Below are 576,716 nucleotides of genomic sequence, written 5' to 3'. Positions count from 1 at the left end.
AAGGATCGATGGACTATTGATGACAGTGACTGAAGTGTTTGGATAAATACTGAGATACTACAATATTTTTTTTTTTTTTTAAAGGTCTGAAGAAATCCAGGGCCCACTATTTTATAGTGTAGCCTAACATGTAATTTCTGAAAGATCAAAGGGAAAAGAATGCATGTGCTCTAAACTAGAGAATGGAACACAGGGATCAGCAACCTTTGGCACGCAGCCCGCCAGGGTAAGCCCCCTGACAGGCACATCCCTCGGCCCATGCCGCTTCCCGCAGCCCCCATTGGCCTGGAGCGGCGAACTGCGGCCAGTGGGAGCCGCGATCGGCCGAACCTGTGGACGCGGCAGGTAAACAAACCGGCCCGGCCCGCCAGGGTGCTTACCCTGGTGGGCCACGTGCCAAAGGTTGCCGATCCCTGGTGTAACATCAGCAGAGGTATTGAAGTTTCTCTAGGAAGAAAAAATGGTAGATTTATTATCTAAGTAACTTTTAAACAAGATGATTATGGAAATGTTCATTTGCTATGCAATTGTATGGGACTTAGCTTCCAGTTGGTATTACATGCAGCATTTTGAATACAAAAGTTCTGTGATTTAACTTTGTATAATGTTTTCCAGAAAGTCCTGAACAGACAAACACTGTTCTATGATTTACCAGAGAAACTAAGTACATGGGTAAATATAAGAGTAGGTGTATATAATTTACTCCATTGTCCATCAACATTAGGAAAAAAATCTCTAAGTCAGACATGTATCTGAAAGAATACCAATTACACCTCTACCTCGATATAACGCTGTCCTCGGGAGCCAAAAAATCTTACCGCATTATAGGTGAAACCGCGTTATATCGAACTTGCTTTGATCCACCAGAGTGCGCAGCTCTCTCCTCCCCACCCCCCGGAGCACTGCTTTACCGCATTATATCCGAATTCATGTTATATTGGGTCGCGTTATATCGAGGTAGAGGTGTACATTCCATTTTGCGCAGCTGTTCTCTTTGCTTGGTTACGTTAGTGTTGAATCCTAGTCTTTCAATAACACATGATTTGGAAATTGACAGGAATGAGAGCTGGGGAGACTTTCTGTATGACAAAGCACCAGGGCTAAGAATTAAAATAAATAAAAAAATTTTAAAAAATAGATTTGATGCTGGGTTTGAGAAAATTGCACTGGTTTTAATTTAAGCTGTTTTTAAACCAACTTAAGCAAAATGTTGTGTGGACACTTATTTTGGTTTAGCTTAAACAGATTATTAAACTTAAGTTAAACCAAAATATAAGGAGTGTCTATGAAGCCTTTTGTACTAGTTTAACTGAATTGGCTTTTAAAAAAAGATTGACACCTTTAAACAGGTGCAGCTTTCTCCTGCAGACAAGACCTACGTTGAACTCCTATGAGCAAGCCCTGATTTTTGGAAGCATTCAGTTCCAATTAAGTTCCGTGGGAGATGCTAGGAGCTCAGCACCACTGAAAAATAAGGCTACCAATTTAGGCACCTACATAGAATTTTATTTTAGGCACCCTATTTTGGCTCAAGTGTACAGATTTACCGTCTCTGGTATGTTACTTTCCCCTGAAAGTTTGTACTTTAGCTAGGGGATGGGGTTGTTATACATCTTGCACAGATTTCAACACATGGTTCCTCCAGTCCTTCCCCACAAAAGGTTTACCATGACAGGTCAATGTATTTAAGGTATTTTTAATAGGTGAGCTTTTCTATATGGTTCTGCCATCTTAACCTGAAATGTGGATGTTGTAGCTGTAGACTGAAGTACTGTGCAAAAGCATTCAACCAATTGTCTGTCACTGTGGATCAACCATCCAAATAGATTCAAAAAGCGTGTATCATTTTATAGCATGCAAAATTACAACTACATGGTTATTTTTAAGAGGAAATTTTTTTTTTTGAAAGTAATGAGACCATTTGGTTTCCCTACATCCCTTAAAAAAAAAAAAAAAAAAAAGAAGTCAAAAGTCAACCTTCCTCCAGCTAAGAAATCTGTCCTGCCTCCTTTAGAATTCAAGTAGAACATTTATTCCGTTAACATGGAAGTATTTAGGTTTTAGTTTTGTTTAACGTGTTGCACACGCTGCCGCTGTGCCAGATTCTTTGCCTTGTTCCATTACATTTAAGTGGCCTTTCTCTTTTAGAGTAGTTTGTCTGAAGTCTTCTCTGACTTTTTCCAACAGATCTGGCTTGAAGATAACATCTAGTGCAGTCATTGCCAAAGCTTTTGCTGCACGTAGAGTGTAGAACTGTGCTTCTTGAGACCCTGTGGTAAAACCAAAACACCACTTCAGGTTAAAAATCTAGCCACCGAAAATCTGTACAACAGCAAAGCATTCAAATAAATTAATATGACTGGAAATAGAACAACCTTAAAAAAGTCAAAGTCTCAGTGACATCTAACTAAAACCAATATTACTTGTTTTACAGAAAGTCCTACTTGTAGAACTTAAAATGCCTGGAAATGAACAACTGAGGGATCCCATCTATTTCCCAGTGCAATATAATCCTGTCAGTATGTGGATTTTTTTCTAAACCTGTAACAGGAAGCTAGGCAGAAGGGACTGGAGAGGGTTTATGATAAGCTCTACAATAAAGCAGAGAGAACATAGCTTTAAAAATAAATGCCCAAACACTTCATTAAAGGAGGTAAGGCTGCCCAGTGGTGCCTCCCACCCTTCTAGAATGTGGGGTGGCGAACCTTAAACCTGAAAAGCAGAAAATAAAAATTTACAGTACATGCCACCACTGCAATGCAGCTTTAACTCTGCTGTGCTCAAGTGACATCCCAACACACACACACACACACACACACACACTCACTCACTCTATCCAGAATGGGTTGGAACCAGAACACATGACAACTGTAGGACATTTTGGCTAAGGCAAAACTCAGTTTTCGCTTGGGTGACTAACGTTACCACTCCTTCACCCTTGCCCAGAGGACTGCTTCTGACACACTGCCTTCACTAAGCCCCAGGGTCACATATGCCAGACCCCCCATGTTGACAATCCCCATGACAAAACCACTGTTGGTCTCCGCTACTAGCGCAGCCTAGAGAACTCAGCACTAAATGAGGCATAGTTGATCCCTCAAGGTACACATGCACTATTCTGCATATCACAGTGACAGCTGTGCCAATCTGCTCCAGCTAATCCCTCCACCATTCAGTTCAGCTACATCTAACAGTAAACGCAGTAAACTGCTCTGCCTCCACATTCCCAGCCCCGCGCATCTAGCCGCATACACCACCAGTTCCACCCTCCTCTCTGCCACTCCATTTTTATAACATGCTTGAAGGGGCCATGCTGGAATGCATACGGATAAATGATGCAATTTAATCTTAACTCTGCATGAAGTGTTTTGGCATTTTATTTCCTTGTTTCCTGCCTATCTTGGCCTCTGGACCTTTTTGTCACTTGCAGGGTGGTTTGTACAGTCATTGGTGGTAGAGAGGCTGTGGAAGAGCCCTTCACGTATATGATTGTTTGTGGTGATTCCTCTTCAGAGCTGGAATATAGGTGCCCAGGGAAGAGAAGGTTGACCTGGAGTGTGTTTTTTTTTTTTTTTTTTTTTTTTTTTTAAATAAGTGTAAAGACATCTGTTTTCTCACTGAAGAGATTGGTTTTAAAGGACAAGTCCTCTATGCTGTTCTGAACCTCCCTGGGGAACCCCAAAAAGTGGAGCCATGACTCCCACTGAATTACTATTGCAGTCATCATAGATTTTGATGTGGTATCAGCTGCATCCACTGCAGAATGCGAGGTTTCAGACACACGTCTACCTTCCTCAACAAAGAGCTGGGGAATTGAGCCCTGTCCTGGGGAGTTTCATCTTTGAAATCTAGTAACTGAATAGTTCATAAAATCATATTTCACTTACAGGGTCTAGTGGTTAGAAATTCTGAATAGGAGGCAGGTGGATGTCAATACCTTCCTCCCCAGAAGGTTAAGATGTTTAGCTCCCTTATTGGAAGGAGCAGCCCTGGGGTGTTGCTGCCTTAATCTTTCCATAGTTGCTTGTACTACTAGAGAGTCTGGGGTCAGGGTGAGTTAACAAGATTTCTGCTCCTTTTGCAGATACAAAGTAGCGCTTCTTAACCATTTTAGGAATAGAGGTACACGTTGCGGGTGCATGCCATACCACTCCAACTGGTTCCATATGGCATTTGCTGGGAGTGCTAGCCAACTGGGTCTGGTGGGCTGCAGAATGCTCAAGAGCTTGGCTGAATATCTTGAACTTCCTTAATAGAATTTGAAGCTCTGCTGCCACCCTTTACAATAGTCCTTGTTATTGCCTATGGTCACGGGGGCAGGGGGGGGGGGGGGAAGAGGGGCTGAAGATGGGGCAATTGCCTCATCCATTGAGGAAGATAATATACTTGGGGGTACCGCACGGTGGATCTAATTCATAATCTTCCTCTTCCACGTATCCTGTGGAGCTGGCTGCTGTCATCCAAGAGGAAAGGGATGGTGTGAGTCTCTGGTAGAGCATATGGATCTGGGGGTATTGTGCATAAGGGTTCCAGGGTTCCCAATAGGGCCAATCTGAAGGGTCAAAGGTTGATTGGGGAGGACCCTAGGGCATTACCCACGTTCTCTTGGAAGCCCTGTCTGTGCTAACCTCCCTAAGTTGAGGAGTTGACTGTTCGTCTTAGGCATCGGATTCAGCCAATGAGAAGGCTAGATCTAGCCCCAATGGTGGTACTGCCAGTATCAGTGGGAGTAAATTCCAGCTTGTGGATGAAATAGGGGAATGACTTCTTCAGGCGCATCCTCTTCTGGGATAAATATGTAATTCAGAAGGACCAGGCTTGAAAGTAGAAGAGATTGGAGGACCAGGAAGACTAAGATATCCTTTGTGGTAGAATATGTCACAGTTCTTCCTGGAGTACAAGGAGACCCGGTTGTCGTTCCGCCAGATCCAGTGCCATTACAGATTCTGTGTGTCCTTTTGGGACTGCCTGGGTACTGCTGTGGAGAGAGGGTCCTGTCTGGAGCTCTTCATTGGTATTGGCAGTTGATGGTCCTTTGACTTATTAGAGATTGCAGTCAGCACTGGCTTTGCTCTGGTGTGCTTTCCCTTCATAGTCGAAAGGCCTAGGCCGACTAAAGTTCTTGGGACCTGCAAACAAAGACTCACCCTACTTGGAAGAAGTAAACAAAACAAAAAATCCCTTCTCCTGGACATTGGATTAGAGGGGGACATGTTTTTATACCCGTGAGAAGCCCGAAACAATGGGTCTTTAACTGAGCCAGCCTTTACTTGAGAGCTCATGTTCAGAGGGGCACTGCTTGAGGTCTCCAGATGATGCAGAGAAGGCAGTCTCCCTGGCCTGGATCTGACTGGGGTCTCATGGTTTTTTCCCCATGAGGTACTTCCTCCGTCAGAACTCTACTCTCCCCTCAGGGTGGGACCGAGCAACAGATACTGCACTTGGCAGAGATATGAGCCTCTCCAAGGCAGTAAAGGGAGCATTGGTGGTCATCACTGAATGGGACATAGCAGTGGAAGGAGACAGAAAAGAGGAGAACTAGGGCAAAGGTGCGGACCAACAGAGGCTGTTTGCAAGATTTTCCTGGTCTCGGGGGTATGTATGCATGCCCATGTGTGGAATACACATAGGGACCAGCACTCCAGGAAGTCTAAGTTATGGTTTGACAAATGACTGGAATGCCTAAGCGGCAATGCTACTAACATTTAGTGTGTCAAAAACCAGAGCTTCCAGCCTGGTTTCAAAAACCCAGACAGCAACAGAAAGATTAAGACATTTTAAGCTAGGGCAAAAATTCCTTAACATACAAAGCATCATGCGTTAACCCTCTCAAAAATACTGAAAGACATCTCAGGGAACCCAAACAAAAAGGAGAGTTTCTAGACTAAGCCATATCAGAGATAAACTTCAATTTAAAGAGTTTTCAAAAAAGTTAACCTGGGGTATGTTTTCAGACCACCATAACTTAAAAATTCCTTTCCTGATTTTCAACTAAATTAAGATGCAACATGCATAATTTCAGAAAGACCAGATTTCTTTCTGAATAACTGTGGGGCACAAACTTGAAGAAGGAAGTCAGGCTTCTAACAGGAAGCTAGCTTCAACCTTAAATATGGGACACCTACCACCACTCAGTTTTCAATTTGAAAAATATGACAAGTATTCTCCAGCCAATTTTAGTTTCTATGGCTGTTTCAGCCTTTAAAAGTTACCATTTTGATTGAGGAACAACTGTATAGCTCTTTGATCCCTTTTTTTTTTTTTTTTTTTTTTTTAAAAGAGCATACAGTCAATTCTTGAAATATTTATTGAATAAATACCATTGCTATCTACGTACTTATTATGTGATCACTGTAATACCTGAGCACCTAAAACTTTACAGGCTTACCATAGCAGGATTCAAAACCAGTGCCCAAACTTGACAAGCACTTAATCTTCTGCATCTCCAGCTCTGCCAAGTGTTTGTATTTTGGTGGATTACTGTTGGTTAATTTACAGTAAATACTAATGGATCAAAACCAATGTTTTATATACATCCTCTTAACGGTTACTTATATCGGAGTACATTAGTCTCAAACAATTGCAAGAACATTTCTAGCAAGCTAATTAATAGCTGTTCAATTTCCATCCTATAATGCAACTTTTAAAGGCAACCTTTTATAGGAGAGAAAGTAAAATAGGATGACATTCTTCAAAACTGTATGAGGCACACTTTAGGACTAGTACTTTATTGAATGTGGCTTTAACCATAAAGTGTTAGTGGACATTCTTCTGTATTTAAAGTTTCAAAGAACACCTATAAATTAGAGCCCTATTCACTTCAAAAGCAATTACCTGAAGCTGCAGTGTATGGCTCAGTATGGTTCAATGCATCTGAGCCAATGTAAAAATAGGGATGAATCCCAGGAATCACATACGTAACATTCCCAAAGTCAGTGGAACCTAGGAAGAGACAAAGAAGCTTGCTCAATGAACAAATATTATAATGTACAGCTTTTAAGACAAATAAAAAAATCTGGGAGACACACCTGAACTGTAGTAAAACAGTACAGTATCACTATCTAGAACATCATATCTGGTCATGTTACTAACATGAGTCAATACTTACTTGATTTTGCACTTCTATTTAACAGCAGTGCACATGGAACAAGTTCACTCAAATACAGTGCCTCCTTACCACTCAGATCAGTAAGTGCAGAGTTTTATAGGGATCCGTTCCTCCTTGGGGTTAGTGGCAGGATTTGAGATGACTGGAGATACGCGAGCCTTCTATAACCACTGTGCCCAAGGATCTGTGCCCACAATCAGGTACTTGCGGAGATCCACTAGTTCCTGTTTTCTAGAAGGCTTCCAAAGCTCAGCAGCACCAGGCTGGTGCCATCCCTCAAGTGCGAATATACAAAAGCAACATTCTTGAAGAACTTGATACCACAGTAAGCAGCAATTTCTGTGGCTTCTATCTATTCTCATTTGTGGGAGTCTAAGCAAACTGTACAACTCAAAGTAGGGCTGAGGAATTCTAGCGAAACAAGGATTGCAGAAGAGCCCTTGGAAAGTAAGGTCACTTCTAGATGCCAAATCAAGAGATTAATGTTTTATAAAGATGCCACACAGCAGTCCTGTAGATGTTTACAATGGGAACATTAGACACATGCCATCAGTGAGGGTCTCACCCCGGTCAAGGGAGTTCTAACATCTTGAGGTAAGCATAGTATCTCAATGCACAGCATGAGCCATTTAGACAGGTGCTGAATGGAAACAGGATTCCCTTCATACTGATCATTCAAGAGTTACAAAGTGTTTCCTACTTGCTGAATGACATGTTCTATCCATATATGGAATCTAGTTTTCCCACTGGTGAGAATGAGGTTTTGGGAAGAATTTGTGAAAGAGGAATTCCTATTAGAACTCACTGCTCACCTCTTCTCACAACTGTGACTGGAATTAGAAAATTTATCTTTGAGGACAGATTAAATAAAGGGTTCTCTCAGACTCAAAAAATACCTCTATCAAGAACCAACAGATCCATGTCAAGACAAGGTCTTTGACTGGAAGGAAGATATTACTAGTTCCTTCAGTCAATCCACCACTAAGTCTTAAAGACTACAACTTTCCTTTGGAAGGCGATAGAGAGATTGCCAATAAAGAGACTTGAGAATCTTCATCTCATACAGTGAGAACAGAAAGTATAAGACTTTAAGTGGAGCAAGTAGTCCACAATAGACAAAATGGAAGCAGAACAGAAACATTGTTATCTCTTGCCCAAACAATGAACCTTTCCCACTTTAGTAGTGTGGTCTGAATAAACCCCCGTTTTGACATAGCACATATCAGATGTATTTAAGGTCCAATGGCTCAGATTGTCAGACCATCTTCTTAGTCAACAGTTCAGAGACCTGGGGAGACAAAATGGAGGCTCCAGGAGTTCTATATGCTCGCATTGCCAAGCTCAAATCAGATTAAGAGAATTTTAACCTGTCTTGTTTTATTTTTCTGATCATTAGAAGAATACATGGAATTGTCAGAGACATCCTAGTACTTTTTGCCCCAGCACATCAGAAGTGATCCATTACAGATTTCCTATGCATACCTCCTTTGGAGCAGAACTATAGGCATCTTTCTTGCTGTTGCTGGCAAAGAGGTAAAAAGGTAACCCATCTTCTGAAGATCATTTCACTACTAACTTAGAAAGAAATTATTTGTGATGAGCCTAAGGTAGCCAGATGTTGAGACACCATTATCAACTCAAACCATGCTATCAGATAACTTTTTCAAAAACTGGGTAATGTTAGATTTTTCCCTTCTTTTCACCATCCTGTGTTCCTCTATAGAGGAATACTATTTCTATCAGAAGTCTTTCGATCGCTGTGCATCCAAGCAACAGGACTCTGCCACCAGCTAATCAGATTGCTGTCACACAAGTTGCTTGACCTTTCTAGTTGCTGCCTAGGTAGTCAAATTTGATTCAGGAAACATTAACATTGGCTTGTGGCAGTCTCCATTGTGGAGATGCAGCCTTTGTGGCCACAGTTCTGTGCCTACTTCAACAGAGAAGGTCCAACTACTAAAGGGGCAGAAGTGTGCCTTGAAGCGAATACTGAAACTTTGGTCAGATCACTGAGCATATAATAGAACCCAGTAATTATCATCTACCTATCTCACAAACATGAATGGAGGAGGGAAAATCCAAAGATTTCAAGAAGCTTCAGTATGGAGTCCTAGCTTTTAACAGTGATGTTTTCGAGAACTGCTGGCTCCCTCGCAACCTGCCTCAGTGTCTTATGTGGAGGCTCTGCTTCATTCTGACAAGTCAAAGTATGCTATCATCTCAATTGTTGGGGCCTCATGCACACGAAGCTGTTGGTCTTGAAGGAATAAAAAAGATCTTGTAGTGAAGCTACACCACAGGGTGTAAGGGGAATCAGGTCATGGCATTGAAAGCCATAATGGCACCAAGTCAAAGCCAGATCAGGTTCACACTTAGGGCTTTCTCCTTCACTCGAGGCTAGTTCTGTGCCAGATAAGCAGAGTATTGAAGTGCGCAATTTGAGGGATTAGAGTAATTCTTCAAAACCTGCTTAACTTCCTAGGGCAACACCTGCAAGCAGATTTGCACATTTGACTTCTCTGCTGCACAGACATTGCAGAAGCAACTGACGTGTCTTCCTTCTCTGTCAATTGTGAAAACAGATATCCTAAAAGAATATATTGAATCCACATTCAACCTTTAAGCCATTAAGCCTCTTACCTTAAAAGAAGCAGAGACCTTATAAATAGTGACAGAAACACTCAATACACAAAACAAAGGCCAGGCCATAGAGAAACTTGAGTTTCAAGGTCTCCAGAGGACAGTTCCTAAGTCAGAGTTCCTGGGTTTCTCCCATTTCCCACCATGACAATGAAAGAACACCACAAAAAGTTGTGAAGACCCACCAATCTGAATGAAGGCCAGGAGGAAGACAGTAAAAGATATCCAATGCCATTAATGCTGGATGGGATGAAGAAAAGCTAGAGCAAGAGTAGCTAGAGAGGGGCAGCTTTTGCAGGGGACCATGGTCAAAGCTGGAAGGTTCTGAAGGCAATTGTTAAAGATCAGGAGGGGTGAGTGAACACCACTAGTAGGGAATTCATGCTCTTTCTCTTGGTCCATAAAGGCAATGGTAGCAAGAATTTAACAGCTTTGGGCATTTCACCTGTTTTGTGATGGAAGGCCAAGACTCTGCAGTGAGAATCTCCCCAGCATTTCCTTACTAAATTCTACACACTTTGGGTGTCAGTGATAGAAATGTTTTTGGGGGATTTTGTGGTCTAATTTAGGATTTTTGGAAAAAAGCAATACTTTGCTTTTCATCTTTAGAACTTGGTGTTTCACCTATACAAACAAATTTGCAGTAATCAACATGAAAGTATGGGTTAATATAGTCCTTTTGAAGAGTGTGATTTACTCATTTGCCTTCCTTACTGATCAGTTATCTTCACTTAATTTCCCCTCATGCCCCCATTTCCACTTGAAATATATGCAGTTAATAAGAAATCCTGATCAAGTTCTGACATTTTAAGTCCGCTAATAGTCAAAGCAATCTTTGAGAGATCTCACCTCAAAAATGAGATAAAAACAAGTTCCACGGTTACCTGATGGACCATTCAAAAAAGACTCATCTGCAAGGAATTCCATTCCAAGCTCTTTTCCATTCTCTATGTAAGTTTTCTGCAGGCTCTTGTTCTGAAGCACATTGTAGTAGTCATGCCTTCCACCTTTGATTTCCACCTCACCAAGAAAAGAGAATGGTTACATTTCCATACCAATACAAAGCTAAGTTGAACCAAATATGTCATGTTTTTAAACAAATCAACACTTCATTTACATTTTATAGCCTATGGATATTGAGAGCAAAGTTTAAGAGCGTAATTTTCTTTTCAAAAGGAGTGAGCCTTTGACTGTCAGCATTTAGTCAATTACTGCTTGGACCAAAAACAAAGTTGGGGGAGTTCTGACAGTTTCACACTAGGAAGCCAAGTTCCAGAAGCAAGAATCCTGGTGGAAAGCATCTTTAGAAAAAGGACAGTTACCTGTTCCGTAACTGGTGTTCTTCGAGATGTATTGCTCAGGTGTATTCCACTATAGGTGTGTGTGCTTGCCACGTGCACCGGTGCCGGAAGTTTTTCCCTTAGCAGTACCCGTAGTGGGGGAGTCCGGCTGCGACCCCTGGAGTGGCGCCTGTATATCACGCCATAAAGGGGGCTGCGTGCTCCCCCCACCCTCAGTTCCATCTTGCCAGACAACTCCGACAGAGGGGAAGGAGGGCAGGATATGGAATACACCTGAGCAACACATCTCGAAGAATGCCAGTTACGGAACAGGTAACGGTCCTTTCTTCTTCGAGTGATTGCTCATGTGTATTCCACTATAGGTGACTCCAAGCTATACCTGACGGAGGTGGGTAGGAGTTTTAAGGGTTACCGGGGCGGAGAACCTCCCTACCAAACCCTGCGTCATCCCGCGTTTGGGAGACGATCGCATAGTGCGAGGAGAAGGTGTGGACAGAGGACCACGTAGCAGCCCTACATATGTCCTGAATAGGGACATGAGCCACATAGGCCGCTGATGAGGCCTGAACTCTCTTCGAATGAGCCTTCACTATAGGAGGCGGGGGAACCCCTGCCAGGTCGTAACAGGTGAGAATGCACGAGGTGATCCAGCGGGAGATCCGCTGGGTGGAGACTGGTCGCCCCCTCAAGCTCTCGGCCTATGCAATGAACCGCATGAGGGCGGGTGGGGGGGGGACTTCCTAAATGGCCTGGTTCTGTCTAGGTAAAAGGCCAGCGCTCTGCGGACATCTAACATGTGCAAGCAGCGTTCCTCATTGAAGGAATGGGGCTTAGGACAGAGGACCGGGAGGAAAATATCCTGATCCATGTGAAAAGCCGAGACTACCTTCGGCAAAAAGGCGGGGTGAGGGCGCAGCTGAACCTTGTCCTTATGGAAGACGGTATACGGTGGTGCAGAGGTCAGGGCCCTGAGCTCCGAGACCCGGCAGGCTGAGGTGATAGCCACTAAGAACGCCACTTTCCACGATAAGTGGGACCACGAACATGTGGCTAAAGGCTCGAAAGGAGGCCCTGTGAGGCGGGAGAGCACTAGGTTCAGGTCCCAGAGCGGGACCGGGGGTCTGGCATAAGGGAATGCCTGATCTAACCCCTTTTAGAAACAGGGACGTCATGTGATGTGAAAACACCGAGTGGCCCTGCACCAGGGGGGTGGAAAGCTGAAATGGCCGCCAGGTGCACCCTGATCGAGGAGGGCGCCAGCCCTTGGATCCTAAGGGACAGGAGGTAATCGAGGACGAGCTGGATAGATGCAGAAGAGGGAGAGGAGCCCCTATCCCTCGCCCACATGGAGAACCGATACCATTTGGCCAGGTAGGTTCGACATGTGGAGGGTTTCCTACTCTCCAGCAGGACCTGTCTCACATCCTCAGAACATCTCCCTTCCTCCTCATTCAACCACGGAGCAGCCACGCTGTCAAGTGGAGCACGGCCAGGTTGGGGTGGAGGAGACGACCTTCCTCCTGGGAGAGGAGGTCCGGGCGGAGCAGCAGCCTGCGAGGGGGGGGGGCCGCTAAGAGTTGCAGTAGGGTCCCGTACCAATGTTGACGGGCCCAGTCCGGGGCTATGAGGATAATCCGCGCCCCGTGTGACTTCACCTTCTGTAGGACCCTGCCTATCAGGGGGAAAGGCGGGAAGGCGTAGAACAGGGGCCCCGACCACTGGAGCAGGAACGCGTCCGATATCGCACCCTCGCCCTGGAGCAGAATCGTGGACACAGGCGATTCTGGGCAGTGGCGAACAGGTCTACCTGGGGAGTGCCCCACTCTAGGAAGAGGCACCTGGCCACTTCCCTGTGCAGGGACCACTCATGCTATTGGGAGAAAACCCTGCTCAGGTGATCCATGAGCGTGTTGCTCTTGCCGGGCAGGTAAAAGGCCCTCAGGAGGATGTCGTGGGCTATACAGAACTCCCACAGGAGCTGGGCTTCCTGGCACAAGGCCACGGAACGTGTTCCCCCTTGCCTGTTGACATAATACATCGTGGTCGTATTGTCCGTGAGGACTCTGACCACCTTCCCCCCATGTGCTGGCGGAAGGCCACGCACGCCAGGCGCACGGCCCTGAGCTCCCTGACATTTATGTGCAGGGCCAGATCCTCGGGTGACCACATGCCCTGGGTCCTGAAGCCCCGCACGTGGGCTCCCCATCCCAGGTCCGAGGCATCCGACACCAGATCTAGTGAGGGAGGGGGCTCTCGGAAGGGAATACCCTGAAGCATGTTGCTTGGGAGGGACCACCATTGCAGGTCTGCCACCACCGTGGGTGGCAATGTGACGACCTTATCCAGGCCGTCCCTGGCCTGGGAGTACCGGGAGGCCAGCCAGAGCTGAAGGGGCCTCATCCTGAGCCTGGCATGTCGTACCACATGGGTGCATGCTGCCATATGGCCTAGGATTTGAAGGCACACCCGTGCCGTAGTTACCGGGAAGGCCGTGACCGAGGCGATGAGAGCCGTGGCCACCCGTGAGTCTAACAGCGCCCCTATGAAGTGTATGCGCTGAACCAGGAGTAACGTGGATTTCTCCTCGTTTACCACTAGGCCTAGAGCTGCGCAGGTGTTTAGCAGGAAGTTCATTTGCTCCTGCACGTGAGACCGAGTCTTGCCCTTGAGCAGCCAGTCGTCGAGGTAGGGGAAGATCTGCAGCCCTTTCCTCCTGAGGTGGGCCGCCACCACCGCCATGCACTTTGTAAAGACCCTGGGGGCCGTAGAAAGGCCAAAGGGAAGGACCGTAAACTGGTAGTGGTCCTGACCCACTAGGAAATGGAGGAAGTGCCTGTGACCCTCGAAAATATGGATGTGAAAATACGCATCCTGGAGGTCCAGAGCCGTGAACCAATTCCCCGGGTCTAGGGATAGAATAATAGAGGCCAGAGATACCATGCGGAATTTGCAACGAACCAGGAACTGGTTGAGATTCCGCAGATCGAGGATGGGCCTGAGCCCGCCTTTCGCCTTCGGGATCAGGAAATACCTGGAGTAAAATCCCTTGCCCTGGAATTCCCGAGGTACCCTCTCCATAGCTCCCAGGGAGAGGAGGCGCGCTACCTCCCGGCCTAGAAGGGGGGCATGCTCCGGGTCCCCGGCTGGCTCCCGGAACGGAGGATGGTGGGGAGGGGGCGAAACGAACTGCAACCTGTACCCCTGGGAGACGGTGCTGAGGACCCATCGGTCCAACGTTATACGGGACCATTGTAGTTGGAAGGCAGATAAATGGTTGGCAAAACTCAACTTTATTAACTGGGGGGTTTCCCTGGCAACAGGCCCGGTGACCCCCCGCAACGAGTCAAAAACGCCTCTTCCCTGGCCTCTTGCCCTTCGAGGGGCCAGGACGTGGGGCCGAACGGGACTGGTGCTGGGATCTACGCCTCTGCTCCCTCTGCCTCTTGGGCGGAGGCTCGTATCTCCCCCAAGCCGGGGGAGCTGAGGTTTGAGGCCTGGGCTTGTCCTTGACGGGCGGGACATACAGGCCTAGCGTCTGCAGGGTGGTGCGGGAATCCTTCATCCCATGCAGATGCGTGTCCGTCTGGTCCGCGAACAGTGCCTTCCCGTCGAACGGCAGGTCCTGCATGATGGACTGGGACTCCACGGACAGCCCCGACAGCGAGAGCCATGACGCCCTTCGCATGGAGATGACCGAAGCCATCGAACGGGCCGCTGTGTCCGCTGCATCGGAAGCCGCCTGGAGGGCTGCTTTGGCCGCCGCCACACCCTCGTCAATCAAGGCCCGGAACTCCCTCTTGTCCTTGTCCTGAAGGAGGGGTTCAAACTTTGGGAGGGACCCCCACAGATTAAAATCATATCGGCTCAGCAGCGCCTGGTGGTTAGCTACTCTGAGCTGGAAACTTGCCGAGGAATAAACCTTTTTTCCAAAGGTGTCAAGTCTCCTAGCATCCTTATCCTTGGGGGTGGGCACGGGCTGGCCATGCCTCTCACAGTGGTAAACGGACTCTACTACCAGAGAGTTCGGGGCCGGGTGGGTGTAGAAGTATTCGTGCCCCTTTGTGGGCACAAAATACTTCCTCTCGGCCTTCTTCGAAATAGGCCCCAGGGAGGCCGGGGTCTGCCAAAGGCCAGTGGAAATATTGGCCACCCCTTGGTGCAGAGGAAGGGCCACACGGCCCGGTGCCGAAGAGGTCAGGACATTGAATAAAGTGTCCGAGGGCTCCTCCATCTCCTCTGCCTGGAGCTGGAGGTTCGATGCCACTCTTCTAAGCAGCTCCTGATGAGCCTTAAAGTCCTCCTGAGAGATGGGAGGCAGCGCAGCAATGGACTCGTCCGGTGCCGAGGAGGCAGCTGGCACCGTGCCTTCAGTGTCCGGCGGCACCGTCGGGCCGAACTCCGGACCCGGGCCCGGTGGTTCGGTGTCCGCGGCCTGGTCACGGTGCTGAGGCAGAGACGCCGAGTGGACCCGAGAGGCCCCGGCGTGGGGTCTCGCCGGTGCGGGTGCCTGGGGCCACGGTGCCCACTGGCACCATTGTCCTTGCCAGGGTGCCCCCTGCCACTGAGACGCGTGGGGCCCAGCAGAGCCGCTTGCTCCTGCGCTGCGGCCCGGAGAGGGGCGGCTGGGCGCTGACGCTGAGGTCATTGACAAGCGCACGGTGCCATACGATCAGCTGGAACGGTCCCGGCCATGACGTCTCCGGCCCCAAGATTTCGACCTCGACGATGAGGACAGGTAAATCTCCGAGGTGCTGTCTCTCGACTCCCATCGGCGACCGGGGCTACGACGCCGCGGTGCTGGGGACGCCCGGGATGCACTCCGAGCACGGCGTCTATCGCGGCGGGTGCTGGAGTAAGAGTGCCGGTGCCATCGGCGTCGAGACCTGCTCCTCTCACTCTGGCTAGAAGAGGATCGGCATCGCCTCTTGTCCTGGCGCATGCGGTCCCTGCAACCGGAGGAGTCAGACCCACTCCCAGAAGACCCGGCCCGCGGGGTGGAAGTTTGTCGCGGGCTTCGGGCAGGACCTTCAACCCGGGAAGGCACCTCCGTCTCCGATGCCTCCGGGGAGGGCTGATGTGCGCCCAAGGGCGGCTTCCCTCGGGACCGGGGGCCCGACTGAGGTGGCGCTCCCGGCACCGGTAGGGCGAGGATGTCACGCGTGGCCTGGGCTGCCTCTGGTGTTGAAGGCATCCTCACTTCAGGAGAGGCTCGCGCAGACGGAATCGGACTACTCCGCTCAGCCTGAGTCGGAGGTCAAGGTCCCGTCAGGGATCGTGGGCTGCCCAACTCGGGTCTGGCCTCACCCCTCTCCTTATCTCAGCGCCGCTGAGTCTTCCCTTGCTTCTTAGCCGGGGAGCGGTGCCGACTGGTAGATGGTGCCTCACTGCGCACCGAAGACTCGGTGCCGTGCGCTGGGTCGGGTCAACGCGTCGGTGCCGGGGCCAGTGCCGACTCCATAAGAAGGGATCGGAGTCGGATCTCACATTCTCGCTTCGTCCGAGGCTTAAACGACCTACAGATCTTGCAACGCTCACTGAGGTGAGCCTCGCCCAGACAGCGAAGACACTGGGAATGTGGATCGCTTCTGGGTATAGGATTGCGACAAGAGTCGCACGACTTGAAGCCTGGGCCAAGGGGCATGCCCCGAGCCAGGCTAAGCACTAGAGAAACTGTTCACTCACGAAAGGGATACCACTAAGGCTATAAGCGCTGCAGCTAAGGCTGGAGCAGAAGTTCCGACTACCTTCACTGGCGGCAAGAAGGAACTGAGGGTGGGGGGAGCACGCAGCCCCCTTTATGGCGCAATATACAGGCACCACTCCAGGGGTCACAGCAGGGCTCCCCCACTACGGGTACTGCTAAGGGAAAAACTTCCGGCACTGGTGTACGTGGCGAGCATGCACACCTATAGTGGAATACACATGAGCAATCACTCGAAGAACAGAAGTTATCAAGGCCTGGTCTATGCTACAACATTAGCTCAACATAAGTCACCTCACGTTGACCTATTTCTGTATGTGTCTATGCTCAAATTGGTCTTCGGCCAAAATAAGTACCCCATTACAGTAACAGTAAAACCACCACACTCCCCATCCCAAAAACTGATGACTTATGGTCAACCTACTGAGGTTGATGCAGCACGAGTATAGACACTGACTGATCTGCGTCGACCCTGACACAATGCCCCATTCCCTGCATCAGTGACCATTGTGATCATAATGGTGAATTCCATTGCCCAAGGGTCACAGAGATCAGAAACCACACACTCCCTCAAAAATACCCCCGTTATTTTTGAAATGCCTTTTCCTGATTGGCCAGCATGGTGAGCACACCTAGCAGTTCTCCTTTGTTGGGCAGCTGCACACAACTGATCATGATGGCTCCATGCAATAGACGTGCTCTTGCCTGAAGCAGACAAAAGATATTGGATCTCCTGGGTCTGTGGAAAGAGAAGAGACTGTGCAAGCACAGCTACAAAACAGATGTACAAAGGTGGACATCTAAGAAAAGACTGCATAGGGGATGCAAGCAAAGGGGTATGACAGGGATCAGCATCAGGAAGCGAAGGAACTGCGCCAGGCAAACTACAGGATCAGGGCGGACAACAATTGATCTGGTGCTGAGCTGCATGCCATGTCTGACAGATACCACAAGCACTCTGCAGACCACCATGGATACCTTGGAGAAGACCAAGACAGTGTCACCAGTCAAAGTATAGACGAGCCAGATGAAGGGGAAGGGACCTTAGATAACATGGGCATGCATTTTTCCTTACATTTAAATTTAAAGATGGCACCCAGCCCAACCCCAAATTAACAAGACACAGGTACTGACTTTTTATTCTTTTACTAGTACAAGAAGAGACAGCAATACAACAAACAGAGGTATAGCTGGTATCTGCTTTTCATTCCTTTGTATGCAGAGAGGCCATACAGAGCAGTTTGATTTGTACATAAGGACTGTCCCTTGTATCTTCCTGAGAGATCCGGATTGAATTTTCATGAACACACTCCACAATCCTCACCCAAAGATTTCTAGGAATGGTAGCCTTATTTCTTCCCCTGCAGAACACTTTCCCATGCCACTCCACAATGAGTTTGGCTGCTACCATTGCAGTAAACAGGCTAGTGGCATATAGGCCCAGGCAGCTTCAGGACACCAATAGCAGCTGTGCTCCTTTGCTACACGCAGGAGAGAGAGATCCACTAAAACCACCACTGCCTGTGGAAATATTCAGTGCCATTGCTCTCTACTCATACCCATGCAATAGGGACTAAAACGTTATTGTTCCTGAGGATTCCTTCCCCCCTCCCAGCAGGCTAGGCTTACCATGGCTGGGGTTGGAGAATGGGGCTGTGGAGAGTTGCTCCAAAGCTTAAGTGTCAATAAGCATGTCTTATTAAAAGTTTTTATGGGAAAAAAGGAAGAGAGTTTTAAAATTTATCTTTCTGTTGTTAGGGTATATCCAATGATATGTCGTTTTTTATCAGCAGCTGCTGCGGCCTCGAAGTATGCCCCTTCCACACCCACAAAACACCCGATTCTGATGACGAAGAGAAAGAAAAGGACGTTCAGTGAGATCCTGCAAGCCAGTGCTGCACCAGAGTGCGAACAAAGGACCTGGATGGCCAACATGGCAGATGGCACAGAGAAGGAAAGAGTGGACAAGAGAAAAGCCCAGGACAAGGAGAGGGAAAAATTAACCAGGACATAATGGGTTTTTTCAGTCAGCAAACTCAGCTGCTACAGACCCTGGTGGACAGACAGGTCAAAAAATCCCAGGCTCTCTGCCCTTTGCAGACCTTGGAGAACTCCATGGTAGCAGTTCCCTACATCTTTCAGCATATCACAGGGCATCACAGGCTGCAGCCTTACCCCTACCACTCCATCCTGTGGGACAGCAAGGAAAACGCTGGCTTCACATAGACCAACTGTGGTTCTCACAGGTCAGTGTATATGTAGCCACAACAGATTACATTTATGCATTGAAATAGACAAATATTTGCTGTTTTTCCAATTTTAAAATTCTGTTCCGTTAATTTATCTTAAAAATTTGTATTGCATTGCCTGTTTCTGCACAGAGTGGCAAAAACAGTGCAGAAAAACAAACTTCTATTTTTTTGAAAAATAAAATTATCATTATTAGTTCACAAACATCTCCGAATGCATAGCAATAATCTAAGAACCCAGTGCTTATAAATGTACAGCACCACAGAACTTATAGGTTCAGGAAATCAACCAGCCATATTAATAAAGGTAGCGCAAGCACTACATAATTCCTAACAGCACCCAAAGCTTCAGGCCCAGGCACAGAACTCTACTGTAGTTGACCATTAAATTCTCTTTCAAAGCCTCCCTCAGCCACATAGCTCCACACTGAGCTCTTGTAATGGCCCTTGTGTCTGGCTGTTCAAACTCAGCCACCTTAGCCCTCCACTCTGACAGCAGCTTTTTCCCCTTTGCCTCACAGATGTCATTCAGGCCACAACAATATTTTTCTCCCTCAAATCCAACCTAGTGAGTAACGACCACCAACGTACCGTCAATGTACCAAAAGCACATTCAACTGGTTTCTGCACCTGCTGAGCCAGTAGTTGAATCTTTCCTTGGTGCTGTCAAAGTGGCCAGCGTACAGCTTCCTGAGCTCAGAGAGCAAAGGGTAGGCTGGATCCCCCAGAATCACTGTTGGCATTTCAGTATCACCAATTGTAATCAACCAGTCAGGAAAGAACGTTCCTGTGTTCTTAAATATGCATGTCATGCACTTTCCCTGACTAACCCCCACTGATATCAATTAAACATCCACAGTGATCCAACAACGCTTATATAAATGTAGCAAAGTAGCCCTTCCTGTTGATGCACTCTGTGGCAATGATGTCTGGTGCCAAAATAGGGATATGTATGCCATCTATCACCTCACTGCAGTTTGGGAACCCCACTGCAGAAAATCCATCCACTATGTCCTGCACATTGCCAAATATCAAGTCCTCCATAGCAGAAGATGACTAATGGCCTTACGCACTTGTATGACAATAGCCATGTGGGCATAGTTAAAGTTAGCTTACGTTTAGTTAAGAAAATAGTTTTATGGTTTGTGGCTGGTATAGAAAAGGCCCCAATCAGCAAGTAAAAGGTCATGAGAATAAGTAATATTGCTTACAGTGTGGGAAAGATGTATGGTCCAAAAAGTAAGTGAAAAGCTGCAGTAATAAGACAAAGGAAAACTGTCTTAAAAGAAACAAGCATAAATCTTCCCACTGTTCTACTGCTAAACAAGGAGGACTGGGGAAGGAGATAAGAAAGGAAGGCCTTGGAGAAAGGAAAGTAGCAAGGATGAACTGATTCAAATTGGGTTTTTGATAAAGCTGAAATTAAATGAAGTGTCTGAAGAGAGATAAATTTGAACGTTCTTGGTCAGACCCTTCCTGACCATTCTGGGGCACACCAGAATGTGATGTCATCCCTCCTCCGGCCTATTTGTAAGTATATTGCTCATATGCTTATAAATATTTTGCTACTGTATTAGGTGTAGTGACTGCTTATTTTTAGGCAGTTACACATTTAAAGCAATTGTATAAATACCATTTGGCCTTTGGATTTAATAAAGGAATTATAGTTAAATTTGTGTCTGGTGGTTTCAGACACTAAAATTAATAATTTCAAATATAAATAATTCCAACAAACCCCGAGCATTTATTTTCCAGCTCCAAAATGATTTTCCCCTAAATAGCAGCAATCTAGCATAGTAAGTTCCAGAATGCTATTGCCACTTGCTTCTCCACTGTCGATGAAGATCTCATTCTGCTATGTCTGTGAGGGAGAGGAGTTATTTAAGTTAAGCGCTAATGTGGACACAAGAACAAAGGGATATAAACTGGCTATCACCAAGTTTAGCCATGAAATTAGACAAAAGTTTCTAACCATGAGAGGAGTCAAGTTCTGGGACAGCTTTCCAAAGGGGAAAGGGGAGCAAAATACCTAACTGGCTTCAAGACTGAGTTTGGTAAATTTATGGAGAGGATGGTATAATGAGACTGCCTGCAATGGCATATAGCCAATCTGCAACTGCTGGCAGCAAATATTTCCAATGGCTGGTGATGGGACACTAGATGGGGAAGGCTCTGAGTTACTGCGGAGAATTCTTTCCCAGATGTCTGGCTGGTAGGTCTTGTCTACATGCTCAGAGTGTAACTCAGAGGTTCTCAACCAAGGTACATGTACCCCTGGGGGTACGCAGAGATCTTCCAAGGAGTACTCCACTCATCTAGATCAGTGTTTCTCTACCTGGGGGTTGCGTCTCCCAGGGGGATCATGTGACAGGTTTAGGGGGAATTGCACGTGCAGGGCCGGCATTAGAGGGTGAAAAGCAAGGCAACAGCCTGGGGCCCCAAGCCACAGGGGACCCCGCAAAGCTAAGTTACATGCTTCAGCCCTGGGCAGGGGGCCTCGGGCTTCAGACAAGACTCAAGTGAAAAACATGCTCAAGTATCACACTGAAACCTAAGTACAATATAGTAGAACCTCAGAGTTATGAACACCAGAGTTATGAACTGACCTGTCAACCATACACCTCATTTGGAGCCAGAAGTACGCAATCAGGCAGCAGCAGAGATTAAAAAAATAAAAATAAAAAAGCAAATACAGTACAGTACTGTATTAAATGTAAACTACTAAAAAAATATAAAGGGAAAGTTTAAAAAAAGATTTGACATGGTAAGGAAACTTTCTGTGCTTGTTTCATTTAAATTAAGATGGTTAAAAGCAGCATTTTTCTTCTGCATAGTAAAGTTTCAAAGCTGTATTAAGTCAATGTTCAGTTGGAAACTTTTGAAAGAACAACCATAACGTTTTGTTGAGTTACAAACATTTCCGAGTTATGAACAACCTCCATTCCTGAGATGTTCGTAACTCTGAGGTTCTACTGTATTTATATTCCAATCAATTTATTTTATAATTATATGGCAAAAATAAGAAAGTTAGCAATTTTTCAGTAATAGTGTGCTGTGAAACTTTAGTATTTTTATGCCTGACTTTGTAAGCATGTAGTTTTTAAGTGAGGTGAAACTTGGGGTACACAAGAGAAATCAGACTCCTGAAAGGGGTACAGCAGTATGGAAAGGCTGAGAACCACTGCACTAAGCGACCTGCAATTCTGTTCCTGCTAGAATGCCTGAAATAGAACAGATAATCCAAACCACTTCCCCATCAGTTTAGACTATGATTTTCAAAAATGAATTTGCAAGCAAGATCAACATCAGGTATCTGCTGCATTGAGCCATGTGTAAAATTGTGGTTTCTGTTTGCAAGAGGTGATGCTGCTGAAAAAAGCAGAGGGGCTTGATTGCAACATTTCATTCCATACATTTCAGCTTGAGCGAAAGGCACGGCATGCGAGCGGATTTTCAGTGGCACACTGCCCAGGTCCTGGCCACCGGTCCGGGTGGCTCTGCATTTTAATTTAATTTTAAATGAAGCTTCTTAAGCATTTTAAAAACCTTATTTACTTTACATACAACAATTGTTTAGTTATATATTATAGACTTATAGAAAGAGACCTCCTAAAAATGTTAAAATGTATTACTGGCACGCAAAACCTTAAATTAGAGTGAATAAATGAAGACTCGGCACACCACTTCTGAAAAGTTGCTGACCCCTGGGCTAGCCTCTGTGGTCTGACACATCAGTAGTATACGGCTTGATAGCTCCCATCACCATGCAATTTTGACAGGTCTGTATGCCCAATTAGGGTTTATGTCCCGCCTTCCCACCCCGTTTCCAGTGGTGCCAAAGTTTGGCGCCGTCGGCCATTTGGAAATTTTTTGTGTGGTGTATGTGTTTGACTAGGGGAAGTGTTGTGTGTGTTTGTGCTTGGGTACATGGAGAGAAAAAGGTTGAAAGGAGAGAGAGAGAGTGTGTAAAGATGAAAAAAGAAAGTTTGAGTAAGGTTTAGAGGAAAGAAAGGTTCTTTGGGGTGGTTGAGTTAGGAGAGAGGTTGGTAAAGACAGGTTATTCAAGAATAGAAAGATAGAACAAAGAAAAAAAGGAAATATTTGTTTTTAAAGGGTTAGTTTAAGAAAAGATTAAAATAATATTGAAAACTAGGTTTAAAAAGGGCATTTACTAAGGCAAAGCCTGTTTGGTAACCACACGGTTAAAAAAGTGAATAAAAAAGCCTTTAAACTATTTAATACCAGGCTAGGTTAAGAAAAGAGCCTTTAAAAACATTAAAAATTGTGTGTGTGTGTGTGTGTGTGTGTGTGAATAGGGGGTGTGTTGTGTGTGTTTGTGCTTGGTTACATTGAGAGAAAAAGGTTGAAAGGAGTGAGAGAGTTTAAAGATGAAAAAAGAAAGTTTGAGTAAGGTTTAGAGAAAAAAGGAAATTTGACAGAAGAGAGGTAAGTTATTCAAGAAAAGAGGCTGGTAAAGGCAGGTTATGAAATAATAGAAAGATAGAACTTAAAGAAAAAAGGAAATTTGTTTTTAAAGGGTTAGTTTAAGAAAAGAGTTAAATAATATTGAAAACTAGGTTTAAAAAGGGAAAGACAAAACCTGATTGGTAAGCCCATGGTAAAAAAGTGAATAAAAAAGCATTTAAACTATACAATACCAGTGTAGGTTAAGAAAAAAAGAGAGGTTAAAAGAAAGAACAGGACAAAAAAAAGATAGACAGCACATGGTGGAATCAGAATGAGAGAGAAAGAGAAGCAGGCAGAGTCTGTTTAGTAAGCACAGGGTAAAAAAGTGAATAAAAAAGCATTCAGTATCAGGGTAGGTTAAGAAAAAAAGAGGTTAAAAGAAAGAACAGGGCAAGAAAAGGGAAAAGAGAGCCCCCTTGGCAAAGGGCAAAGATAGACAGCACATGGTTGAGTCAGAGAGAGAGAAAATGAAAGAGAGAGAGAATTCTCACCTTTTAAGTCTTTCTGTCCCTGATTCAGACCCTCTCAGACTTGTTATCACCGCCTTTGGATCGGCCCAATCAGAGGTTGTTTTACAGCAGCATCATAGAATTTATTTTTCTGAACCAATCCTAGAGTTCCAAGATTTTAAACAATAGCCAACTTCCTCCTTTTCCCCCTCCCCTCTTCTCTCCCCCTTTCTTTTAACTGTTTTATTCTTATCTATAGAAACAGACCCCCAGCATTTTTCCCGCCATGCAGTCCTTTTACAGAGGAGTTTTTATAAAAGTTAAAACCATAAGCTTTTAGTAACAAATAATTTTTAAAAGTTTTCCCCTAGGTTTTAAACTAACAGGGGTTAGGTTTTTTTTTTTTTTAGTAAAAACAACGTGAAGCTGCAGCAAAGCACCTGTTAGCAAAGCAGCCTCTGAGAGTCAGTGGATCAGAGATAAGAAGGCTGCTTCTTTCCCAAACTTTTTAACAAACAAGTAAAAGTTACATTAAGTTTTGCAAAGGTATAATGACTTGAAAAGTCAAACCTAAGACACATCCCTTTTGTATGTGTTGTAATAAAAAAAAGGAGCAGGCAGAAGCACCCCAGGTTTAAAACCCCAGGTTTTTAGTAACAGACAGTTTATATACCCCTTATTTTGTAAACCGGTGGATCAGAGAGAACAAGTTTGTTTCTTTTCCCACTTTTTAACAAATAGAGGTGAAAGTTTTGTAAAGGAATAAACATTTGAAAAGACAAGTTTGTCTAAAGACACATTTTTTAAATTTAGGACCCTTGGCATAAGTGTTTTAATAAAAAAAAAAAAGAGCATGCAGAAACAACCCCAGGTTATAAAAGTAATGTATAGTGACAAAAAAGTTTTAGACTAACGTGGGTTATTTTTTAGTAAGCACAATTTGAAACAACAGGCTTTTTTAGCAAAGCCATTGTTAGCAAAAACAGCGTCTGTGAATTAGTGGATCAGAGATAAGAAGGCTGCTTCTTCTCCAAACTTTTTAACAAACACAAGTTAAAGTTACATTAAGTTTTGCAAAGGAATAAAGCTCTGCTTTATAATGACTTGAAAAGACAAACCTAAGACACATCCCTTTTGTATGTTGTTGTAATAAAAAAATTATGCAGAAGCACCCTAGGTTTAAAACCACAGTTTTTAGTGACAGACAGTTTATATTCCCCTTATTTTGTAAACCACTGGATTAGAGAGAAGAAGATTGCTTCTTCCCCTACTTTTTAACAAATAGGAGTGAAAGTTATATTAAGGCTTTTAAGGGAATAAACACTTGAAAAGACATGCCTAAATGAAGACACAGTCCTTTATTTACAGGAGTGTTTCAATAAAAAAGAGCAGGTAGAAGCACCCCAGGTTTAAAACCCCAGGGTTTTAGTAACAGACAGTTTATATACCCCTTATTTTGTAAACCGGTGGATCAGAGAGAAGAAGTTTGTTTCTTCCCCAACTTTTTAACAAATAGAGGTAAAAGGCTTGTAAAGGAATAAGCACTTGAAAAGACAAGTCTATCTAAAGACTTTTTTTATTTAGCCCCCTTGACATAATGTTTTAATAAAAGAGCATGCAGAAACAACCCCGGGTTATAAAAGTAATGTATAGTGACAAAAAAGTGTTAGACTAACGAGGGTTATTTTTTAGTAAGCACAATTTGAAACAACAGGCTTTTTTTCGCAAAGCCATTGTTAGCAAAAACAGCGTCTGTGAGCCAGTGGATCAGAGATAAGAAGGCTGCTTCTTCCCCCAACTTTTTAATACATGCAAGTAAGTTACATTAAGTTTTGCAAAGGTATAATTACTTGAAAAGACAAACCTATATGAAGACACATCCCTTTATTTACAGGTGTGTTGTAATAAAATAGAGCAGGCAGAAACACCCCAGGTTTAAAACCCCAGGTTCTTAGTAACAGCCATCCCCCACTTTTTAACAAAGAGAGGTGAAAGTCTTGTAAAGGTATAAACACTTGAAAAGACAAGCCTATCTGAAGACACATTCCTTTGGTATAGGTGTTTCAATTACATGCAAGTCTGCAGAAACAGTTTAGGGTTTAAAAACACAGAAAACCTGTTTATAAAAGTAAGGTATAGTAATAAAAAAAAGTTTTTTCCTAGGTTTTAGACTAACGGGTTATTTCTTAGTAAAAACTGTGAAACTACAGCAAAGCCCTGCTGCTCTTATCTAAACAACCCGGACCCTGTAACAAAAGCTGAACACATAATATAAACCATTTTAAAATGCATTTTTTAAAGTAATGTCTAAAACCCCCTCTTTTTAACTTATTAAATAAACACATGAAATAACAAACCTACCTGAAGACACATTCTTTTATTTATAGGGGTGTTTCAATAAAAAAAAAAAAAAAGCCTGCAGAAGCAACCCAGACCTAAACCCACAAAACCCTAAGAAAAAGTTTCCCCCCCAAGGTTTTTAGTGAGAACCACTTGAAACAGCCTTTTGAAGGTAGTGGATGAGAAAAGAAGAAAACCCCTTTGAAAAACAGGCTACCTGAAGACACTTTTTTTTTTTTTAATGTAACCCCATTGGCATAAGTGTTTTATTAAAATGTAAAAGAGCAGGCAGAAGCACCCCAGGTTTAAAACCCCAGGTTTTTAGTAACAGACAGTTTATATACCCCTTATTTTGTTAACCATTGGATTAGAGAGAAGTTTGTTTCTTTTCCCACTTTTTAACAAAGAGAGGTGAAAGGCTTGGAAAGGAATAAACACTTGAAAAGACAAGCCTACCTGAAGACCCATACCTTCATTTAGCCCCTTAGGCATAGGTGTTTCAATAACATGTAAGTCTGCAGAAACAACCCAGGCTTAAAAACACAGAAAGACTGTTTATAAAAGTTTTTCCCTAGGTTTAGGCTAGCACTGGTCATTTTTTTTTAGTAAAGACAGCAGGCTTTTGCAGCAAAGCAGCTGTCAGCAAAAACAGCCTCTGTAAACCAGTAGATCAGAGGTAAGAAGGCTGCTTCTTTGCCTGCTTTTTAACAAATACAAGTGAAAGTTATATTAAGTTTTGTAAAGGAATAAACACTTTAAAAGTTAAGCCTATATGAAGACCGAGCCATTTATTTAACATTTTTACATGAGTGTTTCAATTTAAAAAAAAGACAGCATGCAGAAAACACGTCAGAGTGAAAACCACAGAACCATAGTAACAGCTAGTTTATATCCCCCTTATTTTGTGATCCAGTGGATTAGAGAGAAGTTTATTTTCTTCCCCATATATTTGAAGCATTATGTTTTTTTTTAAAGTTTAGTATGAAAAAGCAGTATTGCCTGAGCTGTAACAAAACAAGGCCCCCTCTTAGGGATATTTTGTAGAAGTTTAGTGAACTAAGAAGGCTTAAGATACTAGCCTGTTCTTTTAAAAATAGTGTTTTTAAAGTACCAAAACAACAACATCATCATCTTCTTTGCTCAGCAAATTACAAAATCTTCCTAAGAAAAAACACTAACAGTTAGAGCGTGTTTTGGGAACAAAACAGACCGTGTTTTAAAATAAAATGTCAGTTGAAAATAACTGTGTAAAACTCCCCTCAATTGCCCGTTTTCATATTCTTACCCAGTTGTTGCTCCCTCTGTCGACAGATCATGTCCATATTTGGGGTACCTTTGTTGACAGTGAGAGCAATAGATTGTGGGTATGTATCTATCCCACAGTGCCTGGCGACAACATCTGTCGCTAGGTGTTGTGGGAATGCAGAAACGGAGCGTGGCACATCCTGGGATGTGCAAAATGTACCGTCATGCACCACTTTGTGTCCCACCCCTCCAAAGATCTCTGGCTTCCTTTCATGCCATTTTTCCAACTGTCATTCTTTTGTAGTGCGCGCCAGGATCTACAGTGAAAGAGGATGGATCCTGCACTCCTCTCTTATGCGCTGTTAGCTGGCGTGAGGACATCACGCATGGCAGCACAGTTACTCTCAGAGTTACTCGCAAAGTTAGCAGAGGATGAATTGCAGGCGCCCGAGTGTGATATGGACAGCAGCAACGTATCAGTGCTTTGTGCATTCACAGAGCAGCTACATATGGTAGACCGTCGCTTTTGGGCTAGGGAAACAAGCACTGATTGGTGGGATCGCATTGTCATGCAGGTGTGGGATGACGACCAGTGGGTACAGAACTTCAGGATGCGTAAAGCAACCTTCATGAAGTTATGTGCTGAGCTGGCCTCCGACCTGCAGTGCCAGAACACCAGATTGAGAGCTGCCCTTCCAGTAGAGAAATGTGTTGCAATCGCTGGGTGGAAGCTGGCGAATCCAGACTGCGACTGGTCAGTCACAAATCCATTTGGAGTAGGAAAGTCCACTGGTGGGGCTGTATTACTCCAAGTGTGCAGGGTAATAAATCGCATCCTGCTGCGGAGGACTGAAACTCTGGGAAATGTGCATGAAATAGTGGATGGCTTTGCAGAGATGGGTTTCCCTAACTGTGGCGGGGCAATTGATGGCACAAACATTCCAATTTTAGTGCCAGACCACCTTGCCTCTGAATACATCAATAGGAAGGGATACTTCTCCATGGTGTTACAGGTGCTTGTGGATCACCAGGGGTGTTTCACAGATATCAGTGCAGACTAGTCTGGAAAGGTGCATGATGCACGCATCTTCAGGAGCAGTGGCCTGTACAGAAAGCCTTTCTTTCCAGACCACAAGTTCACAGTGGGGGATGTGGAAATGCCCATAGTAATCCTGGGAGACCTGTCTTACTCCTTACAGACCTGGCTGATGAAACCTTACACAGGGCACTTGGACAGCAGCAAGAAGCATTTTAACAGGCTGAGCAGGTGCCACATGGTAGTCGAATGTGCCTTTGGCCATTTGAAAGCTCGCTGGAGGTGTTTAAATGGCAGGTTAGACCTTACCGAGGATAATATTCCCGTGGTCATAGCCGAATGCTACACTTTTCATAATCTGTGTGAATCTAAGGGTGAAATGTTTGCTCAGGTGTGGAGCACTGAGGCAGAGCGCTTGGCTGCAGTTTGAACAGCCAGATGCTAGGGCTGTCAGAGGAGCCCAGAGGGCTGCTATTAACATCAGAGAGGCTTTGAGGAACCACTTTGACAATGAGGGGCAGTAACACGTCTGCTTTGGAGTTGCTTCCCTGTTGGATCCATGTACAATTTTGGGGCCCAAGATACGTGCAACACAATGCTTTAGAAGCCTGTTTCCGAGAGTGAATTGATTGTTATACGCTCTTGTAGAACACAAAATAAAAACGCTGTACCATTACAAAAACTTAGCCTTTATTTATTGTTAAAGGGTAAAACCTCACAACTGTGTGTAGCTCCAGCTGTGCAAGCTGTGAGAAGGGATGGAGTGATGGGGAAACTCAGGAGTGCTGTGGAGTGAAAAGGAATGTGTGGGCATAGAGGGGGGTGGGCTTGGCAAAGAATTGTGCATCTGCTGCAGTGGCGCTCAAACTCGGATCTGCTCAGTCTGCAGCTGTATCAGAGACCTGAGCATCTCTGTCTGATCCTCCATAACTTTTATCATCCGCTCTGTCGCTTGCCTAGCAAAAGCAGCATTCTCTTTTCTGTTCTGCCTTTTGGCTTCTCAGCACTCTTTCCGTTCCCTGGTCCGTCTCTCATCGCGCTGTATAACCTCGAATGTGTCTTCTTTGCTGCTCCTAGGTTTTTTTCTTATCTGCTGCAGCCAGTCTGTGGGGGTGCATGGTGTGTTCTTCAAGGTCTGTGCTGAACAGAAGAGGGATTGTTACATTCCAGCAAATGATTGAAACATTTTAGTAGAAAGGGTATTTTGCTAGTAGAAATCACTTTCTCTCTGAGACTCTAGGCAGGCACACAGCTCCGCGAGCACCTCAATCATGGTGAGTTTCGGGAGTGGGGGAAGGCAGTTGTGCATACGGACAAAAAGATCACGGCTTGCAGGGCACCTTAGCAGGGATCTCTTTCTAAAATTATCCCACAATTTTTCACAGGCGGCCAACCTGCTGGCTGACATCTCACTGCTGAGGGTGACCAGGGAAACCAGGGCTCAGCTTCTGAATGCTTGCGGCTTTCACCCCGGTCTATACGCAGCTCAGCTATGTGCCGCTTTGGTCCCAGCTCCAGTGATTGCTAAATGGCATGGTACAGTTTCCTACAATGGGGGAACTAACAAGGCTGCAATCCCTTGGAATCTGTGGCAGAGGATTAACAAGTACCTCTTGGAAACTTTCCAGAGCCTCTCTCTGGAGGATTCCCTGCAGGTCTCGATGTCCATCGACACCCTGCTTGGCCATGCAGATTAGCTACACAAGGCAATGTTCAGCTCACAGAAAATACTACCTGCCTCCCACTTTTCGATTCCCTACATAAACGACAGCAACTTACCCACTCATCTGCTTTCTGCTCCCCGTTGAACACTTCTGGAGTGGAGAAAAGTTCCTGGCTGCCTGCCCCACCGGGCAACCCTGCTGGGAGGACTGCATCCTCTTCTAGCTCAACTTTTTCATCCACAATTTCAGCCTCCGGGTTACCCCCCATTTCTGCTGCCTGCGAAGTATCCATGGGGCAATCGGCAATGGAGGTAGGGTCACCACCGAGGATAGCATTCAGCTCCTTATAGAAGTGGCAGGTCTTAGGTGCACCACTGGAGTGATGGTTTGCCTCCCGCGCCTTATAGTACGCCTGCCTCAGCTCCGTTACCTTCACTCTGCACTGCTCCATGTCCCGTGCGAAAAGGCTGTGATCAAGCCCCAAGAAATTTGCCCATATGTGTCCCGATTCCTACGGGTCACTTGCAGCTGCGACTAAACAGACCCCATTCTCCCATATACTGATCAAATCCAACAATTCAGCGGTGGTCCAAGCGGGAGCGCGTTTGGTGCGATAGCCAGCCATGCTCACTTGGGAAGCCACCTGGGAAGCTCCTCCGGGAAGCCAACAAACAGAAAATGAGATTTAAAAATCCTGGGGCTTGCAAGGGGGAGGGGCAGGATGGCTGCAGGGCAGTGGAGTTCAAACCGCTGACCAGAGCGGCAGCATGGGAATTGTGGGATACTTTCTGGAGGCCAATAAAATCAAAAAAACAAAAAACAAAAAAAACCTGTGGTGTCTACACTGGCTGTTTGTTGACAATAAAGGGAGTGGAAAAGACAAAAGTCTCTCGCAGGACTGGAAGTTTTTTGTTGCCAAATCTAGGTGTTTTTTCCAAAAAAAGTGACCTTGCACTGCTGTTTTGGGGGACAAAACTTACCAGTGTAGACAAGCCCTTAGAGAATAGCTTTGAGAGGTATGAACTGCCCTTAAGTGTTGCTTTCACTCTGAAACCAGATGGCCATTCAAACGTTAATGTTCTTTTTCTGATAAAGACATCTCATCTCACAATTCCAAACTGCATCCCACACTCTGGGTGTCGAAAGCTTCAGTTGTTCCCAACCCTGCTGCTAAAGCCACCAGTGTCTACCTTTCCTATGGACTGGGAGACTTTTTCAAATCTCTTGTCTCTGCTGTGTTCTTCCCATGTGTCTTCTCCACTTTCCTGGTGTCAATGATTTATTCTCAGCTCTAACTTTGCACAGACTCAGTTTACCCCATTACCTCATCTGCGTACCTTTCTATTCTAACCGTCTCATTAAAACATTCTTGTGCATAAATCAACTAACCCAATACCCTTTTAAGCTCAGGAAACACAGGGTCAACAGCTCTAAACTAAACATTGAACAGTCTTTATAAAAACACATTAACTAAACTCATTTAGCTCCAGTTCAGCAAATCATCCCGATTCAGCAAGCACCTAGGAATGGACTTACTTTAAGTCTATGCTTAAGTCCCATTACTTCACTGCTTTGCTGGACTGGCACCTTTGGGCTTGATCTAGCTCCCCTAACAATCCAGGAAAAGATTCCTAGCAACTTCAGTGGAAGCTGGCTCAGGAGCTTAAACCCTGACCTGCAACCCTCTCTCTTGAGAGCAGTCTGATGGCCTCTAGTAGGAGCGCTCTCCTGCCACAGCTGCCAGGAAAGCAGTGAAGAATGCGGTGATGATTTCACTCATAACTCAGTCTGAAAAAGTCAGATTGTATTCAGGTTCTTCTGCCACACCCAATACCAAGCACATACTTTATAGGCAAGAAGCCGGGCAAATAGACAGCATTTGTCAGGTACCCCTGCTTTACACTGACCTAAAAACCAACTGTTCTGCTCTGCTTTGTAAGTTAAGACATGATTTGGAAGTTAATAGTTTGCAGCTGTTGACCATCTGTGTTTCCTGAGCTTTCGAACTGGAAGCATCTGTACATATCAGAACAGCAGGGAGGGCGTTACCAAAATGGAAACGGTCTTTGGCTAGCAAAATTGCCCAGGCTGTCTAATGTCCCTTGAATGGTTCTCAACCTGTGATCCGTGAACCCCTGGGGGTCCACAGACTATGTCTAAGATTTCCAAAGGGGTCTGCACCTCTATTCAAAACTTTTTTAGCAAATGAAAAAGATTGAGATAGAACCACTGGTCTAACTGATCACCATACTTAGAGTCTGGAAGGAATTTTCTCCCGGGTCAGATTGGCAGAGACCCCGGGGGGGGGGGGGGGGGGGAAGGTTCACCTTCCTCTGCAGCATGGGTCATTTGCAGGATTAAGCTAGTGTAAATGGGGGATTCTCTGTAACTTGAAGTCTTTAAATGATGATTTGAGGACTTCAGTAGCTCAGACAGAAGTCAGGAGTCTATTACATGGGTGGCTGGGTGAGGCTCTGTGGCCTGCAATGTGCAGGAGGTCAGGCTATGATCATGATGGTCCTTCTGACCTTAAAGTCTATGGGTCTGAGTTTGAAGGCTAGGGTGAGCTCACTACACAGAAGCAGGAATGTTGCCTTTCACATCTGAACATTCTGCAGCCACTGTCCATAGTCTCAAACCTGCATTACAATACAATCCCATCCCACCACTCACTGCTGGTTTCTTGGGCCCAACAATGGTGCTCCATTGTCTGCAGCAGCTTCCTGATCACCACCACCACCAAATTGTTTTTCACTTTGTCCCTGAGCAAACGGTTCTCAAATAAATCATCTCCTGTTGTTGCAGTACTTCCAGTGGGTCTGCAAATACAGAAGAATCATGTATCCTTTATCTGCAATGTTCGTAAGAGCAGCACAGATCTCTGTGGGGCTCCATGATTCTGTCAGAGATGGCAGACACTGAAAAGTGCCGAGCATATTTGTGGCAAGGTTTTTTTTGTTTTTTAAAGGCGCAAAAATTATGGGAAATGGATGGCATTATGAGATGGAGAAAGTTGCATGTTGGGAACTTGACCCCTAACTCCCAGAGATCTCTGTGCAACTAATTTCTACCCCACAACACAGAAAATTTCCCAAAAGGCATTCATAGATTCAAGGACTGGAAGGGACCTCGAGAGGTCATCGAGTCCAGTCCCCTGCCCGCATGGCAGGACCAAATACTGTCTAGACCATCCCTGATAGACATTTATCTAACCTACTCTTAAATATCTCCAGAGATGGAGATTCCACAACCTCCCTAGGCAATTTATTCCATTATGAACGGTGGCATATTGGGATATCTATCTTCACTTTGCATCAATACAAGCAAGCCTGTGAGTACACACAGCATGGACACAAGCAGCCAAGTATGTACGTGCTCAAGCGCTATACTAAGCTTTAGCAACTGTACACCGATGTAATTTGTGTTGATCAAAGTTTGTAGTGTAGACATGGCCCAAATAGGCTGGTTTCCTCTTTGTAATATTGCCTCAACAGATCCCCCATTGTAAGTACAGTAGAACTTCAGAGTTACAAACACCAGAGTTACAAACTGACAAGTCAACCACAAGCCTTATCTGGAACCAGAAATACACAATCACACAATCAGGCAGCAGCAGAGACAAAATAATAAATAATAATAATAATAATACAGTGCTGTGTTAAATGTAAACTACTAAAAAATTGAAGGGAAAGCAGCATTTTTCTTCTGCATAGTAAAGTTTCAAAGCTTTATTAAGTCAATGCTCAGTCGTAACTTTTGAAAGAACCATAATGTTTTGTTCAGTTATGAACATTTCAGAGTTACGAACAACCTCCATTCCTGAGGTGTTTGTAACTCTGAGGTTCTATTGTAACTAGCAAGCTGGGCTGCAAGTCATTAGATAGATCACTAAAGACTCAATCTGATTTCTCCCATGCCTAATTCTGTCCAGATTATAACAGCCCTTTTTAACATCCACGGTAGGCAATCTAGCTTCACCTAGAACCCATGTGGTTTGGAAAAGACAGGTAAGAGAGCCAAAGAGATGACTTTGGTCAGAAGTTTAGAATGAGGCCTTACCGATTTACTTTCATTATAAACGAGCCTTATTGAAATTCTTCTCTAACTGGAGCAAAGGCCGGTAGGGAAAGCAATTTCCACTAAGAGGCAAAAGAACACCTGATAACTCAAAAGGGCCTTCCATGAACTTTAACTTGGTCCTCACTAACTCACTCACCATGTATTGAGGCTACAAATTAGTTAGCCCCTTTACAACAGTTTTACTAACAGATGAACACACACATTTCTGTCACAGCAATATGGCAGACAGCCATTAGCTACACTTTAACTACAGTCTCAGAAGTTAGAGATAAATTGCAAGATGACCTGACTTGGTCAAGACCAATACAATTTTTTTTTTTTTTTATCCTGAGCGTACTATTGGGAACACTTTTGCTTATGGCATAAGACTGGGGAAAGCTTCAGTTGAAAAATCTAGGATATTTAGAACTGTAGCAACTAAACGTTCCTCCTCACCAACAAAATCTTTTTCAGCACATAGTGGAGTAGCAGATTAGTACTTAGAGATCTAAATTTTAGGTTGCTTTAAAAAGGTAAGTGCCATACAAATCATGTAAACGAAGACTTAGAGGCTCCTATTTTAGCCTAACTTCAAAATGATAAAAATAAATGAATCAGCTCTAGAATTCTTACTTTGCATTCTGTGGCCACAGCTGCAGCTTTGAAGGAATTTTCAGCTTTCTCTGTCAGAACGGTGAGGTCCTTCAGTGAAGGGGCACGCAAGTAAAACTCTAGCTCAGTGTAAGAAGGGATGATATTAGGTTTCACGCCACCATTTTTTATTATACCTACAGAAGAGAAGAGCCCAATTATTAAATGTTGCAAAGGATCAAGCAAAATTACGTACTCTGCCTTATGAAGCTCCTCATTTATAGCTGAAGGCAAAACAAAAAGTATTAGAGATAAGGCATCAGCTGAGCACTAAGTCCTGAGAATGCACCATTTAAAACTTTGTATTTGGACGCAATTACTTCCCCTCACAGTCAGCTCAATAGAAAGGAGTATCACGTGTACAAGGTGGGTGAGGTAAAATCTTTTATTGGACCAACTTCTATTGAAGAGAGAGAAGCTTTCACAACATATCATGTATACAGACTTTTTAAGGTCGGTATCACTGCATTCTTTTGGAGACACAACTCAATTATTCACCTTGAGTTCATACACACACACACAGAAAGGCAAAAGTAGTATTTACAGTTCTCCCCTGCTATTCACTGCAAACATTCTAAACTGTGAAACAATCTTGCCAACGCTGGGACAACAAGAGAAATTAAACGAATGAATATGTGACAGAAGTTCACAGATCATATGTAAGCACTTAGTTTAAATATAGCCAAGTAATTCTCCAGAGTTTAAGTTACACAAGCATACGTCTTGATTTTCACATTCCTCATGGTTACAGCCAGCCATTCTGGTAGTGTTAAGTTAATCTTTTTGTAACATAGGGTAAGGACACTATTTTTAAAGACCTCCTTGGATTCAAAAACTCAAGGGGTTTTTGAAAGTTTATTTTACCATTTGTGCCATGTGTTCCTATTTTGCTTTGCTAGTTTGGACAATGAAGAAAAGATCAGTTGGCTTCTGGTCAACCTCAGGTTCTCCTGTTTTAGCACACCGACATGAAGTTTGAATCCTTCATTGCAAAGTAATTGGCATTTGCTGCAACAAAGGGAAAAAAGCAAGCTCGCTAGTATCCTCACTGACTCTTGCCATTCTTTGGAAACATTTCCATTGATCTTACATTTTGTAAAATCTTACTTTCTTACAAAACCTAATTTTGGAGCCAAGTTTGAACAGAAAATGTTCCTTCAAACAAATGGATACCATTCCATCATGTCCAGATATGGGTACAGAAAAAGCCAGCTACTGAATAAAGTTATTTCTTGTTATGTGTTCTACACACCTTACTCAGCAACAAATTAGATTTCTTCTCTCCACAATAGTTATCTTTTGTTATCGTAACTTCAGTGGGAAGAGACATGTTGCTAGTGTTCCCATACCATACTTGCCAATTAATATAATTGGCATGATTAAGACTCTAACCAAAGCCAAGAAATCACCTATGTTAGTACGCTTGAATTCAAGGGCTGTTCAAAATATTGTGAGCACTACAATAATATAATATATGGAGATATACCTATCTCATAGAACTGGAAGGGACCCTGAAAGGTCATCAAGTCCAGCCCCCTGCCTTCACTAGCAGGACCATGTACTGATTTTGCCCCAGATCCCTAAGTGGCCCTGTCAAGGATTGAACTCACAACCCTGGATTTAGCAGGCCAATGCTCAAACCACTGAGTTATCCCTCCCCCCTGCACCTGGCAGGGTAGGGATATCAAGAGGCAAACGTGGAACAAGATCCTCTAGTCTCAATACACTGCAATACGGATTCAGAATGTGAAAGTCCTGAAAGATATGGCAATCATATGCTACATAAAGTAAGGCAGAAGAGGAGAACACGGCACCCAATGTTGGCAGAGGCTTGGAGATAAGAATAATGGATGGATGCCAGAAAAAGTTACTTTGGACAAACAAGGAACTGGCAAGTGGGCAATCAAGCAGATTTGTGCAATGCACACACTATAATATGTACTTTTCCAAAGAAAGAAAGTTAAGGAGAAAAGTGTTTAAAGATGTGCTGTAACAAAACTAGATAGAGTTAAAGAACAGAATACTGATTTTCCTAGTACTTCTGGCAAGCTAGCAACATTTTATTTGGGGAAGAAAAATAAGCCTGCCTGGAATCCTGGCCTTACTCTCCCTCTACCTCTCCCCCCCACCCCCGCAAAAAATTAAACTTTCAAAGTATTGCTGAAGGGAGGTCTCAAGATATACTTCAGTTTGACATTAATCAGAGTCCTAAAATATATTTTAATACTAGAGGATAGGTTAGGACATTCATTTTACAAGCTCAGGTTCCTTGGAAGGTTATTAGCTGTTGCCTCAACTCAGTGACAAGATCCTTGAATCTCTGTCAAGGGAAGCTTTTATTGCTTATGTTACATCTTGTTCCAGCTGGTCAAGCTTCTCTAAAAATGTTGTTTCCAGTTTACAAAGCAGTTGTATGGCTATAGTTATACCAATACAGCGTCTTCACCATTAGTGTCTTGATTCTTAGACAAGTTTGGCAGTTATGAAATGCTACATTCAGTTTATGTAAATATTAAATCTGCATTAATATACATAAGTGTCTCATTTGTGTAAATATGGAGGAAGAATGCTTATGACTTGAGGCCATACTGCCCTCCTATTGGTCTGCATTCAACAGTTTATACTAAATGTTGATGGTACCATAGAAGTTCCCTTAGAAAGGTATTTGGATGAAAAATGTAATTATTTCAAATTACTTTTCCAGTTAAATGTAACAATGCAATATTTAGGATTTTTTTTCAGAGTCAGTATCCGAACAGCCAGAAGTCTTACTTGGTGGACGTAAGATTGAATGAAGCTCTCTCACCATGAACTCTCCAGGTTGGTTTCATTTGCTGTCTTAAAACTGATATATTGTTGTATGCAAGAACAGCAGCGTCTAATGCATTTACTCCTTCCCAAGGATAAGCAGCAGCATGAGAAGCTTTTCCATAGTATTTCACAGTCACACTAGGAAATAAAAGCCATGACTTATTTGTTTTTGTCCACTTTTAAAAACTAAAATCAAAGTCCCTTTGGATTCACCCAACAATTATTAAAATTTTATATCAATGTTTTTGAAGCATAAGATTAAGCTGTGATTTACCAGGTCCTAAACTGTTGGGAAGCTAAACCACCTTTAACCACCAAAGCATAGATCCTGAAAGAGATTTAGAAATTAAGATTGTCCTTTCCCTCCCCAAACTCTGCCAACACTCCAAAGGTGAAAACAAAATAGACAATGCACTATATACATTTACAATGGTTAAGAACAGATTCTTTGCAGTAAAAATAGCAATATCCTGCTACATAAATTATTGCCATCCACTTCTTGCCAGCAAGAGTCCTACTATGCACCTAACCATTTAATAGAAGCCATGGTATGGGCTAGCATAAAGCCTCTTTTACCTCCGCCTCAGAAATTGGTAGTGTCTCTAGGGCAGAGGTAAGATGAGCCAGAGAAGAAAATAGATTTGAAGCAGGATGAAAACAACATGAAAAAAACGGTTAAAAGGAAGTCTATTGCGATTTGTCTGCTTCCCCTCTTCTATATGAGATTTATAAGAATATGCAGTTAGAGGACGATGATAGATGTTGGAAATTCAGATAATTAGATAGAAATTTTCTACACACAGTTAAGGCAGATTTCAACAGGATTAACATGTCTACACTGCAATCGAAGGGGTGATTGTACCTTTAATCTAGCTAGCATAGCTAAAAATAGCAGGGAAGCCCTTGCAGCTGCATCATCACTATTTTTAGCCATTCTAGCTGGATTTAAGCTAGCACAGGTATGCCTACTTGAGCTGCAATCACACCAACTGCAGTGCAGACATAGCCAAAGAGGTCCAGTGCTAGTTGCCAACACAGACAGCAATTAGATGCATTGTACAAATAGCATAAATTTACTTTGAAGTTCCTTATTGACAGTATCAAATCTATACCTTTAAGTTCTTGCCTATCTGCAATCAGTATCAACATTTTTCCCTTAACAAGAACTCATCATGTTTTGAAAAACTCCTTAAGACTATTTAAGCTTTAAATTAAATGCATCCCCAGACCAAAAAAACCCCAAAAAAACACCCCTCTGTAAATTAAGAAAAAACCATGACAGTTAGACATTCAGAGTTAAGGGTGAAGATAAAGAAAACACTTGTCCATGGGATAGAATTTGTAAAGCGATTGAACTGTTAGCAGCTTATTTTCCCTTTTATATCTGTTTTCAATAAAATCTTAATGTCTGAAGTCTCTTAAATTTGGAGAAGATATTACTTGCAGATGAAACACTGAATACACGCACCATTAAACATGTGCACCAGATTATTGGTTTTATAATTTGCACCACATGCACAGGTATGACAGTATGATGCTTTGCTAGTACCCCTTTGTTGTTTATGTGTGCTTCCTATCATTCCATTATCTGGGCCCAAGAGGTTTATAATAACAAGATAAGTTCACTGTTTAATGACACTTTTTATTTGGTGGCACACAGCATGCTGAAGATCATTTTATCTTTACAGCATGCGCTGAATGTATAGTCACAAAGGTGATTAAAATCAATATAACCACTGTACACTTCAGAGTAAGGTTAGTGATTCTAATGATCACTAACAAAATATGTTTTATTGATGAGTACAGCACCAGTTTCTGGTTTGGCAATATAGAAGGTCATAGATAAGGCATTCAAATTACTTAACTTTGTCCTTTAGTGATCAGATTATCACTACCCAGCAAAATTCATTTGGGTGCATCAACTTCAGCCTTTCATACTTGCAAATGTTTAGGATTATTATAAATTTAATCTTAACTTTAATTTCTAACGGATTTGTTTTAATACAATGTTCAAGGAAGCAAATCTGAAACTTGGAGCAAGAATCTATGGAACCTGGTACAGAATGGAAGCCTGTTGAAGTAATGGACAGAAAGATTACTTGAAGTCAGTTACAAGATAAGCACCTGGCCCAGGTGCTTATGACCTAAACCTCTCACCCAAGGGCACGGAGTCTGGAGAGCTTCCTGGCCTCTTACTTCATGCCACATTTATGTGGCTAGGAAGTTCCTAGAGTTCTCATTATCCAGTAATCCCCCATTGCCATGGAACTTTATTGCCTTAGAAAAGTGGCTCAGGTACCAGGAAAAGGATAGACAGTTTTTCCTAGAGATATTGTTGGCACCAACTTGAGAATAATTGAAGGAATGTACAGGGAATAGAGCTACAAGATTGGAAGTGGAGGGAAAGGGGCAGAGAAGATATCAGGAGTGGGTTAAGAATTCTGGCTGCCAGCCAATAGCTGGTATTAGGCAAGAGAAAACAGTTCATGGGGTAGTTTGAGAAGGGGGTTGCATATCCACAAAAAGGAAGAGAAGTTTGATTTGGGTTTTTTGTATTTTTAAACTAAAAAGCTGATGTCCTCACCAGTCATGCATGTTCCAAATCCGCTGGCGCCAGACCACCCCATTCTGAGGTTCCGAGTTAGCAAAAAAAAAAAAAAACCAACCCCCAAACACCTTCTTGAGTATTTTTTTCCTCCAACTCAGAAATGGAGTATGAACTAAATCTCACCAAGGTTTTTGGATGTACTTCATTTGAAGTTTCCAGGACAACCCATTTGAAATAAGACATGGCAAAGACACAAAACAGTCTTTAAGGTGATCATCACATACTTTTTTCTTCCATCTTAGAAAACAGCTTGTATAAATTAATTCAAGGGTAAGCAAAAAAATTATAACTCGTGGCCAGAAGACATTAGCCGAAATGTAAGTTAGCTCTGAAGCTCCTTGGGGCTAGTGATGGCAGAAAGGAAGCCTCAAATATGGAGGTGAATGCACCTATAGTGTCTTAAAATAAAACATGCACTGCTACAAGCCCCAAAATACATCTCTTCTTCCTCCCTCCCTCCTGACTCCAATACCTCAAAATATACCCTAGCCTTTAGAAATGCAGAAGCCTAGCACAAAAGTTATTCAGTTCAAATGACTGGGTAAACAGAACTTTTTGCAAGGCTGCAAAACTGTGCAACCTGAACTTCAAAAAGAAGCCAATCCATACCATAAGCATTCTGGGGGAAAAGAGGTAATTTAGTTCAACAACCTATCAGCTTCCTAAAGAACCTTTTAACAAAAACATTTATTCCATTATTCAAACTTATTGACAGCCTTTCATCCAAGGCAAACATTAAGCCTCAACAATCCTATCACCATTTTCCAAATACATGAACTGAAGTGAATGAGCATGCGACTTTTGCAATGGATAGCTGGGAATAGAGCCCAGATCTCGACTGTCTATCCTATGCACTAAACACTAGTACAAAGGTCCCAAAACTGGTCCACAGGAGGACTTAGGGCTAGTCTACACTCGCAATGCTAAAGCGCTGCCGCAGCACTGGGAGAGAGCTCTCCCAGCGCTCTAAAAAAACAAAAAAAACCAAACAAACAAAAAACACAACTCACCTCAACAAGGGGCATAGCTCCCAGCGCTGGGGCACTGTTTACACTGGCGCTTTACTGCGCTGCAACTTGCTGTGCTCAGGGGGGTGTTTTTTCACACCCCTGAGCGAGAAAGTTCAGCACTGTTAATTGCCAGTGTAGACAAGCCCTTAGTGATGGTACACAGGGAGCAGGCCATGTTTCACCATGCTTGCTCTCCTCCTGGTTTCTACTCAGTGGAAAAGTAGAAGGGGAGAGGAAGTTAAGAGCAAAAAGTAGTATGTGCAGTTATCACTTATCACTCTAAAGGCAACAATATAGACTTTCCCAACATTACTTTTCCATGCAGATTCTGTTGTTGCCACAGGAACGTCATACAACCTTTCTCAGAAGAGGAGATTTTTCACAAGAATCTGACAAAGTGATCCTCGCTGTGACAGTTTGAGAACCCCGCAGCACTAGACAGCTCACTTCAGAACAGAGAAGCAGATCTTTTGTTCAACAATACAAAACTAAGAATGTGGTGATTAAGGAGGAGAGTGGACAGGAATCGGAAGTCTATTAAATGGAAGTCTGTCAAAAGAAACCATAATATTTATAAGTTATACATTTACATTAATGAAGTTTTAGGTATAGGAAGCAGTTAACATTTGCAGAAACATACTGCTCACTACAATCTAGGATCAACTAAGCCTTAAATGTTTGTAGAGGAAATAAGAAGTTTGAGAAAATACAGACTGCAAAATCTTGGGCACAGGCTACTCTATTTTACTCCAGGGGAGGGGTCCTTGAGCTCAGAAGGACAGGTTGCAATCAGTCCCAGAGACACAGATGAAGGAGCAAAAAACTCAGAGGCCAAAGACTAGTTAAATCATCTGCTTGAGAAAGGAAACCATGTCTTTTCAGAGACACTAACCCAGAGGCAGGCACTGCCAAGTTATTGTGAACTTGAAATCACACATTTTCATTACTTTGTTATGAAACCTAGAAAGCTATGCACTCATATATGACGTAAGTAAATTTACTTGTGAAAAGGACAGATTATTTCTGGGGAATTATATAACTGTCATAACCTCTGAACTTTTATTAAACAAATCTTCAAGATTAATTTGAAGCATCAGTGGGACAAACTGGTTGGCTACCAACAGGGTAAATGGAGAAAACAAAAATTTACAGCTTGCTCTTGAATCCTTGGATATTATCTGTATATAAAAAGCCATGATACATGGGTTCTTCAAGAAAAAGCATTTCACGCTCTTGAGATTAGTGACAAGGTTGTTTTATACCAACTAGCTTTCATTCTGCTTTACAACAGAAAGCAAAGTCATCTCCAAGTCAAGAGTTTGAACGTTTTCCCCGTTCCAATTAAGGCTGACAGTGCTTTAGTTTGAACACTATTGTATCTATCATTGTGGATGGAAATAATCCTACTTTAAGTAAATTTAAAAAGTAAATATTTTCCAATTAATTTTAGAAGGCTTTAAGATGCATGCAAATGTTTGTTTTGGGACATTTTAACAGAATCAGTCCAAGGGAGAATAAAGAATTTCAGGGAATTGAAAAATATACAGCTTGCACAAAAAGACTGCATCGTTGAGCAATAAAATACAGCAAATGTCTGAGAAAGACAACTCAGGAGTAGAATTTTGTGGCACCAACATGGACAAATATTTTCCCAGAAACATAATATGCTATATAACAATGCATTATTTCTAATCAGCTAAATTGCAGAAAGACAGGATTTGTGTTGGCTTCCTTAACATAAGCATGACATATCTAAGTTTTATCAATGAAATGAAATGCCACTTGCTACCCTGACTAGATATTAACTCTAAAATTCTTGCAACAATAAACATAACAGATGCAGGCCTGAACATTACATTTTAGGAGAATACAAGAACTGGGTTTGAGTGCTCAGTACCGAGTACATCAACTTGCTCATGAACTGACTACATATTACATATGAGGAATACCAGTGATTACCAGACTCCAAGTTTAACTACTTTAAAGGCAGGTCTCCCTTCGCTGAAAAGATTCTGATGTACAGAAAGCAAAAAAAAGTGTCTTTCAAACATCTTACTTACTCATGCTCAGCCACATCAGGTAAATAAGCGGCATCACTTTGTGCTGGATGGGCCATAAAAACAACATCCAGATCATCAAAAGCACCAGCTGCTATGAGATCTATTTTGCCGCCTCCACCTTCTTCTGCAGGAGTTCCCAGCACCGTGATCTAGAAGAGAAGGTTATAGGGGTGAGCAAAATTGTCAACAACCTGATTTTGTTGTGCACAGTAGTGTTGTACATGTTGGTCCCAGGATGTTACAGAGACATGGTGGATGAGGCAATATCTTTTATTAGACCAACTTCTGTTGGTGAGAGAGAAAAAATTTCATGTTTACACAGACCAGTGGAGGGGGCCTCTGTCATCCCTACCCTGTAACCTAGGGTGCTTTGCAATGCCCTGCTGCTGTAGCCTCCAACCCTGACTGCTCACAAACAGCCACACCTTGCAGTATAACAAAGGCTGGTGAGTACCAGGGTGTCACTGGCAGGCTGCAGTTACATAAACACACTTTAAGAATGTCTCCCTCGCCCAAAGAAGCCGGTCCAAACCTGTCTGGCAGAAAAATAAACCCCGCAGGGATGGGCCAGGGAATGTGCTTAGATTAAATACTGAGTAGACATGCTGGAGCCCGTGGCTTCTTGGTGCCTTTGATGGCCAGGGAGAGAGCTCAGCCTGGGAAATGAGAAGTTGTATTGGGCAGCAACGGGATGGCAACCAAATCGGGCCAGCTCCCCCCATTCCCGGGCACGTTCCGCCTCGAGCGGCGGATCGCCCCCCTCCCTCGCCGGGTCTCACCTTCACCGCGGCGGGGAGCGGCTGGGGCAGACTCTCCAGGGCGTCCTTCACGCCCAGGGCCGCGGCCGCCCCCACCTCGGCGATGAGGTTATGGCCGCAGGCGTGTCCGATCCCGGGCAGCGCATCGTACTCGCACAGAAAGCCCAAGTGCAGCGGCCGCGGGGCCGGGGCGGCGGGGCCCCACTCGGCCCGGAAAGCCGTGTCCAGCTTGTAGTGCGGCTGCACGGCCCAGGCGGCCCCCGGCAGCTCGGCGCAGGAGAAGAAGCGGGTCATGGCGCCGTGCGCCTGGTGCTCTTCGTAGGCCAGCTCGGGGCGGCTCCAGATCTCCCGGCTCAGGGCGCTCAGCCGCCCGGCGCTCAGCTCGATGCACTCAGCCGCCCGCTGCTTCAGCTTCTCCAGCGCTGCCGGGGACACGGCGGCGGCCCCGTTCTGCGCCGGCTCCTGCGGCCCCATGGAGCCGCCGCAAGAGGTGGGCGGCTCGGAAACGGCTGGAGTCCGCCTTGCCCTGAGCATTGTAGCGACGCAAACAAACCCTGCTCCCGTTCGGCGCTGCCTCACCAATATCCCCCTTTCGCCTGAGGACCAGCGCGCGGAGCTTGCCGAGAAATGTACCGCGCTGGGCGGGGTCTGTAGTAGTGCACGATCCAATAACACATCGAGGAGAGGCAGAGGGCGGGGCTTCCCCACAGCTTTCTATCTCTGACCCCAATACCCAAGGCTGTGCTGTGGGGTACTGAGTTGGGGGGTGGGAGGGGAAGCTCTGGCACCTAAGGGTGGGTGATGGATTTCTCTCCCTGATGCAATGGCCTGTTAAGATGGTCAGTGGGTATTGCTGAAGGGGGGGGAATAGCTCAGTGGTTTGAGCATTGGCCTGCTAAACCCAGGTTGTGAGTTCAATCCTTGAGGGCGGCAGTGCTGTAACAAGGGCGAGGTGAGTAAGGCACTTGCCTGGGGTGCCTAAAGCTGAGCCCCAGAGCCTCCCTGCCCGAAGGAAAGCTGCTGCTGCCTTGGCAACAGGACACCAGCAGGCAGCCGGCTGAGGCAGCTGCTGCTGCACGTTGGGAGGAGGCATACACGTGCTTCGCAGCCCTCCCCTCCCCTGGAGGAGATGCCCAGGGGGCTTCTGGTGGGAGACAGACAGGATCATCTGAAGCCAGTGAACCTCACTCACCTGAGCAGCTGCTGGGGCTTCGGTGAGTGTACTGTGTTTGACCCTGTGATCCACCCCAGCCACCATTCCTGCAAACTGGGCAAGGGGCAGCCTCATCCCCCACCCCCAGTGAGGCTATGGCAAGGGGCAGCAGGGAAGGAAGGAAGCCACATGTAATGGCAGTCCCCAGCATCCGGCCCCCAAACTCCAGCCCAGAGCCTGCACCCCAGACCTCCTCCCCCCACCCAAACTCCCTTGCAGAGCCTTAGGCAGGTGTGCCTCCAGAGTTTGGGAGAGGGCTCTGAGCGTTCTGGGCACCACCAAAATTTCTACAAACCTGCCGCCCCTGATACTTGGACGGGGGGTGAGGAGGCGGTGAGCGGCAAGTCAGTGCATGGAGGGGGGCATCCATTTTCAGTATTTTAATTTTTGGTATTACATTGATTGACTGCTGTGTGCATTAATATAGTGACCCCCTGGGTCTTTGAATGAGGCTTTATACTGGGGGGAGGGGGATGATGAGGAGGCGAGTCGGTGGCTGGAGGTGGGCAAATCTCCCAGGTTCAAAATCTGGGACTGTGTCTGTTGGTCCTTTTTGCTGCTTTTCTCTGGGCTGGGGGTTGTCCCAATGCTGCAAAGAGGGTGTTCCCAAAGGAAGGTGCTTGCTTCTAACCAGTGGTGAACTGGAGCCAGTTCCCACTGGTTCGCAGGAACCGGTTGTTAAATTTAGAAGCCCTTTTAGAACCGGTTGTTCTGGGACAACCGGTTCTAAAAGGGCTTTTAAATTTAACAAAAGCTCTGGCAGCTGTCCACCCCGTCCCTGTCCCCAGCTCACTTCCCCCTCCTCCCCTGAACGCTCCGCCCCCTTCTCCTCCCTCTCCCCTGCTTCCCGCGAATCAGATGTTCGCGGGAAGCCTGAAACAAGCAGCAGGCAAGTAAGCTGGGGCGGGGGGGTGCGAGGAGGGCTCCAGGGAGGCGTGGCGCGGCCCAGTCCGGCTCCGGCCGAGCGGCTCCCTCCGGCCCCCTGGCCCCGGCCGAGCGCCCCAGCCCGGTCCCGGCCCTGGCCCCGCGGCACCGGTCCCGGCCGAGCAACTCCGGCCCAGCCCGGCCTGGCTCGGGATCCGCAGCACTGGTCCCGGTCCCGGCGGAGCAGCTCCAGGAAGCGTGGTAAGGGGGCAGGGAGCAGGGAGGGGGTGTTGGAAGAGGGCAGGGGAGTTCGGCGGTGTGGGGGGGTGGATAGGGGGCGGTGCGGTCAGAAGGCAGGGAACAGGGGGATTGAATGGGGGCAAGGGTCCCGGGGGGGCAGTCAGGAAGGAGCAGGGGTTGGATGGGGCGGTGGGGGGCAGTCAGGGACAGAGAGAAGGGGTGGTTGGATGGGGCAGGGGTCCTGGGAGGCCATCAGGAATGAGAGGAGGGGTTGGATGGGGCGGCAGGGGGCGGTCAGGGGACAGGGAAAGGGGATGAATGGGGCAGGGGTCCTGGGGGGGGCCTCAAGGAACATGGGGGGGTTGGATGGGGCAGGAGTCCCGGGGGGGGCACAACCCCCTCGTGGGGTGAGGAGGAGGGAACCTGTTGTTAATATTTTGGCAGCTCATCACTGCTTCTAACCCCTGAGGCCTCAGGTGACCAATCGTCAGACCCGCCCTTTATATTCCCCGGGAATTTTAAAAATCTTCTTCCTGTTTGCTCAGCCAGGCGTGGAGTGCTCTCAGCACATCTTCCCAGGTGACCATGCCTCCACGCGCCAAGCGAGCCCCAGTATGGAGCAATGGCAAGTTGCAGGACCTCATCAGTGTTTGGGGGGAGGAAGCTGTCCAGTCCCAGCTGCACTCCAGCTGTAGGAATTACAATACCTTTGGAAAGCTATCAAGGGCCTTGATGGAAAGGGGCCATGACCGGGACGCTCTGCAGTGCAGGATTAAAGTGAAGGAGCTGCAGAATGCCTACCGCAAAGCCCGCGAGGCAAACGGCCGTTCGGGTGCTCCCCCCGCAACCTGCCAATTCTACAAAGAGCTGGACGCGATACTTGGGGGTGACCCCATCTCCACTCCGAGCACCACCATGGACACTTCAGAGCGGGGGGAGGAGGAGGAGGAGGAAAGCGGGAGTGAGGGTGCTGGGGTGGGGGAAAACACCCCGGAATCCCTGGAGGAATGCAGCCAGGAGCTCTTCTCGAGCCAGGAGGAAGGTGGCCACTTGCAGCGGCCGGTACTTGGTGAAGGACAAACAGAAGAGCAGGTTCCCAGTAAGCGGCTTTTTTTTGGGGAAGAAATTTTTTCAGGAGAGGAGGGTTAGGGCTGCATGCATGCCTAGATGCGGAATAGCGCATTGATGTGGTCAATCACATCACGGTAATTGGCCTCGATAATCTCTTCGAAAGTCTCATCCAGAACGTGGGTAATGCGCTTGTGCATTTTTCTTGGGAGAGCCACCGTGGTCCTTGTCCCAGTCAGGCTAAAGTGTCCACGCCACAGTGCCGCGAGGGGTGGGGGGACCATTGCTGCACACAGGCAAGCTGCATATGGGCCAGGGCGGAAGCCGCATTGCAGTAGAAGACCCTCCCTTGCTTCCCAGGTCACCCTCAGCAGCGAGATATCTTCCAGGATGAACTCCTGTGGAAAATGTTGGGACAGTGTTCAGTGTAGGTGCCCCCTGCAGCTGTTGGCTCTCCCCAAAGCACAGAAACCCAGAGGACAGTACAGCCCTGAAACAATCAGTCCCCCTTACTCACCATTTTGGGGCTCCCGTGGGTTATGTGTGCTCTCTTTGGGATGGGAAAATTATGCTATTGTGTAGACTGTGTGTGCCCTCCTTAAGTGTGGGGGAATCATTACTCTGTCTGGTATAAACAATGCTGCCTCTGTTAAGTGTTGCATTTTGGCTTTACAGATGCAACCTTGAGATCTCAGCCGTCCGTGTTATCACCGGCTGAGAGACTGCAAAAACTCCGGAAGAGACCCCGAAAAAGCAAAGAAGAGATGCTGCAAGAAGTGATGCATCAATCTCTTAAAGAGAATCAAAAAGCGCAGGAGTGGAGGGAGAGCGAAAGCAGGATCCGCAAGGAAAGCTCAGCGCACCGGAAGCAAAGCACGGATAGGCTGATAAGCATCATGGAGTGCCAAGCGGACTCTATCCAGGCGCTCGTAGCCATGCAGGCGGAGCACTACCGCGTCCGCTCCCCCCTGCAGCCCTTGTCCCAAAACTCTTTGCCTTGTGCCCCCATGTCACCTCCAACCCACTTTCCCCAACATCCGGGTTCTTACCGCCACCAGCTGCCTCCAACACCTGTATCTTCACCAACCAGCCCTGAGAACTACGACCCTTACCCTCTGCACTCAACCCCCATCACCAGGCAGTCTAGCCATCCTGAGGTGCAGCCCTCATTGCACAGCACTCCAGACAGGACATACGCAAATCTGTGATTGTACCATTCCCCACTCCACCCCCTTGCCCTTTCTGATTCCCAAACAGTTGTTTCTTTTCAATAAATGGATTTTTTGGCTTTGAAAACATTCTTTATTATTGCATAAAGTAAAAGAAACAGGCACTGCAAATCAGCTTAGCAAACACAGATTCCTACTAACATTGTAACCACTGCACTTCACTCCCGTGCAGGGCACCAGACATGATTGCTGGTTTTCTGCCTCAAATTGCTCCCTCAAGGCATCCCTAATCCTTGCAGCCCCGTGCTGGACCCCTCTAATAGCCCTGCTCTCTGGCTGTGCAAATTCAGCCTTCAGGTGTTGAACCTCGGAGGTCCATGCCTGACTGAATCTTTCACCCTTCCCTTCACAAATATTATGGAGGGTACAGCACGTGGATATAACTGCGGGGATGCTGTTTTCGGCCAAGTCCAGCTTCCCATACAGAGATCGCCAGCAGCCCTTTAAACAGCCAAAAGCACACTCCACAGTCATTCGGCACCGGCTCAGCCTGTAGTTGAACCGTTCCTTGCTGCTGTCAAGGCTCCCTGTGTAGGGTTTCATGAACCACGGCATTAACGGGTAAGTAGGGTCTCCAAGGATCACAATGGGCATTTCGACTTCCACTACTGTGATCTTCCGCTCTGGGAAAAAAGTCCCAGCCTGCAGCTTCCTGAACAAGCCAGTGTTCCGAAAGATGCGTGCATCATGCACCTTTCCAGGCCAGCCTGCGTTAATGTCAATGAAACGCCCACGGTGATCCACAAGCGCCTGGAGAACCATAGAGAAATACCCCTTCCGATTAACGTACTCGGATGCTAGGTGGGGTGGTGCCAGAATAGGAATATGCATCCCATCTATCGCCCTTCCACAGTTAGGGATACCCGTTTGTGCAAAGCCATCCACAATGTCCTGCACGTTACCCGGAGTCACAGTTCTTCTGAGCAGGATGCGATTAATGGCCCTGCAAACCTGCATCAACACGATTCCAACGGTCGACTTTCCCACTCCAAACTGGTTCGCGACCGATCGGTAGCTGTCTGGAGTTGCCAGCTTCCAGATTGCAATAAATACCCGCTTCTCCACCGGCAGGGCAGTTTTCAATCTCACGTCCTTGCGCTGCAGGGTGGGGGCGAGCTCCTCACACAGTCCCATGAAAGTGGCTTTTCTCATCCGAAAGTTCTGCAGCCACTGCTCGTCATCCCAGACTTGCATGACGATGTGATCCCACCACTCAGTGCTTGGTTCCCGACCCCAAAAGCGGCGTTCCACAGTGCTGAGCCTGTCCGTGAATGCCACAAGCAATTTCGTGTCGTACACATTACGCGACTGGACATCATCGTCGGACTCCTTACTGTCACTTTGGATCTTAAGGAACAGCTTGACTGCCAAACGTGACGTGCTGGCGAGACTCGTCAGCATACTCCTCAGCAGTTCGGGCTCCATTTCCCACAGACCGAAACGGAACACAGATCGCACTGCACAGAAACCGTTGAAAGATGACATTGAAAGATGGCGCTAAATGTGGACGGAAACACGGGGATTGCTGGGATGCGAAGCGATGCATCACGGGGCGTTGGGACAGGACCCAGAATGTCCCGCACCCCCTACCCCCTTCCCACAACCCACTGCGCCAGAATGGGAAGAGGTGCTCTGTGGGATAGCTGCCTATAATGCACCGCTCCCAATGCCGCTGCAAGTGCCGCAAATGTGGCCACGACAGTGCGCTGTCAGTGTGGACAGACTGCAGTGCTTTCCCTACTCAGCTGTACGAAGGCAGGTTTAACTCACAGCGCTGTACATCTGCAAGTGTAGCCATACCCTTATTGTCCTTGGTCTAGCTCCCAGCCTCTCTCCAAGGGTTGCAGCTGTCTGGAGGTGCCTGCCTTCCACGCCTTCCTCATTCACACCTCATTCATTCAACAGGGCAATTGATTACAAAGTAGGGGGGAAGATCTTATTCTACTTCTAGCAAAAAGACATTTTTCCTTTACCTTAATTATACTACCTTATACAAAAATGCATAATGCAGAGATTTATCTGCAACTGCATTGATTGACTGCTGTGTGCAGTAATATAGTGACCCCTGGGTCTTTGAATGAGGCTTTATACTTGGGGAGGGGGCGAGCCGGGGGTGAGCAGGTGGGCAAGTGGGCAAAGAGGCGAGCAGTGAGCCAGCAGGGGTTCTAGGGGCAGGCATGGGGGTTTCTGGCAGGGGAGGGAGAAGGTGAAAGGAGGCGAGTGGTGGGTGGGGGACTGACTAGGAGGGACACAGCAGGCCAGCGGGGGGCTAGGGGGTGAAGAGGGGTGTGATGATGGGGCTGAGCGGGGAGGGGGCGGGTCCTATTTTACTGCTGTGATCTGGTCACCCTATGCGTGCCGTTTCTCCCCCCCCCCAACCTTCCTTTTCGGCCCACAGCTGTTTCGGCGGGGCGGCGCTGGGGAAGGAGGGTTTGTTTCCGTGGGGCGGGCGGCGCTTGGGGGGGGAGCTGTGTTTCGGGGGTCTGGGCGGCGCTGGGGGGGGGCGCAATTTTATATTTTTGCCTCGGGCGCAAAAATAGCTAGTTACAGCTCTGCTTGAGGGGGCCACTTAGGGATCTGGGGCAAAATCAGTACTTGGTCCTGCTAGTGAAGGCAGGGGGCTGGACTCAATGACCTTGCAGGGTCCATTCTAGTTCTATGAGATAGGTATATCTCCATATATACTGAGTGTGGGGAGGCTCTGTGACCTGGGTTCCAAGGCGGTCAGACTGGATGGTCACAATGGTCCAGGCTGTCCATTTGTCCAGTTTTAAACCCCACCATTCTGCTAGTCCAACCTTTGTCCCCTGGCTGGTACAGAGATAAAACCGGACATGGTTTTGTCTGGTATGACAGGGACCTGACTGTACCACTCCACCCCCACCAGCGTGACCTCGCACACACCACATATATAACAACCTTTTATATATTTGGAGACTGTTATCATATCCCCCTCTCAGTCTTATCTTCTTTATGCTAAGTTCCCAATTCTTTCGATCTTTCCTTATATATCATGTTTTCTAAACCTCTTATTCCTGTTGCCTTCCTCTGAACTCTCCAGTTTATTCACTTCTTTCTCAATGTTTGGTGCCCCAAACTACACATAGTGCTCTAGCTGAGACCTTATCAGTGCTAAATGGAGCTGAACAATTACCTCCTGTATCTCACATATGACACTTTGATTAATATAACCCAGAATGGCATTTGCCTTTTTCACAACAGCATCACACTGTTGACTCATATTCAATTTGTGATCCATTATAACCCCCTGATCCTTTTCTGCAGTACTGCTGTCTAGCCAGTTATTCCCCATTTTGTATTTATACACTTGATTTTTCCTTCCTAACTGAAGTACTTGTCTTTATTGAATTTCATCTTATTGATTTCAGGCCAATTCTCCAATATATCAAGATCATTTTGAATTCTAATCTGTTCCTCCAAAGTGCTTGCAACCCCTCCCAGCTTGGTGTCACCTACAAATTTGGTAAGCATACTCTCAACAACATGGATGGTGGAGTAAATAAAAATATTGAATGGTACCAAATCTAGGACAGATCCCTGCGGGACCCCACTTGGTATGTCCTCCCAGTCTGACAGTGAATCATTGATAACTACTCTTTGAGTATAGTTGTGCACCTCCTTATAGTAATTTCATCTAGACCACATTTCCCTAGTTTGCTTATGTGACCATCATGTGGGACTGTGACAGAAGCCTTACTAAAATCCAGATATATCACACCTACTGCTTCCCCTCATCCAGTAGGCCCGTTATGTTATGAGGTATAGAGAATTGATAAGAAATATTAAAAACTTCAGGAAAAAGTTCATGAGTGGCAGAGCTAAGGACAATAGAGTTTGAAAAGTATATTAGGAACAAAAGAAATCCTACCAATTGTATAGGGGGTATAGACGTAACACTGAATGGAGATGGTGAAATTGTTAATAATGATGCAGAAAGTGTTCAGTAAATGTTTCTGTTCAGTATTTGGAAAGAAGCAGGATGATATAATCATATCACAAGGATGATTAAATACTTTCCACCTGATCAACAGGCCCAGGCAACTTGCATTGAAGAGACCTAAAACAGTTGGCTAAGCAAATCTCTGGCCCACTAATGTTAATTTTTAATACATTTTGGAGTACTTGGGAAATTCCAGAAGACTATAAGAGTACTAATATTGTGCCCACATTCAAAAAGTGAAAGCTGGATGACCATGCTGGTTAGCCTTACCTCAATCTTGGGCAAAATAATGGAAAGCTGATACAGGATTCAATTGTTAAAGAGCAAGAATATAATTTATGCCAGTCAAAATGGGTTTTATAGAAATAGGTCTTGTCAGATAAATCGGATTTCATTCTTTGATGAAATTACAAGTTTAGTTCATGAAGGTTTGAGCTGTGGTGCAGTCTCCTTTGGTTGAGGATACACAGCTCCACTTAGACAATTTGGTCTTTAGTTTAAGAGTATTCTTGGATTCCTTGCTGACAGGGCCAGCTCTGGCTTTTTTGCCGCCCTAGGCAAAAAAGCCACCGGCCACCCTCCCCCCTGCCCATTGCGGCAGGGGAGGGCGCCGAGCCCGGCCGCGGGCCCGCAGTCCCCGACAGCCAGAGCGCTGGGGGGAGGGCGGAGAGCCCGGCCGGGGCTCTCCGCTCTCCCCGGCGGCCAGAGTGCTGGGAGCAGGGCGGAGAGCCCCCGGCGGCCAGAGCGCCGGGAGCAGGGCGGAGAGCCCGGCCGGCGCTCTCCGCTCTCCCCGGCGGCCAGAGCGCCGGGAGCAGGGCGGAGAGCTCCCGGCGGCGAGCCCGGCCGGGGCTCTCCGCTTTCCCCGGCAGCCAGAGCACCGGGGGGAGGGTGGCGAGCCCCCTGCGGCCAGAGCGCCGGGAGCAGGGCGGAGAGCTCCCGGCGGCCAGAGCGCCGGGGGGGAGGGTGGCGAGCCCGGCCGGGGCTCTCCGCTTTCCCCGGCGGCCAGAGCACCGGGGGAGGGTGGCGAGCCCCCGGCGGCCAGAGCGCCGGGGGGAGGGCGGCAAGCCCGGCCGGGGCCCTGCTCTCCCCGACCAGCCGGAGCGCCGGGGGGAGGGCGGCGCGCCCAGCCGGGGCCCCGCTCTCCCCGGCGGCCAGAGCGCCACGGGGAGGGCGGCGAGCCCAGTCGCGGCCCCGCTCTCGGGCCGGAGCGCCCCGCCGCGCCGCCCCCCTCCAGGTGCCGCCCCAAGCACACGCTTGGTGGGCTGGTGCCTGGAGCCGGCCCTGCTTGCTGACATTAAGCTCACACATTTGGGCTACGATACTCCATCCCCTTCTGGTGGATGATGACCTGGCCTCAGTTATTCATCCCTTCATTACTTCTTGTCTGGACTATAGCAATGTGATATACCCGGGCATGAAGCCACCAGCATATAGGAAACTCCAACTATTACAGAATGCTGCAGCACATCCCCTCAGAAACATAGGCTACCATGAACACATAACACCGGTCCTCTACTCTCTACACTAGCTTCCCAGAGAATTTCAAATCAAGTTCAAGGTCTTGGTCATTATCTTCAAGGCGCTCCATGGTCTGGGCCCAGGATATCTAGAGACTGCCTAAAGCGCCGCAGTGCAGACCATGGTCAACTACATTCATCTAGCACAATGGAACTCTCTACAATAAGAGAGTCTTGTAAAGCTTGTCTGTGTGGGAGACAGAACTTTCTGAAGGGCCAGACTGAGACTGTGGAATTAATTTCCTCAGGAACTGAGGACCATACCAAACCTAGCAAACTTCCGCTCCAAGTGAGAGGTGCATTTCTTTTGACCTGCCTTCTCTAACCTAAACACATAGCAACATGTATATTTAAATAAATAATACAAAACAAACCTAAAACCCCGCCAAAAACACACACACTACACTGCACATACTTCTGTCCCTTGACAGAGAGTGAGAGAACAACCAATGCATCACAGATGTGTAGTCACATTGCTTATTGCTAGGGCCCTACAAAATTCACCGCCATGAAAAACGCATCATGGACCATGAAATCTGGTCTCCCCCCTGTGAAATCTGGTCTTTTGTGTACTTTTACCCTATACTATATAGATTTTATAGGGGAAATCTCAGTTTCTCAAATTTGGGGTCCTGATTCAAAAGGGAGTTTCGGGGGGGGTCACTAGTTTATTTTAGGGGGGTCACGGTATTGCAACCCTCACTTATGTGCTGCCTTCAGAGCTGGGCAGCCGGAGTTCAGCGGCTGTTGGCTGGGCGCCCAGCTCTGAAGGCAGTGTCCCCCCCAGCAGCAGCAGCACAGAAGTAAAGTAGCAATAGCATAACATGCCACCTTTACTTCTGCATTGCTGCCTTCAGAGCTGGGCAGCTGGAGATGGCGGCTGCTGACTGAGGGCCCAGCTCTGCAGGCAGTAGCACAGAAGTAAGGGTAGCAATACCATATCATGCCACCTTTACTTCTGCGCTGCTGCTGGCGGCAGCTCTGCCTTCCGAGCAAGGCTCCCAGGCACAGCCACCATTCTCCAGCAGCTCAGCTCTGAAGGCAGCGCTGCCGCCAGCAGCAGTGCAGAAGTAAGGGTAGCAGTACTGCAAACCCGCCTTGTAATAACCTTGCAACCCTCCCCACACATAGACACACAACTGCTTTTTGGGTCAAGACCCCTACAATTACAACACCGTGAAATTTCAGATTTAAATAGCTGAAATCATGAAATTTACAATTTTTTTAATCCTATGACCGTGAAATTGACCAAAATGGACCGTGAATTTGGTAGGACCCTACTAATTGCACTGCTAGAAGGTGCTCAGATACTACAGTGTGAGCACAGTATAAGAGCCTATATAGAACAGAAATAGATGTAATATATTTTGATTTTTGTAAGGTATTTGACTTAGTACCGCACAACACTCTGATTAAAAAGTTAGCACTATACATTATCAATAAAGCACACATTAAATTAATTAAGAACTGGCTAATAGCCAGCTTCTAAGAGGAGGGGGAGCAAACATAAAAAAGGCGCCCCCCCCTTGGCTCCTCCTCTGGCCATGCCCCCCTTGGCTCCTCCTCCGGCCGCACCGTCCCTCCCCCCCCATGGCTCCTCCAGCCCTGCCGTGCCACCCCCGTGGTCCGCCCCCCCTCGCTCCTCCGGCCACAGCTGCTGGCCGCATGCTGCGCCCCCCGCTCCTCCGGCCGCGCCCCCCGCCCGCTCCTCCGACCGTGCCCGCCGCCAGCCTGATCCCCCCTTGCTCCTCCGGCCGCAGCTGCTGGCCGCGCTGCGGGCCGCATGCCGCGCCCCCCCGCCCGCGTCCCCCCCGCTCCTCCGCCACTTTTGGAAAGGCGGGGGAAGCGGTTGCTTTCCCTGCACCCCTCTAGCTACGCTACTGGCTGGAGGCAGTGCGAGTCGGGCACAGATGCGCTCAGATTTCAGGGTAATGAGGGACTTCAACATCTCTGTCTGCCCTCTAGGAGCTTTATCATTGCTCATGCCCCTGGGTCTTTTCCTGGCTATCCAGCCTGAGTCTTTCATTGATTGTCTCCCTCCATGCTCTTGCTTCACTAAGTGCTGCATCTGTTGACAGCAGCACTTTGCAAAACATATCCTCCTTACTCTTCCTGGGTTGGCACCTTATCTGACGGAGGCGCTCCACCGGTGTGGAGGAGTGATTCCTCAAGGGCAAATCTGCATAAGCCAAAGAAACAATGAACAGTGATAGTATTAAGTATCAGACGGGTAGCCGTGTTAGTCTGGATCTGTAAAAAGCAACAAAGAGTCCTGTGGCACCTTTAAGACTAACAGATGTATTGGAGCATAAGCTTTCGTGGGTGACGAAGTGGGTATTCACCCACGAAAGCTTATGCTCCAATACATCTGTTAGGCTTAAAGGTGCCACAGGACTCAGTGATAGTATTGTGAGTGCACTCACAGCCAAGGATTAGAAAAGTTACACACACCTCTTTCTCACTGTCCCTTGGCTAGCACACAGGTCAGGACATCTCTCGGGATCAGAATACACCTCTTTCTCACTGTCCCTTGGCTAGCACACATCTCTCGGGATCAGAACAACTAAGGCCCAACAGCATTCCATTAGATGCCAGGATCCCAGGAGATGGTGGGAATGGCAGCCATGATAAAGCTTGTTGCACTGGTTGTTGGCAGACAGCTGCTTCTTCTGCTTGATTTTCCCTGTAAAGGCTTTTCTTTTAAGATCACAAAAGGGAGTTATGGGCAGAATAGCCCATCCCCTCATTATTTTGTTCACAAATTAGGCCTAATTTCTGACATACTAATTTTGGTCCATTGAGTTCCAATTCCACACTTGTTTACCATGCATAATATTAACACAGTCTTTGAATTACATCACTAGGCCTTTACATTTGGACTAATTCAGTCTGTCTCCCTTTTGCACCTTTTTTATAGGTTATTGTGACATTTTATAAACTTTCACTCACTTCTCACAATTGACCTCAAAATTAGGGTAAATTTGTAGGCCCAATTATCAAAACAGTACTAAAGGGCTCTTTAATCTAGCGGAGAAAGAAATAACAAGAACCAGTAGCTGGAAATTGAAGTCAGACAAATTCAAATGAGAAATTAGGCAGAATTTTTTTTAACAGTGAGTGTGACTACCCATTGGAACAAACTACCAAGGAAAATGATGGCTTCTCCATCTCCTAATAGAGGGGAGGGATAGCATTGGCCTGCTAAACCCAGGGTTGTGAGTTCAATCCTTGAGGGGGCCATTTAAGGATCTGGGGCAAAATAATCTGTGAGGGATAATCTGTGAAGGCAGGGGACTGGACTTGATGACCTCTCAAGGTCCCTTCCAGTTCTACATTTCTATGATTCTAATGTCTTCAGATCAAGACTGGATACCATTCTGGAAGATGTGCTTTAGTTAACCCACACATTATTACCTAGCTTAATACTGGGGTAACTGGATGAAATCCTATGGCCTGTGATATACTGGAGGTCAGACTACATGAACGATGGTCCCTTATTGCCTGAAAATCTATAAATCTATTAAATCATTTTACCGGCCCTTCTGCATGCCCACTTTTATCAAAATGTCCTCCTCCATGTGGATATTTGGTGTAGCCGTTAGTTGTGTTAGGATTATACTTCCTTATGGAGAGTCAGACAGCACGAAATTATGCAAGAATTTATGAAGAAACTTCCCTTGTGTGCAAAATAGGGCCTAACAATAGAAGTAACAATTGTTCAATTAATTAAAATAGTTTTGTTACAATAAATAGCAACTTCTTTATTTATTTTACAATTTCAGAGTCAAAGTGCAATGGATTATATCAATCGAGTAAATGTCATTTCATCAATGGTGAACCGTGCATCTTACTTATTACACTTGCTGTTAAGTCAGATCACAGAAAAATTCAAACATTGGGCCCACTACTATTTCCATCACCGATATCTGGGTACAATGGGAAGAACCATTTATTGAAGATTGAAAAGAAAGACTTTGCATTTTGGTTCTCATACCAAATTATTGAACTGTGTTTTTTTTAAATACTAATCACTGACTATTCAGAGAATGAGATACCCCTACACAGAAAAACCCTTTATCTGCCCTGTGTAACTCTTTGCCATGTAACTCAGATGTAGCATTAATATGTAAAATAATGTTTCAAATATTGATTACTTCAACAGAGATCATCAAAATTATTTGCATAAAATTGACTTTATTAAAGCAAAGGTGTCATTACAGGTACAAAGTTGTTGGAATAACAGCACTTGCAACCATTTTCTATGTTTCCACAAACTTGGTCAAACTGAGAACTGGCATTTCTGTGTTAGAATTTTAGAATTAAAAAGGAAAAGTCAAAGACAGATGCCAGGCCAAAGGTTAGAGACGTAGATGCAGCCATGAATCAAGCCAAAGGTCAGAGATAGAGTCAGGAGTCAAGCCAGGCAGGGCCGGCTCCAGGCACCAGCATTCCAAGCAGGTGCTTGGGGCGGCAATCTGCAAGGGGCGGCAGTCCATGTGTTTTTGCCGCCCCGAGCAGCGCGCTGAATTGCCGCCACGGACGGCGAGGGCAGTCCGTGTGCCGTTAGGGCGGCACACGTGTTTCTACGGCGGCAATTCAGCGGCAGCTTCTATGTTCAGCTGCCCGCGACGGCAATTCGGCAGCTTCTGTCTTCCGGCTGAACATAAAAGCTGCCGACGAATTGCTGCCGCTGCCGCACACGGACTGTGTCCCCCCCTCCCCCCCCCCCATCCGCGGCGGCAATTCGGCACACTGCTTGGGGCGGCAAAAACACACACATGGACTGCCGCCCTGACAGTAGAGCCGGCCCTGAAGCCAGGGATCAGAGTCAGCATTGGGGGTAAAGAGTAGGAGCAGGGACCTGAAGTGAAGTAGAGTTGCCCATCCTCCAGGATTGTCCTGGAGTCTCCAGGAATTAAAGATTAATCTTTAATTAAAGATTATGTCATGTGATGAAACCTCCAGGAATACGTCCACCAAAATTGGCAACCTAACCTGGAGTGAGGCATGAACCAGGAACAGACAGATGTCTGGGATAAGGAGGACAGGAACCAGGAACAGACTGGGAGGCAGGAACTGTAATGAGAGATTTTGCTTTTAGCTTTTTTGAAAACCCTGCAGCACCTTGATAGAGACTGTTAGAGAAAAACTGAAAAAAGGGGTTTAAATATCATAAAAATTTCACCTCTCCCCATTGATATAATTAAGGTGGTGATAGTATCAGGACACTTTAATTTGCATAAAACAGTAATTAGTTCTAAATTTAAAGCTTTAAACAAGTAGAAATTAATGATAGTTTAAAATTAGAAAATCCAAAATGGTGGAGACGGGGATGATGTAGTTTAAATTTAGAGAGTGGAAAATTCCATCCTGGAAAGGAGGAGCTCTGCTTTGCTAAAAATAACCTCAGAGGGAGGGGCCTTTCTAAAGATAACATTGTGGGGGAGGAGCTCTGTATCTAAAAAAGGATGACGTTAGGGGAGGAGCTAGAAACTGATTGGCTGAGATGAGCTGACCTTCAGAGAGCAACCAGAAGGTGAGGGGTTTTTGGCCAAGAAGCAGCTACCTGCAGAGACAACAGCAGCAGAACTTTCCAGAAGGCAGCAGCTTCTGATGCTGCTACAAAGCAGCTACCTGTAGGAACAGCAGCAACTGAACCTTCTAGAAGGCAGAGCAGCTACAATATTAGCCACTAGAAGGCAGCTGTCTGTAACGACAACGGCCACTATACACCCCTCTGCAGTTCCTGAGACAGGCAGCCACTGTGACCTGCCAAAGACAGCAGCAACCATCATCTCCAGGTGCTGACACCATCCTTTCTGATACTGACAGAGCAGAAGGACCCTCAGATGAGTCAGAGGGATTCTGGGTGTGAGTGTAAGTCGGATTTTCCTATATTTTGTAAAGGAGTGCCTGGGTGTGTTTGTCAATAAAGCTGAATGCCCTTTTCTGAGTGAAATCTATCCCACCCCATTCTGTGACTGGTTGGCCCCCACTTGCAGAATAGCAATACTAAATTACAATATCCTTTAACTCCCATTCCATGTTTGCCCCAACTAAGCCACCCCGAACCTGCTGTGGGGAAGGTGAAAAAACTCCCACTTCACCTAAGCCAATCTGGCAGTGAGGGAAAAATTCCTTCCCAGCCCCCCGAGAAAGGAGCGACTAGAAGTGCCCACAGTGGATCCTGACCACACCTGATATTTCACTACTTCCATGGGTGACAGAGGGGTGCTGCTCCACCTGGTCCAGGTAAAGAGGGCTTCTCCTGCTTGGCATGTACTTACATAACCTCCTCTTTTTTCAGTCACCTGACAGGAAGGGTATCTCCACACTGACATGCTCTGTGGCTGCTGCAAAATCATTCCATGTCTCTCTATCCTTTAAAGCAATAAACACGGACATGTCCGGGGAAACCCGGACGGATGGTAACCCTACTATCACAGGAGAGATGAGCTCCTTGAAGCACCGACACCTCTCCGGCACTGATCCAACATAAGACGGCCTGATAACGCTTTGTTCCAGCCCAGTCAACGGCTTCCTGAGGCATTCATGGACAACATAAGTACCAGTGCATCTGAGAGTGTTGCGCTAGACAGCTTCCCAGTAGGAGGCATCAGAGGATGACAGTGTGGAGAGGTTAATATCTGGGAACTCTACTGGCAGGAAGTGCTTGATGAGAGAGGCCAGTACATGTCGGGGGGAGGGGGGTGAATAAAGCCTCAGTGTTACACGGAAAAATAAATAAATAAATAAACACCTTCCTCCAGCAAGCCAGACAACATGTGCACAAAGAGTGGGATCCACCTGTACAGAAGATCTTGAAGAATTACAGTTATTGTAACTGTTCTTTAAATGTGCTGGATACATAATAAATATATATTTTAACCCATCCTGCTCTCAAGCAAAAATTTAGCTAAACTGATATTCAGGTTGAGATTGCATATTGGTAATATAAAGGGTTTTAACCCTCCCTCCTCACAACCCCTTCCTCAAGTGTTGTAAACTCTGGAAATATTGAGTTAAAATTAAATTTAAAAGAAAGAATTAAGGCACCCAAGAAACCTTAATTCTTTGCCAGCAGTGATGATCTGAAGGGGTATAAAACAGAGGCTACCCTATCTGTACATAATGTGTTGTTTCATCTCAGTGACCACAAATACTAGAACACTAAGGGTATGCCTACACGTACAGCACTGCAGTGGCACAGAGATGTACTGATGCAACTGTTTCGCTGCAGCGCATCTGGTGAAGATGCTCTATGCCAACGGCAGAGAGCTTTCCCGTCAGCATACTAAATCACCTCTGTGAACAGCAGAAGCTATGTCGGCAGGAGAATCTGTCCCAACGACATAGTGCTGTGCACATAAGCACTTATGTTGGTGTAACTCGGGGTAGGCAACCTATGGCATGCGTGCCGAAGGCAGCACGCGAGCTGATTTTCAGTGGCACTCACACTGCCCGGGTCCTGGCCACCGGTCCGGGGGGGCTCTGCATTTTAATTTAATTTTAAATGAAGCTTTTTAAACATTTTAAAAACCTTATTTACTTTACATACAACAATAGTTTAGTTATATGTTAGACTTATAGAAAGAAACCTTCTAAAAACGTTAAAATGTATTACTGGCACGCAAAACCTTAAATTAGAGTGAATAAATGAAGACTCGGCACACCACTTCTGAAAGGTTGCCGACCCCTGGTGTAACTTATGTTGCTCAAGACAGTGGCTTATTTACACCACTGAGTGACATAAGTTAAGTAGACATAGCCTTAGTCAGGCCTGTGCACAGCCATACTGTGCCCAAATAACATAATCCTTGCTTACTCCCTGCTGCTGCTGCACCCGGTCCAGGCAAAAGAGGGCTCCGGCTTCTGCCCCGTGTGTACTTTATAACCTGTGGCCGGCCCTCTCTTCTAGTCACCTGGGGGGATGGGTCCGCATCCCCACGCTCTGCTCGAAAACTGCTGCAAAATCACTCCCTTGTCTCTCTACCCCTTAAAGCAGCGGTACACACCTTCCTCCGCCAAGCCAGACAACATCTCCTCCTGCTTACTGTGCCTTGTGGTCATTGTGTTGGAAAGGCTAAAATTGAGGAATGACTTAACTGTTTGATCATCCAAACATCTTGATAAGAATAAAAAATGTTTGTTCATTGGCTAAGTGGGAAAGACTGGTGAAGGGAAAACCCTATCAATTAAATGAGGGATAAGTAAATTATCAGACAAACTGGAGCTCAGGCTGAAACTACTTATTAGCAATCTTAATTTAAAAAAAAAAAATCTTAAAATTATTTTCAAAAATCAAACAGTAGAAAGCCAGAAGGAAATTTAGTTAAACTTGAAAGAAACTCAGGGACGGGCATTCACAGTCAGGCACCCTAACACAATTAACTCTTCTCCTGTAATGAAGCCAGGATTCAATCTTTCCTTCTTTGTTCCTTTCAGATCTAGAATCTGATTTGGAAAATACTTATTTGTACAAATAAGGTGTGCAGACGCAGGACCTCCAATTTTAAGGACTTCTCTATATAAGAAAAATTGCACTGGGTTAACTAAATTGATCTAATTAATTTGGTGTAACACTTGCATAAATGACTTAACTTGAGTTAGCAAATTAATGACTGAAACTAAACCTGTTTATGTGGTTTAAACTGGTTAAGTATGTCTTAGGCCTTGTTTACACTGGCAAGTTTCTGCACAGTAAAGCAGCTTTCTGCGCTGGAACTCCCGAGGTGTACACACGCCAAGCCACTTAGTGCGCAGAAACTGCACATTTGTAGCACTCTAAAAAAACCATCCCGACAAGAGGCGTACAGCTTTCTGTGCCGGGGCTACAGTGCTGCGGTGCCAGTGTAAACACCGTGGCGATTACAGCACTGCGACTGGCCTCTGGGAGGTATCCCACAATGCCTGTTCTCACCTCTCTGGTCATCGGTTTGAACTCTACTGCCCTGTCCTCAGGTGACCAACCGTCATCCCCACCCCGTACAGTCCTTTGCAATTTGGAAAGTCCCCTTCATGTTTTTCCTGTTTGTTCAGTGATGCGTGCAGGGCCGTCCCTAGTCATTTGGGTGCCCTACGCAGTGCCCTCCCCCCCCGTGGGTCTGGGAGGCAGGAGCTGTGGGGGGGCCACTTTTGGGGGCCCCACAGGCCCAGAGTGGCCTGGGGATTAGCAGGGGGCCGGGAGCAGCCCGCTCCGCTTCCCTTGCTCCAGCCCCAGCCGTCGCTCAGGGGAGGAGGCTTGGGGGAAGCCTGTGCAAAGCTAGCTACAATGTCACGCACGTTGCCCAGAGTCATGGTATTTTGAAGCGGGATGCAATTAATGGCCCTGCACACTTCCATCAACACGACTCCAATGATAGACTTTCCCACTCCGAACTGGTTAGTGACCGATTGGTAGCAATCTGGAGTAGCCAGCTTCCACAGTGCCATCTCCACGCACTTCTCCAGCAACAGGGCAGCTCTCATTCTCATGTCCTTGGGGCGAGCTCATCACACAGTCCCATGAATGTGGCTTTCCTCACCCGAAAGTTCTGCAGCCACTGCTCATCATCCCAGACATGCATCATGATGTGATCCCACCACACAGTGCTTGTTTCCCGAGCCCAAAAGCGGCGTTCCACTGTGGTCAGCACCTCCGTGAATGCCACAAGCAATCTCATGTTGTAGCTACTACATGTGGTGAGATCAATGTTGCATTCCTCTTGCCTTTATAGTTTAAGGAATAACTCCACTGCCACTCATGTGCTGGTCAGAGTGAGCAGCATACTGATCAACAGTACAGGATCCATTCCTGCAGCCTGAAGAGGCAGAGCACACAGTACACAAACCGTTGAAAGATGGCACCAAATGCGGATGGAAGTACAGGGATTGCTGGGCTGCGAAGCAATGCATCACGGGTCATTGGGACAGGACCCAGGATGCCCCACGACCCCCTCTGCCTTCCCACAAGTCTTAGCGGCAGAAGAGAAAGAGGTGCTCTGTAGGATAGCCGCCCAGAGTGCACCGCTCTGAATACTGCTGCAAGTGCCGCAGTGTGAACACGCTATTGTGCAGACAGCTGTCAGTGTGGACACACAATAGCGGTTTCCCTTCAGTGCTCTCTGAGTGGCGCTATAACTGCCAGCGCTGTAACTCTGACATTGTAGACAAGCCCTCCAGCACTGCAATCTTCATGGCGCCAAGTGGTAGCAGGATTGTGGGAGCAGCGAAAATGGGGGCAATGCTTCTCCCAAGTCCAGTCCGCAGAGGGAGAAGCAGGCGTTTAGTAATGGGCGGTGGGGAGCGAGTTTCAGGCATTGCTGGGAATCATAACAGATCAGCCAGGATATGGAGGAGGATGGGGGGAGGAGCCCCTGCCCTGCCAGCCCATGGCTGCAGTAATAGGGAATTGGTGGGTTTGGCTTCGGCAGACACCTCTGTAAACCCTAGCAGGTGGGTGAGAGCAAGGGGAGAGGAGACTCCCCTTTCTCAGCCAGGCATAGCAGGTGTGCTACAGCAGAGAAGGGAGGGATTTTCAAACCCCGCACAGGGTGGACAGAGTGGGGCTGGAGAGGACATGGGGAGCCAAGGGATGGGATCCTCGCCACATAGGCAAAGGGCAGGACCCAGGAGGTCTGGGGTTGGTAGATCCCAGGGTGGTTTGTCTGCTTATCAACTGGATTCCCCTCGGCTGAGGGGCAATGTAGATCATGGGGGAAGCAAACACCCATGGTGGTGAACTGGCTGTGTTTGCGTGCAGGGCGGCCATCAGAGACTTGTTTCCAGTGGTCCGGGCAGTTGCTTCTGAAATTGTTTCCACAGCACAGCAGGGCTTGCAAGGTATAATGGGTCACCCAGAACTGGGACAGTCTATTTAACGGTTTGCAGGAGAGGATAGCAGCACAGCTGGCGGGGGTGACTTTGGTCAGCACAAGTTGGAGGTTGCAAAGATAGAGTGCAAATATGAGCCCCCTTCACCCACTGCAGCAATGGGTGTCTGTAGGGGGGACCTCAGTGGGGTTCAGGGACCTGACCCACATTACTGCTCGGGACTTAAATGGGGGAGGAGAGGAGGGAACCTAGTAGGGTAACAAATAAGCAATGGGGAGGATTGGGTGTCCTAGAAGCTGTATCAGTGATCTCTGGGGTGTACACACCTTCTGTGAGTGCTAATGGTATTACACAGCTGTTACAAGCTAACCTTCAGGTATTGCAGCAGCTGGGAGCAACCATAGGTTGGGGGGTTAGGAAAGGGTAGTAGCAGAAGCCCAGCATGGGCTGCAGTTTGAGAGATAGGTGATAGTCAGATGCGGCAGACACCTCACCAGGGGATGGGAGCCCTTAAAGGAGGGGAGATTTCTGGGCATCTTTCAACTCACCCATTGCCAGGGACTGCAAATTCATGGGATAGAATTGCTGCCTTGGGGACAGCTGGGGGGCAACAAGGCACTGAGGGTGCCCCAACAGGCAGTCTAGAGTATGGTTGTGCTAGGGTGGCTGACCCAATGGGAGTTCAACTTTTCAGTAGTACTAGGGATACAATTTTGAGAGGTTAATATGTGGACATATCAACCATTGTTGCACAGAGAGGTGCTGACAGACAATAAGCTGGGGGTATAGCAAGGAGGGCAATGAAATGCCTGAGCATCAAAGGGTGGCTGGAACATGGAAAAACTGGGAGGCTGCCTTCCTGATCTATGCAGGAGTTATTGCAGAGGCCTACCCAGACAGAAGCACAGGATTGTTTAAATATATGGATATAATCAGTTGGGCGTATAATACATTTGGGGACATGGCTTGGTTTAACTATGATAAATAGTTTAGACCAGAGGTTCTCAAACTGTGGTCCACGGACCACGCATGGTCCGCGGATAGTTCCCTCTAAGGTGCGTGCCTGGGCAGCCGCACACAAGAGAATGAAGGGCCACCCACCTAATTAGTGGATCCACACAGGCATGGCTCCACTAATTAGGTGCCTGCACCCTGGAGAAGACACACATGTAACATGAGGTGGTGGCCTTGGGAGGAATAGGGGGTAGATGGGAGGGGATAGTGGGGTGAGAAGAAGGGGGGAATTTGGGACATGCAAGGCTGCGGCAGCCAGAGAAAGAGGCGACTTTCCCCAGCTCCAGGGCTGTGGCTGCCGGAGAGAGAGGACCCTCCTTCCCAGCCTCAGGTCTGTGGCTGCCATGGAGGGGGAGAGAGGGCACATCCATCACATTAGAAAGAAAACTACTGATATTAAAATATGAGTTGTGTGCTTTTATTTGTAAAACAAAAAAAGTTAATCATTATAAAGGTTTTTTTTTTTAAAAATAGCGCTTTTATCCAAAGCACTTTATTATAGTTAGCTAATGGTACAAACAATATTTGGAAAGATCATTAAGTGGCCACTGAGATCCTCAGCAATTTTCAAGTGGTCCGCAAAAAAAAAAAAAAAAAAAGTTTGAGAACCACTGGTGTCATAACTATAAAGGGAAGGGTAACAGACCTCCTGTGTACAATACTATAAAATCCCCCCTGGCCAGAGACTCCAAAATCCTTTTACCTGTAAAGGGTTAAGAAGCTCAGGTAACCTGGCTGACACCTGACCCAAAGGACCAATAAGGGGACAAGATACTTTCAAATCTTGGTGGGGGAAGGCTTTTGTTTGTGCTCTTTGTTTTGGTGGGAGTTCGCTCTTGGGACTGAGAGGGACCAGACATCAATCCATGCTCTCCAAATCTTTCTGAACAAGTCTCTCATATTTCAAACTTGTAAGTAAACAGCCAAGCAAGGCGTGTTAGTTTTATCTTTGTTTTCTCAACTTGTAAATGTACCTTTTACTAGGGTGTTTACCTCTGTTTGCTGTAACTTTGAACGTAAGGCTAGAGGGGATTCCTCTGGGCTCTTTAAGTTTGATTACCCTGTAAAGTTATTTTCCATCCTGATTTTACAGAGATGATTTTTACCTTTTTCTTTAATTAAAAGCCTTCTTTTTAAGAACCTGATTGATTTTTCAATGTTTTTAGATCCAAAGGGGTTGGATCTTGATCCACCAGGAGTTGGTGGGAGAAAGGAGGGGGAATGGTTAATTTCTCCTTGTTTTAAGATCCAAGGGGTTTGGATCTGTATTCACCAGGGAATTGGTGAAGAGTCTCTCAAGGCTACCCAGGGAAGGGAATTAGCACATTGGGAGTGGTGGCAGCGGACCAGATCTAAGCTGGTAGTTAAGCTTAGAAGTTTTCATGCAGGCCCCCACATCTGTACCCTAAAGTTCAGAGTGGGGAAGGAGCCTTGACAACTGGTTTAGACTAAGGACGTGTGGCGGGGTGATGACTCACCTGCATGGCACCTCCTGATGGCCATCTCAGAAATTACCTCTTTCTAGCCTGGAGTACCCTCTGCAGGCCAGTGTCTCACCTGCCGCTGGCACCATGTCCCTCCCAGACCCCGGTGCCCTTTTCCCAGGGGTTCTGCCCACTGCAGTACCCCCTCACTCTGGGTCTCCCCTCCCAAGGGAACCCCCAACCCTCTAAACCCCCCTTGCCTCAGTGGCTACTGCCAGTCATCATCTACCCCCCCCCCCACTCCCTGGGGCTGACTACAGTCTGTAAACCACTCATCAGCAAGGGGGTTAGGACCTGCTGCCTTTGCCTATCTCTGGGCGACCCCTCTGCAGCCCCAGTACCTTTTTTGGCCTTTTTGCAAGGCCTACAGCCTCAGGTCTTACTAGGCTGGAGCTCCCCAGCTCCCTCCGCCCTTCCCCAGCAGTGCTCCACCTCAGGTACCCTTCTCAGCTCCCAGGCAGCCAGGTCCTTCTCTCTCAAGAAGCAAGAGAGAGAATGTGGGTGTTAGCTTTTGGCCCACAGCCCTCTTATAAGGGCCAGCTGGGCCCTGATTAAGCTGGCCACAGCTGTGGCTGCTTTCCCCATCAGCCTACCTTTTCCCAGCTGCAACCCTCTCCAGGGCTGCTTTAACCCCTTCAGCAACACAAACTGGGATCTGGTGGGACATACCGCATCATATGCTGTAGTTGGAGTGGATGATGCCTTAAGGGCCTGGAGGCCACACGGACAGTGGCCTGTTCCTTCCACAGCAGGCCCGACAGAGGTCTGAGGCATGTATTGACATTTGCTGGGCATTCAATGAAAGGGGTTGTTTTCGAAGCATCTGCAAATTTAGGCATGTTTGTGAAATGTGCTTTGGACCCCATGCAGCCCATTCTTGCCAGAGCAGTAGGGGAAGGTTGCAGTGGGAGGAGCAAGACAGGTAGTAGGCCAGGTGCTGCCCACAGGCCCATGAGGGCAGGAGCAGTGTATACTTGCCACTGACAGGGCATACTTACCACTGACAGGGCCCTGAGCTAGGACCTGGTGGAGCAGGGAGGACACGGGTCCCCAGACCCACTTGCCGCCCACACCAGGGTTGCAGCCCACTCCCCTGACAGGCAACCAGGCCACACAGTCCCACAGAAGGGGCAGTTTTATTGACTCAGGCCACTAGGCCACATGATCTCACGGAAGGGGCAGTTATACTGACTCTGGCCAGTAGGGCAGCCTTGAGAGAGGGCAACCTTACTGACTGGCCATGCAGCCCTGAGAGAGGGTGGCCCTACCGACTCTTGCCGCTAGGTCATACCACCTTGCTGAGCCAGGTGGCCACACTGATTCTGACCACTAGGTGATACACCCCGGTCGAACGGGGGAGCCACATTGTGAGAAGGGTCTGTCACTCTGGCCATTAGGCCACACAATCTTGAGAGCGGTCATATTGACTTTTAGCACTAGGCCACACTACCCCAAGACAAGGAGTGGTCATAAGGATGCGACCACAGGGAAGTAATTATCCCGCCCCACCAGGGATGGGGCACACTTGTCCTGCGACAAGCCTCTGGAGATATGAATCATGAACTCTCCTCAATGGCCTGATATTGTTCACTAACCTCTAAGGCCTTGTCTACACTACAAGTGCTTTGCCTGTGTAACTAGAACATCAGAGCTCCCTCCTGTACTGCAGCTTATGCAGATTTTTTCTGGAAGCATAGTAACACCAGCTCCCTGAGGAAATTAGCTATGCTGACAGAAAAGGCATAGCTCTCTCTATGCTGGGGGTTTTGCAAGCATAGCTATGTCTGGTTTTTTTTCTTTTTTTAAACATACCCCTGAGGGTGCAATAGTTCCAGAGGACAGAGGGGAAAAGCTAATGTTATATCTATTCAAAAAGGTGTAAATGGTGGACAAAGGCCAGATAGCTTGACATTGGTGTCATGTAACATCATGAAAAGGCTGACAAAAAATGCAATTAGTAAAGAATTAACAGATGGCAGCATAATTAATGGCAATCAACATGGGTTTATGGAAAATGACTTGTCAAACTTGATATCACTTTTGAATGAGATTAAAAGTTTTGTTGACAAAGGTAACTGACTGAGTTCTCTAAGGTGGCTGGTTTAGTACCCCATGACATTCAGATTTTAAAGTGCTTCATTGAGCTCTTAAATGGGCTGAAAAGTGGCTGATCTCACGAAGTGGCTCTAGGGACATTTTTAGTGGAGTCCCAAAGAAATCTTCTTAGCCTCAATCACAGCTGGTAAAGTTTGCAGATGACAAACTGATGGCACGACAAATAAGTCAAATATACAAAGCAATCTACATTATATAGTAAATTGGACTAACTTAAATGTGTTTTTATAACAACATTTAAAGCACTACATTTAGGAATAAATGTAAGGTGAAAATTATAGGACAGAAGGACAATTTTTGAAAGTGACAAAGTCCTAGGGCTGGGTCTACTGAATTTAATTATAGTAGAACCCCCTTTTATGAACTAATTGGGGGATGGAGTTCATAACATTCTACATCTTAACAGAATAGGTACAGCACATAAATGGAACATCACTATGCTATGCTACATCACTTTCTTCTTGTCCTTCAAACCAACTTCCAATATACTGAAGACTTCAGAATCTGAAGAGATGTAGACCTATTCATCATTCCCTTTTGTTAGTGATTCTCTCCCCCCCCAAACAAAATTGGGAAAAATGGTTCATAGAACTGGTGGTTTGTAAAATTGATAAAAATTGAAGTTCTACTATATATCAGTTCAGAACAGATTGCTAAATATAATACAAGTATACTAGTATAAAGGAACTTTTATCTTAATGCTTATTTCCATAAATGAAATAGTAGAATTTCCTTTTCTCCCCCATTTAGTTCTGAAAAGTTTAGAAGTTCAGAATCATTTTAACTAGTATTGTTATTCTGAACAAAGTCTTAGAACACAGTAACTTTGGAAGTGAATCTTGTGTTATCAGCAGTAGAAGCTGAAGTGCAGACAGCCCATATGCATGTTTAACAGTTAGCCTTAACTTACAGTGAAGAATAAAACTTCTTTACTCCATTGAGACTGCAACTTCCTTCAGTAGCTTCTTTTTCAGACCCCTACATCTCCAACTGATTTAGTATATTCAAGGCACCAGATGACAGAAATAACCAGTGGGTAAAATTTTCAGAAGTGCCTACAAACTGGGACAAATTAATTTTTCCATCCTAAAAGCACTTTCAGATATTCCATTCTCTTCCTTACCTGGCTTGAGATAGCAGTCACCTACAAACCATTCTTACACACTGTCCTCACACCAGTGCTCTTTAATTCGAGCTAATTTTAATGACTGTTCTTACTACGTAGATGGTAACAGCCTTGATTTGAGTGCTGCACTATTAATACAGTTATAATTCTCAAACTTAACTGAAGGAAGTTTTAAAACCACATCCTTCAAAACTTCAAATTAATTGCTGATGAAAGCTAAAAAACCTCTAGGTATATAATACATTCACACAAGAGACAGACATGCTTAAGGGGAGGCCAAATTATATTTATTTTATTTTTTTTAGTAACCAATTGTATTTATGGCAAAAAAAGCTCTGCTCCTCCTTTTTAGGAAGTAAGCAGTGCTCAAATTGATGGGTTAGATTCTTTACTCAAATTCAAAAATTAGCTTGGTAACAAAGGGATGAACAAGAATTCCAGATATTATTTCCAGAGCAGAGAGCAACAATTCACATCTGGATGAAAACTACATGTTTACAATGGATTGTGCCACATATTGCAAAACTTTTCAGTAGTGCATTAAGCCGTTCACAGTTGAATCTGAACCTTGAGATTAAAGAGCTGTTTTCTCCTTTCAAAATTTCATTACCTTGTGCAAATTAGTCAAGTCTTTTCAAGTGTCAAGCACACATTTAAAGCTGTCCATATTTTATATACAAAACACCTACCATTTGGGCAGTGCAAAATACATCCTTTCATAACAAAACTAAAATGTACCTCTCAAAGTATGAACAAGAATATACACATATTACATGATGTACATTATTTACACAGCCATAAAAAATATAATACAAAAGTTTGTGATTATAAGACTTGACAGTCCTTTTATACTTCATGTTGCAACAAGGCAAGTTTCAATTTCATGGATGGAGTCCTCTTTGTAACTACTCATAAATCTCGAGTTATGCTTGAACTTTTAGGAGAGTTTTTAAATGGACTGCCATCAGCTCCTTATTTTGGTCAGAATATTCAACAGTGCATCCCACCCAGTGACTGGGAGGCTTTGGAAGGACACTAGGAGATGGCGGGTCACTAAACTTTGCCCCAGCATAACTTTCTTTTTGGTTCACTTCAGTTGGAGAACCGGGTTTCTTTGATTTCACGTTTCTGAAGTTCTCAGTGTTATTAAGCGGCTTTTTCTCTTGCTTTTCAATTATCTCAGGCAACACGGAAAGTTGCCAAAAGTTACTTTCATTTTTTTTCACAGATGCGATCTTTGTGAGCGGCATGTTACATTTGCTCTTCTGCTTGTTACTCTTGGGCTGTTCACCCAGGTGTACACTGTGAACAGGCTGGCAGTGGGGAGCGGGAGCCTTCTCAGATTTGCCCATCTTGTTCTTCAAGAACTGCAGAGACAGAGACAGACATTCAAATAATGCAGGACTCTGCCGCCAAAGAGCAGCAGCCGGGTGCTGGGAAGCAGGGGAACGTCCCTCCGCTCGCCCAGCCAGGAGAAGCGATGTCCCTTTATCGCCCTACCGCTGTCTGTCACTCCCTCCCACTCCACGAGCTGGACGGGGTGAATGAGTCCCCCCGGGAGCCCAGCGCGCTTCTGGGGGGACTCGAAAGCTCCGGCCCGGACCCCGTCCAGCGCAGGAGCTGAGCGCCCCCCTCCCCATCCAGGCGGGGGCGCGGCTGTAGTGACCGTGGCAGCCGGGCGCCTCCATGGGGCGCTGCTCTCTGCACACGTCACCCCCGGGCGCGCGGCCACCAGGCTAAATCCGGCTGTTGCTGGGCGCAGCCGCCAACCGCATTGGTGGATTCCCAGAACCAATCAGCGCGAGCGGCACCTCTTCCCTGCCCCGAGAGCGAGCGAGCGTAACGGAAACTTCCCCTCCCCCCGAAACGGGGAGAATGGGAACCGCTCCCCGGGGCTCGCAGCCCGGACCCTCCCCATACCTCCTTCCTCAGGGGCTTGCTGGGCGCCGGTCTCGGAGGGGCCGATGTGGGGGGCTCCTCGGCCAGGGCGGTGGGAACAGCTGGTACTGGGAGAGTGTGAACGTCTCCCGGGCCGGGGGCTCCCAGCGGGGCCCTTCTGCCCAGGCCAGCGCGGTGTTGTTGGTACTGCTGGTAGCGGCTCGGTAGCAGCCCCGAAGGGCTGGGCCGGATCTTTCCCTTTCTCCGCCTCACTCGCTTCAGCGCCGGCCGCGCGCTACCCCCGGGTCCCGCCAGGCAGCAGCTGGGCTGGTTCTCGCAGTTGTTGTCCCCCCGCATGAGGCGTTGGAAGAGGCTGGGGGGTAGCCGCCGGGCGTCCTCGGTGCCTGCCGAGAGCCGGGCTAGGAAGGGCGGCGGCGCCGTGGTGGTGACCATGGCGGGAGTCGGGTGTTCGGAACTGCGCAGGGGGAGAGGAGAGGGCTCGGGGACGTGGCCGCACAGCGTCCGCAGGGACTTTGTAGGCTTCGATGGTGGTGAAATCCCAGATCCACTGCTAGGAGAACATGGCGGGGGAGTGAGAGGAACGGCGAGCAGCGCCCCAGTGTTGTTACTCGAGAGGGACACGCCCACTTCCGCCGCCGAACCAATCAACGCAGCCTGGCACAGCGAGTGACACGCCTCTTTCTGGCAATGACCAATCCGAAGAGACTGATGCCGTAATAGGACCGCCCTCGCCAATCCAGAAAGACAAACACTGCAGGACAAACACAACGCGGCACGCCCCCTGTCCTCAAAACAGGCCCACCCGGAAACCGATAAGCCGGACGAGTCACGTCTTTTTTTTGGTAAGCATCTGCCAATCGGATGGGACACAAACAGAATGGATCCCGCCCCTTTCCTACATTCTAGCCAATCAAGAGAGGCATAAACATTGAGGAAACGCACGCCTTCTCGTTACAGGTCCTAGCGAGCGCGGGCACGAGCGCCTGGGGGGAGGAGGACGCGGGACGGTGGCGGTTATGGCGGAGGGGTGCCGCGTTCCTGTCGCGGAAGCAGAGGGGCCCGGGCAGCAGGAGCAGCTCGGGGCCGAGCGGAGCCTGGAGGCGCTGAGCCTGGAGTGCGGAGCAACCGGCGCGGGAGCGCGGCAGCCGTGGGGTCGTAGAGCCACCATCGCCAGCGCGCTGGAGCTGGAGGGCAGCGTGCGCCGCGAGGGCCTCCTCACCCACTTCGTAGCCAGCAACCTGCAGCGGAAGATCCAGCTCAGCGCGCCCGCCGCCAGCGCCATCCCCCCCGTAGACCCCGCGGCGCTGCGGGACCTGGTGGCGCTGGCCGGGCAGGTGGCCGCGCAGGTGGATGAGCTGCTGCGCAGCGTGCACTGCGGCCTGCAGGCCCTGACCGCACTGAGCGTGGGCTGCATCCAGACCTACCGCGACGGCGTGGAGAGCCTGGGCGAGGCCGTGGACACCAGCATCCGAGCCATGTACACACTGGTGGCGCGGTGCGAGGAGCTGGACCTGGCCATGCAGCCCGTGCCGGCCTTGGCCAGGCGCATCCGTGACATGAAGGGCACGCTGGAGCGGCTAGAGGGGCTCTGCAAATAGCACCCTGGGGCGGCCGTAACCCCTTAGCCGATGGCCCACGTCGCTCAAACACCATGTGCCTAATCCAACAAGCCATCTCCAGCAGGTGCTGCTCCTTCACACACACTGCACCTCGGCATGCGGCAGCTCAGGAGCTGGTCACAGGCCCAGGATTGATACTCGGGGAAAGTTTGCCTCCCATCTAAAGCACTTTATGCTCATCTGCCTTGATCTCCGAGCTGAGGGGTGGCTTCTTCCACTGCTATTTCTGTTGAATGTTTTCTTCTGAAATACCAATGAATAGTTCCACTAAACTTAAATAAAGATATTTGGTATTTTTTCTCCTCCTGTGGTTTCCACTCTAGGTAAAGACTGAGATATTTTGAGTTCTAGTCTCCTGACAACTCTTTCCATAGGCGCTAGAGTCCATTATCCTTAATTTTTTTAGGCCATTTGCGACCATCTTGTGCATGGAAACAGTTGCAGAATGGGACTCAAAGAGCCTCTAAGACTTCTTTTGGTTGAGGGAACCATGGTAGTCGGGATATACTAATTCTTTGTTTTTGCAGAACTGTTCAGAAGCATAACAGTTTAAAATCATTTACCTTTTAAAACAAACTAGGTGGCATTCCTGTTTTAAATTAGGCCATTCTGGTTGCCCCCATGCTTTCTCCACTTCAGTTATGGGATAGTTCGAGCATCTGATATTTTACGCGCTACTAGAGTTGAAAAATAACTCTATTCTCATGTAGAAGCTAAGATTCGCAGCTGTGTTAAGATGGTATGGAAAACAGGTTTTAGTTTTAACAGTTATGACAGCCACTAAATTCAGGGAACATGGATTTAGGGAACAATCAAAGAATTGGTTTTAATTAGTATTTCATAAAATACTAGTGCTGTATTATTGGAAAATGGGATTTTTTTTTTGCCTGCTTTTGTAGTTAAGCAAATAATTGAATTTTAAATCTCTCACTGGTTCCTTGGAATGTAGTAAATCCTGAATATCAGACCACTGTAACTTTCTCTTGTACTCTTGTCATCAAGACAGTGTTGAACCAGTGCCCCAGCATACTAATAGGAGTTACGGTGCTGGTCTGCATGTGGCTATTAAAGCTTTCATTGCACTTTTCATATGAAGCAGGGCTATTCTCACCAGATTCTTCTCACCTGAACTTTACTTTCAGTAGAGAAAATAATTCTTTGCTTCTCTTCCTAACAATTGGTGTGCTTTCAATAGCACAGAATTAATGCTGGATTGCATTCCACAGATAGCAGCACTTTTTTGATAGGCAAATCAATTCCTTTATAGTTTCTTGAAACTGTTCAAGCTATTTGAATATGACAGGACAAACAGGGCTGTATGGATGTAAAAGGGTCTTTTTTTTTTTTTTTTGGTTTGTTTTTTTTCATTATGATGGATGTTACCTACAGGTGAGATTAGAAACAAGCTGCATGTTCATGAGTAGAGCCCTCTAAATCTGTAGATATCCACATAAGAAAGGCCGTACCGGGTCAGACCAAAGGTCCATCTAGCCCAGTATCCTGTCTACCGACAGTGGCCAATGCCAGGTGCCCCAGAGGGAGTGAACCTAACAGGCAATGATCAAGTGATCTCTCTCCTGCCATCCATCTCCACCCTCTGACAAACAGAGGCTAGGGACACCATTCCTTACCCGTCCTGGCTAATAGCCATTAATGGACTTAACCACCATGAATTTATCCAGTTCTCTTTTAAACTCTGTTATAGTCCTAGCCTTCACAACCTCCTCAGGTAAGGAGTTCCACAAGTTGACGGTGCGCTGCATGAAGAAGAACTTCCTTTTATTTGTTTTAAACCTGCTGCCTATTAATTTCATTTGATGATCCCTAGTTCTTGTATTATGGGAATAAGTAAATAACTTTTCCTTATCCACTTTCTCCACATCATTCATGATTTTATATACCTCTATCATATCCCCCCTTAGTCTCCTCTTTTCCAAGCTGAAGAGTCCTAGCCTCTTTAATCTCTCCTCATATGGGACCCGTTCCAAACCCTTAATCATTTTAGATGCCCTTTTCTGAACCTTTTCTAGTGCCAGTATATCTTTTTTGAGATGAGGAGACCACATCTATACGCAGTATTCGAGATGAGGGCGTACCATCGATTTATATAAGTGCAATAATATATTCTCAGTCTTATTCTCTATCCCCTTTTTAATGATTCCTAACATCCTGTTTGCTTTTTTGACCGCCTCTGCACACTGTGTGGACATTTTCAGAGAACTATCCACGATGACTCCAAGATCTTTTTCCTGACTTGTTGTAGCTAAATTAGCCCCCATCATATTGTATGTATAGTTGGGGTTATTTTTTCCAATGTGCATTACTTTACATTTATCCACATTAAATTTCATTTGCCATTTTGTTGCCCAATCACTTAGTTTTGTGAGATCTTTTTGAAGTTCTTCACAGTCTGCTTTGATCTTAACTATCTTTAGCAGTTTAGTATCATCTGCAAACTTTGCCACCTCACTGTTTACCCCTTTCTCCAGATCATTTATGAATAAATTGAATAGGATCGGTCCAAGGACTGACCCTTGGGGAACACCACTAGTTACCCCTCTCCATTCTGAGAATTTACCATTAATTCCTACCCTTTGTTCCCTGTCTTTTAACCAGTTCTCAATCCATGAAAGGACCTTCCCTTTTATCCCATGGCAGCTTAATTTACATAAGAGCCTTTGGTGAGGGACCTTGTCAAAGGCTTTCTGGAAATCTAAGTACACTATGTCCACTGGATCCCCCTTGTCCACATGTTTGTTGACCCCCTTCAAAGAATTCTAACAGATTAGTAAGACACGATTTCCCTTTACAGAAACCATGTTGACTATTGCTCAACAGTTTGTTTTTCTATGTGTCGGACAATTTTATTCTTAACTATTGTTTCGACTAATTTGCCTGGTACCGACGTTAGACTTACCGGTCTGTAATTGCTGGGATCACCCCTAGAGCCCTTTTTAAATATTGGCGTTACATTAGCTAACTTCCAGTCATTGGGTACAGAAGCTGATTTAAAGGACAGGTTACAAACCTTAGTTAACAGTTCCGCAGCTTCACATTTGAGTTCTTTCAGAACTCTTGGGTGAATGCCATCTGGTCCTGGTGACTTGTTAATATTAAGTTTATCAATTAACTCCAAAACCTCCTCTCGTGACACTTCAATCCGTGACAGTTCCTCAGATTTGTCACCTACAAAAGCCAGCTCAGGTTTGGGAATCTCCCTGACATCCTCAGCCGTGAAGACTGAAGCAAAGAATCCATTTAGTTTCTCCTCAATGACTTTATCGTCTTTAAGCGCTCCTTTTGTATCTCGATCATCAAGGGGCCCCACTGGTTGTTTAGCAGGCTTCCTGCTTCTGATGTACTTAAAAAACTTTTTGTTATTATCTTTGGTGTTTTTGGCTAGCCGTTCTTCAAACTCCTCTTTGGCTTTTCTTATTACATTCTTGCACTTAATTTGGCAGTGCTTATGCTCCCTTCTATTTACCTCACTAGGATTTGACTTCCACTTTTTAAAGGAAGTCTTTTTATTTCTCACTGCTTCTTTTTCATGGTTGTTAAGCCACGGTGGCTCTTTTTTTAGACCATTTTTGTGGATTGGATGCAGATACAAATTTTGTATCCATGCTGAGTTCTATTCCCGAGTTCTACTTCACTACCACTCAGGACACAAGATATGGCTACAAGAGCCAGTTTGTTCCTACTTAGAGAGACAGCAGTCTTGTTTGCACCTTTTCCCCCTTGAATTCTCTCACTGTTACTGTAGCACCTGTGCAGCTTCACCTTTGATAACAATGGCAGGAGCATTAGTATCAACTGGCTGTTGGTGTTTTTATCACAGTGTGGTCTAGGCCTGCCCAGACCAAGTATATACAACACGGAGGTAATATAGTGGCAATTGGTCTATGCTAGTGCTAGCATTGGTAGAGTTGTGCTGGTGCTACAACAGCAATGGGAATTTTTAAGAAAAAGCTCATTGCAGATAAAAGCAGTAAATGCATAGCACTCGTAAGCATAGGGACTGCAGTCTGAAGGCAGACAGGAGAACACTAAAGGATAACTGTTCTTTTTCTGCTGTCTTAGCAGGTCCTATCTGTGATGCTGCTTTGGGGCTGCTCTGTTTTCTGATGTGGAGAAATGAGACCCAAATGTCTTAAGTGTCTTAACATGAGCAACAAACTTTCACAATCTAACCAAACAGCAACAAGAAGTTTTATTGGCTAACATCACTTGAAAATAAACAGTGCTGAAGTCAAAGTACCCATTGACTTTGTTCCTCTTTCCTTTATGACAGCTGAGCTCTTTGCTTACTCATTTTCAGACAGGGACTTTCCTTTTAGACTCCCTCAGCTGAAAGGAGAGTAGGGGTTTTCTCTGCCTAGTTCTTGTTGGAATTTTTCATTTTCCAGTAGCTCTTTCTGTACAGAGATTGTAATGAATGATATGTATTGTTCTCTCCCCCCCACCCCTTTTTTTTAAACTGCTGCTAAATTATTTTTACTTCCTGTGTTGTCCAGTTCTTTGTGCCTGATCGACAGCAATTTGAAATCTACAAGATTCCCTCTCTTATATTATTTCAAATTCATTAGTTCATACCTACTACCAAAACCCTTGTCTAGGCCCCAATTATTGCTCAACATGATTACTACAACCTACTCTTCTTTGTGTCCCAGACACTCACTTTAGCCCTCCTTCAATCTGACCAAATTGCTGCCAAGAAGGTGGTCTCCTTTGCTCACTATTCAGGCTTATATTCAGACCCTCTTCAAGTGCCATCATTCGCTTCCTCTCACCTTCTTCCCCAACTTTAAGCTCTTTGCTTCTGCTTCCAATTCCCTGTACAGTTTAGGTCTGTCTCTCTGATCTTGTCTTTTACCTGCCTAGTCCCTTCACTCTGATTAAGCCACACAGCTATTATAATATATGCTTGGAAATCATGCCCTCTCAAAGTCCAAGCAGCATAAAGATACTTTCTTCTTGTTAGGGGTTTTCATCCCCTTCCTCCCAGAGTTCATGGTGGTGGAATGAGTTCATATGACACAATTACAGAGGATTACAATACAAACACTTAATATCACCTTATAACATGGGGTACAGATGTTATAAGTGAGATTAGTGCATGCAGTGTCTTACAAGCATTTCATAAAATCTAAATACATTCTTATAAGCTTAACAATACTAACATACAGGTGAGCCAGACTGGGTTTCCAAATATGTATTGGCTAGTGTTCAGTTGAGGCCAATGGGTCTGCCAGCATCATACCAACTACCTGACCAGGCTGGTGATGGTGACTTTGAAATGCTCAGGGAGATTAGAGAGGCAACAAAAACAGAAACCCCCAAAATAATGGGGGACTTCAACTATCCCCCTATTGATTGGGAACATGTCACCTCAGGATGGGATGCAGAAATTACATTTCTGGATACCATTAATGACTGCTTCTTGGGCAGCTAGACCTGGAACCCACTAATGGAGAGGCAATTCATGATTTAGTCTTATGGGATGCACAGCATCTGGTTCAAGATATATAGCTGAAACACTTGGTAATATTGACCATAATGTAATTAAATTTAACATCCCTGTAGGGGGGAAAAATTCCAAAGAAGCCCACCACAGTAGCATTTTACTTCCAAAAAATGAACTAAATGAAAATGAGAAGGCTGGTTAAATGGAAATTAAAAGGAACAGTCACAAGTGTGAAATGCCTGCAAGCTGCATGGAAGCTTTTGAAGAACATCACAAGAGGCTCAAACTAAATATACATCCCAAATAAACAAACAGTAATAGGGCCAAAAAATGCCACCATGGCTAGACAATAGAGTAAAAGAGGCAGTTAGTGACCAAAAGACATCTTTTAAAAAGTGGAAGTCAAAACCTACTGAGGAAAATAGAAAGGAACATAAACTCTGGCAAGTCAAGTAATAGTATAATTAGGCAGGTCAAAAAGAATTTGAAGAGCAACCAACAAAAGGCAAAAACTAAACAGCAATTTTTTTTTAAGTACATCAGAAGCAGGAAGCCTGCCAAACAAGCAGTGGGGCCGCTACATGATTGAGGTGCTAAAAGAGCACTCAAGACATGGCCATTGCGGAGAAGCTAAATTAATTCTTTACGTTGGTCTTATCACTCAAATCAGCCTCTCTATCAGATGAGTAGCAGATAACCAATGTAATATCAATTTTTTAAAAAGGTTCCAATGGTGATCTTGGCAATTACAGGCCAGTAAAGCCTAACTTCAGTACCAGGCAAATTGGTTGAAACTATAACAAAGAACAGAATTATCAGACACGTAGATGAACACAATATATTGGGGAAAAGTCAACATGGCTTTTGTAAAGGGAAATCATGCTTCACTAATCTATTAGAATTCTTTGAGAGGGTCAATAAAAATGTGGAAAGCGTGATCCCATGGACATAGTATACCTAGACTTTCAGAAAGCCTTTGATAAGGTTCCTCACCAAAGACTCTTAAGGAAAGTAATCTGTCATGGGATATGAGGGAAGGTCCTTTCATGGATTAGTAACCAGTTAAAAGATATGAAACAAAGGATAGGAATAAATGGTCAGTTTTCACAGTGGAGAGAGGTAAATAGCAGGGTCCCCCAAAGATCTGTGCTGGGACCAGTGCTGTTCAACATATTAATAAATGGTCTTGAAAAAGGGGTAAACTGCGATGTGGCAAAGTTTGAAGACAATACAAAAGTACTCAAAACAGTTAAGTCCAAAGCTAACTGCAAAGGGTTACAAAGGGATCTCACAAAACTGGTGACTGGTCAAGAAAGTGGCAGATGATGCTCAATGTTGATAAATACAAAGTAAGGCAAATAGGAAAACAGAATTCAAACTATACATACAAAATGATGGGCTCTCAATTAATTTGTTACCACTCAAGCAAGAGATCATGGAGTCATTGTGGATAGTTCTCTGAAAATATCCGCTCAGTATGCAGTGGCAGTCAAAAAAGCTAACAATGTTAGGAACCATTAGGAAAGAGATATCTAATAAGACAGAAAATATCATAATGCCACTCTATAAATCCATGGTATGCCCACCCCTTGAATACTGCATGCAGTTCTGATCACCCCATCTCTCTCTCTCTCTCTCTATAAGAATTAGAAAAGGGAAATGCATAAGGAAATGTTATTTACCCCTTCACATAACACAAGAACCAGGGATCACCCAATGAATTAATAGGCAGCAGGTTTAAAACAAACAAGGAAATATTTCACAGAATGCACAGTCAACGTGTGAAATTTGTTGCCAGGAGATGTTGTGAAGGCCAAAACTCATAGGCATAGTTTGACTGCTATATTGGGGTGGGCAAAGTGTGCGTGTGCACATACACACACATGTGCTTGCTGAAGGCAATTCCCTTGGCTCACTGGCTTTCTCCCCCACCTGGTGCTGGGGGAGACAGGCTGGCTTAATGGGGGAGCCCCAGCTGCTGCTGGCCACTACTCTGGCACCAGCTGCTGCAGTGATGTTGCTGCTCTAGTGCTGCTGCAGCCACCTGCCTGCTGGGGCTGCTGGGGCTGCTGCTGTCAAGGGGATGCCACATGCCCGGCTCCTGCTTCCCCCCACCCATTCCCTATCCCCTTCTTTTCCCTATCCCCTCCCCCTTCCTCTCCCCACTGTCCCTGGACCCATCCCATTCCCTTCTCTTCCCCCTGCCCTATACCATTGTCTCTTACTCCCACCCCCTTTCCCCCGCCACTCACTGTTGTACACAAAACAGGCAGGCACTAGGACCCAGGAAGCGGCAGCAAGCTGCCTGGGCAGTGACCCAGAGCATAGGAGAACAGCTGCTCTGTCCCGCCCTGTGTTCCATGAGCTGAAATGTGCAGGGGTAGTAGGGTGACCAGACAGCAAGTGTGAAAAATCAGGACACGGGGGGGGGGTAATAGGCTTCTATATAAGAAAAAGCCTCAAATATCGGGACTGTCCCTATAAAATTGGGACATCTGGTTACCCTATGGGGTAGGGGGAGGAGGAGGTGCAGTGTGGGAAGGACAAAGTCCCCCCCCCCCCAGGGGGAGCAGAGCAAACCCTGCAGGGTAGCTCCCCCACTTGCAGAAATTGGTGAGAGGGAGGGAAGTGTCACTTGACCACTTGTAACACCTCCCTTTGTTGGGGGGGGGGAATGCTCCCCCTGCATTCCCCCAAACTATGACCATGCTAAAACTATAAATGGGTTCAAAAAAGAACTCGATAAGTTTCTGAAAGATAGATTCATCAATGGCTATTAGCCAAGATGGGCATGGATGCAATTCCATGTCCTGGGTGTCCCTAAACTTCTGACTGCTAGAAGCTGGGACTAGATGATAGGGGATGGATCACTCAATAAACTGCCCTGTTCTGTGCACTCCCAATGAAAAACGTTTGGCACTGGCCACTGTCAGAGACAGGGGTAGATGGATCATTGCTCTGACCGAGTATGGCCATTCTTATGTTCTAAGCTGTTTAAGAAAATAATGCTACTGCAGTTCTGAGTGCTATCATAAATTAAAACCTTTTATAAGGAGACAAGAAAATTAATCTAGCTGCCTAGATTTTTTTCCTGAGGATTATGTTCTGAGGCACCACTTCTGATGCCTCATATGATAGGGGCAGGTGATGCAATATCTGTGAAATATGCTTGACTCCCCAGAAGAAAATTCAGTGCTGTTATCCTCCTGTGTGCAGTGCTATCTTTGGCTTTCTAAATGGAAAGTTGTCTCAATCATGTTGTTAGAATCATGAAAAGAGAAAAAAGGTTGGGACAAGACTGATGACATAAAACTCAGTTCTGTCCCCCTACACACATATAGCTCTAAGTGATTCCATTGGAGGCTATATGGCTGTATTTATAAATTTTAATAAATATGGAACATGAAAGTCAAAGGGCAAGCCTCCCTCACCCTGGATTCCTCTCCACAAACAGTCCTCACACACTTCTGCATTGGTTCATCATAGGGTGACCTGAGAGTGTGAAAAATCAGGACCCAATTTTTTTCAGGGTGCGGGGATAGTTGCATATATAAGACAAAGCCCCTAATATCAGGACATCTGGTCACCCTAGTTCACCACCAGGGACTTTATTTACAATGTGCTATACCACTCCTTGCCTTCCCACATAATGCTTTTTTAACTTGTCTCTAGGCACAAGGGAAGAGTGGTCACCTCCCTGAGATCCTGGGTTTCTCTAGCCCTTTCTTCCTTCCTCTTTCTGCCTCTTTTTCAAGTGTCCTCAGCTGAAGAGCTGGAACACCTTGTTAACTGGTTAATAACCTAGTACTTAATCAATTATCTCACCAATTTGGCCTGTGTGGGGACACTTACAAAGTGAACACAGTGGTGAGTCAGCTTTAGGCTACATATGGTCTGTCAGAGTAGACAAAGAGATTATGGTAATAAAAGGAACGTTTCAAAACTTAAGAATGTAGGATTTGACAACCCAGATCAGGCCGTTAGTCTACCAAATCTCATATCCTGCCTTTGGCAGGGCCAACAACTTGGTTCAGAGGAAGGTATCCCCTCCCCCAGCCCCAGTTGCATATATTCAGCATTGTTGCATGTTGCAACACAAAAGTGCAATGTTCTATATAAAAGGCTGTATGGGAAATTACCTTCAGATAGTAATTCAGCCTCTGACCCACAATAGATCTGTGTCACTGACGGCCCATCTGCTTTTTAAATAGAACCATGTCAGGGGACCTGGTTATAATCTGATTCCAGCCTATAGTGTAGATAAGATCTTGACCATATGATTGAACAGTGCTAAAACTTTGGACTATCCAAGACTTTAGAATAGCTTGGTAATAGAGTTAAGATTTAATTTACACTACAGAATAAAACTAGGTTGCAATAGGGGCCCTATAATGGTTTGAACTGTAAGACAGCCATGTCCTAAAACAGACAGGAGCATAACAAGCTGTGGATATGTTGCATAAGTGGTAACTATACAACAGACTTTGTGAATTCTGTTTAGATCAGGGGTCTCAAACTCAAATGACCATGAGGGTCACATGAGGACTAGTACATTGGCCCGAGGGCCGCATTACCGACACCTTCCGCTGCCCCCAGCCCTGCCCCCACTCCACCCCTTCCATGAGGCCCCGCCCTGCCCCGCCTCTTCCCACCCCTTCCCTGCCCCCATTCCAACCCTTTCCCCGAAATCCCCACCCCAACTCTGCCCCCAGGGGGTGCAGGAGGGGCGTGGGGTGGGGGCTCAGGGCAGGGAGTTGGGGTGTGGGGTGCAGGAGGGATGAGGGGTACAGCAAGGAGTCAAGGTGCAGGGTGCGGCAGGGGGCTCAGGGCAGGGGGTCGGGGTGCAGGGTGCGGCAGGGGCTCAGGGCAGGGGGTCGTGGTGCAAGAGGAGTGTGTGGTGCGGCAGGGGGTTCAGGGCAGGGGATCGGGGTGCAGGGTATGGCAGGGGGCTCAGGGCAGGGGTCAGGGTGCAGGAGGGGTGCAGGGTGCAGCAGGGGGATCAGGGCAGTGGGTTGGGGTGCAAGAGGAGTGTGGGATGCGGCAGGGGGTCGGGGTACAGGAGGGGTGCGGCATGGGGCTCAGGGCAGTGGGTTCGGCTGCAGGATGGGTTCGGGGGGCAGGATCTGGCCCAGCGCGTACCGGGGGCAGGGCAGGCTCCCTGCCTGTCTGCCCTGCCCCCGCAAGAGGCTGAAACATGGGGAAGGGGGGGCGGAGGGGCTGTGCGTTTCTGTTGCTTGAGGCACTGCCTCCAGCAGCTCCCATTGGCTGCGGTTCCCCGTTCCCGGCCAATGGGAGCTGCTGGGGGCGCTGCCTAAAGTAACAGCCACACACAGCCCCTCCGCCCCCCCCTACCCCACGTTCCAGCCTCTTCCCGGAGCTGCGCAGGGCAGGGCAGGCACGGAGCCTGCCCTGCTCCCGGTGCTCGTCCCGCCGCTCTGGTAAACACTGGGGGACGGTGGGGGGGCTGCGAGGGGCTTGCGGGCCGCAGAAAATCACACCATGGGCCGCATGCGGCCCACGGGCCGCGTGTTTGAGACCCCGGGTTTAGATCATGTTCAAAATTACACTAAAAGAGCCTTTTAGTTCATCCAGCATGACAGAAACTTGTGTTTTAAGAGACTTTGTAAGGAAAAAAAATCACCTGCATTATTTGTATTGTGTTGTACAGCTACAATTCAAATGGAAAAAATCATGATTAACCAGTGGGTCATAATAAAAATGTAAAATCATTTTATTAAATATTTTTAGTACCTGTCATCAAACATTATAAGGATTTCCAATCCAAACAAAAGCCAAGCTCTGCAGCATTTTGGTGAAGCATATTTTCATTGTCATATACGTATGTATATAAAAATACTATATTTGAACCTAAAATTGATCAAGATGACTGAGCAGGTCACTATGTGAAGTAAAAGCTATGGAGTATATTTCCTGTATGTATTAATATAAACCAGAAGTGAAATTGCATAATTTGCTGATGACTACTGGCATTTACGTAGTGTTTTGGAAATTCTTGATTGCAACATTCATTTATCAGCAGATGAAGATTTGCTGTTGTGAAACCAAGCATAGACTATTTTTGGCCTCACTTATTTACGACCTAAATTTTAAGATTGGGAGAAACAGACTCTCTTAGAAATAATTAAGTTAGGTTGTGCTGCCAGCTTTCATTGTCAGGAGAGACAAAACAGGAACTGGGATAAAACTCAGTTTATTTCTGTATGTGTTTGTAAGTGAAACCACATAACTTGGATATGCAAATTGGTGCCAGCAGCATAACACTTTGGAAATTCCCGAAGTAAGACACAAACGTTTCAGGGGCTGGACATACTTAGTCAGGAAATCCAGTCATACCATTATGCAATATGTATTTATTGGAATGACTAGTCACTACGCATGCCTAGATTGCATATCTTTAGTTATTAACTCTGTTCTATGTAAAGAGCACCCAGCTGAAACAAACATATGAAAAGTCTGATCATAGTCTCTCTACTCCACTTCTTTCAATTAGTGAGGATTTTTTTGTGTCGCTTACCTTTTCTTTCCTTATTTGTTCTGTTGTGGAGCACCACAACAGAACCTTTGTTCTATTCCTATCAGAGCTGCTTATATAGTGTGATATTTTTCAAAGTACTGTTCTATTGGTATTTTTGCAATGTCTCTGAGGAAAGTACATCAATAAAAGGAGATGCTTTGCAAATACATGATGTTGAAAAGCCTTTGTACCACTCATCTCAAATAGTAACTTTATTTTTAAATTAGTTCAACTTTGGCCAAAACTAGGTACTATCTCTTAAAAGCATAATGCTTGTTGTGGGATATCTGCAGGTCTGGGAACATACCAGGGAATCACTGCAGGGGTGGCTGTATTCAGGGCAGGAGAGGGCCAGGGAACCTGCAAGGGAGGCAATAAATGGATCTAAGCCTATATAGAAAAGCTAGTGAGAGTATAGCCCGGCTAGGCATGTCTCAGTTTGTAAGTCTCTCCCTTTACTCATACTGGCCTATGCCAGTTAACTGGCAGTACTGTGTGGGGAGGAGATGGCAGCCCTTTGACCAAATGCTCACTGCTACTACTATCGCCCATAAGTTTAGAAGTTACTTTCCTTATCTCTGAGGTGACTAAGGCCTGGTGTTTACTACAGAGTTAGGTCAACCTAAAACAGCTTACGTTGACCTAATTGTGTCAGTGTACACACCACAGTCTTGTCCTGCCGATGTAAGTGCCCTAATACACCGACATAATAATTCCACCTCCACTTGAGGCATAGGGCTTATGTCGGTGTAATTAGGGCGACGCAGTGTCTGTGTAGATACTGCATTACTTACATTGGCTGTTGGCTGTCTTGTCAATTTCACGGTTCCATATTGCTACCCGGAGACTCCCTGCTCAGGGAGCAGAGAAGCACGGGTGCTGCCCCCCACTCCTGGCTGGGAGCAGGGAGCCAAGAGCCCGGGGGAGAGGAGAAGGGACAGCTGGGCTCCCAATGTGGAGGTGTGCAGTGCTCAGAGCCCTGACTCTCAGCCCCCCACACTGCCCCTCTTCAGTTGATAGAAGCGCTCCTGATGAGGACGCACACCACCGACAAAAGGAGGGTAATGCGCAGTAATTACTGCTGAGGCTGTAAGTAGACCTAACATAAGTTGACTTAAGTCTGTAGTGTAGACATGCCCTAAGTGAGATTGTCCCAGTTGAAGTCACCACATCTATTTGTGGTTAAATTAAGCCAAAGTTGATTTGACATAGTATAGAAAACAAAGTGAAAACCACAAACAAAAGTTAAATAGATGATAAATATAACTAAACTAACCCCTGCAAAAGGTGCGCTATCCCTTGTTAACTGATCATTTTGAGAGACAGAATTTCTCCTTGCCTTAACAAGCTGTCACCTAGCATTTGTATCTGAGGATTTTTCTACACTACAAAATGCTCCCTATGCTAGCAATGGGTGTCAGCAACTAGTACAGCTGAACATAGCTGTAAGTGCAGATCAGGAAAAATCATGTACAGCACCATTTGAGTATTGAAACAGGTTTTAACCATGGTTTGCTGACCGTGATTTGTCCACAGGCCTTGTCTACATGGGAAAATTTTAATATAATTATATAGTATAATGCCCTGTGTGGACACTCATATTCTAACATAAGAATAGCTTTTGGCAGTTGAGTTTAAAACCCTTCCCAAGAAACATAAGCAACCCTCTCCTCCAGAAGGCCTTCCCCACCTAACCTTCTTATATTGGAATAAGAGTGTTCGCACTGTGGGTTATATCAGTTTAGCTGTATCTGTTTAAATTCACACTTTAGGTTATATGGAAAAAAAACTCTCCTAGGCAGACAGAGCATCAGCTGCACTTGCAGTTAAAATTATATGAAGCATCAGTTCAACTGCACCACCTGCCAGAAACTGATTTTTTTCTAGCGTAAGCAAGAATGGAAAGTTTGTGTGGGCCAAAAGGGATGTCTCATCTTCTCTTTCCACCCTTTGTCTGAAGATATGCTTTTTCTCCTTTGATGTGGTAATATAGTTTTTATCTAAGTCAGTGCATCATTTAAAAGACGAAATATGGTAAAACAATACTGAGCTTCCTATTTTAAGCCAGGATGCCCTTGAATATAATCAAGGTTTTAGTCATACTGTTGTATGTTAATTCTGATTAGGGATGTAAATAGCATGTAAAAAACCTAACTGTGTAACCAATTTAAATTATATCGGTTAAACAGTTAAATGTTTAACCGGGGAACTGGGGGGTGGTGCTGCAGCACCCCCATGTTTTACGTGGGATTCCACTGCTGCTCCACGCTGGGGATCCCCAATGCTGCTTCCCCCCCCCCCCGCTGGGGATCCCCGCTGCTGCTGGCGTCCTGGCTGCCAGCCCAGCCGCCAGGGTCCCGGCTACCAGCCCCACGGCCGGAATCCCAGCTGCCGACCCCACCGCTGGGACTCCACTGCCGGCCCCGTGCTGGGGATCGCCGCTACCACCCCATGCAGGGGATCCCTGTGCCCGGGGATCCCCACTGCTGCTGGTGTCCCTGGGTGCGGGGACGGAAGCAGAGTCCCGGCAGCGGGGCTGGCAGCCGGGATTCCGGCCGTGGGGCTGGCAGCCAATACCCCTGGTGTGGGGCCGGCAGCTGGGACCCTGGGCGCGGGGCTGACAGCGGAGTCCCTCTGGCGGGGCCGGCAGCCAGGACCCTGGGCACAGGGCTGGCAGCCAGAACCCTGGGTGCAGAGGTGTGTGTGGCGGCAGCTGGGACTCCAGGTGTGCGGAGTGGCAGCTGGGACCTCGGGCATGTGGGGCAGCAGCAGAACTGAAACCGAAAAGCATCAAGTTTAGCAGTTAACCGGTTAAATTTTACATCCCTAATTCTGATATTCCTTCTTTCCCTGTTCCATTGTTTATTTGAATATTAATCTGCATTTAATAAAATATTGAATGTCTCCTAAGTGTGACCTTTTGATGTTATGCATAAACACTCATTAGCATGTTTTTCTTATTCCTCTTTAAAGTAATACATATAGGACCCGATTCAGTTAACTTCAGTGGTCTTTTGACCAGACCCATAGAGTCCCTGACACAAAGTAACTATTACAAATCAACCCTTACAGATCCATATTATACAGAACAGTAAAATATTAAGTTCACTTTAGTGGATACAATTCAGAATGGGTAGAAAAGACCTCAGCCATTACAGAGATGAAGAAAGAGCCTGTTCAGGAGCCGTATCAAGGAATTTCTGCAGGTTAGAGGCAGATAAGGAATTATTCACTAACACAAACAAACCAACCAACAATGACCATGTTATTGAAGGGGAGTTAAGATTACTTAACTTAAAAGTGCCTTGTACTCTCTCAGAACATGAAACATGGCAGCCAAAACCAGAAACCTCTGAGAACCAGGAAATACTCTCAACCAATGTACAAAAATTAGAGAACCATAAAATTCAATGAAAGTAAATGCACAGTTAGGGTCAGGCCTCCTACCCCACAATCCCACAAAACCTTAACTTTCTCCCTTTTGATTGCCACTTTGAGAGGTCCTTAGGGCAGATCACAGTGCTGTATCTTCCCTAAGATACTGTCTAAGGGTAGTGGGGAGGATGAAGACCAGTGCTAGGAAAACCCTAAATAAGATTTACATGTTTAAAATACTCTGATCCCTTCTCTAAGAAATCCCTCAGGGAGATTGCAATACCTCAGTCTGCACTGAGGCTTATTATTTAGGATGATGTATGGCAACTTGCTGCTAACTCCCTGGATCAATGGTGTGCACAGAGCACGAAGGTCCTTGGGAATATATATATATAAGGGTATGCCTGGGACATGCGATTCCCAGCTTGAGCTAGCGCCTAAAAAGAGCAGTGTGTCCGTGGTGGCAAAGGCTGAGGCTGAGTACAATCCCGCCTGACCCCCTGGGAGCTGAACATTTCACAAAAGGAATTAAGACAAAGCAATAAACCAACCTAACAGCTTTCTTTGAGGGGGTAACATGCCTTGTGGATGGGGGAAGCGGTATATGTGCTATATCTTGACTTTAGTACGGCTTTTCATACTGTCTTGCATGACCGTCTCATAAACAAACTAGGGAAATACAACCAAGATGGAGCTACTATAAGGTGGGTGCATAACTGGTTGTAAAACCATTCCCAGAGAGTAGTTATTAATGGTTCACAGTCAAGCTGGAAAAGCATATCAAATTGGGTCCTGCAGAGATCAGTTCTGGGTCCGGTTCTGTTCATCATCTTCATCAGTGGTTTAGATAATGGCATAGAGAGTACACTTATAAAGTCTGTGGATGATACCAAGCACGGAGGGGTTGCAAAGTGCTTTGGAAGATAGGATTAAAATTCAAAATGATCTGGACAAACTGGAGAAATGGTCTGAAGTAAATAGGATGAAATTCAATAAGGACAAATGCAAAGTACTCCACTTAGGAAGGCACAACCAGTTGCACACATACAAAATGGGAAATGACTGCTGAGGAAGGAGTACTGTGGAAAGGGATCTGGGGGGTCATAGTGGATCACAAGCTAAATATGAGTCAACAGTTTAACATAGTTGCAAAAAAAGCAAACATCATTCTGGGATGTATTAGCAGGCAGGAGCAGATTTACCATGAAACAAACCGTGCAGTGGCATGGGGCCCCCAATGATGGGGGAGGGGGGGCCAAAATGCAGGACAAATATCTAACAACCTGCTCCCGAGTCCCAGCCTGCGGCACAGCAGGGCTCAGGCAGGCAGGCAGGCTGTCTGCATACCGTGGCTGGTGGCCCCACACCGCTTCTGGAAGCAGCCAGCTGCTGGCATGTCTCTGCATGCCTCCGGCAGCGCATGGAGACCCGCTGCCCTCCTCTCCACAAGGGGCATGCAGAGATGTGCCAGCAGCAGTGCAGCAGGGCTAAGGCAGCTCCCTGCCCGCTCTGCCTCCCTCCGCGCCACTCCCGGAAGTGGCCGGCATGTCCCTGTGGCCCCTGGGGTGATGGTGTCTCCATGCGCTGCTCCTGCCCCGGGTGCCGTCTCCACAGCTCCCATTGGCTGGGAACTGTGGCCAATGGGAGCTGCGGGGGCAGCGCCTGCAGGCAGCAGATACTGAAATAAACCATAACAATAGAATTATCTCCTGCAGACCCCCCCGCTCCCTCCCCCCCCTTGGAGCTGCTGCCGGAGGGGTGTGTGTGCCGGTCGCTTTGGGAGCCATGCTGCCCAAGGTAAGCCTTACCCCCTTACCCCCCTCCTGCACCCCAACCTCCTGCCCCAGCCCAGAGCCTGCACTCCACACCCAAACTTCCTCCCAGAGCCCACACCCTACACCCCCTGCTGCACCTCAACTCCCTACCCAATCAAGGTACTTCATTTTATTTTCATTTACTTCCCATTACTTATAATGTAGGAGGAGGAAAAAAAGAATGAAAAACAGGCGGGGTGGGGGAGATAGGAGAGAATGTTCTTTTTCTTGGCTGGGTCCTGAGGGGGGCCCCCCAAAAATGAAGCTACACACAGGGCCCCACTAACTCTAAATCTGCCACTGTTGGCAGGAGTGTTGTAAGCAAGACACAAGAAGTAATTATTCGGCTCTACTCCACGCCAGTTAGGCCTCAACTGGAGTATTGTGTCCATTTCAGGAAAGATGTGGACAAATTGGAGAAGGTCCAGAGAAGAGCAACATAAATGATTAAAGGTCTAGAAAACATGACCTATCAGGGAAGGTTGAAAAAATTGGTTTTGTTTAGTCTGGAGAAGAGAACACTGAGGGTGGACATGATATAACAGTTTTCAAGTATATAAAATATTGTTAAAAGGAGGAGGGAGAAAAATTGTTCTCGTTATCTCCTGAGGATCGGACAAGAATCAATGGTCTTAAATTGCAGCAAGGGTGGTTTAGGTTGGACATTAGGAAAAACTTTCTAACTTGCAGGGTAGTTAAGCACTGGAATAAATTGCCTAGGGACGTTGTGGAATCTCCGTCATTGGAGATTTTTAAGAGCAGGTTAGACAAACACCTGTCAGGGATAGTCTAGACAATACTTAGTCCTGTCTTGAGTGTAAGGGACTGCACTAGATGACCTCTTGAGGTCCTTTCCAGTCCTACGATTCTATGCAGACATAGTATAAGAGTGTAGAGCTGGAGTTGCATGGGGAACACGGAAAATGGCATGTGTTGTTAGAGGGAGGTAAGTTACAGTTATAGTCCCATTTGCCCATCCTGTACACTCAATGAGGCAAGGGTCCTGTGGAGGAAATAGTATATGATCCTGTAATTAAAGACTATGTCATAATTAATATGTACAGAATGACGGCAAAACTAAGCTTGCAAGGCCAGCCTTATTCTGGCATTTTCTAACTTTAAAGAGCTTAACTTTACAATGCATATTATTTTATTTTAATGTAGTTTCTTTTGTATGAATAATATAAATACATAATCAAATATATAAAAAACAGCTAACTATAAAGACATGTGGCTATCATCATCCTAACCACTTTGCTTGTTATGTTGTATTTCTTTTCCCCATTTGTAATAATTTTCTTGTTCTTTTAGATTGTAAACTCTTTGAGGGATGGACTGTCTTCCTAAATATGTGTACAGTGTTTAGCTCATTTTGGGTGATACTGAAATAAACCATAAAAATAGAATTATCTCCTCCAACTATTGATATTATGGCCCCTAAACTTTATCCTTAGAGGTTCCCATGGTATACAGATAGCCTTGGACAGATGAACTAGAAAGAAGACAGCTAGAGTGCTGGTGGTGGAAGTCTTTTACCAAGTGTAACTGACTATAGCAAAGTTTTGGATGTCTTATGTCATAGCTGTGCAAGAAGCCAAGAAAGGTTTCTTCACATCTACTACAGCATTCAGGAAGTCATGATCAATTAAACTGTTTTGGGTGTAGGCAGACAAGTTAATCCATGTTGCCTTCACTTGCTGTGGAAGTGTTTCAAGCTGTGATGTGTATAAACTACACTGCAGGCAAGATTGCTCTGATTTGGAATTAATTATTGGCCCCAGTAGAAGCAGAATTTTGTTTTGGGAAAGAAGATCCGAGAGTCTGTGCTGACTGTCAGGTAGCTTTGAAGACAATGTCCACAGGGTGTTGTTGACACTCTCCTACAGGCCCTAGAAAGAGTTGCCAGAGGTGCTCCAGTGGCCACATACCTTTCTTTTGAGAGAGCTCAACTACAAGGGCAGAATATCTCAGTCACCTCAGGCCTTGAAGGAACTCTAGTAGTGATTTCTAAATATGGACTCCTGTAAAGGACGGGTGGAATTCTAGTATGCCTCACACACAGCAAGAGAGTCAGATGCCAGTGTCTTGGGCTGGGGAGCCCATTGTGGGATTAGTGCCCTTATTTAAAAATCTAAAAGATATTGTCCATATCTTATATTTAAGAAGGTGGTGTTAAAATTAACAGCCCTACTTAGATTTGTAACTTTCAAATGAGTACCAGAAGTAAGGGTCTCAAATATTTCCCTGTCAATATTGTGGGGTCTTGTTTTTATTGGCTAGGAGAACAAAAATAGCTTTCTTGTCTATATTTTGATTGTCATTAAGCTTTGAGAAGTTTGTGACCTCAAGGCACTTGAAAATAGAACTGTTGCTGTCTGGCCATCAAGTGAACTTATTTCTTATTTCTGTTACTTATTTCTTTGATGATCGCATCTACTGCTTTTGTTCACTATCTTTGTCAGGAGGGCTAGCTATGTTATGAAGTGGGTGGGATAAAATTTTGGGGGTTCATACTATGTGAAGGATTATGGCTTGCAAGGCGATAATGGTAGGTGCCAAGAAAGGGGATATCCTAATAGTACTCAACTGTTCCAGGGATTTTGAATTAAAGTAGTTCTACCATGAACTGATTGTGGCATCTCATCTATGTTGGGTTTTATTATAGAGTTTGAGTTAACAGTGTCATCATCCATTAGAGATTTGAGTTGAAATTATCATTTTCCCAGAGCATTTTTTTTTTTTTTTTTATTAATGGAGATATCCTATCTCCTAGAACTGGAAGGGACCTTGAAAGGTCATTGAGTTGAGTCAAGTCAAGTCAAGTCCAGCCCCCTGCCTTCATTAGCAGGACCAAGTACTGATTTTGCCCCAGATCCCTAAGTGGCCCCCTCAAGGATTGAACTCACAACCCTGGGTTTAGCAGGCCAATGCTCAAACCACTGAGCTATCCCTCCCCCCTACAAAAAAAGCATAAGCTTGAACAATTAGTCAAGAGTTGAATAAAAACTCAGAGGTGAGTTGTTCATATTCCTTCCCTTACTCTCCTTTTGTATAGCTCCTTGGAGTTTACAGAATCCAGTTTGACTGGGTAATTTCTTTTGCTCCACTAAATGATCATGATTTCCTGTCTTTGAATCTCTATGCAGAAGTATATGACAATCTTGCATCAGGGAACAAGTCCAAGAGTTGTTATTGCTTTATTTTTAGACTGCTTCCTGGAGTTGTTCTAGTCCCCAGACGTAAAATTAAGTAACGTATATGTGGGGCTATGGTGCCCCCTAATGTTCTAAAGCAGTGATTCTCAAAATTTTGCACTGGTGACCTCTTTCACAGAACAAGTCTCTGAGTGCGACCCCCCCCCTTATGAATTAAAAACACTTTTAAATATATTTAACACCATTATAAATGCTGGAGGCAAAACGGGGTTTGGGGTGGAGGCTGACAGCTCGTGACCCCCCCCACATAATAACCTCCCAACCCCCAGTTTGAGAACCCCTGTCCTAAAGATTTTTCTTATTTGTTGCAGAGTAATTTGTTGGGGAGTAGCCTTAAATCGGGAGAGCACTGTAATTTTATTTTTATTTTTGGAACTTGTGCCAGGGATGCCAAGAACTTTGGATAGGCACCGCCTCTTAATTTTGCATAAACAAAAAAATAAAATAACTTCCCCTGAAAATATTTTTCTTCCAGTTGCTGGTTTGAGAAAATTATAATTTGTTTCAGATGCTAGGCTGCTTAAGTTAGTCTCCAAGTCCATTTTTTGGCACCCAAACAAGTGTCATGATTTTCAAAATACTGAGCACCCACCAGTTCTTTCTTATTTTTATGGGAGTTGATGGGTGTTCATCTTTTTTGAAAATCAGGCCATTAATTTGGTGCCTAAAGATGGATTTAGGAGCTGAAATTTATGTACCCATTTAAAAAAATCTTATTCTAAATCTTCAAAGTATATTTTAATTTCAGTGATTTTCCCTTCCAACACCATTGCAATGCAAGTGTTATTGGGGTACAATATGACTAGTCTAACAGGTTACAATATTTATTTAGATTTAAATAATATTAAAAAAATCTATACAAAGAGGTCCAGTCAACCTGACAATTACAACCTAGTTGCAGTAAAATCATATCTACATAATCTACAAAGTCAGTCCACCACAATCAAATCGTAACAAATTAAATCAGCCAGCCAGTAAATCAAAGGAAAGTATTTTCTAGTCTATACTATTTAAGTTTAAGGTTAGTTAATGGCTTTTCTTCTTAGAAAATGACTTGGGATGCACAGTGGAAGAATGCTCCTGTGTGAATATTTGTACAAATCAGAAGCCACTTAATTTATGTAATAACCTAGGTGATATCAGTCCTGTTGTAGTCTCAGATTAGTGGTTAATCTTTTTGTTTTTTCTTTTCTATATTTGTTTGCCAAATTTTTATTGAAGAGGTGGATTAATTTAGGTAGTCTGTAGTAATATACCAATTCTCTGCATTAGTGAAAAAATAGTTATTTACTAACTTTCCTTAGCCTGCATTGCTTTCAGCTCTCAAAACAGTCCCACAGGAAAGATGGAAACGTCTCTTTCAAAAACCATTCTGAGTGAGGCTCTTATTTTAATATTAGAATAGAAATAAGAATCCAGATTTCTGTATTTCATTACAGACAAACACAAAGAATGCCGGACTGAAATAAAAGAGTAACAGGCTTTCTGACCTCCTAGTTCTGATTTGTTGTCTATAAGTGGCAACAAGACTGAAGTACTTAAGCTAGCTAAGGTTAGTATTTTAAAATAAATATGTTAATAGTTATTTTATATTTTTAATTATTTTAGGTTACTGGCCAGATAGGAACTAGCTGATAAGGTTTAAATTGGTGACTAGATACCACAGTTATGGGTGAAACAGAAATGCCTAGATAATCTAGATAAGAGAAGAGAGAACATATGTAAGATGCATTTAAGGCAGTGTTCCCCAAACTTTTCACAGTTGCACTCCCCCTTACCCCTGTCTGCGCCCCTCCCCAGGAGCATGGGGGCTACCAACAGGGGTAAGGAGGCCGAGTCTGGGGCCACAGGTGGGGGTGAGTCTGGGGCTACGAATGGAGCCATGGCCAGGGGCTGAGGCTGGGGCGGGACTGGGAACGGAGACGTATTGAATTCTGGGAGGCTGGCCCACTGGGCTTCCTCACCCTCCATAGGTGGTAAAAGGTCCTGCCACTTGATATTGGGGTGGAACACGAGGGTGAGGAAGTGAAATGTGTGGAGCACGAACGTGTAGAGTCGTTCCCTAGGCATGGTTCGGAAGCGAAACGGCTGCAGTGTGTGCAGCCGGCTCGGGTTGTGGAAAAGAGGGGGTGGGGGGGGCTTGCAGGGCAGGGGCCTGATGAAAAGGTCTGGAGAGCCAGAGGTGAGGAGTGAGTGGGGGGCACCCAAGAGGTGGGTGATAAGGCTGCCCCCACCTTCTGGAGCATGAACAGGGAGGTCTGAGGGGTGGAGAGCCCCATGCGCCAACCAAGCACCCAGGGATCCACCCAATTCCCCTGCTTGTAATCCAGGAGGTCTCTCCTGGTTTCTGCCAGGACCAGCGTCCGGCACACCGAGGCGGACTCCGCCACCTGCACACTAAGATGGGGGTTGTGTAGCAGGGGCTCTGAATTTAGCCGGGAGCCGGGGCTGGAGCGGAGCTGAGGGCAGAACAGGGCTGGGTGGCGATCCCTTCTTGCCCCCCCGTGGGGGCTGGCTCAGGACTCGCCCCACCAAACGTTTCTCCATGCCCCCGTAGGTGGGTGCACCCCACAGTTTGGGGACCTCTGATTTAAGGAGATGATATTTCATAGAGGGATGAATAAATGGATTGACTTGTTACTGAGGTGATGGAGTCCATAGCATTAATGTACTGATTAAAAGCTCTTTGGGGCAGCAACTGTCTTTTCAATATATGTGCGCCCAGTGCCTAGTACAATGAGGCCCCAGTCCCAAACCAAATATTAAATAAATGTAATAATTAATTTGAGCAAAAATGGATGACTATCTGGAATTTATCAAATTCTATATAGGGATTTATAAAGTGTCAATTACTGGTATCTCTGAATCAGAAGAGGTGGGAGTAATCAGTTCCCACAGTGGGTCCTGATCCTGAACAGCGCTTAGATTTTATCATAATATAACAAATAATTTTTCTGTCTTCCCCCAGCTCAGCCATGCTTTTTTTGCATGAGAGTATTTCTGCATTCTTTAGTCATAAACTTTGTTTTTTAAATAATTTTATAATTATATGTAGCAGCATAGAGATGTCAGAGTGTCATCACAGTTCCAGGTACAAAGAGTCCATAATCTATTTGTATTACTATACTATTTTGCAGCTGTGTATATCACTTTGGGCCTAATTCTGTCACCCTTGCTCACCTTACTCTGTGAATAATCCTGATGAAATCAGAATTGTGCCCTTTGTGATTATTCTTTGCTTCTCAGACCCTTTCTAATCTTGATTACGACTTCCTGCACTCAGATTTCATTTTGTCTTTTCCAGATGGTCTCTTGGCACCACCTAGTGTCTGATTGTTGCATGTTCAGCTAAGGAACAAATGGGATCTTAGTTTCAGTATAGAACAGAGGTGGGCAAACTACAGCCCACGGGACCGTCCTGCCTTGCCCCTGAGCTCCCGGCCAGGGAGGCTAGCCCCCGGCCCTTCCCCTGCTGTCCCCCTCCCCCACAGCCTCAGCCCACTGCGCTGCCAGCGCTCTGACCCGCCGCTCCTGCCAGGCAGTGTGGCGGCGTGGCTGGCTCTGGCATGGTAAGGGGGCAGGCGGTCCTGGGGGGCAGTCAGGGGACAGGGAGCGGTTGGATTGGATGGAGGCTCTGGGGGGGCGGTCAGAGAACGGGGGGGGGGGTGTTGGATAGCCATGTGAGTCCCAGGGGGCCTGTCAGGGGGCGGGGGTGTGGATAGGGGTCAGGGCAGTCAGGGGACAGGGAGCAGGGGGGGTTGGATGGATCGTGGGTTCGGGGGGGCAGTCAGGGGACAGGGAGCAGGGGCGGTTGGATTGGTCGGTTGGATTGGTCGGGGGTTCTGGGGAGGGCAGTCAGCGGACAGGGAGCAGTGGTGGGTGGATAGGTGTGGGAGTCCCAGGGGGCCTGTCATGGGGCAGGGGTGTGGATAGGGGTCAGGGAAGTCAGGGGACAGGGAGAAGGGGGCGTTGGATAGGGGGTGGGGTCCCGGGAGGGGGCGGTCAGGGGACAAGGAGCAGGGGGGGTTGGATGGATCAGGGATTCTGAGGGGGTCAGTCAGGGGATGGGAAGTGGGAGGGGCGGATGGGGGCGGGAAAGGCTGTTTGGGGAGGCACAGCCTTCTCTACCCGGCCCTCCATATAGTTTTGCAACCCCGATGTTGCCCTCGGGCCAAAAAGTTTGCCCACCCCGGTATAGAATATAGTGCATATGTGATGAAAAGTTTCAGAAAATAAATGAAATATAAGTTACCTCCAAATGAATAGTTGGATGTGGTAATAGTGCATTAAGTTTAACCAGGATAAGTATGTTGGTGGCTAGCTAATAGTCTTAGAATATTAATAATCAGAAAATAAACTAACAAAACTGTAATCTACTAATTTTGACCACAGTTCTTATTGAAATTGCTCATTTCCTTTTCTCCGGACAAATATTGATACAGGGTGTCATCTGCAATTTGGACCTCTCTATAGTTCCTCATTTTATACGTAAATCTTGCCAATTCTTTCTTCATAACATCTAAGATGTGGCCTTTCTTATCCATTTGTACAGCTAAAATTCTCATTCAAGCTTTCATCATTTCATATATCAGCTACTACAACATTGTTCTCTTTGGCCTTGAAAAACGCAGTCTTGCCATGTGCATATCCATTCAGAATGCTGGTGTAAAGATCACTTTCTTAGTTCCTTGCTTTGACATTGTCACTCCTCTCTTTGACTGCCTCCCCAGGCACCTCCTTCTCTCTCACATCAAACATAAACTGCTTGCATTCACTGTCTTAGCTCATTGCTTTTATCTTGTTACCTCTCTCTTTGAATCCTTCCACTGGCTCCTTCTTCTCTCTCTCCTGTCAAACATAATGCTTGTATTCACTTTCAAGTACCTTCACAGTCAATCCCCAACCTATCTATCATCTCTCATTTCCTATCAAGCTGCACATGCTTGCCTCCAACTGACCAATTATGCCAGCCTCCACTGCCCACTTGTTACATTTTGAACCATCTTTGTGCTTTCTCCCATGCAGCCCCATATGGGGAGACACTCCCCATAACTATCTGCAAAGCTATCTGATCCACCTTCAAATCCCTCCTCAAAACTCTCGTTTGCCATGATTCTTAAAACAAAACAAAACCAACATCTTGACAATGATTAGGCTTTGTTGGTGTGTAGAGACTATTGCCTATGCTGACCATTACTGTCTCATTGTTCACTTGTACTCCCACTGTTGGTCTGTCTGTATCCATCTGTTGTCTCTTGTTTTATACTTAGGTTGTAAACTCTTTGGGACAGAGACTGTATTTTTGTTTTGTGTTTGTTCAGCACCTAGCACAACAGGGTTCAGGTCCATGATGAGGCTCCTAGGCGCTATGGTAATACAAATATTAAATAATGATAATTTAGACGCCAATTTGCTTTTGCTCATGTGGAGCCCCACAGACTTCAATGGGATTCTGTGTGGACACCAGGCTCCACACATGTGAATCTGATGTAAGGACTAAATCAGAGATTATGAGAGCAAGTGTGTGTCTGTATTTTTTCCAGGGTGACCAGTTACCCCTCCCCCCCAAATAAAAGTGTCCCAATTTTTTACACTTGCTATCTGGTCACCCTAGTTTTTTTTCCCTCCAGGCTAGCAGGGTTGTTCTATTATTTCCTGGTACAGTTGTAGCACATAGGAGCCCCAGGCACAGCCCAGGCTGCCTTGTGCTAGGTGCTGTACAAACACACACCAGCAAGGGAGTCCCTGCCCTGAAGACGTTACAAGCTAAGCGTGGGCAAGAGGCGAGCGCGGGCTCCTTCCTCCCCCTCCCGCAGCTGGCGGGGCTGTACCGAGGAGGCGGACGGGGTGGTGAGCGGGTTTCCCTGCCAGACCCAGGCCCCATCGCGGGACCGACCGCCGGATGAGAGAGCCGGGAGGCGCTGACGCTAAACGCTGTCGCTCGAGCAACGCCCCCCCGCGGCTCGGTCCTAGCCGAGCAGCCCCGGAAGCGGAAGTGGCGTGCCTGCCGCGGTGCATTGTGAGGAGCGGCGGTTGCTGTGGAGTTGGATCTGAATGAAGCTGCCGCGGGGAAGGGGCTGCTGGAGCCGCTGAGTGGGAAGGAGTCGCGTCCGCAGCCGCCCGGCCCGGGTGTCCGCGGGAGCTCTGTCAGGCAGCGCCGCCATGTCCTACAACAAGATCCCACCGCGCTGGCTGCGCTGCCCCAGGAGGGGGCAGCCGGTGGCAGGTGAGCGGGGCCGGGGTGCTCGGCGCGGGGCGGCCACAGCTTCCCCGCTCCTCTTCGAGCCGCCGGCGGACGGGTGTTCGGGGATGGGGCGCCGGGCCGGTCGGGGTAACGAGTCTCTGGCCCCGGTGCGGGTGGTGGTGTCAGGAGTCGTAGCCCCGACCCCATCCGCGAGCCGGGTCGGTTGCGTGCGGCGGGGACACAGAGCGGGCTCCCCGGGGCTGAGCGTGGGGCGTCGCAGGCACCACCCCTTTCCAGGGGAGCCCTTGGGACTAGGCCCTTCGGCCCCCTCCCCCCTTTCTAAGTGGCGTCTCGCTATCTTTGCACTTTTCGGTCCCGTTTTATGCCCCAGCTCTCTCATCCTCCCCCAGAACTGCGCCCTGCCCCCTAGCACAGCAGATCTCCTTCCCGCAAAGGGCTGGGGGGAAACTGGCCAACATTCACTCCCGCTTCTCTCAGAAATCCTCCTACCTGTAAAACAGTTGTCGCTGACCTGACCAATCCCCCTCCCGTTCTTTGAAAAGTAGTTCAGAAACTTTTAACAGGGCGCTGAGTGGCGAAACTGACTGGAGTCGGTTTCTCTTTGCAGCTGACTGTATGTGCAGATCTCTGAAGCAGTTTCCACTGCTGTAAATGATAGGCTGAATTGCAATGGGCTGCATCCAGCCCTGGAGCTAAGAGTTTTCTCAACCGCTCTATCCTAGTCACTTCCCTCCTTTTTTCATAAGCAACTAATTCCCTTTACCCCCTCTTCCTATCCGCTCCCCCAACTCTGTACCATAACACAAAGAAATAAGCTAAGGGACTGAATAGGGGAAAGAGAAGTAATGTTTTCCCTTCTACTTCTTACAGACATACTTCTTCCTTTTCTAGGTTCTAATTCAGCATTATACTTAAATCTGTGCCTAACTTTATATCTGTGAGTAGTAGGGGCTGCTCATGTGATTAAAATTAGCCACATATATAACTTTGCTGAGTTGGGGTCATGTTTCCTTCCTTCCCTCCATCATGTTTACTTTTGCAAGTCTCAAGCCCTCTCTTTGTTTTAGTCAATTGCCTTTTTTGAAGGTCTTCTCCAGGATTTTTTCTTTACTTATCAAGTTTATGTTCAGCTTGGGATTAAAAAAAATGGATTGTCTGTCTGCATTTCTGCACATTGTACTTCTCTATTGATTTAGCAGAAGCAGTGAGTGAAATCTTTGGATCAGATCAGATCTGGTTCTCTTACTGGGGATGTGCTATATACAGCAATGGTTCTCAACCTATTTACCTTTGTGGGCCACTATACAGCTCTCCATGTATAACGTAGGCCGCATCTGTACAATATATGTAATGCCTGTATGGCACTGAGGATATGTCACAAGGGCCACAGCTGTGTGCTGATTGGGCTGCAGGTTGAGAAGCACTGATGTCGAGATCTCTACAGGATAGGGGATTAAAAAAAAGTGTACGATAGACGCTGTGCAGTGGATTAGTAGCAGTTAATTTGAGTTCAGGACTAAAGTCTTTCCTGTTTGGGAGGTCTGTGGAGGCAGGACACCTATATAGGAAATATAGGAATTGCCATATGGGATCAGACCTATAGTCATCTAGTCCAGCATCCTGTCTCTGACAGTGGCCATTACAGATGCTTCAGAAATCTCACATTAGGCAGAGGTAAAATAATATCACCTCCCTGTTAGGTTTTCTCATAATCCTAATCTCTTCATATGAAAGTTTTCCCATGCCCCTAATTGTTTTTGTCACCCTTTTCTGAATGCCCTCTTATTCTGCAATATCCTTTTTGAGATATTTTGAGTGACCAGTACTGCAAATCATATTTTAGATAAGACTGTACCATTGATTTTATATAATGGCATAATACAGTAACAGTTGGGAGTAGAAATTGGTGATAGTCTGGTATTTCTTTGATGAGGCTTTGTGTATTTACAAAGAAAAGTCCTGTGTGTCTGAACACAGAAGGAATCAAATATCGGGAAACAGCTTCTTTCCTCACCGCACCAACAGCACTCTTTTCAGCCCGCATCCCTGGTACCTCATGCTTCAGGGTTTCATCCAGCCACCTACAGGAGGTAAGGAAGAGATTCTCTCCTCCTCCATGGGGGACCCGCTCCAATGTATTCTGAGAGTTATTTTAACTCCTTTCTCTGAAACATCCGGGATGGCCGTGGCTGGAGGTGGGACATTGGATGAGGAGGACCAGTGCTCTCAGGTGCTTGGTTGGCTAGTTCTTGCTCACATGCTTAGGGTCTAACTGATTACCATATGTGGGTTCAGGAAGGAATTTTTCCCCAGGTCAGATTGGCCTTGACTTTGGGTTTTTTTTTTTTTTTCCCCTTCCTCTGCAGTATGTGGTCACTTGTTGGGATTATCTAAGTATATCTCACCTAACCATTTCCCGGTCATTGTCGGGGCCTCAAGCACTGGTGTGCCTCGGTCCCTCCTATTCTTTGTCTGTGGCATATGATAATCTAGTGTCCTGTGTGCTGTAACACTTTGGTCTAAATTTAGTTGTTGGGTTTAGCATGCAGGTGCTGAGTGGTGATGGTCTGTAATATATATGAGGTCACACTAGATTATCTGGTGGTCCCTTCTGGCCTTAAACTCTAACTTTTAGAATGACCTCTCAGCATAACAACCATTTTAGCTCCTCTGTTGTCCTCATGACGCCCAAAATGGCAATGCCCTGTATGACCCATCCTACATAGAAAGAAAATAAACAGTTTACCAAATTAAAAACGACACAACAGGGACCTCATTTCAGAAAAATTCTGGAGGCAAGAAAATTGTGTCAGCATATAGAACATTATATGTGATTATATTATATCCTGCAAAGTCGGTAGGTGGAGAGGGAAGCGGAAGACATAATGGAGTGTATAGACCTGTGAAAAGTCGGGAGTGGAAACCAAGGTGTGTGTGGGGGCAACTACCTCCTTGCCCCATAGCAAATGATGCACCTATGATATGAGGTAAACTACATATGTGCAGTGTCTTTCTGCAAGGATGTTTTCAGATCACCAACTCATATTGATTTTTGTTTCCACTAAATCTCCTGTGGGATTTTTTGCTCCCTGATGGACCTTTTTTTCAGCCCCTGTGGAATGCTGATTGTGTCTGTGGAATTTGCTGGCTGATGCAGAACCTGCCCACTCTGTTTGAATCGCGGATTCACCTCTCTAACAACTCTTCCAGCCTTAACTTCCACAGCTACTTTCTCAGATTCCATGGAGCGGCAATGCTGAAATTCTGTCCCCCAAAACTGACAGCACTAACATCTTTGTCTAATATGAAAGGGGTTTTGAAACATGGGTAGGCCAAGCCATCACAGTCCCAAGAGCTTTTTTCACCCCTGAAAATGCCAAATCACACCTTACTGACCACTGAATTAGTCTTCCCCCCCCCCCCATTTCCTGCTTTTCAGAAACATTCAGGAAATTAATAGGGATCCATTCTTGTTTCAAATCCACAGGAACTTTAGCAGCTAAGATACCCCAGAGACCCTAGTTCTCAAGACAGCTGTTATGATGGCTTTTGCCCACGAGGCCAGGACAACTCATTCACTTGAAACCGGTTGCATACAACCATTTGTCTCACCTGGGCCAGATTTTTAAAGGGAATTTCCACAGACTGAATTTGTAAGACACCTTTCCTGGCATTGATTACACAGTTACTAGCTGTAATCCACTATTTCAGCCAACCAGACTTCTTGCTCAAATGTCAGAGGTTCAGTCTTCAAACTCAATTTTTGCCCCAGTCACTGGCTCCATCTGAGATCAATTAAGTGGTTCATATTGGCTCCTGTATTCCGTCACCTTTTTAGTATGTCTGGTCTAATAACTGTTATGTTGGAGCCCGGGCCAGTCATCCCTTTCCACATCACAGATCGTATTATGCATTCAATAGACAAACTCCCATTGTTATGTAACTGCCCAGATCTAAACAAAAACTGTGGGGCTGATTTTTGTATCTCCAAGTTCTTCCCCTTCAGCATGGTGTTCCCCTGTTTCCTGAACTTGGAGAGAAGCTTTCACTAGCCCGGGGTGGGCAAACTTTTTGGCCTGAAGGCCACATCTGGGTATGGAAATTGTATGGCGGGCCATAAATGCTCACGAAATTGAAGGCTGGGTTGCATGAGGGGGTGAGGGCTCCGTCTGGGGGTGCGGGCTCTGGGATGGGGCCAGAAATGAGGAGTTCAGGCTGTGGGAGGGGGCTGGGGCAGGGGGTTTGGATGCGGGAGGGGGTGAAGACTCTGGCTGGAGGTGCAGGCTCTGGGGTGGAGCCAGGGATGAGCGGTTTGGGGTGCAGGAGGGGACTGCAGGCTGGGGGTGGAGCAGAGGGGTTCAGAGTATGGGAGGGGGCTCCGGGCTGAGGCAGGGGGTTGGGGTGTTGGAGATGGGTACAGGCTAAGGGTGCGGGGTTTGGGGTGCAGGAGGGTGCTCCGGGCTGGGACTGAGGGGTTCGGAGGGTAGGAGGAGGATCAGGGCTGGGGCAGGGGGTTGGGGTGTGGGAGGGGGTTAGGGGTGCAGGCTCCAGGCAGTGCTTACCTCAAGCAGCTCCTGGAAGCAGCGGCATGTCCCCCCTCTGGCTCCTATGTGGAGGCACAGCCAGGCAGCTCTGTGCACTGCCCTGTCCGCAGGTGCTGCTCCTGGAAGCAGCGGCATGTCCCCCCTCTGGCCCCTTTGTGGAGGTGCAGTGCCAGCCAGGCAGCTCTGTGTGCTGCCCTGTCTGCAGGCCCAGCCCCTGCAGTTCCCACTGGCCGTGGTTCCTGGCCAATGGGAGCTGCAGAGCCGGCGCTTGGGGCGGGGGCAGCATGCGGAGCCCCCGGCTACCCTTACGAGTAGGAGCCGCGGGGGGACATGCCGCTGCTTCCAGAAGCCGTGCAGAGTCATGGCACGCACGGAGCGGGGCAAGCCCCTGACCCCGCTCCCCAGCAGGAGCTCGAGGGCCGGATTAAAAGGTCTGACAGGCTGGACGCGGCCTGCGGGCCATAGTTTGCCCACCCCTGTACTAGACACTTGGTACAATTTGTCTAAACCTGCCTTAAATTTATAACCGTCCTTTTGGTGGCCAGTTTTGTCATAGTGCCAGCATTAACTGAACTGTTTCCTTTAATTTTTGCCAGTTTCCCATTTTTGACAAATCAAGTTTATAATTTGTTCTATTTGTTCAACGCAGGTATGAACCAGATCAGAATCCCTTCTTTCATCTTAAATATAAGGCACAGAACTGTACTTAGTGTTGATGGCGATCAGCTTCCATCTGCCTCCCTAAGAGCTGCTTTCTCTTCTGGTGAAGTGCTGCAAGAAAAGATTCAAGTTCTGTGGTAAATTTCACAGCCTCTTGTGTATTTCTACACAGCAAAGAAAAACCCATGGCTGACCTGTGCCAACTGACTTGGGCTGTGGGACTGTTTCATTGCTGTGTAGACTTCTGAGCTCGCTGAATGCTGGGACACACCCATGTCGCAGGGTCCTAGAGCCTGGGCTCCAGTCTGAGCCCAGATGAATACACATCAATGAAACAGCCCTGCAGCCCGAGGCCTGCGAGCGTGAGTTGGCTGGCACAGGCCAGCCGTGGGTTTTTCTTTGCTGTGTAGACATACTCTTGAGTGTCTTTGGCTTCCTTTCACTGATCTTCAAATCCCCAGTCCAGATAAGCATCTATAAATTGGTTCATCGCCAGTTTAACTTGGTACCTGGGTACCAAGGTGGTATCTGGGTATGCCAGAAGCACAAGTCTCTGCAGATCGTCTTCCAGTTCAGACTGGGTTTCGGCTTTTCCTCTCCTTGTTCTTATTGAAGCTGGTCGGGGCACAGCTTAATGGCTAGCTCCAAACCATATTAAGGGCTTGTAACAGTTCTCAATAATGCCATCTCTTTTCTGGGTGGAGCACCATCAGAGATGGGCCAATTAGGTTGGCTGCTAGTAACCCCATTTTCTAGCCCTTGTTCTATCTAGCCATTCATTTGAGCCAAATAAGTCTCTCAGGGAGTTTTTCTCCTCAGAAGGGGGCTTTGGTATCATTTGCGTTAGGACAGCCCAACCTCTCCCCTCTGGGCCTCCATGGGGTACAAACAGCATAGAAAACTATTGGGAATGTCTGGTCTTACCCCAGTCCTCTGGCTGGCTCAATTCCTCATCAAGGCAGCTGTCTTTCACGGTTGTCTGTGACCCTTTGATTTCTTTCTGGAGCTGAATTTTCAGCTCATTAAGTCCTTGCTTCAGCTTGTTTCAGTTAGCGAGTTCCAAATTATCCAAAGCCTGTTTGGTCTCCAATATCTTCTGGAAAAACGTCTGGTCTATGGCAGTCAGATTGTTGGTCCCCTCATCAATCTGTTTTACTACTCCAGATTGGGTGGGTTGCAGCTGGGTTTCCCAGTCTGTCTGGGCACTTTGTAGTTGCTACTCCAAAAGCAATCTCATCTTAGCCTCTAAGTCAGTGGTCTCCAACCTTTTTACGCCCAAGATCACTTTTTGAATTTAAGGGCAACCCAGGATCTGCCCCGCCCCTTCCCCAAAGCTCTGCCCCACTCACTCCATCCCCCCCCTCTCTCTGGCGCTTGCTCTCCCCCACCCTCACTCACTTTCACCAGGCTAGGGCAGGGGGTTGGGGTTCGGGAGGGGGTGTGGGCTCTGGGTTGAGCCTGGGGTAGGGGGTTGAGTGTAGGAGGGGGTGAGGGGTGCAAGCTCTGGGAGGGGGCTCAGGGCTGGGGCAGGGGCTTGGGGTGCAGGAGGGGGTACGGGGTGCTGGCTCAGAGGGGAGTCAGGGCTGGGGCAGGGGGTTGGGGTGCAGGAGGGGGCGAGGGGTGCAAGCTCTGGGAGGGGGCTCAGGGCTGGGGCAGGGGGTTGGGGTGCAGGAGGGGTTACGGGGTGCTGGCTCAGAGGGGAGTCAGGGCTGGGGCAGGAGGTTGGTGCAGGAGGGGGATTTGGGGTGCTGGCTTTGGGAGAGCTCAGAGCTGGGGTTTGGGGTGCTGGCTCAGGGTTGGGGTGCGATGGGTGGCACTTACCGCGTGTTGCTTCCGGTTGGTTGCACAGCGAGGCTAAGGCAGGATCCCTGCCTGCCCACGCCACTCCCGGAAGGGGCAAATGCGCCTCTGCGGCCCCTGGGGGCAGGCAGGGGTGTGTGTGGCTCTGCACACTGCCCCTCTCTGCAGGCACCGCCCCCAAAGCTCCCATTGGCCACAGTTCACTGTTCCTGGCCAAGGGGAGCTGCAGGGCAGAGCTTTCAGGCATGAGCAGTGCGTGGAGACCCACACACTCCACTCAGGGCCGCGGGGAGGGTGGGGGGGTGGTGTTGGCTGCTTCCGGGAGCGACATTGGGCTGCAGCAGGCAGGGAGCCTGCCATAGCAGCAGCCCCGCTACACCCCCGGAGATAGCGATCGACTGGGAGAGTGCCCAGGATCGACCCATCAATTGCGATCGACGGGTTGGTGACCAGTGCTCTAAGTCATCCCTGTGCCCTTTCTGGGAAACCCTCACTTCTTATTTTAGATCTTAGAATAATAGAACTGTAGGGCTGGAAGGGACCTCGAGAAGTTATCGAGTCCAGTCCCCTGAACTCAAGGCAGGACTACGTGTAACTAGACCTTTCCTGACAAGTGTTTATCTAACCTGTTCTTAAAAAACTCAATGATGGAGATTCCACAACCTCCCTACGCACTTTGTTCCAGTGCTTAACCACCCTAACAGTAAGGAAGTTTTTCCTAAACCAGACTTGCTGCAATTTAAGCCCATTGCTTCTTGTCCCATCCTCAGAGGTTAAAGAGAACAATTTTTCTCTGTTCTCCTTGTAACAGCCTTTTATGTTCTTGAAAACTGTTATGTCCCCCCTCAGTCTTTTCTTCTCCATACTAAGCAAACCCTTCTCTCCCCCATCTTTCATCATAGGTCATGTTTTCTAGACCTTTAAAATTTTTTGTTGCTCTCCTCTGGACCCTCTCCAATCTGTCCACATCTTTCCTGAAATATGGTGCCCAGAACTGCTCACAATACTCCAGTTGAGGCCTGATCAGCATGGAGTACAGTGGAAGAATTACTTCTCCTGTCTTGCTTACAACATTTCTGCTAATACATCCTAGAATGATGTTCACGCTTTTTTTGCAACAGTGTTACACTGTTGACTCTCATTTAACTTGTGATCCACTATGACCCCCAGATTCCTTTCCGCAATTCTCCTTCCTAGGCAGTCATTTCCCATTTTGCATGTGTGCAACTGATTGTTCCTTCCTAAGTGGAGTACTTTGCGTTTGTCCTTTGAATTTCATCTTATTTACTTCAGACCATTTCTCCAGTTTGTCCAGATCATTTTAAATTTTAATCCTGTCTTTGAAAGCACTTCGAAACCCCTTCCAGCTTGATTTCCTCTGTAAACTTTATAAGTGTACTCTCTGTGCCATTACAGTAACTCCCCACTTAACGTTGTAGTTATGTTCCTGAAAAATGCATTTTTAAGTGAAACGATGTTAAACGAATCCAATTTTTTCATAAGATTTAATGTAAATGCAGGGGGTTAGGTTCCAAGGAAATTTTTTTGGGGCAGACAAAAGGCATTATATACTGTACAGTACTGTACTGTGGTGGGGAGGTGCCCCTGGCTTACCCCTGGAGCTCAGGGCTGGGGGTGCAGGGTCTGGGCGGGAGTTAGGGTGTGGGAGGGCGCTCAGGGTTGGGGTGCGGGGTCTGGGAGGGAGTTAGGGTGCGGGAGGGCGCTCAGGGTGGGGGTGCGGGGTCTGGGAGGGAGTTAGGGTGCGGGAGGGCGCTCAGGGTGGGGGTGCGGGGTCTGGGAGGGAGTTAGGGTGCGGGAGGGTGCTCAGAGTTGGGGTGTGGGGTCTGGGAGGGAGTTAGGGTGCAGGAGGGTGCTCAGGGTGGGGGTGTGGGAGGAGGCTCAGGGCTGGGGTAGGCAGGAGGTGTAGAGCACTTACCTGGGGCAGCTCCTGTTTGGTGCAGGGGGTGTGCAGGTGGCTTTGCGGCCGGCTTTGAAGGGGAAAGCACCGCTTCTCTCCGGCCTCTGGCTGCGCAGCTGCCCCTGCTCCTCCTGAGTCCCTCTGGCCCGTGCTCACAGGGCTGCATTCCGAAAGGGGCTTTAGAGCTGTAGGTCAGGGCCCCGGGGCCCCCTTAGCCCAGGGTCCTGCAGCCCCTAAAGCCCCTGCATTCCGGGTGGCCCTGCCTGCCAGGGGGGGCACCTTCCCCGCTCGCTGGCTCCCTCCCTCCCTCCCTCCCAGAAAGTCCTAAGTGCTGCCAAACAGCTGTTTGGCGGCTGGGGAAGTGCTGGAAGGGAGGGGGAGGAGGCAGAGAAGAGGAACTTGTGCAGTGCTCCCTTGTAAAGTCAGCCAAACAACATTATAAGGGAGCATTGCACAACTTTAAACGAGTATGTTCCCTAATGGAGCAGTGAAGTAACTTCGAAACAACGTTAAGCGGGAGGACGTTAAGTGAGGAGTTACTGTATCTAAATCATTGATGAAGATATTGAACAGAACCAGACTCAGGACTGATCCCTGCAGGATCCCTCTCGCTATGCTATTCCAGCTTGACTGTGGACCACTGATAACTACTCTCTGGGAATGATTTTCCAACCAGTTATGCACCCACCTTATAGTAGCTCCATCTAAGTTGTATTTCTCTAGTTTGTTTATGAGAAGTTCATGCGAGACAGTATGAAAAGCAGTACTGAAGTCAGGATATACCACATATACCGCTTCCCCCCTATCCACAAGGCATGTTACCCTCTCAAAGAAAACTGTTAGGTTGGTTTAGTGGTTTGTCTTAATTCCTTTTGTGAAATGTTCAGCTCCCAGTTTAGGACTTTTAATTCCTGCTAGTCATTTCTGAATTTTGCAAGTACTTCCATTATTTGTTACATCTTGGTTCAAGAGGTATACCAGCTCACAATCTCTGTTTGCGCGAACTGGATCCTGTTTCTTAAACCAGCGTTGCTCCTTTTTGACCCAAGTGGCAAGTCAGAGTTTGGGGATGTTTCATTTGATAAGTATTTCTTCAATGCAGTTTTGTTTATTTACAAAGAATGTACAAAGTCCTGTGTCTCTGAACACAGAAGGAATCAAACAGCAGGAAACAACTTCTTTGCTTACACCCCCAAGAACACTCTTTTCTTTAGGCTTCACCCTGACCCAAAAACCTCTCCACAGTTTTCTTCCACAGTCAGACCGGGTGCTTACAGTTGCTCCTTCTACCAGTTTGTGTGTCTGTTTCTGAGTGTCCTGCCTAAGCCTGTGCACACACCACACAAGCTATATGTTTCAAAACCCTTCCCCCACTCAGTTCAAACTTCTGGGCAGGTTCACAACTCCTTTTTGTCTTGCGGGGGGAGACTTCTGATGAACTCTTCCTGACAGTTATGTTAATTGAAGGGTGTAGTCACACCCAGTCCCAAAGAAGTTTGTGATCCAAGCAGTCACCAGTACATCTCACCATAACACTATCATGACCTTACAGGTGATTTTTTAAATTCTATTTTTAATGATTACTTCAACCAATTTACTAGGTGCTTATGTAAGATTGACTGGTCTGTAATTCCTGGAATCACCCCACAAGCCTTTTTAAATATAGGCACAATGTTTTCCACCCTCGGTCCTCTGATATAGTAGCGGTTTCAAATGAAAGATGGCATATTTTTGCTGGCGGTACAGCCACTTCATACTTGAGCTTCCTTAGAACACTTGGAATGCTTTTAAAATTATCACCTTGCTCCAGCATGTCATCTTTTGACACTTTAATCTCTTCTGGTACCTAATCTTTATTGCCAGAAAAGAGCAGCTGAATCTGTAATAATGCAAAACCTTCCATTTCAGCAATGTCTTGCTACCATCGCATGAATGACACTCTCTCAGTACTAGCATCTGCACATACCTTGAGAACTTACAGAATTCTGTCATAATTAATGTTCCCACCCTCTTCCACCCTCTGACTTCACCACCTCAGCCAAGCTTCACAATCATCATTGCTGTGTACAGTATTAAATTGTTTAAAACTTATTGTGTGTGTGTGTGTATGTCTGGTGAAAAAAATTTCCTGGAACCTAACGCCCCCCCCCATTTACATTAATTCTTATGGGGAAATTGAATTTGCTTAACATCGTTTCACTTAAAGTTGTATTTTTCAGGAACATAACTACAATATTAAGCGAGGAGTTACTGCATTTAATTTTAATGTATTTGGTACTTTTCAAAATGCTTTTTTGAATTCAATAGTTACTTAAATAGGAATAGAAATTCTTTAGTGTGAATTGGGACCCATATTTTTGAAATTTTTTTATACTTGCAAATTGAAATTTAATACTGCTATTCATAGTTACTCATAATTCAGCAAATACTACAAGTACAGAATCTTATATGAAATGTCTAAAATTTATTGAAACTTAGAAAAGAGATGATAGAGAACTCTTATGAAGGCTGTTACAAAGCTACTCTGATGTGTTGTGCGAACAATAAAAGCTCATAAATTAAAAAGCTGAGCCTCCGGGCAATAATAGCTGAGAACAGACCTCTCTTTAATAAGGTCAAGACTTGACAGTTCTTCTAAAATAAACTCTCAAAGTCCCAGAGCCACAGGTAAGCACTCTATTTTATATAGAATGTTGCTGTTCCATGATGCTGATGGGGAGATCTCTGTTACTGTGGAACAGTTATAATGAAAAGGGCTGACAGTAAATGGACGCTTCTGACACTATCTGGCTCTTTTAAGGCCGTCTTTGGAACACTTCACACTTAGAAACCATCAGAACTGATGTTTACATGGTCAGGCTTACAAACTGACATTTTAAATTCCTATTTTCTTGTTCTGGCCATGCTGAATTTAAATGTTACTTTTAGGGCTGTCGATTAATCGCATTTAATTCATACGATTAACCCAAAAAAGTAATTGTGATTAAAAAAATTAATTGCGATTAATCGCAGTTTTAATTGCACTGTTAAACAGAATATCAATTGAAAATTATTATATATTTTTTACATTTTCAAATATATTGATTTCAATTACAACACAGAATACAAAGTGTACTGTGCTCACTTTGTATTATTGTTTTTGCTTACAAATATTTGCACTGTAAAAATGATAAAAGAAATAGTATTTTTCAATTCACCTCATACGAGTACTGTAGTGCAATCTTTTTATCGTGAAAGTGCAGATATTTTTTTGGTTACATAACTGCTCTCAAAAACGAAACAGTGTAAAACTTTTGAGCATACAAGTCTACTCAGTCCTACTTCTTGTTCAGCCAATTACTAAGACAAACCAGTTTGTTTACATTAACGGGAGATAATGCTGCCTGTTTCTTAGGCTACGTCTTCACTACCCGCCTGAATCGGCGGGTAGAAATCGATCTCTCGGGGATCGAATTATCGCGTCTCGTTGGGACGCGACAATCGATCCCCGAATCGACGCCAGCGCAGGTAGGAGTAAGCGCCGTCGACGGGGGAGCCGCGGAGGTCGATTTGCCACCATCCTCACAGTGGGGTAAGTCGGCTCGGATACGTCGAATTCAGCTACGCTATTTGTGTAGCTGAATTGGCGTATCTTAAATTGGCCCCCCCTCCCCCCTCCAGTGAAGACGTAGCCTTATTTATAATGTCACCTGAAAGTGAGAACAAGCGTTCGCATGGCAGATTTGTAGCCGGCATTGCAAGGTATTTACGTGCCAGATATGCTAAACATTCATATGCCCCTTATGCTTCAGCCACCATTCCAGAGGATATGCTTCCATGCTGATGACGCTTGTTAAAAAAAAATGCAGTAATTAAATTTGTGACACAATTCTCCCCACGGAGTTCAATGTCTCCTGCCCTGTTTTACCCCCATTCTGCCATATATTTCATGTTATAGCAGTCTTGGATGATGTTCATTTTAAGAACACTTTCACTGCAGATTTGACAAAACGGAAAGAAGGTACCAATGTGTGATTTCTAGAGATAGCTACAGCACTTGACCCAAGGTGTAAGCATTTGAAGTGCCTTCCAAAATCTGAGGGACGAGGTGTGGAACATGCTTTCAGAAGTCTTAAAAGAGCAACACTTTGGTGCAGAAACCACAGAACCCGAACCACCAAAAAAGAAAATCAGCCTTCTGCTGTTGGCATTTGACTCAGATGATGAAAATGAACATGCGTCGCTCCGTACTGCTTTGGATTGTTGGAAGAACATAAGAACGGCCATACTGGGTCAAACCAAAGGTCCATCTACCCCAGTATCCTGTCTTCCGACAGTGACCCATACAAGGTGTCCCAGAGGGAATGAACAGATCAAGTGATCCATCCCCTGTCGCCCATTCCCAGCTTTTGGTAAACAGAGGCTAGGGACACCATCCCTGCCCATCCTGGCTAATAGCCACTGATGGACCTATCCTCCATGAATTTATCTAGTTCTTTTTGAACCCTGTTATAATCTTGGCCTTCACAACATCCTCTGGCAAGACGTTCCGCAGGTTGACTCTGTTGTGTGAAAAAATACTTCCTTTTATTTGTTTTAAACCTGCTGCCTATTAATTTTATTTGATGGCCCCTAGTTCTTGTGTTTATGAAAAGGAGTAAATAACACTTCCTTATTTACTTTCTCCACACCAGTCATGATTTTATAGACCTCTATCATATCCCCCTTTAGTCATCTTTTTTCCCAAGCTGGAAAGTTCCAGTATTATTAATCTTTCCTCATATGGCAGATGCTCCATACCCCTAATAATTTTTGTTGCCTTTTTCTGAACCATTTCTAATTCCAATATATCTTTTTTGAGATGGGGCGACCACATCTGCATGCAGTATTCAAGATGTGGGCACACCATGGATTTATATCGAGGCAATATGATATTTTCTGTCTTATTATCGATCCCTTTCTTAATGATTCCTAACGTTCTGCTCGCTTTTTTTGACTGCCACTGCACATTGAGTGGAAGTTTTCAGAGAACTGTTCACAATGACTCCAAGATCTCTTTCTTGAGTAGTAACAGCTAATTTAGACCCCATCATTTTATATGTATAGTTGGGATTATGTTTTCCAATGTGCATTACTTTGCATTTTTCAGCATTGAATTTCATATGCCATTTTGTTTCCCAGTCACCCGGGTTTGAGAGATTCTTTTGTAGCTCTTTGCAGTCTGCCTGGGACTTAACTATCTTGAGTAGTTTTGTATCATCTGCAAATTTTGCCACCTCACTGTTTACCCCTTTTTCCAGATCATTTATGAATATGTTGAATAGGACTGGGCCCAGTACAGGCCCCTGGGGGACACTATTTACCTCTCTCCATTCTGAAAACTGACCATTTATTCCTACCCTTTCTTTCCTATCTTTTAACCAGTTACCAATTCATGAGAGGACCTTCCCTCTTATTCCATGATTGTTGACTTTGCCTAAGAGCCTTTGGTGAGGAACTTTGTTGAAGGCTTTCCGAAAATCTAAATACACTATATCCACTGAATCCCCCATATCCACATGCTTGTTGACCCCCTCAAAGAATTCTAGTACATTGGTGCGGCATGATTTCTCTTTACAAAAACCATGTTGACTCTTCCCCAACAAATTATGTTCATCTATGTGTTTGACAATTTTGTTCTTTACTATAGTTTCAACCAGTTTGCCTGGAACTGAAGTCAGGCTTACCGGCCTGTAATTGCCAGGATCACCTCTGGAACCCCTTTTAAAAATTGGCATCACATTAGCTATCCTCCAGTCATTTGGTACAGAAGCTGATTTAAATGATGGGTTAAAGACTACAGTTAGTAGTCCTGCAATTTCACATTTGAGTTCCTTCAGAACTCTTGGGTGAATACCATCTGGTCTGGGTGACTTATTACTGTTTAGTTTGTCAATTTGTTCCAAAACCTCCTCTAATGACACCTCTATCTGGGATAGTTCCTCAGTCACCTAAAAAGAATGGCTCAGGTTTGGGAAGCTCCTTCACATCCTCAACTGTGAAAACCGATGCAAAGAATTCATTTAATTTCTCCGCAATGGCCTTATTGTCCTTGAGTGCTCCTTTAGCATCTTGATTGTCCAGTGGTCTCACTGGTTGTTTAGCAGGCTTCCTGCTTCTGATGTACTTAAATTTTTTTTTTGCTATTACTTTTTGAGTCTTTGGCTAGCTGTTCTTCAAATTTTTTTTTGGTGTTCACATGGCACTGTTGTGGCTGGTGTCGCAAGATATTATCGAGCAGAACCTGTCATCAGCATCGAAACGTCTTCTGGAATGGTGGTTGAAGCATGAAGGGACATATAAATCTTTAGTGCATCTGGCATGTAAATATCTTGCAATACCGGCTACAAAACAATGCCATGTGAACACCTGTTCTCGCTTTCAGGTGACATTGTAAACAAGAAGCGGGCTGCATATATTGCCCATAAATGGAAACAAACTTGTTTGTCTGAGCTATTGGCTGAACAAGAAATAGGACAGAGTGGACAATTTTACATTGTTTTATTTTTGAGTGCAGTTATTTTTTTGTACGCAATTCTACATTTGTAAGTTCAATTTTCATGATAGAGATTGCATTACAGTACTTGTATGAGGTGAATTGAAAAATATTATTTATTTTGTTTTTTTACAGTGCAAGTATTTGTAATAAAAATAAATATAAAGTGAGCACTGAACACTTTGTATTCTGTGTTGTAATTGATTTCAATTACATTTGAAAATGTGGAAAACATCCAAAAATATAAATAATGGTTTAAATAATTTTTTTAGTTCCTCTAATCCAGTGTTTCCCAAACAGTGGGTCCCAATCCACCAGTTGATCCCAGGAAGGTCCTAGATGGGATGCCAGATCTAGGTTGGATTAACCCATCTCTGGGCCCTAGGGAAACATACGCTTCTCCTGGCCCCATGCAGAGTAGAGACCCCAGTGGGGAAGGGGAGATTGGAGAGTGAGCCATCTCTGCACTTTCCCCACACTGCTGGCTCCTCTCCTGTAGGGCTGAGCCCGTCTTTTCACTCCAGGTATTGTGATGTAATGCACGGTGTTGCAGTGCCACTCAGGTTAGGCCAGGCCATCCCTCCATCATGACGTAGGGGCAACAGGCCAAATTTTCCTGAGCTTGTTTTTAATTAAATCTGTTAGGTTATTGCTGAGCCTCTGTGAAGCTGTTCTTCATATAGCTTTAAAATCACTTGTGAGTATGTGTATATATACATACTATAAAATTTTATTTTGTTCTATAGGGAAGTTTTTGCCTTTGAAGACAATGTTAGGACCAAGATACGATGAACAGGTTGCTGAAGAGAATCGCTTCCATCCCAGTATGCTGTCCAACTATTTAAAGAGTCTGAAGGTAAGTTAACATTTTATAAAAAAAATAATACATATGCATACTGAAGAAAATGTAATAGATGGTTTCTGTTGGACCATTGGTAGAAAAAAAAATCACAAATGCTGTAATTTCCCCCCAAGTTTTTCTCTTTCTCTACAGGATCCTAGCTTTCATAAAAAAGCATTAGTGTTAATAATAAAATTGTAGTTGCCCTCATAATCTAGCATTGCTCAAAATTCTGCAGCTAAAAAATTGCATCGAGAAGTGTGAACTAATTTTTTCTTACTATCCTCACCTCCATCTCAATGAGATGCTAATATCATTGTCAAACTGCAGCCAATTTAAATGTTAACAGTATTACAGATAATATGCATGTACATACACCTCTACCCTGATATAATGCTGTCCTCAGGAGCCAAAAAATCTTAACCACGTTATAGGTGAAACTGCGTTATATCGAACTTGTTTTGATCAGCCGGAGTGTGCATTCCATCCCCTCTTCCCCCCCCCCCCCCCCCCGGATCTCTGCTTTACCGTGTTATATCCAAATTCGTGTTTTATCAGGTTGAGTTATATCAGGGTAGAGGTGTAATTATAAAGTTGTAGTGTTTCCCTTTGTGCTGAACGCCCTTAAAAGCAAGGGTAAGAGGCATTTAGGACATAAATGATAGCCTTCTTGTGTAGTAGGTCCTGACTTCCAGGCATATCAGTTTCTGCTGTGTGTGATGCCCCCGTATGCATTATATTGTTACCCCAGCCATGGAATCCAGCTTGAGCATGGAACGAATCTACAGCTTAGATGGTAAGGGAAAGGCTGTTTTTTCTATGTAGTGTGTTTTTTGCGAAGTCTTGTTTAAAACATTTATTTCAAAAGATTTGTAGAATAGCATTCAAACTATGCAAAAAACAATACAGCTTAAAAGTAAAAATAATATGCCTTACTCCCTTCTGGCAGGGTGGCTCCATGCTCCATCAAGAGTTTGTGGTACGTGCTTTATAACCAACCCAGTGTGTATGGGTGTACCACTGAGTATGCGCTATATTAGGCTAGAGCAGTGGTTCCCAAACTTTAACAACCTGTGAACCCCTTTCACTAAAATGTCAAGTTTCGCGAACCCCCTCCTAAAAATGAATATTTCCAGGGATTTTCTCCTTTACCTGAGTATAAATTATAAAAGCAGTGACTTGGAAATATAAAATTTGTTTTTATGGCATGCTTATTACACACTATTTATTATTTATTATTATTTATAATTACAGTATTTTTATTACATTAGGAAAATGGCAACACTCTTCCAGATCTCACTTTTGTAGTTTGTATCACTTTGAATAAGCCTGTTATAAGACAAGGCTCCTATGTTTCATCAAGAAGTATCAGATGAAACAGCATGAAGGTATTTAAGAAGCCAACTCAGAGTTCCTCCTACACAAGCATTCAGGTCTTGAGCAGTCCAGGCAAACAACGCATGTTACAACAAAGCTTAAACTTGTTCTTCATAATTTTTAAAACAATACTAGCTGCCTATTTAATTTTAAAAAGAGCAAAAAATATCCACCTCCCTTTCCATTTCTTATAAGTCTTGAAGTTTAAATCTCCTCAGTGTGATAGATAGGCTTACTTTGATCTGCTTAGCTCTTGGAAGTCCAGGGGCTCTGTGCTGCTGGCCCCATGCTGCCCAGGGTCCCTAGGGACAGGTCTGTCCGCCATTAGGGAATTTTTTCCTGAGAACCCCCTGTAACATTTCGCGAACCCCAGTTTGGGAACCACTGGGCTAGAGGGTAAAAGCTGTGTTTTAAAAGAAATTTGAGTTAGCAACATTGATATTAAAAAAACCCCACTTTTTAAAATTAGGCCTTGTCTAAACACAGAAGTTGCACCAATTTAACTTGAATCCAGTTATAAACAATGTTGTTAAGCCAGCACAAAACTCTACATAGACATTTTATTTCAGTTTGAGGGATATATTTATATTAATTTAGCTTAAGAAGATTACAACCAGGTTTATGTTCATTTGTGTGTCTACGCAGCCTTTTGCACCTATTAAATTAAATAGATTTTTAAATCACACTTTTAGTTAAACTGGTGCAACTCTGTAGACATTCCCAGGGGGAGCTAGGCCTAGTAAATCTGGAATTATGGACTTGTAAAATAGGAAAAGAAACTTGCCAGTTCAACTGAACTCTCCTACAGCCCTTTTTGTGGGGGATAGATGTATTGGATTTTCTTCTCTCCATGTGTATGCCAGTTATGGTTAAACAATGGCAATTTAGGAGCAAGCTTATTTGGAGACCCAGGCAATTAAAAAACCAAAACTTTTCTCTTACTATTGCTTCCAAAGTCTGCCTGTCTGCTTGTGAACCTTATCTATGTAGATTTTTGTCTTCCTAATATAGGCTTCTCTGCCCACTCATTCTCGAAGGTTGAAATTTGCTCTTGCAATGCTTAAAAGTGACCTGCAAAGTATTTTTTAAAAAATGATCTTGATCATCATAAAGAAGTAAAAAAAAAACAACCCCAAAAAACAAACCCCTGAAAAATTATTTTGGGAGGGGAAGGTTGAAAGGAGATTTGAAGTTTGGAATTCTCTCTGCTTCTTCATCCTTGTCACTTATTTTATTTGGTCTTGTGGGTAAGGCACAGAACTGGGAATAAGGTGATTTGGGCTCTATTTCCAGCTTTGTTGCAGACTTTATGTATCACTTTGAACAAAATATATAAATCTCAATCTGTTTATTAGTCTCTAAAATTGGAATAACACCTATGTCATGGGTGCTGAGGCTTATTTAATAAATGGTCGTATTGGGGTCAGAAACAATGCTGAACTGTATTGACTACAGAAACTAGAAACTGTAATGAATAAGTAAATCTTTCTTTCAAACTACAGTATGATTACTTAATTCCATTTCAGAGGATGAGTACAGAATTCCTTGGTTTCATTGCTACACAGAGAATTTGTCAAAGGTTGTTGTGAAGTAAATTGGTTTATACCTTTCCAGTAGCAGCTCAGCATATGTATTTGTAACAACCAGTCTCCTATGTGCCAGGGGAGTAGAATATCTCTAAGTTTGCTTGTTAGATGGTTGTACACTATGTGATACAGCAGGGCCAGAGAACAGCAGGAGAGTGGTAGATGGGAGGTATATAAGCTGTATGATGATCAAGGCCTTATACCCTGTGGACTAGGAAAAGGTTACTACAGGGTAATTGGAGCACCTGGAGCCAATTAAGGCCCTGCCCAAGACCTAATAAAAACTCCCTGCTTCAGTCAGACAGGGAGAGGGAAGGAGAGCTGACCAGAGTTCAGAGGAGTATTGCTGTTAGCCAGAGGACCAGGAGAAGGGAAACCCTATCCAAGCAGAGCAGAGGGACTCCCCTGGCATAGAGGACTGAGGGAAACCTTACCCAAGGGGAGAGAGGGTAAGCAGCCCATGAAGCTGAAGGGGCTGGGATCCGGAGTAGGAGAACAGACCTGGGTCCCTTCCCCGCTACCCTCTCTCTCCCACAAGAGAGAGCTAACAACACACAAGAAGAGGGGCAACGGACTACCTGACCCACCTCACCAAGAAAAAGCGCGGGATCCACCACAGTACTGTTGGCCATTTGCCACACCTAGTAGATGTAGCCATATGGTTCCAAAGGCAACCCCATTTGCAAGTACACCTGCAATATAGGTTCCAAGATTCTTGTTTTGTAAAGGCTTGTCATGAACTGTAGAATTTTGCAGATTTTGAATGTTTTCCAAATTTTTTGTTGTTGTTGTTGTTTTTGCCCTTACAACATGTAAGAGTATAAAGGAAAATTAAGTGCACAGTAGATGCAGTCCTCACTAGTGTGCTGCACAAAATGGAAATATTTTGCTAGCTTTTTAAAGCTTTCTAATGCTCCTGGTCACAAATTTAAGAACTTAAAGTAAGAGTGTGCTGAGTCCGCCCATTTTGTGTTCAACTTGTGCCTGAATCAGTTGTCACTGAAGCTGTTGTGATTCTGTTCTATTTGTAAGAAATCAAACAGTCAGAATCAGCTAATCATACAGTTATTGGCATGAGGGCCTTTGTTTTGACTGTTTAGTTCACAAGTGATAAGCAAAGTTCTGCCTGTGTAATTAATCCAACAAACACTTTTAATTGTTCAGAGCCACAATGTTGCTTCTACTAACTAAACATCTGCCATTTGAAAGTATGTGGATATTGGCACTCTGAAACTTGCCAATATATTTAATAGGCAGAAGATTACTTGGGATCATCATATCTCAAGAACAGCAATTTAGCAATAAACACAATAATGGATGAGTATGCAGCTGGAAAATGGATTATCTAGAGACAAAGAGAATTTTCCATAGACAGTTGTTAACCAGCTTACTTTAATTTGTTGAGTATTTGTACTTTCAGCAGCTGATCAGATTACTGGAGCCTGGTTATCGCCACCTCTCCACACTTCTCTCTAATATGTATGGGAAATTTTAGCAGACCGTCATGATTCTGATTTTTAAAACCGTGAAATGCTATTAGATTACTGGAGATGTTTGGACATAGTGAGTCCAAAAATAATTAAGACAACCTCTAAATGACTAAGACTAAAAAAAACACCGTTCCATATGGGCAGATTGTTCTGTAATAGCTGACTGCGTGGTTTCTTGTCCTCTCCTCTGAAACACGTGCTACTGGTTACTGACTGGCTGGATGTTGGACTAGATGGAACAGTGGTCTGATAACGGTATGGCAACTACTGTGTTCCAGTACTACATAGTCTTTTCTCAGTGACACTTGGAATAGACGGGAACATCCACAAGAACAGTTCTTTGCTGCATTGAGAGGCTTTTGACAATATACCTGCAGAAACCACAATTTAAGGTCTTACTGGGCATGCTTAATAAATGACAGGTTTCCAAAGATAGCATCCATATAGTGGTCTGAGATGATAGAGCTAACATAATAAAAGCTTTGGGTGACTAATATGCATGAGATGTGATGTTTCTCATGCTGCAGCTCTGTGTCAATAATTTATTGTCAGAACTACCCTTTGTGGACATTCCTGGTTTACATCCCAGAATTTGCTCAAGCTAATGTTACTTTTCCATCTTTAAGTTGCATCATAGAAGGTGAGCTAGGCATGATTGTTTGAAGATGCTATGATTTGATGTCAAGTATCAGAGGGGTAGCCGTGTTAGTCTGAATCTGTAAAAAGCAACAGAGGGTCCTGTGGCACCTTTAAGACTAACAGAAGTATTGGGAGCATAAGCTTTCGTGGGTAAGAACCTCACTTCTTCAGATGCAAGTAATGGAAATCTCCAGAGGCAGGTATAAATCAGTATGGAGATAACGAGGTTAGTTCAGTCAGGGAGGGTGAGGTGCTCTGCTAGCAGTTGAGGTGTGAACACCAAGGGAGGAGAAACTGCTTCTGTAGTTGGATAGCCATTCACAGTCTTTGTTTAATCCTGATCTGATGGTGTCAAATTTGCAAATGAACTGGCCCTCAGCAGTTTCTCTTTGGAGTCTGGTCCTGAAGTTTTTTTGCTGTAAGATGGCTACCTTTACATCTGCTATTGTGTGTCCAGGGAGGTTGAAGTGTTCTCCTACAGGTTTTTGTATATTGCCATTCCTGATATCTGACTTGTGTCCATTTATCCTCTTGCGTAGTGACTGTCCAGTTTGGCCAATGTACATAGCAGAGGGGCATTGCTGGCACATGATGGCATATATAACATTGGTGGACGTGCAGGTGAATGAGCCGGTGATGTTGTAGCTGATCTGGTTAGGTCCTGTGATGGTGTTGCTGGTGTAGATATGTGGGCAGAGTTGGCATCGAGGTTTGTTGCATGGGTTGGTTCCTGAGTTAGAGTTGTTATGGTGCGGTGCGTAGTTGCTGGTGAGAATATGCTTAAGGTTGGCGGGTTGTCTGTGGGCGAGGACTGGCCTGCCTCCCAAGGTCTGTGAAAGTGAGGGATCATTGTCCAGGATGGGTTGTAGATCACTGATGATGCGTTGGAGAGGTTTAAGCTGAGGACTGTAGGTGATGGCCAGTGGAGTTCTGTTGGTTTCTTTTTTGGGCCTATCTTGTAGCAGGAGGCTTCTGGGTACACATCTGGCTCTGTTGATTTGTTTCTTTATTTCCTTATGTGGGTATCGTAGTTTTGAGAATGCTTGGTGAAGATCTTGTAGGCGTTGGTCTCTGTCCGAGGGGTTGGAGCAGATGCGATTGTACCTCAGTGCTTGGTTGTAGACGATGGATCGTGTGGTGTGTCCGGGGTGGAAGCTGGAGGCATGAAGGTAGGCATAGCGGTCGGTGGGTTTTCGGTATAGGGTGGTGTTAACGTGGCCATCACTTATTTGTACGGTGGTGTCTAGGAAGTGGACCTCCCGTGTAGATTGGTCCAGGCTGAGGTTGATGGTGGGGTGGAAGCTGTTGAAATCATGGTGGAATTCTTCCAGGGTCTCCTTCCCATGGGTCCAGATGATGAAGATGTCATCAATGTAGCGTAGGTGGAGAAGGGGCATGAGTGGACGAGAGCTGAGGAAGCGTTGTTCCAGGTCAGCCATAAAAATGTTGGCATATTGTGGGGCCATGCGGGTGCCCATAGCGGTGCCACTGGTCTGGAGGTATATATTGTCACCAAATTTGAAATAATTGTGCGTGAGGATAAAGTCACAGAGCTCAGCAATAAGTTGTGCTGTGTCATCATCAGGGATACTGTTCCTGACAGCTTGTATTCCATCTGTGTGTGGGATGTTTGTGTAGAGAGCCTCTACATCCATGGTGGCTAGGATGGTGTTTTCTGGGAGGTCACCAATGCACTGTAGTTTTCTCAGGAAATCTGTGGTGTCACGGAGATAGCTGGGAGTGCTGGTGGCGTAGGGTCTGAGTAGGGAGTCCACATATCCAGACAGTCCTTCAGTGAGAGTGCCAATGCCCGAGATGATGGGACGTCCAGGATTTCCAGGTTTGTGGATCTTGGGTAGTAGATAGAATAACCCCGGTCGGGGCTCTAAGGGTATGTTGATTTGTTCCTGTGTTAGTGTAGGGAGTGTCCTGAGTAGATGGTGCCGTTTCTTAGTGTATTCCTCAGTGGGATCTGAGGAAAGTGGCCTGTAGAATTTGGTATTGGAGAGTTGTCTGGCAGCCTCCTTCTGGTAGTCAGACCTGTTCATGATGACAACAGCACCTCCTTTATCAGCCTCTTTGATGATAATGTCAGGGTGGTTTCTGAGGCTGTGGATGGCATTGCGTTCTGCATGACTTAGGTTATGAGGCAAGCGATGTTGTTTTTCCACAATTTCTGCCTGTGCACGTCGGCGGAAGCATTCTATGTATAGGTCCAGACTGTCATTTCGACCCTCAGGCGGAGTCCATGTGGAGTTCTTCTTCCTGTGTTGTTGGTGGGAGGGTATCTGTGTATCAGTGCGGTGTTCAGTGTTATCTTGAAAGTATTCTTTGAGTCGGAGGCGGCGAAAGTAGTCTTCCAGATCACCGCAGAACTGTATCATGTTCGTGGGTGTGCTGGGGCAAAAAGAGAGTCCCCAAGATAGGACAGACTCTTCTGCTGGGTTGAGTGTGTAGCTGGATAAATTGACGATATTGCTGGGTGAGTTAGGGGTACCCCTGTTGTGGCCCCATGTGGCAGGTAGGATTTTAGACAGCTTACGGTCCTTTTTCCTTTGTAGAGAGGTGAAGTGTGTAATGTAGATCTCCTGTCTTATTTTAGTAAAGTCCATTTGTGTGGAGGGTTGGTTATTTATGAAAGTCTCCAGGTTGGAGAGCTCTTTCTTGATGTTTTTCTGTTTGCTGTATAGGATGCTGATCAGGTGGTTCCTCAGTTTCTTGGATAGTGTATGGCATAATCTCTCACTGTGGTCTGTGCAGTATGTAGATAGCAATGGATTTTTCACCTTCAGTCCATTTGGTATGATGTCCATCTGTTTGCATTTGGAAAGGAAGATGATATCTGTCTGTATTTGTGCAAGTTTCTTCATGAGGTTGATAGATTTCCATTCCATACGGCTAAATGCAGTGCCTTGCATGGTGTCAAGTATCAGAGGGGTAGCCGTGTTAGTCTGAATCTGTAAAAAGCAACAGAGGGTCCTGTGGCACCTTTAAGACTAACAGAAGTATTGGGAGCATAAGCTTTCGTGGGTAAGAACCTCACTTCTTCAGATGCAAGTAATGGAAATCTCCAGAGGCAGGTATAAATCAGTATGGAGATAACGAGGCTAGTTCAGTCAGGGAGGGTGAGGTGCTCTGCTAGCAGTTGAGGTGTGAACACCAAGGGAGGAGAAACTGCTTCTGTAGTTCAAGATCACCTCGCCCACAGACAACCCGCCAACCTTAAGCATATTCTCACCAGCAACTACGCACCGCACCATAACAACTCTAACTCAGGAACCAACCCATGCAACAAACCTCGATGCCAACTCTGCCCACATATCTACACCAGCAACACCATCACAGGACCTAACCAGATCAGCTACAACATCACCGGCTCATTCACCTGCACGTCCACCAATGTTATATATGCCATCATGTGCCAGCAATGCCCCTCTGCTATGTACATTGGCCAAACTGGACAGTCACTACGCAAGAGGATAAATGGACACAAGTCAGATATCAGGAATGGCAATATACAAAAACCTGTAGGAGAACACTTCAACCTCCCTGGACACACAATAGCAGATGTAAAGGTAGCCATCTTACAGCAAAAAAACTTCAGGACCAGACTCCAAAGAGAAACTGCTGAGGTCCAGTTCATTTGCAAATTTGACACCATCAGATCAGGATTAAACAAAGACTGTGAATGGCTATCCAACTACAGAAGCAGTTTCTCCTCCCTTGGTGTTCACACCTCAACTGCTAGCAGAGCACCTCACCCTCCCTGACTGAACTAACCTCGTTATCTCCATACTGATTTATACCTGCCTCTGGAGATTTCCATTACTTGCATCTGAAGAAGTGAGGTTCTTACCCACGAAAGCTTATGCTCCCAATACTTCTGTTAGTCTTAAAGGTGCCACAGGACCCTCTGTTGCTTTTTATGATTTGATGAAATGTCAATTACAAAATACTTAGTTGCCTGCTGGAAAATAGCTGTACTTTTAATTTTCTCCTGATTGCTGTAGCCAGGAGGGCCTTGCAAAAATCAGGGTGGATAAAAATCAATGTTTAAAAAAAAAAAAAAAAAAAAAAAAAATCAAATAAATTGGAATTTTTTTATTTAAATCGGACTTTTTTGATAAAATTATTTTTGAGGAAAAAACCTGTCTAAAGATCGTTTTAATTAAGATACATTATAGCTCAAAGATATCTCATCATGGAATAGGGATTATAAATTCTAATTCTATAGTATGAGACAATATATTCATGTAATGTTTAAGAAAAGTTTTGTAAGTGAGTTCCAATAGTTCGTGGATTAGGGACCCAATTTTATGGGATTCCAGGGGCTTCTGTATAGATTATTAAGGTTAATCTTTCTATCTACCCAATGGGACTCAGTGCTCAGTAAGAGACCATCAGAGATGCTTAGTTTTGTAGTTCTCAAACTGTGGATTTGTATCTCCAGAGATAACATGCTTGTTAACAGCAAAAGTGATTTTAAATAAATAATATATAGGGATGAGACCTCAACCCTATTTTCCTTCTGCAAATTTGTGTACATAGTCAATCCCTTACCTCTCTCTAAAAGTGTAAAGTTTCAAAAAGTTCAATGAATAGAAGATTGTTGGGGGTGGAATAGATCTGGACAAGGATAAGAAGTCTGGAGATAAAAGTGAGAAGGGAGGGACAGGCAGTAGAAACAAAAGTGAAACTGTTTGAGCAGCATATGCCAGAAGTCTCAAGGTCTTTCTGAGTGTAGCCTTCATTGATTTGAGATCTACGATACCGTTCTCTCACTAGAAGGGAAAACCTATAATGGCAGCAGGCCGTAAAACAGACCCAATTTGGAAATATTTTAATGAAGATCCTCTACCTGTGGGTAAGACAGGCATGCGTGCAAAATGCAAAGAGTGCAACAAAGAAATGCAAGGCCTGGTTGCCCGAATGAAACAACATCATGAGAAGTGTTCCTTCTCAGGAGGAAGCTGCTTTAAAGATGATGAAAGGAACATATCTGAACATGCAGGATCTTCAGGTTGGTAAACTTTTTTATTTCATACTTTTTTCTTAAGGACTGCCTGTTTTCCTTCTGGACTATTCTTGAATTCTCATGTTTGAGCAAAAAATATAGTTGTTACTCTATCGGACTATCATTTTAGATGCAGTTGTGATTAAAAAATAAATAGCTGAAATAGGCAGATCTTCCTTTTACAATTTCACCTTTAAAGTATACCGAGTGTCAGTGAATGCAATGAGTAATACTAAATGAACAGTATGGTAATAATTATTAAATAACCACATTGACTTATTTTGTTTAGGAGAATCCATCCTCAACATACAGGATTCTGAAGAGTATCCACCTTCAAGATCACCATCATTTTCTATAGTTTCAGAGTTATCTGCCAATGATAGTGTTTCAGTCACATCATGTATGTCACATAGCCACAGTATATCACCTGTAGCAAAAAGAAAAAAAAATCTCCGTCATCCAAAAACAGCCATAGATAAGTTTGTGATAAGAACCAGCAGATTACAAAAACAGGTAATTGATTAAAAAATTGCCCGGTTTGTTTATGCAACAAACTCTCCTTTCCTTATGATTGAGAAACCGCACTTCATTAACATGGTTCAGTCATTAAGACCAGGATACAGTCCACCCAACAGAGCAGATGTCACAGGGAAATTGCTGGATAAAGTGTCTGAAAGAGAAATTGAGCAGTGTGCAAAAGGTCTAGAGGGTAAAATTGTTAACCTGAGTCTTGATGGGTGGAGCAGTGTCCACAGTGATCCTGTTGTATGTGCTTGTGTGACAACAGAAGAAGGGAATGTCTTTCTTACAGAAACGATACATCAGGAAATGTGCACACAGCAGAATACTTACAAGAAGTAGCAGTAAAAGCTATAACAAACTGAACAAAAATTAAAATGTCTAATATGCAGCTTGGTCACAGACAATGCTGCAAATGTATCCAAGATGAGAAGAAATTATTTAGAAGAGATTCCCAAGTTAATAACATACGGTTGCAGTGCTCATTTGATGCACCTCCTAGCCAAAGACTTCAGTTTTCCAGAAATAAAGGCTAATGTTGAAATTGCAAAATACTTCCGTAACAACCACTTTGCAGCAGCTGCTCTGAAAAAAGTGGGAGGAACCAAGATAACTCTCCCACATGACGTGTGAGGGAACTCAGTAGTGGATTGTTTTGAGCACTATATCAAGAACTGGCCTAATCTGATGACAGTTTGTGAACAAAATCGTGAAAAAATAGATGGCACTGTCACAGCCAAAGTTCTCACCATTGCGCTTAATATGTTGAAGACATGCTGAGTACCCTGAAGCCTATTTCTGTAGCCTTGAACAAAATGCAGGGAAATAGCTGTTTTAATGCTCATTTTCTTGCAAATATTCTCAATACTTGGTACCAGTGTCAAACCTTAACTGCTGAAGAAGAGAAGTTGGCTATGACATGGACATCCAGAAATCATCCCTCCATAATGCCAACTATAATAAACTTCAGAGCTAAGGGTGAACCATTTAAGAAATATATGTTTGCTGATGATTTAAAGAAAGTCAAACCAGTGAATTGGTGGAAGTCACTTAAGCACTTGGATTCAGAGTCTGTTGAAGTGATAATCTCACTTTTAACAGCAGTAGCTTCTTCTGCTGGTGTAGAAAGAATATTTTCTTCCTTTGGACTAATTCATTCCAAATTGAGAAGTCATTTGGGACCTGAAAGAGCAGGAAAGCTTGTTTTTCTTTTCCAGATTATGAACAACAGGAAAATGAAGGTGAAGATGACTGAGTTAGCTGCAGAAGCCAATATTTTAAGTTTCTCATGTTGACCTGGATAACATAGTCAATTTTATTTTTTTTAAATATTTCATTTAACTATTTTAGTTAAAAACAATTTTAACAAAAACAAACCTGATTTTAAAAAAACTTGAATGTTTAACTAAATTCAAAAATTCATATGCTTGTTTTGTTAAACTATTATATGTTTGCTGTTGAAGAAAAAAATCCAGAATACATAATGATGATGTTTTAGTTAAATAAAACAATTTAAATGTCTGTCTGGTGATGTTCTCCTCATAATACAGCATGGCAAGAAAATCTTCCAAATATTAATGATTAACCTGTTGAATTGGAGATAGTTCACCTCCCAATGACTTCATAAATATCTGCTTCAATTACCTTTGGTAAATTAAATAACTAAACAATCATTCATTTTCTAATATAGCTGTAAAACTAATCTGAAAAGTTTTCAGACAATTTTCTCCCAAATTGTCGGAGAAAAACTGAGTTCTCACTCTTTTGTTTGGGTACAGCAAGTCAGAAGCTTTATTAACTCTCACAATTGTGCAGAGGGAGAGAGCTAAGCAGGTCTCTCTCTCTGATACCTAATTACAACAAGCATTTATACCTTTCATTACAGAAATAATGAGGGACAGCTGCATTTTGTTTATACATAGGCCATCTTGATATCTTAATTCCTTACTTGTTTTGACTCTTGCCAACATACAATATTTCCTATACCTTATCTACACAAGGTCTTCTACACCTTATCTATACAAGGTCACAATAACTTCTCACACAGTACTTTCTCACCCGCCTCACACAATCCTCGCTTCTACAAATCTCGCGTTATCAGGGCTACAGTTAGCCTGACTCTTGCTAACAAACTGTCATGCATTGCAGTTCTTTTCTGACAGTTCTTTTTCTGCTTCCACAACCCCCCCTTTTGTACTTCTAGTACAACAAACATTCTCAAACCTCTATTTGCATCAAGTCCTGGACTTCAGATTCTATATCAGATGTTTCAATTTTAGCGGTTCTGATTGGATGTAATGACAATGCATGATTAGCATGAACATGAAAGGTATTACTATTATTAAGTCTTTTACAACAACAATAACATAATCCTAAAATAACTAATAACAATACAAGCAATAACATTCCCATAGCAATACTATAATGGGGTTGTTGTACAGCCTTAGTCACAAAGCACAATACATCATACTTAGTACATAAAGTGGATACTCTATAAGCAGTCTGAAAGGCATACTTTTCAACTTGATATATGTTTTGAAGCATGTGAATTTGCCCTTGTACTTCAGAGATTTTCTGAATCTCTGGTAACAGTGAAAACAAATTCTGAAATCTATCAGGTACTAAACTAGTCCAATTAAAGGGTTTATTACCCATACCCATATTTATTTCAAAATAAATCACTTAAAAATGTATAGTGTGTACCTTCTAAAAATGAAACCTACATCTATCTCTGAGTTGTGAAGAATATGTATTAAGATTATAATGACCAGCAGGAATGCACTTTTATGTAGAAATCCATGATTAAATAGTCTTCCTGACTAGTGATTTAAATCAAATCCACCCTGGCAAAAATAGACTCAAATCTAGAGCCATTTTGGGGACAAACCTTTGGGACAGCAACCAAGACAGTACACTCTGGTGATTCTCTCTGGAGCACTGACATCTTATGGACACTCATTTCCACGACAGGCCAAAGCAGCTGAGCTACAAAAACACATTTCAGAATCTATTTCATACAATTCTATTTCAGCCCTGTCAGTCAGAGCAAGGGTATTATATGTGCATGTGTACTGCAACCGGTGCTTCAGCAGGAACTGAAACAGTTTTGCTTACTCCTGTAGTACTTGGTTTTCTAGCCCTGTTAAATTGTGAGATACTAAAATGTAAAATAGATATCTGATATTGTTTATTACCCATACCCTAATTAAATTACAATGTGATTGGAAGGGTGGTAATCTGGTTTTCAGGTGATATAGACAAGGCCCTGTGTTCTGTAGCATATCAGACCTAAATTATGACAGGCACCCTTTTGATCCACTGCTGCTTGAAGTGCATGAAGATCAAGGGGAGATTGGAGGGACCAAAGAGCTCCGATTCTCTATGCTTAAAGAGGTACACAGGAGGTGAGAGAGACTAGTCGGTCAGAAGCCCTAGACCTCTGGGGTCTTGTCCCAAGCAGACTTCTTTATGCTAGTTCTTCTGCTGTGCAAATTAGGAGCAAAGCCCCCAAGTACTTGGTAGCAATGTGGATCTAACTTCTGCAGCAATATTCCAGTGAACAAACTAAAATTTCTTGGACAAATTCAAACAAAAGAAAAAAGTGATTTTTTTTTTGAAGTGAGTGAAACATGAGGAGAAAATTATCCATAAAAAGTATTATTTGTGCTTATATATTTTGATATTAAATTCAGTTTTATGTTGGCTACAAATTTTTGTATTGAAAACTCTTAACTGCATTGTAGAAGTCGTTTGGGGGATCATGGGAAGTTTTTGAAATTTTGAAAGTGACTTTTGAGGCTTCTTGTTTCCAGGAAGAAGTGGGAACCAAGTCTGGTTTTTGTCACTTAAGTATCAGTTGAAACCGTTTTGTCCTGAGATGGGGATACGTCTCCTTGTTCCCTCTGTTTTGGGTAGAGGTACAGTGGAACCTTCCGATTTTGGCAGTTGGCTTGAATTTCTTGTTCCTCCACTGCTTCAACACTTGACAAAATCTGTTTGCCTCATTACATCCAACAATGAGAGAGAAGCTCATTGTTCTTCTTCGAGAGGTGGTCCCTATTTATATTCCAAATGTGTGTGCGCATGCGCGCCATTGCTGGAGTGGGAAGATTTTCTTAGCAGTGTCCATTGTCCCGCATGTGCATCTCTTTGTGTCTCAGTTGTGGTTATATTAGGTCATGCGGGTCGACGCCTTTTCAGTTCCCTCTTAACTGCTGCATTGTCGGAATCGGAATCCCTGTTCCTCCGTGATCATAGTTCAACTATGAGAGCATTTTAGTCTGTTTGTATATAGTAGTTCTTTGTTTTTTTCTTCTATAGTTAGCTGTAAATAGTTTTGTGTAGTATTAGTTAGTATTCGCCGCCCTGGTTGGGCTCCCCAGGGACTATGTCCTGCGTTCCGGGGTTCAAAAACTGGGCTTTGTGTCCTCGCTTGCTCTCAGTGAGTGATGAGCACCAGTGTTGTATCTACTGTCTTGGGGAGACTCATCTCGCTGCCCACTGCAAGATGTGTGTGTCCTTCCCACTGCGGACCTGGGAAGCGTGACAACTTTGCCTCTGCAAGCTCCTTATGGAGGTGGCTCTCCGGCCACATTCAGTCTAACGTGGGACTGGCAGAGCCATCTGTGCAGCACCCTTCACTGCTAGTGAGTGCTCCGCTTAGCACATCCCACGCCCCGGATACAGTGGTACTGACGGTCCAGGACAAGCCCAAGAATGAGAGCCAAAAACATTCCCTCCCTGAGCCAGACTGGGCAAGAAGTCGTGCATGGACCCTGCCCCACCACTGCCTAAGCTTCCTTGTTCCAAGGGTAAGATGAAGAAGGAGGAGGACCAGGCAGTACCACAGACCACTGTAGTGGCCGCCCACCTGGAATGCTTTCTGGGGTGCTTGCTGCAAGTGTCTCCATGCCCATCGGTTCACTTGGCACCGCAGACACCATCACGCTCCTTGGTTCTCACAGAGAAATTCGCTGGACCCCACGATGCTGTGAGTCCACAACTTGAACTGCTCTATCCCCCTTCTCCGCTGCTCGCCATGCATGAGCCACCCAATTTGGTGGATGAACTGCTCCTGCTCCAGGAGGGGCAATTCCAGGTAGTGTGTCATGGATGTCCGTACTGACGACTCCACTGCTCCTGTGGGCTTCATTGGACTCTGATGGCTTCTCTTAGCCAGAACCGACATTCTCCTCCACTTCGAGGAGACGCTTGGATTCCTATGTCCAGACATCTCACCTGCTAGCATATGACCCGGCACCTGCCATATTCCCCAAGCCCTGGCCACACTGGGATTCATATCAGTGGCTCAACCAACTTTCTCAAGCATCATTCCCTTCTGCCCTGGACCTCGCACCGGAGCCATTGGGCTCTGAGGAAGAAACAGAGGCAGAGCTGGTACTGCCAGTTCCGCCAGTCTCTATGGCCGCTTTGTCTTCTCCGGATGATGCCCTTATACCCCCTTGCCCTCTTGCCTCCTGATGACCATAAGCAGTATCAGGAGCTACTGCACAGGGCTGCCACAGACCTAGGCATACCCCTGGAGGAGGTGCGTGACCAGCACCACTAACTGCTGAACATCCTCCAACCCCAGGGATCATCATGTGCATTGCTGCCCCAGCAACACTGCTTTCCTGCAACCTGCGAGAGCAGTCTGGCACACAGCAGCTTCCTGTGCCCCTATGCCAAAACAGGCAAAATGCAGGTGTGTTGTCCCAGCTAAGGAGGCAGATTTCTTCTTTTCCTATCCACCCTCCAGTTCCATCGTGGTGCATGTGGCAGCAGAACCCGCCCGCCAACACATGCAGAAATTGACTCCTCCGGACCAGGCAGCCAAGTGCCTAGACCTTTTGGGCAGGAAGGTCTACTTTTCAGCAGCATTGCAATTTTGCATTGTGAAGTACCAGGATCTGCTGGCAAAGTATGATTTCAACAGCTATGCCAAGCTAGCAGAATTCCTGGACGATGTGCTGCAGGACAAGAGACAGCACTTCCACACCCTCATAGAGGAAGGCAGCCTGGTGGCCAAGGTAGGCCTTGAAGTAGCGGTTGATGCCACGGATATGTCATCCTGTTCCCTTGCCATGGGCATAGTCATGCAACGCAACTCTTGGCTGCAGTCCTCCGGCTTTCCGTGGGAGATACAGACCTCCGTATAGGACCTCCCCTTCGGTGAGGACAAGCTCTTCTTAGGCAAGATGGATGAGTCCCTCCACTCCCTGAAGGACTCAAGGGTGACACTCTGGTCCCTTGGGATCTACACCCCAGCATCCCATCACAAACAGCAGCAGAAACCCTTCTGTCCTTGGCAGTACGTACCCTATCCTCCCTACTATCACCAGGAGAAAGAACCCCCATGGAGGCAGCACTTTTTATAGTGCCTCCGGCCCGTGGCCCAGCTGCAGCCACCTCCTCTACCCTGACCCACTGTGATGGAATCCCCGGTGTATAACCTGGAACTGTGGGACGACTGTGCCCCTTTAACTCTTCAGCCTGGGCTGTCTCTCACAATGCTATGTCAGTGACGAGCAGAAAGCCCCCTCCCAGACACTATGGTCACTCAGCCATCAGCATGTGGAGCCCCACACCCAGCTAAAATGCATGAATGCTCCCTGAGCCACTTGTGAATCTCAGAGAGAGAGAGGCACCAGCCAATCACCCCAACCTTGCACCCCAGAAATATAGTGTCTTACACTGCTCAAGACTCCCTTGGACAGTGCAAGTTCATTAATTAGTTCGCCACTCCAACAAAAGGATAGTGGACGTGCAACAGCCCTTGGTAACCTGAGCTGAGATTGCCCAAGCACTTCAACCGAAAACACACTGTTTTAGATAACATCTAAAACAGATTTATTAATTGCAGAAAGATAGATTTTAAATGATTCTATGATTCTAAGTAGTAGGCATAGAGATCAAAATTGGTCACCTAAGAAATAAAAATAGAAACACAGTCTAAATTCTAACTTTAACAGACTAAGCAAGATTTGAATCAGTCTCTCTCCCCCTAATAGATGTTACAGGCAGCTCACAGTTCCTAATACACAGGCTGAGTTCCCGTCCAGCCTGGGACCAATCTCCCTAGTTCAAAATCTGTCTCTTCCTGATGATTTTCCAGATGCACCTTGGTTACTCTATTGAATTCCTTGATTTGCCCCCCACACGGGCCCCACTTGGACGCCTACAGGGGATCCTTCCCATCAATACCTCTTACAACAAGAAGAAGCAGACACCTTTCTAGTGAAGGGTGACATAGAGCTGGTTCCCTGATCTTTCCTGGGCAGAGAATTTTACTCCCCCTACTTTCTGATCCTGAAAAAGGGTGGAGGGCACCACCTTATCCTTGATGTCTGCCTCCGCAACACCTTCATCAGAAAATCTAAATTCTGTATGGTGACGCTATCATTTATTATTCCCTTCTTCCCCAAGGAGGCCTGGTTTGCAGCTCTCAATGTGAAAGACTCATACCTTCACATTGTCAATCACCTGGGCTATCGAAAATTTCTTCGCTTCTGTGTGGGAAGCAACCACTACCCATTCAGAGTTCTCCCCTTTGGCATCGTGATGACCCCACAGGTCTTCACAAAAGTCTTTGCAGTCATGGCCGCACAGATGCGTCATCTAAGCTACTTGGTGTAACCCTACCTGGATGACTGGCTTTTAGTTGCACTGTCACGTGACGAGCTTACTTCTACCATCCTTGCTCTCCACTCTCTCCTCATAGCTCTTGGCGTCTGTGAATCAAGGAGGAGAAATTGATGCTCATACCGATAGAGAATCACCTTCATGGGGACACGTCTTGATTCCTTGGCAGCATGAGCCTTCTTCCCTGCACATAGATTCGCAACCTTGGCAGCTCTAATTACAGACTTACACTGCAGCCCTCGCACCATAGCTCACTGTTGCCTCTGCCTCATTGGGCACATGGCCGTCTGCACCTCCGTAACACCGCATGCCTGTTTACATATGCGATGCCTCCACCTGTGGTTCCTGACGGTCTTCAGACCCCACAATGATCACCTGGATGCCAAAGTGTTCATCCCACAATCGGTTCTGGCCTCCCTCACCTGGTGGACCGACTCTTCCAAGGTGCTGATTGGCACTCACTTTGCTGTCCCGGTCACGACTGCCACCATGACCACAGATGCCTCCCTTGCCAGTTGGGGTGCTCACCTAAACCATCACAGCACCCAAGGCATTTGGATGCTGTTAGAGGTCAGAATGCACATCAATGTCCTGGAGCTGCAGGAGGTTCATTTAGCCTGCCACATGTAGCAGTCTCTACTTCGCTTGCAACATGTTCAGCTCCTCTCAGACAGTATTGTAGCAGTGACATACATCAACAAACAAGGTAGTACCAAGTTCCTGTCCCTCTGTTCCAAATCTGTCCACCTATGGAACTGGTGCATCTACCACCACATCACACTCCAAGCAGCGTACTTCCCGGAAGCACACAACTTCTTGGCCAATGCGCTCAGCAGGACCCTATACCTCAACCACAAGTGGGAGCGACATGACCCCACTCTCTACTCCGTCCTCCGTACATGGGGCACCCCTCACTGGGACCGTTTTGCCATGTACGCCAACTGCACATTTCCCCTCTACTGTTCCAGAGGCGCTATGGGCCGTGACTCCCATGGTAATACTCTTCTCCTACCCTGGAGGGGCAACCTCCACTATTCCTTCTCTCCCATTCCCCTCATTCCACAAGTCCATCGCAAGACCTGCAGAGTTCAGGCTACTGTCATACTCCTAGCCCCATTCTGGCCCTGCCAGTTTTGGTTTGCGTACCTACTCAGGCTCTCCATCCGCACACCACTCCACTTCTGCACACTCCGGGACTTCCTCATCCAGAACTGTGGCAGGGTCCACCATCCCAATCTGGGCCTTTTTCCCCTCACGGCCTGATTTTTTTTTTTTTTGATGGAATTCATGTGTAGACAAAGCATGCTCTACACCAGTTCAATGCATCCTTATCCAAAGCAGGAGGGCCTCCACACACACCTTCTACGCAGCAAAATGGAAACGTTTCATATCCTGGACTCAATGCTATCACCACCCACTGGATGCAATATCCATTCCTGTCCTCCTGAATTACTTCTTGGAACTCAATGTCAGGCCTTGCCTTCAGCTCTAAGTCCACCTGGTGGTGATTAGTGCCTTCCTCCCCCTCATGGATGGACACTTGGTGTTTACTCACCCCACCACCGTTCGCTTCATGAAAGGCCTTCTCAACAGCTTTCCGCTGGAACTGTGGGACCTCAACCTTGTCCTCCCCGTCTTCACCAGATGACCTTTGAACCTCCTGGCAACATGTTCCCCCTCATATCGCTCCATGAAGGTAACCTTCCTCTTGGCTATCACTTTGGCCAGGAGCGTCAGTGAACTGGCGGCCATGATGGCTGACCCCTCCTTACACTGTATTTCATAAGGATAAGGTTTCCTTACGACTGCCTCCCAAGTTTCTCCTGAAGGAGGTGTCAGAGTTCCACCTCAACCAATCTATTCACCTGCCGGTCTTCCATCCTAAGCCACGTGCCACCCCTGCGGACAGGACTCTTCGCTCCCTTAACGTCTGCCGCATGCTGGCATTCTACCTGCACAGAACTCACTCCTTTTGTGCCTCTACCAGACTGTTCGTTGCCATTGCTGACTGCTCCAAGTGCCAAGTCCTCTCCTCCCAACAAATCTCAAAATGGGTCTCTGGCTGTATCTGAGAATGCTATACGCTGTTCAACACCTGCCGCCCAATGTAATTACAGCACACTTGATGTGGGCACTGGCAGCCCCATCCACTTACTTAGTGGACGTCTCCTGACAGGCCATGTGCTGGGTGGTGACGTGGTGTTCAGTACATACTTTCACAGCCCATTATACCATTGCCCGAGGGGTGGCGGAGGATGCTGCAGTAGGCCATGCTGTACTACAGGCTGTGATGCCTCGTACCCATCTCCACTGACAACTTCTCGATATTCACCCACTTTTGGAATACATATAGGGACCATCACTTGAAGAGGTTACTTACCTGAAACTGGAGGTTCTTCAAGATGTGTGATCCGTATTTGTATTCCAATACCTACCCTCTGTGCTCTCTGCTGCGGACTGGTACACTCAGCAGTAAGAGGGTGAGTGAAGAGGCATTGACTTGCATGACCTAATATAATCTTGTCTGAGACATGAGGCGACTCACGACGCATGTGTGGGTCAATGGACAGTGCTATGAAAATCTTCCGACTCTGGGGCATGCGCAACCATATCTGGAATATAAATAGGGACCACACTTCTCAAAAACCTCTACTTACAGGTAAGTAACCTCCTCATTTATGTTCCTACTAAAATGATGACCATTGAGGTGGTTAATTTAATTAAAACGTGTTAGCTAACGTTCTTTTAAATAACCTTTTTTCTTAATATAGTCAAGGCCCAGAAAGGGGTGTGGGTGTCTGGGCTGGGGGTTGTCCTGCAGTTGGGTTCTTAGGTGGGAGGAGGTATGAGTGTCTGAGCTGGGGGCGCTCCTTGTGGCTGGGCTCTGGGAGAAGAGGGTGTGGGTGTCTGGCTCCCTGGCTGGGCTATGGGGAGGAGAGGGCAGAGAAACAAGAGCTGGGTTGTTGGAGGGTTTCTTTAACTCTCTACTCTTCGGGGAATTTTTGTTGTTGTCTGTATTGTTATAGACATAGTTGCTGACAGGTATTTTAAAATAAATTACCAAAATAATTGAAACTGGCATGATTACATAGTGTTATTTTGACAAAAAATATGCAGAATTTTGCAAAATTTTTAATTTTTTTGGTGCAGAATTTTCCCCAAGGGTAATACTCCAATCACAGCTGAAGATTGCTTCCAAACAATCCAGAAAAGCTAGTGCTTTTAATTTATAACTTTGCTATATCCAAAGTTAAATAATTGATGGCTTATTGGCCTTAAATGTAAATAGAAGCCTATTACCTTTTTATATAGATATTTTTATTAATCAGAACTCCTTTATGTTTCTGAATACATGATAGTGTTTTTCTAATATCACAATGACATACTATCACCATCCTCTTACAAGCGTATTATGGTTAAAAAAAATATACTGTCTTTAATGTTTAAGTGAGCTACTGGTATATACTTGAAAGTATTTTTTTTTTTTTTTTTTTTTTTTACATTTCTAACTATCGAATGAGATTAGGTCTACTAATTTTGATTTTAAAGCACATCAGTAGCTGATAAACTGATTTTTTTTGTAGTACTGGCACACCTTGAAATCTTTTTGTTTTTGTAGAGTGCAATGAATCTGAGAAAGCCATACATGATAAATGCATAATTTTCTTTGACAGTTTGGCCCAGTTGATGAACTGGAGAGTTTCAAAGCCATGAAAAAGCACCTAGATCTTCTGCTGAGGAATATTGTCAGTGCTGTTGCGAGAAAGGCTAATGTAATTCTGGGATATATTAACAAAAGTGTCATGTAAGATGCGGGAGGTAACTGTCCCGTTCTTTTCAGAAATGGTGAGGTCTTAGCTGGAGTATTGTGTCACAGTTTAATGTTGTGGACAAACTGGAGAGAGTCCAGATGAGAGCAACAAAAGTAAGAGGTTTAGAAAACATGACCCATGTGGGAAAGTTGAAACAATTGTGCATGTTTAGTCTAGAGAAGAGCAGGCTGAGAAGGGGACCTGATAAGTTTTTAAATATGGTAATGGTAAAGGTTGTTTTAAAGAGGATGGTGATCAATTGTTCTCCATGTTCACTGAAAGTAGGACAAGAAGCAATTGGTTAGTTTGCAGCAAGGGAGATTTGGGTTAGATATTAGGGGAAAAAACCTCTAAATATATACTCATTGGAACAGGTTACCTAGGGTGGTTGTGGAATCCCCATCAGTGGAGATTTTTAAAAACAGTTTACACAAGGGGTTCTCAAACTTCATTGTACCGGATCCCCGTTCCAACAAAAAAAATTATTACACGACTCCAAGAGGAGGGAATAAAGCCTGAGCCTGCCTGAGCCCTGCCGCCCCTGGTGGAGGGGCTCAAAGCCCGAGCCGCACAGCACTGGGTGGATGGGGCCAAAATCGAAGCCCAAGGCCTTCAGCCCCAGGCTGGGGGCCTGTAATCTGAGCCCTGCTGCCCAGGGCTGAAGCCCTCAGACTTCGGCTTTGGCCCCAGGCAGTGGGGCTCGGGCTTCGACCTCTTAAAATGGGGTCGTGACCCACTTTGGGGTCCCAACCCACAGTTTGAGAACTGCTGGGTTAGACAAACATCTGCCAGGGATGGTCTAAGTATACTTTAACGTGCGTGGGGTGTGTGTGTGGGGTGAACTAGAATGACTCTTGAGGTCCTTTGCAGCCCTACATTTCTATGACAATACATGAGATGGATAAACACCAAGGAGGGAGAGGAGTTATTTAAGTTAAGGGCCAGTGTTGACACAAGAACAAATGGATATAAACTGGCCATCAACAAGTTTAGGCTTGTGATTAGATGAAGGTTTCTAACCATCAGAGGAGTGGAATTCTGGAACAGCCTTCCATGGGGAGTAGCTGAGGCAGAAAATCTAATTTGTTTCAAGACTTAGCTTGATAATTTATTGAGGGAATGATATGATGAAGTCACCTACAATGTCATATGACCCATCTGTGATTGCTATTAGCAAATATCTCCAACTGCCAGAGACACTAGATGGGGAGCGTCAGACTTGTGGATCTTGCCCACATGCTCAGGGTCTAACTGATTACCATTTTTGAGGTTGGAAAGGAATTTTCCACCGGCTCAGATTAGCAGAGACCCTGTTTTTTTTTTTTTTTTTTTCCTTCTCCCTCTGCAGCATGGGGCATGGGTCGTTTTCTGGTTTGAACTAGAGTAAGTGGTGGATTCTCTGTAACTTGAAGTCTTTAAATCGAGATTTTAGGACTTAGAGGTTACGGGCCTTCTACAGGAGTGGTTGGTGAGGTTTTGTGGCCTGCAATGTGCCGGAAGACCGGCTAGATGACTATGATGGTCTCTTCTGGCCTTAAAAGTCTAGGAGTATGTCTACCGTGCAATTAAATACACTTGGCTAGCCCATGTCAGCCTACTTGGACTTGCAGGGCTCAGGCTTCAGGGCACTAAAACTGTGTTGATTTAATTACAGCTTGAGTTCATAATAGTTTAAAAATATCTGAATCCATTTAACAATTCTTTCTTTATTTAAATTCAGATTGCATACTCTTTCCTCACCAAATGTTTTTTCTTCACTTTGAGCAGGTTGGTTTGGGGTTTGGGAAGTTTGGCATTGGTGGCTAGTTGAAAAATGAAACATTGAAGCTTTGAAGGAGGAAAAATTGTGGTGGTAGTGGAACCAAATATTACATAGACCTTATGAACAAGCACAGTATTTTTTAAAAAAAAGGCATCAACTTTAGTATGCTGTCAGTTTATTTTGGCTATTAGCCAATTCATATTGGTGAGCTGTTCATATTTGGATCAATTAAATATAACATAATTACTCTGCTTTTATTCTTTTAGGTTAAAATGGGTTTATTGGTGGACTTAACGAACACCACTCGATTCTATGATAGAAATGATATAGAAAAAGAAGGGATCAAATATATAAAACTTCAGTGTAAAGGGTAAGTTGATTGTACCCAAATAAATATTTGATCTTTAAGTAAAAAATCTGTACTGAATTCATTCCCCTTTCTGTTGTTTTTATTCTAACCTTTGTTTTTCAATGTTTACCAGGCATGGTGAGTGCCCTACACCTGAGAACACGGAAGCATTTATCCGCCTATGTGAACATTTTAGTGATAAGAATCCTTCAGAGCTTATAGGTATGTCTCTTTTTTACCCTTTTTTGCTCCATTTTTGCCTCTCCACTATCTTGTCTTCCATTATCAAGCATTACTACTTTCCCTGATTCCAAGAAGGATCTAAGCAAGTGGATTTCCTCAGTGCAATGTTTGTGCCACTGTAAGGATTGCTTGATGGAGATAACCGTATAAACAAGCTTTTGTCTTTCTCAAAATCAATCTCATGTTACTTTATGCACCAGTTTAAATAGAATTGGTTGCTTTATGCAGACAAATATGGCAGCTAAACAATTGTATAATGTAGGGGTCTGTGGCTGTCCCTCCCCGTCAGTCTTGGAGGGAGGCCATGCCCCTCATTACTGTGTATCTATAAAGGTAAGGCTCAGTGGGGAATTAGCAGTCTCAGAGGTTTCTGGGCAGGGCAGGGCAGAGCAACAAGCAGTTTAACAAGGCTCTGGCCCTCTGGGCAGGGCAGAGCAACAAGTAGTTTAACAGGGCTCTGGGCAGGGCAGAGCATTAAGCTGTCTTTCGCCTGGCCTCCTGGCTCAGGCAGATAGCGGACAAACATAAGAACGGCCATACTGGGTCAGACCAATGTTCCATCTAGCCCCATATCCTGTCTTTTGACAGTGGCCAATGCCAGCTGCTTTCAGAGGGAATGAACAGAACAGGTAATCATCAAGTGATCCAGTTCCTGTCGCCCATTCCCAGGTTCTGGCAAACAGAGGCTAGGGACACTTCAGGGGATGGTTTTGCATCCCTGGTCATTCTGGCTAAATGCAGACCTCTTGGCCTAATGTGGGCAGGCTACTACCCCTTTGGAGTGTACCACTGTCTCCTGGGTTTCCTCCATCTCCCTGGGGTACACGGCCAGTAGCAGTCCCAGTAGCTCCTCCAGGTACTGGTCAGTCAGCAGTCCCAGCCCCTCCTCTGAGTCCTCGTCATGACAGAGCTCCATCTCAGGTGCAGGGCTCAGCAGCAGGCGAGAGACGTCTGCTTCCTTCTCCGGCTCTTCCACAACTGAGCTGCAGGGCCCACCTTTTAAACTTTCTGTCCCGCCCCAATGCTTCTGGCAGGGTGGGTGTGGCTTGCCTGGCTCTGCCCACCAGAGGGTGAAAAGTCGTTCCTTCCTGTCAGTCTTGGCGGGAGGCCCGGCCCCATCGCTACATATACGGGACAGACGTTTTACGGGACAGATGTTTTACCTAACTCCTTCTGATGCAAGTGAGTGTTTCTTGGGCAAGCACTGCTCGGCTTGACCACAACTTATGTGGCATTTGATAATCAAGAGAGGTTGATCTCCTTGTGGTCATGTTGGATTTATAAAGATCCTGTGCTTAGTATTCATTTTAGTATTACATTGTAAAGTTTCCAGCTTCAGCAGTTGAGTTCCTTCAGTAATATACTGGGAACTGTTAATGGAAATTTGATTGTGTTACACTTCTTTGGCATATACAGCCTCAAAATGAGTATTTTCAGAACTTTGATTTTTATCAAAAGCAAAAATATCCAAAATTAGTTCATGAAAGACTCTTAATTTTACTTTAAATGTAACAATCAGATTAGATACATGAGGCTAAGTGCATCCTTTTCTGAATACCATTATGTTTAAACATTAATATAATTTTATGCTTTCAAAGGTAAAAATATTACAAGTAAATGTTTTTATAACTGCCAGTCCTGAAAACTAAAGCTGGGATCCAAGAGTCAAGCTAGGTTATTTTTCTCATGTGTCATCCATAATAAAGATTAAATTCTCAGTGCTTGTGAAACTATTTAGTTTGCTTTCAGTAGGTTTGTATAGGTGTAACTGATAGGTATGTAGTAAACAACTGAGTTGATGCATTTGAATAAATGGTATTCAGTACTTTCTCCTGGTTGTGTTGACTGTCGTGCTAACAGGAGTAAAAGCAATAAAACGTTATTTTTTGTCACTGTTTAGCAGATATAATTCTGAATAATCATGGGGAGCAAATCTGTTGAATTATGTATAAATAGCATCATCTTAATTCATTCTTAGAGGAGAAGCACACTTCAAGGTTTTTCTATATATTTTACATAGAGACACTTACTGGTTTAAGACATGCATTTTTTTTTTTTTTTTTTTTTAAACACATAGTTCCAAAAACTGTCTGTAGGCAATCGATATAACTACATATTGGTTTAGAAACTGATATAGTTAAAGCAGTACAACTCCCTAGTGTGGATGCATCTAGACTGGTATAAAGTGCTTATATTGGCATTGTGTGTGTTAGTATAAAAATGGTATGTAGACCAGCCCTAAAGATCACAAACGGACTTATTCACTGAAGAGTTCTGTGATGAGGTGTACCTATCCTGCACCAGCCCCCAAAGGGTTAACTGTGCTTTGTAGGCTGAGGAAGCCCCGCCCCTCCAACTCTGCTGGGCATGTTCAGCTTGGAGGCAGAATATAAAAGGAAGCAGCTGCTGAAGGGGGAGGCCGCAGACTGCAGGCTCTCTCTAGGGAGCTGCTGCAGGCCCACGGCACGCAGAGCTCCAGACAGACTCCGGGCTACCTGCTGAGCCCGGAGAAGAGACCGCATCAGCAGGAGCTACGCCACTTGAGGACCCCAGAGATGCGGGGGGACTTTGGAGCATCGCTGAGGGAGAAAGGGTAGGAAGCAGCCCAGGGGACTTAAACTTTTCTCTCGTGAGTGAACCAGGGAACCAGTCAGCATGCTTCAGGAGCTCTGGGCGGGGACTTGGAGGAGCAGGGAGGGCCTAAGGCCCTCTACCCGGTGTGTCACACACCTCTAGATGGCGCCCCACTTCCCCATCGAGCCAATAGGCCACACAGCACCCCAGAAGTGGGCACCTTCACTAGCCTTTAGGCCACGCTGCCCTGAGTAGAAGGTCTGCGTTATTGACTCCAGCCATTAGGCCACGCTGCCCTGCCTGTAAAAGGCTACATTATTGACTCCGGCCAGTCGGTCACGCTGCCCTGTGGAGAAGGGTGACATTGACTCCAGTCACTAGGCAGTACTACCACATTTTATAGTAAGGGTCCTCAGCAAAGGACCTAATTGGCTGCAGTATCATCTCTGCCCTGTCTTTTTTGACCACACATGACCCGACACCCTGTGACGGGGTGTACCTACCCCGCAGCAAGTTCATTTAGCATTTTTATCAAATTTTGAATGATTGGTTTAGAATGTGTGGTTCTCAGCCTAAGGATTATTGCCCTCCCTCTCTTTAGATAAATGGGAGGGAGGGTTTCAAACTTTTCTGTTGTAATGTGGATTCATGATAGGGAAAAGGTTGAGAACCATTGGATTGGAGGCAAATTGGACTAATATTCAAAATTAACTCTTGAAATTGCGTGAACACTTATTTCTGTGAAATAGAATGTTTTTGTTTTTTCTCAGTCTTTGTGTTCAATGGGAATTTTAAATAACATTTTCTTAAATCATATATGGAATTTGTTCTCACATCATATGTTACCTATCAATTGGAATAGGTTGATGTAGCCATCCATAGCATCTCAATGCAATTAATTATTTTTCTGGGTCAGCAGTTTACATGGAATACAGATAGCATTATGAAGTGCTTGAAATAGAAAGCTCATTTTTCTAGTATTTTAACTTTAAATATCATTTGCAGTGTTGGGCCATTAACTTCTGACAGTTGGTTATAGGGAATACGGATTACACTGCACCTTTCATTTCTGCTGTGTGAACCGAGACATGAAATTGGAGTTATTTGTTAAGGCGGCGTTTGTTTTCATCTCCTTAGCTTAGTTATTCCGGTCTGAGGTATCTTCTTCCTCATAAGAGATTTAATTAGCAGTGTCCTCGATGTCTTCTGTTGTAATTTCATCTTTAGAGGGTAATAGAAAGAGGTTCCTTCTCTAAAATTCTAGACAGATGGTGTCAAAGAGAAAACAGATCACTGTTCTAGAAATGGACAGAGGAATGAATGCCTGTATACTGAGGTAGTCATGTTTGAGGAGGGAAGTTCAAATATCTTTTGTTTCTATTCACTAGTCTATTAAGAAGCAGTGCAAAATATACTGTATGAGAAGAATGAAACATCAAAGTTGTCAAATGTGTTTAGTTGGGGAGGAAGAATAGAGCTATTCTAATCACAGCAGAAAAGAAAGCGTATGAATGAGACAAATGCATAATTCTTTAATGTAAATTTTTACATGAGAAACATGAAGCAGTTTCAAATGTCAGAAAGAGGAAACCAATAAAGCTCTGGTCAGGGCAGTTCTACTCCTGTTGGATTGAGCAGTAATTGATTGGCATAGGACTCCCATCATAGTTGAATAAGTTTCACCACATGAGGGTGATAAGATTGATAATGAGGTTTAATCTGGTCTTCAGAAAAGAAGCAAAAGTTCTGTCCTGCCTATATGATCAGGTAATGTTTCATTTTTCAAATATAAAGTAGATAGAAAAATCTGCCATTTCCGAACTTAACTTCTAATAGTAATAGAAATCAGAGACAGAAAAGACCCATTAGGTCAACTCCTTCAAATGCATACTTGTTTCCAACTCTAGATTCTTGAGTTTAGTTTGGTGTACTTAAGCAATGGGCCTGCACTGCTTCCCTTGGAAGACAATTTCATGCTGCCAACATACTTTGCTGGTCATCACATGATTCAGACGTATGTTGCTGATCCTAAACTTTCCCTAACACACTCATATTTCCTTACTCAGTTCCATTCCATTCTTAGGATTACTGGTTTTTCCTTCTTCTTAGTGTTAATTTTTAAGTAAACCATGGTCAAGTTTTTAGGTGTAAAAATCAAATTTTGAGAATTCATAATATTTTATGTAAGTGTCTTGAAGCCTGAGAATCAGGTCCTTCTAAGGAAACACCAGAGTAACTGGGGAGATGGGAGGTTGTATGTACATAGAAAAGGACAGGAACAGTGATGTCTGGGAAAGCTGCATGACCTCAAATCCCAACGCCTTCCTTTCATTGCCAACATGCTTCTACTATTGCCATATGGATGAAAAAAATCATAAGATCTTTGACTTTGACTTTTTAATGCCAGTAGTCACTGCATAAGAACATAAGAAAGGCCATACCGGGTCAGACCAAAGGTCCATCTAGCCCAGTATCCTGTCTACCGACAGTGGTCAATGCCAGGTGCCCCAGAGGGAGTGAACCGAACAGGCAATGATCAAGTGATCTCTCTCCTGCCATCCATCTCCACCCTCTGACAGACAGAGGCTAGGGACACCATTCCTTACCCATCCTGGCTAATAGCCATTAATGGACTTAACCACCATGAATTTATCCAGTTCTCTTTTAAACTCTGTTATAGTCCTAGCCTTCACAACCTCCTCAGGTAAGGAGTTCCACAAGTTGACTGTGCGCAGCGTGAAGAAGAACTTCCTTTTATTTGTTTTAAACCTGCTGCCTATTAATTTCATTTGGTGTCCCCTAGTTCTTGTATTATGGGAATAAGTAAATAACTTTTCCTTATCCACTTTCTCCACATCACTCATGATTTTATATACCTCTATCATATCCCCCCTTAGTCTCCTCTTTTCCAAGCTGAAGAGTCCTAGCCTCTTTAATCTCTCCTCATATGGGACCCGTTCCAAACTCCTAATCATTTCAGTTGCCCTTTTCTGAACCTTTTCTAGTGCCAGTATATCTTTTTTGAGATGAGGAGACCACATCTTTACGCAGTATTCGAGATGAGGGCATACCATCGATTTATATAAGGGCAATAATATATTCTCAGTCTTATTTTCTATCCCCTTTTTAATGATTCCTAACATCCTGTTTGCTTTTTTGACCGCCTCTGCACACTGCGTGGACATTTTCAGAGAACTATCCACGATGACTCCAAGATCTTTTTCCTGACTTGTTGTAGCTAAATTAGCCCCCATCATATTGTATGTATAGTTGGGGTTATTTTTTCCAATGTGCATTACTTTACATTTATCCACATTAAATTTCATTTGCCATTTTGTTGCCCAATCACTTAGTTTTGTGAGATCTTTTTGAAGTTCTTCACAGTCTGCTTTGGACTTAACTATCTTGAGCAGTTTAGTATCATGCCCCCCATTGCTACAAACTGAGTGTAAGTCAAGAGAATTTAACTTTCAGCCTCAATAGATCAGGAATACGAAGTGCTAGATTGAATGGCAATCTGTGTGAAACTTCCTAGCTAAATTAGATAAAGATGGATTGGAAACTTGATTTTTTGGAACACAATGTTGCAAGTCTGGAGTAATCCTGTACCACCAAGGAAATAAAGTGTAAAGACCTTGCCTTAGTAGGCTGCTCTGGAGAGAGAAAAATGTGATTACAAGAACTGAAATCCATTGTGGTCTGAAGCAAGTTTTGAGATAAGCAAGGGTTAGTAAAACAGACAGGAAGAAAGCCTCACTTGTATCTATCTGTTAATTATTGGGACACTTCTGTTTTTCAGAGAACACATTCTTAATATCCTTAATTTCCTATGTATGAAGAAAATGTATCTTTCAATCAGGTTGAGGAAGAAGAAAGGTGTCTGACCTGGTTTGATACATGTCTGTAATGAGGGGGTCGACTCAAGTTATTCCCCTTTTTTGACCATTAGTAACAATTTTGCTTTTGGTGTGGAGGGAGGAGGTAAAGTACACACTTGAAAACTGTATATATTTTTTAATCCCATATTCTGGAATTTACCATTCACTTTGCTTGTGTTATAGAAAACAAAACAAAAACAAAAAAAACTGCTCATAATCTGATCATGTAGACCCCAAAGAAAAACTCTCCTGATACTTTAACTTCTCTGAATATGGTTGAGAAATATGGAAAATAACCGGAATAATGGGCATGGCACTAATAAATTAATGGTGTGATCCCTGTCACTTTAATAAGTAAAAAAAGACGCAAGACAAATTTTGAGCAAGATATTAAAGTCCCCTTTCTTGACAGAACTACTGTAACAGCAAGAGATGGTCTTTCCTTCCGATTTGATTTATCTAAACCACTAGATGGAGCTGGTAACATAGGAAAAAGGGAAAATTAGAAGCAATTGCTTTTTTGCTCTCCCTCCTCCCTGAGAAATATTCAATAAAATAAAGGCTGAAAAAACCAATTTATTAAATTTAAACATTGGTTTCTGTTTAAACTGAAAAGACAAGTAGTTCAAAGTGATTGTCTTTATTGAATGGATTTGTTTTTTTAGGGATTTCTTTCAAAATTAAAATTAAATAACCACTAACATGTTAATAGCCATTTTGAAATAGAATTGAGAGGATCTATGGATATAATTTTTAAGTTTTAAAGCACGGTAACTTTGACATGATTTTTATGCTTAACAGTATGAAATGACTTTAACCCCAAATTATTTCTCTAAATTCACAATCACTGCATTGATTACACTGTCTTTTATGGCTCCTACAAATGCTCATCAGAAAGCAATCAGGTACTTTCTGGTATTAATCATATTTCAACACTAATAAAAAATAGTACTGTTGAGCTTTTGTATTGTGACAAATTGAAGATTCAGAAAATTACTGATAGGAATTAGCACACAGAATTTAAATATCGTTTGGGCTTTATACATAGTCTCTAGAGGATCTGGGTTTCCTCAATTAGAATGGGGGCATCTCCTTAATGGTGGTAATTTAAATGGAATGAGCCAAAAATATCACTTGTTGGCATTGTTTGTAATAAAAACAGCTGCATGTTATTCATTTTTAAAATGATTTGTCTCCATACATTTAGTGTTATTTTGTTTTCCAGGTGTTCATTGTACACATGGGTTCAATCGAACTGGTTTTCTTATCTGTGCCTTTTTGGTTGAGAAGTTGGATTGGAGGTAATTTTGCAAATTTAATTAATTTTGGGTACAGGGAAGGGATATAATTGGTAGTGTTTTCTCCAATGTGTTTCACAATTGTCATTGCTCCATTGGTGGTCCGATTGTTCTAAGAGTTTTATCTTTAAATGAATATATTTTTTTCACTGTTGATTCTAGGAATGCTGATTTTTTTCTTCATATGTGACACAGTGCACTAAGCATGTCTGTATTTTCAATAGATGATGGTAACTGGAAAGTCTTAGTTTTGAGCAGGTGACATACATTAACATTATTCCTGTCAAACTCTCTTGACAGTTGAGTCTATTTCAATTAAGCTTTCAGCTATATTGTCAAGTCTGTAGACCAACAATTAGCCCTACCAGCTGTGTTTAAGTTTTCATGAGTATGGATATAGGTTGCTTTCTCTCTTTCCTGTGCAAAGTATTGAAATAGACTGATGTGTATTGCTTTTGATTGATAGCATTATTTTAGATCTTTTGTTCTTGGCATATTCAAAAGAATGGCATTAGATAGTCAAAGTAGCAGGAAAGTGACATGTATGCATACATCTGAAAGGAAACCCAAAACGCCGCATTTGTTACAGGATTTTTCCAACAAGAACTGTATTGGTGGTGTAACCTACCTTTTGAGAATTTTCCAGAATCAGGATGCATATTTTGAAATAAGGGTGGGAGAAACGAACCTCCTGCCCCCCCCCCCCCCCCAGTGGCGTTCCACTTTAAATATCGTTACTTCAGGAAAAATGTCTAAAAGTCTTGCTACGTTAGAAGTTGGCTTTTATTCAATGATATAATTTAAACTAGGACTGTCAAGTGATTTAAAAGATTAATCGCACGATTAAACAATAATAGAATACAATTTATTTAAATATTTTTGGATGTTTTCTACATTTTCAAATATATTGATTTCAATTACAACACAATACAAAGTGTACAGTGCTCCGTTTTTATTTATTTATTTTTGATTACAAGTATTTGCACAATAAAAACAAAAGAAATAGTATTTTTCAATTCACCTAATACAAGTAAGTACTGTAGTGCAATCTGTTTATCATGAAAGTTGAACTTACAAATGTAGAATTATTTACAAAAAAAGCCTGCATTCAAAAACAAAACAATGTAAAACTTCAGAGCCTACAAGTCCACTCAGTCCTACTTCTTGTTCAGCCAATCACTCAGGTAAACAAGTTTGTTTACATTTGCAGAAGATAATGCTGCCCGCTTCTTGTTTACTTTGTCACCTGAATGTGAGAATAGGCATTCTCATAGCACTGTTGTAGCCGGCATCACAAGATATTTACATGCCAGATGCTCTAAGCAGTGCAGCCTGTCACACGTTCATTTTCATCCTGAGTCAGATGCCACCAGCAGAAGGTTGATTTTCTTTTTTGGTGGTTCGGGTTCTGTAGTTTCTGCATCAGAGTGTTGCTCTTTTAAGACTTCTGAAAGCATGCTCTACACCTCGTCCCTCTCAGATTTCGGAAGGCACTTCAGATTCTTAAACTTTGGGTCGAGTGCTGTAGCTATCTTTAGAAATCTCACATGGGTACTTCCTTTGCGTTTTGTTAAATCTGCAGTGAACGTGTTCTTAAAATGAACAACATGTGCTGGGTCATCATCCGAGTCTGCTATAACATGAAATATATGGCAGAATGTGGGTAAAACAGAACAGGGGATGTACAATTCTCCACCAAGGAGTTAAGTCACAAATTTAATTAACACATTTTTTTTTAATGAGCGTCATCAGCATGGAAGTATATCCTCTGGAATGGTGGCCGAAGCATGAAGGTGCCTACGAATATTTAGCATATCTGGCATGTAAATACCTTGCAATGCTGGCCATAAAAGTGCTATGCAAATGCCTGTTCTCACTTTCTGGTGACATTGTAAATAAGAGGTGAGCAGCATTATCTCCCATAAATGTAAACAAACTTGTTTGTCTTAGCGATTGGCTGAACAAGAAGTAGGAATGAGTGGACTTGTAGGCTCTGAAGTTTTACATTGTTTTGTTTTTGAATGCAGGTATGTAACAAAAAAAAAAAAATCTATATTTGTAAGTTGAACTTTCATGACAAAGAGATTGCAGTACAGTACTTGTATGAAGTGAATTGAAAAATACTATTTTTTATAATTTTTACAGTGCAACTATTTGTAATAAAAATAGTATACATTTTGATTTCAATTACAACACAGAATGCTATATGAAAATGTAGAAAAACATCCAAAATATTTAATAAATTTCAATTGGTATTCTATTGTTTAACAGTACGATTTAAACTGCGATTAATCGTGATCAATTTTTTTGAGTTAATTTGCATGACTTAACTGCGATTAATCAACAGTCCTAATTTAAACACAAGATATTCTCCTATCCAGCTAGTCCTGATGCAAAGCCTGTCTCTCTAGAGTATGGTCTACACTAAAAAGTTAGGTCGACCCAGCTATGTTGTAGTCATGAGTGTCATAGTTAAGCCGACTCATGGGTGTAGACAGCACTACATTGATGGAAGAGTTCTTCCGTTGACCAAGCTACCACCTCTCAGTGACGTGGATTATGTATACTGACAGGAGAACCCCTCCAGTTGGCATAGGTAGTATCTACACTGAAGTGCCGCAGCTATGTCGCTGTAGTATTTCAAGTGTAGACAAACCCTAGGATCTTGGCAATATCTCCCTTTCCACTATTCTATTTGAAGAACCATTTCCAGCATTAGATGGACCCATGCTGCTACTTTTTGTTTGTTTGTTTATGACTGAGCATAAAGCTTATCTTGAGGCTGGGATATGGGCAAGATGGCCGCCTTTGAGGGAAGAACCAATTTTTCCTGGTATGATAGACACGCAGTGAGAGAAGATGCATTATCATGAGTCCTTTGAACACCAATGGCCCAAGGAATCTAGAAGCTCAGCTGAACCTGGGAAGTGGATATAAAGCTGAACATCTTACTAGTAGGGTGCTAGTGAGTCCTATGCCTGATAGTTTGGGTACTTTCAATTCCTCTAAATGCTTTAAAAAGTCAGCATGTAATACTTTGAACCACAGTAGGTCTTTATTTTGTTATTTCCCCTGGAAACAAATAGAGATTCTGAGTTAAGTCTATTTGAAATAGTACCTCCTATTCAGCCTTACTTAATACTTTCTTGCTTCTGCATGAAAAGCCTTAAATTGATTGATCAAGCCTTGGTGGTGTGGTGTGTGGTGCGTGGTTTTTTTTGGTTTTTTTTTTGGGCAGATGTTTAATCATGTTAATTAAACTTGTTCCTCTCGGTCAGCTTTTGTGAAACAGGACCAACGTTCTCAAATGTAGCTGATAAAATACAGCTACAAACAAAAACAGCAATATTAAAAGAATTGCCTTAAATTTACAATTACAGTAAGTGTGCGCACCATATTAAGAAAAATTGTTGGCTGCATTATCATTTCAAGTAAAGCGGCATTGCTATTCACTGATGAAACAATGAGGTTTTCCCTGTAGAAAATCCATCCATATTTACCTCTTAAGCACATGATGTAGGATAGCAGCAGATGCACTGTGAATGCTGAGATGTGTTATACAGCTAGTTTAAGGAAAGGTCATCCAGACTGACAGCCCTCGAGCTAGTCATTGGAAACCTTACGTGATGCTCTTTTTGCAACTCACTTTTCTCCAAGACAGTTTCATTTCTGGAATATGTAAACTATCTTTCCTACCAGGCTGGTCTTCTGTACCTGAAATCTGAGCTGTTATATCAGGTTTTGTTACTATCTATTCTTAATACTATGTATTTACAAGAGAATCAGCTGCTTGTAGTACATCAAGGACAAACTTTTCTAGAGCAGTGGTTCCCAAACGGGTTTGTGAACCCCAGTTTCATGAAAAGTTACAGGGGGTTCACGAAATGTTAAAGGGGGTTCTTGGGGAAAAAATTCCCTAATGGCGGACAGAGCTGTCCATAGGGACCACGGGCCCAGCAGCCCAGAGTCTTGGGGACTTCCAAGAGCTAAGCAGTTCAAAGCAAACATATCTATCACACTGAGGAGATTTAAACTTCAAGACTCGAAATAGAAAGGGAGGTGGATAGTTTCTGCTGTTTTTAAAAGTAAATAGGCTTCATAGTGTTGTTTTTAAATTATGAAGAACAAGTTGAAGTTTTGTTGCAATGTGCATTGTTTGCCTGGACTGCTCAAGACCTGAATGCTTGTGTAGGAGGAACTCTTTGAGTTGGCTTCTTAAATACCTTCATGCTGTTTCACATCTGATGCTCCTTGATGAAACATAGGAGCCAGAGGCGCCAGTACAGGGGGGTCGACGAGAGTCACATGCCGCCCCCGCGTCGGTGTGCCCCTGTGGGTCCCTCCCCCTTTCTTCCTGGCAGCCCCCGCAGGCCCCCCCTTTTCCGGCGGTGCCCTCCCCAAGCCACAGGGTGCGCGGGGGCTTTGCTCCTGCACCCCTTTTTTCTACTGGCTCCTCTGATAGGAGCCTTGTCTTATAACAGGCTTAATCAAAAGGGATACAAGCTACAAAAGTGAGATCTTGGAAGTGTGTTGCCATTTTCATAATGTAATAAAAATACTGTAATGATAAATAATAATTAATAAATCATATGTAATAAGCATGTCATAAAAATAAATTTTATATTTCCAAGATCACTGCTTTTATAATTTATGCTGAGGTAAGGGAAAAAATCCCTGGAAATATTCATTTTTAGGAGGGGGTTCACTAGACTTGACATTTTAGTGAAAGGGCTTCGCAGGTTATTAAAGTTTGGGAACCACTGTTCTAGAGGATGATTGGAATTCTTAAGCATTTGGAATGGGGGCCCATCTCTCTTCCCTTTTCCCTCCTTCTCCCAAGTTGCCTCTTGTCTCTGGGACATTAATTAAAGGATTTGTTAAGCAATTTAGAGACATTACCAAGATAATTCTAATTTGTCTTGTAAAAAGAACAAAATGAGTTTTAAGATCTTTTTCACATCCTTTTTCTCTCTAACTTAACTATCTAGGTTCTTCTCTTTTGCCCATTGTGCCAGCTTCTGGCCACCATCCAGGCTTGCTATTCCAGATAATGATTTTTCCTCTTCTCCTGAAGACAGAACTAGACTTACCAGCTCTAGGGAAGGGCTTGCTTCCACCTATTCTGAGAAACCTCTAGTTTGTTCTGTCTCCTGGCAGCTTCAAAAGACACTTTTCAGACAACCTACCTTCCCAGACTGCATAGCACAGAAAAACTTCTTAACCTCTTCCTTCTGAATCTAATTTTCTTTCTTTTATGCTTTCTCAGTGTTTTCTTTTTCTCTTTGCCTCATTAGGGTATTAATTCCTGGCCTGGTAGCGTTCTTTGCTCCACAGCCTGTAGCAGCTCCCTCTGTCCCAGACCAAGGTGTCAGAGAAGTCTGCCAAAAAGGCTTAAATGAAGTAATGCCTTCATTGTTGAACTGGTCTTACTCTATTCTATGTAGGTTCTTATTCTGCGCTCATCACTATAGTATGAGTGCTTTCCGTTAAGTAAGGTGAATAACATTGTTATGGCCTGTCTGGATTAGGAACTCCTCCTTATTTTGTGGACCTAGCCTCCAGTTCATCAAAGCAGTTAAGCATGTCTACATTTAAGCTTGTGCTTAAGCTTTTTGATTAACAGGAATGGACTGTTCAGTTGTGGCTCCAAAGAGGAACTACTAAAGGCTGGTTCTAAGGACTTGGGCGCTTCTTCCCAGAGAAATGGAAAAATCTATTTTGAGAAGTGAGACATTCTTTAACCATTTATAAACATTAATTCTGTTTGCTTATCAGTGTATTCAGCCTTTGTTCTGGACTCCTCCCCATTGACCCCCATAATTATGTGTATTTTCCCCCTCCCTTTTCTGTAACAGCTGTGAACATGTATCCTATAACTAGGAGTCCAAAAGGGAGCTGTTAGCCACTGGAAGGGGCCAAAAAGTACCTTAAGCATATCTATCCCTGAGAGTCCATGAGAAAAACTTATATAATAATGCAGGCTCTTTCACAAGGAGCAGCAGTTACCAAGATGCTCTTAACACCATGTTTCAAATGGTAATGGATTGAGTAAATCTTCAAGTGGTGTCCCTATGTGTGCTCCACTTAAGAACATGAGAATGGCCATTCTGGGTCAGACCTGTGGTCCATTTAGCCCAATGTTCTGTCTTCCGATAGTGGCTAGGGCCAGATGTTTCGGAGGGAATGAACAAAACAGGGCAATTGTTGAATGATCCATCCTCTGTCATCCAGTCCCAGCTTCTGGCAGTCAGAGCTTCTTGGCTGCAGCCCTCTGGCCTCCCCTGGGAGGTACAAAACACAGTCAAGGATCTCTCCTTCGAGGGATACAAGTTGTTCAATGGTGCCACAGATGGGTCCCTTCATTCTTTTAAAAACTCCCAGACAAGGATCTCTGGGTATCTATATACCTGTGACAAAGAAAATACATTAGATTGCAGATGGCTCAATGCTCTTGTCCAGTTCATTACTAGCCCATGAGATTGGCTGAACCTCCCAGGAGGGACCCCAGATTCACTAACAAAGGGCCATCCTCTACAGTGACTTCCCAGTCAGTGACCTCCTCAAATGACCATTTTCCCCATTGGTTGAAGGCTGCGAACGATCTCCCTGTCTCGATCCTACACTGCACCAATCCCCTCTCTACCCTTATGGGGATTGTGTCTCATTTTCTACCTTCTTGGGGAGTTCATCACCATGGACAGATGGATCCTGGATGTGACTTCTACAGGCTATCCCATCCAGTCCAGCCGTCCCACCACCACTCTCCTCCCTATCCCTCTTCAGAGGCCATTCTCATGAGGGTCTCTTGAAACAGTAGGTGCAATCTTTTGTAACCCTAATAGTGGTAAAGCCTGTTCCACTGGACTTCATTGGGAAATTTTCTTTCCTGGTACTTCCCCGGTCCTCAAGAAAAAAAATGGGTGGGGTGGGTCAGGTGGACATTGTTGCTGGACCTCAGGACTTTGAACACCTTCATCCACTCTCAACTGTTCAGAATGGTAATCCTAGCAGCAATAATTCCTTCCCTGAATCTGGATGATTGATTTGTCTTCCTCGACCTTCAGGACGCTTATTTTCATATAGCCATGTACCCCATACACAGATGTTTCCTATGTTTTGTAGCTGGCAGGGATTTGAGGAGGTCACTGACTGGGAAGTCACTACCAATATTGCATCCTACCCTTTGGCCTCTCAACTGCGCCAAGGGTCTTTACCAAAGTCTTCTTGGCCATCACAGCCCATTTCCAGCAGATGGGAATAATCATCTTTCCATACCTGGACGATTGGCTTCTGAAAGGTCGCTCATTTCTCAAGGTATAGACAGCAACCAGGAAGGCTCTATCCCTGTTCTGCTCCCTGGGCTGCTCCCTCAATTCAGAAAAGTCTACACTCACACCTGAACAACATGTAGACTTCAGTAGGGCCACTCTGGACTCTACCACTGCCAGAACATACTTGACCATAACAGGTTTGCCACAATGTCCAGATTCATTTCAACAATATAACAGAGCTTGCAAACCACAGCAAGGGCTTGCCTGCAACTCCTGGGCCACATGGATGCTGGTATGTTTGTGACACCTTTAGGAAGACTACAGTCCTGGGGTCATCAAGCCTGGACAAGAATTGCTTACACCCCCAACAAACACAGACCAAGTGGGTGTCTATACCTCAAAGGGCCCTCAATTCTGTAATCAGTGGAAAGATCCACAAAAGGCCTGTGTGGGTTTTCCATTCTCGTAGCCTCCTCCCACAAGGATCATCACCACCGACACCTCCCTGCTAGGTTGGGGTGTGCACTTTCACCACTTCACAGCTCAAGCCAAATGGACTTACAGGAGGCAATCATCCACATCAACATATTAGAGCTCAGAGTGGTTTGTTAAACTTGCTAGCACTACTTTTCCCACATCAGGGGCTACCTGTTGTACAAAAGAGAAACTATGTATTATATCAGTTGGCAAGGAGGAATAAGATCCCAGTCCTTGTATGCTGAGTCAGTAAAACTATGGAATTGGTGCATAGCACTCCACATACTGTTCTCAGTGATTTATCACCTAGGACTGCAGATCACAGTGACAGACTTCCTCAGCAGGCATTTCTGCCTCTTCCACAAGTGGGAACTGAACAATGCAGTATTCAGAAGAATGTGTCCTACCTGGGGTATTCTGGAGATAGGTTTCTTAGCGACACCATCCACTGCAAAGTGCAGACAATTTTATTTGAGGGCAGGGCACTGCTGCAACTCAATGGGAGATGCCTTAGTTATCCCGTGGCCCTGTGTATTGCTATATGCTTATACCGCTACACCATTTGGTCAAAGTCCTGATTGAAACAGGAGAAATTAGCCATCCTCATAGCACTGTTGTAGCTGAGGGAGACATGGTTCCCTGAGTTAGTTTGCGTATCTGAGCAATTGCCTCTCCGCCTCTCCCTGACTGAAAATCTCCTCACCCCAAACCCACCCCAGCCTCTTGGGGTTTCACCTGAAGGCATGGCTACTAGATGGCTTATTGGTATAGAAGAAGATTGCTCTCTGGAGGTACTGCTCGATAGTGGAAAACCTACCTACAGACGGGGAAATGTTTTCAATTTTGGTGCAGCCATCAATCTATACCTCCTCTTGAGACTTGTCTGACACACATTCTCAGTTTCCTGCTAAATTTAAAAACCATGGGATTATTGCTGAGCTCAATTAAGTTTCATCCCCCTATTGAGGGATTTTCAGTCTTCATGCACCCAACCACTGTGAGGTTTATTAAGGGACTATTCAATCTTTTTCTTCCTGTGAAAGAACCTACACAATTTCGTCCTTAATGTACTGAAGAAGCCTCCATTTGAATCTATGGGGACTTGTCCCTTCCTTAATTTGTGCCTCAGGACCTCGTTCCTTATTTCAGCCAGGAAGGTAGGGGAGCTAGGAGCACCGTGATGGCTGACCAACTGTACACAGCGTTTGATCATGACAAGATGACACAACATCCACACCTGCGCTTCCTCTGTAAAGTTTCTTCAGAGTTCCACATTAATCAGGAGATTCACCTGCTGGCGTTTTACCCCAAGCCTTGCTCTCTGAGTGAAGAAGTGAGACTACATACACTGGATGTAAGAAGAGCTCTTGTTTTTTATCTTGATAGGACTAAGCCCTTTAGGGCTTCTCCTAGGCTCTCCATCTCTGTCGCAGAACTAAGAGAAAGACATCTGATCTCCACCTGGAGGCTGTCCAGATGGGTTGCAAGATGCACCGTAATCTATTATGAAGCCTGGGGCGGGGGGGGGGGGGGGGGGGGTTCGTCCCCTTCCTATGATGATGGCTCATTCCACCAGGGCTCAATCTACCTCTGTGGTGCTACTGAAAAACATACCTATCTCAGACATCCGCAGGTCAGCCACCTGACCTTTGAGGCACATGCTTTCCCAGTACTCATGTCTGCTTCCAGAGCTGACATGGCTTTCGGTGATGCTGTTCTGTGGTCTGTAGTGAACCTGTCTCCTTGGCACTCTTCTTCATAATTGAGGTACTACTCAAAAATCTGCTGAAGGGGAGCACCTGTAGGGACGCTACTCAAATAAGGAGAAGTGATGTACCTTGTACAGTAACTGGAGTTCTTCAAGATGTGTGTCCCTATGGGTTCTCCACTACCCAGCCTCCTTCCCCTCTGCTTTCCAATCTTCTGACTAGATTTCATGGCTGAGAAGGACCTGAGCTGTGTGTGTGTGGGGGTCCATCCCCCCCTTCCCCAATATCCTTGCACCGGAGTAAAAGGATCTCTAGAATGCAGGTGCTGCTGCTGAAAATCTCCAATCAAGAGTGCATGGGCATGCACACATCCTGAAACGGAGTACCCATAGGGACACGCATCTTGAAGAACTTCAGTTACTGTACAAGATAAATAAGTATCTCAAGAGTTTCTGAATTCTTGACAATGAAGTGATTTATTTTTTGAATTTTTAGGGGAAACTGAAAGTCACACAGAACATTATTAATTTATTAGACATGTCTTGTTAACATCCAGAAATACACAACTCTCAATTTCTGTTTTCCAGTATTGAAGCAGCAGTGGCTACTTTTGCCCAAGCCAGACCACCAGGTATCTATAAAGGGGACTATTTAAAAGAACTATTCCGTCGTTACGGAGATGTAGATGATGCACCGCCACCACCTGAGCTACCTGAATGGTGCTTTGATGAAGATGATGAAGAGGAGGAGGAGGAGGAGGATGTTAAAACAGGAGGTCAAGAATCAGAACCTGGGTCTTCAAGTTCCTCTTTTGGCAAAAGGAGAAAAGAACACCTAAAACTGGTAATGTTGTCCGAAAGCTTAACATTTTACTTTATAAACTGAATTTGGTGAACTCTTATTCACTAAATGTTGCATAATGTGTGTCACAAATACCAGCTCTTGTAAGTGAGGAATGGATAGCACTGTTTAGAGCCAGGCATAACATGAGTTGGTGGAAAGTAAGATTTCTTAATTCTTTGTATAATGCTTTTGATCTTAACTTTCAACACGTCTGCTATTCCAATACTGGTTGTTTCCTGAGCAGAGATTGTCAGTCATATTAAATTGTAACAAGATTGCTTGATGAGTTTCCTGATGTGAACAAATGCTTTGTTGTGACTGGGTGGAGACCAATACATTCCTTTTAATTTGTGACTAAAGTCTTCAGAGGTGCAAGCCAAGCCTTGCTGATAGGTGTATATAACTTTTATTGATCTTTTCAACCCAGCCATGCAGTTGAAATTGAAACTTTGTTTTTGAATTAGTGTTTAATTTTCACATACATTCCGTGTAGAGGTTCTGAGAATTATTTTGGCAAACAGTAATGTGAACTGAAAAAGAAAACAACAAAAAAAGAGCAAATTAAATTTAAAAGCTGTGAGAAATTGTCTAAGTAGACTAAAGCAGTTACAGTAAGTATAGTTATATATGTTTGATCAATTACTGTGACTAGTTCAGATGTGTGAGATAGGCATACATAATTATTAATGTACTACTTATTATATCTGTAAATAACATGATATAGAAAATAACTCTCCTACTTAAAGTAGAAGAAATATGGTTTTGTTGTGCTAAAGACTAAGGGTTTCATTCTCACTGAATGAAGTGAACTTAAGCTACTGAGGTGCTGAGGAGGTTTGGGTGTTTGTAATCAATTAAATTCTCACATGAAATGTGCCACAAGTGCATTATTACTCTTCATATTACTAATAGAAGTATTATAGCTGTGCATTGGGATGCAGAGTTAGGGAGGGGAAGGAGCTAGCTTAGCTTGAAAAGAATATAGAATCTGATCCAAAGCAGCAAAGTTGCACTGTCACAAACTTAAACGTAGTCTATCAACTGGCATAGCAGAATAGCTTAAACACTAAAAATTACAGTAATAAATGTTCAAAGTGTTTTAAGAGAAATAGTCCATGATCTCGACTAGCCTTCCATTGAGAGATATAAAGATGTACAAGAGAATTTTCTCTCTTCAGGCTGCAATGGCAAGATTATTTTCTACCCTCCCTTCAAGTTATCAAAAAGGATGTGAAGACTAGGTTTCTGTCACCACAGTCAAATGGCATCCTTTCTCACTCAAATATAGGACTAATCTGATCTGTTGAACAAAGATCATGATAGAAGATACTCTGACTTTTCCTCCTTTCAGAGCTGGAAAGCTAAATTATACGAATAAGCATATTAATAACTAAAACACAATTAAGACTTAGAAAATTTCGGAGGGAAGAATCATTTGGTTAATATGCGTATTCGTATAATTCAATTTTACAGCTTGGGATGCACTCACTTTGGCATGAAGAGGAAGAGCCGGGGAATTCTATCCCATGATGCTTGGTCGATTGATTGGACTTTTCCCGTAGCTGATCAGAGAAGGATTCAATCCATTTATGGTTGACTTGTACATAGGGGGCCGAAAAAAAGTGATGGTCAGGTAAATACCTTTTCCTTATATATCAAGTATTTTTTCTTCATTTTGGGCATTATATAAAGTGCTAATGTTAAAAATAGAGTTGCAATTAATGTCTCATGCCATGATGTAAAAATTCTACAATGTACCATGTTTGAGCAGGGAATTATGCCAAAGCATAAGACATAACTGGAAAAACCCAGATGCAACTTAGAATATAATACTATGCATGGGCTCCTTTCACATCACCTATTCAGTTACAGGAAGCCTGTTTGCTGCTGCTGGTCTCTGTGATGTTATAGGAAGAAGTAGGTTTTGACTCTGTGAGTGCAGCACTTCAGCAGTTGAGCATTCACAGAAACGTGAGAGAGCATTGCAGAAGCGTCAGTGACAGACATTTGAAATCTGATTTCAGCAAGAAATACTGTTGGGTATTTTGTAGATAGTACAAAAATTATACTCCCAAACCATTTTTACAGGCTGATGAGTTTGTTACATCAAATTGATGAGTGTTAGTCAAATACAAGCCTCATAAGTGAGTTCTCAAACTACATAGGCATACTGCAGCTGATCTTAATGCTCGCATGTACAATGCAATGGGACATACTACATGGTATACCTAAAAATTAAAAAGATGGGTATAATTGGTCGGATGGCCTTTTCCTAAAATTTTGTTGCAGACACCTGCATCTATGACTATGTTTGGCAGAATAAACTGTGTCCCTCCACACTTAGAAAGTTTAGCTGAAGCATGCTCTGCTTCATGAGCAGTTCTAGAAAAGAAAATTACTTTTTTCATAGGCCACCCAGATCCTTTATTATTTGCTAAGGAATATGATCTATTGCATTTTATGTAGGGGACACATGATACAAAAGAAACATCATAGGATATGGCAGATGACACAGGATTCTTCCAAGGTGGAATGCTGAGCCCTGATTAGGGGGTGGGGCTTCTCTGACTAGGGGTCCTATCAAGGTAGCCAGCCAGCGGCACAGACAGCTGCAGTGGCACAGGCGCCAGCAAACAGAGCTGTAAACGGGGAGTTTGAGTGGGAGTTTGCAAGGAAGACTGAGAGGCAGGCAGAGGAATAGACAGTCTAGTAAAGGGAGTGTGTGGTGTTCTGGCGGTGTTTTGGTGCTCGTTGGGGGTTTGTTTTGCTGTGGGTGATGGTGTTTTAGTTTGGTTTGTGTTTCTCGGACTAACAGGATTTAGGCGGGAAGGCTATGACAGATACAGAGGCAGCAGTGGTAGTGACCCAAGCAGTGGAAGACACAATGAAGATGACTGGATGTGGAAGCTGCGGCATGTACGTGATCCTGGAGGGGGTACATGAAAAGAGTTTCGTCTGCATGAAGTGCCGCCTGATAGAGCTGATGGAAGAAAAGATCCGAGGATTGGAGATGCAGGTAGAAACTCTGGTTGAGTTTAGAAGAGGGTTTGAGCAGATGATGGAGCAAAGACACAAGGAGGCTCAACGGAAAAGCTCAGAATTGCAGATGGAAGCAGGACCAAAGAACTCTGAGGGGAGACTGCTGGGTGAGGAAAGTGGACAGTGGAAGCATGTGACTAAGAGAACCAGGCAGAGGAAAAGATGGGCTAGTGAAGGAGAAATAGAGCTCAGGAACAGGTTTGCAGAGTTGGAAAATGAAGAAGGGGCATAGCAGATGGTCACTGAAGGTGAGAGGGCAAGGAAGAAGAGAAGAGCAGCTAGTCCTATAGGAAGAGGGGAAGAGTCAATGGAGATAACACCAAATATGAACCCCAGGAGGATACGTTGGAATAGGAATCGAGAGGACTTGCAGCCAGAGGAAACAGGGGATAGACCGGAGAATCGCACCATCACCAGGAAAAGGCAGGTCTACATGATTGGGGACTCCTTACTGAGAAGAATAGACAGGCCTGTAACTAGAGCTGATCCAGAGAACAGAAGGGTGTGCTGTCTGCCGGGTGCTAAGATACGGGATGTGGACCTGAGACTGAAGAGGATCCTAACGGGAGCAGGAAAGAATCCACTGATTGTCCTTCATGTGGGAACAAATGATACGGCTAGGTTCTCGCTGGAACGTATCAAGGGAGACTATGCCAGGCTGGGGAAGACTCTTAAGGAAATCGAGGCTCAGGTGATCTTCAGTGGGATTCTGCCTGTTCCTAGAGAAGGGCAACAAAGGTGTATCAAGATTATGACGACTCAGGCAGTGGTGCTATAAGGAGGGCTCTGGGATGTATGGCCACTGGGAAGCATTCATGGACAGAGGACTGTTCTCTCAGGATGGACTTCACCTGAGTGAGGAGGGAAATAGACTTCAAGGATGGAGGCTGGCACAACTGATTGAGAGAGCTTTAAACTAGGAATTTGGGAGAGATGGTTGGGAGATGTCCTGGTAATCTCCACGCCGGATTTTAACATTGAGAGGGAAGAAAATGAAGTAAGAAAGGATACAGCTGTGGGTAGGAGAATGGACATGAGGAGGAAGGGTAGTGTAGATACCAGTCTAATAGGTGATACTGGCGGTAGAATGTCTGTGCCTAATTGGGTAAAGAGTGTGAGCGAAGCCAAAGAGCAAAAATGAAGATGTTTGTACACCAATGCGAGGAGCCTAGGTAACAAAATGGAGGAACTGGAGTTACTGGTGCAGGAAGTGAAACCAGATATTATAGGGATAACAGAAACATGGTGGAATAGTAGTCATGACTGGAGTACAGGTATTGAAGGGTCTTTGCAGTTTAGGAAAGACCGAAATAAAGGCAAAGGTGGTCGAGTAGCATTGTAGATCACTGATGAGGTAGACTGTAAAGAAATAAGAAGTGATAGAATGGATAAGACTGAGTCTATCTGGGCAAAAATCACATTGGGGAAGAAAGCTACTAGAGCCTCCCCTGGGATAGCGCTTAGGGTGTGCTATAAACCACCGGGATCTGATTTGGATATGGATAGTGACCTCTTTAATGTTTTTAATGAAGTAAATACTAATGGGAATTGTGTGATCATGGGAGACTTTAACTTCCCAGATATAGACTGGAGGACAAGTGCTAGTAATAATAATAATAGGGCTCAGATTTTCCTGGATGCAATAGCTGATGGATTCCTTCACCAAGCAGTTGCTGAACCAACAAGAGGGGATGCCATTTTAGATTTGGTTTTGGTGAGTAGTGAGGACCTCATAGAAGAAATGGTTGTAGCGGACAACCTTGGTTTGAGCGATCATGAGCTAATTCAGTTCAAACTAAATGGAAGGATAAACAAAAATAGATCTGTGACTAGGGTTTTTGATTTCAAAAGGGCTAACTTAAAATAATTAAGGAAATTAGTTAGGGAAGTGGATTGGACTGAAGAACTTGTGGATCTAAAGGCAGAGGAGGCCTGGAATTACTTCAAGTCAAAGTTGCAGAAACTATCAGAAGCCTGCATCCCAAGAAAGGGGAAAAAATTCATAGGCAGGAGTCGTAGACCAAGCTGGATGAGCAAGCATCTCAGAGAGGTGATTAAGAAAAAACAGCCTACAAGGAATGGAAGATGGGAGGGATCAACAAGAAAAGCTACCTTATTGAGGTCAGAACATGTAGGGATAAAGTGAGAAAGGCCAAAAGCCATGTAGAGTTGGACCTTTCAAAGGGAATTAAAACCAATAGTAAAAGGTTCTATAGCCATATAAATAAGAAAACAAAGAAAGAAGAAGTGGGATCACTAAACATTGAGGATGGAGTGGAGGCATCGCCCAATATCTAAACAAATACTTTGCCTCAGTCTTTAATGAGGCTAATGAGGAGCTTAGGGATGATGGTAGAATGACAAATGGTAATGAGGATATGGAGGTAGATATTACCACATCCAAGGCAGAAGCCAAACTCGAACAGCTTAATGGGACTAAATTGGGGGGCCCAGATAATCTTCATCCAAGAATATTAAAGGAACTGGCACATGAAATTGCAAATGTGAAAGAACTCAAATGTGAAGTTGCGGAACTATTAACTAAGGTTTGTAATCTGTCCTTTAAATCGGCTTCTGTACCCAATGACTGGAAGTTAGCTAATGTAACGCCAATATTTAAAAAGGGCTCTAGAGGTGATCCCGGCAATTACAGACCAGTAAGTCTAATGTCGGTACCGGGCAAATTAGTCGAAACAATAGTTAAGAATAAAATTGTCAGACACATAGAAAAACATAAACTGTTGAGCAATAGTCAACGTGGTTTCTGTAAAGGGAAATCGTGTCTTACTAATCTATTAGAGTTCTTTGACAGGGTCAACAAACATGTGGACAAGGGGGATCCAGTGGACATAGTGTACTTAGATTTCCAGAAAGCCTTTGACAAGGTCCCTCACCAAAGGCTCTTACGTAAATTAAGTTGTCAAGGGATAAAAGAGAAGGTCCTTTCATGGATTGAGAACTGGTTAAAAGACCGGGAACAAAGGGTAGGAATTAATGGTAAATTCTCAGAATGGAGAGGGGTAACTAGTGGTGTTCCCCAAGGGTCAGTCCTCGGACCAATCCTATTCAACTTATTTATAAATGATCTGGAGAAAGGGGTAAACAGTGAGGTGGCAAAGTTTGCAGATGATACTAAACTGCTCAAGATAGTTAAGACCAAAGCAGACTGTGATGAACTTCAAAAAGATCTCACAAAACTAAGTGATTGGGCAACAAAATGGCAAATGAAATTTAATGTGGATAAATGTAAAGTAATGCACATTGGAAAAAATAACCCCAACTATACACACACAATATGATGGGGGCTAATTTAGCTACAACAAGTCAGGAAAAAGATCTTGGAGTCATCGTGGATAGTTCTCTGAAGATGTCCGCGCCGTGTGCAGAGGCGGTCAAAAAAGCAAACAGGATGTTAGGGATCATTAAAAAGGGGATAGAGAATAAGACTGAGAATATATTATTGCCCTTATATAAATCGATGGTACGCCCACATCTTGAATACTGCGTACAGATGTGGTCTCCTCATCTAAAAAAAAGATATACTGGCATTAGAAAAGGTTCAGAAAAGGGCAACTAAAATGATTAGGGGTTTGGAACGGGTCCCATATGAGGAGAGATTAAAGAGGCTAGGACTCTTCAGCTTGGAAAAGAGGAGACTAAGGGGGGATATGATAGAGGTATATAAAATCATGAATGATGTGGAGAAAGTGGATAAGGAAAAGTTATTTACTTATTCCCATAATATAAGAACTAGGGGTCACCAAATGAAATTAATAGGCAGCAGGTTTAAAACAAATACAAGGAAGTTCTTCTTCACGCAGCGCACAGTCAACTTGTGGAACTCCTTACCTGAGGAGGTTGTGAAGGCTAGGACTATAACAGAGTTTAAAAGAGAACTGGATAAATTCATGGTGGTTAAGTCCATTAATGGCTATTAGCCACGATGGGTAGGGAATGGGGTCCCTAGCCTCTGTTTGTCAGAGGGTGGAGATGGATGGTAGGAGAGAGATCACTTGATCATTGCCTGTTGGTCCACTCCCTCTGGGGCACCTGGCATTGGCCACTGTCGGTAGACAGGATACTGGGCTAGATGGACCTTTGGTCTGACCCGGTACGGCCGTTTTTATGTAAGCCCATTAGCAAGAATTTTGAATGAATCTATAAACTCAGGGGTTGTACCGTATGACTGGAGAATTGCTAACATAGTTCCTATTTTTAAGAAAGGGGAAAAAAGTGATCTGGGTAACTACAGGCCTGTTAGTTTGACATCTGTAGTATGCAAGGTCTTGGAAAAAATTTTGAAGGAAAAAGTAGTTAAGAACATTGAGATCAATGGTAATTGGGACAAAATACAACATGGTTTTACAAAAGGTAGATCATGCCAAACCAACCTGATCTCCTTCTTTGAGAAGGTAACAGATCTTTTAGACAAAGGAAACACAGTGGATCTAATTTACCTCGATTTCAGTCAGGCATTTGATACGGTTCCACATGGGGAATTATTAGCTAAATTGGAAAAGATGGGGATCAGTATTAAAATTGCAAGGTGGATAAGGAACTGGTTAAAGGGGAGACTACAACGGGTCGTACTGAAAGGTGAACTGTCAGGTTGGAGGAAGGTTACTAGTGGAGTTCCTCAGGGATCGGTTTTGGGACCAATCTTATTTAATCTTTTATTACTGACCTTGGCACGAAAAGTGGGAATGTGCTAATAAAGTCTGCGGGTGACACAAAGCTGGGAGGTATTGCCAATACAGAGAAGGACCAGGATAGGATATCCTACAGGAAGATCTGGATGACCTTGTAAACTGGAGTAATAGTAATCGTATGAAATTTAATAGTGAAAAGTGCAAGGTCATGCATTTAGGGATTAAAAACAAGAATTTTTGTTATAAGATGGGGATGCATCAGTTGGAAGTAACAGAGGAGGAGAAGGACCTTGGAGTATTGTTTGATCACAGGATGACTATGAGCCGCCAATGTGATATGTCTGTGAAAAAAGCTAATGCGGTCTTGGGATGCATCAGGCAAGGCATTTCCAGTAGAGATAAGGAGGTGTTAGTACCATTATACAAGGCACTGGTGAGACCTCATTTGGAATATTGTGTGCAGTTCTGGTTTCCCATGTTTAAGAAGGATGAATTCAAACTGGAACAGGTACAGAGAAGGGCTGTAGGATGATCCGAGGAATGGAAAACCTGTCTTATGAAAGGAGACTCAAAGAGCTCGGCTTGTTTAGCCTAACCAAAAGAAGGCTGAGGGAAGGTATGATTGCTCTCTATAAATATATCAGAGGGATAAATACCAGGCAGGGAGAGGAATTATTTAAGCTCAGTACCAATGTGGACACAAGAACAAATGGATATAAACTGGCCATCAGGAAGTTTAGACATGAAATTAGACGAAGGAGTGAAGTTCTGGAACAGCCTTCCAAGGGGAGCAGTGGAGGCAAAAGACATATCTGGTTTCAAGACTAAGCTTAAGTTTATGGAAGGGATAGTATGATGGGCTAGCCTAATTTTGGCAATTAATTGATCTTTAATTATTAGCGGTAAATATGTCCAGTGGCCTGTGATGGTATGTTAGATCGAGTGGGATCTGAATTACTACAGAGAATTCTTTCCTGGGTGTCTGGCTGGTGAGTCTTGTCCACATGCTCAGGGTTTAGCTGATTGCCATATTTGGGGTTGGGAAGGAATTTTGCTACAGGGCAGATTGGCAGAGGCCCTGGGGGTTTTTCGCCTTCCTCTGCAGCGTGGGGCACAGGTCACTTGCTGGAGGATTCTCTGCACCTCAAAGTCTTTAAACCATGATTTGAGGACTTCAGTAGCTCAGACATAGGTTAGGGGTTTGATACAGGAGTGGGTGGGTGAGATTCTGTGGCCTGCATTGTGCAGGAGGTCAGACTAGACGATCATAATGGTCCCTTCTGATCTTAAAGTCTATGATTCTATGATTGGAGTTAATGGTTTCTCCAGAACAGTGGTTCTCAACCTATTTACCATTGTGGGCTGCATATGCAGCTCTCTGTGTTGTGGGCCTCATGCACACAATGTATATACTACCTGTATGGCCCTGAGGATGTCACATGGGCCACAGCTGTGTGCTGATTGGGCCACAAGTGGCCTGTGGGTTGAGAACCACTGCTCCATGATTTAAGGAAAGTTGTGTTATATGCACATCAACATGTCAAGGAAATGTCTGGGGTGTACCGGAAACTGCTAAAATCTCTCTCTCAATTTAAGTTAGTTAGCAAGGATTAATTTTTTTATTGTCTGTTAAGCTATCAAAGAGCACATTAGCTCTAAATTCCAGTAACTCAGTTTCAATAACTTTTTATTATGTCTCCTTCAGTGGGGTGTGCATGTGTGAGGGTTTTTTTTTTTTTTTTTTTTTTTTTGAATGATTCTCTCTCCTGTTTTCGTGTTGCTCTGGTGCTTTCTTCTGCTTGCTTTACTTTCCTTCCCTTTTTTGTCTTGGAACAGAGTAATGATGCACAACCTTTGCATTGTGCACAACTGTACTCTTTGATGAAGGGTCTGCTGGCTGCAGAAAACATGGGGAAAGACTAAGTATGCATGGAATCTCTGTGGAATCCCCCATACAAGATTCTAGGACTTTCTTCAAGTCTTTGTGATTATATGTAACCCGAATAAGTATATGCACAAAAAAAGTCGTGTATGCACAGATCTTCCGTGCATACACGTTTTTTGTGTGCATATACTTATTCGGGTTACATATAATCACAAAGACCTGAAGAAAGTCCTGGAATCTTGTATGGGGGATTATGAACACAATAAAAGCAATCTGACAGCACTGCTGGGAGGAGGAAATGATTCTACCATGTATTTTTGGCCACAGATCATTGCTCTTGTGGATTTACTCCAATCCCTCATTCAGCTACTGGATGTTTCCCCAGAGGCTTTTTGCTTGAAAAGTCATTATCAAACTCCTGTCCAGTTACTTCCATTCCAAGTATTTGTTTTATCAAAAATAAAGTCAACCATTCTAGCTTTGTGAAGATAGCTGTTGGGCAGAGAAATTGCTGAGACAATGGAAAGACTGTTTCATGGAACAAGATTAAGATTTGCCAGGAATGGATTGTCTGCCTATTTGGAACAATTCCTGAAAGTATAGAGCACATGACTGTCACATTTTGTTAGGAACGGTAGGGGAGAAGTGGAAACTTCTGATTAGAGCTGGGCAGGAAACACATATCTTGTGTCATGAGAATTTTTGTCATTTTGAAAAATTTCTCCATCCCAAATTGGGATTAAAAGCTGAAATTTCAAATTTTAATTAACCAAAAAGCTGAAAATTTTGGGATCAGGTCAACTGAAACTTTTAGTTTTGATTTTTCACTGTTCTTATATTTCACGATAAATTAACCTTAATTTCCAACAAAAAGTTGTTCAACTGAAAAAGAAAAATATTTGTTTAAAAATGATGAAATGGGATGTTTCAACAATTTTAAAACTTAAAAAAAAAATTAAAACAGGAAATTTATCAGTCATGTAATTTTAGACTTAACTTCAAATTTTATTTAAAAATGTAACAATAAAAGTTTCTAAAATTAATGGAAACTTTTTTAAAATTTAAACATTCCTCTATTGAGTTTGTTACACAAAGTCAGAAAGCAAACATACTGTGAAATATCTGGTTTCACTATCCAGGCTGATTGAAATGTAAACAGTAATATCATATTAGGAGAAAATTACTTTTTGGGGGTTTTTTTGGTATAAAAAAATTCTGTGTCCCTCAGACCACATGTTTGCTCAATTATAATTCTGTCAGAATATTTTTTTTAACAGCCATATTTTTTTTTAATTGAATTGTGGGTTAGGCTAAGTATATGCTGTATACAATTGCTTTTCTTCTAAATTTTTTTTTTTTTTTTTTTTTTTTTTACAATTTACATTCAATATTAGTTAAGATCAAACTCTTTAAAACAACTTGGTTTTTTAAACATGAAAAAATATCATTGCCTATTTCAAACCCTGGTTCCCTTAGGATTCCTTCATTTAATGTATAGTTAACTACTTTTACAAGCCAAAGTTCCTTTAAAAGAAGAATTAATTTATATTCTGTTCACAAAATTCATTTTTTAGGCATCTCATAAAACCTACGAGAATGAGAGAACCCCATCTCTTGAAGTTTTATAAATATAGTAAATACTGTTAAAGTACAAATCAGCGCTTAACTGATGAGGTATTGAACTTATTTTTTTAAGAATTATTGTTAAAATGTCTTTTCAAAGCTCTGTAGTTCAGAATTTACTTGATATTTTTCTTGCCTGGTTTCCATCCCTTACACTTTTAGTGCACCATAATCATATGTAATATACAGTGTCTTTGCAAGAGAGCTCATTGTTTCAGGTCAGGATGAGAAAGTCTCAAAATATTACATCAATTAACAAAAGAATCCAAACAAAACCAGCCTTCAAACAGGGCAAGTAGGCGACTAGGATGTATATTTTCAATTTCACAAAGCTGACTTTTATGTAACCTTGAATTTCATTAATGAGGTAGTTTACTTTTCTAAAAAAATAATTTACCCTTCCCAACATATGGAGAGTTGTAACCAGTATAAACTGTACAAAATTGTGATACAAATTGTAGAGTAGTAGCCTTATAGCAGATTGCTTTTTTGAGAGAAAACAATTGTACTAAACACTCTGTCACCTGCAAGTCCAAATAAATAAAATTGAGGATTTGAAAGTATCCCTTCACTGATAATTTCTGGAGAGATTTTCAAATGACACAGATGGCAGTTAAGCACCTAACTCCCATTTCTGCCTTTTGGAAATCTCACCTGTTGGGCAAAAAATGGATAGCACTGTCTTAGTAGTGGGGAAAAGGTACTATCATATTCTCTGGTTGCTTCACTACACTGCATAATCTCCCTTATTAGGAGTAAACCATGACCATCTTTCCCTATTCCAAACCATTCTCCTAGCCAGACACTGAAAATTCACAGACCCTGTATCTAGGCAGCTGCCTGCTTCCTTCACTGAGCCATTCATGTACTGATAGCACTGCAGCCCAAAACTACCTCACTCTTTTATCCAGTGCCCTTCATGTAAGTGAGTAGGCAGAGTGACAGAACAAAAGCCTATGGCGCAACAAACAACGAAGACATCTAAGTGAAACAGCCTAATTCTCTAGATCTCTTGTGTAAGAATGAGAATTGAAAATGATCCCATCCAGATATGCCAAGGTCCACAGCCAAGCCAATAACATCTTGGGTTTATCAATATTCTAGCCAAGTTCTTTGCTGCCCAATTCAATCGAGAATGTGTTGGAAACATTTGTTGACACTATGCTTGGTGTAGGTTTGGGTTATTGTATTGAAATAGGGACTGGGAGTGTTTAATCACAGAGATTTCTGGTTTTATTCTGTTGTTGAAATGCGATTTTTGTTTTATTTCCCTGAGCATCAGACTTGTTTTAAAGACTAAAATAATTTATAATGCACTCTGTAGGTTTCTTTTCAATATCCTTTTGATGATATCTTTCTTAGGCTTACTGTAATGCTCAGTACAACTTTATGTATTAGGTTTAGATTAGAAGAAAAAATATGCCTGAGTTTTTATACAAGTATGCAGGTAACAAATCAACTTTTTATAGTGTTCTCAAACTCCTATTGTGGAGAAAATTCTCCCAACCAAAGATGACTGGATCTGGCTTCTTTCAGAGTTAATTTTTATCTGAGCATTACTCAGAGGGAGTCCTTGATGAACCATAAGATACTTCTTGCACATTCTCGGGTGGAGTTTGCTCCAGCTTCCATGCTTTCAATTCCCGCCATGCAGGGAGTGAGGAACTGTTCTCTGATTGCAAACTCTGATGTTTAGAACATAAGAACGGCTGTACTGGGTCAGACCAAAGGTCCATCTAGCCCAGTATCCTGTCTACCGACGGTGGCCAATGCCAGGTGCCCCAGAGGGAGTGGACCTAACAGGCAATGATCAAGTGATCTCTCTCCTGCTTTTGGTGTAGCAATGCAATGCATTGCCACTAAATCAACAGGCCACCCCTCTTAGCTAGTGCATGCAGAATTGGGTGCTTTGTGTACTTCAAAGTATAATTGTAAACATAAGCCACTATACTATCATAATATAGTCAGCAGCTTGTTTGGTACATTTTGAATGTAAGGAGAGGTAGAAATGTATTCTGCTCTAACCACTGGAGGAACCTAAGTGTGGTTTTCATTGGTTCTAAGCATCATTAGCTCTTACTAATTTCACTTGGAAATGTGAGTGCTGTCAAGTTGGACCCTCGGCAGTCTGGCAACAACACTGTGGTCACACACAAGACTGTCCTAGTGAATAGTCAGTGTGATCTTTAATTTCTGATGAGGTGACTGAGGTTTTTTCTTCTGTGGAAACACTCTTTAAAGACAAAATAGTTTAGAGATTGCAGTTGTTGACATCAGTTTTCTGGTGCTGTAAAGTAGAGGAAAACATGGGCCCTCCTTCAAAAAATCTTAGAACTGAAGTTAAACAACAGGTCAGAGGTAACCTGCCAGATGACCTAAAGATTAAAATTCCCAGGTGAGGCAATTATTTGTTTAATTTTCTTGTAACGGAATTACTATGTACGTGGTTTAGAATTAATAGATTCATAGACTCCAAGGCCAGAAGAGACCATTGTGGTCACTTAGTCTGACTTCCTGTATAACATAAGCCATATAATTCCCCCCAAATAATTCCTAGAGCGTATCTTTTAGGGAAAAAAACCATCATCCTGATTTTAAAACGTTAGTGATTGGAGATTCCACTATGACCTTCGCTAAATTGTTGCAGTGGTTAATTACTCTCACCATTAAAAATATAGCCTTATTTCCGGTCTGAATTTGTCTAGCTTCCACTTCCATTCATTGGATCATGTTATATCTTTGTCTGCTAGGTTGAAGAGCCTAATATGAAATATTTATTCCCCATGTAGATACTTATAGACACTAATCAACTCACCCCTTAACTTTTTCTTTGTTAATCTTTGTGTATTTAGGGTTACCATATTTCAAGTTCACAAATAGAGGACACTGCCGGGGGTAGGGAGAGGGGGAGGGGAGGTGTGACATTCCCCTGGTGTTATCTGGACCGGTGATCTGCTAGGTCACTCCAATCCTCGACTCTGGGAGCCAGCCTTACCCTGCTCTGCTGTGAGAACCCCCACTCTTGGGCTGTTCACACACAGCTTCTAGCATATAAGCTGCTCCCAGCTACGTGAGTGAGCACTTTGGGCCAGCCGCTGCTTGGATTGTGCAACCGAATGATACTAGCCAATATCTCCAGTCCCAGACATAACACTAGGAACCTCCATCTTGCAGTGTCCAGTTATGCCCACTGGACGCTGCAAGCTTATATGAGTTTGTCAATTTAACAAAGAAATTGATATGTACCAGGTTTGTTATCCCAAGGGGAGTCTCTGACATGCTTCTGCTTCAGGTAAAATAAATAAACAAACAAATTTAATACCTACAAAAGATAGATTTTAAGTGATTATAAGTCAAAACACAAGAAGTCAGATTTGGTCAAATGAAACAAAAGCAAAACGCCTTCTAAGCTGATCGTAACACTTTCAGTGCCCTTACAAACTTAGATGCTTCTTACCACAGGCTGGCTGGTTGCCCTTCAGCCAGGCTCTCCCCTTTGATCAGCACTTCAGTCGCTTGGTGGTGATGTCTGTAGATAGAGGTGGAAGAGAGCGCATGGCAAACGTCTCTCCCCTTTTATCGTGGTCTTTCTTCCCTCTTGGCTTTGTCCCCCCCCCTTTCAGAGTCAGGTGAGCATTACCTCATCGTAGTCCCAAACTGACCCAGGGAAGAGGGGTGACTCATTCAAGAGTCTAAGGGCTTGGCTACACTTGCAAGTTAGAGCGCATTAAAGCATCCCTGGGCGCCCTAACTCCTGAGGTGTCCACACTAGCAAGGCACGTAGAACGCATTACTGTGCTGTGATTGGCCTCTGGAAACATCCCATAATCCCCTGAAGTCAAGTGGCCACTCTTCCCATTGTTTTGAAATCGGCTGCAGGCATGCGGATATCCCTTTTCAGAGCTGTTTCTGACAGCCGTATGCTTATCTGCTCCGGGACAAAGCAAACCATTAGTGTGGAATGCTGCTGTTATGAGTGAGTGTGTGTGTGTGTTTCTACTGCTGTCTGAACTTACAAGACAGCACACTGACACACTCTCAGCCCCCCAAAACACACGGTCTCTCCCCCCACATACACACAACACACTCCCTGTCACACTCCACCTCCCCTCCCCATTTGAAAAGCACGTTGCAGCCACTTGCACATTGGGATAGCTACCACAATGCACTGCTCTTTGTGGCGTTGCAAGAGCTGCTAATGTGGCCACGCTAGTGCGCTTTCAGCTGTAAACACACCGCAGCATTTTCCCTGCTGCGGTCTCCAAAGGCTGTTTTAACTCCCAGTGCTCTACATCTGCAAGTGTAGCCAAGCCCTAACATATCCTTTCTTGCTGCCTAAGCCAGTGTCCTTTGTTCCTGTGAGGCTGGGCTGGGTTTGTCCCATACATGCCCTGATCAGGTGTGAACTGCCCCTTTGCTCTTGGAGAGTTTGGCCTGGGCCTCTGCTCCTGGAGAGTTTTTGCTTGGGCTTATTTTAAGCCATGAGGACACATTTTCAGCCTCATAACTATATACATGAAATTACAACCTATAACATTACTATAACAACAATGCTTAGTGCATCATGAGCCTTCTGAAGACACCTGACATGACAAGCTTTGCATTGGATACCACATAATCATATTATGAGGATGAATATGGGGGTGCAGGGTGTTCCCCTGAGGTAGAGAGTCAGGGAGGGTACAGTTTTCTACTGTACACTTTTTCTACCTTGAATATCTATCATTTTATAAATAAGTGTAATGGCCTCAAAAATAAATGTAAATCAAATGTAAATAAACCTTTTTACATGCAGTCAGTCCTTTCCTACAGTGCTGCTTCCTGTTGTGCCCATGCATATTTCTCTGTAGAGTGTATCTTTCTCAGCAGTGGTTGACTGCTCATCAGGTAACCATGAAAGTCATTACAAGATCTATTCCTGAAGTTGTACTGCACAAACAGGATCCCTTTCAGTGACTCAACAGTCAATACCATGCCACCCTTACTCCTTCGCTGCTTTTAGAGCTGGGTGGCTAGCCAGCAGCTGCTGCTCTCCAGCTGCCCAGCTCTGAAGGTAGCGCCGCTGCCAGCAGCAGCCCATAAGTAAGGGTGGCAAACCGGTAAGCATGAACACTGCTCATAAGGCATGTTTGGAATTGTAGTTCTATCAGAATCAATGTTGGAAAAAGGATGAGCAAAGAAAAATCAGACATTTGTTCATATTTCAAAAATCTGAGATAAGAGGACAAAAAAAAGTGTTGTCCGGGAAAACCCAGGCATATGGTAACCCTAAGAATATTGAGCTCTTCGAGTTTGTTTTCTAATCCTTTAATCGATGTCGTGGCTCTTCTCTGCATAGGTCTGGCTGAAGCAGTGGTTCTCAGAGGGATTTGAATGGAGAATGTTAGGGTTATAATGTTTTATCTGCTGCATTTCATGTTTTTAAAATGAAAATTCAGGTCTCCAGCAGTCCTTAAATGTTCTGACTGTGATCACTGAAGCTGATGTTCCCCAGTGACTTTATTAAATACTGTTCCCTGATTTTTTTTGTGGCCATTGATTATTATTGAATTCCAATTAATACTGATTTGAAGAGTTGAGGGATTGTAGGGGTCTAGTCCCAGAATCCGGCACAACAGAATCAGGGTTATCAAGGTCAGTATCTGATTGGGAACCCTGGTGTGCCCAACGAAGACACTTGCAGTGAGGGTAAAGCCAAAGCTTTAATCACTTTTATTAACACGGTTAGTAAAGACAGAAAAGCTGCAAACCCCTTAACATTAACTTTGCAGTACTGTTATATTTTTATCTCTTGTACCCCATTCTTTGCATACGCTCACATACTCACACCCCTTCTTGGGGATCTGATGGTGAGAGGCAAAGGTCCAGCCCTTTCCCTGGAATGCCAAACAAGTCAGATGGTCCAGATCCAGATTAAGATCGACCGACCCTTCTCAAATGGCATTCTGGCTTATTATAGGGCCTAGAGGTTGTCATGAATATTCATTGAAAGGCCCAACCTGCCTTGTCCACCATAAAGTTAGAGTGCTTTTATCCTATTGTATATTAATGATTTTAGGTTATTACCATATACATCAATTTGTTGCCAAGGAAAGTTTGCGGTTAAGCATTTGCCAACATTTTATCCTAAAATATTTTAAACTAGTATCAGTTCAGTGTTTCTGCAGTTACCTGGTATCATTTTGTACAAACTCCTCCCTTAAGCACATTATTCCCAGTTGCCCAAAACTCAGGGTAACTGTTGGTCCATTTATTCTATGCCAGAGTTCACAGGCCTCAAAGCCTTAAGCTAACTGCTTAAGCTGATGCCTTACAAGATACAGGCCTGTAGTTTCCTTGTGTTTACTTCTAAGTAAAATAAAATGCAAAAAGCTAGCTCTGTGGACTACAATACATATTAATAACTTTGTTAATTTGACTTAATTAACTGCCTTTTGTTCCTGGGCACTATATCTCTTCTTCACCGAGAAGTCTGAAGGAATGCCTAACATAGTGAATGCTAATGGGAAGGGGGTAGGTTTAGCAGATAAAATAAAAAAAGAACAAGTTAAAAATCACTTACAAAAGTTAGATGCCTGCAAGTCACCAGGGCCTGATGAAATGTATCCTAGAATACTCAAGGAGCTAATAGAGGAGGTATCTGAGCCTCTAGCTATTATCTTCGGAAAATCATGGGAGATGGGAGAGATTCCAGAAGACTGGAAAAGGGCAAATATAGTGCCCATCTATAAAAAGGGAAATAAAAACAACCCAGGAAACTACAGACCAGTTAGTTTAACTTCTGTGCCAGGGAAGATAATGGAGCAAGTAATTAAGGAAATCATCTGCAAACACTTGGAAGGTGGTAAGGTGATAGGGAATAGCCAGCATGGATTTGTAAAGAACAAATCGTGTCAAACCAATCTGATAGCTTTCTTTGATAGGATAACGAGTCTTGTGGATAAGGGAGAAGCTGTGGATGTGGTATACCTAGACTTTAGTAAGGAATTTGACACGGTCTCGCATGATATTCTTATCGATAAACTAGGCAAATACAATTTAGATGGGGCTACTATAAGGTGGGTGCATAACTGGCTGGATAACCATACTCAGAGAGTTGTCATTAATGGTTTCCAATCCTGCTGGAAAGGCATAACAAGTGGGGTTCCGCAGAGGTCTGTTTTGGGACTGGCTCTGTTCAATATCTTCATTAATGACTTAGATATTGGCATAGAAAGTACGCTTATTAAGTTTGCGGATGATACCAAACTGGGAGGGATTGCAACTGCTTTGGAGGATAGGGTCATAATTCAAAATGATCTGGACAAATTGGAGAAATGGTCTGAGGTAAACAGGATGAAGTTTAACAAAGACAAATGCAAAGTGCTCCACTTAGGAAGGAACAATCAGTTTCACACATACAGAATGGGAAGAGACTGTCTAAGAAGGAGTACGGCAGAAAGGGATCTAGGGGTTATAGTGGACCACAAGCTAAATATGAGTCAACAGTGTGATGCTGTTGCAAAAAAAGCAAACGTGATTCTGGGATGTATTAACAGGTGTGTTGTGAGCAAGACACGAGAAGTCATTCTTCCGCTCTACTCTGCTCTGGTTAGGCCTCAGCTGGAGTATTGTGTCCAGTTCTGGGCACCGCATTTCAAGAAAGATGTGGAGAAATTGGAGAGGGTCCAGAGAAGAGCAAGAAGAATGATTAAAGGTCTTGAGAACATGACCTATGAAGGAAGGCTGAAAGAATTGGGTTTGTTTAGTTTGGAAAAGAGAAGACTGAGAGGGGACATGATAGCAGTTTTCAGGTATCTAAAAGGGTGTCATAAGGAGGAGGGAGAAAACTTGTTCACCTTAGCCTCTAAGGATAGAACAAGAAGCAATGGGCTTAAACTGCAGCAAGGGAGGTTTAGGTTGGACATTAGGAAAAAGTTCCTAACTGTCAGGGTGGTTAAACACTGGAATAAATTGCCTAGGGAGGTTGTGGAATCTCCATCTCTGGAGATATTTAAGAGTAGGTTAGATAAATGTCTATCAGGGATGGTCTAGACAGTATTTGGTCCTGCCATGCGGGCAGGGGACTGGCCTCGATGACCTCTCGAGGTCCCTTCCAGTCCTAGAATCTATGAATCTATGAATCTCTGCTGGAGGAGCAGTAAAGTAGATTCAATCTGTCTTCTTTTTTCTGGGCTTTCTGGTATAAAGTGGCAAAAAACCAACCAAACAAAAAACCTTGTAGCTGTGTAATAGCTTACATTTTACTTAATAAACACCTTATCTGATTTCAGTTTTTCTAGAAGAACTCTACCTTGACCACAGGCCTAACCTACCAATTTTGAGGCCAGTATGGCTATTTTGGTGTATTTTAGAAGTAGGGTCAAATAAGACCTGTAATGGAAACTGAGGCCATGTCTACACTTACCAGGGAATGATGCTGCTGTGATCGATATAGCAAGGGTTGATTTAGTGGGTCTATTAAAGACCCGCTAAATTGACCGAAGAGTGCTCTCTGGTCGACTCTGATACTCCACTGGAATGAGAGGACAGGAGAGCGTGTCCTGTTGACGCAGCGTGGTGTAGACACCACGGTAAGTCAACCTAAGCTATGTCGACTCCAGCTACGTTGCTCACGTAGCTGGAGTAGCATGACTCAGTCTACACTACCAGGGTATATTGACCTTAGTTGTGCAACCTTAAATATCAATGACTTTAAATCTTAGTGATTCTAGAAGTCTGTGTGTACATGAAAGCATCAGTTTTCTGAATTTCTTTTGTGATATATCTTAAATTCTAATAGCTTTTTGTATTTTTTTTTTTTTTAGGGTGCAATTTTCTTGGAAGGAGTGACAGTTAAACGTGTAGCCCAAGTGACAACTCAACCAAAGTTAAGAGAAATACAGCAAAAATGTCAGCAATTCTGTGGATGGGAAGGGTATGGGAAAAATCATTTAATTTTAACTTTTTTCTTTGAATAGTCCAAACATTCAATATTATATTCTTAATTTTGTGAAAAGTCAAGCAGGCAGCTATTTATTAGGATGGGCTGTTACTTTTTTTTTTTTTTGGTAACCAGAAATATTCAACAGTAAAGCTATATTGGCCTACAAAGAAAAGAAAAGAAAAGAGAATGATCAGCTGTTATAATTTAAGAAACAAGATTCTAGAATCATATTTCCAGGGTCAGATCATAAATTATGTTCATGTTAGCCATTGCTACACAAATACCAAATGCAGTAGTCTGGTCTAATCATTATTTCTAAAGTTTTGGTGAGTTTTAGTGCACATTAAACTAAATAACACTGGCTTGAACCAGGCAAAAAATTGCAAGTTTACTTATACAACTATCAATACGCATCTGTTCTGATGTGCAAAACCCTAGCTTTTCCATTTCTTGGCCTTTCTAATGCAGTCATTGCTGGTTTGAATTTGTGCCTAGCATTGATGTGAACACTGGTTTAGTACCATTTCTAGATGTAATCCAGAATTTGAATGTTAATTTCCAGAAGTGAAAGGCTCATGGAATATTCAGTACCACTTAGCCCTGGTCTACACTGGGGGGTGGGTGGGGGGGGTTTGTCGATCTAAGTTACGCAACTTCAGCTACGTGAATAACATAGCTGAAGTTGACGTACTTAGATCGACTTACCATGGTGTCTTCACTGCGCTGAGTCGACTGCTGCTACTCCCCTGTCGACTCTGCCTGCGCCTCTCGCAGCGCTGGAGTACAGGAGTCTACGGGAGAGTGCTCGGAGGTCGATTTATCGCATCCAGACTAGGGTGCCTCTTGTAAGAAAAAAAAATCTTGTTATGGAAGATGTTCCAACTGAAAAGTATCAGAGGGGTAGCCGTGTTAGTCTGGATCTGTAAACAGCAACAAAGAGTCCTGTGGCACCTTATTGACTAACAGATGTATTGGAGCATAAGCTTTCGTGGGTGAATACCCGCTTCGTCAGACGCATGTAATGGAAATTTCCAGAGGCAGGTATAAATATGCAGGCAAGAATCAGTCTAGAAATAACAAGGTTAGTTCAATCAGGGAGGATGAGGCCCTCTTCTAGCAGTTGAGGTGTGTTTACCTCATCCTCCCTGATTGAACTAACGTTGTTATTTCTAGACTGATTCTTGCCTGCATATTTATACCTGCCTCTGGAAATTTCCATTACATGCGTCTGACGAAGCGGGTATTCACCCACGAAAGCTTATGCTCCAATACATCTGAAAGTCTATAAGGTGCCACAGGACTCTTTGTTGCTGTTCCAACTGAAAGTTAACCTTGTAGAAAAGGTAGTGTTAACTGTGTCTCATGCAAGATTGATTTGAGAAATACATTACCGTGTATGGATACTCATTGTAGAATATTAATAAAAATCCTGCTTCTTTTAGGTCTGGATTCCCTGGAGCACAGCCTATTTCCATGGACAAACAAAATATTAAACTTTTAGAGCAGAAGCCGTACAAAGTAAGCTGGAAAGCAGATGGCACTCGGTAAGTTTTCATATCTAAAAAAACTACATAATTCACCCTGATACATAAAGCAAATTGTTTAGATGAGCAGTTTGTATGCTCTTTGGAGTGTGAATTTCTTCCTTATACAGTGGAGAGACATGTTTTACTTTGTTAAAGAAACAAAAAGTCAGCTCTAAAAAATTGAAGTTCTAATATAGTTTGGTATTGTACGGTATTGTACATAAGTTATGCTGAAACTTCAAGCCTCTTTCATCTGAGATGCTTTTCTATAGACTGTTCCTTTAAGTGTATTTTATTTAACGTTTTTGCTTTAATTCTTGTCCTCCCTGAGTTTTGCCTATTGGGCTGGGATACCATGATGAGGAGTGCCTTATAGTAGGGGTTGTCTACACTTAAAACACTGCAATGGTGCACCTGTAGCACTTCAGTGAAGGCGTTACCTACACCGATGGGAGGGCATCTCCCGTCGACCTAGTGCTTTCTACATCAGGGGTTAGGTTGTTTTAACTTTGTTGTTCAGGGGTGTGGATTTTTCACACCCCTCAGCAACATAGTTATACAGAACTAATTTCCTAGTGTAGACCAGGCCTAAGATAATATACAATAAGAGGCTTAAAGGAACTCAGCTTGGTAAGAAAAAAGTTATACTTTATGGTACACAGATCAATCTTTAAATTTTAATCTGTTCTTCAGTTGTTGACATTTGAAAATTTTATTTACTTTTCCTGTTGAGAATGCATCCTACTAATGATTGGAATTTCATAATTCTTCAAAGGTATTGATACTGTAGTCCTGTGTTAGAATTGTAACTCTATGACTAGTCAGCATCCTTCTTATTCAACAGTAACTTCTGCTACATGTATTGCAGTGGTGACATTCTTTTAGTAGAGGTGCAGAAATAAATTTTTCAGTCTGCATTTGTGTGCAAGACTTGTATGTGTAGAATGTATTTTTGACAGTTGATCTACCGCTGGATAAAGAAAGAGAATACCTCCTCTCCCACTTCTGCTGTTAGAAGTTGTATAGGGATATCCATTTTAATTCACTATTCTGTAGGAAGAAAGTTACAAGAGCAGTTCAATAGAAGTGGTTACAGAATCAGTAGAGAAACTAGCTAGCATCATGCATTGAAAATGCTTGCAGCTACCATTTCTAGACAACTCATCAATAATATATAGTGAGCAAAGTAAAGCTATTCTGTGTCTGGCATTACAAATCAATGCAGACCATAGAGGGCATGTCTAGACTACAGGCACCACCGCGGCACAGCTGCAGCTATACTGCTGTAGCACAGTAATATAGACATTTTCTGGATGGATGGATGGGGTATTTCCGTTGATGTAGGTAATTCACATACCCAAGCAATGGTAGCTAGGTCAATGGAAGAATTCTTCCACAGCCCATAGCTAGTTTGATCTAAATTTTAAGTGTAGAGTGGAGCAGGATAAGCTGGAGTTTAAATTTTACTTTCCCCAAGCTAATATATACATGTAGTGAACAAACCTTAAACACTAGCTATTTCCTGTATTTTGTTGGGAGTGTTCAAGAAGTGGTGGAAGGGGGTATGAAAAAGATTCTCTCTCTCTCTCTCTCTCTCTCTCCACTGTATTCCATATGAGAAGTAAAACACTACTTCCCTTAGAAGCCATATAAGAAATGTTACAAGTAAAATGTAGGAATAAAACAAATTAATCAATAAGCAGCTAAAATATCAGATCAGTGAAACTGACATGGTGACCAGTGTTGAAGCTATACAGTGGTCACACTTGAAGTTAATTCTGGTTTGAAATAGATTCCCTGTCTCTAAAATGGGGGAATGTTGCTGAAATTAATAGCTATCAAAGAAGAAGAAACTCCATAATGTACCTGTGTGTGCCCTGGGAGAAAATTTCTTCGTGACTTTAGCTGGTGATCTGTTTATACCTCGAGTAATGATTTATTGCTCCTGTAATCTTTATTATTTGGCATTTATATAGCAGTAAGTGTCTAGAGGCCAACTACACTGGGGCCCCACTGTACATTAGTTTCAGTTTGCTTTTTAAAAACCCTGGGAAATCACAAAAAAATGTAATAAAAGAACATTATGCATTATGATAGTGTTTAAATGCATAATCACATATTATTTGTTATATGCGGTGTTGTAGCCGTGTCGGTCCCAGGATATTAGAGAGAGAAAGTGGGTGAACTAATATCTTTTATTGGACCCACTTCTGCTGGTGAAAGAGACAAGCTTTTATGCTTACATAAAGCTCTTCTTCAGGTCTGTAGCATTCCTGCCTCAATCACTGCACAAGATGGACAGTGAATGAGGTAGAGGATTGTAAGGAGAGGAGAGGGCATTCTCTTCTGTTTAAGTTATTGGACTGAGTTCCAGGAGAGCGGAGTTCTCTTCCTGTCTCTTCCACAGACTTCCCATGTGATGCTGGGCAAGATGATCACAACACATTGTGACAGTGTGTGACTAGCCTAAGGCTGACTTCACTACTCTGCTTATTTTATAAGGGTCCCCACCTGGGGTAAATTGACAAGGTAATAGTTTAAATACTAAATGATTGACTAATTAGCTGGGTGATTCAGCTGAGTCATCAGCTGACACAGTTGAGAGGCAGGAAGAGACAGGGAAGATTGACAGGAAGGGCTATACAAGCCGGAGATCTCACAGAGGTGAGATTTTTCCCCACCTTGGTAGTTGGTAAAGACTCGGGGAAAGACCTTATGCTTTGGGGAACAAACATTTATAAAGCATTTGGTGTTGAACTTGCCACTGGTGTGCATGATATGCACAAATGGGACCAATTTAAGGTTGCATCAGCACCTTGATTTTCTAACAGTATCCCCTCCCCCCCATGTAATTATCTGTGTAGGAGAGAGAAAAAAGAGCAGGAGTTGGCAGTGTCAAAAATATGTACACAACTGAGGTATCTGAGTAATGAAGAGGAGTAGCAGCAAAATACTATGGGTAAGAAGAATATAAGAAATGAAAAATAAAGAAAAAATTGCTAACTCCCTTTAGTTCTAGAAGTTTTGAAAGAACGGAAAAATTCCTGGATCAGCTGTTTAAGTTCAAAGTTACAGGATACTGCGTTCACAGAGGACATACATTCGAGCTCTAACAGTGAACTGATTGCCACACAAATATAATAATGGGGCATGGTCTCTATTCCAAGGAATGTGCAGATGTTGCAAATACCAGTGAGGATACAGAATTAATACAAAAAGAGAGGTTATAAATAGGGCTGTCGATTAATCGCAGTTAACTCACGCAATGAACTAAAAAAATTAATCATGATTAATCGCACCGTTAAACAATAGAATACCAATTGAAATTTATTAAATATTTTTTGGATGTTTTTCTACATTTTCAAATATATTGATTTCTATTACAACACAGAATACAAAGTGTACAGTGCTCACTTTATAGTATTTTTTATTACAAATAGTTGCACTGTAAAAACAAAAGAAACAATATTTTTCAGTTCACCTCATACAAGTACTGTAGTGCAATCTCTTTATCGTGAAAGTGTAACTTACAAATGTTGATTTTTGTTTGTTTGTTAAATAACGGCACTCAAAGACAAAACAATGTAAAACTTTAGAGCCTACAAGTCTACTTAGTCCTACATCTTGTTCAGCCAATCGCTAAGACAAACACATTTGTTTACATTTGCGGGAGATGCTGCTGCCTGCTTCTTATTTACAGTGTCACCTGAAAGTGAGAACAGGCGTTTGCATGGCACTTTTGTAGCCAGCGTTGCAAGGCATTTACGTGCCAGATATGCTAAACATTCATATGCCTCTTCATGCTTTGGCCACTATTCCAGAGGACATGCTTCCATGCTGATGACGCTAGTTAAAAAAATAATGCGTTAAATAAATTTGTGACTGAACTCTGTGGGGGAGAATTGTATGTCTCCTGCTCTGTTTTACCTACATTCTGCCATATATTTCATGTTACAGCAGTGTCGGATGATGACCCAGCACATAGAATCATAGAACTGGAAGGGACCTCGAGAGGTTAACTAGTCCAGGCCTCTGCACTCATGACAGGAATAAGTATTATCTAGACCATCCTTGAGGGGTATTTGTCTAACCTGCTCTTAAAAATCTCCGATGATGGGATTCCACAACCTCCCTAGGCAATATATTCCAGTGCTTAACCACCCTGACAGTTATGAAGCTTTTCCTGATGTGCAAGCTAAACCTCCCTTGCTGCAATTTAAGCCCATTGCTTCTTGTCCGATCTTCAGTGGTTAAGAAGAACAATTTTTCTCCCTCCTCTTTGTAACAACCTTTTATGTACTTGTTCATTTTAAGAACACTTTCACAGCAGATTTGACAAAACGCAAAGAAGATTTCAATGTGAGATTTCTAAAGATAGCCACAGCACTCGACCCAAGGTTTAAGAATCTGAAGGCCATCCAAAATCGACGTGTGGAGCATGCTTTCAGAAGTCTTAGAAGAGCAACACTCACATGCAGAAACTACAGAACCCGAACCACCAAAAAAGAAAATCAACCTTCTGCTGGTGGCATCTGACTCAGAGGATGAAAATGAACATGCGTTGGTTCGCTCTGTTTTGGATCGTTATTGAGCAGAGCTCGTCATCAGCATGGACGCATGTCCTCTGGAATGGTGGTTGAAGCATGAAGGTACATATGAATCTTTAGCGCATCTGGAACGCAAATATCTTGCGATGCTGGCTACAACAGTGCACTGTGAACGTCTGTTCAGGTGACATTGTAAATAAGAAGTAGGCAGAATTATCTCCTGCAAATTGTAACCAAACTTGCTTGTTTGAGCAATTGGCTGAAGTAGGACTGAATGGACTTGGAGGCTCTAAAGTTTTACACTGTTTAATTTTTGAATGTATTTTTTTGGTACATAATTCTACATTTGTAAGTTCAACTTTCACAATAAAGAGATTGCGCTACAGTACTTGTTTTAGGTGAATTGAAAAATACTATTTTGTTTTTTACAGTGCAAATATTTGTAATCAAAAATAAATATAAAGTGAGCACTGTACACTTCGTATTCTGTGTCGTAATTGAAATCAATGTATTTAAAAATGTAGAAAACATCCAAAAATATTTAAATAAATGGTATTCTAGTTAATCGTGAATAATTTTTTTAATCGCTTGACAGCCCTAGTTATAAATATCAGTAGAAAAATCAGATTTGCTCTGGAAAAAAATGTGAGCTAGTACAACGAGAGTAAAGACAAAATGTTCAAATACTCACTGGGAAAGAAAGCTGAAACATTTTTAGTAAGGCAGTTAGTTCATATGGTGATGAGCATACAAAGAGCACCCAACCCCTTTTCCCCTCTCCAAAAGAAAACAATTTGGGGTGATGGTAAATGGCAAAGTACATGGGATATTATCAGGACTTCACAAATCCACAGAAAATGAAGTGCTACCGGGTACTATTCAGGATTTACAGGAGGATGGAAAAGATGTTTTAGAGGTTTCTTCTATCTCAGTGGTTCCCATTGATTATTTATATTCATGTTATGCATAATAAATAAAAATATAATGATTCGCATTCTAGTGCAGTTGCATTGTGTGATGCCCTCTACATTTGTAAAGGTCTATAGCATTGTATACATGGAATTTTCATAAGGAAGACATGCTAGAATAACAAAGTACCTTGGCATAATCCAAGATCAGATTATTTCCCAGTACTTCATATTTTTAAAATTAATAGAGCTAGGTGGAGTACAGTAGAACCTCAGAGTTATGAACACCAGAGTTACAAACTGACCAGTCAACCACAGAACTCATTTGGAATTGGATGTATACAGTTAGGTAGCAGCAGGCACCAAAAAATACAGTACAGTACTGTGTTAAATGAAAACTGCGGGAAAAAAGGGGAAGTTTGAATTTTTTTTTTTTACAAGGTAAGGAAACTGTTTCTGTGCTTGTTTCATTTAAATTAAGATTGTTAAAAGCAGCATTTTTCTTCTGCATAATAGTTTCAAAGCTGTATTAAGTCAGTGTTCAGTTTTAAATTGGAAATAACAACCATAATGTTTTGTTGAGTTATGAACATTTCTGAATTCCGAACAACCGCCATTGTGAGGTGCTCGTAACGGAAGTTCTACTGTACAATCAACGTTGGATAACTTTTTATGATCACCAGAACTAGGCATCATCTTCCCAATATCTGTGTCAATCTGAGCTTTGTAGAAGATTAAACCTCTTTCTTTTATTACAAATGCTACATCTTGCATGCTTTATTCTCTAGGATAGACTCCTATGTTGACCAGATATCTGAGACTGTGATTTGGATCTTCTTCAAGGTTTCCAATTCATTGTTTTCAATCTTGTAGAGAAAGAAAAGTCAGACACGGGCAGCCTACATATTTTTCTTAAAAAGACAAACAATGTTTTTACAATTAAAATACACAGGCAGAGATACCCATCTATTTCCTATCCATATTGTTGGGATAACTGGAAAGTTTAGCTTTACTCTGTCAGCATGTATTCCATCCAAATCAAAATAAGTTCTAGATTCTCTGCTATTCTGTTTGGTTCTCTTGTCTTCTTCAGTGTCTAAATCATTCTCATTCAGACTTCCAAAGTCAGTTTAATTTTCCATGGAATTATAAATTTGGATTTTTATTCCAACTGTTCAGTACCTTTTGGGGAAATGGCGACCATTTTCTTAAGTTTTTAGAATTTTCAAACTATCAACAGTTTTGTTCGTTTTAGTAGTTGAAGTACTACATCTTAATCTCTCATTTTTCTTCAGTATTTCTTGTTTCAAAGCAAAGTTCAAGAATCCACAGGTATTTATGAAAATGTTGTTTATTATTGCTACCCATAGGGTTCAAATCACAATATTCCTCTTTGTTGTGGGTACTACTGTGAGATAATTGATATTGACTTTTGTTACATCACAGTCAATCTCTCAGCACAGGGAGAATTTAAATACTGCACTTTATTTCAAAATACATCTTACATTTTAATTTTAATTAGAAAAAGTAAAATGTTTGTTGGCATAGTAAGAAAAGGCAGTAGATAATGTTTTCACCCCTCAGCTCATAGAGAGCCTATGTGTAAATATATGCTAATGTTCGTTAGTAAATTTACTGGAAAGTTAAAAAGAAAGTTGAATATTTGCATACACATGAGATAGGATTGCCAGGCATCTGTTTTTTGACTGGAATGCCCGGTTGAAAAGGGACCCTCGTGGTTCTGGTCAGCATTGCTGACCGGGTTGTTAAAAGTCCGGTCAGTGGTGCTAAGGCAGGCTCTTTGCCTGCCCTTGCTCCACGCGGCTCCTGGAAGTGGCCGGCATGTCCCTGCGGCCCCTAGGCGCAGAGGTGGCCAGGGAAGCTCCACATGCTGTCCCTGCCTCAATCGCTGGCTCCATTGGAACCGTGGCCAATGGGAGCTGCAGGGCGTCACCTGTGGGCGCGGGCACTGTGGAGAGCCTCCTGGGCTGTGCCTCCGCCTAGGGGCCAGACATGCCGGCCGCTTCCGGGAACAGTGTGGAGCCTGGGCAAGCAGGGAGCCTGCCTTAGCGCCGCTGATGGGGAGCCGCCTGAGGTAAGCCCTGCCTGGCTGGAGCCCACATCTTGAACCCCGTGCCCCAGATTGGAACCCTCTCCCGCACCCTAACTCCCTCACAGACCCTGCACCCTGAATTCCCTGCCCAAGGTCGGAACCCCCTCCTGCACCTCAACCCCAACCCCAGCCCTCAGTCTCCTCCCACACTTAAACACTCTCCCGGAGCCTGCACCCCTTGCACCCCAACACCCAGCCCTGAACCCCCTCCTGCACTCCAAACCCCTCAGCCCCAGCCCGAAGCCCCCTCCTGCACCCCAAACCCCTCATCCTTGGCCCCACTGCAGAGCCTACACCCCAAACCCCTTGGCCCAGCTGGAGTCGTCATCTACACACCAAACCCCTCATCCCTAGCCCCACCCTTGAGCCTGCACCCCTAGCCGGAGCCCTCACCCCCTCCCATACCCCAGCCCCTTGCCCCAGCCTGGAACCCCCCCCCACACACACCCTGAACCTCTCATTTCTGGCCCCATCCCAGAGCCCGCACCCCCAGCTGGAGCTCTCACCCCCTCCCACACCTCAACCTCTGTCCCAGGCCAGTGAAAGTGAATGAGGGTGGAGGAGAGCGAGGGAGGGGGTTGGAGTGAGTGGGAGGCGGGGCCTTGGGGAAGGGGCAGGGCAGGGGCAGGACAAGGGTGTTTGGATTTGTGAAATTAGAAAGTTGACAACCCTAATATGAGCTAAAAGGACGTACAGTTGTATAGGTGAGGTGTATACCTATAGTTTCAGTTAGAGAAGGTGCTATATGAGAACACAAATCATGCTGCTTATGAAACATTGAAGAGTTAAGGTAACATTCTTGTTGTGTATTGACATTGCTGAAACTGACCATCCAATAACTTATGTTCCTGAAAGGAAGGCAAATCCCATACATCATCCAGAAAGAGAATGAAATTAAATTTAAGTGTTCATTAAACCAACAGCAAGTGTAGTCTGGTTTTCCAAAGTCTCTTAAAATCTTCAAAAAAACTAAGTTTGTGTCCAAAGCGTCTCACTTTTTTGAAGAGAGAGAACTATTGGTCTCTGAAATCTTTTGTGTATGTCTCCATCCTCAAGGGATTCTGCCTGGACATAGTATGTAGCGTGTCTATATAGAGCAGCAGTGCACACTAAGGGGGTGTGATTTCTAGTCTGAAACAGCACTAGGGAACTTTTTCATGTGCACCAGCAGGGTCTACTCAGCTCAATTAATGAGCAACACATTAATCCGCCTTAGAAATCATACCTCCATAGTGTACATTACTCCACCATGTACGCAAGCCCTAAAGATAATAATTTTGGGAGATTAAACAGGTTAATGTGGTTTCTTAAACTTGTATTTATTGCTTGAACACCAGGGATGCATATGTTGTGTAAAAGGGATTATATATAGAAAATGTAATTCATTGTAAAAGTTGTTTTCTTTTACTTGTCAGCTGTAACGAGTCTTGTGTGTGCACTCACTGGAGAATATTGTGTACAAAACCTGAGGCCTCAGCACAGGGGTGGGCAAACTATGGCCTGCGGGACATTTTAATTTGGCCCTCGAGCTCCCGCTGGGGAGTGGGGTCTGAGGCTTGCCCTGTTTCGGCGCTCCAGCTGGGGAACAGGGTCGGAGGCCGCTCCACGCAGCTCCTGGAAGCAGCGGCATGGCCCCTCTCTGGTTCCTATGCATAGGGGCAGCCACGGGGCTGCGCTCTGCATGCTGCCCCTGCCCCAAGCGCCTTCTCCATAGCTCCCATTGCCCGGGGACCGCAGCCAATGGGAGCTGCAGGAGCCAGAGAAGGGACATGCCGCTGCTTCCGGGAGCCGCTTGAGGTAAGCACTGCCTGGAGCCTGCATCCCTGAGCCTCTCCCCATGCCCCAACCCTCTGCCCCAGCCCTGATCCCTCTCCTGCCCTCCAAACCCCTGGGTCCCAGCCTGGAGCACCTTCCTACACTCAAACTCCTCATCCAGAGCCCACACCTCCAGCCGGAGCCCTCACCCCCCCTGCTCCAGCCTGGAGCCCCCTCCCGCACCCCGAACTTCTCATTTCTGGCCCCACTCCGGCGCCTGCAGCCCCAACCAGAGTCCTCACTCCCTCCCGCACCACAATCCCAGTTTTGTGAGCATCCATGGCCCGCCATACGATTTCTATTCCCAGATGTGGTCCTCAGGCCAAAAAGTTTGCTCACCCCTGCCTTAGCAGGTATAGTTTGGCATGATTAGAACGAACAGTGGGATGTCATAAAATTAACAATTTTCATTGTGCTCTGAGGCTGACTGTTCTTTCTAATTTATTTCTACTTTTTATTTTCAGTATGAAAACCATTTCTTTACTGTATGTTTTATATTCATGTGAAAAATTAAAGCTTTAATGTATAAAATATTCCAATTTTCTTGCAAGCCATTTTAGCATTCTTTGTATGCAATTAGACAAATTTCCATGAATTATTATACATTTTTTGTTTATAACCGTAGTTTCTTTTCTCTGAAGGCTCTGAAAGTAAATATTAAGACTTCAAATGGGAGAAAAAGCTCTTTACTCTCCACTTTAGCTTGGATGTTGTCCATCACAGCTATCATCCGTACCCTTGAAGCCATCATTTTAGCTATAGAACACTTTTCAGGTTCATCTACTACTGTTTTATTCAGCTCACATTTTATTTTATATGGCTTTCTTTCTTTTTCAGGAGGAAGTCTTTTTACCTCTAAAAATACTGCAAGGACATTTTTGTGGCTTATTTCTGGCTGGTTGAGCTTATAAAAGAGATATTTAAAAAAATACTCATCCAGCTTAGTCAAACTTCTTATATTTAATCAGTGTTAAATAGTTGCATATTATTCCTTTAGCTGGGGTTCTCACAGTTGCCTCGCAAGAGGCTCAGATACTGGAGCATCTTTTTGTTGGTCTGCCTTATGTACTGATTTAAATATCAACAGTGATAGTCTGTGTGACAGTCATTAATCTCACTGAGGACCTGATTTTTTTTCAAAGATATCTGCAATTGCCATAGATTTCAGCTGGAGTTGAGTTCTCACCCTTCTGAATTTTTTTTAAAAGTGCTGCTTGTATCATGGGGTTATCTGTACAATAGCACAAGTATTTTTTATTTGATTTATGAATAGTTGTGCTTATTGTTTGACTATCAACTATCACTTTTCCCCCCTTCTCATATTAACATAGCCCCAAAAATAAAATGAGCAGTAATTGTATGCAATATTGAGGAATAATGTAACAAAAGCACTTTACCACAATTCTTTTAAATACAACTACTTTTGGTGGTTTTAATTGAAGATAGGGTGCAGTCATATAGACAAGATGTGAGTTGTGAGCAGAGAAACTGGAGCAGTTGGGGAGCTTGTCATATGTACTCAGTTAAGGTTTTGTCAATAGTTGGGTTTTGTCTCTCTTAGCAGGGAAATAGTGTGATAGAAGTCTGTGTGACCTGTTAACATGGAGGGATGTTCTCAAGATACATGTATGAGTGGCATGTGTTTATTACCTGAAGGTATTTCAAAAGTGAGAGATCTGTGATGTCTGTCATTGACACAGCATGCCTTTAGTGGGGGAGAGGGAAGCACTTGGGCTTTGTCTACTGAGAATTACAGTAGGGTCACCAAAGAGACTTTAGTGGAAGCAGGAAAATAATGAAACTAACACTGGAAACGTCTCCATGGAATGAATGGCTTCAATAGGAAGGCAGCAAGTTGTGAGCCTGTGTATGGCAGGAATGGGCATTGGTCAGTAGGAGAGGATTTGAAATCTGGGAATTAGAATTTGTCCTTTCTTTCCAGGGGCATGTTTGATGATCTGTTTTGAACACTTAAGCAAAATCCTACTTATCTATCTAATTTGTGATATATCTATTACTGTAATATCAAAGGCCCCAATTCAGCAAAGCATTTAAGAATGTGAATTGGGGGGTCTGGGTCTAAGCATCCCTAGCCATTTAAATCCTAAATAAATAAATAGTCCCACTGAAGTTGGAACTTAAGAATTTGTACCTTCCTGTGTGTAGATCTCCAGAAATGCAGATTCTCTCTAGTGACCTGCATATTGAAATACTTACTTGTCTGGAGATCTGCATTCAGTGTGGGTTCAAGCACAAAAACAAAACCCTATCCATGTTTGTGTCAGGGTGGAATAGGCCTAGAAGTCCCCTGCCACACCCATCCCAGGAAAGGGGCAGTGGAACTAAATCCTCCGAGTGGCCTAGAGAGACTGCGCCGTAGATGGCCGATCAGGGGAAGGCTACAGGGAGCAGCTGATGAGAGAGGCTGCAGCGAGCCGCCAGTCAAGCCCCAGGAGGGCCATATAAAAAGGAGCTGCAGAGCCAGAGACCGACAATTACTTGCTGGAGCCAGAGGAGTGCAGGCAGTGCTCCTGGGTGGCCAAAGGGAACTGCAGCACCACGGACAGCTCAATGCTGGCAGGAACTGTGGGAGTGAGAATGAGATCCTGGGTGGATGCTGGGCCTGAACAAAGAAGAGCCCTGAGGTAAGGGTGGAGCTTCGGTGAAGGCTGGGGCCGCGGGGAAGTGGCCTACGGGACTGAAAGTAGTTTAGCTACAGGGACATGGCGGTGCATGGCTGCTATTCTTAGGGTCCCTGGGCTGGGACCCAGAGTAGTGAGTGGGCCTGGGTCCCCCCATAGGCCACTGGGGAAACAGCCTATGATTGGACAGTGATAAACCCCCAGAAGATGAACTGAACTACTTAGTGGCCCCAGCTGGAGAGCTGGGACCAGAATAGATCAAGAGGGTGAAACCACTACCTCCAGGGAGGAAGCCTTGGGGGCACGGCCTGATGCCAGACTATTTAGAGACTGCAGACACACCCGAGCAGAAGGAGTGATTGTGAGAGATGGGTGCCATGCCGTTACAGTGTTTTTGTGCTTGAAATTATTAACATAATTTTCAGCTGCTTTAGAGAGATTTGTTTTCTAAGTATCTTATTTAACAGCATAAAGGTGTAGTACTCCTCATTCAGGATTAAGTCCGTGGCAAGTTAAAATTTCTTTAAATGGGTTAGTATTTTTATATCTAATTATTATGAGGGACATCTTCTCTCCCATATGCCCAACTCAAAAACTGACTTAAAACACAAAATAAATCAAAATATTAAGATGAGGTTAAATGAAAATTTGAGTCAAAAGAGAAACTAGTAGTTTAAAATTAGGGCTCCTTTGTCATATTTATGGTGTTTGTGATGTCACTAAGTGGCCCAGGAATCTGTTTAGATTCTTCATACATACATAAGAATAGCCATACTTGGTCAGACCAGTGGTCCATCTATTTTGTCTTCTGGCATTGGTCATGATCAGATGCTTCAAAGGGAGTGAACAGAACAGGGCAATTATCAAGTAATCCATCCCCTGTTGTCCAGTCCCAGCATCTGGCAGTCAGAGGCTTAGGGACACCCAAAACATGGGGTTGCATCTCTGACCATCTTGGCTTATAGCCATTGATGGCCCTTTCTATCATGAATTTATCTAATTTTTTTTTTTTAATCCAGTTATAGTTTTGGCCTTCGCATCATCCTCTTGCAATGAGTTCCACAGGTTGACTGTGCATTGTGTGAAGAAGTACTTCCCTTTGTTTGTTCTAAACCTGATATCTATTAATTTCATTGGGTGACCCCCTTGTTCTTGTGTTATGTGAAGGGGTAAATAACACTTTCACTTTCTCCACACCATTCATGATTTTATAGACCTCTATCATATTCTCCTCCCCACCCCGTCATCTCTTGTTCAAGCTGAAGAGTCCCAGTCTTTTTAATCTGTCCTCATACAGAAGCTGTTCCATACCCTTAATCATTTTTGTTGCCCTTCTCTGTACCTTTTCCGATTAAAATATATATTTTCTGAGAAAGGGCAACCAGAACTTCCTGCAGTATTGAAGGTTTGGGTATTCCATGGCTTTATATAGGGGCATTATGATATTTTCTGTTTTATTATCTATCCCTTTCCTAACAGTTCCTAACATTCTATTAGCTTTCTTGACTGGCACTGCACATTGAGTGGATGTTTTCAGAGAACTATCCATAATAACTCCAAGGTCTCTGTTTTGAGTGGAAATAGCTAATTTAGACCCCATCATGTTGTGTGTATATATAGTTGGGATTATGTTTTCCAATATGCATTACTTTGCAGTTATCAACATTGACTTTCATCTGCCATTTTGTTGCCCTGTCACCCAGGTTTGTGAGATCCCTTTGTAACTCTTTAGAGTCTGCTTTGGACTTAACTACCTTGAGTAATTTTGTATCAGCTGCAAACTTTGCCACCTCACTGCTTGCCCCGTTTTCTGGATGATTTATGAATAGTACTGGTACCAGTGTAGGTCCCTGGGGGGACTCTATTTACCTTTCTCCATTCTGAGAACTGACCATTGAGTCTTACTCTTTTTTTTGTTTTGTTTTGTTTCCTGTCATTTAACCAGTTACTGATCCACGAGAGTAGGATCAAACTTATGCCATGATTGCTTAGTTTGCTTAAGAGCCTTTGGTGAGGGACCTTGTCAAAGACTTTCTGAAAATCCAGAAATACTATACCTCCTGGATCACCTTTGTCCACATTGTTGCTGACCCACTCAAAAAATTCTGATAGATTGATGAGGCATGAAATCCCTTTACAAAATCTGGGTTGATTGGCATCGCATTAGTTATCCTCCAGTCAGCTGGTATACCTGCTGATCTAAGTGATAGGTTACATACCACCGTTTAGTAGTTCTACAGTTTCATATTTGAGTTCCTTGAGAACTCTTAGGTGAATACCATGTGGTCCTGGTGACTTTTATTGTTTCATTTATCAGTTTGTTCCCAAGCCATCTCTGTTGACACCTCAGTGGGACAGTTCCTCAGTTTTGTCACCTAAAAAGGGTGCAAGTGAGAAAGCTGTTAATTGTTAGTAACCATTAGGAAAGAGAGAGGTAATAAAACAGAAAATATCATAATGCCCCTATATAAACCCATGGTATGCTTACACATTGAATCCTGCATACAGTGCTGGTCAGCCCATCTCAAAAAAGATAAATTAGAATTGCAAAAGGTGCAGAGAAGGGCAATGAAGATTATTAGAGTTATGGATTAGCTTCCATATGAGGAGAGATTAAAAAGACTGGGATTTAGAAAAGAGACAACTAAGGGAAGATATAATAGAGGTCTATAAAAGTGTGAATGGTGTGGGTAAAGTGAATAAGGAAGTGTTGTTTCCCCTTCACATAACAAAAGAACCAGGAATCACTAAATGAAATTATTAGACAGCAGGTTAAAAACAAACAAAAAAAGAAGTACTTTTTCACACAACACACAGTCAACCTGTGAAACTCGTTGCTACGGGATGTTGTGAAGGCCAAAACTATAACTGGATTCAAAAAAGAACTACACCTCTACCTCAATATAACGCTGTCCTCGGGAGCCAAAAAATCTTACCGCGTTATAGGTGAAACCACGTTATATTGAACTTGCTTTGATCCACCGGAGTGCGCAGCGCCCCCCCCCCCCCCGGAGCACTGCTTTACCGCGTTATATCTGAATTCGTGTTATATTGGGTCGCGTTATATCGAGGTAGAGGTGTAGAAAAGTTCTTGAGGATATCAATGGCTATTAGCCAGGATGGTCACGGATGTGACCCCGTGCTCAATGGTGTCCCTAAAACTCCAACTGTCCGATGCGGAGCCTGGACAACAAGGGATAGATCATTTGAAATTGCGCTGATAGATTCAGTCTCTCTGAAGCATCTGCCACTGGCCACTGTCAGAGACAGGATACTGGGCTAGATGGACCATTGGTTTGACCCAGTGTGGTCATTTTTATGTTAATTATCTAAAATATTGTTAAAATACATTACTAGCTACCTCCTTAAATGGTGACTTTTTCTTCTGGAATCTGGGGATATCTTTGTATTTAGGATTAACCCATCTTCAATCATATGTGGCAAGCAACCTGTGTATCTGTGTACCTGTGCATCTGTACAAAATCCAAATATTGACATGGAAAGTTGTGATTGTTTTCACTGATTGAGTTTACTAACATACTTTATTTTCTGTTCTTACTGATTTTTACTGAATAATTCTGGGGTTTTACAAAAGTTACTATTCTTTTTTTAACTGATTTTTTTTTTCTCACCCAAATTTTGGACTACTGAAGTACATGAAAATTCTAATCTTGTTAAGAAAATCCAATACTCTGTTAGACAGATGTTTATTAATAATTAAACAAACTAATTGTAAATGTGAGGCGTCTGTTAAAGTAAGGTAATGTAGTGGAAGATACACTTGCTTGTATACTTATGCATATGTGTACGTCAGTGCTTGAGTCCTTTTAAAAAAACCAAACAGTGCTGGAACTCCCTGGAACCAGCACCCTACTCTAGAAGGAGATTAAGCTGCTTCTACTTTTAATACCCTTCTCTCTCTTTTTTGCTTTTTTACCCCCTTTTTTTTACCACCCATTTAAAATATTTTTTTGTAATAAACAATGTTGTATTCCCAGGAAGTTTTAAACACAATAGAAACCAAAAACAAAGCCTTCGGGTTTCCCAGCTTTCAAGGTGTGCTGAGATCAGGTGATGCAAATTGTGACTTTCTTCGTCTATACTTGGGGTTGGACTGGTTGCTGGCTACTGATTGCTGAATCCCAAGTATAGACAAGGTCTGGCCAGGGCTGGCGCTTCCACTAGGCGACCCTAGGCAGTCGCCTAGGGTGGCAGGATTTGGGGGGGCGGCATTTTGCCGCCCTCGGCGGAAATTCGGCAGTGGGGGGACCTTCCGCTCTGGGTCTTCGGCGGAAATTCGGCGGCGGGTCCTTCACTCGCTCCGGACCTGCTGCCGAAGTGCCCCAAAGACGCGGAGCGGAAGGACCCCCGCCGCCGAAGACCCCAGACCCCCCGAATGCTCAGAGGAGGAGCGCTGCCGCCTAGGGCAGCAAAAACCCTGGCGCCGCTCCTGGGTCTGGCAAATGACCTTAAAACATCAAACCAAGAACTTTGAAGTTCACTTAAGTAATGTTTTCCTTTTGGAAATATTTCCTTTGTAATTTTAACATGTACATTTAAAATAACTACATGTAAATCATGCAGTTTGGGGGAAAAAACATAAATATACTTTTTAAAGTTTGTTGCGTTAAATTTTTAGTGAATCTTTAAAGTTTAAAAATGTTCTAAAACTGTATAATGTGAATCCTGTATTATGTATTTATTGAAGCAGTTATTACTAAGCCTCTGGTATCCTGAAAATATTTGTATGCTAATACATTCATGAGACATAAATCTAAAAGGCAAATTGAAAATTTTCCATTACAAAAATTATGCCTTGTGGCTCTGTTAATAAAGGGTATACATTGTATGTTAGCAGTAGCTAGAAGATATACATATGGTTTTACAAATGTACCTAATTTTGAAGGGTTGGATTTTAGAAATAGCAGTTGCTGTATGAATAAGATAATTATTACAATATGTTAAGGCAGGTTCTATATTTGCTGCTGCTATCGGCTTTTGTACTGAAAAGTGTGATTAGCCCAGGTGGTTTGTGGCTTGCCTGTATCCCTTGATACGTATCTCATTAATAACGTTTGTAGCAGATGTTAGTTCTAATGAGTGGAGCTGAATGTTCAGACAGGAATAGTGTGGATAAGGTAATGAGACACCAGTCTTGGGGAAAAAAAAATCTCCTACCAAGAAGAATATTAAAAAGGTTTCAAATGTATTGAATAATTTTAAATAGTGCAAACAAAAACAAGGCTATCTACATTTTATCATGTTCGTTCACATGAACTGATCCAAAATCCAAAGTATTAAGGAGTTTGAATTACTTTATTTACATTTGTATGCGTACCTTTTTATATTTCATATCCATATAAATGCAGTTTCTATTAAAATCATATATATATAATTTAACACTATCTTTTTAGTTACTATAAGGAAACCATTTTCAAAAAAGTAGAAAGAAAGCGCTGGCTGTGATAAAAGACTATTGGATTTGAAAGAATATGAAGCCATGTTTTTCCCTGTAAAATAGATTTTTTAAATTAAATATCCTAAGTAAAAATTACAATGACTATGTAAAATACTATGGAGGATGAATGTGTCTGATTTATCTGAGCAACCATATACTGAGATCACTGGGGGGAAGAATGACTAACGATTGACTTTAAGGCATACATATCTGATCGAATGCTACAACTTTATGGAATTGTGATTGGAAAAAAGTGGGTTGTTACCTAGTTCTTTCTATAAGGACACATACTCTTACAAGAATATAAAATAAAAAAAAAACCCAGCTAACATAATTCTTACCTTGGGCTTATATGTCAAATAACTTAATAAATGGACTGGCTGGAATCCACAAGGAGATCAGCCATTGGCTTGATTCTAAAGAATTTGTTGTTTGATAATGATGGTGCTGGCTCTGACTATAAGGCTGAAAAGAAGAATTTTATTTGATTTTTTTTTAAGTTGTTGTAAAGAAGCATTATATACTATAATGCTTGAGTTTCCCTCAAGTATAAAATTAAGCTATAGATACTATAGGTCTGAGGTGATATAATGTAGCACTTTTTTGCACATGTGAATGAAGGATCACATCATGTCACTTATAGACTTGAAATTTTTGCTTTTTAACAAATTCATTCTAAATTTTTTATCTGCTCAGGCTTTTAATTTTCTAGCAACTTGTCTGTACTTGTAATTGTTATTCTCTGGGCTACACAAAAGCTTTAATAGGCTACCTTCTATTGGTTGTTTGATTACAGGAGAATGAATGGATATTACAGTATTGTAACAGATTTCTATTATGATTTTATTTGTGTATATCTGTTGGGGGCGGGGAAGTGTGGAAAGGATATGTTCCGGGGCAGGAAAGGTAATGCTTTGCTTGTATTTAAATTAAGAAATTTAACTTATTTTGCTCAGTTTCTTCAGTTTACAATCAGATAGTTAATCCTTCCACAATGAGTGCTTTTTCTGTGATCTCACCTTTTTTCTTATGAGAGAGATAATTAGAGATCTGGGCATTGTTGTTTCGTAGAATTTGTCTGTTCGGTGGCTCCACCTGCGAGAAAATGGGCATTTTTCTCCAGTGTTCTTTTGTGGCCAAATAAAGTTGGAAGATTCACTTATTATCTATCTCCATCTAACTTTGAAAGGAGGATGGCATTAAATAGCTTTAACATGATATAGAAGTCAGCTTTTCGTGATACATAATACAAATGCAGAATTTTAATAATTCCACTTGGCTTCAGCACTCTTTCAGGTGTTGGTTTGATCACAAAAATAAGCCTAATTGTATCAACTATTAGCCAAGTTATGAATATATACTGTATTTTTTCAGTCGGTAGGTGCTTTTTTCTTTGTTTCAGAAATGAACCTGTTTCCTAGAGTACAGTGTGTTGGTGGAGGTGCTCTCTTTCCTCTGATAAAACCAAGTTCTGATTACTTCATGTAATTAAAAAGTTAATGGCACTTTTGATAAGAATAGAAATATGTGCTGCAGTGCTCTGTCTTGAGGGAAGAAATTTAGACACAAGATTGTGTCTTCCATGACCTTCATCTGCAACCTGACATAAAAATTTTTGCTCCCATTTTTTTGCTCAAGAGTGAGAGAGAATACAGGCTTTCTGGCGAGTGCTCCAGCATGGGATTATCGTTGTTGGTAATCGTACTGTAAGGGTCTTTTCACTGTAGCTTCCGCTGGTTGTGCCTGAGTTTCTAGATCTGTTTGTGAATCAATGAGTAGATTCTCTAACCAGTTTTTTGCTTTCTTCAGTGAGGCAGTATGAATCATTCTAACTTCTTACACTGATATATAGTAATCTATTGTAGTACAGGATACTTTGTTACTCCTGGAAAATGTCCATGAGGAAATGTTCTCCGAACTGGAGACTTGCTTTATCGACCTTGAATACTTGGTATCCAGCTGTTGTGGTAAGTGATCCTAAGATTCCGAAATAATTGTTTCATCTAAAAAAATAAACTGTCTTGCTACTGCTGCCAGAGGTACATTTGACAGTAATTTTTGGCTACCATCTGCCAATGGCTTTCAGAATGCTTTATGAAGACAGTATAATTTTAAATGTATTGACCAAGGTAATTGCAAAATTTAATCTGAACCAGATCTGCCAATTTTTCTAAGCTACTTTCATTATCTGAGAAACCTAGACTTGATGCAAAGACAGTATTAAGTTACTGTAGATAGGACAGTCTTTTAGAAAGTCCTCTACATCATGGAGTAAAGTGATTTCTGTCCAGATACTTTCCAAATGGACTAGATTCTACATACAGGTATTCTGTTAATTGACTGAGGTTCCTGTACTTATAGATTTGATGTTAAAAGGTGTTTCTTTGGCATGATTGGAGAATGTTTGTGTTACGGAAAATTATAAAATCCTCTTGGAGCTCTATATACATTTATGCAGCACTGTTTTCTGTATTTAGCATCTTAGTCAGGCTTTGCTTGGCAGAGCAGTCTTTTATTTAGTCATTTTTTTCTCCTTAGCCTACCTTTTTAGGGATGTACTGCTAGTTAACCTCACACAAGTGTAGCTCTGCAGAGGCAATTCTGGGAAAAAAGATGCTACTTACTAGTAACTCTTACATTATAAGCTTGGGGTGTGAAAACTTACAGTTTTTTTAAATTATCAGTTTGTTCTGACACTTAAATCTGTGCTAGTACTTAATCTTTATTACCAGAAAAGAGTAGGTCTAGGGTAGGTTTCTCTGTAACAGTCTGTGTGATGAAGACTGCTATGAAGAAATGACTGCTTCTGAGCAATGTCCTTACTTTTTTAATTTCTCCATTTAATTCCACTGATTCTTTTGGAGGCTTCCTATTTCTAATATACTTAAAGAATCTCTTGTTTATTTTTACACTCTTAGCTATTGGCTCTTCTAATTCCATGAATGAGATTTGCCTGTAGGGTGCACATTGTTCACTATCTTTAGGAATATGATTGTACCATCATTTAGGGTTTGCGGCATTTTTGAGGGTTCAGACGTACATTGCATGTAGTGTTACATAGTTTACAAAAAATGATAGCGTAATCATCTGCTCTAGTTGTTTTGAGGGCCTCTCTTTATTGGAGTGCTTTATGTAATCATGGGAAATATTTGTTTCTAGATTTTTGGATAATTGTGTCTCTAACAAAGATGAATTTTGTTTGAGTAAAAAACTTTCTACTATGTTTGGATTAGGAATTTTTTGTAGTATGAAGTTGCTTGTAATCAGTTTGTTTTTGTGCCTGGAGTTTTGTATTTGATGGCTTGTAATATGTGGTGGAGTTTTGTTTAAATATGCTAGCATTACTTCTGTTTATTCCCAAATGCAAAGATTCTTTAACATTTAAAATAAGAGTATATATCTGCTTGTTTTTCTCATTAGAGAAATTCTAGTTTTTAAAAAAAAACTGGGCATATGAGTTGTAGTAGTTTTGTGTCCACTGTTACATCAGCTTTTCAAAATTCTACTCGTGGAATGATTTTTTTTTTTTTTTTTTTTTTGAATAGGCAGGACCCCTTACAGGTGACCAGCTGAAGCTGGGAAGCATGAGATTTGATCATAGTCAGTCTTAATGCAGAGCTGCAAGTGTTGTTAACATAGTGAGGGCAATGAGGAAAATTCTGTTCTCCTACCGGCCCATCAAGAAAGGAGATGAACAGGGGGAATAAATAGATTCACAGATTCCAAAGCCCAGAGGGACCATTCAGGCTCCCCCTGCCTCCCTGACTATAACATTTCCTTCTAGAAGATAGATTAAATCATATCCTTTGAAAATATGTCTTTTAATCTCATTTTAATGATTTCAAGTGATGGTGAGTCTGCCACCGGCCCTGGTAATCTATTCCCCTCACTGCTAGGAAATTTAATCTTATTTCAAGGTTGAATTTGTTTAATTTCATTTTCTGCTCATTGGATCTTGTTATGTCTCTATCACAAGATAGAAAGGCCCCACTCTATCCGATAACTTTTCCATGTGTAAGTACTTAGGAGTGATCAAGCCACTTTCAACCTGCTCTTCAGTTAACTGAATAATTTGAACTCCTTAAGACTCACATCATAAGGTTAGTTTTCCAGCCCCTGGATCATTTTTGTGGCCTTCCTTTGAACTCTCTCCAGTATGTATGGCCACAGGATGCAGGAGAAGGGGTTTCAGAGAGACCAGAATGAAAGTGAAGCAGTTGGATCAGGGATAACAGTAGGCCAGGGAGGATAACAGGTGAGCTGCAGATCTGCTGCTTTTACAAAGAGCCGAATGCCATACTTGGTGGAGACCCTACACCATCCCGCACACCACTATGGGTTCCTCTGAGGAGCCCAAGTCACAGGGCCCTACCGTGAACAGCGAGGAGGAGGAGGATTGGGGACATGGGGATCCAGTTATGCCATGAGCCATTACCTGTTTGGGGCTCCCCTGCAATCCAGTCAGTCCTGGTAGTCGAGCTCAAAGCAGGGGAAGGAACTTCAGGTAACTGTATAAATTTATTTCCCATTAGTGATGGTACCCCCAACTTAGCCGGACACAGCTATACACTTTTCATTAATTTACTCTTACTAGAAGAGGTAGCAGTACAACAAAGAGAGTTCCTGTCATCCCTGTGCAACTCGTTTCTGCCCCACAATACATTGCCAAAACTTCCCAAAAGAGTGTGCTGGACAATGGCAGGTTGCACACTGGGTTACCTAGCCATGGAGCACTTCACTGGGAATCGAAACAAGCATTCCTGGTGTCTATGCACAGCATTGGTGCAAGGAGCCAAGTACGCATGTTCACAAGCAGTATACTAACTGTGGTGGCTTTATGCTGATCTAACTTACATCAGCAAAAGTTTGTAGTGTAGACATGCCCTTAGTCACTGCTTTTCAATACCAAGTGTCCCATCCTATAGGAATAATGTGTGTTGTTTGTTTCCATATATATTACCTTGTATTTTTAGACTATGACCATTTAATCTGGTGATTCAGATTACTCTAACAGAGACCTGTTCTCTTCATTATTTACTACCTCACCACTCTTAGAATCATCTGAAAAGTTTAGTAGGAAAGATTTTATATCATCATGTATATTACTGATGATCATATTAAAAAGAAAAAAGGTCTTATCCCACAAATTTTTGAAAGATAGAAACATTTTATAGTTTTAACTATAAAGAAAGGCACATCCCTTTTTGTTCTTTTCAGAAGTTTAAAAGATAAGATACTTTTTACTATGAATAAATTCTGAATAGTTTTTGAAAGTAGTTTGTATATTTATTTCTGGGTTTGTTGTTAGTTGTCATCTTGCTGAAAAGTTGCATAATTTTTTACTCTTCATGTTAGGAACTCTTTGTAGAAAACTGTAAACTGGTTTCAAAACCGCCTTGTAATAGTTTACCTATTGTAACAAGTGACCCTACCCTGTTAATTCTATTCTGAAAAGTAGATGTAAAATTTTATGTTCTTACTCAACCAATCTGTTTCCTGTATGTATTCTATCTGCTTACAATAGTGACAAAAATCAAGTTTTTTTACTATTCCTGTAAACAAGAGAGTCAATATGGTTCTAGAAGAGAGTTGGATTCTATTCTGAGTCATTATCATTGTCAGTTAGATAACTTTCATCTGCAACCTTTACTTGTGGTGGTGCCTGAGCCAATCAGAATTTATTTCAGTTGTCAGAGTTGGCAATCGGGAGAAAAAAATCATTCAATCAGAAGTCATTGAGAGAAAATAAAAAAATGGTGTCCGCTTCAGAGTCACTTTTCAGAGTAGGACTACACTTCAAGGGTCTTGTTTTAAGTCTGATATGCAATTGCATAGTAGACTTTACAAGTAGGTTATTTGATTGCATGTGATGAGCAGACATTTGTGTGTGCACATGGCTGTTTGTATGTGCAAATAGCAGATTATATTCAGATTGACAGTATTTTTAGTCTGTTGCTGGAGTGATTAAAAGCTTGTCTTCGTCCAGAGCCATACTCAGAAATTAGCATTCTAAATCTCCACAGATTTTCCCTGAGGTAGTGTCCCCTTATGAAGGCCTCAGCATCCTCTAAAAAAGACACACCAGAGCACTTCATAAGTGTAAGTGTAAGGAGACAAAAACTGAGCTTTGCCTACTTGTCAGGGCTTTGGGGCATGTATCGCCAGCTGTCACCTCAACCTCCAGACAGTACTGGGGCAGTGCCTTTACTGAATCAGGCCCCAGATCAGGATTTCTGAACTCTGATTTGTTTTGTGGCATTGGAAAACTAACTTGATGAGCTGTGGGAAAGGGAGTCACTGACCGGGGGCTAAGTAATGGGCAAGCCTACGTGGCACCTGAGCATACTTACATCAGACTCTGTATGCTCCATAGTTTAGAATTTGACTTTTCTGCCATCTGGTGCCTGATACCAGCCCTGAACCACAGCAGCAGAGTAGGAATACGCTCGGTGCTGTAGAGGCCTCTTAGCTCCAGTGTGGACAGATAATGTAGATACTGCATCAATTTAGAAAGTTGAGGTAACTTTTAATTAAAAAAGGAACTAACAACTCTAATAAAGGAGCTGTTGTAGTCTATAAAAGAAGGAAGCAAAATAAATAAAATACATAAATTACAAAAATAAAAGAAAATAGAAAACAGGCAACAAACTTAGCAACATTTTTTTGGATGGAGAGCAAATGTTAAGGGGTTACTGAGAACAGCAGTTTACACTGGAGATTTTTAAAACAGTAATTTAAAACCAACACATCCACAGATATTTAAGTGATTCTGATGTAGCTGCCTGAACTTATTAATGTTTCCATTATCCCCCTGCCCATGTATTGTTTATTAAATTTATCTTCAATTAGATTGTAAGATCTTCAGGGCAGGAAGTCTGTTTACCTAAGTATATGGTCAATACTAGGTTATATTATATGTTTCTACTGAGCTATTGCCTAGAAGCCCTAGTCATTGGCCAGGACTCTGTTGTGCTAGGCACTGTACAAACAAATCATAAAAAGGTGGTCCATGCCCCAGAGAGCTTATAATAATCTATTGAGTGCTATTGTTTAATATAAACTCCTGGACAAAAAATTGTTAGGAGGAACTTAAGGTGGAGAGTTTGCGTCAAATGTAAGGTTTGAAAAAGGTTGCTGGAATGTTGTAATTATTCCTGGATCAAAGTTTACAAACCCTGAAAATTCGGAGTTAAGGTTACAAGTAAAAGAGAGCCAGGAAATGCAAATCTGAACTTTGCCCTCTAGTGATGCCATGCAGCAGCCATACAATTATGTTTAAGGCATTTTAGGCTATGTCTACACAGCAAAGAAAACTCCCCGGTCCAAGCCTCTTGAGCCCGAGTCAGCTGGCATGGGCCTGCTGTGTTGTTTTCTTTGCTGTGTAGACATAGATTGAAGTTCCAGATGTTAGATAAAAATTACTTTCAAAGACACTCCCCCCCCCCCCCCCCCCATAGTGTCACTATATGGTATGTTCAGTGGTATTAAACTAGGTGTACAGTTGCATTGCATTGCTAGAGCAACACAAAGCATCTGAAGTGTACTTGTGAACTAATCCTTAATTCAGTTAATTTACTGGTTTAGAGGGTTGTGTTAGTGAGACCAATGCTATGAGAAAACAGTGGTGTGGGGGAGCCCAATCCCTGAGTTCATGTCTTTTTCAGATTTTCCCCAGCATTGCCTCATTGCTTATGCTTCGTTGTGGGGCAGCACCATTTTGAGCCTTTCAAACACTATTGCCCAGGCTATCATGCAGCCTTGAAACCTTTGAAGAGAAGTGATAGTTATTCCATTTAATCTACCAACATGTATTGGTATGTGTTCAATCATTTTCATATCCTTGACACTTTACAACTAATAGAATTGTTGCATGCAAACTTGCTGTAGAGGAAAGGTAGTGATTGGTTGTTGTCTCCAACAACACAAGAGTACCTCTGTAGAATTACCTGGTTTGCTCTCTTGACCCTGTCTGTAGCCTATATATTCAGAGCAACTTGCCCTTCCTGGCTTGTGAAAGAGAGTCATAAGCAACTGGTGCTATGCCTGACTGAAACAGCCAATGCTTCATTCAGAGAGAGAATTTTCCCTTCCTCCTTCAAATATGCAATAGCCCAATCAAGACTGAAGAAACTTAACCTGGATACATTGGTTCTGGTCAACTACTGCTCAGTGTCAAACCTCCCATTCATGAGCAAGCTCATAGAGAAGTTAGTCAAAGGCCAGCTACAAGTTCATCAAGTGAAGCTAATATTCTAGATCCAGCACAATCTGGATTCAGGTCATGGAATGGGAAAGTGCTTTAGTGATATTGATGGCTGATCTCCTGTCAACGGATAGAAGGTTCTCTTCCTCCTGCAACTCTCTGCAACATTCGACACTGTTGACCATGAGGTACTACTCTTTTACCTGAGAGGTGGCAGAGGTCCAGTATAATGCCCTGGAATGGTGTGAGTCCTTCCTGGAGGGATACACCCAATGAGTAGTGATGGGAAATTGCATTTCCACCATCAGACGGCTTGCTTATGGAATCCTCCCAGGTTCAGTTCTCTCTCTTGTCCTTTTCAACATCTACATGAAACCACGTAGTGGACTGGTAAGGTGATATGGACTCAAGTGCCAACAATATGCATATAACACACAGCTCTACCTATTCTTCACAACATATGACCACCACATCAAGATGGCCCAATGCTTGGACAAGATCAGCTCATGGAAGAACAATGGATGACTGGTGCTGAACCTGACCAAGACAGAGGTGATGCTAGTGGTGAGAGGAAAGCATTTTGAAGAGTTTGCAGCCACAGTGCTTTTTCTTTTGGTTTAAGGCACACACCCACACTGATTCAGTCTATAGGAGTACTGCTGAATTCCTCGTTGATGCTAAGCTGTTACATAGCACCATTCTCCAATAATGCTTTGTCTTGTCTGGTTGGCTAGGATACTCCATCTCATCTTAGCGGACGATGACTGGGCCTCAGTTATTGGTCCTGCTTTGAGCAGGGGGTTGGACTAGATGACCTCCTGAGATCCCTTCCAACCCTGATATTCTATGATTCTATGATTCATGCCTTCATCAATTCTTGGCTGGACTATAGCAATGTGATATTCTCAGGCATGAAGCCTTCAGTGCTTAGAAAACTTCAACCAATAGAGAATACTGCACCATGTCTAAATACAGCACAGGCTATCATGAGCGCAACAAACTTGTCCTCTGCTCTGTACACTGGTTTCCCTCAGAATTTCAAACAAAGCTCAAGGTTGCAGTCCTCTTCTTCAAGGTGCTCCATGGCCTGGGCCCAAGAAATCTAAAAGACCACTTAATTCTGGGATGAAGACTGTGGTCCGTGACTTTGCTCTTCTGTCACATTATCTCTATGATAATAGTAAAGCTCATCTATGCAGGAGATGCATCTTTATTGGGGATCTTCTGTGTCCCTGGAAAGAACTTTCTCAGGAACTAAGGACCATCACAAACTTCACATTTTCTGATCAAAGTGCATGTCTTTGACCTCACCTTCTCTAACATAAATACATTGCAAAATGTGTAAATTAAAAAATACCCTGCCAAAACAAGACTCTACTGCATACACTTCTCTCTCCAGGGAAAGGACGAGACACCGAACAACACATAGCAGATGTTAACACATTACATAATGCACTACTGGAAGGAAGTCAGGTGCTATGCTGATAAATGCCGTGTAGAACATATGTAGAGTAGAATAACAATTGTTTTATTCCAATAATTTAGCTTAATTAAGCTAACTTGTTTGAATACAGCCTATGCATACGATTTCAGTGAACTTTAACAAGATGGAAAGTTTGAAGTCAGTTTTGTTCCATTGTTAAATCATTTGGGACAAAGAGACTGACACAGATGCTAAGTTTCTTAAAGGCCCTATGTTAAAATTACTTGTAACTCATTATCCACTTATAAATTCTCAACATTCATTCTGTACTCAAAAAGTGCTGTAAATTCGGGGAGAATATGCTGTATTTTTGTACAGAAATGTTTTGAATCCTTGCTGTAAGTGGAAAATAGACCTCAGTCTCAACTAGGGAGCAGTGACAGGCACCTCAGTAGTGGTAATAATAACAGTCCTCAATAACATTGGGAGACAGCAGAAATAAATAATCTTGAACATGGATAATGTATACACTAAGGATGAAATCCTGGCCCTTTTGAAGTCAATGGCAAAAGTCCCATTGACTTCAGTGAAACCAGGATTTCACCCTAAATGTCTTAGGCAAATACTGAGTTGAATTTAGGCCCTTCAGAAATGTGATCAACAAATTCAACAGCAATTTCCAAATTACTTGATTTTTAATTTGAGTTCAGAAAAGAGGTCCTGTCAGAATTAAATACTGATTAGCCAAGATAGAGGACTGAATTGGAAAAACCTAAGGCTTCAAACTCAGAATATCTTACCTAGTTTGAGTCGACCTTAGGGAAAAACGTATATTCCCAGATGCCTCAGTCAAACAAAATATCCTTCCCCAATCTTCATTTCATGTGTCTAGTTGAAGGGGAATGTGAATGCAGCCATCATAGTGCCAGAGCATAAAAGAAATTTATCAAGAGATCCAGGTTTACCTTTCCTGGGAATTCTAAAAGTATTTGATATCTAAAGAGGAGGGTGAAAATCTTCCAGTGTTTAACAGCACAGTTAGATTAGCAGCTAACTTGCCCCTCCATAGAGCAAACAAATACCCATATATAAATGTTTGATGCCTTGCTGAAATCTTCCAGAGTTTCAAGCCCTGTTAAAAATTTATTTTATTTAAAGCTCTGGTGAATGTTTTGGAGCTCTGATGTTTTGATGCCAAAGCTGTAACTTATTTTTCCTTCTCTCTAATACATTTTAGTCTTAACTCAGTTGAAAATAACATAGGTATCTTGTTAGTAGCAATGTCCAGTTTGCAATTAAAAATGTTGACTCTTGCCTCAGGACCTGGAATGGCTGAAAGCATGGTTTCCAAGGAAAGTTTAGACATAGCTTGTGTATTACAGTTGCTTAGCTTGTGTAGTGTAGCTTGTGCTTGTGCAGTTTCAGATACCTTATCTGCCAATGGAACTAATCTACATGGCCAATTATCACTTCCTTCAAATTCCTCATAAATCCTGCTTTTGCTGGGATGCTCACAAGAAATCAGTTTACTGATATTGGCTAGATTAAGTAGCAATTAGGGATACCTGACATTTATTATATTCTTTTAAAAAGTTCAGAGTCAGACTCATCCATTTGTACATACAGTTACCCTATGTAATTAACTGCAGCCTTAGTATTGCCTCTCCACTCTCCCCTAATCTCTGTACATTCACTTGTCTTGTTTCAAATTAATAGGTCCCCATCCCAGACAGCGTACTATGTGCTTGCACAGAGTCCAACACAATGGGGCCTAGATTCTAATGAAAGCTTTTGGGTACTACCACAATACATATGCTTAGTAATAATGCTGTAACAGTGAGGATTGCAGGTCAGTGGAAGACTTTCTTTTATTAAGGCTCTAGATGCTGTTGGAGTTTCTATCAATAATGTACCTAAAGAACACCATTCTTGCTCTTTCTTTGCTTTGGGAGCTATTGCAAGAATGGGGAGTGGGCCTCCTTAAATCAACAAGAAAATAATGTAGTTAGATGTTCCAAAGTGGGGTGTGTGTGTGTGGAACAGGGGAAGCTAAATATAAATTCCAAGGCTGCTAAGTTGCCAGAGTTTGAGTAATATTAACAAAGTTAACAGTTTTGAAGTTCCTCCCCGCAAGTGATGGATAGCTGCCACATCATGTTCTAGCACAAATGTTTGTCAATTTTTGTTCTTTTTCTGTCTCTCCCCATCCCCCGTCATGTTTTACTTATTGTTTTCTTTCATTCCATCTTTCCTGGTGGCTTCCTGTTCCTTTTCTCACCCGGAGGCTGCATATTGCTTGGACAAGCAGGTCCATTTATTGGTGGCTCTGTGGGGACAGACTGCTGTTGCAGCTGGCTGTGTCTCTCTTTTGTAGACAAGAAGCTACAATACAGCTGGTGGGTGTTGCCTAAGCCTGCAGCCCTTTATATATGCTGCAATTAGGTGTCACGAGAATAGAGAATGTACTTTCAGGGTGCATGAGAACACATTTGCAGTGAGTGTACAGGGTGGATCTGGCACATGCAGTTTTCCCCAGTCCCTTGCTTCTCTCTTCTAACCCATGCCCCACCTCCTGGGCTAGTGTCTTGCTCAGCTGAGACCTGTTTCCACAGCCTGTGACAGCAATGATGGTATGAAAGTCTCACAGTTATGTCTACTATTTGACCTCTTTTGCTGTTAAGTTTTTTGTAATGATATGGCAATTGAAATTCTGCCAGGCTGAAAATCTCTTTCATGCAGTTGATCCTGAAATTTGAATACCACACTGTAGTTTAAAGAAAAATGACATAGTTTGACATAAGAATGGCCATACTGGGCCAGACCAATGGTTTATCTACCATAATATCCTGTCTTCTGACAGTGGTCAGTGCCAGATGCTTCAGAGGGACTGAACAGAATAGGTCAATTATCACATGGTACATCCCCTGTTATCCAGTCCCAGCATCTGGCAGTCAGGCATAGGGGACACCCAGAACATGGGGTTTCATCCCTGACAGTCTTGGCTAATAACCATTGATGGCCCTGTTCTTCATGAATTTATCTACGGTAATTCTTTTTTGAACTCAGTTATAGTTTTGGCCTTCACAACATTCCCTGGCAGTGAATTCCACAGGCTCACTGTGTGTTGTGTGAAGAAGTACTTCCTTACTTCACCGTAAATTATCCTCCAAAACTAGGCTTGTAGTAAGATGTTTTTATTCATAAGAAACCAGGTGGGGAATTAGCAACACTGGGGAGCCTGATGAGGGGATGGAGAACGGTATGTTTTTTGCCTTTAACATGTTAATAAGATGGTATCTTGCAGACACTGTCCCAAATTTTAAAGGTATTTAGGTCTCATTTTCAAAAGGGTTTTAGGCACCTAAGAGCCAAAATCCCATTGACAGTCATTGGGATTTAGGCTCCTAAGTGCATAAATCCCTTTCGAATGCGAGATGTAGGCTCCTAAATCAGTTACGCATTGCAGTGCTGAGCGCAGCAATACCAAAATTCCTTTAAAAAGCTGGGCCCTGGTCTCTAATTTAGAGCTTTATATTCAAATGATTACAGTTAACATAATTAAATGAGTGTAGTCTAGTAAAAATGTGAGCTCCTCGAAGCATAAAAATGTTTCACTAATTTCTTGAAACTGCCCTTTCCAATTGTCAGTCTAATTAGCTATTTTATTCCATATTGTAAAACAGGAAAATGTGTGAACTGTAAAATATCTGTCATGCCTACTTATTGCCTTGTAATCCCTTCTTTTTAACTGTAGTGTATATTCCTGACCTTTGATTTCTTTAAGGCACACAATAAAGTGGTCCAACTGAAAGCAAGTCTGAAATAGCTCATCAATAATTGGAAAAAACCTCCTTGCACTATCCATAAATTTATACTGTATAAAGTCTTGAGATTATTGCGTAGAAACTTGCAGTCTATCTCAGATCAATGGCTTTAGAGTGTAAGTCTCTGTAAATTGCATTGTGATTGCCAACAGTGATACTGAACTGAGTAGGACTAGGGATTGAAAGAGCCCTACAATCTTTTAATTTACTTGGAAAGATCTGACTGTGGGGGAAAAAAAGCAAAGGTATGCTAGTTATAAATTAAAGGTTGTTAGCTATCATATAGAATAAAGACAAAGCCTTTACAAACAATTTTACCTTGTAAGTAGCCTCAATAACTTTCATATTGCTTAAGTAATAAATGCAAATGCTTAATACAAAGACTTATGCGATTAATGTGTATAGCTTTCTTCAGCCATGCTACCTTATGAGACCATCATAAAAATCGGGCGTTGTGTTAGTAATTCATTAGGTGGTACGTTTCCCTCCAAACTGGTACTGAAACAGCACAGTATTAAGAGGCACTGTCTTGGTGGTGATGTCACTGTTATTTTATATTAAAGTAATCCACTAGTCTTAATAGTAACTCATTGCTAATAACTTAACAACAGTCTTTATTAGATGCATAGTTAACATAGATCCAGAGCATCTTACCTCAGATCAATCCTTATCTAACCTAAAACCAAATGTCAGCTCCCACCCCCCAGTGAATCTATTCAGACATGCTTTTCTTTAATGTTTTTTAAACAAGTGTGTGTCAGATGTATCTTAACAGCTTTCTATACATCTTTTAACCGGTCTCCTTTGATGCAATGACTATCTAACTTTTATATTTGCTGTATTATTGAAGTTCTTGTCATTTAGAGGAATTATGTCATTTTCATTTTCTTGCTGCTCTTGTACTGTATCATTTCTTCTTTCATCTGAGTCTGGTCTTGCAAGTAACAATTGCAAATGCCTCCATTTTTGTCTATACACTTGGCCTTTATTGGTTATGACATCACAGGACTGAGGTGCTACCTTTTTAGTTAGTGGCATTCTTGAGTCCAATTTCTACATTATAGACAGTACTCGATCATTCGGTTTCAAATAAGGTAGTTAGTGATCCTTTATCATAACACTTTTGATACAAACTCGACTGATATTCTACTTATTCCTTATATCTGTCTTGAAAAACAAAGGTAATCTGTTTCTAAGCTTTCTCTTAACTGTGCAGGTGATGGTAATTGTTGTAATGGGAATGTTCTATAATTGAATAATGCCAAACATAAATCAGTATTGGTTTCGTCAGCTTTTGTTAGAGCTCTTTTACTTCTTTAACACTATTTTCAACTAGCTGTGGATAATCTGGACTTAATATAATATGTTTGAAATCATATGCTGTGACAACACTTTTTTAAACTCTTGATTGTGAAATTGAAGTCCATTATCAGTCATTTCTGTTTTGGGAAATGACCTTTCAGAAATTGATTTAATTTTATTAATTACTTCTTTGGCACATGTGTTTTCTAGTATAGATATTTCAGGAAAATGCGAAAAATAATCAAGAACCATAACTTATGCATGTTCTTTATATTCACATGGAGCTAAACCTGCTTTAGACCAAGGTCTTAAATTGTCTTGAATAAATGTCATCGGTTATTTACACTGAGCATTTCTATATTTTTGACACACTTCACATTTTTTTATATGATCCTGTGTGTTTTGGTTCATTTTTCACCAATACAGACTCTCTTGCTCAACATTTACATTTTTCTGTGCCTAAATGTCCCCCGTAAGTGTTTCAACATCAGTGGTGTTAACCCTAAAGGAATTACTACTCTACTACCTTTAAACAAAATTCCTTTAACTACTGATAAGTCTTGAATATATTATATGGCTTCAGTATCATTTTTTGATCCCTTTGTAAAAATAATCTGTGGAAATGGAACTGTGAACATCAATAAGAACTGAACCAGCTTAAGCAATTAATAAAAATGGCTACAGTATTAAAACTGTTCGATAGTAACAGATTTGCAAAATTTTCTTCAGATGCACCCAAACAAGGCCTAGGAGCTACTACTGTAGAAGTATGGTGATCTCTGGAAACCAGTTGCTTATGCATCTAGAGCTATGTCAAAAACGGAATGTCAGTATGCTCAAATAGAAAGAGGTTTTGGCATTGTTTTCTTCATGCAAAAATGTTCACATGATTATAAATGGTAGATCTGTATTGGCAGAAACAAATCATAAACCATTAGTTAATATTTCAGAAAGGATTATGATTGATATATTGCCTTGGTTACAAAGATTGTTTTTTCAATTGTATTTATATGATTTAAAATTAGAAATCAGTCAGGTAAAGTCTTAATTGTTGCTGATACTCTTTCTAGAACTTAGGTTGTATCTAGTGTAATTTGAATATGATGATGATGATGATGGGGTACATGTAGATGTACTTAAAAATTGTTTCTTATATCAGGAGTATGGGAAGAAATTGTACAAGCAACTAGACAGGTTGAGAATTTACAAAGGGTTGTTATAGCTATTGAAAAAGGATATATAAAAAAAGATACTGAAGCCATATAATTATTTATTGAAGACCTATCAGTAATTGAAGGAATTCTCGTTAAAGCTAATAGAGTAGTAATTCCTGTAGAGTTAACAGCAGAGATATTGAAACGCAAACATGAGGGACATTTAGGCATAGAAGAATGTAAATGCATAAACTACCATATTTGAAACTGAATGGTAGAGTACATATCCTGTAATGGTAGAAATTGGTCTCAGAAGGCCACTGTAACAAAAGAGGTAGCAGCTCAATGTTATGATGTCATGACTAATAATGGTCAAGTGTATAGACCAAAGTGAAGTGTATAGACAATTGTTACCTGCTAGACCAGACTCAGCTGAAAGAAGAAATAATACAGTGCAGCAACAAGAGCAGCAAGAAATTGAAAATGACATCATTCCTCTAAGTAATAAAGAACAGCTTCAATAATACAGCAAATATAGAAGTTAGATGGTCATTGCATCAAAAGGAGACCTGTTAAGACTTCTAGAAAGCTGTTTATTGACAAATACAGATGTGAATAAATGTGTGGTGTTGGGTTTTTTTAATAAAAGAAAGGAGATGTGGTATTTCTGTGGCTTGAATGAATAGAATCTTCAGGATATGGGAACTGACAGTGGGAGGAAGCTCTGTTAACCATATATCTAATAAAGACTGAAGTTACTATCAATGAATAAGTATTAAGACTAGTGGATTACTTTTATATAAAACAGCAGTCACCTTTAGGTCTTGACTACTTGTCATTAAAGATCCTGTGGCATTCTTTTCAAGAGCGCATGTGTTAGCCTTCGCTAAATTCTAATTTGAGTGATTACATTCTGCCTGTCTATTTTTTTCTGCTGTGTGAATTCAGTTATAGCATTCTTCCTCACATCCTGATCTAAATTGTTGGGTAGTGTAAACATGCATTTCTAAACAGCTACTGCATTCCTTTCAGATATATTTGTATGTAACCGATAGTGTAATAGTTCCTATATATGTAAAACTTATAAAAGGATTTGGCAGCAGGGCTGGTCTACAAACCTCAGCATCATTGAGATTACAGTTCCCACCCTTCTCTGAGTGCTTTGGGGAGAGGGCAGCTCCATCGCACTGTGCAACTAGGAGTTCCAGTCTTGGGCCCTGAATAGAGGCAGAAAATTTGGGTTTGCTCCTCCAAACCACTTCCTCTTCCTGAGTACCTTTCTTCCTGTCCCACAAGCCTGCCTTTGTCATAAGCCCCTGGAATGGGTAATGTTAGCATTGGAAGTTTCCCTCACTGGCATTAAGGTGCCAGTACATGCTTTTCCAAAGTTTTTACTACGTTTTATTGTCCTGTTCTTAACCATCACCAATTTCCAAAAGCCTCTCCCATAAATGAATGGGACTTGTCAGCATTCCAGTACCAAGTGAATATAAATGGAGCTAGGGGTATTCCTTCAAAATGCTCAGCTCCAAAAGTATCCTAAACTGTAGGCAGAATCCTGTATTTACATGTCTTCATAGTATTCTGTAACAGTGACTTGCTGTTATCTCAAGATAAATATAGCTAAAATTGAGCTCCTAATCTTCCCTTCAAAATCATCCACGCTACCTGTGTTCTTTGTTACTCTTTATAACACCACTATCCTTTGTCTCCCAGGCTCAGAAAATGAGGTTATCTGAAGGGAATGCTGTTCCTAAACTTGCATGCTATTTTTCCAGTTCTGCCTCTGAAATCCTGCCTAAAAACTTACTATTTGAGTAATGCCAAAAGAGAGGGAACCAAACTGATATAAGGCATGTATATTGGGGGAGATGGGGGAGGGAATGGGAACCATTAAGACATATACATGACTAATTTAAGCTAGTTTGCAATCTTATTAATATAACCTTGGCCTACTTTCCTCTTCCGTCTCCTTATGTTTATGACTACCATCTCTTATCGCTTAATTTAGACTTTTATGTTCTCTCTCTCTCTGCCTCTGGGCAAGATTTAAATAGTAACCTACGGTTTTCAGATTTTCAGAGGAGTATTGAAAGAATTGTTGGCATATCTGTATGTCTCCTAGAAGTTGTGAACTTTAGTGAGTTTTTTTTAAAAACAGAGTGATGTTTCCAGGTGAATATTGTTATGTCTGCAAGTAAGGTATTTCAGAATATGATTGGTGTTAATTGAAAGTTGAATAGGTATTCCTAAATAGCTCCCTGTGTAGACAAGTCCTTAATAGACAGTTGTGTAGATCTTTATCGTGACATTTGATTTAGAGGTTAACTCATCTCAGTAGTTATGACTTGTTAAGTTTGTGATTAGACCTGAAATCGGGGGTGAGATTGTGTCGCTCTCCAAGAATTACTTGGAAGCATTTGGTCTGCTTTAGACACTGGAGGTTGGTTCCATCTTCCATTCAGTTTTCACTGGTGGGAGCAGTTATTGCTCATTTGTGTTAGAAATTATATAAATCCATAACCTTATCTCTATCCATCTACTCTTTAGCACAATTATTTTTGATGTTTGGATAAATGAGGGAAATCTTCATACTGTATTTCAATTTTTTTTTTAAAAAGTGTAGGTATAGGCAGCAGAACTTTCTTCTCAAAGCTACCAGCTCATTTACTGTCTCATATAAGTTGCATTACTTTTCTTTGTACTTTTGGAAAGCCTTGATGTTGAGTAGGAACTTCATGTTTATTTTCAAAGACAGTAATTGTAAAGAGAGAATAAAAGTTAAGAGACTGGAGGAATTGAGTCTAAAAGGAAAAATTCACAGTTAAATGTGTCTAGCTCTTATCAGAAATGAGAAAATAAGTTTATAATCTGGAGGAAAGATAAGAGACTATATCAGGGTTAAGACTAGAAGAAGGGGGAAATTTAAGATGACTGTCAGTAAGATCTACTAGACACTGAAATTATTTCCAAAAGGAAATAGTTGAAGCTTGGGGCATTTTAAGACTAGACTGACTACTTAAATTTGTAATGGAACACTCCTACATTGGCAAGGATATGAATCAATTACCTTAATACAGTGGTGTCTAACTTTTTTATGCCCAAGATCACTTTTTGAATTTAAGGGCAACCAAGGATCTGCCCCGCTCCTTTCCCAAGGCCCCGCCACGGTCACTCCATCCTCCCTTTCTTCGTTGCTCGCTCTCCCCAACCCTCACCCCCTTTCACCATGTTGGGGAAGGGGGTTGGGCTTCGGGAGGGGGTGCGGGCTCTGGACTGGGGCCAAGGGGTTCGCAGTGTGAGGATGCTCTGAGCTGAGCCTGAAGCAGGAGATTGGGGTGCAGGAAGGGGTGAGGAGTGCAAGCTCTGGGAGGGTGTATGAGTGCAGGAGGGGGCTCCGGGCTGGGGCAGAGGGGATGTGGGGTGCTGGATCTGGGAGGGGGATCAGGGCTGGGGCAGTGGCTTGGGGTGCAGGAGGGGGTTCGGTGTGCAGGAGGTGGTATGGGGTGCTGGCTCTGGGAGAGGGTCAGGGCTGGGGCTTGCGGTGCACGAGGGGGTTTGGCGTGCAGGGGGATATGGGGTGCTGGCTCTGAGAGGGGGCTCATGGCTGGGGGTTGGGGTGTGGCCTCTCACCGGGCGGCACTTACCACAGGTGGCTCCTGGTTGGCGGCGCAGTGAGGCTAAGGCAGTCTCCCTGCCTGCCTGCCCTGGCCCCACGCTGGTCCCAGAAGGGGCCAATGCGCCTCTGTGGCCCCTGGGAGCAGGGATCAGGGCCACGTGGCTCTCCGCGCTGCCCCTCTCTGCAGGTACCACCCCCAAAGCCCCCATTGGCCACAGTTTACCGTTCCTGGCCAAGGAGAACTGCGGGAGCGGTGCTTGCAGGCATGAGCAGCGCGTGGAGACCCTTAACGGCAGGCCCGCTACACCACCAGAGATCGCAATGGACTGGGAGACTCCCCAGGATCGACCAGTCGATCGTGATTGACGGGTTGGTGATCAATGCCTTAATAGGTCTCTTCCATCTCTGTTTAGTATTCTGTGATACTGGATTTTATGAGCCCTAATTTTCAGTTATTAAAACAAAGTTATAAGACTTATTTTGTATCTTTGTGTTTCTTTATTGTGACTGAATATTTACATTAAAATATTTTAGGAAATATATTTGTTTTCAGTATTTTTGTTTTTAGAAAGCAACTTATTAGACAGATTGACTGATCCACCTGATTCAGTTTGTGTTCTTGGTTTTGAATTGTTGCCCATACAAGAAACTTCTAATTTGAGAAAATATAACAAAATCCAAGTTACTTTTCCTTCTTCAGATTTAGTTTTTCTTTAATCTCAAGGAAAATAGAGAAAATATGTAGAAAAATACTTGTTCTGGTCATTATCAGGTGGAAATCATTCATATACAAAATTTATAATGTTACACTATTATTATTTATATTGAGTAGCATCCAAGATGTGCTGTACAGCCATAGGAAGACACAGTACCTTGCATTAAGAAAAGACAAAAAGAGATGAATTGGGAGAAGGGATATAACATAAAAGCAGATGATGAAGCTGACAGAAGCACATCTTGTTAGATCCAGGGTGTGAGGTGTTTTTTGGGGTGGAGAAGAGATAAGGAGGGGATGAGTTTAATGGAATGAGTGGGAAAAGGAGAGGTGAGAGAATAAAGCGGAGGAGTGGTACCCCCTTATACTTAGATAAGTGCTGCAAGTTTGGAAGGGATATGGTGTATTACCTGAGTGGCTTGCTGGAAGGCAAATTTGGAAGAGACGGGTGAGACTTGGTTCGCTCTGGACTCGTGCCCGCTACGCGATGACTGAAGAAGCATATCAGCTGCCGCTGAAAATGGTGAGAGGAACGCCATGAGCTGGGAGTCCTGGTGCCACAGGTGAAGAACTTGGATCATACAATCCTCACTCTGAAAGCTAGAACCATGCTGGAGAGGACCCTGAAGGATGCCATTTGCTGCCAGTATGTGGAAAACCTGAAGCGGAAGCCGGACCAGGGCAAGGTGTTTGAGGTGACGTGTAAGTGGGATGCCAGCAACCACATCCTCCCCAGAGACAACTTCACCTGATTTGCTGACTGGAGGTTCATCCACAGGGCCTGGCTCAACTGCATACCACTGAATGGAGCCATCCGCCACGGGAATCTGGACAAACGATGTAGGAAGTGCGGCTATGCCAACAAGACACTACCCCATGTCCTGTATAGCTGCAAGCCCCATTCCAGAGCCTGGCAGCTGTGAGACAACGCCATCCAAGATTGCCTGGTCAGAGCCATACCACCACCTGTAGGGAAGGTTGCACTGAACTCCACCATCCCTGGAACCAACAGCCAACTGTGACCGGACATCGTCGTCACCAATGAGGACCGGAAGAAGATCATTAGGGTGGACATCACATTGCCCTTCGAGAACAGGACCCCGGCCTTCCACGATGCCCGAGCTGGAAAGGTGGAGAAATACACCCCGCTGGCTGACACCTTGAGAGCTAGGGGTTACCAGGTTCAGACATGTGCTGATTGGAGCCTTGGGTGCATGGGACCCCAGTAATGAGCGAGTGTTGCAAGAATGTGGAATCGGTCAACGCTATGCTCGGCTGATGTGGCAACTCATGGTGTTGGATGCCATCAGATGGTCGAGGGATATCTACATAGAACACATCACCGGACATCGACAATACCAGGAGGGATGAGCTGGAGTGCTGATGAGAAGCGCAGTAAGGAAGTAACTGATAGATGGTATTTCCTAAGTGGACAACCTACCCTAATTCTCAATTACTGAGGGACAATCTTCACTCATTGACTTATTTTGCTTTCCACAACCAAATTTCTGTACAACTTCTCATGAGTGATGTACCCGAATACTTGGATGCTAATATCTAAACTGTATTCTTAAATTTATTCACCTATATTTGGGTTATTTCTGATTATGTACAATATGTATCATATGACTTTTAAAAACAAACTCTGTATTTGTGGATAATCTAAACACTATATCCAGATGTACAGACATTCTTTCCTCAACCTATGTATTACATAATTTTTTTAACATTAGCTTTAATAAAATTTTTAATTCATACATAGGGAAGTGTTGGAGTCCCTGCTTTAAGGGCAAAACTTGGCTTTAACTATGGATCTGTGACTGACTCCTGCCTAATAATGTGTGAAGATAAAGCAGCAGAGTCATGGTTGTATGTGTAACTGTAATGTTGCTGTTTCCTGGTTGAGGAATGCTTACCATGCAAATATTAATGTTTTTTAGCATACAGTGCTTGAATGTTCTCAGTTGGTTTTGTCAAAAGGGAGAAAAACAGAATAAAGATTTTCCATGCATTACGAGATAGTCTCGAGTATGGCCTACTTCACTGCCCACGTTAAAGAAGTAGCCTTTGCATTGTTCACTTTCACCATTCTTCCTGTGGATCCCACCTTACTCTATGTATAGTTAATCAATTTTTCTGTATACAGCTAAGGTAGTCGCACACTTTGCTCTAAATCTTGCTAAAAAGGCATATGAGTTGTACTATACATGTGAAGTTTTTTTTCCAAAAGTTCCTAGTTGAGTAAAATCAAAACCAATTCTCAATGGACTTTCTTCTGAAAGAGGGCTTTTGCCATGCCAAATTGCAACTTTCTACCTCTGATTTTGTTAAATATAGTGTTGAAACAGTCATATGATTTTTAATAATGGAGAAAAATGAGTATTCACTATCCTCGTACTCAAATAGCTGAGCCATTATCCAAATGTTTAAAAAAATCACTTTCAGGTAAAGATGAAAGGTAAAAATTTCGAAATTACAAGTAACTGAAACAGGAGGTTAAGGCTGCATGAGCGCTTCTGCTTTAACTATAGTGGTTGCAGTAGTTGCCTCTATAATAAATAAATCTAAAACCTCTAAAAATACAGGTAGAAAAGATGTTAAGTGTCATTGAGTTGTCAGCATTTACAGATTTGTATTTCCACTCTGTTATTAAACACACATTTAATATTCAGAGATTAGGGGCTGGTTAGACACATTTGGCAGGAAAATTGGTAAGTGAATATTTTTTAGTTTAAAATTAAATAATATGTCTGTTTAATTACTATTGTGGAAAAGGACTGTTGCATTGATTATATAGCAGACCAGCTGTGATCTCATAGTAAATTGAAGATTAAATCTTAATTTATCTCTATCATGTATTTAGGTGGCTATATTTAGGTTAACAAGGTTATTGTGCATGCATTTTTTCATTCTATTGAAGTTCATTGAAAACAACAGAATCCATAAACAAAAGTTTTAAAAAATGGTTAAACTTGTTAGAAAGTCTTGTTGAATGAAAAGGTCTTTTGAGACTAATTATAGGCATTAAATAAGGTCTTGATAGTTGCTGTTGGAGAGGATGTTAAGACAATGAATGGTACATTGTATCCGTGATAAATGCTCAGATTTACAAGGGGAGTCAACAAAGAGAAAACGGTACTGGTTTTATTTGTTCTTATAGTCTTTACAGGGCTACAGTGAGGGCCATATGCATGTACCCAGACAATCTCTGAAAAGTCTGAGGGTACGTCTACACTTACCTCCGGGTCCGACGGCAGGCAATCGATGTTCTGGGATCGATCCCGGAAGTGCTCGCCGTCGACGCCGGTACTCCAGCTCGGCGAGAGGAGTATGCGGCATCGACGGGGGAGCCTGCCTGCAGCGTCTGGACCCGCGGTAAGTTCGGACTAAGGTACTTCGAATTCAGCTACGTTATTAACATAGCTGAATTTGCGTACCTTAGTCCGAAGTGGGGGGGTAGTGTGGACCAGGCCTAAGTGTAATAAAACTGTCAGAGGTTCAGAGTAATACAGAATATCAACTACTTCAGAGGGAATGCTGATTTGTAGACCACTTAAACTACATCTATACTATTGTCAAAGTGGACTACTCTGTCGGTTAAGTTATAAGTGAAATGAGTGGTTAAATTATAGAGAAAATGAAAACTGTAATTATTAAAAAAAAAAAAAAAAAGTCTTCAGTAACTTACCAAAGTTTGGTGAATAAAATCAGTTTTAAAGTTTTGAGAATTTTTGAAACTGTTAATATTAAGACTAAATTGAATCTTTTTTTAATGTTTATGGAAAAATGATTTAGCCACAGAGAGTATAAAGAGTGAAAATACACATTATCCAATATTAATACAATATTAATATTTAAAAAGTTCCTTTAAGAGTTCTGGTGAAAATTGGTCTGTTTTACAGACGGGGTAATTAAGGTGCAGGGAAAATGAAGTAGACTTTTACAGTGAAAGTGACTGTAAAGTTAATGTCCTGGGGTCCTTGTTTATATCTCAGTGACTCAGTACTGAATGTATTTAGCTTCCCATTACCAATCCTGTTAACTCATCTTGAGCTCATAATGGAACTGGGGTCTTTTCATAGAATCATAGGAATGTAGGATTTAAAGGGACCTCAAGAGGTCATCTAGTCCAGCCCCCCATGCTGAGGCAGGACAACCTATACCTAGATCAAACTTCATAGGTGTTTGTCCAGCGCCTTCTTAAAAGCCTCCTATGATGGGGGTTCTGCAGCCTCCCTTGGTAGGCTATTCCAGTGTTTAACTGTCCTTATAATTCAAAAGCTTTTTTCTAATATCTAACCTAAATCTCCCTTGTTGTAGATTAAGCCAATTACTTTTTGTCCTACCTTCAGTGGACATGGAGAACAATTGATCACTGTCCTCTTTATAACAGCTCTGAATATATTTGAAGATTATCAGGTCCCCTCTGTCTTCTTTTCTCAAGACTAAACATGCGTGGTTTCTCCTAACCCTTCCTCATTTTCTAAACCTTTTATTATTTGTGTTGCTCTCATCTGGACTCTTGCTAGTTAGTATACGTCTTTCTTAAAGTGTGTTGCCCAAAACTGGATGTGTTACTCCAGCTGAAACCTCACCGGTGCAGAGTAGAGCAGAACATTTACCTCCTGTGTCTTACTTACATATTCTGTTAATACACCCCAGAATTATATTAGCTTTTTTGCAACTGCATCATATGGTTGACTCAAAATCCACTATAACCCCAAGATCTTTGCACTAATACTACAGCCTACCCAGTTATTCCTCATTTTGTATTTGTGCATTTGATTTTCTTTAGTAAGCGCAGTACTTTGTATTGTCTTTAATGAATTTCATGTTGTTGATTTCAGACCAATTCTCCATTTTATTAGGCCCTTTTGAATTCTAATCCTGCCCTCCAAAGTGCTTTCCTTCTTATGTAGTACCAGTAATAATTATTTTACAGACCAAATGAGGCCTTCATTTAACTTGGGCAGTGGTCTTCAGATCATGCCCTCAGTGACATATCTGTAACTTTATTACCTTCAGTGGATTTGCACAGGTGTAAATAACTTAATTTACTTTACAATAAGTCAACTACAATGCTTATGGGCTTGCTATGAGCAGGAGAAAACAATATAGATCTAGCTATCATTCTTCTAATTTGTCAATATAGTATTTATTATTGGTATTCAGTAATATCACTCAAATTAGTCCTCCTATCTTTTAATGTTTAGGAGTTGTACCAGGATTTTTTTTTTTTAAATAAACTAAGGTGAATATGGTCCTTTCACACCTCTGGAGAAACAGGGTATAAATGTTCTTGGCCTACAATTCTGACCCATTTTTAATCTTTATTCTAATGTGTGGAAATTAATTACATATTCATCTCCTCCCCAGCAGTTAACCCCCTTAATTTTTCAGCCTTATTTTCCCTCAGAAGTCTTTTCTTTTTAAGAATCCCAAAAAGGAGTGATGGGTGGAATAGTCCATCTCCTCCTTATTTTATTCACCAATTAGGCCTAATTTCCAACATACCACTTTGGTCCATTGATTTTCAGTCCCACACCTTTCTTGTTTACCAGGATGATCTTAACACAGTCCTTGAGTTGTATCAACAGGCCTTTTTGTCTGGACTAATTCAGTCTGTCTCCCTGTTGCATCTTTTCCCATCAACCTTTGCTATAGATAGGCTTTCATTCACTTTTTACAGTTGAGCTCACAATTAGTGTAAATTTGTAGGCAGGCTTTGGAGCTGTGCTCCGGCTCTGTTCCAGCTCCAGGCAAAAAGCTGCAGCTCCACTGCTCCGGAGCTGCTCTGCGCTCCAGCTCCAGGCTCTGCTCCAAAGCCCTGTTAGTAGGCCCAATGACTACAACATAATATACACTGCACCCTTTACTCTGCCTCCTTTTCACCCTTCTGCACATCCTCCTTTACCAGATTCTCTCTCTTTCTCCCCCCGCCCCCAACAATAGTAGTTGTGGTGTTTGATGTAGTGGGTGGTTATGTTGGCAGCGTGTAATTTGGTTAAATTGTTTGCAGAAGCTTTTAAAAGGTTATGAAAGGCTAACCTCTATATGGGGGCAGAGTTAAGGTTGCAGGGTATGAATTGTGGTGTATGGTAGTTTTAGTAATGGTAAGGTGTGTGCTTTTCGGTGGAGGAATAAATGTATACTGTTAGGTGGCTTAACATTCCATGTCCTAGTTCTTGTGGGTTAGTGAGGTATAGTTTGTGTGCATGCACAGCAACCCTAACTGTTTCACAATTAATTTTTTTATATTAATTTCCTTGTTTTTAACTATTAATGGGGTTTTGTGTTGAGAACAGGATATATGAGGGGGAAGGTGTAGCAATGCAGCAACTGACTATATATCTGTCATCTGGGTACTAATCCTTCTCTTTTATAAGATAAAATCTGAAAGAAATCTGTAGCTTCTGATGGCGAAGGTTTTTATGGGAGTCTGGCTTCCATCAATTAGGCTTACATGTGCCTGGCTCCTATCATCTGAACACATTTGTATGCACTATACATAAACTTTCAATTCTAATATGAATAGTAGCTGAAATGACCCAAATCCAACATTTAACAAAACCCAACAATCAACTGCACCTGATGTATTGAGGTTACACTTTTTACCAGGTTTTGTGTAGGGTTTGAACAATGAAAAGGACTGCCAATGAAAAATTTTGTCCAAAGCCAAAATTCAGATTTACCATTATTTTTGTGTGTGCCGAGAACAAAACAAAAAGTACATACAAATTCAAAAGGTATAAAAACTAACCCTGTGTGATATTTCACGTCAGTTGACTATTTACTTTTCGAGAAAAACAGGAATTCATGCCTCTTATAGAATGCACCCCTAGCTGTAGAGTCATTTCAAGGTGTCTTCATAATACTTAATTATTAAATAATGCTTTTCATCTGTAGCTGTCAAAGTATTTTACAAAAGGAGGACAAATATCATTGTCCTTTTTGCATTCGGGGAAAAATAAGTCAGAAAGAGGTGATGTGAATGATGCAAGGTCATATAGCTTGACAGTGGAAGAGCTAGGAATAGACCCCAAGTCTTTAGTCCCAATCTAATACCCTGTCTACTAGACCAGTGGTTACCAAACTTTTTCATGCTGCAACCCCCTTTTGGCTCATCTCTGTTAACGTGATCCCCCAGGGGCAGTGCACCAATTCAGACTTCTTGTGTGTGTGGAGGGGGAAGATTGTTTTCAGCCCTGCTTCGCCCCTACCCAGTCCAACACCCAATTCTGCTTTCCCCACCTACCCAGGGTCCCCAGGAGGGAGTTGCCATCACATCTCAGAGCAGGCAGGGCACACAGACCAGGCACCACCTGCCCCAGCAGCAGTGGCAGTACAGTCTCCCCCTCCCCCTGTGCTGCTGGGTTGAGAGGGCTGGTCACTGCCACCCCTTGGATTCTCCTGCCAGTGGCAGGGACCAGCCTTTCCACAGCTGGCTTTGTGCACGTCCACTCCCCTTCTACCCAGTCTGGGATGGAACCTTGAACAAACTCCCCACTTCCCACCTGTGTGTAAATGACTCCTTTGGCCCCTGCCTCCCTCTCGCTCCCTGCTCCTTACTCCTCCCTGCTGGCTCAAGGCTTCTGGTGAGAGGTACTACTGCAGGTTCTGGCAGAAGGGCCTGGACTGTACTGGAAGGGACCTCAAGAGGTCATCTAGTCCAGTCCCCTGCATTCATGGCAGGACCAAGTAGTATCTAGACCAGTAGTTCTCAAACTTTTGTACTGGTGACCCCTTTCACATAGCAAGCCTCTGAATGCGACCATCCTTATACATTAAAAACACTTTTTATATATTTAACACCATTATAAATGCTGGATGCAAAGCGGCGTTTGGGGTGGAGGCTGACAGCTTGCGACCCCCCATGTAATAACCTCGCGACCCCCTGAGGGGTCCCGACCCCCAGTTTGAGAACCCCTGATCTAGACCATCTCTGACAAGTGTTTGTCTAATCTGCTCTTGAAAATCTCCAAAGATGGAGATTCCACAACCTCCCTAGGGAATTTATTTTAGTGTTAAACTATCCTGACAGGAAGTTTTTCCTAATGTCCAACCTAAACCACCCTTGCTGCAATTTAAGCCCATTGCTTCTTGTCCTACTTGAAAACTGTTATCATGTACCCTCTTAGTCTTCTCTTCTCCGGACTAAACCCAATTTTTTCAATCTTCCCTCACAGGTCATGTTTTCTAGACCTTAAATCATTTTTATAGTTCTTCTCTGGACTTTCTCCAATTTGTCCGCATCTTTTCTGAAATGTGGCGCCCAGAACTGGACACAATACTCCAGTTGAGGCCTAATCAGCATGGAGTAGAGCGGAAGAATTACTACTTGTGTTTTGCTTACAACACTCCTGCTAATACATCCCAGAATGATGTTTGCTTTTTTTGCAACAGTGTTACATAGTTGACTCATATGTAGCTTGTGATCCACTATGACCCCCAGATGCCTTTCCACAGTACTCCTTCCTAGGCAGTCATTTCCAATTTTGTGTATGTGCAACTGATTGGAGTACTTTGCTTTTGTCCTTATTGAATTTCATCCTATTTACTTCAGACCATTTCTCCAGTTAGTTCAAATCATTTTGAATTTTAATCCTATCCTCCAAAGCGCTTGCATCTCCTCCCAGCTTGGTATTGTCTGTAAACTTTATAAGTGTACTCTCTATGCCATTTTCTGAATCATTGACGAAGATACTGAACAGAACCGGACCCAGAACTGTTCCCTGCAGGACCCCACTGGATATGCTCTTCCAGCTTGACTGTGAACAACTGATAACTACTTTATGGGAACGATTTTCCCACCAGTTATGCACCTACCTCATAGTAGCTCCATCTAGGTTGTATTTCCCTAGTTTGTTTATGAGAAGGTCATGTGAGACCGTTTCAAAAGCCTTACTAAAGTCAACATATACCACATCTACCGCTTCCCCCACTATCCGCAAGGCTTGTTACCCTGTCAAAGAAAGTTATTCGGTTGGTTTGACATTTGTTCTTGACAAATTCATGCTGACTGTTTCTTATCACCTTATTATCTTGTAGGTATTTGCAAATTGATTGCTTAATTTTTTGCTCCATGCTCACTCCAGATCCTGTCTCCCCTATTTCGCTCCTTATCCCTTGTCCCAGCTGGCTCGACATCACGAGACACCCTTGGAGGTCATGATCCATAGTTTGGGGGAAACTGCACTAGACTGTTTCCTGCTGACCTTTCCGTTATGGGTTGTGTGTCCTGTTGTTCCTTTCAGTACTGGTCAGGGGGCCAGTCATCCAGGTGAAAGATCAGTTTTTTCCATGTGCTAAACATATTTTGACAACAGCTCCTTTAAAACTGCATACACAAAACATGAGCTTAAAAAGCCTTCGTTTTAGGTAGGCTGGAGGATGGTGGGTGCTGATTATATAATACAAAACCATATTACTGTAATTAAATATATGCAACAGGGAAGCCTTAGGTTTTATCTGCAATTATTCTTAAATTCTTAAGGCAAAAAGAAAACTAGGAACTGTGAAACCCTTAAAGTTGGAATGGCCTGAGTAACTTATAAATTCAGCAGGATTAGATATGGTTTTGGGTGTACTGACTTTCTGGCCCTGGCGGTTTCTCTGTTACTGGTGAGTTTTTGTCAACTCTGTTAAGGAGCCTGTGGGTTTCTTGTAAATTAAAGGTTTCAGAGTAGCAGCCGTGTTAGTCTGTATCCGCAAAAAGAACAGGAGTACTTGTGGCACCTTAGAGACTAACAAATTTATTAGAGCATGCTCTAATAAATTTGTTAGTCTCTAAGGTGCCACAAGTACTCCTGTTCTTTTTGTAAATTAAAGTATTTTAATTGCCCAGCTTTCCAAAGACACGAGTTCACATTCAGAATAGATGTATACACCAAATTTGGAGGTTTTAGAACAAGCTGTTGTTGAAATGATTATCCTAAAAACTTCATAAAATGGAAAAGTGGAAAACCTTTTTTTAAAACACATTTTTCATATTTCAAATATTCTTTGTCCTGTTTGTCTCAGACTTGCCTCAGATTTTCCTCAGATTGTCCTCTGGCTGTATATCACTGTATGAAAGAAGTAGTTATGGAAGAAGTTTGGGGGGAAGAGTAGGCAAGGACGCAGGAACAGAAAGCAAGTTATAATTTAATTCCTTACTGAGTTGTCATCTTGCTTCATAATTTGTTTTTAATATACATGTTCCTACTTAGTACACAATACTTGATCATTTTAGGGGGAAAGGCTCATAATTTTTGTATATGATAGTATAAGAATGGAAAACATGATAAAAATGGTTGCTCTGCTTTTATTTATTGAAACATCAAGAGAACATATGTATGAAATTGTTGAGTTCTGTCAAAAATGCTGCTTTTAAACATCGTAATTTATATGAAACAAGCACAGAAATAGTTTCCTTACCTTATCAAATCTTTTTTAAAACTTTCCCTTTATTTTTGTAGTAGTTTACATTTAACACAGTACTGTATAGTATTTGGGTATTTTTGGTCTCTGCTTCCTGATTGTGTACTTCCAGTTCCAATTGAGGTGTGTGGTTGACCGGTCAGATTGTAACTCTGGTATTTGTAACTCTGAGATTCTACTGTATAATAAAAACAGAACAAAGCATCTGGCAGTAACTGTCAGAGATCCAGTCTGTGAATTTGATAATTGTTTTCCTCTAACATTATGATAAAAATTCAAAAGGATGTAGAATAAAATAGGTGATAGTTCTTAGGGTATGTCTACACTACGAGGGTAGTTCGATTTCTCTTAAATCGAAAATGTAGAATCGATATTGCAAAGTCGAACGTGTGTGTCCACACTAAGGACAGTAATTCAACTTTGTGAGTCCACACTAACGGGGAAAGCGTCGACATTGGAAGCGGTGCACTGTGGGCAGCTATCCCACAGTTCCTGCAGTCCCCGCTGCCCATTGGAATTCTGGGTCGAGCCGCCAATGCCTTCTGGGTAAAAAAAAAAGGGTCGAGGGTGCTTTTGGGTACTTGTCGTCATCCGTCCGTCACTACCGCCCTCCCTCCCTCCCTGAAAGCGCCGGCGGGAAATCAGTTTGCGCACTTTTCCGGTCAGTGACAGCGCGGACGCCACAGCACTGCGAGCATGGATCCCGCTGCGACCATCGCTGCAGTTGTGGCCCTTGTCAACACCTCGCAGGTTATCATCCACCTTTCCCAGAGGCAGATGCAGATAAACCAGGCGAGGAGGCTACGGCACCGCGGTGAGGGCCTGAAGTCTGAGAGTAGCACAGGCCTGTCAGAAAGCACGGGACCCAGCGCCGAGGACATCACGGCAACAATGGGTCATGTGGATGTTGTGGAACGGCGATTCTGGGCACGGGAAACAAGCACGGACTGGTGGGACCGCATAGTGCTGCAGGTCTGGGATGAATCCCAGTGGCTGCGAAACTTTCGCATGCGGAAGGGGACTTTCCTTGAACTTCGTGAGTTGCTGTCCCCTGCCCTGAAGCGCAATGACACCCGGATGCGAGCAGCCCTGACTGTCCAGAAGCGAGTGGCCATAGCCCTCTGGAAGCTTGCAACGCCGGACAGCTACCGGTCTGTCGCGAACCAGTTTGGCGTGGGCAAATCTACCGTGGGGGTTGTTGTGATGCAAGTAGCCAACGCAGTCGTTAAGGTACTGCTCTCAAATGTAGTGACCCTGGGAAACGTGGAGGTCATCATAGATGGCTTCGCCGCAATAGGATTCCCAAACTGCGGTGGGGCTATAGATGGAACTCACATCCCTATCCTGGGACCGGAGCACCAGGCCAGCCAGTACATTAACAGAAAGGGCTACTTTTCAATGGTGCTGCAAGCACTGGTGGACCATCGGGGACGTTTTACAAACATCAACGTCGGATGGCCGGGCAAGGTTCATGACGCTCGCGTCTTCAGGAACTCTGGTCTGTTTAGACGGCTGCAGGAAGGTATTTACTTCCCGGACCACAAAATAACTCTTGGGGATGTGGAGATGCCTACAGTGATCCTTGGGGACCCAGCGTACCCGCTAATGCCCTGGCTCATGAAGCCCTACACTAGCGCCCTGGACACTGAAAAAGAACTGTTCAACTACCGGCTGAGCAAGTGCAGAATGGTGGTGGAGTGTGCTTTTGGCCATCTCAAGGGGAGATGGAGAAGCTTACTGACTCGCTGTGATCTCAGCGAAACCAATATCCCCATTGTTATAGCAGCTTGCTGTGTGCTCCACAATCTCTGTGAGAGCAAGGGGGAGACCTTTATGGCGGGGTGGGAGGTTGAGGCAAATAGCCTGGCATCTGATTACGCCCAGCCAGACAGCCGGGCGATTAGAAGAGCCCAGCAGGACGCGCTGTGCATCCGGGAGGCTTTGAAAGCTAGGTTCCACAGTGAGCAGGGTAACCAGTGACTTTTCAGTTTGTGTACAGAGAAGCTGAACCTGCCCCCGTTTCTTTACCCAGTTAATGTTGACTATCCTCTCCAGTTACAGACCCCCTCCACCCCCTTCCAAAAAAATAAAATCAGTTTTATTTTGTTAATGAACACTGTTGTCTTTATTACTGTTTTCGCGGGAATGTTTGAAACCTGGGACGCAGACTGTGGTGGGGAGCGGGTGTAGTGTACTGATGCAAATGATCCTTCTAAACTACAGGAATGACAGGATTCGCAGTGGCGGACTGGTTGTTTCAACGGAGCCTGCCAGCCCTCCTGAGCGGGACTGCGTGTATGTGGGGGCTATGTGACTTTATGGCAGGGGGAGGAGGGTTACAGATCCCCTGCTGCGTGGCTCTGTGATCCAGGACAAGGACCGCTGCATAAGATTTGTAACTGCCCTCCCCCGCAACAAAGTCACAGTGCAAACCCCCCCCCCCCACGCACAGAACATGAAAACCACCTCCCAGACTGACCAGGGTAACTAGTCACAGCACTGTGTATGTGCCCTGCTGCTGGACCTGCCCCCGCCTCTGTACCCTACTAAAGGTGACTGTCCTGTCCAATTACCAAGCCCCTTCCCCCCTTTCAGACAGACTCTCCCTCAAAAGAACATGACTGAAACAGTAATGAACAGAAACGTATTTTTTATTAACAACCACACATGAAACTGGGGGGTGAAACTTGGACGGGGGCTTGGGTGAGGCGGGCAGGAAAGGACTTTTCAAATTTTGGGGAATGACAGCCTTCTGGTGCTTGAGCAGTCTGCAGGGGTGGAATGAGAGTTTTCACGGACTCTGCCGCCCCTCCTTCTTTGGACTTTGGGCGAGGGGGGTATGGGACTTGGTGGCGGGGGAGTGCGGTTACTGATAGACTGCAGCGGGGCTCTGTCCTCCTGCCTCCGTTCCTGCAGAACATCAACAAGGCGCCGGAGAGTGTCCGTTTGCTCCCTGAGAAGTCCAAGCAGCGTTTGAGTCGCCTGCTGGTCTTCCTGCCGCCACCTCTTCTCACGTTCCATGTGTGTCCGGTGCATTTGGGACAAATTCTCCCTCCAATGGTTCTGCTGTGCTGCCTGGGCTCGGGAGCAGCCCATTAGTTCTGAGAACATGTCCTCTCGCGTCTTCTTCTTCCTCCGCCTAATGTGCGCTAGCCTCTGGGAGTGTGATGCCAGGCTGGGTTGGGAGACAGTCGCAGATGTGGCTGTGGGAATGAGAAAAAGGTAGTGAATTCCTCCGAAACATAAATGTAGTTGTGAACAAAGAACATAGTCTTCCTCTGTGAACAAGACCATGCACCGCACCTATCACATGCGCACTCAGGACAAGGTCGAATTTTCGGACCTCGCCTTCAGTGCCTGGGGTTTTGCACTGCCGATCTGGGAAGCGTGGCAGGACACCGTAATCTCTGTAGCAGGCAAACATGGTAAGCCGTAGACTTGTGGCTGCTTAAAACTTTAGTAGTACCACTGGCCTCCTTTCACATTGAAAGCAATGCCAGTCTCTGCTGCCAGCAATCGGCCAAGCATGAACTCTGGCCCTGTCCCACCCCCTCGCGGATGTCCCAGGGAAAGATCCCTGTATGCTGCCCCTCTCCCGCCTCCACCGCGTGGCTGTAAACCAGCGGTTACAGTTCTGTAAAGGAACTTGCAAGCAGTCCCAATACTAACAGTCCCCTACCTAATTCAAAGCAGGTCATCATGAGCGACATCGCTATCATGAGGATCTCGGACAGCGAGAAGGAAAGGATGCTTCGGGAAAGCCTGCAAAGACCAGGGCCCTATGCCGCCATGCTGTGCAAGGCAATGATCCCGGAGTACTTGCTTGTCTCCTGGCGCGGGAACGTCTCCTACTTCGGAGGACCCAGTAAGGCCGCTCTCCCCAGGAACCTGATGAACAGGCTTTCCCATTACCTGCAGGAGAGCTTCGTCGAGATGTCCGTGGAGGATTATTGCTCTATCCCCGGACATATAGACCGGATTTTCATATAGCTGCAGTGGCAGGGACTAAAGAGTGGAGTAACTTGGGCAGCAGAATCATGCACAACCGGACACTGTTAGATTTTTTTTAAATAGTTGGAACTGAATACTTAAGCGCCCAGGGTAAAGAAATCATGAAGCACACATTGTTCTTATTCTTAATATTCCAGTTTTGTTAAAAATAAATGTTTAGATGTTTAAAGCACTTACCGCTTGATCCTTCCCCTGAATCTGTGTCCGGGTTACATGCTGGGGAGGGTTGGTAGGGGATCTCTGTAACGGTGATGAAGAGCTCCTGGCTGTCGGGGAAATCAGCTTGGTAAGCGCTGTCGACTGCCTCGTCCTCCTCATCTCCTTCCTCATCTTCCCCGTCCGCTACCATGTCCGAGGAAGCGGCGGTGGACAATATCCCATCCTCAGAGTCCACGGTCAGTGGTGGGGTAGTGGTGGCGGCCGCACCTAGGATGGAATGCAGTGCCTTGTAGAAATGTGTGGGGCAGGGCTCCGGAGCGTCCGTTTGCCTCTTTGGTCTTCTGGTAGCCTTGTCTCAGCTCCTTGATTTTCACGCGGCACTGCGTTGCATCCCGGCTGTATCCTCTCTCTGCCATGGCTTTAGAGATCTTCTCATAGATCTTTGCGTTCCGTCTTTTGGAGCGCAGCTCGGAAAGCACGGACTCCTTGCCCCACACAGCAGTGAGATCCAAGACTTCCCGATCAGTCCATGCTGGGGCCCTCTTTCTATTCTGAGATTGCACGGCCATCTCTGCTGGAGAGCTCTGCATCGTTGCCAGTGCTGCTGAGCTCGCCACGATGTCCAAACAGGAAATGAGATTCAAACTGCCCAGATAGGAAAAGGAATTCAAATTTTCCCGGGGCTTTTCCCGTGTGGCTGGTCAGAGCATCCGAGCTCGGACTGCTGTCCAGAGCGTCAACAGAGTGGTGCACTGTGGGATAGCTCCCGGAGCTATTAGCGTCGATTTCCATCCACACCAAGCCTAATTCGATATGGCCATGTCGAATTTAGCGCTACTCCCCTCGTTGGGGAGGAGTACAGAAGTCGAATTTAAGAGGCCTCTATGTCGAACTAAATAGCCTCTTGGTGTGGACGGGTGCAGGGTTAATTCGATGTAACGGCGCTAAATTCGACATAAACGCCTAGTGTAGACCAGGCCTTAGACTGTTCATGTCAAAGAAGGATTTCAATAAAAAATTACTTGGGTCTGGATGATGATGATGATAGGGGTCTGTTATTTGTGTTGCAGTGTGTGCATCAGAATTTATTTTGCAGCATTGTTTTTAAGAGTGTGGATTTGAAAACTAAACATTGAATTTTCATTTGCTATAGGGTATTAATATCTACCCATTTGGCTTCTACGAGCATGGTCTCTGGATAGCACTACAGTCCCTTTTGGGGAATCAGACTTGTGTGTCGTGAATAGACAATAGTGAGTTGCAGTAAACAGTTTCCTTCCTTGCTTGTTTTAAATGTAAGACTGATATGTGTGCATCCATAGATTCTGAATGACAGATCAGTTAAAGTTGAAAAGGTAAACAAATAACAATTCAGAGCAGCCAAAATCTCTGCTACTGTTTTCAACTTATAAGATCATTTTTATAACAGATTTGACCACTGTCATGCAGAATAAACAGAGCAAGTGGTTCTTATCCTACTTGCTCTTTAAAATAGAATATGAAGAATTTTGTAACAGTTTTGATTACATAATTGCTTTTGACTAAATAGCAAAGTGAACCTGTCAAGTAATGGTTGATATGTAGAGATAGGATATTATTTTTTGTCATGTTTATGATTTGGCAACTTTTTCAAAATGTTTGTCTGATCAAAAGGTGCAAGTGTTCTGACAAGCAGAAGGCTATGGTGTGAGGTATTTCATTTTTAATGGCCCTGAATTTAATTTTTCTGAAACACACTAAAGGATTTTGAAAACTGACCTTCAGAATCTAGAAAACTTCAGTTTGTGCCTTTCTTTTTTGTTTCTATGCCCTGTATAGGAAAGGCCAGGAAAAATATTTTCATAGTTTTAAAAAGAGAAACTTTAAAAATATCAAGAACAGTAAATCTTGTCATTTGTTTTTGCTTGAGGTCTCCTTAGGACCACAGAACTTGAGAAGCTGCTAATGGAAGAGTCAGGATTAGTGAAACTTCAACAAAGATCTTTTCTGACAACTGTTTGGAAGGTGTTTGCATGACATGTGTTAATCACATGAAACAAAAAAGAATTGTAAGCAGCCCAATTAAGTTTCTTGCCCTCTCAGCTGCTTATTTTCATTTTATTGGTACTTCTGCTATCATAATTCTACCAGTTCTCCAGTTGTCCTTAGTCTTCAACAAGTTTAAAAATATTTTACCAACATTTTGTTTACCAAAGTGTGGCGGTAGTTTGAAGATCTCTAGCCAACTCTGAAACACACAGGTTGAAACCAGAATTTCATGAAAGGGAAATTTTCAGCATTGGCAGACAGGGCTGTCCCTAGGGATCCCGGGCAGCACGGGGCCAGCATCCCAGAGCCCCTGGACTTCCAAGAGCTAAGCAGATCAAAGCAAGCATATCTATCACACGGAGGAGATTTAAACTTCAAGACTTCTTATAAGAAATGGAAAGGGAAGTGGATATCTTTTGCTAATTTTAAAATTAAAGAGGCAGCTAGTATTGTTTTTAAAATTATTATGAAGAACAAGTTTAAGCTTTGTTGTAACATGCGTTGTTTGCCTGGACTGCTTGTGGATCTAAAATAAAGTTCTACACATTTTATTTTTAATGGTTAAAAGATTCAGTAAGAATGGTGATGGAGTTATCGATACCAGTTCCTTCTGACATTTAATTAACAGATTCTGATAAAAGCCTACTGCCATCAGACCCTGAAGTTACTGCAGATGATTCTTGGAAACAAAAATTTTAACTGATTTTTTTTTTTCAAAAGTTTTATACAATCTTCTTTTGGTACCACATAATCCTGAGGATGATTTAAGTGTAGTTTTTAAAATGTTAGCTCTTTTGAAGCATTAGACCATGTTTCCGAAACCCTTCATTATTTGGGAGAAAAAAAATTGACAATGGCAACATACAATCAAATTAATAATGAATATCAAACTCTGGGAAGTTTTCCATTTGGAGGATATATAAGAAATAAAAATGATAAATTGGAAAATAGAATTTGTGTAGCAAATAATATTTCATTTTTTCTTAAAAATGAAACATAATGTTAGAACTAGCTTTGTAACTAACGTGGTTAAAGACTGGCTCATATCTGCATATTTTCACTTCTGAAGAGTTGATATCTAGTTACTCAGACTGTTGAATTAGCTGAGCATTTCTAATTACTCTTATTTGTAGAATACCTCTTGGGGAGCCATCAGCTCTTTGTTGCACTGAGACCATCTTCGTTTTTTTCCCTGGAGGGTGTATGTATTCCCTCAATTTTCACCCCCACTCACCAGCATCTACTTTAGTTCCTTCATGGAAAAATAAACTGAAACCTTTCTGTATATTATTGGATACTTTATCTACAATTGTTCTGGGACAGAATTACCCTGCTTCTCTTATCAGTTCCAGTATGTAGCCTAAGCCAAAATTATTCATAAGATACGGCATCATACAAATACAGGCATCATCTGCACAGAGTACACAGCATATTTATAAAAACATTATCGCTGTCAGGACTTGTTTAAGGTTCCTATTTAGTTTCAGTCTTTCTGTTTTTCCAGTTCGTGCATGCAGCCATGTTTCCCACCAAACCCATTCAAGTCTATTAAGGAAACATTATTGCATAAACAGAACGTTAAGTCAACTTTTGTTATAGCTGATTTACAGACTAGGAAGACAAAAGATTATGAATGAAAGGTAGTTTAACAGGCCAGTGTTGTAAAATTTTTCCAGAGAAGACAAAACCAGAATTGGTCCTTTGCAATATTTTTACAATTTATAATCTTAAGTATTCAAAAATATTGCAGGAGGAATTATAACAGACAGTAGAACAAGAAGAGTGAAGTAAGACACAATATAGAAATTAATAATATGCAGTCAGGCTAATGATAAAGCATGTTGCTCTACAGTGGAGTAGAATCATAGATCATTAGGGTTGGAAGGGACCTCAGGAGATCATCTAGTCCAACCCCCTGCTCAAAGCAAGATCAATCCCCAACTAAATCCCCAAATGGCCCCCTCAAGGATTGAACTCACAACTCTGGGTTTAGCAGGCCAATGCTCAAACCACTGAGCTATCCCTATAAGCCTGTTATAAGACAGGGCTCCTATGTTTCATCAAGGAGTATCAGATGTGAAACAGCATGAAGATATTTAAGAAGCCAACTCTGAGCTCCTCCTACACAAGCATTCAGGTCTTGAACAGTCCAGGCAAACAACATGTTTGCTTACCACGGCAGGTTTGCTTATTCACTAGACCAGCGGTCGGGGTCACCAGTGTTGTCAGATGCTACCGGTGTGGTGCTCTGCTTTCTCCTATGTTGATATCACTTGGCTGCGTGCGTCTGTTCCCTCTGTGTGCTGCCCCAGCTTTGCGCAAATAGCTGACACAGCAGACCCGAAGAGAACCCCCAATAACCACAGAGTCTAGTAAGATGCAAAGTCACGTCGACTAGGTTTATTGCGACCTTGGACACAATTGCAGTTCCCCGTAGATTACTTAGTCTACCGGGCATACTACTAATAGATGCCTCTTGGCAAGGACCCGGCTCAGTGGCGGGACTTTCCACTGCCCCCGTGGCCGGACAAAGATATCCACTCAGGGATGCATTCTTATACACAGATACAAACAAGTTACACATCACTCCTGACGTATTGAGGTGCAACCCCTCTACGCAGCAAGGTACAGCCCCTCTACGTAGTAAGGTGCCGCCTCTCACCTTGTACATGTTGGTTCGATCAAAACAACTCTATCCATCACTTTACCCTTTTGCCCCTGTCATTGGGATGGGTCGGCCTGTTCCATGTTATCTGTGGAATGTTGCAGTATAGTGTATGTTCTGATATCTGGTGTCCAGTACCTGTTAGGTATGTCTCTTTTTGCAGCATCAGCCCTTTCCTTGCCAGCTTCTGTGAGCAGGGCCTGCCTCTGGCTCACAGCTTAACTTTGCTTTATGTTAACAAAGTCTTGACCATTACTTTAGTTCAGGCCTTAGGCCTCATACCAGGCCTCTGATACCAAGGTTTATATCTCAGGGCCTCCTCTTACTACACAACACATGTTACAACAAAGCTTAAACTTGTTCTTCATAATAATTTTAAAAACAATACTAGCTGCCTCTTTAATTTTAAAAATAGCAAAAAATATCCACTTCCCTTTCCATTTCTTATAAGAAGTCTTGAAGTTTAAATCTCCTCCTTGTGATAGATATGCTTGCTTTGATCTGCTTAGCTCTTGGAAGTCCAGGGGCTCTGGGCTGCTGGCCCCGTGCTGCCCGGGGTCCCTAGGGACAGCCCTGTCTGCCATTAGGGAATTTTTTTCCGAGAACCCCCTGTAACATTTCACGAACGCCCAGGGGTTCACAAACCCCAGTTTGGGAACCACTGCACTAGATGAACTGTTAGGACAACATAAACTCAAGTGCCAGCAATATGCAGATGAGACACAGCTCTACCTATTCACAACATATGACCAAACCACTACTACTAAGATGGCACAGTGCTTGGAGGAGATCAGTTCATGGATGAAGAACAGCAGCTGGCTGATGCTGAATCCAAGCAAGAGGATGCTGCTGGTGAGTAGAAGAAAGTATTTTGAAGAGTGCAATCACAGTGCAATCATCTTTTGTTGAAGGCACACATCCACAATTGGCCAATTCAGTCCATAGCTTAGAAGTGCTCCTGGATTCTTCACTGATGCTAAGCTGTCACATAGCAGCATCTGCCAGTAATGTTTTCTATTCTTTCTGGTTGGCTAGGAGATTCCATCCTGTCTTGGCAGATGATGACCTGGCTTCGGTCGTGCATGCCTCTGTCACCTGTCTGTTGGATGATAGGAATGTGATATAACTGGGCACAAAACGGTCAGTATTTTGGAAGCTCAAACTAGTACAAAACACTGCAGTGCCTCTCCTCAGCAACACAGTCTATTATGAGCACATCATGCTTGTCCTTCACTCTCCACACTGGCTTTTCTTAGAATTTCAAATAAAGTTCAAGGTCTTATCTTCAAGAGTCTCCATGGCCTTGGTTCTGGATATCTTAAAGATCCCCTAACCCTCTGGGGTGAAGACTGTGGTTGATGACTTTGTTCCTTTGGCACAATGGAATTGTACATTAAGAGTATAGCTCATCTGTGTGAGAGATGGAGTTGTATTCCAAGACTGTGAAATGAACTTTCCCAAGAACTAAAGACCATCACAAACCTCACCACTGTCCATTTTAAGTGCAATGCACATTTCTTTGACCTTGCCTTCTCTAATATGAACCTATAACAATGTGTGTTTGTGTGTGTTTTATATAATAAACAAATATGTAAAAAGCAAAACAGATATTGTGCACACACTTGTACCCCTGGAATGGGAAAACAAACGTGACAGATTTCAGTCACATTGCTTAATGCTGTACTGGAAAGTGCTCAGCTACTCTGGTGATTGCAGTATTAGAACCTATATACTAGGGATGGGCAATTGTAAGGTGGTAGAGGGCCAGAAAATCCACTAAAACCCTTTGGTGGGCTTTTGTGATAGAGAAAGAAGCTGCACTTACTGTCTGGCAAAGCTCGCCCAGCTGCTGCAAAGAGATCATGTGCCAGAGCAGCAAGTCCTGCACCAACACCACCATGCACACAGTGTCACATACACCTGCCTGCCCGCCCATGTTCAGCTCCACAATCTCTAGGAAGGCAGATGATCCCTTCCCCCCTGACACCACCCCTATCCTTGTCCTTGCAGCCAGGGACACACTACCTCTGTTCGGCAACCTCTGGGTGCTGTCTTCCAGCGCTGCCCTGGAGTGAGCCTTCTGCAACCAGGAACTGGTGCTTCCTTCCCTTACTCAAGCAGATGCAAGGGAGCAGCCTCTCTTCCTCTGGGCATTGGGAAGAGCCACCTCTCACCCCCCTTTGCCATCCTCTACTCCACAGTGGCACAGCCTCTTGCCCGTTACCTCACTCCAGATGCTAGCAGAGCTGCCTCCTCTTCTGTGGTTGGTGGTCCAAATAAAGTCATCTGGCAGGGCAGATGCAGTCCCCAGGCTGCCAGTTGCCCATCCCTGCCATATAGAATAGAATAGAAAAAGCAGGCTATCTTTATAAGGAGGACCTGACCATGAGCCAGCATGCCTCTGTCGCCATCTGTGTGTAATTGTTCTCCCAACTAACATTGCTGCCAGCAGTTTATCAAACTCTGACACTGGAAAAATAGGAAGAGATTCCCAGGATGGCATTCACAGGATATAATGGTTTAGTTCTGTATTAGTGTCATTTCTATGTTGGAGTGGCAGTAGCCACTTCATAGCTAAGCTTGAAGCAAGCATCTCGCTATATATATATGATTGGGAAAAGGCTAATGTAGTGCCCAGCTTTAAAAAAGGGAAGAAGGAGGATCTGGGGAACTACAGGCCAGTCAGCCTCATCTCAGTCCCTGGAAAAATCATGGAGCAGGTCCTCAAGGAATCAATTCTGAAGCACTTAGAGGAGAGGAAAGTGATCAGGAACAGTCAGCATGGATTCACCAAGGGCAAGTCATGCCTGACTTCTGTGACAAGATAACTGGCTCTGTGGATGAGAGGGGAAAGCAGTGGATGTGTTATTCCTTGACTTTAGCAAAGCTTTTGATATGGTCTCCCACAGTATTCTTGCCAGCAAGTTAAAGTAGTACTGGCTGGATGAATGGACTATAAGGTGGCTAGAAAGCTGGCTAGATTGTCTGGCTCAATGGGTAGTGATCAATGGCTCCATGTCTAGTTGGCAGCCGGCATCAAGCGGAGTGCCCCAAGGGTCGGTCCTGGGGCCGGTTTTGTTCAATATCTTCATTAATGATCTGGAGGATGGCGTGGACTGCACCCTCAGCAAGTTTGCAGATGACACTAAACTGGGAGGAGTGGTAGATATGCTGGAGGGTAGGGATCGTATACAGAGGGACCTAGACAAATTAGAGGATTGGGCCAAAAGAAATCTGATGAGGTTCAACAAGTACGAGTGCAGAGTCCTGCACTTAGGACAGAAGAATCCCATGCACTGCTACACACTAGGGACTGAATGGCTAGGCAGCAGTTCTGCAGAAAAGGACCTACGGGTTACAGTGGACGAGAAGCTGGATATGAGTCAACAGTGAGCCCTTGTTGCCAAGAAGCCTAACGGCATTTTGGACTGTATAAGTAGGGACATTGCCAGCAGATCGAGGGACGTGATCATTCCCCTCTATTCGACATTGGTGAGGCCTCATCTGGAGTACTGTGTCCAGTTTTGGGCCTCTCACTGCAAGGAGGATGTGGAAAAATTGGAAAGTCCAGCGGAGGGCAAAAAAAATGATTAGGAGTCTGGAACACATGACTTATGAGGAGAGGCTGAGGGAACTGGGATTATTTAGTCTGCAGAAGAGAAGACTGAGGGGGGATTTGATAGCGGTTTTCAACTACCTGAAAGGGGGTTCCAAAGAGGATGGATCTAGACTGATCTCAGTGGTAGCAGATGACAGAACAAGGAGTAATGGTCTCAAGTTGCAGTGTGGGAGGTTTAGGTTGGATATTAGGAAAAACTTTTTCACTAGGAGGGTGGTGAAGCACTGGAATGGGTTACTTAGGGAGGTGGTGGAATCTCCTTCCTTAGAGGTTTTTAAGGTCAGGCTTGGCAAAGCCCTGGCTGGGATGATTTAGTTGGGGATTGGTCCTGCTTGGAGCAAGGGGTTGGACTAGATGACCTCCTGAGGTCCCTTCCAACCCTGATATTCTATGATTCTATATAAACCTGTTGTTAGTGGGAACTGGTGGATGCTGAGTAGTTTTGAAAATCTGCCCATTCTTTAGGTATTTAAAATCATGCTGTTGGCTGATGAGATCTTTTTTCCTGTCTGACTCTAACCACTGGAAACTTTCAATTTGAATAAAAGTCTTTCTGTTTCCCTCCATTTCCTTTTCACTCTTTCCCCATACACACTTCTCCTATGGACTTACTAAGGTCGGTGGGAGGGGAGCTTTGTAGGCTTCATAATAGCTATTGGAGAAAGGCTCTGCTCTCCAGACCTTACATTGTGATGTAACTTTTGGTTTATATAAATGTACAATACTATATAATTAATGCATTTCATATTAGCAGACACTGGGTGCGGTGGCACGTGCCTGTAATCACGGCTACTTGGGAGGCTGAGGCTGGTGGATTGCTCCGGGGTTCTGGGGTGCAGTGCACTATGCCGATCGGGTGTCCGGTGCCACTGACAGCCTGGCCAGCAGGTGGCTGAAGGACTGGCTAGAATAACACTAATGACATGTTGTGATCGGCCCCCTTTCTGTGAGGGCTGATGGACCGATAGATCAAGGTGATATTAGCAGACACATCATTCATATGTAGATACCCTACTTCTTCATCACATTTCATTCTTAAAGAAAGAATTTATAGAATTCTTAAAATAGCTTGATGCTTGCTAGGACTGTATGCCTTTTAAAATAATTGCTACACATTTAATAAATATATGAAATCAACAGTATACAGCCAAGAGCATATATCATTACAGAACAAGAGTAAGGGGCAAAAGGTTAAGCTTGGGCAGGCATTGCAAGTTGGGTAGGGTGGTGATGATTAAGGATGGTTTATATGGCAATGGAGAATTGGCTAGGTCACTTAATTATTAATTTCCAGACATTCTAACCTTTTTTTTTTAAATAATACTTTTGTAAAGAAAGTGCAATATAGTTTTTGTGTACTACCTGAACTCTGCTGAAATACTCTGAACCTTAATTTATTTGTAACCGTGCTTTTTGTTTGCAAAATGATGCCAGTGACTGTTCTATGTAACAATGATCATTAACTCTTTAGCAGGATGTATTAAACTCATTTGGTGGAGATGGCTGGATTCCATTTTTAATTATGGTCAGTGGGTTGGAGTATAAATTGTGGACTAGATATACTACCCTTAATCTACAACAGAACTTACTGATGTGAATATGATGTTTGCACAAAGATTATAATAATGGCCATACAGGGTCAGACCAATGGTGCATCTAGCCCAGTATTGTGTCTTCTGACAATGGTCAGTGCCAGATGAAGAGGGAATGAACATAACAGGGCAACTTCGAGGGATCCATCCTTTTGTTATCCAGTCTCCGCTTTTGGCAAGTGAAGGTTTAGGGACACCCAGAGCATTGCATTGAGTCCCTGGCCATCTTGGCTAATAGCTATTGATTGAACTGTCTTCCATGAACTTACCTAATTTTTTTTAACCCAGTTAGACTTTTCTCCTTCACAACATCCCATGGTAATGAGTTCCACAGGTTGACTATGCGTTGTGTGAAGTACTTCCTTATGTTTGTTTTAAGTCTGCTGCCTATTAATTTCATTGCTGACATCTGGTTCTTGTGTTGTGTGAAGGGGTAAATAACACTTTTTCTCTTTACCAGTCATAATTGTATAGACCTCTATCATATCCTCCCCATAGTCATCTATTTTCTAAGCTTGAATAATCACAGTAATCTTTTTAGTCTCTCCTCATATGGAAGCTGTTCCATACCCCTAATCATTTTTGTTGCTCTTGTCCGGACCTTTTCCAATTCTAATATTTCTTTTTTGAGATGGGGCAACTGGAACTGTCTGCAGCATTCAACGTGTGGGCTTACCATAGCTTTATATAGTGGCATTATGATATTTTCTGTTTTATTATCTAGCCTTTTCTTAACCGTTTCTAACATTATACTAATATTAATTTTTATTATTATTATGCTAACGTATTATTAGCGTTCTTGACCTCCACTGCACAGTGAGCAGATGTTTTCAGAGAACTATCCAGGATGACTCCAAGATTTCTTTCTTGAGTGGTAGCAGCTAATTTAGACCCCATCATTTCATGTGTGTGGTTGGAATTATTTTTTCCAATGTGCATTACTTTGCCTTTATCAACATTGAAGTTCATCCGCCATTTTGTTTTGTTTAGTGTGATCTCTTTGTAACTGTTTGCAGTCAGCTTTGGACTTAACTTTCGTGGGTAATTTTGTATTGTCTGCAAACTTTGCTGCCTCGCTGTTCACCCTCTTTTCCAGATTGAACAGCACAAGTCCCAGTACAGATTCTTGGGGGACGCTGCTATTTACCTCTCTCCATTGTGAAAACTGGTAGTTTATTCCTACCCTTGGTTTCTTATCTATTAACCGGCTACTGATCTGTGAGAGGACTTTCCCTCTTATCCCATGACAGCTTACTTTGCTTAAGAGCCTTTTCTGAAAATCCAAGTACACTATAACCATTGGATCACCCTTGTCCACATGCTTGTTGACTCCCCCGCAAAATTCTAATAGGTTGTGAGGCATGAAATCCCTTTACAATAGTCATGTTGACACTTCCTCAATGCATAGTGTTTGTGTCGGATATTTACTATAGTTTGAACTGGTTTGCCTCATACTGAAGTTGGGCTACTGGTTGTAATTGCCAGCTTTGCTTCTAGAGCTTTTAAAAAAATAGTCATTACATTAGCTATTCTCCAGTCATCTGGAGGCTGATTTAAGTGATAGGTTGCATACCACAGTTAGTAGTTCTATAGTTTCATATCTGAATTGCTTTAGAACTTTTGAGTGAATGCCATCTGGTCCTGGTGACTTATTACTGTTTAACGTATCAATTTGTTCCAAAGCCGCCTCCTATTTACACCTCAGGGTTCCTCAGATTTGTCACCCTAAAAAGAATGGCTTGGATGTGAGGATCTCCCCCATATCATCTGCAGTGTAGATGGATGCAAAGAATTAATTTAGTTTCTCCATCGTGGCTTTGTCTTCCTTTAGTGCTCCTTTAGCACCTCAAAAAGAACAGGAGTACTTGTGGCACCTTAGAGACTAACGAATTTATTTGAGCATAAGCTTTCGTGGACTACAGCCTACTTTATCGGTTGCATCCGATGAAGTAGGCTGTAGCCCACGAAAGCTTATGCTCAAATAAATTCGTTAGACTCTAAGGTGCCACAAGTACTCCGGTTCTTCTTTGTGGATACAGACTAACACGGCTGCTACTCTGAAACCTGTCTTTAGCACCTCAGTCATCCAATGGTCCTATTCCTGCTTTTGATGTACTGGCAAAAAATGCTGTTAGTTTTTGTGTCCTTAGTTTGTTGCTCTTCAGATTCTTCCTTGGCTTGCCTTTATTATACTTTATACTTTGACTTGCCAGAGTTTATGCTCCTTTCTATTTTCTTCAGTAGGTTTTGTCTTCCATTTTTAAAATAATGCCTTTTTACTTCTAACTTCCTCTTTTACTCTGCTGTTTAGTCATGGTTGCATTTTTTGGTCCTCTTACTCTTTTTCTTAAATGGGGGTGGGTGGGTCGGAATACATTTAGTTGGAGCCTCTTTATGATAAAAGAACAGGAGTACTTGTGGCACCTTAGAGACTAACAAATTTATTTCAGCATAAGCTTTCGTGGGCTACAGCTCACTTCCTCAGATGCATAGAGTGGAACACACAGACAGAAGATATTTATACATACAGAGAACACGAAAAGGTGGAAGTACGCATACCAATTGTAAGAGGCCAATCAATTGAGATGAGCTATCAGTAGCAGCAGAAGAAAAAACTTTGAAGTGATAATCGAGATGACCCATAGAAGGTGTGAGGAGAACTTAACATGGGGGGGAAAAATTAAATTAGTGTAATGACCCAACCTTTCCCAGTCTCTGTTTAGACCTAAGTTAATTGTGTCTGATTTGCATATTAATTCGTCCCCTAACGCCCCTACTCTACTTGAGCTACATTGATGATATCTTCATCATCTGGACCCATGGAAAAGAAGCCCTCGATGAATTCCACCATGATTTTAAAAATTTCCATCCCACCATCAACCTCAGCCTAGACCAGTCCACACAAGCGGTCCATTTCTTAGGGTATGTCTACACTGCGAAATTAGGTCGAATTTATAGAAGCCGGTTTTATAGAAATTGGTTGTATACAGCCGATTGTGTGTGTCCCCACATAAAATGCTCTAAGTGCTCTAGTCGGTGGACCGCGTCCACAGTACCGAGGCTAGCGTCGACTTCCAGAGCATTGCACTATGGGTAGCTATCCCACAGTTCCCGCAGTCTCCGCCGCCCATTGGAATTCTGGGTTGAGATCCCAATGCCCGAATGATGCAAAACAGTGTCGCGGGGGGTTCTGGGTACATGTCGTCAGGCCCCTCCCCCTCCGTCACAGCAACGGCAGACAATAGATTCGCGCCTTTTTACCTGGGTTACCTGTGCAGACAACATACCATGGCAAGCATGGAGCCCGCTCAGCTCAGCTCACCGTCACCATATGTCATCTGGGTGCCGGCAGACGTGGGACTGCATTGCTACACAGCAGCAGCAGCTAACTGCCTTTTGGCGGTAGACGGTGCAGCATGACTGGTAGCCGTGGGGCTGGCAGCTATAGGGCTGCATTGCACCAGCCCCTTGCCTTTTGGTAGAAGATGGTATATTACGATTGGTATCCATCGTCATCGTACTGCAGTGGCTGTCGATCATGGGCACCTGGGCAGACATGCTCAGTCCTATTGAACTGTCTTGATGATGATGGCTACCAGTCGTAGTATGCTATTTTCTGCCAAGCGCCCAGTACTTTCTGCTAAGCACCCAGAAGAGGCCGAGGGCGATCTGGGTGCTGGCAGACGTGGGGCTGCATTGCTACACAGCAGCAGCCCCTTGCCTTTTGGTAGAAGATGGTATATTACGATTGGTATCCATCGTCATCATACTGCAGTGGCTATCAGTCATGCTGCACCGTCGGCTGCCAGCTTAAGATGTAAAAAATAGATTTGTTCTGTATTCATTAGCTTCCCCCTCCCTCCGTGAAATCAACGGCCTGCTAAACCCAGGGTTTTGAGTTCAATCTTTGGGGGGGGCCATTCTGTGTGACAGTTTGTGTTTCTCCCTGATGCACAGCCACCTTTGTTGATTTTAATTCCCTGTACCTGTATGCCATGTCGTCACTCGCCCCTCCATCCCTCCCTCCTTCCCCTGGTCCGGCAGATACTAGTTTCGCGCCTTTTTTCAGACCAGGCGCCATAGCTAGCACTGGGATCCTGGAGCCCGCTCAGATCACCGCGGCAATTATGAGCACTATGAACACCACGCGCATTGTCCTGGAGTATATGCAGAGCCAGGACTTGCCAAAGCAAAACCAGGACCAGCCGAGGAGGCGATTGCAGCGCGGCGACGAGTGTGATGAGGAAATTGACATGGACATAGACCTCTCACAAGGCACAGGCCCCAGCAATGTGGAAATCATGGTGTTACTGGGGCAGGTTCATGCCGTGGAACGCCGATTCTGGGCCTGGGAAACAAGCACAGACTGGTGGGACCGCATCGTGCTGCAGGTGTGGGACGATTCCCAGTGGCTGCGAAACTTTCACATGCGTAAGGGCACTTTCATGGAACTTTGTGACTTGCTTTCCCCTGCCCTGAAGTGCCAGAATACCAGGATGAGAGCAGCCCTCACAGTTGAGAAGCGAGTGGCGATAGCCCTGTGGAAGCTTGCAACGCCAGACAGCTACCGGTCAGTCGGGAATCAATTTGGAGTGGGCAAATCTACTGTGGGGGCTGCTGTGATCCAAGTTGCCAGGGCAATGAAAGACCTGGTGATATCAAGGGTAGTGACTCTGGGAAACGTGCAGGCCATAGTGGATGGCTTTGCTGCAATGGGATTCCCAAACTGTGGTGGGGCCATAGACGGAATCCATATCCCTATCTTGGCACCGGAGCCCCAAGCCACTGAGTACATAAACCGCAAGGGGTACTTTTCAATGCTGCTGCAAGCCCTGGTGGATCACAAGGGACGTTTCACCAACATCAACGTGGGATGGCCGGGAAAGGTACATGATGCTCGCGTCTTCAGGCACTCTGCTCTGTTTCGAAAGCTGGAGGAAGGGATTTTCTTCCCGGACCAGAAAATAACCGTTGGGGATGTTGAAATGCCTATCGTGATCCTTGGGGACCCAGCTTACCCCTTAATGCCATGGCTCATGAAGCCGTACACAGGCAGCCTGGACAGGAGTCAGGACCTGTTCAACTACAGGCTGAGCAAGTGCCGAATGGTGGTGGAATGTGCATTTGGACGTTTAAAAGCGCGCTGGCGCAGCTTACTGACTCGCTCAGACCTCAGCGAAAAGAATATCCCCATTGTTATTGCTGCTTGCTGTGCGCTCCACAATATCTGTGAGAGTAAGGGGGAGACATTTATGGCGGGGTGGGAGGTTGAGGCAAATCGCCTGGCCGCTGACTACGCGCAGCCAGACACCAGGGCGGTTAGAGGAGCACAGCAGGGCGCGGTACGCATCAGAGAAGCTTTGAAAACGAGTTTTGTGACTGGCCAGGCTACGGTGTGAAACTTCTGTTTGTTACTCCTTGATGAACCCTCCGCCCCCCCCCCACCCGGTTCACTCTACTTCCCTGTAAGCCAACCACCCCACCCTCCCCTCCCCCCTTCGAGCACCGCTTGCAGAGGCAATAAAGTCATTGTTACTTCATATTCATGCATTCTTTATTAATTCATCACACAACTAGGGGGATAATTGCCAAGGTAGCCGAGGATGGGTGTGGGAGGAGGGAAGGAAAAGGACACACTGCAGTTTAAAACTTTAACTCTTATTGAAGGCCAGCCTTCTGATGCTAGGGCAATCATCTGGGGTGGAGTGACTTGGTGGCCGGAGGCCCCCCCACCGTGTTCTTGGGCGTCTGGGTGAGGAGGCTATGGAACTTGGGGAGGAGGGCTGTTGGTTACACAGGGGCTGTAGCGGCGGTCTCTGCTCCTGCTGCCTTTCCTGCAGCTCAACCATACGCTGGAGCATATCAGTTTGATGCTCCAGCAGCCAGAGCATCGACTCTTGCCTTCTGTCTGCAAGCTGACGCCACCTATCATCTTCAGCCCGCAACTTGTTCTGTTCATCCCGCGATTCAGCCCGCCACCTCTCCTCTCGTTCATATTGTGCTTTTCTGTAGTCTGACATTGACTGCCTCCACGCATTCTGCTGTGCTCTGTCAGCATGGGAGGACATCTGGAGTTCCGTGAACATATCATCCTGCGTCCTCCATTTTCTCTTTCTAATCTTCGCTAGCCTCTGTGAAGGAGAAACATTTGCAGCTGGTGGAGGAGAAGGGAGAGGTGGTTAAAAAAGACACATTTTAGAGAACAATGGGTACACTATTTCACGTTAAATTTTGCTGTTCACATTACACAGCACATGTGCTTTCGTTACAAGGTCGCATTTTTCCTCTTATATTGAGGGCCTGCCGGTTTGGTGTGAGAGATCACTCACGCAGTGCCAGGACACAGATTTCGGCTTGCAGGCAGCCATGGTAAGACACAGTCTTTTGGCTTTTTTAACCTTCTTAACATGTGGGAATGGTTTCAAACTGTAGTGCTCTCATTTCCCATACCAAGCACTCGTTGGGTTGGCCATTTAAAATGAGTTTGCAATGTAAAAGGAGGGGCTGCGGTTTCCGGGTTAACATGCAGCACATACCCAACTAACTCCCCTCCCCCCCACACACCCAATTCTCTGGGATGATCACTTCACCCCTCCCCCCCACCGCGTGGCTAACAGCGGGGAATATTTCTGTTCAGCAGAGCAGGAACGGGCACCTCTGAATGTCCCCTTAATAAAATCGCCCCATTTCAACCAGGTGACCGTGAATGATATCACTCTCCTGAGGATAACGAAGAGCGATAAGGAATGGATGTTGTCTGCATGCCAGCAAACACCGGGACCATACGCTGCCATGCTTTGTTATGCAATGATTCCAGACTACGTGCTACTGGCCTGGCATGGTAAAGTGTCCTACCATGGTGGACGGGATAAGGCAGCCCTCCCCAGAAACCTTTTGCAAAGGCTTTGGGAGTACATCCAGGAGAGTTTTCTGGAGATGTCCCTGGAGGATTTCCACTCCATCCCCATACACGTTAACAGACTTTTCCAGTAGCTGTACTGGCCGCGATTGCCAGGGCAAATTAATCATTAATCATTAAACACGCTTGCTTTTAAACGATGTGTAATATTAAAAAAGGTACACTCACCAGAGGTCCCCTGTGCGCCCTCAGGGGATGGGAGCACGCCTTGGGTGAGTTCGGGGGTTACTGGTTCCAGGTCCAGGGTGATAAACATATCCTGGCTGTTGGGGAAACCGGTTTCTCCACTTCCTTGCTGCTGTGAGCTATCTACATTATTTCCATCCTCATCTTCCTCGTACCCTGAACCCGCTTCCCTGTTTGTTTCTCCAGTGAGGGAGTCATAGCACACGGTTGGGGTAGTGGTGGCTGCACCCCCTAGAATGGCATGCAGCTCCGCGTAGAAGCGGCATGTTTGCGGCTCTGCCCCGGACCTTCCGTTTGCTTCTCTGGCTTTGTGGTAGGCTTGCCTTAGCTCCTTAATTTTCACACGGCACTGCTGTGCGTCCCTGTTATGGCCTTTGTCCTTCATGGCCTTGGAGACCTTTTCTAATATTTTGCCATTTCGTTTACTGTTACGGCGTTCAGCTAGCACTGATTCATCTCCCCATATGGCGAGCAGATCCCGTACCTCCCGTTCTGTCCATGCTGGAGCTCTTTTGCGATCCTGGGACTCCATCATGGTTACCTGTGCTGATGAGCTCTGCGTGGTCACCTGTGCTCTCCACGCTGAGCAAACAGGAAATGAAATTCAAATGTTCGCAGGGCTTTTCCTGTCTACCTGGTCAGTGCATCTGAGTTGAGAGTGCTGTCCAGAGCGGTCACAATGAAGCACTGTGGGATAGCTCCCGGAGGCCAATAACGTCGAATTCCGTCCACACTACCCCAATTCCGACCTGCTAAGGCCGATTTTATCGCTAATCCCCCCGTCGGAGGTGGAGTAAAGAAACCGGTTTAAAGGGCCCTTTAAGTCGAAAGAAAGGGCTTCGTCGTGTGAACGTGTCCAGGCTTAATTCGATTTAACGCTGCTAAAGTCGACCTAAACTCGTAGTGTAGACCAGGCCTTAGACACTACTGTGCTAATAAGCGATGGTCACATAAACACCACCCTATACCGGAAACCCACTGACCGCTATACTTACCTACATGCCTCCAGCTTCCATCCAGGACACACCACACGATCCATTGTCTACAGCCAAGCTCTAAGATACAACCACATTTGCTCCAATCCCTCAGACAGAGATAAACACCTACAAGATCTCTATCAAGCATTCTTAAAACTACAATACCCACCTGCTGAAGTGAAAAAACAGATTGACAGAGCCAGAAGAGTACCCAGAAGCCACCTAGTACAGGACAGGCCCAACAAAGAAAATAACAGAACGCCACTAGCCGCCATCTTCAGCCCCAAACTGAAACCACTCCAGCGCATCATCAAAGATCTACAATCTATCCTGAAAGATGATCCCTCACTCTCACAGATCTTGGGAGACAGACTAGTCCTCGCTTACAGACAGCCTCCCAACCTTAAGCAAATACTCACCAGCAACCGCACACCATACAACAAAAACACTAACCCAGGAACCTATCCTTGCAACAAAGCCCGATGCCAGCTCTGTCCACATATCCATTCAAGTGACACCATCATAGGACCTAACCACATCAGCCACACCATCAGGGGCTCGTTCACCTGCACATCTACCAACGTGATATATGCTATCATGTGCCAGCAATGCCCCTCTGCCATGTACATTGGCCAAACTGGACAGTCTCTACGCAAAAGAATAAATGGACACAAATCTGACATCAGGAATCATAACATTCAAAAACCAGTGGGAGAACACTTCAACCTCTCTAATCATTCAGTGACAGACTTGAAGGTGTCAGTTTTGTAACAAAAAAACTTCAAAAACAGACTCCAAAGAGAGACTGCTGAACTCGAATTAATATGCAAATTAGACACAATTAACTTAGGTCTAACCAGAGACTGGGAATGGTTGGGTCATTACACTAATTGAATTCCCCCCCCCCCCCATGTTAAGTTCTCCTCACACCTTCTATGGGTCATCTCGATTATCACTTCAAAGTTTTTTCTTCTGCTGCTACTGATAGCTCATCTCAATTGATTGGCCTCTTACAATTGATATGCGTACTTCCACCTTTTCGTGTTCTCTGTATGTATAAATATCTTCTGTCTGTGTGTTCCACTCTATGCATCTGAAGAAGTGAGCTGTAGCCCACGAAAGCTTATGCTGAAATAAATTTGTTAGTCTCTAAGGTGCCACAAGTACTCCTGTTCTTTTTGAGGATACAGACTAACACGGCTGCTACCTTGAAACCTCTTTATGATGTTTTTAAATAGTCTCCATGCAGGGTGCAGGCATTTTTCCTCTGTGTCTGTTCCTTTCAGTTTTTGTTTAACTAGCTTCCTCATTTTTGTTTTGAAGTTAAATGCTGCTGTGGTGGGTTTCTTTGGCATCCTCTTCCCCGCCCCCCGGGATGTTAAATTTAATTACATTACGGTCCCTATTATTGTGTGGTTCAGCTGTACTCATCTCTTGGACCAGATCCTGTGCTCCATTTAGGACTAAATCAAGTATTACCTCTCCCCTTGTGGGTTCCAGAACAAGCAGCTCCAAGAAGTAGTCAACTTCTAATCTGTGTGCTTTGCTTCTATCCTCTCCCTCATTCTGTCCACTAAAATGATTTAGTAATTAAATGTTGACACTGAAACATCACCAGTGGGCTTTAGAGTTGACACTTCAATTAAATTAATTGGTAACAGGGTAGCTCACACCTCTGAGTCAATGTTTGAGGCTGTATTCAGATTCAGGCAGATATTGCGTTAGTTTACACTCGTATCACATTAAGATGGATGTGTGTGTGCGTGTGTGCTCTTTTTTCCCCTTTCAATCCTAAGGGCAAGAAACTTTTTAAAAATTAGAGTTTAGATTCTGAGCAATCTGAATGCGTCCTATGGGACACTGTGACATTACCCAGGGTACAATCTGGACTGTTGAACAGCTGTGTCCCCTCAGTTCTCCATCCTGGGGTGCCATTTACGCTGCTTCGCTATGAGAGCAATCACTCCTGGTCTGCTGCATCACACACAGCATCCAGCATGTGAATTATTCCTAGCTATACTGTATGAGTGCTATAGCCAGCCACTTTTGAATTACACTGCAGAGCAACACCGCAACAAATTCCCAGTCACAGATTTTCCCCTAGAAATGTCTGTCTTGTACTACCCAGCCCTCTCTTGGACAACACAAGCTCATATAAAGTCCATAATTTTATTAACAGAAAATGATATGCACAAATCCTGTTAACTCAAATGGAGTTTCCCAAACACTTCAATACAAGCACACTGGTTTAGATAAAAGAATAAAACAAGTTTATTAACTACAAAAAGATAGATTTTTAACTGATTACAAGTAATGAGGCATAAAAGTCAGAACTGGTTCCAAAGAAATAAAAGGTAAAACGCAACAAAGACCTAATTTAACTAAATTAATTCAGATCAAAAGTCTCTCACTACTTGCTTCTTCAGCAGTCTTACTGGCTGAATTCCTTTCAGACAGGATTCTTCCCTCAGTCCAAAGCTGTTTTTGTTCCTCAGGTGTTGTGGCTGCTGTGGGTAGTGAGGAAGGGAAGAATATCTTGGTGCATCTGTTCCCCATTCTTATACCTTTTCCTCTTTGAGAATCATCTCCAGCTGGGGTTCAGGATACAGGAAGTCTGTAAGGATGAGAATTTCCAGCTGTTTCTTTGCCAAGATGTAAATTTCTCGCCCACACCCTTTTTCCTGCCAAAGAATGGCCACTTAACTAGGTGAGGATCCATTTGATTTCATTGTGTCAGTTTGCCTTTTGTCTCTGAGGAACTGGTTTGTGGCTGCTTCCCCAAATTTGGAATATGTTTTAGTAACATCACACAGTAGAATCTTATAATTTTATATACAATATTGCAGGGATCGGCAACCTTTGGCACGTGGCACGCGGGCCGGGCCGGTTTGTTTACCTGCCGTGTCCGCAGGTTCGGCCGATCGCAGCTCCCACTGTCCGCTGTTCGCCTCTCCAGGCCAATGGGGGCTGCGGGAAGCAGCGGCCAGCACATCCCTCAGCCCGCGTTGCTTCCCGCAGCTCCCATTGGCCTGGAGCAGTGAACCGTGGCCAGTGGGAGCTGAGATCGGCAGAACCTGCGGACATGGCAGGTAAACAAATGGGCTCGGCCCGCCAGGGGGCTTACCCTGGCGGGCTGCGTGCCAAAGGTTGCCGATCCCTGCAATATTGCCACACATATTTTACCAGGACAATAAAGATCATGAGTTTTCAGATGATACCTGTGATGGGTTGGATCACAAAAACCCACTTGGGACTGCCAACTGATGTGCTTAGACTACCTCTGAGCCTGTTTCCCCTGCCAGCTTGGGACTCCAGAACCTTGCCTGGTTTGGGCCAGACCCGCTAGCCAGCTACAAACACAGACCCAGGTCTGAACAACGTCCCCTAAAAGCTGCAGGCTTAACTGAAAACAGTTTAAGAAGTGTTCCTGTCTCCAACACTCAGATGCCTAGTTCCCAATGGGGTCCAAACCCCAAATAAATCAGTTTTACCCTGTATAAAACTTATACAGGATAAACTCATAAATTGTTTGCCCTCTATAACACTGATAGAGAGAGATGCACAGCTGTTTGCCCCCCCCCCCCCCCCAGGTATTAATACATACTCTGGATTAACTAATAAGTAAAAAGTGATTTTATTAAATACAAAAAGTAGGATTTAAGTGGTTCCAAGTAATAACAGACAGAACAAAATGAATTACCAAGCAAAATAAAATAAAATGCACAAGTTTAAGCCTGATACCTTAGGAAAGTGATTACAGATAAAATCTCACCCTCAGAGATGTTCCAGTGAGCTTCTTTTACAGACTAGCCGCCTCCTAGTCTGGGTCCAGCAATCACTCACACCCCTGTGGTTACTGTCCTTTGTTCCAGTTTCTTTCAGGTATCCTTTGGCGGTGGAGTGGCTATCTTTTGAGCCAGCTGACGACAAAATGGAGGGGTCTCCTAGGATTTTATATAGACTTTCTCTTGTGAGTGGAGACCCCTCCCTCCCCCTGTGTAGAATCCCAGCTACAAGATGGAGTTTTGGAGGCACATGGGGCAAGTCACATGTTCATGCATGACTCAGAACTTTTACAGGTGGCAGCCATTGCTCACATGCTACCTTGAACATTCCCAGGTAGACTCCTTATATGGATTGGAGTCTTCCAAGGTTCCATTGTCCGTTAAGTGTCTCTTGATTGGGCACTTAACTTGCAAATTCCTTTCTTAGTAAGGTGTTTGGTCAGCTTCTTAAGGCTACTTAAAATCAAACAAGTACACAGCCAATATTGATAACTTAGAATACAAAAATGATACGTGCATACAAATAGGATGAATATCTTCATCTATAAAGATCATAACCTTTGCAGATATGTTACATGGCATATGTAGCATAAAACATATTCCAGTTATGTCATCTATACATTCATATGCATATTTCCATAGAGCATTATTGGGTGCAACGTCACAATACCTTACAAGGCATAGTTTGTACAACTTTTATCATAGGCTTGAAAAAAGGGTGGACATAAGGATACAGACTGTCACAGACATAAATACATTAAGCAGGACATATGTTTGATTTCCCCCATGCTCTGTAGTCTATCATTTTATATATCAACCAATTTAATTTAACTTTTAAAAAGTGTTGCACTAATTCTCTTATGGGAAAAATGGCAACAAATATCCTTTTTCCTTTTTGATGAAAATATATTATTATTAAGGATGACCTGAGGTTTTTTGAACACACACACACACACACACACACACACACACACACACACACACACACACACTTTATTTTCATAGAGGGGAAAAATGGCAAATTATTTCTTAGTCAGCCCATTGAACTAAGATAGCCTTATCTTTCAGCTTTCACCACTTACAAAATAGTGTGGAAATGTGTTTTTTCCCCACATGAAATAGCTCATTATTTTTCAAAACATGTTCTAACAAAGGAGGGACTACAAGCTCTGGAGTGACTGGAGTTCAAATAAAAATATTCAGTTTAAAAACTTTGTTTAAAGGTTGAATATTTGTATGCACAGAAGAATCTCTAAACAGAAGCCTAATAAGTTATTACGCTGGGAGTCTTCACAGTTACATGCTACCGTCGCCACAGAGTGGTGCTTTTATGTTGTCTTTTTACTACCTCACAGTCTTTCCAGTCTAAAATAAAATGAGTTTGAATAAATCACTTGGAAAAAATGAATTTTTCCACTAGGATTTATCTCCGCTTAGATCTTTTATTACAGTTAGCATTGTAGTGGCGTTTTGTTGCAACTAACTTTTACTGGCCAAAAAATGCATCGTATAAATCTCTGTTGAATTAATTAAAATATTCAAGTAAATAAACTTGTCTATTTGAACTATATTTAACGATGTTTTCTGTCAGGTAATTGTTTACAATTGTTTTTTCAGAATGGTTAACATTTGTACTGTATTTAAAATACTTGTTTTATACCCTTGTCTGTATGACAGCTATTGCTTAGATAGCTGACAGTTTAAGGAGTTCTTGCTTTTGAAACTGGGAAAATAATGCTAATTAGAGTATCAGAACAAAGGTATTATTGCAGAACTAAAAATTAATAGCAGTTTGGATACAAATGAGTGTGACTTGATCACATTTGTTATGTGCTAGCAGAATAAAATCCAAACCAATAATACATACACTTCGTGCTTAAAAAGGCCAGCTTCAACAAAGCTGAAAACAATTGAGCCAGATCAGCTGGGTGGAAGAACAGAAAAATGTGAATGATATAGAATTGTTTTAAGAATACTTTACTAGATGCCCAAAAATACAGTCCCACAATTTAGGGGGGGAAATCTCACTGGTTAAAAAACAGTTTGCTTTGAGGAGAAGTGAAGGCAACTTTTAAAAAATAAATTAAAAAAATAGTTAACTGAAGGAAGGAGAAGTTGATAGTAATTAATAGAAGTCAGAAGCTGGGAATTATAGAAAATAAGGGAAACAAAAGGACACACAGAGAAATCTATGGCAAGCAGAGTTAAGGACATAAGAAATGTTTAAAGCATGTTTAGAACAAAAGAAATCCTAACAATGGTACTGGGCAATTACTAGTTTGAAATGGTAGATTTGTCAATAATAATGGAGAAAAAGCAGAAGGGTTCAAAAATATTTCTGTTCTGTATTTGGTGATAAATCGAAATGATATCATGTAATATGATGATGATAATGAAACACTTCTATTCCACTAGTATCTCAGGAGGATGTTAAATGGCAGTTACTAAAGTTAGATTTTTTTTAAAACCAGAAGATCCAAATAACCTGCATCCAAAATTTCTAAAAGAGCTGACATAAGAGCTTGCTGGACCATTAATGTTGATTTGCAATAACTCTTGGAAAGTTCCAGAAGACTGGAAGAAAGCTAATTTTGTGCCAGTATTAAAAAAGGATAAATAGGATGACCCAGGTAATTCTAGGCCAGTCAGCGTGACATTGATCCTGGGCGCAAAATAAATAAATAAATAAATATATATTAATATAGAACAGTTGATACAGGACTCAATTAATAAAGAATTCAAGGAGAGTAATATAATTGTCAATTAACATGGATTAATGTAAAAAAGATCCTGTCAAACTAACTTGATTTTTTTTTTTTGACGAGACTACAAGTTTGGGTGATAAACATAATAGAGTTCATGTAATATATTTAGACTTCTGTAAGGCTTTTGACTTCATACTGGTTGACATATTGATTAAAAAAAACTAGAACAATACAAAATTAACATGGCACACATTAAATGGATTAAAAACTGCTTAACTGACAGGTCTTGAAATATAACTGTAAATGGGGAATCACCGAATGGGTGGTGTATTTCAAGTGGGGTCTTTCAGGTATCAGTTCTTGGCCTTACACTAGTTAACATTTTTGTCAGTGATCTGAAACAAAACATAAAATTATCATCAATAAAGTTTGCAGATGAGACAGAAATCAGGGGAGTAGAAAATAATGGAGAGGATAGGTCACTGAAAAAGAGCAATATGGATCACTTGGTAAGAATTGTGTTAGTAAGCAATATGCATTTCAGTGTGGCCAAATGTAAAATCATACATCTAGGAAGACAGAACGTAGGCCATACTTACATGATGGGGGATCTGGTAAATAATCAGCAAAACATGAGTTCTCCCTGCGACACTGTGGCCCAAAGGGCTAATGTGATCCTTGGATGCATAAACAGGGGACTCTTGAGTAGGATTAGGGAGGTTATATTACCTCTGTATTTGACACTGATATACCCGCTATTGGAATATGGTGTCCAATTCTGGTGTCCGTAATGCAAGAAGAATGTTGATTGTAGGATTGGAAAACATGCCTTATAGGGATAGACTCAAGGAGCGGAATCTGTTTAGCTTAACAGAGAAAAGGTTAAGAGGAGAATTGATCTCACTCTATAAGTACCTACATGGGGAACAAATATTTGATAATGGGCTCTTCAATCTAGCAGACAAAAGGTATAATAAGATCCAAATGGTTGGAAGTTGTAGCTAGACAAATTCAGACTGGATATAAGGTGTAAATTTTTAACAGGGAGGGTAATTAACCATTGGAACTAGCGAGTTCTCCCTCGCTGGCAATTTTAAAATCAAGATTGGGTATTTTTCTGAAATATGTGCTCTAATTCAAGCAGAAATTATATTGGGAAAGATTGATGGCCTGTGTTATGCTGGAGGTCAGAATATAGTGGTTCCTTTTGGCTTTAGCATCTATGACAGTTATATGGGTAGTCTTGGAAGAATTAGATTTTTATCGGTAAATGACGATAAAAGTATTTCATCTTACACTCACAAACCGATGAAAATATTTCTTATGATACTCTGCCTATCTGTAAATTTTGATTAAGAAAAATGCTGCTTGAGAACTTATTAGTTTGATTTAAGGCTATCTACTTTATATATTTTAATGTGACGTTTACATGTTGTGTTTTAAATGGTTATAAAGCTTTAACTTTTTCAATAATTAAATAATTGTCTGATCACCCATAATTGTCCACAACTCTGAAAATTTAAATCCATCAATATCAGAAAAAAGTGCTTAAAAATAAACATAGATATCATCCACGGAAGTTATAAAAAAAGAAAAAGAAAATTCTGCCAAGTCTATATATGGGGAATTTCTACAGCTTATGAACTTTCTTTTAATGGACATGGTATCTCTTAAACAGTGTTCCTACATTTTTGAGTTACTTTTTTATTTTTCATTTAAATCATTTTCCTTTTAAGTACCTTTAGTTGAAGGTTTTAGTGCAAGGGTTCTCAAACTTTTTCTTAGTGTGAACTACATCTTAATAGAAATCGTAGTAGAAGTAGACCACCTCCTCTCCTATTCATGTTCGGATGAACCAACTATCCTCCCACTTGTGATCATGTAATATCCTTGTGGCAACTACAGCAATTGCTTACATGGAAAAGTAATATTAGGAAAGTACTTAATATATTTTTAGTTGTCTTATAATGCCATTTTGCAGCCAGGAACAAGGAGAGCCAGCACCACGTGACCTGTCAACTACCTGTCGACCATGAGCAGTCCATGGACAACAGTTAGGAAACCTCTGTTTGTTAGTGAGTTTAAAACAAGGCAGCCAATTTTGCATTCACAGTTTCCTTGCTGTTCATTATAAACACTTGGCTGTAGCTGTTTTCTTTAATACATCCGTCTAGAATGGCTACAATGCATAACTAAAAAGGGCCTAGAATCACTTTTATATGAATGTGATCACAATATCTTATTAAAACACTAATCTTCATATTTGTAGTTCTATATTTGCAAGAAAGTGATTTGGTGTTTGAGTCAGGCACCAAGGTTACAGTGGTAGATTGACTATTGTCTCCTTTGGTAGGTGTACCCCAACTTCAGACCTGATGGATCTATCTTGATGTTCCAATCTTGGAGCTTGAGGGAACTAGTGGTCTTCTAGACATTGTTGTGGGATAAATGGGTTCTTCTATCTGAACACTTGGTAGAATTTTATAGTAATCTTTGTCTTCCACTATGAGTATAATGGCTCCTAAATAGTCGGTCTGCTGGATTTGTCTCCACAGGTCACCACAGTGCACAAATGATCTTTAACAGATTAAATGCTGAGGGGAGTCTTATTAGGTTAAGTCTGAACAACTGTGACTTTTTTTTTTTTTTTTTTAAGATTACATGCCATATCTGATTGGGTGGCACAAAAAAACCAAAACTTCTTCACTACTACCATATTTTCTGTGCAGTCTTCCATAACCCAACTCTTTTGAGTGATTGACAACTTGGTGAATCCTTGAGTGTTTTCACTGTGAAGAAATTTCATTTTACTTTGCAGTCAAAACAGCCAAGATTCGTACTGACCTGTCTACTCTCATGGAAATACAACAGAGTCTCAGAGGCAAACATGAAGTCGTCTCTGATTAAATTTAAGCCAGTATGGCTTATTAAGTTTCTGGGGGTTCTGTTAAATTTGTGCTAAATCTGACAGTTGGACTCTGGTACTTACTGGTTGGTGAAGGCCATTGGGTAAGTCCATTGTTGGTTGAAATTTCAGTGTTTCCCTATCAAGAGTGAAGATGGGAAAGGATACCAGTGGTTCTTAAAGAGGCTAGTATTATCATCAGTCCTGCACAACATATAATGAGGCCACAAAATGGGCGGAGGAGGAGACACATGGACTGTGGTTTTGGAGTATTCGGTACTCTGATGACATCCATCTCTACACTCAGCCATGTTGGATTTGGCTTCTGTTGACTAAGTATTAGATTACTGTAATGCCCTTTACATGGGGCTACTCCTTGAAGCCATTTGGAAAGTGAAGCTAGCACAGAATGCCATTTAGTCAGTGCTCCAGGGCCTGCATTAGCTTCCAAAAAGTTTCTAGAATTCAGTAGTGGAGTTAACCAATAAACCTGTAAATTGTTTGGAATCTGATTATCTGAGATGTTACTTCTGTGTACCATACTATTGAAGCTGCAATTAGTGGAGGTGCTCAAACTGGAGCTTTCTTGCTTTGAGAAGGAGGGAGATGCTGACTGCACACACTCTGAGAGAGATTCTCTATTTTGGAACTTGCTCCTCTAAGTTGGTCTGCTGTTGTCAGAATTTGTTTTCTTGACATGCTGCAAATCCCATCTTTATCCTCCAGTAATGGTGAGTGAGTGGGCTGAGGACTGGAGGGTCTGTTTTTTAATCCTCTTATTAGCTGGTGAATATTTGTGTATGTTGAGATGGGAAGAGCAGTCCTTTGCACTGTATATTTGCATTGTGAAATTTAATTTATGAAATGAGTGCTCACAGGATGAGGTGGGCATGCGCAGCGGCTTTCATATGTAGAAAGAAATAAAAGTTTCAGTGCTCTGTATAGTTCTTGATAGCAAATTAAAGCATTTCTTCACACAGCTCTGTGCCAGTGCAACTCAGTACAGACCTGAAACAGCCCACCCAAATCGTGGTCTCTTGAGCACAGAATGCTAGTTATGCTAAACTGTAATAGTTTCTTGTATTCAAAATATTGAAAGAAAACATTTATATAAACTGCATATGAAGCTGTGCGGTTCCCCTGCAAGACTTTGGGGCAGAATCTTTGGAAGAGACTGCTTCTGTGTTTTCTTAAACTGTCTGGGAAAAGGGTTCTTTGGGGATGCTTATTATTTGCTTTGTCCTTCTGACAGCAGAGGTCCTCTGGGGGTGGCTTGCAGCTGTTTACTTGGGCCAGTGACTTTTAGGAAAGGCTACTGGTAGATGACTTGTCCCTCAAGAAACAGGAATCTTGAATTATGAAAAATATTGAGGTTTTATGAAGGAGTGTCTAAGTTCAATAGAGTTGAAAATTTTCCAAATATGAAAGCTCATTTTGAATCTCTTTAAAACTTTTATTTTAAACGTTTATTTGATGTGGATGGTTGAAATCACAAAAGGTTTTATACTGTTAAGGTTTTTCCATATGGCTTGCTGTGAAAGTAACTGGCATATAGACTGAAGGAACAGTTGCTAAAAGAAGATTTTTACATGTCCCTCTAAGTTAAGGAAAGTTAAGGAATCTGCCATTCGTGCCATAGAATACAATATTTAGTGCTCTAGGATAGTCTATCAGAACTAATACATTAACGGTAGAGGATTTAAGCACTTACAATTGAGCTGCAAGCACAAAACTAATTTCTCAAGATAATAAGCACTCCTCCCCCTCACCCTCCCCAGGTTTAAGTACTTCAGGGCGGTGCCTGCTTTTGTTACAGTGCTTGCCATAATGGGGCCCCAATACTGACTGGGACTTTGGGTGTTACTGCAATGCAAATAATAAATACTGGAACAGAACTGTAGCTGTTGTGTATATAGCATAGTTCTTTTAAAGTCAATGGAGCTATGCCAATTTACACTGGCTGGAGATCTGGTCCAGTGTTTTTACAGCCATCTGATAAGACAACCCTTTTTTTCTGGGTTTTGTTTGAGTCACAAAGTTTCATAGTTATAGGCCTCAGATCTCTGTTGTGTTTTAATATCTATTCAACAGTCAGTCATCTTTATAGATAAAAAATTATTTATGACTTTAACCTATATAAGCTAAATGTTAGGTATTGAAATATCTCTGTAGTTATTTGAGGTTAAAAAGGCACTTTTCTAAAGTAATGATCACTGTATGATTACCTATAAAACTTCCCATTTTAATGCATTTTTATAGCTTCATTCTGTTGAGTACATTTGATTAAACTAATAAGGCAGTTACAATTAAAATATTTGTTATACATTTAGAGGAGATATTAAAGATGACATTATACTTTGAACTGTTTTCGTTGCAGATATATGATGATGATTGATGGCAAGAATGAAGTTCATATGATTGACAGAGATAACTCAGTGTTTCATGTATCTAACCTGGAGTTTCCATTTCGTAAAGATCTTCGCACACATTTAACAAATACTCTGTTGGATGGGGTAAGGTGCATAATGTTTATTACAATGCTATTTTTCTGTGTTCAGCAACTAAGCCTGATTTGCAGTTCTGGGGATAGTGAATATTAGAATTACAAGAGTAAATGTGTTCAGTATCTAATAGAGAGTGATGATCACATTTTCCATTCATCATTTCTTACCAGTCCATCCATAGAGTAGCAATGCTGACTGCTCAGCAGGGGCTGAAATCAAGATGTTGATTGGCAGCCTCTGAAAAAGAGGAGGAAGAAAGCAATAAGGAATAAAACATGACATGAATCTTTACACTTGTCTCCTTTGACGTTGGAAACATTGCAAGTGAATTGAATTATCTTCTACATCTTTTTCAGGACTCATTTGCTAACCTTTAAATGAACTCGTGTTGAAAGGATCCCTTTGTTGTTTGTTCTCCCACCTTCATTTTTTCAGCTGATTTTAATTATTGTCTCGTGGTTTATGTGCTGTTTTCACCCTCTATGTTAAAGTTTATCTATTTATCTCTGACTAAAATATTGCCAAACTATCAGGCCTATTTAAGTTTATGTAAATTTTCAGCACTACTTGAAGTTTTTAAACTGGCAGATTATCTGGAAATTGAGTTTATAAAATACCTGTAATTGTTAAGTAATTCAGCCCAGCCTTTTAAACTGAATATTGCTTTCCAGAGCCGTTAAGAGGAGAGAGGCAAGGAGAGAGCAACTCTTCTTCACCTCTCTTTTTGGGGAGAAAATGGGTGCATTGGCTAGCAGGTCCTGGGAGGGTTGGAATCTGCCCAAGGGGAGGGGAATGATAGTGACACCATTGGCTGTCACCTGGATGTTGACTATGTACGGGGAGACTTTGGCAAACCAGTAAAGTGCCTGAAACCACTATGGCTTATTGTTAAAGGGAGCCTAGTCAGCAAGCTGTAAATTGGCCATTCAGCAGTCTCAGCTTGACCAAGGCAGGGGAGGGGGGAAGAGAGTTTTGGGTGCCTCAGAAAGGGCAGCTTGACCCCGCGTCCTTCCTGATAAGAATTGTGTTGAAGTTGCTGATACATGCATTTTAGAAGAGCAGGATGTGCCCCAGGAATGTCTATTGGGGCCTCAAGGCTGCAAACTCTGGAAAAACCCACACCTGGTTAATCAATAATCAGAAGGAGCCTCTTGCTTGCCCATTGGAACTGCTTGCTTAGCAAGTTTTCTTTAAGGGACATGTCATTCTATTACTAATGTATAAATAAGGGGGAAAGTTTGAGGTAGTTGGACTCTTTTTGGACTCTCCCTCTGGATACATCTTGCGGTCCCCACCGGCAGACGGAAGATTTGGCCACCAGAAGCCTGTTGCTGTGTCACTCGAAAGCCACACTCAGCTTTGGTAATTATCCAGGGTTGAGGGTGTTTTATTAACCCATTGCGGACGTGTGTAAGTGCTTCAGACTAAGTAAAGTTTAGCTTTAAGTGAAAGCACTCTTGCGTTGTCCTGTTTGTGCCAGCCATCTATCGGTCGTATGGTCGTGTCTCCCTTGATTTATTTCCTGATACCACCTCGGACAGAGTAAAAGTTACCAAGAGCTTTGGGTTGAAAGAATCCCGGGTAACAACTAGGTAAGAGAAGCCTTCCTGATGGGTCTGCTCTTACAGCTATCAGGGTGACCAAAGGCAGGGGATCCTGCCTTTTGACCCCTGGATTTTTCTTGAAAAGAAGACCCTGCTGCTGCTGCCACTGCCGTTCCCATTTCCTCTGCCTCCCTGGAGCTTGTGCTCCCTCCTGTTATGTTCTGTACTACCCTTTGGGCTTGCCACATTTAGGAATCATTCTCTTTCCTCTCCTTAATGAGCTACTACACCTAAAGAAGGTCACAAACCAAGCTGTCATCTTGAGAGGGGGCTGTTTAAAGGAGCTCTGTGCCCTTTGAGCAGCAGTGGGAGGCAGAGAAGCTGGCAACTAACTACAGAGACAAAGCTCCTGCACCCCCTTGCAGCAGCAGAAAGCAGGGAGCACCAGGAAAACAGAAGTACACAGCTGAGGAGCTCTAGGACCAGGGGCTGTTGCAGGAGGATTGTGTACCTTTGTAAAGATGGGAACTGATGTAGCCACGGAATCTATAAATCACTGGAGGTAATTGGGACCCCTGATAGGCCATACTACTGTTCTTTTTGTCCTTCCACTCCTTTCCCCGGAAGCTTAAAAGAAGTAAAGCTCTCTCAAGGCTCACAAACTGCAACCAGTCTTTGTCCACTGGCACTCATCCATAACTCACATAGTGATTATGGTTGCCATATTGTTGAAGTCTCTGCAGCTTTTCTGTAGCCACTCGGTAAGGTTGTGTATTGTCAGCATAATTCAGACAGTTTTTCTGGTGACATGCTGAGTATCTTTCTAAGGGCTAGTCTACACTGGCAACGCTAAAGCGCTGCCGCAGCAGCGCTTTAATGTGCCTTGTGTGGTCGTGGCGCAGCTCTCTCCCAGCGCTCTAAAAAAACCACCTCAACGAGGGGCGTAGCTGGGGCACTGTTTACATTGGCACTTTACAGCGCTGCAACTTGCTGCACTCAGGGGGGTGTTTTTTCACACCCCTTAGCGAGAAAGTTGCAGCACTGTTAATTGCCAGTGTAGACAAGCCCTAAGACAAATGGCTGAGTAGGGAACCAGAAGTGGTTATATTACTCTGCATTCCTTACTTTCTCCCATTTAATGGGCTAGCCCTCCTCCTTTCTGTCCTTATCCACAGAGGTAGCAACCCTAAACTCAGAATTCCACAGTTACCTCATGCTCTCTTCAGGGATCAGGGTTTGCAGCAATGGTGGGTCTCCTGTCACTTACCCAAGTGTCAGATTTTGCCTGAGTAAGTGGCTCCAGTGCAGCTGCAGAGACTCCAGCAAAATGGTGATCACAATGACTATGTGGGCAGTGGGTGAATGGCAGTGGACAAAGATTGGCTGCAGCTTATGGGCCCTGAAAGAGCTTAATGGTACAGTGACTTTCCCAGCCAGCAGGCATGTTTTCACACAGCTATGGCAATGAGAATGCTACCAAAATGAAGATGTAGAGGGGTGAATTTGTGGATGGCTTCACTCTCCTATATATAGAACTGTTGTTATTATTACCCATGGCTGTTGTGCAGCATGAAACCCTGACACCTCAATAAATACTGGAGTGACCAGAGCTACAGACAATTGGTTATCTGCTTTCAGGACCTATGAATACCTTGTATGTGAAAGGTAGACTAAACAATGTCTAGTCTTATTAAAATATAAGTGTCTCATACAATTTAATGTGTAGTTATGGGGATGCATAGACTCTCTGAGGTTATTTGTATTACTGTATAGCCTCCTAGGTGCTAGTCATGAGCCAGGAACTCCACTGTGGTAGGCATTGTACGGACACAGAACAAAAAGCCTATACCTGCCCCAAAGAGTATAAGTATAAAACAAGAGTTGACAAATGGATAAGGGCAGATGAGCAAGTACAAGGAGACAATGAGACAGTATTGATCAGCATGTTAGGCAGTGGTCTCAGCACACCAGCAGCATAACTGTTGTCAAGTTTTTTGTAGGTATTGTAGAAAAGGAGAACTTTAAGGAGAGTTTGAAGGTGGAATATGATTAGTTTTGTGAATGTTTACAGAGAGCGCCTCCCAAGTGTGAGAGGTAGCATGGCACACTGCTTGCCAGGGCAAGAAGCCTACACGGCTTCAGCCTTTCTGGGTCTGACCTCAGAGCATTCAGCACCCCCATTCACTGTGCGCTTCCTGCAGCAAGTCCACCTGAGTGGGGCTCCTGGGGAAGCCAAAGGGCCCTACACCCCAACTCTGCAGTCAGCTGTGACTCCGCCTGTCATAACTATAAAGGGAAGGGTAACAGCTCTCCTGTGTACAGTACTATAAAATCCCTCCTGGCCAGAGACTCCAAAATCCTTTTACCTGTAAAGGGTTAAGAAGCTCAGGTAACCTGGCTGACACCTGACCCAAAGGACCAATAAGGGGACAAGATACTTTCAAATCTTGGTGGGGGGAAGGCTTTTGTTTGTGCTCTTTGTTTTGGGGGTTCGCTCTTGGGACTGAGAGGGACCAGACATCAATCCAGGTTCTCCACATCTTTCTAAACAAGTCTCTCCTATTTCAAACTTGTAAGTAAACAGCCAGGCAAGGCGTGTTAGTTTTACTTTGTTTTCTCAACTTGTAAATGTACCTTTTACTAGAGTGTTTATCTCTGTTTGCTGTACTTTGAACCTAAGGCTAGAGGGGGTCCTCTGAGCAGTTTAAGTTTGATTACCCTGTAAAGTTATTTTCCATCCTGATTTTACAGAGATGATTTTTACCTTTTTCTTTAATTAAAAGCCTTCTCTTTAAGAACCTGATTGATTTTTCCTTGTTTTAAGATCCAAGGGGGTTGGATCTGTATTCACCAGGAGTTGGTGGAAGGAAGGAGGGGGGATGGTTCATTTCTCCTTGTTTTAAGATCCAAGGGATTTGGCTCTGTATTCACCAGGGAATTGGTGAAGGTCTCTCAAGGCTACCCAGGGAAGGGAATCAGCTTTGGGATGGTGGCAGCGGACCAGATCTAAGCTGGTAGTTAAGCTTAGAAGTTTTCATGCAGGCCCCCACATTTGTACCCTAAAGTTCAGAGTGGGGAAGCAGCCTTGACACCGCCAGAGTATAAAATGGAAGGTTTATTAGTTGACAGGTACACAGAACATAACTTGTTAGCACAGAAATTAGTGACTTTCAGCCATGTTCATCTTGGGGGAACCCTGGGCCAGACGCCGTAGACTCGCTCTTCTTCAAGTCCCCCACAGCAGATTGAGCTGGAACCCATTGCCTGGCCTCCAACATGTCCATTGCTACTCCCCTGGGCTTTGTCCTGCTTCCCAGGCAAAATGTCACCTGATCACATTCCCCCTCCTGCTTCTCAGGTTATGAAGGGCATCGGCCATAGCTTACGTGCAGGCAGCTGGGCAGCCTCATCTGCCCCCAAGGGTCTCAGCAAAAGTCACACACCCTTATTCCCACCACCGAGGCATTGATACAGTAAACAGGGAAACTGAGGCACACAGTATTAACACAGGACAGTAAGACTCGCATGCAACATAACAAGGGGGAAAACCCCACTTCGTCACAAAGATGATGCCTAGTTTACAGGTCTGAGTGATAAGCAGGAGGGTGGTGATGTTCAGTGATAGAAAAAAGAGGTAGCAGAGAAGACTTGGAGGGGAAGATTAAGAGCTCTGTTTTAGCCATGCTGAGCTTGAGCTGACCGCTAGACATCCATGAGGAGATATTGGAGAGGCAGTTGCAGATTTTTGTTTGGACAGGAGGAGACAGGTTAAAGTAGAGGTAGATCTGTAAGTTATCAGCATAGAAATGGCAGTTGCATTTGTGTTTCCAGATGAGAGTAGCCAGACATAAGTTATAAAGGGAGAAGAGAAGGGGGACAAGGACACAGTCCTGTGGTGCCCCTATAAAAAGTTGGATGGGGGATGAGACATGCCAAAGGACACCCTAAAGGAGGAAGAGAATTAGTAGGAGGGAAGAGTCACAGAGGGCATGGGTAGATAAGATTTCAACAAGAAGAGCATGGTTGACAGTGTTGAAGGAAGCTGAGGATGAAGTACTGGTTCTGAACTTTGCCTGAAATGAGGTTGCTAGAGACTTTGGCGAGAGCTATTTCAGTTGAGTGTAAGGCATGGAAGCCTGATTGGAGAGGTCTAGGATGGAACTGGAGGAGAGGAACTCTACAGTGATTGTAGATAGTGCATTCAGTGAGCTTGGAGATAAAAGGGAGAATGGAGATGGGGTGGTGGTTGGAGTGGAAAGTGGGGTCCAGGGTGTTGGTTTTTTGTTTTTTAACCTGGGCAAATCTAAAGCATGCTTTTATTGTCTAGCCCCAGGGAGCTCAGGAGATCGGATGGGGTCACTGGGACAGGCAGAGGGATTTGAGGAGGGAAGGGCAAATGATAAATATCTGGATCTGTGACAGGGAGAAAGAGAGTTGAGGGAGGGGAAGGGGTCATGTTATATTCTGTCAATTTTGTTCTGGAAAAATCCACAAGGTCCTGTGCAGAGTGTGAATTGTGGACAGAAGGAAAAGGTTTTGAGGAGTGAGTCTAAGGTGGTGAAAAGGTGGCTGAAATTGTGGTCTTAAGATTCAGTTAAGTTGGAGTAGACTTGTTCAGCTAGAGAGACAGCAGAACTGAAGGAGGACAGGAGAAAAAATACGTAATGGAGGAAGTCAGCTTGACCACAAGATATCTGCCAGACACACTGCAGCGTAAGAACAGGAATAGGGGAAGCGGATGTTGAAGATGAGCCAGGACTGGCATTGGAAGGGTGGACCTTGCAATGGTATTTAGGGGTACAAAACAGTTGAATGTAGGATATGAAACATGGAGAGAGTAAAAAACCATATCAATGGAAGGGCGGCCAGGGAGGACAAGAAGTTGTCCATGCTGATGAACTGCAAGTCAGAGATGCTGAATGATAGCATGTGGGAGGGTGTTGATGGGCAATGCTGAAAGAAATCAGGTGGTGGTTGGAGAGGGGAACTTCAGTTATTGAGAGAGATGTTCTTGTTGAAAACCAAGTCCAGGGAATTTTTGGTGAATGGAAGAATTGAACCAGGTCTAATGATGAGGGTGAGGAAATTCTTAAATATATCAGATGCTGGAAGTCTGTCTGTGAATCTTCATGTGCTCATCAGGGACTAAAATGAAGGATGATCAGAACACTGCAGAGAAGCCAAGTGATTTCTTTGCATCAAGTCTAATTCAGAGGATTTTGGAGAAATACATACTTTTTTCAGTGAATAAAAGAGGAAGCATTGGAAAAAATTCATAAATTCAATGGCAATAAGACTGGATGGCATACATCCAAGAGTTCTTGAAGTAGTTTCAGAATGAGGATCCTGAGCTGCAAACATATATTTATAATCCTCATTAAAATCACATAGGCTATGTCTACACTACAGTTTGTTGGCATAACTTATGTTGCTCAGGAGAGTGAATAAATCATCCCGACTGACATAAGTTACACCAACATAAGGGCTGGTGTGGACAGCGCTAGGTCGGCAGAAGAGCTTCTCCCGTCAACATAGATCATCGGGCTCAACGGGTAGTGATCAATGGCTCCATGTCTAGTTGGCAGCCGGTTTCGAGTGGAGTGCCCCAGGGGTCGGTCCTGGGGCCGGTTTTGTTTAATGTCTTTATTAATGATCTGGAGGATGGTGTGGACTGCACTCTCAGCAAGTTTGCAGATGACACTAAACTGGGAGGCGTGGTAGATACACTAGAGGGTAGGGATCGGATACAGAGGGACCTAGACAAATTAGAGGATTGGGCCAAAAAAAACCTGATGAGGTTCAACAAGGACAAGTGCAGAGTCCTGCCCTTAGGACAGAAGAATCCCATGCACAGCTACAGACTAGGGACCGAATGGCTAGGTAGCAGTTCTGCAGAAAAGGACCTAGGGGTCACAGTGAATGAGAAGCTGGATATGAGTCAACAGTGTGCTCTTGTTGCCAAGAAGGCTAACGGCATTTTGGGCTGTATAAGTAGGGGCATTGCCAGCAGATCGAGGAACGTGATCGTTCCCCTTTATTCGACATTGGTGAGGCCTCATCTGGAGTACTGTGTCCAGTTTTGGGCCCCCCACTACAAGAAGGATGTGGAAAAATTGGAAAGAGTCCAGCGGAGGGCAACAAAAATGATTAGGGGTCTGGAGCACATGACTTATGAGGAGAGGCTGAGGGAACTGGGATTGTTTAGTCTCCAGAAGAGAAGAATGAGGGGGGATTTGATAGCTGCTTTCAACTACCTGAGGGGGGGTTCCAAAGAGGATGGAGCTCGGCTGTTCTCAGTGGTGGCAGATGACAGAACAAGGAGCAATGGTCTCAAGTTGCAGTGGGGGAGGTCTAGGTTGGATATTAGGAAACACTATTTCACTAGGAGGTGGTGAAGCACTGGAATGCGTTACCTAGGGAGGTGGTGGAATCTCCTTCCTTAGAGGTTTTTAAGGCCCTGGCTTGACAAAGCCCTGGCTGGGATGATTTAGTTGGGAATTGGTCCTGCTTTGAGCAGGGGATTGGACTAGATGACCTGCTGAGGTCCCTTCCAACCCTGATATTCTATGATTCTATGATTCTGCCGCTCATGGGGACTGGAGTAGTTAAGCCATTGGGACAGCTCTCTCCTGTCTGCTTAGAGTGGCTACAGTAGAGAGCTTACAGCAGGGCAACTGCATTGGTGCAGCTGCGCCGCTGTAAACTCTGTAGTGTAGCTGTGACCGTACTATACTAACCAGGGGACTGGAGGGTAATGTTTTAGAGACAGTAGAACCTCAGAGTTATGGACACCGTGGGAATGTAGGTTGTCCGTAACTCTGAACAAAGTGCAGTTTGGGATCCAGACCCAGCAGTTGATACTCCAGGCCAGGATTTAGCAGCAGGGGAGCAACTGAGTTTGAAAGCTTGTCCCCCTCTTTGCAGAGGGGTGTGTGTGTGTGTGTGTGTATGTCATGTCCCCCTCCTGGGAGGAGAGGGGGTTAAAAACAGCGTGGCCCCCTCCCGCCCGGGTGAGTGGGGGTAAAAACAGCACTCCTCCCCCCCCCCCCCCAGCAGTGGGTGGGGTGAAAGCTGTCCAGACCCCAGCGTTGCTCCTGCTCTGCTGTCTCTGACTGCCTTTGCCTGGCAGCTCCAATGTCTTGCTATAAGTGGCTGACCCGCGAGTGGGGGTGAAGGTAGGGGTGGGGTGAGGTGGGGGGAGGCAGCCCAGATGTGCCTACCTTTAAGATGCAATACAGGCACAGTACAGTACTTGCTTTATTTATTTTTTTTAATCTCTTCTGCTGCCTGATTGGTTACTTACAGTTTCAGATGGTGTCCGGTTGACCGGTCTGTAACTCTGGTCCTCATATCTTTGAGGTTCTACTGTATCTTTGTTAAAAGTGCCTGGGTGTAATCTGTGAATTTCTGAAGTAAGCCTTATTTCCGTATCAGATAAACTTATTGAAATGACAGTTTCAAAAAATATAAAACAATAAGATAAACATGATATGATAAAGTAAAACCAGCACGGCTTCTTTTAAAGGAAAATTGGGTCTCTCCAAATTTCTAGAATTCTTTGTGTTGAAAATTTGATGATGAACTGGTGCAAAAATATATTTGGACTTTCAAAAAGCTTTTGACAAACCCCATAATAAGTCTAAATAGTATGTTTTCAACATTAGAAAAGATCGATGGTGGTGTGCCCTTATTCTATACTAGGATAGTTTTTTTATGTATTAATATCTTGGAAAGGGGGTAAATAGTGAGCAAAATTTGTAGAGAACAAAATAACTGGAAGTTTTTTTTAGAACTCCGTATTAGAAGCAGGATTCTGTGCTAGATGGATCATTGGACTGGCCTGGTATGGCAATTCCTTCTGTGTTCCTATAATCTTATTTTCTTCAAGGACTGTTATATCAGTAACTACACCTCTACCCCGATATAATGCTGTCCTCGGGAGCCAAAAAACCTTACCGCGTTATATGTGAAACTGCGTTATATCGAACTTGCTTTGATCCGCCGGAGCGTGCAGCCCCGCCCCCCGGAGCGCTGCTTTACCGCGTTATATCTGAATTCGTGTTATATTAGATCGCGTTATATTGAGGTAGAGGTGTAATCCTTTGAACATGCAATAGAATTGGTGTTCTCTCCTGACTCAGGGCTCTCCTGACAAAATGTAAGATCAAATTGGCATGTAAGCTGCTGCTTGTACACCTGGATGATTTTGTCCAGTTGGTCCTCACATTTTGTGGGTGGTTTTACTATTATGAGGTGATGCCACTGGGTCTTCTTGCAGCCTTTGATGTGTTGAGTGGTTTCCGGGTGGAAACCTCCTCCTTTGCTACCTAAACAAATACTTGTTTATCAGCCCTTGGAGTTCTGAGCATTGACAGATTTTACTTGCCACATTCCAGATCATTATGGGGGACCCATTAATAGCAAAACTGAGAGGGACCTTATACCGTACAATTTTTTCCTTGCTGTTGAGATTGACACACGTGTCTGGGAAGCCCGGCTTCTTCAGGACAAGTGGGATGTGCTCTCAGATTGCCCAGAATCATAAACCACTGTGCTACCCCATTGCCTCAGCAAGAGGTAGCTTTGCTGGAGTGTAATCTGTGAGAGTCAGCTCCTTACCCTACCTACCTGTCTGCTTCACCAGCAAACTCAAGATCTTGCCAGTCTTAACCTTGCTTTGCAGATAACATTCAGTGTACCAGAGTTCCCCGGAGGCATATCTCTGAAGTGTCCAGGGCCTCTTACTGGACACGCACAGAAATTCCCAGGTTTTGCTGTCTCCAAAGAGACCGAATATATACCAGCCAATTGGCTCAACTGAGATGCACACCTTATTTTAATATAACATTACTGAGATGAATTTATAATAAAACAAGAATAAGTTTATGAATCAAGAACAGAGATTTAAATATTAAACACAGATAATAGAAACAGAAGATGGTTACAAATAAAACTGAATAAAACATGCTTGCTAATGTCTTAAAATTTAACGGATTATAATCCTGGTCTCAGACAATTTCTTATATACAGTCATTTTTCAGCTTCCTCAATCCACATAGTTGAGAGATCCACCTTTCATAAATTCCAAGAGCACTGGCTTCCTTTTGTTCCTTAAATGATGGTTAACAAAGGAGTCCCCTTTCTTTCCTTTTATAGCCCAGGAAACCTTTGAAAAGTATTATTTGAAAAGTAAGCCCAAAGAAAGTTCGTCTCCCCTGCTGCTTGTTTTTTGGGGTGCAGATGCCAAGTCCCTTCTTCATCCCTTAGTCAGTTTGCTCTTTCGATTAGCTTGATCACTTTATTTACCATAGATGCAAATATACCTTTATTGTCCTTTTCCTGTAATCAACCCATGTTGTTTTCTCATCCCTCTGTTAGCTTGGTTCACAGAGACAGGTAAATCCACATTCTTTTGTCTTAGGACAAGTTTGTTTGTCCTGGAGTGAAACTGATGATTATGGTAATATAGTGGTCCCTTGCTCTCTGGCTCAGAGGGAGGCCACTCTATCTCGCTGGGTCAAGCAACAAAGGACAGTTAATTAGCAGTCTATAGCTCTGAGCAGGGCAGAACAGTCAGTGGTCTCGAGCCCAAGCTCCCAGGCTAGGGCAGACGGCACTCACAGTCTGGAGTTCCGGCCCTCTGGGCGGGGAAGAGCAAGGAGCAGGCTTTCACCAAGGCCTCATGGGTAAGGCACTGAGCAAACACAGTCTGGGGCTCCATAGCCTTCTGGCTGGGGCAAACCAAAAACACAGCACAGGCCTTCTGGCCAAGGGGAAGTTGGCCACCAAGTGGGGTTGGAAACAGGGGGTAGAAGGACCCGGGCCCACCCTACTCCACTGGGTCCCAGTCCAGGGCCCTAACGGTGGCAGATGGCTCCACCACGGGGTCAGCGGGGATCCCACCGAAACAAGCTGACTGGCAGCAAAACCGGTTGAACGTCTGGTTTCCCTGGACTACTTCCTACTAGAGTCTGGGGATAGGGCTCTGTAGTCCAAAGATCTTCCGTTTCCTCAGGGTACATGGTTGGTGGCAGTCCTGGCAGCTATTTCTCCAGGGTCGGTATCCTGGGGGCGGGGCACGGCACAGTGCAGGTTCAGCTCCAGAGTTTTGCAGTGGGCTGGAGATATCTGCCTCCTTCCCTGGCTCCGGCCCAGCTGAGCTGCAGGGCCCGCCTTTTATACTTTCTGCCACACCCCTCTGCTTCTGCCACAGGGGGTGGGGCTGGTTTGACTCCGCCTACCAGGGGGATTGTAGTGGTCTCTTGCTCTCTGGCTTGGAGGGAGGCACTCTGCCTCACTACAGGCAGAATATTGTTGGACAGAATTTCAAATGATAACTCTGTGGGACTGGCTGGTATTGTCCAAGCTCATCCCTTAAGTGTGATGTGGCCCATGCATTCCTTCTGCCATTGAATTAGCAAGGACACATCTGTAGAAATTGCAGAGTTTTCCTAGGAACTTTGACAGGAAACCATTAGAAACACAGACTTTCATCATGACTAGCTAGGAGTATTTTGTCACAGGCTGTTCAGTCTTGGGTATATAAGCATACTCTGAACATTCTGGGGTAGGGGATGCCATCTAAGCTGTTTGCTGTTAGTATGTTGTGGTAATAATCTTTTCAAGGAAGTAATTTGAAAGTGCCAGTTAGAATTGGTGTATTTGGGAGGATGTGGGGAATCTCTCCTCTTTGTGCATTTCACAAGAGCTGACAGGGGCTGCAGGACGTGGGGGGAGCTGGGCTTTCAGTACAAATGTGTGGACTGGTGGGGCAAGGACTTCTATGCGTTGATATTCATTTGTGTTTGGGCTGGTGTGTTTATGGTGCCCTGTCTGGTGCTTCAGAATGAGACTAATAGTTCCCAAGTTTCTGGTAAATAGGAAAAAGGATTAAGGGAAGTCCTTTCCCAACAATAAACTAAGTTGGAAGGAACTCCCAAACAATCACTGTTTATTTCAGGTTCTGCATGTTATTTTATGACATCCTGGATTATGACTTTACATGTTTTGTAGTTTTGCAAAACTTTTTGTATTGTAATACATTTTAATAGCTCAGTTTATTGGTATAAAATTATTCATAAGACAGGATCCTTTTTCAGTTTTTTTTCATAAAGTCAAAAGCAAAATGGAATGAAATTAAAAAGGCTTGGTTGGCTGAAGTACCGTGAGATAGAATTAAAACTTTCCATATCATAAATCCTTTTTCATAATTCAAATTTCTAAATGAGTATGATCAATGAAGGGTAATGAAAGCTGCTTATGGAATTTATTGCACATTCAGATAAATTATTTTGTGTGTGTTTGAAAATGGAATTTCTATTTCATATTTAAGCATCACAATAGTTCAGTCTAGTAGGTGGTTTGTTATTTAATGCTGGTATTAGATGGATTTTTTCCCACTACTGTTCTTAACACTGGAAATATATTCAGTTGTTTTTTTAACCCTGAGATGAAAGTCTTGATTTAACAGATTGTTGCTAATTAGTGCTGAAGAGCTGTTGAAGTTAACTCTGTAATTGCAAAATTAAGTAATTCTTACTTATTGGTCTTGATGTAGACATTCCACTCAGGACAGTGGAGATGTATCATAGAATCATAGAATATCAGGGTTGGAAGGGACCTCAGAAGGTCATCTAGTCCAACCCCCTGCTCAAAGCAGGACTAATCCCCAGACAGATTTTTGCCCCAGATCCCTAAACGGCCCCCTCAAGGATTGAACTCACGATCTTGGGTTTAGCAGGACAATGCTCAAACCACTGAGCTATCCCGCCCCCTAAGAGGTGGTCCAAATGGTACTGATTTTTTAATACATGAATTTAACAACAGAGTTTGAAAGAAGAGGAGGTTCTTTGACATTCTGCTGACATAGTTGTGAACAGATATAACATGCCAGGAGGAAAGAAAAGAGAAAGGGTAGATTGACAAAATAGGGAGAGAAAGAGACATGGACTAGGAAGAACATATAAAAAATTAGTTACTAATCAAATTTTCATTCTGAATTTAAAAGAAAATGCATCCTGCTAATATAGGAGGTGGAAAGCAAACTGGAATAGTGAGTTTAGTAACTTTGTGATTAGAGAGCAATCTTAAATATGCTATTAACATTTCTAGCATTCTACTTCAATTAATGTTTGACCCTCTTTGTGTTATGTCTTGCAATACTAGATATTATTTTAAAAGTGGGTAAAAAAGAATAGAAAATTTAAAAATAAGTGCCCTTCATTTCTACCTTGCAGAAATTCTGCCAGATTTTGGAGACTATCCTAGTAGATTAGTTATCTGGTTCTTCATCAATAGTATTCTAGGCTTCAAAGAGCTGTGAGTAGTTTCGTACATTAGATCTCCAATATGAGAGAGTGCTTGTGGTTTTATTTTTTCCAAATACAGCTTATAGAGGCAGTACAGTAATTCAGTAAATCATCTTGGCCGAGAGTTTAATCATTAGTATTTGATGTGAGGTATAACACAGTTTGCCCTGGTCTGTATTGACCAGTCATTTGTGTTCAGCTTCATGCTAGCTAACGTGACGCTTCAGTCATATTCCATCATGATAACATTTTGTAATGAATGTAAGTAATTTCTTAGAATTCTTTTGCCGGGGACAGTTGCTCAAATCAACTGGGATTCTCTGTGCATTTTGATGAGTGTAAGAACACCTATAGAGCTTCACAAATATTAAACACCTACCACAATTACCCTATGAGGGAAGTATTGTCCTCATTTTAAAGATGTGGAAACTGAGGCACAGAAAGGTTAAAGTCAGTATTTTCAAATATGGGTATATGAAGTTAGGCATCTAAATAAGAGTGGCCTGATTTTCAGAGATACTAAGCATTTCTGTATTTAGATGCTAACTTTAGGAGCTCAAGTTTGAAAATTTTGAATGATGTATTTAAGGCCATGCAGAGTGTCAGTGTCAGAGCTGTGGGATTATTCCTTTAGTTCTGGCCATTGTTTGGTGCACTAGAGAAAACTGTGTCTCATGCTGCTGACCCAGCCGGGTTAGCTGCATGCATCTAACTGGTAATGAACTTATAGCAGGCCTTGAGCCATCAGCTGTAGCCTGGCTGGCACTACTCCTGGCAGCTAGAATCTTATTTGCCGTTGGGCATAACTGATGTCTGTTTTTCTTTCAGGGACAGTTGCATCCCCGATAAGTATTTGGTGCATAAATCTTCCTCATCTGAGGCTTATAAGTTGAGGGACATGTGGCTAATACTCCCGCTCAAGCAATCTGTGCATGTTATCTCAGACCTAGAAGGAGACATTCACCGCTAAGGGAACCCTGCGGTGTTAGCAAGTGCCCCGCTGAGTAGATACGTACTCTGAGGGTCCACTGAGAGGAAGGCAGGGAAAGAAAACTTGTTGCAATTGGCACCAGTCACATAGGTACTGAATACTCTGGTACTGGGGCTATTGACACAGCTTACTCTGACCAGCTTGGCACCAGCACCAACCTTGCTCCCTCAGCATAGGCAAAGTCATCAGAGCTGGTGCCCCAACACATGGCCAAAGCCAAGTGGAGACCAGACTTGACTCCAAACAGAGGCACCACCCAATAGAGGAGGGGAAGAGGCATCCAAGTCCCTTGCCAAAGGAGCGAGATTAAGTGAGCTGATACTACTGGTGACAGTACTGGCACAGACACCAATTAGAGGCCCAAGGTATACCCACAAAGAACCATCGGGATTCCTTCTGGGAACATTGATACTTGTATAATGCTGAGACTGGAGCCAAGACATCGCTCCTTGGCACCACCATTCAAGGAATATATAACTCCATATCATTGTGGCCAGACTATGTATTCTCTTCCATGTCCAGCAGGGATACCTCTCTGCTACCTTTGGAAGTGACCTCAGAGCTGATAGAAGAGGCCTTCCTCACAGGGCACCAATCCTGCGCAGGTATGAGTGACAATGGGCTGATCAGCTGCAACCTGGCCAGTACCCATACCACCCTGGCCATACTGGCACTAGTGGGGACCATTGGTCCCTCTGTACTGTAGCAGGTCTCCTCCTTGCACATTCAGAAAGAGGAGATCAGGTTCCCTTGTGGCATCACTACTTAGTACACTAACACTGGAGTCAGAGGCCAGAACAGCAGCAACTCCAATCTCCACCAAAAGAATTATTTTCACTCGATGAGGCATTTGAACCAGGTCCTGCCCTGGCAGTTGACAGTTTTAAGGCCTTCCAAGATCTGCTCAGGCACACTGTGGAAGCCCTTGGTATAGAAATTATGGTTATATAGGAGAGAGCTCATAAACTCCTTGACATCCGGACTATATCAGCTACTGCCAAGATTGCTCCCCATCAATGAGGTCATTCTTGAGCCAGCCAAATGTCTCTGGCAAACTCCAGCCATTATTCAGCCTACATCCAAACAGGTGGAGAAGCATTACCAGATGTCCCTGAAAAATTTTGAGCACTGTTACTCTGATTGAAACCTGGGATCGTTAGTAGTCAGTGTTACGGAAAAATCTAAGTCATTGAAAGGTAGAGAAAGAGAAGAACCCCATACTTGGTACTGGGAGAAAAGAAATTACATGCATTGGATGCATCTAGAACTCTGCATTATTATATTGACAGGATTAAACCATTCAGACTGTGAACACATCTATTTCTGGCTATAGCTGGATGTTCAAAATGTGAATCTATCTAATCTCAAAGTATATAAAAATGGATACCACTATGCAACTCTTCGTGTTACCAAATGGCTGATGTACCTCTCCCACCAAACATCAACTAATTCCAACAGTGATAGACTTTTTCCTTCTGCTTCAGTCCCAGTGTTAGAGATTTTCAAGACGGCAATGTGCAGTAACCCACTGATATTTTTTGTCAAACACTGTGCCTTGGACTTAGCAGCTAGGTCAGATGTCAAGTTTGGGAAGCCAGTCAATCACTGTTCAGCTGATGCAGCTGAAACTCCTCATCCCCACCATCCTGAAGAGGATCCTGCTTGCCAATAACAGTGGGATTCACACTGAGGCTATGTCTATACTACCGCGGTAAGTCGACCTACACTATGCAACTGCAGCTACGTGAATGACTGAACTGGAGTTGACGTACTTTAGGTCGAGTTACCGCGAGGTCTGCACCATGGGGGGTCGACAGGAGAAACTCTCCTGTCGACTTACCTTACTCTTCTCGTTGGGGTTAGAGTACAGGGGTCGACTGGAGAGCGATCTGCTGTTGATTTGGCGGGTCTTCAATAGACCTGCTAAATCAACCACCGGTGGATTGATCTCAGAGCGTCGATCCTGGCTGTAGTGTAGATATAGCCTGAGACATAAAGAATGGTTACTTACCCTTCAGAAGCTGTGGTTCTTTGAGATGTGGTACTCGCTGTGGACTGCACAACCCACCCTCCATCCCTCTTTTGGTGTCCTCAGCTACTGTGGGCTTCAATTATGAGGAAACTGAGTGGGAGGCATGGATGCTATGCCCTCTGACAGGAATAAAAGGAGGCACAGGGCATGTTCACAGCCCTGAGTGTTACTATAAAAAAAAAAATCTGATCGTGTATATAGTGGGTGCATGTGAAGCTATAGATTGGAATCCATACTGACTACAACATCTTGACGAGTGGCAGGTTAAGGAACCATTCTGTATTGAGAAATTAAAGCAGAAAGATTCTCTCTTGTATTTCTAGGCTCTGTCAGATGAGGGGCATTTATAGCTTCTGTGTTTTTTTGAGTTTACGAAGGCTGGCTCCGTATAGAGCATTGATTTTTTGCTCTTTTGATTCTTGACATAGGCTTGCAGTAAAAATTACACTGAAATTATGTGGGTAGATGGGAAAGATGCTTGAGGGAGGGAAGGAAGAGGAGAAAGATAGAAAAAATAGTGATTTTAAGGTCTGATTTCACACACTCTATTTGAACTAGAAATAAATGCTGCATGCTACTGGTAAAATAAGATTCTCAGATTTGCAATGAAATTTAGGATGATTTTTTTAGCCTAAATGGTTTTCAAGATATTGGACTTTACAGTGGTCACTCGTCCCTCACTCTAGCGGTGCTCTCTTGGCACTGTTCCAGGTGTTAGCTCACAGTGCTATTGCTTTTGTAACATATTACCAAGTTATGCTCTGCAACCCCGGAAGATTAGGAAAAAAAGAGATTAATGATGTGGCATAACCTCACCAGTTTACATCAAATGAGCCAACCATTGGAACTTGCTCTCAGGTTAACCTTGCGGTTTGTAAAATTAAAGTAACCATTAATGAAAAGTGGCAAAGAACACATATCCTTGAAAGCAAACTTGGATTTAAGCCACACTTTCTCTGCTTTTAATCTACATGCTTTGATACTTTATGTATATAACTTTGTGTTTTACACTGTCGTCAAACTAATTTTTATTTTTAAATTTGTATTTTTGTTTGTTATAATCTGAAAAGTTACTTGGTAAAGCTGACCTTGTGGGGCTGCATGTTTTCAGTCCCAATGACTGCCTGTTCAAATGTGATTAGTTTACAAGTAAAAGGTTTTTCTAACAGTAAATGCTGCAAACTCAACTTGAGATCTGAGTCAAGCTGTGTTCTTTTTGGCTTGCATATTTTCAAGGAAGCAGTCAGAACTTAATAAGCAATTGTATTGATGTATGTTTCAGAACTGAATCCATTTTGCTTTCTAATAGCTATATTGACTAAAGAGCTCAGAAAAGTAAAAAGTAGTAATATATTTGGGGCATTCTATACGTTGGGGGAGCATCCTCTAACCCACATATTCCTCATTTATATATAATGGTAATACTGCATATAAAGCAGGCCGTATGAGGTATCGGGAAAGGTTATGGTCTGCTGAAAGTCATTTTTCTATCTAAATCTGCATATCATTAATGCATATGAAGTTATGTGAATGTGTTGTATGGTTGTCATTAAAATATGCTGTGGGTTTGGGAGACACCCAGATACTAGCTCTCCAGAGACAATGACAAGGGAGGATGCTAAACAGATATGACCAGCCATTGTCTAACAGAGGAGTTACAATGTAATGACTCACTTGCACAAGGCCACACCAGGGGAATTGCTCAACCTTGCCTGGGGACTCAGCAATGCCCTCCAGACATGCCTAGACTTGTGTTCTCCAATCACATGGGACAAAGGGTATAAAACAGAATACAGTGGCCACATGCTTGGCCTTACTCCTGCCTCCACCTATGCTGCAAACAACAAAGACACTCAGAAGACTGAAGACTCCAACAGAGGAGACTGGCCCAGGTTTAAGGGACAAACCGGTATATTAAGGGCTGCAATATCCAGTGGGGTGAAAAAAACTGCATAATCTAGATGTTACCCAGTCTAATAGGGTTGAGAGTTTAGACTGCGTGCTTATATTATATTTTATTTTATTTTGGTAACCACTGTGACTTTTTGCCTATCACTTATAATCACTTAAAATCTATCTTTTGTACTCAATAAACTTCTTTAACTGTTTATCTTTACCAGTGAGTTTGCCTGAGGTGTGTGGTAAATCTGCTCAGGTTTGCAAAGGCTGGTGTATATCCACTTTTCATTGATGAAGTGGTGAACCAATTAATAAATTCGTCTTGAGCAGTGCAAGTCAGTATATTCCTGAGGTGCAAGGCTGGGTGCTGGGGGGATTTGGTTGGTGACTTTCCCTGTGTGATTCATGAGTGGCTCTGGGAGCATTCATGCATTCTAGCTGGGTGTGGGGCTCCACATGCTGTTGTGCTGAGTGATAACAGCACCTGGAGGGGTTTGCTGCTTGTCACTAGCAAAGGACTGTGAGAGAGAGCCCCGGCTGGAGAGTTAAGGGGGCACAGTGGTCCCATAGTCCCAGTCTGTACCCTGGGGAACCTGTCAAAATATTTTTGTCAGAAAAGTAAGTAAATTTGAAATAAATACACACAGGACAGATCTAGTAACCATAATCACAGCAATTTGGATAGTTATGCAGGCAAACATGTTAAGTTTATTTTAAAATATTAAAAATATCAAGTGTTATGCAGATTGAGAGGTTAAAGTTTAGTACTATATCATATACTGTTGTAAATCAGAAAATGGTAAACTTTATCTTCACAAGCTTATTTTTCTAGAGGTAAGTATCCTGGTACATGATCCCTGCTCTTAAGTATCCTGGTACATGATCCCTGCTCTTAGCCTGCAATATGTAGCAGTGATGAGTTGCTTTGATACCGCTAATTTTTTAAAAATTAAGGAGGCTACAGTAGTTAGACATTCTATATTTCTCTCTTTTTCAAAAGGGTCTGTGTACCCACACATTCATTTATTTTTTTTCAAAAGTCATATCTGGGAAAAGGTATTAAATAGAATAGTGGGTTTAAAGGGTGGTGGTAGACAAGTAAGGTGGCAGATGGTATGCAGGGAGGGGTAGAGAAAGTAATCTGCACGACAAGAAAATTCATGGGAAGGCTCATCCTTAGTATGTGGGAGGAAAGTCATGTATAGCATGGGAACAATTTGAGTTGAGAAGGAACTGTCAGGTGGTGTGTCAGAATGTAGCAGGGGAGGGACAGGAGGTGGGAAACATGAGATAGAGGTCACATTTACAGTAGACTGTTTCACCCGTAGAATTCATGCCAGCATCCAGCCGCTGACATTACAGTTTTGATAAAGCACGTGCACACTTGGCCTTTGCTGATGCAGTGTGTCCTTATGGCAAGAGCCTGTATGGGCAAAAGATGTACAGCACTGTGAGTCGGTATCCCTGTGCTCCCACCTCACTATTCGGCAAGCTGCCTTGTGGGACTTCCTTTTTTGGAGTACATTGCGGGGTAATAGCTCTCCTTTCATGGAATTATGGAAGTTTGAGATCATTTCCCCATAATTCCTTCCATTCCCATGGTCTTTTTGCACTTTTTTCTAAAATTCACACAGTTCCCTCCGTTACATCCCATAATCTGCTCTTCCTCACACTGGTTTTCAATCTCTTCTCCATTTTGCTGTCAAATTCATGGGTGCTGAACAGGTCAGTGGAATTCTTGTTTCTGTTTTAGAGATGGGCCTGATTTTTCTGTATTTGCAGCACCTCAATTACCACAGCAACTGGTTGTGTAGCAGTGAAAATGAAAATATTGAGGAAGAGTGGATGATGTGGACAAAGAATGGAACTGGCCAGGGGCTGCATGCATTCAATGACCAGCTGCGCACAGTAGAGTAGCATTTTTGGCCTGTGAAGTAAGCACTGAGTGGTGGGATTGGATCCTTATGCAAATCTGGAATGATCAACAAAGGCTGCAGAACTTTGGGATGCAGAAGAGGACATTGCTGAAGTTGTAAGCCAAGCTTGCAAAAGCCTCCAAAGCACGCACACCAAAAGAGAGTTATTTTTGATAGAGGAGAAATGGGTAGAGCTGGGCAAATAACAGATGTTTTGTTTTGCTGGCTATTTTGAAAAAACAAAAATATCTAATTTCTGGTTGAAGTGGAAGCAACATTTTTTGAAATCTTTTGGCTAATCAAAAAGTTGAATTTTTTTGAATTGAAACTAATTTTTTCTTTTTGTTTTGACCCAAATAAATTTGTTTAGACTTTCAGGCATTTTGACAAAAGAGAAGACTATGTAAAGAAAACGAGGAGTTGTTGGTGGTGATGGTGCCTCCCCTTATAAGCTTTAGCCCAATGATTAGGGCACTCACTTAGAGTGTGGGAGACCCAAGTTCAGTTCTCCTTTCTGCCTGATGAGAAGAAGGGATTTAAACTTGATCCTCCCACATTGCAGGAGAGTATCCTAGCCACTGGGCTATGGGATATTCTGGTATGGGACTTTGTCCTAGCCACCAAGTTGTAGAGTCATTCTTGCTATCTCTCGCTCAATTATTATCCATTATTAATGAATAACTATGGATTGCAATTACAAATGACAGTGGATAGTTATTGGGCACCAGCAGCACCACCACTTTATCCTCCTCTTGCTTTTTTGTGAATATAGTCGTACTTTCCTTTGCTTTTGTCAAAATGTCAGAAAGTCTAAATAATTTTTTTGAGGTTGAAACAAAACATTTCATTTTGACTTTTTTGGTTCAGTTGAAACTATTTGGTGAGCTCAGCATGAATTCATGAATAGTTTTGTTTGATCTGAAATTGCATTTTTTGGAGAATAAACTATTTGTCTGAAACACTTTGCCCAGCTCTAGAAATGGATGGTTATTGTGCTATAGAAGCTTGTAATCCCTTATTGTTATAAGTCAGTTGGCAATCAGTTAGGTGTTGGAAAGTTTTTCCAGTGGTGATGGTCGTCATCCAGGTGTGTAACACCATTAAGTGTGTCTTGCTGCCCAGGATTGTGACTCTTGACAATATGCAGGAAATAATAGGGATATTTGATGCAGTTGTCTTGCCAAACTGTGATAGGATGATAGATGCTGTCATAACTATGAAGGGAAGGGTAACAGCTCTCCTGTGGACAGTACTATAAAATCCCTCCTGGCCAGAGACTCCAAAATCCTTTTACCTGTAAAGGGTTAAGAAGCTCGGGTAAGCTGGCTGACACCTGACCCAAAGGACCAATAAGGGGACAAGATACTTTCAAATCTTGGGGAGGGGGAGGAAAGGCTTTTGTTTGTGCTCTTTGTTTTGGTGGTTGTTCGCTCTTGGGACTGAGAGGGACCAGACATCAATCCAGGTTCTCTACATCTTTCTAAACAAGTCTCTCCTATTTCAAACTTGTAAGTAAACAGCCAGGCCAGGCGTGTTAGTTTTCCTTTGTTTTTCTCAACTTGTAAATGTACCTTTTACTAGAGTGTTTATCTTTGTTTGCTGTACTTTGAACCTAAGACTAGAGGGGGCTCCTCTAAGCTCTTTAAGTTTGATTACCCTGTAAAGTTATTTTCCATCCTGATTTTACAGAGATGATTTTTACCTTTTTCTTTAATTAAAAGCCTTCTTTTTAAGAACCTGATTGATTTTTCCTTGTTTTAAGATCCAAGGGGTTTGGATCTGTATTCACCAGGAGTTGGTGAATGTCTCTCAAGGCTACCCAGGGAAGGGAATCAGCTTTGGGATGGTGGCAGCGGACCAGATCTAAGCTGGTAGTTAAGCTTAGAAGTTTTCATGCAGGCCCCCACATTTGTACCCTAAAGTTCAAAGTGGGGAAGCAGCCTTGACAGATGCATATCCTGATTCTGCCTCCCTCCCCTTCCCAACCTTGCTTCTGCATACATATACAGAAAGAGGTATGTTTCCATATTTATGTAACTATTGGCTGATCACTAGGGATGTTTCAGTGACATGATCGTTGGGTGGAAGTGTATGATGCTCACATCTTTAAGAATACAGGATTTTTTGAAAAGCTGCAACTATTGGCTGATCACTAGGGATGTTTCAGTGACATGATCGTTGGGTGGAAGTGTATGATGCTCACATCTTTAAGAATACAGGATTTTTTGAAAAGCTGCATGCAGGGATGTTTTTCTTGTAATAGCACATTCATATTGGTCGGGTTGCAATGGTAATTGTGATTCTCTGGGCCTCAGCCTATGCTTTGCTTCCGTGGCTCATGAAGTCATACACTGGGCACCTTGAACAGAAACAAGGAAAGATGTAATCATCAGCTAAACAGGTGCAGAATGACCATGGACTGTGCAGTTGGCAGATTAAAGGGATGCTGGAGATATTTCATGTCTAGGCCAGATCTCAGTGATCCAAATATTCTTTTTGTTATTGCTGCATGTTGTGCTTTATGAACTATATGCAAAGCCAAGGGGGAAGTGTTATCAGCAGGGTGGAGGGGGGAAGTGGAAAAACTGATTCTGAGCAGCCTGACACAAGAATAATTACCAGAGCTTGTCGAGATGCTGTACATCTGATGGAGGCCTTAGGGGCACACTTTGTCAGTGTGCGATAGTCCATGTTCTGCTTTTGTTTTATTTTGGAATTAATTACACATTTACTTATTACAAGTTTATTGATTTGTGAATAAATTGTAGTTGGCATGTCTATTAATTTTAAATGCATTGTTAACATTTTATGAATCTGGTGAGAGGGTACTGATTTGGGGAGTTCACGTGTCTTTTGAAAAATAAAGTCAATAAATCACAATTTTCATAAAATAAAACTTTATTGAGCAGTAATAAACAACATAAATACTTCTAAAAAGATTTAAAACGACTAAAAAAGTGCAAGATTCTGCTTGCCCTGGGATGAATCACAGCTCAGTATAGGTGTAGTCACAGCAGTTCTTATTTTCCAGTGGGATTCAGTGAAAGGCATACTATGGCAGGCTATGCTGATACTTTGGGGGGCTTTGGGGTGTGTGTGTACAACCTAGGAGGAAAGAATTGTCCATGAAGTGCAATGACTGCTGGGGTGCAAGTCTTTGGGTATTTTCCTTGGTAGTGCTTTGGAACATCTGAGTTTGAGGAGCTGCATGTTGTCTTGGTGTACTTCCTTATGTATCTCTCAGTCCTTCTGCCTTTCCTCATGCAAGAGCTCCCTACACGCCCTAGTTTTGTGTGCCCTGCCCTCAGAGATCTTGAGCAGATCAGAGAATGTGTCCTCCTTTGTTCTTTTATCCCCCCCTCCCCCGCCCCTTATTAAGGGCAGTCTTTCAGCAGGTATGGAGGATAACCCAGCCCAGGCTGCTGATAAACAACCAGACAGACATTGCTAGATTTAAAGAGTTAGCAGACAGGAAAAGATAAGTGTTACAACTCCCTAAAATGTTACCAGAAAGATCTTCATAAAAATATGAAGTGATCAGACTGACTGCCATTTGCTTCCGGACTGTTCAGCAGCTCCCAATGTGGTGAGTATATGGCCGTACTTTTCAAACCCTCTATCCATGAGGGGTTGGGGGTCCTGGGGAAGTGTAGGGGTAGTGTAGTAAATACTGCTAAACTTATTACAGGCAGTGATAATTCTGGCTGGTGTCTTGTGGTGCGCCAAAGGCCCAGAGAAGGTGTTATGGATTTATAGGATCTGTGCTATGCTCTGGCCTGTAGATAGTCTCCTGGGAATGCCTGTAGTCTGCCAGACCCCCAAATGGTCACACACTTCCATAAGAGGCGATGTAGCCTCAGAGACTGAGCTCCAGCACTCCGGTTTCTCACTGTGAGCTCTGCCCAGCAAGTCTGACTGAAGGAGACTCCCATTCAGAGACTTTTACTCCCTTCAAGAATCCATGCACTTCACTCAGTATTTGCAGTGATTCCAGGCAGCCTTTTCAGAACAGAGTAGGGTTTATTAGTCAACTGAAATACAGCACTGGGAAGTCCTTAACTTTTGCTTCTCTATGCTAATCTAAGACCAAGTTCAGACTAGCTACAACCAGGGTGCCACCCAGCCAAGGTGCTGTCAAATTCATTTTGGCTTAGCCACTCTCTGTCCTTTTGCCTGTGCCCCCCAGGTGAGAATTTCTGTGACTCTGTGATTTCTTATCACAGCCTCCTGCTACCTCTCAGTCCATTATCGTCCTGCTGCAAAGTCATGCTGAGTTCACATGTTCTTCTTGCCAGAGCCTCCCATTGTGAAAAGTCAGTTGTGCAGTCACTGGGGCTCCCATTGTCTTTCCAGATCCTCCATTGATGGTTTGGTTCCACCCAGTGATTATTGACCCATTCGTGTCACTGCAGACAAGTGATACAAACATTTCATTTCTCTTACACTGCCCCAGCAGTGTTATTTTAACACTTCTGCACCCTCTGGATAGCATTACAAAGCCAAATGAGTCACTGCTATGCATAGCATTGATAAAAATATTACAGAAAATTCCCACATTTGTCACTGAAAGGCAGCTCGATGTTGCCTAGGCCCATATGCTGCCAGTGTCTTCACAGAGGTGATGTCACTGGAGCTTGTTGCATAGGTGTGGGAAGGTGTCTTGCCCCACCGGGAGAAACCAGGCTGCCCTTCCCAGAAATGTACAGGCAAAAATGAAAGAATATTTGATTGAAATTGCTCCAGAGGAGAAAAGGGATGTCCGGGCCAAAATAAATCAGAAACTGCAAGTGGAGAAGGGTTGTTGTTGCTGCTTAGTTCTGGGAGCCAGTAAAAAGCCAAGCCTACCAAGCCAGCAACATACCATTTCTACCTCTTTTTATTCCTGAATCAAAACACAATGCATAATTAATTTGTTTTGGATTTGGATTCTCAGACTGGAAAATCAAAGCACATATTTAGTCTGTAGTTTTATTCATAAAAATCCTGTAGTAAGAATGCTCAGTTGTTGAATTGCTCACACGGATTCTTTTTATTTAAATGCTTAGGTATCTGTTTCAGTGTATTTCTTTTTCTGTTTGCAATGCACAGAATTATATTTGCATTATTACGTTGCTAGAATTTCTGCCTGCCTGCCTGCCTGACAAAAGCGTGCATTTGGGGATGTTTTTGGCTTGCGTGTAGTATTCTGTCATGTTTTGCACTGTGTTCTTACAATAAAGTTGATACTTCAAAAGGAATTGGTCTGTTCCCTGCCTGAGAGTTTGACCACCATTCTGAGAGAGGGGAGGAGAGAGAACAGTGTGTGTGAAGTTTTGGGGCCTGTGAAGAAAGTTAGGTGTATTAATGCCTTAAAAAAACAAACACACAAAACAAAGCAAAAACATCTGATCTCCCTTCCCCTCCCTCAGTGGTTTCTGTCTCTAGGCTCATCTGGGTCAGGTTTAGCTGGGTTGCAAAGAGCTCCTGGCTATCTGACAGGTTTGCCTTCTCTGTGTCCTTGTCCTCAATAAGCTCTCAATAAGTTCCCGGCCAATGGGAGCTAGAGAGCTAGTGCTCGGGGCGAATGCAGTGCGCAGAGCTGCCTGGCCACGCCTCCACCTAGGAGTTGAGGGAGGGGGATGTTGGCACTTCAGGGAGCCCCCCCCAAGGTGAGCGCCACCAAGAGTCCTCACCCTATCCCATGTCCGAACCTCTGCCCCCTCCCACACCCAAACTCCTGCTGCTGCGGAGGTTGAGGGGAATAGGCACAGCGGCCCAAGACCAGGGCCGCTCGGGGGGGGGGGGGGCAAGTGGGACAATTTGCCCCGGGCCCCGCAGGAGCCCCCACGAGAATGTCGGAGGCTCCCCCCCGCCTCCGCCTCCCCCCATCCCCCGGTGCCTTAGCGCGCTGCGTCCAGGCGGCCCTGGACAGCGCTGCAGCGGCAGGACCTGAGCTCCTCCCGCTCAGAGCCATGTGGGAAGGGGGCGGGGCTGCTAGCTCAGGTCCCGCCGGAGCCCGCCCCCTTACCACGCGGCTCTGAGCGGGAGGAACTCAGGTCCCGCCGCTGCAGCGCTGTCCAGGGCCGCTCCTGGACACGGCATGCTGAGGCTCCAGGAGAGGTGGGAGTAAGCAGCATGGTAAGACCCCCTGAGCCGGACACCCCCCCACACGCACAGCCCTGACCCCCATCTCCGAGCCCAGCCCCTCTGAGCCGGGCACCCCCCGACCCAGAGCCCAGCTCCCCACCCAGCCCTGGGCAACAGCAGTGCCACCCCCAGGCAGCAACAACCCATTGGCACCAACCATCACCATCACCCAGCGACAGCCCATTATGTAATTGCAAATGTATTAAAGCATTTAATGTTTTTAAATAATGTATTTCGTGTATTTTCAAATTATTAAAAATTAATTTTTGAATGTATTTCACTGGTTATTTTTTACATTTCCAAATACATGTTACTATAGTATTGCAACTTTTTTTTATGGAAGGGGCTCCCGAAATTGCTTTGCCCCAGGCCCCCTGAATCCTCTGGGCGGCCCTGCCCAAGACTGCCCCAGGAGTGGCCGGTGCGACTGGTCTAGGGACTGCCTGAGCTGCTCAGGCAGCCCCCGGGCTAGGTGCACCAGCCGTGCAGAAATCACAGAAAGTCACGGAATCCGTGACCTCCATGACAAACTCGCAGCTTTAACCATGTGTCCTCAAGAAGGGGACAACAGTAAGAGATGGACATCAAAACAATTCTAAGATGGGGAAGTGAGAAAAAAAATATAGAGGGTTGCTTAATTTAGTGTGGAGATGTATGTATTTTTGACTCTGGTCTAATTAGCTGCAAATGTTAATTTGGACTGGTAGTCATATGAAATGTGCTTCAGAGGCACAAACGGAAACATAAAGTTCTGCCTTGATTCATGTGATTTAAACACCATGTGGAATACTTCATTTAAAGGAGCCTTATTGGTTAGTGAGGGATAGTAACTAATACATAAGTAACATTTTTGAGTCCACTCTGCTGTCTGTATAGTCAGAAAAATGTTAAAGTATTGTTAAATCATCTGATCTGAGCAAACCAAGCCCCCCAAAAATAAAAAAGTTCAGTCTTTAATGGCCACTGTGCTTATACACTGTAGGTGAAATTTTTCAGATGTGCCTAAGTGATTTAGGATTACAATTTCACAATTTTCAAAATGACTTTCAATAGGATCACATACTTTAAGCTAAGTAATACATTTTGAGACCGGTGAAACACTGAAGCACAACAGTTCCAGGTCAAAACAGAGTGTTTTAACACTGATTTGCCTTGGTTTTGTTGAGAACTTTATATAGCACACTTCAAATGTGAAGAATATTTTTATAACACTTGTAAACTCCTGTAAAAATATGCTTGGTAATAGAACTTTGGACAGAGCCTTGTAGCAGTAGTGGTAAGCATTGCTGCAGTTCCATAGATGTACTGGATGTAAGCATATTGTGAGACTTTTATATTATTCTTGAATCGCAGATATTAAGGGAATGTTATCTTTTTTTTTTTCTTTTAAGGAAATGATCATTGACAAAGTAAACGGACAAGTCGTTCCTCGGTACTTGATATATGACATTATTAAATTCAATGTAAGTACCTTTTTAAAATTACTACTTTTAGTAGTTATTGACTAAAATTAAGACAAATTATGTTTGCATAGTTAAGAGCCAGAAAGCACACTTTGATACCCAAAGTGGTTGGGCAATGTGCAATCCAGCTGACAGTAGTACGGGAGAAGTGAGATTGAAAGTATCCTGAATCAGGCAAAGCACAATTGAAAGCAGCCTCAGTAATGCTACTTGCTTGGTCAATAGAGACTTGATTGGTTGCAAAGACTATATGAGAGAAGGCTGTGTTGTTTGAAAACCTCTGCAAAATACTGTTCAGAAACTGCTTCTTTCTACAGCAGATATGAACTTGGTTTGGCCATGGTGGTAATAACTTAGCATTTTTCCTCTGCAGATCTGTCTATAGATAAACAATATATTTACAGCTTAGTTGGGACCATTTAAATACTGAATAATTTTTTTTTGCAAGCTCAAGAGATGGCAAAAATATTTAGTGTACATGTTACTTTCTGATTCTCTCTTAATTTGATTGGGATAGTTAAACATGGGTTAAAGAGAAAACATCCTTTCAGGCTTACGTTAGCAATGATGAGGAAATCACATAGCTGAATTGAAAGCTCTACCAATAGTCCTGATTTGGCTGGGATCAAACAGTTCCAACTAATGTCCTGGTACTGTTTTCACTTATAAGGGTACGTCTACAAAGGGCTAAAAGACCAGTGGCTGGCCTGGGTTAATTGATTTAGGCTTGCGGGGCTCGGGCTGTGGGGCTAAAAGTTTCTGTGTAGATGTTTGGGCTCAGGCTGGAACCCAAGCTCTGGGACCCTCCACTCTTGCAAGGTCTCAGAAAACAGGCTCTGGCCCAAGCCCAAGCGTCTACACAGTGATTCTTTTCAGCTCCAGAACACAAACCTGCTTACCCGGGCCAGCTGCAGTTTTTTTTTATCCCTGTGTAGATGTAGCCTGAGAGTCTGCAGAGGCCATACTAGGGCACTACATTTGCCTCTACAGTATTGTTGGTCTGGGCTACTGCTGGTCTGGGCTACTCCGTCATCTGGGCTGACAGTAGGTGAGCTGGGTTGGTGCTGTGATAGTGGATCCTTGCCTAGGTCGGGAAACAGAGAGTGGGAAGGGGGTTAAGCAGCAGTAGTATAGCTGTTTTTGAAACACACTGCACCTTCTTGGCTGCTCAGTGACCCCTTCTTCATATTCTTCTTTTAGATTTAGGCAGCTGCTTCTCCGTTCTGTACCCTGCAGCTGCTTCTCATAAGCTCATATGTGCTGAGGGCAGACAGAGGCAGAAATCAGTCCCAGGGACCAGAAAAAGGAGCTGCTGAGTATAGGGGAGGAGGCGTAAGGAGGAAGGAGGGGAAAAATGGATAAGCCATTGTGGAGAGCAATGGGAACAACTGCAGAGTCCTAGCTGGGAAGAAACAATGTGGGTGAAGAGAGAGCAGCTTTCAAAGGGAGTTTTCCAATAAACTAGAGGTTTGAAAGACACTAAAGGGTCTTGTGTGTTGTTTTAGTATTTTTTTTTCTTTTTCTCTCATGATCTAAGAAAAATAACCTTAAAATCACTATAATGTACATAGAACTATCAATTGGCTGGTATCTGTTGGCCCTCAGACCCCCCAATTAATTGGAAGAGTTGTCCTTGACAAAATGTTTCACCTGTTGGCACTTATAATTGAGTGTGTTTTGTATTGACTGGTTTGTGTTACACCTGTGAAAGAGAAAATTAGTGCTAAGAAAAAGGCCCCAGCAAAACATATTAATGTATTTAACAATTTTTTTGTGAATTTAAATAATTATTTGAAAACAGAGTAACACTAAACTATAGTTAAATATTCCACAAAAAATACAGTAATATGGTGTTCGCTTATATTTCAGGGTATTTGGGAGAATACACTTTTATTGTAATAGTCCTGTGTATTATATTAACAGTTGTTCTGATTCTAAGTCACATAAATGGAGTGTTAATTTATCCTGGTGCTATGCAGTTCTCTCCCCAAAACTCCTCCCTCCATCCTCCCCCCCCCCCATCTTACACATACATTTGAGGTGATCTGTACATATCTGGATGACATAAAGTGGGAATAGTGGAAGAAGATTAAGATTTGTCTTGTATAGAGACGTTTTCCCATCTGTATTGAGAGAATGAATGAGTGGCAGTGTGGGGATCATTGCATTACTTATTGTATAAGCGGTCAGTCCTACTGAAACATAGGAAGGCTTTGATTGAGTTGATGTGCATGATAACTGTAAAAAAACAAACAAAAAACCCTGACAACCCTGTCTTTTAGTTTCAATTTATAGGGGTACTGAGAAGTTTTATGCCTATATTAGCTATTCTTCTTCGAGTGCTTGTTCATGTCTATTCCAATCAGGTTCTGTGCGCACATGTGTGCACGACAGCCAAAATATTTTTTCCCTAGTAGTATCCGTCAGATCGGTCCGGGCACCCCCTGGAGTGGTGCCATCATGGCGCTCAATATAAGGCCCTACCGACCTGCCACCCCCTCATTTCCTTCTTACCGCCAGTGATGGTTAGCTGGAACTTCCTCTTGCTTTTGTCGTGACAAGTGAGTGCATTTGGCAGTCTGTATATAGAGACAACACCATAGCGATATTCTGTATCAACAAACGGGGGTGCATGCTCCTGTGCCAGGAAGCCCTCATGCTGTGGGACTTTTGTGTAGCTCACTCGATAGGCCTGCAAGCATCGTACCTCCCGGGAATACAGAACGAGTTGGCGGACTGTCTCAGCAGGTCTTTTCATGGCCATGAGTGGTCCCTATGCCTGGACGTCGTGCACTCCATTTTCCAACGGTGGGGCTTTCCCCAGGTGGACCTGTTCGCCATATGACGCAACGGGAAGTGCCAGCAGTTTTGCTCCTTCCTCAATCACAGGCCGGGCTCCATCGCGGATGCCTTCTTCCTCCCATGGGGACGCCGTCTTCTCTATACGTTCCCGCCCATCCTTCTCATTCACAAAGTGCTCTTCAAGATACGGAGGAAACGGGCTTCAGTGATATTGTTAGCTCCAGCCTGGCTTCGCCAACATTGGTACACATCTCTCCTGGAAAGTCCGTGAAAGCCCCAGTCACCTTGCCACTCCTCCTGGACTTGATAACTCAGAATCACAGCCATCTCCAGCATCCGAACCTGGAGTCGTTGCACCTCATGGCCTGGAATCTCCATGCCTGAACCCCAGGGAGCTCTCCTGCTTGGACCCAGTTAGACAAGTCCTCCTTGGCAGAAGGAAACCCTCCACCAGGACTAAATACCTTGCCAAGTAGTCAATCTGGTCGGCGCAGCAACGTTTGTCCCCGACGCTTGCCTCTATGCCATTTATACTGGACTACCTTCTCCATCTCAAGTAGCAGGGATGGTCCATGTCATCACTTAGCCGCCATCTCTGCCTTCCATCCAGGTGCAGAGGGCCAGTCGGTGTTTGCCAACCCTATGGGCAGCCGTTTCCTGAAAGGTCTCAACAGGCTATAACCGCATGTCCGACAACCAGCCCCAAACTGGGACCTCAATCAGGTCCTTTCCAAATCGGTGGGTCTGCCCTTCGAACCACTGGCAACTTGTTCCCTGCTCTACCTGTCATACAAGGTGGCGTTTCTGGTTGCAATAACCTCAGCCAGGAGGGTGTCTGAGCTCCAGGCCCTAACATCAGAGCCTCCTTAAACTGTCTTCTGTAAGGACAAGGTTCAGCTCAGGCCATATCCAGCTTTCCTTCCAAAGGTTGTCTCCCAGTTCCACATCAACCAGGACATCTTCCTCCCAGTGTTCTATCCTAAGCTGCACTCGAGCGGCAGGGAGCAGAGGCTTCATTCATTGGATGTCTGCAGAGCGCCAGCCTTTTACATTGAAAGAACAAAACCGTTTAGGAAGTCCATTTAACAGTTTGAGGCCATGGCAGACAGGATGAAGAATCTTCCAGTTTCCTCCCAACAAATTTCCTCGTGGATCATGTCCTGCATCCATGAATGCTATAACCTGGCAGAGGTGCCTGCACCTGCTCACAGCGCACTCCACTAGGGCGCAGGCTTATTCAACATCATTCCTGGAGCAAGTTCTGACCCAGGAAATATGCAGAGTGGTCCGCCATACATACTTTCACCGCGCATTATGCGATTACCCAGCAGGCCAGAGACTATGCGGCCTTCGGTAGAACAGTGCTCCAGCCAGTGGACAACTCTGACCCCACCTCCTGAACTTAGGCTTGGGAGTCACCTGATTGGAATTGACATGAACAAGCACTCGAAGAAGAAAAAACAGTTACTCACCTACTCATAACGGTTGTTCTTCGAGATGTGGTGTTCATGTCCATTCCAATACCCACCCACCTACCCCTCTTTTGGAGTAGCTGGCAAGAAGGAACTGAGGGGGTGGCGGGTCGGTAGGGCTCTATATTGGGCGCCATAATGGCACCACTCCAGGGGGCACTTGGACCGACCCACCTGCTAGGTGATAAATCTTCCGGCTGCTGTGCGCGTGTGCACACACACCTGATAGGAATGGACACGAATAACACATCTTGAAGAATAACAGTTATGAAAGGTGAGTAGCCATTTTTTCCTGAAATGGCCATCATGCTTCCTATTATTCATACTAGTTCTTTTGGTTCTGAAATGTCTTTTGGAACTCTGTCAAAGTTGATCTGTGGGAGAAAATATTAAATATTTTAGACACTTCAAATGGTAACATGTTGGGCATTTTTAAGTGTTTTAGTGCAAACTATGGGGTTGATTCTGTCACACTTAAAATTATTTTCTGACTAAGGAACTCTACTATCATGGAGCTAGGCCCTACTCATTGTGAATAAGAGTGGCAGAATCAGGCCCTGTACAGTATAACCAGGGTTTGTGTTAGAACAGCAAATCTTGGAGGGGTCAGTCTCTGCTTTTAAAAGCAAGAGTGTTTTGTGGGAGAATGTTAATTTGGAATTGAATTTTAATAGTTTATAAGCAATGTTTTAGTCAATGTAACTTGCAGAATGTAATTCTTAGCATCCTCAGGGTTAAGTCGTAGTTTTCTGAAAGTTCTAAAATATTCTAAGTTTTGAAAACATTTGAAAAAGAGCAAAAATTGTTTTTGTAATATTATGACCATTGTGTTCTCTTCTCTAAAAACTTTTTCTTGTAATGCTATCGCTTATGTTCTCTGCCCTGTCTATGTTCTGTCCTTCACTTTGTCTATCTCTCACCCATTTTCTGTTGTTTTCCCCTACATTCCATGTTTATTCTCTTTCACTCTGTGTAGTGTTTGCCCTCTCTTATTTTATGCTCGTCTGTCACTCACTACTACTGTTTCTTCCTTTCCCATTCCCTCCTTTATGGTCACTTTTCCCTGTCTGGTCTCGCCTTCCTTTTTTGTTTGTTGTTTGTTCCTCTCTTCTGCCTCTATTCACACAGTTTTAACAAAGTGAAGCTTTCTAAAAGCCTGATCTCTGATGCAGTAGATAGAGGTGTTGAGGTGATGGGCTCTGATTAAACATAAAGGAACCAAATTACTGACCATGAAAATGAGTGGGTTTTTGTAAGGGGTTAAGTTGTGGGGAAAGGCAGAGGAGACTGAACTGCACTTGAGTTCCACTGTAAATGCTGTCAGTTTCTTTGGATGCACTGAGAATCAGGGAGGAATTCATTATGAAGTATTGCACTTTCAGTGTCAAGGACAAATAAGACAATGTGTTATCAGTATGAGCACAAGCAGGACTTCAGCTGAAAGAGGCTATTAGCAGTGGCCATACTGTAGAGATTAAAAAGCACAGCTGCCTTTATGCTAATTCTAGAAGTTTTAATTACAAAAATGGGCAAGCTAGAATGTTTGGCTTGGCAAGAAGTGCTCAGTATAATTTTATCACTGAGATGTGTGGTTTGGAGTAACTATAAAATCAAAAGAGACATGGTAAATCCTCTCTCTATGGAATACAGGTTAGGTGGGAGGATCTTGGTTACATATTATAGTGGAGTGCCAGGTCTACTATAGTTAAGGTTGTGTATTGCTTTTTCCTTAAAAGGTGAATATTGTAAGTGCTCTAAAATCCAAGTGCTTGCTTGGATTGTCTGAAAATTGTTGCCTCTTGGAGGTGCGGTGTAGGGTTGGTGTTCCAAATTTGGGTTAGAACAAAATACAGCTACTCAAAATCAATTGTTTACAAAATCACCTGCTTGTTACTTTTTTGTTTGTGCACATGTGGGGCTCAAACTGTTTTTCTACTCCTCAAATTGATCTCAGCTGCTTGGGATTTATTTCAGTTAGTGCACAGCCCCCACTGTCCCGTTGGGAAATCTAGATTGCAAAAGTTACTGAAGGTAAAGTTTTTAAATCCAGGTCGCCACAAGCTAAACTGATGTATTTATGTGTGTAATGTGTATGTGCAGCAAGACTAGGACTCTGTTAACGGCTCGAGATTTTCCATGTGGTCTGTTATCACAAAGTTGGGTGGTTCAAGGTGAAATGCTGGGATCATTGAATCTGAGCAACACCCATGCACTGTGAGTTTGTGCCCTAACCGGTAGCAGTTGAATGTGTCTTGCACATCTTCCTTGTTCTCTGCCTGAATTGTGTTTTGTTCTGAGATCCTGACTGAAGTTTTGTCCTGAGATCCTGGTTTAAGAGTGATATTTTAAGGTGCTATAAAATTCACATGCAGACTTTAATTTTATTTCTGAAATATTGTCAAGGCAGTTGTCATTAATTGAAGAGAGGGAAGATAGCTTGATGTAATCATGACTCACATTCTTTGTTCAGTTTCTGAACAATGGAACTGAGTGTGATCAGAGGAAAGCAAGTTGCTGCATCACTTGGTCAAGGGGTTCCTGATACGCACCCCGCTAACTTGAACTGCTCATAACATTTTTTGATTCTTATAACTTTTTTTGGTGCAGCATTGGTGTGTGTGTTGGAGCAGTCAGTTGAAGAGGTGATATGAGGCGGGGCTTGGGAAGGTGCAGAATGGCAGCTGTGGCTGTTTGCCAGCCTTTGTTCCTTAGGTCAATTGCTTTGGCACAACTTAGATGATAACCCTTATTAATGTATGTGATCATCCAAACACCATGTTTTTGAAAACCCAGTTTGATGATTAAAGATTTGATGAAGAATGGGGATTCCAAAGTAGTAATTTTTCTACAATTGCTGCATGAATAAGGGTTTGTCCTTAAAGGGACCCTTTGCTTTCTGGGAGCTCAGAAGTGCTAACAGAGCAGAACAATGTGGGGTGAAAAGTTGGGCTCCTTCTCCATTGATGACATTCTTGGAGAGGAATTAAATGGAACCACCTGTGTCCCCACCTTCCCCCAGTTCCTCCCAGTGGATCAGCCACTGCTTCACCAGGGCAAGGGAAGGGTCTCCAGGAGTCCCCTTCCTCCACTGTTCACTGATGAGAGGAAGGAACCCAGAACTCTCCACCTTCCTCATGCTGCCTCCAGCAGCAAGAGAAGGGGCTCCAGATTCACCATTCCCCTTGTTGCTGTTGCTGCTTCTAGGGAAACAAATGGGAGGTCAGAACAGTGCAGGAGAGTGTGGGGAAGAAAGGAAGGGAACAGAATTGCAGTGGAGGATGTGGGCAGGGTCTTAGGTCTGCCCCCTAAACTTCCCCACATCCATACCCCCCATTTCTGTTCCTCCTTCAAAACATGCTCCCATAATGCTGAGATTGGGATGGGGAGTTGGCATGTTCATTTTATGGCACTGACACACAATGCTAAGGTGGTGTGGGGAACTGAGAACAGGCATGCTTAGTGCATGGCATAAATATACAATGAGGAGCTGGGAATGGGCACGTTTGGTGCATGGCACAGTACATGACACTGAGCTTGTATTTGGGAACGGAGCAGGCACCCATGTGGAGAGCTGCGCTGTGGTACATAGGGATGCAAAAAAGTATTTTTATAAAAACAAGTAAATTAAATGCCCAAAACTTTAACAGAGTTAAGATTGCCCTTTAGTGTCTTGTGCCCTTTCAGAATGTTGAATTCAGCTACACTCAAAGCTCTGAAACATGATGGATAAAAATTGATTACATTTTTTTTTAATAAAAAAGGATTTTTATTTAAATTGTTTTTTAATTTAAATAAAATACAGGTTGATTTTTTAAAAATTTAAACCCATTGAAAATTAAATTTAAATTTATGACAATGGATGTTAATTTACTGTAATATATTAAATTAAATTCGAGCAGTACCTGTTTGCTGCCAAGTTTTAAAGAAAGTCATATCAATGCATTAGTGGAAGTCACTGGCTAGGCATCCAGAACCTGAATTTGTTGAAGTGCGAAACTGGCTTTTGACAGTCTTACATTCTTCTGCAGGTGTAGAGAGAATATTTTCTTCATTTTAATTTGTTTAACTCGTTTGTTAAACACAGGAAACCAGTTGGGAGTTAAAAAAGCAGGAAACCTTGTATTCCTTTTTTAATCTATGAATAAGAACTAGGTGTAAGAGGATGAAATCTTCTAGTTCTAAAAACTTGAAGAACGTATGATCAGAAACAATCACTTCAATACAATCAGTTCACTTCACTAAATACAGATAATGCTTCCTTTATTTGAAATGCAAAAAATGTTTTGATAATTTCTTACTTATCCAGCACAACCGTAACTCTGTGGTAACAAGTTTTTGAACATATAATAAGGGAACGTATAACATCGGTGACTGAGATTTGCAGGCTGAATGCAGCACACACAGTGTCTCTTGAAGTCTGTGGCTCCCTTGTCTCCAGGGTCACTGAAAACCAGAATTATTACTCTCTTTATGAACAATCAAGAAGTTTCTGCAGATCTCCTGTAGCGACTGTAACTGTTATATTGTATTTATTCTTAAAGCCATCTGTTGTTCAAAGTGCGAACCTGGGAAAAGCAAAACAAAACAAACTTTGTATCAGTTCTTAACTTCACTCAAGTGCTTAATTTGTAATGAAAGAGGTGCCAGGGCTCAAACAATTTGGTGCTGGGGCTAAAGTAATTTTTTTACTTTCATAACTGACATGGCAAGCCCAGAAGTGCTGGGGCTATGAACTGCCAAGCCTAGAGGTGCTGAGGCTCGGCACTGGCAGCTGCTGGCACAAATTAAGCATTACTTCACTCAAATTGACAATTTAACTAACTGCCATTTTGAAAGTTACAGATTGAAATGGAATGTTGTTTTGAGGTGATTTACTTAATAGTAGCAACTGTGTGCCAGCAATCAGTCAATCGGGAATGGAAGTATGAGCCATTGCTCCATGTGCAACTGATATACATAAAAAGAACAAAGTGCCAGCTGGTGACTTGAGGGAGCAATAAGGATTTTTTTTTTCAACTCATCATGGCAGCCTGTTCAGGCTGCAATCAGCTCTTCAGATGACTGTGGCCCAGGGATAGGGAAATGAGATAGGAATGAAGGGAACACAGAAGGAAAGTGGAGCTGGAGGAGTTTAAGAATAAGAGGGAAAATATATGGGCATATAGGAATGGAGGGAAAAGAACCAAGTGGGAAGCAAGCAGGGAGAACTGGAAGTCCTGGCACAGTCAAGGAACTATGATGTGATTGGAATAACAGAGACTTGGTGGGGTAACTCACATGACTGGAGTACTGTCATGGATGGATATAAACTGTTCAGGAAGGACAGGCAGGGCAGAAAAGGTGGGGGAGTTGCATTGTATGTAAAAGAGGAGTATGACTGCTCAGAGCTCCGGTATGAAACTGCAGAAAAACCTGAGTGTCTCTGGATAAAGTTTAGAAGTGTGAGCAACAAGGGTGATGTCGTGGTGGGAGTCTGCTATAGACCACCAAACCAGGGGGATGAGGTGGACGAGGCTTTCTTCCGGCAACTAGCAGAAGTTACTAGATCGCAGGCCCTGGTTCTCATGGGAGACTTTAATCACCTTGATATCTGCTGAGAGAGCAATACAGTGGTGCACAGACAATCCAGGAAGTTTTTGGAAAGTGTAGGGGACAATTTCCTGGTGCAAGTGCTGGAGGAACCAACTAGGGGCAGAGCTCTTCTAGATGTGCTGCTCACAAACTGGGAAGAATTAGTAGGGGAAGCAAAAGTGGATGGGAACCTGGGAGGCAGTGATCATGAGATGGTAGAGTTCAGGATCCTGACACAAGGAAGAAAGGAGAGCAACAGAATACGGACCCTAGACTTCAGAAAAGCAGACTGACTCCCTTAGGGAACTGATGGGCAGGATCCCTTGGGAGAATAACATGAGGGGGGAAAGAGTCCAGGAGAGCTGGCTGTATTTTAAAGAATCCTTATTGAGGTTGCAGGAACAAACCATCCCGATGTGTAGAAAGAATAGTAAATATGGCAGGCGACTAGCTTGGCTTAACAGTGAAATCCTTGCTGACCTTAAACGCAAAAAAGAAGCTTACAAGAAGTGGAAGATTGGACAAATGACCAGGGAGGAGTATAAAAATATTGCTCGGGCATGCAGGAGTGAAATCAGGAAGGCCAAATCACACTTGGAGTTGCAGCTAGGAAGAGATGTTAAGAGTAACAAGAAGGGTTTCTTCAGGTATGTTAGCAACAAGAAGAAAGTCAAGGAAAGTATGGGCTCCTTACTGAATGAGGGAAGCAACCTTGTGACAGAGGATGTGGAAAAAGCTAATGTACTGAATGCTTTTTTTGCCTCTGTCTTCACGAACAAGGTCAGCTCCCAGACTTCTGCACTGGGCAGCACAGTATGGGAAGGAGGTGACCAGCCCTCTGTGGAGAAAGAAGTGGTTCGGGACTATTTAGAAAAACTGGACGAGCACAAGTCCATGGGGCTGAATGCATTGCATCCGAGGGTGCTAAAGGAGTTGGCGGATGTGATTGCAGAGCCATTGGCCGTTATCTTTGAAAACTCATGGCGATTGGGGGAGGTCCCGGATGACTGGAAAAAGGCTAATGTAGTGCCCATCTTTAAAAAAGGGAAGAAGGAGGATCTGGGGAACTACAGGCCAGTCAGCCTCACCTCAGTCCCTGGAAAAATCATGGAGCAGGTCCTCAAGGAATCAATTCTGAAGCACTTAAAAGAGAGGAAAGTGATCAGGAACAGTCAGCATGGATTCACCAAGGGCAAGTCATGCCCGACTAACCTAATTGAATTCTATGACGAGATAACCGGCTCTGTGGATGAAGGGAAAGCAGTTGACATGTTATTCCTTGACTTTAGCAAAGCTTTTGATACGGTCTCCCACAGTATTCTTGCCAGCAAGTTAAAAAAGTATGGGCTGGATGAATGGTCTATAAGGTGGATAGAAAGCTGGCTAGATTGTCGGGCTCAACGGGTAGTGATTAATGGCTCCATGTCTAGTTGGCAGCCGGTTTCAAGCGGAGTGCCCCAAGAGTCGGTCCTGGGGCCGGTTTTGTTCAATATCTTCATTAATGATCTGGAGGATGGCGTGGACTGCACTGTCAGCAAGTTTGCAGATGACACTAAACTGGGAGGAGTGGTAGATATGCTGGAGGGTAGGGATAGGATACAGAGGGACCTTGACAAATTAGAGGATTGGGCCAAAAGAAACCTGATGAGGTTCAACAAGGATAAGTGCAGAGTCCTGCACTTAGGACGGAAGAATCCCATTCACTTTAACAGACTAGGGACCGAATGGCTAGGAAGCAGATCTGCAGAAAAGGACCTAGGGGTTGCAGTGGACGAGAAGCTGGATATGAGTCGACAGTGTGCCCTTGTTGCCAAGAAGCCTAACGGCATTTTGGGCTTTATAAGTAGGGGCATTGCCAGCAGATCGAGGGACTTGATCATTCCCCTCTATTCGACATTGATGAGGCCTCATCTGGAGTACTGTGTCCAGTTTTGGGCCCCACACTACAAGAAGGATGTGGAAAAATTGGAAAGAGCCCAGCGGAGGGCAACAAAAATGATTAGGGGTCTGGAGCACATGACTTATGAGGAGAGGCTGAGGGAACTGGGATTGTTTAGTCTGCAGAAGAGAAGACTGAGGGGGGATTTGATAGCGGCTTTCAACTACCTGAAAGGGGGTTCCAAAGAGAATGGATCTAGACTGTTCTCAATGGTAGCAGATGACAGAACAAGGAGCAATGGTCTCAAGTTGCAGTGGGGGAGGTTTAGGTTGGATATTAGGAAAAACTTTTTCACTAGGAGGGTGGTGAAGCACTGGAATGGGTTACCTAGGGAGGTGGTGGAATCTCCTTCCTTAGAGGTTTTTAAGGTCAGGCTTGACAAAGCCCTGTCTGGGATGATTTAGTTGGGAATTGGTCCTGCTTTGAGCAGGGGGTTGGACTAGATGACCTCCTGAGGTCCCTTCCAACCCTGATATTCTATGATTCTATGAAATGGAGGTAAAAGACAAAAAAGGAAAGTGGCAGATTAAAACAGAAACAAATGGGATGGGATTGTGAGGGAAGAAAAGACACTGCTTTAAAATTAGCAAAGTGTAATGTATTTATACTGTGACAAATAAGTGTACTTTATATCTGTTTCTTATTCACATTAAATTGCTATGATGACTCATGAAGAGTAAACCACCAGCAGCTTCTTTCGTTGTGTCTGCCTGTATTGGCACTAAGAAAACATAGTTTGAACATGCCTGAAACGAATATACACTGAAGCTGTACTGATAGATGCTCTCGTGGGAGGTAGTCTTTGGAAAGAAATAATAATGAAAGCTTGGCTTCATTATGTTTGAGACTACAGTCTGGAACTCCTTGGAAATATAGAGAGACTAGCTCTTTTTGGCTGCCTCCAAGGTGAATTTTATCCTGAATTCTGATCCTGACTAGCTATAGCTGTCAAGTAACTTGGTGGTGCCTCTGGAAACCAATGGGTGAACGTAAGAACATCAGAACGGCCATACTGGGTCAGACCAAAGGTCCATCTAGCCCAGTATCCTGTCTTTTGAGAGTGTCCAATGCCAGGTGCCCCAGAGGGAATGAACAGAACAGGTAATTTGTCCCTTGTCGCCCATTCCCAGCTTTTAACAAACAGAGGCTAGGGACACCATCCCTGCCCATCCTGGCTAATAGCCATTGATGGACCTATCCTCCGTAAACTTATCTAGTTCTTGAACCCTGTTATAATCTTGGCCTTCACAACATCCTCTGGCAAGGAGTTCCATAGGTTGACTGTGTGTTGTGTGAAAAAATACTTTTTATTTGTTTTAAACCTGCTGCCTATTAATTTAATTTGGTGGCCCCTAGTTCTTGTGTTATGAGAAGGAGTAAATAACACTTCCTTATCTACTTTCTCCACACCAGTCATGATGGGTGGGGCCAAAAATTGGTTTGTTTCTGGTTACCACTATTCTTGGGATGTTCAGTCTCTACAGAAGCCTGTGCTAAGACTTCCCATTGTTTTTCAAGGGGTCTTGGGGCAAAGAAAAACAGAAAATCCCTTAGGAAGACTAAAAAGATGGGGGGGGGGGGGTTGAGTCAGTTTCCCCTCAGTCTGACTTGTATCCTTATTTACTCTCTTCAATAGAATCCCCATAAATAGAAGAGGCTCCCATTGCTTTTTTCACCTCTACGAGCCCCCTCCTCCCCAAAAGCTAAAGAAGCTACAGAAGAGGCAAATAAGCCATCCTTAGCTTCAGATCCTCCAATAAATCTGCTCCGACTCCCACTATGTTCTCTGCCTCTCTTGATCCTCTCTGAAAACTCATCTCAGAGGGACAGTGGCACAGATTCATTCTGTACGTCAGGAAGAACAAGAAAGTGAGGAAGAACACCTGCAAATGGAAGAACACTTTGATACCAGCAATGATCTCTTCTTCACCAGGTGGACTGATGAAGCCCAGCATTCTGAGGGCATATCTGCACAGCAGCTAGACACCTGTGGCTGGCCTGTGCCAGCTGGTTTGCTTGCAGGGCTTGGGCTGCGGGGCTGATTCTCTTCTCCGGGACCCTCCCACCTTGCAGGGTTCTAGAGCCCACGCTCCAGCCTGAACCTGAAAGTCTACAGAGCTATTAAACAGTCCCACAGCCAGAGCCCTGCAAGCATTGGTCAGCTGTCATGGGCCAGCAGCAGATGTCTATTTGCTGTGTACATGTACCCTGAAAGACTTGAGTGCCACTGTTTGTTCCTTGGGAGTCCACATGCCAACCCCTAAAAGACAGTGGGGTGGATGAAATCTATACATCTACCCATCAGACATCACATGGGCATGAGTGCAGGTTCCTGAGAAGTCATCTCATCGTTCAGTTGGTGGAAGCACCTTTTCTAGGTGTGCAAAATATACAATTTTCTCCACATATACGTACCATGATATTGGTGACTGATGCCTCCCTGCTTGAGTATGGAGCTTACTTAGACCACCTACAGACCCAGGGCTTCTGGACTCTGAGTTACTTTCTCGTAAACATTCTAGAACTTACATTCTAGAACTTACATCCTAGACATTCTCATAAACATTCTAGAGCTGTTGATTAGCGTGCTCAGAATTTCTTCCGATGCAATGAGGACATTTAGTCCAGGTGATATAGATAGATAGATATAGATCATCCTTCACTCTGCCAAGAAACTTTGTCTCTGGAATTGGTGTGTTCATCACCAAATCACACAGTAGTTTGCATCTTTCAGGCTTGCAGAAAGTCCTAGTATACTGGCTCAGCAGGCAATTCACAAGTGATCATGAACGGACTATCGATGACTTGATCCTGCAGAGCGTATTCTACAGGTGGGGATACCTAACAGACCTATTTGCTTCAGATCTGAAAAAGAAATGCCAAACATTATGCTCAAGGAGGTCTGAACCCAGGTTCCCTGTTTAGGTGCTTTCTTCCTCTCATGAACTTTAGGAATAATGTATTTCTATCCACCAATCTCATTAATACCTGAGGATTCTAAGGAGATTCAGACAGAATTTAGCAGTAATGATCATGCTCAGCTAGCTTTAGCTTGGCTCAGGTAGTTTTGGTATTTGGACCTAATTAACCTGTTAGCTCAGCCCTCAGTAATGTTACCTGTCTTATCTGATGTGATCTCCAAGAATGAAGGTCAGATTCAATATCTGGATCTAGCCTCATTGTTTCTGACAGTGTAGATGCTGGCTGGCTTACTACCATGGAAAGAAGCTGTTCAGCTGAAGTCCAGAATATATTGATGCTTACCAGAAAGGACTCTACTAGACTGATCTCTGCAGACAAATAACAGAGATTATCTATTTGGGCAGCATGATGCCACCTGTCTCCCTTAGAAGTCCTGATTCCTGCTATTCTGGACTATAGCCTACAGGGCTATCCATCAGCTCCATAAGAGCACATTTAGCAGCAATATCAGCTCATCCTCCTCCTATCCAGGGTCACACCATATTTTCCCAGTTGCTATATTCCTCCAGGGCCTTTTCCTGCAGTCCAGGAGTTCCCTCCTCCCTGAGACACAAATATAGTCTTAGTATAGTTAATGGGACCTCCTTCTGAGCCCCTAGCAATTTGTTCTCTATACCATCTATTTATGAAAATTGGCTTTTTAGTAGTTATAACATCAACACAGAGAGTGGTGGAAATTCAGGTCTTCATGGCTGGTCCACCTTATTTGGTGTTTCATAAAAAAAATGTGACCATTAGGTAACACCTTAAATTTTGTACCAAAGATTGTTTCAGATTTTCATCTGAATCAGGCGATTCAGCTGCCGGTTTTCTTTCTAAAGCCTCATTCCAACCAACTAAGGGAAATTGCACGACCTTGATATGGTTAGGTCTCTTTCATATTACCTTGACAGAATAATTCAGTAGATTGCTCGGGCTGGTTGTATCATTGCAGACAGGTTGAAAGATCTTCACCCAAAGGGCTGTCACCCAAAGACTGTCTAAATGGCTGTCTAATTATATTAGATCAGACTCTGAGTTAACTGGAGTAGATCCACCCTTGCAGGTTAAATCCCACTCTACCATGCTTCTGGCATGTTCTGTGGCTTCGCTGAGACACATACTAATTTCAGAAATTTACAGGGCAGCTACATGGGGATCAGCCCACACTTTCATACGGCCTTAATTGAGGCTTCAGGATCTGACATCTGCTTTGGCAGAGCTGCCCTGAAATCATTATTTAAATAGGACTTCTAGCACCACCTCCTGACCATGAGGACACTGCTTGCTCATTACCAGAAGTGGAGTCTGTGTGGACAATCACTCAGAGAAGGAAGAATGTTTACTTACTCTACAGCAACTCTGGTTCTCAAGATGTTTTGTCCACATGTATTCAATGATCTGCCCTCCTTTCCCACTTCTACAGAGTCCCATACTATCTAGATTATGTGTTAGCGAAGGAACTGAGGGACGGTTGGTTTTGTGCTGCCCTTTATACCTCTTGGTGGTGATGGGGGAGGGGCAGGGTGTGACGTAAGGGCATCCAGGGCACAGGCATGGCCCCAAAGACATTGCTGGCCAAAGGTATCCAATCTTGTGTGCATGAGATGATGTACCCCAGAAGTGGAATAGATGTGGACAACATATATCAAAGAACTGCAGTTACTGGACGGTAAAAAAAACTTCTTCTTTTCCTTACTTGTGCAACAAAAAGTATAGCTGTTGTACTTTGGGATCTAATTAATACATTCTTATAAAAGAAGTTGAAAGTGAATACTACTTTACTTTTCCTTTCTCACCCTCTAGCCTTTAAAATTTTTAAATCATAGCCAAGTTTTCATGAGAGCAGATTGGAATGGTAAGAATAGAATTAGCTCTTGAAAGGAAAATGCTTGCATATGTAATGTTTAAATAGCAGAGAGAATTTTACTTGAGTGTTCTTAAATCTGTATGTAAAATAGGATATTTAAGACAAATTTCTCTTCAAGTTGCTAATATGCATAAAGATGAGGTGGTTGCTTTTCAGTAAAGTTTATCACTTGTAAACACATGCTGTGTTGGTCATAAATCCTGTCCATAGCCATCACCCTTAGCAGGAGTTCATGCTTGAAGAATTTTTGTTTTTAAATCTGCATAAAATGTTACTGTGTATTATTTTCCATTATAAACCTCATTTTAAAATGATGTTAAGTTCACAGTACAAGCTGTCTCTCATTTGTTAGTCTATTAGTTAGTCTTATCTTAGAACTGCAATGTGAAAATATTGGGGGCACAGTTCAGAAATCCAAGCACTTGTGAGCCAAAGTCCATTATGTTTACAGTTGCACTTGGATGCCAAAAAGCTTGTTCCTAGGTTTAATTCTGAAGCTGTTAGTTTTTGTAGACACACACTATCAGTTTAAAAATTATATCTTTAGAAATGGCTTTGTTGCTAGTAACACCTTAGAAAAAATAATCCTGTTTTCAAATCAAATTTAGTTTTTCTCCATTTATGTAACTTGTCTCTTGCCCAGATATTTGAGAATGGAGGCAGTTTGTGTATCCATCTGGGCAATTACCAGTCAATGGTGATAACATCTTACTGATACTGTTCTGAAAAGCTGTATTTGCCTCTCCCATTCACTGTATATGGGCCATATCTGACAGTTAAAGTTATTTCTTTTATTATAGCACCAAGAGTGCTCTAGCAGCTCAATCCCAAAGACTCTTAGCTGCTTCTGCTAGGGTCACCATAGCTGCCAGTTCCACCGCTTTACAGTGCAGAATGTTGGAAGATAGCAGCAGAGATCAGGGACTAATTATATGATCTGTTGCAGCAACCTAATCTTGAGCAAATGGCCAATTAGTGCAGTATGTGTTAGTGCCCTCCCACTTAGGATGGGGGAAAAGACAGGTTTGTGAAGTGGGCAAAACTACAGATAAGAGAGCCAGGTGGAGTTTATGGGGGAGAGAATGGAAACCCCAAAATGGGGACGAAGAAAGGGCATACAGGGATCTGGAGACGGAAGAAGTGAGAGGGACACATTAAGGGGAAGAGAACTTGGAGTCAGATGATCAGGTGGGCATTTGGGGAAGCATAAAATTAACGCTGCGGGAGAATGTGCATGAAGTTATTTCTCAGAGGCTCTCTAAGAAGAGGTAGTATCTTGGAGCCCATCTAAAAATGTTACACTTATGTATTTTGATTTATTTAGAATGCATGCACCCAATACTCTTAAGCTGTACAAGCTATATAATACATATGATTAATGTACAAAAACTAACACACTCCCAGATTCCCTCAAAACTGACGTTTTTCCTACTTCAGTAAACCTGGGAAGACTTAAAACTGTGTGACTTGATGGAAGTGAGTTTGTTGAAGACCTTTACATGAAAATGACCTAATAGTTGAGAATTTTCTTTGAATAGAAAGTAAGGAAGAAACCCCTTCAATGATGGTCAAAATTAAACTTAAAATTAAGATATTAAAATAAGGAAACAGGAGGGAAAAGGAGAAAAGCTTACTATTGTGTAGAGTTTTGATAGGACAACTAATAAACAGATTACACATCTAAATGTAAGAAAAACAGAAGTTTTAGACCTAAGCATGAGATAATGTAAGATTTTAACTGACGCTATCAACTGTCAGACTGACAAGGAAGATGAAAAGTAGAAAAAAATCAAGCTCAATATGTGTTCAATATCCTAGAGTTGAGGAAAGTGAGTGGTAGTAAGTGTCACACAGCTTTAGAGAGTTCCATAGGCCAATTTATAATTGTGCATTTGTATATATATTAATATGATCTCTAAGTTGTAAAACAAGCTTTATAAGATTTCTGTTATAAAAGAATGAATGTTGTTTAAAAAAAAAAAGAAAATGTCCGTCTAGCAGCGTGCTTATTTACCAGATACAAAAATTAATTGAGCTGGATTTAAGATTAAATCTATATAGCAGTGTAATTCAAAGGTTTAAAAAAAACCCACAGGGGCATGGTAATTATCCTTAAAGCAAGCATTATAAACCCAGAAATTTCAGAGATAAAAATACTCTTAAAAGAAATTGAAACATGTTCAAGTAATAAATACGCAGGTAAGGCATCTAAACAACCTTAACTCTTCAAACTTTCCTTATAAATACAACTTACTGAAATATTATGCATAAGGTATATTTGAAGAAATTAGTATGTAATTAAGTTAAGGTGTTAATGATTGTTCTAATTGCAGTTCAGGTAATTTATGAGAATTTTAAAATAGGTTAAATTGTGGGTGTAAATAGACAGTTTCAAGTCACTTGCATAATTATTCCTACACGCTATTGTAATACTCTTTGTACAAAGTATGCCTTGTGAGGTACTATTTGAAAACTCACAATTTGCTGGTCATTGTTCTTGTAAAATTTATGTGGCAACATTATATGTGAAGTTATAGAATACCCTTGTGTAGTGTTATTGAGACATTCCGAATTCCATAGCCCTGCCCAAACAGAAGTTGGTAAACAGGTCTGTCCTAAACAAAGGAATGTGTGCTCTGCTTAATTTGCATTTAAGCAGTAAACAGAGACATCAAGCAGGAAGGGAAACAAAGAAAGCTCAAACAGGTGAGAAAAAGTCAGCAGGGAACATCCTACCACATAGACTCTTTGTCTCCTAGTGTCCAGCTGGAAATGTCTTTCAAGAGAGGGACTGAAACTATAAAAAGGAGAGACAAACATCCCAAGGGACCCCCTTTCTCTCTCCCTTCTTATTGCATTCACTCAGAAGTGCAAGTAGGGCAGTATGGTCCGGTACGCTGTACCAGCAAGATATTTATAGCTGGTATGGCATAACGGAAAGACACAGGAGGAGCAGAATGTGGGGCTGCCAGCAGCTCCTCTGGTGCAGCTGTACCGCCCCCAGCCCTTCCACACAGGGTCTCCTCCATCTGTACAGCAGCCCTGCTGGAGGAAAGGGCTGGGGGCGGTACAGCCGCACTGGAGGAGCTGCGGTTATGGGGCTGCCCGGTGGCCCCATGTTCTGCTCCTTTCCCCACTGTGGTTCCTGGGAGAAGCCCTGTGGTGAGAAACTTTGCTTGAATCTGATCTAGTTTGTTAGGTATTCCTAAATGTCTTATCTTTGTTTCTTGTGTAACATTTCTGACTTTTATGCCTCATTACTTATACTCATTAAACTCTCTGTCTGTAGTTGTTAAACTTGTTTTACTGTTTTATCTAATCCAGTGTGTTTAAATTGAAGTGTCTGGGTAACTCCATTTGGGGTGACAAGTTGTGTGCAAAAAGAAACAGACTTGTATTGTCCAGGAGAGGGATAGGCCTGTGGTTCTCAAACTTTTGTACTGGTGACCCCTTTCACAGACTGAGCCTCTGAGTGCGACCCCCTTATAAATTAAAAACACTTAAAAAATATATTTAACATCATTATAAATGCTGGAGGCAAAGCAGGGTTTGGGATGGAGGCTGACAACTCGCGACCCCCCCATGTAATAACCTCACAACCCCCTGAGGGGTCCCGATCCCCAGTTTGAGAACCCCTGGGCTAGGCAGTACTGGACATACATTTCTGCAGGAAAATCTAAGAGGGGGTGTGTGGGTCATCTTGCAGTATAATCAAGGCTGGCGAGAGTCAGAATGTAACCCAAGTGTGGCTGGCAGGCTGCAGTTGCACACAGACACTCGGGGTCTGACTTGCATGCTGGAAGGCTATTTGTGAGCAGCCCAGGTGGGAGATACTTCAGCAAGGCATTGTAAGGCACCCAAGGTTGCGGGGCAGTGGTGACACAGCTGCTTATTAGTCTGTATGTCACAATTCTGTTACAAACATTTTTGCAACTTTTAATGTAGTCAGATAAATACAGTTGATTATCTTTCAAAATATTCATGAGCTTTCTGAAGTTATCCTGGATGTACAGATTGTTCAGGTGTAATCTTATTCTGTACTGAAGATACTTAGTTTGGGAGGAAAGTGAATTATTTTCTTATAACTCATAAGAGCAAATGTAATTACCTTTCTGATCTGTATCAAATTACAATTTTAATTGGGTCAGCAGTCAGTGCTGAAAAACAGATTTTAAATATAAAATGAGAAAAAAATCTCCTTTAAATTATGGCCTGTTTGTAAGAACTACAGGGAAACAGAGTATTCATAGAATGTAAGGGAGATTTAAGGACATCCAAAATACAGCACACATACTGTCATCCTGTTTTCCTACTTGCTGAGCTGTTTAATACTACTGCAAAATGAAGAGATTCAGATGTTACATTTTGTTAGAAAACTGAGATGTTATTGACACTGAATAACACGTGCAAACCCTGCTTTGCTTTTGTTGCACATAAAGCACAACAATATTTTAGAAACAGAGTATAGTAGATCAAGTGCAGCTACTGAAATATGTTTACTCCTGAGGGAATTCTGCACCAACATATTTAAAATTCTGCACCAAAAAATTAAAAATTATGCCACAATATTTTAAAATTTTGCAAATTTTATTTGTTAATAAATAAATGTGGCTCAAGCATGGCAGGCCACTGACTGCACTGAGGTGGGAGATCACCGTGAAGCTCCCACTTCCCCCAGTACAGGGACTGGGCAGTGAGACTGCATCTGACCCTGACATAGTGCAAGGGCTGGGCCTGCCCCAGAAACACCCCAGGGCCCTGCCCCTCTGTGCCAGGTGCACTAGCTGTGGGTGGGCAGGCTCAGCCCAGCAGGATCCAAGTGTGGAGGGGCTTAGTGTGGGGGGATCCAGATGTGGGGTGGGAGATTTCTGTGTGGGGCAGTCTGGGTGCGGGCAGCTCAGTGGGGGTTCCAGATGCAGGAGCAATGAGACACTGCAGGGGATCCAGGTGAAGGTGGTTGGGGGGACTGGGTGTGGGGAGATGGGGCTTGGCGAGGGGGTCTGGGTGCTGGGGGAGTGGGGCTTGATGGGGTGGGGGTCCAGGTGAAGCTGGTTGGGGATCAGAGGGGTGCCGGTCTGGGTGTGGGGGGGCTCGTTGGAGGGGTCACTAAGTGAGGCGGGGAAGGGCTTGTCAGGTGAGGGTTCGATGGGCCTGCTTAATGGGGGTGCCCCAGCTGCTGTCGAGGGGATGCCACGTGCCGGGTTCTTGCTTCCCCCCACGATTCTCCTATTCCCTTTTCTTCTCCATCTCACTCCCACATTCCCCTCCCCCTGCCCTATTCCATCCCCCCCCCCTTCCTTCCCCATTGTCTCTTCCCTCCCCACCCCCTCACCCCTTTTCCTCATTTCCCCCACCATGGGCACTCACTGTTGCACAGACAACAGGAAGGCTCCCAGCACACAGACGGGGAGCATGACTGGCACTAGGACCCAGGATGGGGCATTCAGCTGCAGAGTCAGCAGAGCCTAGAAGCAGCCTCCAACTGGGCAGCCCTGTGCTTGCAGAAATGGGGGGAGGGGGGTGCAGTGGCACATAACCCCCCGTGTCCCCCATGCCTCACCTCTGTTTGGAGGGAGGCAGTCCCCGTCCCCCCCCAAAACTTCACCCATTGTCGTTCCCCCTCCCCCGTGTGGCCTCCCTTTGCTTCCCTGTGTTTCTGCAGGGAAACACAGGAATTCTGCAGGGGGTGGGGGCATTTTCTATGGACATGCAGTCACGCAGAATCCTCCCAGGAGTATATGTTGAATTATTCTTCTTAAAGCATACATGGTACACTGGCATAATGAAGGAATTAATAAAACAGCCATCTTCTATTGTGCTATTATATTTATTATCCCAAAGGAAAGATGACATGAATGTTAAAAATCACTAGAAAACAACTATTTTGAGGGTTGGTAAATTTTAAAGAGAGATGATTTACCTTGCTAATTGGTTGGATTATTTATGTTAGTGATGGCTACATTTTGAAGGTTGTATGAAGACAAGATGAAAACATCTAGTTTTTAATGGCTGATGTCCTCTTTTGAGGCAATATCCACACCGCTGAAAGATGTAGCTATGTTGACCTAACTCTCAGTGTACACAGTGCTAGATTGACAGAAGAACATGGTTTTAGTAAGAGCCTAGGAGCAGCCTCCAACTGGGCAGCCCTGTGCTGATCAGAAACAATCAAATAAAAGAGTCCCATTCAATTACATCATGTAATGGCAGACAGCTAAAAGGAGACAAGTTTTTAAAGTGCTTATATACCAATGTTAGAAGTCTAAATAATAAAATGGGTGAACTAGAGTGCCTCGTATTAAATTAGGATATTAATATAATAGGCATCACAGAAACTTGGTGGAATGAGGATAATCAATGGGATACAGTAATACCAGGGTACAAAATATTTCAGAAGGAAATCTCCACCAAGGGGTGGCCAAGATCTCCAATGCCTTGTGGCAGACGCTGTTTTTCCTGCCCCCCCCCCCCCATATCTAAGAGGGCAGAGTAGAAGTAATTTTTTTGTGCCCACCAAGGGGCACAAATATCTATACACCCACCCTGCCCCCAACTCCCTAGTGGTAGAGGGGGTCAACCACAAGGAGCGTCAGGGTCAACCCGCTCCCTCCCCTAAGAATTAAGGACTCGAGGAGGCTGGACTTGTTTGGTAGAAAGCTTTATTTTTCCTCGAGCTTCCAACTGAGGGTGGCAAACCATGAAGCCCTGCTGGGCAGATATGACTTTAACTTATGGGTCTCAATGCCAAAGTTCACTGACTCCCTCCAGGAGCATGATAGGAAGGAGTATAAGACCCTGGTAGAGGAGGGCACAGCTGCTGCCAGAGCAGCCCTTCAGACAGCCTCGGATGCAGCGGATATGGCTGTAAGAACTGTGGCCTCTGCGGTGTCCATGAGGAGGGCGTCATGGCTTCTCTTGTCCAGGTTGCCAGCGAGGCACAGAGCTCCCTGCAGGGCCTCCCCTTCGATGGCAAGGCCCTGTTCGCAGAGCAAACAGACTTGAAATTACACGGTCTCAAGGACTCTCGCACAGCCTTAAAGACTCTTGGTCTATATGTCCCGGCCACGGCCAGGAGCAAGTTCAAGCCTCAGCAGGCACCCAGCCAGGCCACCCACTCCAGATATGAGCCTCCCTATAAAAAATCTAGGGACTATAAGAAATGCCCATAGCAGCAGTCTTGGCCTGCGCCCCAGCCTGCCCCTCTCAGGGCAAGCAGGAGGGTAAGCGCCAGTTTTGATGGGACACCTGGGGACAGCTTATCAGTCCGCACCAGAGATCCGCCTGACCTACCCTTCTCCAACTCCTAGGTCACATGTCAGCGTGTACGTACGTGGTACGTCACACCAGACTCAGGATGCGGCCCATTCAGCTCTGGCTAACCTCGATGTTCTCCCAGTCCAGAGACAGTCTGGACAAGGTCCTCACCATGCCCGAGGCCATTTACATTCGGACACATTACCCATCAAGTTAATGAATATTTCAGATCTTGCCCAAATACACGCTTACAGCTATTTCTTATTAACTAAACTAAAATTTATTAAAAAAGAAAAGTGAGAGAATATTGGTTAAAAGATCATTATACATACAGATATGAATAGAGTTCTGAGATCAGTTCCATAGCAGAGTCTTTTTAGAATTAGTCTATAAGTGCAGTCCCAATGTTCAAATACTCAATATCAGGGCAGTCCAGATGGGACTGGAGATCTCAGTCTTAGGACTCGAACGTCCTCTGAATGGAACTTAAGCAGATCTGAGATGATAGGATCAGGTCCCAAGAGTTTGTATAGAGATTTTTTGCATCCTCTTGGCAGTTGTCCTTGGTGAACAATAGGCTTTTGAAGTAACGTTCTATTTCCTAAACATTGTTGGTAATTAGCTGCATGGATTAACATAAGACAAGTGCCTAGCGCCCACCATTTGTAGGTGATTTACTGTATAATTCAAAGAGAAATCAAGACAGTGATATCACTATATTTACAGTTCATTTAAATGTGAATATCTTATGTTGATCTCTGAATTAACAGAATACAGCAATAGACAGGAACTGTTTGATTACATTCTACCAATATATATGTAAACACACAAAAAAACATTATCAATATGTCTCTAAAGGTTGAATCTGGGTCAATTAGTTTGCAATTTGCTTAACCCTTTCTGGCCCTGTGTCACACATGTTTATGTACATATTGGAAGTGGTGGGCCGCATGGTAACTACACTTGCAGTGCACTTTAACATTTTCTCTGGAACTTGATTATAGTCTACATTTTCACTGCCTTTATAACATTTTTAGCTTTAAAAAAAAAAAGGAAGATGTCTATTTAAATTTAAGAATTCTTTAACAGTCTCCCTTGTCCTATGAGATATTACTTGTCATTCTGGTATCTAGCTAAATAGATTAGTAATGTTTTCTTTTAATATGTTTAGCAGCATTCACTTTCTATGTAGGATCATAGGAAGTGCCATACTGCATCAGACCTGTGACCCATCTAGTCCAATATTCTGTCTTTAATAGTGACCAGCACCAGATTCTTCAGTGGAAGGTGCAAGAAAGACTGCAGTAGGCAGATCCTTCTAGTCAGGGGTGGCCAACCTGAGCCTGAGAAGGAGCCAGAATTTACCAATGTACATTTCCAAAGAGCCACAGTAATACGTCAGCAGACCCCCATCAGCACTCCCCCTCTGCTCTCAGAGTCTCCCATCCCAACCAGCCCCGCCGATCAGCGCCTCCCCCTCCATCGCTGTTTCATGGCATGCAGGAGGCTCGGGGGAGCGGGAGGGGAGCGAGGGCACAGCAGGCTCAGGGGAGGAGGCGGGAAGGGATGGAGTGGGGGCAGGGCCTGTGGTAGAGCCAGGGGTTGAGCAGTGAGGACCCACCCCGGCACATTGGAAAGTTGGCACCTGTAGCTCCAGCCCTGGAGTTGGTGCCTATACAAGGAGCCGCATATTAACTTCTGAAGAGCTGTATGTGGCTCCGGAGCCACAGGTTGGCCACGCCTGTTCTAGTACATCCAAATTCCTAATATTTAGAGAGATTGGCTTAAGCACCAAAGCATGAGGTTTTATATTCCTTCCGAATTTTTTCTCAGCATTATTTATTATAACTCTACATATATTCTAAAAAAGAAAAACATTATTAATTATGCATGCAAAAGTGGGCTAGGTACTTCAGAATAAGATAGGTCCTTGCTCTTAAGAGCTTGCAGTCATAGATGGAGGATGCTGAAAGGGATATGGTATAAAAGCAAAATGAATAAGATGAATTTTGGCATGTCTTATTAGTTCAATTACCGTATATACTCGTTCATAAGCCAAATATTTTTGGGAAAAAAGTGACTCATCAAGGAGCGGGGGTCAGCTTATAAACGGGTCTACACCAAAATTTGATGATTTAAAACTCTATGGAATCATTGAATTGAATATCTAATACATTGTTGTTTTGTTTACCTGGAGCGTCTGCAGGCATGCACTTCCCGCAGCTCCCATTGGCTGGGAACAGCGAACCGCGGCCAAAGGGAGCTGAGGAGCTCTATGCCTGCAGACGCTCCAAGTAAACAAAACATCCTGACCCACCAGCGGCTTACCCTGACAGCCGGGAGCCAAAGTTTGCCAACCCCTGAAAAATAGGGTCGGCTTATGAAAGGGTCATACAGTTTTTGCTATTTTTACCTAACCATCTTAGGAGGTCGGCTTATAAATGAATGGGCTAATGAACGAGTATATACGGTACTTTTTTTTTCTTTTCCTTTATCCGCTCCCTCTCTGTCTGCCCTTAATCCAGCCCTGTCCTCTCATAAAGTCTTCACTTTCCCCACATTCTGCCTCCTTGTTCTCCGTTCCCATATCTTGGACTGAATGTTAGAGTGCTACTTTTTTTTTTTTAATTCTCTCATGATGTATCTCGCTAATCAGAAGTTGCACTCAGCGGTCCCAAGTGTCTAGATCAGAAGTGTCTACAAATGTCAGCATAGTGTTTGCTAAGGTGAGGGCAGGGCCTCATGGCCTCTTCTGCTCCATTCCCAGAGACTCTGAACAGCTGCAGAGGCTTCTCTTGCACAGTGAGTGAATGTGTGTGTGTGTGTGCGCGCGCAGAGGGGCAACCCTTATAGTCTGGTGTAGGACTGGTGGGGGAGGGGGGGGTGAGCTTTAAAATGTTTCCCTCTTAACAAAGGACATAAATCAGAAAAAAAGAAAAGTGAGCAAAACTCAAACAGCTTTCTTTTGAAAAAGAATGTGTTGTCATTGACTTATTGTTATATTATTATTATTTATAAACCAGTAGCTGCCACAATATGCTAAGTATCATTCAAATACACAGATGATACAAATATTACCCCCAAAAGCTCAGTATGTTATAATTTGTTTTAAAAAGAATTCCTTAAGAAAAATACTTGTTACAAGTAGACACTTTTTTTTTGGTCTATCCTAATTAATTTGTGAAATATGCTGCTCCCTTGCTAAGGTGGTTCTTACAAACCAATGGTAATTGTGTAAATTAAGATCTCTTAACTGAATTTGGAAGGTAGCCATATAATAGGTAATTTATAATGTCGAGCTGTTTTGTTCCATTATTTGGTCTTGATTAATTAGTTTCTAGATGAGTAATATCAAACCCCGCAGCTGGTTGACATATTTATGTGGCCTTCATGATGTACAGGTTCTGCAGAGTTGATGCTTTTATTAAAAAATAAGTGCCTGTGACATGCTATAAATGAACTGAAGATGAACCGATGCAGCATCTTCCAGAGTCTGCAAACAGCCTGAAAGTAACTATGGTTCGGAGAGGCGGGAACTCCCCAGCTCTCATTCATCTAATTAGGGATAATAACTCCATAGCCTAATGTCAACATTAAGTATTTCATTGAGAGTTGCTGTGATGAGGGCAATGAAGAAAGAAGGAGAAACATTGAAAGGAGGATAGGGAAAGAAGGAGAAACGAACGACCAAAATGGCTGTAGTCGGAGGTGAGGATATGTCCATACCATGTGATGCAGTATGGAACAATTAATGGGCTTAGCAAATAAATAGTGATAAGGAAGGTCCAGATGCTGCCAGCCTTATATTTAGTATTTTACTTTACAAATAGTCTGATTTCAATGATAACTACATTTTAGTGCCTGTGGCTGGTTAATTTGTATGTAAAAGGCTCATTCTACCTTTGATGTTTGTGCAAACCTCTTACTGACATCAGTGGGAGGCCTGGGGTAGTTTGATGGAAAATACATTGTTTTAAGATAATTAAAAATGGAATTTTGCCCATTCCACAGAATGAGTTCAACACATCCAATTTGTAAAACACCAAATTTATATATTTGGAGTCATTTTGAATGTTAATTGCTTTTAAAATGAAAGTTATTGCTGAACTTATTTCTTGAGTATAAATATTTGTAATATGCTTCTATACAGGGGTTTTTGTTTTGAGTCCCCCAAACTGTTTCTGAAGGTGGGAGAATTCACAGCAGTATTCTGTGATATGAATGCACACTGTATAAATATTGAATAAATTCTCATGCCACATTAGTTCGAGTTCTTATCTCAAGCAACAGTATCTCATGTTCTGTAGCTTCCTGGTACCACAGATAAAGTATATAAAACATTTTAAATGCTTTAGGCTTTTTGCCATTAGCTTGTCTCTGTATTGAGTGATTCAGTGCTAAAGGTTAGAAAATGTTCATCTTAAAATGTGTTGTCAAATTCTAATGGCAGTCTTGCCATTTGTCTCATTTTTAGAAATGAAAAACCTTAATGTTCTAAGTTTTACGGCATTTTTCATTTCCATAAATATTTTACTTTCCATTCTTGTAAAAGAAAAATACAGAAATTAAGATGCATTATTCAACTGCCAAGTTGTTGAAATGTTATAGACCTTATTTAGGGGGCAAAAGACACCCTCACATTAATTAACTTTATTTAAATACATATATTCATGAAGCTATCTTAAATAAATAAAGATTTAAAATTTATATCCACAATCATAATTCCACTGTCAAGAGAAATATATACTAGTCCGTTAGTATAGAATTCAAGGTATTAGGCTGCAGGGCCGTCTGAAAATGGAGAGACATGAAGGGATTTCTCTTTGGAAATGCAGATGTCAGCTGTGTGTGCTTTGAATTGTCAGTAATAATGTTACCACAGGCTGACATTTTAGCCTATGTTTATATCATAGTCTTGTTCTAGAATCATTAAAGTTGTTAAGGCAGTTGTGGCATATGTTCTGTTATGGTTCAGTAAATCAAGGCATGTGCGGTACTTGTATGCATATTTTGTGTGGGTGTATATAGTATGTCCTGAATTATTCATATTATTTAAGGTACTGATTTTGGGAATAAAAAGGAATATGTTCTGCTGGCAGTTTATTTCCAGACCAAAAAAAAAAAAAAAAAAAAAGAGAGATTCTTAGTCCATCCCAGACCAAGCTAAATATCTACTGGATACACAGACTTAGAGTGCTTTATTGAAGTAGAGCCTGGCAGCACTGTGATAGCATTTCCATTAAAAACACTGTGCTTGTGGGATTTATAATTCAAATACCACACTTTTGCCATCTGCACATTTATCCATAAGAAAATGTCTATGGTATAGTTGGACAACGTAGGCTCAGGCATGACAAAATAAACAGCAATTTTCAGCCTTCCCACTTCCTACCTGAAGAATCCCTATTGGGCTAGTGAATTTTTTTCTCCTTTACCGTGACTGTTTGTCTACAAGTCCTGAAATCCTACATTTAATTAAATTTTTTTTTTTTTGCATCATTTTCCACCCAGAAGATTCAAAGTGGACCAGTGGGGCATACATTTTGATTTAACATATCTATAAAATTTGCTTTGTTTGGATTTAGTTTGCGCTATTTAATCTATAGGCTCAGACATGACAAAATACTCTTTCACCATCTTTAGCAGGGGACAGTCTGTGACTGGACAGCAGGGAAGGAGAGAAGTCCAAAATGCATGGCAGAAGGAGATTTTTTCCCCCCACACTCCCCTCCTTTGGTTCTCTGCTTAGCCATTGGCTGGGCAAGGGGGGTTGGGCCAGGGAGGGGCACCTGACAGCTAATTTAAGATAGCCTGGGCTTTTCAAAAGCCTTTTATTCTCCAGTTAGCTGCAAAGAAGCAGTTCCTGTTTAGCCATATCTGGAGTAAGAAAACATTGGACAACACTGGAGGAGGCATGGGACAAGAGCCAGCACTTGTTGGGCAAGTAGTAACAAAGGGTTGGAAGGATTTTAGATTCTGGGGAACTTTGATTCAGAGGGGTCACCTTCTCCACACGGGCTTAGGTCTTGGGCTGGGACTGACCCTCCCCCCTCTTCCTCCCTAGCAGCAATAGTGGCAGCTTGCTCCAGTAGTGGGGCAATGATACAGGGAGCTTCCATGTCTGAAAGTTTCTTCCCCATCTTCCCTGCTGTTCTGGTTGGTTGTGTAATTGTATCCCCATTAGGGAGGAATGGGGCACACTACTAGGTGGAACATAGCCACCCTGTAGGGACCTGTGTGGTCTCCACAGCCCCTGTAGACAGGGTGGCAGAGGGGTGGCAGAAGTCAGAGCCAGATGGCTGCAGTTAAGGGGGAGAGAGGAGGAGCTGCTGCTTCTGTGGCATGGGGAACAGGGCCTTATAGAAGGGGTGATGGGGACTGGGCGGCTGGGATAGCAAATGAGACCCAGCCAAGCTCTCATGGGAGTCCCACTTCTTAGATGGAGCAGTATATCTATTTTATACCCACAGGCTGGCAGATGGGTACACAGATCCTACTGCCTAAGCAGTCTCTGGCCACCCACAATTGCAAGAGCACCTCTTATACCAAGTCGTGGTTCAGGGTTCCAAGGTGAGGAACAGGTTCCATGCGCCAGAGAGGAAAGCTCAGCTGATGGACACAGGGTGCAAATCCCTGCTTGAGATGGAGACATTGGGAGTGAGGGTTGATGTTTGTATCTGGGGGCATTTTGTTGTGCATTGAACCCACAAGCAGGTAGCCACGTCAGAAAGTGTATCACAACCGAGCTTCAAAGCTGATGCCACTTGCCTTTGATGATATGGGCTGGGGCCAGCTCATATCCCTCCTGCATGCAGTGATGGCTGAGCTGTACTCACCTGATGTCCTGCTTATTCAGCAGGGCAAAAAATGATTTTTGGTGGCTGCACTGGATTAAATTTAAGGATTAGGATACAGAGGGATGTGGAGCTGATCTGCAGTTATGGCCTTGCGCTCAGTTGGTTTGGTTTGGTTTGAGATGTTCACAAGATGAATTTGGTGGGTGGGACTACTGAGCCAGCCCATGTTGACAAGATGTGAAAAAATGTGAGCCATGAGGTAGCCAGGATAATTATGGAGTTTGGAGTGGACTGTGATAACACAGGCATATCTGATACAATGGTCCTGAGCTATTTTAGGTATGATGGAGTGCATCTGTCAAATGCTGGGGCTGGTGTTTGGCTCCTTGACCAGGGGTTGGGTCAGGCAGGAGATGGGTACCAGGCATGGTGGGTGTGGGGTGTACCCATATTAGTTGCTGGTGTCTCCCTTATCTGGTGTCCAGAATGGGTAAAGGCTAAAAGGGCCAGCTCCCAGAGGTAAATGAGATATGGCATTTTGCAGTTGGACTTAGCACTCGTAAGCAGGGAGGAGCCTGACGTCTTCGCAGACTGATGCACTCGCTGCTTCCCACCACCTGGTGGCCTCTGTCATCACACCCCCTTTTACGTGGGGGAGGGAAGGAGAGAGGTTTCACAACAGAGCTGAGTCCATGGGGTAGATCAGGGATGGTCTACTCTGAGTTACTGTTTGGTTTCTGATTGAAGCCCTGTAACCCTCATTGGAACCAGTAAATGGCTCATGTGAGAAAGGGGTGTGTGTGGGGGGAGGAAGTATAATGTCCCTTTCTGAGGTATAATTAATAAAGTTACAGTCTCCCATTTAAATCCATCACGTGTCCTTCATTCATCTGTTTGGCTTAATGGATAGCAACTTTCAGCCTCCCCACTTCCTACCTGAAGAACTGGGTTAGTTAATGTTTTCTCCTTGATGGGGATTGGGGGTTGTATTAAAAACAAAACAGTGTTAACAAAAGTACTATGGATTACAACCATAGCACCTTGTGTTGTGATCTCTCAGTACAATTATACAGAGTTACACCATGTTAGTAAAGCTTAGATAGGAAGAGGTGTTAATTCAGCAGACTTCTTTTTTCTCTGGGGGCATGTCTCAACTTGAATTTTTACTCATGGTTTAATACACATTAATTAACCCATGCTAACACAATTGCCAATGCTAGTGTATCAGAGGGGTAGCCATTTTAGTCTGAATCTGTAAAAAGCAACAGAGGGTCCTGTGGCACCTTTAAGACTAACAGAAGTATTGGGAGCATAAGCTTTCGTGGCTAAGAACCTCACTTGCATCTGAAGAAGTGAGATTCTTACCCATGAAGGCTTATGCTCCCAATACTTCTGTTAGTCTTAAAGGTGCCACAGGACCCTCTGTTGCTTAATGCTAGTGTAGATAGACACAAATGTTTCTTGCTAGTTGTGTTTAAGACTAAAATACACTATCACAACAAACATTTGCTTCATGGAACAAAACGTGTGTAGTGTCTGCACTAGAATTTAAAACCTTTTTAATTAACACGTTAAAACACAGCTAAAGTGCCATATCATCAAGCAGCACTGAACCAATAACAATCTCCCTTCACAAATTATCAGAACTTGCAAAATCCTGAAGTCAGTTTAGGTACTCAGATATTTATAGGTATTAAAAAAAAAAAAAATCTGATACATGTCTAATGAGACATGTCAAGTGTTAAATGTCCAGAATGGATTCTAAAACACATTATATGTTTTTGGAAAACAGTTTTAAAATATCTCTCTCTCACTGTAAGAGGGAATTTAAACAATCTCCAATTTTTAGTTTTTCCTCCCAAGTTATTTATTACAGCCTATGTCTTACTATTTTTTGTTAAAAGCTGGGGTCTTCTTTTTTAAAATGGGTGTTATCATTTGGAGACTTAAGATCAGTCTGGGACAAGTCTGTCTTTTATTTCTCTCTAGTGCTTTGTATTTCATTCTTTAGCAACACTTGCTAATCATGGTCAACTGCTAATAACAAAGAAAAGCCCTCCCAACACTACTTGAATTCAATATGTCCTTGATTTAAATTCAGAATTATGCTAAATTTCTGTTCCTTTCTAAAAGTGGATGCTTTGAAAGAGTGAAACCCATCCCAATTTTTTTACTTGGGTGGTTGATGAATTATTTCCAAGCTATTTCCTATGATTTCTGAACCACAGACTCTTACATCAGTCTAGCTTTGACCTTTACCCAAGGAAACCAGTGGTAATATACCGTAACTAGCTTTGAAATAAAAATTTGAGTGTCAGAACTGTGGGAGATAATTACTTCAGAGTAGGTGTGAGAAGGGAAAGGATTCTTTAAGGCAGAGAGAATAAGGTGATTAGAAGATTTCATATGGAATCAGTTAAAAGAATTGAAATTGCTAGCTACTAATGGCTTCAAATCAATTTATGCTACTACAGTAAAACCCTTTTAAATGATTAACTGTAAAATAATTGTGTGAACACAATTTCCTGTTTTTTTCAGGATAAAAGATTTAAAATATTAGACCTAGTTTTTTGAAGTTCTTATAAGAGATGAGTGAGCGGGGAAGTGGTTTTAGGAAAAGTAGCAGAATAATGGGGTAGTGAACTTCAACTTTTCTGGGTACATATTTTGAAGTTGAAAAGACTCCTTGAGAATCAGGTCTTTTCTTCCGTAACTTGTTGCAAAGATCAAGGTGGTGATGCCCTGTACTTTCCCAAATTGTAAATAGAAAATAAATCTGTGTCTGTGTTTAGTTAACCATTAAATTTCCTCTGAGTGGACAAGGTCAGTCATGTAGATGTGTTTTCATGTATGCTCCACACAGACTGGCTTGAATGAACAATGGAGTGGTAGCTTTTTTGAGTGTCAGTACCTAAAATTAGATCCCACAGCTATGCTGTGCCTTAAATGAAGTGAACAATATGAGAGTTTTGCTCACTCTTGCTTCTAGAATTTTCCCTACCCTAACTATTCATTAATTCAACTAGGCCTTCATTTAAAATGGAAAAAATAATCAGAAAAATGAGAAGACAAATGCTCCTTTCATGTTGATGCTGTACCATCCCTCTAATATTTTTGTTGAGAAATGGTTATTAATCTTTCCCTCTTTAATAGTTTAGGTTCTTCTTCTGCTCCTATATCTGCCTTTTGATTTAGGAATTGGGTGATACTTCTGCTGATCACAAAGGCGGCCCCTTCTGATCGTCCTTTTTTAAAAAAGAATAAATGTTGCTATTCTAAGAACATAAGAATGGCCCTACTGGGTCAGACCAAAGGTCCATTTAGCCCAGTATCCTGTCTTCCGACAGTGGCCAGTGCCAGATGCTCCAGAGGGAATGAACAGAACAGGTAATCATCAAGTGATCCATCCCCTGTTGCTCATTCCCAGCTTCTGGCAAACAAAGGCTAGGGACACCATTCCTGCCCATCCTGGCTAATAGCCATTGATGGACCTATCATCCCTGAATTTATCTAGTTCTTTTTTGAACCCTGTTATGGTCTTGGCCTTCACAACATCCTCTGGTAAGGAGTTCCACAAGTTGACTGTGCATTGTGTGAGGAAATCCTTCCTTTTATTTGTTTTAAACCTGCTGTCTATTAATTTCATTTGGTGACCCCTAGTTCTTGTGTTATGAGAAGTAGTAAACAACACTTCCTTATCTACTTTCTCAACACCAGTCATGATTTTATAGACCTCAATCATATCTCCCCTTAGCCATCTCTTTTCTAAGCTGAAAAGTCTGTTTTATTAATCTCTCCTCATACAGAACCCGTTCCATATCCCGAATAATTTTTGTTGCCCTTTTCCAATTCCAGTATATCTTTTTTGAGATGGGGCGACCACATCTGCACACAGTATTCAAGATGTGGGCGTACCATAGAGTTATATAGAGACAACATGATATTTTCTGTCCTAGTTTCCTATTCTAGTTTCCTATTTTCATTTCTTATAACTTTTCAAAGCTTTCATAGTTTACGGTCACATTTTTGTGCCTTGTTCACTGCATGAAGGAAATTTTGTAGAGGTAATTTGTGAAAAAATGTGCATTATTTTTGAATGTGAAGGAGGAAGAGGCAGAGTGAGGTATGGGCTTGGCAAAATAAGTCTCAAATATTTTAGACTCTGGACATAATGCTAAAGCATGAACTATATGACTTGTATTGCTATAAAATTGACACATTTGATTGAAATTAACATTTCTAAAATTAGCATTACATTTCTACATAATCTATTCCTATTCAGTTAATGGCAGCTACAGTAAGTTGCCACTTGCTAGTACTCTAAATATAACAAACCACATTATGATCATTATTATTTTTCCAGATGTGTTTTTTTTTAATTGCCTTGCTTATCTGATATATTACACCAAATGAGTAAAGAAGGATATAAAATGAATAATTTCTTTCAGCTCTTGAAAGATCACAGTTTAACACCTGAGAATTAAACAAGAACTTTAGTACCTTTTATGACTGAGCAATAATCTATTCTACTAGTTTTTGCTGTCCTTATGTAATACTAGGTTTTTGGTTTTTTTTCCAAATTTTCTAATCTACAACTGTGTTTAACTTCATTTTCTATAACAAAAATGCCAATCTCTAATTCTTGGTACGAAAGGTATTTGTAATACACATGAAGCAAGGGTTTGAGTTAGCTTTGCAAGTTATATTGTCAGCTAGTTGTCATTAAAAATTATGAACAAAGTGGACTAAATATTAGTAAAACAGCACTATATTAAAATACTGTTATGGTTATCTTACACAATTCTATGCTTATGAAATCATCAATTTTAGATTACTTGCTCTCTTAGTTCTTGAACACACAAGTTTAGCAGGACATTTAAAAAAAAAAAAAAAAAAGCTATCATTGGATAAATAGGGCATCAGACCTCTTCAGCCCTAGAGAAATATGTGCAAGCTGGGAAATTTGACAGGAATATGTATATTTTGTTATGTTTTGATGATGATCAGTGTATCTGTATATTTGTAAATATTTTGTTTATAAATATTTTGTAAGGCAAACTTCCGTTTAATCATAATTTGATAAACATTTAGGTTTTTTATATTATTTTTTGTCTAACTTGGCAGGGACAGCCAGTTGGAGAATGTGATTTTAACATTCGACTAGCATGTATAGAAAAAGAGATTATATTTCCACGGCATGAAAAGATGAAGAATGGTCTTATTGACAAAGCACAGGAACCATTCAGTGTTCGAAACAAACCATTTTTTGACATCCACGCTGCAAGAAAGGTAAATTTATTGAATTTAGGTTTATTAATGTTGTGGTGCTAAAGACAGTAGTTTAGTTCTGAATCTGGGTTTTCCCTCTGTTAATCTAGCTATAGCAATGTCAATTGCTAAGGGAGCATTCAGCGCTCCTTGGCTGGGATTTGGGAATTAGGGTCACTCTGAATATGGCTTGTGGCTTTAATCTATCTATTCCTTCTGGAGTACCATTTTCTCCATTTACAAAACCCTTCTTTACTTTTGCACAAACTTCAGTTTTATCTAACAATGCTGAACTGTTGCTGTAGTTGTGTTGGTTCCAGGATATTAGAGAGACGAGGTGTGAGAGGTAGTATCATTTATTGGATAAACTTCGGTTGGTGAATGAGAAAAGCTTTCGAGCTACATAGAGCCCATCTTCAGGTCCTGAAGAATCAATGCTTGGGATTTGAAGGCAGGAACCTGCTACCTTTTTTTTTAAAATGTGTTCCTTGATTTTCTGTTACCTTATTTAGCTGTTTATTTACAAATGTTAGAATTCCTAATTCTCATTGTGCACTTCTTCAGTGTAGAAAGGTGATTTCCTTCTGTACAGCTATTTTAAATTCTTCCATGTTGGTTGGCATGTGACCCTTATTTCTCCTAAAGCTAGCTGCTCATTTGTACTCATCCCTACCATAGCAATTAGTCATATGTAGTCCTCTGCAAAATACTTATAGCTGAATGTAACGGTTGAGCATTGGATCACCTGCTTCCATGTGTTTTTATTATTGCCTAGAGTTTGAGGCAGGGAATGGGCTTGCTGGGGAGTAGGCAGAAATTGCAGAACCTTTTGGCTAACAGAGTGACTGATGAAAACTACAAGAAGGAGAAAATTCTTAGAACATGGTCTTCAAACAGAATGATAAATTAATAGAGAGTACTGGTCCTGGGAAAGTTTCCGTCCAGAGCAGTGGTACTCAGACTGAGGCTCCTGAGCCACAAGTGGCTCTTTTATATCTCCTGCAGTTTTTTGCAGCACATAATATTAAAACACTCTGTGATTTAATTATTAACCAATCAGGATGCTTTTACTATGTCATTAACCAATTGTAGTTGATAAAATACTAATACTTGGTAAGTTATTTTGCTGTGAGAATAATTACACACACACACACTAAATACTTTCCATGTCATACTGTTTAAATATGAATATATAGTACTATAGTAAATGAAACAAATTCACTCTACTGTGGCTCTTTTGCGTAATGTTGATTGCTACTTTGGCTCCTGAACCACTGAGGTCTGAAATCACTGATCCAGAGAGACTTTATTTCTGATTGAGCCTTGTGAATTTAGTACAGCATATGGGTGACCACTGTTGCTTTAGGTGTATTAAGTTATTTTGGACTGCCAACCAGGAAAATATTTTAAGTAACTAATTAGATAACATTGTATAGAGATTTTTGAATTCAAAATAAAATTTTCACAGGGAAAAAGTAGTTCTTGAGTGAAATATATAGTAATTGTGCTTGAGATTTAAAAAAATCTGAGGCAAAGAAAAGATTATCTGGAAGAATTACATTGTGCATAATTTATAGTTACTGGAAATGTACTGAGATCCCAGAAGATTTAACTTGATGATTTAAAAATTCACAAGGAAACTGAACTCTCTTTAAAACGTATTTTAATATATTTATTCAAATCACGAAAAAAGCTTTTCCAGAGCTCAAGGTGCTATACAATCATAAACACATTCAAAACTTCTATTGGTCAGTTGTTTTTGACCACAGTTCGAATAGGAAAAAATATTTCTAGGCGAGAAGTCATATTTTTCAGCAAACATATTTACCTGTTCTACTAATATCACCCTAAATTATTAAAATAGAACATTTTTAAAAATCAGTCTAACTTTTCAGCATATATGCACTTTTACGGTTTCCATTTGGCTTAGTTTGATTGATTAAAATAGTCTGGTCAGTTTTTCTCCAGAGAAGCAGAATTCCAAAAAATCAATGAAACAAATGTTCATCTTCAGAGAAAAGTCACATGTGTTTTCCTGTTTTCGGGATGTTTGGGGACTCATAGAATTTTGGGACCAACTTGTTGCCAAACTGGCTTGCTTTTCACTTTCCCTAGCTAAAGATGTGGCTTCCCCCTTCAAGAGCCCTCATAGCACTCCTTATTTTAGTCACCCTGCCCCCAGCTAGCATGATGAAACAGGGAGAGTCACTGCCAGGGTAAATTAAGATACCCTTTTAAAAACTAATATCTAATCGTTTCCTCAAAAGGAATGTCTTGAGTTCCTCCCCATGTATGAAAATGAGTAACATAACTTCTTCAAGTAGTGTCTCTATGGATGCTCCACTGTAGGTGCAGCAGAGCCGCCTGCGCCTGGGATTGGAGATTGGTAGCATTGCCCGTTGGGCCACACATGCGCTCCTCTTAGTCTCGCATTGTGGGCGGCATCTATATATAGTGCTGTGCAGTCCAACCGCCTTCAGTTCCTTCTCAACCACCTTTGGTCTGGGACACAATCTGGATCAGAGCCCTTCTTCCTCCTTAACCTTTAGAGATACTCTCATTAATTTTCTCCCCCTAAAAAATCCAAGTTTTAGTTACTCTTCCCTCCCTGTTACCTTATGCTTCCCCGTTTCCCACCCTCCCCGATTGGAAGCTCTCCCCCTTGGAAGTATGCTGGGATTCCCCTGGTTCAAGAGGTGCCTCTCTTGTTGGGAGGCCTTTCCTGTGAATGATGGTCACTCATGGTGCATCCACTGCCTCGGTGAGGGCCACATCGCACAGAAGTGCACCCACTGAATCAGCTTGACTACCCAGGCCCAAAAGGACCATGAACTCAGACTGAAAATTCTCCTCATGGAGAGTTCTTTACAACCAGCTTCAGACCCGGCCCTGATATCTCTCCAATGTGGTTCTCACCTCGGCTCAGTCATCAGCTGATCTCCTGCTTGCTGCAGCCATCCAAGGGGTAATCCTCTGTTTCCCACTCAGATGGGAAGAAATGGACCACTACATCGCCTGCCAAGGAACCGGCTCAGAAAAAGCCATCCCCTGCGAGGTCAGTAGCCTCAACATCCTCAGGGGTGAGACTTCGCTCCTATGACCATCCGTGTATCTCTGGCACAGGAGCTAAACAGAAGTCCAAGGACCCTAGATGGGTAGAAACACAAGTGGGGACACTGTCTCTTAGGACCGAGAAGCACAGCGCAAGATCTTCCGAAATAGAATCATAGAGTCATAGATTTTAAGGTCAGAAGGGACCATTATGATCATCTAGTCTGACCTCCTGCACAGAATCTCACCCACCCACTCCTGTAATAACCCCAACCTATGTCTGAGCTGTTGAAGTCCTCAAATCATGATTTAAAGACTTCAAGGTGCAGAGAATCCTCCAGCAAGTGACCCGTGCCCCACGCTGCAGAGGAAGGCGAAAGTCCCCCAGGGCCTCTGCCAATCTGCCCTGGAGGAAAATTCCTTCCCGACCCCAAATATGGCGATCAGCTAAACCCTGATCATGTGGGCAAGACTCACCAGCCAGACACCCAGGAAAGAATTCTCTGTAGTAACTCAGATCCCACCCCAGCTAACATCCCATCACAGGCCATTTGGCATATTTACTGCTAATAGTCAAAGATCAATTAATTGCCAAAATTAGGCTATCCCATCATACCATCCCCTCCATAAAGTTATCAATCTTAGTCTTGAAGCCAGATATGTCTTTTGCCCCCACTGCTCCCTTTGGATGCTGTTCCAGAACTTCACTCCTCTGATGGTTAGAAACCTTCGTCTAATTTCAAGTCTAAACTTCCTGATGGCCAGTTTATATCCATTTGTTCTTGTGTCCACATTGGTACTGAGCTTAAATAATTCCTCTCCCTCCCTGGTATTTATCCCTCTGATATATTTATAGAGAGCAATCATATCTCCCCTCAGCCTTCTTTTGGCTAGGCTAAACAAGCCGAGCTCTTTGAGTCTCCTTTCATAAGACAGGTTTTCCATTCCTCGGATCATCCTAGTAGCCCTTCTCTGTACCTGTTCCAGTTTGAATTCATCCTTCTTAAACATGGGAGACCAGAACTGCACACAGTATTCCAGATGAGGTCTCACCAGTGCCTTGTATAACAGTACTAATACCTCCTTATCTCTACTGGAAATACTTTGCTTGATGCATCTCAAGACCGCATTAGCTTTTTTCACAGCCATATCACATTGGCGGCTCATCGTCATCCTGTGATCAATAAATACTCCGAGGTCCTTCTCCTAATCTGTTACTTCCAACTGATGAGTCTGCAGTTTATAACAAAAATTCTTGTTATTAATCCCTAAATGCATGACCTTGCACTTTTCACTATTAAATAGTACTGAGTGCCTCATCCAAGATAACCTTGGATTCTTCGGCACCAACAACTCTCCTTCCACCAACCAAACACTCGGCACCAAGTAATCCCTTGGTGCCGATGTGAACCTTGGCACTGGGAAAGCTCTCTTCACCAAGTAAGCTATCTACCAGCCACTCAAGGGAATGCACTCTGCTCTTGGCATTGATAATTCCTTCACTTTCCAAACACTCACCATTGTCGATGATGCCCCTGCCTACTCCACAGCAATTCAGCTTTCCAAGGGACCTGGTTGTCTCTGATACGCCTGAGTCGCCACTCCTAGAGAGCACCCTATAGCTTATGACTCTGCCTGGGAGTTACAACAAAACTGCCTTTCACCACTGAGAACTGCTTCACCCTTTCCCAGCAAGGAGGAAGAGGAAGAAGAGTGCTCTGTTCCACCCACAAATCCAGAACACACACACAGATAATCGTCTGCTCATCCCCTTTACCCGGAACCAAACTGGGGCCGTGGTACGGACCCCCATGGATGCAACCCCACATACCAATTCATCCACATTGGCCTTACTGGGACCCATGGAGTAGGAATAGGGCACATTTTCCCAAACTGCCCATAAAGCAGAGCCAGAAAGACACATAATTGATATCCCCATCCGTCTCTCAACTACCTCATGTCGACCCAGTAACGATGGAGCAACAGCAGGAAGACATGGAGGAAGAGATTACACAACCACTCCACTTCTCCTCCTCTTCTCCTGATGAGGCCATTATGCCACCACCACCTGCGTCAGCAAACAATTTCAGACACTTTCAAGAACAACTGCGCAGAATCTCTCCAGATCCCTCTGGAGGAAGTCAAAGAGCAACAGCACAAGCTGCTCAGTATCCTACACACCTCCACACTGGCAAAGATAGCTCTCCCTATCAATGAGGTCCTGTTGGATCCTGCCAAGGTACTCTGGAAGACCCCAGCATTCATCCCGCCAATCTGCAAGTGAGTGGACAAAAAATACTATGTCCCTGCTAAGGACTTGGAATTTTTTCCCCCAGCCTACTCTAAACTCCTTGATCATTAATGAGGTACACAAGAAGGGACGCCAACACCACCCCAGGGCAACGCCAAACAGGGACTGGAAGCAACTAGACTTCTTCATTCGCAAAGCGTATTCTTCTGCTACACTTCAGTTCCATATTGCCAGTTACCAGGCTCTTATGGCCAAATACAATCATATTAACTATTCTAAAATACCAGGAATTCTGTCAACATCTGCCAGAGGGTAAGGAGGAGCAATTCCAGACACTTGTGTCTGAAGGACACCTTCTCGCCCGCACAGCACTACAAGCTTCCCTGGGTTCTGCAGACACGGCTGCCTGTTTCATCGCAACAGCCATGGTAATGAGACGAGCATTCTGGCTTCACCTCTCCAGATTCCCTAAAGAAGTATAGACCAGGATCTATCCTTTGAGGATTCCAAACTATTTACCGAGTGTATGGATGAGTCCCTACATTCTCTAAAGGACTCTGGAGCAACTCTCTGCTTTCTCTGCATATATATACATCAGGGCTGAAGAGATGTCAGGGGAAATACCAGTGTACCTCAAGATCCTGACCTCCACCTTTCACTCCTCACCATCAGTATGATGCACAATGAAGACTGTTGGACAACTGTTTAGCCCCGTTTTATCCATTATGGCGGCAAATCACTTCAGAGAAGTGGGTCATGGAAATAATCAAAAAAGGGTGTATTCCATTCCCTATGGATGCTCCACTACCCACCCACCTCCCCTCTGCTTCGGAGCTCAGAGATTAAGTTCTGCAGTAGAGAAGGAACTGCGGCCGGTTGGACCACACAACACTATAGATAGATGCTGCCCACGGTGTGAGATGGGGAGAAGTGCATGTGCGACCCAATGGGCACTGCTACCCGAAGATCTCTGATCCCAAGCGCAGGGGGCACTGCTGCAGCTACGTTGAAACACCTATGTGACACACATCTCAAAGTACATCATTTATTGCACATGGTGAATAACCTTCTATTATTCTCAAAGAAGAGTCTGGCAATTTATTCTTATCTTTAGTCTCATCCTCGGGAAGTAAGGTTGAGATGTCCTTTACAGACCTCTCCCTTTTTGTTTCCTCTTTAGTTATGGTTCAGAGTAGGAAGGGAAGTGAGCCACTAAGTAAGCCCCTGCCATTTCCATGGCAATAACTTCTATGAAGAGATCTTGCTTCTGCACAAAGGAGGGTTCATGTCTCCCCCTCACTCTTCTCCATAGACACCCTCCAAAATGGGAGGAATACAAAAGGATAAATCCACAGACTCTAATAACATAAGTGTTTACAGCCAGGGCCCAAAGTAGTGTAGCCATGGTAGAAATTCAACTAGAAAAGGAGTTGTCATTGAAAACAAAAAACCTCCTCTCTAAGGCTAGGTCCACACTACCTGCCTGATTCGGCGGGTAGAGATCGATCCCAGAAGCGCTCCCCCGTCGACTGCGGAACTCCTGCTCGCCGAGAGGAGGAAGCGCTGTCGACGGGGGAGCTTGCCTGCGCCGCGTGGACCCGCAGTAAGTAAACTTAGTTCGATCTAGGAAACGTCGACTTCAGCTACGCTATTCTCGTAGCTGAAGTTGCGTTTCCTAGATCGATCCCCCGCCCCAGTGTGGACCAAGCCTAAGGTAAAATCAGATTGGATCATACTGCTGCATGACTCTTTTGAAGGAGTCATTTTGGACCATAAGGGGCCACCTAAATATTCTACAAAACCCAAATGCTGAAGAATTCCTTTTCCCTCCTGAAAGTCATCACAGTGGTGGATCCCTGGCAAAAGATATACTTCTCTCAAGGTAGGTGGGGCATGAGGATGTTTGGAGAATGGCATGTCTTCCTTAAGGACCCTACCAACCAGATAATAGCACCCCAGAAGAGGTTTAGAGGCATCCTCTGCTCCCTCGAAGCTCCTACAACATGGTTGCAGCAATCCCTTGGCAGGAACAATATCGTATTTGCTGGACATTTTGTACCAGTTTAATCTAGTATCCTCTTTGTATTTCTGGAGCTGCACTTCCCAGCTAATCTTTTTTTTGTCCCTCTAATATCCAGGAACCCCACCAAGTGCTGGGTTATGCTTGAAAAAAGATCTCACATGTAGTGTCAACTCCAGAAGAAGAGGAGGAGTTTCTTAAGGCTATACTGCATCTTCTTTATTGTTAAGAAGAACTCAGATTGGATCTACATTGTTTTACACCTGGAGGCTTAACAGACCAGACCAGTGTAGTGGTTCTGAAATTGTCTTTCACCATATCAGCAATTCTTCATGAGATTTTTCTGACAGTTGTGCTCTCGGAGAACATATTTTTGTATCTCCATGCATTCATGTACTGGAATCTTCTCATGTTTGGTCACAGAAGGTATACTTGCCGGAACAAAACTAATGTTGGCCACGTAGCAGTGATAGCTGCTAAATTAAGTTTTCTAGGAACACCCCTTGTTCTGGTCTACGTGCTGATCAGGACATTCTCATTTGTTACAGCATTTGGGTAGCCGCTCTGCAAACTCACTCTGACTGTGTTCCCCAGGTACATGGATTTGTAATAAATCCGATGAAAAGCTCACTGAGACCCTCTCAGAGGATTGATCACTTGGAGATTCTGATAGATACAGATGAGATATCCAGAATTACAAAGAACAGAATACCCCCTTCACTTGTACTTCCAACTACTATGATGTCTAGAATCACACATAAAAGTAAAAACAACTAGGAGTCCGTTGGCATCTTAAAGACTAACAGATTTATTTGGGCATAAGCTTTCGTGGGTAAAAAAAGCTTTCAGATGTATGGATCTGAAGAAGTGGGTTTTTACCCACGAAAGCTTATGCCCAAATAAATCTGTTAACCTTTAATGTGCCACCCGACTCCTCATTGTTTTCGTGGGCTCAGGCTAACACGGCTACCCCTTTGATACATAAACGTAAGTCCATGATTGAGGTTATACATGCAGGAACTCTAGAGATTTATCTTCTATCACAGAAATCATGCTCAAGAACACATCCAAAATAGTACAAATGCCCTGTAAAATGCTCCATTCTCTGTATTAGTGGGACAAAAAGTTCAGGAACAGCTCTGAGAATCCCAGACTGCAGGGTCCTAATGACAGACAACAGTCTCTATGACAGTGGCACACATGTGGATCAGCACCACAGAAAAGAGGATCAAGAAGAGAGAAATTATGTGACATAAACTTGCTGGAGCTGAGGAGGGTCCAGCTGGCCCTAAAAAAAAAAATCTCAAATTCCACTTGCAAAACTATCACATACTAATAGTCAGACAGTACTATGAAATGAATATTAAAAAGGGTTTTATTTCAAATATTTTCTTTTAGCTAACAGTGCACAAGTGTAAACAAAGGCAGACAGTAAGGACTAATAAAAATATCAGTTTTGTGTTTCAAGAAGAAACTAATGTATAAAACAGTTTAAATTAGAGAAGCCAGAGGTGTCTTAGCATATATTTAAATTAAGGAGGAGTAAGAGTTAAGTGTTAATCATGGAAGTAGTTTTATATTAACATGCTGTTAGTTATTAATTCTGTAGGGGAATTTGTATGTTGTAATAGTTTTCCTTATAAAGACTTTGGTCTTATGGGGAATTTAGCAATTTATACCCATTTTTAGGAGATAATGAAAAGGCTGATGATTTGTTAGTAAATATTTAGTGATCTCTTACAGGCAGTGTAATGTACTAAAGAGAGTTTTAAATGTGGTCTCTGTTGGTAGACCAATTAAACAGCAGTATTAATCTACGCTGATGCTGAATTTTTTTATAAAATTTAAAAACATTATATGCAATGTTAAAAATGGGTAAGTTGCTTGCTTTATATATCATTGTTAACTGTTGACAGCTTATCCCTTAAGAGCTAGTTGCTGTCAGGAGCTAAAGCTCAGAATTTAGCGAAATGTGGTTTTAGTATTGTAGCTCTGTCAAAGTCAATACAGTTTAGAAATAGTTGCCAATAGATGACAATCAGAACTGATCTGTAGGGATCTGAAGCAGATATGTGGAACACCTTTTTATAGTTATCACCCGAAAAGACAGGAAGCTACACTCATGTTTGATTGCTTATTTTCTTGACTGTTTAAATAAAATCTCTCTAGTGGTCTACACTCCTCCTGTTAACTGTATGGCTATCTTTCACAATCCCTGAATATGAATATTTTTATTGTTTGGATCTAAAGCTTTTGAATTTAAATAACACTACTTTTTGTTCCCTCTGGTCCCCTTCCAAATATATATAGGTTGTATAGTTGGACTGTAAGCTTTTCTAGACAGAATATGTATTATTACCATCTGCAAAGTGTCAAGTACACCTCTACCCCGATATAACGCGACCTGATATAACACGAATTCGGATATAACGCGGTAAAGCAGCGCTCCGGGGGGGCGGGGCTGCGCGCCCCGGTGGATCAAAGCAAGTTCAATATAACGCGGTTTCACCTATAACACGGTAAGATTTTTTGGCTCCCGAGGACAGCGTTATATTGGGGTAGAGGTGTATATTGTTGATATAATGCCACTGTTACTAATAAAGCTTTGATATTCTGTTTTTGTGCCTGAGGTTTCCACTACTTTTTTTGTGTATTAAATTTTCTCCTCATCAGAATGTTTTGTGAAAAGATTAGGAGGAAAATTTATATATTAGTGGCACGAAGTACTAAATCTTAACTTGTTTTATAAACTCAGAACTGCTTCTGACATACTACTTGCTGAATATTTTCTATTCTTGCCTTTGCCACTGGATTTGGTAAAATAGTGAGTTTTGGAATGGAGAGGCTTGTATCATTTTCATGAAGCAAGGCAGTCAGCAACTATATGGGGCAGAGAGAGGCAGAACTATCTGAAGAGCATTTTTCCCTATTGTATTTACAGAATGTTTTCAAAATATTATGAATTTTGCCCACTATGTATGTATGTATGTATTATATCAAGTTGGCTTTAAAAATGTAAGGACTAAGAGAGCTATGCCCATGTAAGTTCTATTGAACATTATCATATTTTTAAAGGATTGTTTAAAAAAAAAAAGGGGAAAAAAGGGAAAGTTTTTTACCATTCTCTCAGCAGTCATCCTTTTATCATTGCACACAGCCCCATCCCATTAACTAATCAGTAATTAAAATAAATTATTTTTGCTGATGTCACAGGGCTGTAGGGAAGCTCTTCTCTTGGGGCGTCTTATTACCTCCTTGGAGTCTGGGCATGCCCTTGGAGAGGTAGTTGGTCAAGTTCTTGCCTTGTGTGATTCTAGGGGAGTGGTACTTCTGGTCTGTCCAAGGGACCAAGTAATTGTGCCCCCCCTTTCTGTCTGCTACTTGACACTTTCTTAATTTTTTTCTGATGTTTTAGATATAGACAGATACTTCAGTATAACTCTGGTTACAGCAGCAGATCAATCTAAATACAAAATTGCAATGCACTTTGGGATTAACATAGTTCCATAACAGTACTATCATCCTATCTGCTTTACCAGCGCTTTATAAAGGTCTGTTTTAAAAATGTTGTCAGATTAAAAATATTCTGAACCCAAATATCAAGTGCCATAAACATAACTACCATATGCTTGAAAGTGAAAATTACCACTTTAATTTAATTTTTTTATTTTTATTTTTTTTTTGGTCTGTGGCTGCATATAGAATGTCATTCTATTTTATTTCTTTAAGAAAATCTCTCTCCCTACATTTGGATTCAATATATCCATATTATGTGGGCTTGTAGCTATTAATTTTACACAGGTACTGTATTCCTATACACTGTCACTTAAAATGACCATTCTGTGTCAGTTTCTCAGCTGATGTGTTCATACTCTTCCTGGGGAAACCAGAAAGCCAATAGACAATCCTTAAAAAAGTTGTCAGTTGCTTTAAGTAAAGAACCCTTACATTAGTTCTTGCAGTACTATCGGTATCTCGTATAGTAAGTATAGGTAATATTGCAAATACTGAGGTACAGATATTTAGTTATCTAAGGCAATATTGGCAAGTTTTTAAGTGGAATCAGTATATACTGTTAAGCAGACACTGATTTTTAAGTGAATGTAAAGAATTATTGTTATGAGTGGTAATTACTACTTTGCTTGTCAGTCTTTGCCTCTCATTCCAATAGTTATGCCTCTATTGACACTTCTAGGTGCAGGTATAAAATTATACAATACAGTTAGATACTAAAATGGCATAGCAAACTGGAAACCTCCCAGTATCTAGAAACACTCAGCTCTGCTCTATCAATTCCAACAGGTAAAAGGTTTGCAGCATATCTTGAAGGTAATCAAACCAGTAATAAATCTTCATATTCATTGAAACATGAAACCTTATTTGTATTGCTACATTAGGGTGACCAGATATCCCGATTTTATAGGGACAGTCCCGATTTTGGGGTATTTTTCTTATATAGGCTCCTATTACCCCCCGCCCCCGTCCCGATTTTTCACACTTGCTGTCTGGTCACCCTATGCTACATATAGTTTGAATGTTTTCTCAGTGCTTGAAATGGAGTAGGCAAAATGATATGCTCGAACATTTTCTCAATCTTCTCTTGTCAACTGCAGTAGAGAGAAGTGTGGATATGATTTATCTATCAACAGACCTCTTGATGTGACAGCTGTGTGTGAGAGACATTAGGCGTCAGGAGGGAATCCAGATGCCTTCTCCTTTGACTGATGGTGTCCCAAGACGCATATTCGGGGCCCTCTAGGGAAAAATTCCCTATATTATCTGCCTCTTAATTCCAACAAGAAAGGTTATCTTAAGTGACTTGTAAGGAACCTTTCCACCAGTTTTTTTCTGACAAGTAGTATTTGGGAGTTCACTTGAGTTCCTTCTCAAGGTCCCCTTGTTCTTCCACATTAATCAATAAATTTGTCTCACCCCACTTTGTCCTTAACCTTCCTCTCCTAAGATGGTGTACTATTTAGACAGTGCCCAAGTTGTTGTTGTTACTTGGACAAAATGGACTCTTTTTAGAAAGTCTGTTCTTTTTTGTGGTATATGGCTATAAAGAGAACAGTTAAGGTTTCCAGGTCTATCACTTCCCACTGGGTTAAAACAACTATCTGGGAAGTTTATACTAATGTCCCCGTGTCTTTGCATTCCCCAGCATAGCTGGGCAGGGAGAAAAATCTTAGAACCCAGTAACTGATTGTTCTGCATAGTGAGTTCCATCTGCAAAGGGTTGAGGTTCTCAAATGAGCAGTCTCATGACTTAGACTGAATGCACTTGAGGCATGTACCTCTCTCACTTTACAAGCACATACCATATTGTGAGACATTCACTTCTTAGAAGAATGGGTAGGGCAAATTCAAACAGAAGCTGAGCTCTTCAGGAGTACTAAAAATGAGACTTCATAGTTGTCCTCTTAAAATTTACTGTTCACCTATTTAAAATTACAGATCTAATTAAAAAATACTAAGGAACTCAACAAGTTAAGAGAGTTACAATGAAAGTATCTGTTAAATTCCACTTTAGTGGTTACCTTAATACAGAACAAATGGATGCATAAGAAAGTAAGCAGTCAGCAGAGAAGTAGGTGAATGACGAAGGCAATACTTCTCATAGACTAGTGCAAAACTGTTAATATTTTCTAAATTTTCAGTTAGACTGATTAATGAACTATGAAAGAATAGAAATTTATTCTATGGTGATGTGTAGATTAGTTTGAAGTAGCCACTTCTACTTTAGCTGTGAGTCATCTGACAAGTCTGTATATTTTAGGCTAAAATAATTGTTTTAAAGCAGTGGTTCTCAAACTTTTGTACTGGTGATCCCTTTCACATAACAAGCCTCTGAGTGTGACCTCCCTAATAAATTAACAACACTTTTTTATATATTTAACACCATTATAAATGCTGGAGGCAAAGCAGGGTTTGGGGTGGAGGCTGACAGCTCGCGACCCCCCATGTAATAACCTCGCAAACCCCTGAGGGGTCCCGACCCCCAGTTTGAGAACCCCTGTTTTAAAGTAAGTACAGTAAGATATGTTTTTCCTTTGGAAGAGGTGTTTATCTAGGGATCTCCTTCAGAATTTCCTGGTTCCCTGTCATTCTGGTTTCAGACCAATGTTTGGAACTCAGACTATAGTGATGATTCTTTTGAACGCCTGACCTAGTCCAGTATCAGAAAGTGTCCACGTTAATTTTATTAGCCTTTCACTTGTTTGTGAGATCATGAGTTGATACCTTGGCCCCTCTAGTAGTTTCGCTTTTTTGCCCCTCAGAGTACTTAGAGGGGTAATGTTGGGTAATTGCTAATTTACTCCACAGGCTATAATGTGCTGTCACCCTCCTATCCCATGTTTGCGAAAGCACAAGAGGAGATACGTTATTTTGCAACATCACTACTTTTCCAGTTTCTGGACAGATAAGGATGAAAAGCACCCCATAGTTGTCCAGTTTGGAACTACACCTTACGTCTTACTTTTCCTTTAGACTAAAACGATCAGTTTAATATTGTTTTAAATGTGCTGCTAGGATATGGCTATTACCGTATTTCATATAACTAAACATTAATACTGAAAATATGCCTTCATTCTCCCAAAGCCTTACTCTGCATTCCTTTCTGAATTATAGATTCAAACGTGTACAATTTTGTTCAGATTCAAACCCATTCCCTGATTTATTTTTTTTAAATAATCAACTTCATAGGTCATTATGTATTGATTAGTTCAAGTAAATTGCAGGAACAAATATTCAGAACAAACAGGAATCTCAGTTGTAAACTAGGAAAGGAATACATGGTCTGAATTGTTTAATTAAAGTAAAGAGGAATGGTGAATATTTTCATAGGTTTGGGAAAGTACTGCATTTCTAACATTTTAAAGGCAATAATTTGTTACCTAAAACAGAAAATATATTTTTACTTTTGTTATCTAATTAATTGAATTATAAAATAGATTTTAGAGTTCATTTTGGGTTTAGGGATTTAGCATTGCAGTTAGTGTGTGTGCTTTATTCTCCCTTAATCTGAAAATTAATTGGCTGTGACATGAACATGCTTTCTTTAAATTATAACTATTAGTATAATTGTAGTACCTAAAGTTTTGTCTCAAGGAGTCACTTAATTATTTGCTTGAGACATCAGAAACATGGACTGCATATTGTAATATTGCCATGAACATTATTATTTCAGGAGGAGAGTAAAATTTTCTTGCAGAGCCGCAGTTTATTTCACAAGAGACTCTTAGATATGATGCCAGGGATAGGAAACCAAGAAAGGGACAGTTGGGTCCCTACTAACCTTGCTGAACTTAAGTTTTGTTTTGATGCAGCACATAGTATCAGTAATCAGCTTTTATGATCAAACAAAATGCTGTTATACATAATCCTTTCTATCACTGTCCACTAGGAACACAGTCAAAACTATTCTTTGTGAACAGTTTTAGTTTGGCCTTTTTACTGTTTGGCTTATTCAAACACTGTACAGAAACAAATTTTATCTGTGGGTTGTTTGTGAACAATCTATACTTTATTCTTTACTGTTCATTATTACAACTGAATGATAGGTCACTTTAGTCACTTGGTATTTTCTCTCTTCCCTCATTGGCTGTAAGTATCAGTTTTAAAGAGGAGGATGTGATTAAGTAAGTTGGCCTTTGATTCTCTTTGGGAGAGGTGGGAGCTGTTTGTGGAATGATGAGGAGGTAGGCTGGCAGGCTTTGACAGTTTTAAGTACACTTTGAACCCTTTGCTTTTGGTTCACTTGAGTTAGTCATTGCCCAAGACTTGACTGCTGGAATAGTATGGGCTAAAGCTTGCTTGTTTTTTCAAGAACAAAATTTAATTCTTATGATCATTCACTATCAAGTCACATACAAAGGATGAGAACAAGGCAAATTGACATTTGGTTTCTAATTCACTCAAATACTCAGTTAATTTTTCCCACTACTATCGTAGCTCGAAGTGGAAAACCTGAGGGATGGCATCAAATTCAATAACAGCTCTGAATTTTTAAGCCCCTTATTTTAAAATTGTTTTTCTGTTTTTTTTTTTTTTTTTTTTTGGTTTAGTATCTTATTTCGAAAACGTTCAATGACATTGAAAGGCAACAAATTTAAGACTGATAAAATGGACAAGTTTTTTTATGCAATTTATAATTAACAATGAGTTCCTTAGGTTAAAGAGATTACTCAGACCTATATTTTAGCAGAATTTTAAAACAGGATTATCCTTTTATATGGATAATAAAGACATTATTATGTTAGGTAGAGTGTGTAAATATGCAAGTAATATAAAACATTAGAAGGGATGTAAGCCCTCATGCTTCATAACATAAGCCAACCACTGCTTTGGGAAATGTCGTATGGCCTGTCACAGCCATGATGATGTCACCAAAGGTTGTAGTCTGATGAATATGCTGTCTAGCAAAAGTGGGAGATGGATTCTCTTCTTGCAGACCATGGTTCCATTGAGAATTGTTGCAGATCACTTCCAATGAAACAATGGGACTTGGAAGGTTAAACGATAACCAAAAGTCAACTGCACAACCTTTTCCAAATACCATCATACTGTATACCAGTGACTTGTCAATTCTGAGAATATTATCTGATTTTAAAATGACAGCTAGTTCTGGAGGGGTCAGAATGAGAGTGAATCTATTCTGCTACAAGATGAAATAGTTTGGTACTTTTTTGAGTATTGAGGGAAATATACAGCTCCCCCCCCCCCAAGTATATTGTTATTTCATAGCTTTTGTGTTATTTTCCTGGTTTATTTAATATTTGGACTGTTAGCTGTTTTTTCTCATTCAGAAGCTGCTTTTGTCATACTTAAGAAATACCATGTTTGTTGTATTATTTTGTTGTACACAACTTGTACACAATAGCAGTGTGGTCACTTTTTAAAATGAATTAGCTCTGGGTCATATATTGAGGTAAATAAGAAGAGTCTGAGTGAGTGGAGGGTCGAAGGCTACTTAGGAAACCAAATGGTCCATCAGCAAAACCCTGGAAAGGGATAACGGAGACACAGTAGCATTACAACAAATTCAAAATTAAATGGGGAGAAATGTGAAAAAGAGATGTCAAGAGAAGAATCTGTGTAGATTTGCCAGAGGTTTTGATTTCTATATTTAGGCAGAGACAAAATTGATGCTACCTGGATGCATTTTTTTGCCCCAAAGAGACATCCTTCCTTTTTGTTTTATTTTTGATTTTGTTTTTATTTTCCGTACCTTAAGGAGTAGCTGAATCACTTCACATATCAGTCCTGCATTTCCTGACACCAGAATTGGCTCTTCTGTCTCTGTCCTACATTACTGCTCCCTCCCACCCCACCCAGTCTGTTCTCTTTCAAGTTTTCTGTCCCGTTTGCCATCTTCTATCCTGTTTCCTCCTCTCTGTTATCTTCTTTTTTTAAACTGTCTCTCATCTACTGTCCTGCTTGTTGTCTGTCTCCTTTCTGTTTACTTCCTCCTTCACTTTGTCCCATACCCAATCCCTGAGAATTGGAAAAAATCCTAACTTTATTAGGGCACTTTGCAACTGAATAGTAAACATGGTGCCTTCCAAGAAGTAATCTTCTGCTACTGGGTACTCTTTCAATAGCCTGTCTGTTTGGAATACTTCTTCCTGTAAGGGGCAGAATAGGGGATTGGAGCACTGATTTCAAGGAGATTTATGATGACAGCTGATCTGGTGTATCAATATTAACATGCAGAGCATTACCAACAAAACAGGTAGGATCGTTTGGGGGTCTGAAGCAACACCCCTTTTACACTAGGTGAAAGTACGAGAATGCCAACCTGTTACAGCTACAGCTATGATCATATCTGGTAAACCGGTATATATTGTTTCAAATTTATGTTTAAAAGGCTTTGCCATTTGATAAATGCAAGCAAATGAGAACACTTTTCATGTAGATGCTGTAGAATAGTCTCTGTGTGTTCTCCATAAACAATAACTAGGACAGTAACACCATAATATGAATTCATACAGCCCGTCACATAGAAAACTTTCCTGTGTGCATGTATTTGTGCTGGGAGGGAGCTTATTGTAAATTCTCAGTGAACTTACAATCTGCAGATCCTCACTTTGGAAAAGGAAGTCTTGAGCTTGCATTTCTTAAAGCTTCCAGGGCCTAGAACTTTTACTTTTAATATACTTTCTCCAGCCAATTCTCGCTTAGTCACAATTAAATAAAAGACTAAATAGTTTGGCCATATTTTCATCCTGTGGTTTTCAGTTTTTGTTGTCTTCTTTTTTTTTAATTGAAGAGAAGGTAGTAGCAAGCTGAAAAACAGGAACTGAGAATAATAATATCTGACTGTGTCCTTTGTTGACATGCTCTTGGTGCTTTCTGTTGTGTTGAGTGATGTGATGTTTTAGTTTAATTTCAAAGCTACAGACCAGCTGGCAGGTCATCGGGAAATCATACTGAAATTTTTATTATACTGGATAAGAATTGTTGCTAATAGAATATTTTCCAAAGATTTAAATGTCCTTATAGTGGTACCCTATAGCTTTCCTCCCCCTGCACCCCTGAAATATTGTGTGTGGGGGGGTGGGGGGGGGGGAGAATACTATTGGGATTACTATTGGGACTACACTTCTTCTCTCCAATTAAAAAAAAAAAAAAAACCAACAAAAACTGAAAACTAAAGGATAAAAATTTGGCCAAACTATTTAGTCTTTTATTTAGTTGTGACTAAGCCAGAATTGCCTGGAGAAAGTGTGTCAAACGTGAAAGAAAGAAAAAAAGACAAACAAAAAAAGCATGCTATTAAATAAAACCCACAGGCCTGGCCAGATTCCTTAATTACATAGATGCAGTTCATCAGGCAGTCATTTACTTGCACAATTAATTGCACATCTATGTGGCCAGTGAGATGTCTGACTACCTATTTTTGTGTGTGTAGTTACAAAAAATCTGGGTCATAAAGCAGTTTGTGGGCCAGATTATGCCTGTCCAAAACATGCTCAACAGCTCGGGGCTGGGTGTGGAAGCAGGGGCGGGTGGGAGTGGGGGTACACAGAGAGCGTCAGTGATGGATCCCTGATCCTGTGGGTTGGTCTTTGCTGGCTCCAGCCTCAGAGCAAGTTATGGTTCCCAGTGGCTGCTCTAACTTACATTGTCTAAGGATCACTATTGCATAGCTGAGCTCCGCTACACTCTCTCCTCACTCCCAGCATGCCTCTTAAATGGGAGCACTAGCTCAGGAGCTAGTTCTTCCAGCTTTACACCAACAGAGTTCCCCTTGGCCAGGAAAATTCTCTAGTCAGCTACATTCAAATTTCATCCCCTTTGCATTGCTGAGGCAACACAAATGGCCAGATCATAAACAAGAATTTGGCCATACACATTTCCCAGTGTTAATGAAACAGAAATTAGGATGTTTATTTTTCATGATTATAGTTTTTTTTATGTTAAACTGAATCATGTATCATACTTCAGTATAAAGGTATGATGATTAAGAAAAAGGGAAAATATTTTCATTGCTTTTTGGCTACATTAAAGAGTAGCTCATTCTACATATTAATTGCATACAAAGTGTTTTTAATCATCCATTTCTGGGAAATTGCCTGATAGCATCAGTTGAAAGAAGCAGATTTACATATCTTTATTAACGATTATATTCAGAATCAGTGACCCCATGTTACACAGATTGATAGTGATGAAATAAAATTAATGTAGAATAATCAGATATGGAATATATAATTAAATATCTGTCTTCCTTGATAGTGAAATAAGCAATGTAACTAGTAGGAAAATAAATTCATTTAGATGAAATATGATACCTTTTCATATACACTATTTACTTAAACACTATAGCCGTCTATATTCAGTATTAGTAGATCTTATAGTCTGTTGAAACTTTTCTAAACTTACTCTTTAGCTGTTTGTTTCAGCAGGATTACTTGCACTATGGAAACAATTAATATATTTATATGTAGGAAATCAAGTGTAGGCTTGTGCCATTAATTTCTCCTCAAATTTATCTTTTTTTTTTTTTTTTTTTGCAGTATCTTAACAATGCACAATTTTTTGTTTACGCTGAAGAGCCAGTTGGCATCCCAGTATGGGTGATTGTCTTGGTATATTTGAGGTCTTTTGAAGTAGAATTAGAGGACTCAGCTGTGATGGCTAACTGGGTCACTTTACTCATTAATTCAGGGGCAACTGTTTAATATTTTCTGTTGTACCACTTTACAGTCTGCCACTTTCCAAACAGCCTCTTGGCAATAGAACTCCACAGGGAAGGCATCAGCCCTCCCCTACAGGAGTGACTTTCAAGAGACACAGATTTAGTTGGTTTATTTGGACAAATGTACAAAGAAAACAGTGATGGAGGTGGTTAAATTAAAACATCTCATTATGATAGCGATATAGCATTATAGTGTATCAGAACTGCAGCTTTTCTCTTTTGTCATTTACTGTACAATGCAGTATTATGGTAGCTGTGGTGATCCCAGTATATTAGAGAGACAAGGTGGTGAGGTAATGTCTTTTATTGGACCAGCTTCTGTTGGTGAGAGACAAGGTTTCAAGCTTATACAGAGCTCTTCTTCAGGTCTCTGTAAGCTCGAAAGCTTGTCTCTCTCGCTAACAGAAGTTCCAGTAAAGCTTATTACCTCACCCATCTTCTCTCTACTGTGCTGTACAGAAAGTTTTGTAAAATTGTGATAATTTTTTTTGCAAGTTGAACAATAACAACATTGCTTCAGTATTTCACTGTTATGGACTAGAGCAGCCAGTTTTAATTCAGTTAAGTCACAAAAATTGAGCCATTAAGCACTATTGGATAGCTAATGAATCTGGGAGATTTTTGAGCACACAACGCATAATGTTTAAATCTAAATGTTTATATTAAATTATTCGCTGCATTTATGCCCAGTGGAATATATTATTTTCATTTGACTCTAACAATATTACTGTGAAGTGTATTATTAAGATTCTGTATTGTAAAATATCCATTTTATGCCTATTTGAATTGTTATATACGGATTCGCTTGTGTTGGTGAGTCTATTTTCTGCATAGAAATTAATAAAATACAAACCATAATTATCTGATCAATTAGAGTATATTTTAAAAATCTGAAGATTTTCTCTCTTTGGATGGCTCCTTCATATCTTTGAGGAACCCCTATTTTTCCCCTTTTGACAACTTCTTTCAACACGAGCTCAACTTTCTTGAAGATGCCTGTTTTCTCTTATTTAAGAGAAGCATTTGAAAACATCTTAGGTAATTGATGTCAATTTCTCAATTGTGTATTTGAGAAGAGATTGACAGTGAGAAATGCCTAATTGCTATCTTGAATTCAGTAATGCAGATGTGCTGTCAAATTAAGTATTAACACACACTCTGTGTGTTATTCTAGGATATTGTTTTGGATATACTAGGCATGTGACTTCTTGATTTGTTCCCCCAGAACCTGCCAACTAGTGATAGCTCAGCATGACACTCATTCGAGTGTGATATTGTTTTTCTAAAATGGCCCTATACAAATAGTAGAAAAAACAAAAACAAAATGAGACTGGTTGAGATAGTATTTTCTAAGTATTACTAAATCAGTAAAAAGAATTCCAAAATCTGAAATGAAAATAATTCTTTTTAAAAACTGAAACTTTCCCACAACTTGATACTTAAAAATTGGCCTCCCTTACCTCTTCCCTGCCTCTTGCCCTCATTCCCTGAAGTATTCCATCACATTGAGTTATTTCCTTTTGGGTGGGAAGACAGTTTTTTAAGCTTTTAATATTTAAAACATATGTGTATGCTGATGACATCTGTCTTACTGACACTGGAAATGACTTCCAGAGGATTGAAGGGAATCTCAGCCAAAACATGGATACTTTGACCACTTATTTCCAGCAATGGAGACCAATTCTAAATGAAACCAACACAGTGGCAACTACTTTCCATCTAAACAATCACTTTGCCAATCAATTCATCTCAATCTGTGTCCAAGGATGTCTGTGGCCATTTCAAGCAGTTGTCACATACTTGGGAGAAAAACTTCACCATAATTTGATGTATCAGTCTCAACTGAAAAGAAAGATCTCTTCCAGTACCACCTTGATATGAAAACTATTGGGAACCTCCAGAGAAGCAGACCCTTCAGTTCTTCATACCTTTGTATTGACCCTGTGTTTACTCTAGCTAAATGCTGCTCTGCACTCTGGGAATGCAGCCACCACACTCCGCTTGTCAACATGGAACCGAATCTGGTCACTTATATAATTCAGGTGTCCACTTATTGTACACCAATCTGCAGTCTGTATGTGCTAGTGCACCTAGCTCCACCAGACCTTCTATGGATAACATTACTGTTAGGTTTGCCTGGAAAACTGTGACAAATAAAACCAACCTATTACATCTCCAGTTGACTGATGCCCCATCCTCAGGGTATGTCTACACTACGGGATTAATCCGAATTTATATAATTCGAATTTGGGAAACAGATTGTATAAATTCGATTGTATGCGGCCACACTAAGCACATTAATTCGGCGGTGTGTGTCCATGTACCGGGGCTAGCGTCGATTTCTGGAGCGTTGCACTGTGGGTAGCTATCGCATAGTTCCCGCAGTCTCCTCCGCCCATTGGAATTCTGGGTTGAGATCCCAATGCATGATGGGGCCAAAAACATTGTCGCGGGTGGTTCTGGGTATATCCTCCCCCCTCTCCAGGAAGCAACGGCAGACAACCGTTTCGCGCCTTTTTCCTGGGTGAACAGTGCAGACGCCATACCACGGTAAGCATGGAGCCCGCTCAGCTCAAGACAGCAGTCATGAACATTGTAAATACCTCGCTCCTTATCGTGCAGTTTATGCTGAACAAGAACCTGGAAAACCAGGCGGCGAGGAGCAGGCTACAGCAGCGCGGCGACGAGAGTGATGAGGATATAGACATGGAATTCTATCGAACCGCGGGACCCGGTGCTTTGGAGATCATGCTGTTAATGGGGCAGGTTATAGGCATGGAACGCCGATTCTGGGCCCGGGAAACAAGCACAGACTGGTGGGACCGCATAGTGTTGCAGGTGTGGGACGATTCCCAGTGGCTGCGGAACTTTCGCATGCATAAGGGCACTTTCATGGAACTTTGTGACTTGCTTTCCCCTGCCCTGAAGCGCCAGAATACCAGGATGAGAGCAGCCCTCACAGTTGAGAAGTGAGTGGCAATAGCCCTGTGGAAGCTTGCAACGCCAGACAGCTATCGGTCAGTCGGGAATCAATTTGGAGTGGGCAAATCTACTGTGGGGGCTGCTGTGATGCAAGTAGCCAAAGCAATCACTGAGGTGCTGCTACACAAGCTAGTGACTCTGGGAGATGTGCAGGTCATAGTGGATGGCTTTGCTGCAATGGGATTCCCTAACTGTGGTGGGGCGATAGATGGAACCCACATCCCTATCTTGGCACCGGAGCACCAGGGTACCCAGTACATAAACCGCAAGGGGTACTTTTCAATGGTGCTGCAAGCACTTGTGGATCACAAGGGACGTTTCACCAACATCAACGCGGGCTGGCCGGGAAGGGTTCATGATGCTCGCGTCTTCAGGAACACTACTCTGTTTAAAGGGCTGCAGCAAGGGACTTACTTCCCGGACCAGAAAATGACCGTTGGGGATGTTGAAATGCCAATAGTTATTCTTGGAGACCCAGCCTACCCCTTAATGCCATGGCTCATGAAGCCATACACAGGCAGCCTGGACAGGAGTCAGGAGCTGTTTAACTACAGGCTGAGCAAGTGCAGAATGGTGGTAGAATGTGCATTTGGCCGTTTAAAAGGTCGCTGGCGATCGCTACTAACTCGCTCTGACCTCAACCAAAGAAATCTCCCCATTGTTATTTCTGCTTGCTGTGTGCTCCACAATCTCTGTGAAAGTAAGGGGGAGACCTTTATGGCAGGGTGGGAGGCTGAGGCAAATCGCCTGGCTGCTGATTACGCGCAGCCAGACACCAGGGCGATTAGAAGAACACACCAGGAAGCGCTGTGCATCAGAGAAGCTTTGAAAACCAGTTTCATGACTGGCCAGGCTGCAGTGTGAAATTTCTGTTTGTTTCTCCCTTCATGAAAACCAGCCCCCTTTATTGACTCATTCATTCTCTGTAAGCAACCCACCCTCCCCCTTCCCCCAGCTTTCTTTCAAAGGAAATAAAGTCACTATCGTTTAAAAATCATGTATTCTTTATTAAGTGATTATAAACATAGGGAGAGAACCAAGAAGGTAATCTGGGTGAGGTTTGGGAGGAGGATAGGAGGGAAGTAAAAGGCCACTGAACAAATTCAATATAATGACAGCCTTTTGGTTGGGCTGTCCACTGGGGTGGAGTGGGAGGGTGCACGGAGCCTCCCCCCCCCCCCGCGTTCTTACACGTCTGGGTGAGGGGGATATGGAACATGGTGAGGGGGGAGGGAGGTTATACAGTGGCTGCAGCGGCACTCTGTCATCCTGCTGCCGTTCCTGAAGCTCCACCAGACGCCGGAGCATGTCCGTTTGCTCACGCAGCAGCCCCAGCGTTGCAGCCTGCCACCTCACATCTCGAGCGTCCCTCAAGACCTCACGTTCACTGGCATCTTTCCTAAATTTAGATACAGTGTCCTTCCACTCATTCAAATGAGCTCTTTCATTGCGGGTGGATTCCATTATTTCTGTGAACATGTCGTCTCGCGTCCTCTTTCTACGCCGCCTTATCTGAGATAGCCTTCGGGACGGAGGAGGGAGGCTTGAAAAATTTGCAGCTGCTGGAGGGAGGGTTGAAAGAAAGGAGAGAAGTTTTTAAACTGATACATTTTACAGAACAATGCTTATACTCTTTCATGGTGAAAAACACTATTCACATTACATAGCACATGTGATTTCAGTACAAGGTCGCATTTTCCATCTTAATATTGAGTGCCTGTGGCTTTGGTGTTAGAGATCACAGACGCAGGTCCGGGCAACAGAATTCAGCTTGCAGGCAGCCATGGTAAGCCATTGTCTTTCGGCTTCTGCGCCCTCCTTTCCCACATACCAAGCAAAGCCTGTTGACTGCAGCGATTTTCCTGTTAATCTTCAGCAGCAGAAAACAAACTAACCCCCCCACCATCCAATTCTCTGGGATGATCGCTTTATCCCTCCCCCCACCGCGTGGCAGGTATCAGGGAAGATCCCTGCAGAAACCAAACTAACCCCCCCCCCCATGAATTCCCTGGGATGATCAATGTACCCCTCCCCCGACCGCGTGGCTGGTAACAGGGAAGATCCCTGCTAGCCAAACGCGAAAAGCTCAGGGCCAATTCCCCCCCCCCCCCCCCCCGTGCTTGGCTAACTGCAGGGAAGGATTTCTTTTCAGCCACAGGCAAACAGCCCAGTAGGAATGGCCACCTCTGTCCCCTTAATTAAGTTCCCGTATTTCAACCAGGTTACCATGAGCGATATCACTCTCCTGAGGATTACACAGCAAGATAAAGAACGGATGTTGCTTGAATGCCAGCAAACACCGGGACCATACGCTGCCAGGCTTTGTCAGGCAATGATACCAGATTATTTGCTGCAAGCATGGCGTGGTCAAGTGTCCTACCATGGAGGACGGAATAAGGCTGCACTGCCCAGAAACCTTGTGGCAAGGCTTTTGGAGTACCTCCAGGAGAGCTTCATGGAGATGTCCCTGGAGGATTTCCGCTCCATCCCCAGACACGTTAACAGACTTTTCCAGTAGCTGTACTGGCCGCGAATGCATCCCAAGTCCTCAGGGCAAATTAATCATTAAAAAACGCTTGCTTTTAAACCATGTTTTATATTTTAAAAGGTAAACTCACCTGAGGTCCCTTCCATGGGGTCATGGTCTTGGCTACTGGCTTGGGTGGGTACTTCAGTCAGGCTGAGAAAAAGATCCTGGCTGTTGGGGAGAACGGAGTGCTGGGTGCTCTCTGCAAGCTCGTCCTCCTCCTCCTCCTCCTCCTCTTCCCCATCCGCAGAATCCTCAGGTGTAGCTGATGAGACTATCCCCGACCCGGAATCCACGGTCACAGGTGGGGTAGTGGTGGCGGCCCCCCCTAGAATTGCATGCAGCTCGGCGTAGAAGCGGCATGTCTGCGGCTCTGACCCGGAGCGACCGTTTGCCTCCTTTGTTTTTTGATAGGCTTGTCTGAGCTCCTTGACTTTCACGCGGCACTGATCTGAGTCCCTATTGTGGCCTCTCTCCATCATGCCCTTGGAGATTTTTTCAAAAGTTTTGGCATTTCATCTTTTCGAACGAAGTTCTGCTAGCACTGAATCCTCTCCCCATATAGCGATCAGATCCAGTACCTCCCGTGCGGTCCATGCTGGTGCTCTTTTTCGATTATCAGCCTGCATGGTTACCTGTGCTGATGAGCTGAGGTATCTGTGGTATCTGTGGTCACCTGTGCTCTCCACGCTGGGCAAACAGGAAATGAAATTCAAATTTTCCTGGGGCTTTTCCTGTCTACCTGGCCAGTGCATGCGAGTTCAGATTGCTGTCCAGAGCGGTCACAATGCTGCACTCTGGGACAGCTCCCGGAGGCCAATGCCATCGAATTGCGGCCACACTAACCCTAATTCGAATTGACAAAATCGATTTTGGCGCTACTCCGCTCGTCGGGGTGGAGTACAGAAATCGATTTTAAGAGCCCTTTATTTCGAAATAAATGGCTCCGCTGTGTGGACGGGTGCAGGGTTAATTCGATTTAACGCTGCTAAATCCGAATTAAAGTCATAGTGTAGACCAGGCCTCAGACTGAGAACAGCAAGCCAGTGCCATCTCGCAGGTTTGCTCATATTCAGGGGAGGATCCCCACTACTGCAGACCAAGTGTGATTTCTCTACACCCCTTTGCTAGGGCAGCTCTCTCACTCTTGGACAAGAGTGCTACTGGCCTTTTACCATGCACGGGTGATCAGTACCAACAGGGAGCTGAAAAGTGTGGTCTTACAGAGTGGAAGCATCAGTGGGAAAGAGAGTATAATACATTAAGTAAATTCAGGAGTCCATTGCTATCTGCCTTCTTGTCCACTTGATTGTAAATCCTGGACCAGGTTCGACAGGTTACTTTCTGGCTTGTCTAGAATTGTTGCAATTTTGCACCAGTTTGGTATGGTTTCCTCCTTATGCTGTGACCTGTAGGGCAGCATTGCCGACAATAACTCATGTGATGGACAATACTCCTGACAGCTGGAGGGTGATTTACAATGCCTAGTCTCCCTTGATACAGAGGCTATCCTGGACATGGAGCTCTGACAACTGCATATGAGAGAGAGATTGATTTAAAAAAAAAAGAATTATAACTGTACTTTTTTGCTTTTTAAATAATGTTATGAGCTGAGTGAAACCATGTTATGGGTTGAATTAAAACCTCACTGAGATTGATAGGTATGTATTCACTGTCACACTGCCTGGTATGGAACACATTTTAAGAGTGCTAATCTCAAATCAGACTGCCAGCATACAAGGCATATACCCCAGACTGATGGTATACTCTATCATCAGATTTCACCAAGCCAGTAACAAATATGTGCTTCCAAAATACTGCACTAGTTCTTATGGAGCCACATACAGTTCCCTTTAGGCCTTCTCGCCCCCTCATGGACCACCCAGACAAACCAGACTTCTCTGATAAATGATTATTAAAACCAAGAATCACATATATTAGGTTATTCTAGTTCTAAAGAACCAGACATACACCTCAAGTCAAAATGTATTTCAGGTCTTACTCAAAAATCATGCTGGTAGCCAATCTTTTAGTAACTAAAAACTAAAGGTTTATTAATATATTTTTTTAAAAAGGAAGAGAGTTATCAAGAGGTTAAAAGGAATCATACACATTACAATTGATTTCAGAGTTTGTAGTTCAGGATAATAGCAGTGCTGTTAAATCTGCCAGTTTGTAGTAAGTCTCTCTGGTTCATCCCAAATATTGGGATCCTCAATACATTGTTCGAAGCTCTTCTTTGTTAGAAAACATAGTCCAGAGATGTGGAGCAGGAAAGAGGCAAGGTGATGATGCCACACTTTCCGACTTATACTCCCCAGTCGATGTGCATGGAAGGTTACCGTCTCAAACATGAAGTCAGGGATCACATGTTCTACGGGCCCTGCTGAGTCACTGGGCCTCCATTGTCCATAAGCTTCCTGAGGTGTCCTTGGAAGGACTGCTGGAAGTGTGGAGTCTCCTTAATGGCCCATGAACTTGGCTGGCTGGTCTTCATGTAAATTTGTCTTGTGGTATTACCTAGGAACACATGTTCTGAGATGTAAAAACATAGCAAAGATTTATAACTTCATACACAATGATAATACACACACATAAACAGGATAACACTGTTCAACAGATCTCAACTTTTCCGATGATACATTCCAAGGCATACTTTGCATAAGAATTATCAAAATTACCACATCAGTGGTAATACTGTACAGATGGTCATCTTTCTTTCTATACAGCATCACACTAACCCTTCAATTAATATATCTGTAAGCCTAAGCTCCGACCTAAGCCAAAAGTGTGTGAACTCTCTCAGGAACTTTTGGCTGAAGTATAGTTTTGGGGCCTGGGAAGGCAAAACAGGGGGGAAAAACTGGGAAAAAGAGAGAGAGAGAGCCTAAAGGAGCAGTTGAAAACATGGTGGCTACCCTGGAAGAAACCTAGGGGGAGGTTTTTGAGTTAGGGTGCAAAGCGAAAAGACTGCTCTTGGTGCTGTGAGCAAAAGAAGCTATTTCCTGCTCTTTGATTCCTTCTGTATTCAAAGGCACAGGACTTTGTACATTCATTGTCAATTAACAAAACGACATCAAGGAAATACTGGACTATCACCAATTTCTGCTCCCAAATGGAACACCTGCAGGGCCCCAAACTTTGACTAGCTGCTCGGGTTGAAAAGGGGCAAAAATAGATACCAAAACCTATGCCATATGCATTAATTCCAGGTGTAGTGCAACTTAGGGTATGTCTACACTACGAGAGTAGTTCGATTTCACTTAAATCGAATATGTGGAATCGATATTACAAAGTCGAACGTGTGTGTCCACACTAAGGACAGTAATTCGACTTTGTGAGTCCACACTAACGGGGCAAGCGTCGACATTGGAAGCGGTGCACTGTGGGCAGCTATCCCACAGTTCCCGCAGTCCCCGCTGCCCATTGGAATTCTGGGTCGAGCCCCCAATGCCTTCTGGGGAAAAAAATGTGTCGAGGGTGCTTTTGGGTAACTGTCGTCATCCGTCCGTCACTACCGCCCTCCCTCCCTCCCTGAAAGCGCCGGCGGGAAATCAGTTTGCGCACTTTTCTGATCAGTGACAGCGCGGACGCCACAGCACTGCGAGCATGGATCCCGCTGCGACCATCGCTGCAGTTGTGGCCGTTCTCAACGCCTCGCAGCTTATCATACACCTTTCCCTGAGGCAGATGCAGAGAAATCAGGAGAGGAGGCTACGGCACCGCCGTGAGGGCCTGAAGTCGGAGAGTAGCACAGAGCTGTCAGAAACCACGAGACCCAGCGCCCAGGACATCACGGTGGCAATGGGTCTTGTGGATATTGTGGAACGGCGATTCTGGGCCCTGGAAACAAGCACGGACTGGTGGGACCGCATAGTGCTTCAGGTCTGGGATGAATCCCAGTGGCTGCGAAACTTTCGCATGCGGAAGGGGACTTTCCTCGAACTTTGTGAGTTGCTGTCCCCTGCCCTGAGGCGCAATGACACCCGGATGCGAGCAGCCCTGACTGTCCAGAAGCGAGTGGCCATAGCCCTCTGGAAGCTTGCAACGCCGGACAGCTACCGGTCAGTCGCGAACCACTTTGGTGTGGGCAAATCTACCGTGGGGGTTGTTGTCATGCAAGTAGCCAAGGCAATCGTCAAGGTACTGCTCTCAAAGGTAGTGACCCTGGGAAACGTGGAGGTCATCATAGATGGCTTCGCCACGATGGGATTCCCAAACTGCGGTGGGGCTATAGATGGGACTCACATCCCTATCCTGGGACCGGACCACCAGGCCAGCCAGTACATTAACAGAAAGGGCTACTTTTCAATGGTGCTGCAAGCACTGGTGGACCACAGGGGACGTTTTACAAACATCAACGTCGGATGGCCGGGCAAGGTTCATGACGCTCGCGTGTTCAGGAACTCTGGTCTGTTTAGACGGCTGCAGGAAGGTATTTACTTCCCGGACCACAAAATAACTCTTGGGGATGTGGAGATGCCTACAGTGATCCTCGGGGACCCTGCATACCCGCTAATGCCCTGGCTCATGAAGCCCTATACTGGCGCCCTGGACTCAGAAAAAGAACTGTTCAACTACCGTCTGAGCAAGTGCAGAATGGTGGTGGAGTGTGCTTTTGGCCGTCTCAAGGGGAGATGGAGAAGCTTACTGACTCGCTGTGATCTCAGCGAAACCAATATCCCCATTGTTATAGCAGCTTGCTGTGTGCTCCACAATCTCTGTGAGAGCAAGGGGGAGACCTTTATGGCGGGGTGGGAGGTTGAGGCAAATAGCCTGGCTGCTGATTACGCCCAGCCAGACAGCCGGGCGATTAGAAGATCCCAGCGGGACGCGCTGTGCATCCGGGAGGCTTTGAAAGCTAGGTTCCAGACTGAGCAGGGTAACCAGTGACTGTTAAGTTTGTGGACACAGAAGCTGAACCTGCCCCCGTTTCTTTACCCACTTAATGTTGACTATCCTTCCAAGTTACATACCCCCTTCACCACCTTCCCAAAAAATAAAATCTGTTCTGTTTTGTTAATGAACACTGTTGTCTTTATTACTGTTTTCGCAGGAATGTTTTAAACCGGGGACGCAGACTGTGGCGGGGGGCGGGTTAAGTGTTCTGATGCAAATGATGCTTCTAAACTCCAGGAATGACAGGCTCCGCAGTGGTGGACTGGTTGTTTCAACGGAGCCTGCCAGCACTCCTGGGCGGGACTGCGTGTATGTGTCGGCTATGTGACTTTCTGGCAGGGGGAGGAGGGTTACAGATCCCCTGCTGCGTGGCTCTGTGATCCAGGATAAGGACCGCGGCATAAGATCTGTAACTGCCCTCCCCCGCCACAAAGTCACAGATCAACCCCCGCCCCCCAGAACATGAAAACCACCTCCCAGACTGACCAGGGTAACTGGTGACTGCACTGTGTATGTGTCCTGATGCTGGACCTGCCCCCGCCTCTGTACCCTGCTAAAGGTGACTGTCCTGTCCAATTACCAAGCACCTTCCCCCCCTTCAGACAGAGTCTCCTCCAAAAGAAAATCATGGAAACAGTAATTAACAGAAACGAATATTTTATTATGAACCACACATGAAACGGGGGGAGGGGGGGTGAAACTTGGACGGGGGCTTGTGTGAGGTGTGTAGGAAAGGACTTTTAAAATTTTGGGGAATGAGAGCCTTCTAGTGCTAGAGCAGTCTGCAGGGGTTGACTGAAAGTTTTAACGGCCCTTGCCGCCTCTCCTTCTTTGGACTTTGGGTGAGGGGGGTGTGGGACTTGGTGGCGGGGGAGGGCGGTTAGAGATAGACTGCAACGGGGCTCTGTCCTCCTGCCTCCGGTCTTGCAGAACATCCACAAGGCGCCGGAGCGTGTCCGTTTGCTCCCTCATTAGTCCAAGCAGCGTTTGAGTCGCCTGCTGGTCTTCCTGACGCCACCTCTCCTCCCGTTCCATGATTGCTCAGTGCGTTTGGGACAAGTTCTCCCTCCACTGTGTCTGCTGGGCTGCCTGGGCTCTGGAGCAGTCCATTAGTTCTGAGAACATGTCCTCACGCGTCTTCTTCTTCCTCTGCCTAATCTGCGCTAGCCTCTGGGAGTGTGATGCCAGGCTGGGTTGGGAGACAGTCGCAGATGTGTCTGTGGGAATGGGAAAAAGGGAGTGAATTCCTGAGACAGATAAATGAAGTTGTGAACAAAGAACATAGTCTTTCTCTGTGAACAAGACCATGCACTGCACCTCTCACATGCGCACTCAGGACAAGGTCGAATTTTCGGCCCTCGCCTTCAGTGCCTGGGGTCTTGCAGTGGCGATCTAAGGCCTGGTCTACACTACGACTTTAATTCGGATTTAGCTGCTTTAATTCGAATTAACGCTTGACCCGTCCACACAACGAAGCCATTTAATTCGAATTAAAGAGCCCTTTAATTCGATTTCTGTACTCCTCCTCGACGAGAGGAGTAGCGTCAACATCGGTATTGTTAATCCGAATTAAGGTTAGTGTGGCCGCAATTCGATGTTATTGGCAATTCAATGTTATTGGCTACCCACAATGCAACGCTCTGGAAATCGATGCTACTACGGTAGCTTGGACGCACACCACCGAATTAATGGTGCCTAGTGTGGCCGAATACATTCGAATTTATAAAATCTGTTTCCTAAATTCGAATTATATAAATTCGGATTAATCCCGTAGTGTAGACATACCCTGAGAACCGGGTGTAGGACACCTGAACTTGTGTAGCAGGCAAACATGGTAAGCCGTAGACTTGTGGCTGCTTAAAACTTTAATAGTAGCACTGGGCTCCTTTCACATTGAAAGCAATGCCAGTCTCTGCTGGCAGCAATCAGGGAAGCATGAGCTCTGCCCCTGTCCCACCCCCTCGCGGCTGTCCCAGGGAAAGATCCCTGTATGCTGCCCCTCTCCCGCCTCCACCGCGTGGCTGTAAAGCAGTCCCAATACTAACATTCCCCTCCCTAATTCAAAGCAGGACATCATGAGCGACATCACCCTGATGAGGATCTCGGAGAGCGACAGGGAACGGATGCTTAGGGAAAGCATGCAAAAACCAGGGCCGTATGCCGCCATGCTCTGCCGTGCAATGATCCTAGAGTACTTGATAAACTCCTGGCGCGGAAACGTCTCGTACCATGGAGGACCCAATAAGATCGCTCTGCCAAGGAACCTGATGCACAGGCTTGAACATTACCTCCAGGAGAGCTACGTTGAGATCTCCCATGAGGATTTCGTGTCAATCCCCGGACATATAGACCGGATTTTGGTGTAGCTGTACTGGCAGGGACTACAGAGTGGAGCGTCTTGGGCAGCAGAATCATGAAAATCCGGACATTGTTAGATTTTTTTTTAAATAGTTGGGACTAAATAGTTAAGCGCCTAAGGCAAAGAAATCATGAAAAACCCATTGTTAATATTATAAATATTCCAGTTCTGTTAAAAATAAAAGTGTATATGTTTAAATCACTTAATGAAAAACCCATTATTAATATTATAAATATTCCAGTTCTGTTAAAAAATAAATGTTTAGATGTTTAAAGCACTTACTGCTTGATCCTTCCCCTGATTCTGTGTCCAGGGTAACGGATGGGGACGATTGGTAGGGGATCTCGGTAAGGGTGATGAAGAGCTCCTGGCTGTCGGGGAAATCAGTGGTGCAAGCGCTGTCGACTGCCTCGTCCTCCTCATCTCCTTCCTCATCTTCCCCGTCCGCTAACATTTCTGACGAGGAACCGGCCACGGACAATATCCCATCCTCAGAGTCCACGGTCAGTGGTGGGGTAGTGGTGGCGGCCGCACCTAGGATGAAATGCAGTGCCTCGTAGAAACGGGATGTGTGGGGCAGGGATCCGGAGCGTCCGTTTGCCTCTTTGGTCTTCTGGTAGCCTTGTCTCAGCTCCTTGATTTTCACGCGGCACTGCGTTGCATCCCGGCTGTATCCTCTCTCTGCCATGGCTTTAGAGATCTTCTCGTAGATCTTTGCATTCCTTCCTTTGGAGCGCAGCTCGGAAAGCACGGACTCATCGCCCCACACAGCGATGAGATCCAAGACTTCCCGATCAGTCCATGCTGGGGCCCTCTTTCTATTCTGGGATTGCACGGCCATCTCTGCTGGAGAGCTCTGCGTCGTTGCCAGTGCTGCTGAGCTCGCCACGATGTCCAAACAGGAAATGAGATTCAAACTGCCCAGACAGGAAAAAGATTTCAAATTTTCCCGGGGCTTTTCCTGTGTGGCTGGTCAGAGCATCCGAGCTCGGACTGCTGTCCAGAGCGTCAACACAGTGGTGCACTGTGGGATAGCTCCCGGAGCTATTAGCGTCGATTTCCATCCACACCTAGCCTAATTCGATATGGCCATTTCGAATTTAGCACTACTCCTCTCGTTGGGGAGGAGTACAGAAGTCGAATTTAAGAGAGCTCTATGTCGAACTAAATAGCTTCGTGGTGTGGACGGGTGCAGGGTTAATTCAATGTAACGGTGCTAAATTCGACATAAAAGCCTAGTGTAGACCAGGCCTTACTGTTTTAAAAATGGCTTTTCTTTAAATCACAGATGTCTAATCTGTGGCCATCAATGAGGTGGGAGAGAGAGACTTGAGTTAAGAAGAAAATATGTATTTGATTATGCATATTGAAAATGTTTCTTTTGCTTTGCCGAAATAGACTTAAGTGTTTGAATCAGCTCCATTGCTATGAGGAAGAGGCAGGGGTTCTCCAGGTGCTTGTTCATATACATTCCACTGATGGTGTGCTTGTACTTTGTGCCACTTGAGTTCGGATTCTTTTGGCCAGCGGTGTCAGCTGGGGGCTGTGCCTGTACCCTGAGTGTCCTCATGTCTCCAGTCAAGGGAATAAAGGGTCGGCCAACCCCAGCTACTCCTTAGTTCCTTCTCATCACCCCTGGTATTGAGTTGAAACTCTGCAATGTCTGATCCTCTTTGCTTGCTGTGTGCCTTAGTATATAAAGATATTCTTCTAGGATTTCAGAGAAGTGATGTACAGTACCTGATTTTTCAAGAGAGGCCTGGAGCCTTTTATCACTTTTTTTCCCTCCCCTACCCCTTTCTGAAAGAAAGAAAAAACTCAGTTTAAAACCACGTAAGGAATTCCAAAATTATCTCTATTGAAATTGGATTATTTTATAAACACCTTGAAGTCTTCATTTAACTTTAAGGAAAATAGATATACTTCAAGAATGTTTTGTAGAAAACTTGTTTATTCCTTAAATGTTTAAAAATGGAATAAGCCTCTTTTCAGATGTATATTTGCAAATATTTTGTATCCAAATTCCAACCATCATATAACAACTTCCTGATACTGTTATGTGAATAGTGAATAATTTATGTGCAATAATATATCAAGGTAATTTGATGATAGAATTGGCTAAGAATATAAGAAGCCATTTAAATAAAGAAGATTTATATTCATTGGAGAATTAATTAGGTATCCCACAATACTTAAGCAGTTCCTTAGCACACTCAAAAAAACAAGAGTTGCTTCTCCAAAAATATTTGAGACAATGCTTTCTTGAATGACTATTTAAATTTAAAGATTCTCTGAAAGACTTATATTGACATGCACATGCTTATGCATGGCATGCATTTGAAGAAGAATTTCAGCTTCTATTAAACCTTGATGGAACTAAGGCCATGTCTACACTTACCAGTAGAATGGCACTGCTGCGATCGATGCAGCGGGTGTCGATTTAGCGGGTCCGATGAAGACCCGCTAAATAGATGGCAGAGTGCTCTCCTGTCGACTCCGGTACTCTGGCTCCCAGAGAAGGGTAAGGTAAGTTGGCATGAGAACGTCTCCCGTCGTCACAGTGTCGTGTAGACACTGTGGTAAGCTGACCTAAGCTACGTCGACTTCATTTACGTTATTCATGTAACTGGAGTAGTGTAACTTAGGTCGACTTACCGTGGTAGTGTAGACAAGGCCTAAGAGATGTCTCAGAAAATGGATTAAATAAAGGAAAGTTAAAACTCTAAACTTTAGAGATACTCTGAGAATTTCCCATTAGAAAAACAAAGGCAGTTAGAATCTTGATAAATAGTTATTCACAAATTGCATATTAATAAGCTGAAGATGTTACCTGGAACAACCCATGAAGGTATTGAACCAATGAAAGGGTGACTGCAGCTGGAAATTTGAATCCAGGCAAGCCCGGAAAGAGGTGTGCCTTCAGTAATGTTATAGAAAGAAATATATAAATCTCTCTGAATTGAGCAACCAGCAACACTCTGCTCCCGTTTCCCAACTTCAACAGCACTCATTTCAACATCATCTCTTTCAAGCAAACAACAGAAAGAAGCAGCAACCTTCCAGTAGGGCATCACTTCTACAACATGACAACATCACAAAGGCTTCAACATGTGTTGGATAGGATGGAGTTTATAAACACTCTGCCAAAGAGATTAGATTTAAAGTTTTCTTGGGATATTGAAATACTACGTAATTCAAGGTACTAACAGCTGCTGCTGTTAAACCAGATTGTTTAGACTGTGTATTCCTGGAGAGATGACACAAGCTAAAGCTTGGTAAAGAGAAAGAAACAGTAGAATTTAATTTAGATTTAAGATTCTTAAATTCATTCATTTGCCTGAGTTCCTTGAATGGCTTCTTTTCAATAACTGAATTAAAATACATTCCTGGTTTTGTAAGACTAGGTAAGTTAAGATCACTCGCCTTTGCACATTTATAAACTGTTTACGTTATCCATGATATGGCAAACAGCATTCACCTACCCTTAAACAAAATAACTTTCCCATCTATAAATTGTTTTAGTTGTATGTAGTATACTAAAACAAAACTCACTATTGAAGAAACTGAGATATACTGTAACTGTGGTTCTTTGAGATGTGAAACAGACATGTATTCTACTTTGGGGGGGGGGGGGGTGCCCAGCATACCCGAGCCAGAGATTTTGCATAGGAGTAGCTGTAAAGGGGTGTGCTGCGTGGTAGGACTGATCTCCTTCATGGACAGATATAGGGGGCTCTGCTCAAAGACTTTTGAAATGGATATCAGGTTGTATCTATACCTGTTATGTATTTGCTGGTCCTCATCTCCCCCCCCCCCTCCCCCCCCTCCCCCTGCCAGGGGGTGAGAGCATATTCAACCAGATCGCAAGTGACATCTACCGCATTTTTGAAGAATGTCCCAGTATCTGAGGTATGCAGAGCTGCTACCTGGTCTTCAATTCATCCCTTTTGGAAGCATTATGCCCTGCTCCATGCCATTAGATCCTCTGTAGTACTTGGCTCTGTAGTACTATTGTCAGTTCTGGATTCTGTAGAAAAGGAACAGAGGGTAGTTCATCCGTGCACCCCTATACAGCCTTGGTGCCTGCCACCTCGTGTGGTCCGAATGGATTCCTGCTAGCTAGGAATCTCTAATCAAAGGCTCAAGAGGCTCATGCACACCTGAAGTGGCACACCCATAGTGACTGACATCTTGAACTGCAGTTAGTGCACAGGATGAGTAACATTTACTTTTGCAAAAAAAAGGTGATGGGTCAATGTGTTTTGAACCAGAGAATTTGTAATTGGATGACTAGTTGTATTAGACTGCTACGAATTAGCTAGCAGACCCTCCTGAAAGCGTCATAGCCCAGTCCACCGAGGGTTGTGACGCTTCCATAGCTCCTTTGAGGAATGTTCCCATAGTAGAAATATGTAGGGCAGCTACCTGCTGTTCTGTACATATCTCTACACAACATTACTCTACAGTAGACACATCACAGTCTGATGCTTTTTTGGCAGGGCTGTCTTAGAACTTATTTAATTGGATTTCCAGCACCCACCTCCATCAGTTCGTCACTCCTTGTGAATCACCACTAGTGGAATGTGTATGAACAAGAACTTAAAGGAAAAGAAACCATTGCTTACAGTAACTATGGTTCTTTGAGATGTGTTGTGCACATAGTTTCCACGACTCACCCTCTTTCCCCTCTGCTACGGAGCTTAAGAGTACCCGAATTCTGTATTAGCAAAGAAACTGAGAGGTGGTTGGGGTTGCTCCCCCTTAAGCCCTCAATTGGAGGGACACGAAGATACTCAGGGCACCAGGATGCCCCTCGCCCCCCTCTTCCAGTGCTAACTGCTGGCCAAATGAATGCAAACTCAAGCACACAGGGCACAAGCACACCATCTGTGGATTGTATATGGACAACACATTTTTAAAGAGCCACCAGTTACTGTAAGGTAAGTCAAGTAACAGTTTCTTTTCTGTGTCCCTGCTGGTGTTTATAAATGTTTTTTTTTAACCTGGGGAGAGTGGACCACGAGCAGCACCACCAAATGTTTTGAATCCCACATCATCTCCCCCCTTCTTTCTCTCTGGCCACACACTTATCTGTTGCCACTTCATTGTCATTTAAGCTTTGCTTTTACTATTATTCGTAGAACAGGCTTTCGAGGGCCTGTAGAAGTGTGTACTGTATGTAACTCCCCTCAGCACAGTACATGGAAGTGATGTCCTCATGCTAGCATGTGAGAGAAGTGCAGCTGATCATCAAAACTGACTTTACATGAAGTGCTGTCAAATGTTACAAAGTAAACAAACTGGGAAAATAAAGATGTTTCCCTTTACTCTTTTTTTATAGTAAACATTGGGTGCTACTTATATAGTTGATACAAAATCATCATGTGGAATGTGATTTTCTAGATGGCTGTCCCTTTAACTATAGGTGTGGTCACACAAGCAGTAGGTTAGGGGTCATATAATTTGTAGTTACTCTAATTGGGTGCTTTAAAATTTTTTTAAATGAGGGCAAAATACTGTCACAAGGGTTTTTCTGTGTCAGAAATGCTTCCCAAAGAAGATAAACCTATATATAGGAGCACATTTTCAGAATGGGGGTATGAAGTCATGTGCATTAATCCCATAACAGGATTTTGGCTTGTAATGTTCTGTTCATCATATCCAGTATTACAGTAAGATTCTATATTCAAACTTAAATTTTAGTGTAATAAAATCATATTTATTTTGTCTCTTTATTGGTCTACAAACTTACTATCATTAGCATACATTTTTGTTTAGGAAACCAGATACAAAATCACTACTCTAGTATGTTTAGAATTATCGGTGTAATTGTCCTGTGGAACTTTCAAAACATACTTGAGTGACCAGTTGTATCAACAATGCTTTTGTTTTGACTGTTGGCTATTCCCATGTGTAACAGATGGCACTTACTTAAAAAAACTGACAAGCTGTGGGATAGCAGAGCATTACTAATAAAACCCTATCGCATGTTAAACTTGACCTGACATTAATCATGTTTTGAATGCTACAAATGATTCATGGATATTAATTAGTCTCCTGATCATATTAGTGAGCATCAGTATCACACTGCTGCCATTATCTACTTTCATTCTTATAGGAAACAAATCTATTGCAGTAATTGGATGTTTTTAATGTCTTATGCCAAAATGATTAATTTGGCAAAGGGGTTATTTGTAGCCTTTTAGTATGATTGTTAATTTACTGGTAGATCAGGATGTAATCTGAGTAGCTTTTTGTGTGGAATATAGTTGATTTTTTTTTTTTTTTTAATTTCACCAAGACAATTCAAGATTTTACTCTCCCTCAGTCAGTTGCCTATGATTTCGCCATAATTTGTTATATTATTTCATCTGCTGCAACAGATCCCACTTCAGAAAAGGAGTAGTAAGTAATATTATTAAATAGTATTTTATAACTGGATGAGTTTATGAAGCTTGCCTTTATTCTTTTTACTGAGCACTGTTACAAATTAGAGTGCACAATGGTATATCTAGACAAATCAGTTTTTCCAACTTTTGTTTGTTACATCCAGAATCTGTGTTATCCAGAGTGGGTGGTTACATGAAGGATTATATATTTGGACTTTGCATGAAAATCTATTGTAGAATGTACAAGAACTCAGCTTTTCTTCTTCGAGAGATGTCCCTGTGGGTGCTCCACTCCAGGTTTTGGTGCGTCCCTGCGCCTTCGCTCGGAGATTTTTCGTAGCAGTACTCGTACTGGCCACGCATGCGCAGAGGCTGCCCCCCGCTGTGAGTCTAGGATAATAGTACGCATGCGTGGCCAATCTCCTCAGTTCCTTCTCTACCGTCCCCGGCCTGAGACGGAGCTCAGCAGACTCGTTAGGAAATCCCTCACTCTTGTTACAATTACCTATCCTAGTAGTTAGTTTGTTGTCAGTTCTTGTTAGTGTAGTTCATTAGTTCTTTTATCTGTTTAAAAAAAAAAAATTCTCTCAGCCGCAGCCGCTTCTACCATGCCTGGCTCCACAGGCTTTAAGCGCTGCTCTACGTGTAAGGACGCTATCCCGCTCTCTGATGGCCACTCTCAATGTATAAAGTGCTTGGGGGAAACACACATTCCCCAAAAATGTGCCCACTGTAGCAAACTCAGTTCCAGGGCACGGAAGGACAGGGAGCTTAAACTGAAACTGCTCCTCCTGCAAAAGTCTATCGGGTCAGTTTCAGACCCAGGCGCCGACTCTGGCTCTGCTGCCCGCCACAGCCCCCCTGCTTCAAAAAAACTGAAGAAATCTACAAAAAAGGGGCAGCCCTCTCCAACAAAGAAGTTGGTGAGGCACAAGAGTTCTTCAGGCAGGTCAACAGTTTCCCTGCCTGTGTTTCCTCGCCTCAGCACTTTTGAAGAGCCGGGCTCCTCAGGCACCGCACGAAAGCCGCCTCAGGCTGCGGCGGCGGCGCGAAGCTCCGGTGCCGAGGCTTCAGGCTTTCAGTTGCCTGCCTCGTTTATGGCACCGTTCGGCACCGCGACGGACGCGGTGCCGACATTTCCCGCCCTGCCTGACCCTCTGCAGGCTGATGTTGCCCCCCCGGCACCTACCACGGCACCGGCAACCGCGGCACAGGCTGACAGGGAGATCAAAGGAAAAACCCCTGCTCAGAGGAATGTTCCCTCACGGCAACCTCCTCCTCCACAGTTTTCACCTCACGCAGGAGCCTCACCTTTTCAATTCACTCAGACAGCAGATCTATTTGTATCACCTATTCTGCAGTCTCCCCTGATAAATGCCTGTTTTTCTCCAATGCCTGAGTCAGGATCAGAACAACCTTCCTCCAGTGAGGAGGAAGCTGATCCACAGGCAGTTTTTTCTCCATATCAAGACTCCCAGACCCCAATGAACAGAGGTTACAAAAAAACTACCTCAGCCTGTTCTCAGGATCCTGCCCCATGGGGAGTGAACCCCTGGATGGCACCACCTATGCCCTACCCACCACCATGGCAATGTTGGGCACCATGGGCATCGTACCCTCGAGAACACGTGCGCTACGGCACTTCGACCAGACGCAACACCGGTCTAGCACCGCCACGTGACGGACCTGCCAGTGACACAAGATACCAGGCAGCACCGTCACACTTCCAGGAGCAACTGAGTCCTGCTCCTATTCCAGCAGAGCCCGATGTAACGCCTGAGGAAGCCTTACTTCCCCTTCCTCCAACACCGTCGGATGACTATGCAAAATTCCAAGACCTCTTTAAAAGAGCTGCCGGTGACTTGAGAATTAACTTGGAGGAAGTCACTGAACAACAGCATGAGCTAACAGACATCTTGCAGCCCTCTTCTTCCTCTAGAGTGGCATTACCAATCAACGTAGCCCTTTTAGAACCCGCTAAATCCATCTGGCAGACTCCAGCCACCATCCTACCTACCTGTAAACAAGCGGACAGGAAGTACTTCATCCCTTCAAAGGGCTCTGAATTCCTTTTTACCCATCCGGCGCCAAATTCGTTGGTAGTGGATGCAGCGAACCAGAGGGCCAAACAACAGTACGCCCGCTCCACTCCAGCCAACAAGGACAGTAAACGCCTGGACCTTTTTGGCCGTAAAGTATATGCATTCTCGACGCTATAATTTCGCATAGCTAATTATACTGCAGTCCTTGCAAAATATGACCACAAAAACTATAATAAATTCATGGATTTTATTGATCATATCCCAGAGCAGAAGAAACAACAATTCACAGCTCTGGTTTCCGAGGGACAAACCATATCACGTACCGCTCTCCAAGCGGCCCTCGATGTAGCTAACACTGCAGCAAGGTCGACCGCCACAGCAGTGGTCATGCGACGGGGTTCATGGCTCTCCTCCTCTTTCTTTCCTCGAGAGGTCCAGAGCACCATTGAAGATCTTCCCTTTGGCGGGGAAAAACTTTTTGCCTCCACCACGAACGACGTGCTTCATCTGATGAAGGATGCAAGGGCAACCCTCCGGTCCCTAGGTCTCCAGCCACCTGCGACCAGAAGACGACAGTTTAGATACCAACCTTATCAACGTCCACGCTACCCCGCATTTACACAACACTCCTATAGACCACAGGAGCAACAACAGCAACAACAACGCCAAAGACCAAGATTCCAGCGTCATCGTCCTAACTCTACAGGGGCGCCGCAACCCCCCCCAGCTAATAGGCAGATTTGAAGCATTGGTCGAGGGTTTAGAAAACAGCGTTCCCACTTCAGCCGGCACACCTATCTTTGGACACCGCCTACGACCATTCTCTCATCAATGGCAGAAAATTACATCCGACAAGTGGGTCATAGAGGTAGTTACAATTGGATACGCCATCCCCTTCCTCTCCCTCCCTCCCACCCACTCACCCTCCCCGTCCCTCTTCAGGGACCCATCTCACGAGCGACTACTCTTCCAAGAAGTGCAGCATCTCCTTCAACTGGGAGCAGTAGAAACTGTGCCAGAACGACACAGAGGGAAGGGTTTTTACTCCCATTATTTCTTAACAGAGAAGAAAAATGGGGGATGGCGACCAATCCTCGACCTCAGGCGGCTCAACAAATTTGTCAAAAAGCAAAAGTTCAAGATGGTCACTCTCACCACTATAATCCCAGCGCTGGAGCAGGGCGACTGCTTTTCAGCCCTCGACCTACAGGACGCCTATTTTCATGTGACTATACACCCGTCCCACAGACGGTTCCTACGTTTTACTCTCGGCTCCACACATTTCCAATACAGGGTTCTCCCCTTCGGACTGTCCACGGCCCCCCGTGTTTTTTCCAAGATCCTAGCCGTAGTTACAGCCTACCTCAGAAAACAAGGGGTCGTAATATTTCCTTACCTAGATGATTGCCTCCTCAAAGCTTCAACGTTCGACGAAGCTCTCCGATCCATACGACTGACCATCGATTGTTTCCTATCTTTAGGCCTGCAAATAAACAAAAACAAATCCACATTATACCCCACCCAACATCTGGAGTTCATAGGGGCATATCTCGACTCCCGGACGGGGTTGGCATCTCTCCCACCAGACCGCTTCAACTCTATAAGCCGACTGGCCACAAGGATTCGCAACAGTCCCCAGGTGACTGTCCGAGACTGCCTACAAATACTAGGTCACATGGCCTCGTGCACCTCTGTCGTCCAACATGCACGCCTATACATGAGGTGCTTCCAAGCGTGGTTGGCCACAGTGTACAGACCGAATGTGCACCCTCTAAACAAGACTCTCTCCATACCTGTCCGAGTCAAAGATTCCCTACAGTGGTGGACAATTCACTCCAACCTCTGCTCTGGAGTCCCCTTTCTTCAGCAGGCTCCATCCCTCATACTGACGACCGATGCATCTCTGACAGGCTGGGGTGCACACGTCTCACCACACAGTACAGGGACTTTGGTCTTCAACCGAGATCTCTCTCCATATAAATGTCCTAGAACTTCGAGCCATTCGCAGTGCGTGCCATCATTTCCTGCCACTAATCAAGAATCAACACGTACGCATAATGACAGACAATATTGCATGCATGTTCTATGTGAACAGGCAGGGAGGAGCTCGATCCCATTCGCTGTGCACAGAGGCTATGAAACTCTGGAACTGGTGCATTGCGAACAACATCCGGGTATCAGCGGCCTATCTTCCCGGAGTGATGAATACCACAGCGGACGAACTAAGCAGACGTTTCCCTTGGGATCACGAATGGGAAATAAACGAGCACACCATTCACAACGTATTCAGCACTTGGGGCTACCCAGCAATAGACCTCTTTGCAACTGCAAAAAACAAGAAATGTCCCAATTTTTGCTCCAGAGCAGGACTGGGCAAACATTCCCTGGGAGACGCATTCATGATCCCATGGCACCAAAACTTACTCTATGCATTTCCCCCGATACCGGTTCTCAACAGGGTCCTGATAAAAATACGAACAGATCGGGCCAAGGTGATCCTAATTGCCCCGTTATGGCCCAGACAGCCATGGTTTCCGTTTCTCACCAAAATGTCGATTCGACCACCAATCCCCCTGCCCCTCATCCCGAACCTCCTATCACAACAACACGGCCAATTTCTCCACCCCAACCTGTCCATGCTTCACCTCAAAGCATGGTTCCTACATGGTTCTCCCAAAGCGAACTAGATTGCTCTGAACAAGTTCAAAGAGTGCTCCTACATAGCAGAACACAATCTACTCGCACCACCTATCTACGCAAGTGGAAACGATTCACACACGGGTGTTCAGCTAAACAACTTGGTCCCACGTCAGCATCTCTTCCGCTCATACTTGACTACCTATTGGACCTTAAGCAATCCGGCCTTTCTTTCAGCTCCATCAGGGTCCATTTAGCTGCTATTACAACTTTTCATGACAAAAATGATGATACTTCTGTATTTGCTCATCCTATCACCAAGCGCTTCCTCAAGGGACTCCAAACCCTATACCCAGACATTAAACCACCTACCACCCCGTGGGACCTTCATCTAGTACTATCTTTCCTAACTCAACAACCATTTGAACCCCTAGCCACGTGCTCCCTTTTACACCTCTCGATGAAAACAGCATTTTTAGTGGCAATTACCTCTGCCAGACGGGCAGGAGAAATAGCAGCTCTTATGGCAGACCCACCATATACGCTATTTTTCAAAGACAAGGTTACCCTCAGGTTACACCCCAATTTTCTTCCTAAGGTACACTCGTCATTCCACATTAATGAGCCGATACACTTACCGACCTTTTTCCCGAAGCCACATGCGAACTCGTTCGAAGCCTCAATGCATACACTAGATGTACGCAGGGCCTTGTCCTTCTATTTGGATAGAACCAAACCTTTTAGAAATTCTTCCAGACTTTTTGTCTCCATCGCGGAGCGCTCCAAAGGTACGCCTCTTTCTACCCAGAGACTTTCGAACTGGATTTCTCAGTGCATCCGGTTGTGCTATCAGATGAAGAAAGTTACACCTCCAGACGGCATCAGAACACACTCCACTAGATCTATGGCTGCCTCTGTAGCATTCTTACGCAAAGTTCCCCTGGCTGATATCTGTAAAGCAGCCACCTGGTCCTCTGAGCACACATTTGTTAAACACTATGCCCTTACTCAAGGCCCTCTATCTGATATACGTTTGGGCAGGGCTGTACTATCTACGGCATTCCTATCAGATCCGAAGTCCCTACCTCCTTAAGATACACGGCTTTTAAGTCACCTGGAGTGGAGCACCCACAGGGGGACATCTCTCGAAGAAGAAGAGGAGGTTACTCACCCTGTGCAGTAACTGACGTTCTTCGAGATGAGTGTCCCTGTGGGTGCTCCACTACCCACCCTCCTCCCCTCTACTTCGGAGTTGGGGTAGCCTCCGTTGTAGAGAAGGAACTGAGGAGATTGGCTACGCATGCGTAATATTATCCTAGACTCACAGCGGGGGGCAGCCTCTGCGCATGCGTGGCCAGTACGAGTACTGCTACGAAAAATCTCCGAGCGAAGGTGCAGGGACGCACCAACACCTGGAGTGGAGCACCCACAGGGACACTCATCTCGAAGAACGTCAGTTACTGCACAGGGTGAGTAACCTCCTCTTCTTCCAGTATGGCTTTTCTATTCATTTTTCAGCCAGGGAACATCAGGCTTCTTTTAGAGTACATAATAAAATATAAATCTGTTGATGGTTTGAGTATCCTAGGCAGTTAAATCACAGTAAATTGTTATGGAGTGTTTCACTGAAAATAAAACACTTATCTTGGACTATTTGTTTTTCCACAAGCTGTTTAAAACTTCTTTAGAGAATTTATTATTAGGAAGTTAAATTTTTCATTTAATTTAATTGCTACAGTTACTCTAACAGTTTTCTTCTCTTTGCCTGGCCCACATTTCAGAGCATCACTGATGACCATAAAAGCCCAGAAAGTGCAATGTGACTTAAATGACATTTCTGCTCATTATATTCATGGGAAAAATATTAAATTTAGTACAAGATGTTTGTTTTTGTGAATCTAGTCTCATTATTACTTAATAAAATAATAATTTATTTCATTGGCATTTCATGCCTGAAAGTCTCTGGGTTCCTAATAAAATGTATATTAAACAAATCTTAGTGGTAATATACCCAAATACATTGAGAAACACCAGGGTATATTACAGAGTATAAACCGAAATCTCACTGCCTACCTGTAGAGGCACTTCAGTCCAAATATACAATAAATATCACTTCCTCCTCACTCAGTGTTACACCATCACCCGTACTATGCAGCCCAAACATGTGAAATAAACCTAAACTTCTCCTCATCCTTAGAACCTAAAAGGAAACAAAAATGTCTCATCTGTCCTGGATGGACACTGCAAATATACTCTCCCCACATTGCAGCACATGGGCATTTGCTTGTTTTCCGTCTTACCTCCAGGTATGATGGAGCTCAGATATGGATCACTAATCCTTAGGTGGCATAAGTTAGAGCAGATGCTGGGCAGCTGTAACTTGCTCTGGGGCTGGAGCCAGCATAGACCAACAAGATAAGAGATCCATCATTCACTTCCACCACGCTCTGTGTAACACTCCATGGCTTCCCCTTCAACATTGTAGTGCATGAGCCTTCTCTTTTTTTGTTACTCCTTTAAGTATGTCCTACCTGTGACATTATTTAAATCTAGTATTCATTGCTTTGATACACCTTTTGCCAAAACCTTTATGTAATTGATCAAGGTGATTTTACTTAATTGTTTAGTTTTTTTCATGGGCATGCATATTTTCTCTCAATTTTTATAGTGGCTTTACTTGGAAGCCTAGGGTAAAATTTTCAAAAACACCTATGTCCCATTATGAAAAGTTTTAGTCCCAGTGACATTCAGTGAGTCTCAAGCCACATTTGAAAATGGGACATAGGGCTCTAAGTCACTTAAGCATTTTTGAAAATTTGACCCCATTCTCTCAATTTTAAAGAGACATTCCCAATAAATATCAAACTTAATAATTTAATAATTAATGGAGATATCCCATCTCCTAGAACTGGAAGGGACCTTGAAAGGTCATAGAGTCCAGCCCCCTGCCTTCACTAGCAGGACCAAGTACTGATTTTGCCCCAGATCCCTAAGTGGCCCCCTCAAGGATTGAACTCACAACCCTGGGTTTAGCAGGCCAATGCTCAAACCACTGAGCTATCCCTCCCCCCAACTTATAAATGAATCAAAGGTAAGAGATGCTTTGTCTCAACAGGAGATCAATTTGAGCATGAGTTTTCTCAGAACTTGAATTAGACATCCCTTTTCCTAGCCCCATATTTCTTTTTTAACATATTCTATGTTTGTCCCTATTGTATAAGGTTTCCTCTGTGTTTTACAGGGTTGCCAAGTGAGCTGAATCCTCAATTAGCTTTTTGGATGTCAATTCTTATTGCCTGATCTGGTGAATATGGCTAATGCTGTGGGAGTGGGACTCGGTATGCAATTAATGCCATTCTCAAGCATTGTCCTAGTACATAGTCTCAGAAGATGTTTGTCCCCCACCAGCTCCAGGCTGTCTCTTCTTCCTGTCTGCTCTTTCAGGAAATAAAGTTGGAAAGCTGGAGTTCAAAACAATGAGGGGGTGGGTGACAACAGCCCCAGGGCTTCCAATCACTTTTTATGGACCTACGTTTGTAAAAAGTTATTGTCTGAGTGAGGTGGGGAAAGACAAATTAGTCATGTGCAAATTGGCTTTGATGATAAAGTAACTGACCTAAAGTCAAAGCAGACATGAACCACACTTTTTTGAAGTGCTAAAGAGTTTGATTAATTTAAAATAAAATACAATTAATGCACCACTGGAGTTCTTGATGTAACCTAAAATTAGGGCTTCCTAAATAGCACATGGTAGGTTATTCTCAAAATATTTTTGCCCTAGCCATAACAAGGAAAAAACAGAAATCTCACAAGAAGCCTATTCTCATGAAATCTCCAGTCAGATTTCTAGACAAAAAGATTCATATAAGCATTCAAACTTTGTTTATCCAAATCAGATTCCAGGAGGTATGCCCACACAAGTAAGAAATCCACTGTACAGACCTGTAATTGGAGTATAACACGGAGTTCCTTTAGTTAAAGATCTTTCTTTGTACAGACATCAGAGGTGAAAAACCACTTTATATCTTATTGGCTAATAAAGAATATGATGAAAAATATTCATCTTAATACCAAAAATATTTTAAATTAATTCAACTGCATTCATCAGTATTATTGCATGCTGTTAAAACACAATAAATGTTAAAGGATCTATGTCTCCTGCTTTGGGTATAAAACATCATCATGGATTTTTAGGTGCAAGTACTTGGGAGTAAATCAATTTTATATTGAGGTTTGTAAAATAAGGGGAAGCTTGCAAGAAGGCATGGAGATGAAAAGGTGATGAAATGGGTATTGAGGCCATTGTCGTTGGTAGAAAGGAAGTGTGATGGAGGAAGGCAGAGGAGGCCAAGTCAGCGATATAGGCCCCGGAAGGCAAAGACAACTAGTTTAATACAACAAACAAAACACTCACACTGCAGATGTTTTGTAGGGACATGATCAAGGTCTATCTCTTTATTGGAGGGTGATGGGATGCATGGGTGGAGTGGGGGGAGAGGAAGGAAGTGCAGAGACAGAGAGGATTACTAGCTTCCTTTTAATATAAGTAGTACTAAGTGCTAGTAATCTGTGCATGTCTCATTGCAAACTATGATATGCTTGAGAAAATATGAAATTGTATTGAGAGGCATCATTTACAGATCTAAAGCTGTAAATGATGGCAGTCTTTTATTAGAGCATATACCAAACCTATTAGGCTTGTGTTAAAGACTATAAACATTATAGAAAATAAATGTTCTTAAAAGTTGGCTAAAAGTTAATTCACAAAGTAGACACTTAAAAAAAGAATATTAGTGAGGGAGCATCAAAGACTGCAAGACTGATCTTTGTTGAACAGTTAGGATCTAATGAAGATTAATTTTCCTATCTTGTAACAAAATTTAAATTTACTTAAAACAAGTTATAAAGTTTTAATGTTTCAGTGTACACTACTAGATGCAGGTGTAAATATATTCTTTTTACATAGTACTAATGTCCTTTTTGAGGCTGGGACTGTATCATCCTCTGTTTCTGTATAGCACCAAGTATACTGACATATAATAATAGTAAAAGGTGCTTGTTGTTTTAATCTATCCTGTCAAAATGTCTTCCTACATCAGAATTTTTCAAGGTGTTAGCAAAAAAGGCTTTTAAAAAAGTTTTAAAACATTTAGATAAAGGAGTTGTTTTGGTAATCTGTTACCCATGGTGAAAGAAATTCTCTGTTTAACAGAGCTAAGATAACTAAAAAGAAATATTTCTAGTGGTAAAAGTGTTTGTGTCAATATAAATAATATTATAGAGGCATTGGTCGCAGAACCATATTTCATTTTTCATTTCATTTTTTTTCATTTAAAGCGGGGATTAAACCTCTTATGAAAAATACAGTGTATCCTCTCCAAACTTACAGTACTTTCTCTTTGAGCACAGAATGAATGTTTTGAGAAAATGTACAAGTAAATCCATTAGTTAAAATCAGACCCTAGATCATTTAAGAAATGTATCAGCTGTCATTATTTCTTTGTTTCAAATTACTTTAAATAATGGAATAACACTGACTCTTCAGACTTGTAGCTAAAAATATAGCCTGGGCTATATTTGAAGAAATTAGGTTGTAATTAAGCTAATGATTAATGACTTGTATTTAATTGTTCTAATTATATAGGTTGCAGTCCTGGTCAGATCAATAACTCAGATAACTCTTGAATATTATGTTTATATGATTTTATATAAGCTATAACTCAACTAAATTTTCTTCTAAGATAATTTGCTTGCAACAATTCTATTGATTGTAATGAGTAAGTGGTCTGAGGGAGGCTAAATGTGTATCTTATTGATAGATTACTTGGCTCAGGTGTCACTGCCTTCTAAAGGTTCTTTGGTTACATGCTAGAGTGGGCATCAGTTCATGAAAGGCTCCCCTTGGCACTGCCTTGGCTCCTCTGTGTAGTGTCAGGGGAAGGCACATAAGGGTGTCCTTAAAAAGCAGATAAAATGGAACGGAGGAGCCGGAAGAGCTCAGTTCCTCATTTCAAGTAACACACTCCTCTAAACCAGTAAGACAGCTGCAACTTGGTTGCTTTGTACTGTGCTGTTAATCTGATCACCCCTAAACCCAGTTTAGCTGGCTGGGACAGTGGCTACTTTGAGCTGCTGTGGTTTACTGGCAGTGCTTAATTTGTAATGAAAGAGGTGCTGGAGCTCAAGCAATTTTTTTACTTTCATAAATGATGCATCAAGCCCAGAGGTGCTGGGGTTCTGAATTGCTAAGCCTAGAGGTGCCGGGGCTCAGCCCTGGAAAGCCCTGGTACAAATTAAGCACTGTGTACTGGCAAATAGCTATTAAAAGTTAAGATTAAAAAATGATTTAAAGTTGATGCTACATGTCTTCAGATTATTAGAAATATTGTTCAATAGCATTCTCTTCAGTTTTATTAATTAGTTTTTAAGAATGAAATTTAATATTTTTTGTAAAAGTCAAAGAAATTCCCAGCCAACGAACTGTTAAGATGAAGTTAAGGTTGAGACTTCGTATTAGTAAATAAGGGTCAAAATATTACAGGGATGTTGTAATTATCCCCCAACCAAACACTAGATCATGGGTCGGCAACCTTTCAGAAGTGGTGTGCCGAGTCTTCATTTATTCACTCTGATTTAAGGTTTCGCGTGCCAGTAATACATTTTAACATTTTTAGAAGGTCTCTTTCTGTAAGTCTATAATATATAACTAAACTAGTGTTGTATGTAAAGTAAATAAGGTTTTTAAAATGCTTAAGAAGCTTCATTTAAAATTAAATTAAAATGCAGAACCCCCCAGAGCGGTGGCCAGGATCCGGGCAGTGTGAGTGCCGCTGAAAATCAGCTCGCGTGCCGCATTCGGCACGCGTGCCATAGGTTGCCTACCCCTGCACTAGATACTCAGGAAATTCAGAGTTATGGCTATTTTTTTTTAAACCTGGGAATCTAGTCTATCTAAGGTATTTCTAGGGTGCCCATCATCATAGTATCTGATAATTTCTGAAATGTTTTAGATTGTTTTCATTAATGTGTATTGTTTTTGATTGCATACAGTTAACATTTATAATGTTCTCACAGCCTAAGGCCTCACAAACGATATGCATCTGATATAGCTAATGAAAATGTTACTTATTTGCATGAGACAAGGTGTAGGTGAGGTAATAGCTTTACCTCTAATACTTTTGAGCAAACGGTCCTTTCCTCCACAAGTTTCATTATGAAGAAAAAAATAGATGAGCAATTTGAACTTGGCTTTGGTATAATACCTAAGGGTTGGTACATGAAGAATTGATGAGAGTTTGGGTTTAAACTGAGTTAAGTTAGCCTACAGCAGTTTTGAAATTGATTGGGAAAATCACAGATGCATATTTGTCTCATATAATGAAATGCAAAATGAAATTTTCCATATGATAAACTCTTTGAGTTTAATACATAGCAATCATTGGTATTTGCTGGAAAACAATTATTTTCTGATCCTTTGCATCAGAACTTTAAGCAAAATAGCTAAGTAGTTAAGAGCGATTGCTATATAATGTAATTTAACACATTACTCATAAAATCTTGGTTATGGTGCTTCAGTTAAATTATTTTATAGAAAATCACTACTTAGTACAAATAAATTAATAAATATTTCATATCCAGCAGATTGTAGAAATCTACAGTTTCATAATATATTTTTTAAAGTGTGCAAGGAAGAGACAGGAGAGGAATTTGTCTGAGCATGGACTGGAAGTTTCAAACTCCTGTATATCTCTCTCATATGAAATTACCTCTGAAAATCCATAAGAGTTGGGTGCCTTGCCTCAGAGCTACCAAACCATTGATTAGAAATTGTGTTGATTGGAATGCTTTAGACACCAAAACATCCTCGAGGAGAATCCTGGCTGTCATTGTTGTCAAACAGATTATTTTTTTTAAATTCTAAAGAAGAAATAGGGGCCCAGGAAGCTGATCATTCACCTTCTCGCTATTCAGGAAACACTGTCCCATTGGCTGAGAGATAGTTTCATCAAAATCAGGCCATAACATTTACATTTGCAAACTGATTAAATTATATAATAAATAAAATAATAAATTGCTCCAGATAACAATATTTTTTAAGAGAAATCTTTTTTTTAAACAGAAGTCTTCTTGTCACATGACTATGCTTGGAAGGATTTATTTTTGTTGGTAAATGTCAATTTCACTGCGCACACACAAACTGATGAAAAAATATTTCCATTGATGATCATCGAAATTTACAGATAGGCAAAGTAAGACTTTTTGGCCAAGTGCAGTGATTTAACCATTTGAATTAGCGTTGTTATAAATGGACTAGTCAATGAATAGAAAAAAGAGGTATGATTTGTTGGTTTAAGGATATTTACTTTGTATATTTTTACATGTGATGATGAAAATTTGTGTTCTAACAGTTTATAAAGCTTTCACTATTTGAATCTCATTGTCTGTCATTAAATAATTGTCTGACCCACTCCCATAATTTCCTGCAACAGTGAGTGAAAATATAAATCAATAAATAGAAAAAATGCTTAAATAAACATTGATCCCTTGAGATTATAAAAAAATTAAAATCAAATTCTGCCAAGTCTGCACCTGATTCACACATTTTAAACAGTTGTTTTCAGCAAATCAAAAGCCAGGATTTGCATATTAGCTGGAACAATTATTTTCATTCATGAATTGCTTTTTAAAATAAGAATAATAGAAAATTATTAAAATAGTAAACCATGTGGAGGAAATATGTCCTCTTTTAATGTTCAGTGTAGAGCAGGAAACTACCTGAAGTGAGTCAAGGGCTTCACAGGTGGAAATTCATACCAGTAAACTACTAAGAATAGCGTACCAGCAAAACTGGGTTGTGTGCATCATTTATCTTTTTTGTACAAAGCATCATTGAAATGCATTGCATTTTATTTGTTCCCTGGCAGTCATCCCAGTTAAGCAGGTGTGCCATTTATCATGGTGCCGATTAAATAGATTATACTGTTCAAGTTCATTAGAAATGTTAACATGTTTGGTAAATTAAACAGGAAGATAGGAGGCTTATTTGAAGATAAATTTTGCGTATCTGCAATTAGAAGTCTGTACAAATAAAAACGTAATATTAAAATTTTGATAGTGAAAAAGTATTTAATATAAGTGTACTCATAATTCAAGCAGCCCTTTTTTGTTCATGCCACTGTTTTTAGAATCTTTTTAAAACATAGAAGCAGATGTTTTAGATATTTTTTCATATTCTGCAATATACAAGCACACTCAGCATAACATAAAAGCCTCATGGCAAAACCCTTGTAATCCAGCCCCACTAAGACTACTTTGCTTAATAAACCTTTATCCTCTTACCTGTTAGTTTGTTTTCTGTGGTTTGGTTAATCAGAATAAACAGTAAGATATTTTCTATCATGGTAATAATAGGCAAGAAAACCGGCCTGTTGCTTCACAATTTAGTTTCCCATATTAGACTAAAAGGTGAAATAACTCCCTAACCAGTCAGCTGCTTCCACAACTCGCAGGACAAGTGTCCATTATTTATAGGTCTCTACTGATTGACCAAATGACAGAAAAACTAACAGGTATAGTAAGAAGGGGAGAAGTTATTTCTGTGACCTTTGCAAGGGAGGGGGGGAATCCTTTTTTGCTTCTTGATGTGGTATTAATGTTCTCACAGGTCTCTCTCTCTCTGCTTGTCTTTTATATTGGGAATATTATACTTAACGATTCTGACAACTGTAAAATTTGAGAAATTATGACATCATAAGAGTAATGAGGGATTGTCATCAATTGTTAACAGATTTGTTCTTGGTTTTTGACCCCTATTTAAATTCAGTGCCTAATGAACACTTGAGAGAGAGCATATCTTTATTGAAGATTCAACATCCTTGCCCCTTCAGTTAAGGTGGAGATTTCACAATACACATTCATGAAAGCCCCATGATCTCATTCAGCAAAACCAAAGAAGTTTAGATTCGACATTTTGAAAGTTAAGCGCCAAGCAGGGATTCGGGTGGTCTTTATACTTCATATAAAGTGAGGAGTGGGCATCAAGACAAAGGAAAGTTTTAAGGATGGATTTGAAGGAGGACAATGAGGTCACATTGTGGATGTTTACAGGGACCTCCTCCCATGCATAAGGGATGGCATGATAGAAGACGTAAAGGTGCTAGTTTTAAAATTTGATATTGGGTGATGAAGTCTAGCGTCATTTGCAGAGCAGTGGCAGGAGTAGATATCTTGATAGCACATGATAGGTAGGGTGGGCATAGGCCATGAAGGGCCTTCAAAGTTGAGGACAAGTTGTTTGATGTGGTGGAGAAGGGGGAGACAGTTGACATGCAAAGAGGGGTGATATGGTTGAAGTGATGAGTTAGGAAATTATCTCTGTATCAGCATTTTGAATGGGTATAAATGGGGCAAGGTGGGATTTGTCAAGGACAGAGAGGAGGAGGTTGCAGTAATTGAGACTTGAGATGATGAAGACCTGGGTGACAGTTTTAACTATATAGATAGAGAGGAAAGTCCAGATCTTGGTATGGCCTGGATATGGTGATCTAGGAAAAGGGCTGAAAAACTAAGGGCCAGGTTATGGGCCTGACTGACGTGGGGATAGTGATGTCCATGGTGACTGAGAGAGGGAGGAAAGGTCAAGAGTTCTGTTTTGCCCATGTGGTGTTGAAGCTGATGGCTGGACATCCATGAGGAGATGTCAGAAAGACAAGCCTATTTATCTTTGCACATAAGAAAAGCTTCTCTTAAGAGAGGGCCATTCTAAGCACTCTTATCATCATGTGGGGTTAGTCAGTAGGGCTTAATGCAGGAATGTGGAGATCATTGGGTGTAGTATACTGAGAAGTGTAATTAACTATATACACAGCACTGTCAAATGAAAAAAATAAAGATATACTTGAAATCTAATCAGTTTTTAGAAAATAAGTAGTTTCCAGTACTACGTGTGCTCCTGTAGCCCCTGTCAGCAAACCACTGATGGTCCCAAGGCAGATCCTCCAACAGTTCTGTCCAGAAAGGGATTGACATTTGAACATGTGAATAGGGTGCAGTATATGTAACTGACTGAGGTACATGCAAAATGCAACTTTAGATGCCTCAAAAGTTGAGGAGAGTCTAAGTTCAAGTCTACGAGAGTTTCTTCTTGATCAAATTGGGCAGCCAAGGACCTAAGGGAGCTAATCCAATGGGATTGGTAATTTTAGAGAAGCAGTGCTTTTTCAAATTATTCAAATAAAAGAAAGCATTAAACACTTTCTTAATATGATAAAATTTGGGTTTTCTGATTTTGCTGGTTTTTTAAACTCAGTTGTAACACTTTGTTATCCTGACTTTTTTTTTTTTTTTTAATTGAATTTATACAAAGATCAGGTCCAGAGCAGACAGCAACAGGAAAAACAATCCCGATTAAAGATTTCATACATAACCTGAAAGAGTCAGCAGTGCAGAAAAATACTTTATCAAGGGTTTTTTTTTAACATGATCTCCAACATTGGTCATCTAGAGCAAAGATTAGCAATGACTCACTACATTTTACTTTGAAATGCATGAACAATTATTTTTAATTTTGAACAAATATCTAGTAAATATTCCAGATTTTTAATATGTTGGTTTTTCCCTAATTACTGGGGTTTTCATGTGATAATCAAGCTCTGAAGATTAAAAAAAAATCTCAATCATTTTAATAGCTGCTGGTCATGAGTTTCAGTTGCAAATTTCAGACACTCGAACTATACGATTATCTGAGTATGTGCTAGGACTTCAGATTCTAAATGTGGATGCTACAGTACTGAAAATTAACAACTCAATGGATCATTTTCAACTCAGCATCTAGTCCTATACTGAAAATTAAGTTTCTGATCACATCTGAGAACTATTTTAAAATGTTTTTAATAAAATTATTTCTAAAAACTGAATAAGGAAAGCAATAATGAATGATGCTTATATTTTGTTCTTTATAGAAGGAACATAAATGTTTCAATTACTATATTTGTGTTTTAAATAAAATTTGTATGTCTGGCAAAAAAAAAAAGTAAATTATCACATGTGGTTATCACATGCAGTTATCAGCCACAAGTTGAAGTAATTTTTTTTTTCAGGTGGGACACTAGCATTCTGATTATTTGTGGTGTGTTGAGCTACACTGCTGTGTAGCATTATCTACAGTTAGACACAAATCTTTGTCTGGTACCTTTCAATGCTTTTTAAATTAATTCCTTACTCTAGGCTGGATTCTGATACACTAATTCACCTTAAGTAGTAGCTTAGTTACTGAGAAGTCCCTGTCATTTAAATGAGATCATTCCAAGAGAGGCACTACTTGGCCAAAATTTCCTAAAGCTAGTTACATTTTGCTGTTTTATATATCTGTTTTTGCTGTTTTATTTGATCTTGAGGTAATTGACTGATCTGTTAATTTATTTTTCAAACATTGCCAAGGCAGCCCACAGCTTTAGATGATTGTAGAGAAGCCAATATTATAAATTATAAATTATATTAGGTACCTATGTAACTGGCATGATTTTCACAATTTCTGGTCACTCACAGCTTCCATGAAGTCATTGTTCTCAGAGACTTCATATTTAGTTACATTGAGATATGTGGTCACTTGACATAAATACTGACCCCTTTGTTTGGTTTGGTAAATATTTCTCTCAGGTAGATAAATCTTGATGTTCACCTCAACAGAAGTCAGAATCTGTGTGATATATAACAGCACATTAATTCAGATGGTGACTTTAATTAGTGCAATAGTTTTTACTGGGTTATGCATGTTAAGGATTCTGGTTTACAAAAACTTTGTATATAATCACTGGAAATTTTCTTTTATTTTCAAATGTAATGTAATCTGAAAAAAATTAGTATTTCATATGTTTAAAATAGCAACTTTATTAATTGCATTTTTGTAGAAACTTACCAAATATACTCGTTCATAAGCCAAATTTTTTTAGTAAAAAAGGGAAGCACCAGAGAAGGGGGTCGGCTTATGAATGGGTATAGAGAGGGAGAGGTGGGACGCAGCCCCTCCCCCCAACAGAGGGAGCAAGGAGAGGCAGCACAGCCAGAAGGGAAGAGGCGGGGCCAGAGTCTCTCCGCTTCTGGCCACGCTGCTCTCCCCCCAGCCTCCGAAGCAGCTGCAGCTCCGGGGCTGGCAGGCTGCAGCCGTGCTGCTTGGCCCCGCCCCCCAGAGCAGGCTGTGGCCACGCCACTGGAGCACACTGCGGCCGTGCCACCCGGCCCAGCCCGCTGGAACACGTTGCGGCCGCGCTGCCCAGCCTGCCGGAGCAGCTCCAGTCAGGTCAGAGACATCCTCCCCTGGCCCACCCCAGATAAGGTGGGAAGGGATGGGATGGGGAGAGTGTGGGGGTCCCGGGCTAGGGGTGGGGTCATGTGGGGGGTGGTCACAGGGGTTACTCCCCCGACTCCCAACTTCTCCCCCCCAAAAAAATTTCCCCAGCAGTTGCTGTCCCAGCCCGTCAGGGTAAGCAGCTGGCATGCCGGGACACTTTGTTTACTTAGGTTTACCTCCGTGCCTGCGGACGCTCGAGGTAAACAAACAATCTCGGCCCACCAGTGGCTTATCCTGATGGCCCGGGAGCCAAAGTTTGCTGACCCCTGAATTATAGAGTCGTCTTATGAACGGGTTATAAAAAAATTCCATTTTTACTTATGCATCTTGGGGCGGGGGGGGAGAGGGGGTCGGCTTATAAACGAACCGGCTTATGATCGAGTATATACGGTATCTTGTCCCATCCTTGAACAGCTGTTGTGTTACCAGTACTTTTCTGAAGTGTATAGAATCATCAGGTTTTCCAAACATCCTTTTTCAAACCCTAAAGTTTTTCTCAAACTGGTGCTGTATCTTGAGGTATCCCTGCTGCTTTTGTCTGAGTATTATTTGTAAATATGTTAATTTAATTCCACCAGATCTGTTTTTTCCTTGTATTTTTCATGTTGCCCAGATTCTGAACCCACGCTTTAAATGATATTCTATTTATTTTAAAAAGAGGTTACTGAAATACTATGGAACTTGTATCAATGTGGAATCTTGCAAATGAAACACTTTCCTCTATATTGGAAATATTATTTTTGTTTTGTTTCTGTTTTACAGCTTCTTGAAGGAAGTTTTGCCAGAGAAGTCAGTCATGAAGTGGATGGACTGATTTTTCAGCCTACAGGCGTAAGTTGCAATGGAACTTAATTTTATTATCTTAATACATTTAAAATATAGGATTGAAATCTTCCAGTTACATTCCTTCACTTGTGCTAATGACAAATTTTTCACCATCTGCTACTAATGAACATTTTTCACCATCAAGAAGTCTTTGCTTTGGTGGAATTACTGTCGATCAGTGCTTAATTTATCAGGGCTTTCCAGGGCTGATCCCCAGCATCTCTACGATTGGCAGTTCATAGCCCCGGCACCCCTGGGCTTACTGTGTCATTTAAGTATCAGAGGGGTAGCCGTGTTAGTCTGAATCTGTAAAAAGCAACAGAGGGTCCTGTGGCACCTTTAAGACTAACAGAAGTATTGGGAGGATAAGCTTTCGTGGGTAGGAACCTCACTTCTTCAGATGCAAGACTTGCATCTGAAGAAGTGAGGTTCTTACCCACGAAAGCTTATGCTCCCAATACTTCTGTTAGTCTTAAAGGTGCCACAGGACCCTCTGTTGCTTGTGTCATTTAAGAAAGTAAAAAAAAATTGCTTGAGCCCTGGCACCTCTTTCATTACAAATTAGGCACTGCCGTAGATACATTGTTATTTCTGTTTCTCCTGGTTCTTAATAAAATTGCCATTACAGAACTGAATGGAATCTGTACGCCGTGTTCTGTGTGTCTTTAGAACCATTAACAGGAATTTAGTCAGAGGAGGAGGTTGCTATGTGCCATTTCATGTGTGCAGTTTGGTACAAAGACCAAAATAATAAATAGGTAAGCAGTTCCCCCTCATTCAGTTCCTGTTTTTATGAAGCCTCTGGATTGTTGAAGCATTGGTCTGTGACCAAGCACTGGAACCACAGTGGTAATAGACCAGATTAAGTACAAATTGGTGTTCAGTGACTTTACACAGCTGCTACTATTTGTCACTTGTGCAAACTAGGCCGTAAAGTGTGAGATCTTTCTGTATCAGTAGAAAAAAGCGTGAGATCTTTCTGTATCAGTTACTTAGGAACAAAGGCTGAGTACTCAATGTAGTTGGCTTCCTCAGGGAAATTTTAAGTGTTGCTACACTGATTTAGTTGGGGATTGGTCCTGCTTTGAGCTGGGGGTTGGACTAGATGACCTCCTGAGGTCCCTTCCAACCCTGATATTCTATGATACCTTAAAATTTGGTAAAATTGTACAATGCATACCATTTTAAGTGAAAATTGACTTTTTAAATAATTTGCATAATATGATATATGTGTGACTCCTCTCTAAGAACTGAGAGTAAAGATTGGGTGCATCAAAAAGCTTCCTGAGAGAAATACAGATGGATCTGTCAGTTAACTGTCCTTAACAACAAGCAAAACATTACAAATGGCTAGTGCTCAGACTGGAAGAGATGAGGACAAGGGAAGTAATGGTATACAATGCAAGTTCATAGAAATGGTTTGCTGAAATGCTAGTGTGCTTTTTAACTATTAAAATAAATTTCTTTTGAAAGCAATTAAATAACATAATTTCCTGATGTGATCTCTTTCCATTTTGGTAAACAGTGTCTTTCCACTCACCCACAAAGCAAAGAGCTCTCTTTATCTTTCTTCCTTACTTGTAAGCATTAGTGTTGGTGATGTCAGCCCAGCTCTAGGAATAGAACTAACCTGTGTTCTTCTCTGCTGGTTCTGCAGCAGCTAAACACAAACAAGTGACTGACTTGGCCTTTTTTGTTTCTCTGTGGCAGAGTTGTAAGTTTAAAAAAAAAAACCAGAATATGAACTTCATAGCACCAACTAGAATAACATGGCACACATTAAACAGATTAAAAACTGGCTAACTGACAGGTCTGAAAACATAATTGTAAATGTGGAGTCATCATTGAACAGGTGTATTCCTAGTGGGGTCCTGCAGGAAGGAGTTCCTGCCCCTATATTATTAAAATGTAAACCAATGGGGGGAAAAAGGTTCCAAATGCTTTGTATTGAATTGAAGAATTCATGTAACTCAGGTTACATAACTTTATTTATCACAGCCTTTTCTGCCGGTAGTAGAATTGTCTAGGAGAGTATCCCTAGTCTTTCATTTTGTTGCAGGAAATAAGTACCTAAATCATTGGTACATTTTTAGAATTTGTGCTTTCTGATTTAGCATATAGGGAAGTTTGTAACTGAATAAAAGCTTCATGGGATGTATAAAATGCTCTTAATTACTTTTTATTTTAAAATATTGGTGAGACTTTCATAGCGCAATTATTGATTACATTTCAATATATATTGTTTCAGGATTTATTAAACTTAGTTTTGTTCAACTATTGTTAATCACTTATTTTTAGATTGAGCAATGTGTAATTTTCTCAGTGTATTTTGTAGCTTGAGTTGAGATAATGTAAAGGATGAACCAAAGTATTCTTTCAAAAGGAAATATTATGAATGTAGGAATATTAGATAACAAAAATAAAATAGGCTTACTTAAACTGAAAGCCCAGGAATTGTTGTTTGAGGTTGCTAATCCTCTGTTCTTGTATATTACGGATGTTTTAGAACAGTGGGAGACTTTATTGCATATCAGCAATGTTTAAAAGCAACAGAGTGCAGTGAAGACACCTTGAGAATATTAACTTGAATTTTCTTATCTTTTTATTCTTAAATTTGCACTAGCATCAACAATGTTTTCCAAATACACCTCTACCCCGATATAATGCTGTCCTCGGGAACCAAAAAAATCTTACCGCGTTATAGGTGAAACCGCGTTATATCAAACTTGCTTTGATCCGCCGGAGCGCGCAACCCCCTCCAACCCCCCCACCCCCGGTGTCTGGCTTTTAAGCCCTTCTCTCTTAGGTCAGTCCTATCCCCCACCCCATTAACATACAGGAAGAATGACCACAAGGGTCATCAAACGACAAGAGGCTAGAGCCTTGCTAGTGCCCACTCAGCTAGCAGGCCTCTGGCCCCCACTCCCACACTGTCCCCAAACACATAAACCCTAACAGATCACACTGTAAACTTTAAGTAAGCCATGGGGGGAGGTGTGGGGGGAGAGGGAGGGGGAGGAGACAAACAAGCTCGCAGCTCACTTCAAGGATTAGTGCTCACTCCTCCTTCATCAGGGGATCTCCCTTTCAAACTTGCCTGTTTTACTAGCTCCTGGAATAGTTCTGGGATTCATTCTGGGATAATTATTTTTTGTCAAAGTTGCAGTGTTCAATTTTTGTTAATTTGGGGAAGAGTTATTTCTATTTAAAGATAGTCTATTCAAAACATTTGTTCTTGTGCTCTGTGTTCTTTATTAAATACTAGGGAGGTAGTCTCATGCATGTGTAGACACTATTACTAGCTTCAGGAAACGCTGATGTTGAGAATAGAGGTGGGTGGAGAAAGGTATTGTTTTGTGAAGGAGTTTGATATTTAAAAATTTGGTTTAATTCTGATTCAGAATGGAAACCAAAACATTTGAAATTCTCTATGAAAGGGAATGGTGTCCCAGCTCTGGGGAAGCCCTCCAAGTAGGCTGTCCCAAAGCCAAACACCTTGGAAGCCCTGGAGACCCGGCCCTAGGCAGTCTGCCTGGCTGGTTTCTGGATCTTTGTTGAAATCAGTCTCTGTAAAATGGTTTAACTTCAATGACTTGGAAAATTCTGATGGAAAAAGAAATTTTGTTGGAATTTTTCTGACCAGCATTAGTGTACTGTGACAGACCCAGACCAGTGGGGTACAGGAGTCTGGTAGAGGGCAAATATACTGGTCACTGGATGAGTAGTTTTCTGTTTCCTGAGTGACCAGAGAAGGGGCTGCACTAGAGTAATCAGGAACCTGCTAGAACCAGTTAAGGCAGGCAGGCTAATTAGGACACCTGGAGCCAATTAAGAAGAAGCTGCTAGAATCAATTAAGGCAGGCTAATCAGGGCACCTGGGTTTTAAAAGGAGCTCACTTTAGTTTCTGGTGTGAGTGTGAGGAGCTGGGAGCAAGAGGCGCAAGGAGTTGAGAGTGAGAGGGTGTGCTGCTGGAGGACTGAGGAGCACAAGCGTTATCAGACACCAGGAGGAAGGTCCTGTGGTGAGAATAAGGAAGGTGTTTGGAGGAGGCCATGGGGAAGTAGCCCAGGGAGTTGTAGCTGTCATGCAGCTGTTACAGGAGGCACTATAGACAGTTGCAGTCCACAGGACCCTGGGCTGGAACCCGGAGTAGAGGGCGGGCCCGGGTTCCCCCCAAACCTCCCAATTGACCTGGACTGTGGGTTCTCCCAGAGGGGAAGGTCTCTGGGCTGTTCCCCAACCCACATGGTGAATCTTTAAGGCAAGAAAATCCGCCAATAAGCGCAGGACCCACCAAGATAGAGGAGGAACTTTGTCACAGTACCTATTATGTATATTGAGGTCTGTTTTCTTTCTGTGCTTTCTTCGCTTCTCTCTAAGTTCCCAAGTATTAACTGAAAACTCAACTTTGCTCTTTTCTCCTTCTGTTTGAAAACCAAATCACACTACACTTGGTTGATAAAAGTAATACTGTTGATGTAATCTTTTTAGACTGCTGAGAAGGATCTGGGAGTTGTGGTGGAACATAACCTCAACATGAGTCAGCAATGTGATGCTGCTGCAAAAAAAAACAAATGCAGTTTTAGGTTGCATTAACAAAGGCATAGCATGCAAATCACAGGAGGTGATAGTACCACTCTACTTGGTGCTTGTTAGGCCTCAGCTGGAGTACTGTGTCCAATTTTGGTCACCAATGTGTAGGAAGGATGTAGAGAAACTGGAGAGGATCTAGAGGCAAGCAACAAAGATGATCAAAGCTGTGGGAAGCCCTCCACTGGTTTAGACCCAACAAATCCTGCATCTTGGCAGGGAGTTAGACTAGATGACCCTTGCAGGGTCTTCTAACCCTATGATTCTATGATTTTAGACTTCTGTGAGGCACTGGACTTGGTACCACTGGACATTTTGATTAAAAAACTAGAATAACATGGCACACATTAAACAGATTAAAAACTGGCTAACTGACAGGTCTGAAAACATAATTGTAAATGTGGAGTCATCATTGAACAGGTGTATTCCTAGTGGGGTCCTGCAGGGAGGAGTACCTGCCCCTATACTATTTAATATTTTTTATCAATGACCTGAAAAAAAAAGTCATCACTGATAAAGTTTGCAGATGACACAAAAATCAGGAGTCGCAAATAATGAAGAGGGATGGGTAACAGAGTGATCTGAATCACTTGGAAAGCTGGGCGCAAGCAAACACTATGCATATTAATATAGTCAAATAGTAATATATACACTGAGGAACAAAGAAAGTTGGCCATCCTTATACAATGGGGGAGCCTATCCTGGGAATTCAGGTCTCAGTGCAATCCTGTGGCCAAAATGTGATGCTTGGATATGTGAAAAGGGAATCTTGAGCAGGAATAGAGAGGTTATTTTACCTCTGCATTGGTAGACTTGGCAGGATATGATTTTAAATCGATAGATGTTGGTAAACATCAATTTCAGCTGACACATTGAAATCGACAAACAGAATATCCCTGGGTAACAGTCAGTGCAAATGCAGCACCTGCCCCGCCCTGCCTGCTTTCCTGGGACCTTGTGCTTTCATGGGTCAGGTGTCAGAGCCCTCTGCAGTCTCCCTGTCGTGGAGTGAATGAGCAGGGTGTGGCAGCAGAGGTCAGAGGGTTCCCTGCACAGCTGCAGAGCCAGTCACCTTGGATCCCTGCAGGCTATAAGTGTAGAGAAGAATGCAGTCCTGTTGGGTCAGGATGTTGATGCTGATAAATTGGAGAGGGTTCAGAGAAGAGCCATGAGAACGATTAAAGGATTGGAAAACATACCTTATAGGAATAGAATGAAGGAGCTCAATCTATTTAGCTTAACAAAGAGAAAGTTAAGGGGTGACTTGATCCTAATTTGTAAGTACCTACATGGGGAACTAATATGTTGTAATGGATGCCTCGATCTAGCAGACAAAAGTATAGCAAGATTCAGTGACAGGAGCAGCTTACCAAGGGTTCTGGTGGATTCTCTATAAATGGCAATTTTTAAATCAAGCTAGGATGTTTTTCTAAAAGATAGGCTCTAATTCAAACAGAAATTATTTCTGGAAAGTTCTGTGACTTGTGTTATTCAGGAAGTCAGACTAGATGGTCACAGTGGTCCCATCTGGCCTTAGAATCTATGAATCTACACTTGTGATACTGATGTACAAAGCAGGAAAAAAGGGCTGGCATACCAAACCTGAATCCTGCTTGTATACATTAATTAATCCATTTGATCACACTACCCTTTAAAATATTATTCACAACAAATTCAGTGATCTTCTTAATTATAATAATTTATTTCTAGTAGTGCCTGTAGTATGCTAAGTGCTTTAAGGTCTAGAAAATATGACCTATGAGGAAAGACTGAAAAAAGAAGTAATAGGCTTAAATTGCAGCAAGGGAGATTTAGGTTAGACATTAGGAAAAACTTTCTAACTGTAAGGTAGTTAAGAACTGGAACAAATTACTTATAGAGGCAGTGGAATCTCCATCACTGGCAGTTTTTAAGAACAGTTTAGACAAACAGCTCTCACAGATGGTGTAGATAATAATTAGTTCTGCCTCAGTGCAGGGGACTGGATAACCAATCGAAGCCCCTTCCAGTCTATGATTCTACAGAGGGTCAATGAGTAAAGCCTCCCCTTTGCTCTTCCTTTCCAGACATACATACTGTACATTTTCACAAATAATGTGAGGAGAGCGATGGAGGTTCTTGACCAGTATACAATTGAAAACTTTTTGTAGGCGGTTTCATAGTGACTCTTGCCCATTTTCTCCCATACCAGTTACCCTCTAACAGCTGCACGGTGCGACACAAAATACAATTTTTTTCTCTTCTTTCTGTTTTGTTCTTTTACAATTCTTTCTCTTTCCCCCTTTGCTTTCTTTTCCCTTTTTTCCACTGCCCATCTTTGTTTGTGTTTTTTCCATTCTTTTAAATTTCCCCTTCCTTTCCTGTCATTCCTCTGTAATCCTGCCTCCCTTTCCCTTCTCCATTTTCTGTCACATTGAAGTACTGCTGATGCAGGACCAAACTGCTGGGTCAACTCCCTCTGATCAGCTTTGATCCCTCTGCATGGAATAGGTTGGCAGAGCAGGGACTGAAGATGAGTGCTGATTAAAGGGAGTGAAACTGACCAGCAAACAGCTTCTTGGACAAGGTATGTCTCCCTATGTTTGTGGCCCAGATCCTGAATGAATTTGCCCTGTAGTTTGTGGGTAAAAGCCTAATACGTTGTTTGTAGTTTCTTAACATCCATCATATAACTTCTGAATTTTTAGAATAATTTGTTCTATAGGGTGACTGCAAAATTATTTATAATTTTGTACACTCATTGTGGAACATTTGCAGTTTGCCATCCTGTGTTTTTAATTGTTTAGTCAAACTGAAATCTCAAAAATAGCTTCTTATCTTTAGATGTCAGGATCAGTTCTGTGACCTGTGCCCACTCATCAGTAAAATTACTTCTGCTATCTGCCTTGTAAATCATAAACCTCACTGGGCCTCTGTAGTCTGTCTGAGAACACCTAATCTTCATGGTAGCAAACTCTTCAAAACTGATTTACCAGCTGCCTAGCACCATTATTTTGCCCTTCTTGAGAAAGGGGTAGCAGAATTATTTTATTCTAAAAGCTCCCCAAAAGAAAGTTTGTTAGCCACAAATAGTGAAGGTTTAAAAGACATCTGATGCACTTCTTCTAGGCACTCACGAGAGGTTTGCGTCAGTATCTTTATTCTTTCAAATGCCTGTTTCACCTCTTGAGTCCTCTGATATTTTTACAGTGGCTCATGCTGATTCCAATCTGACACCTTTGCGTACTCTTAGTTTGAATGAGGCATAACCCCCCCCCCCCCCCGAAAAAACATGCCTCCTGTTCCTCTAAGATAAGCACACCATTTTAGTAAACTGGCTCCATTGTCTAAAATAAGCTCTCAAAGTGTCACTGAATCCTCTCAGCCTCATAACTTTTCTCTATATGCAGCACCAACAAGAGAAAAAATTACTTGAAAGAAAAGGAATAAACAGTTATATTTTCATTCCCAGGTAGCATTACATGTGGTTTTTATATTAAACCCATCCACCCCAATCTTGACAATCTCACTGGTAACCTTGAATACTTGATTGCCTATTAATTGTTTGCACTACTTCCGTTATAGTGACCAGATTATCACCATCCTTCATTATAAAAACTTCACCCCAAATCACTAATGGCTATTATTGCATGAACTGGCTTCAAAAGGTCATGTTTTGTGTAATTAAACAGTGCCAAGTTCACTTCAACCACTTCATACGATCTCATTGCTGGTTTCAATGTTTGGCCCAATATGTCTTTTGAAAACTGCTCTGGTAGTTGAAAAACATTTGCTAGTAACTTAAATTCTGTAAGTCTGAAACTAAGCTATCCGTCTACTCTAATGAGTGATGGGTTTTTTGTGCATTATTATTTCTTCTATTACTATAGCATTCATTGTGCCAGGTGGTGTAAAGACATAGAGTAGACAGAGTCCCTTTACTGAAAGGGAGGGAAAGGGACTATCAAATATTTAAAGTTTTATATACATTATTTTCCTATACAAATATGTTTTCTGTTTTAAGTTTTGTAATTCTCTAGTAGTCCCTGAACCTATCCATTATTATTTCCAGCTGGCTTCTTATGAACTTCACAAGCAGAAATTATTCTTGAGAGGAGGAGAGCATTGCCCCTCAAATCTGTATTGACTTGTGCTATTAAAACCTTTTTTGTTTCATTACTTATGCTGAACATCTAGCTGGTTAGTTGGGATTCCCCCACATGAAGAACATTTGTGACTAAATCCATTACCAGTCAAAATGGACGCTGCTACGCCAGCATGAATCTTTCACATTGCTGTGGGCTGTCCTTTAATGGAGAACCTGCTGTCAATTTGCTGAAATGGCACTGACCTTTACAGCAGCATTTTCTGGCCATGGATGGCTAACCGTTATTCTCAATTTCCATAGCAGGCTTCCTTGCAATTCTTCTCTCAAATTGCTAATTGTATCTCAACTATACAATCCCATCATAAACTTTATGGATATTCAAAAATTTATTTTAATAAGGCACAGCATATCTTAAGGAATTTTTCCATGACTATACAGGTCATAACTTGGATGGAACTTTAGGATTGTCTTGGCCATCTTGAGGGGTTTATTTTATCATATCTCTTTAGGTTTTGGTTTTATTTTTTAATCAAGGTACATGTTTTGGACACCAAAAGATAGGGATCAGATTCCATAGTTAAGCACTGAAATAAAAGTAGTTTAATTTTTCAGGTGTGATGAACAAGTGTAACTCCCTTTGACTTAAGTGGTAGCAGAGGATGCTCAGCATCTCAGAAAACCACATCACTTTTATTTAGGTTCTCCCTGCCTACATTTTCTTCAGGTTCATTTTCTGCTATCATTCCTGCTACAGTTATATTTTGAAGTGCAAATGTATGTGCTTATTTACCCAACTTGAACTTCTTGTTTAACCTGATTCCCTTCATCTGCCTGCATAGATATCACTGCTATTCAGTTCTTAATGAATGTGTCAGTTCTCCTAGCTATGGTCTCTTCTTCACTTATGGATGTACACTATCTAAAGTTCTTCATAATTTATAGGGGATTGAATTCCCTTTGCTTGTTTGCCACCTACTCATGGCAAATATCCAAATTTGGTCTAGAACTCTGATGTGCAGTTTAGACATCCCCTGTAATCATTGTCTGACATAGGATTGCTGATAGGCATTATTTATTTTCTACATGTATCAGCAGTAGTCATCCTAAATGTTTTCCATTTACCTTAATGGGGCAGTCTGGGTATATTTCATCTGAGATATCCTACGAAGTACACTAGTTATGCCTGTCCCCACTGTAAATGTCAACTGGGTATATTTCATCTGAGATATCCTACGAAGTACGCTAGTTATGCCTGTCCCCACTGTAAATGTCAATAACTGTAAGGAGTCATTTGTTGAATTTGTATACTAGAGGCTTTCTTTAATAAAAAAAAAAAAAAAAAAAAAAAAAAGACTTGAGTTCCATGCAGACTACTAATTTCATTTGGTTATGTAGTACCCGTGTCTTAGTGTGAAACTCCAAGGAACTTGTTGAGTAGGCTTAATGCCATCCTGATAGTTGTGCATGATTTTACATATTGGCAGCCAAAAGACGAGTGACCATGTGTGTCAGATATGGGTGCTGAAGGCATGGTTTTCAGCTGAGAACACCAAAACAGGCTTTAGCTTTAGCAAATATGCCTATGCTTAAGACAATGATCTGTGTGTAATGCAGCATTCCCCATACTGTGCTATTCTGTGTATATGTTGGAAAATATGTAGAGTAAACATACATATATTCCATTGCTGAACAAAATAAGTTTATAGCCACTTTGAATTAGTGGGATTCTTCACTGAATGACATGTCCAAACTTTTGGATCTTCATAGTGAGGTGGATCCACTCCCAGCCCTTCACATATGCATACTATTAATTAAATGATCCATGGCTCTGCCCTTATGTATCCAAGATCCTGCACAGAGCTTTCTCAGGGTGGGGGAGAGGGTGGATAAGAGGAGGAGCCCTTGGAATTGAACTGAGAAATGTACATCAGCTCTCCCCATCCCCATGTTACAATGGAATAACTAAAATAAACTGAGTGCATCCTGAATCATTAACCTCTCCTTCTCCATTCAAACTGAATGATTTGGGGAAATATCTGCAAGAGTCTGCCTTCTCCTGTTTGTATTTCAGTAGTAGGTCTAATAGATTCCTAGTACTAAATTAGTTTCTTGAGACTTCGAAGTTCGCACAAAGATCTTTCATAAAACGATTTTTTTTGCTTAGCTATTGATATAAACTAATATAGCTATTTTTCACTTAGCTGTTGATAAAAACTAACAGTTTATATCAGAATGTTAATATGTAAATTGATCTTCATTTTGCTGCTGTACTTTATGTAGCAATCCAGAATATCAGCAGTACATCATAAATAGACTTCATACTAGATGCAAATGAGTAAGAACAGGGTTGTGAAGTCTGGATGTTTTTCAGAGGATCACTCCCTCCACCAAACAATTGAGTGTGTTTAGTACTTTTTGAAGAGCTAGCAACTATTGTAAGGCAGAACATCTGATGATATGGTTCTGTATATAACTGGCTAGCTTACTTTGCATTCTTCAGTCTTCAGTGTTGAGTTCACTTGGAATGAGAGACAACCAACTGGTAAAGTATGTGAAAAAGCTGTTGATCAATACTGCAAACAGGTGACTGGTTTGGGGTTTGTTTTTTTTTTTAGTAATTTCCAAACACCATTGTGAGGATTTCTCACACAATATGTTTCAAGTTGTTCAAGGTGTTCATTGAAATAAACTCTTTGTAGAATTAGGTAGATTAGAACATTAATGATTTGTTCTTATTTCAACAAAATATAGCCACAATAATGTTATTCCCTGTTCCAGGCCAGCAGCAGGTTTCCAACATCATTCTGTAGCTTTCAGTGAGCCCTTGACACCCAAAAAATGGGAAAGCTCAATTGGTGTCTATTCCACAAACACAATTTAAGGTCTAAGACTTGAACTTGATAAGAAAGTTGCAACCTGTTTTTATGCCAACACCTTTGTCTTTCAGTGGAGCAAATATTGAGCAATTTAAAGAAACGATTAAAGCATTTGCCCTGAATATACCAGGGCTGCCTAGAGGGGGAGGCCAGTGGGGCAATTTGCCCCGGGCCCCGCAGGGGCCCCCATGAGAATGTCTGAGGCTCCCCCCAGCCTCCGCCTTCCCCCATCCCCCGGCGCCTCAGCGTGCTGCGTCCAGGAGTGGCCCTGGACAGCGCTGCAGCAGCATGGCTTGGGCGGGGCCTGAGGTCCTCCCGCTCGGAACCGCGTGGTAAGGGGGCGGGGCTGCGAGCTCCGGTGGGTCGAGCGGCAGGAGCTCCTGGACGTGGCTCGCTGAGGCTCTGGGAGAGGGAGGGGGCGGGGGGAAGCGGCATGGGAAGCCCCTCTGAGCCGGGCACCCCCCCAGCCCTGACCCCCAGCTCCGAGCCCAGCCCCTCTGAGCCAGGCACCCCCTGACCTCATCCCCCGCCGCAGCCCTGACCCCCAGCTCCGAGCCCAGCCCCTCTGAGCCGGGCTCCCCCCGACCCCATCCCCCCCCCCATCCCTGACCCCCAGCTCCGAGCCCAGCCCCTCTGAGCCCATCCCCCCCACAGCCCTGACTCCTAGCTCTGAGCACAGCCCCTCTGAGCCGGACACCCCCCGACCCCATCCCCCCACAGCCCTGACCCCTAGCTCTGAGCACAGCCCCTCTGAGCTGGGCACCCCCCGACCCCAACCCCCCACAGCCCTGACCCCCAGCTCTGAGCCCAGCCCCTCTGATCCGGGCACCCCCTGACCCAGAGCCCAGCTCCCCACCCAGCCCTGGGCAACAGTAGCACCACCCCCAGGCAGTGACAGCCCATTGGCACCAACCATCACCATCACCCAGCGACAGCCCATTATGTAATTGCAAATGTATACATACCATTAAAGCATTTAATGTTTTTAAATAATGTATTTTGTGTATTTTCAAATTATTAAAAATTAATTTTTGAATGTATTTCACTGGTTATTTTTTACATTTCCAAATACATGTTACTATAGTATTGCAACTTTTTTTTATGGAAGGGGCCCCCGAAATTGCTTTGCCCCAGGCCCCCTGAATCCTCTGGGCGGCCCTGTAATATATTCATCTAGATAATTGACTTGATGCCACAGGTGAAGCAGTCAAAGAAAGAACTAGAAGAATCAAAGTTGATGTTAATGAAAAATAGTTGTTCAAGCATAAAAACTGACCCAATTATCACTGCAAGTATTCATAAAGAGAAATGTTTTCTGCTTAGTGCTACTGATTCTGTCTGAAATGAAATTGTCCAATTTGCTAAAGATGCTGTTCAACAATGCAGAGAAAAATGACAGTGAAGTATTTATTTGCTCAAGCAATCAATAAAAAAAGGAAGAAGATGAGAAATTCTACGTGAAATCATCCCAGATTCCTGACAGATAGATGTTCAGCACAGTCTTTAAGCCATCTTGATAAGGATGTAACAGCTAACATAGTGCTAAAACTTATTGTGGAAGCACAAAAATTCCACCATACTAATGGTAGGGTTGATTGAAAAATGTGGATTGATGCCATAGTTTTCCCATGATGCTCAATGGAACTCCCAAGAAAATTTTGTATCTACATTTGTATCAAGCAACTAAAATAAAGCATGCATTTTACAGAAGGGACACTACAGAGAGCTGCTAAATTTACCAAAGCAATTAAAATAGGTGTCTGAGAGACCTGTCAGATTACAACTGCGGCTGTCTAAATGGAAACCTGACTTGATATAATTAATAACAATGAACTGGAATCACACAAGAATAAAATAAAAAAATAATTCAAAGAAGTTATGAAACCTATTAATTATTTAGTCCACACAACCAAATACGATGGTCATTGGGTGAGCCCAGAGCAGAAAAATTAGGATGAAAATATCCTGAATTTGTTCCTGTCTTCTAACATTTAAATGCTTGAAAACGGTGGAAGTAAAATCACAGAAGACGAGGGCAATGGAATTCAGAATTTTAAAAGATGTTCACTCCGGTCCCCACCCAGCATAACATCAGTTGAGTAATTTTTTTCAGCACTTTTGGATTAATTTAGCCAAAATTTAATCAAGTCTCTAGATGGTTAAAATGTATCTGTGTTCTAGGTCAGATACAAAAGGGTTGTGGGCCTAACTGGTATTATGTTGTTGGGTTTTACTAATAGAATTTGCAAACCTTTCATTTTGGAAAAACTGTCTATGTTTGATGAATAAATGTGTATGAAGTGAATCAGATAAAGTGTTTCATTTTATAAAACCTTTCATGATTTTTTCAGAAGAAAAATAACTGGCTTTTTTCTGGGGAGAATTAGAACAGCCACTCTTTAAAATGACCCATTTACTGTTCCTGTGTAATAACTCTAGAGAAAGCAGCAAGAATACTACTAATAGTTTTCATTCATATAGTACTGAATGCCAAGAAACCTGCCATTTAAGAATGTTGTTTGCCTTAAGTGGTGGATAAAAATGTACAATCCTTGATTCTGTACAAAGTCAAATTGCAGGATTTTGGTTAACTATAATTGTGCATTGTATACACTAGATCACCTACTCCTGATTGCAGTACAGGACAGTAAAACACATCTAGCCATTGTTGCACTGAAGTCAGAGGATTTAATGGCAAACAGTTGTGATATAATTTTGTTTCCATCAGTCTCTTGTTTTTCTCTAAGGTAGTTTTGCTCAATTTTGTATTGCTACAGTTAATCTGTTTGCCCTTACCTTACACTAAGCTTTGGTTTTAATGTTGCATACTTATTAAATATTAATGTTTTTATTAAATCTTTACAACAGTTAGATATATTGAATGTTACAGATAGACTGTAAAATGAGAACTGGAATTAAGCTAATATTTCATCTTGGAGCATGTTAGGAATTAGAGTGGTTAGCTGCTGTACCAGAGATGATGTTACCATGGAGAGAGCTTCTGTTTCCATGACATTTGCTTGCATATTTTGATAGGCCTTCAACTGAAGTAGGGTTTTGTCCTCTGTCAGATTTGGTGGGTGTCATTCCACTTCATCCTAAACTCTGTTTGTGTGTGTTTGGTTTCTCATTACAAAAATACATTAATTTCTCAGGATGTTATTGTTGATATGCCAAAAAATAGATGCTTTTAAACTTTTGGCATCCGGAAGGCAAGTTGTTTATTATGCATTTTTTTAATTGGATTAGATTTTCAAGCTTGGCTTTAAGTCGATAAATGTGCTTTTCTCATTTATATTTTTGTTAATTAAAAAAACCCACAACTGACTTTAACTTGTACTAAAAAGAACTACCACCAGCTCTGTCGCTAACTAGCATTATACCTGTGAAACTGCTTTCTATGACGTGGTATTTTGGGGAATGGATAGACTTTAAACCAGAATATCAGGCAAATTATTGTTAAAGAATTAGTTGATGACCAGGAGGTAAAACTACAAAATCTTAGTTTTCTTAGAACTGAAAAATGTATAATGTTGTTTCTGAGCTGTGATATATTTAGTGTCCATAAAGATAACATTTTGTTCTACTAACAATTTTTTTCCCCAATGAACAATAATTGCAACAAATATGTTGTCAGTCTACCAGCAGTGTTTGCAACTCTTCTATACTGAAAAAAAAAATTAATTGCAGTCTCAAATGTATTTATAATAGCTCTTCTTATATAGCGCATATTGTACACTACATTCTTCACCTATTATTGCTGTCCCCACTTAGCAGTAAACAGAAATAAATACTTTTCTGTCATCCCTGTGGATCTGCTCCACCCATCCCCATTAGTCTTTATTTCTTCTTTCCTAGAAATGAGGAACAGTCGCAGAATTCTCCAGTTCCTCCCCAGCTCCAAACATTCCTGTTTCTTCCTCCTGAAGAGAGGGGATGGGGAAGTAGAAGACAAAGAAATAATTTGGCAGAGCTCAGGAGCAATACAACCAGATTTTGAAGACCCCATTGCAACCTCAGGTTCTCTGCTTTCACCTCAAACTGTCCCAGACCCTACTGGTTTAATTTCACTGGGCCACAGATGCATCAGCAACTCTTTGCTACGTTTAGGTGGATGGATATTTGCTCCTCTATCTCCCTCAGACAGACCATCACATGGTGCCAGTTCCTGACACTCACCATGGTACCAGGTGAATGTGTCACAGTTACAAAGGGGTTCCTCTTGTACAGACATTTTTTCCTCATCCCACAGTATTTTTCCACCAAGGGGGAGATTTACTTCTCTCTTGCCTCTTTCAGTGCTTAAACTCATGAAAGTAGTACTGCAGTAATTCTATTGAGAATTGGTGTAAAATGGGGAAGAATGTGTTTTTTCTTCCCTTTCACTAAGCAGCTTTACAGACCAGACAGGAGAAGAGATTGTTGTACACCAAAGTGAGCTCTTTCTTATGTTTCTTTATAGGGCTCTCTTACCTCTTCTGAGGTGGATTGAGTACACCGGGTGGAGGGCGTATGCTGCCTGCCCCAGGTAGATTTAGCTTTCGGTATCCAGGTAACTCAACCTCTGTAACTAATCGAGGGACATTCCTGCTTATCCCCAGTTTTTCTTTACTACTTTGTCCCCAAAATCTTAGGTCCATCTCCAGCATAGAACTGTTACAGGATAGGCCTTTTAAATCCCTCTTCTAAGACCTCTCATTGAAGTTGAGATGGAAACACACACAAGTAGGATCCAGAAAGGCAAGGAGAGCAAGCACCATCCACAGAACTTAAGACTGTTATTTGGATAGCTTTTGCTACTTTAGCGTTAGAAGCCCCTGCTGATCAGCCACAAGACTATACTTTTGGAAAGAGCAAGTTTACATTGCATTTCCCCTATGTGGTGCCCTTATCAATACTGCTAATCAACAGTAGATGCTGATGGGCTAGGCTCAGAGACCATACGGTGCAAATACCTGGGTTCCTCAGATGAGAGAGAACAAATACTTTAATTTGACAAAGAGGATTCCTATTTGGTAGACCCAAAATCGAGGTCAGCATTAAGCTCCATGACCTTCCCTACACACCCACATAATAGCTGCATGGATATGCCTTTTGGAAGGGAAGGTGAGATTGCCATTTCTGAAGTGCACATTACCACCTATTCTTCCTAATAGAGCTATGTCAGATTTATCAACTGGTATGAAATATCTTAGGACAAAAACATAATATAACTATTAGGAAGTAGTCTTATGCAATGATTTCCTTCAATGGGGTTCACATAACCAGAAGCCAGGGGCGGGGGTACCTCTTTCATGGATCAACAGCATCTTTGTCAGCAGTGAGATTCAGTAACAATCTAATGGTTATGGTAATTGACAGTGTCTTTATTTCATCATAATATATGTCACTTGTAAATACATCAAAATATTCAAAACCTACTAGGTTTGTAAGTGTCCAGACAGGCACCTAATGGGACACATAAATGGCCAGAAGAAATCATATGAGATTTTCAAAGGGAGGTCCTAGGTATATGCAGGGCCCTCTCTCCTTCAGTGAGTCTAATTTCTAGGGGTTGTGGTTTGGCCAAAAGTGTAGGTACCCAAATTGGATTTTCACATGGGTCAAAAGGCACCTGGTCAGACTTAGGCATCTGAAAGTAAGGTGTTTTCAGGGAGCACCTAAATAGTAAGGAGCTAGTGCAAATTTGTCTTTGGCAGGTCAGTTCTAGACTGGCTGCTTTTGGAGACCATGTGAGACATTCTGCTTTTGGAAGCAAAAGGTTACAAAAACACCAGGCAGATGTACAAACTGCAAATGTGAAATGTATCTAAAAAACTGTAGTGAATAGAGGGATAAAAGAGGGGGAAATGAAACTAAAAGAAAGAAACAGGGGTACGAAGTTGCTGCTTTTACTCTGTTTATTTTTTTTTTCCTGGATAGCACTGATGCTGACAGAGCTATGGTCTCAACCCAGTACAGTTACACCACTTGATATCTAGGTGGGGCACTGGCCTGGCCCATGTGTGGTGGGGTTGTGTGCAATTATTAGGGGGAACAGCCAAATGGGGAATAATTTGGTGCCCAAACCAGAGCATGTGACAGTCTTAACTAGGTCACCATGTGTGGGAGGCCTGTCAGGAAGACTGTGCCGGTCCAGGTTCTGGGAGAGTAGCTGGGGCATTAACACCACTATAGTCCACTGGAAGGCTACACTGCCAAAGCCTCCTTCAGGAAGTAGCCGATGCTGGTCAGGGCCTTTGCTGCAGTGTTCAGTAGCTAGAACCCCAATCTGATTATTGGGGCTTGCTCAGACCTACAGGCTTGTTCTGATTTACAACAAACAGCAAGTATGTGAAGTTCCACTGGAAACTAGTCAGGTGCTTAACACCTTACCTAGGGTTGCCAACTTTCTACTTGCACAAAACTGAACACCATTACCCTGCCCCCTGCCCTGCCCCTCCTCTGAGGCTCTGTTTCTGCCCCACCCTGCCTCCGAGGCCCCGCCCCCATTCACTCCATTACCCCTCCCTCTGTCACTCGCTCTCCCCACCCTCACTCACTTGCTCATTTTCACCTGGCTGGCTCAGGGGGTTGCGGTGTGGGAGGGGGTGCGGGCTGGGGCAGGGGGTTGGACTATGGGGGGGGGACAGGGCTCGAGCTGGGAGTGTGGGCTCTGGCATGGGTTTTGGGGTGCAAGAGGGGGCTCCGGGCTGGGATCGAGGGGTTCAGAGGGCAGGAGGGGGATCAGGACTGCGGCAGGGATTTGGAGTTTGGGGTGCGGGCTCTGGGCTGGGGATGAGGGGTTTGGGATGCAGGAGGGGGCTCAGGGCTGGGACCGAAAGGTTCAGAGGGCAGAAGGGGGAGCAGGGGTGGAGCAGGGAGATGGGGCACAGGAGAGGGGCAGGGGTACAGGCTCTGGGCAGCGCTTACCTCAGGCAGCTCCCGGAAGCAGCAGCATGTCCCCCGTCCCGTCCTCCCCCCCCAGCTCCTACACGGAGGCGCGGCCAGGCAGCTCTGCACACTAACCTGTCTGCAGGCGCTGCCCCCACTGGCCACGGTTCCCAGCCAATGGGAGCTGCGGAGCTGGCGCTTGCGGCGGGGGCAGTGTGCGAAGCCCCGTGGCTGCCCCTACACATAGGAGCCGGAGGAGGGGGCATGCTGCTGCTTCCGGGAGCCACGCGGAGCTACAGCAGGCAGGGAGCCTGCCTTAGCCCTGCAGACCAAATTTTTAATGGCCCGGTCAGCAGTGCTGACCAGAGCCGCCAGGGTCCCTTTTCGACCCGGCATGCCGGTCGAAAACCGGACACCTGGTAACCATAACCTTACCCACCAGTGTAACCTTTCCTCTCCCCACGAGCCTTATATTGCTCCTTTGTAGGACACTTACTTTCTGGTGGCCAATAACAGGTTCTCTTCCTCTTTGCCCCCAATATCCTACTCAGTTTCCCCAGAATGGGGTTTTTAGTTAATTGAATTATATCTTGTAGCCGGCACTAGAGCTATGGCACTTGCAGCCATAATACATTTTCTCAAATATTTATTCATTGTAGGGGAAATTTTTTCACATTGTCATATCTTTCTAAATGCATCACATTGTTACTTACAAAGTAATCTGAGTGGAAAACATACATTGTTAACCCTCCCCCATCTAGTCCTTCTTTTCCCCCAAGAGAAAACTGTTAACCTTTTGCCTGGTAAAAACAGGTTTATTTTTTTGAAATTAAATAAATTAAGTATAGCTTTTTGCAATTTTAATCTAGATACTTGCCGGTGAATTAATGCAATTAAAACTCATTTTATAATTATACATTAAAATATGTACCTTGAAAGGATATTTTTGTTCCTTGTTTAAAACACAGCAAGCTTCTGTATTTTAAGTTTGGCTCATAAATATTTAGTTCAGGCAGGCTTATAGCCCTGTAAAATATAATAAACTAACCCTTAAGAACAATTTTGTCTAACGTACGTTTGGCAACTTGTAGAAAAGACTCTGCTGGTGATGCTGAGCATCATCTTTCATGCAAATCCATTCAGCTTTAGGGGGTTTTCAGTCTTGGAATTAAAGAGAAAAAATAGCTTGCACCTGAGACCAGCATGTTGTAATTTCTTGGTCTGTACTTGTGCACTTTCTCCTTATGTTCCAATTAGCTTAACTGTATAGTCCAATGCATATGTTTACACCCTCAATCACAGCACTCCGCTTTTTAGAGAAAGCTTTGTTTATTGTGGGGATTCAAATCTTTCTTTAGGATTTCTTTTTGCAGACAGAGACCTCCTCTGTGCACATCTACAGCCTCCACTTGTTGCAGCAGCACACACGCTGTACACTCTGGTCCCTGCAGTACCTCACTCACTGAGCCCCATCCTATTCTTAAAGAGGCAGCTCTCATTTCTCTTATATAATTTATATCAGCATGAACAAAAATATGTACAATAAGCAAATAGTCAAAAATATTACTAAATATAAATAATATAAATCTATTTCTAAAACATCTGTTTTAGGAATCTCACACTCTCCCTTGGTTAAATAAATATCCCAATATTCAACAAATACTGTATTGCATACAGTTCTTACTGCTGAAGGCATATTGTGCCAAAAAAATAAAAATTCTATGGACAGTATTTTAAAATGCAGCAAAATTTATTTGTCAAATAAATGAGGCTCCAGCATGGCATTGGGGAGCACAGGCCACTGGCTTCACAGAGGTGGGAGATCACTGTGCAGCTTCCCACCCTGGGACACAGACTCAGCAATGAAGCTGCACCCAACCCTGACACAGCTCAAGGACTGGGCCTGTCCCAGAAACACCACAGGGCCCTGCCCCTCTGTGCCAGGTGCACCAGTGTGGGCAGGCAAGCTCAGCAAGGCAGGATCCAAGTGTGGAGGGGCTTAGTGTGTGGGGATCCAGCTGTGGGTTGAGAGGGTTCTGTGTGGGTCAATCTGGGTGTGGGCGGCTCAGTGGCGGATCCGGTATGCGGGGGGGGGGGGGGAATCTGGATGCACAGGGGCTTGTTGAGGGGTTCTGGGTGCAATGGTAATGGGACTCTGCAGGGGGGTCCAGGTGAAGGTGGTTGGGGCTCGGGGCGGGAGCTCTGGGTGTGGGGGGATAGAGCTCAGCAGGGGGGTCTGGGTGTGGAGCTGAGGAGCGATGGGTACAGGAAGCACGAGGAGGGGGGGCAGTTTACAAAGCTTCCTACAGACGGGGGAGAAATCTGGGGGTGGGTCTGTAGGCCTCTGGAGATGGCAGTGCATGGCTGGAGCTTGTAATGAACTCTCTTGCTTCAGGATTCTTTTGTGTCCTTGTTACTTATGCAGAATGTTTTGTCTTGTACGAACAGGATGGTAAACCGGGTCAACTGATGAAACTAGTTCATAGACTTTAAGGTGAGAAGGAACCATCATGATCCTCTAGCCTGACCACCTGCACACTGCAGGCCACAGAATCTCACCCAACCACTCCTGTAATAGACCCATTACCTCTGGCTGAATTATTGAAGTCCTCAAATCATGATTTAAAGACTTCAAGTTACAGAGAATGCATCATTCAGTCTAGTTTAAACCTGCAAGTGACCCATGCCCCTTGCTGCAGAGGAAGGCAAAAACCTCCCAGGGTCTCTGCTGATATGACATGCGGGAGAATTACTTCCTGACCCCAAATATGGCAGTCAGTTGGAGTCTGATCATTTTGGCAAGACCCACAAGCCAGATACCTGGGGAGTAATTCTGTATGGTAACTCAGAGCCCTCCCCGTCTAGTGGCCATTGGGAATATTTACTACTAGCAGTTGCAGATCAGCTACATGCCATTGTGGGCAGTCTCATCATACCATCCCCTCCCTAAACTTATCAAGCTCAGTCTTGAAGACAGGTAGGCTTTTTGCCCCCATTGCTCCCCTTCAAAGGCTGTTTCAGAACTTCACTCCTCTGATGGTTAGAAACCTTTATCTAATTTCAAGCCTAAACTTGTTGATGGTCATTTATATTTATTTGTTTTTGTGTCAGCATTGACACCTAAATAATGCCTTTCCCTACCTGGTATTTATCCCGCTAATGTATTTATAGAGAGCAATAATATTTCCCCTCAGCCTTCTTTTGGTTAGGCTAAACAAGCCAAGCTCCTTGAGTCTCCTCTTGTAAGGCAAGTTTTCCATTCCTCTGATCACCCGCCTAGTAGCCTTTCTCTGCACTGATTCTAGTTTGAATTCATCTTTCTTAAACATGGGAGATCAGAACTGCCCGCAGTATTCCAGATGAGGTCTGACCAGTGCCTTGTATAATGGTATTAACACTTCCCTGTCTCTACTGGAAATACTTTGCCTGATGCATCCTAGGATTGCATTAGCCTTTTTCACAGCCACATCACATTGGCAGCTCATAGTTAAGGCTACGTTTTAGTCACAGGTATTTTAGTAAAAGTCATGGACAAGTCACGGGCAGTAAGCAAAAATTCACGGACCATGACCTGTCCATGACTTGTATTATATACCCCTGACTAAAACTTGGCCTGGGGTGCGACGGGTGCTGGTGGGGAGGGTGGCGGTGCGCAGCCCAAGACCCCCGCTGGTGGGGGAGAGGGTTGGCGGGGCTGGCAGGCTCCCTACCTGGCTCTGTGCAGGTCCTAGGGTGAGGGAAGGCCAGAGGGGTTCCGTGCCCTGTCCCTGCCACTAGCACCAGCTCTGCAGCTCCCATTGGCCGGGAACCGCCACACCCAAACTGCTGCTGCTCAGGCATGGTGGCCTGAGACTGCCCCAGCAGCAGCCGCTGCAGAAGTCACGGAATCCGTGACCTCTCTGACAGACATGCAACCTTACTCATAGTCGTCTACTGATCAGCCAACACACCCAGGTTTTTCTCCTCCTCTGTCGCTTCCAATTGATAGGGCCCCAATTTATAGCAAAAATTCTTGTTGTTAGTTCCTAAGTGCATGACCTTCTACTTTGCACTATTAAATTTCATCCCATTTCTGTTACTCCAGTTTTCAAGGTGATCCAGATCTTCTTGTATGATATTCCAGTTCTGCTTTGTATTGGCAATACCTCCCAACTTGGTGCCATTTGCGAATTTTATTACCGCACATCCACTTTTTGTCCCAAGGTCATTAATAAAAATGTTAAATAAACTTGGCCCCAAGACTGATCCTTGAGGAACTCCACTAGTAACCTCCCTCCATCATGACAGTTCACCTTTCAGTATGACCCATTGTAATCTCCCCTGTAAACCAGTTCCTTATCCACCTTTCAATTCTCATATAATCCCCATCTTCTTCAATTTAACTAATAATTTCCCATGTGGAACTGTACCAAATGCCTTATTGAAATCCAGGTAGATTTGATCTACTGCATTTCCTTTGTCTAAAAAAATCAGTTATCAGCTCAAAGAAAGAGATCAGATTGGTCTGGCATAATTTACTTTTTGTAAAACTGTTGTATTTTATCCCAATTACTCTTTACCTGTGTTCGTAACTACTTTTTCTTTCAAAATTTATTCCAAGACCTTGCATAGAACTGAGGTCAAACTAACAGGCCTGTAATTTCCTGGATCACTTTTCCCCCTTTCTTAAAAATAGGTACTATATTAGCAATTCTCCGGTCAGAGGGTATGACCCCCAAGATTATGCATTAATTAAAAATCCTATTGGGCTTGCAATTTCATGTGTCAGTTCCTTTAATAACGTAGGATAAAGATTATCTGGGCCCTGCGATTTGGTCACATTAAGCAATCTGAATTTGACTTCCACCTTGGATGTGGTAATTTCTACTTCCATATCCTCATTTCCATTAGCCACCCTGCCATAATGAGAATCTTGGAGGTAACTCTTACTAAAAACTGAGACAAAGTATTTGTTTAGGTGTTGGGTTATACCTAGATTATTATCGTTCCTTGTTTTCTTTTTATTTATGTGGCTATTGGATACTATTTACTATTGGTTTTAATTTCCTTTGCAAGGTCCAACTCTGCTTGGCTTTTGGCATTTTTCACTTTTCCTCTACACTTTCTGACCTCCAGCTGATAGCTTTCGTTGCTGATCCATCCCATCTTCCATTCCTTGTAAGCTTTCTGCTCTTATTAACCTGTTTTAGATGCTTGCTCATCCAGACGGGTCTGCCACCCTTCCCTATGATTTTTTCCCCCTTTCTTGGGATGCAGGTTTCAGATAGTTTCTGCAACTTTGACTTAAAGTAATTTCAAGCCTCCTCCACATTCAAATCCTTGAGTTCTTCAATCCAGTCCACTTCCCTAACTAATTCTCATAATTTTTTTAAGTTTGCCCTCTTGAAATCAAGGACCCTACTTGCAGATCTTTATTGTTTATCCTTCCATTTAGTTTAAATTGCATTAGCTCATGGTCACTCAAACTAAGGTTGTCCATTACAATCAGTTCACTACTCACCAATACCAATTCTAAAATAGCATCACCTCTTGTTCATTCAGTAACTGTTTGGTGAAGAAATCTGTCAGCTATCACATCCAAGAAAATCAATTTCCAAATCCTCCCTTTCTGAACTATTGAGTTCTCCAGAACATTCTGCGATTCCGTCATTTTTTTTCTGCAAAGACATTCCCTTTACTTGGAAGCACCTTTATTGTTGGATGGCTCTTGACTTTGCTGTTCAGAAATAATGCAGTCACAGGGCATTAGCTGGTTACAATGAATGATCCTACTCCATTTTCTGCTTTAACCTCATACATGGGGCTGGACTGTCTTCTTTTCTCTTAGTGACTATATGAACCTGATGCTCCCAAAATGCTTGAAGTTTTCCTGACCCAACCTTCTCCAACAGATTCCTCACCAATGCAGGTTGTCAGGCTGAAGCTCCGGTCCTAGCACCTTTTGTTCATAGTATTCCTTCCCTCTAGTAACTAATTTCAGAATATATTTTGTACAATCTGGTAAACTTCTTTCATCTGCCTCTTCCAGTGCTCAGCATATACCTGATAGGTGTCACTTTCTTGATCTGACCTCAAACCAAATAATAAGTCAATAGCTAGCTTTGGGTTCTCCCATTCAAAAGGAAAAAGGGTGAGAAACCTGTTGCTGCACTAACTGTGCAGCTATAGACATGCACCACTTTGTTCAGAGACTCCTTTCAGATCGATTTCTTGTCTTCATCTAGAGTCCTGAGCATGGAGAGTAAAGTTCAGTTAAAACACTCAGCTGGATTCGCTTGAGGATGGTAAGGTGCTGGTTTAGAATTTTGGATAACTTTGTATTCTTGCAGAGTTTTCTTTAAACAACTAGTTCTCAAATTCCTTTCCTTGGTCATGGTATATCTTTGGAGGAAATCCAAATTTCATTGCAAAGTCATTGAAGATTTTCTCAGCAGCACCTTTACCAAATTTATTTGTTGTAGAGTGTATGCTTTAGCTAGTTTTGTGAAATTATGCACAATCACCAGGATGTATTCAGACCCTCCTTTACTCAGGGCCAAATGAAGGTAATAAATGAAAATCATATCTAAAAGTGCTGTAGAGATGTCACTTGGCATAGGTGCTCTGCTAAGTATATTCAACTTTTTTTTCTTCACACATTTACAAACACTTGTGATATAATGTTCTATGTCCTGTTGCATCTTAGGCCAAAAAAACCTTTCTCTTGCTGGGTTTACAACTCATTCTTTTCCCAAGTGAGCCATTTCTTCATGCAACTATTTATATGCTAGTTCCTTGTATTGCCTTGGCAGCACAAATTGGGTTCTCCAGGTTGTCTTGCGCCTCAAAATACCATTTGAATCAATATGAAGCTTTGTCCACTCAAATAGAAACTGTTGATCTTCATTGGATTCCCCTTTGCTTTCCTTCAGACTCAATTGTGGTTTCTTTTCTTTAGCTCTATAATTCTTCGAATTGCAGAATCACTTGCTTGAGAGGATTTTTGCTCATCAGGATATATTTTTCCACTGGGTATTCAATATGTTGTATTCATTTCATTGTAGAATAGATAGTTTTGCCATAATTGCTGAAATCTATTCCACACGACCCTAATTTTGGGCTTTCACAGGCTGAAAAATTGCTGAAATGCTCTCAGGGTCATATTCTTCTGTACCTTCTTTCATGTATGAAAGGTTCCCTGGATAAATAGTTGGCATCAGTGTTAACTTTCCCAGGATGGTATTGTATGGTGAAGTTGAAATCCAAGAGCTCTGAAACCCATCTATGACTAGAAGCATTTAGTTTAGCCAATATCATCAAGTACATTAGTGGGTTATTATCTCTATAGACTGTACATAAAGGTGCACAGAGGAGGTAATCTCTGAACCTTGCTGTTCTAGCTCACTTCAGAGCTAAAAACTTCAATTTCCCAGAATGTAAGTCAGGGGTGTGCAAACTTTTTGGCCTGAGGACCACATTTGGGTGGGGAAATTGCATGCAGGGCCATGAATATAGGGCTGGGTCAGAGGGTTGGGGTGCGGAAGGGAGTGTGGGAGGGGGTGCAGTGTGCAGGAAGGGGCTCAGGGCAAGGGGTTGGGGTGCGGGATGTATGAGGAGGCTCAGGGCAGGGGGTTGGGGTGTAGGAAGAGGCTCAGGGCAGGGGGTTGGGGGCTCAGGACAGGGCGTTGGTGTGCAGGAAGGGTGCAGTAGGAGGCTCAGGACAGGGGGTTGGGGTGTGGGGTTCAGGAGGGGCGCGGGCTCCAGACCAGCGCAGCTTACCTTGAGCAGCTCCAGGGTGGCAGCAGCATGCAGCGGGGCTAAGGCAGGCTCCCTGCCTGCCCTGGCCCCCTGCCACTCCCAGAAGCGACTGGCACCACGTCCTTGCGGCCCCTGGGGGAGGGGATGACAGATGGCTCTGCGTGAGCTGCCCTCGCATGCAGGTGCCTCCCCCGAAGCTCTCATTGACCTGGGGACGGTGCCTGCAGGCCGCAGGACCGCAGCACCACCGGGGTGGTAATCCTGGATCCGGCCCGCGGGCCGTAGTTTGCCCACCCCTGATGTAAGTGGTGGTAGTTCTCTGCAGATGTTAGAGTTCTGGATCCATAGGAAATGACCTGGAGATTTCCTTGGTTCTGGTACAGGACAGCCCCCAGGGATTTCATTGAGGCATCAGTATGGAAGGTGAATGGTTTCTGAAAATCTGGGTAGGCCATGATTGGAGGATTGGACAGACCATGAATCAGTTGTTCTAAAACTCTTAGATGTAGTTCTGTGCTGGGCAGCTAACTGTCCTGTTCCCTTGACATTTTTTATGATTGGAATGGCGATCGTATAGTGATTTTGCCACCCTAAAAATCATTTATAGGAATTATAATTCCTCTGTAATAGCTAAGGAACCCAACCAATTTTTTTACTTACTTCACCATGAAAGGAGTCCTTTCTTTCAAAGCCTGTACAGCAGCTATGACTTTTTGGTCCATGTTATATCTCTCAGCTGACACCATCCTTCCACAATAGCCCACCGCCTTCTTGAACAGATCACATTTATTTGGTTGCAGTTTGATACCTCTCTTCTGCTGACTTTTGAGAACTTTCCTAATATTTTCTGTATGGTTCCTATATTTTTTGCTGTAGACAAGCACATCATCAAAGTAGGGTATGAATATTTCACCTCTCAGATCTTCCAGGCAGTCTTCCATGCAGCACTGGTGTGCTACAGAGGCATTATTAGTGAGTCCAAAAGGAAGGCAAACCCATTCCTGTAATCCCCGGGGTGTAATGAATGCCATTAGGTGTGCACTTCCTTCACTTATAAACTCGATGATAAGGTCTAACTTGATCAAAGGCAGAGAACTATAAGTTTCAACCTAAGTTATCTAGGATCTCTTGAATTCTGGGTATAGAATATCTGTCTTAAATTTTTGTTGTTGTTTAATTCTCTCTAGTCTATGCATAGTCATAATGTGCCATCTTTTTTTGACCCAAACTGCAGATGAGGAATATGGTGATTTAGACATCTTCATACACTTTCAGGCAAGAAGATCTTTTATGTAGCTCTTCACTTCAGTATATGAGAGGCTAATATGAGGGGGAAAGGAGTCCAGGAGAGCTGGCTGTATTTGAAAGAAACCTTATTGAGGGTGCAGGAACAAACTATCCCAATGTGCAAAAGAATAGCAAATATGGCAAGCGACCAGCGTGGCTTAACAGTGAAATCTTTGGTGATCTTAAACACAAAAAGGAAGATTACAATAAGTGGCAACTTGGACGGATGACTAGGGAGAAGTATAAAAGTATTGCTCGAGCATGCAGGAGTGTAATTAGGAAGGCCAAAGCACAATAGGAGTTGCAGCTAGCAAGGGATGTGAAGGGTAACAAGAAGGGTTTCTAGAGGTATGTTAGCAACAAGATAATGATCAGGGAAAGTGTAGGACCCTTATTGAATGGGGGAGGCAACCTAGTGATGGATGATGTGGAAAAAGCTGTAGTACTCAATGCTTTTTTTTGCTCGGTCTTCACAGACAAGGTCAGCTCCCAGACTGCTGCACTGGGCAGCACAGTATGGAGAGGTGAGCAGCCCTCACTGATGAAAGAACAAGTTAAGGACGATTTAGAAAAGCTGGACATGCACATGTCCATGGGGCCGGATTTAATGCATCTGAGGGTGCTCAGGGAGTTGGCTGATGTGATTGCAGAGCGATTGGCCATTATGTTTGAAAACTCCTAGTGATCAGGGGAGGTCCCGGATGATTGGAAAAAGGCAAACATAGTTCACATCTTTAAAAAAGGGACGAAGGAGAAACCAGGAAACTACAAACTGGTCAGCCTCACCTCAGTCCCTGGAAAAATCATGGAGCAGGTCCTCAAGAATCCATTTTGAAGCACTCGGAGTAGAGGAAGGTGATCAGGGACAGTCAACATGGATTCACCAAGGGCAAGTCATGCCTGACCAACCTGATTACCTTCTATGATGAGAAAACTGACTCTGTGGATATGGGGAAAGCGATGGATGTGATATACCTTGACTTTAGCAAAGCTTTTGATATGGTCTCCCACAGTATTCTTGCCAGCAAGTTAAAAAAGTATGGATTGGATGAATGGACTATAAGGTGGATAGAAATCTGGCTAGATTGTTGGGCTCTACGGGTAGTGATCAACGGCTCGGTCTAATTGGCAGGTGGTATCAAGCAGAGTGCCCCAGGAGGCCAGCCGTGAGACCGGGTTTGTTCAATATCTTCATTAATGATCTGGATGATGGGATGGATTGAACCCTCAGCAACTTCGTGGATGACACTAAGCTGGGGGGAGAGGTAGATATGCTGGGAGGGTAGGGATAGGGTCCAGAGTGACCTAGACAGTTTGGGGGATTGGGCCAAAAGAAATCTGATGAGGTTCAACAAGGACAAGTGCAGAGTCCTACACTTAGGATGGAAGATTCCCATGCATTGCTACTGGCTGGGGACTGACTGGCTAAGCGGCAGTTCTGCAGAAAAGGACCTGGAGATTACAGTGGATGAGAAGCTGGATACGAGTCAACTGTGTGCCCTTGTTGCCAAGAAGGCTAACGGCATATTGGGCTGCATTAGTAGGAGCATTGCCAGCAGATCGAGGGAAGTGATTATTCCCCTCTATTTGGCACCGGTGAGGCCACATCTGGAATAATGTGTCCAGTTTTGGGCCCCCTACTACAGAAAGCATGTTGACAAATTGGAAGAGAGTCAGCGGAGGGCAACGAAAATTATTAGGGGGCTGGGGCACATGACTTGCGAGGAGAGGCTGAAGGAACTGGACTTATTTAGTTTGCAGAAGAGAAGAGTGAGGGGGCATTTGATAGCAGCCTTCAACTACCTGAAGGGGGGGTTCCAAAGAGGATGGAGCTAGGCTGTTCTCAGTGGTGGCAGATGACAGAACAAGAAGCAATAATCTCAAGTTGCAGTGGAGGAGGTTTAGGTTGGATATTAGGAAAAACTATGTTACTAGGAGGGTGGTGAAGCACTGGAATGGGTTATCTAGGGAGGTGGTGGAATCTTCATCCGTACAGGTTTTTAAGGCCTGGCTTGACAAAGCCCTGGCTGGGATGATTTAGTTGGTGTTGGTCCTGCTTTGAACAGGGGGTTGGACTAGATGACCTCCTGAGGTCTCTTCCAACCCTAATCTTCTATGATTCTATGTCATGGTTTGTGGCTACCCATATTGGCATAGTGGAATATCTCTAAAACACCACCGAAATTCCTCTGCAACACAAATTCCATGTACAGCACAATACCAGTTCAGAAAGCTCCATTGCCTTTGCAGTAACCCTGCGTTGACATTTAGTGGGGTCTGAGACAAGATAATTTGTCACTTTCTCTGCAGACCATGAAGCTCACCATGCCTCCTCTACTGTAAATCCCTTAAATGATAAACTTATCCACAATGGGCAATGTGAGGGCAGATGACCATGTGGTGGATTAAACAAGTCTTTAATTATCAGTAGATGTGGCATATAACACTATTTAGTCACAAGCTTTCCTACGGTTCCTCTCTGCGAATACTGGGCGGAGCAATATTGCAGAGAACCCGTAACCATGGTAGAGGAGTAAATTTAAGTGTGCCTGAAATAATACACATGGTGGAATTAAGTTGCACGTTGATCATGATTGTGTGAGACTAGCGAAACCATACTATAGCTCAATACTCCGCCGCTGAATAACAGAGTACCAATGGTGAAGTGCATAACATTTGGGCATTGGCACCCCATGTCGTTCCGGCCAGTTGTCTGAGCAGGTTGTTACACATTTTGACCTTAGTTGCTGTCTTTGTAAGATGGGCATGATATGTGAGAGTTTTGTCCAACATGACACTTAGACAGACTGGCTGTGAATCATGCTTTATTCGCTGATCATTGAGAACTATGTTCAGCTCTCTGCCTGCTTGTGCATGAAGTGGAAGACACTCTACACAGTCTTACTTCCACTTGGTGTCAGGCACCACTGATGACAGTAATTGGCCATAGCTGCCATACCTGCATTCAGCACACTCTCAAGTATGTCAAAGGAGTGTGACCGGGTGCCGAGGCATATGTCGTCTGCATAAACAAACTTGCGAGACCGTGGTATGGCAGGTCATTCAAAATCTATGTTGAATAACATTGGAGATAATACTGATCCTTGTGGGAGGCTGTTCTTATGGTGCCTCCAAGCACTTGTTCTATCACCAATATGCACACGGAAATGGTGATTGCTCAAAAACAGAGCCATTGCACATATTAGCCATCTTGGCATAGTTCTAGACAATTTCACCATTTTTTTCCCCATTGAATACTTATATAGAGAGTACCCCTTTAAATTACAGGGAATTTTTTCCTGAAGGAAGAAAGCTAATTTTATTTGATAGGTTTTGACCATAAAATAAGCCTCTTGAGGAGATTTCCTATCTGTAGGTGATTGTAAACAAGTTCAGACTGTAGTGGAACCTTTCAGTGTCTTAAATTAACTTCTCTCTGTGTGTGCGTGCTTGTGCATTCACACAATTGCATCTAGCATTTGTCATTCATAGTCATTTTATTTTGCTGAATGTTTATCATCTTCATAACTGCAAAGCTCTAGGGCCTCATCCTGAGTAGTTCTGAGTTACCTCAATTCCCATTTACTTAAATGGGAATTTTAGGTGCTCGGTGTCTCTCAGGTTTGGACCCTTAGAGCAAAGTTTGGGAGATGGGAAATTCCTGCTTTTATCTTCACTGCTAGCAATGGCTACACTCCCTTCTGCGCGGATTAAAAAGTTAATTCTGTCATTTGCAAAGTATCTAAGGGCTAGTCTATACTGCTGCACTACATCAGCATAGCTGCACTGATGCAGCTCTACCACTGTAATGTATCTGGTGAAGACGCACTATGCCAACGGGAGAGAACTCTCCCGTCAGCATAATTACTCCACCTGAACGAGCTGCAGAAGTTGTGTCGGTGGGAGACCCTCTCCCACTGACATAGCATGATGTAGACATTACATTAAATCTATGTAAGTTACATCGCTCGGGAGGTAGCTTTTTCACACCCATAGCAATGTAACTTGCCTCAATTTAAGTGGTAGTGTAGACAAGCCCTAATTGTTTGAGGAAAAAGTGTGTGAGACTGGCGTATGTGAAGGAGGGTTAATTGCTGCACAATCAGCACAGTCATTTTGTTGTCTAATGGGCTAGTTTTTGGACAATTTAAATTTTATGTTTTGTTTATCTTTATTGCCGTTGTGGCAAACCCAGGACAAATGGCTACAAAAGCGGGGGGTAGTAATTAGTCCCAGGGGGTTAAAAGGCCTCTCCCAAACCACTGAGGAGAGAGAACCATGGGGAAATAAGGTTCAGCTGGAAAAGGGGTTACCAGGGAACTAATTAGGTTCAGCTGGCTCCAACTGCTTGAGACCTCCCTCCCCGGCGGGGGAGGGGGGAGAGTGAGAGAAGCAGGGAAGCTGCCAGTAAGCTAAGTGCAGCAAGGCTCTGAACCCATCCAGCAAGGAAGGCTGCATTCTGTCCCCAGAAGGGAAGAAAAACAAGCACAAGGGACTGACTGAGGGAAGGAATAGCCAGACCCTGTGCTACCTACGAGGATTTGCTTTGCCCAAGCCTGTGTCTCCAAGGCTAAAAAGGACTGAGCCTGCTGAGAAGAAGGTATTTTGCCACATGTGGTGTCAGGAGTGGGATGTTATAGTGAATGAGGCTCTGTGGCAAGCCATAGATTCATAGATTCTAGGACTGGAAGGGACCTCGAGAGGTCATCAAGTCCTGTCCCCTACCCTCATGGCAGGACCAAATACTGTCTAGACCATCCCTGATAGACATTTATCTAACCTACTCTTAAATATCTCTAGAGATGGAGATTCCACAACCTCCCTAGACAATTTATTCCAGTGTTTAACCACCCTGACCGTTAGGAACTTTTTCCTAATGTCCAACCTAAACCTCCCTTGCTGCAGTTTAAGCCCATTGCTTCTTGTTCTATCCTTAGAGGCTAAGATGAAAAAGTTTTCTCCCTCCTCCTTATGACACCCTTTTAGATACCTGAAAACTGCTATCATGTCTCCTCTCAGTCTTCTCTTTTCCAAACTAAACAAACCCAATTCTTTCAGCCTTCCTTCATATTTCATGTTCTCAAGACCTTTAATCATTCTTGTTGCTCTTCTCTGGACCCTCTCTAATTTCTCAACATCTTTCTTGAAATGCAGTGCCCAGAACTGGACACAGTACTCCAGTTGAGGCCTAACCAGCGCAGAGTAGAGCGGAAGAATGACTTCTCGTGTCTTGCTCCCACCACACCTGTTAATGCATCCCAGAATCACGTTTGCTTTTTTTGCAACAGCATCACACTGTTGACTCATATTTAGCTTGTGGTCCACTATAACCCCTAGATCCCTTTCTGCCGTACTCCTTCCTAGACAGTCTCTTCCCATTCTGTATGTGTGAAACTGATTTTTCCTTCCTAAGTGGAGCACTTTGCATTTGTCTTTGTTAAACTTCATCCTGTTTACCTCAGACCATTTCTCCAATTTGTCCAGATCATTTTGAATTATGACCCTGTCCAAAGCAGTTGCAATCCCTCCCAGTTTGGTATCATCTGCAAACTTAATAAGCGTACTTTCTATGCCAATATCTAAGTTGTTGATGAAGATATTGAACAGAGCCAGTCCCAAAACAGACCCCTGCAGAATCCCACTTGTTATACCTTTGCAGCAGGGTTGGGAACCATTAATAACAACTCTCTGAGTACGGTTATCCAGCCAGTTATGCACCCACCTTATAGTAGCCCTATCTAAATAGTATTTGCCTAGTTTATCGATAAGAATATCTTGTGAGACCGTATCCAATGCCTTACTAAAGTCTAGGTATACCACATCCACCGCTTCTCCCTTATCCACAAGACTCATTATCCTATCAAAGAAAGCTATCAGATTGGTCTGACACATTTGTTCTTTACAAATCCATGCTGGCTATTCCCTATCACCTTACCACATTCTAAGTGTTTGCAGGTGATTTCCTTAATTACTTGCTCCATTATCTTCCCTGGCACAGAAGTTAAACTAACTGGTCTGTAGTTTCTTGGGTTATTTTTATTTCCCTTTTTATAGATGGGCAGTATATTTGCCCTTTTCCAGTCTTCTGGAATCTCTCCCGTCTCCCATGATTTTCCAAAGATAATAGCTAGAGGCTCAGATACCTCCTCTATTAGCCCCTTGAGTATTCTAGGATGCATTTAATCAGGCCCTGGTGACTTGCAGGAATCTAACTTTTCTAAGTGATTTTTAACTTGTTCTTTTTTTATTTTATCTGCTAAACCTACCCCCTTCCCAGTAGCATTCACTATGTTAGGCATTCCTTCAGACTTCTCGGTGAAGACCGAAACAAAGAAGTCATTAAGCATCTCTGCCATTTCCAAGTTTCCTGTTACTGTTTCTCCCTCTTCACTGAGCAGTGGGCCTACCCTGTCCTTGGTCTTCCTCTTGCTTCTAATGTATTGATAAAAAGTCTTCTTGTTTCCCTTTATTCCTGTAGCTAGTTGCCCTCGTAGAGAGACACTTAGCAGCCCAAGAACTTTCTCGGACCACCGGGGAAGGAAGGCGCCAGAATCAGAGACCAGTCTCTGCGCCGAGGCCCCAGTTTGCCCTAGCACCAGGCTGGACAATGGAGGGGAGGAAGGAGGCGGAAGAGCAGCCGGCTATCTCGGAGAGACTTGAGGACAGGGGGAGAAAGACTCGGGAGATAAAGCCCAGCAGCCCAAAAATAGGGGGCTGCCCCGAGCGGGGTACCGATGTTATGCCTGTGGCGAATTGGGGCATATCGCTGCCCAATGCCTGAATCTAGGAGAGCCTATGCAATGCGAACTGGGAGATGTAGGGGGGGCCATGTGATCTAATAAGTCTAGTCGGGGTCGCGATGGTCCCTCATAGATACACTAGTCCCATTAAGATGAATAGTATAAAGACCACAGCGTTAGTAGACTCGGGAAGTGCAATCATGTTAGTCTCGGGGAAGCTGGTCGGGCAGGACCAACTATCCCGGGCCAAACGCATGGGAATATCCTGTGTGCATGGGGATGTCAACTATTATCCAACCATCCCCGTAGAAATAGAAGTTCTCGGAAACCCCACTAAGTTGATGGTGGGAGTAGTTCCGAAACTCCCCTACCCTGTCCTTATCGGACAAGACTTCCTGGGGTTTGATAGCCTACTCCCCGGGGAGGAGGTAGAAGTAAATAATGACCCTGGGACCCAGGGTGTGGCCCAGATGGTTAACCCTCCCCCGGCCTTCCATGAATTTAGTCAGAATTTGTTCTCCCCGCTGGGGAAGTCCATGAAGACTCGGAGGGAACAGGGGGGCATATAAAAGGAGGGGGACGAGGATCCTGACCCAGTATCAGAAGTCTACGCTTGTAGGGGAAAGAAGGGGCTCAACTGACAGCGGGACTGGGTCGGCGATCAACCACCCTATTGCCGGACCTGGTTCCCCAGCGGCTTTCCCCGAGGGGGAGACAGAGGTAGACCCCCCCAGAGTTTGGACAAATGGGGACCGCACTCGGGAATTTTGGTCAGGATCAGGCCAATGATCCCATATACCACAATATTCGTAAAGAAGTAGTCGAGGTAAATGGGGTCCCTGTGGAGGGGAGAGTTAAAGGCTCGGGGCCATATTATATGATTAAGAACGATCTGCTATACAGAGAAGTCAGGGTCCAAGAGCAAGTCATAGAACAACTCTTGGTCCCACGGAAGCATCAGAGGATAGTAATGGATCTGGCCCACAGCCATCTGTTTGGGGGCCATCTAGGGGTAGATAAGACCCTTGATCGGAGTCTACAGAGGCTTTTTTGGCCCGGCATTCATGCGGTGGTCCGGCGATATTGTACATCCTGTCCAGAATGCCAGAAACATGGGCCCCGACCACACTTAAGGGCCCCTCTGGTACCTCTGCCAATTATCGAGATCCCATTTGAGCGAATAGCTATGGACATAGTAGGGCCATTGGAGAAGTCAACCCGGGGCCATCAGTACATTCTGGTAGTACTACATTATGCCACCCGATACCCCGAGGCCGTACACCTACGGAATACCATGTCCAAGATCATAGTCAAAGAATTAGTCCAGATTTTTTCCAGAGTAGGAATACCTAAGGAGATCCTGACGGACCAAGGGACCCCCTTTGTGTCTAAGCTGATGAAGGACCTATGTGCAATGCTCCACATACTGACCCTTAGAACTTCGGTCTACCATCCCCAGACCGATGGCCTTGTCGAACGCTTTAATAGACATTGAGGAACCTGTTACGGAAAATGATTAGTCATGACGGGAAAGACTGGGACGCCCTGCTGCCTTACTTGCTGTTTGCCGTACGGGAGGTTCCTCAGGCTTCCACTGGATTCTCCCCCTTCGAGCTGTTATATGGTCGCCACCCCACGGGCATACTGGACCTGGCTAAAGAAGACTGGGAAGAACAGCCAAACCCTGGGAGAAACGTTGTTGAACATGTGCTGCAGATGAAAGACAGAATAGCCCAAGTCGCCCCCCTTGTGCGCGAACACATGGAGAAGGCCCAAGGGGCAAAACGGACAAACTACAATCGCCAAGCAATGACCCAGAAGTTCCAGGTGGGGGACCGGGTGATGGTGCTCATACCCACGGCCGAGAGGAAGCTCCTGGCCAGGTGGCAGGGGCCGAACGAGGTAACAGAAGCTATGGGAGAAGTCGACTATAAGGTCCGACAGCCGGAAGCTGGAGCAGATCTACCATATAAATCTGCTGAAACCTTGGCAGGGTAGAGACGCTCCGGTGGTTGCGCTAGGGGCACCATTCCCTAAAAGCAACCAGCCCGACCAGGTGGGAATATTTCCGGAGTTGATTCCGGAACAGCGATCAGAAGTGATCAGCCTGATCAAACGCAACCAGGATGTGTTCTCGGAAAAGCCAGGCAGGGCTATGGAGGTTCACCATCACATCCTCACAGAGCCTGGAGTAAAGGTGAACGTCAAGCCATACCGGATCCCGGAGGCCAAGAGAGAAGAGATTAGGACAGAGGTCAGGAAAATGCTGGCCTTAGGAGTCATTTGAAGAATCTCATAGCCAATGGTCCAGTCCCGTGGTTTTAGTGCCTAAGCCTGATGGCAGTATGAGGTTCTGCAACGACTTCCGCAAGCTCAATGAGGTGTCACAATTTGATGCGTACCATGTACCCAGAATAGATTAACTGATTGACAGATTGGGAAAAGCACGGTTTATGTCTACCCTTGACTTTACCAAGGGCTATTGGCAGATCCCCCTGGCCAAGGCCAATAAGGAGAAGACAGCCTTTGCAACTCCAGAAGGACTATATCAGTACACTGTTCTCCCCTTTGGGTTGCATGGGACCCCCGCTACTTTCCAATGGCTAATGGACAAACTGTTGCGACCCCATGGAAAGTACGCGGCAGCCTATCTCAACGACGTCATCATATATAGCCCCGACTGGGAGACGCAGGGGGAGAAGGTGGAAGCAGTCCTGGACACCCTGAGGAAGGCAGGGCTGACTGCCAATCCCTCCAAATATTTGATCGGGTTAGCTGAGGCTAAGTATCTTGGGTATATAATGGGGAGGGGCGTGCTGAAGCCCCAGCTCAACAAGTTAGAAGCTATACAGAAGTGGCCCCGACCACTCCGGAAAAAACAGGTCAGAGCATTCCTGGGACTAGTGGGGTACTATAGGCGGTTCATTCCCCACTTCGCCACCAGGGCATGCCCATTAACAGACCTAACAAAAGCTCGGGGCCCAGACATAATAAAATGGTCTGCTGCAGCCGAAGGCGCTTTTGCGGATCTGAGGATGGCCCTCTGCACAGACCCCGTACTAGTAGCCCCAGACTGGGGGAAGGAGTTTATCTTACAAACCAACGCCTCTGAAGTAGGGCTGGGAACGGCGCTGTCACAAATGGTCGGAGATGACAAACACCCCGTCCACTTCCTCAGTAGGAAGCTCCTACCTAGGGAACGGAAATACGCCGTAGTGGAGGAATGCCTGGCGGTAAAATGGGTCATAGAAAGCCTCCGCTACTATCTACTTGGACGGAGGTTTACCCTTGTCAAGGACCATGCCCCTTTGCAGTGGATGCACCAAAACAAGGACAAAAACGCGAGAGTAACAAGATGGTTCCTGTCGCTTCAACCCTTCCACTTCACAGTAAGACATAGGTCTGGAACCCAACATGGCAATGCGGATGGCCTGTCGACAGTGCACTGCTTTCGAACCCAAGTAGCCCAACCCTGTAGTGTTGAGCAGGGGGGGAATATGTGGCAAACCCAGGACAAACGGCTACAAAAGGGGGGGGGATTGTAGTAATAGTCCCAGGGGGTTAAAAGGCCTCTCCCTATCCACTGAGGGGAGATAACCACGGGGAAATAAGGTTCAGCTGGAAAAGGGGTTACCAGGGAACTAATTAGGTTCAGCTGGCTCCAACTGCTTGAGACCTTTTTAAACCCTCCACAGCGTGGAAGGGGGGGGAAAGAGTGAGAGAAGCAGGGAAGCTGCCAGTAAGCTAAGTGCAGCAAGGCTCTGAACCCTTCCAGCAAGGAAGGCTGCATTCTGTCCCCAGAAGGGAAGAAAAACAAGCACAAGGGACTGACTGAGGGAAGGAATAGCCAGACCCTGTGCTACCTACGAGGATTTGCTTTGCCCAAGCCTGTGTCTCCAAGGCTAAAAAGGACTGAGCCTGCTGAGGAGAAGAAGGTACTTTGCCACACGGTGTGTTCAATTAGTAATTTTATGTCCATCTTTCTAGAGAGAGACAAAAATTTGGGAGAGTGAAGATCAATCTCTTTGAACTCATCAATTTCAACTTTAACCTATTCCGGAATTGTAAAATCTAGTTTAAAGGAAGTTTCATCTAGGGAAATGAACAAAACATTATTGTGTGTTCACATAGATAGCTGGGTTACATCTTGTTCTGTTTTTGCACTGAGGTTCATCTCAGTTCAAATAAGAGATAAAAATGAAATAAACAGAATAAAACAACAAATCCATAGAAGACAAACGTAGGTATTTTTATGGGCTATTATTGCATTAGCTTTTCTTGTAAGATTTATATAGTACAGATGTAAAGAGGTAATGAGTTCTAGATGGTGAAGAATAACAACATTACAAAATCAATAGTAATATAGAACTATGTTAAGCAGCAACCATGGAACTCCAGTTCCTTTGGCTGAAAGTGACTAGTCATACTATCAGGGCAAGACCCATTTTCATATTGCCAGTCTTACACTGGCTATAACTATTTTGGCTTTAGTAGTTACTCCTGATTTATAGCAGTGTAATTGGAAAATCCAGTGTCTAGGTCCAGGAGCATCAGAGTCCATTCTGGGTCATTCATCTTAGGCAACAGCTTGGAGCCATTGATTTCAGCCTCTTTGCTTATGATCAAGTGGCACAGTTTTTAGGACTGTACAGTGATTGGGAGGATGAAGGGAAAGAATGCAAATCAAGGTGAACAAAAACTGATTTATCTTGACTAACGGGTGTGCCAAAAGAAAATAAACAGTGAATAAGTTAGTAGCTAATAGGTTCTGAATGCTGTAAATGTGGGTCACAGTTGTGAACTGACCATTTATCAAATATTAATGGGATTAATATTTAAATGAAGTTAGTTTTGAAGAAATGGTTGTCACATTTTCCTCTTTGCGCAGTGGAATATTAAGGAAAGCTATTAGTATGGTTATGAGATGAGATGTTTAATGAGGCCTGAGGTATAAAACTAAATTAAGGTACAGAAGTAGAAGATATTTAAGACCAAAATTACAGAAATTGAGTCCAATATAAATATTGCATTGACTTAAAAATTCACAGCAGAATTATTGGAAAAAGACAATTGAGCTCTACCTTTTAAAATATTAATAGAGTAATTTCTACATACAGGTTAACTTTCTAAACCTAATTTGCATGCAAATGTTAAAATCCCAAGTATGAAATATAATCTAACCTTATTTAAATGAGCAAATATTAGTAGTATATTTGTGCATCACTCAGTCTGATCTGACAATGTAGCTTAATATTTCAGAAACTGTTTTTGGCTATAATCATGTTTTCCTTTCTGTTTAGTAGAGAACTATGCTGTATTTCAAAATACAACTTGGGTAGTCTTGAAACAATATATCTTTTTCATCAGATGTAAAATGCTTTACGGTAACATTCGAACAATAAAATACTGCTAGTTTTATCTCTTCTTGTAGGCAAGTGTTATTGCTTACAAAATATGTCGTTTCCCCATAGCATCTCAATATAGCATTAGCTCTCTAGTGAAAAAAACCAGCAAGCCATTAAATTTGCATTACCACACCAAAGTCAATATGTCACAGTGGTAAATTCTTATTGGTTCTGTGTCTGTATTTAAAATGTTAAAAAGAAATAATCAACACAAAGCTAGTTGACAGCATGCACCTACAGGTTGAGACAATGTTGTCTCTCCCATACGATCGGACTTTCATTATACTTTTTTGTCCTTTTGTAAGATGCAATTGTGTACCTTCAATTAAGAGTCACATTTTTAACACTCTCATCATTACTGAATATTCAAAACAAGTCAATAAAAACTTTGTCAAGAAGTCCACTAAAACACCAAGGAGATGAAAAGGATAGAAACTTTGGAAATTTAGCAGCATCAAAATGTACTCGTATAAAGGCACAGGAAATTAATTTACTATCAAATACATCAACTATTCATTATCAAGTAACACAGAATTATCAAGAATTCTATCAAGAATTTTATTTTTATTTTCTTATCAAGACTTTCTTATAAAATTCTTATCAAGATCTTATCGTTATGCATATTTTGGCTTAGTTGTGAATGTAAGATGACTTTGGCATAGCCAAAAAATTAATTTTTTACATCTTTATAACCTTCAAAAGTTATTAGCTACAGGCTTGTTTCCTATGAGATAATTGTAGAACACATGGACTTTGTTAACAACTGTATGAAAGATGGATCAAATGCTTACTGAACACATCAACAGGTCTCTCAATTTCTTTATAGATTTATTGAACCAGACAGAAAGCCAGAGTCTAGTGCTGCAGCTCTAGACTGCAGCTCTTAGCTTGTTTGTGAGGTTTGAATCTGTAGTTTAGATACTGCAGCATTAAAAGCAAAATTTATTATTTTCCTTATTTTTGACACAACAGAATTTTGTCGGTTTTTAAATTGTGCCTTCGTAGTCCAGCTATTCATGATTCATTACAGAGTGATCAGTTAGATACCAGTAGTGCTGTGATTAACAGTTTGATCTAAAGCCCAGTTAAGTCTTTAACTTAATTTCGATTGGCTTTGGATGAAGCCCCTAGAGATGTATACAAAAGTGGCAGCCATTATGGGTATGCTTATGCTGCAATAAAACACTTGGGCATGCAGGGCTCAGACTGTAGGGTTATAAAATTGCAGGGTAGATGTTTGGGCTCAGGCTGGAGCCCAGGCTCTGGGACCCCACGGTCCCAGCAATTTTATAACCCTGCAGCCTGAACGCCATGAGCCCAAGTCAGCTGACTTAGGCCAGCCACCGGTGTTTTACTGCAGTGTAGAGATACCCTTTGTGTCCTGTTTATGTTCCACAGAGTGCCTAGTTTCTTCCTGTAACAACGTAGGGAACTTGCTACGGACTCTCAACTTGCTACGGACTCTCTGCCACATCCACAGTCTCTTTTGTGCAGTTCTGTTGTCTGAACTTAGGTCAAATCAGCAAAAACACAGTTCCTCAGCTCACCCTGGGCTACAGTTCCAAAGGTTCCCCTCCCCCCCACTTTAGCTCTCAGATTCTTTCTACCTCCTCTCCCAGGGGACTCTGGCCCCTTTGCTGGCTAGTTCTCAGCCTGACTCACCCAGGCTCCCCCTCACCAGGTCTCCCTCTCTCTAAACCCAGGTTCCCTCTTTTAAAGCTCAGCTGGGGTCAGCTGACCAAGTCACAGGTGCACTGGTCCTGTACCCTCTTAAAGGGCCAATGTCACTCTGTGACACTGTCCTTTTCCCCTATTTTCAGCTTTCACAATGAAAAGTTTTTTGAAAGTGCTGTTTACCAAGCTGTTTGTCTTCCAATCTGATTGTTCCCAGTAGTATTTATAAATCATATCTTAGTGGGTTTCCGTGCAGATAAAAAGAGAGACAATTGATTTCTAGGCTCAACTTATCTTAGTGTGTTTACTTTCAAAATACAGCCCCTGGAATTGGCTTTCACTGAATCTTAGTTGGTTTGGAACTAAACTTATCTTGAAACAATAAGTAAAATAAATTAACTTCTGTAGAACACTTTGGACTACGGCAACCCAGTCATTTTGTCTAAACTGCTATGTACTATAATCAGATGTTGAAGAGTGTGATATTTCCCATGACCATTGCAATTGTGGAAGCCCCAGAGGCTGCTGTAGAAATACCCCCCACTTTTAAAGTTAGCTTGGTATAAAATAGTCAGGGATGTAAATACCCCCTTCTCTTGTTCATCATTTTTTGAATAAGACAATATATATAATATATTCCAAAAGCTGTACCAAATAAGATTGAAGTAAGGAACCTACACAGGAATAGGGCACAGTAGCAGTTTGAGCATGGCACTTGTCGTTAATAAACTTAACTTCTTGGGCTCATTTTCTGGATTATTCTTCCTTTTTCTTTGTATTTACAAAAAAGCACATATGGTAAAAGCTTTAGATGGTTGTACAGAAATGCTGTAGTATGTGTAAATGAAAGGGAAATCATCCACAATATATTTGACCTGACTTCCTAATTAATAAATCAATCCCAATCACTTTTTTGCCCACTTCTGCAAATTGAGCATGCAGGCCTTCAACCTGAGTGGTCACAGATAATTTGCAACCCAGCAATGTGTGTTAGTAGTCAAATCTATTCCTTCCTATGTTCATTACCTTGCATTTGTCAACACTAAATTTCATGTCATTGTGGTTCATCTAGCTTTGTTAGGTGCCTCTGAAATTCCTTATGGTCTTCCCAGTGTGGATTAACCTAATAATTTTGTTTAATCTAGAAATTTTGTCACCTCACTCTCCTTCCCTTTTCCTGACTATTAATAAATATATTAAATAACATGGCCCTGCCTACACTGTTAACTTTTGCCATGTGAAAAATTGATAATTTACTCCTTTTCTTTGTTTTTTGTTTTTGTTTTTTTGCTAGCTTCTAATTCATGCAGATATTTAAGTCTCATCCTCTGACTATGTAGGCCAACATTTTCAAAGCTGGGTTCCTAAAACTAGGCTCCTTAATCCATATTTAAGTACCCAAATATATGTGGTCTGATGCTCGGCACGCACAAATCCTATCCAGATTAGTGGCAGGTGCAGGTAGTAAAAATGTGAATTTAGGCGCCTAACTCAAGACATCCAAGGTTGAAAATTTTGGCCTTAATAGCCTCATATGAGGACCTTTTGCGAAAGGTAGATTGGAGAAACATGACTTTTATCTAGGAAGCCTTCATGTTCATTTAGATTTCATATAGTTCTGTTTTTAACTAGCATCTAGAAAACTGGTTGAAATGATAAAATAAGATTCACTGGTCTATAATTCCACAGATCAGCCAACACTTTCTTTAAAATTGGCACATTTGCAATTCTGCAAATATTCGATAGAGGATCTGATTTTAATGAGAGTACATATTTTTCTTCAGATTTCAGCCACTTCATTCTGTAGCTCCTATTAAATCCTTGAATGCATATCATATATAATACATAATGGATATCATATATCATACATAATAACCAATGCTGATGACTTGTTGCTCTTTTTGTTCCTGCATCATCTCTTCTGACAGCTCAATCTTTAACAGTGTCTCATCTTTACTATCTGATAAGACTAGGTCTGTGGTATGTATCCTCCCAAAATCCTCAGTGGTGCTGACTAATGCAAAGGATTAATTTAGCGTCTTTGTAATGCCCTTAATTGCTCCCTTTACTGCCTAGTTGCCTAGCTGACTCTCAAATTACCTTTCAGACTTCTTGCTTCTGTTATACTTAGTCTTTTTTGTATTTGTTTTTGTCTTTGACTCTTTGTTCCCTCTTTACAAATTTCCAGTTTAGATTTTACCTGCCATATAGTTTATGCTCCTTTCTATTGGCTTCATTAGCTTAGGATTCCATTTGGTTTGAATTACTGTATATACTCGTTCATAAGCTGAATTTTTTTGGTAAAAAAGTGAAGCATCAAAGAGCAGGGGTCGGCTTATCAAGAGGTCTACACCAAAAGTTGACGATTTTAAGCTCTATTGAATTATTGAATTGAATATCTAATACATTGTCATTGTAGATCAGAGGTCGGCAGACTTTGGCTCCCGGCCTGTCAGGGTAAGCCGTGAGTGGGCCGGGACGTTTTGTTTATCTGGAGTGTCCGCAGGTACGAAGCCCCGCAGCTCCCAGTGGCCGTGATTTGCCGTTCCCAGCCAATGGGAGCTGCAGGAAGTGGCAGCCAGCACATCCCTCAGCCCGCGCCGCTTCCCGCAGCTCCCATTTGCTGGGAACGGCAAACCGCAGCCACTGGGAGCTGCTGGGCTCTGTGCCTGTGGACACTCCAGATAAACAAAACATCCCGGCCTGCCAGCGACTTACCCTGATGGGCCGGGAGCCAAAGTTTGCCAACCCTTGAAATATAGGGTCGGCTTATGAAAGGGTCATACAGTTTTTTGCCATTTTAACCTATCCATCTTGGGGGGGTCAGCTTATAAACGAACGAGCTAATGAACAAGTATATACGGTACCTATCCATTTCATCATACTATATTATTTTTTCTCCTTTGCCGCCTTTCTTTTTTCTTTCGGTGTGCATGCTCTGAGACTTTGTTTTGGAAAGCTTAAGCCCCTATACTAATTCTAAGGATTTTAATTACCTCACCTTTGACTTTAGGGTCTTCGATTAGCACAGGTGTGTGTGCGTGTGTGTGTCATAGTGTTAATCTTTTGGTTTTTATCAGATTAACTAGCTAGTAATTTTAAAATCATTATCTGATTATGATGCACTTTCTCTACAGTAGTAATTAATATCACAAATGGAAGTGCTTCCCTTACAGAAGCTGAATTTAATTATATTGTGGTTACACTTAGCTTACCCTTTCAGCCATTTTCTTTACATTTTTGAAGGACTAGTTATACAGACCAATCTGGGTTGCTTGTTAAAGTAGGCTTATTTGAACAACATGAGTTTTAATAGGAGCAAAGAATGTAGGGCACCTTTACAAGATGGGGGCTGTGTCCTCGAATGCAGTGACTCTGAAAAGGACTTGAATAGTGGTAGATGGCCAACTGCACTTGAGCTTCCAGTGTAATGCTAGCTAAGAGGGTGAATATGATCCTTGGATGCATAATCAGAGGAATATTAGTTAAGAGTAGGGAGATGGTATTTTCTCTGTATACATCATTAATGAGACCATTACAGAAATACTGTCTAGTTCTGGGGATCCATTTTTAAAAGGATGTTGACAAATAGGAAAGGGCTCAGAAAAAAGCTACAAGAATGATTTGAGGACTGGAAAATCTGCCTTACAATGAGAGACTAAAGAAGCTGAATCTGCTTACCAAAAGGAAAGTTAACAGGTGACTTGATTTTGGTCTGTAAGTTCCTAGATGGAAGATTTCTGATAGTAGAGGTGTCTTTAAACTAACAGACAAAGGCATAAACAAGATCCAGTGGCTGGAAGCTGAAGCTAGACAAATTCAGACAGGAAATAACATACACATTTTTAAGAGAGTGAGGGTAATTAACAGTTGTAACAAGTTACGTAGGGATGTGGTGGATTCTTCATCACCTGAAGTCTTTAAACAAAAAATGGATGCCTCTCTAAAAGATATACTATAGTTCAAGCAGAAGTTACAGGCTTGATGTGGAAATTACTGTGTAAGGTTCTATGGCCTGTGTAAAGCAGGAGATCGGGCAGGAGCAGGGGGGCTGGAACAATTTTTACAGTCGGGGTGCTGAGAGCCATTGAACCAAACTGTAAACCCTGTGTATAATGGAACCACTTCAAGCCACAGGATATGGCAGCACCCCCCCCCACCCCCCGAACTCCTAGTTCCAGCACCTCTGGGAAGGAGGTGAGCTCTAGATGAACATAAGGTCCCTTTTGGCCTTAAAAATCTATGAATATATGACTAAGTTAAGAATGGCCTCTTCTCTTGTATGTTCTGAACCACTGATGTCACTTCTTCACAAAGTCTGCTTATACTACTAACAATCTTTCTCATTTTAGCTCACTCAAAGTTGCCCTCATGTTTGTCACGTCAGATCTTAAAGACAGTGTATCTTTATTTCTGTGAATATTTTGATTGTTTAGGTCTTAAAAAATGATAAATGTCCAAAATCCTAAATGTAAGCGAATATGCAAGACTAAGAAAATAGGGGGTGAACAATTAATGGAAACCCTTATATTTTATTGTCTACCCAACTGAATGATGCAAACTATTAGAGGAAAGAAACATCTTTTGAATAAACTGAGCCTGGACTTAATACGGTTCCTTTGTGGAACAACACTTTTAAACATAATGATGCTCCTTCACCATGCAAAAATGTGAATGATTTTCTGAGGTGCACTGTAGAAGGGATGAAGGCAACAAGATATTTATATTGTTACATAGCCTCAAAATTGTAATAATGGCAATAAGGTGATAATGATTTAATTCTTATGCATACTATTGAGTAACATTATCAACCAGTGCTATCAATGTCTGGTTTATGCTTGTGGCATAGAGTATAAGGATGGCCACAGTCCAGGCCTACCACTCTGGTGCAAGTGATAGCAGAAATAGAGGCTCCTAAGCCATTTTGCCCTCAGTACTGATGGTGTAGGGGATATGACTAAAGGAAAGCCTGCATGCTCTGATCATAGACATTCTTTTTTCATCCTTGGGACCATTAGCATCTGGCATCAGTTAATTTAGCCCTTTAGGTGCTCTATATTTTAGTAGGAAATCAGCACTGCACACAGCTGTCTGAAGACTGGGAGAAAGCACTGTCACCATTTCAGGGTAACTACACCTAAATCCCCCTTGCTCCATGTCAGGAATGCCCAAAAAGGTCTCAGATCTTCTGACAGGGGTGGGGTTTAAGGTGACACAGTTCCCTGCCTTACACTATGATATCCTCAGCAAACCAGTCTGCCGAAAGGCCAACACCTGGGCTTTGATTTTTCTCCAAGGGCTATGAACTACATATTGCCCACAGTTACGAGTTACCACACAGCCATTTCTAGGTGACCACTTTTATTCTTAAGGTAAAAGTATTACAGAAAGAAAATATAAAAACATTTAAAGTTTCTATACACCTGCTAAAAGCTTACCAGAAGTCACCCATCAGTCTTATGGGGACCTTCGTAGGCCAAAGACTTTCCAACCCTTCTGCAAGAGCTGGGGCCTTCTGTGGACATAAAGATCCTGTCCATTTGCTGAATCAGAAAGAAGGCCCCAAATCAGTTTAAATGCAATCTTTTATGTCAAAAGCCCTTTCTTTGTCTGTTGGTCTCTGGAAAACCCAGTTTGAACTAGTATATGTAAGCCTCCCTAGGGGTTGGTATCTCTCTGCAACCTGGCCCCTGGAGTATGGGGTCACAACCTGAATAATTCAGCTTAATGACCCTCTGCTGTTTTTCGTTGCTGAAGGAGCTAAAAGCAACCCTCCCTCCCTGGAGTTGCATACAACCCCTGGCCCACAATGATACATAACCATGCTTAATCTTAATACAATATGCTCCCCACAAAGATACTTCATGCGGTTGCAATATCTGTCACCAGTACCTCTCCACACCCTCCATGAAGATCTCATTCATTTCAGGTTTACAGTATGGCCATTGAAAGCACAAGTTCCCAAAAGAGAGGTTTTAGATAGACATAATCTCAACCATGATGTGCTCCAGTGGTCATTGTCCATGATGTCAGGATCTCTGGAAACTTCTCATTGGTGTGATGCATATCTTCCAACATTTCGAGTGGCTAAAGCAGGATAGGTGCTGCCTCTGGGGGAGAGGGGGTGCTGCCCCTCCCCGAGGTGGGGGCCCTCAGGAGTGTGGGATTGGGTGCTGCTTATGGGGAAGAGAGGAGTTGCAGAGTGAGCCCACCCTGCGCTCGCCCTGCAGCGGCCTCTGCTGTGACTTCTCACCTACAGAGCTTGCTGGGCTCAGCTCCCCACTCTTGGTTTGCGACCTGGCCCTTGGTGCACGGGGTCACAACACCATTCAGATTTGTTCGGTCTCCCTGGTGTGGGGGTAGCCGGGCCAAATTAGAGTGAGTAGCACTGGGACTCCATGCTCCAAGTTGCAGGACCGCTCACTGAAATTTGGCCTGCCCGCCAAACCCCCTGCTGGGGGCGGGGGGGGGGGTGGTTAGGCCAAACCAGAATGGCGGTGGGACCCTGTGCAGCAGAAGTCAGGTCACAACACCCAAAGCGGGGAGCTGAGCCTAGCCTGCACTGCGGGACAGAAGCTGCTTTAACTGGGACAGGAGGTTTTGGAAACCAAAGCAGGACAGTGCTGCAAAACCCAGGACTGTTGTGAAGCCTGGTGGTGGATGAACCTTGGATATGATGTGCTCCTCCAAAACAGATGTGCTGGACTTCTTTCTAATGGAACTTAGCATTAGCGTCAACAGATAAGAAAATTTTCCTGAGAATTACTTAACAATTTAAATGGCTTTCGAATTGCCAATATACTTTTCTGGGAGCAAAATTCAACAGTTCTGATTTCTGTGGTTGGAGTGAATTAATAGGCTTCATATTGAAGCATTAATCTCAACCCTCAGAAAGTGTGTAGATTAATATACTTGAAAAGGTGGTGCTATGCATTTATAACTGTTTTCTGCTCAGGGTAAATTTGTCATATTCACTATATACTTACCATTTCAGGGAGTAGTTTGGTCTTAAACAAATTGGTTCAAATTTTGCTTTAAAACTGTGAATGTATTCCTAGAACAATTTATAATTTTAGGCAGAACAGCTCTGCAATGTGCTATGATGGCTCTAATGTGAGTCTTTTACATGCTTCACGTGCTAAATCCTTGATTACTTCCAACTAATATTTAAACAGTATTTTGATTCAGTACTTAGTGTTCAGATTGACACAGGCTCAGTACTGTTTGGTATGTATGTGATCATTCAATAAGGAAATGAACCCCTTCTCAAGGATTATTAATGTGTTTTTTGGCAGGCTGAGATTTCATTTTAAGCTAGATTCCTGAGAGTTTGAGTCCTTCGCATCGACATTTTCAGTATTGAGAACAGTGCAACTTGTTCTCAAGAGCAATGAGCTCCAAGGTCTCACGGCTATCTGCCCCTTTCAAAATATTTAGAGAAATGTTGGTGGATCACTTGGAACTTTTAGCAGTTCCTTAGTGTTAACAGAACTGTTGTGAAGTTATACATTTTCTTTTTTTGATAAGGACCTGTACTAGTGTGGTTGTACTGCCATTGCTTCTTGGGCATGTTCTCTTGGATCTGCTTATGCAAGTTAGTGTTGTCCGCAGCAAGCACGGTGCATGTCAGCAATAATTTTGAAATTTTTACCATTGCCACAAATGTATAACCAAGGCTGTTAAGTTCCTGCTGGTTCCTAGTAGCAAAGGCAGAAAGAATAACTCCATCTACAAGAAAAAGCCCATTGCCTCTACTAAGGTGGTGTGTGTGTGTGTGTGTGTGTGTGTGTGTGTGTGTGTGTGTGAAATTCTCCTCAACTTTTTCTTTTCATCCATTGCCTCGGAATATTTCTTCTTTCTCTTTTCTTCTACACAGCTGATTTTACATTGGGTTTGGTAATTTAGTGCAATTTTAATTTTTATTTATATTAAGAGCTTGTTTTACATCCATGATGTGATGTATCTGAGGTGGCAAGCACCGTGTAAATGCATCTTTTCTTCAAGAATACAATGCCCTACATCAGACAAGCTGACATAGTCTTTCCACTGTCTGGGAAATGTCATTTCCCAAAGGGGAGTTTGGCCTGTGTAGCCTTCACCGTCCAGGTGAGACGTGAATAGGATCATGAGCTTAAAAAGTCCTCGACCTGGAAGAGGCTTTTGTACCTGCTTAGAGCCCTCTGAAGCCTTCGGATTTCTCTGTTCAGGATTTGGCATAGAAGTCCTGATCTTTGGATCTTGACTCTAGGTTACTTTACATCTCAGTCCCATTACCTGTCTCTGTCTAAAGGGCAAAAAAAAAGGTGAGAGAGATAGATGAACATAATTTGTTGGGGAAGAGTCAACATGTTTTTTGTAAAGGGAAATTGTCACGGCTTGTGGGGGGACACAAGGCCCTGCACCCCCGGCTTCCTGCGATTCACCATGACTCTCAGCCAGCCAGTAAAGCAGAAGGTTTATTTAGACGACAGGAATACAGTCCAAGACAGGTCTTGCAGGCACAGACAACAGGATCCCCCCCCAATTAGGCTCATCTTGGGGTCCCACGGGCACCACAGCCCCCTTGGGGGGTCAGAGCCCCGTCTGCCTCCCAGCCATTCCACCAGCCAGCTCCTGCAACTCTCTCTCCCCCCAGCATCTCCTCCCCCAGCCTTTGTTCAGTTTCCCGGGCAAAGGTGTCACCTGGCCTCTAACCCCTTCCTGGGTTCTCATGTTACATGCTCAGGTATCCTCCCTCAAGGCCAGTCTCCCATCCCCCAATGCAGACCATCCTAGCCACACTCCCCTGCCTTCCCAGGCCAACACTCCCCACTCAGCATTCAAAGACCACATTAAGAACAGTCCCAGTTCATCACAGAAATCATGCCTCACCAATCTACTAGAATTCTTTGAGGGGGTCAACAAGCACGTGGACAAGGGGGATCTAGTGGATATAGTATATTTAGATTTTCAGAAAGCCTTTGACAAGGTCCCTCACCAAAGGCTCTTAAGCAAAGTAAGCAGTCATGGGAGAAGAAGGGAAGGTTCTCTCATGAATTAGTAACTGGTTAAAAGATAAGGAACAAAGGGTAGAAATAAATGGTCAGTTTTCAGAATGTAGAGCGGTAAATAGTGGTGTCCCCCAGGGGTTTGTACTGGGAGCAGTCCTATTCAACATATTCATAAATGATCTGGAAAAAGGGGTAAAGAGTGAGTTGGCAAAATTTGCAGATGATACAAAACTACTCAAGATAGTTAAGTCCCAAGCAGACTGCGAAGAGCTACAAAAGGATCTCACAAAACTGGGTGACTGGGCAACAAAATGGCAGATGAAATTCAGTGTTGATAAATGCAAAGTAATGCACATTGGAAAACATAATCCCAACTATACATATAAAATGATGGGGTCTAAATTAGCTGTTACTACTCAAGAAAGAGATCTTGGAGTCATTGTGGATAGTTCTCTGAAAACATCCAATCAGTGTGCAGCGACAGTCAAAAAAGTGAACAGAATGTTGGGAATAATTAAGAAAGGGATAGATAATAAGACAGAAAATATCATATTGCTTTTATAAAAATCCATAGTACAGTACACCCACAACTTGAATACTGCATGCAGATGTGGTCGCCCCATCTCAAAAAGATATTGGAACTGGAAAAAGTTCAAAAAAGTGCAACAAAAATGATTAGGGGTATGGAACGGCTGCCATATGAGAAGAGATTAATAAGACTGGGACTTTTTAGCTTGGAAAAGAGACGACTAAGGGGAGATATGATAGAGGTCTATAAAATCATGACTGGTGTGGAGAAAGTAAATAAGGAAATGTTATTTACTCCTCATAACACAAGAACTAGGGGCCACCAAATTAAATTAATAGGCAGCAGGTTTAAAACAAACAAAAGGAAGTATTTTTTCACACAACGCACAGTCAACCTGTGGAACTCTTTGCCAGAGGATGTTGTGAAGGCCAAGAGTATAACAGGGTTCAAAAAAGAACTAGATAAATTCATGGAGGATAGGTCCATCAATGGCTATTAGCAAGGATGGGCAGGGATGGTGTCCCTAGCCTCTGTTTGCCAGAAGATGGGAATGGGCGACAGGATGGATCACTTGATGATTACCTGGTCTGTTCATTCCCTCTGGGGCCACTGGCATTGGCCACTGTTGGAAGACAGGATACTGGGCTAGATGGACCTTTGGTCTGACCCAGTATGGCCGTTCTTATTTTCTTAATAAACCTATCATTATGTGTACTCCAGTAATCTTGCTCTGCAAATGATTTATCACTTGCAATCTACTATATTATAAGTATTGCTACACTAGTAGATCCATAGATGAAGGTTTCAGCTTTCTACATGTCTTGACAGATGATACAGTATGGTAGGATAGTTAGGGAACTTCAGTCACGTTGGAAGGACAGAGCAGTAGATGGAATGGCAGAACCTTCTGTTCATTTCGGCAAAGGAAAGGTAGCTGCTGCTCCAACAACTTTTGCTTCCTTCCTCTGCTCGCTGTTTCTCAGTAACCGTGATAAGAGCAGTCCATGACTTATGATTTCACAAACAAACTATGGAGAAGTCTGGTACAAATTGGTGTGTATCAAAGAACTCATACTTGGTCAAATACTGAATAACTAGAAATACTATTTGGCCATAGACAAATTAGAATTCAAAAACACAACAATAAATAATACAGTTGCATGTATTAAACTCAATCATGTCTTGCAGGAATATATATTTAGTAGTAAAAAATCATCCCTATTTAATGGCATTCCCTCACCAAAAAAAAAAAAATTGTTTTGTCATCATCAATACATTATGAGAATCACTGTGGAGAGTAACTCTACTTTGAATAAGACGATGTGCAGGACTTTCAGTTATTCCAATTTTCTATCAACACATTTTGATAAATTAATCTATCCTGAAAATAATTTTTAATAAATGATTAACTGATATTTTTTTAAATATGAAGTGAAGTAATGCAGTCTGTAAAGGTTAAAGACCTTACTCTGAATAATGTTTTGTCCTATTCGCTTAAGATAAGTAAATCTATGTGATATTAATATCTGCCTCTTTTTAGCACAGTAGTTGATAATGACAAAACTATAGTTTGAAAATACAGATTACTAGAGTGAGGAATGAGACAAGTAGCCTCCCTTGAAAGAATATAGGTACTTCACACTTGGGGGTCTTTCACAGATTACTCTTGTAAGGGAAAGTATGGGAGAAAAATGACTGAGAGGGAGTGACTGGTAGCTATGGAAAGAAAGAGATGTAAGATGGCAGCTGGAAGATCTAAAATGAACTGACTCTAAGAAGGAGGGGAGATTAATATTTTATGGCTTGTGACTTTTTTTGTATGTCACCAACAGTGTCCTAGGCCCTTTGCAGAAGGGTGTGCAGATAGTCAACTTGCCCTGGATAGCTCACAATAGTATACATATCATGTGGAGCAAGGAAAAGCAGTTCAATGTTACAGTGCAGTCATGTCTTATTAATTCCACTGAAATGATAGATCTAGGAGGAAGAGAGTGGAGGCTTGTTTATTTGGTTGGGAAGACCAATGCACTTAATGATGGTTATGGCTGTGTGTCTGTCACAGAGGTCATGGAAGTCACTGATTCTGTGACTTTCCGTGACATCTGCAGTGGCCGGTGCGCCTGGCTCAGGGGCTGCCTGAGCCGGGCAGCCCCATGTCCAGCAGCAGCAGCAGTTGGGGTGTGTGATGGGGCTCAGGGCTGTGTGAGGGGGTTGTGGTGCGGGGCAGTGCTTACCTGGGGTGGCTCCCCGGCTCCCACCGGCATGTCACTGCAGCTCCTAGGCAGAGGGGCCAGGAGGCTCCATGTGTTGCCCGCAGCTGCAGGCGCCGCCCCCTGCAGCTCCCATTGGCTGCGGTTGCCGGCCAATGGGAGTTGTGGAGCCAGCGCTTGTGACGGGAGCAGCATGCGGAGCCCTCCTGGCCGCCCCTCCCCCTAGGAGCTGCAGGGAAATATCGGTCAGAGCCGGGTAGGGATCCTGCCAGCCTCTCCTCTGCCCCCCCCCCCCATCTTCCCGCTCCAGCAAGGGTCCCAGGCCATGCGCCACTGCCCGCCCCTCTCCCCCCAGCACCAGCAGGGGTCCTGGGCCATGCACCACCGCCCTCTCCCACCAGTGCCAGAGGGAGTCCTGGACCAGCACCCGCGGCGCCCCCGGACCTCCCCCCCAGAGCACCTGCGGACCCCAGCCCAAGTTTTAGTTAGGGGTATATAGTAAAAGTCATGGACATGTCACGGGTCATGAATTTTTGTTTACTGCCCATGAGCTGTCCATGACTTTTACTAAAAATACTCATGACTAAAACATAGCCTTAATGATGGTTATTAGTTTTATCTCTGATGAAATAAGAGAAGATTGCTTCTTTTACATTATAAAGAAATAGAAATGCTAAATACAGACAGGAACTTCTGACTAAATGCCATGGGTCTCTTACATGTAAATCACATAGATGAGTCCTAGTTTAAGTGCAAATAGCATCATATAGTAGTAGGTAACAAGGTAGTTCTCCCCACACACTCTCACCCCCAATCCACTGCCTGGCTTTATTTTAAAATACAGTGAACTGGTGAATTCTATCATATCCCTAAATACTTAACATAGTATACTTTTCATTCTACCCTGTAAGTCAAGCAGGTACTCTATCTCTTAGGCAACTCATCTGAGCTTATTGTTCCTGGATAGAAAAGCAGCATACAAAGGTACCTGTCATGGTTTTCTTTAATCTTTACACAGCACAGTCTTCCATTGGTAGAAAAATGTTTCTAATTGGATCTATCTGAGGAAAAAAATACGGTGACTGATCATGACTTGTTCACATTGTGTTTAAAGAAAAAAACAACCCATAACCAAACACAAAAAGCAGTATAGCTAACAGAATCACTGGTCTTAAAATAGTCTGAAAAATTTGAGGGTGCAAAAAAGATGTTGAGAGAGAGAGAGAGAGAGAGAGAGTCAACATTTTAGATTCTTCTTACGTTGTTTCATCTCAGTTTGAGTTTCCATGTGAAAACACCTTTCTAGGAGAATGTTATCTTTTTATTAGCCAGAAAGACATGACAAGTATGTTAATTTATATTTTCTTTCTCAGTTCTTTGTCCTGTGCAATTGTTTGAATACATTGGGATAGTGAATCAGATGTAAATAAAATGGTGAATACTCTATTTGTTGCATATAACTATTGTATTTTGTCATACATTTTGCCAAATACTTCAGCTAAAAGAATATACTTAAATACAGCTACCCCAGAAGTAAACAGTCGATAAAGTAGAAAATGCTGAATTTTAACTTAAAAAAGCCTAATAAAGCATAATTAAACTGCTCTTTAATTTGCTTTAGAAATACAAGCCGGGTCGATGTGATGATATTTTGAAATGGAAGCCACCCAGTCTGAATTCTGTTGATTTTCGTCTAAAGATAACAAGAATTGGTGGAGAAGGGTATGTAATCTCTTCCCTTCCTTAACCTTTTTAAATATAATCTAAAATATTCACTTGAATGGTCCTTAGCAGCAAAAATTTCTCTGGTATTATTACTTGATCTTTTCTAGGTTTACCTCCCCTTTTCCCCACACACACACCCTACTTCACTTTCTGTAGCATTTGTCCATTAGAAGCATAGCCAGTTGTTTCTTTGACTTGTGGTTGGTACTGTACGAAGAAGCTGTACCGCAGATGTGTATAACTGAATTTCCCTAATTCGTTATTACTAAAGAAGGCACATTAAATTCAACAGCATCTCGTGCTTTTAAAAATTAAATTTGCTGTATGTTAAATTATTATCTATCCACAATTGCACAGAATGGTATAACAATGAAGATTTATTCAAGACCTTGCTTTAATGTAGCTCTTTGACTTATTAGTTATTCTTTAATATCCACCAAAACCCCATCAAGGAAGGTAAGTTTTCATAGCCCAAGACATTTAAATGTTCTTTAGATTACGTCACTTCTACCTATTTCTCTGTCTGGTGCATCTGCTGGTTGTAAATTGCATAAATGTATTAAACAATGGCAGTTCCCATGTGTGATTGTACTGGGGTTTAAGTCATTAAGTTACGTTTTCCATGGAAGAGGTTTTGTTTAAAATCAAGTTAATTGATTTTCAGATTGTTTAATATTTTAATATCTGGGTTTTATTCCTGCTGACTGTTTGATATACTTACTTTTAGCTTTTCTCTTCATTTCTCTAGTAACTATGAAGAAAGTAGTTTTTCAGTTAATTCATGTATTGCTCATTATTCCAGTGAACAGAATTGAATAATGGTAATAACAGCACATCTAACTCTTTAAAATACTTGCAGGTCTTATTAATATATAGAGATTGTGATAGATTGTGAGTGTGTCTCATCCTAAGGACACGGAGAATTATTTGAAAATATACAGAACTACTAACTTGTGGATATGGCACAAAGCCAAAAAATACCTGTTTGGATTTCAACAGAAAATGTGTATTTAATATCCAATAGAAAAACTGTTACTGTTTCTGCTAGGGAATATATTAGGATGTTTGTTTTTAAGTTTAGCTTTTGAGAGGCAGATGTTTCCAGTTTAAAACAAAAAACACATTATCATCTTTGCTTTCTTAAAAAAGGATATTGATTGTAATCACTTAACCGGACGATTTTCCATAATAAAAATTAAGCTATATTAGCCAAACAAGGTATTTAATTGCAGGGCGGTTTTTGTGATTTCTGCTGAAGCTTGAAAATGTTACAGTAATGAACCATGATGTCTAAACAAAAAAAGTTCTCTCATTTCATTTTAAGTGGAGTATGCATTTGATAAGATGATACTGATTTCGCACAGAAATAATAAACAAAGAAAACATGCTGATTATAATTTATTCAATTTGATAGATTTATGTTACAATTAGATTAGAAAAGGAAAATGTTATAAACAAGAACAATTTCTAGAAACTCACCTAGAATCTGTTGGAGGTAGGATACTTGACTAGATAAATCATTGGTCTGTTCTCATAGGGGAAGTCCTACTTTCGAACACTGAAAACATTTATTACATTCCAGCTACAATATTTGTTTGGTGTCCAAAATGTGGAAGTGACTTCTAAATTTGTGTGCAAATGGTTACTTGTATGCAGGCTTGACGGAATTGGAATTATATTTATTTATAATTTTGACAGATAATATCAATGTTATTTTTCATCATTTTTTTCAGTTTTTATCTATTTAAATATTCACAATTGCTGACAATAGATGCTGAGATTCAAGAAGTTAAAGCTGTAGAACCATTAAAACACAAATCGTCAACCTTGCATGTCAAAATATATAAAATAAATATCCTTAAATCAAACTCTCGTAAATTCTCAAGCATCTTTTATTTACTTTGCCTGTCTATAAATTTCAGTTATCATCGGTGGAATTATTTTTTGTCGGTTTGCATGTGTAGGGTTAAATTGATGTTTACCTACATTTACTGATAAAAATCTAATCCTTCCAAGCCTACTTTATATATCTTGGTGCCCATATTCCCTGAATAAGCATGTGTTGAATAGCCAGTTTAGGCAGCCCCTTTTTACAATTAAGCTCTAAATATCAAATGCAACAGGGGTAAATGAACAACTTAGATTACAAACTTAGATATTTTTACCGGGGTTGCTTGATTATCAGCATATAGACACTACATATTTTCAGTGTGTGCTGTACTACATCACATGTATTATTATTATATATGTAAAAAGAATCCAGGATTATCACTCTACATGTCACTCTGAGGCGTAGAATGTCCATAGAGCCAGTGTGAAGCAAGGAAAACAGCTACAAGTATGGCTCTTTTTGTTCAGAATATCATTTCAATCACTTGGATTTGTGTCCTGTTATCATTCAATTTTTAAATTCACAGCCATATTGACTTTGCAGATTACACCTGTGCAAAGAATTCTAGACTATTGTGATATCAAAGGCAACTCAACAAATCACCATCCTTCCTCTACAGCTAATTTGCATGCAGCAGTTTCATTGGTTGCGTGAAGGAGGAGTGTGAACATAAGGTGGTGTGTGCATAGAAAATGGATTGTTTGATCCAACTGTCAAACCTGTGCAACAGCACAGGCTTTCAGCTATTAGATCATCTGTGTATTATAGTGCCTAGGAACCTCATTTGTGGGCCAGGACCTCATTGTGCTTAGGTGCTGTACAGAACACAGAACAAAAAGTCAGTCCCTGCCCAAAAGAGCTTACAATCGGAGTATCGGCAAGTATAAATAAGAGAACAGACTGACAGAGAGATGAACAGGAGAGCACAAGGAAACAATGAAACAATATTGGTCAGCATGACAGGCTGTGGTCTCCCCACACCAGCAGCCTAACTGTTGTTAAAAGTTAACATTTTAATGAAGTTTTTAACATAACTAAATTCACAGGGGCCTAACAAAAGAAATTTAATGAAGTACTGAGTAAAATATTATGTATTGTAATTTTTAAAGAAATATTTATGCTGAATAGTGATCTATAAAATCATAGCCTCTGACCAGTTAATCACAAATAATGTATAAGTAATATGGTGCGATTAATTGTCAGTTGTTAATTTAATTATTCAGTTTATTGCTTGGCAAAACCTTAACAATGTACTCCCAGGAACTGTGTAAGGTAGGTCATTTATCTAGCTGGCTGAAAGAAAAGGGCTTGTTCCTCTTATAAGGTCTCCATCTGCAATTGATGGCAGAGGGGGAAGGTTTATCTGGATGGGGCAAGGAGGAACAGGAAGTGGCCAGACCAGGGGTGTGTGTGTGTGTGTGTGTGTGTGTGTGTGTGTGTGTGGAGGGGGGACACTGCCATTCCAGGTGAACGGAGGAAGGGGCTGGAGAGGGCATTATTTATACTTTGGGCAGGTCCAGAGAAGCCCTCTCACTAGGATCAGGCTGGCAATACCCATCATGGAATCAGAATAAAATTGGGTTTCTTCATGATTCACTGTAGACATTATGCTAGTCACCAATTTTTCTTGGGGGCTGAGAAGGAATTTTTCCCTCACTGCCAGATTGGCTGAAGTGTAGTGGGCTTTATCACCTTCCCCACAGTGGGTCAAAGACTCGATGGGGTGACAGGGTTATTTTATTAAATTTTAGGTTAAAATTTCGCAACTTAGTAAATAAAAAATGTGGCAGATTCCAGTGTGGGTACTCATTACAGAAGGGATACGGTTATGAGATAAAATGGACTTGAAGGGGATGTAAAGGAAAACATCCCTTAAAGGAACTGGGGAAGCAGGATTCAGGGTTCCTAATGTCTTGTACAGCAGGGAGTCAATCTCCCTCCCTCTTCAAGCGCCCTTAACCCTCGTAGGGGAAATTGGTGGGGTCCTAGCAGTTGCCTGGCTGGGAACAGATTAGAAAGGGGGAGAGCTGAAGCCAGACAGGTGGAAACAAGGAAATACTGATGACGTGCATTGTACAATTTGTTGCTGAGTATTTCCAGACATTTTTAAATGAATAAAGCTTCAGCCTAATTAAACCACATCCATTACCTCTTGTCTTTCTTCCAGCATGGCTACGCGTTGTAAAGTTGTTTGAAAGGTGTAACAGAAATATAAGGATTTTTTAGATGCTGCAGGAGTATCAAAAATAATTACGTGTAAGTTTATGCTTTAAAAAGGAGTTTCAGGACTCTGAGCACTGCTATAATAAAATGGCTATGAACAAGCACCTGTTAGATTGAGTTCTAATATAACTAGAAAATCTGTTTCATTAAACTGAATGCCTTGCTGCTAGCAATTCTAAAATTATGACATTGGGCTTCCTTTTGGTTTGTTCCCAAGCTAGGCTTTCTGAAAAAGCAGGCATTGATATAACTGTCAACCTGTTAAGGAAAGTGGTTTTTTCCCCTTAGGTCAAAAATACTATATACTGGACGGAGGCTTGACAGCTGAGCAATGCAGAAGTGATTAGAGAGCTGCCCTGAAATTCATCCGTTATTTTACAATACAATTAAGCAGTGATGTTTATGGAATCAGAATTTATGTCCCTATGTTGATCTGTCACTGACAAATGGTGAGACAAATCCACATTTATCTCAAATAAACACTTGAGAATCCTTTCTGCTCTCCATGGAGAGCTGAATAAATGGATTCTGAAACAGTAAGCAAAGGTTACTGCTCACAATTAGCAAGTCCTCCATTCTACTTTAACTTTTACTTTAAATATGGGCAAATACCTAGATCCCTACCACCTCAGGATGTGATCTTATCAGCGCTCACAACCTAAGCAGTGTTGGTGCAGGTCAAATTATAAGAATACTCAAGTTACTTTAGGAAATGGTGTTGGCATTGCTCAATTTGTGCCAGAGATTGCCAGGACTGAGTCCCGGCAGCTCGAGACTTGGCAGTTCATAGCCCCCACACCTTTGGGCTTGCCGTGTCAGTTATGAAAATTAAAAAATTGTTTGAGCCCTAGCACCAAATTGCTTGAGCCCCAGCACTTCTTTAATTACAAATTAAGCAATGCGTGTTGGTGATTCAGCCACTATCAGTCTTTTCACTGCAGCAGTACTTATCTAGTGCCCTTAGCATGGGATTACGGGACACGGTGCTGTTGGACCCATTGTTTTTTAGATGGAATATGTAACTGAGATCCTAATTACTTGTAATAATCTTGTGGTAATTTTCATACAAAAAAGGGGGGTTGTCTGTGGTGACTATCAAATTCCCATTTGTATAATTATTTTCTACCTACCTAAAATTCCTCCTGTGGTTTCCTTGTCTAAATTGTTCTGAGGTGTTAGTGTTCTCTATTAAGTAGCTGCTGTGTTCCACTCCAGACATAGCTGTATTCAGTGATGGATGGTTGGATGATTCTTTTTATCTGTTCAGTCCTTTTCCCATTGAAGTCAGTGGGAATTTTGCCATTGAATTAAAAAGGAGCAGGATCAAGCCCATAATTTGTAAAGCATCATCAGGAAAGTCTCTATAAAAGTAAAATGTTGTTACTACAGCAAGTTGCTGTAAATTACAGGCATTGCTCCATCCCAGTAAAAGGCAGATTTTATAGTTTTTTGTTTTTATGTTACACAGAGCTTGATCCTAAAGTCCCAGTCCAGTTTTAGTTGTATTTAATAAACAGCTGAATGAAAATAAGTTTTGGTGGAAGGCCTGCATCTCACAAAAACGAGACATTCAAACTGGAGATCTCCCCTATTCCATACATTTAAAAGAAGGCTAACTTCACTTGCCAGTACTTTGAAATCCTTTCAGATTTTCCTAGGTTGTAGTCTCATAACTGCAGGCCCTTCAGCCTTTGAGTGGTTTCTTGTGTTTTGCCTAAACTATATTGATCCTAATAGCAGTAAAACTTCAGGAACATGAACATACATATCTATTTCATTGCTGAGTGATCTGTTAATCAAAGCACATTAGCAGAAAGAAGATATTCACTTGCTGCTCTGCAGCATCCTTGATTTATCACAAATGGAGAAATGCTTTAAAAGTCTAAGGTAACTTATCCCAAAGAGCCAGATTTTAAGAACATTTCTGGAAAAATTAAACAAATATTGAAGCGTTTGAAGAATCCTCAGGCATCAGTTTGTCCGTGTTCACAAACTTCCAGATACATAATAGTGGCATACAAGAACTGAATCTCAAAACTCTTCAGTCATTTCTCTGTTAGCTCTCCCTTTGTGCAGTTTGCCTGGTGGCTTTCTGAACAAAGTGTGTTAAAAGCAAATGACAGACAAATGTTTGGTCTGATTGGCTCTGAATGGAAGCATCCAAACAGGTGGGACAATCAGATATGTCAAACCATTGATACCATTTCAAATCACAGAAGAGCATCAATTTTGTGTGGAACTTTGACATATAGGAAAGGTTCGAAGGAATTTTACTCATCTTCTAAGGGAGAAATAAATTATAAGGTGTAATTTTACAAAAACATTCTTAGGTATCAGGGAGTAAGGAGCAGCCTTGTGTGTGTGTTGGGAGTGCAAGAGGCAGATGACAATGTAACCATGTTGGCCACATACATTCAGAAAAATTGAAACAAAGGGTCAAATGTCAGTAATACAGGGCAGGAGACTGGGAGTTGAAGTGAAATATGTTTCAGGACACCATATACTTGCTATAATCAAATCCTGGACCTTTTTGCTACCAACAAATAATATGAAATTATTCTCTTTGAGCTATAGAGAGCTAGGCACAGACACAATAAATATAAGCAAGCCATTTTTCCCTTTGGTTGGATGTAATGTTAGATGATGTGATATACTCTTCCTTTACAGCTAGAGTAATCTGGAACATTTTGGGGGGGAAAAGCTCAAGTAATTTTAATTGCCACAGAATGGGCATGAAGACCATGATTTGTCATTTCATATAAATAGTAGTCTCCTTATTTCAGTAATGAATTGCCCTATAAATCCTACAGACTTGTCTGTGAATACTAGTGCTTCCTTGCCTTCCCAACCTGATAAATATTAACCAACCAGTGCCTGGAAAAATCATAAAACAAAAACTGTTAAACTAACACAGGGGTCGGCAACCTTTCAGAAGTGGTGTGCTGAGTCTTCATTTATTCACTCTAATTTAAGGTTTTGCGTGCCAGTAATACATTTTAACGTTTTTAGAAGGTCTCTGTCTATAAGTCTATAATATATAACTAAACTATTGTTGTATGTAAAGTAAATAAGGTTTTTAAAATGTTTAAGAAGCTTCATTTAAAATTAAATTAAAATGCAGGGCCCCCCTGGACCAGTGGCCAGGACCCGGGCAGTGTGAGTGCCACTGCAAATCAGCTTGCGTGCCGCCTTTGGCACGCATGCCATAGGTTGCCTACCCCTGAACTAACAAAATACACTGTGCAGGTTTTTTGTGGCCTCTCCTTCCTCTTTACTTTGTTTATGAACTGTCAGTTTAGGTTGTCAGGTCTTCAAAGACAGGATCTTTCCATTCCTGGTACTGTGTTCTGTTCTGCACAGGTTCTTATACCACACTTATCACTTTAGTGTCTGAGCTGTATACAAGTCATAACAATATTTAATTCCACAGGATTATAATTTGTATTATATTAGCACCCAAATATCCCAGTCAAGATCAGGGTCCCATTGTCCTGGGTGCCCTACGAACATAAAATAAAAGGTAGTCCCTGTGTTACAGTACAAACAAGGACAAGATGCAAAAAGTGGGTGTAGAACTCAGTAGGGGGGTGGGTGACAGTGATAGGAACACACATTTGCATATATTAGCTAAGTGTAAATGTCAAAGTTTTGTTTTCTAATAAATGAAAAAGAAGTGTAAATTGATCCCTAACAAGCCATTTGCTTAGACTTATTAAGGAGTTTACCATAGGCATCACAGAAGTAGCTCTTAAAAAGGGGTTTGAACGAGGCCAGGGTGTTGGCTGTGCAAACTGATTTGGAGGGTGCATTATGTGTATGAGGGACAGTATGGCAAAAGACACAAAGGTTCTTGTGATAGAAATGTGCAACTAAGGCTGCCATCATTGGCATAGTGAAGGACAAGGGTTACAACACACTCGGGTCAATGTTTATCTGGATGCCACAAGACTCTGCCTCATGGTATTGTCACTATATGGTCTGTATTGCTTGTATCTGGATACTTAGAATCACTCTCTGACACTTTAGTTCAGTTAAAAAAAATCCACTTTTAAATTTGGACAGCATTTATACTGAACATAATGTTATACCTTCCACAGTTAATATTCAGTATGCTTTTGGAATTTCTAATGTTGGGTTTTAAAAAAAAAAAAGCTCAGTCTCAGTGTTTTATGCGTGCAAGTGGCAGCCTTGGGCAATCTCCATCTGTCAGATAATTATTCTACTTTAGCTACTCATTTCTCCAGATTTTTAAAAGCTTTGCTTCACATCATCCTAAAATTATCTGTATGCTTGCAACGTGGAATTTAAATCTATTCTTACATGTTCTATAGGCCCTGCTTTCTTCAAACTATGAGGGCTGAGTTCCCTCTTGACCCACCTCTCTTAAGGTGGACTTTCCGCTTGCTGCAGTGTCAGCTACCCAAGAGCTAGTTGTTCTGTTAAGGAAAAGTTTGTGCATTTCCCCTGCTTCTCTGCAGACAAGAGGTCATGAGGAGGGATCCCAAATATCATGTCTCTAAAATTAACCCATTTCTTATTAATTACTCTATCTTGTTAGATTTATTTTGTTCTAAACCACCTTTTCTAAAAGATATTCCATAGGTTATGTAGCTTGGATTTAAGGTGAAATATTACTAAAGTATACCACATTTCAGGAAATCGGAAGTCTTTGCCTTTTATTACAGAAACAAAGAACTCAAAGTAGAGCTAGTTGAAAATTTTTCCATTGACTTGTTTTTGATGGAAAATTTGTAGTTTTGACCAAACTCATTTTTCACGAGAAGTGTCTGCTTTCTGTGGAAAATTTTGATTTGTTACCTCCATGAGAGTTGTTGTTCAGGTGCCTCACATCTCCATTCTCTTCTATGGGTTGGGTTCTCCAACCAGACTGCATCAACCACAGTGCACGATGGTCAGGGACTGCGAAAATTCACCATGGTGGCTCAGCAAGAAGGGAAACTGTGGTGTGCCTTGGGAGATGTAGTCAAACCATGAAGCCCAGGAAAATGGGAATATGAGGCACCTGACCTACAAATCCCATGATGTACTACAATGGCATTTCAAAATGGAATTTTTTTTGTTTTAAATGCACAATTTTCTGCCAAAAAAAATTTCCATGGAAAATTTCAATGAACATGTATTTTTTGGTTTTGTCAAAATTTACTCAGGTAGGAGAATACCCTACTTTCTGACAAGGTGTAAATCAAAGTATCTAAATCATTCAACTTCTATTCAGCTTAAACTGGCCATTAAAATAAAGTGTATATTAAACAGCAGAAAAACCCACCAGAGGAACCATTTCTTCCTACTGAACAGAGATGCTAGACTTCCTATGAAAAATTCCACTCAGCAGCTATTTAGTCTTCTGTACGCATTCTTAATTGTCTAACCTTTTAAATGAGGAAATGACATCTTGTAGTATTAAGCCTACATTCATTACAAACACATCAAATTTAGTAGCAGCTTCAACATGCCAAACTGAGATAGTTTTGTTTGAAAATGAACTCTTGTTAAGGGAATGGTCTGCATTTACTTCTACATTCCATTGATCTCTTTGGGGGTGCGAATGTAATAAGGAGCATTTTTTCAGTCTCTTGCCTTTGGCCTTATATATGTGTGTAACCATAAGGTGGAGTGTAAAATGCTGTGAATTTTTTTTTTTAAATCAAGTCTGGATCTGTTTGTTTTCTTTTTTATTAGGTTCATAGACAAATATCACTGTTAAATAATTTTGTGGTAGGCAGTATATATGAAGCCATCTTGAAGTCAATTAAAGCAACACAGGTCATAATAGCATAGGGTAATATGTGAAGATAAAAGTTCAAAATAAAGATAATCATTAAACAAATATCACAGATCACTGCAGAACTTATATCCTCTCAAATCACCTGGTACAAGAAAGCAGGAATATTCACATTTGGGAACTGCTGTACAGCTAAAATGGTAAGTGTCCGAAAAGAAACCTTTGTTTTGAACTTCAAGCTGTTCTAAATCTTTCAACAGACAAAGACTTAACTGCTGCTAGAAGAAGCTAAGACAGGTTTAAATGTTATCTTTGAAGTTAATGGGAAGGAGCATTGAAGGGAGGAGAAAGCAGCAAGATTTTATTTGAATAAAAACCTTCCCCATCTTTCTCACCACCATATCTCATTTTCACAATATTCACCACTGCTACATTTTAAAATATTTAAGTTCAATATTTAAATATATTGATATAAATGTTTAATATGATAGACTGTGATTCTTGTTCTTACCTCCAATTCTTTAGTTTAATTGCTTGGACCCCAGTCTTTCAAAGCCTTAGGCCTTGTCTACACTACAAAATTAAATTGACTTAAGTTATGTCAACATACAGCCGCCACTGTAATTAAACTACTGTTGCATGTCTACAGTACACTCCTTGTGTCGCCAATGTGCATCCACAGTAGCAGCACTTGCATGGACACAGAGAGCAATGCACTGTGGGTAGCTATCCCACTGTGCAACTCACCACCATCTAGTGCCAGGAGTTTTGGGAAGGGGTTGCAGTGTCTCATGAGTGCAAACGAGTTGCACGGGGTGGCTGGGAACATGGGTTCAGCATTCCATGATGCAGTTTTCTCCATTCAATGGGCATCCTATTACATTTCATGCCACTTTTCCAAAGCCTCGCTAGTTTGCGCATCCGCCATCTTTGTGAGACCCGTGGATCCTGCACTGCTCTTCAGTATTGCACTGAGCGATATGAACACAACATGCCCTTGCCTTCTGGTATGCCTTCCGCAGTTCCTTGATTGTCATGCAGCACTGCTGCATGTCCCTGTCTTAGCCCTTCTCCACCATGCCCCAAGCCATCAGGCCATAGATGTCGAAGTTCCTACAGCTGTATCAGAGCTGTACTTGCACAGCCTCCTTTCCCCACAGACTCAGGAGATCCACCACCTCTGATGTACTCCAGGCAGGAGCACTTTTGCTGCATGGAGCCTGCATGGTCAGCTGCTACGTTAGCTCTCCACGCCAAGCAAATATGAAATGGAATTTCAAAAAATTCCTGGGGTTTTAAAAGGGGAGAGGTGTGTTCCGGTGTACCTAGCTGCCAGACAGCAGAGTTTTTTTTAAAAGGTGACCAGAGCGGCCACAACGGGGCACTGTAGGACACTACCTGGAGTCCACTAAAGTCAACGTTAGCAACGCAGTGTCTATGCTGACACTGCATCACCCTAAGTACATCAGCCTAAGTGCTGTGCCTCTTGCCAAGGTAGATTTATTAGGCCAGCGTAGTGGGCGAGTTAAAGCAGTAGGAGGAACGATGTAGTGTAGTCACCTACACAATTAGGTCAGCATAACCTCCCTACATTGACCAAGGCCTGTAGTGTAGACCAGGCCTTACACATGCATTTAACTATCTACTGAGAATAGTTACAATGTCATCCTTACCCCCCAAAATCTTATAAAATGAATATTAATCAAGGAACAGAGAAGTTACATAGTATAAAACCTATTTGCTACTTTTTGTTTCTTACCTTACCTTACCTATTTGCATCTTTTACTTGCCTATTTTCTGTCTTAAGTGTTTTAACCTTTGCCGGTCTTTCTTTGTTTTTAGTGTGTTCATGTATACATCCTTCAGTGAACAAAGATGTAACATATATATGCCTCATTCACATCCTTGAGTTGAATTTGAACAGTGTCTCATCTATGTGAGAGGTGGCTTTTTAAAAGTTTTAGGGTTTCTGGCAACTATTCACAACATGAATCTGAGGTTCAACATGGATGAACATAGGACAAGGCTGGAAATGTGAGAAATCATTTGCTTTTAGCCTACCTATTGAAATTAATAGGTGGTGATTACTTCTAGAATCCACAAAACGGGGTCAAGTGAATACCATCACTGCAGTCTTTCTAATCAAAATGTACCAAGTTGATTTCAGAGACTCTGTATATTAATTGTTTGCCCACAGAATTAGCCTGTATGTACCTCGAGTGGTGTCCAACCCTCACAGCCTGGAAGCTGGATTTAGCCCATATTATCATAGCCCTCTCTATGTGGGTATTAATTAGAAGATGGTAATAGTGACCAGATCTACTTCTGTTACCAGGGAGGAGACATGTTTCACATTTAAGTTTGTTAGGGCCTCAAACAACGGATCTAGTTTGAATGAAAGTGTGCAGTTGTATGGAGTATAAAGAAAGTTCTAATTTATAAAGCTTTACAATGTTGATTTTCTCTGTTCTGCTTTCATGTTAATTTCACAAAGCTAGTTATGTTCTAATTTTTATCTGTGCATTTTAATATATTTTATACCTTCCTGCTATGCATAATTCATATAAACAAGTGAAGCAAACAGCTGTATTTACATACTGATATGATACTATCTGAACTAATATTAGACACATATTTTACAAAGCTTATCTGGATGCTTTTTAGACATTTTAAAATTTTTAGACATTTTAAAAATAGTACATTTTAATCTTGATTTTATTTGTTCTCCCCTCACCATTTTGCAATATGAGGATATTTCTCAGGCTACCTAATTAGCCGTCAGTTGTATTTTCAAATTTTGGTTCAGTCTGTTTGGTTATAGAAGACTACAAGGTGCCAATTAAAAACAGCTTGTATTTAATATAATGAGGAGACTGACACTGGTCTTGGCTGCATGCTCCAGAGGCTTGCAAAATACATAATAAAGGCACAGACTAATTTAAATAAAGAAAATGCTTGTCCCTTTTTTACTTGAAGTCCTGAGGGACATATGGGCTACTCTGAGTTATTGAAGCTGAGTTGCAGCTGATGCTTATGGTCATATTCTTTTGCACTAGTATAAGTTAGCCTTTGTAAATTATAAAAATGCCCTGAAATATCAGCTCATTTTTTCCATACCATTCTAAAAAGTTGTGGGATAACTAATACTCATCTCTCATCAATTTAGTCCTATTCAGACGAGGAATATTTTTGTGAATATGCCATAAATAACACCTTAAATTTCCAAATGTTTTTCCTATTTTAGTTTTCCTGATTACCACTTAGTTTTACAAATTCATGCATTTCCTTTTTTGTGTTAGCTAATAAATATTTTTACTTTTAAAATATTTTCTTATTACAAACTGGTGCTTTTTAAATGTACATTCAAGACAGATCCACAGAAGGGAAGACACTCATAAATATTTTGTACTCCTGATCTTTATTTTAGGAGTACAGAACATTCTTTGATGTCTTTTAAAGTTTAAAGAATATGTATACTTATAAAACCTCAGTTGACCTCCTTGCATATGCTCATGTGTCTGAAAAAAGTGTAAAACTGGGGGAGAGAGTTGATTTTGTCACAGGGGAAAATTTAGACAGACAGAGAAGACATTCACAAATATTTTGTATTCCTCATCTTTGTTTTGTTCCAAACATTTCATCATTCAATTTTCTGATAAAGCTAGACCCACAAAACATATAAGTAGAAATAAAAGTACTAAGTTATAAATATATTTAAAGATAAAATAGTTCATGACAGTCAGTCATAACTTGAGGAGTACCATTCAGTTTGCTTTGATACCACCAAATGCACTTAAATTGTTTTGGAAGAACAGAAGCCCAACTTCCCATGGCTGACTGAATTCTTAAATTCTAGAGAATCAGCATACCATATCAAGAAATAAATGAATCTGCTCTGGATTGCTTGTATTTCTGCTGTTGCAATATCATCTATATGATATGCATATAACTAAAATGTTCCAAATTGTGTTTAAACTTGTGGAGATTTACTGAAGAATCCATCTTTTTCAGTTTAACTGGCAGTATGTTTACCTTAAATCCTCAAGGACATTAGAAACAGTCCTGGATTTTGTGGTAAGAGAGAATCAGGCTCACGCCTTCGCATGATGAATTATTTGAGTTCAGTGACAGGAATCCGATTCTCCGTAGGGAAGAAAGGACGATCCTAGTTGTCATTTTCCTTGAGATATTGACCCCGTTAGATATAAACAACCTAATAAGGACAGGATTGCAATGGAAATCTACCAAATGATATTCTTCTGAAATTGTTTTAAGGAATTTGTAAAATTCTATACGTGCATTCTTATGCTACATTACTCAAGTTTTGGTTACCAATATAAGCATTGGGACTGATTCAGGGGTAGTTACAAATATAGTTGTTGTGACAAATAGGGCAACTTCTTACCATATCTATGGGAGACCATATTGTATGAATGGTTATGTCTCATTGTGGGTCAGGGATTGTATACGCTCCAAGTGGGGAAGGTTGCCACATCTTCTCCAGGAAGTGAAAACAGTAGGGGATGATTAAGGCAAATCACTCAGAGAGTGACACTTCCAGAGAGGTACCACCTCTAGAGGAAGCTTGCGTATTCTGGTTCATTCTGGATTTTCCAGAGACCAACAGACAAAGAAAGGACTTTTGGATAAATAGCTGAGCTTAAACTCACTCTAGTCCTTTGTTCTGGATCCTGATCTAAAGATTGATATGAACTTGTAACCACTGGGTAAACCCAGTTGTGGGGTCTGAAGGACTGACACCTGCCAGAGCCCTATATTGAAGTTCAGGGTGACCTCTGGTAAGCTGCTTAGCATATGTGGTTCTTTTATTGTTTTTATATGCTTTCATGGTCTCATAGACTCCAAGGCCAGAAGGAACCATTGTAATCATCTAGTCTGATCATATGTATAACACAAGACATAAGACTTCCCCAAAATAATTCCTAGAGTGTATCTTTTAGAAAAACATCCAATCTTGATTTTAAAATTGTCAGTGACAGAGACTCCACCAGAAATTTTGGTAAGTTGTTCCAATGGTTAATTACCCTTACCGTCAAAAATGTATGCCTTCTTTCCTTTCTGAATTTGTCTAGCTTCAATTTCTGGCCATTGGATCGTGTTATAGCTTTCTGTGCTAGATTGAAGAGCCCATTATTAAATATTTGTTCACCATGCAGATACTTACAGACAGTAATCAAGTCACCCTTAACCTTCTCTTAGTTAAGCTAAATAGATTGAGCTCTTTGAGTTTATCACTATAAGGCATATTTTCTAAATCATTCTTGTGGCTCTTCTCTGAACCCTCTCCAATTTAACAACATTCTTCTTGAATTGTGGGCACTGGAAATGGATGCAGCATTCCAGCTGCATGTGCACCAGTGCCAAATACAGGGTAAAATAACTTCTCTACTCCTCTTTGAGATTCCCTTGTGTACGCATCCCAGGATCGCATTTGCTCTTTTGGTCACAGCGTCACAGTGGGAGGTCATGTTCAGCTGGTTATCCACCATGACTCCCAAATCTTTTTCAGAGTTATAGCTTCCCATGATAGAGTTCTGCCATTCTGTAAATATGGCCTGCACTCTTTGGTCTTAGATGTATACATTTACACATATTAAACAACATATTGTTTGCTTGCATCCAGCTTCCCAAACGATCCAGATTGCTCTGAATCAGTGATCTGTCCTCTTCGTTATTTACCAATCCCCCATTTTTTGTGTCATTTGCAAACTTTATCAGTGATGACCTTATGTTTTCTTTCAGGTAATGAATAAAACTGTTAAATAGCATAGGGCCAAGAACTGATGCCTACAGGACCCCATTAGAAACACACCCACTTGACAATGATTCTTGGATTACAGTTACATTTTGAGACCTATCAGTTAGTCAGTTTTTAATTCATATAAAATTAGCCCGGCACACATTATATCTTCCTAGATTTTTTAATCAAAATGTCATGTGATACCAAGTCAATTGCCTGACAGAATTTTAAGTATATTATGTCAACACTATTACCTTTTATCAACCAAAATTGTAATCTCATCCAAAAAAAGATATCAAGTTAGTTTGACAGGATCTATTTTCCATAAACCCATATTGATTTGCATTAATAAGATTACTCTCCTTTAGTTCTTTATTAATTGAGTCCCTTATCAGCTGCTCCATTATCTTGCCTGGCATTGGTGTAAGGCTGACAGGCCTATAATTATCCAGGTCATCCCGTTTAGCCTTTTTAAAAATTAGCACAACATTAGCGTTCTTCCAGTCTTCTAGAACTTCCTCGGTGCTCCAGGACTTACTGAAAATCAACATTAATGGTCCAGCTTTCTCTGTAATGTTTTTACTTCAACAATAAATGTGTTTGCTTAGAAGGAGCGGGTAACTTGTAATTGCTGGCAACACCTAGCCCTCAGAGAGAAAGAAAAGCAAAGGGACTGGTTTTTTAGGTAGACTGTCTTGCTGGGGATATCATAGTGTAGATGAGGGAGCTGTGCAGTCTTAGGCCTGGTCCACACTAACCCCCCACTTCGAACTAAGGTACGCAAATTCAGCTACGTTAATAACGTAGCTGAATTCGAAGTACCTTAGTTCGAACTTACTGCGGGTCCAGACGCGGCAGGCAGGCTCCCCCGTCGATGCCGCGTACTCCTCTCGCCGAGCTGGAGTACTGGCGTCGACGGCGAGCACTTCCGGGATCAATTTATCGCGTCTAGACAAGACGCGATAAATCGATCCCAGAAGATCGATTGCTTACGGCCGGACCAGGAAGTAAGTATAGACCTGCCCTTAAAATCACTGGTCAGAAGGGAGTGAGATGTGGGTTTCTGCTCAGAAGAAGCAATGGCTGGGAGCCAGAAACCTTAAGTGGATTCCCTCGAGGGACCACAGAGTGGGAAATACAGGTGCAGTTACTCTGAAACTGTGACAATAGTATGGTGCCCTAATTTTAACATGCATTTTTAACATTGTACTTTAAATTTTATTTTGTGGTGTTGAAATGTGAAAAATACCCTACTTAATTTTGAAATGTTTATCTTTCTTTCCTCGGAGTATACCTAATGTACTAAATACCTTCACTGTAGAAACGAAGCATTCTGTTTTTTACAAGAATTTCCACTTGTGGTGATTAATTAAAAAAATTGTATAGTGCATTATTTCAGTTTTGTAAAATTGTCAGCATTTTCAGGGACTGGGGTCTTGCCAGGCAGGTGCAAGTTTTAGCTATCAATGACTTTTCTTAAAGATCAGTTACATTAAGGATTTAGGATTAAGGCTGCATATCTGTCGCGAAGGTCACAAAAGTCACAGATTCTGTGACTTTCTGCGACCTCCATGAGTTCTGCAATGGTCAGTGTGGCTGACGCCAGGGCAGGTGGCCCTGCAGTCAACTGTACCAGTCACTGCTGGAGCACCAGCCGCTAGGGCGACCCTGCAAGTCAGCCGCACTGGCCACTACTCAGTGGCCCCCAGCAGCTGGCCCTGGGGACCGCCCAAGCAGAGGTCCGGGTGCGGCTGGAGCAGCGGCCTTGGGAACAGCCGCACCAGCCTCTGCTTGGCGGCCCCTGCTTCCCCAGGGACCGCCTGAGCAGCGGCCAGTGGGGCTGGCCCCAGGGGCTCCCCAGAGCAGCGGCCCCATGGGGTCCCCTCAAAGTCACCCCAGCTAAGATTTAGTCAGGGGTATTTATATTAAAGGTCATGGACAGGTCACAGACCATGAATTTTTGCTTGTGACCTGTCCATGACTTTAACTAAAAATACCGGGGGGGTGGGGGATTCACATAACTTAGGCCTTGATTCTTCTTTAAGTAGATGCAGCTGGGTATTCCACTTAGGTGTGTGTGTTCCCAGTGCACTGGAGCCAGAGAATTTTGCCTAGCAGCACCTGTAGAGGGGTGGTGCTCACACCTTGTGGCCATAGCACCTCCCCTGACTAAATGAGGCTTTGCCGCCCTTACCCCCCCACCCTCCCACCACCACCACCCAGTTCCTTCTTACCATCCATGCTGGGAGTCAGAGCTCTGTGTGGTTCTTAACTTCACAATATCTCACTATTTTTTGACTCTTTTTCTTTCTGCATATAGTTAGTAGTACCCTTAGGGTACGTCCACACTACCCGCCGGATCGGCGGGTAGTGATCGATCTATCGGGGATCGATTTATCGTGTCTCGTCTAGACGCGATAAATTGATCCCCGAACGCGCTCCCCGTCGACTCTGGAACTCCACCAGGGCGAGAGGCGGAAGCGGAGTCGACGGGGGAGCCGCGGCCATTGATCCCGCGCCGTGAGGACAGGAGGCAAGTCGATCTAAGATGCGTCGACTTCAGCTACGCTATTCTCGTAGCTGAAGTTGCGTATCTTAGATCGATCCCCCTCCCCTAGTGTAGACCAGGCCTTAGTGTTAGTTAGATTTAGTGTTAGTTGTATTTATTTAAGTATTCCCCTGTGATTCCCTCACCGTGCTTTAAACGTTGTCTGTCATGTGGGGGAACAAGGCCCACATCAAGGAGCGATGTGTGATTTGTCAACTCCGGTTCCAGCCCTGGGGCATCCATTGAGTCTGGTACGGATGAGAGCAATGCCAGCTCTGGCTGTTTCCATGCTGGTAGCATACCAAATGGCTACGGACCTCTTCTGCCTTTCTGTCCTGACCTCTCCCTTGGTACAGGACATTGCCAGTTCTACGTTGTTTATGGCCCCATTGGCTGGACGAGCCGCTTAGGGCCTGTCAGCACCACACCCAGATGTTCCCCTTCCACAATCTGTGGAAGCAGGTCCGGTACCAGCTCAGTGCAAGGGACTCCTTGGCACTGGGAAACTCTTTGGCACTGCCAATGTTACTGTGGCAGCTCTTACCATCCTCTACTTCGGCACTGTCGACGCCACTCCCAGAACAGGCAACAATGGAGGTGTTTGGTTCCAGCAGTATGGTTTCCACCATCAATGCCAGTCCTGCCTTCATTTTTGGCAACAGATAAATCAGACCGATTACTCACCCCTCAGTACTGGCTCCACCTTTATTCATGGAAACCTGAGGATCCTCAGTGTCAAGGTCAGTGATTTCCACCTCCCGATCTCCTCGCTCAACCCACATTGGGGACCATTTATGGAGCACCATGGACACCAGGATTGGCACTTGTCTTGCAATGGAGATAGGGGGCCCTGGCCCAGGGGCTTACTGACCACCAATGCCCCATCCTTATGCCCAGTGGCCTCCTTGAAATCCATTGGGCTCTCCTTGGTCACAGAGGTCACACTTCTCAGCTCACTGGCAGATTGGTGGTGGAGACCCCAGATCAATCTGAGATTCAGGTATCAGTGAGCCTTCCCCATGCAGAGCCTATGGAGCTGCCCCTTCCAGATCCACCAGTCCAGGAGCGGGTGCAAGCCTTAGCTCAGATAACTGCCTCTTTTTCGTCCCTGGGCAATTCAACAGTGCCTGGCTCTTCCTCTCCTTCAATACCCGAGGATTTCAAGGCCTATCAGAACCTTGTGTGGTGCATGGCTGCTTCCCTGGGCATTCAGGCAGGGTTTCTGCAGGAGAACACCCACAAGTTAGTGGAGACCCTGCAGCCCTCTGCTCCTGGGAGAGTAGTCCTTCCTATTGATGATACATTCCTAGAGCCTGCAAAGTGTCATGCTGTTCTCAGATTTAAAATAAAATAAAATAAACCTGTTTACTCTTACAAGTTGGAAAACAGAATATTTTGTTTTAGAATGTAATTCCCCTTTGTTTTCACATATGGACACTCAAACCTTCTTTCATCAGCCTTTTTATTATTAAAAAATAACCCCTACATATTTCCATTTTAAAATCAGATTTTCCTGTTTCCTGTATGTTCTTAGTTCTGGAAGATGCACATCTTCATGCCTGTCTTATTCAATCACACTTGTCCTCTCCCTTCTTGTTCTCCTTCCCCACATACCATGCTTAAGGATTCTCTTTACATAGCAGTGTTGTTTTTGCCAGATGCCTTATTGGTCTTGCATCTGTACTCTATTTGCTGTATAATTTAATGATGCAATGTTTTCCACCAGTGGCTCATTGCCAGAAAAAGTGATAAGACATTTAACCAATAAAGAAATAAACCATGATGTGGTGCTATGCTTCAGAATTTTATTAAAGCTAGGATTCTCATTGTACACTGATCCAGACAGCCTGCTCAGTGCAGTACATATATCTGGAGGTTTTTGTTTTCTTAAATTTGTGATGCTACAGAACACACACGTTTTTTTTTTTTCCCAGCGGCGGCTCTAGTGCTCATGAAAGGTTAAAGGTATTCTGTGTGTATGCTTATTGTTGGATTTCCTGCGGTCTGTGGAAGCTGGCAATAGGAAGTTTGAGTTGCAGGGCCCCAGCACTCCCACAGCAGGGCTCTGCACAGCTCCCAAAGATGGCTGCTCTGGATTTCTCCCTGTGTCTTTCAGCCTTTAGAAGCTCTATCCTGGCCTCTCTCATTGTTGCTGTTGTGCATTAACAATGGGGGGAGGGATATCTCAGTGGTTTGAGCATTGGCCTGCTAAACCCAGGGTTGTGAGTTCAATCCTTGAGGTGGGCCACTTAGGGACCCAGGGCAAAATCAGTACTTGGTCCTGCTAGTGAAGGCAGGGGGTTGGACTCGATGACCTTTCAAGGTCCCTTGCAGTTCTAGGAGATAGGATATCTCCATTAATCTTAATCTAAATCTTAATCTCAGTCCTTCAAGGGGAGTGGTTTGAGGGCCCAGGGAATTACAAGAGGGGATACATGAATACTGTGTTCTCACACAGACTTGAGCATGCATTTCTTAGGCAGTTCTTGAATTGAGAAAAGATTCAAAGGTGATGTCAATATAGTTGGATGGTTTTGAGAATGAACTTTCTTAGTTATATTTAATAATTTTCTTTCTTGCTACAATAATTACACCTGTCTTATAAAACAGGCTAAAGGGAATCTATTTTTGTATAATTCAGTTTTCTTTCATTATCTCATATCTTTGCTTTGCAAATAGTGTGTAATGTAAGAGGGGTTTTTTTCTGCATTGTATTTCAGGATTTATGATCTCATATTTTTAGGAGGCACACATCACCAAAGTAGGGCACTGCACACCATGTGGCTATGGTTGTATCTTAAGTGGAGCAACCAGGGAAAGTATTTGACACAGACTTCAAATTATAGCAAAATCCCTGTATTGTTCTAAAACAATCTAGGGAGACTTTATTATATGGGTGTCCTTTAGAGCTTAACACTATTGCATAAGGTATGTCTACAGAGCAAAAGCTGTGCTTGGGCTAGCCTACCCAAGCTATTTTGAATCCATCTAGCATGAATAACAGCAGTGAAAGTGAATCATGGGCTTCAGTGCAAGCTAATGAGCCAAGTACATGTCTAGGGTCCATGCTGGGCTTATGTTACTTGCACTGTTTTCTTTCCACTGCTATTTGTTACTTGCACTGTCTGGCTTTAAGCTAGTTCAGGTAGGCTAGTCCATGCACAGCTTTTGCTGTGTAGACATACCCATTAGATGGAGGTTGTGAGCAAATGTGCCGCTGAGGCATCTGTGAGACGTGTTTGAGAAAATAATGAAGTATTATAAAAGAAGAATATAAATTTCAACTTCAAGACTTGTTCCAGAAAGCCATATAACCACAACCAGAATATCTGTATGAATTCTGGGAGGATTTTTGTATTCTATTTTACTTGAGCCATTCTCTATCTTTTAATTCTAATTATTTGTGTAAAATAGAGTGCCCTTTAAAAACACATTAACTGGAAAAATAAAAAAAATGGTTGAGCTAACAAGTCAACAGAAAATGCAGAAATTCACTGGAATAACTTATGTACCATTCATATAAATTATATGAAATATTGTCTTTATTGATGGTAAAGGAGGGAGCAAAGTCGTAAAAGGCTATAGATTCAAGACTCATTGGTATTGACACGTCCTCATCAATTGGACTTCAGCATTGGTTCTCCACTTGTAAGGTAACTCTCTTCTCGTCATGTGCCAATATATATTTATGCCTGTTTCTGTAATTTTCACTCCATGCATCTGAAGAAGTGGGTTTTTTTACCCACGAAAGCTTATGCCCAAATAAATCTGTTAGTCTTTAAAGTGCCACTCCTCATTGTTTTTGAGTTTTTGATAGGTTTTTTAGTAGCATTAGAGATTATCAATTCACATTGTTTGCTTCTTTAAAAGAATCTCTGTAATAAGAATTATTCTATTGCAGATCTTTTTAACAAAGCACTAAATTTTCCTAGGGAACATTAGAACAATAGTCTCAAATCCTTGTGATTTTCAGTACTAGCCTTATCAAGAAGTATGAAATGCTTTTAGAAACTGACATTCAAACAGACAGGGCACAAAGATGTATTTTGTAGGTTAGAGCATCAGATCTTGCAGGAGAGCCATACAGATGACCCAGATGGTGAATTAATTATCCATTAAAGTGATCTCCTACAGTATTCTCTTGCTTTAAGAAGGGGAGAATGTCTTTCATAACCATAATAGACTTTGCTCAAGCACAATACCAGTAGTAATATCTGTGACTTCTTTATTTAAGGTGACAGTGTTCTCTGTATATTCACAAATGGTAGAAATGCCACACACACTATAGTGATGGAGAAGCTTATACTTAAATTTATGCATAATAATCACTACACTAGAACTCCCATTGTCCTTAATTTGGATTTCAATAAGATAGAGTGGATAAGGGTCAAATGACATGCCATATCTGGGTATTTCAGATGAATTTCAGAGTTTAGAATGGATATGATGTCAGGACATGCAGATGTTTTCCTCCATTTAGGGCAGTGGCTCTCAACCTTTCCAGATTACTGTACCCCTTTCAGGAGTCTGATTTGTCTTGCGTACCCCCAAGTTTCACCTCACTTAGAAACCACTTGCTTATAAAATCAGACATAAAAATACAAAAGTATCTCAGTACACTAATACTGAAAAATTGCTTACTTTCTCATTTTCACCATATAATTATAAAATAAATCAGTTTGAATATAAATATGGTACTTACATGTCAGCATACAGTACATAGAGCAGTATAAAACAAATAATTGTATGACATTTTAGTTTTTATTGACTTCGTCAGTGCTTTTTATGTAGCCTTTTGTAAAACTAGGCAAATATCTAGATGAGTTGATGTGCCCCCTGAAAGACCTCTGTGTACCCCCAGGGGTACTCGTACCTTAGTTGAGAACCACTGAAACAGGGTACTTAACGGAACTGGTACAATTTCTTTTTTTTTTCTTTTATGTAACAGAAATATTTAAAAAGGGTGTTAATGATCATTTTTCCTCTTACTACTATAGTGCTTTAAAGTTCTTTCTCGTATTTCATTAATTAGTTCTGTCTTTGTAATATTCAGTTATAGATTGTACTACAGAAGATGTTTGGAGAAGTCATCTGAACAGCCTACCCTCTTGAGAGTTAAAATTAAGGCCAGTCCTGCAGTTGACTGCCTGTAGGTATAATGCCTGCTTGTCTTAGGGGGACTGTGAGGCAAACTTGCAACCAGACCAGCGCTGCTCACTAAGCTGCCATGACTCACTGCTCTAACATAGCCTGCAGTGACTCAACACTCAGGCCTGCTGCAGCAACTCAGCTGGGCTGACTCATCCCATAAGCAGGGTCTGCAGTGACTCAGCCCTCAGGCATGCTGTTGCAGCCTGTCCCTGATCAGGGTCTGCATCAAATGACCCCTGGGCACAAGTGTTTCACTGACTCCATCACAGCTGCAAGTTAATCTTTGCACCAGTGCTATTCAGCCAGGAACCCTGCTTCTGCCTTGCAGTGTTAGACTCCATATGCTTCCAGATGGTCCTTGGTCTGGTTCCTGCTCTTGCCCCTGCCTCTCCTGGGCCTTGTTCTAGCTTGCTTCAGCTTTGTCTGTGCCCTGTTCTGACCCACTCCAGCCCTGTACCTGCCTCCAGACCCTAGGACTGACTCCAACCTATTCGTTCTGGACTCTGGGACTAGGGAAACTAATTCCTTTTCCTATCCTTCCTTTTATCTCTCAAATGTCAAATATAATTAAATTTTATCTTCATCTAATCTACATCAGTTTAATTTACCTTGAGTGATTTATGCTTTAATAAAATTACAATTTACTGTCTGATAATAAATTTTCTTAGCCATAGTAACAAAAGATACCAATGAAAGTAGCTTTCAGTTTCAAAGAAAGGAGTAGCTTATTTAATTTTCAAATAGATAAGGTACTCCTCTATCTGAACAATTAAAATTTGATTTTGCTTTATTAATATAGATTAGTGCCATCTGATAGACTTGTTATTAATTCAAGTAAATAGACTTATACCCATAATGTAGATCTAGTGATAATTCTCTGTTTTTATCGAACAGTACTGCACTTTATTTCTATCACACACAGAATTCTCCTCTATAAATGCTGAGTGTAAAAATTTAAAGCAGTATTAGGAGATAAACTTCAAACACGCTAGTCAGAAAAATTGAAATCACAGCAATTGGTAAATTGACCGTATTGTTCACACACACATACATACATAGAGAGAGATTAAAGAAATTGTATGGTTCCAAAATTAAGCACTCAAAAGTTAGGAAATGAAATTCCATCATATGGAACCATATGGTACCCCATATGTTTCATTGGGGGTGTTGGAACCTTTAAATCCATAAGGAACTGGTAGCAGTAGTAGACTATATCTCTTTTCTCCTTTCCTCCCCTCCCCCAAATTTATACATATCCAGGTTTTCAGGATTGGGGCCAAAGAGTCTGAAAAGTTCAGTTTTGCAGTCAAGTTGATCACTGTTTATTGTCAGAAAGTTGCTATGTTCAGAGTGCCTGGTTTAAGTGCATGGAACTCAGCTGAAGTAATTGGAATTTACGCCCTTTTAAACCAGGGCTGAATTAGGCCTCTGATGTGTAAAATAAAGGGTGTTTGGGGTTTTGTTCTGTAATGTCTTAAATTAATTGGAGTGAACTGTATACTTAAAAAGGTTGATTATGCAAATCATTAATAGTACTGTCGAGGGGTCTTATAATTGGAAAATCAAAATATATTGAACGATCTTATTGACTAATTTTTAGCAGGGTTTTTTTTGGCAAATGTAACATCACAGTACAAAATGGCATGCAAAACAAATAGCTTGCAATACAAATGATGTCTTGAGGATACACTGCAAAAAGAAAGCTGTTTTACGGTTCATGTTGATAACTGATAACTTAATTTCAGTTATACAAATCATCTCAGAAACAGGTAAAAGTAAAAAGCAGGTCATTCTGATGCCAGTTAAATCATTAGTTAGTAGACACAGTCTGGAAATGCCTAATTTTTTAGTCTGATGCAGTCATCATAATTGCTCTTTTTTAACCTGTGCCCTACGTAATAAAAATGCATAATTCGGTTCAGTAAATTGAAAGATGTTTTCTCGCTGTAATAATAGCAATTTTCATGAACAAATAAATCTTTTTTGCCTACAGTTTATAGTGAAAAGTTAACAAGTGATGTTTTTGCAAGTTGCTTATTGCCCAAGGCCCAGGTTCTTTGACTTTTTAAAGTGTCTGACGCTAAATGGTTTTATTATAAATAAAACCCATAAAACTGGCATTGAAAGAGAGGGAGAGAGACTAGAGGTACTGATGGAAAGATTTTTGTAGAAATAGCTCAGTTCTATATTTTTTCATTCCTTTATACTGATCAAGTTTTCATTGTAAATTAGCTATATATCGTGCCATTTAAATTTTGAATGCTTTGATCTGTTTTATTTACTTTGTTTTTTGCAACTTTTACCCATACTAAAAGTGTGATCTCTTTATAGACTGATTTATATTGAAAGCAAGTCCTATTTTTGTTTTATCATTTTGTTCCTGAATATAAGATTAGAAGAGGGGATTGGATTTTGTTCCTGAATACTTTTAAATTAGCAATCTTCACCTCTTTTTAGCATGTTTGAGGGTACTACATACATTTTGGCTACAGATGATAATGATCATAGAAATATAGGGCTGAAGGGACTTCAAGAAGTCATCTAGTCTATCCCCTTGCTCTGAGGCACGATCCTGATTCTCTTATGCATTCTGGCCTCTTTACACAGCTCTGGGAATGCAAATGGACCAGAAAGCAATTGGATCTGGCTAGCTGAGAATTCCTTGGGTTTTGGGGAGTTTTGGGGTTGGGTCTTTTGAAGGTGTAACTTAATCCTGGGTTTCTGGAGGGTAGGGGATGTGGTAAGTGCACAGTGACTCCAGCAATCCCCATCTGATTTATAGCCCCTTGTGGGGTATCATTGCCAGTTAGAGAATAAGTTAAAGGAGCCCTCCATGGCTGCTGTAATGTATGTTGAAGCTGAAGCATGTCAAGCACAAGTTGAGCAGTTCTCAACACAGAAAGAATCTGGGCTAATATCTTTAGTACAGCAAATTAAAAAGGAATATTCTAAGATACTTCCTGACCCGATTTACTACTTGTTCTATGTGAAATTGATATAAAATTTCAAAATGGGGTTTTAGAACTGGAATGAAGCTGAGCTGGAAGGTTTTCTTTTTCTTTTTGTGGCTTTAAGGGTCCACATTTTGAAATTTGAATGCACTTTTGCAGATATCAGAAATGTGAGCTCTCCAAAATAAACATGCAAGTAAAGGTTTATACACTCTTTCAGCATTTGTGTGTCTAGCTTAGATGCATACTAACATATAGATGCACTTTTGTGCACAAGCATTTGTAAAAATTTAGTGCAAATCTGGCTGATTCTTCTGGGTTACAAGCAATACCTATAATATTTTTACAAGATGCTTGCTCTGAATTCTTCAACAAGACACCCTGGTTTAATGCGGAAGCATGATATGGAAGGAGAATCATTAAGTAAATGTTTGAATAACCAATGTTAATAATTATTAATTTATATGAAGTATTTCTAATATAAAATACACTATTACATTATTCCTTTAATATTTAACTGCATACAATTCTGATTGTTTTACCATGCATGTTACTCATCTTTCTGATTTCTAGTTTAATGCAAAATATCATATTGGGATGCCACAAAAATCAGGAAGAGGAGAGCAGGCAGCAGTGTGCAGGGGTGAAAGTGGTCAGACACTCATGAAATTGGGGAGAACTGCCTGATGGAGCAGTAGAGCATTTAGAGAAGCCAAAACTACAGATAACTATACTGATTTTATTACCTGATACGAGGATACAGCAAAAAGCCATTGCAACTTTCCACTGAAGATGTATAATGGATATTTGGCAGGAAGAATCCTCTTAGGTTACACAAGTGCCTTTTCTTTGTGCCAATGAAATTCCATCCAGATTTGGCTGAAATATGAAGTTACAAAGATGTATAGTGGACCTTGCTATAAGACACTGGGGAGAATGCCTCTGAGAGTACAACATACAGTTCTGGGTGTCTCATTACCAGAAGGATGTCAGCAAATGTGAAGGGCTTAATAAAAGAGCAGTATAACTGAATGAGCTGAGGGGATAAAGAGCAAACGAATAGGAACTGGAATGTAGAAATTGCCATAATCACACCCGTGATCCATCTAGTTCAGTGACATGTCTCTGCCAGTGACCAACCCCACATGTTTCAGAGAAAGCTGGAAGAAACCCTATAGTGGGCAGTGTGGATAATTTGCCCCTTATGATTTACCATCCTGCCATTCAGTCCTAAATACTGAAGAGATTGATTTAAATCTTGAAGTATAAAGTTTTGTATCCCTTCCAATATTTTTATTTAAGCACTAACTGTTAATATTTGGATATTCTTGTTATCTGTTTAAGTGTCCAATCCCTCTTTAAATAAATCCCTAACAAGCGTGGTTCTTTTAGACAGTACAACAAACAAGTGATGTCATATTGATTGTTACTATCTTAGCTAAAACCAGGTTTTGGCTGGTTTGGGATTAACCTGTTCCCCTGCCGTGGCTAAAAGAAGATATGACAATTGGGCCTGTTTCTCAAAGATAACATTGGTATGTCAGGGATCACTGCTAGTTTAACACATACAACTCTGCTGTATTGTTCGAAGTAGTGAGGACCATTCCTGATAATTAGAGGCTTCTCTTTTCTTATCAGCCACATTTTGAGCTCAGCATGTTTACAACTTATCTTTCCAGTTAGAAAAAAATGTAACTTTTATTTTCAAGGCCTTATTACATTTGCTAAGAGGACCTGCATTGTACACAAACTGTAAAGTACATATATTTTCTTAACCACATTAAACGAACTATAACCCTTCATATATCTATTGTGTGTAATTTTATGTACTTTTACCGTGTCCCTTCTTAACAAATCCCACTCTTTTCCATCTCTTTCAATGAGTGTCTTTCCAAGCCCCTAATATTTCTTGTCATCCTTCTCTGAACCCCATATAATTCCACGATATCCTTTATTTGATAGGGAGTGACCAGTACTGTACACAGTATTCCAGATAATTACATCCCATTGATTAATATAATTGTGTTATAACTTTCTGTATTGTTCTCCATCCTATTCCTTATACAACCTGACATCTTTTTGTTTTATTACTGCAGCTGCATATTGAGCAGAGACAGCTTCACTCAGCTATCCACAGTTCCTTATGTTCCTTTCCTGGGTTGATATTTAATTTATAATTTTGTAAACTGTATGAGTAACTTAGACATTTTCCCTCAAATGTGCATTACTTTGCAATTATAACAGAAAACTTCATCTGCCGTCAAGTTGCCCATTCACCTAGCTAGGGTTAAGTCTGGCTGAAGTTCCTCATGATCGTCTCTGGACATGACTAACCTTTAGAGAGACAAAGTGGGTGAAGTAATATCTTTTATTGGACCAGCTTCTGTTGGTGAGAGAGAGAAGTCTTTGAGCTTACACAGACCTCTTATTTATTGCCTGTAATAATTTATGCTCCTGTTGATTGGCCTCACTAGGGTTAGATTTCCAATTTTTAAAAATGTCTCTTTGGCTTGAATATCCACGTAGCCATATTTGTTTGCTTCTTGCCTTCCTAGTTCCTTTTTTATTCATGGCATGTAGTCCTTCTGAGATTTGGTTGCTTTTCTTATGTAACATCCATGCTACTTCTGAGGATTTTACTTTCTTTACTTTTGACTGGAGAGCCTTTTTGACCTCCTTATTTTATTGAAATCTCCCTTTCTAAAGTTTTTAATACCACTGTGTCAGTTTTTGGTATCTTACATCCTTGTAGGATGTTGAACCTACTTATATTGTGATCACTATTACTTAGTGGCTCAACGACTGTTAATTCTTATGTTAACTCCTGACTTAAAACTAAATCAAGAATAGCTTCTTGTTTCATGCATAGCCTTGCCTCTTTTGTGCTTTACAAACATTAATGTGTTGAGTCTCATGACATCTCCCATGATTTAGGTAAGTTTTATCATGAGCATTTTACAAATGGAGAAATTGTTGCGCTTGTCTTATGTCGTACAAGAAATCTCATGGAAGAACTGAGACTAGTCCCTATGTCTTCTGACTCCCAGCCCTGTGTATTAACAAGATCATCCTTACAAAGGGATGAAAATGAGCAAAGGAAAATTGATATTGATTATCAGAAAAATGTCTGAGAGATGTTAGACTGGGTAATCTCCCAAAGGCAAAGGTAGAAGGTTCATTGTTTGAATAATTTATAACTTGAATGGACAAATCACTCAACATACCATAAGGAACAGTTCTCCATTGGTAGAGGTTTGAGCACAATTACTTAATGGGTTCTTGTCCTTTTTACTCTTTATGGTTCAGTTACATGTAAATATGATGTAAATAAAAATTATGGTTTCAGTGCTTTTCTGTGCGGTAAAGGCTTTAGATATTAAAATATTTCCAACACTTGATAAGGTTCTAACATCAGTCTAAATGCAGCATGTAGCATTTTTGAAAACATCTAGGGTGGTTTTAATTTATAAGGTACAAAGATGTTCCTCTTAAAAACCTTTCTCCCCTTAGGGAGGCATCTACATAAAAATTAACAGCCAGAAACTATCTTAATCTAAACCAGTAGTAATTAGACTTTCCTAATTCTGCAATAAACCTTGATTTTATGTAACTATTTTTATTTCATTTCACCTCAAACCCAAATGGGAAAAATATCATTTTTTACAATTTCTGACTTTCCAGTTGTCATTTGTATTGTGGTTTCTTATAGTTACACATAGCAGCACAAAGTGTAGTAAACTTATTATTCAATGGAAGTGTGTCCTTTCAGGGATCAGTTACTTTCTAGATCCCTATTATCGGTAGTCACTGACAGATTGTGAGTTAGTATTGAGATTGATGTGGTTGGACGGCAGACTTTAAATATCATGCAAATGGTTCTTCTATGAAGGACAATTAAAACATAACATTGTTTTCCTGAGTTGTGTGTGTTTGAATTAAAACAATATTGTGGTTAATATAACTACAATAATGTACATTACAGGAACATTGTGAGCTTGGGGGAAGTCTGAGGGAGCTTACCCAGTGACTATTCTTTCCTATGGAATATTTTTGAATAGAGTTAGACTAGTTACTTCCACTGCTGGCTTTGTCTCAGGGCATTCTGCAAGTTCAGTAACCTCTGTATGAAAATGTTTTGCCTAAATTCTTCTTCAGTTGACATTATTTCAAAGATTCTGCCTATGTTTATTCTCACTATCTCTTTTGCATCTTGAAAACATTAATCATATCCTTCCTTAGCCTTCTTTTCTTCAGTTAATACATTCCCAATTTTTCCATCTTTACTGTATAATTTAATTCTCCTTGCCATCTTTTCTATTTATACGGTAGTCTTTTCAATGTGTTCTCAAACTGCAACATTGTCCAGCCTTGTAACTATTAAGAAAATGTACCAGTCTAGTTTACAGACTACCATGAGGATTATACAGGAATATCTTCTTATATTCACCTATCAAAAAAGTGACTCTTTTGTATGACAGCATGAGTAGAATTGTATAATACAAGAATGCAATAGTCAAAAAATATAGTTTGATAAGTACATTATAAAGTGCTACAATGATTTCCTCCATCTTATAAGTGAATCCCCCTGCTTATCCATCTGTTAGTATTCTGTTTACTATCTTAACTGCTGCATACATTGAACGGATAGTTTCTTTGTTCAACCTACTCCTAAATCCTTCTGCACTGTGCTCTACAAACTATGAGCTTTAAATATATATTATTTCCTCACCTTACATATATTTAAAATACATGAGCTTATTTGTCCACTGATACCCCTTGTGTTTTTCAGCATTTATAGTTGATCCTTTCTTAATCCTTTAAATGTTATAATATCTTGTACAGTATTGGCCTCAATGTAGGTACTATGTTAGATTTGCCTTCACTGCACAATAAGTCAACTGCAGTATATAGAGTAAAATGTTTTGATCCTAATATTAATCTTTGCAATATGCCATTTGTATTGTTTCCTTATAGTCTACCTATATTATTTCTTGAGAGTACATGGTAAGGATAGCTGGAGAAAAGTTTATTAAAATAAAAGTTAATTATAGTGTCACAGTAGTTTTGATCGAGGAGGCACTTTCAGTAAAAGTCTTTTTTCATGGTTAAGATTCTGCAACACAATACACAATTTTACTTACCAGAACACCAACTATAGGTATGTCCAGATATGTCCAATGTTTAAGAGCTTATTAGAAGCCTCCCATCAGGTATGATGGTCTTTCTGCTGGGCCATGGTGCTTTATATGGGTTGTGTTTGTATCCTTGTAAAATAATAATTACAAATATAAAATAGTTTATTTGTATGATGTAATTTAAAGGTTATAAAGTGATGTATTAAAGGTTCCTGTCTTTATCTTGAAGGATGTCATTGAAAAAACCTTCACACATTATTTGGAACTGTTCCTACTGAGTATATGAGTATATTGCTGTTGTCATCAAGTCTGTTTTTAAGTGTATCAGCATTTTCATTACAAATACCTTTTATTCAGGATTTGCTTTGTATAAAATGTAGCTTCTGGCTAAAATGTGATGTAAACTTCAGGGAACAGTTTTTAGAACTTTTTTGAAAAAAGTGTTCAACAACATAAAAATATTGCATTCTTTGTGTATTCTTACAACAACAAAAAGTAAAGTCTACGAAGATTTAGACTATAATGAATACTAATCCCTATTTTGTAGTTACTTGACATTTAAAATGTGCTTATGGTCAGAAAGTGATTCTTCTAAAATTTCATCAGTGTCTCACATATTTATTCTCAACTGGTTATATACCAGATTTTGCTCAATTTGGACTCAATACTGCAAACACTTATGGATGTGCTTAACTTTTTGCTACCATGAGTAGGGATTACTCATGGTAGTAAAATTAAGTATATGCATACGTGTTGACAGAATTAGGGCCTACTTGTTAAAAAATGATGGTGAGCTCAATGTGGTTTCTGAAAATCAATTTCTAATTTCATGATTGTCCATATATATTTCACTCTGGTGTGCATGTCACTATATGCTTACAATCAGAATCTTTTGGGAAGCAGTGTCCATTGGGGCTGCACTTATGCCCTGTATCAAGGACATAAAGGGTAGAGCAGGCCCAACTGCCCCTAACTAAGGTGTGGCTGCATAACAGAGCCCCAGCAGTGTCTGCATCTCAATGAACTTTTTTCTAACCGTTAATGTAGATGTTTCTATATAAGTAGTGTTAGTTAAGTTTAGTGTCATTGGGCTTGTCCATTGGCAATTCTTTGATAGTTGAGCTATTTTGTTTTTATTTTTGAAGGGAAGATTTTCCCCAGCACCACGGCATAGTCATGTCCAATTCTAAATCTCCAGGATTTAAGAACTGCCCTTCCTGTGAGGTGACCGACCGTCCCTCTTAATGATGGCCACACTAGATGCCTTTTCTGCCCAGGAAGGGTCATAACCCTGGGAAGTGCTCTATTTCTAAGTCCTTTTTCAAAAGGACTCAATCAGTGAAAGAGGCCTGCCTTATACTATTACCATTAGACCGCTCAATGTGGCCCATCCCCAATCCAAATGAGATGCTCCTCCGCCTCCCTTCAGACCACCTCCATTCAAGCCCGGAAGTGCCCAAGTTAACTCCCAATCTCTGACTTGTAAAAAGACTGCTACAATTGTGGACTCAGGTAAAAATGTTATATACAAAGAGAAAAAGGAGTATAGATCTGCTGGGAAGCACAGATCTCCACAGGTAGTCTCCCATCAAAAAGGCGGCTCAAATGACCTCACTATTCCCTAGTCCTATTCTATGAGGACTTTATGAGCTGAATTTTGTATCACTAGAGTTTTGAGGGAGCATGATACCACACTTGGCACCATCTTGGGAGTCAAGATGTCTTGCCTTGGATACAGAGTCCACAGTACCAATCTCTACTTCAGCACCAATCCCTCCAACACCAGTCCCTTTGGTCCAGTCCTTATGGCACCACTCACCTCAATGCTGACCACTTTGTTCCTGTTCACTGTGGCACCATTCACCCAGGTACAGCCTATTCCAGACACCAAGGTTTATGACACAGGCTTTCTCTGTACCAAAGACCTGTGTGGTACTGGGAGAGCTTCATGTGACAGAGAAGCCAGAAATATTTGCTGCTCTCCATGGTACTGAATATGCCCACTATAGAGAAGAATACCACCACTGCTGTGATACGGAGAGCCTCTCCAGTAGTGGCTGAGACTTTTGCTGTGGTGTATTCAAGCACTATGTTTAGGGTAGTCCCTCTTTGAACAAGAAATGTTCGTTGTCCTTGTCTGATTCCCAACACAGGGTTGAGGGGTTCCCTGTAAGTTCCACAAAGGCTGCCTCATTTGAGCCTTATGGGTTGGATTGCAGGCTTCCTAAGTACCCCAGTCATATAGGTGTAACAGAGATAGGCATATGTCTCAGTACCCTCCTCACTGGCCCCCAGGCTCTTTTCCATGCAACATTCACTCATAGCCTTATTGGAAGCCTTAGGTTGTCTCATGTCATCTGAGCCCCATGTCAGAACCTACTCCCTTGCACCTTCCCAGGAAGCTAGTTTGTCTCAGTGGAAATCCACCTGCCTTATCAAGCAGAAGAATTTTCTAAAGAGGAGCACTCTCAGATTTATGATCAAACCATGCCAGCTGCCTGCTGTGTCCTCATTGTCCCCAGATGGGGCAGTGGTTCTATCTACACCATCTCATCCCAACAATTACAAGAACTTTCAAGATTTGCTCAGACATAAACCTGTCTCTCTAGGAAGCCCGGTGGAGATAGTACAGGAGAGCTCTTCACAGACTTTTGAATATACTCCATACCTTCTTACCTGGTCATCTGATATTTCTCATCAATGAAGCCTTATTAGAGCCAGTATAGCTTATCTGGTAGACTCCAGCATCAGTGAAACAGACCTCTAAGAAGGCAGATAAGTACCCGGAACCATCCACCATCTTAGAGTACCTGTACACTCTTCCAGTATCTGGCTTACTGGTGGCTGCGGTGGCTAATGAAAAAAACAGGTGGTAACCAAGAATGAAACCAAAATATAAAGATCTAAAGCAGCTTAATTTATTTGGAAGAAAGCCATTTGTTGGCTAACCTGTAATTTGGGTTTGCTAATTACCAGGCTTTGTTAGCAAGATATGAGTTTATGAATTATCATAAATTTTTGGATTTTGTTGTTAAACTCCCACAGAAGTCCAAGGATGTTTCTGTATTAATGAAGGAAATGAAAAGCAGTTCAGCCTTCTTGCACCTTTTATTCCCTCAGTACAGGCATGAAGACACTTGGAGTAAATGCATATACTTAGGGGATAAGCCCAAAAGATTCCTATCTTGAGTGCTCAGAGCAGATGCACACCAAGAGTGGAATATATATATGGAGAACACATCTGGAAAAACTGCAGGTACTGTAAGGTAAATAACCATATTTTGTCCTTTTCTACTTCATATCTATTCATAAAAAAATAAAGACTCATAGACCTGAAGGGACCATCATGATCATCTAGTCTGACCTACTACACATTACAGGCCAGAGAACCTCACCCACCCACTCCTGTAGTAGGCTGATAACGACTGGATGTGTTATTGAGTCTTTAAATATTGATTTAAAAACTTCATTACAGAGAATCCACTATTTGCTCTAGTTCAAACCAACAAGGGACCCAGGCCACACAATGCAGAGGAAGGCAAAAAAAAAACCAGAATCTCTGTCAATCTGACTTGGGGGAAAATTCCTTCCAGACTCCAAATATGGTAATCAGTTAGATGCTGAGTGTGTGGGCAAGACCCACCAGCCATACTTCTGTGAAAGAATTCTCTATAGTAACTCAGAGTGCTCCCTATCTATTGTCTCCATCTCTGGGCACTGAAGATATTTGCTAATAGCAGTAACAGATGCGATTTGATAAGTCCCCAGCATCTAGCAAAAATACTTATTAGTCCCTAATAGCATGACTTTGCACTATTAAATTTCATCACATATCTATTACTCCAGTTTTCAAGGTCATCCAAATCTTCTTGTATGATAGTCTCGTCCTCTTCTGTATTGGCAGTACCTCACAACTTTGTGTCATCTGCAGATTTTATTAGCACATTTCTAATTTTTGTGCCAAGGTCATTAATGAAAATATTAAATAAGATTGGTCCCAAGACTGATCCTTGAGGAACTCAACTAGTAACCTCCCTCCAGCCTGAGAGTTCCCCTTTCAGCATGACTCGGTGTAGTCTCCCCTTTAACCAGTTTGTTACCCACCTTTCAATTCTCATATTAATCCCCATCTTCTCCAATTTTACTAATAATTTCCCATGTGGACCTGTATCAAATGCCTTCCTGAAATCCAGGTAGATCAGATCTGCTGCATTTGCTTTGTCTAGAAAATCAATGATCTTTACAAAGAAAGAGATCAGGTTGTTCTGACAGTTTTTACCTTTTGTGAAACTATTTTGTATTTTATTCCCATTACCATTTACCTCTGTCCTTAACTAGTCTCTCTTTCAAAATTTATTCTAAGACCTTCCATACAATTGAGGTCAAACTAACAGGACTGTAGTTTCCCAGATCACTCTTTTCCCTTTCTTAAATATAGATATTGTATTTGCAATTCTCCAATCATAGGGTATGACCCCCGAATTTACAGATTCATTAAAATGACAATTGTATCGATGATGTATAAAGCAAAAGAGAATACATCGTACTGTTTTGAAGTTAAATTAGGTCAGTTTGCAGGTAAACTAAACATTTTCTCAAGGGGAATAGTTGTGTGTTCTAGTAAGGTACCATTTTTCAGTCACTTTTCTAACAGCTGTGCTCTTAAGTTTTAACATTTAAATGTGAAAGTAGCTCTAAAATTCTCTATTGATTTTTAGCAGAGATTGTGCTGTGGTACTGTTACTAGGATAATTCATACAGTACCACTGATTTTAAGAGGAGATATAGTACAGGAGATAATGTAATAGTGTTCTCCAGCTGGTATCAGGTATAGATATCAGATGCTACTGAAGGTGATTTGAGGATGGGATTGCATAACCGTGAAATTAGAAAGGAAGCCGTAGAGCAAACTTTTAAAAGGGGTGTATTGGTAGTGGAGAACATGAAGGTGCACTTGTTGATAGCCGTCTGCCAAAGGATGCAATTGTGATTAGTTTTCAGAGGCAAATGTTAATCATATTACTTAGTGGGTTGATTGGTTGTGATGTTTAGGAGGGGAGCAGCCTCTGCTCTTTATGCATGTTGCAGTATATGGTATAAAAATACAGATATTCAAAGGAGTGAAAAGTGCATCATCTTAAAGGGGAGCTGAAAGAAAGGAAATGTAATACTGAGTTTTCTAATAGGCTAGGAAAGTACATGTTGGGAATAATTTAGGGCTCTCTTGTGTCCAGTTCTGAGAGAGATGTCTATGCGAAGGTAAAGAAAAGGAAGGTGAAGGAAGAAAATTCATCTATCTTCCAAATAACTAACTGTTGTGAGTTGGAGTTTAGTGTTTTTTAAGAATAAGTAGCAGCATTGGAATAAGATATTATTTGAACCAAGAAAAAAATAGTGTTAAAATACCAAATATATAGGTAAAACACACCAGGAAAGGGGTGGCAATATTACATGCCGTGATTTATTACAGAATAAATTCTGATATAGCTGTGACATTCAGTTGCCCAGTATATGAGATATTCAAAACCCTGCAAATCTAGTGAATAAGTAGAAAGTTTTCTGCATCTCCAGTTGTTGCTTGCAGGGAAAGGTATGCTCTGCAGGTAGTCACACTTTGTCTTCCTCTCTACAGAATACATATTTTTTCATTACTACCTGTTTTGAATTCCATTAGTATTCACTACATAAGTTGGCAGAGAAAGAGAGTCTTCAAAGAGGGATTAATGAGGAGGAAAGGAGATTAAATAGGAGTCATCCCATATTGTCTTTCTCCTCCTCCTCTTCCATCTTGTGGTGTCTTCTCTTCCTCTTCCTTCTACTACATGCTCATATGCTCTATGGTGTCCTCTCTTCCTCTGTCTCTTTTCTCAGTGCTATCTTCTCTTCCCAGCTCCTTGCACTGCTTTCCAATTTTACTTAAGTAAAAGATGCACAGGATGGGAATTGAAATAGTGAGAATCAGCTCAGTAGCATCTGGAACAGTAATAATTAGTGGTGGCTGAAAACCACTGCAGCCTTTTTTAATTCCCAGCTTCCTGAGTCTCAAAGCAGAAACCCACTTCTACTGAAGAGTATTTCAGTCACTATGATCAATATTGACATGCCAACAATACCTACCCTTCTGTACATATTAATAGCAGAATTCCTCTCCACCAGAGATCCAGGGTTATCACTAGCTACCATTGATGCTTTTATTTAATGTTTGTGATGCCTACATGCCACAATGATAGGCATATCAGAAATGTGTTAATCAGATAACATTAAGTTTGCAGATCAAAGTTGTATATATTTTGGCTTGCATGTGAGACAGCTTGGATAAAAATTAAGACCTATAGAAGAATTTGGGTGGTTTTTGTTTTGTTTTTTGTCAATGTAGTGATTCCTCGCTCTCCAGTGGGGAGGGAAGCCACTCTGCCTCGTTATATTGGGCAGTAACCCTCGAGCTCGGGTCGCACTGGTGGGGCCTCGCCGTAAGTAGTATATAGTTCTGGGTCCATCTAACAGAGACAAACAAGCAATAATACTCTGGTGCTCTTGTCCCCACCTTGGGAGAGGCAGAGCACTGAGTAGTCTTTAGCTCATAGCCCCTCAGCTGGGGCTGGCAGTACTTAACAGTCTGGAGCACTAGCCCTTTGGGCAGGGCCGAGAAAGGAGGGGTCCAGGTAGGAATGAGCGCCCACACAGTCTAGGGGCATACAGTGTAGAGGTTCCAGTAGGGGGGAGCTCCGAGTCTAGCATCCTAGCTTGACAGATGGTATATTCCCACAGGTCTCCTGGCCTATGGTGGGGAGTCGGCCACCCCAGGAGTGGGGTGGAAGGGGTAGGGGGACGCGGGCCTGCCCAACTCCACCGCGTCCCAGCCCAGGGCCCCAACAGCAGAGGAGTGGTTCACCACTGGGTCAGCAGGGATCCAACCACAACACGCTGACCTAGAAGCTGTCAGCCACGTAGCCAGACAGTCGTCGGCTGCCCTGGGCTACTTCCTACCTCCCCGGGGTTTGGTACCTCTATAATCCGCAGATCGTCTGGCTCCTCTGAGTACACAGCGGATGGCAGTCCCAGCAACTCCTCTTCAGGCCCAGTGTTCTCTGGGGGTAGGGTGCTGCAAGGCGCAGGTTCAGCTCCAGGTTGCTGCAGCAGAGTGGAGCCGCCTCGCTCCTGCTCAACTGAGCTGCTGAGCCCTCCCTTTATACTTCCTGTCCCGCCCTGGTAGTGATCCCTCACTCTCGAGTCCGGAGAGAGGCCACTCTGCCTCACTACAGTCATCAATAGACCTTCTCGGTAGATGAAAGCCAACCAGAAAATATTTTCACAAATAAATCTCAAAACTCTGATTGGCATAACAGATTTGTCAGGCTGAAGATGTAAATATTATTGACCTGATCATTGCAAGTAAATCAAATGATAAAACTTTGAAATTGTGTGGATTCTAAAATTGTGCTTTTTCTTCACTGGTTTGTGCACTCTCTCTCTCTGTGTGTGTGTGTGTGTGTGTGTGTGTGTGTGTATACCATGCTTGATCTTAGTAAAAAGACCAAGGAAGGACAATCTTTTGCATACTCCTATCTTTTTACTAAGATCAAGCATGGTATCATTTTAGAGTATTATATCATTTTATCTTCTGTATGGGGAGTATATTCTACCTAGATGGACTCTTCAATAGATATTTTCTCTGTTTAAATTTATCTTGTTCTATAATACACATCACAGAGCTTCTTATAAAAAAGCTACTACATTTGGGTACAGATGCTCAAGTGCCATTTTCTTAGTTATTTAAGGCCCTCTATCCCCAGTTTTAAAGATGAGTTGTTGGATACAAGAATCAGCCCCACAGTACTTTCAGGATTTTGAAAGAAGGACTGACATTTAAATCTTTCACTTTAAGCTGTGCATCCGTAAATATGCAGGTTACATTATAGACTATCAGAAATGTTAGTGTTGTAGCCTAGGTTTTTTGCTTTTTGTATCCTGCTATAATACATCTAAAGCAAACCACCACTTGAAATGATTGCTCTGTTTGGTTGTATTCATCTTTTTTCTGCTCTAACATCTTAAAAGATACTGTATTCAATTATAACTTGTATACTGCTTGCTTGCAATACATGATGTGTCTAGATGTTGCAGTGTGTACTGATATAATATTGCAGAGGAAGAAAAGCATCGTAACAAGATAACAGAATTAAAACCTGTACAGTAATTTGTTCAGGACAAATGTAGATGTTTTAACGGTCACTTTATGTTAGCACTGAAATCTATCGAAAAGAAACATACGTAGTATGAAATTAACCCTGTTTCTGATTTGGTTTCATGCAATAGAAGCAGAAAACAATAGGCTAACTTACATTTTTCCTTTCTGAAATATTAAATCATTAAGGCAAGATGTTCTCCTATAAAGTGTTTTCCTTGTAATTTGAAAAAACCCAGAGTTTTTATTTCTTTGAACTTAGGCTTTTTTTGCTTTGTGTAGTTGTGTCTCAAGTTAAAACCATGTCGGTGTTCTACTTCTGTCACTTATATATGCATGTATGTAGGTACCTAACTCATTCATCTTATATGCTTGGTGTGTGGCAGGATGTTCTGCACTTAAGAAATGAGTGAGTGTTTTTCAGATTTTTCACCTCAACATGAAAATGTTGCCTTTAGAGACATCACTGAGACTTTTTGTCTCTAAGGCCTGGTCTACACCACAAAGATAGGTCAACATAAGCTGCTTTGCTTCAACCTAGTTGTGCATGTGTCTTCACATAAAGTTGTCTCCCACCTGTAGCCCATAGGGCTAGCTGCCTTTAATTATATTCACTGCCTTGCCTTCATTATATTTTGTCTTTATTATATTCAGTAGTAATGCAAGGAACCTATATGTATTGCTAAATGTATTAATACATTATTGTAAATATAGAAGACCTCCTACCGTGTGAGTGTTGCAACCATACTCATCAGGGTTCCCAACTATATAGTAATTTTAATAATACTGGGCCTGATCTTGGGACAAGAACCTATCAACCCTCAAAATAATAACTGGGAATTGTTAAGTAATCAATATCATTAATAGATACATAATACATAATCATCCATCAGACTACACCCCATTACTCTGGCATAGTAACACCACCTCCCGGAGCAGCATTGACCCACGGTCAATGTATAGAGGTCGATGCAGTGCGAGTGTAGACGCTGCATTACTTTATATCAACACTAACAGTCCTCCAACAGCTGTCCTACAGTGCTGGACACTGACTGCTGTGGTCACAACTGTGAACTCCACTGCTCGGGGTAACTGTTACGTTCCCTTCTGGTGTTATCTGGACTGTGACTTGCTAGGTCACTCCAATCCTTGACTCTGGGAGCCAGCCTTACCTTGCTCTGCTGTGAGAACCCCCACCCCTGGGCTGTTCACGCACAGCCTCTGGCATGTAAGCTGCTCCTTGGATTGTGGAACCAAATGACACTAGCCAATATCTCTGGTCCCAGACACAATCCTAGGAACCTCCGACTTGCAGTGTCCAGTTATGCCCACTGGATGGTGCAAGCTTATATGAGTTTGTCAATTTAACAAAGAAATTGATATGTACCAGGCTTGTTATCCCAAGGGGAGTCTCTGACACGCTTCAAACGAAACGCACTGCTTCAGGTAGAATAAACAAACAAATGTATTAACTACAAAGGATAGATTTTATGTGATTATAAACCAAAGCATAACAAGTCAGATTTGGTCAAATGAAATAAAAGTAAAACACATTCTAAGCTGATATTAGCACCTTCAATGTCCTTACAAACTTAGATGCTTCTCACCACAGGCTGGCTGGTTGCTCTTCGGCCAGACTCTCCCCTTTGATCAGCGCTTCAGTCTTGGTGTGGTGTCTGTAGATGTAGGTGGGAGAGAGAGAGAGCATGGCAAATGTCTCTCCCTTTTATCATGTCCTTTCTTCCCTCTTGGCTTTGTGCCCCACCCCCTCCCTTCAGAGTCAGGTGAGCATTACCTCATTGCAGTTCCAAACTAACCAAAGGAAGGGGGGTGACTCCCTCGAGAATCTAACAGATTCTTTTGTTGCTGCCTAGGCCAGCGCCCTTTGTTCCTGTGAGGCTGGGCTGGGTTTGTCCCATACCTGCCCTGATGAGGTGTGAACTGCCTCTCTGCTCTTGGAGAGTTTTTGCCTGGGCTTGCTTTAAGCCATGACAATACATTTTCAGCCTCATAACTATATACATGAAATTATAACCTATAACATTACTATAACAACCATGCTCAGTGCATCATGAGCCTTCCGAAGACACCCAACATGACAAACTTTGCATTGGATACCACACAATCATTTTATAAAGATGAACATGGGGTGCAGGGTGTTCTACCGGGGTACAGAGCGTCACAGTCACATAGACCAGAAGTCCTCCCTCCCCCCACTTAAAACCCCCACCAATTTTTGAATGCCTTTTTCTGGTTGGCCAGCTTGGTAAGAATACCTCTATCTGCTCTCTATTGTGCACAACTGACCGGCTGACCAGACATGCTACTACCTGTAGTAGACAGTAGATATTGGATCTCCTGGACCTGTGGGGAGAAGAGGCTGTGCAGGCACAACTTCAAACCAGTGGTAGAAATGTTGACATGTACAAGCAGATTGCTCAGGGTAAGCAGTAAAAGGGATATGACAGATACCAGCAGCAGTGCCACGTGAAAGCCAAGGAACTGCAGCAGGCATACCAGAAGGCCAGGGAGATCAACAGTGAGCTGCATGCCATACTCAGCAGAGACGCCACCACCCCGCACACCACTGTGGATACCTCTGCGAAGCCTGAGTCACAGGCCCCTGTCATGAATGACAAGGAGGAGGTGCTGAAGGAGGAAACGGAGGATGAGGATGGGGACAGACATCCATGGGATCCAGCTGTGCAATAAGCCAGGACCTGTTTTTGACTCCACCCCATTCCAGCCAGTCCCACCAGTCAAGCACAGGCAAGCCCAATGAAGGGGAAAGAACCTTGGGTAAGTGTGTAAATAAATTTTTCATTACAGGGATGGCACCCCCAAATTAGCAGGACACAGCTATTTACTTCTCAGTAGTTTACTCATACTAGAAGATGTAGTGGTACAACAAAGAGAGGTAGAGTTGCTCTCTGCTTTTTCATTTCCACTCTAGGGTTAGGTAGGGGGAGGGCATGTGGAGCAGATTTTTTATGTACACAGGTATGTCCCTTGAATCCTGCTGAGAGTTCTCTATGAAAATTTCATGGAACTACACTACATTCCTTTGCCGAAGGTTTTTAGGGATGGCAGCCTTATTTCTCCATCCGTGGTAGGACACTTTCCCATGCCAGGTGGTGATAACTCTGGCAAACTAGTGGCATATGGGCCCAGGTGGCTTTGGGACGCCAGCAGCAGCAGCTGTGCTCTCTCTGCGTTTGTTATCCTCAGGAGTTGAGATATCAGCTACCACTACAACCACCACCACCTGTGGAAATTGGTGGCAGTATTCAGTGCCATTGCCCTATACTCAGCTTCATGCAACCAAGCAATTCCCTCCTAATTTCCCTCACCCCTGGTGGGTCATATTATGGCTTGAGCTGAGAGCAGCAGAAGTGTCAATCAGCTTGTCTTGTTTAACATTTAGGGGGCAAGGGAAGGGGCAAGTTCTGAATCTTAAGTTTTGCTTTCTGTTCCTATTGTACTGACAATGGTACCTTTGTGTGTTTTATCTCTAGCTGTGGCTGTTGTGGCCTTGATGGCAACCCCCTCCATACCAGCAGAACTACTGACCCAAATAAGGAGGAGGAAAAAAAGAGGACACACGAGGACATGCTCTGTAAGATCCTTTAAGCCAGTGCTGCATCAGACCTTGACCAGAAGGCCTGGAGAGTGAATGTTGCAGATTGTATGGAGAAGGTCAGAGCAGACAGAAGAAAGATGCATCAGGAAAAGGAAAGAGAAATGCACCAGGACATAATGGGGCTTCTCCAGCAGCAAACTCAGATGCTGCAAACTCTTGTGGACCTCCAGGCTCAACTCTCATTGCAGTCTGTGGCGAACTGAAGCTTAGTGCCTCCCTACACTCCCCTTATCCCTCCCCCAGCATTCCTCATTGCCTCAGGGCCGGCATAGCTACCCCTGCCACTCCACACTGGGGGAAATTATGGACATCCATAGCTTCACCTACGCTGACCTGAAAGCCACGGCTGATGTATGTTGTTGCTACAATGGACATCAATGTTCTGTCCTCTGGGTTACTTATTAAGGTTCCTAAAAAATGTTAAGGTAAAATGTATTTACTTTTAAGTTCTTCAGATGATCTTTGGATCTGTTTTTGTTAGTGAATAAAACACTTTTGTTTTGAAAGTTATTCATCTTTATTAGTTTACAACACATGATGTATAGTGCCTGCTTGCAGTGAAAGTAGTGGTCTTGTACACTCACTACCCATTAGATCAGTGCCAAATGTAGTCATCATAAATGTACAGCAACCGTCCAACATTAACAGCTGCACTGTCATTGATATATGCACAGATGTGCATCAAGCACTACTCAATTCCTAATAGGCCCCAAAACTGCTGCACAGGGTTGAACACAGTACACCTCAGCATATTATTGTGGCTTGCTGTTAAAGTACTTTCAAAGCCTCCCTAAGCCGTATAACTCCTTGTTGAGTTTGTCTGATAGCCTTTGTGTCTGGCTGTTCAAACTCAGCAGACAGCCACTCCACTTCCACTGCAACTTTCCCCCATTTGTTTCACAAATATTATGCAGGACACAACAGGAAGCTATAACAACTGGGATATGTTTCACACTGCTATCCAATCTGGTGAGTAAACAACGTCAGCACCCTTTCAATCCACCAAAAGCACATGCAGCTGTCATTCTGCACCTGTTGAGCCTGTAGTTGAATCTTTCCTTGCTGTTGTCAAGGTGAACGGTGTATGGCTTCATTATGCAGGGGAGTAAAGGGTAGGCTGGGTCCCCCATGATCACTATTGGCATTTCAACATTGCTAATGGTAATCTGCTGGTCAGAAAGAAGGTCCCTGCTTGTAGCTTTCTGAACAATCTGGTGTTCTTAAAGATACGAGTGTCATGCACCTTCCCTGACCTGCCAACATTGATGTCAGTGAAGCGTCCCGGGTGATTCACCAGCACTTGGATAACCATGGACAAGCATCTTCTGTAAGAGATGTCGGACAGCAACACGTCCCATGCAGGTTTGTGGGAAACTGAAAATAGGTGTGAATATTATGGGATGGAGAACACTGCATTATGGGAAGTTGATCCCTTACTCCCAGTACCACTGCATGAGTTGTTTCTGCCTCACCATGCATTGCCAAAACTACCCAAAACACAGTGCGCTGAACGGTGGTGGATTGTACACTGGATACCTATCGATGATGCACTGCATTGTGCATCGACACAAGCACTCCTGGTGAGTATATGCTGCACTGACGCAAGGAGAAAAGTATGCATGCGCATAAATGATATACTAACTGCAGTGGCTATATGCCAGTGTAACTTGAATTAGCAAAAACTTGTGGTGTAGACACAACCTTAGAAGGAGAATCTTGGAAACTAAAGAACCCAAGGGTGTGACCTTTTTCCAGCAAGGGAGAATTAAAAGAAACTTTCCTTTTCCTAACAAATTCTTCTAGAACCCAGGAGCGACTCTTGTAGAATATTAATGTGTATACCATATTAAATTGATTTACTAAGTTTAACTACAGAATGTTTCTGTTTCCTCATAGCTTAGATGCATGTAGTTGACAAAGGAAAGACACAAGGGAATTTTAAAAAAAAATCAAAAGGAGAAATAAGATCTTTAAGCCAATATAATGGTCATTTAGTTTACATTTAATACAATTGAACAAAATTGGAGATTAAATTTTTGGGACATGACTTAATTATTTTTTTAGTTAGCACTAAAGTTATGTTCCTTTAGCCATATTAATCCACTAAATCAAATGCTTCTAAGATATCTACAGAGGCAGTATACCATTTCCTAGACAAAAGCTTATTATTTACAAGATTAAACAAAGAGGTGATTGTTGATTTTTTTTTTTCATCTCATGGCAATTGATTCTGAATTAAGGCAGTATGAGAATATAGATAAAAAGCTGATAAGGAATGAAACACTTTTCAAGCAAAGTAGTTAATATTGACGGAGTGGTAATAACCTTGTAATTCTGTGTCATCAGTCTCAATAAATAAGGCACGCGCGTACACCATGTTTTACAGATGTTGGAACAAACTAGTATTAGTAAAATAAAATATGTAGATAGGGCTGTTAAACTGCAGTTTATTCCAACAAGCCTTTTACTACACTTGGTTGTATTGGATGTTTCTTTGGAAAGGTCAATCATGAGCTTCTGTAGACGTTCACTAATATCAATTGAAAGAATCATAAAGACTCACACCTGCAATGGTTCTGCATTTCTGGTGTGGAGAAAATAGCAGTGTAACATAGACACAACAACTTCCTATCACTTTATAAAACATATTTTTCCCTTTTCTGTAGCCTTTATTGAAACAGGTTATATGTGTATCTTATTCTGAAAAAAGAGGGGTGAAATAGTATCTTTTTGAAATTCCTTTAAAACACATTTTGCTGCTGTTGTGTAGCTCTTCCAAAACATAGTGGTATCCCTTGAACCCTTATCATGGGAAGTATTTCCCTTTTTTTGCTTACTACTAATCCTTCAGGCACCACTACTTAACTACTCTTCTGACAAGCCCCCAATGCTTTTATTTTAATTTTAGAAATGGTTAAATATTTACTAAATGTGCCTCTCTCTCCTTGGAACCATTTGACCAGCACACTAGCTTTTTCACGTTGGAGACCTACATTCCAAACTTGATTTTTCACAACTGAATATGACCCAATAGTGTGAGTGGTACAGTACTCCATTGCTTTCAGCTGTCTGCTTTTCTTTGAGGGCATCTGTACACTTGTATTTCAGGGAATTGCACCACCTGGCACTCAGAGCTCCAGAACTTCTTAGTAACATTGGCCTCTTGTGGTCCTGTGTAGCATCTGTCCTTGCTTCAGGAATCAAAATTATTTTGTTTTCAGGGGTACACAAACTTTTAGGAACCATTTTACCCTATTTTTAGCTAAACTTTTGGTGCTATGTGGTGGCTTAAAATTTTAATCAGAATCTCTTGAAATGATTTTGAGCGATGTATGGTATGTTAATTATTTGTTAAGCCATTATATGACAGCAGAGATTCTTTCAGATTTTCTGTTATTGCATTGTGATAAGTCACTTTGGTTCATTTCAGTTATATCACTTTATATAATGTTACAGTTGCATGTCTGATACTATTTTAAATCTATTAGACTTGCTGCTTTGAATGGTGAATCTGTTTGTCTTTGTTGTTTTAAAGTTGCAATTTTGTTGATTCTGTTACTCTAAAGAGCCATACTAGATGGAAATGATGTATGCCCTGCCACTCTTGCATGTGGCCAGGCACCAAAGGTATTGTGAAATGACTTTATTGGAGCACTTCTTACAGAAGGAATATAAATTACCAATTCACAAGTTATGTTGCTCTATCTTTAATGTGTGTCCTTTCTCTTTAATTTATCCTGCAAACGGTTAACTTCTATTTTATCTCATTTTCAGTAGCAGTTCTGCAGTATGACCATAAAGATGGTTACAGTGACATGTGTTTAGTTACAAACAATGTTTTAAATGATGTTTTCTTTTTTTAGATTACTTACCCAGAATGTTGGTCTTCTTTATGTTGGAAGTTTTGACAGACCTTTTGCACAAATTAAGGTACGACTTTTGGTTTACTTGAAAGTTATTAAACACTTGTATGATTATAGTCTTGATATTTCAAAATACTTTTAGAAATGTAAAGAAAGAAAGAGAAAGAAAGAAAGAAAGAAATGAAAAATAATGTAATTTCCTGGGGTTATTTCCAAAGACATTTATATATTTAGCTGTCAGAGAAGTTCAGTGTTTTCTTGCATCATGTTTTGATTACTTTTGATTCTGGGTTAATTACCAGAAACAAAATGTTCATATTTTTTTTAGGTTACTTGTCAGTGACATTTCAAAACAAAACCACCTTTTGAACTTCTTAAACTTACAAGTCATTTTTGACAGGGAGGACATTACAGTGGAAACTACAGATTATTTCCACACCATTATTACACTTTATTGTAACGGATTGTACAGTTTCTGAAAAGTCTTTTATGACTTAATGATCATATTTATCAGCTAAACTATAGTTTTACTGCTTCTAATTGCTATTTGCCAAAGAATCATTGCTGTGTCCCTTAAGAATAAAAAATTATTTCATTATTCCAAATGGAAAACTGCCTTTGATCCTGTCAGCACCAAAAGTGTCATTGCTATTCACAAGCATTCTATATTTAATGTAAGTAGTGTCAGGCAAAATGTCTAATTAAAATATGATGCAGTTTAGTTAAACATATTTATAAACCATTCTCCAGTCAAACTACCAAATGCTATGTTAAAGCAGTGTAAAATGTCTGATTGAAACATACAAAAGCAAGACAATTTAAGCAAAATATTTGGGCTTGTTCCTTAAGTCAGACAACTGAAAGACTTTTTTCAGGTTAGTAGTACATAGTAATGGTCAATGTTTAGTTCTGATTTGATTCTTAAAGCCTGATCCTGCAATCTTCGTGCAGGTAAAATTCCCATTTAAGTCAGAGACAGAATGTGTATGGTTATAGAATCATAAAATCGAGTCCAGCCCCCTGTTCTGTGGAAGGACCAAGTAAGCCTATATCATCCCTGGCAGATGTTTAATCTGTTCTTTAAAACTCCAGCGATGTTGATTCCACAACCTCCCTTGGAAGCCTATTCCAGTCTTTAACTATCCTTATAGTTAGAAAGTTTTTCCTAATATCTCACCTAAATCTCCCTTGCTACAGATTAAGCCCATTACTTTTTGTCCTGCCTTCAGTGGACATGAAGAACGATTGATCGCCATCCTCTTTATAACATCCCTTAATATATTTGAAGACTGTTATCAGGTCTCCCCTCAGTTTTCTTTTCTCAAGACTAACCATACCCAGTTTTTTTAATCTTTCCTAGTAAGTCAGATTCTCTAAACCTTTTATCATTTTTGTTGCTCTCCTGTGGACTCTCTACAGTTTGTCCAAATCTTTCCCAGAGTGTGGCACCCAGAACTGGATGCATTACTCCAGCTGAGGCCTCACCAGTGCTGAGTAGAGTGGGACAGTTACCTCCCGTGTCTTACATATGACACTCCTGTTAAGGCACCCCAGAATGATATTTGCCTTTTTTGCAACTGCATCACATTGTTGACTCATGTTCAATTTGCCGTACATTATAATCCCCAGATCCTTTTCTACCAGGTACTACCACCTACCCAGTTATTCCCCTTTTGGTAGTTTTGCATTTGATTTTTTCTTCCTAAGTGAGGTACTTTACACTTGTATGTACTGAATTTAATTTTGTTGACTTCAGACCAATCCTGTAATTTGTCAAGGTCATTATGAATTCTAATCCTGTCCTCCAAAGTGCTTGCAACTTATCCCAGGTCGGTGTCATCTGCATACGTTCCACTCCATTATCCAAATCATGAATGAAATTATTGAATAATACCAGACCTAAGATTGACCCCTGCAGGACCCCGTTAGATATGCCCTTCTCAGTTTGTCTGTGAACCATTGATAACTACTCTTTGAGTAAGGTCTTTAACCAGTTGGGCACCCACCTTCTAGTAGTCCACATATCCCTCACAGGTTGCTGGGTCTCTATGATATTTTGTTGGTTTCATAGTTTCTTTAACAAGTTAAAATGGGAAATAAAGTATGTGGAAGATTTCTTTACTGAAAAGGCCTTATCTTCTGCCATATTAAATGTAAATTATGGAAGCTTGCCATCTTTTGTATGTGTGGTCAGATGTTGGCTGCGTGTATGTTCATTCAGTGTGCTGCCCCAGCTCTGTGGAGATAGCAGACCTCAATTAACTGTCCAATAAATCCACAGACTTGGGTTTCAGCGAAGGCACCCGGCCAGGTTTATTTTCGACAAAGCACGGTAATAGCACCTGTCAGACTCTACGAGGATACTAAGCCGTATATGCTCATGACAATGGACGCAGCTCAGTCAGTGGTGGGACTTTCCACTGCTCCCTAAGCTGGCCAAAGATACTCCCTCTGAGATACCTCTTTATACCCCGATACAAACAAGTTAGTACTGCCCCTTTCACATAGTTAGTTACTGCCCCCTGACGTTTCTAGTTATCACCCATCATCTTGTACATGTTGGTTCGATTAAAACATCTATATTACGTACTGTCATCCTAACCGTATCTTTTAAAAGGGGTCAATGTGTTCCTATTATCCTTGGAAAATATTTTTTTGTACCATCCTTAATATCGGGATGTTCTGGTACCATTTAATATCGAAATGTGTTTGTGTAAGCACTCTGTAACTAGCACTTCTTTAAAATGTTTATTTCCGCAATATCAGCCCTAGTCTTGCCAAATTCTGTAAGCAGGTCCTGTCTCATACCAGGCCTCTAATACAAGGGCTTATGTCTCAAGCTCTCTTCCTACTACAGTATGTAAGCACCTTACGAGCTGGAATATGTTGGCTAAGGCTATTATCCAATGTTATCTTACTTGGTATTCATAGACTGTTATAGTGAAATATGTATGTTTGCAGCAGATGGGTACACAACCTGATGTAAAGAAATATCATTATGATGGATTAGTTAAAATCTTTCATCTATATTTATCAATTACTCATTATATCAGCATTTAAAGAAAGGAGGAGCTGTCTGCTGCTCCCAAATCAAGCTTTGTTGTCCCAAGTCACTACATTTTTAAGTTCATTATAAAATTGTTTCCAGGTCGCCAAGACAAGGGTAAATATTAGTATTTTTTTTATTTTACTTTGTTCTGCGATCACACTAAAATACAGTATTGAATTTCAAAGGATACCTCTGCATATGCTACAATGTACTGTATCTTATAAATTCATGAAGAGAGCACAAATTCTGAGAGAAAATCAAGAAACTTCAGGAAGAAATTTGAACAGTACCATGTATTCCAGGTGATTCCATCCCAATTACTGTAGTATGGAAGTACGTTAGGGGCTTGTCTCCACTTACCGGGGGATTGACGCGGGGGATCGATCCACCAGGGGTCGATTTTTGGGTCTAGTGAAGACCCACTAAATTGACCACCAGGCGCTCTCCCATTGACTCCGGTACTCCACCGGAACGAGAAGCGTAAGGTAAGTCAACAGGACAGTTTCTCCCATCGACCCAGCGTGGTGTAGACACCGCAATAAGTCGACCTAAGGTACGTCGACTCCAGCTACATTATTCATGCAGCTGGAGTTGCGTAACTTAGGTCAACTTAGCCCTGTAGTATAGACCTGCCCTAGCAGATGACCATTTATCTTTTTCGAGAAATCATGTCTGCTTTTCAAGAAATGAAAGAATTAATCTATTTAGATTTATTTACCTTTTGAGTTAACAAAAGCCTCTCCTCCACCCCCAGTTATTCTTTATCTGTAAAGATTCTTGTTTCAGTGGTGTTGTAGCTGTATTGATCCCAGGATATTGGAGAGGCTGGGTGAGGAAATATCTTTTATTGGACCTGTTTGGTTTCTAGAATCTTTAACAGCCAATGGAGAAAGTTCCCTCTTTTCTTCCAGTTTCCCCACCAACCACTAAAATGCTTCCCTGTGACATCCATGACCAGTGTCCCACTTATTCATTTTGAAGCATGACTCTCTCTGAGAAGGTGTAGATTGTGACCTGCATCCCTGCCACTTATCAAATTACACAGTTCAAGGAAGAAAAAGTATAAAAAGAAAAGTAAGGAAAAGTGTGTGTTATCTTATACCTGACAATGGTCCTCTGTAATTTGAAAAACCAATACGTGGTTTGTTACAAACATGTCTTGCCCCTTTACATGCCTTATTCCAAGAAAAGAGAAATCAGAATGTGCCCATAAAATTCTTTGCATTTTTTATTAGAGATAAAGTCCTTTAGGATCCTTTTACTTTGTTATTGATTTTCTAAGGACTGCTTCCTACATCAAGGTCTAACGAAGAACATCTTTCTCTCTTTGAGCCTTAACTTGATCCTCTGAAGATTGTGATTACCCTATTCATAGCTCTGGGATTCTTTTTTTCCTCAAGATTTTCTTTGTGGTGATGTCCTGCAGAGTGTGTGAGCTGATGATGTTACGATGCTATCTTTCTTTCATTAATACAAGTGACTCATAAGATGGTTCCCTTCTTTGGTCTGAATGACTTATCCTTTTTTATCTTAATCAAGAGATTCCCCTTCTTATCTTTAGTCTGACATCCATTTAGTGGTGCTGGAACAGTCTGTGTAGTGGGAATGCTGAGAGCTGTTGAAGCAAACTGTAAACCCTATATATGATGGAAACCACTTCAAGCCGGAGGTGCCACCCCCAGCAGCCCTAGTTCCAGCACCTATGCATCCATTGAAAGGAAGTCATGATCTATAGATATTAGATCCTTATCTTGTACATAGAATTCAATTTCTGGCTTCTGAACTTCCTGTTGGAATTCATTATATAGAAGGAACATAAAGTATACCCTCCTTGAGTCTTCTAAATCTATCAAATCTGGTATCAGGTAGATCAGAAGCATCACAGAAGGAAATGAAGGGCTCCCCTGCCTGGAACAAGGAGAAACTTTCTGCAGTTTTTCCTTCTAGTGGTTTGGTCTCCCATGAGATTTCTGAGACATTACAGGCTTCATGCTTTGCCTCTCTGAGCATAGCATTTAGATATAGGGTTCTTAAGGCTATTATCCAATGTTAATTCCTTTTAGTTTCTTTCTTTTCAGGGTTGTTGGTTGATCTGGAGAACTCAATAGAAATTTCTATGCATAAATTTGATTTCCATACCGTTAGTAGTTCGGTGCATTCCATCTTCAGCTGGAGCAAGTAATTTTAAGGGTTTGCAGTTTTTATTCCTGTGCTCATCTGTTTAGTGACTTTCTTGATCTTAAGGAAGTTATGTTGTAGAACCTAACAGCAGACAAACTGAACGAAGATAGTGCTAATATCTGTATTGTTATATTAAGCAAGCATGTGATGAATGTTTGATAGTTAGTGCAGATGGTTGGCATAGCCTGTCATTTAATTGAGGAAGGGGAATTAGTGAACTGAAAATTTGGAAATCAAATTAACAATTGTAATGAAAATTCCCATGTATTTTTCAAAGCACTGCTTTTTTTAAGGTTATATTGAGGGAATGGGCTTAATTTAAGGTTAGTACTCAATGGCATTTTAGTTCTGTTTTTAAATTATATTATTTCAGTCTAACATATAACTCTAGCATCTGTTCAAAGGGGTTATAAAACATTTTTGCTTTTAGATATATTTAGTGTGTTTGTGTGTGTGTATACATATGTCTATATTCACCTCTACCGCGATATAACGCGACCCGATATAACACGAATTCGGACATAACGTGGTAAAGCAGCGCTCCCGGGGGGGCGGGGCTGCGCACTCCAGTGGATCAAAGCAAGTTCGATATAATGCGGTTTCACCTATAACGCGGTAAGATTTTTTGGCTCCTGAGGACAGCGTTATATTGGGGTAGAGGTGTATATACTGTATAAATAGTAACAGCTTATGCTATTAACTTCTAGGAAAGTGAAAAGGCTATGAATTGAGCCTTGAGGGAATTCAGTGATTTACAGCTTTCTCTGTTAAGTATTTGTGATTTGTCCATTAAATATCTCTTAAAGTCTCACAAACTAGATGAAACTAAGAAGGCTTCTGTAACCAGATATCATGATCAACTAGATAAAATAATTTAGTAAAGTAATTTATAATTACCATTCGAGTTTTCGAGAATCCTTTTATATTATAATATTGTTAGTAATCTTAAACAATGCTATTACCATAGAAATTTTATTCCAGAAAGGAGTAATTACATTGAATACACCAGCATATGCAGTAGTAATTTTATGAACTGCCCTGAGTAATGCTTATGGAATAAGTATTCTTCATGACACATTTCCAGATATATTTTCCTTTTAAAGTAAAAGTCTCATCGTTTTAAGTTAAAATGAGTTTTGAAATACAATATATGTTTACACAAGGTATCTTATAATGTTTTAAGAAAATAAGATCACAAAACATTTTTTAGAATTGAAAGTTTTTGGAGTTCAATCCCCAGTAGGTTCTGGGATTAAAACAAATTATTCAGTACGCTATGTTCTCCATTATTAAGCAATAATGAATCTTTTGGCAGTCTTCACTATTCAGTTAATGACCAGTTTCACTTTGGGCTCTTAACACATTAAATTACCATTTGAATGAAGATTAATTACTGCTATTTTAAAACAAGATTATTTATTTTAAGAGTAGTTATTAAGAAGTTGCATAATAAATACTACTTTGATCAAAATGGAGCAGTTCATTTTCATAGAACAAGACGACAGTTATGAAGAAAAAGTATATTTTGGACAGAGAGATGTGATATTCACATTTTGTATCCACATGTTCTGTGCTCCCATCTTACTGGAAAGATGATCAAAGTTTTAAATCTACTTCTGGAAAAATTTTGCACATTTTCCAGGACCCTGGTGAGAGATAGTAGGTGTCCTACAGCAGTCTCTTGCTCAGTGATTTGTGTAGGATGAAGTTGTAGTTTGAACTACATCTCTAAGTAGCCACTGATTGTAGCTTTATTGAACTTTAAAGAGCAGCATTAGTGGATGTTGGGAGAGAAAGTAAATTAAACTGCAACTCCACCCTGGGCAAATTACTGGCCAGAATCCTATATTGCAGCCCAAACTGCCTCATTCTTCCTCAGCATGTTCAAATATATATTGAAAAAGAGAGGCAATAAAACCTAGTAGAATCCCACACAACAAAAGTCTTCTCGCAAATAGTAGTTGTCTCAAACTACCTTCTTGGATGATCTCTAAAGAGAAGAATAGAGCCATCCAGGTACAAATCCATTCACCCCTGCCATGGTCCACAGGCAAGTCATCATCACCTCGTGATCAGTGGCATAACATGTTCCTGACAGATTAAACAACATCAGCATCCACACCTGACCGTTGTCCATATTTAGGATATCAACTAATACTACAGTCTAAGTACCATATCCAGACCTGAAGTCTGATTGACTGGTTCAGCAAAATAAGATGTCTACAGATGATGCCAGAGTTGTGATGCCAGAGTTGTTTTGCCACGGCTTACTTGATCCTTTCCAAAAAAAGGAGAAAGAGACAGGGCATTAATTGGGAAGACTGTTGATGGTTTCTCAAACAAGAGCTAGAAAATGACTACGTGAGTGAAGCTAGCACATTGCCCCTACTCTGGAGCCAATAACCCTCTCTACTGATAAACATTCCAACATTCAGTAGCTCCCTGCTGACTTTAACTAGCCACAAGAGACAGGGTCCATCTGGCAGCTTGTTTGATCACAGTTCTTCAGTCACGTACAGAACTCATATGAACAAAATTGGTCAAAACCTAACGAGGAAACAGATGCTACTCCCAGGCACAATTCTACTACCATAACATGGTCCAAATCCAATTCAGTCTCTTTTTCAAAGAATGTACAATTTTGAGCTTGAGTCCCGTTGGCACCAACCAAGATGAATTGAGTTCTCCACCACATGAAACCGATTACTGGTCAGACTTTCATGGATATTGTGGTGGGGTTTTTAGTTTTTACCACAGCCATGGCATAGCAGCTCAAACTCTGCATACCGCAATCAAACCAAAGAGTTTGCAATATAACAATATGACATAGTGAATGAGCGTTGTGGGGGAGAAGGGGGGAGATAGTGAAGAAACAGGGTGAGGTAATGAACAATGACAGGTTTTCACACCATTATGGATACTTGGTTACCCAGTTTAAGCATGTGCACCTCATGGTGGTTCAGGAATGGGTTTGTTACAGGAAAAAAGAAAGATAAACATATAATATGTTTAGTCCTAAAGGCATATAATGGAGTTATTTTGTATGTTTTATAGTTAGCATAGGTAAGTTTATCAAACTTATACATCATTGCCCATCATCCTTGACTGATCTTGGTTCCATTTCTAGTTTGCTGCACACTTGTTGGCTGATTTCTGTATCCCAGATTGTTGGTGTGGTTGGAATAGTTAGTTGCCTCAACGTTTTTTGAACATGCACATCTCACTTGACAAGAAGTTCTTCATAGACCAACATTCCCATTGCATGTAGCATCTAGATGATAGCATTCCCTGAGGCAGAATAGCATCTCTCTAGTATTGTACCTTTATGGAATATTAGTTGAAACTTGGGCTTCTTTTTTTTTTTTTGTTGTTTTTAAGAGAAGGCTGTGCAGGTGCTCACTTTTTAGTCATTCTGTGCAATTACATTTTGGTGCCATGGCAATCTTTGGAGCCAAAGCCCATTTCCAGGACTGGCTTAAATAAGTCCTTGAGGCTGGAGATATACAGAGATGCAGAAGGAAGGTTAATATCAGCGCAAACTGCTGATTCTTCCTTTGAGTCACAGAGATGGTACAGGTACATGGTGGTTCTCTTTGGCTTCATGCTGAATCCTACAAAAAAGCAAGGGAGCATGGATCTTGAGGATAAGCTGAAGCTGAGACAGACTCAATGTCAAATTATTTTTCTCTGGTGGAGATCCCTTGAATACTGTAGGATGTGAGTGACAGTGGGAAATGCTGTAGTCCCACTGGCCTTGACATCTTCCTTGGGCATCTGTGGAGTGTCTGGTATCTGGCTGTTAAGAAGCTATATGAGGAGTTTTTTCTCATTCTTCTCCTTAGTCTGCTGTTTATCTTGGTTGGAAACCATCCACATTTCTCGCAGTGTTTGAAGGTTGCCTTGCCACCAAGCCTTGAATTAACCAAGAGGCTAATTAGCTGGAAGTATCTGTCAGCCTCATTGCCATCTAAGGTGGAGTTAAGGCTTGCTCCTAAAGTTTGTGGCCCCAAGAAGCTGCTGTGCAGCTTCTTTGTAAGAGAATGATACGTTTTGTAGGCGATATGTCTAACCTTTGGTGGTCCTGTACCCATCCTTTTTTTTCCCTAAGATTTGTCCTCTGTTCTCTCCACTGGTGTCCCATACAATGTTGAAAAAGGTGTCAGTATTTATCTTGAAGGCACTTAAATGGCCTGGGCCCAGGATATTTAAAAATTCAGCTGAAGTGCTAGGATAACACTGGTCTACAATTTTTGAGACGTCGTCTGCTTCAGAAATAAAATGTGCTATTTATTATGTATTTTGATGTGCTGAATTCAAATATGACAATTAAAACAACTGATTGGCTACTGTTTCTAAGATATTTAAGTATTTACATTTTATGTCTCTGTATATTGTGTAGATAGTAGAGTTTTAATCATAAATTGTAAACCTAGGTCTTTTCATGTGTTTATGGTTGCTTTACATGATAATATTTCACCTGTCCTGTTTATGTAACACTTTAAAAATCAGCAAAAGGGTTATATAAATAAAATTTATTATGAAACAAAAGGCAAAAAACTATTCTGTACATAGTTTAGTCCTATTCAGTGTCTACTTGGCACTTCTTGGCTTGTCTCTTGTATTCATTAAATGGAGCATCTCTTGTCACTGTCCAGCAATAGTCTGCAAGCATTGATGGGCTCCATTTGCCCTGATAGCGTTTCTCCATTGTTGCAATGTCCTGGTGAAATCGCTCGCCGTGCTCGTCGCTCACTGCTCCGCAGTTTGGTGGAAAAAAAATCTAGATGAGAGTGCAAAAAATGTATCTTTAGTGACATGTTGCAACCAAGGCTTTTGTATGCCTTGAGGAGGTTTTCCACCAACAACCTGTAGTTGTCTGCCTTCTTGTTTCCGAGAAAATTTATTGCCACTAACTGGAAGGCTTTCCATGCCGTCTTTTCCTTGCCACGCAGTGCATGGTCAAATGCATCATCTCGAAGAAGTTCACGAATCTGAGGACCAACAAAGACACCTTCCTTTATCTTAGCTTCACTTAACCTTGGAAATTTTCCACTGAGGTACTTGAAAGCTGCTTGTGTTTTGTTAATGGCCTTGACAAAGTTCTTCATCAGACCCAGCTTGATGTGTAAGGGTGGTAACAAAATCTTCCTTGATTCAACAAGTGGTGGATGCTGAACACTTTTCCTCCCAGGCTCCAATGACTGTCGGAGTGGCCAATATTTCTTGATGTAGTGGGAATCTCTTGCACGACTATCCCATTTTCAGAGAAAACAGCAGTACTTTGTGTATCCAGTCTGCAGACCAAGCAAGAGAGCAACAACCTTCAAATCGCCACAAAGCTGCCACTGATGTTGGTCATAGTTTATGCACCTCAAAAGTTGTTTCATGTTGTCATAGGTTTCCTTCATATGGACTGCATGACCAACTGGAATTGATGGCAAAATATTGCCATTATGCAGTAAAACAGCTTTAAGACTCGTCTTCGATGAATCAATGAACAGTCTCCACTCATCTGGATCGTGAACGATGTTGAGGGCTGCCATCACACCATCGATGTTGTTGCAGGCTACAAGATCACCTTCCATGAAGAAGAATGGGACAAGATCCTTTTGACGGTCACGGAACATGGAAACCCTAACATCACCTGCCAGGAGATTCCACTGCTGTAGTCTGGAGCCCAACAGCTCTGCCTTACTCTTGGGTAATTCCAAATCCCTGACAAGGTCATTCAGTTCACCTTGTGTTATGAGGTGTGATTCAGAGGAGGAGGATGGGAGAAAATGTGGGTCCTGTGACATTGATGATTCAGGACCAGAAGTTTCATCCTCTTCCTCTTCCTCGTCTGACTCAAGTGAGAATGATTCTGGTGCATCCGGAACCGGCAGTCCTTCTCCGTGGGGTACTGGGCGTATAGCTGATGGAATGTTTGGATAATGCACAGTCCACTTTTTCTTCTTTGACACACCTTTCCCAACTGGAGGCACCATGCAGAAGTAACAATTGCTGGTATGAGCTGTTGGCTCTCTCCAAATCATTGGCACTGCAAAAGGCATAGATTTCCTTTTCCTGTTCAACCACTGGCGAAGATTTGTTGCACAAGTGTTGCAGCCTATGTGTGGGGCCCGCCTCTTGTCCTGATCTCCAATTTTGCAGCCAAAATAAAGGCGATAGGCTTTCTTAACCATAGTGGTTATACTGCACTTTTGTGATGCAAAAGTCACTTCACCACAAACATAGCAGAAGTTATCTGCACTGTTCACACAAGTACGAGGCATCTCTGCTCACTTTGGCTAAACAGAAATGTGTCCCTTTGCAAAATCAAACACTGACAAATAAGAGAGCACGACACTGTATGATTTCTAGAGCTGATATAGGGCAATTTGTTCAGCAGAGTGATGTAAGCTTCGTTATGATTGCATCATCCATGACTTCTAGGAATAACATGATGCAATTCATATCATGTATGACGCAATACCAGCTTCAGATTGCATCATTCATTGTTTTGCCTAAAAAGCAAGTACTGTCCAAACCCAGTCATAGATTTATTCATAGATCCAGTCAAAGATGTATTTTAGTCATTCCTGGTTTAAATTGAGATCCCTTCCCTTTATAACTCACTTATCCTCCGCCATTCCCAAGTCAAGGGTCGTATATACTGACCCAATAGCATATCTTGAAAACTAGAGCCAATCAACAATTTTAAGCATCATTTTCGTTCTCCGTGACCTAGAATTAGTAAAGTTTGACTACATTTATTTCAGAAGCATTTTGGCTGTAGAGCAGTGTAATCACTGTGGTTACTGCATTCCTCAGGAACTTTCTGTGATTCTGCAGCCTGCTAGGCAAGGCTGAGAGCTTCTTAACGAAGCTTTGATCCCTAAGCCCTTTAGCACCCATCAACCCTTAACCAGGAGGCGGGGCTACTCAGGAAGACTGGGCTTTAAAAAGCCCACTCCTAAGCGACCAGAGGAGCTAGTGAACAGGAGCAGTTAATGGGAGTTTGGAGACCAGAGTGGCTGAACTGGAGGAGCTAAGGGAGACAGAGAGGTACATAGATGAGACTTTCCAGGACACAGTAGAACAGTCTCACCCCAGTCTCATGGCCTCTGTGCTGTTGAGAAGGATGAAAGTCTCAGGGAAGGCAAACATCCAACTGGAGCAGAGGGAAACGATCCCTCCTTCCAGATGATGTGGTATCTTCTCACACTGAGGATACTTCTCCGGGGGAGAGAACTCCAGTTATTAGGAAGAGACAGGTATTAGTAATGGGCAATTCGATCATTAGAAACATAGATAGCTGGGTTTGCGATGACCAGAAGAACCGTATGGTGACTTGCCTCCCTGGTGCGAAGGTTGCGGATCTCTCGAGACATCTAGATCGACTTGTGTAGTGCTGGGGAGGAGGCGGTGGTCATGGTACATGTAGGTACCAGTGACATAGGGAAGGATAGGAGAGAGGTCCTGGAGGCCAAATTTAGGCTGCTAGGTAAGAGATTGAAGTCCAGGACCTCCATGCTACCATTCTCTTCCAGTTCCATGTGCAGGGCTAGTTAGACAGGAGAACTGCAGGGTCTCAATACGTGGATGAGACCATGGTGTAGGGAGGAGGAGTTTAGCTTTATTAGGAACTGGGGGAACTTTTGGAAAAGGGGGAGCCTTTACAGGAAGGATGGGCTCCACCTAAACCAAAATGGAACCAGATTGCTGGCACCTAACATTAAAAAGGTCGTTGAGTAGTTTTTAAACAAAGGGCTGGGGGAAAGCCGACAGGTGCGGATAAGCATGTGGTTCAGACAGAGACATCATTTAGGGGAGGATCTATTAATGGAGATTCTCTATGTCCTAGTAAGGAGGAGAGGATTGAAGATGATAATATACAGGTAGGATCTGATGAGAAACAGTCAAATGAAAAAAAAGTCCCATTCAATTTCATCATGCAATGGCAGACAGCTAAAAAGTGACAAGTTTTAAAGCGCTTATATACCAATGCTAGAAGTCTAAATAATAAAATGGGTGAAATAGAGTGCCTTGTATTAAATGAGGATATTGATATAATAGGCATCACAGAAACTTAGTGAAATGAGGATAATCAATGGCGCACAGTAATACCAGAGTACAAAATTTATCGGAAGGACAGAACAGGTCATGCTGGTCGGGGAGTGGCACTATATGTGAAAGAAAGCATGCAATTAAATGAAGTAAAAATCTTAAATGAACCAAAGTGTGCCATAGAATCTCTTGGATAGTAATTCCATGCTCTAATAATAAGAATATAGCAGTAGGAATATATTACCGACCACCTGACCAGGATGGTGATAGTGACTGTGAAATGCTCAGGGAGATTAGAGAGGCTATTAAAATAAAAAACTAAAAAAAAAAGGCGGGGGGGATTTCAACTATCCCCATATTGACTGGGTACATGTCACCTCAGGACAACATGCAGAGATAAAGTTTCTTGACATCTTAAATGATTGCTTGATTTAGTTCTAAGTGGAACACAGGATCTGGTCCAAGAGCTGAATATATCCAGAGGGACTGTGTGGTAATAGTGACCATAATATAATTAAATGTAACACCCCACAATGGCCCAACTCTGTAGCATTTAATTTCAGAAAGGGGGACTACACAAAAATGAAGAAGTTAGTGAAACAGAAATTAAAAGGTACAGCGCAAAAAGTGAAATCCCTGCAAGCTGCAAGAAACTTTTGAAAGACACCATAATAGAGGCTCAACTTAAATGTATGCCCCAAATTAAAAAACATAGTAAGAGAACCAAAAAGTGCTACTGTGGCTAAACAACAAAGTAAAAGAAGCAGTGAAAGGCAAAAAGGCATCCTTTAAAAATTGGAAGTTAAATCCTACTGAGAAAAATAGAAAGGAGCATAAACTCTGGCAAATGAACTGTAAAAATATAATTAGGAAGACCAAAAAAGAATTTTAAGAACAGCTAGCCAAAGACTCAAAAAGTAATAGCAAAAACATTTTTAAGTACATCAGAAGCAGGAAGCCTGCTAAACAACCAGTGGGGCCACTGGACAATCGAGATGCTAAAGGAGAACTCAAGGACGATAAGGGTATTGCAGAGAAACTAAATGAATTCTTTGCATCGATCTTCACGGCTGACGATGAGAGGGAGATTCCCAAACTTTACCCATTCTTTTTAGGAGACAAATCTGAGGAACTGTCCCAGATTGAGGTGTCATTAGAGGAGGCTTTGGAACAAATTGATAAACTAAACAGTAATAAGTCACCAGGACCAGACAGTATTCACACAAGAGTTCTGAAGGAACTCAAATGTGAAATTGCAGAACTACTAACTGTAGTCTGTAACCTATCATTTAAATCAGCTTCTGTACCAAATGACTGGAGGATAGCTAATGTGATGCCAATTTTTAAAAAGGGCTCCAGAGGTGATCCCGGCAATTACAGGCCAGTAAGTCTGACTTCAGTACCGGGCAAACTGGTTGAAACTATAATAAAAACAGGATACTGGGCTAGATGGACCTTTGGTCTGATCCAGTATGGCCGTTCTTGTGATAGGGGTGAAGTTAGTCTGCAGAAGACAGGGCTTTCTTAAGGGTGGCACAAGGCTGCAGAATAAACTTCCACAGGAACTAAGGATCATCACAAATCTCACCTCCTTCCACTCCAAGTGCAAGATGTACTTCTTCAATCTGCCTTCTCTAATATACACCTCTACCCCGATATAAAGTGACCCGATATAACACGAATTCGGATATAACACGGTAAAGTAGCGCTCTGGGGGGTGGGGCTGCGCGCTCCGGAGGATCAGTGCATCAGCGTGTCTGGCTCCGACACACTGCTCTGAGCGGCATGTTAAGGGGGCCGGGCCGGGGCCAAGGAGTTGGATAAGGGGCAGAGGGTCTCAGGGGGCTGTCAGGGGACAGGGAGCGAGGGGGTTGGATGGTTCGGAGGTTCTGGGGGCGGGGGCGGTCAGGGGGCAGGGAACAGGGGCGTTGGATAGTGCGTGGGAGTCCTGGGGGTGATTAGGGATGGAGGTGGTCTCTGGAGGGGGCAGTCAGGGGACAAGGAGCGGGGGGCTTAGATGGGGGTGGGGTCTTGGGAGGGGTGGTTAGGTGCAGGGGGTCTCTGGAGGGGGTAGTCAGGGGACAAGGAGCGGGGGGGTTGGATGGGTCGGGAGTTCTGAGGGGTCAGTCGGGGTGGGAAGTAGGTGGGGTCGGATAGGGGGTGGGGCCAGGCATGTTTGCTGACTATTAATAACGGAAATGCTTGAGGCCAAAGGAAGTTCGATATTACTCGGTTTCACCTATAACACGGTAAGATTTTTTGGCTCCCGAGTACCGCGTTATATTGGGGTAGAGGTGTATATACATAGCCATCTTTATATATTAAAACAAAAATTAATATCAACCCCCCACCACCAACAACAAAAACTCTACTAAAACAAAACACTTCATTGCACACACAATTCTTCCCATGTGGAGACTAAGTCAGAGAACAAAACTGATATGGCAGATGTTAATCATGCCACTTACCCTGAGTGTCTTCCAGTAGTATAGTATGTCTTCAGTAGCAACGTTAAAGCGCTGCTGCTATAAAAATACCACCTCCACGAGGGGAATAGCTACCAGCGCTGGGAGCGCGGCTCCCAGTGCTGGTGCACTGTTTACACTGCCACTTTACAGCACTGAAACTTGCAGAGCTCGGGGGTGGGGGAGTCCACACTCCTGAGCGAGAACGTTTCAGTGCTGTAAAGTGCCAGTGTAGACAGATACTGTGGTGATGAGGGTGATAGATACTATGGTGATGAGGGTGGTATATAAAATAGATTAGGTTCATTTTCAGGGATACAATTATGGGACCATAAATTCCTCAGAACTAGCGCCATCTTTTAGAAGATCTGCTGGTAGAGTCTCTGGCCAGTTTACAGCTCCTTCTTCACCTGCATCAGTGTCTGGCCATTCATCTCTATTAGCTGGACTTCCACAAGTGCTTCACACCTGTTGCAAAGAAGACTTTTCTACAAAGTGATGTTGATGGAAGTGATTAGACAGATTGTCTCCTGTAGATGATCTTGTGGGAGCCTTCTCTTTGTCCCTTTCTGAGGATGACTATTTATCAGGAATTTGACCATCAGAATGACAAAACTCTTAATATTAAGTTGTCAACAGTATATAAATCTTACCACATGTTCAACATCTTGGAGCCATAAAACCAGAGGGCAGAGTGAATATTTCTCTGAATGATGGCAACCTGGACCAGCAAAAGATCTTTGGGTGATGCCAAACCTCATCCAAACACTTTCAGAAGGGACTGACGAGCTGGAAAGATTTGAAGACCCCAGATCTGCTCTGCAATCACAGCCCCTGCTAACCTGCATACCAGAGGAGAGTCACCAATTAAGTTCCAATAGCTCAACGCATCCTTGTACACACTCCCAGAATGAGCAACGGAAGCAGCCTTATACAGGGATTGTCTCATTTTGGGTCTTGTACAACATCAAGCCCATTGCCAGCATTACTTAAATGATAAGATTCTGCATGGACAGAGTTCTTCCAGTTGGACTTTCTGTGGCCCCAGGGTCTTTGCTAAGTGCCAGGCAAGTCACTTAAGATCTCAAGTCATCTCTAGCCAAACAGGTACAATTGCAATAAAGGCATAATCTCTACAAAGGATCCATTCTGTCCTCAGAAAAAGGTGTACTCTATTCCAGTCCCTGTAATTTAAGATTAAAATATGAAAACTCCACTTTTACTCTGATGCAAAAGGTTTAGTTTATTGTTTTAGGTTTGGTTAAAAACAGTGTACTGACCACACTATACAACAGCTTGGAGACACAGGTAACAGTAACTTGAAATATTCAGGGGGATCAGGCAGATCGACACTTCAAAGGCTACATATGCTAGATGGGGGAGAGGGATAGCTCAGTGGTTTAAGCATTGGCCTGCTAAACCCAGGGTTGTGAGTTCAATCCTTGAGGGGGCCATTTAGGGATAGGGATCGGGGCGAGGGGGAACTGTCAGGGACAGTACTTGGTCCTGCTAGTGAAGGCAGGGGACTGGACTCAATGACCTTTCAAGGTCCCTTCCAGTTCTATGAGATAGGTATATCTCCGTAAACTGAAGAGACTTGAGGGATGGCTGAGGTTGGATTGTAACCTTGAAACCGAATGTAAAGTAGCATGAGGGAGTAGTCACACAACCCTCAAAAGTCACTACTTTTTAAGGTGTTCTGATTGGATGTGTATGCACACCCAGATAGTATGTATTCATACTGACAGTCTAGTCAAAGTAGTACAGTTACTGGAATATAACCTGTCATACACTTCAACATGTTGTCCAAAAGACAGAAATTCACTGAACTTATAGAAATGTAATTGTAAAGCTTTTTCAGTTGCTAACTAGAAAACCCCCAACCATTGATCGGTTAAGTTGTGTGGTAATTTTTTTAAAATTAAGATTTGGACCAATCAACTTGAACAATAGCTACTTATATAACCACATGATTTGGTTTTGTAGCCCTTGTCCTTCTTTCTCTCCTTTTATTTTTGACACGCACTTTGTTGCAACTTCTCTCTAATTACGTTGTAAGGACCATCACTTCCTGTGTATTTGTACAGTGCCTGCTATACTGGGGGCCCCAATCCTGTTTGGGACCTCTAGGTTCTTCTGCAGTAAAATATTGTGTATTATTTATATTACAATGAAGTCTAAGGGTCCCAACTTACACTGGGGCCCAGTTATGCTATGCACTGTATAGATACAGAATGAGAACAAATCTGTATGAACATTTTCTAAAATCTGGAATAGCACAAGATTCCACCATTAACTGGTACATTATCACATATACCATACTTAAGATAAGTAACGATAGTAATAGAACCTCATTTATGAATTCACAATGTTCCGATATGCTTACAATAATGCCTACAAAGCAGAAAAAATTAGCATTTTTAGCGCATGTGGTGTTCATAAAATTCCACAGATTTAGGAAGACTACATCTGCAGATTGCTGTAGTCTCTGCCAGTAAGATAAAATAACTGCTTCTAGGTTATGGACTCTTTTTTTTTTTTTTTTTTTTAAATTGGCTAGCTTTTATTGTTTCGATTGCTAGTAGTTTAGAAAAAAATCCATCCAAATGTGTTCTTGCTAAACACAGGATAAATTAAGCCTTTTGGAAAGGTTAAAATAAAATCTGATTAACTGTAGAATATTTTTATTCTTATTTTAATTTTATATTTTTTCCTATTTTAACTATTTGAAGATAAAATCTTGACATATTTAAATGAATATTGTAAAATGGACAGATTGCAATTCTTCATACCTCAAAGTCTCCTGTTTTCTCAGTTTGGGAATACAGATGCATCTTAGCAATAGAAAATTAGTATGAGAATACATCATTTCTGTCAAAATAGTCATAGACTTTGAGGAACAAGTGCTTGTTGACAGAAGGACATATTTAGAGTGTAAGAATCATCACTATGCAGTACAACTTTATTTTTTTTATTATATATAAAAAAACTTCCATATATTGCATTTATTTGGAAAATGTGTAGTTGTTTTTTCCATGTTATTGAAGCTGCAATAGTATAAGATAAACAGAAGCTAATTAATTTCCTCAACAAAGTGGGTATATTGTGTGTCATTCAGTTTTCCCATCTGCATTTTTCCTTTGCTGCTGCTGTTTCAGAAGATAAGACTTTCAGCACTTTTATTCTAAGGTCCTTTATTTTTCTTTTGCATTAAATGTCTCTATTCTTTATCTTTGTAAGTAAATGCCTCTTTCATATATTGTCAAAAACATTGAAAAGATAAAATATTTTCATAAAGGTATGGAATCATTATTACCTTACAGAGATAATCATAGAATTGTTGAATTGTAGGACTGGAAAGGACATCAAGAGGTCACCTATTCCAGCTCCCTGCTCTGAGATAGGACCAAGGAAACCTAGACCATCCCTGACAAGTGTTTGTCCAACCTGTTCTTAAAAACTTCCAATAATGACATGCCACAGCCTCCCTTGGAAACCTATTCTTGACCTTAACTGCCCTTATAAAGTTTTTAATATGTCTAACCTAAATCTCCCTTGCTGCAGATTAAGCCCATCACTTCTTGTCCTACCTTCAGTGGACAGAGAGAATAATTGATCACACTCGTCTTTATAACAGTCCTTAACATATTTGAAGACTGTTATCAGGTCCTCTCTGTTTTCTTTTCTCAAGATTAAACATGCCCAGTTTTTTTAACCTTTCCTCATAGGCCATGTTTTCTAAACTTCTATCATTTTTGTTGCTCTCCTCTAGATTCTGTCCAATTTGTCCACATCTTCCCTAAGGGATGGCACCCAGAATTGGACACAGTACTCCAGCTGAGGCCTCACCAGTGCTGAGCAAAGCAGGACAATTACCTCCAATATCTTACATACGCTACTCCTTTTAATACACCCCAAAATGATATTAGCCTTTTTCACAACTACATCACATTGTTGGCTCATATTCAATTTGTGATCCACTATAACCCCCGATCCTTTTCTGCAATACTACTGCCTAGCCATTTATTCCCTACTCCGTAGTTGCACATTGATTTTTCCTTCCTAAGTGAAGTATTTTGCACTTGTATTTATTGAATTTCATCTTGTTGATTTCAGATCAGTTCTCCAACTTGTCAAGATCAGTTTGAATTCTAATCCTGTCCTCCAGAGTTCTAGCAACCTCTCTAGCTCAATATCTTTCATAGATTTTATAAGTATTTCTCCAGTCCATTATCCAAGTCATTAATGAAAATATTGTATAGTACCAAACACAGGACAGGCTCTTGAGAGACCCCGTTAGATAGGTCCCCCCAGTTTGACAGCAAACCATTGATAACTACTCTTTGAGTTCAGTCCTTCAGCCAGTTTTGCACCCACCCTATAATAATTTCATTAAGATTACATTTCCCTAGTTTACTTATGAGAATGTTGTGTGGAACTGTGTCAGAAGCCTTACAAACTCAAGATATATCATGTCTTTTCCTTCCTGCCATCCAATGAGCAAGCAACCCTGTCAAAGAAGGAGATTAGGTTGGTTTGGCCTGATTCGTTCTTGACAATCCATATTGGCTATTACTTAACACCCTAGTATCCTCCAGGTTCTTACAAATTGATTGTTTAATCATTTGTTCCAGTATCTTTCCAGGTATCAAAGGAAGGCTGACTAATCTATAATTCCATGAGACCATTTTGTTCCCTTTTTAAAGGTAATATTGTCCTCTTTCACACAATATGCAGTTATTCTCCACCAAAGAAAATACTTAGAAGAATAAAGGGTCTTTAAAAATAATTATTTATTGTTATTTTCATTCTCTCATAGGGTGTTATGATTTCCTAGTGATATGTATTGTAAAGAAAGTATCTTGTGGCTTGAGCTAAGTGTGTGTTTTCTGAGCATAGCTGGAACTGAAACAAGTTGGTGTTTTCAGGAATATCACTGAGTATGAGATGTTTGTAGATGACTCAACATTGGTTTTAGACTTAGAAGGAATGATAGCAGAGGAGGAGGAACAGATGTTTAAGTTGCAGGATGATTGGGTTAGTAGCAAAACTCAAGAGTAACAGGATGATGTAAGGAGCAGCCACCGAGTAACTATTAAGGAGATAATAATGGACGAGGAAGAAGTCTTAGCAAGGGAGTGAATTAAATAAATTAAAAATGTAGACAATGCTGTCAGTAAGGGAATATCAGAAGATAGAATTGTACAACATAGGGAAACGGGAGAAAATTATAGGAACAAAATCAGTTAGAGTATACAATAGATATTAGGAGACTTTTTCTCCCATTTTCGGAAGTGATGCTGACCCAGGGCCCTTATTTGGGAGCTCCCTGGATTAATCCATGAAGCCATTTTCCTCTCTTCTTTCAATCCCACTTTGTTGACCTACTTCTGCTGTAGTACCTGTGAGAAATGAGTCAACCTGCAATTTAGCAGTTGGGGATAGCTGATATGTGTATGTAATTTTTTAAAATTAAGATATTTCAAGCCTACGAGTTGTGCCATAGCCAATTTATGTTACAGCATGCGCTTATTTTTGTAACCATGTTGTTCTCCTTTGTCCATTTTCTCCTGTTTGTCACACTCATTGCATCTTGTTTCACACTGGTAGCTCTTTACATAATGTAGTCTTTGGGCGCTGCTGCAATACAAATAATCATACAAATAATACGTTTTTGTGGCAATAGTTACCTGCAGATCTTTCCCAGTGTTCCCTCGTCCAAAATTAATTAGTTTTCCCTATTGAATTGGCCCCTTACTAAATATTACAGTCAAACATCTCATTTCTGACATGTATTGATCACCTGTGGATTTGGCTTCCATTTCAGAAAGCTGGAATCTCAGGCAATGGTGTCTAAATTGTATTCCCTGTAGCTTTTTAAAAATGTCATTAGGTTTAAGATGACATAAACACATATACAAAGCTTGCATAAATAGTGAAGGGTTAAGCCTATGATTGTAAGAAATAACGTATTATTAATACAAAACAAAGATCAAACGAGTCATCTAACATAGTTCTTTGGCCACATAATAAACCTGAAGCAGAAAAAAAAAATCATAATGTGCATCAACAGATGAGCAAAACAACTAACATAAATACATCTACTCCTGGAGGAATTCTGTGCCAAAAAAATTAAAATTCTGCACACAATATTTTTTAATTCTGCAAAATTCTTCATATTTTATATGTGAAAATAACACAATATAATCATGCCAGTTTCAATTATTTTTGGTCATCTATTTCAAAATACCTGTCAGCAAGTATGTCTATAACAATACAGACAACAAAAAAGATTCAGGAAATGTTTTTGACAAATAGATTCTTTCCTAGGCATATTAATACAAAACTCTGAGTAATAATTCATTTAAACTACAATACAGAACTGTGTTTCCTGCACCCCTCAGAAGCAGTGCAAAAGCTTGGGAGAGTCAGGGGTAACAGAGGGGCTGAGGGAGAGAGAAGTAAATTTCTGGGAAGGAGCCTGGGTGTGAACTTGGAGGGTTGTTGGGTATGGGCTGAAAAAGTATGGAACGGGTTTTTTTGGGGGGTGGGGAGGGATTGTTAGGGATCTTTCCCTATGCAGACCCTGGCTGACCCCTAGCCTCTCATTCAGTCAGGCACAGCTGCCCCATCCCCATGTGTCCTTGCACCCCCTGTCCACATGTGTCCCTCCACCCCCACTCAGACACCCACTCCTGCCATCCCCATGTGTCTCTGTGCCCCCTCCACCATCCCCATGTGTCTCTGTGCCCCCATACAGCCACTCTCCTGTTCCTATGTAGCTCTGTACACCCTCCCCCATTACCATGTGGTCCTGCACCTCCCTCCCCCCTGTGGTCCTTCACTCCCATTCAGCCCCTGCCCCACTCTGTCCTCCCCCACTAGCCCTTATGAGCCCCTGTCTGACCCCCCAGCACTCCATGCTGCCTGTCTCCCCATAGCCTCCATCTCCTGACCGGGCCTGACATGCACTGCAAAGAAGGCAGGTTCTTTCTCTTCCCTAACTGGCTGGGAGCTGCTGTGTTCTATCACCACAGTGCCCTCTGGGCAAAGGTGCAACTGCAGAAGTTATTTTCTGCTGGGAGCTGCTGCTGTTCTTGTGCCACAGCACCCTCTGATGGGCAAATGGTGGAACTGCAGCAACATTTCAGCAGAAGCTTTTTTCTGTGCAAAAAAATTAAAAATATGCGCAGCTCATTAATTATGTGTGCACACAGTAGCGCAGAATTCCCCCAGGAATAATACATCATGTAGGAAAGGCATTCAATAAAGAATGCTAAATTAAAGGATAAAACTTATGTCATGGATGATCACAGGATTGTTGCTTATCACATAGTAAGAGTTGCTGAGAGAGGTACTGGTAATAAGAGGAAATCCCCATTCCTTTCTCTATAAACAAACACAGATATACCAGGTGTTCATATCATCCCCATTACATTGACCTTTCATGATGGCCTTGACTGAACAATCAGTTCATCATGTTTTATTACTTTCAAGCATGTTTTGTTTTTGTGCAAGACTAATCCTTTATTGTTCTGCTCATCTGCATCACATTCTTCTTCTCCGGGCTCTTCAGTTGTTTTGAAGTGTTCTGGCTTCCTTATGTATCTGATCTGAATTTGGGTGCACAAGAAACTTCTCGCTTTCTATTTTATAAAATATCTCATGAATGGAGGATGATTTGCCCCATTGGTGAGGCTCTTCATACTCCTTTGGCTTAATCAGTTGTTGCTATATGTCATGACTGGGGCTTGGGTGGTCAGGCCTAATGGTTGGAGCAGTAGTGGTAAGAGGCCAGGAACAGCTTCAAAGTTCAGAGCTGGGGTCATGAATCAGCAGTCAGAGCCAGGTCAGAAGTACAACAGCACACAGAGAGACAGGTCTGTCACTACGACTGGCAAGGGAGTCCACTTTGTTGCATGGACACTTCCTGGAACTCCTCTTGGGCTTAAATAGGGTATCTAAACAAATTAGGGACCATGAAGGAAGCTGTCAGTCTGGCTTTCCGAGGTGGTATTTCCTTTGATGCTTATTTCTACAGGGTTTATATGATAATACACATGTCCCTATCACAGCTTCTGGGTAGTGGCACGGAGACGTCGGCCACCCCACAGACCTGGGTTCTAGTCCCCACACTATAGCTTACATCGTGTTGTTCTGTTTGCATTCTGGATCTTATTTTGGAATGTACTTTTTCTGCGTTTATAGATAATTTGCTCCAACTGGTTGTTTTTTGTGGCTAAAATAATTGACAATCGATGCTGATATCAAAAGATTGTGCGGTGATAATGTATACATGACTGAGGTGAGCTGGGAGTATTTTCATCATTAGTGCAGGAATAATTATGCTTAATTTCCATCAATACATTTGCATTTTATTTGTACTTTCCTTTATGTTAAATAAAATAGGCTATTCAAACAATATGATAAATATGTTCAAATTTCTCACAAGAAAGAGAATGTAGGGAACTAATTATGGATATTGCCTTCACACAGTGGAGTCAACTCTTATATTTGACTTTTTTCATAGGTGTTTCCAATGGAAAGCTTCAGTATAATGTTATATTTGTTTGTAATCACTCAAATTTTTCATTTACTTAAATCAATTCTTTGTCTTCTAAATTGGTCTAAATTAGGCCATACATATAGTTGGCACAGCAGACAGTTTGGATAGAAGTTAGGACAATAAAGGTAGTTAGGTAAATGCTGCTCAAGGAAGAAAGGAAGGATCAAAAACATTTTATAGAAAAGAGGCATTTTTAAAAGTGAGAATAGAGTATAAGAAATGTTACTTATTCCATTCTATTGGAATAATGAAGAGGATCTTGGGTGAAGTTTTGCAGAACTGGTTTTTTACCATTTGTTATTTATTCTTTGTATTGGTGTAGCTCTTAGGCATCCCAACCAAGATCAGGGCCCTCTTGTAGAAACAGAATAAGAGAGAGTCCCTGCCCTGACCAGCTTAAATTCAAAATAAATTTAAATCTAAATTTAAACAGTATACAGCAGGGTTCTCAACTTATTTACCATTGTGGGTCGCATGTGCAGTTCTCTATGTGTTATGTGAGCCATATCTACACAATATACATGCTACACGGGCCACAGCTTTGTGCTGAATGGGCCGCAAGCGACCCATGTGATTGAGAACACTGATCTAAGGAGTCAGAAGCTATTTTGAGTCTAAGGGTATGTCTACACTACGAGAGTAGTTCGATTTTACTTAAATCGAATATGTGGAATCGATATTGCAAAGTCGAACGTGTGTGTCCACACTAAGGACAGTAATTCGACTTTGTGAGTCCACACTAACGGGGCAAGCGTCGACATTGGAAGCGGTGCACTGTGGGCAGCTATCCCACAGTTCCCGCAGTCCCCGCTGCCCATTGGAATTCTGGGTCGAGCCCCCAATGCCTTCTGGGGAAAAAAATGTGTCGAGGGTGGTTTTGGGTAACTGTCATCATCCAACCGTCACTCCTGCCCTCCCTCCCTGAAAGCACCGGCGGGAAATCAGTTCGCGCACTTTTCTGGTCAGTGACAGTGCGGACGCCACAGCACTGCGAGCATGGATCCCACTGCGACCATCGCTGCAGTTGTGGCCGTTGTCAACGCCTCGCAGCTTATCATCCACCTTTCCCAGAGGCAGATGCAGATAAATCAGGCGAGGAGGCTACGGCACCGCGGTGAGGGCCTGAAGTCTGAGAGTAGCACAGACCTGTCAGAAAGCACGGGACCCAGCGCCGAGGACATCACGGTGGCAATGGGTCATGTGGATGTTGTGGAACGGCGATTCTGGGCCCGGGAAACAAGCACGGACTGGTGGGACCGCATAGTGCTGCAGGTCTGGGATGAATCCCAGTGGCTGCGAAACTTGCGCATGTGGAAGGGGACTTTCCTTGAACTTTGTGAGTTGCTGTCCCCTGCCCTGAAGCGCAATGACACCCGGATGCGAGCAGCCCTGACTGTCCAGAAGCGAGTGGCCATAGCCCTCTGGAAGCTTGCAACGCCAGACAGCTACCGGTCAGTCGCGAACCACTTTGGCGTGGGCAAATCTACCGTGGGGGTTGTTGTGATGCAAGTAGCCAACTGCTCTCAAAGGTAGTGACCCTGGGAAACGCGCAGGCCATCATAGATGGCTTCGCCGCGATGGGATTCCCAAACTGCGGTGGGGCTATAGATGGAACTCACATCCCTATCCTGGGACCGGACCACCAGGCCAGCCAGTACATCAACCGAAAGGGCTACTTTTCAATGGTGCTGCAAGCACTGGTGGACCATAAGGGACGTTTTACAAACATCAATGTCGGATGGCCGGGCAAGGTTCATGACGCTCGTGTTTTCAGGAACTCAGGTCTGTTTAGACGGCTGCAGGAAGGTATTTACTTCCCGGACCACAAAATAACTCTTGGGGATGTGGAGATGCCTATAGTCATCCTCGGGGACCCAGCCTACCCGCTAATGCCCTGGCTCATGAAGCCCTATACTGGCGCCCTGGACACTGAAAAAGAACTCTTCAACTACCGGCTGAGCAAATGCAGAATGGTGGTGGAGTGTGCTTTTGGACGTCTCAAGGGGAGATGGAGAAGCTTACTGACTCGCTGTGATCTCAGCGAAACCAATATCCCCATTGTTATTGCAGCTTGCTGTGTGCTCCACAATCTCTGTGAGAGCAAGGGGGAGACCTTTATGGCAGGGTGGGAGGTTGAGGCAAATAGCCTGGCTTCTGATTACGCCCAGCCAGACAGCCGGGCGATTAGAAGAGCCCAGCGGGACGCGCTGTGCATCCGGGAGGCTTTGAAAGCTAGGTTCCTGAGTGAGCAGGGTAACCAGTGACTTTTCAGTTAGTGTACAGAGAAGCTGAACCTGCCCCTGTTTCTTTACCCACTAAATGTTCAGTATCCTCTCCAGTTACATACCCCGTTCCCCCCCTTCCAACACACGTTTAAAAATAAAATCACTTGAATTTTGTTAATGAACACCGTTTTCTTTATTACTGTTTTCGTGGGAAAGTGTTGAACCTGGGACGCAGACTGTGGTGGGGAGCGGGTGTAGTGTAGTGATGCAGATGACGCTTCCAAACTCCAGGAATGACAGGCTCCGCAGTGGTGGACTGGTGGTTTCAACGGACCCTGCCACCCCTCCTGTTCGGGACTCTGTGTGTGGGGGGGCTATGTGACTTTGTGGCAGGGGGAGGACGGTTACAGATCCCCTGCTGCGTGGCTCTGTGATCCAGGATAAGGACTGCTGCATAAGATCTGTAACTGCCCTCCCCCGCCACAAAGTCACAGAGCACCCCCCACAGAACACTAAAACCACCTCCCAGAATGACCAGGGTAACTAGTGACTGCAATGTGTGTGTGCCCTGCTGCTGAACCTGCCCCCGCCTCTGTACCCTGGTAAAGGTGACTGTTCTGTCCAATTACCAACCCCCTTCCCCCCCTTCAGACAGACTGTCCTCTAAAGAACATGATGGAAACAGTAATTAACAGAAACGTATTTTTTATTAGCAACTACACATGAAACTGGGGGGTGAAACTTGGACGGGGGCTTGGGTGAGGCGGGAAGGAAAGGACTTGTCAAATTTTGGGGAATGAGAGCCTTCTAGTAGTAGAGCAGTCTGCAGGGGTGGAGTGAGAGTTTTCACGGACCCTGCCGCCCCTCCTTCTTTGGACTTTGGGTGAGGGGGGTATGGGACTTGGTGGCAGGGGAGGGCGGTTACAGATAGACTACAGCGGGGCTCTGTCCTCCTGCCTCCGGTCCTGCAGAACATCCACAAGGCGCCGGAGCATGTCCGTTTGCTCCCTCATTAGTCCAAGCAGCGTTTGAGTCGCCTGCTGGTCTTCCTGCCGCCACCTCTCCTCCCGTTCCATGTGTGAACGGTGCATTTGGGACAAGTTCTCCCTCCACTGGGTCTGCTGTGCTGCCTGGGCTCGGGAGCAGCCCATAAGTTCCGAGAACATGTCCTCCCGTGTCCTCTTCTTCCTACGCCTAATCTGCGCTAGCCTCTGGGAGTGTGATGCCAGGCTGGGTTGGGAGACAGTCGCAGCTGTGGGAATGGGAAAAAGGGAGTGAATTCCTCAGAAAGATAAATTTAGTTGTGATCAAAGAACATAGTCTTTCTCTGTAAAGAAGACCATGCACAGCACCTATCACATGCGCACTCAGGACAAGGTCGAATTTTCGGCCTTCGCATTCAGTGCCTGGGGTCTTGCAGTGCAGATCAGAGAAGCGGGGCAGGACACCGGAATTTGTGTAGCAGGCCGACATGGTAAGCCGTAGACTTGTGGCTGCTTAAAACTTTAATAGTTGCACTGGCCTCCTTTCACATTGAAAGCAATGCCAGTCCCTGCTGCCAGCGATCCGGCAAGCATGAGCTCTGCCCCTGTCCCACCCCCTCGCGGCTGTCCCAGGGAAAGATCCCTGTATGCTGCCCCTCTCCCGCCTCCACCGCGTGGCTGTAAACCGCCGGTTACAGTTCTGTAAAGGAACGGGCAAGCAGTCCCAATACTAACATTCCCCTACCTAATTCAAAGCAGGTCACCATGAGCGACATCACCCTGATGAGGATCTCAGACACGGAAAAACAAAGAATGCTTCGGGAAAGCCTGCAAAGACCAGGGCCGTATGCCGCCATGCTCTGCAGGGCAATGATCCCGGAGTACTTGCTTGTCTCCTGGCGCGGAAATGTCTGCTATTACAGAGGACCCAATAAGGCCGCTCTCCCCAGGAACCTGATGCAAAGGCTTTCCAATTACCTCCAGGAGAGCTTCGTGGAGATGTCCATTGAGGATTTCAGCTCTATCCCCGGACATATAGACTGCATTTTACTGTAGCTGCACTGGCAGGGACTAAACAGTAGAGCGGCTTGGGCAGAACAATCATGCAAAACCGGACATTGTTAGATTTTTTTTCAATAGTTGCACTGCCCAGGACTGAAACGTTAAGCGCCTAGGGCACACTAATCATGAGAAACCCATTGTTGTTATTGTTAATATTCCTGTTCTGTTAAAAATAAATGTTTAGATGTTTAAAACACTTACTGGATGATCCTTCCCCTGATTCTGTGTCCGGGTTAACGGCTGGGGACGGTTGGTAGGGGATCTCTGTAAGGGTGATGAAGAGATCCTGGCTGTCGGGGAAATCAGCGTTGTAAGCGCTGTCGACTGCCTCGTCCTCCTCATTTCCTTCCTCATCTTCCCCGTCCACTAACATGTCCGAGGAACCGGCCGTTGACAATATCCCATCCTCAGAGTCCACGGTCAGTGGTGGGGTAGTGGTGGCGGCCGCACCTAGAATGGAATGCAGTGCCTCGTAGAAACGGGATGTCTGTGGCTGGGATCCGGAGCGTCCGTTTGCCACTTTGGTCTTCTGGTAGCCTTGTCTCAGCTCCTTGATTTTCACGCGGCACTGCGTTGCATCCCGGCTGTATCCTCTCTCTGCCATGGCTTTAGAGATCTTCTCGTAGATCTTTGCATTCCGTCTTTTGGAGCGCAGCTCGGAAAGCACGGACTCATCGCCCCACACAGCGATCAGATCCAAGACTTCCCGATCAGTCCATGCTGGGGCCCTCTTTCTATTCTGAGATTGCACGGCCATCTCTGCTGGAGAGCTCTGCATCGTTGCCAGTGCTGCTGAGCTCGCAACGATGTCCAAACAGGAAATGAGATTCAAACTGCCCAGACAGGAAAAGGAATTCAAATTTTCCCGGGGCTTTTCCTGTGTGGCTGGTCAGAGCATCCGAGCTCGGACTGCTGTCCAGAGCGTCAACAGAGTGGTGCACTGTGGGATAGCTCCCGGAGCTATTAGCGTCGATTTCCATCCACACCTAGCCTAATTCGACATGGCTATGTCGAATTTAGCGCTACTCCCCTCATTGGGGAGGAGTACAGAAGTCGAATTTAAGAGACCTCTATGTCGAACTAAATAGCTTCATGGTGTGGACGGGTGCAGGGTTAATTCGATGTAACGGCGCTAAATTCGACATAAACGCCTAGTGTAGACCAGGCCTTAGTTGCACAAATAAGATAAATTAGTTTAAACTTGTAGCATTTGGAAAATACTGACCATAATATCTTTAGAATAAATTACTTGTAAATCAACATGTTGAAGTTCAGAAAGCTGACTGAGAAAATGATAGAGCCACAGGTAAATTCTTTGGTTGGAAGCAAATTGGTAAATGTGGTGTCCAGTAAATTTTGTTTATGAAACCTTTCTTGTTCCTGATACATACGTAAACAATGTGGTTACAAATATTTTAAATGTAAGATGTTGCAAAATTGCAAGGAATCAGCTAACAACATTACTGTCAGCTTGGGAGGGACACTTATGTTCTTATTCAAGTGCTTGCTCACGTCCATTCCATATAGGTGTGTGCTTGCCCCGAGCACCATCGCCAGAAAGTTTTCCCTCAGTGGTATCCGTCAGGTTGGCTCTGGTGACCCCTGGAGTTGCACGCTCATAGTGCCAGTATAAAGGGTCTTGCCAACCTGCAGCCCCCTCAGTTTCTTCTGACCACCCATGACGGTCACTGGAACTACCTCATCCTTGCATTCTGCAAGTACTCTCTCAGTGGACTTTTTCAATTCATTGTATACACTTATCTCTTGTTCTTAGTAGTTCTGTTATTAGATAGATAAATAGTTAGGTTAGTGGAACCCCAGTCAGCAGGGTTAGTCTCTGCCCGGTACTGGGGCATGCCTCGGTCTCCAGGTTTTAAGCCTTGTGCCTCATGCCACAAACCTGTGCCTGTGACCGACCCCCATTCCACCTGCCTTAAGCGCCTGTGGGAAGCTCATGTGCAGGAGAGTTGTAAGATCTGGAAAGACTTCAGGCCCTGCACCAAAAAGGATAGAGACAATAGGTCCCTAGGAAAATTTATCCTCGTGGAGACAGCGCCGAAAACCTCTCTTGGAGCCAGGTCACTTGGGCGTGGCACTGAGCACTTCAGCCTCAGTAAGGAGCGCCCCAGCTTCTCTTCGTGATGCTCAGCACCATTCTGCATCACCAACACCGAGAAAAGACACTCCTTCCACTTCTTGAGAGCCTCGGCACATCCACCATCCTTGGTGCTGAAGAAAAGCTCTCCTGTGAGAGAACCTCGGCACCACTCGCCATCACCAGTGCCAAGATAAACACAGAAGAAAACTGACAGGGGTCAGTCCCCAACCCTGAGGTCAGCGGTGCAGGGAGACACTAGTAGAGTGTGACTCGCATTGGACCACTCCGTAACTCCATCAACCTGTGCAGCACCAATGACTCGGGCCCCGGAGCAGGCACCGTTGAGTCCAGCATCAATGGACTCACCATTACAGGAGAGCCACCAGAGTTCCACTGCCCTGGCAGTACCGTCAACGCAAAAGGCATTTGCCACGGTGAGAAACATACTCGGGAGCTGACAGCTGTGGCACCGGCAGGAAGGAGCTCTGTGGCACTGAGCTCTGTGGCACTGAGACCCCAGGTGTCTTCAAAGAGGAAATTGACCATGATGGCCCATCCCTAGTCTCCACCCTCTCAGCACCGCTCTTCCTTGAGCTCCAGAAAGGGAGTCTTCAGAGACGTACTCAGAGGCAGAGTCATGTGCCCCCCACAAGAGCCAGCACCGTCACTACAGTTGGCACTTTACTGCCATGGATCCGAGCCAAGGCATCCCACCCACGGCATGGCCCCCGGACAGTGGCAGATGCCAGTACAAGGGCCATTCTGGAACCTCTGGGCTTTTCCACTGATGCAAGGACTGCAACCCAGAAGGTCGTACTCCAAGCCTTCTGAGTCCAGAGCACTTCCACTGCTCCACTCAGAACAGGACCCAGGCTCCACTACTGAGGCCAGTGCTAAATACCAAAATCCTGCACCTTGAGATCCGTCCGGTGCCGAGGATGAAGAATAGTGCTTCCTCCTCGTCTTCTCTTGATGAGGCTGTCACGGGAACAGATATAGCGCCCTCTCAGGATGATTATAAAGTACATTGGGGCTCCTGAAGAGAGTGGCTTAAAACCTAGGGATCCAGGTAGAGGAGATCAGGGAGTCCTCCCATGCCTTGGTGGACATTCTAATGGCAATGGGCCCTTCAAGAGTGTCATTGCCCCTGAATGAGGCCATTATGGACCCCATCAAGGCATTGTGGCAGACCCCAGCATCCATTCAGCCAACGGCAAAGAAAACTGAAAGGAAATACTTTGTCCTGGCTAAGGGCTATGAATTCCTATACATGCATCCACCACCAGACTCTTTGGTTGTATCAGCAGCAAATGAGTGGGAATGATGAGGACTACAAAGGTCAACCCCCAAGGCCCAGGCCACCAAAAAATTAGATCTTTTTGGTAGAAAGGTCTATTCAGTAGGTGGCCTCCAGCTAAGGATAGCAAACCAGCAGATACTCCTGAGCAGGTACCTGGGACTCCATGTCGAAATGTAAGGAGTTGTAACTCCAGGAATCTAGACGAGAATTTGCAGCTCTCGTGGAGGAAGGCAAATCAGTGCTGAGCAGGACTTCCCCTGCTCTTGCTCCTCCCAGCAGTTGGGAGTCGCTATAGTGAAGAGTACAGAAGTGAGCGTAGGGGGACTTTCTCTTGTTTTCTCAAAGCTGATGCCCAGGAAGAAAAGAGAAAGAGGAGCAGCAGCAGCAACACTGGAATGCAGAGGGGTGAGAAAGAGGGGTGGGAAGAGGTGTGCAGGAGCCAGAGCATAGGGAGGAGCAGAGGGGAAGGGTAGGCAGGAATTAGGGGGGACAGAAACCAGGTATGGGGTGGTGATAGGAGCAGAGAAGCATAGACAAGTTAAAGGTACAGGAGCAGAATGTATATAAGCAGTAGAGTACACTCCCCTTCAGTACCTGGGATTGAACCCAGGATTCCTTAGATTCTACATATCTCTGCTATCAACAAATAGATGTGAAAACCACTGGTAAAAAGTGTATCTCATCACCATCTAGTAACTGGACCACATAGAGGATATCAGCCTACTACTGCTACCATTTACTCTGTTAGTTCAACTGGTATAGGTCTGTGCTGTGGATCTAATGGTTGGAAGCATGCTGATGACCCAAACTGGGCATCAATATGACTCCCCATGATGGAATTTCTTTTTGGTCAGGTTTTTTTTTTAATTAGGAATTACATAAAAAAACTGTTAAAAGAATGTTATGGTTTCAAAGTTAAGAACTCAAGTTAGGAAAAGCCTAAATTAAAGTTCCTCTTTGAAGGATTGTATGTATGTATTCCACTATTGATGTGCTTGTTGGCCCACACCTGTGGCCTAGCTGCCCTCACGGCCCACCTCCAAGGGCATAAAAGGTTGTAGTGGGACCAATTGTTTCACAGTTCCTTCTAACCAGAGACTTGGCTGAGAGATGGAATAATTAGCAGTGTCCTTACTCCGTCTAGTTTTTCCCTACTATTCTCTATTATAAATCTTGTGAATAGTTAGGATTAAGATTAGGATTAATTTTTAGGGATAGGTCTCATTTGGGTATAAATTTCATTTTTTGTGTATACATATCTGCTTTATCAGTACTGGGTCTTCAATATTTATAGTTGAACAGAAAATTCCTGGTTTCAAATACTGTCCCTCATGCAACACAGCCATTTTTCTTAAATCAGTGCCATGCTAAATTAATGTTTTTGTTTAGTTAAGGGGCATATTTTGAGCAAATGCTGAATTTGTTGTTCATTTTCAGAAGAAACTCAAAAAGTGTGAGACACTCACTTGATGCTGTTCCTGTTAGACAAATCTGTGAGACTGGCCTTGGATCTATCTGCTCCAGATCTGTCTGCTTTGGAACAGTCTTCCTCCTCTAAAAGTGCACTGGCAACTTCTATGCCTTGTCTGTCTGCCTCTTCAACTCCTTCAGTAGACATTCCAGCTCTGAAATCATTGAACAGAGGTAGGACTCATCATCATTCCTCAGCGAAACATCAGGAGATGTCACATTCTCAGTGACCCTCTAAGAAGACATTCAAATCTCCTTAAAAAGTTGCTTTTAAGCGTAGTTCAAGGTATAAACGTGATCCCTCTGGCATCCTGAAACAGGCCAGTAAACACGAGTCGGTACCACAGAAAGAGCAGCTCCCTGATATTGACCATACCAAGGCTAGGTATTGCCTCTAAGGGTCTTGGCACCGAATCAGTCTGCACTAAAGCCTTGTGTGTTGTTTCCTTCAGTACTGGTACTCCTTCGGTACTGATACATCAGCACCGACATTTACGGCTCCAGGGGATTTTACAATCTCAGATTTCTCTGGGTCTCCATTATTCTCTCAACTGGATTAGAATTCCTGCATCAGTACCGGGATCCACTAACGTGTCGTCATTATTTCTGAGGGATTCAGGTACAGATATACTGGGGACTTCTGTTAAATTCGCTCCTCCAATGCAAGAGGGCTATTCATTTTCCTCAGTTCAGTACTCATAAGAATGGCCATACTGGGTCAGACCAATGGGCCATCTAACCCAGTATCCTATCTTCCAAAAGTGGCCAGTGCCAGATGTTTCAGAGAAAATGAACAGAATAGGCAGTTATTAAGTAATCCATCCCCTGATGTCCAGTCCCAGCTTCTGGCAGTCAAGTTTAGGGACACCCAGAGCATCCCTCTCTCTAGTCTGTTTCTCACCTGCTAAACATACTGGAGCTCAGGCTCATTATGCGAGGCAAAGGAATCACAGAGGGACACACTCATCCTAGTATCCCCTCCATGCAGGTGATTACAAAAAACACTGGTACTATATTTTATATTAAGGAAATAGGGAGGAGCCAGACCATCTCCCCTTTATCAGGAAGTGATCCAGCTTTGGGAGTGATGCATTGACCATCAATTATCTAGCTGTGCAATTCATCTATCAGGACTGATGAACATTCTTGCAGATCAACTGAGCAGACATTTTTCCTCTGACCACAAATGTTTCATAAAGATCAGTTATTCAGCAGATTTTCCAAAAATTGAGTTACAAGATTACAGAACTGTTTGCCATGGAGATGAACAAAATATGCAACATCCACCCATTCCTTTAATACTGCAAACACTAAGAAAACAAGCATAATGCTGCAGCTTTTATTCTAATTTCATCAGGTTGGCACAGGCAATTTCAGTTCCCACATCTGGTAAGATTTGGGTTCAGACTCCAATGTCATTGCCTCTACTCCCAGATTTGATCTCCCAGTACAAAGAGAAGACTCTTTACTCAAACCGACCATCTCTGCACCTTACAGCTCGGATGCTTGTTACTAAAATGACAGAGCAGCCTTGCTCCAGGGATGTCCAAAATACTGTATTTAATAGTAGAAAAAACTCTATAAGATGTACTTTTGCCAAATGGAAAAGGTTCACCATTTGACAAAACAACATAATGTTTCCCCCTTTCTAACAGACATCCCCTTCATGTTGGACTACCAGCTTTCATTAAAATTGTCTGGATTCTCCACTAGTTCAACAAAAGTTCACCTGGCAACTGTATCTGCTTATCATCCACAAATTCAAAACCACAAAGTATTTTCATATTGCACAATGTCTAGATTTGGAAAGGGGTTAGTGCAGGTATTTCCTCCAATTAGAGAACCCCCTCCATTGTGGAATCTGAATGTTATTAGCAGATCTGATGAGTCCCCCATTGAAACCATCAGCCACTTATTCTTTTCAACAGCTTTCTGTGAAAACATCATTTTTATGTGCCATCACATTAGCATATAAAGTGGGAGAAAATCAAGCCTCAATGGCAGACCCACCATACACCATTTTTCATAGAGATAAGGTCTCTTAGGCCTCACCCTAGTTTCATTCTTCAAGTTGTTTCTGACTTTAATATTAAACCATTCATTTACTCATATTATTTCCAGAACCGGATGCTAATGATATGGAGAGAAAATTATACACCTTAGATGTCTTGGTTTTTAATAGCTGACAGTGGGATTATTTATTTAGTTTTTGTTTGACAACAGCAAAACTACTACAGTTTCATTTTTCTGGTACTAAATAAAAGTGAGAGTGAAGAGCTCACTGGTGTTATTACATTTCAACAAATTGAAGTTTGCAAAATGCCACTTCAGCTTCTCTCTGAAAAGAAAAGATGTATTGTATAGCAAATAGCATGTTACATCTTTTGATAAAATAGTGTAAAAATATTTGAAAAGGAAAGATCAGAAAATGCAGCAGTATCATTAAAAGCTTTGTTTAGGCATCCCACTCCTTACCGCCAAGAACTATAGACTCACATTTACTGAGAAGAAACTGCAGATATACGCTATCTGCTGAGACGTCTCTTTTGTGTTATTAAATTCACTGAATTGCTGTTTAGCTGAGATATAAATGTTTTCAATCATTGACTTCACAGTCAAAATACTGTAACAATATACCATATCTTTGGAGAGAGATGTTTTTTCCTCTTGATTAGGTTTTTAGCTTTACTAACTGAAATTAAAAATAGATTAAGGGATTTTCAATTAATAGACTCATAGGGTGGAATAGGGTGGCATGTCCGATACTTAGAGCATTGGGTGAGATTCTCACCACTGCTTTTCATGCCCTTTATTGCCAAAAAAAAGGCCAGACTGATGTGAAAGGACTCTAAGGGTATGTCTACACAGCATTGTAAGCCTAAGGTTACTGGGACTCGAGTCAGGTGACCCGTGTCAGGGAACCCTGGACTTGAGTATCTACACTGCAGTTTAACCCTAGGTTAAGGAATTTCTGATCTGTGCTCAAACCTACAACTCTAACGTCCACACTGCAGTGCACTGACACGAGTCAAAGTAACCCTATCTCAGAGTGCCTAGCTCCTCCCCCGGCCCTTCTCCCCGGTGTCGACACTCTAGTCCTATGAATGTGTTGCACTGTGGGAAAACTCTACTGCCCCCCCTGTTTCCTAACTATGATGGTGCTGTTTGTGGGACTCAGGTGCCCATAAGGAGCACATGATACATAAATTGCATAATTAGCTCCTTTGGTGGCTGTCTCAGTAGAATGACTGCAGTTGGAGAACTACCATCTAATCTGAGAATCGGGCTCTCCACTTCTAGGCTGTCACACTGGCAGGAAAATGCCCATGTGCACCTGTTCTGAGGATAATTAGGACATCAGTCTCCAGGGCTGTCAAACTATTAAAATGAAACTTTGCAATCCTTAATTTTTAAAATGGGGTGTTCAATGAAGGTGTTTTTGTTTGTTTTTTTATTTATTTTTGTCTGTTTTGAAGTTTGCCATAAAATGTAGGTTTTAGAGGAAAAATAAACACACACCCCAGCCTGGCTGCTAGCAGCTGCGGAGCAGGGAAGTGCATCCCCAGGGCTTTATCCCTCCCCCTGCCATTCCCAGGAGGCAGGAATAAAGGATCCCCGGGAGGCAGTGGGGAAGTTTTGGGGCTGGCTTCCACTCACCGCCTTCACACTGCATGCAACCCCGGCACCTCTGCACATGCAGCCCCTGGGAGGGTGGGGAGAGGGGCCAGAGAGCGGAGACCAAGTGGCTGCTCTGCAGGGAGAGGAGCGACCAAGATGTTGGGGGTTAGTCCTCCTCCTGCCATGCTGAGCAAAACTGCCAGCTTTTTAGCTATCTGCTGGTACGCGTGATCATTCCTTGTGCTTTTGCTGAAGTCCAAAGTTTTATTGGCCTCACACCACAGATTCACCAAAATCTGGCTGTGCTCTTGTGACCAAAAAGCAGCTCTTTTTGCAGAAAGCTTCTTCTGATCAGTCTCCTTTGAAAATCCTGCATGCTCTCTCGTAGTGTGCTTGCAGACCAGTGTTCAGCGGACAATGGGTAAACACTGACCTGAGCTGCTGGCATTTGCAAAGAGGTGTGTGGCTTCTGTTTGCAATAAAGTGTAATAGACTGCACCACAGATTGTTGGCATAGGGAGGACTAAGGAAGTTGCCTAGGGAACTCTGGGATACATCTGGAGGACTTCTGGGATCCAAGTCAAGCTGGGGCCACGTGCACACAAAAAAGCAATAGGGTTGGACCCTAGGTCTCTGCTTAACACTAATTTGGACCCTCCAGTCCTGCAGGGTCTTGGGGCCCTAGGTTAGCACAATTGGTGTGTGGTCTCCTCATCTCAAAAAAGATATACTGGCACTAGAAAAGGTTCAGAGAAGGGCAACTAAAATGATTAGGGGTTTGGAATGGGTCCCATATGAGGAGAGATTAAAGAGGCTAGGACTTTTCAGCTTGGAAAAGAGGAGACTAAGGAGGGATATGATAGAGGTATATAAAATCATGAGTGATGTGGAGAAAGTAGATAAGGAAAAGTTATTTACTTATTCCCATAATACAAGAACTAGGGGTCACCAAATGAAATTAATAGGCAGCAGGTTTAAAACAAATAAAAGGAAGTTCTTCTTCACACAGCACACAGTCAACTTATGGAACTCCTTACCTGAGGAGGTTGTGAAGGCTAGGATTATAACAGCGTTTAAAAGAGAATTGGATAAATTCATGGAGGTTAAGTCCATTAATGGCTATTAGCCAGGATGGGTAAGGAATGGTGTCCCTAGACTCTGTTTGTCAGAGGGTGGAGATGGATGGCAGGAGAGAGATCACTTGATCATTACCTGTTAGGTTCACTCCCTCTGGGGCACCTGGCATTGGCCACTGTCGGTAGACAGGATACTGGGCTAGTTGGACCTTTGGTCTGACCCAGTATGGCCGTTCTTATGTTCTTATGATGCAAGGTGAATTAGACCTGGCTTACATTGCTGTGTAGATAATGGGTGGGGTTGGGGCAGGAAGGTGTTTCAGAAGCGAGGCTGCAGTAGCACGTAGCACTGCGGAAATTCTTAGCAGCACCGCTGCCTGTAGCCATCCAGGGACAGATGGCTGTAACTTAAGCATTCTCCCCAAGGCTAAGTCACACCAAGGTTCTCTTTGGGCCCTAGAGAAACCCAGAATATGATGGCACAAGGATTACTTAAAGCCATTTTATTCTCCCACCCCACCCGGCAACAACTGGGAAGCAGCTCTGTAGGGGAAACTACTTTGTCCAGCTCATTCAGGTTTTTGTTGTTGTTGTTCTTCTGGGCTGTTGTATTTTAAATATAAAACTCTACCTATATCTCTGTTTGAGGAAATGGCAGTGTGTTTTGTGGCTGGTAGTTTTATCCTATAAACAGTCTTATTTAGTAGTCAAACTTTTTATCACTGTTAAATTATTTATATGGGTACTAAAACAAAGACGTGCTTATCCAAAGGTCTGTGCCCTGCCACCGCTAAAAATCCCATGCAAAATTATACAGAAATAAAATACCCAGACGTCATCTCAACAATATCTACCTGAAATCAGCTAATGACACAAACACCCTAATGCCCCATTTCGCCTCATACCTAAATAGTCCTTGTTAAAATCTCTGTATGTGTTTGCTGATTGTGGTGAACCAAACCTGGTGACTGACCAGTTCAGAAGTATTTTAACAAAGCTCTTGCATTCCCCCCCACACACACATGCCCCCGTTAGAGATTAAATCACATAAAAAAGTTGGCAGGTTACAGTAAAGAATCTGAGCAGTAATGAAAGTGGTGTACACTAGAATGCAAATTGCAAATCAAAAACAAGATTTCTTTAGTCCTTGGATCCATCAATGTGAACAAACACTAATCTGCTGTCACAAAGAACTATTCTTGTTACTTTTTTGGATAAAGCTGGGCAAATAATTGATATTTTTCAGTTTGGCCAGAAAGTCAGGGGAAATATTCAGTTTGATTCTGAAAATGTTTGGAATTAGTCAGCGAATTGGAAAAATCCATGTGCACGCCTGTATTTTTTTGGCAAATAAACTATTTGTAAAATTTTACCCAGCTCTAGTCTAGGCCTGCAGTCTTGCAAAGAGGCCTGCGCAGGTAAGTTCTGCACCTGAGCGAAACCCTTTTGAATTCAACAGGGTTCTGAGGTCAGCCTACGGAGAGTTTAATGCAGGATCAGAGCCTTGAGTATCTGAGCCATAAACAATCTTAAAAGCAGTTCTCTTGGGAAAGGACAACCTGGGAGGCTGTTTCAGGGACCTCTGCCGCCTTAAACAGCCTTCCTTTTAGAGGAACAACCCCACTGGCTGACTGGTGTCACTGGGCAGCCTAAAGGGTGCAGAGTACTACACTGGCTGAGAAGGTCAGCGTACTTTAAAGTTGTCGGGGAGGGAGGGAGGGAGAGGGAGAAAGGGAAGGAATTGCATTTAATGCCCTTAATATTTTTTAAAGAAAAATGAATTTGTGTTCAGTAATTTTAGCCTCTAATTGGTTGCAATGAGGCCTTGAAGTTTATACCTTCCTTGTTAAAGTGAATGGTTTGGAAAGATGACAGAATTCATTCCTCCTCAAGGGAACTGAGGTAATTGAGAAATGAGTTAAGGCAATGGAGAACTTTTGCTACCACTGTTGTTTTGGCTGAAGACAGTTTTTGAGTCTTGTGTTAATAGAGCAGTAACTCATCTGTTTATATTGTGATGGCCATTTTGGCAATGGAAAAAGATAAAAACTTCCTTTAAAATGAAAACTCAGGCCTGGTCTCCATTAGGAAATTAGGTCAGTATAACTATGTTGTTCAGGGGTGTGAAAAATCCACATCCTTGAGCGACACAGTTAACCGACCTAACTCCCGATGTAGACAGTGCTAGGTCGATTGGAGAATTCTCCAGTCAACCTAGCTACCCCCTCTCGGGGAGGTGGAGTACCTCCACTGACAGGAGAACCCCTCCTGTTGGCTTAGGTAGGGTCTTCACTGAAGCATTACAGAGGCGCAGCAGCAGCAGTTAATGTGTAGACAAGCCCTCAGAATTTCCAGAATGTTGACAAATGCAATAAAAATTGCAGAATGACCCTAATATGCCATCCAGAGATTTTGTTCACATCCACATTTTGTTCCAATTTCTAATATGATGGCCACAGGGAGCACTTTTGTTTGTGTTTTAGGTTTTGCTCTTTGTAGGGTTGCCAACCCTCCAGGTTTGGCCTGGAGTATCCAGGAATTAAAGATTAATCTTTCATTAAAGATTATGTCATGTGATGAAATCTCCAGGAATACATCCAACCAAAATTGGCAACCCTAGCTCTGTGTTTCAATATGGCATTTGCAAACTCCCTCACATAAGTGGTCCCAGCAGCAACCTGAAACTCAGATTATTTACTTTAGTTAAAAGAATGGAGGGTTCAGTTGGCAGTATAACCAGGCCCAAGTGCTTAAAAATCACGCATTAGGTCTGAAAAAATCAAATAAATGAAGACTGGGTTCTTTTTATTTGTCTTCTGATTGAGCCTTTAGGGTTCACATTTTCAAACTGTCACCCACAATCACAAGGGCTAAAAACCTTTTTTTTTTTTTTTAATGAAAATTGAGGATCTGATGTAATCCTAAAATTCCAAGAACTGGAGCTTTAGGAAAAAATACCAAATATTGCAAGACTCTAAATCAGGGGTCGGCAACCTACGGCACGCGTGCCAAACACGCACGCAAGCCGATTTTGAGTGGCACGCAGCTCCCTGCCGTGGTCCCGGCCCCCAGCCCCACTCAGCCCCCCCACCCACCGCTCTCCCCTGCGGGGGCAGGAGGCAGAAGCTTGGTTCTGCGGCAGCCAAGCTTCCCCCCTCCCCAGCTTCTTCCCCCAGCGTGGTGCTTTCCGGCCCCTCCTCCTCTCCGTCCCTGCGCCAATCAGCTGATGGCCCTAGCGAGGGGGAAGGGGAAGAGCGGCAGCGTGCACACCGCTCCGTAGAGGAGGCAGAGAGAGGTAGGGACAGAGCCTGGGGGAAGGGGGTGGAACAGGGCATATCCCTTCCAGCCCCCTGCCATGAGCCGCTCAGGGCAGGGGGCTGGGAGCAACCCCACGAGCCGAGCACCCCAGCCCTCTGCCCTGACCTCCCACACACATCCCAGCCCTCTGCCCTGAACCCCCCCACCCCAACACACACCCCAGCCTTCTGCCCTGCACCCCCACAGCCCCATCCCTCTGCCCTGAACCCCCCCCACTCAGCCTTCTGCCCTGTACCCCCCATGCCCCCAGCCCTCTGCCCTGAACCCCCCCACCCCAACACACACCCAGCCTTCTGCCCTGCACCCTCACACCCCCCAGCCCTCTGCTCTGACACTTGAACCCCCCCACACCCAGCCTTCTGCCCTACACCCCCCACACACCCCAGCCCTCTGCCCTGATCCCTGAACCACACACACACACACACACCCCAGCCTTCTGCCCTGAACCCCCTCCCCCAGCCCTCTGCTCTGACCCCTGAAACACACCCTCCCCCCAGGTCTGGGGTCCCGGCCATAGGCCCTGCTCAGCCCGCTGCCGACCTAGGTGAACAGAAGCCCAGATTGGCAGCGAGCTGAGCAGGCTGGTGGCGTAAGATCAGCATTTTAATTTAATTTTAAATGACGCTTCTTAAACATTTTGAAAACCTTGTTTACTTTACATACAATAGTTTAGTTATATAATATAGACTTATAGAAAGAGACCTTCTAAAAACGTTAAAATGTATTACCGGCACACGAAACCTTAAATTAGAGTGAATAAATGAAGACTCGGCACACCACTTCTGAAAGGTTGCCTACCCCTGCTCTAAATACAATCCAGAATTAACAACACTGAGTTTAACCCTCTCTGGTTAAAATCTGAGGTTCCTGGGAACCTTAATTGATGCTATTCCTTCTAGTGAATGGGCAGGAAAAATTGTTTTTATAAGATTATGAAATCTTAATTTTGCTGTGAAAGAAGTGTCTTTTTTAAAAACCTTTTCATATTTTGTACCAAGCACATCAGCAAGTGAGAGCTAGTTCTGAAATGTTTAGGAAAAACAAAATGGCATTTTGTAACTATCCATTGGCAAAAATGGCAAAACATTTAAAAATATATGAGATTAAAAGATAATTTACCTCATCAAAATATAATTTTGGTCTTGGATGAGAGAGAAGAGAGAGCATGTCAAAGCCCTGATGCATTCAAGCAATAATATTTTAAAAAACGTAATGCCACTTACAAATCTCCCTCCCTTCCTCCACTTTCCTAATAGCACTTGCATGACATGTTGTTTAATAGTTTACATATTTCTTAGGTGCCAACACTGGATAATGTAAATATATCATAATTCAGCTTCTGACATTATATTTTGCTTTCTAGTCTAGCACAGTGTATTAGATAAAATAAGCTTAAAATGATCAAATCTTTCTTAATCTTATTTAATAATGTTCTGAGACAGGGAAATTTGAGCCATGTGGAAAGCAGAGCTGCTAACAAACCAGTCTGGGGCTTTGTTAGGCAGCAGGGTTGACACATGAATATGTTACATACGATTATCATAAAATTATGGTCTGGAAATTGAACAGTCATGCTGCAGCATTTTAGACAGCACATTTATAATAAGCTGTAATAAAGTAAACATTTTGAATGGATATAAGAATAGGCATTACTTGCAATCACAAATGTATGTTCAATTGAAATGCTTTTGAAGCTCAATTTAACAAAGCAAACAAATTTCTTAGCAGTATTAACATAATTGTTTTCATTGCTGAATTTTGATTTACGGGGGGGGGAGAAAAAACCTTTAAGCATGTAAAACTAGCTGTTTAGGAGCTAAACAGAAGAAAAAGAATATGATTCAAAATGGTTAGCATTTGAAAGCTGCATATTAATAAGTAAAGGATGGATCTTAAAAGATTCCCTTGTAATTATTCTCTACTTTGGATTCTGATTTCAACTTCTTTTGATCACCTATGAGAATTGATTTGTACTTTTTTCGGGAGGAGCGCTATAATTTCAGGGAAGGTTTTAGAATTCAGCTGAGTGATGGACAGACGGAGTCTAAGGCCCCAATTTTGAAAACACATATGCAAGGGAATAGTTTCCATGGGACTACTTGCATGCATAAAGTTACATGGATAAGTGTTTGCAGAATTGGGGCCTGATTCAGTAAAGGAAAAGGTTAGTTGACCTGTGGAAGCCATTTTTTCCTTTAGACTGCACAGAGAGTGACCTAGATCCTGCTGCAAGCACTGGTACAGAGATGCTCTTCTATGTGTACATACAGCAAAGGTAGTATTGCTGCAGATAAGTAGGAGTCAGATAATTTTGTAGTCTCATAGGCCCTTTGCAAAATGTGGATGGGAGAAATGCAATGAAGATAAAACCAGAATCATAAAAAATCAGTAACTCAGAGATACAGGAAAGATGAGAAGAGGATGCTCTGGGATAGGACACAGAAGAAAATATATGTATATTACATACACACAAAATACTTTAAAAGAACATTATTAAGGTTGATAAATCAAATACACAAAAGCTAGGAAAGGCCAGAATTAAAGTTGCCTGTGGAACCTCAGTACAGCCCCCTTGTCCATATGCATTCTGATACAGTTTAATTACACGACCACTCGCTATTTTTCCATGGGACCCCTGCCTCATTCAGTGTGCAGAATGAACGGCGCTCCCTTAATGAGTGGCTACTAAATATTTTGTTTTCTCATTATTTGGTGTGTGGTTCCATGCTTTATTTACTGAACACTGTTTAAAACCTACTCTGAAGACAGAATTATTAATTTCCTCGTGGGCTTTTCTGTGGTACTCATCACTATAGTATCCAAGTGCTTCACAAACATTTATGACTTTATTTTCACAACACCCAGCGTGGTGGGGGGTGGGCTGGGTGGTATTATCTCTATTTTACAGAAGGGGACCCCAGGCACCCTTCTGAGAAATTAAGGTCAGAAGTTTGCACTAATTCTGGGTGCCCAATTTGAAATGCCCGAAACCAGATTTTTCAGAGTACTTAGCATTACATAGCACTTTTTATGTTCAAAGCACGGTGTCCATTGCCTGAAGTTGCAGCTGTGAGTGCTCAGCACTTGCGCAAATCAGACCCCAGGGTCTCAAGTCAGGAACACACAATTAGCGACCCTCTGTGAAAAGTTTGGCTTAAGTGACTTGACTAGCATTACATAGGAACTCGGTTGCACAGGTGGAAATAGAATCGAGTTCCCCTGAGCAGCATTCAGTTGTCTCAACCATGAGACTGTGACCATCCTTTCTCTTCTTTCAATCCCCTGTCTCATTCACTACACACCTTCCATCTGCAACAAAGGAGGCAGGGGTTCTACACACCACAGTGTCTTTCATTACACATAGCTGATTGAGGGCATGTCTACACTTAAAATGCTACGGTGGCACAGCTGCGGCATTGCAGAACTTCAGTGTAGACAGTGCCTGTGCTGACGAGGGGTTCTCCCACCGGCATATGTAATCTGCCTCCCTGAGAGGCGGTACCTAGGTCAATGAAAGAATTCTTCCGTTGACATAGCACTGTCTACACTGGGGGAATAGGTCGACTTAACAACACCGCTCAGGGGTGTGGATATTTCCATCCCTGACCAACATAGTTAAGCTGACTTAACTTTCTAGTGTAGACCAGGCCTTATTTTCGTAGCAGGGCCATCCTGTGCGCTGATTGAGGCAGGGATCCTGTGGGAAAAAATAGTATGTGATTATGTAATTACTGTATCATATACACACAAGGGGGCTGAATTAAGGGGGTTGATTCCTGCTCTCAGTTCCAGTGCTTGGCCCTAATCCACATCAGCCCAGAGTTGTAACTGCCCTGCTCAGGTTCACTGTGGATGGAATCTGAGGAATTTAGCTGCAAATCCCATAGCTATTCGCTAATGGGCATGTGAAAACTGGATATTTTCAAAGGCTTATTAGTTGGCCAAATTTGGGCAGATTTGGGTCAGCAAAGGAACATCTGTGGAACAAAAGCAATCCCCTGCTAAATTTCACATTCCTGCTCCAAAGCAGGGGATCTTCTCAAAGAAAAGGACACCAAAATTTTTTAATATGGGCAAAAGATATTTTTCCCTAGATCCCTTCTTGGAAACAGCCAAACTGTTTTGGCTGAAATTTTCCCAGAACATTCAGCCTGAGGTAGACATCCAGCATGGAAAATTACATCCAAGTTGTAAGCAACTGAAAACAGGGTCTTTATAATGGGAAGTGTCAGGCAGTCTTAATAATAGGCAGTGCTGTCAACCCTACCTGTGATACACAGAAAAGGAGAGGGGAAGAGGAAGGAAGAACTAAAAGCAAGGAAGACGGTATATTAGTGTTACTATACTTTTGCAAAAATTTGCTTTTGATGCTGGACAGTCTTTCAGTCTTTGCTTGCTTGAGCTGTTGCCTGTATGTATCTATTTACGCTTTTCCTCATAATGAAGTCATTGGCAAATGAGAGGCAAGAAGATACATCCGTGTTTGAAACCAGTATCTAGGTTAAACTATTTGCTCAAGTCTGCATTTACATTAACTGTGCAAGCTGCACTTTGATATAAAGGCTTGTGATTATGTTAATTATTTTTTCTGGCATACCATAATACTTCAAGTTGTTGCAGATTGAATTGCAATGAAAGCTGTCAAATGCTTTCTTAAAATCAATTTGGTTTATGATGAATAGTTTTTGCCATTCATTACTCTCTTCTATGATTACTCTTAGGCTAAAAGTCTATTCACTCATCAACTTCCAAGTTGAAATCCAGCCTGCTCTTCTCTTAGGTCAGGTCTATACTATCAACTTAGATCGGTATAACTGCATCGCTCGGGTGTGAAAAACCCACGCCCCAGAGCAACGCAGTTATACCAGCCATTGTTCTGGAGGGTTTTCATGGTTCCATACTTTGTTAAAAAATTCAGTGATTTTATCAGTGGTGATGGTCTCATCATCACCAGCTTCCAGCATTTTCCTGAGGACTTGCGGTTCATATTCAGCTTTCCCAGGATTTTATTTTTTTGTGATGTGAAATGTTACAATGTACTGCTATGGGTGTTTAATGTCTTTGTAAAAGTCAAGTTTCTTGTGGTATTGGTCTGTTTAGCACCTCTTAAAAGTGCTCTGCTCATCACTCTTTGTTCTTTTCCTGTTGTTAAGGTCTGATCTTGTGTCCTGGGGTACAGTCACCATGAGGGTGCTGCCTTCTGGCTGCTCTGGGATTACCTCTGTCTAGTCTGATATCCTTTTCCTGTCTCTCGTTTGTGCATGCCTCTCTCACTCACTCTCTCTCTCTCTCTCTCTCTGCAACTCGGGGTGCTGTCTCTTTTTGTGACTCAGTTGCTACCTCTTCGTGGCTTGGCCCTCCAGCTAGGTAACTATGTGTTTTCCCCGTTCCAAGGATCCAACTCCCATTCGATGACTGTCTCAGGCTGTTTTCTGGTCCACTGCCCACTCTGTGCCACTTCCCCAGTGGCTGGTAGGGGAACTTGGGCCCACCCACTATTCCAGATTCCAACTCAGGGACCCTCTAATCAGCAGCCAGGGTCTGTAACATCCCATCTTGCTGCCATTTCCCTGCGCCTTTTCCTATTCTGCCTCTCATGTTTCCATTCCACCACTTTCTGGGAAAACCCTTCCTTCAGGGCCTGGATCCCTAGGGTTTCTACTATCCCTGGGTTTCCTCCTTTCCCTCTCTAAAGCACAGAGAGTGACTGCAGTCTTTCTCACTGAAGTCCCCTTCTTGCTCTCTACTTCCTGTTTTTATAGCAGCTTAGTCTGCCCTTGCCTAGCTGGGCTTCATCATCAATTAAAAGCTTATCAGCCCTGACTGTTCTCCAAGTGCAGCCTGTCATAGGAGTCATTGGCCCTTTCTCTCTACTCAGGCCTGGTGTAGGGTAGGACCCCATTACACACCCTCCCCCTCAACCCTGTAACCCTTAGGGGTATGATGCCTTTTCCCTGAGAGTTATCGGAGCTGGGCCTGCAGGTCATCCCTTTCCAGCTCCAGGTCCCCCACCATGAGAAGGAGTCTACCCTTCTCCATGGTGTCCCGAAACTTTCCTCCTGGAATTCTGACTTTTGGGAAGCCATTTGCAAGGCTTGGTCAGCAACTACCAAACTCCCTTGTAGCTTTTGCCTTTGCGTCACAGACTCTCCCAGGGTCTGAGTTCCCACCGCTTTCTGATTGCCCTCCATATTTGTCCCCAAATCCTTTAAGTTTGTCTATGGATGATTCTTTGTTCCCTCCAATTTCTCCTCATCCTCTATCTTCACAGCACCCTTGGCCTTCTCTACAACCTATGTGCCCACACTATGGGCCTCTGGCTCTTCCTTCCATTTCTTTCCTGACCTGTTGTCCTTTTCATGGCTAGTTTCCCTTGTCTTGTGAGGGCAATGCGCCTTCACAAGTCCCCATCCCCCACAGGAAAACACAAGTACCTTTTTTTCAGCAGGTGGGACTCGTTTGGGCTTTCCTAGATCTTTTGCTTCAGAGTAAGCTTTCTTGTCCTGATGTACATAGGGGCAGTCCCTTTTCAAGTGTCCCCTCTGCCCACAGGCGTAACATTCATAGAATATCAGGGTTGGAAGGGACCTCAGGAGGTCATCTAGTCCAACCCCCTGCTCAAAGCAAGACCAGTCCCCAACTAAATCATCCCAGCCAGGGCTTCGTCAAGCCTGACCTTAAAAACCTCTAAGGAAGGAGATTCCACCACCTCCCTAGGTAACCCATTTCAGTGGCCCTGGAGCATTTTTTTCTGCTCCCAGCTTTTTCAGCCCCTGCTCCCTCCTTCTCACAGGATCCTAAACAAATATTGCTGCTGTTCAACCAGCTTCATTAAATATGCTTGCAGATATAATTGTTCCTCCCACTACCTCTACTGATTCTGCAGGACCTGCATAAGTAGTGCCTGGATCCTCATGGATTGTTTTATATTTCCCATAAATACGAGTGAAATCTCTTGAGGTCCATCTTGAGAGCGTATATTGGTCTTCTCCATTAAGTGTCTGCATTCTCTTTCCTTCTGAACTTCACTACTATGGTTTCTCACACTCCCCTGTATCGGGGTGACCGCCCTGCCCGCATTCTCTCCACCAAATTGTCACTGCTAGGGCATCTCTTCCTGGCTGATTTGGAGATTAGCTCTGCCAGGTCTGATGCCCCTTTGTTTTATACAGTTTTTTGCTGCTGCTTCTTCTGGAGATGTTTTTCGAGGAGTCTGTCTGCTTTGACTTGTTTCCTTTCTATCACACAGTTTAACACATCCTCACTTATCCAAAGTTTAGGTGTGCTTATCTGGATACCAACTAGAGTTAATGAGGCATCTATGATTCTGTCACAGAACATGTCTATGTTGACTTTTTGTGGTCGATCTAAGTCTTTTAGAGTGTGAAATCTGTTCTTCAGTACAGTTTGGAATAGCTGCAGTATATAAATTGTCTGTCTGGTTCCTTGTGACTCCATCTGGGGACTTCCAAGTTACTTGTTGGATATCTTTGTGTGGGAATAATGTTCCGCCCAGTTATGAAATCTGCTACCAGGCACAGTTCTATCAGTCTTTCAACATTTCAATTTTGGGAACCTAAGGCCATTTGTGCATTACTTTCTGCCTCCATTGTTGTCATCCCGAACTTTGTCATTGAAGTCCCTCCATTACTACGGAGATATCTGTCAGGGAATTGCCAGAGTTTGTAGCCAATTGTAGAATTGATTTTTGATCTAATTGTGGTAGTTGTCTGTGCATAATATTGTATAATTGTCATTTTCATGTATCATGTTTAAAATCTAGTTTGGAGCAATTTTCTGATAATTGGTAACCCAGTCTGAGTGATTTTTTCTCTGCTTTGGAAGTCATAATTAATGGTACTCTGAGTGAAAATCATCTTGCCTTCTTGAATATTTTATTACCTTATTTTCATTTTTCGATCTTTTTATTAGCTCTTGGCCATCACCATTCGCTTGCTCCAAAGATTTTGAGATTATATTCATCCATGTTTTCCATCCCTGCACAGCTTTTGTTGTTGTAGCCATTATTTTAATGTTCTAGAAACCCACTTTCATAGTTTGTTTTACTTTTAATAAAGAACTTCTCAGAATATTGGCTTTCTGTTGGCTTTCCAAAACTCGTTATTTCTGCCAAGATGGAGTCCATTAATTTGGCATGCTGCTTGCAGGAATGGCTACTTTGTATTTCTAAATCTTAAATTTTTGACAAGAATAACTTGTTGGCCTATCACTCAATCCCCAACCTGGAGGACCAGTGGACTGCTTTTCATCTGGTTCCTTTGATGTGCCTCATTTGGGTGACCCTACCAGGAGTAAAATATCCTGCCAGCATAGCTTTTACACACAATCTCATGCCAGGTGTAAGTACTGTCCTCCAAACATTCCAGTCAGCTTTGTCCACTTGCAGCAGGGCAGGCTGAGGATCAGGGTGATATGGACTGTTCTCTGATTATTCAGAGTTCAAAGAACTCCTTTGATGGCACATCACCAAGATGATGGCTCCACAGTGGCGGATCCTACCTTTTTTAATTTTTACAGAAGTTGTCCAGGACACCTGATTTTGAGGTGAAACCAGTCCAGGAATCTACAAGGACTATGATTGAGAGCTGCCTGGACCAGGAACTCCTATCTGTTAGTATTACCTTTTTGTTACACCCTGTTTAAATCAGCTGGTGAAGATGTGGCAGACCCTGTGATGTAAATACTTCCCAGTCTCAAAAGTGATCAAGAAAAAATATGCCCTCAAAGATGCCTCTGACCTCCACTGTCCTGTGAGAGTTTGGTGGCAGAGATGGCCATGGCTACAGGGAAGATGAGCCATACCTGGAATACTGTGCTCTAGATCCATGAACTGTGGTGCTTGGATTATTCAGACAAAGGGTGCATCAGTCTACATCCTCAAACCTTTCCATGGTGAACTACCAGGCTTTCATATCCAAAGTTAAGGTGCAGATATGGAAGAAGGCCTCTACCCTGATTGATTGATTTTATCAAGAGAGACACTAGGCATTTGAGAAGCTAGTCTGTGAGAACATAGACATAGCCCAGCATCAGGCTCTGGTGGCCTCTGATGCAGGTGAGACTGTTGGAGGCATAGATGCCTGTAGGTTTGATTGGCTGCAGGTATGATTTCCACTAGGGGTCCCTGAAAAGCTCTTCCCTTGCACTACAGAGAACTTTATGGGGCAGTCTTATTTGCTGAGGACAATAGAGACAAAGGCTACACTCTGTACATTTGGACCTGTGATTCATCTGATGGATTCCTCCTTCAAGTCAGAGAAGGAAAAGGCTCCACCACACAAGCTGGTTTTAGCGTGAGTGACTAGCTTCAAAGGAGGTCACCTTACATATAGTGTGCTCAACCTTAACAACACCAGAAAACAAATTATCTTAACCACTCTTTCAGCGAGCACCTGAAATAGAAGAAGTTTTGAAAGGTTCCAGGTCATTTAGCTGGCTTTGCCATTAACAGTAGTTTACTGGGACCTCTTTGGTATTTTACAACCCTTGGTCTTTTGTCACTTTAGACACACAGATCCTGATTGTTCAGAAGGTACTATAAGATCTGGTTTACAGAAAACTCTTCAGATTGCTACAGGAAATGTACTTCCTCCTGGCAAAGAAACACCAAGCTTATACCACCAACCAAAAGAAGGGGAAGGGATTTTATTCCAGTTATTTCCTGGTAGTCTGAAAGACAGGCGGTGTATAGCCCATCCTAAGTCTCAGAAAGCTGAATCAATATTTGAAGATGGGAAATAAAGGTAAAATGGTGATGAAATGGACAATAGCATATACTAAGTGATTCCAGTTCTTGTGATTTTTATTGCAAGTCTCACAATATTTGGTGTTTTTCTTAAAGCACCTGCGCCTAGAGAAATGTGATTAGGTGAGAATCTCTACTTTCATTAAAAAAAAGTTTCTAGGCCTCATGGTTGTAAAGAAGAGCATGTTTTTAATCTTATGACTTAAAAATAAAGACAAAGAAAATAACCCTGAATTTATAGTTTTTAAAAATCTCGTGATTTTGAGGGGCATGACTCAGGATTGTTCAATTCTTGGTGTTGGCCATGCTGTATATGGTAAAAAAAAAAGATTTTCAGAATGTATGTAAAATATTATTTTAACCTGTTAATGTTCCTTTAAAGGAGTCAGATCATTCATTTTATTTCCTATAAACAAGAGATAATGTGTAGTCATGATCAGTAAACAGCTTCACTATTGAATAAACATTTCGACTTCACTTGCTTTTACCCAACCTGACAGCTGTTTATTGTGTAATACGCTACTTAAAACTATACACCATCAGTTCTCGTAACTGATGTAAAATAAAATAACAGCAGTGGTAACCAATTCAGCACATCTTTATTTTTGAGAAAACGGTCCTTTTAACATGCATTTTTAATATGGTTTCATTATATTATGAAACTTTGTTTGGTGAACAGAAAATATGTAATATTTTATTTAACTGGTTCATTTTTTTATCAACTGAAATGTTTATGACGCTTTTAGGTACAGTAAAAGCTCATTGTATGAACAGGCTTGAGTATATTTTAAAAGTCTTATTTATATTCATGTATATTTTTGGTATTTCACTTGAAAAACTATATTCTTTAAAATGGTATTTACAATCTAAATTATATACTTTCAGAGAAAACACAGACATTTTATATTTACCATAGTGTATAACCTATGACATTAGTGCTGACTTTTGGGACCCACAAAGTCTGCTACTACAAGTCCCCCTGCCTTATTTAAATTTACACCAGTTGCTAGGGTTGAATATTTATATTTGATATCTCCTGGATATCGTAGGTTATTCATTGTCTGCTACTCACCCTCTGCAGCTGCCCAGGTCTAGACTTTGATGTCTTTGAAAATCATCACATGTCTCTTTGATTTTGGGGAGGACCCTCCATCATTTTGTGGCTAAAGGGAGCAGTAAGCCCACTGCAAGCTTCCTTCAAATTGGCTGCCTGCAGCTGAGCTAACTTATGCTTAAGCGACCTTATGACCTCTGGCCACAAGGAGGGGTAGTTCAATAGCATGAGGGGACAGGAGATTCAAGAGGACAAAGCACAGGATGTAGAGCAAGGGACTCCCAGGTTGCAATACTGGCTCTGCCACTAACTCTCATTGTGTCCTTTGCCAGGTTGCTTAAATGTTCCATATGAGTTTCCTTATCTGTAAATCATGCATGATAATACTTTCTCATATACCTCCCACTCTCTGAATGATATAGTTCACCAAAATGGGGTGGTACAACCATCAAGTTTGGTAGTGCTGGAGAAACCAAGATTTGAGGCTGCATTAGTTCTGACCTGCCTCACTGAAGGGGTCACCAACTGTAAAAGCAAAAGTTGGTCTGCATATTTCCCACCCCATCCCCTGTACTGTCATCGAAGCCTGAACACAGCCAAAATCTTCCAGTGGCAGAGGTGCTCACATCTCTCAGATTCTTTGGACAATTGTCCCTTGAAAACTTGGTTAAATGTTTCAATAATGCCCTGACCCCAGCACTAGCTGCTGGGCTCCATTTCTCCTGAAGCAGGAGTCTGGGAACGACCTGAAGGTTTCTCACACTCTTCTTCAGAGAGTTATTCAGTTAATTTTGGCCGTGCGCTGAAAAGCTATCTTTCTCACTTTGTCCATAGTAGTGTGATCTGGGTGGAGAAGAATCACTTATATTTGCAGTGAGGAGGGGATTGTTTCACAGGCATACCCAAAAGTGCTAAGACCAGCTCTATATGGCAAAATGTGACAGCTTTTCTGCAGTTCAGCTAATGGACTGTGAGTTAATATTATTAACGTGTCTATTTGTTCATTTACATAGGAAAAGAATAGTGCTCACATCGTGTATGTTTTTTCTTACAAAGAAGCAGATGCCTCTTGGAAAACTTGGAAAACCGTTGTATTTATTAACTTTTCTGTCTGTATATTCTGTTTTCTTTTTCTTATTCCATATTACTAAGAAATTACATGCTAAAAAAATCCTTTATTTCTTAAGAATTCAGCTGCTGCTTCTGCTTATTCCTCTGTGGAAATCATAATCTTCTGTGTCTAACATCACAGTCACTTCTACTGGGATATCACAAATAAGATGATGACTTCAGGCAAGGAATAAGCAACAGAAGCCGGTGAACTTATAAACAACAGTTTTTTAGTCATGCAGATGTTTTTGGTAATAAAGAATGGGGGGGAAAGTACAAAGACAAAATGATATGAACAAAAAAGTATTTCTAAATAGAATTTTTAAAATGTTTTCTTGGCAGCCTCAGTGTCTCCTGAAAGTAGATTGTTTTCCTAAAAAATGATTTGTCATAATTGCATTGAACACAGAACTCAATGAAGTATGTAACCTCATGTGTTTCTTGTTGTGATGTAAAATTTTATCTACGTTTTTTACAAAAAAAACCCTAAAAATTAGAAAACTGGAAAAAATAGATGTTGGTAATTTTAAAAAAATTCATAACTTTTACATTCTAACCAAAAGTCTGAATATTTGCTTAACTGCTTTAAAATATAAAATAAACAATGACTTTTCAGTAACTAAATTACATACAATAGCAACTTTGCAGTGATCCCGTCATCTCACAAACTAAGCAGGGCTAGATCACTATTTGGATGAGACCATGTAACCGTTGTAGGGAACGATGTGGTGATTCAGTAAGGTGAAATTATCCGTGACTCATGACTGATCTGTGCTCTAGCATGGTACCAAGAGGCACTGCCTGGCTGCAGGTGCTCTTTTGAATGAAATGTAAAACAGAAATTTTGACCATTTGTAGTCGTCATAGATACCGTGGCAGTGTTCAAAGCATTAGAAATAATTACTGTCTGGTTACCTAAATGTTTTCCCTTCTGTATTTTCAGTTGGATACATTATTTTTCACATGTCCTAAATTGCTGTGTAATGTTGCTGTGTGTACTTCACCTCAGAGATGGCTGCATTGCAGTGGTAGATGGAAGTAATTATTATGTGTAGTTGATATTTCAGTTTCTTTTCTACTTCAGGTTCCATTTGCACAAAAGGCGATACATAAATGCTAGATGCTATTGTTTTTGTAAAGAGAACCGCTCTTCTGTATTAAAGGACTACAGTAGATAGTGCAGGCAGTGGGGAAGCTTTTCATCATAACGAAAGGAAAAAGTTAAGCTTTTTTATTCCATATGAGCTAATAAGATTAACTTAAATTTGCTAAACTTTAAAGGAATATATTTACTCCATGACACTGATTCATGTGGTATTGTGGGATCCAAATTTCCATTAGCTGTCTGAAAATATTCTAGGGAACGAGTATTTGATTAAGGGAGGCTCCATGGAGTCCTTAGTTTGATGGAAACTTCCAAATTTGAGGCCACTGAGCACTGGGTTCCAAACAGGTCCAATTCAAACAAATTTGGAGTCCCCTGCAAAGCTATTCAATTGGGCACCTATATGCCAGGACCAAGATTCAGTATCACCTGTCCTCCATACCCATACCTATTCCCAACCCATATATAGTGCCAGGTGAGTTCACTCTGCATTGGAATATGGACTATGAAATATGTATAAATTGAGGTTTGTGATTGTGGGGGTTTTCTGTTCACTGGGGAAGGAGAGCATGTAGTCTGTCCCAGTCTGGGGGGGATGGAGAGAGAGACATACTGATTATCCCCCCCACAAAGGACTTTGTTGGCATGAAGTTGCTCTTTCTCTCCAGCACGTTGCACTAGAATGGGTGTGGTGGCCCCATAATCTGGCAGACCCGTATGGCTGCAGCAGGTTTGGAAGCATTGTCAGAATTGGCTCTGGTTCCACAGATTTGTCATCACTGGGGTAAGAGCACCAGCAGCTCATACAGCGAATCTCACTGCTGAGCAAATTGTTCAGCACTCAACCCCAAGTCCTCTCATAGCTGAGACATCTTCTGCCTTGTCCCATCCAGCACAAGCTGGAAGAAACAACTGCCAAAACTTGCTTTCAAGAAGTGGAATGATGAGTTTCTCAGATTTCCTCTACAATATGTAGAGGTGGGAGTGGGGGAAGGATGGAGGAACACAAAGCCAACAAGGGAGAATAGAGAGAGACCCCTCTGAGGCAGGATGTGCAATATGTCACTCTGTTTCTCACTAGGAGGGAAGTTTAATCTCTCACTCCTAACTGCTAGGAAAGAGCTTGGTGAGGGAAAAGGGATTTTGGTGAGGGATAAGTTACATTTTGGTGGCTCCCAGACCACATTTAGTCTTAATCACCTAGGGTGACCAGATGAGAGACGTGAAATATCAGGAGCAAAAAAAAAAAAAAACAAGAGCCGGCGGCAGAGGAAAAAACAAAAACAAAAGCAAAAAAAACCCACAAGAGCCGCCGGAGCATAGGAAAAATTGGTGGGGGCTGAGCCCCCACCGGCAGCTCCACGCCCCGTCCCCCGCACCAGCTCGCCTCCTCTCCACCTCTGCCTCCCCTGAGCGGGCTGCTACTCCCCCCTCCCTCCAGCACTTGCGCCGCCATACAGCTGATTAGCGCAAGCCTGGGAGGGAGGGGGGGAGGAGGAGGAATGCAGCGTGCTTGGGGAAGAGGCGGGGCCAGGGCGGGGATTTGGGGAGGGATCCAATGGGGCAGTGAGGGGGCGGGAAAAGGGCGAGAATTTGGGGAGGGATCCAATGGGGGAGGGAGGGGTGGAATCGGGACAGAGCCGGGGCGGGGGGGACACGAGCCCCCTCCGCCTGTGCGCTGGAGGGCAAAATATCGGGACAATTCGCGTCCCAATGACGGGGGACAAACAAGTAAATATCGGGACAGTCCCGATAAAATCGGGACATCAGGTCACCCTATAATCACCACTTCAGGAAATGGTTGTGAGTGATACATGTAGTGATTGTGGCAGATTGACAATATCCAAAACAGTCTTTGGGGGTATTTTGTATTAGAATTGCAATTGTGTATGTGGTATTGTGGCATTTTATGTATCTTCTCTAGTAGGTAGTGGGGAGGCTAATGAACTTCATCTGTTATCTGCCTTTGAAGCCTTCTCCCTGGAGATATACACATACACTAGTTCAGACTGAATTTCCCAGGGGCAGAGAGGCAAAGAAAGGGTTTTGGGATGAAAAGTCTGGATTTAAATGCACAGGACCCCTAGTCCATGGAGGGCCTCAATCCTTAAGGTAGAGTTGGGAGGACTGGGCCTGCCAGAATCCCTGTTAGCGTGAACTCTGGTAAGCTTCTTAACATGCAAGAAGGTTCTTTTACTGTTTTTAATATATTTTCTCTGTAATGCTTGTACCTGAAGAATAAAGTAGGTTGGAGAGAACTTTGAGGTACCTTATATCTGCAGAAATCACTCTGTTATCAGTCTCTGAAGAAAAAGCAAGCAGATCTGTTTAGGCAGACTCTCTTTGCTGGGAAATACACAGTGAAGACAGGGAACTGCAGCCTGGACATACCCTGGTCAAAAGGGAGTGAGAGGTGGGTCTCCCCTACGGTGACCAGATGTCCCGATATTTAGGTGTTTGTCCCGATATTTCGCTCCACCGGCAGCACTGGGGGTTTTTTGCTCTGCCGGCAGCACTCGGCTTTTTATGTTTCTCCACTCCCTCCCCCACCCCCATGTGTCCCAATATTTTCTTCCTCTCATCTGGTCACCCTAGTCACCCCACCCAAGAGAGGCAACAGCTGGGGAGCTGGAAGCTGAGAGCTGGATGACTGAGGGGAAACACAGGTGCAGTTGCCATGAACTGTGACATATTTGCAACAAAGCTTGTTTACAGTGATTACTAAGGAATTGTTCTGTGACCTTTTCAATCCTCTCCAAACATATACATATTGAGAAGCTTAGAATGATTGTGTTACACCGGTATTTTCAGCATTGTTAATGCTGAACGTGTATATTGTGCTTAGAGTACTTTCTGTACTCTTGATAAAATGTTCAAAAGCTTCTAAAAGAAAATGTGCCTACACATTAAGACAGGTGCTTTTACAAGACCAAGGTCATTTAATTGGGGAATGGTAACTGCTATGTTCCTTACTTGGTAAGATAATTGCTATAACTTGTGAAGACTATGAACAGCAGTTTTCTAAAAGCATTTAGCTCAGTGCATTGGCAGGTGTTTGCATTTTCTGGAAAGATCCATCTTCCAGATTGCTAATGAGTGGCCAAGCAAGCATACAGAGAGTTAATAATACTGCTTAATTGCCACAGTCACATAGAGCAACCACATAATTTATTGCTATTCTGAGCCTCTGAACACTAGAAGAATGATAAACTATATGACAAAGGCTTACTGAGATTGCTAGTTAGTGAAAGTCACTGGCTAGAGTTGAATATCTCTCTGCCTCTAGCAGGTGATTCTTCTAACAGCATTTTCCTGCTTCATCAGGAAAAAAGGGCATATAAATATTTTTTTTTCCCTTGGCAGCTATTGTCAAAGTAATATACTTTCCAAATCATTACACAGCCAAAAGTTTCTTCCTGTGTTTAAACATCCACAGTGGATTAGAAAAGGATGTTGTGTTTTCCTGAACACACCTAATGAAACATAAATGTTAAGTGAGTCTGTGTTACTTGAACATCTGGTTGGAATATCGCTTTTAGCACATGTATAGTGAACTAAGATACCGTACAAGGAAATGTGCTAAAAAGGGAAAGACAGGCAAATTAGGGGATGAGTTAATCTTGCAAACAGGATAGGAGATGTCTCCCCTAATCCACGTGACCACCAACGGTCACAAAGTGCATTGTAGCGGTTAAATGGTTTAAAAATATATCTGTAGTCAGCAGAAGTATTACTTCTTTTTTAAAAAGAAATAAATGAATTTATGATAAAAAACTGATGAAAAAAACTGACTTTTTTTATGTTAAAGTCTCTTGACTTGATTGGCCTAAATTAAGCAGGTTAGCTAAATTGTCTCATAGTGTCACTTTTACTTGACAAGTAAAATCCCAGAGCTCCCTTTCCTGAAATTAATAGTAATGTTCAGAATAAATGCTGAACAAAATGTGATGGTTGCATTTTTAGCAACTTGAGGGTTAGACTTGTCCTATTTTGCAAGTGGGGTAATCCACAAAGGTTTGGGACTCATATTGGCAAATTAATTGCCTTTATCTAGAAATTAGTCCAAAATATGTTTGAGAGTATTCACTGCACACCCAACTAATTGTTCCAAAGACTTTCCTGTCCTTCTTCAAAGTCTGTATCCCTGAACAGTAGTAAATTCCTGTGTCAGTACTGGTAAGTGGATAGACAGTAGAAATGCAAATTTCTGCTAATGAAATAACCAGTCCTCTTTAGTGTAAGGAAAAGTAATTACCCATAAAAGACTGCATCACAGTTGTGATATTACCTTGACTAGCATTTGATTTGAAATCTGTAACAGAGCTAAACACAAAACTAACAGTTAAATACAGATTCATACGTACAAAGAGGGTTTTTGGAACAAACTGAAGTATATTGGGAAATAGTTGCTAAAGCATTAGCTAAAGTTCTCAAGTTGCCGTGGTTACTTGGGAATTTTGCATTTTATCATAGGTTAAGGTGCATAGGATGAAGTAGCCAAAATAAACAGGAAGTATAGTACACATGAACTAAAAATCTCCAAATCACTCAGCATCAGCTAATAGAAAGACAAATAGCTCACGATATCAGCTGCTTGCTGACAAATCTATGAATGAATAGAGAAAAGAGGCCTGAAGGATATTTAGAACATGTGTGATTTAAAAACCCATGTAATTTTTGGAGTTAGAATTTACTTTATTTTTAAAAGAAAATAATCTCTAAAAATGTAAAGAGTGGAATGATTTTTATAAGCTAATTCTGGTATTGAAACCTAACGTTTGGCTTTGAGACCTTTAACAAAGAAGGTTGATGGAAACACAGATAATGCATTTCATACAGTTAGGCTGACAGTAGCACTTATACAGGAAGCAGTTCATCCCCATGGAAACCTATTTGCATTTGGGACATTTCTACTGGTTGATTTTTTTATTTAATTTTTTTTACTAGAGTAGCTGATGTTTTAGCATAATTGCCATATATTGACAACAGATTTCAAAAGTATTTTTAAAATGTCAAGTAGCTGAGCATGTGTACATTGGAGATGTTAAGATATTCAGCTAAGCTTAACTTTAGGTGTAGGATGAAGAACTGTTCCTGATGAATTTTAGGGCAATGTTTGGCCTTCCATTATCTATCACAAGCTGAAGGAACAATGCCTTTAAACTGATTTAATAAAATACATTTATCTTGAACTTTTTTTTAAAACAGGTGACAAGAGAACTGAAACAGTATGACAATAAGATTATAGAGTGTAAATTTGAGAACAACAGCTGGGTGTTCATGAGGCAGAGAATAGACAAAAGCTTTCCAAATGCTTACAACACTGCCCTAGGTGAGTAGAATAACTTACTTTTGCACATATATTTCATTTTTACCATTTCAGTAAACTTGGTTAAATGGACTCTGGCAGAAAATTTAGTCCCAGAATTTCATCTGCCTTAATATTGTTCTAATTTAATGAGGGAAAATGGTCTGTAGTCTCAATATCTAGTTTAGCAGTCTGTGTTTTTCCAGTATAACATTATGTCCTGATCTTGCAAAGACTTATGTATGTGCTTAAACTTTTACACCATGAGTAATCCCAATGGTTTTAATGGGACTTACTCACTGGGTGAAATCAAATAGGCTACGCTCCCATTTGTTATGTGCCAGCTGGCTCAGGTTAAGGGAATGTTTAATTGCAGTGTAGATGTTTGAGCTCAGTCTAGAGCCTGGGGTCTGGGATCTCGCAAGGTGAGAGGGTCCCAGAGCTCAATCTCCAGCCTATGCCCAGACATCTACAGTGCAGGTAAACAGCCCCTTAGCCCAAGCCCCACGAGCTTAAGTCAGCTGACACGGGACAGCCACGGGTTTTTAATTGCAGTACCAGTTACTTCACTGAGGCCATGATTTCCCCCGTGGTGTGTGAAGTAAATGTGAGTTCTTCGCAGAATTGGGACCTTATTTAGTCAAATATATGCTGATGGCCTGCATTTAAGTGAGGCCCCCCAAAATATAGTTGCCTTAGCTCTATAACACAGTTAACTGACAAGCACTGGTGCTATGTTGACTTGTGCTGATGCACAAAGAAAGATACTTTGGCACGTCAACATGCTACATAAGTTGAATTTGTTAAACAAAAAAAGCCATGATAATTTCAGCTCTATTCAAGATCATTGTTTGCCAGATGGAAGACAAAATTAGTAGGAGAAAATGTAATTTCAAGCTCCTAAAATAGTATTACAAACAATAGAGAGTAAAGCAAATGAAAGCTATGAAAAAAAGTTGTCCTTATAGGATTGTGACGCCTTCAGATTCTCCTATAGACAATAAAAAAAAGAATCCTCTGAAAATGCAAAAGAGCAATTTTCTTTCAGGTGGGATGAATGAGTTTAAATAAAGATGTGTTGGAATAATATGAGTAACAATAGTCATACTGAACTGGCATTTTGTGGTGGTATCATAAACTTAAACATGGTATTCAGAACTACTAAGCTTGCCAGGAGATATATGTATATTCCTAGTTTTTCTTTAAAATTAATCCACCCATGTAAATTTCTGATAATCTAGTGAAATTAAATTGTTTGGATGAGCAAATTGAAATTAGCCATTTGATCAAGTGACAGTAGGACTGTTGGTGCCTTTAGGGAGACACCTCAGAATTCAAACAGCTCCACCACCATAGCAGCTTTGTGCGTCTCCTGCAGCCCTCACACCACCAAGAGGGAAAGAGGGATGGGCCACTAAAGAAGAGGTACCACTGTACCACCTCCTAAAGTTTTTCACCATCAACACCAGCATTGCCTCCTAGTTGCTTCAGCAACCTTTTTTCTTTTGGCCTGCCCCAGCCCCCTCCCCTACTTCCAAGCCACAGCAACTTTTCCTCTTCCTTCCTCCACTCCCAGCATGCACAGCTTTCCTCTTCTTCCCCTCTGCTAGAGCTGGCTGAAAACAAATTTTCTGAAGAGTTTTCTCACCAAATAAATAAATAAATAAATAAAATAAATAAATTCAGAGAGAGAGAGAGGTTTTTGTAAAAAAAAAAAAAAAAAATTCTCATGGGAAATCATTTTTTACAATGAAATAAAAAAATCTGTGAGGAAAAATTGCATTTTTGGTTCAGTTGTTGAAAAAAGTTATTTTTGGAGTTTTGATAGGTTCTCTCCCCTCCTCCTTTCTTAACTTTTCCCCATTCGAAAAGGTCTATGGCAAGGAGGAGAGACCCACTTTTTTCCACATTTGAAAAAAGCTGGAAAGAAATAGTAAAGCTAAAATAAAATGTGTGTGTGCTACTTCTTTCCCTTTTTGAACTTCTTTCTTTTTAGACTTTTCCAGTGGAAAAAAGTATTTTTAAAAAATAGTGATTTCTTTTTCCTTTTTGTCCCATTAGTCCTGGTCAGCCTTTAAAAATGGTCATACAAATTTACCAGCACAGGCTTGCTGGGGTGATAACTTTTTTATTTTTGTAATTTTTTGTTTGTTTTTGGCAAGGCTAGCTACTTTTCATTATAATACTGTGTTTAAATGGACTAAAACTGATGCATACAGAAGAAATTTTTAAAAAGCATCTTTACACCAAAAATGTTTTTTAATTATAAAACCATTGCTATTAGGGAGGGTTTTATTAATGTTACATTCAGATTGTGCATGCTTCCAGAATTACAGTGGTATGAAAAGAATATCTTCAGTGGCCCATGAAACCATATTTTTAATTGCTAGTCATGAAGATGATTTTACTTTATATCAGTTGAGGGAGATAAGTTTACTCATTTTATTTAATGGATGTTGGGGCTCAAAAGAGTAACAATTATTCTTCCTCATGAAACTGCCTCTGTAGTATAGCTGATCTTCCTCATACTATCTCTCAAAATCTTTTATAGCCTTATCTTATATTTTTGTCCCAGGTAGTCATGGAATTCCACCTTAAATCAATATATCTTGCTTCTAGCCTTTTTTCCTAAGTACCATATTTCATCAGACGAGACCAGGTTGCACAGGCAAAATGATAACAAGATACTCAGTTCAGAATCAAGCCTTTTCATAAATTGTCTAAATTGTTTGATATTTGATGAAAAATCCAAAGACTTAGGCATTTCAGTTCCAAGTTTGTCAAAATGGATAAAATCATGTATTCCTACTGGTTATGACTTAGGTAGAGCTTCAGAGCCAGAAGACACATTGCACAAGACCTTTGTTGCTACTACTTGCCTAAGTAATGTGCTAATTCCTGACATTTATATTGAATTTAATTTTACTTTTTGACAAAGATTTATTCTCTTGACTAGAAGGCTAGACTGGTGCCCGTTGGGACAGCAGTTCTTTATTCTCTGTAGTCCTCAGCTGTGTGTGAGCAAAGTAGAGTAATTTCATCCCTAACACAAAAGTTCTATAAAATATATGTTCAAAACTGAACATTTGTGCCAAATACTGTCATTTATTTTGCAAATACAGGATCAAATTGTTCAAGTGTTGCATGCAGCCAATCAGTTTAATAACGTCAAAATATGTTCTTTGTTCCCAGCTGTATGTAACAGCATCCAAAATCCAGTCACAAAGGAAATGTTGTTTGAGTTCATTGATAGGTGTACAGCAGCTTCTCAAGGACAGACGCAAAAACATCACCTGGATCCTGACGCTGAACTCATGCCCCCACCTCCTCCCAAAAGACCACGCACCATAACCTAAGGCCACAGTCCGAATGAATAGCATGTTGTTTACAAATCTGCAGAAGGTGAAATGAAAAGGTGTGTGGATTAAAAAACATTTGCAAAAAAGTCATTCTATGCATCCTGTAAATATCTAGATGCATTTTTTTCAAATGCCACATCATGAACCAACATTCTTTTTGTAACTGGCAAATTCAACCTTACTTTGTGGGATTTGAAGATTGAAATATCCAAAGGTTTAGACAAGAACAGTATAGAATCAGTGGAAAGCTGCCTTGTTTATACATGGATATCTTTCACCCTTAATTTATAATGTTAGCAATCTGGAACTGTGAGAAACCATTGGAACACTGTACTTTTTAGAATCTGTGTTTCAATTATAGTGGTGTTTCTTTTTCTTTCTTATTATTTAATTAGTTCAGATTTGTCACCCTTAGTATAATTTATCTTAGTGTTCCTACATTTCTGAGACTCATGTTCAAGAACAAACAGCAATGTTGTTTGTGCACTGTATTGGTTTAAAAAAACCTTATTAGGTTTACTAATTTTAAAATTAGCTGGGTTTTTTGTTAAAATATTAAAGAACTGAATCTTTATTGTTGTAAATAGCATCCTTTCTAAAGGAAATGTGCTGGGTGGTCGTGGGGGGTTGGTTTTGTTTTCGTTTCATTATTTGAAGTCACACACCTAATGTCTGGTGGGTCAGTTTTAGCTCTGTATTTTAAGTTTATCTGTAGATAAGGAACACACGTGAAATCCTTAGTATTAAGGTCTCTATTTTGAGACAGTTTCTAATACAGGGTTTAGTTCTCCACAGTGAAGCCATTATAAATAATATGTAAAGGTACACCTCACTGTGATATGCAAGAGTAATACCCAGTACTAATGATGTTGTCTTAGATCCAGGTGCAAAATGGCAAAAGAAATGCCAGCCAGCATCTTTGATGAGGAGGTAATGCCAATGGAATAGAGCCCTGTCACAGGAAAACGGCCTCCTGTTTTTAGATAAAAGCAGGGCAAAGGCAAGACATTTATTGGTGGAAATTAACATGCTGAATACCAAGCCGTTAATTTTCAAAGCAGCAATCAGTTGTCCTGTGACAGGATTCTAATCCGCTGACTTTATTTCTGTTATACCCAATGATGAAACAAATATCCTAATGGCCCTTGCTGCAGTACAATTGGAAGTTGTTCGCTCAATTAAGATGGAAAAGCTGCATTCTAACAGACATATGGAGGCATTGCTCTGAGTTTGAACTAACTAGAAACAAAAGTAATTATAAAAATGCAGTTTTAAAAGTTTTCTGCACAGTTAATAAGCTGGTGTTTGGCTATACAGTTATTGATAAATAAGTATAAGTATAAATATGGGTGATCCATTCATTCAACAGTCTGGTTAACTAACATAATTTCATTTGATATAATAAATGATCCAAAATAGTTTATATTTAAATGAGTTTTAATGTTTGTAAATAAAGTTAACTCATGCAGTATTTTTTTCTATATGGAAATTTTAGGGCTATGCTTTGTGGGGGCTCCTCCAATTGTTTCAACGTGTATAAATATACACTGTATCATTCACATGGTAATCCTAATGTCTCTTTCCTGGGATACTCCATATATGTGTTAGGGCATTGAAGAGGTTTAAAAAGTTGCTTTTTTTGCTGCAGTAAAACTTGAGGAAAAAGTGTGTTCATCAAAGCTCATGTTTCAACCATACATACTTTCCATGTATTATCTTTATAACAGATATATCACCTATGCAAGGTTGAAAAATTATCTCCCCAAAACAATCTTGTAAATTTCATGTGAAAACCTATGCAACCTCAATTCATCCTTCATGGAAACACACAGTACATTTCTTTTCCACATAGTTTTTGTTGTATTTTTCCCCAGACTTACAGCCCTACCATTGAGTTAAGTCATGACATATATTTTATTAACAATCTCTAGTGCTGTTTAAATGTCTATGGTAATTGCAACCTTTTAACTGAGAATGAGATATGTGAAAAGAGCATTTTGTTTTAAATATTTATCCAGATTATTTCCTCTCTTCTCCTTCCCACCCTCCACCTCTTTATTTCAACAGAATTTTAAAGTTTATAATTTGTCATTTTCTTTAGTGCATTGTAGCCTGCCCTCGACGTGCATTCCACCCAGTTCATGAATGCACTGTTACCCTTTGCATATTTTGACATTACTTTTTTTTCCACTCAATTTTTAAAATTGGTATATTGAAGGAATTGTAAAGACATTGAGAGATGATCTGATGGTTTGGGAGATCTCTGCTCAGATTTGACTTGAAGCTCTTCCTGCACTGCAGCTCTGTAGCCTTTGAAAGAGGCTGATCATCTTAGGTTTTCTGGACAACGTTTTTTTTTTTTTTTAAAAAAGGTACTGGGAAGGGAAGAGTAGAGTGAAGAAGCAGATGAAAACAATGGAATTCCACTTGGACCAGCTGTTTGGTTGGTTGGTTTTGTTTGTTTGGTTGGTTGGTTTTGGTTGGTTGGTTGGCTGGTTTTGTTCGTTTGTTTGTAAGACGTATGAGACCCTGCTCTCTTCTACTGGATATTCTAAGATAGGGGGCAAGGAAGAGCCTGTGCCAAAAAACCTGAGAAAAACTCAACTGTCTGCTCTTAGGATATAGAGTATGAACCCATCCTCTAAGTTGTTGTTTGTTAAATAGTACATGTACAGTTACGTTTTGCTTTCAATGGAGTTCTCAGAAAATGTCAGTACGTTCCTCTGCAAACTATGTATTAAGTATTTTAATAAAGTCAATGGTTTAAAAGAATGGACGTTCATTTACTTGTGCTAGTGGTCTAATTATTTATGCTTATGATATCCACCCATCCCATTGCCAGCAACGGGGTACTCGACCAATACTCAAGATTCAAACAGAAGAATTTTACATGATTTGCAGAGGTCAGAGGTTCAACTCTGGGCTAGAAAGCCTATGCATAAGCATTCCCAGAGAGCCAATAAGTGATATAGCTCTTGGCTATGATAAATATTTTTTTAAAGCAGAGTTTTCCCTTCCTACTGCCTGAGAGGGAACTGAAGAATTGGTGAATCAGAATAACTTTTTATAATGTGCTAACATATATTACATTATTAATTATTTTAAATGTCTGCTGTACAAAAAGACCAAACCAATTTCAGTATTCCCCCACTCCAGTTAAATTCTCACTGGATACTAATTAATACATATTTGAGATTCATGAAACACTGAATAATTTTATGTAGGCTTTGAGTGTTTTGCAGTAGTATATGTTCCATTTTCCTATATTGTGTTAAGCCAGTAAAATAAATAAGCTCCCCAAATTAAACCTTGTCGTCTTGTGTTCCAGATACCTTCACAGTATTTCTCTCTGTGACACTGCTTCTTTGGATGCATATTCTAACTCACAGGGTGTGCTAGCTGGTGCAGCTCAAGAGGTGGAACCTGCTCATAGCAGTGCTTGTCAGAGCACTTGTGCACCCTGCTATCCCTTCCCTCTTCCTTCCTGAACATTCTGGGGGTGAGGTTATAGACGGGGGAGTGGCACCCTCTGCTGCCTCAGTTCCTTCCAAATGCAGCAGCAGATGGATATTAGCCTCTCTGGATCCAGTTGGATCTGGAGCCTTCACTCAAGAACAATTTAGTGCCTTTGTTTAGTATAGTTTTACTTTTAGTGTAGTTTTCATTATTAGTTTTAGTGGTAAACTTATTTAAGGAAAAAAGGTTTTATTCTTAGCATAGATAGTAGATATGTCTTCAATTCTCACTCCTGGTTCTTTGTCAGATTGATTTTAAAACTCGCAGCAGTGAGTCTCAGTGCCCCGGTCTACAGACTTGAGCTCACAGCACTAAAAGCAGCTGTGTAGACACTCAGGCTCTGAAGCTCAGGATGGGGGAGTGGGTTTCAGAGTCCGAGCTCCAGTCTGAGCCACAGTGTCTACACTGCTGGTTTTAGTGCTGTAGTGTCAGCCCAGGCTCTGAGGCCTGGTCTACACTGGGGGGGGGGATCGACCTATGATACGCAACTTCAGCTACGAGAATAGCGTAGCTGAAGTTGACATATCTTAGTTCGACTTACTTCACGTCCTCACAGCGCGGGGTCGATTGCCGCGGCTCCCCCGTCGACTTTGCTTCCGCCTCTCACCAAGCTGGAGTTCAGCAGTCGACGGGAGAGCGATCGGGGATCGATTTATCAGTCTACTCTACACGCGATAAATCGATCCCCGATTGATCGATGGCTACCCGCCGATCCGGTGGGTAATGTAGACGTACCCTGAGATTCAATTCCCTGTTTTTTAAAATGCAGTGTAGACATAACCTAAGAGACCTGGCTTCAAAAGGTAGGTGCATCTCTTGTCCGGCCGTTTTCCCAGGATCAGGATGCCCATAGTAGATGCTTGGCGTGCGTCAGAGAGGGTCGCTGTCCCTCATGCTGGTCTGTCTGCAGCACATTTACCCCCAGCATGCTCAAGGAGACCCAGAACAGGCTGCAAGCCTTATTGCTGCAGGAAGTTCTGGCTATGAAGTGTCCTGGATCCGATACATATGAGATCTGTACTCCAGGTGAAAATACCAGTGTCTGCTTTTAGCACCTTGTGGACTAAAAAGAAGAGCAATATGTATAATACTGTGATCTCTTTCCCAGGATCAGTTTCAGTGCTTCGGTGCAATCGGTATCCAAATTATTGGATTTGACACTATAGTGCTCAGATATTTGGTTGATACCAGCCTCTGCGGGAAGAGCCAAACCACGGGAGAAACCTTCAGCTCCATCTACTTCGGTTCTGAGAAAGTTTGTGCCAGACAAGAAGGCTCCTGCTTGCAAGAATAAGTCACATTCAGGCGATGCCTCAGATCCATATGACCTGGATCCAAGAATATCAGATCCTAAACCAAAGACTAAGGTTCAGGCTTAGGGTGAATCATAGACTAATAGAAATGTAGGACTGGAAGAGACCACGAAAAGTCATCAAGTCCAGCCAAATAAACAGACCATCCCTGACATGTGCTTGTCCAACCTATTCTTACAAACCACCAATATTGGGGATTCCACAACCTGTCTTGGAAGCCTATTCCAGAGCTTAACTACCCTTAGAGCTAGAAAGATTTTCCTAATATCAAACCTATATCTCCCTTGCTGCAGATTAAGCCCATTACTTCTTGTCATACCTTCGGACGTAGAGAACTATTGATTACCATCTTTTTTATAACAGTCTTTAACATAGCTGAAAACTGTTCATCAGATCCACTCAGTCTTCTTTTCTCAAGACTAAACATGCCCTATTTTTTTTAACCTTTCTTCATAGATCAGATTTTCTAAACCTTTTATCATTTTTGTTGCTCTCCTCTGGAATCTCTCCAATTTTGCATCTTTCCTAAAGTGTGGCCTCCAGAATTGGGCACAGTACTCCAACTCAGACCTCACCAGTGCCAAGCAGAGTGAGACAGTTACATCCTGGGTCGTACATACTACAGTCCAGTTCATACACCCCATCACAATATTAGCCTTTTTCGCAGCTGTGTCACATTGTTGACGCATATTCAATTTGTGCTCCACTATAACCCCCAGATCCTTTTCAGCAGTACTACCACCTAGCCAGTTATTCCCCATTTTGTAGTTGTGCATTTGATTTTTCCATCCTAAGTGAAGTACTTTGTACTTCTCTTTTATTGAAATTTCATTGTGTTGAATTTAGACCAATTCTCCAATTTGTCATCGTCATTTTGGATTCTCTTCCTGTCCGCCAAAGGGCTTGCAACCCCACCCAGCTTGGTGTCATTTGCAAATTTTGCCTAAAACTTGCCTAAAAACTTATCCCCCAGTTCTGAAAATTGCATTGGATCTGAAAGTTCTAGAGTTGGCAGTAGTTTCTTTATCCACTGTTCGCATGGCACCAACCCTTACTATGGTAGCACAATTGCATGACATCGATTCACAATCAGATCAGTTACCAGATTTGCAAGAGGCAAACAGTGTCTACTTGCCTAAGAGAGTAAAAGGAATGCTCCTGCTACTTGTCCTTCTTAAGCGTCCCCACCAGGGAAAAGGAGGAGGTCAGTAACATTTGTATGCTTTTCAGTTTTGCATATGCAGGTCCTGTAGTTTCCCTATTTACTTCTGTGTTGTACCCAAGACTGGCTCTAGGTTAGATCTGCAGTCCAAGGAAGAATCAAAGTATGCTAGATGTTACAGATATACCTCCAGGTTCCATTATCAGAAGAAGGAATGCACCTCGAAATATGGTGCCTACAGATCATCACACCCTTCCAGATATGACAGATATGGACCCTGAGTTTGGTTACTGGCATGATTGGCAGATTCTGCCCTGGTCTGGAAGGCCCTGTTGTTCCAACTGCAGACATCTGCGGAGTTGCTATTTGGGGCTCTATACTTAAATTTACAAAAAATTACTTCCTAGACCTAGCTTCTACATCGGATGCTTAATTTGTCGGGGCAGTACTTCAATCCTTATTCAGTTAGGACTCCAAGTCCCACCGTCCATTTATGGAATACTGCTTGATAAACTGTCTTGAGTGGGAATATGCAGCAGAAATGAAGGTTACTTACCTGTAACCGGAGTTCTTAGAGATGGATTCTGCCTATTCACACTTCCTGACCACCTTTCCATCTTCCTCAGAGTCCTAATGGAATCTTGATTGTGGGGAGATGGTGGAAAGAACTGAGGGAGTAGAGGGCACCTCATCTTCAGAACGTTCAGGAACACAGAGGGGAGAAGAGAGAGGGTGGGGGTGCATGAGTACGCCAATGAGCACTGCTGTGAGAAGGTTCCAACGTCTGAGCAGTATTTGTCGGTGCATGAGTGTGAATGCACAGAACTATGACTATAGGTAAGAAACCTCCATTCACAGTATAGCAAAAAAAACAAACAAAACACCACCCAACTATGAACTGTTTGTTCACCATGAAAGCAATGGATGTTATGATATCAAAAGCTTTTTCCCCCTCAAATTCTCATAGCAGGAATATAGTTCAACTGAAATATTTTCCCTCTACATTTTCCCATATATTTGATCAGAAGAAAACAGACAAATTGAGTTCAGAAGCCATTAAACTATGATATTCTGATAAATTAAATGTTGACTAAATGTTCTGCACAGAACTATTCTGTGAAGAGAGATTATATTAAGGTTATTGCATTAAATAAATCTGTATAAATTGTAAATACTGAAGATTGGAAAAACACATTTTTATTTTTATTAAAACACTCCTCAAAGTTTTTCTAACTTGTACACAATTCATTAAGAGATTGAAAGTTTTGCATCAGTGGGTAGACCTTAACTCATATAATTTGTCACAGCTACACTGACTTCAATGGAGCTACTTTGATTTCACCAGCTGAGGATCTGGCATGAGGATCCTGGACCCACTCCAAAGAAATGCTGGCTGCACCAAGACACCAGTGACATTTTGGGGGTCCAGTGTCACACACACCCTCACCCAAACTATAAACAAGTACACTTCTACCCCGATATAACGCGACCCGATATAACACAAATTCGGATATAACGCGGTAAAGCCGTGCTCCGGGGGGGCGGGGCTGTGCACTCCGGTGGATCAAAGCAAGTTCGATATAACGTGGTTTCACCTATAACGCAGTAAGATTTTTTGGCTCCCGAGGACAGCGTTATATCGAGGTAGAGGTGTATTGAAATTATTTACAGTGCTTGAAAAACTTTAGTTTTTAGTCCTGTGAACAGTCATGAAATCTCTGATCTTAAGTCATGTAATTGTAACTACTATCATGCTTTCCCCCCTCCCAATTGAATTCTGATGTGATTTTAGTGGCCTCTATCTCAAGAACGGCCAGAATCCAATGGTGTTATGCCATTTGGAATCATCTAACTCTAGTGGTTCTCCTTCATAGACAGGTTTGCTACTGTAACAGTGATTTTCCCCCCTGTTACTGCAGTTTAGAAGACAAGGCAAAAGCAGTTTATCACAGGAAACTGCCAGTTTTATTCTGCATCCTGACAGTTACACAGACGGGGTCTCCAGAGCAACCACCTTCCTAATCTTCAGAGCAGAGGAAAAGCCTTGAAATTCATCCCTTAAAAAAAAAAAATCTACCCTCTTTTTCTCTCAGTTTGGTTCGTGACGGAACAGCCTGGAGCATTTGCTCTGTCTTTATGCAGCAGTGGCTCCCCTGTGACTCAGTGCCTTCGTGTAGTGGCAGCATTGTGGTAGGGTGCCACCAAGTTCCAGTCAGGGTCAGAGAGTGGTTGTGCTCGGAGTAGTGTATACACATAGGAAAATATGGTCACCACTCTGAAGAACCTTACAATCTACTTTGAATCAAGGTGAAAGAAGTGAATGGAGCAAACAATAGGAGGGAATGTGGAGAAGGCAGTATAAGTAGGAAAGTTGATCCAGGAAATAAAAGGTGAGAGCAAGGGGGGGGGAAGACCCTGAGGGCTCCGGTAGGATGTGGCCATTGGTGATGAGCACCCACCAGCCTGAAGGAAGGTTCTAACATGCTGCTCCCCACTGTGCCTGCCTTGTAGGGTAAAGTAATAGAGAACTAGTGTCACTTCATTAGGGAACATAGGGCCCACGAGCAAGAATCCTTTGGGATCAGATCTTCAAAGAAGCAGACTAACAGGTAAGTAACTTTCTCTTTTCCTCACAATTATTCTTTGCATTAACTCAGAAATCTCTGTGGTGTAACTGTGCATGCACCACTGGGAAGTTAATTTCGTCCTCACTACCCGGTGAGCGAAGGTGTCAGAACGAGAGATAAGCTTCGGTCAAATCCCTGAATTGGAACACCACCACACAGAGAAATTTCTGAACCAAGTGCATGCTAATGAAGGACTTTGTAGTTTAGTGAGTGCTGTGTGAGTACACATGCAATGTGATGCATTATGGACCTCGCTACTGAAACTATGATCCAGATCCTTGGCCTCCCAGCTGCTTTGTGCAGCTCAGGAAGCCCAAAGCAGTCAGAAAGTTGCACCAAAGGGACAGCTGGGGAATCCTCTGGAAACCTACGGTTTGTGTTGCAGGCTCTATACACCACTGCCTCCCAGTGATCTGCCAGCATCTGAGATGTGCTGAGTCACTACGCTCCAGTGATCCCCAGCCAGAAGTTGGTTCTGATTTAAGATGGGGACAGAAAGGTGAATTAGAGCCACCTTCCCCGCCAAGCAGTGCTCTGTTGAACCTGTGAATTTCCAACCCTTTGTTCTGAGTGCAGAAGTTCATGGTAACTGGGCACAAACACCATGTATAGCATTTCAGTGCATATGGAATGCCAGCCATACGCATGAAAATACAGAATAACTTCAATAAACTCTGAAGTTACTAGGGGGGTTTTTCAGTGTAAACAAGATCAGAATCTGACCGTAATAGGATGAGATAAGAATAGAACCAGTGACCTTAGCTCTGAATTTCCTTTGTAAGTTTGTTAGGCACTCAGTGTTATTTTAGTGTGTCTTTTAATGCTTATTACATTCTTTCATTTGTTGTGTAGACAGATACTCTGCTATAAGGTCTTATTGTAATAAAGTTTTTGCTTTACTGTATGGGGTTTTGAGATACATAAAATAACCATTCAAATATAAAACACGACATTTAGGATAAAGTTCAAACAATACGGGGAAAAATCAACTGCATCAAACTGCAAAGAATTCACATCTCTAAATGGCTCTTAAAAATGGTCAACTTGCTGGAATAATTTACTTTCGGCTACTGAGCAGTTTGTTCTTTTTTAAAAAATAAAAATTTAATGTGTTACTGTTGTGTAGAAAAATCAATCCTTTGGAATCAATGATAATTTTGCAGGTAGTTAATACTTATTCACATGAGTGGCAGAATCTGCCAGTGTTCTGCAAAAATAACGTGTGACAGAACAAATATTCAAGTTTGTAACATTACTACTGACCAGGTATGGTTTCTAGATTTTACCATTTGTTGTTGTTCACATAAATGTTTTGTATTTTACCCCTGCAACCAAATGGAAACTGTGCCAGCCAATCAGATTACTGGATGGCTGCCCTCTTACTCATATAAAAAGAGAAACAAATACAGCTTTTCTCATTCAGATGCTAAAACATTTATTAAAAGTACTGTGCACCTTTACAAAATTATTTCACAAGAAATCACCTTCATTAATCTGAAGCCCGTAGCCCTAGTCAAACCAGGCACTGGAAGTTTTCTCTGCAGTGGGGAATCCTCCTCTGGTTTGTGGCTGCTGTGCAATGGCTCCAATGCTACCCTCCTGAACCCTGGCAAAGAAGTGTGTCTAGGGGGAAGGGGGCATGGCTGGGGTGCTGCTGCAGCCTCCGGAAGGTCGCTCTAACATACATTAGGGACTAGCCCCTTCCCCTGCAGCCCCAGGAGTAGGGTAATGCAAAATTGCCTGATGGCCATCTTTGACCTTCCTGCCCCCTCTAGTCCTGCTCTTAGTGCTGTTAGCTGGACCAGAGAAATCTGACCCCAGTTCCCTAGATCAGTGCTTCCCTGCCAGGGATAAATGCACAATTGTTATACAACGCTATAGTTGTGCATAGTGCTTAACTAGGGTGACCAGATGTCCTGATTTTATAGGGATAGTCCCGATATTCAGGGCTGATATAGGCGCCTATTACCCCCCCCCCCCCATACTTTGTCCTGATTTTTCACACTTGCTATCTGGTCACCCTATGCTTAATGGATACATGAAATGGCAAGTAGAGCTTGGCAAAGTATTTTGTATGAAACCTTTTAACCAAAAAAAAAAAAATACAGAATTTGCTCCATTGTTTGTCGGGGGGTAGGTGGGTTTCTAGAAAAAATCCAAACGTTTCATTTAGACATTTTCTAAATGAAACTTTTCAATTTTTTTGAGTCAAACGAGTTTTCATTTCAAATTTTTCTTCAATTTTTTTTTAAATGTTACACTCGAAAACAAAACATTTTGAGTTTTATTACAAACCATTTTCTACAGGACTTACCTTTTTGGCCAGTAGTTCTCACTTCCTCCATTGTCTGTACTGGAGAAATCTATCTTGTACTTCTAGAGAGATAATTTAACAAATCTTCAGCATGGAAGAAACATCTGTAGTAAAATGCTGATTCTTGGTGCACACTACCTTTTCACTTTTATATGTTGTGTTACAAAGTATCGCTACTTCTACTGATAGAGCAAGGTGAACGCACTTCACCATTATCTCATTTGTGCCACAGTTGGTGATGTGGTCAATCATTATGGAACACACTATAATAATTCCCATCATCATTTAAAGACTTTGGGATGTTTTGGAGTGTAGGGTTCTATTAATCACTTTTTAATACATATTTAAAATGAAAAAATGCAGATTGGCAAATGCCAATTGTAGAGCTTGTTGGAAATTTTTCTGTGAATATTTTTTCTCAAAAAATGCTGATTCATTGAAACAAACTGTTCACAAAACAGGTTTGGATTTGACAAGTCTCCTGATTCAAAAAAAGTTAAGTTTTGAAACGGTTAAAATATTTTGTTCTGACATTTTCAAAATGAACAGTTCTGGCTTTCTTATTTGAGATGACTTTTGGTTTTGAAGTGTCAGCTAATTAGATTTTTAAAAGAGAAAAAAGGTGAAAATCTAAATGAAATGTTTCACTTGGCCTGAACTGAAAATGTTTTTTTGTTTGTTTGGTTGGTTGGTTCACAAATGTTTTTGAGATTTTGACTTTTCATACCAATTTGAGCCAGGAAAATTTTTTAAGTCTTGACAATGTTTGAAGGATGGGAAAAGTTTCCTACCCAGCTATAGTCAATAATTCTGTGCCTCATTAAAACAAGTCAACTAATGTAAATATGTTCAGTGATTGCCAAATTAAAGTCAACAAACCATAACATCTGAGATAGCACAATTACTTCCTATTGTAGGTAAAGAGAAATACAGCAGCATCCCAAACAACAGCACACACAAAATGGAAGTTCAATTAGATAAGACTAAATCAGGTCAAGGCTAAAATGTTAAATCTGGGTGAGACAAGATGGGTGAGGTCATATCTTTTATTGGACCAACTTCTGTTGGTGAGAGAGACAAGCTTTCGAGTCACACTAAGCTCTCCTTCAGGTCTATGTAAGCTTGAAAACTTGTCTCTCTCACCAACAGAAGTTGGTCCAATAAAAGATATGACCTCACCCACCTTGTCTCTCTAGTATCCTGGGACCAACACAGCTACAACAACACTGCATACAACAATCAATTTTGTCAGTTTGCTTAAAGTGATTGTGCCCTCTGCCCAGTAAAAACAGATTCAAATAATTGTAATTGAATATTTGTTCAAATATATCTACAAGAAATGCAACATGAGCACGTCATGTCTCGTTACTGAAGTGTTCTGCCAGGTGAGACTTTTTTCCTTCAAGAAAAGCTGCCAACTCATTTGTCAGTTTGTATACATGAGACAAAACTTTGCCATGGGACAACCAATGAACCTCAGCATGGAAAAGCAGATGGACACACACTGCCCATTTCCTGACAGAAAAACCTGAAAGCACTGGGAATTCTTGACATAGTTTTTAATATAATTTACAATTTTCCCAACACCTTTAAGAGTTTTGCGAAGCTCAGGTATCACATCTTTAGCTGCTAACACCTCTCTGTGCAGGAAACAGTGGTTCCATGGTGCAATGGGTGCTTTCAAAAGGATTCTTTGCACAACTCCCAAATGTTTCCCTATCATTCTTTGCACAACTCCCAAATGTTTCCCTATCATTGCTTCAATGATAGGGAAACATTTGGGAGTTGTGCAAAGAATCCTTTGTACAACTGGATGTACAGTTGTAATACCCCACTTTGTCCGGCTCAATGTCACCTACTGCATATAATTATTCAGTGCACCAAATATATCAACAGCAGTAGCAGAAGTAGGCATATCTGCACTAAATAGGTATTGTTCTTGAATCCCACCATCCCATACATGCCTCACATTAGCCAGCAAAATGGCACGGTTTGCTATATCTGTAGATTCGTCTAATTGTAAAGTCAAATAATCACTTACTGAAAGATGGTCAGTTGTTTGCTATTGGATGTCTTCTGAAATAGCATGGATTCCTCTCCTCATTATATCCTTGGAAAGAAGGACTGTTTTTAACTTTTTAGCAGCTGACTCACCCAACAAATTCAGTGCATATGTCAATAGCAGAAGGTAAAATTAACTCCTCAGCGACTAGATGAGTTTGTTTATGTTTGGCAATGCAGAGTGCAGAAAGGTAAGAGGCATGTAATGCTTGCTCTTGGACAGTATAGCCACATTTAAGAATTTTTTGTGACATTTCCAAATCTTTGGATTTTCATTGAAAAACATCAATTGGCTTGTCTTTATAGCTTGGGTGTTTTCTCTCCAAATGCCTGTGTAATTTTGATGGTTTTAAGTTTTTGTTAGTTAACAATTCCCTGCAGATGATAAACTGTGACCTGCATTCACCCTGTTGATCCTCAATAAACAATAACCCAAAATTTAAGCAAGTGGGGTCATACCTATGATTACTTCCCTTCTCACATTGTGAATAATTTTCACTATCACTGCTACTTAGGGTGGCCAGATAGCAAGTGTGAAAAATCGGGGTGGGGTGGGTGGTAATAGGCGCCTAAATAAGGCAATGGATCAGCGTCCTCATCGCCCCACCCACCAGTACCTGACAGCAGTCAGGGAAGCTAATGATCCAACCAGTGAGCCGAATTCCACGAGCACCAGCTAAACAAATCCTGGCACTATCGTCACCGACAACCCCAACGTGCAGCCCGGTGACTTCTATGTCATTGGTCCAGCTCTACGCGCGTTACAACTCAACATGGAGGGTTTGTCGGTTGCCAAGTGTGATTTACTCGGCATTCTTGCTCATTGACATACTATTGACATCATTTGCTTGCAAGAGATACACGTAGCAACTGCCGAAGCCGGGCATTACAGTATTGACGGCTTCAACCTGTTGTGCCATGTGGCACACCCAAAGCACGGCCGAGCCCCACATTGCAGATGCCTTTCAGCTGATGTCTATTGAATTCTGTAACACCATCCAGGTTGGCAGTTTCTGGCTGGCAAATGTTTACAAGCCTCCAAGCATCAGCTGGAACCAACAGGTGCTACCAAGCCTGCCACACCCAGCTGTCTACATCGGAGATTTCAACAGCCATCACACAGACTGATGGTATAAGGAGGTTGACATATACGGTGAACAACTTGCAGACTGGGCATCTCAAAACGACCTTGCCCTTATCTATGATTCTAAGCAACGAGGCACGTTCCATTCTTCTAGATGGGATCATGACCACTCTCCTGACTTATGCTGGGTCAGTTCAGTTCATGGCCATCCTCAGCCAGCAACATGCCAAGTCTTGGATAACTTTCCACACAGCGAACACAGACCGTCACTGATCCATATCGGGCTACAGCTCCGAGTTGTCAAGAGTTCCAAAAAGAAGCGGTGGAACTTCCGAAAAGCCGACTGGGAAAATTATCGGGAAGTGCTGGAGAAGGGTGTGGTGACAATACCAGCCCGGCATATCTTGGTAAATGAGACCAACCATTGCTCATGGTGCTATCTACAAAGCAGCCTGCAGAGCCATCCCACACGGTTGCAGCCTGGTCTACATCCCCTGTCTCGAAGAGGAGAGCGCTGCCTTGCTTGCAGTATGAGGCATCTGGTGACTCAGATGTCGCTGACCATCTGATCGAATCATTGGACACTGCTTGCTGAGCCAGATGGGAGGAGACGACCGAGAGGATGAGCTTTACCTGCTCCAGCTGCATGTGTTGGAGTTTGCTCTGATGCCTTAGAGCAGTGCAGCAGCCACCTGTACTCTGCCAACCCTCAGTGACATCCAACCAGGTAGCCAGACACCTACTTAAAGTGGCCAGCGCACCTTTGGAGAAACAGGTGAGAAGACAAGTGAGGAACGAATGGCGTATGTGTAAACATTGTGACAGACCCAGACCAGTGGGGTACAGGAGTCTGGTAGAGGGCAAATATACTGGTCACTGGATGAGTAGTTTTCTGTTCCCTGAGTGACCAGAGTAGGGGCTGCACTAGAGTAATCAGGAACCTGCTAGAACCAGTTCAGGCAGGCAGGCTCATTAGGACACCTGGAGCCAATTAAGAAGAAGCTGCTAGAATCAATTAAGGCAGGCTAATCAAGGCACCTGGGTTTTTAAAAGCAGCTCACTTCAGTTTGTGGTGCGAGTGTGAGGAGCTGGGAGCAAGAGGCGCAAGGAGCTGAGAGTGAGAGGGTGTGCTGCTGGAGGACTGAGGAGCACAAGCGTTATCAGACACCAGGAGGAAGGTCCTGTGGTGAGAATAAGGAAGGTGTTTGGAGGAGGCCATGGGGAAGTAGCCCAGGGAGTTGTAGCTGTCATGCAGCTGTTACAGAAGGCACTATAGACAGCTGCAGTCCACAGGGCCCTGGGCTGGAACCCGGAGTAGAGGGCGGGCCCGGGTTCCCCCCAAACCTCCCAATTGACCTGGACTGTGGGTTCTCCCAGAGGGGAAGGTCTCTGGGCTGTTCCCCAACCCACATGGTGAATCTCTGAGGCAAGAAAATCCGCCAATAAGCGCAGGACCCACCAAGATAGAGGAGGAACTTTGTCACAACATGTACACCAGATCAGAAGCTGCCCAGAACCATTCACTGTAACAGAGCTGGAACAGACACTGGGTAGCATCAAGTGTGGAACAGCTGCAGGCTGCTGACAACATATCTCCAGAATTCCTGAAAAACCTTGGCCCCTGTTTTCGGCTTTGGCTTGTGAAATTCTTCACCGGGGTCATCAGTGAAGGTAGGCTACCGAAGATACGGCGCACCGCAAAAGTCATTGGCATCCTAAAGCCTGGAAAGGACCCAAGTCAAGCATCAAGCTATTGTCCCATATCATTATTATCAGTGTGCTTCAAGGCACTGGAGCGCTTGGTCCTACAGTGCATATTACCCAACATGGAGAGAATTTTGAGCCCTGACCAAGGCTTTTGCTGAGGCCATATCACATGCGACCAAGTACTCGCGCTGACCACATTTGTTGAAAATGGCTTCCAGAGAAACTTGAAAACAGGTGCTGTTTTCATTGACCTAACAGCGGCGTGTGATACGGTATGGCACACTGGCCTGCTTGTGAAGGTATCAAGGGTCCTGCTACCTTGGGTCACAGGTGTCATTGAACTGTTCCTCCACAATAGGCCATTCAGAGTCCATATGGGGGAGAAGACGAGTGCTTGGAGATGACAGAGCAATGAGGTATCCCAGGGTTCTGTGCTTTCTCCAACCCTGTTCAACCTTTACATCAGTCACCTGCCAACAACGGAGTCACGAAAGTTCATTTACGCAGACAACATCTGTTCCGGTACCCAGGCCCAGACGTTCCACAAGCTTGATGTCGCCTTAAATGGGGACATGATAAAGTTATCTGACTACTGTAAGACTTGGCGCCTCCAGCCAAGCGTCATAAAAACAGTCTCCAGTTTGTTCCATCTTCATCACACCAGCGCAACCCAATAACTGAATGTTTATCTGAATGGTCAGAAGGTGAAGCATGAAGTAGAACCGGTCTATCTAGGTGTGACCTTAGACGGCACACTGAGTTACATGCCCACCTGAAGAAGACAGCAGCTAAAGTTAAGACGCACAACAATCTTGTTAGCAAACTGGCCAGTTTACCATGGGGTGCTCATGCTTCAACTTTGTGGACGTCAGCTCTTGCTACCTCATATTCGGTGACTGAGTACTGCACACAGTTTGGAGTCGATCGTCACACACCAAACTGGTGGATACGCAGTTACATGCCATCATGCGTATCGTCTCTGGCACCCTGCGTCCGACTCCACTCCCATGACTTCCAGGTCTGAGCAACATTGCTCCTCCTCATATCAGATGAGAGGTTGTCACTGGCAAGTTACTGGAGAAAGTAAGCACCAACTCAAGCCTACCGCTGCACAATGACCTTTTTAAAGCACCAGCTGCATGTTTGCTGCCACGTCGCCCATTATGGTCTCATCTGCCATGCCAGGATGTTAGGGTGGAAACACTCTGGCGAGAGAAATGGATATCTGTTATAATCCCCAACCAGTCCCTCGTCGCTTACCCCACAATTTGCCTGCCTTGTTTTGACCTGCCCCATCGCCAATTGTCCCTGTTAAACAGGTTCTGGACCGGGCAAGGTCTCTGTGCAGCCAACCAGTATCGCTGGGGCCTTTGTGACAGCCCTTTGTGCAGCTGCAGCGCAACACAGACGATGCACATTAGCAATAAATGCCTGCTGTCAAGGCTGAATCCCATCTCTGTCACTCCAAGTGCAGAAGTGGGGCCTGCAAGGATTTTAAAAATTAATACTGGCCACTCCAGTCTTGTATTCACAGGGCCGCCCAGAGGATTCAGGGGGCCTGGGGCAAAGTAATTTCGGGGGCCCCTTCCATAAAAAAAAGTTGCAATACTATATTCTCGTGGGGGCCCCTGCGGGGCCCGGGGCCTGGGGCAAATTGCCCCACTTGCCCCCCACTCTGGGTGGCCCTGTGTATTAAACTCCCAAGGTTACAGCTTTTCTCTGTAACCACCCAAATGCAAAAAAAAAACCCTTTGAGCCCAGGAAGGAGCACTTGGGAATTCCTCCCTCAAGCCTTTTCACCCCCCTTCCGGGGAAGAGCTGAGAAAGAAAACAAGAAAATTAGCTGTGGCTACCAGCTAATCAAACAATATGCACAAACCTCTTAGGACACCAAAAATCCAATCCTGTTCCTAAAAAAGGTAAATTTTATTAAAAACAAAAAAACAAAAAGAAAATACATTTGGAACTTAGGCTTTTGCTAGATTTTAAAAAAGCAATTCCAAAAATCAAGCACCCAAAATAGCTTTCTTAGGGGTTCAGCTTAAAGGTTACAAGCAAACAAAAGCATCTAGGGTTAGCACAGAAGAATCCACAAGCCAATAAGAAATAAAAGAAATAACCCTAATCGCGTCTAGTTAAACATTCCGATCTACTTACACATTTGGAGTTCAGATAAGTAGTATGATCTGATGATTTATGATCATACCTGGCTTAAGCTGCTTATAGCATGGCTGCTCTGTCCCTCCAGCCCAGAGATCAACAGACAAAGGGAAAGTTTCTTTCCCAATTTTAAAAAGTTCTACCTTCCTATTGGCTCTTTTGGTCAGGTGCTCACTTTTTTCTTTACCTGGGGGACTTTTTAACCCTTTACAGGTAAAGCAAGTAAAGAACAGCTACCAAGAGGGATTTTACAGCTAACTGGCTGGCTGGGTGTCCATCAAAGGGAGCTATCCTCCCCTTTTATTTATCACACACACACACCCCCAAATCACAGATGGTGCTGGCCAGCCTGGTTCAGGTTGGGTCCACACCGGCTGGGATTTCTTCCTAGAGGTTTAGGAAACAGAGTTAATAAGATACATGCACCTCTAATTTTACTAATAATTACATGAAGAACTAAACAGTACTTTTTATATGTCAAGGACTACAGTGACTTAGAATGCAGGGACATTTTTACCCGGCTGATTCTGGGAAATCTTCCCAGGAGAGTGCATCAGCCACTTTGTTAGAGGCTCCTGAAATGTGTTGCATTTTAAAATCAAAGTATTGGAGAGCGAAGAAGTTTTTTTGTTAGTCTCTTTGACTGTGTGAAGCCACTTCAGAGCAGCATGGTCAGTCTGCAGGTGGAACCGCCATCCCCAAATGTATGGGCGTAGCTTCTCCAGAGCATACGCAATGGCGTAACATTCTTTTTCTGAGACTGACCAGTGGCTTTCTCTCTCAGAAAGTTTTTTGCTGAGAAACACAACAGGATGGAATTGTTGATCCGGTCCTTCCTGCATTAAAACTGCTCCCACACCACACTCAGACCCATCTGTGGTTACAATGAACGGTTGGTTGAAGTCCGGGGCCCTCAGTACAGGGTCAGATATAAAGGCCGCCTGAAGCTGGTTAAAGGTTTTCTGACACTTCTCAGTCCACTGAACTGCGTTTGGTTGTTTTTTCCTGGTCAGGTCTGTCAGTGGGGTGGCAATTTGGCTGTAGTTTGGTACAAATCATCGGTAATACACCTGCTGACTAGGTTCAGCGGTGGCCTAGAAGAACTGCATCATGCCACTGAAGATGCCATTGCCATAGATGACTATGCGCTCGCTAAATAAATAAATAAGACAAAGCTCCGAATATCAGGACTGTCCCTATAAAATTGGGACATCTGGTCACCCTACTGCTACTTGCAAAAAGGCAGGTTAAAAATTTCTCCATTTTACTGACTGAAAGATTCACTTCTGACTAAAATACACTCCAAACTCTCCACTGCTACATTCCAGTAAAACGATGGTATGTTACATTTGAGTGGCTAATCACTGGCACCTTCTGCTGTTCAAATAACTTTATTACAGAGCTTCTACTGCAAGAAGCATGTGTTTGGGCTGGCATGGGATCACAACACAGAAATTCTGAGGTGCTGGTTCTGAAATCAGAGAGAGAAGGGTGGGCAATGGGGGTTGGGCTGGGGTGGAATTTCCACGTGGGATATGGGAGTTTCTGTGAAGTTCCAAATGTCTAGGAGCACTTGGTCCACACTTTGTTCCCTGGTCTCAGTTCAGGTAGCACTTGTGTTCTGTGCCAAACATTGAAGTTTTGTTGCTGCTGAATTTGTATTTCATCATTCCATTTTTGAAATTCTTTCAGGCCACTTACATTTAAGCTGTATCGGTGCCACAGGTAAAAGCATCCTTAGTCATCTTCCCATCAGAAGTTCTGCTGGAGATGTTCCAGACGCAAGTGGTGTTGACTGGTATGTCAGGAGCATTTTATACGGTGTGACGGGATCCCTGGGGTACAGCCTGGGACTGTGGGACTGCTGTGCCCTCTGAACTCTTTCCAGCCTGGGCTGTCTCTCACTATGCCTTGCTAGTGACCAGCAGCAAACCCCTCCAGGTGCTGTTATCACTCAGCACAACTGCATGTGGAGACCCCACACCCAGCTAGATTGCATGAATGCTCCCAGAGCCACTCATGAATCACACAGGGAAAGGCACCAACCAAATCCCCCCAGCACCCAGCCTTGCACCTCAGGAATATACCGTCTTGCACTGCTCAAGGCGAGCAATGCAGATTTATTAATTGGTTCACCACTTCATCAATGGAAAGTGGATATACACCAGCCTTTGCAAAACCTGAGCAGATTTACCACACACTTCAGGCAATCTCTCTGGTAAAGATAAACAGTAAAACAAATTTATTGACTACAAAAGATAGATGCTAAGTGACTATAAGTGATAGGCAAAAAGTCAGAGTTAGTTACCAACAGAAATAAAATATAAGCACGCAGTCTAAACTCTCAACCCTATTAGACTGGGCAACAACTAGACTAAGCAGTTTTTCTCACCCCCACTGGATATTGCAGTTCATAGTAGACAGATTTCACCCTTGAAATCTGGGCCAGTCCCCTCAGTTGGAGTCTTCAAAGTGTCCTTTTTGCTTGCAGCATAGGTGGGTGAAGGAGAAAGGCCAAGCATGTGGCCACTGGATTCTGTTTTACACCCTCAGTCCCATGTGCTTGGGAAGCACAAGTCCAGGCATGTCTGGGGGACATTGCTAAGTCTCCAGGCAAGGTTGAGCAATTCCCCTGGTGTGGCCTCATGCAGGTGAGTCATTGAATTGTAGCTCCCTTGCTGGATAATGGTGGTTGATGGGTTGTTTGACACCCCGCCTGGGTGTTGGTTACTTTCCTTGCTGTTGCCTCTGTGGAGCTAATATCTGGCTGATTCCCCAACTTATAGCATGTTTTAGTGACAACCATACAACACAATTCTCATAACTTCGTATGCATTAATGATATACATATGTGGATAGAGAAATGACTTTCAGCAAATCATCACCTTTCCCCTGATACCTTAGAAGGCATGTCCCTCTGTGGCTCTCGGGTAATGTGGACTTGCTAGTATGAGGTTCAAAATCAGAGATCTGTGCAAATGCTAGGAATGTTTCAGAGGTAAACTGACCCCATTATCAGATATGAGGACTTCAGGAATTCCATATCCTGCAAATATTGACTTTAGTTTCTCCTCCTTCTTTCTGGCACCTCCTATTAAATTTGGTCATTTCATATATAATATTTTTGTCTGTCTGTGAAATGAGCATTAAAAGCCTCTTTCAATTAGTTGTATTCTTTCTTTTCCTCGTCAGTGAGGGGTAGGGCATACAGGATGTTGGCAGCAGCATCTCCTATGGCAAATATCAAGGCATTTACCAAGTATTCTTCTGCTTTCTCTGTAAAACCAGAAACCATTCAGAATCACTCAAATCTCTGGATCCAGCAAGGCCAGGTACTTGAGTTACCAAAATCAAACTTGTCTAGCAGAGCCATTTGCACTATGGACTCCATTGCTGCACTGAGACAGGGCTCTGCCTCCTTCCTGCTGCTGATTTCACAGGTCTCCTCCCTGATTTTCCACTTTCCCCACTCACTCACCACTCCACCAGTGTGGGGGCCACTTCCCTTTCCTGCTCCTTTAGTGAGGGATTCACTCTCTTCTGACACCACAAGGTGTGGGGACAAACACAAAGAACTATGCTTTAAGCAGCAACTAGAGAACTCCCTCTCCAGGAAGTTCCTATGTTTATTAAGCTCCCAACTGGAACCCATCCTGGTCCTCTCGGGTAACTGTGGAGGACCGCGAGTTCTATAACCACTCTGCAAGACCTAAATCTTTCTGTTGCTACCAATCTCTTAACTTTCCCAGGTACACACATCTTCATTCCAAAAGGCCAGTGTGTAGATAAAATATTGAACAAACTGGGATCCAGGAAGATTTTGTGCTAGAATTAGGAGCATTACTGTGTGGTTTATCTGAATGTTTCCCAATAATATTAATTCTTTGAACTTACTGAAAATGAAAGTGAATACTGGACTAAGATAAATGTGATTGAATTTAGCTGCTTTGATGTTTCTTAAACAAATCTTTGGACAGAAAGTAATTTCTCAACCTTGTCTGCACATACTGTATAATTTAATATTTTTGACAACTTCACTGGGTTGCAAATCTCAATGATATCCAGGTTATAAATTTCACTTCAATGGTTTTGCCATTCTTAAAGAAATAAAACAAAACAAAGCATAATAAAAAAACTTTTTCACCATATTTCAAGCACTGGTTTTACCTCTTTTTCAAGTCTGTTTCCTTGACTGAATCCTTATTCATATTCAGTCCGTTGACACGCTTGAAAAGCCAATAATTCAAATATAGTTACTACCCCAAATAAATAGATTAAAAGATTCTCAAGGTTCGGATTTGCTGTCAAGAGACTACTCTGTGTAAACAAGGCAATAACAGTCATGCCTACTGAGTGGATCGAATTTTGTAATATCAGATACTGATAGAAGTGAGTCCGAAACTGTTATAAAAATGAAGATCCAAACCAATCTTTTTCCCCACCACAAACACACACACACACACACACACAGAGTATTGCATGAGGAGGCAGCTTTGTGTCCAAAAACCTTCCTTTAAAGCCTTTGATATATTGAGTTTCACCATTCCTCTTTTCATTGGAAAACCAGAAGTTTAAGGTAGGACATTTGGTTGCTCCTTTGCAGGCTTATGTTTCATAGCTCAAAAGGTTACTGATAATAGACATTTTGAATGCAGTGTTGGTGAGCTTGCTCCAGCCAGATCTAACAGTCTGAACTGCATCACAATCACTTTAGTATATTTTATTTTTCTTCCAAAGAAATCACTAGTAAAAGGAGACTTCCTTGTTCTTTGCACATGCCTTCATTAAGGATGAGGCACAAACGCTAGGACCCGGGTTCCTGTGTAGGCTGCTCTACAAAACTCTAGTAAGACATTTAACACGTCTCCTGCTGTAAAATAACCTTCACTGGATAAAGATGATTTGAATAATGACCTACTGAGAGGCCAACTATTGTGCCATACGAGAGTAAGCTGGAGATATTTCTCATAAATGAGAAGTAGAAAGACTTAATAAAGAGTTTGATTTATTAATTTTTCTAAGCCATGTAACATCTGACGTGGCTTTTTGTGATAAGAGAAGGTTTTGACAGAATTGAAATCCTTTTTCTGACTCTGTGTGGTCTCTAATTAAATGATTCACTGAGGCTCACTGGACTCAACTGCCTCTTAGCGTTTCCCGAAATTTTAAGGCTTTTTCCTCAGTATTTAATCTGTCCAGAACCTCTAGAAGAAGCAACGTGAGTTGTTTGTTCACTCTAATGGCTTTATGCTTTAAGTGCATCACCGAACCCCAGTGCTAAACACTTCATGGTTAAAACTTGCTTTCCTTTGCTGTCTTTTGCCAGGCTATGGTTCTTAAAAATGACATTTTTGGAAACTAGATACTGGAACTTTGGGAAAGTCATTAATACAACCTGCCCTTGCAAAGGATCCTCTTGGCTCTTCATTCAGAAAGACTTTGTTCTTCCAACTAGCCTTTTGAGGATTTTGGAGTAAGCACAAGATGAAAACCACCTAAACCCAGTACTTCGTGGAGTACTAACAATTGGATTAGGCCTTGCGTCAAAGGTACCCGAGCAGGGGACCTTTCTGAAGAGGAGCCAAACTGAGAGTTTTTAATATGGAGCGCAAAAAAAAAAGTCCACCACTCTATTGTCTAGTGGCTCCACTGGGAAACACCAGCTCCTCCTGGAAAAGAAATGTATCCTGGGCTGGGCAGAAACCACATACCTCATCAGAAATGGGGAGAGAAAAGGATTTGCCACTTACGGCACATTCAGTGTGGCTGTGTTAGAGATTCAGATACAAATATATCAAGTTGTGTGTTTGCAAATGAGAGATTAATGCAGCTAACAGCTGTGCTGTTATACAGCCTGGGGATCGGGGGCACAACTATTGAAGTTAATGGCAGCTGAGAATGTGCAGCACCTCCTCGGAGTCACTTAGCATTTAGTACAGGGTTCAGGGTCTTCATCAATTAGGGTAACTGCAATTTGACCTTCTGTACAAAACCCCCTGCCCTCTGAAACATTTATTTTCCTACTTGTCACCATAAACTTATCCAGGTATTTTATCCATATCTCATTTAGCCTCCTCTCCTCTAATGATAGCCCAGAATAATTCAGCACCTTACGCTGGTCTTCATTTTGACAAGCAATAAACTCACTCGTATCTCGTCAGATGTCTGAGTTTGGCTTGTGCAGCTAGTTGGAATTTCAGACATTGCAGGAGGGAATGCTCAGTTGCAGGAGCACGATTTCAGTCTGAAATTAAAGCTCAATTTAGTTTAATTGTCCTTGATTTTATCAAGCGTATGAAATGACTGATTCTGTATACAAAAATAAATACATAGGAAGGCAGCTCAGAAATGTCTTCCTTTCAACAGTAGCAATTTTATAAAGTCTCCTGTTTTGTTCTATGTTCCTGTGTTCAGTCTCAGAACTGGTCACATCTTTCTAATAAAGGCCATTTTGGTAACTATAGGATCCATTGTCATTAGAGATTAAAAGGATCCTATTAGATCATTGAGTCCCAGCCCTGGCAAAAGCAAAGGACAGTCTCCCAACAGAAGATGAGTATTAGGCTTTTGACAGATTTTGTGTTTTAAATTTTGTCCCTAGACTGAGCACATAATTTGGATATCTGCGCTGTGCAATATTGATTTGTTTCAATCCAACAGGTCTTCTATGCCTCGAAGTGAAGGGTGCATATTCTTCTGTCAAATTGACGACTTCAGGCAGGTCTAGAAAGATTTTCCAAAGTGAACATAGAATTTTCACCAGTATTTTTCTGCCCCTTCAGTACTTTTATTATTAATTTACTACAGAACCCAAAAGTGCCTTACTGTACAAACCAAAGGGTTTGTTTTACCTTTTCTCCCTAGTAATAATATCTGCTCTTATATAGCGCTTTTTCATCAGTAGATTTCAAAATGCTTCACAATCTTTTAAATGTATTTATCCTTGCAATATCCCAGTGAGGTAGGGAAGTGCTGTGATTCCCATTTTACATAACGGGACCTGTGGCACAGAGAGACTACAGGCTGGTTTAGACTATAGCTGCTATTGTGGCACAGCATCAGGATAGCATGGACCCTTCCTACGTCAACAGAAGGGTTTTTGCCATCCCTGTAGTTAATCTATCTCTCCGAGAGGTGGTAGCTAGATTGATGGAAGAATTCTACCACCGACCAAGCTGCGTCTGCACTGGGAGTTAGGTAGCCCTAACCATGGCTCTCAGGGCCGATAAACTTTTCACAGCCTTGAGAGATGTTGATCTAATTTTTCAGGGTATGTCTATACTTACCTCCGGGTCCGGCGGTAAGCAATCGATCTTCTGGGATCGATCCCGGAAGTGCTCGCCGTCGACGCCGGTACTCCTGCTCTGTGAGAGGAGTACGCGCAGTCGACGGGGGAGCCTGCCTGCCGCGTCTGGACCCGCGGTAAGTTCGAACTAAGGTACTTCGACTTCAGCTACGTTATTCACGTAGCTGAAGTTACGTATCTTAGTTCGAAGTGGGGGGGGTTAGTGTGGACCAGCCCTAAGTGTGGACCAGGTCAAAGTGACTTGTCCAAGGTCACACAGAAAGTCTGTGGCAGAGCCAGGAATTGAACTTAGATCTCCCGAGTCCTAGGCTAGAGCACTAAGCACTGGACGTTATGCTAAACTGAGTAACTACAAATACTTTGGAGCAGTGTTTCTCAAACTGGGGTCCACGAGGCTACTCCAGGGGGTCTGTGGGCCCGCTGACCAACTCCTCCCCCTCCCTCCCTCAACTCCTCCCCCTCCCTCCCAGCGCCTCCTGCACACTCGGGGGAGGAGGCGGGGAAGAGGGGAGGGAAGACGTGGAGTGGGGGTGGGGTCTTGGGAGCTTGGGGGGTCCGCAGCAAAATTTTGAATCAAAATGGGGGTCCTTGGGTTACTAAAGTTTGAGAACCGCTGCTCTGGAGGATTCCACAGGGCGTGACAGGGTGATTGTGAGAAAAGCAAAGTGCTATTCCCCTCTTTAGACACGATGGCATAGCTATAGTTAAAACCACAGTACAATGCCCTCTCTTTACAATTTTCCAGGTTTGCCTGAGCCCATTAGAAATGCCTTAGGATTTACAGTGTTACCTCAACTTCCCTATTCCCTACAGGGAATACTTAGAATACTGCAGATTCTGGGGTAACATTGTTATCTAAGGCTATTGGCAAATATGTAAAGCTGACCACTGTACCTAGTTTGAAAAACGCATTGGTGTGTTTTATTCTGCTCATGTTTTAGTCTCAAAGGAAAACCAGCTGATTAGTTTTCTTAGATAATAAAACTGTTCTAACAGGTTATGGCCTCAAAAGAAACTCCTTTCGAAATAGTTTCCAGCTGAAATCATAGGACTTTTTTTCTTTAATACGGTAACAATATGGGGCACTTCTCCACTGGTGTACATTGCCATAGTTCCATTGGCGTCAATGGGGCTATAACAATTTACACCGGATGAGTTATGTACTCCTTTGGGTTTAAAAAAAAACACACTGATAGCAGAAGTGTGGTGAAACTGGC

General features: G+C 42.7%; 4 protein-coding genes across 5 annotated transcripts; 2 read left to right on the top strand and 2 right to left on the bottom strand.

Moving 5' to 3' along the window:
* Positions 1-2,031: 2,031 nt before the first annotated feature.
* On the bottom strand, positions 2,032-44,691 carry PM20D2 (peptidase M20 domain containing 2). Its single transcript, XM_065401163.1, has 7 exons — positions 44,179-44,691; positions 43,400-43,548; positions 37,717-37,859; positions 34,893-35,047; positions 10,633-10,768; positions 6,835-6,942; positions 2,032-2,270 (listed from the first exon to the last, which is right to left on the bottom strand). Exons 1-7 carry the CDS (start codon positions 44,689-44,691, stop codon positions 2,071-2,073), a joined length of 1,404 nt encoding a protein of 467 aa, XP_065257235.1. The 3' UTR covers positions 2,032-2,070.
* A 26,374-nt stretch (positions 44,692-71,065) lies between these two features.
* PNRC1 (proline rich nuclear receptor coactivator 1) lies at positions 71,066-73,293 on the bottom strand. The gene is made up of 2 exons (XM_065400399.1): positions 72,721-73,293; positions 71,066-72,167 (listed from the first exon to the last, which is right to left on the bottom strand). The coding sequence occupies exons 1-2, from the start codon at positions 73,129-73,131 to the stop codon at positions 71,724-71,726; spliced, it is 855 nt and encodes a 284-aa protein (XP_065256471.1). The 5' UTR covers positions 73,132-73,293; the 3' UTR covers positions 71,066-71,723.
* A 376-nt stretch (positions 73,294-73,669) lies between these two features.
* On the top strand, positions 73,670-74,617 carry LOC135876428 (BLOC-1-related complex subunit 6-like). The gene has a single exon (XM_065401636.1). It carries the CDS (start codon positions 73,716-73,718, stop codon positions 74,295-74,297), a length of 582 nt encoding a protein of 193 aa, XP_065257708.1. The 5' UTR covers positions 73,670-73,715; the 3' UTR covers positions 74,298-74,617.
* Positions 74,618-100,867: 26,250 nt separating this feature from the next.
* On the top strand, positions 100,868-550,246 carry RNGTT (RNA guanylyltransferase and 5'-phosphatase). Of its 2 annotated transcripts, XM_065401182.1 has the most exons (16): positions 100,868-100,947; positions 117,109-117,218; positions 141,310-141,413; positions 141,526-141,614; positions 149,313-149,388; positions 159,430-159,685; positions 179,689-179,798; positions 181,250-181,351; positions 263,404-263,539; positions 291,738-291,809; positions 327,600-327,764; positions 385,210-385,278; positions 439,893-439,993; positions 487,088-487,154; positions 546,791-546,914; positions 550,083-550,246. In XM_065401182.1, the coding sequence occupies exons 1-16, from the start codon at positions 100,884-100,886 to the stop codon at positions 550,244-550,246; spliced, it is 1,809 nt and encodes a 602-aa protein (XP_065257254.1). In that variant the 5' UTR covers positions 100,868-100,883. The 2 variants fall into 2 exon arrangements, with proteins under 2 accessions (XP_065257254.1, XP_065257255.1); XM_065401183.1 differs by lacking the exon at positions 385,210-385,278.
* The last annotated feature ends 26,470 nt before the right edge of the window (positions 550,247-576,716 follow it).

This window comes from Emys orbicularis, chromosome 3 (assembly GCF_028017835.1).
Source record: "Emys orbicularis isolate rEmyOrb1 chromosome 3, rEmyOrb1.hap1, whole genome shotgun sequence".
NCBI classification, from domain to species: Eukaryota; Metazoa; Chordata; order Testudines; family Emydidae; genus Emys; species Emys orbicularis.
The sequence above is the reverse complement of the archived record's forward strand: the minus strand, read 5'-3'. Positions and strand labels throughout refer to the sequence as shown.

What these genes read in the sequence shown, in the direction of transcription:
- PM20D2 (XM_065401163.1), bottom strand. Translation starts at nt 44,691, where the DNA reads ATGCTCAGGGCAAGGCGGACTCCAGCCGTTTCCGAGCCGCCCACCTCT. An exon ending in CGCTCCCCGCCGCGGTGAAG is followed by an intron (nt 43,549 to 44,178) that starts GTGAGACCCGGC and finishes CTTCTCTTCTAG; the next exon opens with ATCACGGTGCTGGGAACTCC. An exon ending in GCCATACACTGCAGCTTCAG is followed by an intron (nt 2,271 to 6,834) that starts GTAATTGCTTTT and finishes GTTTTACCACAG; the next exon opens with GGTCTCAAGAAGCACAGTTC.
- PNRC1 (XM_065400399.1), bottom strand. Translation starts at nt 73,131, where the DNA reads ATGGTCACCACCACGGCGCCGCCGCCCTTCCTAGCCCGGCTCTCGGCA. An exon ending in GCAAGCCCCTGAGGAAGGAG is followed by an intron (nt 72,168 to 72,720) that starts GTATGGGGAGGG and finishes CTGTCTCTGCAG; the next exon opens with TTCTTGAAGAACAAGATGGG.
- LOC135876428 (XM_065401636.1), top strand. Translation starts at nt 73,716, where the DNA reads ATGGCGGAGGGGTGCCGCGTTCCTGTCGCGGAAGCAGAGGGGCCCGGG.
- RNGTT (XM_065401182.1), top strand. Translation starts at nt 100,884, where the DNA reads ATGTCCTACAACAAGATCCCACCGCGCTGGCTGCGCTGCCCCAGGAGG. An exon ending in GAGGGGGCAGCCGGTGGCAG is followed by an intron (nt 100,948 to 117,108) that starts GTGAGCGGGGCC and finishes TTTGTTCTATAG; the next exon opens with GGAAGTTTTTGCCTTTGAAG. An exon ending in TGATTTTTCAGCCTACAGGC is followed by an intron (nt 385,279 to 439,892) that starts GTAAGTTGCAAT and finishes AATTTGCTTTAG; the next exon opens with AAATACAAGCCGGGTCGATG.